Source organism: Mastigoproctus giganteus, chromosome 5 (genome assembly GCF_048544385.1).
Source record: "Mastigoproctus giganteus isolate SK-2022 chromosome 5, ASM4854438v1, whole genome shotgun sequence".
In the NCBI taxonomy this organism is placed as follows: domain Eukaryota; kingdom Metazoa; phylum Arthropoda; class Arachnida; order Uropygi; family Thelyphonidae; genus Mastigoproctus; species Mastigoproctus giganteus.
Window position 1 is genome coordinate 124,414,177 of NC_143579.1, and position 576,716 is coordinate 124,990,892.

General features: G+C 38.4%; 3 protein-coding genes across 5 annotated transcripts in view; 2 read left to right on the forward strand and 1 right to left on the reverse strand.

The window, feature by feature from the left end:
• The first annotated feature begins 36,310 nt into the window (after nucleotides 1-36,310).
• On the forward strand, nucleotides 36,311-265,033 carry LOC150085683 (heat shock 70 kDa protein 12A-like). The gene is made up of 8 exons (XM_090374189.1): nucleotides 36,311-36,905; nucleotides 88,272-89,498; nucleotides 122,262-122,462; nucleotides 156,919-157,094; nucleotides 194,283-194,504; nucleotides 202,408-202,600; nucleotides 226,812-227,149; nucleotides 264,154-265,033. The coding sequence occupies exons 1-8, from the start codon at nucleotides 36,452-36,454 to the stop codon at nucleotides 264,922-264,924; spliced, it is 3,582 nt and encodes a 1,193-aa protein (XP_090230315.1). The 5' UTR covers nucleotides 36,311-36,451; the 3' UTR covers nucleotides 264,925-265,033.
• Nucleotides 265,034-302,774: 37,741 nt separating this feature from the next.
• LOC150085684 (vesicular integral-membrane protein VIP36-like) lies at nucleotides 302,775-538,793 on the forward strand. 2 transcript variants are annotated; one of them, XM_090373443.1, is made up of 10 exons: nucleotides 302,982-303,058; nucleotides 303,215-303,430; nucleotides 327,168-327,283; nucleotides 372,891-373,005; nucleotides 398,996-399,078; nucleotides 433,753-433,914; nucleotides 485,174-485,288; nucleotides 499,201-499,253; nucleotides 528,321-528,381; nucleotides 538,644-538,793. In XM_090373443.1, the coding sequence occupies exons 2-10, from the start codon at nucleotides 303,304-303,306 to the stop codon at nucleotides 538,784-538,786; spliced, it is 975 nt and encodes a 324-aa protein (XP_090229569.1). In that variant the 5' UTR covers nucleotides 302,982-303,058; nucleotides 303,215-303,303; the 3' UTR covers nucleotides 538,787-538,793. The 2 variants fall into 2 exon arrangements, with proteins under 2 accessions (XP_090229570.1, XP_090229569.1); XM_090373444.1 differs by lacking the exons at nucleotides 302,982-303,058; nucleotides 303,215-303,430 and adding an exon at nucleotides 302,775-302,823.
• The window catches only part of BORCS7 (BLOC-1 related complex subunit 7), a 157,473-nt gene continuing 107,689 nt past the window's right edge, over nucleotides 526,933-576,716 (reverse strand). The window contains exon 5 of one of the 2 annotated variants that reach the window (XM_090373446.1): nucleotides 526,933-527,024. In XM_090373446.1, coding sequence (XP_090229572.1) covers nucleotides 527,015-527,024 — 10 coding nt within the window. In that variant the 3' untranslated portion in view covers nucleotides 526,933-527,014. Of the gene's footprint in view, nucleotides 527,025-566,609; nucleotides 566,702-576,716 lie in introns of those variants that run through there. The other variant, XM_090373445.1, reaches the window with a different exon arrangement.

Below are 576,716 nucleotides of genomic sequence, written 5' to 3' on the forward strand. Positions count from 1 at the left end.
CTAATGAATTCAGTTCATTTTCCCTTCCATTTTGTACTCTGCAGTAATATATTATGTGCATAGCTTCACATGTTGCATAATATTTTTGCCTAATAATCTTGTCTAATCTGAAGTGCAGTTTTGAAAACTTATGAATAAAATGTCTTTTTTCTTTCTGTTTTATTTTTTTAAGAATCGATTTAAGGAAATATTCAAATTCCAGTGTTGCTGAGTTAAAATAGTAATAGAGGCATGTGATGCAAGAAAGCAAGTCTATATGGTATAATAATATAGTTAGTAAATTAATAAGAGGAGTTTACCTCAATATAGTACGTGGAACACTTCCGTATGATTCCCTCCAGAAATTAAAACGGAAAAAACGACAACTTACCAGTACATTAAAGTAATATTTTACTTTAATGTACCGGTAAGTTGTCGTTTTTCCGTTTTAATTTCTGTATAAAAGTAAATATTAAAGTAATATTACCGGTAAGTTGTCGTTTTTTCCGTTTTAATTTCTGGAGGGTATCATACGGAAGTGTTCCACGTACTATATTGAGGTAAACTCCTCTTATTAATTTACTAATATTATTATCAACGTAGAACATATTGAGTATTACAGCTCTGATTCATACTATATAATAATATAGTGTATATTATGTAGTATCAGTCAAAAAAAAAAAAAATTCACACAACCATTCCCTCTAAATGTTTGTCCAGTTCCTCCTTTAATTTATTTAAGCTATCAACTTCCACAAGGACAGATGGAAGTTTGTTCCAGCAATTAACCACCCACTGGCTAAAGGAAAATTTCTGCACATCTTTTCTACATCTGTCCTTGCTCGATTTGAATTTGTGCCCCCTTAGATTCATAATCTGAGCAAGTGGAAGAATCCCATCAGAATTCGGCATTCTCAACCCATTCAAGGACTTATACACTTCAATCAGATCATCTCACAAGTGCCTAGTCTCCAGCTGCTGCAGTTTGCAGAACTTAAGCCTTTCTTGGTAAGAGGACCCTTTCATTCCCCTCACCAATCTTGTTGCCCTTCTCTGTACATGCTTAAGTAAATGTACATCCTTCCTAAAATGAGGCCTCCTGACCTGTATTCAGTACTCAAGGCGTGGCCTGACCATTGCCTTATACAAAGGGATAATTACCTCCTTTTCCCTACTGGCAAAATTCCTGTATATCATTGACAATACTCTTTGACCTGCTCTGTCTGCATTGCTCAGAAAACTTCATATTTGACTGCACAATTACTTCCAGATCTTTTTCATTTTCTACCACCCTAAGTGTAGTACCCAGTTGTTACATTTCTCTGGGATTATTTCAGTTACCACTTCTCGGCCCATCTGCTCAAATTTTCTAGCTCCTGTTGCAGTAGCACACTGCCATTACTATCATTAACAACCCTGCCAACCTTTATATCATCTGCAAACTTCGACACTAAGCTTGATATACCTTCATCAGTATCATTGATAAATATAAAAAACAACAGTGGGCCCAACACCAAACCCTGTGGAACTCCACTAATAACATTAGTCCACGAAGAGCAGTGCCCATTGATTACCACCCCTGTCTTCTCCCACAGAACCACCCTTTTATCCATTGTAGCAACTTACCCTTAATACCATTCTTCTCCAATTTGTACAGTAGTCTTCCATGTGCAACAATGTCAAAAGCTTTCCTGAAATCCAAGTATATGATATCAAAATTATTTTTTGCATCCAGTTTCTTGGTAAGCACATCATAGTATCCAATCAAATTTGTCAGTATCCAATCAAATTTGTGTCTGAATTATTGCTGTAGTCTTGTCTAGATGATCCTGCAATGCATCTTTAACCAGTGACTCCATTATTGTACCCGGAACAGAAGTTTAAACTAACTGGTCTGTAATTACTCGTGTCACCCTTTGATCCCCCCCCCTTTGTGAATTGGGGATTCATTTGCACATCTCCAGTCCATGGGGACCTCCTCTGAGTCCAAGGATGCTCTCATAATTATGGCTAATGGTTTGCTTAGTTCCTTTGTCGCATCCTTTATTAGAACTTTATTAGACTTTATTAGAATTAATTAATAAATTAATAGAATCATGACTCAGACCAGAGCAGCAAAGCAAAAGGCTCAAGCTAATGGAAGTGCTGTGGCTCAGAGCAGAACTGAGGGGAGCAGTTGTCCTCTGACTCACAGCCTTATAAAATGCACTGTTTGCTTGATGTTTGCAGAGCAATCGGGTACGGGACATGATACTGCCATGGGGGATGTCTTTGTGTGTGCGCGATGCAAGGAGTGTATCGATATCAGGCAACAACTCAGCGTTCTTGTGGGCCTATATGAGAGCTTGAAGGACAGGGTGGATGCCCTCGAAGAAACTAAATTGAGGAGCCCATCAAGCTCTCAGCTGCCCACATCAACGCCAGAGCTTGCACTTGGGCATCGCGTGACACAGAGGCAACCCCCAAGGCAGAATGCGCTGGTCCCGAAGGAACTAGTAGTTGTTGGTGACTCTATTGTCAGGGAAACGGGGAACATGCTTTGTAAAAAAGATAGGTGGAACAGGACCAGGGTATGTCTGCCAGGGGCAAAGGTTGATGACGTTGTAGAGCGAATATCATCTTTTAAGGGCACAAAAGGTGATATAGTTGTACACGTTGGCACTAATAATATTAAGAGTAGGAGACCGGCAGAATTACTTAACAAGTACAGGTCACTGTTGAACAAAAGCCGAGAATTAGGGTTGAATTTGAAAGTGTCTGCAATTCTGCCCAGACACGATAGGAGGGAGTATATGATGTGAGCCGTGTCGATCAATTCGGCCCTGGAAAGATTGTGCAAGGCTCAAGGGGTAGAAATTTTTTCAGCCTGGACTGTACTTGTTAACAAGAGAGATTGCTTCTACAGGGATGGGATACACTTAAATAGAAAGGGTGCAAGAATATTTGCTGATGCTATCGAGGCAGTGTTAGGTGGGTCGGAAAACTGCTAGCTTGGGGGGAGACAAAGACCAATAGATTGACAGTAGCCACTGGCAGAGGTGAAAGAGATTCTTGCACTGCTTCTATTAGAATGAGCAGAAGCCTGAAAAACAAGATGCATGGTATTTCAGAGACTGCTGGGAGCCATTGCGGTACAAGTAAACACATGGGTTGTGTTAGGGTAGCTAAGAATAGAAACAGGTGCAGGTATACTTGCGTGTACACCAATGCTAGGAGTTTAGTAAATAAATTTGATGAATTTGAGGTATTGCTCAAAACATCAAAGGCAGATGTTGGGATATCAGAGACGTGTCACACAGATATAAGGGATGCAGAACTGCAATTTGGGGAGTACAACGTCTACAGAAAGGATAGACAGGATAGGGAGGGGTTATGCTATTAGTTAAGAAACACATAAAAACCAAGGAAGTGAAGCCAGTCGACATCGCCGGACAGTGCAGTGTTGAGTCAGTTTGGTGTGACATAAGCATTGGGAGATCAAAATTGAGAGTAGGAGTGTGCTATAGGCCTAATGACTCTGATGAGTATAATAAGGAACTGTACAGGGAAATAGAGTGGGCCAGTAAATCAGAGAGTCTTATAATGGGAGATTTTAATTTCCCAGATATTGACTGGAATTTGGGGGCTGGTTACTCACGCACTAGCAGGGCTTTTGTGGATTTATTGGATGATTGTTTTCTACATCAGCATGTTCGGGAGGCAACCAGAGGGAGTAATACTCTTGATTTGATTATCAGCAGTGATTCTTCATGCATTAAGAATCTGCAGATAAATGAACCACTAGGTGGCAGTGATCACAGTGTGCTGAAGTGGGATTTACTCAAAGAGGTAACTACCATTAGGGGTAAAGGGAAGGGTTATTGCTTCCGTAAAGGCGACTACGATGGACTGAGACAGTATTTAAATTCTATACAGTGGGACCAACTGATGATGTTACCAACAGCAAATTCAAAATGGGAAGCATTCAAAGAACTTATCTTGGAAGCTACTAGGCTTTACATACCAACTAAGAAATATTGTTCAGGGTTTAGGCCAAAATGGATGTCAGATGAACTAATGAGGCATATGGCAGAGAAGAAAAATGCATGGGATACTTACAAATTAACACATGACACAGAAGCCTATGATAGATACAAGTTGATATGCAACCAAGTTACAAAGGAGGTTAGGCAGGCGAAGGCAGATTACGAGAAATCCTTGGCAAGGGATGCAAAGAAAAACAGCAAAGAGTTCTTTACTTATGTAAACTCTAGAAGGAAGGGGATGAATCAGATTGGTCCACTTGATATTGATGGGTCAACTGTTGATGATCCTGCTCAGGTAGCTAAGAAACTAAATGAATATTTTGCATCGACATTCACACATGAGGAGTTATTCAGCAAGGGGAATGCCAGAGGTGTATTCAACTCTAGCAGTAAGCTACAGAATCTTGAAATAACTGGGAGTAAAGTGGAGGAGAAACTGTTGAAGATAAACACAAGAAAGGCACCTGGGGTGGATGGGATCTATCCAGTTATATTAAAGGAGGCAGCAAAGGAAGTAAGCAAACCCTTAGCCATAATTATGAGAGCTTCCTTGGACTCAGGAGAGGTACCCATAGACTGGAAATGTGCAAATGTGACCCCAATTCACAAAGGAGGATCAAAGGCCGACACAAGTAATTATAGACCTGTGAGCTTAACTTCTGTTCCAGGAAAATTAATGGAGGCACTGGTTAAAGAAGCACTGCAGGATCATTTAGACAAGACTTCAGTTATAGCTCAGACACAGCATGGTTTTGTTAAGGGGAAGTCTTGCCTGACCAACTTGATTGGATACTATGATGCAGTCACAAAAGAACTGTATGCAGGGAATAACTTTGATATTATATACTTGGATCTTAGAAAGGCTTTTGATACTGTTGCACATGGAAGACTGCTACACAAATTGGCGCAGTGTGACATTGGAGGCAAATTGCTGCTATGGATAAAGGGGTGGTTGAGGGGGAGAAGACAGAGAGTGGTAATCAATGGACACTGCTCATCGTGGACTAATGTTATTAGTGGAGTCCCTCAGGGCTCAGTGTTGGGTCCATTATTGTTTTCTGTATTTATAAATGATATTGATGATGGTATATCAAGCTTAATGTCCAAGTTTGCAGACGATACAAAGGTTGGCAGGGTTGTCAAGGACACTACTGACACTATGCTGCTACAACAGGATCTGGAAAGGTTGAGCAGATGGGCTGAGAGGTGGCAAATGAAGTTTAACATTGACAAATGTAAAGTACTACACATGGGAAACAGCAACCCCAGAGCAACGTATCAACTCTGTGGTACTACACTGACAGTGGTAGAGAATGAAAGGGACTTGGGGGTGGTTGTGCAGGCAGATATGAAGTTCTCTGAGATGTGCAGACGGGCTGCAAGAGTAGCTCATGGAGTATTGTCAATGATATACAGGAATTTTTCCAGCAGGGATAAGGAGGTGATTATTCCATTGTATAAGGCAATGGTCAGGCCACACCTAGAGTACTGTATACAGGTCTGGAGGCCTCATTTCAAGAATATGTAGAGATGCTGGAACGAGTACAGAGAAAGGCAACAAGATTAGTGAATGGAACAAAGGGGTGCTCTTACGAAGAAAGGCTTAAGTTTTGCAAATTGCAGTGTCTGGAGACTAGGCACCAGCGAGGTGATCTGATAGAGGTGTATAAGGCCTTGAATGGTTTAAGCATGCTCAATGCTGATGGGATTCTTCCTCTAGCTCAGAAAAATCACCTGAGAGGGCATAAATTCAAATTGAGGAAAGACAGATGTAGGATAGACGTGCGGAAATTTGCCTTTAGCCAGCGGGTGGTTGGTTGGTGGAACAGACTTCCATCCCTTGTGGTGGAGGTTGATAGCCTAAATAAGTTAAGGCTCAGCTGGACAGGTATTTTGAACGAACAGAGGGGTGAAGTGGAAGTGGGTTTTTTTTTTGGCTGATGCTGCATAAGCTTGCTTTCTTGCATCAAATGCCTCTACTAATGCTAATGCTAACTGGATAGATCCCATGTTTAACTTCAACAATTTCTCCTCCACTTTGCTCTCAGTTATTACAAAAATAACAGAGCAAATGAAACACCTTTTCTCCAAGAATCCAGTAAAATGTGCAGCCAATGACATCCACCCTTCCCCTTCAGTTGTACCACATCATATATATTATACTAAATTCTTAATCCAGCCTGACATTCAGCATTTTAATCATAACCATATGCAGTATTTGCAATAAAAATGAGCAAATATTGGTAAGCTTGAGCTGGAAATAACTAGAGTAATGCCTATTTAAAACTTAATTTTTAAGCCTCAGGCTTCCTTGCATCATATGGCTAATTATAATAATTAAAATAACAGAGAAATTAATTAAAATACTAGAGAATTTATAATGTATAAGTGGTAGTGAGATTGGACCAGAATAACAGGGATGCTATTCTTGTCAAAGAGTATTTGAAGTGCCAGATGGGCACGGTGAGGCCCGCAGTCAGAATACTGTATTTGAATGTTCCAAGTGCAACCCAAAAAAAGACAGCCAAATTGCTTGCTCAAACAGATATAGCTAGCAGCGACGAGAGGGATTGGCAAACAAGTCAACTTCTCCTGACCTGACTGCAATTAGTGTTGGAGCAAATAGCCTTACCCAACCTTCCCTATAGAGAAAATATGTGCTGTTCTAATAAAGCATTTTTGCCTGGACCCATGTTTGCTTCATGCTTCTGGATGTAGGATGTTTTTATGCTATAGCCTGAATGCATCTCAATTTGTTTAAAGTTACCCAGGGTGTGTCACGTAGAAGCAAACCAGCCTGTACCCAAAAAAATTTTGTTCTCTCTTTTTTCCATTTTCTTTGGAGGTAATTTTTTATGTTTTTATTAAAGATTTCTATCTAGCTAGCTAGAAATCTATTTAGCCATAATCTTGAAATATCTATCTAGCCATAATCTTGAAACTAAATATTCTTTTCAAGGTCTCTGGCTGGAAGTTGCCATGGCACTTTTGATTTCAATATAAAACCACTTTAGAACATCCAAAAACGTAGTGATGTCAAGACAATGTGAGTAAAATTATTTACAAAATTCGAATGAAAGCGTTGACTGTCCATGGCTGCTAGTCATTTTCATCAATGTAAGTTCTCCACCACGACTGCTGGGTCAGAGGATTAACAATAAATCATGAATATAATCGTTAATCATATTTAGCAGTTACTGGCTTGAATCACGGTCCACTCAAAGAGCATGTGCTACCACACTTTTACTATTGACCACTTGGCTACGTCAGGCTAGATAATCCAGAAATTTTTGAACTTTTTCATTTTCCAGCATAATATTAATACAACTCTATGAAACATTCTTTAGCCATTTCTTCTTTCGGTAATGGCAAAAAGAGAGTAAAGTTATCCATTTATAAAAATAAGAATGTATACATATAAATTATAAAATAAGAATATATCACCTGGAGTGACACAATGTAAGTGCTTTTGCATAGATAGAAATTTTGAGCCACTATGCAAGGACCACTGAAGAGCATCCTCACCATTTTCATTAACATTAAATGCCATTGCCTTGTTTTCGGGTTACCCTAATGAGATAGTTTCTTCTTTTTATAGTTACCAGAAGCGGAAATAACATACGATGGCCTGCTACTATTATATACAGCAGGCCCTCGTTATAATGCGGTTCACTATAATGCCGTTTTTATATTATAACCCAAATATCACTCTAATGATTATTATTATTATTATTAGCTATGTGGTGCAAGGAAGCCTGAGGCTTATGCTACACCAGCCAAAAAAAAAAAAAAATTCCCAAGTTACCCTAAGAGAGAGAGAGAGAGAGAGACAAAAGTAGAAGGGAATCACCAAGAAAGAGAAGAATGATGATATCCAGCTCAGGACCCTGGGTGTGCCAAGCCCATACTCACCAGATATGAGCCCCCGGGGCTGTCACAACTCACTATAACGCTCTTTTACCCACGTACAGATTGAATTTTTTAGCATGTTTAATGAAAACGTTTAATCTGATGTAGTCGATATCTTGAAAATGAATAGCAAAGTTTCCCACGCTAATTTATTTGCACTATGGTGACTTGTTACGATCAGCATTGTAAAAAATCAAGTATTACTTGTAATATTCGCGTTATATGCATTTATCCGAAGTCGAGTCATCACTTGGTGCAGAGTTAGACATTGTCTGTAACGGACAGTTCACTCGAACATTGTATCATAATGCAACGCAGTTACATTTTCCAAGATTAATAATAGCGGATAAGAATTAAAAAGAAACATCTGGATGCGGTACGAAGTCTGCTAAGGTAAGAAAAATCCTGAATTTGAAAATTAAATTATACGATGTGAAGCGAATTGATTCCGTTCAACGATGAGTGGATGTGTGCAATAATTTAGGACTGGCAGGTTCAACTATAAGAACAATTATAAAAAATTAATTAATTTTAGCAGCGGGAAAGACAGCTCTTCCACTGCAAGCAACTAGGCCGGCTATTGTAATTGAAATGGAGAGACTTCTAAATAATTTTATTGAAGATAATATCCAACACACAATTCCGTTAAATTAAATATTATTAAATAAAAAGCGATTAGCTTATATGATCTGAAGAAAGCTCACCTTTAAAAAAAAAATGTGGAACCATTTAAAGATAGATTTAAAATCCAGGGAGAAGATCAAGGAGCCAAAACTTTCAAAAAAGAACTAAAAATTATTGAAGAGTAGTGTTAAACTTCTCAACAAGTTTTTAACATAGATGAAACAGGACATTTTTGGAAATGAATGCTTCATATCGAAAGAGAAAGAAGAAGAAGAAAAAAAAGGCATGCCAGGCTTCAAAAACAGTGAAGGATCGGTTCACTTTATTGTTATTATTTTATTATTATTATTAGCCATATGGTGTGAGGAAGCCTGAGGCTTATGCTGCACCAGCCAAAAAAAAAAAAAATCTGAGATACCTTGAGAGAGAGTAGAAGGAAATCAAGAAACAATGATGATATCCAGCTCAGGACCCTGAGTGTGCCAAGCCCCTGTTGGGTGGAAACGCTGCGGGGATTTTAAAGTAAAACCACTTTTGGTTTACTAGGAAGACGGCCAAAGTACAACCAAAAATCGACCAAAGTTACGAAAACTCGACAGCCCAGGACCATCAGATTAATAAATTCATGATTTTAAGTATAATTTTGATGCGTAATGTAGTTACTCAGCTCATAATTATATATGTAATGGAGAATATTTTATATGTACAAATTTTTAATATTAAATATTTTGACCGACATTTGTGCATCTTTTCGCTACCGTTTATTATTGATTAGGAAGTATCCTATGGCACAGACCACTACTCACAAATACATGTTACATTACGGGAATACTCTAGAACTCTTACTCTGCTTAGCGCTCTGTTTTTCGGGAACGGATTATCAGCGTTAAGCGGGGTAACCCGTAATAACATTATTTGATAGTGTACTTTTCTCTATACAGGGTGTCTCAAAAATATTGGTACAAACGTTTAGGGGCAGTAGGTAACATCTAAAGGAATGTGAATCGCATAGGAACCCATAACCAGAAACGTCACCGTAAGTCGGTACACGGCGCTATTCATGTCGCGAGAGGAAAAAATTTCTGGTTTACTCATTCAAGCAGTAGTCGCCGCATGAAGAGCATGCATCGATGTATGAACTGAGCTGGCAGACATGCACCTAGTGTATGGATTAGCAGAGGGCAATGGACGAGCCGCCCAACGAATTTATGGAGAATGCTTCCTAGACAGACAGACTTACTAGACCACCATTTGTTTGCGATTGTGCATCAAAATTTGTGCGATTATGGGTCATTTAGAGGTAACAGGAGTAGTGCGGGTAGGCCACATTCTACGCGAACTCCCACCACGGAAGAAAGTATGTTGAATGCCGTCCAGAATAATCCTACTACCAGCACACGTGCCGTTGCCTCTGCCTTAGGAGTGTCTCGTTGCAGTGTACAGTGTGTCTAGCACGACGATTCCTTACACCCCTTTCATCTCCAAAGGGTTCAGTTACTGCTCCCCCAAGATCATCCTGCACATGTGGCTTTTGCGCAGTGGTTTCTCCAAGAAAGTGTTCAAGACTTGAATTTTCCAGCCTATGTTTTGTTCACGGATGAGGCTTATTCAATCAGCATAATGCTGATGTGTGGGCTCATGAAAACCCACAGTGTGCACCCCCATGTGTCACAACATCGCTTTGCAATAAATGTGTGGGAAGATATGGTCGACTGCTTAGTCGGCCCATACCTGTTAATATCCCGCATGAACTCCGCTAAATATCGGATCTTTCTTGAACAAGTTCTACCAGGGTTACTTGATAATGTTCCAGCAAATGTGAGACGCAACATTTGGTTTCAACATGACGAGGCGCCTGCCCATGATAGAGGGTGTGTTCATGAACATTTGAACGCGTTTTGGGCGTCGATGGATTGGCCGTGGTGGACCCGTTGCCTGGCCCCCATGCTCCCTGATTTATCGACCCTTGATTTCTTTCTGTGGGGGCTCTCAAATCTATCGTGTATGAATCGCCTGTGGAGACGGAAATGGATCTCGTGGCGAGACTCGTCTGTGCTGCTGCTACTGTCAAAGAAACTCCAGGTGTGTTCGACCGTGTCCGCCAATCCATGCTGTGTCAGTGTCGTGCATGCATTGCGTCTCATGGTGGAACCTTCGAGCATCTATTGTAACATGAAATGCATCCATCTCGTACTCCATTGTTAATATTATGTCAAATAAATGTTTGCCACTAATTACTGTCTTTTGTCATTTCTGCTTCTTGTGCCTCTGCTACTACTTTCCCGTGATGTTTCTGGTTATGGGTTCCTATGCGATTCACATTCTTTTAGATGTTACCTACCTCCCCTAAATGTTTGTACCAATATATTTGAGACACCCTATATATATATATATATTATATACAATTATATAATATTATATTCATTATGCTTATGTTAACTGGCATTCGTGCGACTAATATATGTACATACTGTGGAATTGTAATTTGCAACAAATATTCGCCGACAATCACCATAATGAATATATAATTATACAATTGAAAAGGTTTAACCCCACAACATTTTTTTTTTTTTTTTTTTTTGTTATGATGTAGAAGGCTACAAAGGCTACGATGGTAAGCTTTGTCTTTAAGGTATTTATTTCCTTTTTTTTTTTAAATGAGCATACTGATCAGAAGTGCGAAATTAAATTTATCTTCTTTACAAAAGAAGATATAATCTACGTTTAATTCATTCCCCAAATATGCTTCGATATTATAGGTCCTTGCAAATTTCTGAGAGATTAAAACGTTTCTTGTCCTTCATGCTGTTATAGGGGCATTCAAATGAAATATATTTTACTGTAAGAACGGTATAGCAGTGAGTACACCATTAGTTCGGCCCCAAAATGTGATGTGCGGAGCCCTGTTCAAGAATTGCTTGCGGGCCCTGTTGGTTATTTCCTTGCCTCCAGAAGTTAAAAAAATAATACAGATATCATTAAAAGTGAGCATAACGTAAAAATTACATTTTTAAATAACGTCCTATGTTTGATATCAAACGAAACATACATATTGGGAAGGAAGTATAAGCTCTATTGTTGCAATTTTTAAGTTGACTTCCGCAAGTGACGAAAGCTCTTGGAGTGACGATAATGTGGGTAACTAGACATTAAGACGGTGGTGAGCTCGTTGATAGAAATGCGGAAAAGACATGATATTATTTATACCAGTGGTTCTCAACGGGGGCCATGCCATCGCTTCTGAGGGGCCACAGATGAAAGTAATAAAATTAGGGGTCATGGAAACTGTTAAGTTGGACACGAAAAGTTCACTTCTAAATAAAATTATTATTATTATATAAAAAAAGAAATCAGTGAGAACCGCAAGGATCTCATTAAACTAAGGGACAATAAAATTGTAATATTTTTTGTTAAGAACATAATTGTATATTGTGAATAAGCAAAATATTGCATGAGTAAAAATTCTGTAAATAAAGATTGTAGTTAATTTCTGCCTTTTTTATTATTAATATTCCTTATATTATAGGAGCCTCCGTAGCCAGGTGGGAAGGATCAGCAGTGCGTAGCACACGCTTCTTGATTAGACCGGGGTTCGAGCCCATCACCACCAAATACGGAGGATGCGGAAAGGTCAGGGAATGACGACTACATATCCCGGAGCAATATGGCCTTAGTTGCTAATGCTCCTAAAAACCAAATAACAACAACGACTTATAAACAAATAATGCATGTTATAAATATAAAGTGCAGTTTATAAAGTACATATTTATCTTAAATATTACAGTTATTATAATTAAACGTGAGGCCACAGAGGTGAATGAGACTGTTAAGTGGGCCATGAGCAAAAAAAGGTTGAGAACCACTGTTTTAGACCATTTTAGCGTGGGCCCTGTTCAACAAACTGGTTGAACCTGTTTGTGGCCGGCCCTGGACACCACAGAAGGTCTTCCCTTCTGAGAAGACAAAGATGAGTTATATGAATGCATGCTCTAGTAAGAACCACTTTTTGTTTTAAATATTCTGGTGCTGGAAGTCCAAAAGGTTAGTTAAAAATCTTAACTTCCATAAGTTTGTTGTTGATAGATTCTTTCCATATATTTTGCCTCTGGAAGTAATAGGTTCTTCATATTTGTAATTTTTTGTTTATAATAATTTGTTTTGTAACGAGTATTTCACATGCCCTATATAGCCCTCAACGGTAGTCTTAATTTAGTAGTAAAATGCTACGAGGGTTTCATATGCAACTACCGTTTTTTCTGATTGTTCAAGAACTCTGACCTGTTCTTCTTCTTTGCAATGCTGGCAAGTTTAATTTTACGAAAACGAGTATATTTGAACTCATGTTAAAAGCCGTTGCCATATACTCGGCAGAATTGTGTCGAAGCTATTAAAACTGGACTTTTTCTTGGGAAATACTACATCTACTATGTTGTATATGCAGGCTGTGCAGATGGGAAGCTTTCTGAATGCGACGCTCTCGGTCCCTAACCAGAACAGGCTCCCAAACGTTTCTTATATAATTATAACTTAGCTATAACAAAGTAAAAGTGGTCCCAAAACCAACCATGCACCCAGATACCAGTTCACATCCCTGTGCATACGTTATGGTATCAGATTCAAAGCGAGACTTAAATACTAAAAAATCAAGCAAGAACATTAGCAATAAAAGTAATTTCAGTCAAATTTATGTATTCCGTTATAATTTGATATACCATTTTTTGCAGAAGTTATAGTAAGAAATACGCTGCTTGATCACTGAATTATGACCATCTACCTAATACTTCGTAGGTCCTTTTGCCCTCAGTACAGCAGCTATCCGACGTGGCATTGATTCAACAAGATGTCGGAAACGTTCGGGAGGTATGGCCAACCAAGCTGTGTGTAATGCGGGCAGCAATGCAGGTGATTGGTGTATCCAGATGCATGATATGCCTTTCCATCGTGTCCCACAAGTGCTGTATGAGATTCATATCGGGGGAGTTTGGAGGCCAATCGATATGCTGGAAGTCAGAACGGTGTTCCTTGAACCATTTCTGCACAACAAGTGTCCGATGGCTCGGCGCATTGTCATCTTGGAAGACACCATTGCCATTCGGGAAAAAGTGTAACATAATGGGGTGTACACAGTCAGCAAGCAGTTGACGATCGTGGAAACCACTGATATGTTCCACATGCACCAGCGGTCCAAGTTCCTGCCAGTGAAACATGCCATACACCATACAATCGCCTCCACCGGGCTGCACTTTTTTTTTTTTTTGTTGTTGTTGGCGCATCGGCTTCTGTGGCCATATTGCACCTCCCAAGGTTTTTGTATTTTCTACTCTGATCCAAGCCCAAGGTGGGATTCGAACCCGCGACCTTTGGGTTGCCAGGCAGGCACTTTACCCACCCGGCTAGCCCGGTCGGCGCCTGCACTTTTAATACCATGCATGATGAATGAAGAGCCTCATGTAATTGACACCAAATCTGTACATGACCGTCCACGGCATGGAGTAAATAACGTGACTCATCCAACCAGCACACCTTCTAACGTCCAACTTGCATGCTCTTTGCAACAGGCGAGTCTTACGCTGATGAACCTTGGTTAGGAGAAGATGCTGTAGGGGTCGTCTGCTAGTATAGCCTATACGTACGACGCATGGTCATGACAGATATTGTTCCGGGTTGGCCCATGTTGTATTGGGTAGTCAACTCTTCAACAGTGCTGCGCCTGTATGAGTCGTCGGACCCGGCGCTCACCTCTAACATCAACCTTTCGCTGACCTTTGCAGTTTTGCCATCGGGTCGTTTGATCATTTTGACGCCAGTCCTGGTACACTTTAACTACAGCAGCTCTCGAACATCCCACCAGTTCAGCCGTTTGGGAAATCGAGGCACCACCTCGTCGAGCACCCAGAATCTGTCCTTTATCAAAGTCCGATAAATCCTTCCTTTTACCCATCACGCTCGGAATTTGACTGCCTACCGAACCTCTGGCACCTTTTCTATGCTACGTAGGTCAATTAACTGCGCACTCTCGTACCTCACGTGGTCAACGGGTCGTATTCAGTTTTCATAAGGGTGGTCATAATTCAGTGATCACTCTGTATTTCACAGATATCTAATTTTCCTTCGGATAAAAGGCTCAATTCTCTGTTAAGGGACGTAAAATAAATTAAGGAAATTATAGAAGCAGAAACAGAAATCCCATCTGTTTTTACTATGCGACCTCTCAAAGTAAAAAAAATCTTGATCATGAACAAGAAGATGAAGAAATTCTAATATACAACGATAAATTCAATGAGTAACATATTATTTACCAGATAGGAAACCATAATAACGTCAGTTTTCATTCTTCTCTTTCTTGGTGATTCCTTTCTAGTTCTCTCTCTCTTGGGGTGACTCGGAATTTTTTTTTTTTTTTTTTTTTGGCCAGTGCAGCATAAGCTTCAGGCTTCCTTGCCCCATATGGCTAATCATAATAATAATCAATTTCTTTCTCACTTTACATTTAATTAACACTAAACTATAAAATCCAAGTTCACAAAATAGTGGGAAAACCACTAGGGAATTTACTTACAATAAAATTGGATATGTTTACTGATCCAGGCGAAAAGCGCAACTAATGTTATGGACTGACTGCATGGAAAATACAGTGTCTCTTAGAATTTTTTTGTGAAGTTTGGATCTTAACAGTGACTCGTTCCACACAGCCGTACAAAATTAGGCTGACACAGATAAATATTACCTTAAAAAACTGTTCCAGATATCTCATTAAATGTTCACCTAAATGTTTACGTTGTTGAATTGACTATTCCACTATAGTGAAGTCAAGGATTGAGGAAACTAATTGTTGAACCAGCGAAGACTGTTCGCGAGCCCCATAAATTTGTCTTGAAAACCCCCTTGGCGGTCGCGATCCTACGCTTGGAAACCACTAGTCTAGAGTAGACCTTCCCAACAGGTGTGCCACACAAAGATTACTCGTGTGCCGCGAGAAATTTAATTTTATAAAATTTTCATAGTTATAAAAAATGAAATCCAGTTTGTACAACCGTTCGAAAATTTTATTGGTTTGTAATTTTATTATACGAAAAGATATAAGAGCCTAATTAGAATGAATTGTGGCATCGCTAACCGGGTATAGCCAGAGGCGGATTTAACGGCGGGCGCACCGGGCGCGCGCCCTGGGCCCGACTTCTGAAGGGCCCACACAAAACCCCAACTTTATACGCAAAACCCCAACAAATTAGTTGATCTAATATGTTCAACTATTAGTTCAAAACTTTGTGATTATTATTATGCTATTATTAATTATATTATACATATATTATATTCAAATTTTATTGGAAATAAAACATTAATAGTACATAATATTTTTTATTTATTTAAAAAAATGGTTAACATGTATTTTTATTTTCCCTGTCTCTCTCTTTTTTTTAAGGGGCCCAATATTTTCTTCTGCGCCGGGGGCCTCAACCGACCTTAATTCGCTGCTGGGTATAGCTGAATGCGATTTCCACCAGCCCCTGATTTTAGTTTATAAGCACTTCAGTTGACCTTTGCTGAAAGAGGTCAGGAGGTCAAATTATGTTTTCTTTATTTTTTTGATATTTAAATTTGAATAATATCTTTTTTAATGCAAGGCAAAAAACGATTTAAATCATATCTCCTACAAGAAAAATTTCAATAATTTAAAAATAATCAGAAAGTCAGAAGAACGCTTTAATATATGATAGTAGTATAAGGTTGGGGTTCTAACCGAGTACGGCTCTATGAATTTTGGCGACAATTTTCGTGCGTGCTGCCGCGTCGGTCGCTTGTTTTGCCGTTTCGGTTTTGCGCGTGTGCCGGTGAGGCGAGCCGAGGTTTAGGCTTAGCTGTTGCGCCGAGGCTTAGTTGCGGAGTCGGAGGAAAAAATATTTTAGTTCTTATTTCGCCCGCTAGATGGCGCCACTTATTTTTCGCATTAAATATATTAATTTTATTTTCGCTTTGCCGAGGCTCAAACCCATGTCGTTGCTACTGGTGGTCCGGTGCTTATCCCCACGGCTACCCTTTCAGTTGTAAGAATATGTGTAAATGTAGCTCTTATAGTTAAGAGTGGTGTGAGTGTGACGTAGGAAGTTGTATTTCGCCTTGTTCTGATTGGAGGGGGATATGAACCGATGTTCTGATTGGTTTGGGGGTATAAACCGACTTCGACTCTGAGTCTACCGGTGATTTTCTGGTCTGTTGATGCCGTAGAAATCGTCTGTTTTTGCCGCGTTGGTTTTCAAGGTAGCGTTGGAGGGTGCGCAATGAATTGTGGGTTCGTGCACGCACACACACACAAGCCCGAGTTCTCGCGCGCGCGCACGCACACACACACACACAAGCCCGAGCTCTTGCGCTCGCGCACGCACACACACACACACACACACAAGAAAATAGAGCAGTAGACATTCTTTCCCAAGACAAAGGTTTTGGCGGGAAAAACGTGGACGCTGTAGACATACGGGCACTTGGGGGGTCACAAAAGTTCGAGCACGACGATGGCCACGACAACAGAAGCCCACGAAACAGTGCCGCCATCTAGCGAGTCATTCTGAAAGCTGAAATCAAAGATTTTATTTTATTTAAGGTGTTTAAATTTTTTTTTTTTTTCCTAGGTAGCTATGACTTTGCCGTTTAAATATATTTCAGTGGCTTTGCAATATGTGGCGCCATCTGTGGAAGCAATCTGAAAGCTGAAAATTAAAAGATTTTATTTAAATATATATATATATATTTTTTTTTTTCCCTACATACTTCTTGAACGGAGATTGCCACGACATCGTAACAACCAAGAAACTGTGTCGCCATCTAGCGTGTCATTCTGAAAGTTGAAATTAAGGATTTTATTTAAATATATATTTTTTCTCTCACATACGGATACTTGGTGTCACACTACTTCTTGAACGGAGATTGCCAAGACATCGTAACTACCAAGAAACTGTGTCGCCATCTACCGATCTATTCTGCAAGTTGAAAAGCTGAAAAATTAAGTATTTTTATATGTTTAATGTTATGTTATGTGTTTTTTTGATGGTTAAATTTTTATATGTATATATTTTTACCCATAACTATTTATGATGGTTCCTCTTCAAGTTTGAATTTGTATCCTGATGTTTAGTCTATCTTGAAAAAAAAAAAAAAAACCTGAAAAGTAAAATGTATTGATGTGTATATATATTTATTTACCTTCTTCGTTATATGGTGGTGCCATCTTCAGATTCTTTCCACAACTTTGAATTTTTTTTTAAATCTATATTCGAAATAAAACTTAATTTCTACTTTCTAAGAAAAAAAGACAGACAATATTTTTCAAATAGATATGTTTATTGATAAATAATAAAAAAAACATAAAAAAAATTACAAGATAGTGGGGTCATCTCTATTTTTACCCCATCTTTAACCATTAGCATCCAAACCCGCCATATAAGATGCAAAGAAACAGGGGTCGCATCATAAGTACTCCTGGTTTTCGTAGAAGTCCATCTGGAAAAGAAAAAAAGAAATGTTACAAGATTACAACGATCCGCGCGTCGTTGGAAGTTTTAGTGGTGTTAATGCATTACAAAAACATACAAAATTACCCAGACGTATCGTGAAAGAGTATTTGTCATCTCAACCTGCTTATGTCAGACACAAACCTCAAAGAGTTAATTTTCCTAGAAACCAAATAATAGTTCCTGGTATACACCATACGTTTCAGTGTGACTTAGCAGAAGTTTCCAATCTGTCTGATGCTAATGGCGGAGTGCGTTATTTACTCGTCTGTATAGACGCTTTTTCTAGATACGCCTGGGTGAGAACACTTAGAAATAAAACATCGAAGCAGATGGTAAAAGCATTCAAATCAATTTTCAAGGAAGAAACGCCATTCAGTCTTAACAGTGACAGAGGTAGAGAGTTTATAAACAAAGATGTGAGGGCCCTATTTAAATCTCTCAACATTAATTTTTATACTACTAGATCGGAGAAAAAGGCTGCAATCGCTGAACGTTTTATTCGAACTCTGAAAGAAAAAATATTTAAATGGATAACTTATTCTGAAAGTAAGAAATATGTGCATGTTCTTCCCGACATTGTAGCTACTTATAATCGAACGCCACATCGAGCTATAGGAATGCCACCTGCCGATGTCACTTTGCATAATGAAGAAGACGTCTACAGGAAATTGTACTTGAAAAAAACCAAAGAACAGACTCCTAAATTTAAAGTGGGGGATCGTGTCGTTCTAAGTACAGGTTCGAATCTTTTCCGCAAAGGATTCTGGGGCAGTTGGACGCGTGAGATTTTTACTATATCTCAAGTATTGAAACGAAGAAAACCAGTTGTGTACAGAGTACAAGACAAAACAGGCGACACGATCGAAGGTACCTTTTATGAGCAACAGTTACAACTTGTTAATATTCACGACTCGTTACCAATCGACGTGTATCTTATTGAAAAAGTACTTAAGGAGCGACGTGTGGGAGGAGAACGTCAATTCCGTGTTAAGTGGCTAGGATACCCTGCTTCCTACAACAGTTGGGTTTCGGCTAAAGATGTTCTTCTTAACACTACCGAGTAATGCGTGCATGGATTTCCATCCCCAGAATACGCAAGCTAATTTTACTATTATATTGCCCGACACTATACCTCTCAAAGGCAAGTGGTTGGTAGCGCTTGCAGAAATACACGTACCTAAGTCATGGGACAATATTTCCGAAGGTTGGGCCGAGTTTGCAATTCTGCAGAAAGAACCGACAGTTAGGAACCCTGAGGTTTACATGCTGAACGATGAGTACGAAAATTCGTCTAAATTGATTGAACATATGTGTGGTCTTAATACCAATTTAGAGCTTAAAGTAGAAGAGACAGAATTCAAAGTGAGATTTACAATTCACGTTAAAAATGGCTGTGAGTTGCGTATGACTTTACGAACTGCCAGAATTCTAGGACTAGTACACAAAGTAGTAGTGAGTGAAGTTGTTGACAAATCTAGAACTTTTAAAGGGGAGTACATAGGAAAGTGGATACCTAAAGGTAAAATAGTGTTACCACCATTAAAGCCTAACAGTGAGTGTGCTGATAGGAAGCTTGTACTCGTACAACAGCCGACTTGTGATGTTCGCGAGCATAAAATTCCTTATGGTAATTACGATAGCATCTCCGAAATTCTAAAGGTTATGACTTTTATAGCCCCTGAAATTAAAGGTTCTGTTAATGCCCGTGGTTTTGTTTCTTTCGAAATAGAAAGCAGTGTGCGTCTTCGCTTCCCTGAGACAGGACTCGGTGAGTTACTCGGTTTTGAGCGTATGCCCGATGGTTTCGAAGGAACAGCGAGATCGAAATTTCCCGGAGATATAAATAGAGGTGTAGGCTCTTATTTTGTTTATAGTAGTGTGATAGAAGACCAGGTTGTGGGTGATATCAGAGCGCCTCTTTTGCGAGTAGTACCGTTCGGAAGCAGTGGTGAATTCTTACATTTGGATTATTACCCTGTACTGCTCTCAAACATTCAATCCATTTCTATTCAAATTCGCACAGACAGTGGTCAGTTATTTCCATTCAGAGGTGGTAAAACTCTAATTAAGTTACATTTTCGACCCCAATGAACGCGTACGTTGATTACTACTCAGTGCAAGCGGGGGGAAATCCCTACTTTGCAGGAGCAGCGATCCAGAGAGGTCAGGGTTTAGGCAGTATATTCAGATCAGCATTTACATTTCTCTCTCCTCTTCTGAAGCCCGCAGCCAAGTTCATCGGTCGCCAAGTGCTATCGGCAGGTCGTAATATCATAGATGATGTCATTTCGGGAGCACCCGTGAAACGCTCGTTTATAAATCGAGCTTCTGAAGTAGGACAGGCCATTAAGCAAAACGTTCGTAGTCAGAGTGGAGGTAAGCGTCGAAAGAAAAAAAAATATCAGGACATCTTTCAATGATGGGTGAAGTTATGATGTCAGAACTAGACCTGTTTGCACAGCCTGCCACTAATCTATGCATCGAGCGATCTTCATACATTACTTTTTTGCCTTTAGCTTCAGTGGACACGCCGGGGCCAATAGAATTTTCCGTACCGGGGACATCAGAAGAATATCTGGACCTGGGAAAAACTTATTTGCGACTCAAAGTACAGTTAACTCAAAGCGACGGAAAAGAATTACAGTCGAGTGTAGGAGTTGTCAACAACTTTTTTCACTCCATGTTTAAACATGTGGATCTTTTCGTTCAAGACAAATTAATTAATCCAAGCAGCGACACATACCCCTACAGAGCTTATTTAGAAACGCTTTTGAATTTTGACAGAGGAGCAAAAAAATCACAGCTCACTACAGAACTGTTCGTAAAAGACAATTTTTCGGATGTATCACAAATGTTTTCTCAGCCTGACAGTGGTATGAATCAACGTATGAAGTTTTTTTCGAAAACCAAAACTGTGGAACTTCTGGGTCGTCTCAGACTAGATTTGTGCCATCAGGACAAATATATTATTAACAATTTATCGCTCCGCCTGAGAATGGTTCGCAGTTCGCCCGAGTTCTGTCTGTTGTCTCTCGACAATACTGCTAAAATTCATATACGCGAAGTCTGTCTTTTTGTGCGTAAAGTTAAACTTAACCCCAGCATACAGTTAGCCCACATGAGTGTTCTTGAAAAACATCCTCTTGTATATCCCATTAACAGAGCTGATGTAAGTTACTATTCAATACCAAAAGGCATGTCAGACTCTACCCGAGATAATATATATCTAGGCCAGATCCCCACTCGTTTAATAGTCGGTATTGTGTCCAGTGATGGTTTCAATGGCTCCCTCAAAACCAACCCATTCAATTTTGGTCACTACAACCTGTGCTATTTACTTCTGACGGCTGATGGTGTGCAGCATCCTTCCATTCCGCTAACACCCGATTATAAGAATGGACATTACACCCGGTCCTACTTGTCTCTTTTCACATCGCTAAACAAATGGAATTCAGACTGTGGAAACGACATATCAATCCTGGATTATACAGAAGGGAATGTGCTTTATGCTTTCGACCTAACTCCCGACAGTAACGCTGTCGGCACGCACATCACTTCTTTACGGCGAGGCGGTGTTCGACTTGAACTGAAATTCGCAGAACCTCTTCCCGAAAACGTAACAGTGATCTTGTATGCCGAATTCGAAAACATTCTTTCTGTGACTAAAGACCGTTCAATCCTCGTGAATTATGAACACTAGAGATATATTAAAGGTTTTAGAAGCAGACAGTGAATCGAGAAAACATCTGATCGGTGTCTGTGCCAGGGACGAGTTACCGTCAAAAATACAGAGGAAACCAGCATTGTTAGTCATTAATACGGACTTTTCGTATTTGCCCGGTACTCACTGGGTTTGCATTTTTCTGGGAAAAAACAGCAGTCAATATTTCGACAGCTTTGCACGACCGCCGACACCGGACATTGCAGAGTTCCTTAACCAAAACAGTAAGAAATGGACTTATAACAAAGTGGTGATTCAACATCCAGAATCTATAGCGTGTGGACTACATTGTATTTTTTTCCTGACTCATCGGTGTAGAAATATTTCTATGTCAAAGATTGTAAACAAATATTATTGTAAAGATTTGTGGGCAAATGATTTGTTAGCCACATTACATGTAATTGAACCTTTACTTACAAAATAAAATTTTATTTATTTTTAAAAAGTGTCTGTTTTATTGAAAAAAAACTTACCACAACGAAATCCACGTATGCTTACGTCTCAAACGACGAGGCGATATTAAAGCCGTATATCTGCGCTTGACCTGCTTACGAGGCTTTGTAACTTCGCTCTTGGAGTACCGTTGCTCCGACGCTTCAGAGGAGGGGATTGTGGGTAGCGACGCCGTTACGTTCGATGCGCTGGTCTCGATATCGCTTGATGCCGACGAGGACGCTTGTTTTGCGGCATTAGTTTTCAGGCCTAAATATGACTGTAGTATCTGAAGATACATTTTAACTTTAGACTCGGGCTGCAAATCCTGTCTTTTTAAGATTTCAGACATTTTCTCGTCTAAAGAGAGCATCTGTTTTTGTTCTGGCGGTGCAGCTACAAGCAAGAATTTACGGAAAGATTCACTCATCTTCTGATTAAACTTGTGATGAGTGGAACAACTATGCTTGCTATCAGGGGGAACAGTGAACCTCCTTGTTGAAGAATTAATTTCCGCCTAGTTTTAAATGCTACTTTTTTATCTGCTAGTGTTCTGAGCAGACGTTTTTTGCGTTGTAACTTGTTTTTCACTCTGTCTGTCAACGGAATGCTACCTTTGACTATGTTTTTACATATTTCACAGAGTGAATTTATTTGTGTTTGATTTGAACTCCTTAATAAAGCGGTTGCCTGTTTCGGTCGAACTTCCGACAGATACCTTATAAAGTTAGCATTGTTTTTTAGACGCAGAGCCATATGGGGATGTAAACAATCGTATGTCCTTCGTTTGGTAACACGTGTGAGCGCAGTCTCAATCTATCATCAGTGTTCTGACAAAAATCAAACAGTAAATATGAATGAGGATCGCGTGTTGCATGCTTATATATGTCGACTAAAACGTGATCTCCCGGGGAAAACTTGACTTGCTAGGTGTGAGATTTGTCTTGAGTCGCGAGGGTTTTTAAAAACAATCAGATAGTGCGAATTCAAACTAATAGTACGGAACTGCGATCCTTGCGAAAACAGGTTTTGTGTTAACAAAATAACACTCAGATTTCTGTGATGTGATCCTTTTATAAATATTTCCGAAACGACAATACTATCCTTTGCTTGGTTGATGAGATCGTCTAAAACAAGTAAATGTTTTACCGATGGATCGAATTCGGGGATGTTTAAACCCTCCACGAACTCGATTTGCGAGTAACACCGAAACTTATCTTGAAACTCTGAATAGCAATAGACGATTCTTTGAGGTGGTGGCGAAATTAAACTTTCACTATTTTCTAATAGCGACAATACAAACGTTGTCTTTCCACTCTGTGTTGCTCCCGAGACTATCGCTGTGAATGGATGGTGAAACATTATGTAAATGAGCGCGCGCTAGTCTGGACCAAGTATTTATGTGTGTGTTCGCGCGCCGATGCGAGAGGTAGGACTAGCAACTGTAAAGACAGAAGGTGACGTCTCCAGAAAAACGAAACATTGTCCCCTTTTTTTAAAAAAAAGCTGTGAGTTATGAAAAAGGTTTTTTTTGGAAGTTGTCTTTTTCCATGAAACCATTCTTGACACGGAAAAAGTGTATTCCTCCATCTAAGCGCGCCCGACACTTCGTGACGGGTGGGAGGGGTGCCGCGATCCCCCCCGTGCGCGCGCCCATCACAACGTGATGGGTGGGAGGGGTGCCGCGATTCCCCCGTGCGCGCGCACATCACAAAGTGATGGGTGGTAGGGGTGCCGCGATTCCCCCCACACCCCGGCGCCCTGCGATTCCCATCCGAGTGCCGTCACGAATGTGACGTCGGTGGGAATAGGATGGGGAAGACGTGCCCGATCGACTTCGCCGACATCCTGAAAAAAAAAGGAGACGTCACCAGAGGTAGCCATTGAAAAAACTGCTTAGTGTCAAAAACATGGGGATTTCACTGGGGTTTTTTTTTTTTTTTTTCTAATGTTGATAGTATGATGACTAGGTGGTTAGCTTTCGCTATGTGTCTTGGAGTGTGTGTGTCGTCTCCTACCACACGTTTAGCGAAAGTAAAGCCAAACCCTTTTGTTACTGAGGACTCAAGGAGACGAGAAGTACGCTTGTCTCTCCGGACAGAAAACGGTACTTCGACAGAAAAAAAAGAGACACAGATAAAAGTTACAAAAGAATATTCTATTTTATTCTTAAAAACTAAAGAAAGATACAAAATACTTACTACTAAAGATTCCCTAATCTAGATAACCACGCTGCAGTAGCCATCATCTGTTGTCAACCCGTCGTTACTTTGATCGGTCCAGATGATGGGCACTGTGGAAGCACCGGACGTCGAAAAACCGCTCTCGTCAATGGCATAGGGATTCCAAGGACCAACATCATTGTCTTCTTCTTCTTCTTCTTCTTCATACTCCCCCACGACGATTATATCAGGGGACCGAGCCTCACGATCAACGTTTTCCGATCCTGTTGACAGTTCTGATGTCGATCGTGAGGAGTTGGATGCTGATATGTCGCCGTCGTATGAAGGATGCCAACTTGCAGAATAAAGGCTATCATCCAGTGATAGAGATGAATTGCAAAAGGACTGCCCCGTACTAATGGGAGTTGAACTCCGTATTTTCGTAAAATATTTTGGGTCGTTGCAGTCAAAGGACTCACAACCATCAGCAACTTCCCAAAGGTCTATATCACTGTCGGAAACCCAAGGGTTACAACACTCTGAACTTTTATCAGAAGTGACAACTGACCCCGAACATAAGCATAAACTGTACGTACACAACATTGTATGGAAAAAACGTGAGAGTAACATGAAGAAATAAACACAAAAACTAGCCCTTTTAAACTCAAACAGGTTCAAATGTTAATCTAATACAACCAATCAGATTGGTATGGAAAGGTGAAAATTTAACCAATGAGATGGGTTCATGAAGGTGAGTACGGGGCGTATCGGAATTATCGTATATAATACTGTTGCTAAAACAACTTATTAGTTAACATGCTCCTTTTTACTTGACAGCAACCAATCTGTGTTTTAGATTCAAGAGTATGTGAACGTCACAGCCAATAGGAAATTACTACGGTATGAGAGTGAAAGTCACAGTCTATAGGAAATCACTATGGTATGAGAGCGAAATACTTAATCGTCAGTAAGGGCGTGACATCTTTGAAGGTAATCTTTGAAGCTGAATTATCTTTTTGTTTTTGTTACTACAAAGGCTTCGAAACGATGCCAGCTAAAGCTATGTGCTGTTATATAACCTTTGTACTACATGTTTCTATTTGTTCCCAACCATCGCCTTTGAAGTTGATCTAGCTTTTACTATTCTAAATTTAAACAAAGACTCGGGATTGACATCACCCCTAGTTATATGACATGTGCCTACCCAGTTCCCGATCGACATCTTTTTGTCACTCTACATTTTGAACAAAGCCTAGGGTGCGGTATCACAGGCACATGTCGTACAAAGGCTCTGGGAGCGGTAGAGCATACTTGGAGGGGTGGTATCTCCTTTAGTCTTTGTACGTCTTGTGTCTAGCTGTGACCAAACGAAGCCTTTTGAAGTTGAGTTATCTTATGCTTTAGCGTTCTAAAAGTGAACAAAGACCTGGGAGCAACACCTGCGCTAACTATATGAGGCTATATAACCTTTGTACGACATGCCTCTACCTGTTACTGATACGTCACGAGTTTATAAGCCAGTAACAATACGGCTAGAATCTAAACACATGCTGTTATAGCCCTTGGACCACATTTACAGTTTGGAACTTTCTCAGTGCGGTTGTAAATTTTTCCACTGTTGCAGTTTTTTTCCAAAATGCCAAAGCACGAAATGTTTGATGATATAAGACGACCAAACGTAACTTTCTACAGACGTCTGAGCCATAGTAGCACAGTTCGTGTTTATTGTCACGAATTCGAGCCACATGTTACGATTGAGACAACTAATACGCACATGATGCTATCCAGAAACCAGTGTGAAGAATTCAAAAACAAAATGACTGATATCTTGCTTTCCGTAAGAGCCAGATCTAAAGATGAAATCCATCTACCGGGGATCCGAATCAATACAGATGTTGGTGCTTGTGATTTCTATTGGAAACAATTCTCGCTATCTGCAGAACGACGAATGACTCTCCACCTTTCTGAACTTGAAGCTATATCTAATAGAATCATAGACATAGATTCTTTTCTTCAACGTCTAGAAGACGAAAAACCCGCATTTCTGTTAATGCAATCAGTTATACTTGAGCATCTTGATTGTGTTAGAGAACGTATAAAGAACGATGTGTTTACTGGCTCTATCGATGTTTCGTTTAACGACGTGTATGCTTACTTCGTAAGAAATGCTGAACCATCTACAAGTGTTAAAATTTTTTCTGCTAAGTGCTCGAAAGAAGGTGTAGTTACTGAGTTCAACGATTATGCTTTGTACAATGCTGTAGTTTCGATGATCGAAGAACTTCAAACTGCTTACACTACGAAATATACGAAGTATCCGTTCTGATCAAAGCAATGTGCATATGTAAGTTTTTGTGTTGATTTTTTGTGATTAGTAACAACATCTGTAAAACTTACCAATAAAAACATGTCTATTTGAAAAATATTGTCTGTCTTTTTTTTCTTAGAAAGTAGAAATTAAGTTTTAATTTTCCATTAATCAATAACCTTTTTTTAAAAATTGAGAATTTACTTTTAGGAAAGAAATGATTTCGAATAAAGATTTTTAAAAAAAAAAAAAAAAAATTCAAAGTTGTGGAAAGAATCTGAAGATGGCACCACCATATCACGAAGAAGGTAAATAAATATATATACACATCAATACATTTTACTTTTCAGGTTTTTTTTTTTTTTTTTTTCAAGATAGACTAAGCATCAGGATACAAATTCAAACTTGAAGAGGAACCATCATAAATAGTTATGGGTAAAAATATATACATATAAAAATTTAACCATCAAAAAAAACACATAACATAACATTAAACATATAAAAATACTTAATTTTTCAGCTTTTCAACTTGCAGAATAGATCGGTAGATGGCGACACAGTTTCTTGGTAGTTACGATGTCTTGGCAATCTCCGTTCAAGAAGTATTGTGACACCAAGTATCCGTATGTGAGAGAAAAAATATATATTTAAATAAAATCCTTAATTTCAACTTTCAGAATGACACGCTAGATGGCGACACATTTTCTTGGTTGTTACGATGTCGTGGCAATCTCCGTTCAAGAAGTATGTAGAGAAAAAAAAAAAATATATATATATATATTTAAATAAAATCTTTTAATTTTCAGCTTTCAGATTGCTTCCACATATTGCAAAGCCACTGAAATATATTTAAACGGCAAAGTCATAGCTACCTAGGAAAAAAAAAAAATTTAAACACCTTAAATAAAATAAAATCTTTGATTTCAGCTTTCAGAATGACTCGCTAGATGGCGGCACTGTTTCGTGGGCTTCTGTTGTCGTGGCCATCGTCGTGCTCGAACTTTTGTGACCCCCCCAAGTGCCCGTATGTCTACAGCGTCCACGTTTTTCCCGCCAAAACCTTTGTCTTGGGAAAGAATGTCTACTGCTCTATTTTCTTGTGTGTGTGTGTGTGTGTGTGTGCATGCGCGAGCGCAAGAGCTCGGGCTTGTGTGTGTGTGTGTGCGTGCGCGCGCGCGAGAACTCGGGCTTGTGTGTGTGTGCGTGCGCGAACCCACAATTCATTGCGCACCCTCCAATGCTACCTTGAAAACCAACGCGGCAAAAACAGACAATTTCTACGGCATCAACAGACCAGAAAATCACCGGTAGACTCAGAGTCGAAGTCGGTTTATACCCCCAAACCAATCAGAACATCGGTTCATATCCCCCTCCAATCAGAACAAGGCGAAATACAACTTCCTACGTCACACTCACACCACTCTTAACTATAAGAGCTACATTTACACATATTCTTACAACTGAAAGGGTAGCCGTGGGGATAAGCACCGGACCACCAGTAGCAACGACATGGGTTCGAGCCTCGGCAAAGCGAAAATAAAATTAATATATTTAATGCGAAAAATAAGTGGCGCCATCTAGCGGGCGAAATAAGAACTAAAATATTTTTTCCTCCGACTCCGCAACTAAGCCTCGGCGCAACAGCTAAGCCTAAACCTCGGCTCGCCTCACCGGCACACGCGCAAAACCGAAATGGCAAAACAAGCGACCGACGCGGCAGCACGCACGAAAATTGACGCCAAAATTCATAGAGCCGTACTCGGCTAGAACCCCAACCTTATACTACTTATGATAATGTTTTTTCTCTTATCTTTGTTAAAAAAAATTTAATCCCCGGGGCTCACATCTGGTGACTATTGGCTTGGCATACCCAGGGTTTTCAGCTAGACATCATCGCTCTCTCTCTCTCTCTCTCTCTCTCTCTCTCTGGGTAACTCAGAATTTTTTTTTTTGGTGGGTGCATTTTTTCATTTTTATTTATTAAAACACGACTGTATATACATTCTCAAGATACATATTAATCAATTTACATACAAGATTTATATACATACTCTTATATATGCTGTGCCCCTTGTATACATTTGCATGTTAGTCCTGATATGAAGGGTGGCTCCTAGACCTCCACCTGTAATAGCTCAGAACCTCTGAAAAACAGGCCTGAAAAAAGTGTTGTGTCAGACCATTTTGCCACCAGGGATCAACCATTCTCTGTGTGTGCACAAATGCACAAATACCGCACCCACCGGTTAAAGTGCTATACCGGTAGGTGCCAGCAATGCCGCCCCCCAAGGCTGCCCAGACTTGGAGGCCAGCGAAAAAGAAAAAAAAATTCCAACTAGGAACAATGTACACTTATTGAAACAAAAGCAACATTATACATTTATTTACATGTAATTAGCAAGTACATACATGCACTTAGACTGACATTAACTTAACAGTAACACTTAGAAAAACATTAACATTAACACTTAAGTTTAACATTATCTTCCCTTAGAGTCCAGCCACAAATGCAAGCCTACATTTGGGTATCCAGGAGCTGAAGATCAACTCGCACTATAATCCAGAAACATCCAATGACGATGACAACAAGCATTCTATCGTCAAATGTGCAGCACTTCCGTTAATTGGTATCCTGCAATAGAATTCTTAACTCCTGTCTTCTTTTAAAAACTTTGGCAGAGAATTCCTGAAGCAAAGCAAAGATGTCCCAGCTCTGACCAAAAGAGGTAAATTATTCTCCGTGAGGTTGGTGCAACAAAAGCTTCACGCTTCCTGGCACCATATGGCTAATAATAATGGTACAACACTGGAGACCAGCCACTAGGATTAATGGAAGAGAAACGAGAGACCAGCAGCAGAAGAACCGAATACAGAAGAAACCACCAGTTTGGGAAAGAAAGCTTCAGCAGAAGATAGAAGAATTAAGAGTCAAGAGAGGCCAACTGACCCTGTTCCAACGGGGTAATAGGAGTAAGAAATTGATTGGAAAAGTGAAGAGCATCCTCAAGAGAGAGAGCGTCCACAGCAAACATGAGGCAAAAAAATCAGAGAATAGGATAGTACTTGGACACATTGAAGCAGCACCTCCTCGCACTCAGCAAGATTTGTTTCTTTTAGGATTTTATGGCGCATTAGCCTCTGAGGCTATAAACTCAGCAAGAGACTATGCCGATACAAAGAGAGCTTCCAGAGGAAAATAAACAACCGAACCTTCAATGAGGACCAAAGACGTTTCTATAGAAGTCTCGGGAAAGAAGGGAACAGACCACCCGAACAGAAGGCGATTGAGGAGTTCTGGGGCAACATATGGAGCAGGGAAGTAAGACATAACCAGCCCCCTGGATAGAATTAGGATGAAAGAAAACCAGGGGCCGTACAAGAGATGAGTGGGTGGGAGATTCGGAAAGAAGTAGTAAAACAGACGATCAAGAACTCTCACAACTGGCGAACTCCGGGAATAGATAACGTCCCCAACTACTGGTACAAGAAGCTCACTTGCACACACAAGCACCTGGCAGAGCAGTTTACCCGAATGATAAGGCACCCAGAGACAGTCCCTAAGTTTCTCACTCAAGGAATCACATATCTGAAACCTAAAGACGAAGATACAAGAAACCCAGCGAAATACAGGCCAATCACCTGCCTCCCTACAATGCACATGATCCTGACCAGCTGCACAACCAGGAAGATATCAAACCAGAACATAATAGCTGAACAACAGAAAGGATGCAAGGAGCAATTAACCATAGATGCCGCTGTTATAGAGCAAGCCTACAAGAAGCGCCGCAACATGTAGACAGCCTACATCGATTACCTCAAGGCCTTCGACTCTATGCCTCGTAGCTGGCTAATAGAGGTGCTGAACATCTACAAAGTCAATCCAATAGTAACAAATTTCCTAGGAGAAACGATGGCGAAATTGTGTACCACCATTAAGGTCGAGAACATCACAACCAGACAAATACCCATCAGGAGAGGAATCTTTCAGGGAGATTCCCTGAGCCCACTGTGGTTCTGTCTAGCACTTAACCCGCTATCCACTGTGCTGTACTGCAGCAAGTACGGGTATAACCTCAAAGAAGGAAGGAAGAACCTGTACACCCTCACCCACCTGATGTACAAGGATGACATCAAGCTATACGCGGGAACTAAGAAGCAACTCCAGCAACTACCCCGGATCACCGAAGAATTCAGCAATGATATTAGGATGGAATTTAGTGTAGATAAATTCAAGACCCACGGATTGCACCAGGGAAAATTAGTCAACCGAAACTACCAGCTGCAGACTGGTAAAGAGATCAAAGCCATGGCAGAGGGAGAGGCCTATAAATACTTGGGAATGATGTAGACTCAGCAGTTATAGCACAAGGAAATTAAGGCATGACTGACCGAAAAATACTGTCAGACTCAGAAGCCTGCTGAAAGCAAAGCTGAACGAAGGAAACACAGTTAAAGCCACAAACACCTATGCAGTCCCAGTGCTAACATACACCTTCGGGGACATATACTGGACTAACACCGAGCTGGAGAATATCATGAGAAAGACAAGGACAATGATGAAAAAAAAGAGCCGCCAACACCACCTGAAATCAGTGGAGAGACTGGAAATTTCTCGGAAAGAGGGAGGAATGGGTCTGATAGACCTCATCGAGCAACAGAAAACAGCGATTGCTAATCTGAAGGATTACTTCCAGAAACACACAGCAGCACTCCACCAGGTCATTAGGAAGATAGATGTGGTATACCCCACTCAACCTAAGCGAGGAGTCCCCTCCCAATCAGAAGGCACAAACGAAGTTAGAAAGATGGGCAGAGAAGACGCTCCACGGCAGACGACACTACAATGATATCCATCAAGACCACATAGATAAAATTGCTTCCAATGCATGACTGACGAGTGGGACGCCCTTCCCAGAGACTGAAGGATTCATGCTCATCAACCAAGATCAGGTAATCAACACCAGAAACTAGAAAATACATCGCCAAGGATCCCGGAGTGTCCGATGACACATGTCGGCGATGCCTTCTGGCCTCAGAAACGATCCAACACATCATCTGGTAACTTGCATCATTGCGGGATGCAAGGTACAGACTGATTACACTCAGGCTAGTACCTGGGTACTGATACCCAGATTGAGTAGGCGCCTTCGTAGCCAGGTGGGTAGGAGCAGCAGTGCGTAGCACACGCTTCTTGATTAGACCGGGGTTCGAGCCCGTGAGCCACCAAATATGGAGGATGCAGAAAGGTCAGGGAATGACCACCGCATATCCCTGGAGCAATATGGCCTTAGTTGCTAATGCTCCTAAAAACCAAATAACAAACAAACAAACAGACTGAGTACACTCATAGACACGACCAGGTAGCCAGGATAATACATCAGAAGCTAGCAAGGAAATGCCAGTTGATCGAAGAAAGTGTACTGTACTACAAGTACGAACCCCGGGCAGTACTAGAGACCCCAACCCACAAGCTGTACTAGGACCTCGCCATAATAACGGATAAGACAACCACGCACAACAGACTGAACATAACCCTTGTGGACAAGAAGGAAAAGGCTATTTATCTGATTGACATAGTTGTACTCAACACTGGCAACCTGCAGAAAACCCATGGGGAAAAAATCAGGAAGTACACGAACCTAAGACAGGAGATCAAAGAGATGTAGCATATGCATCACTCACCGGTATGGTGCCAAAGACCCTTCATAACAGCCTAGAAGCAAAAGGTCTCCCAGCGAACACCTACAAGGAACTCTAGAAAGTGGCAATCCTGAACACCTGTAGGATAGTCAGAGAGTTCCTCGACCAACAGTAAACACAGACATAACAACAAAAACCACCCTGTTTACTTGGTAGCAATAACCATCACGAGGTGGAACTCCCAATCAGGGAGAAATAATATAAGAGCAATAATAATAATAAAATTTTAAAAAATCAATTTTTTATATGAAAATCCAGCCCGATATCACCGCTTAAACGCCAAAAAATGAGAATTTACTTTAGTCGTGATTTGTTTCTCGTTTTGCCTATTGGTTTTTTCGAATTATTTTGAACCAGCTTTCACATTTTTTTACTTTAAAGATATGTATATGTATGATAAGTTATTGCTTACTTTTAGAAATAAAAATCAATGTTTATATCTAAAAACAAATAATTATTCAAAATATATTTATTAAATTGCTTTATTAAGTATTTCATATTTAACTAAATTAAAATTTTGTAGATATTTATTTTCCACCCATAATGAAAAACTTTTTGAAGAGAGCTAGAAAGCCATCAGATTCACGGGACAAACAAAGTAGTCCAAAAAAAAAGATAAAGCAGGTATTTAGGCAATATATCAAATATGGATTTGTATGCTCCGATATTATCTGAGAATTTCTTCTCTTCCTCGACCCATATGTCATATTTGGCTAGAAGAGTTGTCAAAGAAAGCAATGGTACCAAGTAAACTACGCCGGCACCTTACCACGAAACATCCATCATGTGCAGAAAAAGATTTAAAATTTTTAAGCGTCTTCAAAAGCAAAATAGGAAGCAAAGTTCTTTTATGAATTCGATTACAACAGTATCAAATCGAGCTCAAGAGGCTAGTTATAAGGACGCCCAGTTGGTGGCCAAATTCAAAATGCCTCATCCAATTTCAGAATTGCTTATGCTTGGGGAAAAAGAAGCAAAGGAAATTGAAAAAGTTTTTATTCGAAAAAAAAATTTCGAATGAAAACACTTAGTAGACGCATTGAAGACACATCAGATGACACAGAAACAAAATTAATTCGGAGAATTATCGAATCTAAAATATTTTCATTGCAAATTAAGGAATCTACAGACGTTAATAACTATGCTCAATTAATAGCACTAGTTAGAACCATTGAAGAGAAATGCTTGAAAGGACATCATTTGTTCTGCAAAGATTGCCAAATCACACTACTGGGAATGAAATATTCAAAGTGGTAAATGAATATTTTGAGACAAATAAAATATCATGGAAAGATTGCTTAAGCTTGTGTACATGGTGCAGCTGCAATGACCGGAAACGTTAAAGGTTTTTAATCAAGAGTTCGTTCTGAAAACCCGGAAAATCACCCCAGGGGCTCACATCTGGTGAGTATGGGCATGGCACACCCAGGATCCCGAGCTGGATATCATCATTCTTCTCTTTCTTGGTGATTCCCTTTTTTCTTTCTCTCTCTCTCTCTCTCTCTCTCTCTCTCTCTCTCTCTCTCTCAGAGTGGCTCCGGAATTTTTTTTTTTTTTTTTGCTGGTGCAGCATAAGCCTCAGGCTTCCTTGCACCATATAGCTAATAATAATAATAATAATAATAATAATAATAATAATAATAAATTCAGGTAATACTGTACATCGTTTCATTCACAGAGAAGCTCTTATCTAAAAGTTTGCTTGCGGATCTGAATTCCACATTAGATGATGTTATCAAGATCGCGAATTTAATAAAACCCAAGCCGGTAAAGTCACGTCTGTTTTCAGCTTTGTGCAAAGAAATGGGATGGAAATACCACTCTGCTATTTCACACTGCAGTACGTCAGCTGTCTAAAGGAAGAGTTTTATCAAGAATTTATGAGCTAAGAGAAGAGTTCAAAATTTTTTTTGTGAATAATTCTTACTTTGCAGATTTAATGAAGGATAGTTATTGGCTCCTAAAACTAGCTTACTTCACTGATATTTTTGAGCACCTGAATGAGCTAAATCAAAAATTGCAAGGATCACATGAAAACATACTAATGTGTACGGACAAAGTTTATGGATTCAAATAAAAAGTTCAACTTTGGAAAAATTAGGTTAAAAAAAGGATCACTAATGATGTTTAATCGGTGTTTTTTTTTAATCCTAAAGAAGAATTATTGGGATTAGTAGAGCAACATTTGTATTTGCTTGAAGAAAAACTTCATCACTATTTTGAAGTACTTGATGTAAAAAATTTGATTGGATTCGAAATGGGTTAGCCAAATTTTGGTTAATGGCGAGAAAGGAGTTTCCTTCAATCGAAGAAAAAGAAATTGACACTCTTCTTCCATTCTACCACCTGTTTGTGCGAACAGTTTCTTGTCGATGGTGACTATCAAGAATTCGAAGAAATCATCATTAAAAAGTCTGGATCAGGAGTTACGCGTAGCCATTTCAAGAATAAAACCTGATATAAAAATTTCATGTTCACAGAAGCAAGCTCAAGTTTCTCATTTTAAAAAAAAATTGAAAAGATTTTATTTGGAAGTTATGTATGAATTTAGTATTAAATATTTAATATCTTTCATAGTATTTATATTTTGCTTTTCTTATCATAATTACATATATATTATAATGCAAATGCAATAAATTTTTCAGAGTCCTTATAGACATCCCAAAATCTTCCCCAGTTTATCTCTGTGTGTCGTACAAAAATTATGCTTTTCCAAGGTTGAGAAGCACTGTAGAGCGTTAGTTGCTACCTGCTAGTTTAGAGTCATCCCTGCCTGAAAGTTGGCCGTAAACACACACACACACACTTTTACAGAAATACTACACTGCAGCCGAAGTACCCAATGTGTGGAGCAACCCCCCCCCCTCTTGGGAAAACACTGTTTTGGGGTGTGCTTGTTGTTTTCATGACAAACCATCCCACTAATTCAGGTGCGAAGCGTTTTTATTTATTTCTATTATTCGTATTTTATTTCGTTGAGATTAAATGTATTGAAGTACAGTATATATTAATTTATAAAAGTATCTATATTCATAACTAAATTTTAAGTCAAATCTGTTTATTTACACTTGTTCTGGAACTTGGGGGAGGGGAGGACAAGTGAATTTAAAAAAATATAAAGTGGGCCCAAAGGTATTCAAGTTTGGGAACCTTTGCACTACGAAAATGAGCAACAAGCTCTGGTACAGTTAAAATAATAATTTATAATTTGAATTTCCTCTGATCCTTTGTGACCGTTCCGGAGTATGAAGAGTAAATTTAAATATAAATTCATTTGTGGAAATCAGTTTCTCTATCGACGTTTATCCACTCGCTTTAGTGGATAAACAATCAACCTTTGAAATTTTCAAATTACCTTTGAAAATAAACAACTCTATCAAATATTAAATAAGCTATATCAAAAATAAAAGATTCCCCCTCCCCCCTAGAGTTGATTTAACCTAAACATGTTGCTTCCTGTCCTGAGACATAAGCATCTTGAAGTTAAACGCTGCAACCAATAGGTAGTCACTGTGACGCAAGAGAAAGTGTCGATATGGTTTTGAATGTGAACAGAATCCTGGCACGTGAAGGTTGTGGTACTGCGCTATGGAGCTAAACATCTGTATCATATTTCAACTTCCTTCTCCACTTCTCCCCTCTTATTTCTCCCTCCCGGAAAAAACAAGGTACTTCATTGCTATGTACCCGCACATGTTTTGCTTTCCCCTCCTCTTCCTACAGAGCAGCTTAATCTAACGTATGTCAACAGGTTGCTATAGCGACGAAAGGGTCAGTAAATACTCAGAAGGGCAAATGTTTGAATTATATACAATGGCTCCGCCTACGCCACACGTTTGGCACTAGTGACGGCCAGCTATACACAGCTGCATCAACCACCTGCTGTTCACTACTCGCATGTCTCGAATAACCTTCTCGAATAATTACAGCTTAGCAGTGAGAAAACTGATCAGTTTACTCTGAAAGAATCTGCAGAATTGCTGAGAGAAAGATTGCTGTACTCGACAGTGAAAATCTCTGTCAAGTGAGCAGAAATCTTGTCCAAATCGTCAAATAGCCTTGTGTATAGTCCGTAGCTAATGGAAATGTGCGCACACAGAGAGCACCCCCAGAATGGGGTTACTTCCGGTGAACGGAGGTTGCTCTCGAGAGTAATGTCATGTAGTAGATCGAGCGACGATAACGCATTCTCTGCTGTTCACCTTCGTCAGAAAGAGCGCTCTGGGCAAGCTCGTCTTATCTTTCGAAGAATACCATCGGAGATTCTGGATAATTTACCCGAATCCCTCGTCGACCCTGTTGAACTTGTCTCAAAAAGATCCGAATTACGCAAAGAAAGTTTCGTTAAGCCTCCGGGATGCCCGCTTAGGGGAAACGGGGATGTGCCACCTGAAGCGCCGCCGAGTGGAAGAGCTGTCGCCATTGTAGGTGCCCCAATAGCTGCTGATAGACTGACTTCAGAAAAGTCCGGAAGTTTGTCAACAAATCCAAAGGAAGATGGTGGTAGGAGGTTTTCCGACGAACACAAAGCAGGTTCGTAACTTTTCTGTTCTTGGTAAATTTCAGTCCCTACAGTCTATAGCTTTTAAAGAAGTCCTGCATCTGATCATAGTTTAACTGACTTTTGTATTCTGCTTCTATGAGATAGACTTGAATTTTAAAATGATATAAAAAAAAGTGCATTATAAACGTAATTCTTATTGTATAGTAATGAGTACATTACTGTGCTGAGTTTTTATTGGTGAACATGTTATAAATATATTCCCTTTGTCAGGTTACGAGCTCATTAAACACCACAGGCTTGCCAAAAGTTTTAATGAGGAATTTAATCTAGCCTGCTATAATTGTTTCACCGTAGGGTAGATAATAAAGATTTCTGTAGTGTGGATTATATTGAGTTTGTTTTCTGGTAAGTGCCAATGCGCTAATACCATGCGACATGTATATTATACTTGTAAATTGCCTTTTGGATGAAAAACCAAGATAAACAAGAGGCGTAACTAGGATTTTTGTTACCCGTGGCCAAATATCAGAAATTTACCTTTGATATTTATTCATTTTTACTGCTACTCCACTTATAATCCAAACAATAGTTCTAGCCACTTCTAACCATTCAGAAGAGCAACCATTAAATTACAATAATGTTGTTGCCTTCCATGTAGCCATTCCTTATCCATCCAAGGATCTTGCATATGAGCCAAATATGTTCCCTCTTATATAGAAATCTTTCGTGTTTAAACAAGTTCAACCATGCTTTGTTTAAAGTCCAAATAAACAATGTCAAAGTTATTTCCTATATCCAACTCGTGCGTGATTGTGATAGCAATTTATGCTCTTAGTTAAATTTTTCCATTTGCAAAATCATGCTGAATTCCCTTAAAATTGCCATTTGTATCTATTTGTATTGATTTATTAATCATCTCCTCCATGAATTCGTTACCGCTGAAATCAGGCTACAGCGACTTGCCACTTCGTTCTTGGAACTCGTTATGGCCTACTCAGTTTATATACTGAGTGGCCACTTTAATACGTACAACGTACGTTTCATGAACTGGAACGCATCTTTAGTAACAGCGCGAAAACACAGTTAGACCCTCTGCTGTGCTTTCACGGACAGCTATGTCTCGAATGTGTCAAAATTGGTACAATAACCAAAGAACATGCAGCTAACAGCGATCCGGGTCGGAAACAGCTCGTTGGTGAGAGAGGCCAAGATTTGTACAGAGTAACAAAAAGGCTTAATCAAATAAAATCCCAATACAACAATATAACCAGAGCGGCATTTCAGAACGCACAACTTATTGTGTCTTGTCATGAATGGGGTATCTGCTGCGACACCCTATTCTGCGATACCCCAAAAAAAAAAAAAAAAAAATGATACGGTTACACAGGGCTCAGTAACACAGACACTGAATAGGAGAATTGCAAAAATGTTTTCTGGTTTTTTCTTGTATTTCAAGGTAATGAAAAAAATAGAATATGGCGAAAACAGCGAAACCCCACTAGGTATCAACAATGCAGGCTGATGTTGCAGTATTGGTTGATTGGTGGGTTTTAGGTGCATCAGCAACTTAGGTCATATTATGCCGTATTATGTCTATAAATTGCGGGTGTTCTGTGGTCAATTTGCTGTTTGCTGGACGAAAACCGAGTTTCCGGGAGAAAAACTCGCCCAAGACTGACTAACTCAGCCACGTTGTGAAAAAGACAGGCCCATAAAAATTACTCGCGCCCTTGACAGGATTCGAACGCAAGGTCATTTCCACCCAGTGTGGGGAGGACGGTGATTATACCAACTGTGCTACTAACGAGAGCTGTGGCAATGTAATGGGTGTAGGGAATATTTTCGTGGCACACAGTGGCATATTTTTATTTTTGGCATATTTTTTCTACACATTGTTGAGTACACGAAGAATCCAGGCTATTCCGAGGGTTAAAGGCAGATGGTTGCGATTAATGGATATTCTTCAGATTAGTATAACGGCAGAAGTGGCACCCCCCCTATGGATTCGTTCTTGGACTGTTGTTTCTGATTTTCATTAAAAACATCCACAAAGAGATAAAGAGTGTTATGTCAAAATTTGCAGAAAACAAAGATTGGGAGAGTCGTTAATGACAGTGCCAAGTAACTCTTCTCTAGGATGATTTGAACAGGTTTCAAGAATGGTGAGGAAAGTGGCAGCTATGTTTTGATGCAGCAAAATGCAAGGTCACCATCATTTACCCTTGGGAAATGGTAACTACAAAATAACACACATTGGTGGGGCCGAATTAAAAGCGGTAGAGGAAGAAAGGGATCTGGGCAGATATGAAGTTTTCTAAGTGTAAACAGACGGTCAGGAAAGCCCACGGTGTCCTATAGATGATTTATCGAATATTCCAGAGAGATAAAGAGGTCATAATTCCACAAGGCCAATGTAAGACTTCATTTGTAACTTCATTCAGCTTCTTGAAGGATACAAAGAGAGGCATCTCGCATGGTGAGATCGCAAAAGGGTGACAGTACGAGGTAAGACCTCGTATGTGGAACCGTGTGGTTCGATTATGTAAGTTTGAAAATCAAGTAGAGTACCTTAGATGGGAGGTTTATAAAACTGGATGGGCTTACTAAAATGAATGAAGGCGGAATTTTTCTTTACTTTCTACACGTTTTTGAATCCACGAAGAATCCAAGCTATTCCGAGGGCTTTATGGCCCATTTTAAAATCTCTTCCCATAGTTCAGGAATTCTAAAGAATTTCTGAACTATGGAAGATGTTTTAAAAAAAAGTAAATTGTAGGACGTTTTCTTTTAGGCAGCGAATTGTTGATTCCTGGAACAAGCTGTCTTCGCAGGTAGTTGAGACTGACAGTTTTAAGAACTGTCAGCCTCGACTACCTGTAGAAATTCAAAGGTCAATTGGACAGTTACCTGTTTCATGAGGGAAGCGAATGATTTGTATTTTCTTATCTACGAGTACTTTTTGTTTTTTTTTTGCCGGTGCAGCAAAAGCCTAAGGCTTCCTTGCGCTATTTGGCTAATACTAAAGAAGGGGAGTTGCAATTACTATTAGGTAGATGCATGCACATAAAAAGTGGCAGGTTAATGTATAATTAACCTTAATGTCTGCATTTCTTTGCCATTTACTTCAAAATAATTGAATGTCACCTATCACATGGGCTTGATTTGAGATTCAATTTTTTTTTTTTACTAAAAAGTCCTCCGCAATCTCCATATCGCCGATTTAACACTGTTCTGAATCACCAGCATAGTTTTTCCTCTTCGCGGAGGGGATGCGAAGTACCCCAATTTGCTCGATTATCTATGACTCTCCAACATCATTAAGGGTAAAATCTGATTCGCTCCTTTCTTCTCTTTATTCCGTGGAATTCTCATGTTATCCTTTTTAGCTTCCTTAGCTAATGTTTTCTCACAGTCAGCCTTTACTTTTTTTTTCTGTGTGAAACTAGCCAGTTCCATACTTATCCATCATACCATCGTCCTCATGCCATAATTTTGTAATGGTGTATAATGCATATGTAGTTTCTTTGACAGTAGTTTCCAAATGATTTAGTAATTCTCCCGTGTTCGCTGTCTTCCTAGTTGATACGAGCTACGAAGTATTTTAAACTATCGTAATTCCCTTCCTGAAATTGAAATTCTGCCCCTATCATTAGTTGGTACAGGCTCTGAAGCATTTTACACTGTCATAATTCTCTCTCTCTCTCTCTCTCTCTCTCTCTGAAATTGAAATCCTGCCGCTACCAAGTTCTCGCTCACCATCATTCGACTTCAAACTCCACGATAGTTCTTCCAGCTTACAGTTCCTGTAGTGCCAAGCCTGTGATATATCTCGAGCATCAGTGAGATCTAGTCCGCAGTGTTCTTGTTCCTGGTACAGTACTTTCCTTTACGCCCTCGTGGGCAGCCCAATTGATGCAATCGCCGTTCTTCCCATACCGGGTGGAAACAACCTCAGTTCGAATCCCGTCAATGACGTGAGGAATTTTTATGAGTCTTTTTCATAACGTGTTTAAGTTAGTCGGTCTCAGGCGAGTGTAGCATGGTTTTTTCTCCGGAAAATTCGGATTTTTCGTCAATCAAACAGCAAAAGCGACCACTGAACACACGCCATTTATAAGCATATTATATACGGCATAAGTTGCTGAGCACATAAAACCCAACAACAGCTACTTTCCATAGCATGCTAATGTTAGGAAAAGTTATTACCGATTTAAAAATTTTGTCCCCCCATGGTGGGATTCCCTCCCCGTTTCTCCATTCAATAAAATGAAGATTGAAATCTCTTATAACAAGGTTCTCTTACTTATCCATCATTATATGTACTCGAGTGGTCCGGAGCGCGAGTGCAGTAACAAACGCCCTTTGAGTAAACGGGGGTTCAAGTCCTTGACTGCTAAATACGATTAACATTTGTATTGATTGATTTATTGGAAGCTCCACTGACCTGGTGGTCGTGGAGGAGTATAAACAAGAACATTATAATTAAATGATGAATTAAAATAGTTAATAGAAAAGCCTGTAGCTTTTATAGCAATTTAATTAGATAACACTCTAGTGATATTTTTAAAGCGAATTATAAACTCAGTTATTCTCGGGCATTTCTTACTCCATTTGCCTCTCATGGTGAGTTGGTGCCATCAGAATGTCTTATAATGGGGGATTTTTACTTCCCGGATACTGACTGGAACTTGTGGATTGGTCACTCGCACACTAGCAAGATTTTTGCGGATTTCATCATTATCAGTCATATGGTGCAAGGAAGCCTGAGGCTTTTTCTGCACCAGGCAAAAAAAAAAAAAAAAAATTCTGAGTTACCCTGAGAGAGAGAGAGAGAGAGAGAGAGAGAGAGAGAGAGAGAGAGAGAGAGAGAGAGAGAGAGAGAGAGAGAGAGAGAGAGAGAGAGAGAGAGAGAGAAGGAAATCACCAAGAAAGAGAAGAATGATGATATCCAGCTCAGGACCTTGGGTGTGCCAAGCCCATACTCACCAGATGTGAGCCCCTGGGGTTTTTATTGGATGATTGTTTAGCATGGTCGAGAGGCAACCAGAGAGAGTAATACTCTTGGTCTGGTTATCAGCAGTGATTTACAGATAAAGGAACCACTAGGTAGCAGTAGCAGTGATCACAGTGTACTGATGTGGGGTTTACTAAAATATATAACAACCATCGGGGGTAAAGGGAAGGTTTTTTTTTGCTTTCGTAAAGGTGACTACAGTGGTCTCAGACGGTTTTCAAATTCTGTACAGTGGGACCAACTGATGATATTACCAACAGCAAATTCAAAATGCATTCAAGAAATTAATCGTGGAAGTTACTAGGCCATAGGTTCCCAAACTTTATAATGTTCTTGTTTATATTCCGGCACGACCACCAGGTCAGTGGAGTTTGCAATATATCAATCATTACAAATGTTAATCGTATTTAGTAGTCACGGGGTTTAACCCCGGTCCACTCAAAGAGCGTGTGCTACTGCACTCGCGCTCTTGAACACTCGGCTACGACAGGCCTGTCTCGGTTCACGGCGCCCCTAGGCCAAAAAAAATATCTTACAGTTCCGTTTATTAAGTAGTTAGGTCCAAACAATTTAATAAGTAATGTTGAAACTGTGAACTACCTCGAACTAGCAGTTCACAGGTTGTTCACAGTTCCTCAAAATTTCAAACATCATGCGGCGGCTTGGGCGCCGTGGCGCACAGTTTGGGAACCTCTATACTCTGCTTTTTATACCGATTAAGAAATACTGTTCGAGGTTTAGTCTTAAATGGATGTCATATGAACTAATGAAACTCTTTGCAGAGAAGAAAAAATGCATGAGATGCATATAAATTATCAGGCGACACAGAAGCCTATGGTAGATATAAGTTGGCCTGTAATCAAGTCACAAAGTAAGTTAGGCATGTTACGAGAAATCCTTGCAAAGGATGCTAAGAAAAACGGCAAGGACTTCTTTACTTATATAAACTCTAGAAGGAAGGGCATGAATCAGATTGGTCCACTTGATATCGATGGTTCGACTGTTGATGATCCTGCTCAGATAGCTGGCAAATTGAATGAATATTTGCATCTGCATTCACACATGAGGAATTCTGTAGGGAAGTGGAGGAGAGAAGCTTATTAAATTCTGACAGGGAGCTTAATGATTTTGTAATAACTGAGAGCAAATTGGAGGAGAAATTGTTGAATTTAAACATTTGAAAGGCACCTGGGGTGGATGGGATCTATCCAGTTATATTAAAGGAGGTGGCAAAGGAAGTAAGCAAACTCTTAGCCATAATTATGAGAGCATTCTTGGTCTGAGGGGAAATTTCCACGGACTGGAGATGTGCAATGTATCCCCAATTCAAAAAGATTGACACGAGTAATTACAGACCTGTTAGTTTAACTTCTGTACTGGGGAATAATGGAGTCACTGGTTAAAGAAGCATTGCAGGTTCATCTAGACAAGACTGCAGTAATAATTCAGACACAGCATGGGTTTGCTAATGGAAAGTCTTGTCTGACAAATTTTATTGGATACTATGATGTGATTACAAAGAAACTGGATGCAATAAATAATTTTGATATCATATACTTGGATTTCTGGAAAGCTTTTGATACTGTTGCATATGGAAGACTACTGTACAAATTGGAGCAGTACGTTATTAAGGGAAAGTTGCTACAGTGGATAAAAAGGTGGTTGAGTGGGAGAAGACAGAGAGTGGTAATCAATGAAGCCTTCATTATATGGTCCCAGGATTTCTGGGATCCACAGTGACAGAGCGGATTATCAGTGATGTTGAAGGTGGCTAGTTTACCTCGGATGAAGCCGTGGCCTGTCAATAAATAGATGGTATATAGGCCTGGAGAGAACCAGAGAAGACTTACTTGATAGACTGCTTGTACGTGATATAAATTTGTGGATTATGGCTTCTTTTGTGGATTCCGACAATCACACCTGCCAGGCTTGGAGCAGGTGTGAGGCAAGTCGTTTCTTCTCTGCCTTGTGGTTGTTTTGTGGATCAGACGTAAAGTCCAGGATAGTTTGCGGTTTAACCTTGGAGAGTTGATGCAGAACACCGGTGCGGATGACTTCCAAGTCCAGTGGAAGTACACATGCCAGGATCTGCAGGGCATGTGTAGGGCTTGTAGATACAATTCTACAAGTTCTTGCAACGATCCATCCAATCGTTAATTGGATGGATCGTTGTACACTTTCAAGTTTATGGCTGTTTACAGCAGTCAGTGCCTGGAGGAACCAGACTCCTGAAGCGTGGGTTATAAAGATCGCTTTGTAAAATAGTGACAGGGTGCGCTTCTTCAAGCCCCAGTCACGCCGGGTCAACCTTGCCACCAGAGCAGTATAGTTGGTTATTTTATTCTGAACATGAATAAGATGGGGAAAGAATGATAGGTTTCTATCTATTACGACTCCAAGATACTTGATTTGGCTTAGCAGTTTTATAGTTGTGCCATGGATAATAATTTGCGGGTTTCTGGTTGGAGTAAGCGATCCCTTCAGCAGAACAGAGCAGGTCTTTGCTAGTAAGGTGAATAGTTTATTGTGGTTTGCCCAGACTTGTATGGTTGTTTGGCCTGGGTTTCCAGTACACCCTGGAGTCTGCCCCCAGCATCAGGATGAGGTCGTCCGCATTGGCCTGCGAGCGAACCTCTCCCAAGTCAATATTCGGAAATTCGTCAAATGCATAGATCCAGAGCAGGAGCCTTAAGACAGAGCCCTGCATACAGCCTCCGTGAACTTGCCCCTATACTTAGCAATAGGGAGCTTTTACAATGATCTTCCTGTCGGCAAGGTAGCTGTTAATGCATCTGTAGAGGTTGCCCGGTAGTTTGTCTCGCCAGAGTCGGCCAAGGACACTCGGCTATCACAAGGCGTCGAATACCCTGAATAAGTCAATAGATATTATTAGGAAGTACTTATAGTTGCAGTTGTTTGCTTGATTCATAATATTTTCAATTGCGTCTAAGGTGAAATTGCCTTGTTTAAAGTCTGCGCGTGTAGTACAGTGGTATTGTCATCCTCCCTACACCTGGTGGAAAAGGGCCGAGTTCGAACCCGTTGATGACACGAGGAACTTCAATGGGCTTTTTTCACTCCGTGGCTGAGTTAGTCGGTCTCAGGCATAGATAGCAAGGTTTTTCCCCCAGAAACTGGGGTTTTTCGTCCAGCAAAACAGACAAATCGACCATAGAACACACGCAATTAACAGACGCACAGAAGATGAATTTAATTATTCGAGTGGCCTAAAGATAATAGTTTTTTTTTTTTTTTTTTGCCTTGTTTAAAACCGAACTGGTTGTATGCCGCTAGTTCTGCAGAGTTGTAGTGGATTTCAGTTCTTTGGCGAATGAGATTCTCCAGCACTTTGAGGACGGACAGCGGGGCGATAGGCCTGTAAGAATCAGGTAGTTCTTGTTGCTTGTTGGGATTCTTGAAAATGAACCTGACAATGGCGACCTTCTAGTCCAACGGGAACCTCCAGAGCTCAGGCAGTGGTTGAAGATATTGAGGACTAGCTGTGGTGCTTATTCAATTGCTTTCCTTACGATTTTGCACATAAAGCCTTTGCTTTATGTGCAAAATCGTTTACTTTATGTCCAATTTCAGGAACTACTCCTATTCCAGCTCTACCTCCAGTCCAGACCAGCATCTCTATCATCGCCATCTCGTGATACCATCACCATCGTCACTAACGCCATTTTTTTTTTAGCTCAAGTACCATCTTCACCACCATCTTCGACTTGGACAGTTGGTTAACAAACGTATATGACGCCGAGTGACATCACTGTGTCTTCTTGACTTCTATTTCCTGCTAACCTGAGGCGGAGTCCGCATCCTTACACTGGTGCAGGATCATTTTTTTTTATATATATTTTTTTCCATTTTATTAATTTATTTTTATTTTTATATTTAGCAAATTTTATTTTTATTTTATTTATTTATTTTACTTATTTTTATGTTTAATTTTTCTGATAATTTTATTATTATTTTAATTTATTGTTAAAATTAACTTTATTTGCTCATACTTTGAATGATTTCGACATTCAGTATGTGACATTCGAAGTTTGCTGCGGTTCGCGCTCAGTTGTGGCCCGCCTCTTTGTGGCGTAGACGGGTATTAGGACGCATCACCCTGGTGCTTCCTGATAGTTTAGACAGTTGTAGAATAGATGTTTGTTGCTTCCTGATAGCAAAGCGCCCAGAAACAACTAAACAACATAACAACACATACACGGCACAAACATAGCATTACACACATTTCTGGCCTTTCTGCAGCGTTTTTGTAATATCACAGTGTACCACGGCGGAGTTGAACTAACGTTTGGGAGTCGCCTTACATAAGATACTACTACTATACATGTCTTTCTTTACGATTTCCAACTCAAGTAGGTCGTAGCCAGGTGATTTTTTATTTCGAATTCTACAGGCTGCAGATGATAGTTCTTAAATCAGTAAAGGGCTCTTCAACGTCTATGGAGTCATATTGTGTGTTGTCACTTTCCAGGTGTAGTTGCTTGGGTGAGCTTGCAGCGCCGAGTTGTGAAGTTGACATCAAGAATGTTACGGATGGACTCTTGCCAGGACTTGGTCATGCGTCCTTGTGGTGTTTGGGAAAAGGGAATGACCTCATCCATAGGGAGCCTATTCGTGGCCGCACTATTTCCCATGGGTCGGCGTTGCGTTATTTTCGGCCAAAAAAAAGCTCTTGTAAGCCACTCGGTTTTTATTTTTGGCCATCGTTAGCACTCTACAGTCTTCGCTTTCGTTTTCGGTCAATCACAGTGCTCTACAGTTACGCAGTCGTGTTTATCAGCACTGTCCATCTCCCTTTGTGTATTTTGCCTTTTCAGTACAAACATTTGTTGATTTTAGTACAGTATTCGTATTGGTAGTGAAAAATTACACAGGAATGGAAGGTTATACAGCATCAGAAAAAAAAAAGAAAAGAAAAAAAGGAAATATCACTTGTCTATCCCCCCCTCTAATAGTTTGTCGAGTTCTTCCTTGAATATATTAAAAATACTGTACGTACTTCCACAACATCAGATGGAAGTTTGTTCCAACAATCACCTGCTCGCTGGCTGAAGGGAAATATCTACTCTACAACCATGTTATGTTGTGCAAACAACTCGCTTTCTCTCTCTGATTTTCGTAAATTTATTACGATTTTATTAAATATAATCAATAGTTATGGCTCCGAAAGTGAGTGTAAACGATAAGAAAAGCAGGAAAATCGAATTCTGTGCAAATAAAGCAAGAAATTAATTCAAAATAACGGCATTTATTTTGAACGGCATTCAAGTTATGCAAAAAGAATCGGTGTGAATAATTTTTTTGGCTAAAGGTAAGAATTTTTTGTCAATTTACTGTATCAGTTGTGTATGTGTATAATGTTAATATACACATACAATTGATATGTGTATAATGTTCAATGTTAGCATAGATACAGTGGCGGACAAAAACACTGCATCACCTTAAAAAAAGTAACATTTGTAGTGAAACGTATAAGATATTGTTTGATTAGTCATTTTGTTTGTCGCAAAGCAAAGGTATTGCGTCAGATAACGCTTCTATTGCATCATATAGTAATTGCAAGGTATTGCATCAGCCGTTTCTATAAATACGGCGTTGGAAGGGTATACATGCTCATTAGTATTCTGTTTTACGGAGGTGTAAACATGGCTACATATGTTCAGTTGACACCAAGAAAAAAAAGTGTAGCTGTTGCTCTGTCCCAGGAAGGACTCTCTACACGTGCTATCGCTGATAAAATATGTTACCACCAGTTAACAGTATATCAGGTGCTGAAATTAAAGCGTGAAACCGTTGATGTAAAGAGACGATCCTGATTAGGCCGTAAGGGAGTGACTCCGCCTTCCCAAGATTCCGAGATATTCAACCTTAGAATGGAGCCTGATTTACGATCTTTATTGTTGGAAGTGTAATCTGTAAGGTTCCCTTCAACAGGACTGACTTGGTATTTTCTCCGGAGATGGGGAGTCGATGTAGGATAGCCCAGCTCTGTCGTTTCTTGTTGCATTTTTACTTTGAACACTAAATTTCAATTAGGAATAAATACCCTTTTCTCCACTTGTAAGTGAAATATTAAGTCGTTTTGAGGCATTTCCTGATTGACTTTGCTAGCATCTACTAATTGTCAAATAGTCGTCGATCCAAGTTTCATCAGTATAAACTTATAAAGGATAGGCCTACTCTCGCTTCCAAGTTGCATTATTTGTTGAAAATATTTTGTCCTTTAAGTATAATTTTTATTTCATTAAAAGCTTTCTTTTGTTTGAGATTTTTACCAAGAAAATCCGATTTCATGAAGAATTTTTCGAAGAGATTCTCTTTTAAAAGTAAAATTTATTTCTCTTTCAGAACCGAAATTAATTTCGGTATTGCTGGAACTCTTTTCTCAGTTATGTAAAAGGTCTTGGACAATTCGCCTTGGACAAATAACTTCTCAATGGAATTTGTGCACGACTTGTTTTAGTTTGCCTTTTCGGAGATTTCCAAGTGGGATTCTTCTTATTTTTCTTCCCCCCCCTAATTTTTTTTAATGATTGTTTTCGAAAATGTCATGGTGACACTTGCACGCTTGGAACTCCATTTTGTGCTTTCTTATAAAAATAATTAACGATATTAAATATAATCTTTTTAATATACCTTTTAAATTAAATACTTTTTATTTAATTATATTTAATATAATTAAATAAAATATACCTTGACTATGTAAACGTTTCCCCTCTTGCATTCTTTGATGTTATGAAAACAACTGGGATTACCTTTATTTTTGATATAGGTTGCTTCTTTTCCAACCAACTCTTCTAGTCCAACGGACTAACAATTCTTTGTGAAGGCGATATAATTTTTACAGAAATATGAAACATCTTTCCCACTGTCAGATCAGTAGTGTTCAGACCCCTCGGTCTCAATATTGAGCGCTCAACCCAACTTCTGTCTTCAAACATCATACCTCTGCCCAGAGCCGGCCCGAGGGGAGGGGGTGCGACGATATGACGCACAAGGCCCCGCGCTGCTGAGTGATTTTGGAAAATAAAAATGGTTTCATTTTTTTTTTGTTTTAATACTGTCGCAAAATCTAGCGACATCGCCATAAAATGGCCATATTTTTAATATACATAAGAAATAAAAAGTCAATAATCATGTTAACATTATCTGAAAGCCCGCCAAGAATTCTCCAAAGAACACGGAAAAATATATTTTATTTCAAATATATTTAAAATAGCTCTCCTTACAAATAAAAATAATAATTATATAATAATTTATTGGAGTTTCATTTGAAATTATTGAATAAATATTCCCCCCAAATACGAATATATATATATATATATATATATATAAATATAATATATAAGAGATAGTATTAAAGAGTAAAAACAGAAAACATCAGAGAGTTAAATAAACTGGATATGGCAAATGCACCGAAGCGCGCAAAGCAGCAGCAACGGATGCAAATGTAAATATATGTATATTTTAATTAATATGATAAATAAAAGTAAAGATGGCAGTTCGAAACTCCGGAAAGCTTAAAAATTACGTCAAAAAAAAGTTACGATAGCCAACATCAGATAAAGGCGGGAAAAAATTTTACTAAATACAGAACTCCGAAACGGGGAATAAAATATGAAAAATTAATAAATAATGAAATCTGATGTCAGCAAAATAAATATTGATGCCAAATCAGGTATTTCATCGGGGGACTACACCTGACATAGCATCAACGGACTGCGTTTCCATACTTGTCCATAGTTATGCAAGAGAAAATTTATAAATGTAAATAAACAAATATAAAAAAAACAAAAAAAAAAAACGAAAAGGTATCTCTTACAAAGTATGGACAAGGTAGTCCCTACGCAGTATTATAATGAAAATATAATTAAGAGAAAAGGGTGAATATTATAAAAAGTAGAAGATTAAAAATATTATACCTGAAAATGGCGACGCGAAACTACATGAGGTCAAAACGATAGCTGCAAACAAAACAAATAAAACAGCTACTAACGAAAAAATAGATGACTAGTGACCTCTGTAATCAGTTTTTAAGACAGTATTTTAACAGATATTTATTTAAAGTATACCCAGTATAAAATAAAATAAAATAAAATATTTCCAGAAGCTTTCGGAACTCGTGTCCCTTTCTCAACTGATAAAATTTTTTAAATACGCTACAAGCAAAGTGTGGCACGTTACTCATTCGTCATTGTTGTAGCACGGACGTGTGCTGCCTTGCGCCAGTGATCATCCATCAATAAAACGGTTGTCTCCAGGATTGGATGTATACGCATGCCTTTCTGGCGATTTAATGCCTTAGGGTTGTTCATTATGTTTAGTGACTCTAGCCATAGGCGGTGGCGAAAGTGTCGCGCGTGGTCCACTATCTCAAAGTCGCGCTTGGGGTCAAGATCGTGGTTGGTAGCCCAAAAATGTTCTGCAAGCGCGGACTGGTCAGTTTCGGCAAGCCGGATTGCTCTGTCGTGTTCCGTGAGGCGATCCTGGAGACGTCTCGATGTCTCACCCACGTAGCAACTGTTACAGGCCCTACAGGTGATACGGTACACTACATTGCTGCGTAAGACAGGTGTGACAGGGGTCTTCACACTGGAGACAAGTGAACGTAGGTTCCTACCTGGTAATTGTACACATTTTATGTTGTAACTTCTCAGGATCTTCGAGATACGTCCTGACACTCCTGGATAGTACGGAATGTAGGCGGATGATATGCCGACTTGCTTCGGAGGTCTTGGGTTGGAAGTAAGTTCTTGTGCCTGTAACAAGCATCTGTTTAGTACATGGGATGGATAACCGCATCTGGTTAAGTCCGCCTTCACACGGGAGATCTCGTTACGTCTAATTGTGTCGGTGCTGGAATGGCTCCAGGCCCTGGAGAACAGGGTGCGGGCAGTGCTATTGAGATGGCTTGGAGCGTGGCCGGACCCGTAGTTGGTGAATTGACCGCACCACATGGGTTTGCGGTATACTGAGGTCTCTAGATGTGGGCCTACGCGATGCACTAACACGTCCAGAAACGGGAGCGAACCGTCCACCTCTGATTCTACGGTAAACTTGATGAAATTGGATAGAGAGTTGAGGTATTCTAGTAGTACCGTTTCAGAACCACGTGGTATTATGGTAAAAATATCGTCGACATATCTACACCACGTTGTAATAGGTGTAGGTGGGTTCTGGTGTATCTGTTTCTCCAGATCTTCCATGGCGATGTTAGCTACTACGGAACTGACAGGGGCACCCATAGCAGTGCCATGTACTTGTTTGTAGAGTGAGTCTTCAAAGGTGAAGATGCTGCTAGAGAGGCATAGGTTGAGGGCGGTACAGATGTCATCAGTGGATAGTGACGTCCTGGATTGGAGGCTTAAGTCGCTCTCAAGGAGCCTTCTGGCGCAGTGCACGGCCTGTTGGACGGGAATCGAGGTGAATAAAGAAACCACGTCAAATGATGCCATGACAGAGTTATCAGGGATTGAAATGTCCTTAATGGTGTTAATGAATTCACTGCTGTTTTTAACGGTGTGAGATGTATTACCTATAAGAGGCGAGAGGAGGCTCGCGATGTGTTTGGACAGTTCATACGTTGGGGCACTGCAGCAAGACACTATAGGTCTGAGAGGAATACCCGGTTTATGGATCTTTGGTAATCCGTAGAATTGTGGTAGTTGGCAGCCAGTAGCACGCAGAAGATGGTGAGTCGCGGTCGGGATCTTCTTATCTTTAAGCCATGCGTGGACAAGTTTATTAACATTTGCTTCCAGACGTTTCAAGACTTTAACGGGAGGATCAGGTAGAGGTTCATATACGTTAGGATCGAGCCATTCCAGCACCGACACAATTAGACGTAACGAGATCTCCCGTGTGAAGGCGGACTTAACCAGATGCGGTTATCCATCCCATGTACTAAACAGATGCTTGTTACAGGCACAAGAACTTACTTCCAACCCAAGACCTCCGAAGCAAGTCGGCATATCATCCGCCTACATTCCGTACTATCCAGGAGTGTCAGGACGTATCTCGAAGATCCTGAGAAGTTACAACATAAAATGTGTACAATTACCAGGTAGGAACCTACGTTCACTTGTCTCCAGTGTGAAGACCCCTGTCACACCTGTCTTACGCAGCAATGTAGTGTACCGTATCACCTGTAGGGCCTGTAACAGTTGCTACGTGGGTGAGACATCGAGACGTCTCCAGGATCGCCTCACGGAACACGACAGAGCAATCCGGCTTGCCGAAACTGACCAGTCCGCGCTTGCAGAACATTTTTGGGCTACCAACCACGATCTTGACCCCAAGCGCGACTTTGAGATAGTGGACCACGCGCGACACTTTCGCCACCGCCTATGGCTAGAGTCACTAAACATAATGAACAACCCTAAGGCATTAAATCGCCAGAAAGGCATGCGTATACATCCAATCCTGGAGACAACCGTTTTATTGATGGATGATCACTGGCGCAAGGCAGCACACGTCCGTGCTACAACAATGACGAATGAGTAACGTGCCACACTTTGCTTGTAGCGTATTTAAAAAATTTTATCAGTTGAGAAAGGGACACGAGTTCCGAAAGCTTCTGGAAATATTTTATTTTATTTTATTTTATACTGGGTATACTTTAAATAAATATCTGTTAAACTATGGACCCCAGTACTCCAGGCCCATTTGTCACTACAGTATTTTAAATATACAGAATAAGGTGAAATTTAGGTAGATAAGAAGAAATGTGGCGAGAAGTGTACCAGAGAGGACCATATATATAAAAAAATAAAATAAAATAAAATAAATAAATAAAACGGGAGAGGCTGTGGTTTTAAGCTTAGCATCGCGCAAAGCAGCAGATGGCTAAAACTTAAATTAATACAAATAGTGCATTAAAACCAATAGAGATAACAGGATGATAAAAATTGTTTGGACAAACAAATGCACCAAAGCGCGCAAAGCAGCAGCAAAGGATGCAGATGTATATAAAATAATATAAATGCCAATGCAGGCAACACTAAAGGCCACAAGGAAAAAATAGATTAACTAGAGAATAAAGATTGAAGCAAGCAAATGGCAAACCGGAGTTAAAAACAAGACCATATAAAGACTGAATAACAGAGATGAGTGTAATTTAAAGAACAGTATCGCGCAAAGCAGCAGATAACTAATTCTTAAATTGATATATTAATATAATATATAAGAGATAGTATTAAAGAGTAAAAACAGAAAACATCAGAGAGTTAAATAAACTGGATATGGCAAATGCACCGAAGCGCGCAAAGCAGCAGCAACGGATGCAAATGTAAATATATGTATATTTTAATTAATATGATAAATAAAAGTAAAGATGGCAGTTCGAAACTCCGGAAAGCTTAAAAATTACGTCAAAAAAAAAGTTACGATAGCCAACATCAGATAAAGGCGGGAAAAATTTTACTAAATACTAAATTTTAGTAAAATTTTTGACGTAATTTTTAAGCTTTCCGGAGTTTCGAACTGCCATCTTTACTTTTATTTATCATATTAATTAAAATATACATATATTTACATTTGCATCCGTTGCTGCTGCTTTGCGCGCTTCGGTGCATTTGCCATATCCAGTTTATTTAACTCTCTGATGTTTTCTGTTTTTACTCTTTAATACTATCTCTTATATATTATATTAATATATCAATTTAAGAATTAGTTATCTGCTGCTTTGCGCGATACTGTTCTTTAAATTACACTCATCTCTGTTATTCAGTCTTTTATGGTCTTGTTTTTAACTCCGGTTTGCCATTTGCTTGCTTCAATCTTTATTCTCTAGTTAATCTATTTTTTCCTTGTGGCCTTTAGTGTTGCCTGCATTGGCATTTATATTATTTTATATACATCTGCATCCTTTGCTGCTGCTTTGCGCGCTTTGGTGCATTTGTTTGTCCAAACAATTTTTATCATTCTGTTATCTCTATTGGTTTTAATGCACTATTTATATTAATTTAAGTTTTAGCCATCTGCTGCTTTGCGCGATGCTAAGCTTAAAACCACAGCCTCTCCCGTTTTATTTATTTATTTTATTTTATTTTTTTTTTTATATATATGGTCCTCTCTGGTACACTTCTCGCCACATTTCTTCTTATCTACCTAAATTTCACCTTATTCTGTATATTTAAAATACTGTCTTAAAAACTGATTACAGAAGTCACTAGTCATCTATTTTTTCGTTAGTAGCTGTTTTATTTGTTTTGTTTGCAGCTATCGTTTTGACCTCATGTAGTTTCGCGTCGCCATTTTCAGGTATAATATTTTTAATCTTCTAATTTTTATAATATTCACCCTTTTCTCTTAATTATATTTTCATTATAATACTGCGTAGGGACTACCTTGTCCATACTTTGTAAGAGATACCTTTTCGTTTTTTTTTTTTTTTTTTATATTTGTTTATTTACATTTATAAATTTTCTCTTGCATAACTATGGACAAGTATGGAAACGCAGTCCGTTGATGCTATGTCAGGTGCAGTCCCCCGATGAAATACCTGATTTGGCATCAATATTTATTTTGCTGACATCAGATTTCATTATTTATTAATTTTTCATATTTTATTCCCCGTTTCGGAGTTCTGTATTTAGTAAAATTTTTTCCCGCCTTTATCTGATGTTGGCTATCGTAACTTTTTTTGACGTAATTTTTAAGCTTTCCGGAGTTTCGAACTGCCATCTTTACTTTTATTTATCATATTAATTAAGATATACATATATTTACATTTGCATCCGTTGCTGCTGCTTTGCGCGCTTCGGTGCATTTGCCATATCCAGTTTATTTAACTCTCTGATGTTTTCTGTTTTTACTCTTTAATACTATCTCTTATATATTATATTAATATATCAATTTAAGAATTAGTTATCTGCTGCTTTGCGCGATACTGTTCTTTAAATTACACTCATCTCTGTTATTCAGTCTTTATATGGTCTTGTTTTTAACTCCGGTTTGCCATTTGCTTGCTTCAATCTTTATTCTCTAGTTAATCTATTTTTTCCTTGTGGCCTTTAGTGTTGCCTGCATTGGCATTTATATTATTTTATATACATCTGCATCCTTTGCTGCTGCTTTGCGCGCTTTGGTGCATTTGTTTGTCCAAACAATTTTTATCATTCTGTTATCTCTATTGGTTTTAATGCACTATTTGTATTAATTTAAGTTTTAGCCATCTGCTGCTTTGCGCGATGCTAAGCTTAAAACCACAGCCTCTCCCGTTTTATTTATTTATTTTATTTTATTTTTTTTTATATATATATGGTCCTCTCTGGTACACTTCTCGCCACATTTCTTCTTATCTACCTAAATTTCACCTTATTCTGTATATTTAAAATACTGTCTTAAAAACTGATTACAGAGGTCACTAGTCATCTATTTTTTCGTTAGTAGCTGTTAGTAGCTAATTATATTTTCATTATAATACTGCGTAGGGACTACCTTGTCCATACTTTGTAAGAGATACCTTTTCGTTTTTTTTTTTTTTTTTATATTTGTTTATTTACATTTATAAATTTTCTCTTGCATAACTATGGACAAGTATGGAAACGCAGTCCGTTGATGCTATGTCAGGTGTAGTCCCCCGATGAAATACCTGATTTGGCATCAATATTTATTTTGCTGACATCAGATTTCATTATTTATTAATTTTTCATATTTTATTCCCCGTTTCGGAGTTCTGTATTTAGTAAAATTTTTTCCCGCCTTTATCTGATGTTGGCTATCGTAACTTTTTTTTGACGTAATTTTTAAGCTTTCCGGAGTTTCGAACTGCCATCTTTACTTTTATTTATCATATTAATTAAAATATACATATATATATATATATACTGTATATATGACAGCTGATCGTACATCGTACGTTTTTGTCGCGATTCGTGAGGTGTGAAAATAAATAACATATTCGTATCTATTTCACAACATGACTAGTAGAGACAGAGATGCATGAAGAAAGTATATGTGTGGCTCTGAAAAATTGAAGAAAAAAAAAGACAGAAGAAATTACGGAAAAACACAGGAACTCCCTTGCAAAATTTTTAAAAACCGAAAATGTGCAACCAACTGAAGAAACGCATAATTCACAGTTACTGGAAGATCAACTCGCGGAAATGAAATTACGCCGTGCGACATCCACGAAAACATTCCTGATCATCATAAAGCCAGCTCTCGTCCTAATGAAGAGGAAAGCGATGATAAGAAAACTGTAGAAAGGGAAGATAATCATGAAGCAGAGGGAAACGTACAGACGGAGGATTTTTTGTCAGCGTCGAATAAAGAACAAGATGAATTATTCCGAGGACCGCAGCTTCAAAGCGACGAAGACGAAAATGTCGATATCAATGATCCTGGTACTTGGCCTCAAATTATAACTTATAAATTTAGAATAGCTATCATACAAAATGGCGTGACACAAGTAAAAAACTACGATTTTCCGAAAGATAAAAATAACAGAAGTTTTTCTGAAAATTATTATTTAAGAAAATTAACGAATGGGGAACGTCAAGAACGAAAGTGGTTACTCTACTCAAAGTACAAAGATGCCACATTGTGTTATGCGTGTAAGTTATTCTCTTCAAATGCCACTTCTCTGTGTTTAAATGACTTTTAGGGATACTTTCTAAATTAAATTTAATAGTCAAATTTTTGTTTTACGATAATTTTTAAATATCATTTAATTTTATTAATACTGTTATTGCTTTTTTTTTTTTCTGTTTATATATGGAGTACTTTATTTTGGTTACAAGTCACTTCTAGAAAAACAAATTTATAATCCAATTCCGATTGCTGTATACGTTCGGACAGCTCGAGATTATGGCTCATAAGGTTACAGTGACGTGAATATCGCTACGCACAACGAAGAAGCCTGAAGGCTTACACAACAGAATTCTGACCGTCCTGTCTAATGAGTATTTGCAGCAGCTACATTGGTTACGCTAGCCATTCTCAGTTTCTCCACCCATGTTGACCCAGAATCGTCTTGGTGACAACAGGTCACCACTATTTGAACAAGCAGTGACTCTGATAATTAAGTTCATAGTCACTGCAGCTGATTCCTTTGTCTGTATTCAGTCTCGCGTTTTGTGTAAACATTGAAACAATTCATACTTATATAGTTCACCTTTTAAAACTGGAGTTCTTCTAAATAAAGATACATAAACCTCAATTATTTTTAGCAGTTGGAAATTACACTTGTTTGCAAGTGCAAATGTCAGTGTGCTCGCGCAGTTCATATGAAGCCGGATGCACCGAGAATTCTAGCGTAACGTTTACATAACATGCACAACGAATGTTCAGGTGTGGCCGGTGTTACTATTGTCGAAGCTCTATATAACGACCCCCAGGATGAGAAAACGATCGTTATATCGGAAGGAGGTTATATCGATTGTTCATAAAAAAGTATTAGGTTAATGAGAAATTGGCAGGGAACAACCACATAGGACATTATAATGTGTAGACGTTAAAAAGAGGGTCGCTATAAAGAGCGACCCTCATTTCGTGGCGCTGTATATCTGCACTGTTGTCGGTTTTTAACGAAACATCAAAGGATGTTACTTAACAGCACGTGCGCTCATATAAACGATTGTTGCCAGGTTTCAGTCGAAACGTTCTCGACAGTGCTTTAATAACTTTTTTTATACTGCAATTAAATAATTAAAGTTGGGTGAAGTGAACCAATGAAATAATTTTTGATTTCATTGAACTGTATAGGAAGCTGACGCAATATTTTTACCACGAATGGATCCCGCGGTGATAGTCTTCGCTCCTAACATAACATGTAAGTTAACATGAACGCATTGTTCATTACGACAGAGTGCGCGAGTGTGCATATAGCTTAATTTTGTCGTTCGTGGAATGAATTGTGTACTCACGTAAGCATTTATATGTGTTGTGCAATTGTGTGGTAATATATGACGATAATGGTTTTTTTTTTTTTTTTTGTTTAGTTTTTTTATTGGCGCATTAGCAACTAGGGCTATAATGCGCCAAGGCCAAACGATAATGTACGAATGTTATTCAAATAGGTCTGTGCATTTAACACAATACGCAGTTAACTTCCGTTTACTAACTTACAGATGTGGAGATGAACAATATGAAACAGAAGGTAAGTAAGCATGTTACTTTCTAAAATACAGTAGCGATAAATATTAATCATATGAGGGGTGAATATTTGGTAGGGATGTGCTGTCAATTTGTTAAAAAGGAGCTCGCTTGACAAGAATTTCAGCTGAGAGTCATCCCCGATTAAAATAATCTTAAGTTTCATCAAACATTTTTCCCCCCTTTTCTTCAGTGAGTGTGGATGATCCCTCGCCCTTCCAACACCCCTAATATTACAGCTTATTAAATTGATCTGCCCAACGTTAAAAAAAAAAGAAGTTAATATGGAATTGAACTGATAGAGACTATTGATATGATTTTTTAAAAGTACTGTATGTATTAAAGCATTTTTAAATATTAATACTAATACATTCTAGAAACACTTACGTATATAAATTCGCCAAAAGTACTTTACTCTTTTGGCAATTCAAGAAATCCAGTTTAGAATGACTGACCTCCTGAAAGCATTCACAAAAAGACTTCCGGCGCCTCCGTAGCCAGGTGGGAAGGAGCGGCAGTGCGTAGAACACGCTTCTTGATTAGACCGGGGTTCGAGCCCGTCACCACCAAATACGGAGGATGCGGAAAGGTCAGGGAATGACCACCGCATATCCCGGAGCAATATGGCCTTAGTTGCTAATGCTCCTAAAAACCAAATAACAAACAAACAACAAACAAAAAGACTTCCAAAATGTTTGCATCAGTGATGCAAACATGATGACATAAGTGTGTTATTTCAGATATTACACGCATATGGATATTAAAATGAAGACTGTTAGCAATGTAAATATTTATATTTATCATCATTGAATAAAATTTATTCTTTGCATTTTTCAGTGAACATTTTGTTCTTTGAATTTGTGTTTCTGTTGTAGCTGGGAATATTGGAGCGTTATTTTACTTGAGTAATTCGACGTTATTGTGGCAGTTTAAGTATAGTATTGTCTCTCATTTAATCTTCTGAACGAAATTATGCCTCTGACTTGAGTAGCAAAGCACATTTACTGAATCAGCGAGGTTCCGGTTCTCTCTGCTCGATTGGAAATTGTCGGAGGCGGTTCTACGAGTCAAGCCGTCGAAATGGAAAATTTTGCGAACGCTCATTAATAAAATATCTTATTTTTAATAATCAGACGCGTATGAAGAACCGGTAGCGTCATTGATTGCACTGAACAACAAATTTTGTGTCATATTTTGTTACCGGCATGAAAGTAAGTTTACTTTATAGATTTTGGGGTGCTAAATACGGAAATAGTACTTAATTAATTAAAATGGCAGATTGGCATTTGTTTTAGAAAAAAAGTTTTTTATATTTATGCAAGGTATTTTTTTATTTATATGACAGTAAGATGTAACTATGAACATACCAGTATCAAACACAGGACCTCTTCGCCTTTCGCTTATACTAGGTTACCAGATCTAGAATTCAAATGCTAGAACAAAATAGGAAAAAACTAGGACATTTTTAGTTTTATAAACGAGGACATTTTTTAAATTATATTTGTTAATAAAAATATTTCAATAGATTTTTATTGTTACTGCCAATCATTTTCAGTAAATTTGGGCCGACCGGGCTAGCCAGGTAGGTAAAGTGCATGCCTAGCAACCCAAAGGTCGCGGGTTCGATTCCCGCCTCGGGCTTGGATCACAGTAAAATGCAAAAACTTTGGGAGGTGCATTATGGCCATAGAAGCTGATGCGCCAACAACTAACAAGGAGTAAGTTTGGATTACAAAGTAAGTAATTATAAAATGTTTTACAATCCATTTTCAAATTATAAGTAACCAAAAAATTACAATTCACAGTATTTGTTTCCATTTTATTTCTAATGTTGCTCCATTGATTGATTGCTAATGAAAATGCACGCTCTGCATTCCCATTGTGAGCAAATATCGAAAATGTATATTGAGCAATTTTTGAAAGATCGGAACCTTTCATTGATTAAAATGTTTAGCAAATTTGGTAAATACAGTGAAACTTCTCCTAACGGACACCTCTCGTTAACTGACATCTCTCTACAACGGACATTTTCAAATTCCCCAACTCACCTCCATTGGTTTTAACGTGTTTGCAGCTTCTGTCTAGCGGACATTCTCTGTAACGGACGCGGACAGGCAATCTGCACTGTTTCGTTTAGATTAGCACTTAATTTGATCTCCCCATAACGGACAGCGGGCGAGCTCATAGCCCTTTTTCTAGGAACGTTTCTTCCACGTATTGCCTCAATCGTGTGTTTATTTTCTATTTCCGATTCTCTGAATTTTATCAAGGTTTATCTTATGTCGCGGTTCTAAACCCTTTTTCAAGAATTTTAAGGCACGTGTAAAACTTCTGATGAATTCGGTGTGTGCGGGGGGGGGGAATATGGTCTGCCTTTATTCAGTTTTGTTCAGTGTCGTGTGAAGTGCACAATGTCTTCTCGTAAACATTTAACTTTAAAAGATAAAGTCGAACTCATTAATGCGTATGATCGGCAAAAAAATAGTGTTCGCAATCTCGCTGTAAAATTCAAAATCGGGAAGACGCAGGTAAGCGACATCCTAAAGAAAAAAAATGAACTGCTCAAACAATTTTGGCAACACGGAAATGATCAGGTTCAAAAATCATTCCCGAAAACTGTTGGACTTCAAATTTGTCGCGCACGTGCTAAAAAAATTCCCATTAATGGACATTTATTAGGGAAAAGGCTTTGGAGGTTGCGAAATCTATGGGAGTAAATGAGTTCAAAGCTTCTTTGGGATGGCTAGACAAGTTCAGAACTCGGCATAAAATTTCTTGGAAAACCGTAAGTGGTGAAGGTGGATCTGTTGATACTGGGGTTGTAACAGAGTGGACCGTCAAATTGGAAGATTTATGTCGTGATTTTGAAGCTAAGGATATTTGCAACTGTGACGAAACAGGGTTGTTTTTTTAAAGCTCTTCCTGAAAAAACAGAGTCTTAAAAACGAAAAGTGTCAGGGCGGAAAAATTTCTAAGTAACGCTTGACTGTACTATTGTGTACAAATATGCTGGGAGACTTTGAATAACCTCTTGTTATAGGAAACCCACAAAATCCTCGTTGTTTCAAGGGCATAAAGTTGAATCTTTTGGATGTTGACTGGAAGTCTAATAAAAAAGCGTGGATGACACGAGATATCATGAGCGAATGGATAAGTCACTTTAACCAAAACATGATTCGTCAAAACAGAAAAATTATTCTTTTCATGGATAATGCTGCATCTCACCCGCACATTGAATTGTCCAACATTCAAATCGTTTTTCTGCCACCAAACACATCTGCAGAGTGTCAGCCCTTGGATCAAGGGATAATAAAAAATTTTAAACTTCACTACAGAAAACGTGTTTTAAGACATCTCATTGCAAACATGAACGATGTAACATGTGCGAGTGACCTTGCAAAGAAAATCAGCATCCTAGATGCGATTCAATGGATTTCCTCTTCAGTAAACGCAATTAGAAAACAAACTGTCATGAACTGTTTTGTAAAGTCTGGCTTCTCAAACGCAAAAATTGAAGTTGTGAACAGCAATGTGGAGCACCAAGAAGAACAAGAACTTCAACATCTATTGATAATGTACGATACTTCCGCTGCAAGTGACCCTGGCTACAAAGATATAGACTCAAACCTCACTACATAAGATGGTGCTCTAGATATCAACGACATTATCATCGATATTTTTCAAGAAGTTCCTCATGAGGATGAAGAAATGGAAGAAGGTCATTCTGTCGAAGAACATATTAACGACGAACCACCGATGGAAATAGAAGAAGCGCTCATACAAATCAATCGTTTAAAAATGTTTTTCGCCGCTGAAGAAGATACTGAAGGACTTTCGATGGTTTCTTCACTCCAAACAAATGTTGAAAACAAAATTATCAGCCGGAAGAAGGTGCAGAAGAAAATAAGTGATTACTGTATGTATTTTTCTTAAGATAAAGTCATAATATGCATAGCACAATTGTATGTATATTATTTACAAAAATATTGCGCAAAATCTGTATATAATATAATTTAATTTTACATTAAACGTTTAACGATTTTTCTTTATCTCTTGTGTATGTAATTGTATATTATTTACAAAAATATTGTTCAAAATCTGTATATATTTTAATTTAATTTTACATTAAACGTTTAACGATTTTTCTTTCTTTCTTTTTTTTTTTTTCTCCCTCAGACTTCTTGTTAGCGGACACTTCTCTCTAACGGAGACATTTTCGTTCCCCATGGCTGTCCGTTAAAGGGAAGTTTCACTGTATTTAGTTTATAGTGCACCCTTCAAAATGGCGGCGAGGAGAAGAGGGGGAAAGCAGTGATTAACGGGTTGTGACTCCGCCCACTCACTGCGTTCCCCCTATTCTCCTCGTCCAGCGGATGTCAAGTGACACGCGGATGGCACGTGGCACAGCAACAAATGCGGCGGCTGAAAACAGGATAAATCCAATAATTTTAAAAATTTAAGTTACAAAAATACACGTTTTTCGGGGATCACAAAATGTCACGTGACATTTCAATAAGTCGGATAGAGCCGAAAAGAAGAAAAAAAAAAAGGGGGAAAGGTAATTTTAGCGAAAGAAAAGGAACGGCAAATAAACAATTATTAAAAATAAAACAAACGAAAATGCTCGTTTTTCTAAGCTATATTTTACGAGCATTAACAATGAGATTGGCAGAAAAGAAAAAAAAAAGGCAAAACGGTAATTTTTAAGAAAATTTCACGATAGAAATGGAACAGCAAATCAATTTTTATTGTAGATCAACAACAATGTGGCAAATCAAAAAGAAAAATACAACGAACGGGAAATGGCAATTTTTTTTAAAAAGAAAGTAACAAAAATGCACGTTATTCGGGGATTGCAATATGTCACGAGACATCACAAAAGCGGAGGTGAAATGATGAAGAAAACGAAAAACGGCAATTTTTAAAAAAACAAGTAACAAAAATTCACACTACATGCAACCACGAGATTCTTCTCGCCCGTACATTACGAGACTGTTTCGCGAGCATTAACAACGAGAATTGTTGATAGGAGTGAAAAAAATTTTTTTTTTTTTTTGTTTTAATTTTTGGTGGGGACTGCTGCCCCCTAACCCCGCTTTTCTCCCCACAAAATCGGAGCTGAAATGAAGAAAAAGAAAAGGCTATACGGCAATTTTTAAAAAAAAAACTCCCACCACGTGCAACCCTTGATTCTTCTCGCCCGTAGATTACTATACGGGGGGGATAGGGGATCGCGATCCCCTGCTTTTCTGCCCGAACATGAAAAAACAAGTAATTTAATTAGCATATTATTTGTAACCAGTGGTGAGCTGTGAATATTTTAACAATGGGCTCGCAGTTTTTCCAACTTTCTACCGAGTAAATTTGATCGGTCACGGAAGTGACGTCATCCGCGGTTTCCACTAGAGGAGCTTCCTACGCTGCACTACTATGTAATTAGAGCGCGTGACCGTTATGACATGTGGAGTCAGGGGCGGATTTAGGGGGGGGGGTGGACAGATGCGGCTTATTATCCCCTTAACCATGCTTATAAGTGAATGTGTAAAACGTTCCTAGGTCTATCTAAAAAAAAAAAAATAATAATAAAACTTAAAAATCTGGTCGTCATGCCTCGCCTTACGATGATAACTGGATATGACGGTGGCTGGAGTTCTAACTTTTTAGAATCATCTTTCTTTTTCTCAAACAAATTCCTTAAAATTCATAATTGGTCACGTAATCTGCATAATCGATTTTTATTCCTTTATTATAAAAAAAAAAAAAATCCGAAGAACTCTGAATATCATTCTATTTTGGAACAACTTTTAATTATTTTAAAGTAAAATTTCCCAATTATTTGTCATGGGTTTCCGATCTCGTTGGAGTGCCATTGAGTTCGAGAGAAATGCTTGGTAGCGAAGTCATAAGCTGATTTTATAATTTTGAGATAATACAGTCCACTTAATGCAACTGGTTCAGTTTTTATTTATTCTGCTGTATTATTATTATTATTATTATTATTGCTGTTATATTATTTCTCCATGATTGAGGGATTCCACTCCATGATGGATACTGCTACCAAGTACACAGGGTGGTTGTAATGTCTGGTGTTAGTTTTGGTTGAGGGCTCTCTGACTATCCTACAGGTGTCCAGGATTGCAACTTTCTGGAGTTGCTTGTAGGTGTTCTCTGGGAGACCTATTTCTGCTAGGCTGCTATGTAGGCTCTGTGGCACCATACTGGTGGTTGACACTATGATCGGGATGGTCGTTATTTTTTGCATATGCCACATCTCCTTAACCTCATGTCTGTCTACTTCCATATTTTTTCTTCATGGGTTTTCTGGACATTGCTAATGTTTGGCACCACTATGTCACTCAGGTAGGTAGCCTTTTCCATCTTGTCCACAAGAGTTTCTGGTCTGTTGTGCAGGATGGTCTTATCCGTTATTATTAGGGCCCGGTCCCAGTACAGCTTGTTTTTTTTTTTTTTTTTTTTTTATGTGAACCCCAAACACGAGAGGTATTAGAACCCATAGTACTTGGTACTGTGCTTGGGTTTGAGGTTAAGAAGACGAAAGAAGATATTTGTTGACATTGGACTTGAACTTCTGTAGATTGTAATTTTCGGGAAATATGTATGAAGGAAGGTTGTTCCAGAAAACGGCAGTTGAATGAATAAATGAGGAAGATGAAAAGTTAGTTCTGTGGGTTTGAAGTTGGACAGTAAATGGATGTTGGCTAGTGGCGGCACGTGTTCGGACTGTTTTGAAAGAGAGAGCAGGAATTATAGAAGCCAATTCAGAAGAACAGTGCCCACGGAAGTATCTGTAGAAGAGGCATGCAGCAGAAACAGTGCGTCTATGAGAAAGCGAGTGGAGAGACTCTGTTAGAGATGAATCATTAATTAACCTAACTGCCCTCTTCTGAATGGAATCAAGAAGCCTGAGAGAGGTTTTAGGGGCACCACCCCAGATGTGTGAACAATATTCCATGGCAGGGCGAATTTGCGATTTATACAGAGTGAGCAGCTGTTTGGAAGAAAAGTAACGCCGAGAGCGAAAGAGAAAACCAAGTTTTTTAGATGCAGAGGAAGCAATATTTGTAATGTGCTTGTGCCAAGAGAGATTAGAAGTCAGGGTAATCCCCAAAAGAGATATATCATTTTGCCTAGAAATCGGAGTGTCACTGAAGATAAGCATAGGAGCAGAAGAATCCTTTCTGCAAGATATAAGACAAGACTGAGTTTTAGAGGGGTTGAAATCAACTAAGTTATCTTTGCCCCACTGGAGAATTACCTGAAGATCGGCATTTAAGGAATTGGTAGCAGATTTTCGAGAAGTTGAAGCTGATTGAGCAGGACAAGGTTTCTCAAAATGGAAAGTGGAATGCAATGTGCTATCATCGGCAAAAACTATGGATAGGATTTCCAGTCAATGGAAGAAGGTCATTGATATACAAGAGGAAAAGAGTGGAGGAAAGAACTGAACCTTGGGGGACACCGGCATTAGTGGAGAAGTTAGAAGACAGAGCGCCATCTACCATCACCCTCAGCAAGCGATCAGAGAGAAAACTGGATAACCAATTACTAAAAACAGTTGGCAACCCATAAGATGGAAGCTTGTTTAGAAGACCTTTATGCCAAACACGATCAAAAGCCTTTGAGATGTCAAGAGCAACTACTTGTGTTTCACCGAACCTTTCCATTGAATTAGTCCATAAATGGGTAACATAAGCCAGAATTCGTACTTGTAACATGGTACACTTTCTTTGGTCAACTGGTATTTCCTTGCTAGCTTCTGATGTATTATCCTGGCTACATAGTCGTGTCTCCGAGCGTACTCAATCTGGGTGATCACCTTGCATCCCCCTGTCATGTGTTGGATCGTTTCTGAGGCCACGTGGCATTGTCGGCATGTGTCATCTGCCATTCCGGGCTCCTTTGTGATGTATTTTTTATAGTTTCTGGTGTTGATTACCTGGTCTTGGATGGCCATCATGAATCCTTCAGTCTCAGGGAAGATCGTCTCACTTGTGAGACATGCATTGGAAGAAGTGTTATCGATGCGATCTTGATAGAGGTCGTAGTGTTTGCAGTGGAGTGTCTTCTTTGCCCATCTTTCTAGTTTAGGTTGAGTGGGGTATACCACTTATCTATCCTACTTATGACCTGGTGGAGTGTTGCTGTGTTGTTCTTGAAGTAATCCTTCAGGTTAACTATCGCTGTTTTCTGTTGCTCTATCAGGCCCATTCCTCTCTCTTTCCGAGCTATTGTTAGTTTCTCCACTGCTGACTTTAGGTGGTGTTGACGGCTCTTGGTCATTATTGTAATTGTCTTTTGCATAATATCTTTTATCTCGGTGTTAGTCCAATCTATGACTCCGAAGGTGTATGCTAGTACTGGAGCTGCAGAGATGTTTATGGCTTTAACTGTGTTCCCTCCATTCCATTTTGCTTTCAGCAGGCTTCTCAGTCTCTGATATTTTTCAGTCAGGCACTCTTGATTTCCTTGTGCTCTAACTGCTGAGCCTGCATCATCCCTAGGTATTTGTAGGTCTCTCCTTCTATCATAGCTTCGATCTCTTTACCAGTCAACAGCTAGTAGTTTCGGCCAACTAATTAATTTTCCCTGATGCAGTGTGTGGGAGTTTTGCATTTGTCTAGGACATCATGATGGAATTTGACCAAATTCCATCCTTGTTGAATTCTTCGGTGATCCGGAATATTTGCTGGAGTTGCTTCTTGGTTGCCGCCTAGAGCTTGATGTTTTCCATGTACATCAGGTGAGTGAGGTGTACTGGTTCTTTGAGGTCATATCCATCCTTGCTGCTGTTGCATTGAGGATAGTGGGTTGAGTGCTAGACAGACCTGCCGTGGGCTCAGAACATCTCCCTGAAAGATTCCTCTTTTCATGGAGTCTGATTGTGATGTTCTCAATCTTAATGAAGGTACTCCATTTCACCATTGTTGCTCTTAGGAAGTTTGTCACTATCGGATTGACCTTGAAGATCTAGATCTTCAGGGTATCTATTAGCCAGCTATGAGATACGGAGTGGAAGGCCTTGCAGTAATATATGTAGGCCAAGTATAGGTTGCAATGCTTCTTGTAGACTTGCTCCATAACTGTGGCATCTATGGTTAATTGCTCCTTGCATCCTTTCCTCCTCCGCTTCCAACCTTTCTGCTGTTTGGCCATTATGTTCTGACTCTTTAAGTGGTCTAATGTATTCTTGGTTATGCAGCTGGTCAGGACCTTGTACATCGTTGGGAGGAAGGTGTGACTACTTCAGTGAGAAACTTCGGGATTGTCTCTGGGTGCCTTATCATTCGAGTGAACTGCTCTGCTAGGTGCTTGTGTGTACAATTGAGCTTCTTGTACAGTAGTTGTGGATATTATCAATTCCTGGGGTTTGCCAGTTGTGGGTGTTCCTGATTGACTGTTTTACTTCTCGAATCTCCCATGCTCTCATCTCTTTCACATCCTTGGTTTTCTTCCGTTCTACTAGTATCCAGAAGGCTCGGCTGTTATGTCTTACCTCTCTGCTCCACATATTTCCCCAGAACTCCTCAATCGTCTTCTCGGGTTTTCTGCTTTCTCAACCTCTTCCAGTTTCCTGTAGAAGGCTCTTAGGTCCTCATCGAAGATTTGGTTGTTCATTTTCCTCTGGGATCTCTCTTTGTATTGGTGTAGTCTCTTGCTCAGTGCAAGGAGGTTCTGCTACAATGTGTTCAAGTATTTTTCTATTCTCTGATTTCTGGTCTCGTATTTTCTGTGGACGCTCTCTCTTCTTGAGGATGCTCTTCACCTTTACAATCAATTTCTTACCTCTATTACCCTGTTGGTACTGAGTCAACTGACTTATCTTGACTCTGAATTCTTCTATCTTCTGCTGAAGTCTTCTTTCCCAAGCTGGCAGTTCCTTCTGTTTTCAGTTCTTCTGTTGCTGGTCTCGTTTCTTCTCCATTAAACCTAGTGGCTGCTATGTGCTAGTGGCAGCACAGTATACGGCTCTGTGGATAGCCTCCAGCATTGCATCATTGTTGTCAAAGTAATGTGGTATTATTAGCTGATTGAGGTGGTCTGTTACTCTCCACAGGGTTTTATTTGGTCTCTGCTTAGGTGTCACACGGTTTCTTTTGGGGTCCATTCCTTCGAATTCTTTTGGTTCCTACCACTCATCTTCTATTCTGGATATCATGGCTTATTCTCTTTCCACTTCAGATACTCTGGGTTGTATTTCTTCTTACTGTTCCTCCTCTGGTTTCATATTGACCATATTCTTTGTTCTTGATCACTCACTTCCTGCTTGATCTTATCCAAGATGGCAGGAATGTTAAGTTCTTCATGACGATGGTCTTTCTTTGGTCCGCTAATCTCTGTTCGGTGACCTGAATATCCAGGTATCATTCCAACCACTTGGTAGGTAGTCACGACCTGTACATTGTCATATCAGTCTCTAGCCTAATTATTTCATAGTATGCTCGCATGATGTACATATTCATTTCGATGCTCCACTTCATTTATTGGCATCTTCCTTCCTGGGTAGTCACTAGTGCTGTTGCACTGGAAGCACTTCCAGTTGGTGGTCTGGATGGTCTAGCCATACAGGGGACACCGCCACTTGCTCCACTGTCTTACTCAGGAGACTGTCTCTAACTGTTTGAACCCCTCTTTCTAAGGCCTGAACGCGAGTGACTTTATTCTGCATCACACTCGATGCAGTATGATTAATATTTCTCTGCGACGTCATCCATGGAGGTGGACTTGTTTAGTTTTCGCTTATACCCAGTGGAGTGGCAGGGAGGGGATGGAAAGACTGTCCTTCCCCCACTGGGGGAGAGGGGAAAGATAGGACTGTGCAAGGGAGCATGGTTTGAGAGCTAAGATGGCCAGCAGGAAGCTGCAGTTGGCCTTCAGTATTGGTGCTCCTATTTGGGATATCATTCATGGGACCAGATCCCGTCCAGTTCAGTCAAGTCAGTGAAGTCCTGTGTTGATAAATGTCAAATCTGGTGGTTTGTCACTGTTGGTCAAGTCCTGTCCAGATAGTAGAGGTGACAATTTTGGGTTTCATATAAAGTGCAGTGATCAGGTTCCTTCAGGGCCAAGTTGCATCCGGGAATCGCAGTGTCTGCTAAGATTTCAGGAGTGAGGAAAAAAAAAAAAAAACTCTTTTCCTTATTCTTTGTGCCTTTGTTACAGAGGGTTGCTGGTCATTGTCAGGGTTGTTGGTTGTTGTCAGGGTTGCTGATCTAATGGCCAGTTCCGGTGGAATTTGCTGGTTCCAGCTATAGTCCAGTGACTTGCTCAGTTTGTGCTGTTAGCTGGTATTTCTTCCATTGCGCACTTCTTGTCATTTGTTATGCATGTTCAGTTGTTCCTGGTTGTCATGTGTAGGGTTCAGTTGTACTCCATTGCAGTGAGCATTCGTCTTCTTGCAAAGTGCTCTTGGACATAACAGGAGAAAGCCTGGTACTCTTTTGAATATAGGATCTTTGTTGTTAGGATATTGCAGAGGTCATCATAGACCTGGCAATCATATATTAGGTGTTGCCAGCTCTCCAGACGACCGCAGAAACAGTTAGGGTCCTCTTCAATTCCCAAAAGGAAAATTTTGGCATTGATGGCACCATGTTCGGTGAGCAGGTATGCCGCGTGGAGTACAGGTGGGAACCAGGTTGGGAACTTAGGATACACCCTGCCAATGTCAGGGTGTATCCTAAGTTCCCAACTTTCTGGTTATCTCCCCTGTGTGGGAGTTCATGCAGCTGTCTTGCCACACCTGCAGCAGTTGAGCATAGAGCCTCTTTTCGGTGGCACGGTTGTCTGTTACTCCTGGGGCATTGTCTATAGCGTAATCACCAATAAGCTGCCCAGAGGAGAAGTGATCACCACCACCAGGACCCGGCAGGGTGACCTCACCACGACTTGTCATGGTGAGGTCACCCTGCCGACACAATCTTTCAAAAACCAAAAAATCGGCCCTGCCGGCACAGCGGCAGATATGTGAGAGCAACAATAACTACAGCAACCAGTCAACTGAGCCCCTCTTTACACTTGAAGAACTCAGTGAGGCCGCCAGATGCATAAGAAACAGGAAATGCTCTGGCCTTGACTATATTGAACATGAAATACTTAGGAATACCATTGAATATGAGCTGCACCTTATCCTTACACTATAAAATAGATGCCTGGAAACAGGACTTTTTCCAACAGCATGGAAAACAGCTAATCTAAAATTAATTCAGAAAAATTCTAAAAATCCAGGAAACACTGAGGCCTAATGACCCACCGCACTGCTCCCAGTGGGAAGTAAACTGTTTGAAAGGCTACTTCATTCGAGAATTATGAAGCAGCAGGCCTCCACGCAGGTAACCAGTATGGCTTTAGACCATGGTTCTTAAACTGTTGATGCACTGGGGAATCTGCTCAGAATTGTGCAGGACTGCAGTCGAAAAAAATTTACAGCTCATCTCTGTTGACTTTGCAGGGGAATTTGACTCACTTTGGTGGCCAAGCGTCCTGATGAGTTTGCGGGAGGCTGGGGTGCCGCTCAAAGTCACAAAACTACCTAATGCAAAGAAGAGTGGAGTTCAATGTACATTGCCAAAGAATTACGAGAAGTACACAGAGGATGTCTTTTGGGGTCGCTCCTGTGGAACATTGTCCTTGAGGAGTTGCTGAAGATTGATCTGGAACCTGTGGGGACACTTGCCTTTGCTGATGACCTCGCATTGACAGTGGAGGTGGACTCCAGGGCCCAACTGGAAGCACTGGCAAATCAATCACTGCGGCAGCTACAGCAATGGGCGTCAAAGAATCAGCTGAGATTATCGCTGGGCAAAACCACGAATCCTCAAAGGAACCTTAAATCTTGACAGCCCCGCAAATCAAAAGCAGTAATGTAACTATCAAGTTCGTCAATCAGTACTTGGGTGTTATCTTGGATAACACCTAACATTCCAGCCACACTTGAAATACATAATAATACTGTCCAAGAAGAGCAGTACCCATTAAGAACCATCCTCCACCTCCTCTATTCAATCGTCTTTTTATTCATAGTAATAACTTGCTCAGACGTTTGCCCAGTTTGTTCAGAAGCCTTTCGTGTGGAAAATGTCAAAAGCTTTACTAAAATCTAATTAAGTATATGATTGTCAAATTTGTTTTTTGCATCCAGTTCCTTTGGATGCGAAATCGTAGTAGCGAATGAGATGGTCAGACAAGATATTCCCAAGAGAAATCCATGCTGTGATTTCCGTACAACTGCATTACTGTTTAAATGTGAAGTGTAACTCGAAAATAACGAGTCCACGTTGATTGTTGACTGAATATTCATGTGATGTGATGTGATTTTCTCTGTCTTCCTAAATATAGACATATTTTTACTTGGTATGGTTTTTGAATTTTTATTCATAGTTTCCCTGAAGGCAAAATTTTTATTCATAGTTTCCCCCCCCTCTTGTTATTTTTTTAACTCGTAGTAACTCTAGCGCAAGAAACAAATTGCTACTGACCCTACAAAGATTAGAATTGTTTCTAGTTTAATTTATTTATAAAACTTTCCCATGTGATCTAACGATTCTTATCGACTTCTAATGAAGAAAATAAAATTTCATTGTGCACTTGCTTTTAATATAGTCAAGAATAGACTGGGAAAGTTGTGAAGTCTTTGTTACTACCAGCGACCCAAGGAATGAACTTTTTGATGTGTAAACATCTTTGGCGGCAGCTACCAAATTTCAGACGGTAGTAAAATCAATTTGTAACAATTTTGCGCTGCGGAAATGATGTCATTTTACATCATTTCCGTTTCATAAAAAGAAAAATGGAGTCGGAAGAGATCGAAAGGATCAATGGAGGTGATCTTGGATGTGCTCATAAACCCGCATGTTGCGGAAAAAACGTTTATGATTCGGGGCATACCACTTATGTGGCTTTGGGCTAACCATTGCCACCCGTGGCAGAAACATTTTGGTAAACAGAGAAATGGATGTCTTGCAAAATTTGAAGTAAAGTAAAGCATTTAAATCAAGAGATCATGGGAGGTGATCTTGGATGTGCTCAGAGCTGGCACAAACCAGCTGTTTGCGAAAAAATGTTTATGATTCGGAGCATACCACTTAGGTGGCTTTGGGCTAACCATTGCCACCCATGGCAGAAACCTTTTGGTAACCAGAGAAATGGATATATTGAGGGCAGTGATCTTGGATGTGCTCACAGCTGGCATAAATCTGATCAGTTGAAGCGCATGTAATGTAGGCATTACAGTATCCATGCATATTACTTAAGTGGTTGTATATTTCAACCAGCTGGGCTGGTCAAGAATATTTGAATTGGTTCACGATTGAGAGATAACAGACTCCCAAATTACATGTATGAGTAGAATCTTTTACTTGTCACTTGCCATTCTCATTAAGTTACAGAAGTCCTCAAGTTTTCGCATTTATTTACAATTGGGTTGAGCATGGCGAGCTTTAGATCCTCATTCATATCACTGTTTGGATGATTGTAAAAGTTTGGAAAGGGGTCTTCTTCTCTCAGTCGCGTTACAAGGTTATGCAAGTCATTACTGCATGCTTTTTCAGGGTCACCGTCGTCATTGTCTTAACACATTGTCTTACATATTTCAATCATTTTGCGAATGTCCAAGTCTGATTCATACAATTTACGATCTGGTACGAGCTCTTCATTGTCGTAGATCTTGACATATTTCATCTGTGATAGTATCTTTGTTTCCTCATTGCAAAATGGAATGTGCAGCGTTACCATACTGTGCTTGTACTCGTTGAGATCCTGAGCCAGGTCATAGTTTTAATAGCATATTATGCATGGATACCGTAATTTCTTGCAGATCTCATTAGCACTGCATGTGTTATTTGCGACAAAGCATGACAGTGTAACATGATTCAACATGATATGCAATTGTAACAATACAAATACAGTACTTGTATTGTTGCAATCATACTATTCAACAAATGGCTATAATCAAATGGGTAATTTATCACTAACATTGATTCGGTAGAGTAAGTAGTGGGCGTAAGCATAAATTACATCGTTCATGATTTCGGTTCTAGCTGTTTGAAATTTAGTAGGTATCGTTCAAAGATGTTTACACATAATACATCTTTGGGGCGTACAGGGTACACATGCATTTTTTTTCTTTGAACCTGAAGGAGATGAGGCGATGGTCAGAAGGCATTAGTTCAAGCAGGCCGTAGATCTCAGTATTTTTAAAGATAACATAAAAAGTTTGGCATTCTCTAATAGGAAAGTTTACAATTTGGATAAAGTTGAGAGATACGAAGATTGTAGCGAAGGGATAGAGAAGAGTGCAGATGATTTTAAATTGCAAGAAGAAATTATCTACATTATAAATTTCATCATAATTCACAATCAGATTTCGGCAGAAAGTAAACAGAAATTATATTGAATCTAAACACCGAGAACTTGCATTAAGAATCTGCATCATGGTGTACTAATATGGAATAAAGAATCTGCATCATGGTGTACTAATATGGAATGTAATTAAAGACATAACTACTGTCAAGGGTAAAGGGAAAGGCTTATGATTTCTTAAGGATGACTGCAGTGGTCTTTGACAGTTTTTAAATTCTATGCAGTAGGATCGATTTATGATGTTACCAACAACAAATTCTAAATAGGAAGCATTCAGGGAAGTAATCAAAGAAGGTACTAGGCTTTTCATAGCGACGAAGAAAATGCTGTTTAATGCTTAGACCTAAATGGTTGTCAAATGAAAATTTGAGACGTGGCATTGGTGGAAAGTGAATGGGATACATATAAATTATCAGGTGATACAGAAGCCTATATAGGTGATTCTGTATTTTATTACTATGTGACACAGAGCGGAACAGGAAAAAATAACAAGTTGCAGTTAAAACAGGTTTAATGTTAAAATACGTACAGTATCAGTAATCCAAAAGAGCTTTCGGATAGCATGTTGCCCTTCATCAGTTTTGAACCGTTAATCTAAAGGTATTCCTAAACTTTTAGATTAATGGTTAAAAAAAACTGATGAAGGGCAACATACTGTCTGAAAGCTCTTTTGGATTACTGTTTACTGAACGTATTTTAACATTAAACCTGTCTTAACTGCAACTTGTTATTTTTATTTTCCCGTTTCGCTCTGCATCGCATAGTAAGAAAATATAGAATAATGAATCCAGAGCACGTGCAGGCCTTTTCAACTATATAGGTGATATAGTAGATATAAATTAGTCTGTAATTAAGTAGGTTAGGCAAGCTAAGGCAGATTATGAGGTGTCTGGCAAAGAATACCAAGAAAAGAAGCAAAGACGTTTATGCTTATATTAATAGTAGAAGGAAGGGGTTGAATCACATTGAGCCACTTGATGTCAATGGGTTAACTGTTAATGACCCTGCTCAGGTTGCTGACAAATTGAATAGATATTTTGCATCTACATTTACATATGGGGAATTTTTTATAGTAGGGGATGTCAGAAGTTTATCAAATTCTAACGAGGTGTTAAGTGACTTTTTGATAGGAAAGCGAAGAAGAAATTGCTGAAAGTGGACATAAAAAGGGCACTTGGGGGGTGAATAGAATCTATTCGATTATATAATGAGGTAAGCAGGAAAGTTTTCAAGCAAGTAAACAGTAAGAAGACCCTTAGCCATAATTATGAGAGCATCCTTGGATTCAGGGGAGGCCCTATGGACTGGAGAAGTGTGAATATATCCCCAATTCATAAAGAGAGATCAAAAGGCGACATGAGTAATTTGCAGACCTGTTAGCTTAACATCTGTTCCAGGGAAAATAATGGAGTCGCTGGTTAAAGAAGTAATGCAGGATCATTTGGACAGGCATTGCAATGTCTGGAGACTAGCGAGAAATTGCTGTCAGTGCATACAATTTCAATGTAATGTCCAGTCTGAGGAAAAAAAAAAAAAAAACGAAGTCATTTTTAATAAATGAAATATAACCCAGAAAGCTGAATTCCACACTGTGGAAGTATTCTACAAAGTAAATGGCAGTCAGACCATAGAAGTATTCTCATCAGTAAATTGTAGTCAGAAGGTGACCACAGATCTGTTGCAAACATCATTTTAAAAGCATTGTAATATGCTTAATTAGACGATGTTTCTAATGGACTTGTCAAGTACAGACTTAAAAGACCAATCAGTGATGAAATGCACAACCTGAAGCACTTATCCTCGTCAAGTACTCAGACTTGAAAGACCACTCAGGGAAGAACCTGTCCTCGAATACTCTGCCTTGAAAGATCATTCAGTGATGAAATGTGGGCTATTTGTACTAGTCCTCTAGTAGAGATGAACTGCCCTATTTGTAATAGTCCTCTTGAATCATTATCTAGCATTAAATGCTGCCAAAGCTCGTGCCAGCAGTACCAGGAACTGCATCACACAGCTGCCATTGGTGGCATAAAGATCCACTTTCCAGTAATCTAAAGATCGCCAAATGAAGCAGCTTACCTTAAGACATTGTGTTATAGGAACTGGTGACGCCTTGGAATTACACATTCCAGTTTGACACGACTGTCACCTTGGTTGAACCACTTCTTCCGTTTTGGTTGCCACAGCTACGAGAAACATTCTACATGTATCAGTTTCAGTCATGAAAAACTGGATTATGCTACGTCTGTTTTCACTCAAGAAAACTGGATGCGCCATGGAAGTACATTAGCATTAGTAGAGGCATTTGATGCAAGAAAGCAAGCTTATGCAGCATCAGCCAAAAAAAAAAAAACCCCCACTTCCACTTCACCCCTCTGTTCGTTCAAAATACCTGTCCAGCTGAGCCTTAAACTTATTTAGGCTATCAACCTCCACCACAAGGGATGGAAGTCTGTTCCACCAACCAACCACCCGCTGGCTAAAGGCAAATTTCCGCACGTCTATCCTACATCTGTCTTTCCTCAATTTGAATTTATGCCCTCTCAGGTGATTTTTCTGAGCTAGAGGAAGAATCCCATCAGCATTGAGCATGCTTAAACCATTCAAGGCCTTATACACCTCTATCAGATCACCTCGCTGGTGCCTAGTCTCCAGACACTGCAATTTGCAAAACTTAAGCCTTTCTTCGTAAGAGCACCCCTTTGTTCCATTCACTAATCTTGTTGCCCTTCTCTGTACTCGTTCCAGCATCTCTACATATTCTTGAAATGAGGCCTCCAGACCTGTATACAGTACTCTAGGTGTGGCCTGACCATTGCCTTATACAATGGAATAATCACCTCCTTAACCCTGCTGGAAAAATTCCTGTATATCATTGACAATACTCCATGAGCTACTCTTGCAGCCCGTCTGCACTGCTCAGAGAACTTCATATCTGCCTGCACAACCACCCCCAAGTCCCTTTCATTCTCTACCACTGTCAGTGTAGTACCACAGAGTTGATACGTTGCTCTGGGGTTGCTGTTTCCCATGTGTAGTACTTTACATTTGTCAATGTTAAACTTCATTTGCCACCTCTCAGCCCATCTGCTCAACCTTTCCAGATCCTGTTGTAGCAGCATAGTGTCAGTAGTGTCCTTGACAACCCTGCCAACCTTTGTATCGTCTGCAAACTTGGACATTAAGCTTGATATACCATCATCAATATCATTTATAAATACAGAAAACAATAATGGACCCAACACTGAGCCCTGAGGGACTCCACTAATAACATTAGTCCACGATGAGCAGTGTCCATTGATTACCACTCTCTGTCTTCTCCCCCTCAACCACCCCTTTATCTATAGCAGCAATTTGCCTCCAATGTCACACTGCTACAATTTGTGTAGCAGTCTTCCATGTGCAACAGTATCAAAAGCCTTTCTAAGATCCAAGTATATAATATCAAAGTTATTCCCTGCATACAGTTCTTTTGTGACTGCATCATAGTATCCAATCAAGTTGGTCAGGCAAGACTTCCCCTTAACAAAATCATGCTGTGTCTGAGCTATAACTGAAGTCTTGTCTAAATGATCCTGCAGTGCTTCTTTAACCAGTGCCTCCATTAATTTTCCTGGAACAGAAGTTAAGCTCACAGGTCTATAATTACTTGTGTCGGCCTTTGATCCTCCTTTGTGAATTGGGGTCACATTTGCACATTTCCAGTCTATGGGTACCTCCCCTGAGTCCAAGGAAGCTCTCATAATTATGGCTAAGGGTTTGCTTACTTCCTTTGCTGCCTCCTTTAATATAACTGGATAGATCCCATCCACCCCGGCTGCCTTTCTTGTGTTTATCTTCAACAGTTTCTCCTCCACTTTACTCCCAGTTATTTCAAGATTCTGTAGCTTACTGCTAGAGTTGAATACACCTCTGGCATTCCCCTTGCTGAATAACTCCTCATGTGTGAATGTCGATGCAAAATATTCATTTAGTTTGTTAGCTACCTGAGCAGGATCATCAACAGTTGACCCATCAATATCAAGTGGACCAATCTGATTCATCCCCTTCCTTCTAGAGTTTACATAAGTGAACTCTTTGCTGTTTTTCTTTGCATCCCTTGCCAAGGATTTCTCGTAATCTGCCTTCGCCTGCCTAACCTCCTTTGTAACTTGGTTGCATATCAACTTGTATCTATCATAGGCTTCTGTGTCATGTGTTAATTTGTAAGTATCCCATGCATTTTTCTTCTCTGCCATATGCCTCATTAGTTCATCTGACATCCATTTTGGCCTAAACTTTGAACAATATTTCTTAGTTGGTATGTAAAGCCTAGTAGCTTCCAAGATAAGTTCTTTGAATGCTTCCCATTTTGAATTTGCTGTTGGTAACATCATCAGTTGGTCCCACTGTATAGAATTTAAATACTGTCTCAGTCCATCGTAGTCGCCTTTACGGAAGCAATAACCCTTCCCTTTACCCCTAATGGTAGTTACCTCTTTGAGTAAATCCCACTTCAGCACACTGTGATCACTGCCACCTAGTGGTTCATTTATCTGCAGATTCTTAATGCACGAAGAATCACTGCTGATAATCAAATCAAGAGTATTACTCCCTCTAGTTGCCTCCCGAACATGCTGATGTAGAAAACAATCATCCAATAAATCCACAAAAGCCCTGCTAGTGCGTGAGTAACCAGCCCCCAAATTCCAGTCAATATCTGGGAAATTAAAATCTCCCATTATAAGACTCTCTGATTTACTGGCCCACTATTTCCCTGTACAGTTCCTTATTATACTCATCAGAGTCATTAGGCCTACTCTCAATTTTGATCTCCCAATGCTTATGTCACACCAAACTGACTCAACACTGCACTGTCCGGCGATGTCGACTGGCTTCACTTCCTTGGTTTTTATGTGTTTCTTAACTAATAGCATAACCCCTCCCCCCTTCCTATCCTGTCTTCCTTTCTGTAGACGTTGTACTCCCCAAATTGCAGTTCTGCATCCCTTATATCTGTGTGACACCACGTCTCTGATTCCCAACAATATCTGCCTTTGATGTTTTGAGCAATACCTCAAATTCATCAAATTTATTTACTAAACTCCTAGCATTGGTGTACACACAAGTATACCTGCACCTGTTTCTATTCTTAGCTACCCTAACACAACCCATGTGTTTACTTGTACCGCAATGGCTCCCAGCTGTCTCTGAAATACCATGCATCTTGTTTTTCAGGCTTCTACTCATTCTAATAGAAGCAGTGCAAGAATCTCTTTCACCTCTGCCAGTGGCTACTGTCAATCTATTGGTCTTTGTCTCCCCCCAAGCTAGCAGTTTTCCGACCCACCTAACACTGCCTCGATAGCATCAGCAAATATTCTTGCACCCTTTCTATTTAAGTGTATCCCATCCTTGTAGAAGCAATCTCTCCTGTTAACAAGTACAGTCCAGGCTGAAAAAAATTCTACCCCTTGAGCCTTGCACAATCTTTCCAGGGCCGAATTGATCGACAAGGCTCTCATCATATACTCCCTCCTATCGTGTCTGGGCAGAATTGCAGACACTTTCAAATTCAACCCTAATTCTCGGCTTTTGTAGGTACTTACATAGGTAATTTTATCAGCATTGTTCTTTCTTCATATGCAGCAGGATTCGTTGTCTCTTGAAAAGTACTGCAAAAGTTTGGAAAGCACCAAAGTCTGTCCTTGTCTTCAGTAGAAGGGCCTTATATTCAGAAGTCAGTGTTTGCATTCTGGATGCTCCATCAATCAATTCCTCTCGTAGATCCCGGTAGTCATGGCACCTATACAGAAGGTGTAGCCAGTCTTCTCTTTCTCCACAAGTACACAATGAACGTGCTGAAATACCTAAATCATTTAATTTTCAAAAGGACCCGAGTCCTGTAAGCAGGAACGCGGGTCTTTTTGAAAATTGAATAGAAGTTTGGTTGAAACCAGCTTGGCATACCCTTTCCACCGATCAATAAGAATAGTCACAATCGTTTCCTCTTCTCATTATAACCATCATCACAACGAATTTCTTTTGATATCTCCTCATATGGCTGTCTTTGCCGCAGATAGAAGCACATTGATGTGAATACTAAGATCAGAGCCAGCGGCAGCCATCCTGTTATTACCTGCAAGGCCTCGTTTGACACAATCCTACAGGCCATACTAAGTTGTAACAGCACTGTCCATTGAATTGAAAATATTTTCCTAACAATTGCCTTTTGCAATGTGCAATCTAGCCAGACATGTGCACCATAGCTTGCAATTGGCAAGAAGATATAGTCATAAAATAGATTCATTGCCTTGCCTTTTATCCCTCACTCCATCCTAGTTACATGGCTAATCATACCAACAAGTTTACAAATCTTCTCAGCGATGTAGTTGATGTGTGAGACGAACCATAACTGTCTATCAATCATAACGCCTAGGTATTTGATAGTTTTCACGCATTGTAGACTCACTCCACCTATCTGACACCAGCATTGTGGAATTCTCATAATAGACAGCCAAAAATTTTAACAACACATTTTTGCTCTTTTATGTTGAAACCATAAGCCTGTGCAATTTACACCAGGTACTCAGCTCCGACAATATGGTCGCTCCAGTAATTGGACCTCGAGTTATTGTCCACCAGCTAAACTAAGTCATCAGCATAAGCAATCATAAAAAACACTGTTATAGTCCAGTTTTAACCGATCGTTTAGGAGTAAATTTCACATTAATGGGTCATGGACTGACCCTTGTGGGCAGCCTCTTATAACTTGTCTGGTAATACTCCCACATGCTGATTTAACTGTAACTGTTTTGTCGCAGAAGTAATCTCTTATAACAGAGTAGATTTGTGGGGTACAATTTCCTTGATGTAATACTATAAGAACACTGTGCCAGTCGATGCTATCAAATGCCCCAGCGAAATCTACAAAGATACCTAGACAATATTTTGATCTGCATCAGTGTACAGATTCCACCAACTTTTCCAATGCATTATCAATCCCTTTCCCTGCTGTAAACCCATATTGGTTTTCAGACCACTCACAGTTTTCTTTAACACACTCCATAATTCTACCTGCTAGCATAAACGTCCCTTCAAAAATGGAATAGGATAACCTGAAGCTGCTCTTTCTTTTGGTCTCAATGGCAATTTCAGGCAGATCTACCAAGGAATCTCTACAGCTGCATCAAGACATCGGATAGGCATATTGTGGTGAGAGCCCCTTTCTCTAATGTCACCTGCCAGGTACACAAAGGGCGTCCTCAGGTCTTGGTGGCCCCTGCTGTGGAATATCATTATGGATGAATTCCTCAACTTTGGAACTGTACACAGCAAGCATATGCAGATGACTTGATCTGATGCTTGCTGCTAATTTGAGGGCCCAACTAGAATCAGCTGCAAACTGTGCACTTACACTGTTCAGAACTGGGCTTTGCACAATCATCTGTGCATTTCCCCAAAAAAATCTTATCGGTCCTACTTAAAGGTACCCTGAATCTTGCCAGACCTCTACAAATAAAGATTGAAGGAGACAGTAAAGTTCATAAACCAACTAAAACACTTTTCTGCCACGTCCTAATTGTCTGCACACCAAAATTAAAAATTTTACTGCACTGGTAGCTACTGTGACTAGAAGAGAGCAGTGCCTGGACACACCCCTCACTATTTTATAAAGCTGTCTTCGTTCCTGCAATTACCCATGCTTCAGCAATTTGGTTTTACAAGGCAACAACAGTGAACAAGCATAGATTAGAAACAATCCAAAGGTCCATCCTGCTAACCATCACCCTGAGCTTGCTGTATGGCTAGTACACGTGCCCTTCAAGTCCTCGCTGGAGTCCCCCCCCCCACTAGATCCGGAGGTCTCACACTGTGGCATGTTATACTGTTATACCACTTATCCAAAGGACGATCTTCCACTTTCATGGATTTTACAACTGAGCCTACCACCAGTCACAAAATTGAAAAAAGACACCTGCCAATTACCCACAGTAAGTTTGGCAAATAATATGGTCTACCTTCACCAAAGGGCATATAACAAGAAAATTCTTCCCACATATCAGCAAGACTTACCCCAAACCACTTATTTGGCTGTCCCCTGGCCTTTACATGACACACCAACTAACAGAACATGGCATGTTCAAAGAGAAATTAACCAGCTTTGGAATTAGACCCCACTCTGCCACTGTGGGGAAACAGAGCTAAGAGGACTCCATGATAAGCCATAATCAACCATACAAAATTGTAACTGGACCACGTGTCCACAAACAAAGCCCCACAGACCAACAAACAGGAACAAAATTGGTCTCAGACCTAATGATTATCCTGGACCACCAAATTGGACAATTATTTGGACACTGATACTGATTGACTACTCAGATTAGAAAACTTATGACCTTTCATGACATCCTCTCGTGACCTTTGAGCCAACTGAGAGAGAGAGGCAACATACCCTCTTTGGCTACAAAGGCAACTCAATGATGCGGATTTACCTGACTTGACTCTCACTGGACGTGACTTCAACTTGATTTGATGCAATTACAGAACGAGAAAGATCCAACTGGACTCAACTAACATCGCCCTGATTGCCGATTGCTGGTTGAATCGAAACAGCCACATGGAGACCTGTCCATGCACCCTTGCACGGACCCTTTTTCCTCCATCTGCTTCCCTCCTTTCACCTGATGGAGTCCTGTCTCCATTCTTCTTGAGGAGGCCTTCCCTTTCATTCCTATAGTTCTACCTTTTCCTCCCACTCTTTAATCTTGAACCCCTCACTCTACCTACACATTTTTTTTTTTTTTTTTTTTTTTTTTTGTTTTTTTAAGGTCCTCACCTCTGAAAGTTTAGGCAATTAGGTGGCAGGACCTGCCAGAGATTTGGGATTGCCTGGCTACCTCCCAGAGGTCAATGGTGGGCAATGTGGGGACACACCAGGGGCTCCATAGCAAAAAGGCAGATATACAGCACAACCGAACACTACACTTCACAAACAACACACAACTGATTCCTCTGGCTTTTACAGAGTACTGTATCACCACAGAGTAAATGGCTCAGATGTGGGAAACCACTGGAGTTGCTTCCCAACCAAATACTATGCCACTACAGTACAGTCTTTCATGCCATGCACATCCTAAGAAGCATTACTCTTTTAATGGAACAGCTTCCTAGCAAATACTTTTCAGCTTACATGCTAAAACCAAATTGGTGCACCATAAGTTACCATTGGGATAAATACACATTCATATAGCAAGTTCAGCACCTTACCTTTTATTCCCCAGCCAACCCTAGTGATTCGAGTAATCATCCCAATGAATTTTCTCACCTTTCCAGATAGATATTTAATGTGTGAATTGAAAGTTAATGACCTCTCACGCATAATGCCTATTTTAATTGCCTTGCCGATTTTAGGCTTCACCCATTCATTCTCACAACTGGAGGTCTTCTATCCAAAAAATGACCCTTGAACACCATTATCCTTGTTTTGGTTCTTGATACAGTCAGTTTATTTAAGCTACACCAGTTATTAAGTATAAGCAAAACTTGCTGTTACCGTTTCCAGTTGCACCTGTGAATTTCCTTCAATAAGCAGCACCACCTTATTTTTTTTTAATACCAGTTAAGTATAAGCAAAACTTGCCATGACCTGGTTTCTAGTTGCACCTGTGAATTTCCTTCATTTTTTTATAGCTGTTTGAAATTTAGTAGGTGTCATAAAAGATGTTTACACATAAAACATCTTTGGGGCATACAGGGTACACATGCGATTTTTTTTTTTTTAAACAAACCTGAAGGAGACGAGGCGATGGCCAGAAGGCATTAGTTCAAGCAGGCTGATCATCAGCATACGCCACCATCTCTGTATGCCCGAAGTCCCTATGCAACCAGTCCTCCAAAACTAGGTTCCACATTAGTTGTCCAAAAACCGATCCTTGTGGGCATCCCCTGGTCACCTCTCTTACAATGGAACCAATCGACGACTTAACAGCCACCGTACAGTGCGTGAAGTAGTCATTTACCACCCTAAAGATCTTAGTTGATCAGCCTGCAAGTTGCAACATCATAAGAACCCTGTTCCATTGAATGGAGTCAAAAGCTCCCTCAAAGTCAATGAAAAATCCAAGCACATACTGTTTGAGCATAATATATAGTTCCGCACTGCTCAAAGCTCATCTGCTCCATGACCTCGAGTAAACCCACATGGTCTGTCAGATCAGCATAAGTTTTTTTTAGTATAATCAGTGATCTGTTTCGCCAGCATTCTTTCAAACACCTTTCCTAATCTAGGGAGGAGGGCAATAGGCCGATAAGATCGTGGATCATTTTTTGGTCTAGATGGTCCCTTCAGTATCAGGTTTAATAAGGCATTCTTCAATGGTGATGGAAAGACCCCTTCGTGCAGGCAGCTATTAAAGACTACAAGAAATATCCCCGGTATCACCCTATGAACCCATTTAATGACCTCTCCTTCAATGAGGTCCACTCCTGAGCATTTATTGTTCCTTATGCACTGCACTGCAACACAGTTCAATCAGATTAAAGGGGTCCTCATCATGTACCCCAGCATAAGCATGATTCGACCTTTTCATCTATGTGTGCTCCTCATAATTTTGCTCAAAGGCAGTATCCCTAATCAGATGATCCAGAATTGCAGACATCCTTTCCTTGTCAACACCTCCAGTAGAATAGCTGTATATCCATTGTATATTTTAGTCTTGCCAGTACATAGCTTATATACAATTCCCCATGGGTTCTCATTGCCCACTGATCTAACCAACATTCTCCAGGCAGTTAATTTTGATTTAGATATCATACGACGTATGCACTCCATATCCTCTGATGCTCTACTTTAAGTACGTTAACTTCCTCCTCCCCATTGTTACGTCGACTCCTTTGGTACCTTTTCTGCGCTTTATGAACTGCTTCTAAAGTTAGTGTAACTCACCAGACTACCGTTTAACTGAAAATATATTTCTTTTGCTTCATAGATGTGCAGGAAGTCTTTAAGAGATAGTGCTGAAGTAAATTTACTGCATTCTTTCCGGACATCTGACCGAATGCCCCACTGCCCAGATTCCCAAGTCGGACATGAATATGTTCGTCAAACCTATCCCACTTTGCATATTTGATAGCAAATCACTCTAACTGTTCCTGAGGCAGAGCTAGTTTCATCATGTATCTGACAGAAAATATAATGGCCGATGATCAGAGCAGACCCAATCTGCTCTTAATTGCCAATCATCCACAATACCAGCAGTACTTACATTACAGATTGTCAGATCAATATTTGATTCTCCATTAACAGTGAAAAAAGTACTATCTGGACCTGTTAGGTTTTGTATAAGCAATTCACAAAAAGCCAAGAATTAATATTGGTAAAGGCCGCATGGTGCATTCTATGCATTTCCCTCGCCCAAAGGTACTGTCCAGATGTCCTTTGAATTTCCCCAAACTGTCAGCCTCTACCACCCATATAGGCAACTTATTTCAGTAATTTATAACTTGCTGGCTAAAATAAAACTTCCTGCAGACCAATCTAAACATCTCCCCCCGTAACTTGAATTTATGTCCCCTAGTTCTAGCATCATTTATAATCTTGAAAATTTCATCCTCATTCATTTTACTGATGCCTCTCAGAGCCTTAAAACCCAATCAAATCTCTAAGGTGTCTAGTTTCCGCTGTGCAACCCACATATTCGAAGTCTTTCTTCATAAGGATGCCCTTTTGCCGATCTCACTAGGCGAGTTACCCTTCTTTGCACCCTTTCAAGAAGCTCGATGTCTTTCTTTAGGTGCTGTCTCCATACATGAACACAGTATTCCAAGTGTGGTCTAACAAAAGCCTTATATAATAGGATTATCACATCCCTATCTCTACTTGCAAAAGTTTGATAGATCATCAATAGAACACCATGGGCCTTCCTTGCAACCTGTTTACAATGCTCAGAGAATTTCATGTCTGACCGTATTGTAACACCCAAGTCCCTTTCCTCCAGTACTGGGTTTAGTTGAACTCCACCAAGTGAATAAGTTATTTTGGGATTACTGTTTCCCAGGTGGAATACCTTAACTTTGTTGGATTAAAGCATATCTGCCATTTTTCTGACCATTCCTCAAGGCTATCTGGGTCTATCTGAAGAAGCTCAGCTTGACAGTGATCATTAATTACTCTACCAATTTTAACATCTGCAAATTTAGACATCACATCCTCTATCCCTTCATCAATGTCGCTTATGAAAATTAAAAACAACAGTGGTCCCAATACTGATCCTTGGGGAACCCCACTTCTTACATCAACCCAATCTGAGAAATAGCCATTTATTACAACCCTCTGCCTCCTGCCCTGATGCCATCCTGCTATCCATCTAAGGATTTTCCCAGTGATTCCAACCTGTTCCAGCTTATAAAGCAACCGCTCTTGTGGGACTGAGTCAAAAGCTCTGCTGAAATCTAAATAAATAATGTCGAATTTATTCCGAAAATCCAGCTCATGAGTTCCCCTTTCAAAAAAGCGAAGCAGATTTGTTAAACATGATTTTCCCTTTACAAAACCATGCAGAGTATCCTTGAGAATTTCAATTCTATCCAAATGATCCTGAGTTCCACCCTTGATCATTGCCTCCATGATTTTCCCTCTGAAGTCAGACTGACAGGTTGACAATTTTCCACTTCACTCGTGGAACCACCCTTATGTATGGGAGATACATTGGCACTTTTCCAATCCAACAGAATTTCCCCAGAGTCTAGTGATGCTCGCATAATTAGCCTCAATGGTTCAATGCACTCACTTGCTGCCTCCCTTAAGATTATAGGGTATATTCCATCAACTCCAGGAGCCTTACTGGCCTGTAGGCTTGAAAGTTTTTTTCATTAAATAATCTTGCGAAATTTCAATATCATTAATTACATATTTTTTAACTTTGCTCCCACAATTTCCCATTGCCACAAAAGGTTTTTCATCAGTAAATATCGATGCAAAATAACTTGTTCATCTGCAATGGCGGCTGGTATATTTAATACTATCCCCTTTCCCTTACGTAAGGTCCGATCTGGTTTGTCCTGCTCTTCTTAGCATTTATATATGTGAAGAATTCCTTATCCCTCCTCTTTGCTCTGTTTGCTAGTGATTTCTCATAAACTTCCTTTGCCTGTTGAACCTTTTCTGTGGCTCTATTACAGATCATCTTGTAGCTGTTATAGGCTTCAGTACTTTTTATTGCTCTGTAACTTTTCCATGCCACCTTTTTCTGCTCAAGTAATGTGGCAACGTCACTATTCATCCAACTTTGGAACTCTCCTCGTGGAGTATATTTTTAATGGTAAATACGCATTCAAAGCGTCTGTGATTAATGTTTTAAAAGCATACCACAGTTCAATTGTATTCATTCTCTCCGCGATATCTACCCAGTTAATAGAGGCCATGTAGTACCTTTTAGGCATCATAATTTCCTTTTCTGAAATTATAACCCATTTCTTTGCCTTTTACTACTGCTATCTCTCTCAATTCTTCATCCACCGTAGAACTCCGTGATCACTTCCTGCTACTGGTTTCTCTATTGTCAGCCCTTATGTTATCTGATTATGGGTGATGATGAGGTCTAGAATATTCTTTTCTCTAGTACTTTCCCTGACATGTTGATACAAATAACAGTCATCTAGTTGATTTAAAAATTTTGTTCCCCATGTCGAGTTTCCTTCCCATTTACTCCAATCAATTAGAGGCAAATTGAAATCACCCATAATAAGACATTGACGCTTACTTGCCCATTCCATTTGCATGTAGAGTCTTTCGTCATAATCTTCGCAATCACCTGGTCTGTAGATTATTCCTACTCGCATTATACCTTGGTTTCCAACTATCTCACACCATACAGATTCTATACTAGTACGTGAATACTAGCATCTTGTACAGGAACCAGCACAAAATTATTTGAAGCACTTTACGTACAGTAGACCAAGGAAGGTTCAAGTCTCCCGACACACCTCTGGCACTGCTGACTGGTAGTGTTTCACATTCTGACCATTGCAACCGCCACTTCATCCACTACCTCCGTTCCGATACGTGGTCATTCCCTGCCCAGAATTACACCTAACTCCCTGGTTGCTTCAAATTTCTTTATTAGTTTTTGAAGCCCCACTGACAGCAAAAGTCTTTTACGCAAACCTTTAATTCAAGTAGTGCTGCATTCGCGTTACTATTATTCTGATAGAACAGTTTTACTAAAAGAGCACGTTCCTTTTTTGTAAGAACTATAATGGTTATTGACAGTGACCTTTCTGCTTTTATCTAACAGGATGTCATTTGTGTAAGGAGCATGTCTTGAAGTAAATGACAACTTTTACATATGTGCGCTGCCGTTTTTTCAATGGTGTCAAAAATTTGAACTAATTTTTTTTCTTCCACAGATCGCTTCCCCATACTCTAAATGATATACCCACCGATTTTCACAATGTTAACTCTAACCATTTTGACACTAAGGTTTCCTGAATAGGGAAACTTATTTTATAACCACCCGGTACATGATATGCCTGTGTTTGTGACAGTGCATCATTCCTGAACAATACTTGTTCTTTGTAGAACATTAGCCTTCTTTCATCAAAAATCTGATTACATACTGTTCAGAATTCATACTAACTTCTGTAAAATGTAAGAATGAGAGAAATTTGGATTAATATTGCAAAAATGACCATGTTTCACATTGTTGTTCCCAAGGAAAAATAAATTCCAGGTCAAATTTGAACTTCCTCCCCTCATAATTTTAGATATTATTTTATTACTAACCTAATTTTTAATTATGGCCAAAAACTTTTTTTACCAGTATAGTGAAATATTGTTCAGATGAATCAAAAGAAAATGCATAATGCCCTACTGAAACAAATAATAGTAATAATTTTTATTTTCTAGTGTCTAATGTTAATCAAAAGGATAATAGTGACCGAGGTCTACTGAAGTCCATAATTAGTCAGGAATGCCAGCATGGAACAGTATTTGGAGTTCTTCATACAGTGAAGGATATTAATAAAACATATTCTTCATATGAGGTTTCTTCATTGTTACAGAAAAAAGGACTGCCTCATTGCATACATCACACTATTGGCTTTGTTGACAAACTTGGAATTGATTGCCAACCAGTGAATCAGAAGAGAGCTCATGACAGTCAGTTTCCTCAAAAAGCTATAAGCCATTATGATGGACAAGATTGGTCTTCTAAGGAAATTGTTGTTTCTGATATTACAGATGTCTTCCAGACTGTGTTGACTGTCAAAGAGACATCAGACAACCAGTCAGAAAAGCTGGATAGTTTTGTGTCACATCTACCTGTGAGAAATATCAATCCTAATAGCTCAATGACTACTGTTCGTAACATTTCTCCTGATGAAAGCAGAAGCATGATTAGTCATAAGAGTACTGACTCTTGCAGTCATCCAGGGAAGTCTAAATGTTCACCAGAACTTCATAGTCCTAAATTAGTGAAAGATGTTGTGAAGAAAATGGCTAGCCAACCAAGTGGCACATTTATTTCCAAAATTCCTATATCTTTTACGGAAGAGTGGAATGGTGGTAATGGTTCCACAGATAATCAGTCATCAAATGTTATAGAAGCCACAAAAGCAATTGGAAAGATTGACAAAACATTTGAAGTGGAAACAGATTATTCATCCACAGAGATCTCGCCATTATTGAGATTGCAGAACAGACAATTACAAAAAACAGAGAGTCAACAATGGCAGAAAATATTACCACCACAGAAAACTTGTAGCACTGCCCATGAAACCCAAAATGACAACCTCATTGAGGAATTGGTTTTATCGTCATATAGTAATCTCTCTGCTAGATCCAAAGAGAACCCTGGATTATCTAAGAATCAGGCAGTGTACAAAAGCAAATCCTTTTCTCCAAAAGTGATTCCTAATCTTCATAAATGTACTAAATCTACCAAATATTCATCTATTACTGAAGAAATTAATATGAAGAATGAAACAGATGTTACTGTTAGTAATGTCTATACACATATGCCATCTTATCCTGCTCCTCCAAAACCCCCAAGAAACTTTGAATTACCTACCCATCCACACCAACATAATACTTCAGATAACCATGAAAATCAAAACAGTGAGCCATTAACTCTCGGTAAGATTTTTAAGTTTTTCTAAACTTAGATTATATAAACATTTCAAAATTGCTAAAAATGTTTTGGTTACTTTTTTGTGTTATGAAGTAAAATAAATTTGATCAAGTAATACAGTTATTTTACATACGACCAATATATTTTAGTATTAGCCATACAGTGCAAGAAGGCATGTGTGGATTTTGCTGCACCAGTCAAAAAAAATTAATTAAAAAAAAATAATAATAATAAATTTGTAATGAAATAAAACAAACCACTTATTTGATTTCCTCCTTATGAAAGGTCAGCTGGATAGGCATCCAGCTGACCTTTGATTTTCCCCCAGCTGCCAGCCCCACCCATAGAGCAACTTATTTCAGTGAAAGAAAACTTCCTGCAATCAAGTCTAAACCTCTTCCCTAATAATTTGAATTTATGTCCCCCATTTATAACAATGAAGATTTCACTCTCATTCAATTTTCTTTATCCTCTCAGAGCCTTATGCACCTCATTTAGGCCTCCTCTAGGATGCGTAGTTACTAAGCTGTGTAGCTCATATATTCAAAATCTTTCTTCATATGGGCACCCTTTTGCTGATCTCAAAAGATGCTTTGTCCATCTTTTGGACCCCCTTAAGTTTTTGATGTCTCTTTTTAGAAATCAATAACTGTAAGTGGGTTTAAGAAAGAAAAAGTTTATAATCCCATTGTAATGGGTTTATAAACTCTTGCTGAATTGTGAGTGAGTTAAGCTAAAGTTTATTATCCTGTTGTTTAAGAATTATAAGTACTTCTATAATAAGAATAGGAAAGAATAGAATAAGAAATTTTATAATAAGAATAGAATGAGAAATTCTATAGTAAGAATAAATTAGAAATTCTATAGTAAGAATAGAAAAGAATAGAATATGAAATTCTATAGTAAGAATAATTATTGTACTTCTCTAATAATAATAACAGTATAAGAATTGTAAGTGGATTTATAAATCCATTTATAGTTGTTATACAGTGGGATTATAAACTTTTGAAAAGTTTTTTTTTTTTTTTTTTCCATTTTCAACTGAAGTTCACTTGTCTGAACAGGTGCGGTGGAGCAGTCATTCTCAGCCAAAATTGTCAGTGTTACTAGATGACATGGTTGGATTTCAATGAATTTTACACTTCACTGAATAAATCCAATTTTTGTTCCCACCTTTTTGAATACTGTACTCTGTATCTATAGAGCTTTTTTCCTTTTTCGCCTTTGGACGTGCTAGTTGCATAGTATTGCAGTAATATTGGCTTCTCACTCAGTAAATTTTTAAATATTAATGATACAAATCCAGAGATACAAACATGAATCAAGTTATTAAAAAGAAGTTCATTTAAACTTTTATTTAGTAACTTGATAACTACTTTAATAATTTCTTTATTACCACACTTCACATGGATAATCATGTGAAATGTGGTAATAATTTCATTGTTATTAATATTATTAGTGGCAAGATGATGCAAAGAAGGCTTAGCATTGCATTAGACAAAAAAAAAAGAATCCACTTCATGTAATTATCTGTTCTAATAATTTCTCCAATTCTCCTTTAAATTTATTCACACCATCCCCCTCCACAATACCTGGTAGATTTATTTATTTAGCGTATGGCACAGAACATATTGCAATCAGTAAAAAAAAAGATCACAACTGTATGTCTAAATTATAAATATATTCAATTAAGTCTGATGCTAGTAGAAATAAATCTCTTCGGCTCCCTCTGTAGGCCTTCGAGACACATTCTTGTGTAATATGTTTGATAGTTTGGCTTTCAGCACTGCAATCACACTGTGAGCAAGATATTTTATTCTTCTTGTAAAGGAAATGTGCACAAATTTCATGATTAGATTGTATTTGGTTTAATGTTACAAGGCAAGTTGAATTCAGCTGGTTTTTCTGTTATGCATATTACTATACTCTGAAGGCAGGAACAGGTTCCATTTATGTGACCATGGTTCACTCATTTTAAAGTTGTCAGCTGTTATATTCCCAGCTGTTCTAATGGGAGGATGTCTGGAGCAAAGTCTGTTTGTATTTAACCAGCAATATCTCCGTGGATAGGCAGTTGCAAGTTTTCATATATCTTATGATGTTCCTTAACCAATACGTTGGATCTATGCAGCCTACGTGGAGGAATACGACTTAGAACAGGAAGCCATTGAGTTGGCATGGACTTGATTGTTCCTGAGATTAAATGCATGGTATTATTCAGTTGTACATTGATCATTTTAACATTTGGGCTATTCAACCAGACAGGGGCACAGTATTCAGCTCCAGAGTAGACAAGTTCAGTGGCCAAGCAGCAAAGAGTCGTTGCTCTGGAACCCCATGTTGTACCATATAGTTTCTGGAGGATGTTATTTTGGGTTTTCAGTTCTGTGGCAGTCTTTAACAGATGTGTTTTAAAAGACAAAGTTCTATAAAGTGTTACACCCAGGTACTTAAGTTTGTTATGTTGTAGGAGAGAATTATCAAGGTACACTCTTAGATCTGTGGCAGCCATTTTATTGTTAACAAGCAACCTCTGTTTTCATGCTAGATTGGAGCCTCCATTTACAAAAGTAAATGGAGGCTCCAACCTAGTTAAGTCGTTTGTATTTCTTCTGTTTTTTGTATGGATGTATAACTCCAACCTATTTAAGTTGTTTGTAAGTATTTCTTCCATTTTTTTGTATGGATGTATATCTTGTAGCTAATGCCTAGTCATCAGCAAATCCCAATTTTCTTGACCTCGTCTGAAGCATGTCAGTAATATACAGATGGAATAAAAATAGGGCTGGTACTGAACTCTGAGGTAGTCTGTTATTAAGTTTGTTTTGCCTACTTATTGCGCTACCTGTAATGACTCTAAATGGTCTATTTTTCAATATGTTATCTATAAGTTGAGCTGTGATCTTGCAGGGTATTGGAGTAATTTGTAGATCACTCCCTCTCTTCAAACAGTATCATATGTAGCCATGAGGTCAATGAATGCATTGGATGTTTTAAGACATCATTGGAAATCTGCTTCTATGAAGGTTAGTAGGGGAAACGATGTGATTGGTATGGCTTCATTGAGGCCTTAAGCCTGCTAGCTCAATAGGTATTTTTTCTAATATTTTTGGGCCAATTCTGTTCAGAAGGTGCCATTCCAGCAGTTTGTAGCACACACTTAATGAGTTGATAGCTCTCTGGCCTATCATTAGGCTTGCCTAGCTTCAAAATAGCAATAAATTTTGTTAGTTTGAATAGGTGGGGTAGTTTACCTGTCTGAAAGACTTTAGTAGTAAACTGAGACAGCCACAGTCGTGCATTTCTCCTACAGCTAATCAGGAATTAACATTAGTAGAGGAATATGATGCAAAAAAAGCAAGCTTATATAGCATCAGCCAAAAAAAAAAAAAATAAATAAACAATAAAATAAAACAAACTCCTCCCCATTTGTACTAATGGGGAGGAGTTTGTTTTGCCTTGTACTAATTTAATTTGCTGACCTCCACCACAACAGATGGAAGTTTGTTCCAACTATCAACCACACACTCAATTTGAATTTATGCCCCCTCAGGTGAGTAATCTGAGCAAGAAGAAGAATCCCTTTAGCATTGAGCTTGCTCAAACCATTCGAGGCCTTATACACTTCAATTAGATCACCTCACAGGTGCCTAGTCACCAGAAGCTGCAATTTTCAGAACTTAAAAGTCTTTCTTGGTAACACCAATACTTTGTTCCACTCACCAATCTCGATGCCCTTCTCTGTACTCGTTCCAACAGCCCGACATCTTTCATAAAATGAGTCCCCAGACCTGTATACAATACTCAAGGTGTGGCTTGACCATTGAATATACAAGGGGACACCATCCCCTTATCTCTGCTAGCAAAATTTCTGTATATTATTGACAAGACACCATGAGCTACTCTTGCAGCCTTTCTGCATTGCTCAGAAAACATCATATCTGTCTGCACAGTAACTCCCAGGTCTTTTTCATTGTCCACTACCCTGACAATGAAAAAATTTGATACATTACTGTGAGGTTACTGCTACCAATATGCAGTACTTTAAATTTGTCAATGTTAAACTTCAGTTGCCACTTCTCAGCCCATCTGTTCAACTTTTCCAGATCCTGTTTCAGTAGCATACCATCATTACCGTCATTAACAACCCTGCCAATCTTTGTATCGTCTGCAAACTTCGACATTAGGCTTGATATACCTTCATCAATATCATTGATAAATATTCAAAACAACAGTGGGCCCAACACCAAACCCTGTAGGACTCCATTGATAACATTAGTTCATGAAGAACAATGTCCATTGATAACTACTCTCTGTTTTCTCCCACTCAACCATCCTTTTATCCATTGTAGCAACTTGCTCTTAATGCCATACTGCTACAATTTGTACAGTAGTCTTCCATGTGCCACAGTATCAAAAGCTTTCCTAAAATCCAAGTATATGATATCAAAATTATTTTTTGCTTCCAGCTCCTTTGTGACCACATCATAGTATCCAATCAAATTTGTCAGACAAGACTTTCCCTTAACAAACCCATGCTGTGTCTGAATTATTGCTGCAGTCTTGTCTAGATGATCCTGCATCACTTCCTTAACCAGTGACTCTATTATTTTCCCTGGAAGAGAAGTCAGACTAACAGGTTTGTAATTAGCAGTGTCACCCTTTGATCCCCCTTTGTGAATTAGAGACACATCTGCACACCTCCAGTCCATAGAGACCTCCCCTGAGTCCAAGAAAGGGTTTCATAATTATGGCTAACAGTTTGCTTACTTCTTTTGCTGCCTCCTTTAATATAACTGGATCGATCCCATCCACCCCAGGTGCCTTCCTTATGTTTAACTTCAACAATTTCTCCTCCACTTTGCTCTCAATTATTACAAAATCACTTAGGTCCCTGTTAGAGTGTGATAAACTTCTGGCATTCCCCTCCTTGAATAATTCCTCATGTGAATGTAGATGCAAAGTACTCAATCAGTTTATCAGCTACCTGAGCACGATCATCAACAGTCAAACCATCTGTGTTAAGAGGACCAATCTGATTCATCCCTTTCCTTCTAGAGTTTACATGAGTAAAGAACTTTTTGCTATTTTTCTTTGCTTCCTTTGCCAAAGATTTCTCATAAACTGCCTTCGCCTGCCTAACCTCCTTTGTGACTTGATTACAGTTTGGTTTATACCTGCCATAGGCTTCTGTGCCGCCTGATAATTTATATGCAGCCATGCATTTCTCTTCTCTGCCACGAGCCTCATTAATTCATCTGACATCCATTTAGGCCTAAACCTTGATCAGTATTTCTTAGTTGGTATGAAAAGCTTAGTACCCTCCAAGATTAAGTCCCTGAAGGCTTCCCATTTTGAATTCCCACTGTATAGAACTTAAAAACTCTCTGAGACCAGTGTACTCTCCTTTACGAAAGCAAAAACCCTTCCCCTTACCCCCTGATGGTAGTTACATCTTTAAGTAAATCCTCCATCAGTACACTGTGATCACTGCCACCTAATTCTGTATGTATTACATCAAACCCTGGAGCTTTACCAGCTTTGATGTCCTTTAGTGCAGTTGTAATATTGTCAGTGGTGAAGGAATGGGAATATTCTGGCTCCAACTTGTGGCTTTCAGAATTTTTAATAATATGTGTGGTATGTTCCCTGTCTCTCGGAGCTCTGGACATTGAGACTATATGTATAGCAATCTCGTTACGGGTTGTGGCAAGATTTTTATGAGTTATTGGAGTGCTTCCTCCCAATTTTCATAGGAAGCACCATGCCTTCCTACTAGATTATTTAAAATCTGCAGATTCAATGGTTTTTATCCATTTTTGTCTTCATGCATTGTCTAGATTATGTAATAACTCATTGGCTACTTCTTGGTTGCTATTATTAAGGAATTCTTGATAAAGACTTTCACTGGCCTCACTCCACCCAGGAATATATTCCTTCCAATACCCCCTTGCCATTGCTGCAGATAGCCGGGCCCAGCTAGAGGAAAAGGCCAATCAGGCAATGCTGATATTGCAAAACTGGACCAGAACCCACTGCCTGACGATATCAACAACAAAGACGTCCTCCGTCCTGCTAAAAGGCAAGCTTGATATACGTAGACCGCCACAAATAAAGGTGGGACCTACCACAATAAAATTAGTGACCCAGTTAAAATATTTAGGAGTTATACTGGATGGTAATCTTACTTTTAAACACCATCTAACTTATATCAGAGCCAAAATCAAAAGATACTCTGGATTGGTGGCTAGGATCGTCAGGCGGGACTGGGGGTTAAACCAACGCACCCTGTCATTGTTTTATAAAACAACCTTCCTACCGATCATCACTTACGCCTCAGCAATATGGTTTTCCAAAACAGGAACTGTAGTAAACCGACGCATCCTTGATGCAACGCAAAGAACAATCCTACTGACAGTTACACGTGCTTGTAGGACAACCAGTACCCACGCGCTGCAGGTCTTGGCCGGAGCTCTTCCCCTTGACTTAGAGATCATGCGTAGGGGAATGAACTACCATATAGAGAAAGGAATACCTTGTACATACCATGGCTATACTGTGGACATTAATGCACCACAAAAAAATGAAAAGACAAGGCTGCAAAAACACCTGATGCAAGTTTGGCAGGAGCGCTGGGCCAACTCAAATAAGGGAAATATCACCAGGAAATTCATTCCGAACATCGACAGGATGTACCCCAGTCCCCCAACTTGGTTTCAACCTGGCTTATACACCACCTATTTATTGACTGGTCACGGGGCCTTTACAGCCAAGCTGGCAGCGCTGGGGATTGAGGTGGATCCGAGATGTGCCTGTGGGGAGCTTGAGTGCTGGGAGCACATTATGTATGATTGCACCCATTATGAGGACCTCAGGTGCAGACTGATCACTGCAATACACTACCTTCCCAAGAACTTGGAATCACATCTATTGGACTCACTTGAGGAATACAGGGAGCTAAAGGAATATGCCCAAAAACTATTTGGTAGGCGTAAAACATTGATAGCCATCTACAGAAGGTAAAAAAAAAAAAAAAAAAACACAGAACATGCGTGGAGAGGACTCAAGGAGAACCTCGCCCAGGAACCTGCTTACTACTAATCATCTAAAACCAGCGATCGCAAGAATAACCCCATGGAGCTGCGGATCTTCCCATGATGAAGAGAACCACAGCCATAGCTAACAGACCAACAATGGACCTGACCAGTGTTCATAGCTGAGGAAAAATATGGCTACCAATGACAGAGAAGACCAACGAAGATAGAGAACTCCAAGTTGCTGCCTCAACGGAGCCATATTGGCTCTATGCTCTGCACTCTCTTGTGCAGTGCAATTCTTTTACTCCCACACCCAGCAGGGGTGGGAGGTGACGGCTTGCTGTCGCCTCTCTTCCCTGCCACACCATTTCTTCCCTCTGGTGGGGCATGGGCATGCCTCACTGAAAAATTGGGGGTCACCTACCCTATCGACCCTCTTCTTCCTATTTCACCCACCAGCCTTCATTCTCCCCTCCCAGCACTTTTTCTTGCACAGCGTATAGCCCTACACGTCCAAATTTAAATACACCAAAAAATTTCGCCCAACCTTTTAGGCACTTCAGAAACAGGCTTTCAGCGTCAACCCCATATTAGTGCTTTAATGTAAGTGATTTAAAATCAACCGCGGTCGTTCCAATTTTATTTTAGGTCCTAGCCACTAAAATCCCAGGAAAGTAAGTGGCAGGACCAGCCAGAGTACAATTGACTCAATGGTAACACCCGGCTAGCCTCCACGTGGCGAGGTATGGACAACGTCTGGTCCCATTAGGGGCCTGGCGGCCAATAAGCCGGATAAACAATGGGCACAACATATAACACTACTCATGACCCACACACTTCTAAATCTCTGGCTTTGACAGGGTACTGTCACCGATACATAGAACATTCGCGGAGATGGGAGAAATCCCAGGAGCCGCTAGACCCTCAATATACCTCATACCTCATACCCCCTTGACATATGCATTTTAGCTACGTTTATTACAGCACTCACAAATCTATCACAATTATTGTTTGTAGGCAGTATCCATCTGATGCATTTGTCAAGATCGATGGAAAAAGCTGACCAGTTGGCTTTCTTGAAGTTCCAGCGTGGGCAGAGAAAGGATGTCATCAGTGGTGTTTGAATGCCGTCTATGAGGACAGAGGATGGTGTTGACCCTGAGGAAAATCATGGACTTTCCAAGCGAATGCTAGAGGTTGACTTCTCTCATCTCCCAGAAACAAAACACAAGTCTGGGTTATATTCCTGGTTCTATGCAGCCAATTTGAATGTGCCCTTATTCTTTGCATCAAAAACAAGATGTATGTTGTGTTCTTCAGTCCAGTATACTAGAGTTTCTCCGTTTAGGTTCATTAGTCCTATATTTCCATTCTTCGTGATGACTATTAAAATTTCCTACATAGACTACTGGATGTGCCTGCTGGTGGAGAACATACAATGGCCACAGAGTGAATGGGAGCTTGTAGATATTAGTGACTGTAATATCCCCTAGCTTAATGGTAACAACATATATGTTGTCACTGGTGTTAGTAGAAATTTGTGAAGCATTCTCAATAGTGTTTTGCATGTAGGTTTCCCATGCCATATGCGTGATGATAAATTTCACCAATGATATATCCTGGTATTTTACCTCTTGATCAGAGTTGATCTTCATCAACATGAGTCTCCTGAATGGCAACCATGTCAATTTTGTTATCAGATAGAACATTTGATAAGCATTGGCATTTAGATCTACTTATGCCCTCTATATTAAGTTGACAAATTTGAAGGGTAGATCCAAGGTTTCTAGTTGGTTGGTTCTGAAAAGAACCTTCCATTTTGATGTGTGATAGCCAGGAGATCTAGAGATAGTCTAAATATAGTCTGGCCGCCAATCGTACTAGTTCATTTAGTGTTATCCAGAGTGCACCATGAGGAGGCAAACTAGCTCTGCACCCCCTAACAATCAGTTGCTCTCTGGCTGAAAGAAAATTTTCTTACTTCTGTCCTGTGACCATCCTTTTTTCAACTTAAAATATATGTCCACTTGTATGTTTTGTCATCCAAGATAGAGTATGGATCTCATTAGAATTTAATTTACTCAGCCTGTTTAAAAACATAACATTTCAGTCAGATATCCTCTTACTTGATGAGGTCACCTATACATGTTGAAGGGACCAAGATATGCTGCTGGCTCTCTAGATTAATATCACCAGGATTTAGCACCTATACCTTGGTTCCAGGGTTACATCGTTGGAATTTGCTGTATGCAGCCATGCACTGCACCTGAAGAAACTCGAAAAGAGGGGCCCAGCTTCTATATACCATTTGGCCCCTGCTTCTATAAGATGGGAGTACTTGGGCTGCCCAATTGGGATCTCTCAGTGGGTGGTTTTTACTGCTAGAGTTAACTGTATTCCAATAGGTCTCATTTCCTTTGGTCCCTGGGCATGGTCATGATTTATTAAAAATATGGGTATGGTGTTGTTAGCAAACTTGGTGTCCCATTCATATATGCAATACCTACTTAGCACATCTGAAAATTTATTTACTCTTATTAGTAATTTAAACCATTCTTCTGTGGTGGGGGGGGTCCCAATTCCTATTCGTAGTCATCATCTGTTCTACTGGAGAACAGGCAGTTGGGAAAATGTCACCCTTTTTCATTCAGAAAGGATTGGAAAGTTGGCACATTCCCCAAAATCAGTAAAAAGATTGCATTCTGAAGATCTTTTAGTGGATGCATCATGTTTTAAGCACGCAGAGAAAATCTCAAAAGCCACTTCGATATGGGGTATACCTCTCACTGCTATCCCCTGTAAAACATTTAATTCGTTACATGTTATGATAGCAGAGTGAAACCTTCTTTCTCTGAGAAAGATCTGTACCAAACTAAAATACCAAGGTGTGACAACCTTGCTTATTTAGTTTGGAGTATATTCAGAGTGAATATCAATGTGTAAGAATGGGAATCTTATTCCCAAATGAGATCCCATTTTTACATTTATCATCCCACAAGTTCCATCAAGTAGGCTACTTAAATTGCACATTAAGTATTTATATTCAAAATCCACAGAAGTGCTTTAAGTGCCAGAAGTAAGGGCAGTCTCAAACTGCCTGTGCTTGATGTGTTGCCAAAGGCCATGAAAGCAAGGAACATTCTGCTTCAGAGCCAATTTGCACTAATTGCCAAGGAGAGCACCCTGCATACTCTTGAGCATGCAGTGGTCGAAGAAAGGGAAAGAAATTCACAAACTTTCATCCAGTCCTGGCCCAGTACAGCAGATACTATATTCTTTTTCTGAATGTTCATTTTATATCCACTTCTACCAGATCCCAAGCCATACTGGGGTAAGGGATAATGATCTGGTTGATTCTGTAGCTAGATCAGCACAACTCCAGAACAGTCACAGCCCTTGTACTGACTGCAGGCAAGTAGTTATATAGTCCCTTGTACTGACTACAGGCAAGTAGTTATATAGTCCCTTGTACTGACTACAGGCAAGTAGTTATATAGTCCCTTGTACTGACTACAGGCAAGTAGTACACAATAGACATCATTCCTAGTGCAACTATCATGGCATGTACAGGTTACAAAAAAATTATATCAGATCAAGCTTGTAATCATACTATAGTAATAGTAATCTTGGCATGTGATGCAAGAAAGCAAGCGTATGAGCTTATGTAGCATGAGCCAAAAAAAAAATCACAAGCATTCCTTCTAAATGTTTGTCCAGTTACTCCTTAAATTTATTTAACCTATCAACTTCGACAATGACAGATGGAAGTTTGTTCCAGCAATTAACCACCCACTGGCTAAAGGCAAATTTCCGCACATCTACTCTACAACTGTCTTTCCGCAATTCGAATTTATGTTCCCTTAGGTTCGTAACCTGAACAAGTAGAAGAATCCCATCAGAATTCAGCATGCTCAACCCATTCAAGGCCTTATACACCTCGCAGATGCCTAGTCTCCAGCCACTGCAATTTGCAGAACTTAAGCCTGTCTTGGTAAGAGGATCCCTTCATTCCCCTCACCAATCTTGTTGCCCTTCTCTGTACACACTCAGGCAAATCTACATCCTTCCTAAAATGAGGCCTCCAGACCTGTACGCAGTACTCAAGGCATGGCCTGACCATTGCCTTATACAGAGGGACAATCACCTCCTTTTCCCTGCTAGCAAAATTCCTGTATATTATTGACAAAATCCCATGACCTGCTCTTGCAGCCTGTCTGCATTGTTCAGAAAACTTTATATCTGACTGCGCAATTACTCCCAGGTCTTTTTCATTTTTTACCACCCTAAGTGTAGTACCTCACAGTTGGTACGTTCCTCTGGGGTTACTTCTACCCATATGCAGTACTTTGCATTTGTCAATGTTAAACTTCGGTTGCCACTTCTCAGCCCATCTGCCCAAATTTTCTAGATCCTGTTGCAGTAGCACACTGCCATTACTGTCATTAACAACCCTACCAACCTTTGTATCATCTGTCTATCACTATGGACTGTCTAGTGGGGCGGGTAGTAATCATAGAGAGGAAGTTGTTCTTTCTTGTCCTCTGCACAGGACAATCATCTCAGACATGCCTTTTTGTTGAGAGCTGATGATCTTCTGTATGTGGGAGCTGTGACACACCATTTTAACAGTCTGTCATATTTTAGTTAAATGTCCTCATTTTATAAATGAATGTTGTTCATGTTTTATTACTTTTAATAACCCGATTGAGCCATTTACACTTGGTCAGATTTTCTGACAATGAACATATCAGCAGTTTTTACCTTTTTAAAATCTTTGAACAGCTTTCAGTGTATTTCAATATTATACTTTTAACTTTTATTTGTTTTTTCATTTGTATCACTTTCATGTATATAATTTATATATATTCTTTTGACATAGTGACCTATTCCTATTGTTTCTGATTTGCCAAATGCCATATCACTCCAAGTCATCAAAGCCAAACCAAGCCCAGTCAATTCTCCTCATAGATGCCAAGATTCCAGGTGATGCATCAGAATTTGAATATATCCCGATAAGAATACCTGTGGCTAGTCTTGTTCTGCACTGTACGTTCTAAGAGATCTACAGTCTTCTAAAATGAAGCTTCCAAACGGTTATGATGCGCTCAAGATGCATCCTAACCATTGCTTTACATAATGGGATAATTGCTTATTTGTTTCTGCTGGCAAAATTTCTGTATATCATTGATGGACATCCATGAGCTGTCCTAGCAGCCTGTCTGCAGTACTTGGAGAACTTCATATTGGACTGGCAATTATTCCTAGGTTTTTGATGTTTTCCACTACTGTGAGTTATTAGTGGTGGCAAATGATGCAAGGAAGCAAGCTTATACACCAGGCCAAATAAAAAAAAAAAAACCAAAAAAAAAAAACCTACATTGCCTGTCATCTCCTCTGATAATTTGTCTAATAATTCTTCCTTAAATTTATCAAAACTACCCACTTCCACGGCACCAGATGGAAGTTTGTTCCAACAATCAACCACCCTCTAACTGAAAGCAAATTTTTTGCACATCTCCCCTAAAACCAACCATCCTTCCTCAATTTATGCCACCTTATGTGTGTTGTCTGAAGAAGAGTAAGGATGTCATCAACATTTAGCTTACTCAATCCATTCAAAGCCTTAAACTCCTCAATAGGATTTCCTCACAGGTGCCTAGTTTCCAGACTGAAATTTGCAGAACTGAAATCTTTCTTGGTAAGAGTACCTCTTTTGTTCCCCTCGCTAATCTTGTTCTTCTTTGCATTCATTCCAACATCCTCATTCTTTAGCATTAGCATATGATGCAAGAAAGCAAGCTTATGCAGCATCAGCCAAAAAAAAAAACCCACTTCCACTTCACCCCTCTGTTCGTTCGAAATACCTGTCCAGCTGAACCTTAAATTTATTTAGACTATCAACTTCCACAACAAGGGATGGAAGTCTGTTCCACCAACCAACTACCCGCTGGCTAAAGGCAAATTTCTGCACGTCTATCCTACATCTGTCTTTCCTCAATTTGAATTTATGCCCTCTCAGGTGATTATTCTGAGCATGCCCAAACCATTCAAGGCTTTATACACCTCTATCAGATCACCTCACTGGTGTCTATCTCCAGACATTGTAATTTGCAAAACTTAAGCATTTCTTCGTAAGAGTATCCCTTTGTTCCATTCACTAATCTTGTTGCTCTTCTCTGTACTCGTTCCAGCAGCTCTACATCCTTCTTGAAATGAGGCCTCCAGACCTGTATACAGTACTCAAGGTGTGGCCTGATCATTGCCTTATACAAGGGAATAATTACCTCCTTATCCCTGTTAGAAAAATTCCTGTATATCATTGACAAGACACCATGAGCTACTCTTGCAGTCCGTCTGCACTGCTCAGAGAACTTCATATCTGCCTGCACAATTACCCCCAGGTCCTTTTCATTCTCTACCACTGTCAGTGTAGTACCACAGAGTTGATACATTTCTCCAGGGTTGCTGTTTCCCATATGTAGTACTTTACATTTGTCAATGTTAAACTTCATTTGCCACCTCTCAGCCCATCTGCTCAACCTTTCCAGGTCCTGTTGCAGCAGCATAGTGTCAGTAGTGTCCTTGACAACCCTGCCTTTGTATCATCTGCAAACATGGACATTAAGCTTGATATACCATCATCAATATCATTTAGAAATACAGGAAACAATAATGGACCCAACACTGAACCCTGAGGGACTCCACTAATAACGTTAGTCCACAATGAGCAGTGTCCATTGATTACCACTCTGTCTTTTCCCCCTCAACCACCCCTTTATCCATAGCAGCAATTGCCTCCAATGTCACACTGCTCCAATTTGTGCAGCAGTCTTCCATGTGCAACAGTATCAAAAGCCTTTCTAAGATCCAAGTATATAATATCAAAGTTATTCCCTGCATCCAGTTCTTTTGTGACTGCATCATAGTATCCAATCAAATTGGTCAGGCAAGACTTCCCCTTAAAAAAAACCATGCTGTGTCCGAGCGATAACTGAAGTCTTGTCTAGATGATCTTGCAGTGCTTCTTTAACCAGTGCCTCCATTAATTTTAATGGTAGAGAAGTTAAACTCACCTGTCTATAATTACTTGTGTCAGCCTTTGATCCTCCTTTGTGAATTGATGTCACATTTGCACATCTCCAGTCTGTGGGTACTTAGGCTTCTGTGACACGTATTAATTTATATGTATCCCATGCATTTTTCTTCTCTGTCATATGTCTCATTAGTTCATCTGACATACATTTAGGCCTAAACCTTGAACAGTATTTCTTAGTTGGTATATAAAGCCTAGTAGCTTCGAAGATAACTTCCAAATACAACTTCCAAATTTTGCTGGGATACCAATTAAAGTATTAAAGTATTAAAGGTGTGATATCTAGCTGGGATCTGTTCAACGTGAGAGAGGATGAAATAATTTGTTATTTATTGAAAATAGTCGATGGTGATTTACAGGTGAGTCATGATTTAATCCGTTGCGGAACCTGTGGAATGTTTTCCGAGGTCGATCTGGAGACTAATCATAGCTCACCTTGGGATTCTTTTCTTTGTGATCGATGCAAGGAGTGCACCGATCATAAATTACAATTTGGTGCACTGATGGAACAATTGGAGTCCCTGAAAAAATGGGTGCTTGCCCTCGAGAATAATGCATCTGGGAGCTCGTCATGGACTCAAGACTCCATCAATCTACCAAGTGATGCACACCTGATTCGGGCCTCAAAACAAAAAAACCAAGTGCAAACTACTCTGGTTAAAAAGGACATTGTTTTATTAGGAGACTCCATTGTCAGGGAAACGGGGAATATTTTTTGTAATAAGGATAGGTCGAGTAAAACCAGGGTATGTCTGCCAGGAGCAACTATTAATGATGTCACCAACAGATTGTCCGATTTGAAGGGGGATAAAGAGAATATTATTATTCATGTGGAGACTAATGATATTAAATGTACACGATCTGATGATTTGTGGCAAAAATACAGGACCATGCTGAAGAAATGCCGCGAGCTAGGCCACAATGTCTGTGTGTCTGCAATTCTGTCCAGACACGATAGGAGGGATTATATGTTAAAAGCCTTGTGGATTAACTCAAGACTTGAAGGACTCTGCAAGGCTTTAGGGGGGGAATTTCTATCAGCTTGGCCTACACTTGTAGTAGAAGGAATATGTTTTGTAGAGACGGGATACACTTAAACAAAGGTGGTGCAAAAGTTTTTGCCAGTATTATTGAGGATACCTTAAAGGTTCAGGGAAATGGCTAGTTAGGGGGGGATGTGGGTAATACTAACATGCATTTATCTGATAATATTGGTCAATGTGTAACTCTTGCACATACCTCAAGAGTTCTTATCTGTTACCCCAAATGGACATATTATCTAGATGTTCTGGGGACAGAAATGTTTCAAGTGAGCAGGTAGCAAATACCAGAGAAGAGAGCCTAAAAATCTTCAAGGGTTGTGTTAGGATTGTTAAATATACAAGAACAGTAAGTCTTAATTGTTTATACAGTAATGTTAGAAGGCCGTCATTAAAATGAGCGAATTCGAACTGCTGGTTAAAACAAGTAACGTGGACACAATGGGGCTTACGAAGACGTGGTACCACCCGGAAATTGAGGATGATGAGTTTCAGTACAGCTTGTATAATGTATTTAGGAAGGATACGGTAGATAGACTGGGTGGTGGGGTAATGCTTCTTATCAGAAGCAGCCTAAGTGTGACGATAGCTTTCCCGGATTCAGACGTTTCACATGCTAGTATAGAATCTGTATGGTGTGAGATAGTTAGAAACAAAGGTATAATGTGAGTAGGAGTAATCTACAGACCAGGTGATTGTGAAGATTATGACGAAAGCCTCTACATGCAAATGGAATGGGCAAGTAAGTGTCAATGTCTTATTATGGGGATTTCAATTTGCCTCTAATTGATTGGAGTAAATGGGAAGGAAACTCGACATGGGGAACAAAATTTTTAAATCAACTAGATGACTATTTTTTGTATCAACGTGTCAAGGAAAGTACTAGAGAAAAGAATATCCTAGACCTCATCATCACCCATGAATCAGATGACATAACAGGGCTGACAGTAGAGGAACCAGTAGCAGGAAGTGATCACTGAGTTCTACGGTGGATGATGATGAGAGAGGTAGCAGTAGTAAAAGGCAAAGGAATGAGTTTTAATTTCAGAAAAGGAAATTATGATGCCTTAAGGTACTACATTAGCATTAGTAGAGGCATTTGATGCAAGAAAGCAAGCTTATGCAGCATCAGCCAAAAAAAAATGGCCTCTATACATGGCCTCTATTAACCATGTTAATACATGGCCTCTATTAACTGGGTAGATCTCGCGCAGAGAATGAATACATTTGAACTGTGGTATGCTTTGAAAACATTAATCACAGATGCCTTGAATGCGTATATACCATTAAAAAAATACTCCAAGAGGAGGGTTCCAAGTTGGATGGATAGTGAAGTTGCCACATTACTTGAGCAGAAAAAGGTGGCATGGAAAAGTTACAGAGCAATAAAAAGTACTGAAGCCTATAACAGCTACAAGGTGATCTGTAATAGAGCCACAGAAAAGGTTCGACAGGCAAAGGCAGTTAATGAGAAATCACTAGAGGGGGGGGATAAGGAATTCTTCACATATATAAATGCCAACATATTAGGTCCTTGAGGTTGTCACAGACATTCTCTCAGATATGCCAGACAAGCTGTTCTTGCTACCTGGGAGTCCAAAACGCTGCTGGAACTGATATTCGGGTGACACTTAAGTCAAGTGGACCCAATTTCAGCGAAGTCCGGACGGTCTATGACAGCCAAATCCTCTGCTTGCACTTCACGATGGTGGGACTGTTAGTAATCCTGGGTATAACCTCCATGCACAAGTACATGGTGGGTGACCACCCAGGTGTGAACCAACATAAGCAGGGGTCGAGGTCTGGCGCCCACACCACATGGAGGAACGCCGCCCCTCTATGTTACCAGGCAGTACTAGGTGGTAGATGACTCTCATCAACCGGTGAAATACCACCACTTTGCTTATTGGAGGCTTGAAGTGGTGGAACCCATGTTTAGTCTCTAGAGCTAAGTTCCGGCCAACCCTTCCCTATCTCTTCCATCATGCAGCATGATTGATGATTTTTGAGGTTATGATGAATGTCGTGGCGAGATCCATTATTCCTTACATTTCGAGGGTACAGCTCTAAAACGGTGTTCGTAGGCCGGCTGCTAGATAGTACACCGGACCAAACCTATTGTTCAAGGTTTAGGCCTAAATGGTTGTCAAATGAACTAATGAGACTCATAACAGAGAAGAAAAATGCATATAAATTATCAAGCGACTCAGAAGCCTATGGCAGATATAAGTTAATCTGTAATCAGGTCACAAAGGAGGTTCGGCAGGCAAAGGCAGATTATGAGAAATCCTTGGCAAAAGATGCTAAGAAAAACAGCAAGGATTTCTTTACTTATATAAACTCTAAAAGGAAGGGGATGAATCTGATTGGTCCACTTGACATCGATGGTTCGACTGTTGATGATCCTGCTCAGATAGCAAACAAACTGAATGAGTATTTTGCATCTACATTCACACGTGAGGAATTATTAAGGTTTGAAAATGGCAGAGGGTTATCAAATTGTAGCAAGATACTGAATGATTTTGTAATAACTGAGAGCAAAGTGGAAGAGAAATTGTTGAAGTTAAACGTAAGAAAAGCACCTGGGGTGGATGGGATCTATCCAGTTATATTAAAGGAGGCAGCAAAGCAACTAAGCAAACCCTTAGCCATAATTATGAGAGCATCCTTGGACTCAGGGGAGGTTCCCACGGACTGGAGATGTGCAAATGTATCCCCAATTCACAAAGGAGGATCGAAGGGTGACACGAGTAAATACAGACCAGTTAGTTTAACTTCTGTTCCGGGTAAAATAATGGAGTCACTGGTTAAAGCTGCATTGCAGGATCATCTAGACAAGACTGCAGCAATAATTCATACACAGCATGGGTTTGTTAAGGGAAAGTCTTGTCTGACAAATTTGATAGGATATTATGATGTGGTTACAAAGGAACTGGATGCGAAAAATAATTTTGATATCATATATTTGGATTTCAGGAAAGCTTTTGACACTGTTGCGCATGAAAGACTATTGTACAAATTGGAGCAGAAGGGTATTAAGGGTAAGTTGCTACAATGGATAAAAGGATGGTTAAGTGCTAGAAGACAGAGAGTGGTAATCAATGGGTGAGTGAGTGAGTGATTTTAGTTTTATTGGCGCAAAAATGACTAAGATTATACTGCGCCAAGTATCAATTAAAAGATCAACAAATATAAATTCTGGTAACCTTTAAAAAGGTTACCTCATCAAATTGTTATTTCTATATATAGAGCAGTATAAGTTTAAAAGTAAATGATCTAATTTATATATGTTTGTATATATTAATAGCTTGTAAAAACTTAAAAACTGCTGACACGTGGTCGTTGTCTGATAAAATCTGACTGAGTGTATATGGCTCAGTCGGATGAGTAAAAGCGGTAAAATATATATTGCGAATATCGGTAAAATTAACGCAATCTATTAAAATATGCTTTACAGTTAAAATGGTGTCGCAAGACTCGCACATAGGAGGGTCATCCGCCCTCAGCAGAAAACAATGTGTCAGATGAGTGTGTCCTATGCGGAGTCGGGCAAGAACAACTTCCTCGCTCCGATTCCTGCGCAGACCGGACTGCCATGTTTCAATTACAGGCTTTATTTGATATAATTTATTTGTTCTCTCTCTCTATGCCATAGTTCTTGCCATTGGGAATATATATTTTCTCGTATTATTTGCCTGTAGTCTGTATAGGGGACTGACAGGCAACGATTATTAGTGGGAGCTGCTGATTTGGCTGCAGTGTCGGCCAAATCATTTCCCTTTATCCCAATGTGGCTAGGAATCCAGCAAAAGCGAATATCAAACTTGAATTCATGAAGAGAATGTATCTTCTGCTGAACCCGAGAGAGAACTGGATGAGAGTTGTGTCTCAGAGATAATAAAGCCTGTAATACACTCAAGGAATCAGAATATATTATTGACCTTTGGCACTGACAAGTTCGAATGTGATCCAAGGCTAACTCTATAGCATGCAGCTCTGCAGTGTATATGCTGGATTCAGGAAGAATCTGCTGAGATATTATAGTGTCCGGGAACACAACAGCAGATCCAACTAACGATTCAGACTTCGAGCCGTCTGTGTAGACGGGCAGGAAGTCGGAGTTCTCAGCTCAATGTGCAGAAAAGAGCTGCTGGTAGACAGATGATGAGGTCTCAGACTTTACCCATTTTTTAAGGGAAAAGTCGCACGATGGAGTATGAGCATGCCATGGTGGAAGAGTTTCTTTTGGTGTTTGTGCAACCTTGTCTACCATGATGTTAAACTCTCTGAGTAGCTCTTGGACACGAATACCAAAAGGTCGGTTGGCAGTCTGACGGGTATTATATAAGTTTTCACAACGTGGTTCAAAAACGGATGTCCACGTAGGATGGTCTGGCAGGGATTTCAACTTTAGAGCATAGTTTAAAGACAACTGCTTACGTCGAAGCGATAACGGTGGTTCGTTTGCTTCGACGTATAAGCTCTGGACAGGAGATGTTCGAAATGCTCCAGTAGCGATACGAATAGCCTGATGGTGGACAGGGTCCAGCCATCGAAGGACACTATCTCTGGCTGAGGAATATACCTGGGACCCGTAGTCTAATTTCGATCGTACAAGTGCACGATAAAGACGTAGTAGGGTGCATCGATCTGCTCCCCAACGCGTTGAGGAGAGAGAGCGGAGAATATTGAGTCCCCTCGTGCATTTTGTACGAAGTTGACGAATATGTTCGAGAAAGGTCAGCTTTTTATCGAACACAAGTCCCAAGAATTTTGTGTCTGACACTACTGGAATAACATTTGGTCCGAGCCTTAATTCAGGTTCAGGATGAAGATTACGCTTGCGACAAAAGTGTACGCAAACGGTCTTCTCCGGCAAGAACCTGAAGCCATTAGCAAGTGCCCAGGAATTCAGTCGATCAATGGCTTTCTGCAGTTGTCTTTCAATAACCCTCATGTTGCATGACTGACAAAAAATGCTAAAGTCATCAACATAGAGGGCACTGTTTACAGTTGGAGGAAGTTGTTCTGTGATGGGATTTATTTTGATGGCAAAAAGCGTGACACTTAATACTGATCCTTGTGGTACTCCCTCCTCTTGGCTGAAGGAGCGAGAGAGTGAGGATCCCACACGAACTTGGAACGATCGATTGGCTAAAAACCTTTGAATAAAAAGGGGGAGATGCCCTCTAAGGCCAAGGTTATGTAAATCTTTTAAAATGCCAAATCTCCAAGTTGTGTCATACGCTTTTTCCATGTCGAAGAACACCGACACCAAGTGTTCGCGTTTTAGGAAAGCATCCCGGATGGATGCTTCCAATCTAATAAGATGGTCCAAAGTGGACCGATTCCTGCGGAAGCCGCACTGGATGTTGGAGAGAAGGTCATTTGATTCTAAATACCATATTAAACGAGAATTGACCATTCTCTCCAGGATTTTGCACAGACAGCTAGTCAGAACAATAGGACGATAATTGGTGGTGACTTTTGGATCCTTTCCTGGCTTAGGAAAGGCAAGAACGATTGCCTTTCACCAGGAGTCAGGAAACTGCCCTTCAGTAAAGATTCTATTATACAGAAGGAGCAGACAATCCATAGATTTTGGTGAAAGATGTTTAATCATTTCATAATGGATGCCATCTGGTCCAACAGCACTTGCTTTGGAAAGGAAAGAGTGAGGGCTCTTTTCAGTTCCTCTATAGTGAATGCCCCGTTGTAGGGATAGAGGCCCTTGGTCTTAAAATTAAGTGCTTGCCTTTCCAGTTTATGTTTCAGGACCAGGAACTCTGGGGAGTACGAAGATGTTGCAGAGATGTTAGAGAATGTTTCCCCAAGAGCATTGGCTATTGCAGTTGGATCTGCAATAGCGCATCCATTATAATCTAGGATTGAAGAAGGGTGGGATGTATATTTTCCCTTCATTTTCCGGATTTTATCCCAGACTACCTTAGAGTTGGTAGACTGGTTAATAGATGATGTAAAACGGATCCACGATTCCTTTTGACTCTGACGACGGATGTAGCGTGCTTTGGCTCGTGCACGTTTGAAGGCTATAAGGTTGTTCGTGGTAGGATATCGGCGAAATATCCCCCACACTTTGTTTTGAGCCTTTTTTGCTGCTGTGCATTGTGAATTCCACCAAGGTTTGGGAAATGGTGGAAACCGGGCAGATGTTTTTGGAACAGCATTGGCAGCTGCTTGGACAGTATGTTCTGTGATGTACTTAACTGCATCATTGATAGGCTCTTGACTGACTGTGCTAAGATCTAGGATTGAAGAAGGGTGGGATGTATATTTTCCCTTCATTTTCCGGATTTTATCCCAGACTACCTTAGAGTTGGTAGACTGGTTAATAGATGATGTAAAACGGATCCACGATTCCTTTTGACTCTGACGACGGATGTAGCGTGCTTTGGCTCGTGCACGTTTGAAGGCTATAAGGTTGTTCGTGGTAGGATATCGGCGAAATATCCCCCACACTTTGTTTTGAGCCTTTTTTGCTGCTGTGCATTGTGAATTCCACCAAGGTTTGGGAAATGGTGGAAACCGGGCAGATGTTTTTGGAACAGCATTCGCAGCTGCTTGGACAGTATGTTCTGTGATGTACTTAACTGCATCATTGATAGGCTCTTGACTGACTGTGCTAAGATCAAAAATTGCCTGATGTTGGAAGGCAGTCCAGTCAGCCTGATCAATCTTCCACCGTGGTAACCTGAAGGGAAGACATGGTCTCCCACTCTGTAACGAGGTTATCACAGGGAAGTGATCACTTCCGTATGGATTCTCCTCCACTTCCCAGGTGAGTGAGGGGAGTAGAGAAGGGGAGCAGATAGAGAGATCAATGGCAGAAAAAGTACGGGTAGGCATGTGGAAGAAGGTGTTTGTTCCAGTATTTAGAAGGGAAAGGTCATTGTCATTGAGCATACGCTCTATGACTCGTCCCCTTCCGTTGATGTTAGCACTACCCCACAGGGTGTTATTCCGTTAAAATCCCCAAGAAGTAAGAAAGGGGGAGGCAGCTGCATAAGAAGATCATCAAGGTCTGCCTGGGAGATGTCAGTCCCAGGTGGCAAATAAATGGAGCACACAGTTAATAAAAAGCCCACTGAAAGGCGAATTGCTACAGCCTCTATGCTGGTTGTAATTAGCAAAGGCTGCACTGGGGTCTGGTTACCCACAAGGATAGCCACTCCCCCATGTACAGGGCCATCCGCAATTCTATCCTTTCGAAAAAATGTGATGTTGTGCATGGTGGGATCATCATTTGCCTTTAGATATGTCTCCTGCAAGCAAAAGCAAACTGGCTCGTGCTTTTGCAGGAGGGCCTTGATGTCATCAATATTTCGCCGGAATCCACGACAATTCCATTGTAGGAATTTAGCCATTATTTTGGCTTGGTGGGTCCATCAGGCGGCTTCCGAGGTGCTGAGGGCTTACTTTTATCAGTCTTGGATTTATCCTTTTTGGGGAAGAATGGACGCTGTCCCGTGTCCATTTCCTCCTCCGCAAAGAGTTCCAAGACTGAATCATCGGGTACCTCCTTCTGTTCGACATCCATCTTTGCTTGGGTACTAGGGGGGACTTCCCCTTTTTTATTCTTTTCTTTCATAGTTACGTTTGGAACTTGTGGAGCATTAGGAGGTACCGATATAGGAGTGGCAGCTGATTGGTCCTTTTGTGCAGGTTTTTGAGAACTTAAGAGATACCGCGCGATGGGAGTGAAAGACTCCTTTGGAGGAATGGTCATGTCCGTCTGAGTTCCGACGGAACATCTCCCTGCTACCTTCTGGGCATAGGTAGGTCTGTTGATATTCAGGGGTTTGACCGATTTCCTTGCCTCCTGGTATGATATGTTAAGCTCTGCCTTCAGCCGTTGAATCTCTTTTTCTTCTTTCCACCTCTGGCATGCTCGTGAGTAGGCCGGGTGTTCGCCTTCACAGTTAATACAGGTGGGTTTTGCGGCTGAACATGCTGTTGTTTCGTGGTCCTTTGCACCGCATCGAGCGCATGCAAGGACTCCACGGCAGGCCATTTGAGAATGTCCATACTTCTGGCATTTAAAACACCATAAAGGGTTTGGAACGTATGGATGCACTGAACAGTTGATGTATCCAGCTTTAATCTCATCAGGAGGTTTAGGAGAGTTAAAAGTCAGGATAACGCTCCTGGTTTTAACAATTTTTCCATCCCTTCGCGCAGTAATTCTCTTGACGGCAGTAACTCCCTGTGGTTTTAATTCTGAGCAGATTTCCTCCTCGGTTACGTCAAGAAGGTCCCACTCCGAAATGACACCTCTCGATGAATTGAGTGTTCTGTGTGGTGTCACTGTTATAGGGATTCCTCCGATTGATGTTACTCGGAGTAGATGCTCGGACTGCCTGTCATTTTTTGTTTCAATCAAGAGGTCCCCAGAACGGAGCCTCTTAAATGACTTGGGTGTACCTACTAACCCATCTAACCCTTTCTGTATAAAGAAAGGTGACATTTTTCCAATCGGTTTTTCATTGGTGGAGTGCATGATTAAAAACCGCGGGATAGGACCTGATGGTAATTCCGTCCGCTGCCTCTTTGAAGCAATATTGCTGTCAGTGTCTATATTTTCAGATAGGGACCGGGTTGGGGCCCCTGAAGAAATAAGTTTATCAGGATTCATTGAGTTTTTTAAGTTGTTCAGTGCCCGGGCTCCCCACCCACCACGGAGCCCAAAGGGACGCCCACTACCCGGCATGCAATAAATGTGCTCGGGAGTGGGACGCCAGGGCTACCCAGACACTATACCCGCACCGCCGCCAGCCTGAATCCTGTCCCTCGGACCATGAGGGTAGGGGCGTGGCATTGACACGGTTGACCCTCGCAGGCGAGCCTACTAGCCGATTGATCCTAGCCGGGCCTTCCAGGACCACCCGTCTTGTCGAAGCAGGGGCCAAAGTGGTGTATTGGAGCTGGGCCCCTCAACCACCAGGATCCCCCTTTCCGAATTTCCATGGGTCGCACCGCACGGCAAACACGCCGGATTCCATTGATGTAAGCCTGGAACCTGGGCTGTGGCCGTTGGATCCCAGTGATGCTAGTCTGGAAGTCCAGCAGCGTCACTGGGAGGTCCCCTCACCATGTACAGGTGCCCACGTCGAGGGGTAATCAATGGGTGCTGCTCTTCTTGGACTAATGTTATTAGTGGAGTCCCACAGGGTTCGGTGTTAGGTCCACTGTTGTTTTGTATATTTATCAATGATATTGATGAAGGTATATCAGGCTTAATGTCGAAGTTTGCAGATGATACAAAGGTTGGCAGGGTTGTTAATGACAGTAATGGCAGTGTGCTACTGCAACAGGATCTAGATAATTTGGGCAGATGGGCTAAGAAGTGGCAACTGAAGTTTAACCTTGACAAATGCAAAGTACTACATATGGGTAGAAGTAACCCCAGAGAAACGTACCAACTGTGTGGTACTACACTTAAGGTGGTAGAAAATGAAAAAGACCTGGGAGTAATTGTGCAGTCAGATATGAAGTTTTCTGAGCAATGCAGGCAGGTCATGGGATTTTGTCAATGATATATAGGAATTTTGCTAGAAGGGAAAAGGAGGTGATTGTCCCTCTGTATAAGGCAATGGTCAGGCCACGCCTTGAGTACTGCATACAGGTCTGGAGGCCTCATTTTAGAAAGGATGTAGATTTACTTGAGCGTGTACAGAGAAGGGCAACAAGATTGGTGAGGGGAATGAAGGGATCCTCTTACCAAGAGAGGCTTAAGTTCTGCAAATTGCAGTGGCTGGAGACTAGGCACCTGCGCGGTGATCTGATCGAGGTATATAAGGCCTTGAATGGGTTGAGCGCGCTGAATTCTGATGGGATCCTTCCACTTGTTCAGATTACGAACCTAATGGGGCATAAATTCAAATTAAGAAAAGACAGATGTAGATTAGATGTGCGGAAATTTGCCTTTAGCCAGCGGGTGGTTAATTGCTGGAACAAACTTCCATCTGTCGTTGTAGAAGTTGATAGGTTGAATAAATTTAAGGAGGAACTGGACAGGCATTTGGAGGGAATGGTGTGATTTTTTTTTTTTTTTTTTGGCTGATGCTCATACACTTGCTTTCTTGCATCAAATGCCACTGCTACTACTACTACTACTACTACTACTACTTTTCTGGATAAGCAAAACCTTACCATCCTTAATACTGGTGGCTCTTTAATACTTACATAAAATTTCCAACTGAACAAATTCTGCAATTGATCTCTCGATATGCTCCCTGATACTGGTTCCAGTCATCGAATGGTCTGTTATCGATGATCCCATGATGGGCAGTGACCATTTTCCAATTATTTGTAATCTACTCACTACACAACCACCATTAGCAAAACCTTGCAGGAAATGGAAATTCTCTCAAGCCATCTGGGTCAAATTTCAGTCAGCAATTACACTGGATGAGGAAATTATACGATTACAACCCATAGATGAAGTGACAGAATATATCACATCCCAATTGTTATCAGCTGTTAAAAACTCAATTCCATTATCAAATCCTTTTATACCATAAAATCCCAAAAATCGCTCATTTATAATGATTTCTGATGGTATATCATTTTCTGTTTTCACAGTTACATTACGAAATATATGACTCATCTGATCAGTTTTTGTGACATCCTGGGTAGTGTCCATGATTATGGAGAAAAACGGTGCAGACTTTATTTCATCAATAATAACATTTTTGACTTTCTCAGATAAAAGACAATTTCGTTTTCAATAGTTGGACTCAAATATGTTGACCAGTAATTACGTTTTGAAATTAATTCCTTTAATATGGGGTCATAGTTTGCTAGAAGCTCAATTATAGACAAAAAAAATTCCACTCTATATTTTTATCATTCAGATTTTCTCGGTGACCTCTGAATGCCATGCTGCAACTGCTTAATACTAATGTAACATGAATAATGCGTTTCAAAACTTGTCTCCAGAAAATTTTTTCTTTAGTTATACTGGTTACTAAATCAGCATCAGTTGTTTTATTTGTGCGCCAAAGGTCGTACGTTATACAAGCAGAAATGTGAATTGAGGAAGCTTCGTGTCTTAATTTTATTAGATAAATTTTTCCAGTCAGATATGCCGTTTATTCAAGATTTTAAATCTGCATTAGAGCAATCTCCAAATAACCAACATGGTTCACAATACACAAAATCTGATTTTTGAGAATAACATAGCCATGTAACTTGTACTTTAAGACCAGCTTTTGTTGTTTTACTATAATCAAATTCAGAAAATGACCTCGACCTATTATTTTGTACAGTAATCCGAAAGGGACCTTTAGGTTGGCATGGACCTGAAGCTATTATCATACGTTTGTCTGCATCAGAAATATTTTCTGAAAAATTTGCACGGTCTGTTGGATACTGTTGTGAAATAACTGAGGGATCTAATCTTGAACCTTTGTAAACAAATGAGTTTGTTTCTTGACTTACTGCTTCATTTTCCATAACTCGATAGTCTTGATCGTTATTTGTTATTGCCAGATCCAATGAAGCAGGGTAATCTTCACTCAGTTCAGCTGGTACATTACGTGGATTGGCTTGCGGGTGTCGTTGGAAAAAATTATCTATCTTCTGCATTTTGTTTAATTTTTTGGTGGTTCCCCTTATTTTTTTTTTTGTTTTTCTGCACCGCTAAGCTATTTATATACATGGCCAGACATCTGAAATTTATGGAGTAAAGTAAAAAAAAGAATGATAACTGTAAAAGTATGCATGTTTTACCATAAAAGTTTCAGCCGTATTATTTTAATTTAACACTAAGAATAAAACACTTTATTAAAAATTCGGTAACCCTCCCAGAACGAAATCAGTACAAAAAATTATTTAACACCCCTTATGAAAAAAAAAATAATTAAATTTTTGTTCTATAAATAAAAATGGTTTAACAACCCCCCCATTTAAAAAAAAAAAAACAACTGCAAAATTTTTACGATCGCCCTGTATCCCTGGGGTAAGGGCTCACCGAAAATTCAAATGAATAAAATAGATATTGTTATTTTTGATATACATACTGCGTTACAGTGAAACTAGGGTAAATAATTACTATTTCAATAATTATATTAATAATACCTACATGGTATATCAAATTACATTGACCAAGTGATCTTTAAATATTTAAATTATAGGGAAAAAAATGAACATTAGCTTTTTTAAGTAGGTATGTGAAACTTCACGCGTAAATTGATTAAAATGGCCGGTTGCACCAATGTAACTTAAATTTTAAGTGTTCCTTAAATTGACAATATCGTATCGAAACGGCAAAGGAGTTATTAAGTGTTGAGTCAAAATTTTGATGCAGTTTTTTGTTTAAGTATAGCTTAAAATTTAAGTCTCATTGGTGCAACTGAGCATAAAAATAATAACTTACCCTGGAAAGCATGAGGTGTTTCGAAAACAGCTTCAAAAGGGTGAATAATAATAATTGAAATCATATAAGATAAGATTCAATAGCGTCACTAAAGCCTATTTGGTTTAAAGTGCAGCGTAGCTTGGTATAGGGTGCAAATTTGACGGCTTGTGATTGGTGCAGACAGGAGACAGATGCAGACTGTCCTAATGTTTATATTTATGTTAACCATTGTTGACACTGATCAATCCGACTTACATCCTTTGCTTACTGCACACGATTTATGGTTATGACATATTGGTCTTCTTTCCTGAATACGAGTATCTGTTTACGTCCGCCCCCTAAGCTCTAATTTTTAACCCTAACTTGAAAGTTGTCCTCCCTGAAAAAAAACTAATAATTTCTATAATTTCTACTCAATTTACAAAATTGAAACTTTCAATATACATAAACAGAAGTATATTCTTTGATTTCCTACCTTTAAATTGCAGCAAAAACTATTAAATCACTCGAGCTTACGTCATCAGCGTTACCAAGGTGATCCAAGGAGAAAATAAAAATGTAAACAACTTTCATGGAAAACAAACAGTTGAGCATCATTACTTGCGAACACTATTTTGCATGGCTCTTTCACAACAGTTTGCTTTACTGCTTTTCGTAATTGTTGTACGAAAGAATTGCAACGAATTGTTTTTGAAAAACAAAAATATCTTCTTTCTTTTCTTCAGTATGTATTGTATCTACTAACAAAAAATCAATGAAATTCATCTATTGGAAGCCATACTGGAAATGGAAGAAAAAAAAAAAAAAAAACTGTCGTAAAACTGATCACCACAATGCGCATTTCATAAAAAAAAAAGTTTGCTTTATTGTAATTGTTTTTAGAGGACTAAATTGGAACAGTAGTTTCATGGATGTATATTTTATCGTCTTATGAACTTTCAAGAAAATATTTCTATTCATAGCTGTGTTATAAATTTCGAAAACTGATGTCGAAGGAACTTCGCATGCATCTCATCTGGTGTGCAAATGAAAAAAAAAAAATAAATAAATATATGCTACGAGTAGCGGATTGTGAAAACAATCTGTTACTCGTGATGGATTGGAAAATTGTAATTGTTACTGAATATTTTGATATTTCCTTGATATGCATTTGATACAATCAAAAAATTTCAAGAGAAATATTGAATTTTCATTATTACACACACACACACACTGGATGTTATTTGTTTGTTATTTGGTTTTTAGGAGCATTAGCAACTAAGGCCATATTGCTCCGGGAATATGCGGTGATCATTCCCTGATCTTTCCGCATCCCCGTATTTGGTGGTGACGGGATCGAACCCCGGTCTAATCAAGAAGCGTGTGTTACGCACTGCTGCTTCTTTCCACCTGGCTACGGAGGCGCCCCACACACACTGGAAAAATTCACCTTAAAGTGTCATATGTTTGGATGCCTGAATTTCATTCTGAGCTGCAAATGTCATTTCACTTCTTTTGCACTGACAGAGTAGCTGTTTGCCGAATGAAGGAAAACAGGGTTCATTTTCCTAAAATTTCCAGTTCCTTTCATTCAATTGGGGAAAAAAAACTCCTTAGGGGAGGGAGTTCACCTTTCTAGTCCGACCCTAGGAGGGGGGGAGAGATAAAAATACCCTTTTGGTGGGGAGACAGCCAGGAGGTTGTCAAAGCTCCAGAGCTCTAACTTTCATCAGAGATGCTGAAGTTCTAATAAGTCAGTTTCATCGTGGATGCGGAAGTTCTAATGTCTATTTATTTATTGCATTCAGTTTCACAACAGATGCTAAAAGTTCTAATAAGTGAGCTTCATCCTAGCATTAGGCTGCGGCTCCCCAGAACAGGCCAGCTCCTCTCTCACCCTATATGTTTTATTTATTTCTTTTCCCCTTTATTTTATTTATTATTATTATTTTATTATTTATTTTTTTATTTTTTTTGCTTGTGTTGTTCTAGCAATCCATCCTGGATTGGGGCTTCTCTGGGCCGGTATAGTCCTTCTCCTCTTTTCTCCTTCCCTCGCTTCATTTTATACAAGTTTTTCTTTCCTCCCTGGGAAACTCGTTCCCCAGGGAGGAGGGCACTTGATTTTGATTTTGGTAGTTGTTGGCGCATCGGCTTCTGTGGCCATATTGCACCTCCCAAGGTTTTTGCAGTACTTTGATCCAAGCCCGAGGCGGGAATCGAACCCGTGACCTTTGGGTTGCCGGGCAGGTACTTCACCCACTCGGCTAGCCCGGTCGGCAGGAGGGCACTGATCACTGCTTCCAGGTAGCCAAAAGGCCAAAACAGAACACACACATAAGCTCACAAACAGTTTTTCTTTCCTGTCACTTTCTCCCGTGTGGGATGAATTTTTTTTTTTTCTCTCACTCTCTCTCTTGCCTTCCTTTTCGTCTGTCTTCATCCAGTATGGGATATTCCTATGTGCTATGTGGAATGAATTTTTTTAAATTTTTTTATTTTACATGACACACACTGGCCTTACCTTAACAGAGTCTGTAAAAACTGAACAGAGCGACGAAGCGGAGATGAACTTTTGTTCTAGGAGCCGCCCATACAAAAACATAAAAATAATAAAAAAAATTAGCATTATAGCTCTAAGTCAGCTTCATCCTAGGATACAGAAGTATTAATAAATCCGATTTTGGTCTGGTGTGAATTTGAATGCAAATGACTACGGTTACTTTCTTTTGAGTGACCACATGTTTTCATCTTGTACAGATGTTTTATTGTGGACACTTCCTTCCAGTAAAATCATTAGTAGTAGTGCTTTATTGTACTAAAGTAATTCGTTATGTTGGGGGAAACTGTTTTTGCTCCTAATTGATGTAACACTTTCGAATTTTCGCAAAGTGGATCATATGAACACAATGTAAATTAGAAGGACAGTAAAAGAGTTGATAATTGGTGCCATTGGTGGGGGGGCCAGCATTCTGACAAACAAATTTTCTGTTTATACTCCGGGACGACCCTGGTCAGAGGAGATCCCAAAATAGAGAGAGAATACAAGAAACTGCACTGTGTTTAGTAGTCACGGATTGATTGTGTGAAATTACACAATTTACCAAAAACCACAGTAAAACTAGAGAAATGATGGGGAGAAAATCTATTTTTCAGTAAGGTTTTTCTTTTTATTACAGCTCAGAACAGCATACGACCGTGGATTTATTTGGCTTCTGTACTTAAACTGAATTTCTCCCTTTGCGATGGCATCAAAGCGTAACAAGCAAATATTTTCTAACGATACTTTTTGTTCAGCCATTAGTTGCAATCTGTTAGCTTTGTATCATTAGAAATCTTGCAGTATTGTGAAGAAGACACATTTCAAGAAACAATCCGTATTCATAGCGGACGATTTTTTTTTTTTCTTCTTTTGCACACTAGTTTTCGAAGTTTATAATGTAGCTATAAATATTAAATATTTTCTTGAAATTTCGTTAGAAGATCAAATATACATCCAAGGAAACTGCTGTTCCGATATTGTTCCCTAAAAACAATTACAATAAAGCAAACTTTTTTTTTTTTTGATCAAATGCGCATTGCAGTGTTATCAGTTTTACACCAGTTTTTTTCCGTTTCCAGTGTGGCTTCCAGTAGATGAATTTACTTGATTTTCTGTTAAATACCTTTCCTATTTGTTTTCCACACATAAACACATAATTAAGGAGGTCACAAATTAATATGAAAACAATTAAATAAAATTAGCCAAAGACGCCAGGACCCTAAACAGCCCGGGCCAGGATGCAATTGCCTTGCCTGCCTACATGGTAGCTACACCACTGCCCCTCCCCTACTATTAGTGGACATTTCTCTCTGAAATGGTGCACAGTTGGCCTACCTTTGTTTTCTCAGTTCTGGTGCAATTTACCTTTTTCATAAAGGAATGAGATTAAATCACAAACAGATGAACAGTGCCCATGCTCTGAACATTGGGTGATTCAAGTGACAAAACTAGTGTGAGGTCTGCTACCATGAGGAGATCTGAAGCATCAAGGGGAGGGGGTCAGATAATGTTTAGTATGGTTATTAAAAGGGGGGAGGGAATTTATAGTTTTGCCTCTACTCAACACTCTTGAGATACTACACATAAGGTAATTGTACAGTCAAGGGGATGGGAAAAAAACATTTTTGCCGAAATTCTGAATGCTGACAAAGGTTAGGTAAAGGAACTTCACGAGAAAACAGAATGCCTTTGTTCTAGTAACTAGTTCTGCTGACCAGGGTTCAAGCTCCTAACTGCTAAATATGATTGATCTGTAACCCCACACTGGACCAGCATGGCAGATTACAGTCCCTTTCCCACAACATGAATTGTTGAGGAGGCTTCCATCCTGCAGTGGATTGGTAATGGCTGCGTTTACCCCCATTTTTTTTTTCCTTGTAATTATGTGTAAATATTTTATTTGTTCAAATAAAAATTCAGCCCTAGAACTTTTTGATCCTCCCTTTGTATATGAAGATTTTTTTTTATTTTTCAGTTGAAGAATACTGATGTATATTTTTGATAATTTAGTTCTAAGTAATTAATTATGAATAATGAACATTTGTTGAAATGAAATGTCCATTATTCATAGTTAATTACAAAACTTATGATATTGTAAGCATAATTTTCTTTTTAAATTCTTATATTATATGAATATAAAATGAAAAGATGTATGGATTTTATTTCACTTGCCGAATTAGTGATTAGTTTTATGTTATTGCTGTATAAATTAGTATGACTGCAATGTTATGGTGAGTGATTCCAATTTTATACTAATTAGTATAGCAATAATATAATACAACAGTTAGTATAGAATTAACATTAGTATAACTTAGTACACATGAAGAAGCATAAATTCAAATTAAGGAAGGATGGTTGCATGATAGATATGTAGAGGTTTGCTTTCACAGCTAGTGGGTTGTTAATTGTTGGAACAACTTCCATCTGTTTGTTGCTGTTGTGGAAGTGGGTACTTATGAAAAAGGTGATGTGGGAAGGTTTAATTTCTTGCATCATTTGCCACTACTAATGCAAAATTCTGTTACCCTATTAAAAGATGAATAATTATCGTTAGCTTTGAATACTATTGATCCTATGTGAATTCTTGCTATATTAACAGTATATTATATGAAATTCAGTTGGTCAAGTTAATAGGTATTATATTTTTCTTTCTTTCTGTAATTCATGATACGTCTTTTTCTTTTTTGCTTCTATGCAGATATGATTTCTTCAGGTGTGCATCCATTTTCTGATGACCTGGATAGTGCTGTTATTGTTCATTCTGCTGATTCCCAAATAGGCATTTCTCGACAAGGATACTTTGTTATCATTGCAATTGATTTTGGTACTACATATAGTGGCTATGCCTTTAGTTTTACTCGAGACCCAGACAATATACACGTGATGCGGAAATGGGAAGGTATGTATCTCACTTTTATCTTTGTACACCCATTAGGCATTCTTCATAATTGTTCCAGGGCTAATTAACAAAGTGATATTTAAATAAGTGAAGTGAAGTAGATTTAATTTTTTATCCCTGGATCAGCCATCAAGATCTGGTAAAATAAATTGAGGCCTATTTTTCATGGATTATAAGGAATTGGGCTTCTCTCTCTCTCTCTCTCTCTCTCTCTCTCTCTCTCTCTCTCTCTCTCTCTCTCTCTCTCTCTCTCTCTCTCTCTCTCTCAGATGAATACCATATGTGGAGGTTGCACACAAAACGTTTGGTGCTTTGACTCCTTACTATTTCTTTTATTTATTGATGTGAGCCTTTCAAGTTTTAACGTGTAAAGTTTGCTGATGATACACAGGTGGGTAGGGTGGTTAATGACAGTGTCCAGGATATGCTACTTCAGCAAGAGGCTTATGGGGGGAAATTTTTCTTAGTATTCCCAGCCTTAGTTGTTAGGTAGAATTTATTCTGTAAGATGATATTCACTTAAACAGAGGAGACATGAGGGTTTTTGCTAATGCCATTGAGTAGGCATTAATGCTTCAGGGAACTGCCAGTTCCTGTGGTTAGGAAGTCAGCATACTATCAATTCAGGTCAATAGAATGGGACAAAATTATAATTGTACCCTCTTTGAGAGCACATGAATGCAAACCTTAATTACTCAAAGAGAAACAGCAATAGAGGTAATATCCACCAACACTCTAGGACCATATGGAAAAACACTTATTGGTAAACCGTAGGGTGGTCACAGCCAGGCCAGAGGCATAGCTGCCATGGTGCAAGAGCTAGCAAAATGTAAAGGCCTATGAAGCTTGGGGGGGGGGAGAACTTAGGTCAGTCTCTAACTTTTTATAAATATTATAGAAAGAAAACTATATCAAATTATAATAATAATCTCATAGATGGATGATGATGTTGAAGAGAAGTAATGACCATACGCATTTGAGTGTGACTCAGGATAAAGTCACTCATATTCAGGCCTTAGACAAAGGGGTAGGTTTGAAAAGTCGGAGACTGTCTCCTGAGAAAGGTATTGGAGCAAGTGGCACTGTCCCCATATGGCCACGGTGGGGGAAGGGCAAGACCATCCAGCCTAACCAAGTGGAAGTTCGTCCTGCGCAACTGTGCTAGTGACCACCCAGAAAGGAAGAAAATGTCAACGCATGAAGTGGAGCATCAAAATCAATACGTTCATCGTGCAAACATACTACAAAGTAACCAGGCTAGAGACTTATGACATTGTACAGGACAAGACTACATATCAAATGGTTGGAATGATTCCCAGTTGTTCAGGTCACTGAACAGTGAATAGTAGACCAGAAGACGATCATTGTCACAAAGAACCTGATAGCTCCTGCAATCTTGGGAAAAAAAAAAATCAATCAGGACGTGAGTGACCAGCTCTAAAGAACAAAGAATATGGACAATGTCGAACCAGAGAAGGAGGAAGAGCAAGAAGAAATACAACCCAGAACATCTTGGTGGAAACAGATGAGATTATGATATCCAGAATAGAAGATGAGTGGAAGACCCTAACAGAATTTGAGGCAATGAACCCCACAAAGATCCATGTCATACCAAAGCAGAGACCCAATAAAATCCTGTGGAAAGTCACAGACCACTTCAATCATAAAATAATACCACATTACCTCTACAACAGCAGTGCAATGCTGGAGGCCATTCTCACAGCCATATACTGTGCTGCCGTAGCAGCCACTAGGATCAATGAAAGAGAAACAAAAGACCATCAGCAGAAGAAATGGGAAAAACAAGGAAGTGCCAGCTTGGGAAAGAAAGCTTCAGCAGAAGGTAGAACTAAGAATCAAGATTGGCCAATTGACCCATTATCAATGTGGTAATAGGAGTAAGAAATTGATTGGAAAAGTGAAAAGCATCCTCAGGAGAGACCAGTGTACACAGCAAACACAAGACTACAAATCAGAGAATAGGAGAATACGTAGACTCACCGAAGCAGAAAACCTCCATGCACTCAGCAAGAGATCACACCAATATAAAGAGAGCATTAGCATTAGTAGAGGCATTTGATGCAAGAAAGCAAGCTTATGCAGCATCAACCAAAAAAAAAAAACAAAAAAAAACCACTTCCACTTCACCCCTCTGTTCGTTTGAAATACCTGTCCAGCTGAGCCTTAAACTTATTTAGGCTATCAACTTCCACGACAAGGGATGGAAGCAATGCACTGCAAACTGTACATGGCCTACTACAGGAGTATCAAAGAAGAGGAGAAGGAAGGCAACAGACCATCTGAGAAGAACCCAGTTGAGGAGTATTGGGGCAGCATATATAGCAGTGAAGTAAGACATAACAGCCGAGCCTCTGGTATAGATTACAATGGAAAAAATTCAAGGGCATACGAGAGATGACAGAATGGGAGATTGATGAGGAAGAAGTACAACGATCAGGAAGTCCCACAACTACTGGTTACAAGATATTCACTTGCACTCACACCAGAACCCTAACAGAGCAGTTCACCTGGATCAACAGAGTCACCCAGAAACAATTCCAGAGAAGAAAACTCAAGGAATCATACACCTGAAGGCTAAGGACCAAGATACAAGAAACCCAACAGAATACAGGCCGATCACTTGTCTCCCAATAATGTATAAGATCCTGACCAGCTGCATAACCAAGAAGATATCCGACCACTGGGAGAACCACAGAAGGGATTTAAACAGATAAGCAAGGGATGCAAGGAACAATTAACCATTGATACAGCAGTAATAGAGCAAGCCTTCACTTCACCCCTCTGTACATGGCCTACATTGGCTATCACAAGGCCTTCAACACCATGCCTCATAACTGGCTAACAGAGATGCTGAAGATCTACAAAGTCAATCCGACATTAATAAACTTCCTAGAAGCAACTATGGCAAAATGGAGTACCAGCATCAAGGTCGAGAACATCACAAGCAGACCAGTCCCCATCAAGAGAAGAAACTTTCAGAGAGATGCCCTGAGTCCATTGTGGTTCTGTCTAGCACTCAACCTGTTATCCACTATGCTCAACAACAGCAAGTACAGATATACCCTAAAAGAAGGGAGGAAGAACCTGTACACCCGCTCTCACATGATGTACATGGATGACATCAAACTCTATGCCAAATGAGAATCAGTTCCAACAGCTGCTGCAGATCACTGAAGAGTTATGCACTGACATCAGGATGCAATCTGATCTAGACGAATAATAAAAAATAAAGACTAATTTCCCCTGAGGATTGCATTAGGGGAAATTAGGGGAATTTTGACCTACTAATTGCAGGCATACGCTATAATGACCTCCATGGAGACTACCTAGATAAAATGGCTTTCAGTGCATAGCTCATGAACGAGACACTTCCCTGAGTCTGAAGAATTTATGCGTGCCATCCAAGACCAGGTGACCAACACCATAAGTTATAGAAAATAAATTGGAACCCGGAGTGACAGATGACACATGTTGATGATGCCACCTGGCCTCAGAAATGATTCAACATATTACTGCAGGTTGTAGGGTGATCACCCACACACAGAGTACACTCACAGACATGACCAAGTCGCCAGGATAATATATCACAAGCTAGTGAGGAAATACCATTTGATCAAAGAAAGTGTACCATATTACAAGTACGAACTCTAGGTTGTACTAGAGATCCCAACCCACAAGCTGTACTGAGACCATGCCATAATAACAGACAAGACAATCTCACACAACAGACCAAACATGACCCTCATCGACAAGAAGGAAAAGGTTACCTATGTGATTGACATAGTGATGTCCAACACTGGCAACTTCCAGAAAACCTGCAAGGAAAAGATCAGAAAGTACACGGACCTAAGACAGGAGATCAAAGAGATGTGATATGTGGAACACATAACAACCATCCCGATCACCATGTCAACCACTGATATGGTGCAAAAGAGCCTAGCAGCAATAAGTCTCCCAGAGAACACCTACAAGGAACTCCAGAAAGTCTCAATCATTGAACACCTGGATAATCAGAAGGTACTTGACCAACAGTAATAACAGCCAGGCATAACAACCACCCTGTGCACTTGGTACCAGTACCAAGTGCACAGGGTGAAACCCCCCCCACCCGATCAGTGAGAAATAATAACACAAGTATAACAATATATAATAGCAGAGATCCACCATACATTATTTCTTATGGTTTGGAAATGGTGGCTAGTGTTAAATAGTCATTTTGTAAACTGCAAAAAAATTTTAAAAATTACAAAAGTAATTCTGCAGGGCGAACTAGATTAAATTTTCCTGCTATACTAGCCAGCATATTCTGGACAAAAAAAAAAAAAACCCTTTGAAATGTACCATAAAGAATTAATTAGTGATTTTGCAAACATAAAAGCAAGGAAGATGAATTTTTAAGTAACAACCAAATTTATAAATTAACTTCACTATAACTTATAGATTATTAAATTGCTTATTTTCATCTTCCTTGCCTTTATGTTTCCATAAAAATGTAAATTATAAGAGTATTTTTACGAGTAAAGCGTTGCTATTTCATGTTAATAAAGAGAGGTGGTCTGCATAGACTCGGAAATTCTAACTTTGCCACTGACCAAGGCTCTCAGAAGCAGTAATTATAAAACTTAATTTGTCTGTGCAGTAATTCCAGTAGTAGTAGCGTAAATCCATTAAACAAATTTTCATATTTTGATCGTAAGCTAATGTTGATGTAGTTGGGCTTACTGAGATATGGTGCCTGTCAATGATACAAAATGAATTTAATTTTGGTGAATTTGATGTGTTCACAAGAGAGAGGAGTAGAGAAGTGATGCTTCTCATCAATAACTGCCTGATATTAAGTATATTCCCTGAGTCAAATCAAAGTAACATGGATGTTGAGTCAGTGCAGTGTGAAATGACTTATGATAAAGGAAGATGAAAGCTGGGGTGTATTATAGGCCAAATGACTCTGAGGAGTATGAAAAAAAAAAAAAAAAATCCTTTTGTGCAAGTAAGTATGATTATCTCATTATGGATACCTTCAATGTACCTCTTATAGCCTGAAATATATGAACTGGAGAAACCTGTTATGATGACAGTTTTCTGAACAAACTGGATTGCTGCTTATCTCAGCATATCCAAGAAAGCACAAGAGGCTCTGAGATCATAGATCTGGTTCTCCCTGAGGTGTATTAAGCACTTGACAGTTGGGAATGAATAGCAGTCAGTAACCATAATACCATAAATTGGATTATATCTGAAGAAGCCTTTATGGTCAAAGGTAAGGGCAAGGGCTTCAATTTCAAGACAGGGGACTATAATGGAATGAGATATTTTTTCAGCTCAATTAAGAATACTGTATAGTGTGAGATAAAAATATGCTATGGGAAGTATTTATCTTCAAGGCCACAAATCTCTTCACACCAGTGGCCAAGTTCCATGAACTTAAGATTCCAAAATGGATGACTGGTGAGGTTAAGAGTTTAATTGAGCAAAAGAAACAAATGTGGGGTAGATACAATCACATGATTCTAAGTTGTATGGGCATATTAACAGAATATGTAGCAAACCCACTGATATAATCAGAAAAAGCTGATTTTGAGAAAGCACTAGCAAAGATGGCAAAGAGTGAGGGTTGGGTAAGTCAAATAGGACTATTAACTGGTCATGGTGTCAAGTCCATAGAAAACCCAGCAAGAGTGGTCAGTGAGTTGAATAGGTATTTTTCAACGAAATTTGCAATCAAAAGCAAGCTTTACAATATATGTGTAATGTAAAATAAGTGATTTAATGATATCAGAGAGCACCAGGACTAGTCATACCTGATCAATCTGGTAAATTACTGATGTGCTTATTAAACAGTTGGATTCAAGTAATAATTTTGACATTATATACCTAGACTTTAGTAAATCATTTGATACCACCCATCATGGAAGGCTTCTATATAAAGTAGATAAAGAGCATTGCTTGCTCTCTCTCTCTCTCTCTCTCTCTCTCTCTCTCTCTCTCTAAAATCTACAAAAATTTTGTCAGTGTGTGTGTGAGTGACCAATCCACAAGTTACAGTCAATATCTAAAATCCTCTATTAGAAGACATTCTGATTTACTGGCCCGCTCTGTTTCTCTGTGTAGTTGTTTGTTACACTCGCAGTTTGTTATAATCATAGTCTTTAGGACTCTAATACACTTCTCTCATTTTTGTTTTCTTTTCTTAGTGCTTATGTCACATCCAACTGGTTCAACATTGCACTGGCCACCTATTTCAACTGGATGCACCATAAGAGTAGGAGACCGGCGGAATTACTTAGCAAGTACAGGTCACTGTTGAAAAAAAGCCGTGAATTAGGGTTGAATTTGAAAGTGTCTGCAATTCTGCCCAGACACGATAGGAGGGAGTATATGGTGAGAGCCTTGTCGATCAATTCGGCCCTGGAGGGATTGTGCAAGGCTCAAGGGGTAGAATTTTTTTCAGCCTGGACTGTACTTGTTAACAGGAGAGATTGCTTCTACAGGGATGGGATACACTTAAATAGAAAGGGTGCAAGAATTTTTGCTGATGCTGTCAAGGCAGAGTTAGGTGGGTCGGAAAACTGCTAGTTGGGAGGGATACAAGGACTAATAGATTAACAGTAGCCACTGCCAGAGGTGGAAGTGATTCTTGCAATGCTTCTATTGAAATGAGCAGAAGCCTGAAAAACAAGATGCAGGATATTTCAGAGACTGCTGGGAATCATTGCAGTACAAGTAAACACATGGGTTGTGTTAGGGTAGCCAAGAATAGAAACAGGTGCATGTATACCTGCGTGTACACCAATGCTAGGAGTTTGGTAAATAAATTTGATGAATTTGAGGTATTGCTCAAAACATCAAAGGCAGATATTGTTGGGATATCAGAGACGTGGTGTCACACAGATATAAGGAATGCGGAACTGGAATTTGGGGAATACAATGTGTATAGAAAGGATAGACAGGACAGGAGGGGAGGAGGGGTTATGCTATTAGTTAAGAAACACATAAAGTCCAAGGAAGTGAAGCCAGTCGATATCGATGGACAGGGCAGTGTCGAGTCAGTTTGGTGTGACATAAGCATTGTGGGATCAAAATTGAGAGTAGGAGTGTGCTATAGGCCTAATGACTCTGATGAGTATAATAAGATATTGCAGAGGGAAATAGAGTGGGCCAGTATATCAGAGAGTCTTATAATGGGCGATTTTAATTTCCCAGATATTGACTGGAATTTGTGGGTTGGTCATTCGCACACTAGCAAGGCTTTTGTGGATTTATTGGATGATTGTTTTCTACATCAGCATGTTCGTGAGGCAACAAGAGGGAGCAATACTCTTGATCTGATTATCAGTAGTGATTCTTCATGCATTAAGAATCTGCAGATAAATGAACCACTAGGTGGCAGTGATCACAGTGTGTTGAAGTGGGATTTACTCAAGGAGGTAACTACCATCAGAGGTAAAGGGAAGGGTTTTTGTTTTCGTAAAGGCGACTATGATGGTCTGAGACAGTATTTAAATTCTATACAGTGGGACCAACTGATGATGTTACCAACAGCAAACTCAAAATGGGAAGCATTCAAGGAACTAATCTTGGAGGCTACCAGGCTTTACATACCAACTAAGAAATATTGTTCAAGGTTTAGGCCTAAATGGTTGTCAGATGAACTAATGAGACATGTGGCAGAGAAGAAAAATGCATGGGATACATACAAATTAATGGGTGACATGGAAGCCTATGATAGATATAAGTTGGTCTGTAACCAAGTCACAAAGGAGATTAGGCAGGCAAAGGCAGACTACGAAAAATCCTTGGCAAAGGATGCAAAGAAAAACAGAAAAGAGTTCTTTACCTATTTAAACTCAAGAAGGAAAGGGATGAATCAGATTGGTCCACTGGATATTGATGGTTCAACAGTTGAGGATCCTGCTCAGGTGGCTAACAATCTAAACAAGTATTTTGCATCTACATTCACGCATGAGGAGTTATTCAGGAAGGAGAACGATGTAGGTAAAGTAAACATTGGCATGAGCTGGATGATTTTGTAATAACTGAGAGGAAAGTGGAGGAGAGATTGTTGAGGATAAACATAAAAAAGGCACCTGGGGTGGATGGGATCTATCCAGTTATATTAAAGGAGGCAGCAAAGGAAGTAAGCAAACCCCTAGCCATAATTATGAGAGCTTCTTTGGACTCAGGGGAGGTACCCATAGACTGGAGATGTGCAAATGTAACCCCAATTCACAAAGGAGGATCAAAGGCTGACACAAGTAATTATAGACCTGTTAGTTTAACTTCTGTTCCAGGTAAATTAATGGAGGCACTGGTTAAAGAAGCACTGCAGGATCATCTAGACAAGAATTCAGTTATAGCTCAGACGCAGCATGGTTTTGTTAAGGGCAGGTCTTGCCTGACCAATTTGATTGGATACTATGATGTAGTCACAAAAGAACTGGATGCAGGGAATAACTTTGATATTATATATTTGGATCTTAGAAAGGCTTTTGATACTGTTGCACATGGAAGACTGCTGCACAAATTGGAGCAGTGTGGCATTGGAGGCAAATTGCTGCTATGGATAAGGGGTTGGTTGAGTGGCAGAAGACAGAGAGTGGTAATCAATGGACACTGCTCAACGTGGACTAATGTTATTAGTGGAGTTCCTCAGGGTTCAGCGTTGGGTCCGTTGTTGTTTTCGATGTTTATGAATGATATTGATGATGGGATATCAAGTTTAATGTCCAAGTTTGCAGATGATACAAAGGTTGGCAGGGTTGTTAAGGACACCACTGATGCTATGCTGCTGCAACAGGATCTGGAAAGGTTGAACAGATGGGCTGAGAGGTGGCAAATGAAGTTTAACATTGACAAATCTAAAGTACTACATATGGGAAACAGTAACCCCAGAGCAACGTATCAACTCTGCGGTACTACACTGACAGTGGTGGAGAATGAAAAGGACCTGGGGGGTAATTGTGCAGGCAGATATGAAGTTCTCTGAGCACTGCAGACGAGCTGCAAGAGTAGCTCATGGTGACTTGTCAATGATATACAGGAATTTTTCTAGCAGGGATGAGGAGGTGATTATCCCCTTGTATAAGGCAATGGTCAGGCCACACCTTGAGTACTGTATACAGGTCTGGAGGCCTCATTTCAAGAAGGATGTAGAGCTGCTAGAACGGGTACAGAGAAGGGCAACAAGATTAGTGAATGGAACAAAGGGTTGCTCTTACGAAGAAAGGCTTAAGTTTTGCAAATTACAGAGTCTGGAGACTAGGCACCGGCGAGGTGATCTGATAGAGGTGTATAAGGCTTTGAATGGATTGAGCATGCTCAATGCCAATGGGATTCTTCATCTTGCTCAGAATAATCAGCTCAGAGGGCATAAATTCAAATTGAGGAAGGACAGATGTCGGATAGATGTGCGGAAATTTGCCTTTGGCCAGCGGGTGGTTGGTTGGTGGAACCGACTTCCATCACTTGTTGTTGAAGTCGATAGCCTAAACAAATTTAAGGCTCAACTGGACAGGTATTTCGAGCGAACGGAGGGGTGAAATGGGAGTGGTGTTTTTTTTTTTTTTTTTGGCTGATGCTGAATAAGCTTGCTTTCTTGCATCATATGCCTCTACTAATGCTAATGCTAATTAGATTTAATATGCGTTTTAACTAAGAATGTAACCTCCCCCTTCACATGTCTTGTCTGTCCTTTTTTTTTATCATTTTTATGTCTGAAGACTAAAAACAAGGAAAGTATTTAAATATGAACTCAGTTAATTTAATCCAATTTCTATTTGTGCTAGAAGAATGAACTTTAACATTGAAGATATACATATCTGGCTAAGCTGGATGTGTAACTCTACAGTTTCACCTCAGAGGTGAATGATTGAATATTCACTTATAACTGGCTTTTAGCAGAATGTGAGGCAAGGCTCCTTTATGGGATGTAAAATTTTGAATAACCTAAAAATGTGACACAATCGTAGGTGACATAATTTGAAAATATTGTGGAAATACTGTTGGAATTACCGTGGCCTTCAAGTTAGAGGTGATTAGAGTCAAGCGTGTTGAAAGGTGGTGGTAACTGTTGAGATATTTAGAAGAGCATGTATGGATAGCATGATTGTATGAACTGATAAGTCATCTACACTGTTAGAAACAGGGTTCCTGAAGAATGTAAAAGTAAAAATTTTGGAGACTAAAACCTGCCATAGTTCTATAAGATGTACAAATATAGTCCTAAAATTGGAATAGAAGAACTATTTTAGTCGATCTACTCAGTGCTAGAGGTGGAAGGAACATCTGATGAGATATTGTAAATACATTAAGAGTAATGAGTAACTTGAGGAGGAAACTTTGTATTTAAGTTTATATTGTATCTTTGTGCTGTGTTGTGCTTTTTTTTTTTTTTTTTTTTTTGAAATGTTGTTGGATTTCCTTTGACAAAATGTCAGGAATTTTTGAATTCTTTTAGTCCATAGTTACAGAGTATTGTATTAATGTGAGTCGACTGGTGCAAAATAATTATTATTTTTTATTGATTTTATCATTTTATTTTTTATTTGTTTTTTTATTTATTATTTTTATTTATTTTTTTTTAATTTTTTTATTTTTGCTAGTACCCAGCACTGGGCAGCTTGGGTACGGGATTTTGCTGGCATCCACATGTATAGCACTACATGTGCATGCCTGTGGATGCTGGATTTTGTGCATTGCGCGCTGACAGTGGAAAAGGCCCATAGTTAAGATAGTGCCATATTCAGGACTGGGCAATGTGAGTATGGAGTCAATGTATCCACTGGTTTTGCACCACCTCAAGTGGATGTAATAAAATACAGGAAACAGGTACAGCTCCACATGCTGAGGACGGGCACTGGGCAGCAGGTGTCCAGGTGATGGCTGCTTCCTTGTGGCAAAGAGGCCTGACACTCACAAAACATACTACAGAGCATTCACTAATGCTACATATACATTCATCAACCACATGTCAGGCCGGTTTTACAGAGTTTCTGTACTTCATCACAATGACACTAGGTGGAGATGGACATTAGTCTGGGAGCTATCATAGACAAAGTATGCATACAACCATGTCCCTTTTGTACATAACTCAACACTATGAGAAATTGCAGTCTTATCACAAAATAAAGGTACCACTGTCAAGAAAACAAATTCAGACAGAAAGCAAGAACCTAAGTTTTAAAATTTCAAGGAAAGGTATGGCACCAAGCAAAACCAAAAGAAGGAACTATGACCCAAGCAAACGAATAGGAAGTAAGAATAATGACAAAACTAAAAGTTAAAGGGGGGAAAGTAACAAGGGGACCTGCATCCCCCCCGACTTACTACAGCAGTGATACCTTTCCAAGAGCTTCCTTCACGAGTGGTACGTCCACAGACATGTCTGCTGTCCTAGATTACTATTTACAAAACCTATTGAAAGGAAAGAACAGACTACTTCAACCAAGGAGAGAACATAGAATGAACTTGCCACCACGGACTACTGACTATTATTACTGAAAGGGACCACAGCAGGAATAAGAATGCTGGCACAAAACTAAGGTGGGATGTAACAAATAGAGGATGCTAAAGAAGCAGAGTGCCACTATACCACTGCTAGCACTGGTACATGGACAAGGCATGATTACACCTTAACCCCAAGGGACTTACCCTGTGGTAGGATGGCTGCTGACCTGACCTGGCTCTCTTGCCAATTGTATTAGTAGTCATCCTGGCAGCTCTCTTCACTATATCTCACTCCTTCCCTTCTGAACTAATTTTTAGGTAGGGATTCCCTCAGTGATAAATTGGCACCAGGAGCATCCCAGTAAGTGTACCATAGATGGCCCACCTTCTCATGGCAAGGATGGACACTGAGGGGGGGGGTCATCCACGTAATTACTCCCTTCGGTGTCTAAGCGGTCAATCCACAATAAAACAACAGGACACGACAGTACACTTCACAGACTAACATCACACATGATTGGCATTTCCTTAAGGGTGGAGCACAGAAGATACATTGTACACAGCATATTCTAATTCTACATCCATTATTACTGAGTAACTCCATAACTGTGATATCTGTACAGTGTCCATATTTGATGACCAGATAAATTCAAATTCACAAATTTATTTACTATGCTCGTAGCATTAGTGTATGCACAAGTATACAGCACTTGTTCTTACTCTTAGTTACCCTAGCACAGCCAATAATTTTTGATTGATTTGGTAGTTGTTGGCGCATCGGCTTCTGTGGCCATATTGCACCTCCCAAGGTTTTTTGCAGTACTTTGATCCAAGCCCGAGGCGGGAATCGAACCCACGACCTTTGGGTTGCCGGGCAGGTACTTTACCCACTCGGCTAGCCCGAGCACAGCCAATGTATTTGCTTGTTCCATGTGTACCCTCCCAACACTTCGATGTCCCCAACAGCTTGCTTTGCAGGCTGCTGCATGTTCCAGTAGATGTAATGTAAGAATCATTTTCACTTTTGCCTGCAGCTGCTGTTTATTAGTCTGTGTATCTCCCCAGGCTAGCAGCTTTCTGACCCACCTAACACGCCTTGAGAGTGTTTCTACACCTCCCCTGTAGAAACACCTGCTAACAAGCACAGACTGCACTGAGAAAAATTCTATTCCATGAGCCTTGCACGTTCTCTCCAGAGCCAAATTGATTGACAAGGCTCTCATTATGTACTCCCCTCTACCTTTGCTGGGTAGAAATGCAGATAGACACTTTCAAATTTAATCTTAGCTTGCACCTTTATATAAAAATTGCCCTCTGCTTGTTAAGTCCTCAGATTTGCTGTTAATATCATTAGTGTCAATGATATGACTTTTTTGCCTTCAACTGATGATATCTGCTCTACAAAATTATCAACTTTTGCCTCTATCAGACAAACGCAGGTCGTATTCCACCTATCCTTTTTGCACAAAATATTTCCCTTTTCCCTGACAGTAGAGTTCCTGACAATAGCTACATCTTGTGGGGCCAGCACATTCTGCCTTGGGAGTTCCCACTGTGTTGCCTGATGCACAACTGTAATCCTGGTGTTGAGGTGGACACCAGGATTACAGGATTACTGAGAGCTTGATGAGCCCAGTTTATTTCCTTCCAGGGCATCAAAATGCTGAGTTCGTGTCTAATTTCCTCATGCTCTTTGCTCTGAACACACACACAACCCCCCTCCCCCGCTCTATCATATCCTGTTTCAAATTGATCTGCAAACATCGAACAAATAGCCCATTTTGTAAGGCTGTGATTTCTAGACTTGCTCCCTTCAGTTTTCCTCAAGTCACAGCATTCCTGCCACTTTCAGCCCTTTGCTTTGCTGCTCTAGCATGGGGCATGATTTCCATTTAAATCAAGGTGCATTGCAGTTAGGGGTGACTAACCGTCCCGAATTTTGTGAAACATCCTGAATTTTGGCTGTCTATAGAAGCGTCCCAAAAGAACCCTAGGCAGGATGCCATTTGTCCCGATTTATCACATAACGTAAAATAAGTAATATAAAATATAATAATAGATCATACTAAAATTCATTAGCTAGCATAACGTGAATCTCCGTTTACATCTTTGATGTTTATTTGTCTTAGATTTCTGGACACGAACAAAATCCAAGCTTTTAATTGGCGTGCGTGCGTGCGTGCGTGCGTGTGTGTGTGTGTGTGTGTGTGTGTGTGTGTGTGCTGCCACATCGCATTATATGTGAAACATGTTTGTTGATATGTATAGATAATGTGGGGGTCTGGGGTATTTTGTAATCTGATGTACCAATGAAAAAGTCCCATTTTTTTTTTTTTTTTTTGTTGTGTCCCGATTTTTTAAGATCGATATCCCGAAATTGGCTGATCAAGAGTTGCAGTGCACCCAGCCAAGTTCTTAACACATTGCCCACACCTTTACTGGAACCAAAAAATACTTTTTTTTCACACCTCTGTATCTCTTAACATGAAAAAGCCAAAAGATTAAAATCTTGGATTTCTGAAAGACTGAAGTCTGAAGACAAAATGTACTGAATTTCATTTCTCTGGGATGGACCACTATCCTTTTGTAGAGCCTCAAACATGACAGTTTTTGTTGTCTGACTGACTGACTCACTCATCAATATTCTAACATATTTCTAACTAAGTTCGAGACTTGAAATTTGGTATGGATATAAGATAGACTTTCCTGGCAATGGGAAAATTAATATAAAACTATGACAAGTTATCTAGGGGTTGCGTGCATTAAAATAACTGCATAAGTGATAATTTTTAATTAATATAAACTAACCGTATAACATTTCAAAATATCTCACATTTAAACAATGGTAGTTACACTGCTGACCATTATTTTCTGTATGTGACACTGTGTAACTGACATTGTGTAAATCATTTGTTTGAATAGCCAACAGAAGAAATACTATCCAGCTAATTGTTATTTGCCAATAGATTGTAATATGTTAGTGTTGAAAGTTTGATAACTTTGCAAAAAAAATTTGATATTGCAACAAGAACCAAAAACATCTAAAAAAAAAAGTGAGCCAAGTTCTTTCACAAGCTTTGCAAAAATCCTCCATTGTGAAAAGGTGTGATGTAGACGTGTATAGTATCTTAGGTAGGATGGTACCTGAATGAAAATTCAACTCCACCTCTGTACACTGTGATGATTACAGAGAACTGTAACAGACAAGAAATGTGTGTAATATTATGTTCGTGCAGTGTGTGTGTGTGTTGTTTAGTTGTTTCTGGCCATTTTGTCACCAGGCAAGCAATCACCTGGAAAACCTGCCCAGTGTCCGAGTACACTGCAGGGAGGTAGGCCACAACTATGCATGAACCATGGCCAACCTCAATGGTCACACACTGAATGTCCAAAACGAGTTTGGAGCCATTCAAAACAACCCCATGCCTGCAACAACACGCACGCATGCACACACAGTCAATCCCAGGAGACAGGACAGCAGATGCAAAGAAATAAAAGAGAATAGCATAAAGTAAAAAAATAAATAAATAAAAAAATAATAAAATAAAACAAAAAAAATAATAATAATAAATAAATGAAAAAAAATAAAATCTTTATCTATGTCTTTGCCCACGTCTTTATGCAGTGCTGCCCAAAGTAGTCCACAAAGAGAAAAGGTGTACTCTCAAACAGAAGTAGTAATGTCATTCAAAAACAAGATCAGCAGGAACAAGTTCTAGATATAATTCTGTTAATATGAAGTGGTATCAGAAGTCACTGGTTGATGACGGTGTCACTTTGTAGAGGAAGGATTTAGTTGTGGAGAGTCTTGATAGAGAATGAACCAGAAAAATGCAGCATCTGTTAAAATCTTCATGTGTTCTTGAAAACCAGCAAAATTTTGGACATTACATCATCAGGACGACAAACGAGGCAACAGGTTGTATTTTCATTTATGAAGTGTTTTCAGTTTGATTGCTTACATTAACATTGACGTTGAAAGTCTTCCTGCGATTAAAAAGCAACATTGCAGAAGGTTTGAAGGGCCTGAAACTTCTTGACAGATACGAGTATCTTCTCACATCTGGGAGACAAGTTTGGTACTGTTGCCTTAAGAGCCAACCTTAGGTCCTCGTAAATGGGGCATTCAAAAAGTAAGTGAGGAGAGTCTTCCTGTAGCCTACATCAACAGGAGACTGTATTAGAAGGGTGCCTCCATAGCCAGGTGGGAAGGAGCAGCAGTGCGTAGCACATGCTTCTTGATTAGACCGGGGTTCGAGCCCGTCACCACCAAATACGGAGGATGCAGAAAGGTCAGGGAATGACCACCGCATATTCCCGGAGCAATATGGCCTTAGTTGCTAATGCTCCTAAAAACCAAAATAACTAACTGTATTAGAAAGTCTAATTGGTAGAGTTTTGGGTTAAGTGAACCATGTCCAGTTAGTATATCTGGTGGATGATGAAAGTAGTGCAGTTACGTTGGGAATGAATTTTTTGGTAATAGCTCCTTTTTTTGGTAGAATTCCAGGTGTTCACTAACAAATTCCAGCATTGGGTTCGTTCGGTTTTGGGATCAGCTTTGAGGGTTAACAATGATTCCCTGAAATTCCGTAGAAATGCCTCTGCAGATGTAAAAGCAAAGCCCTCTAAACACAACGTGCAGGTCAAGTGGTATAGTGCCTGCAAGAGTCTGTAGAACTGGAGTTGATACTGTTCGGCAAACGTGAAGTGGTCTAAGGAGAAAACAACATTGAATAGTGCATAACTTAGTTTGTACAATTTTAAGTGCAGTACGTCTAAACCAAAGGCTGGCAGCATAGGTTGTAATTTGGATTACTGCAGCATTATAAAATAGATGTAGGGTTTTAGTGTTCAATCCCCATTCTTGTCTGGTAATTTGGAGCAGCATTGCGGTAAAACTTAACTTTGATGGACAGATGTTGAATATGTGCAGTAAAGGAAAAGTGGTCATTGATGATGACTCCTAAAAATTTGGTGCTTCGGACAAGTGGAAGTGATTTCTTGTCAAATTTTACAACTGGTGGTCTGCCATAGTCTAATTTGTGTTTAAAAATCATGATCTTCGATTTGGTTGGGGATAATTTCAATTTGTTCTTAGAGGACCAAGACGATAGTTCAAAGAGTACTTTATTGACATAGAGTTCTAAATCAGATCTTGAGTTTCCATTCACCAAAATGATAAGGTCATCTGCATACGGAAGTTGTTGCACATTTTGAAATTCAGTCGTCCTAAGCAGCCAATCATCAAGAACTAGGTTCCAAATCAAGGGACCCAAAATTGATCCTTGGGTGCAACCACGGGAGACAGATCTGTGAATCGTTGTGCTATTAGTGATGACAGTCACAGTGCGATCAGCAAATTAGTTTTTAACAAGTTTATAAAGCTAAAGAGAGCAATGATTGGAACAGAGTCTACTGAGGGCACTCTCCCACCATAAAGTATCAAAAGCATCCTCAAAGTCAATAAAGATCGTCATAACATATTTGGAAGTGGAGCTATCAATAAGGTGGAAGCAAGGGCTTGGATGAGAAGCCATAATATGGCTTCTCATCCAAGCCCTTGCCTAAAACCGTATTGAAGAGAGGATTTTGAGCTTATAGCTCCCTGCAATGTGGTAATTTTATTAGCACTTAGTCTCTCTAACATTTTTCCCAGGTGAGAGAGCAAGGCTATTGGGCAGTAGGATCTGGCATTGTCTAGCAGCTTACCAGGTTTATGTAAAATCTTAAGAATGGCGTGTTTCCACGGTTTGAGAAAAGTTCCAGTATTTAAGCAGTTTTTGAATAATTTAAGTAGAACTTTGGGCCTTATGTCATAAAAATGTTTGATAAATATATTATCAATCAAGTCATCACCAGGACATTTGTTTGACTGAATTTTATTCAGGATTGAAGTAAGTTCCTCTGCGGTGAATGGACTTGTTCCTTCTAAAGGAAGGTATTTTTGGTTTAAATCTTGAATAGATAGATAGTATGAAGTATCAATAGTGAGATCATTTTTGGGCAGCAGCTGGTCCAAGATGGCATTTATGGAGTCTGTTAATGTAAGAGTTTCCATACTGTTGGCTGTAATGGAGTTAAAAATGTCACCCAGGATCATTTTATTTTTAGCAATTTTATAAATGACACTGCAAGGATTATTATTCCCAGATGTACGGACAAATCTGTGCCAGGATTGCAATTTGCATTCATAAATCAATTTTTCGTATTTTCTTTTGGGAGTTTTGTATTCTTCATGTAATCTGTTAACTTCTTCTTGAGGTCAGGTACGCCGTTTTCACTGAAAATTTTTTCTGGCTTTGTGTACAAGTTTCCGAGTAGAGGAAAGTTCGTTATTCCACCAAGGTGTGCAGTTAGTTTTTAGCTTCTTTCTATGCGTAGATTCTGAATTGCAGAAATGATAATGTTATGAATCTGCGCTGCTATTTGTTCGGCGGTAAGGGAATTAAAATTTTCTAGATTATCTTCAGGCAAATCAGAGAGAATGGAACGATTAAAACGATCCCATTTTATGTTTCTAAGAGAGTAACATATGAGATTACAAGAGGTTGAAGAGGAAGAGTTGATTCCAGCAGGAACATGATAGAGCGATGGTCACTTGTTGTTAGGTCAGTTTCTACGTATGAGTCAGTAATATAAGGAGCAATATGTGCTGTGGCCAGAGAAATGTCTATATTTGATTCACCCAGGGAATTAGTAAAGCTACATGACTGGTTTGGTTGATTCAAGACAGTAAGCTGATGGGAGAAGATGGTATCCTCAAGCAATAATCCCTGAGCATCTGTGAAAGAACTATGCCACAATGCAGACTTGGAGTTTGAGTCGAGTAAAATTAACAGAGGAACAGGGCCTAATAAACTGAATACGGAATCAATATAGTGTAAGTGAGGAATTATGTCAGATGACGGAAGGCAATACACTGAGATAACATAAGTCGAGTGATTAGGGCTCAAAACCTGAATGCAAATGGCATGCTGTGATGATAAACAGGATAAAAGTAAAACGTCAACGTTTTTATTAAATATTACGATGGCTACCTTAGGATCTGGGTGATTGGTTGTAAAATCTGAGAATTGCAAGGATATCCGACAATTCGTCCTTTACTATGATATGGTTCTTGAAGAATAAGAATGTCAATGAGTTCCTCCTCAGACATACTAGGTAGCTCATCTGCCACGGTGCGTGAATGGTGCTTGCAGAAATTTTAAGTCGACAGTCGAGATATTTAGCTGGGAAGCACTTGAACTCGATAAGACTGTGATATTAAAAGGGAATTGTTCATTGCCTTACTGTCTTGAGCCTTTATGTATTCAGGATAGTTGATATCTCTGACCGAATGATTAACATCATGTTTGTGCCTCTTGCAATTAATGCAGACAGGCGGTTGATCCTTGCTGGGGCACTCAGCAAAGATATGGCCTTGTTTACCGCAATGTCCACAAGAAGGCCTTGTTTACCTGTCCACAAGACAGATAAACAAGTATATCTTGTGGACATTGTAACACAATGTCCACAAGATATGGCCTTGTTTACCTGTACTTGAAGTGTGTCCAAAAGCAAGACAACAATAGCACTTTGTTACAACAATGAAAGGCTTAAATCGGTGAGCGGTCCACCCAATAAATAACCTGTCTAAAGTAGAAATAGCTGAAAAAATACGTGGGGTAAAATCAAACACCCAATTTGAAGTGTTTGATTTGGAGCTAATTTAAAATCGGAAGGTGATCTCTTGTGAGATTTCTTCACGTGTGAAATTAAATTCTTAATTTTAATTATATTGAAAATAAATTTTAATATGTAGATATAATATAATTATTATTATATTTTATGCCTTAAAATATACTGTTTATGTTTATAATTATAGATTATAATAGTTTAAGTACAGAATGAATACTAAATGTTTAATATTTTATTGCATGTGGAATTATTTAGCATTCATCATAAAGAACTCAGTTCTTATGAAAATAAAAGTACAGTATGTGCATAGAACAACTTGAGTAGAAGAAAACTGTGATAAGTTCAGAACTCAAATTTCATTTCACTGAGTCTGAGTCCTAAATCAGAATGCACAAAAGCTGCCATCTAGCATTTATCTGCACAAAATATTCAAGCAGTTTTCCACTTGTTCAGTTTTTCAAAATTATGATATACAGTCAGACCTCTAATATAATGAAATCGATCATTCGCTTGAAAAAATTCGTTAAACAGAAATTTCGTTATAGAGAATTATGAACTTTTAAACAATGAAAAACACTGTCAACATTCAGAAATATAGTAAAAGATGGGAAATAAATCAGAATAAGTGGTAATGAATAGATTTTCTAACATTTTAAGCAATTTATTAATACATACATATCAATAAATGATTACCTACATGATAGCACACAATATATTAGTACACTTTTAAGAATTATTTTCTAAAATATTTGGTAATTTTTTGTTGTACGCTGGATTTTACTGTACATCGTTCATAAAAATGTTAAACACTCAAATATATTTTCTAGCAAATTTTCTTCACATAGAAGACCTCAACGTAAAGTTTCAAATGCTGCCAATATTGATGTTTGGCAGGTTTACTATTGCCCTCATTTTTGTCCAAGTCATTGCTGATATAGTCACTCGTTCTTTGAATACTCTCTAAAATGTTGAAGTCACTTGGATATTCAGCTACTATGACATCATTATCAACTCCTAAAAATTCGTCAAGAACAATTTCTCCACTGATCAAACCGCTCTCGTGGTGTTCTTCCCAAGTTGCTCAATATCTTCTAATAGTTCATCCCTCTCTCATTACTGTTAATTGGTGTTTTAGTAAAACCTGCTTTTGCAAAACAATTCTTAATCGTTGTTTCCGTCACAACTGACTCCACATCTTCAACTCTGATATGCACATCCACAAATCTATAACAGATTCTATAGATAGGCTGATTTATATTCTCAGTATAATTTTTTTCAGTATGCACCTTCAGTAATGCATTTTCAAATTCTTAATGATGCCTTGGTCCATTGGTTGCAGTTTAGACAAGGTATTCGGAGGGAAGAAAATAAGCTTCACACCTGTAAGTTTCGCAGTTACCGAGTGAAGGTGGGCAGAGAAGTTGTCGACAGTAAATGAGATTTTTCTGTTTTCTTTTTTCCTCTTTCTATTGAAATTTAAAATCCACTGTTCAAACATTTCACTTGTCATCTAAGCTTTTTTTGTTGTAGTTGTAGTCGAACTCTAGCGACTTTACTCCTTTGAAGCATCAGAGTTGTTTACTTTTGCCTTTTACCAAAAGCTTCAGTTTTTCATTACTAGCCATATTTGCACCAACCAAGACTGTAAGTCTCTCCTTACTATTTTACCATGTAAACGTTTATCACCTTTAAAAGTCAGTGTCTTGTTCGGCAAACATTTTATAAAAATACACCTGTTTCATCAATGTTGAACATGTCTTTGGGCTTGTAGTCTACAATCCCAGGGGCTCCCATCTGGTGAGTATGGGCTTGGCACACTTAGGATCCTTAGCACTGGATATCATGATGGATATCTTCTCTTCTTGGATGATTCCCTTCTGCTTCTCTCTCTCTCTCTCTCTCTCTCTCTCTCTCTCTCTCTCTCTCTCTCTATCAGGGTAACTCAGAAATTTTTTTTTTTTTTTTTGGCTGGTGCAGGAAAAGCCTCAGGTTTCCTGCATATGGCTATTCATGATATAATGATAAGTACTCCTCCATAAGAGTATGGCATTAAGGGCAAATTGCTACAATGGATAAAAGGATGGTTGAGTGGGAGAAGACAGAGTGGTTATCAATGGACACTGCTCTTCACGGACTAATATTATTAGTGGAGTTCCAAGGGTTCGGTGTTGGGCCCATTGTTGTTTTTGGTATTTATCAATGATATTGATGAAGGTATATCAGGATTAATGTCTAAGTTTGCAAACAATATGAAGGTTGGCAGGGTTGTTAATGACAGTAATGATAATATGCTACTGCAACAGCATCTGGAAAAGTTGAGCAGATGTGCTGACAGGTGGCAACTGAAGTTTAACTTACTGCATATGGGTAGCAATAACCTCAGAGTAACATATCAACTGGGTGGTACTACACTCATGGTAGTGGAGAATGAAAAGGACCTGGGGTAATTGTGCAGTTAGATATGAAGTTTTCTGAGCAGTGCAGAAGGTCTGCAAGAGTAGCTCATGGTGTCTTGTCAATGATAGACAAGAATTTTTCTAATAAGGATAAGGGGGTGATTGTCCCCTTGTATAAGGCCACACCTTGGGTACTATATACAGGTCTGGAGGCCTCATTTTAGGAAAAATGTAGAGCTGCTGGAGCGAGGACAGAGAAGGGCAGCCAGATTGGCGAGTGGAACAAAGGGTTGGTGTTACCAAGAAAGATTTAAGTTCTGCAAATTGCAGTTTCTGGAGACTAGGCATCTGTCAGGTGATCTAATTCAGGTGTATAAGGCCTTGAATGGATTGAGCAAGCTCAATGCTAATGGGATTCTTCCTCTTGCTGAGATTATTCACCTGAGGAGACATAAGTTCAAATTGAGGAAAGACAATTGTAGAATAGATGTGCAGAAATTCGCCTTTAGCCAGGGGCAGACCGTTAACTTTGGGGGCCCTGGACTAACACTGTTTGGGGGCTTACCCAATTAACCCAAATTTGGGTTAGTTGTGGCGACTCATTCGCCATTTTGTCGAAAAACTGTTTTTTTACCCTTTTTTGAATAGGAAAAATTATAGGCAACAGACATTGAAGAACTTTTTTATTTTATTTGATGCACTTGGATATACAAACTTTTATATATAGTTATAAAGTAAAAAGGTTTTGTATACATAATGAACATCAAACATAAATAAAATGTATTAGATATTACTTTTAGTAACAAACAAAAAAACGAAACAACAAATTGTCAGGTCAAGAAAAAAAACAAAAATAATACTTATTCTTAAAAATAAAATAAATAAAACATTCTAGGAGTTATATAATGTAAGTATTTTTAATACATTAAAGACATTTAAAGAGTAACTCTTTGCATTTTTTCACTGCAAATTCTTTTATTTGATCATCACATTGTAATTCTTTGGTTAAATCACAGTTTATGGAAAGAATTGATAAATAATTTAATCTTTCATTCGTCATTGTTGTCCTATATTTGTTTTCTATATAGGACATCCTGGAGAAGGATCGCTCCGCCTCACAGCTGGTGATTGGCAATGCCAAAAAAATTTTTAAAATTGTATAGCAATTCAGAAAAACATTGACAAGTTTCTTTTCGTAAATTAGCTTGAATATATCACCGCATGAGTCATATGAGTCTGGCTTAGACTCTAAGTAGGATTTTAACTGAATGCATTCATTGACTAAATGTTCGTCTATGTCATCCGAATAATAATCAACAACATTATGTGCACTTTCCAAGTCAATATTTTCGATATTAATGTCTTGCAAATCCATTAAAAATTTGAATCTTTTGCTAAATTTCCCATAGACATGGCCTCTTCTGTATAAATCCATAATCAACTTATCTAATGCAACGTTTAGCGTATCCCGTTTAAATATTTCTGCTCCATTTAGCGAAATTTTCTCTGTAGATTTATCCAAAAATTTTGAAGTAATACTGTACGTCTCTTTTTTTAAATCACTCTATTCTTTTTCCACACTAGTACTTAATTTTTTGGCTGTCTCCTCGTATTCGTTTAGTTTCTGATCTGATTGTTCTCATATGTTGCTCACGAACGCTTCTAATGACGTAATTAATTTCTCACTTTCACATATGTCATTGAATCGCTAAAATTTCTTCCCAAAAAAACAGTTAAAATCGCAGTTTCAAGTTTCGCTAAATTATTATATAAATTCTGTGCCTCTCTTCGAAAATCAAGTTTCTCATCCATATTGTCACTAAACGTTTTTAATATGTTCATGATATCACCATAACTATTTTTTAAAGCTCTAACAGCATCATAGTGACAAGACCATCTAGCTTAAACTTTTTATTCGAAAATTTTAGTTTTGTTTCACGATTTAGAAGCTCTCACCTATGGGTAGTTGCAGAAAAGGAAACATATATTTGTTGCACTACTCCAAAAAAGTTCACAATTTGAGTTGCAACTTTAACCGCTTCCCCACCAACTAGATTTAGGGAATGCGCGGTACACAACACATAATCAGCACATTTATTTTTTTGTTTGAGATGTGCTTGCACACTATTGTACTGGCTGGACATATTTGCAGCATTGTCAAAAGACTGTCCTCTACAATTATTCAGTGGCAGTCTAATTTTTTCTAGAAATTCTTGTAAGGAATTGAATAAAGTTAAGCCACTGTGACTACTAATTTTGATGAAAGATACACATCTTTCATACCCTTTCCCTCAAAACAATATCGTACTATACTAGCTAGTTGGTCATTGTGGGACAAATCTGATGTTGAGTCCATCACAATTGAGTAGTACTTTGCATCGTTACTATTTATTTGAGCTATAATTCTTTTTATTACTTGTTTTCCCATAATCTCTATTATTTGTTCATAAACTGTTTTTGATAAGTACAAAGTGAAAGGCTTTGGTCGCAGTTTTCGTTGTTGGATATGTTCGCGCATGAATAGATCGAACTCTGCTAGTAATTCCAGAGTCCCCATAAAATTACCATTGTGCGGAGACCAAATATTTCCTTGGGACACCTCTGAATACTAAGCCCCTTACACTTAAATATTTCACCACTGCAATAACACGTTTTAGAACATTGTGGTAATATTCCGTATCTTTTCTTAGTTGCTCCTGCAACTGCTTGTCAATGACAGATTTATTTTTTTTACGTGTTAACCATACTAACAATGATTTCTTATGTTCATTAGAATTTTTGTGACTTTCTAAACAAGGTCCTATATGTTTCCAGTCAGAGAATCCGGTTGTGTATTGAGAAGGGACTTTAGAGAAAAGTTTGCAGACTAGACAAAAAACACTTCCCATAGTGGTAGAATAGCACAACCAAGATATTTCCAGTAATTAACCATTTTTAATTTTTTTCGTAAATTACTTATTTGAAAATGATCTGTTTTGTTCTTTGTAATTCCTTATTGAAACTGGATATATATTTTTTGGATCTTTATTTTGGAAATGTCATTTCATGTGAGAGACAGTGATTAATAAAATTATCATTTAACTGTGTAGGCGACAAACCTACATCAACATATTTAGCAAGCAACTCTGCATTTTCTAAAGCTTCTTCTGCCTGTTTATCACTGTCTTCTTGCAAAACAGCAACAGAGACTTCAGAGAACTGGTCGTCGTCTGGGTCTTGTATATTTTTGTCTGGTACTGAATGTCTGTCAACATCAACATTGTTTTTTAGAGGTTCTCAGTTGTGATTCTAGTTCTAGTAATTCTTCATTATTGTTATATACATTTTGTTGTTTTTTCTGTTTCTCTTCGGTTAAGTTATTCTCTCTTTCGCTTATTACTGCACATATATCGTTTAGATTCTCATTTTTATTTTCCAATACAAAAAATTTTGAAATTTTGGCACATTTACTTCTTTCTTTTTCTCTATTTAATTGTATTTTTCGTTTTTCAGCTCCACTTTTATATTTTCTACCAGACATTTTTTTAGGTATTTATTTAATCTGAAAAGAAATTAAAAAAACCTAAAACTAAAAATTTGCAATTCGCTGAACACCCTATTGACCTCTTTATCACCCCCCAGCTACGCAAATCTGACTACAATTTTCAGAAAATTCCAATTTCTAGGGTGTGTAAAGCAGTTGTTAGCAGAACATTAAAGCCACACATTTTGTTTACAAAATTTAACAAACTGTTAATGAACATACAACATTTACATAAAAGAAACAAATAATTATGTGGGAAATGGGGAATACATAAATATACAATTTTACCTTCTCGTTACCTTGGAACCTCAATCTGCTGTCACTTAAATTTTTATTCTGCGACAGGGGGTGCTCACCTCCCTTCCAAGGCCCACAAGATATCTGCTGTTTAGTAATTTAACTCCATTAATTCTCTTCCTCTATTAATTTAAATCAGAAGATCCAAGTACTGAGGAATTTTATTTCTTTTAGCTTCCCTTGTCTGGACAATTCTTGTTACTTGTAGTAATGCTGTGGTGTCTCTCCCCAAAAACAAAGCATAAGATAGTAACATAACAAGATTTATTTCACCGTTTTATACAAAATTTATTCACACACATTTAAATATACCTTGTATCAACCTTTTTCACAATTCTGTCATTACTATCCATAAAATGGCTTCCACCCTTACTTTTCTCCTTCAAAGGACATAACCTCCAACAATCCTTTTTCTTTTTGTTATACAACTACTAATCATACTAACCTATACAATCATATACAGTGATATATATATATATATATATATATATATATGTATGTATCTATAGTATATAGGATAATTCAATTAATTTCCCACTCCTCTTCTATACACTCTAGAAGATAAATCTACAGAGTACAATTCACCTCGTTAACACAGTTTAACAGGTCATGTTATCAAATTTCTCACATCTAATACATCTCTTTGTTTTACAGATACTTCTAATAACAGATAAGTAACTCTCACACTCTCTCTATCAACTATTGTTCTCCATTTCCATCTCTTACAGTATAGTGTTCAATTTTGTTACAATCCCCCTTCAACTGTCCTGTTCATTTCTTTTCCTGTTTAATCCCTTACGATACCGTTCCTGTTAGCAAAATTTTCTAAACTAACTTACTTGCACTCTTCTCCCTTTTCCTGGGTAAGATTTCTGTTTCCGGTCCTGTTCTGCAGTTGTCTCTCTAGGCTTGGCCTCTGCTGACCCACTAGAAGCACTTTCTTACGCTGCACTCTGGCGGTTCCTCCCGCGCACAAGGACTTTTCTCCAGGGCTGCTTCTCCAACCATCCGTGAGAAGCTCGATCTCACTCTTTTCTCAATCACTTCCCCCCTCTTGGTTATCACTACCCACTAAACTGCCATTACCCCCCAACTCTCCGTTAACAAAGCCTACACTTCTAATACCATTCTCACTCCCCAACATTCTTTCTAGCTCCCTCCTCCACAATTCTCTCTGAACTTTTTTTTTCTGGGAACAACTCTCTTTCCTCTCTGCATCGCCATTTTGTTCATCTCTCTCTCTCCTCTTTTTTTTGACCAATCATTTACTATTTCACCATCTTCATCATATTTCTCGACAATGGAATGTGAAATGTCACATTCCATTGTCTCGAACCCACGACTGGTAGGTCGAGACCCCTTTTTTTGTAGCGAGGGCTTCCGGGCGCTTAGAAATTTCTAGAACTTTTGTCGGGACGTCCGGCTGCTTGGAAATTTCCAGAACTTTCGTCAGGTCATCCATGTCGACTTACTACTGTCGTCACGCCTTATTTTAAGTGACCGCTCTTGAAATTTTTAAGAGCGCTCTCTGTGTCGGCCCGTTTATTCTGCGGTATGCTACCCGAACGTGGCTTACTCTAATATCTCGGGTCCTCTTTTTCCTTTTTTTTGAAGTCCGTACCCTTTCTTGGGGGTGGGGATGGGTGATCTTTTGTCCCTTACTACCATAGTGTCGCCCCGCGGGTGCCTCCGTAGCCAGGTGGGAAGGAGCAGCAGTGCATAGCACATGCTTCTTGATTAGACCGGGGTTCAAGCCCGTCACCACCAAATACGGAGGATGCGGAAAGGTCAAGGGAATGACCACCGCATATTCCCGGAGCAATATGACCTTAGTTGCTAATGCTCCTAAAAACCAAATAACAAACAAAAAAGCCGCCCCTGCTCTGTGTTTACCATAAACAAGAACTGTTTCCAACTGGAACTCCTATTGTATGGTTGCGTTTCGAACAGCTCCCCTGTAGCTACGCTAATCCACTCTCTACCAAAACGAATAGAGAGAGAGTGAGCACAAACAATTTGCAGAAAGCCGTCCAATTTAAACATTAATAATTTTCCAAGAGATATAAAATTATTATTATAGATAGTTGTAAGAATGGGTTCTTACAATTACATACACGCTTCCTAATTTCATATACAAGGCCTTTCATGTCCACTGGCAACCTCCAAAAACACTCATTTTCGTTTCACACCTTTCTCTCTAAAAGTATCCCAACACCCAAAAATCAGTCAGCCTGACGCCGTTTTTAATTTGATGCGAACACTGGATGTCCATTCATTTCCTGTTTTGGCTCCAATGGTGTCATAGATAAAAGGAGGCACCTCGCATAATCCCGCTTCACGTCTTATTGTTCTTCCTTAAGCAACCCCTTCACACCCGTTCTCAAATGGCACCCCTTTACTTAGTCCTGCTGTCCCTGTTTGCTCTCTCATATTATTTGAATTACTTGTTTACCCCTTTGCTACTATTCTCAATTCCTCAATTCTCACGCTTAAACTATCCCATCACTAAATCTAGGGTTCTTCAAACTTTAACATTACTTCTAGCAAAACAATTATTTTTATTTTAAATTTATAAGATTTTACATCTTACATTGTCATTGTCAAGTAGACAAGCTTATAGCTTACGCTGCTTATTAGTGCCTACCGCTTATCAAATAAACGGTGTCCAGTTATTTTTATTATGGCTCATTTCGAGGAAATGCAAAAAACGATTGAATTTACGTGCCGACAAAAGATTTCCGGAGAGTGATTTAACTTATATTTATTTAGTATTTAGTAAACTTTGCCAGTACTTACCAGTGAAGAAACGAAGCATGTGAACACTACACTTTACCGAATGAATGACTATTTAATATTCAACTATACTATACTATACATAACCTCAAATGTAAAATGATGAGAGTTACGCTAAGCTAACATGCTTTAGAGGGGCTAGACTTGCACTCCCATTCCGATGTTGCCACATTATTTGCATAATTGAAAAATGACAAAGTATATTTTGATTTTACCGACTACTGACAGAGGCGATAGAAGACAGAGCCGTATTTACTATTTACTGTCATTTAAAACATTGATATTTTATTCAAATCCAATAGTGTTGCAAACCAAGGATTTAAACTTTATCTAGTACGAAAAAATTTTGTATAATTTATTTTTTCTTAAATTTTTAATTTAAATTGTTTTTATTTTTTTGACCGTGAAGGGGGGCCCTTTGATTGAACAGTGCCCTGGGCTGCACCCCATAAAGACCATGCCTAAATCCGCCCCTGCCTTTAGCCAGTGGTTGATTGATAGTTGGAACAAACTTCCATCTGCTGTAGTGGTGGTCAGCAACTAGAGAAAAAAAGCAGAACTAGAGAAACATTTGGAATAAATGGATGGGAGAAGTGGGAAGGGCGTTTTTTTTTTTTTGGCTGATGCTATATAAGCTTGCTTTCTTGCATCATATGCCTCTACTAATACTAATGCTGACATGATGCTTTCTGATGTAATGCAATATTCTGTTTAAATGAGTTGAAATCTGTTCATCCCTTTTTAGTGGCAGCATCTGCATTGGTATAATTAGTTTCAATTAAATTTAAACAACCAGTGTTCACACCTATAACTAAACAAAACAAACAATTTATTCTTTTCAATTTTTTTGTTGTCAATAAAATCATGTGTTTTATATATATATATATATATATATATAAAACCATACAAATAAATTAGAATAAAGATTAAAATAAAAATAAAATAATGCCAGCAGTATGGCAAGACAAGAGCGAAAAAAGTCGAAATTAAATCAAACCAAGCAGGGAGGGAAGAGAGGGGTAACAAGAGTAAAAATATTGCAGGAGAAACTCTAAAATAATTTAGAAAATCTAAATGTACGAATAATAATTCATTGAATTTTAAAAACCAATTAAATAGAAATTTAACGGTGCCCCCTCTGACGGGCACCAGGTCCGAATTTATGTGAAATATCACCAACAGAGATGTAAACCACTACAATAAAACAAAACAAAAATAAACCAAAAAATAGACTGACCATTATGCCCCATCTCGTCAGAGGACCACAAGGCCAATAATGGTCAGGGAATTGTCTAGCGTTCGAAATGCAGCAATTCCCTGACCATTATTGGCCTTGTGGTCCTCTGTCGAGATGGGGCATAATGGTCAGTCTATTTTTTGGTTTATTTTTGTTTTGTTTTATTGTAGTGGTTTACATCTCTGTTGGTGATATTTCACATAAATTCGGACCTGGTGCCCGTCAGAGGGGGCACCGTTAAATTTCTATTTAATTGGCTTTTAAAATTCAATGAATTATTATTCGTATATTTAGATTTTCTAAATTATTTTAGAGTTTCTCCTGCAATATTTTTACACTTGTTACTCCTCTCTTCCCTCCCTGCTTGGTTTGATTTAATTTAGGTTTAATTTTGACTTTTTTCGCTCTTGTCTTGCCATACTGCTGGCATTATTTTATTTTTATTTTAACATTAGCATTAATAGAGGCATTTGATGCAAGAAAGCAAGCTTATGCAGCATCAGCCAAAAAAATTAAAGTAAAATAAATAAATAAAAATAACCACTTCCACTTCACCCCTCTGTTCGTTCGAAATACCTGTCCAGCCGAGCCTTAAACTTATTTAGGCTATCAACTTCCACGACAAGGGATGGAAGTCTATTCCACCTACCAACCACCTGCTGGCTAAAGGCAAATTTCTGCACATCTATCTTACATCTGTCTTTCCTCAATTTGAATTTATGCCCTCTCAGATGATTATTCTGAGCAAGAGGAAGAATCCCATCAGCATTGAGCATGCTCAAACCATTCAAGGCTTCGTACACCTCTATCAGATCACCTCGCTGCTGCCTAGTCTCCAGACACTGTAATTCGCAAAACAGGCCTTTCTTCGTAAGAGCACCCCTTTGTTCCATTCACTAATCTTGTTGCCCTTCTCTGTACTCGTTCCAGCAGCTCTACATCCTTCTTGAAATGAGGTCTCCAGGCCTGTATACAGTACTCTAGGTGTGGCCTGACCATTGCCTTATTAGCATTAGCATTAGCATTAGTAGAGGCATTTGATGCAAGAAAGCAAGCTTATGCAGCATTAGCCAAAAAAAAAAAAAAAAAAAACCACTTCCACTTCACCCCTCTGTTCGTTCAAAATACCTGTCCAGCTGAGCCTTAAACTTATTTAGGCTATCAACCTCCACCACAAGGGATGGAAGTCTGTTCCACCAACCAACCACCCGCTGGCTAAAGGCAAATTTCCGCACGTCTATCCTACATCTGTCTTTCCTCAATTTGAATTTATGCCCTCTCAGGTGATTTTTCTGAGCTAGAGGAAGAATCCCATCAGCATTGAGCATGCTTAAACCATTCAAGGCTTTATACACCTCTATCAGATCACCTCGCTGGTGCCTAGTCTCCAGACACTGTAATTTGCAAAACTTAAGCCTTTCTTCGTAAGAGCACCCCTTTGTTCCATTCACTAATCTTGTTGCCCTTCTCTGTACTCGTTCCAGCAGCTCTACATCCTTCTTGAAATGAGGCCTCCAGACCTGTATACAGTACTCTAGGTGTGGCCTGACCATCACCTTATACAATGGAATAATCACCTCCTTATCCCTGCTGGAAAAATTCCTGTATATCATTGACAATACTCCATGAGCTACTCTTGCAGCCCGTCTGCACTGCTCAGAGAACTTCATATCTGCCTGCACAACCACCCCCAGGTCCCTTTCATTCTCTACCACTGTCAGTGTAGTACCACAGAGTTGATACGTTGCTCTGGGGTTGCTGTTTCCCATATGTAGTACTTTACATTTGTCAATGTTAAACTTCATTTGCCACCTCTCCGCCCATCTGCTCAACCTTTCCAGATCCTGGTGCAGCAGCATAGTGTCAGTAGTGTCCTTGACAACCCTGCCAACCTTCGTATCGTCTGCAAACTTGGACATTAAGCTTGATATACCATCATCAATATCATTTATAAATACAGAAAACAATAAAGGACCCAATACCGAACCCTGAGGGACTTCACTAATAACATTAGTCCACGATGAGCAGTGTCCATTGATTACCACTCTGTCTTCTCCCCCTCAACCACCCCTTTATCCATAGCAGCAATTTGCCTCCAATGCCACACTGCTCCAATTTGTGCAGCAGTCTTCCATGTGCAACAGTATCAAAAGCCTTTCTAAGATCCAAGTATATAATATCAAAGTTATTCCCTGCATCCAGTTCTTTTGTGACTGCGTCATAGTATCCAATCAAATTGGTCAGGCAAGACTTCCCCTTAACAAAACCATGCTGTATCTGAGCTATAACTGAAGTCTTGTCTCGATGATCCTGCAGTGCTTCTTTAACCAGTGCCTCCATTAATTTTCCTGGAACAGAAGTTAAACTCACAGGTCTATAATTACTTGTGTCAGCCTTTGATCCTCCTTTGTGAATTGGGGTCACATTTGCACATCTCCAGTCCATAGGTACTTCCCCTGAGTCCAAGGAAGCTCTCATAATTATGGCTAAGGGTTTGCTTACTTCCGTTGCTGCCTCCTTTAATATAACTGGATAAATTCCATCCACCCAGGTTCCTTTCTTGTGTTTATCTTCAACAATTTCTCCTCCACTTTACTCTCAGTTATTACAAGATTCTCTAGCTTACTGCCAGAGTTGAATACACCTCTGGCATTCCCCTTGCTGAATAACTCCTCATGTGTGAATGTCGATGCAAAATATTCATTTAGTTTGTTAGCTACCTGAGCAGGATCATCAACAGTTGACCCATCGATATCAAGTGGACCAATCTGATTCATCCCCTTCCTTCTAGAGTTTACATAAGTAAAGAACTCTTTGCTGTTTTTCTTCGCATCCTTTGCCAAGGATTTCTCGTAATCTGCCTTCGCCTGCCTAACCTCCTTTGTAACTTGGTTACAGATCAACTTGTGTCTATCATAGGCTTCTGTGTCACGTGTTAATTTGTATGTATCCCATGCATTTTTCTTCTCTGCCATATGCCTCATTAGTTCATCTGACATCCATTTAGGCCTAAACCTTGAACAATATTTCTTAGTTGGTATGTAAAGCCTAGTAGCTTCCAAGATAAGTTCTTTGAATGCTTCTCATTTTGAATTTGCTGTTGGTATCATCATCAGTTGATCCCACTGTATAGAATTTAAATACTGTCTCAGTCCACCGTAGTCGCCTTTACGAAAGCAATACCCCTTCCCTTTACCCCTAATGGTAGTTACCTCTTTGAGTAAATCTCACTTCAGAACACTGTGATCACTGCCACCTAGTGGTTCATTTATCTGGAGATTCTTAATGCATGAAGAATCACTACTGATAATCAAATCAAGAGTATTACTCCCTCTAGTTGCCTCCCGAACATGCTGATTTAGAAAACAATCATCCAATAAATCCACAAAAGCCTTGCTAGTGTGTGAGTGACCAGCCCCCAAATTCCAGTCAATATCTGGGAAATTAAAATCCCCCATTATAAGACTCTCTGATTTACTGGCCCACTCTATTTCTTTGTACAGTTTCTTATTATACTCATCAGAGTCATTAGGCCTATAGCACACTCCTACTCTCAATTTTGATCTCCCAATGCTTATGTCACACCAAACTGACTCAACACTGCACTGTCCAGCAATGTCGACTGGCTTCACTTCCTTGGATTTTATGTGTTTCTTAACTAATAGCATAACCCCTCCTCCCTTCCTATCCTGTCTATCCTTTCTGTAGACATTGTACTCCCCAAATTCCAGTTCAGCATTCCTTATATCTGTGTGACACCATGTCTCTGAAATCCTAACAATATCTGCCTTTGATGTTTTGAGCAATACCTCAAATTCATCAAATTTATTTATTAGACTCCTAGCATTGGTGTACACGCAAGTATACATGCATCTGCTCTTCCTCTTAGCCACCCTAACACAACCCATGTGTTTACTTGTACCCCAATGATTCCCAGCAGTCTCTGAAATATCCTGCATCTTATTTTCCAGGCTGCTGCTCATTCCAATAGAAGCAGTGCAAGAATCACTTTCTCCTCTGCCAGTGGCTACTGTTAATCTATTAGTCCTTGTATCCCCCCAATCTAGCAGTTTTCCGACCCTCCTAACACTGCCTCGATAGCATCAGCAAACATTCTTGCACCTTTTCTATTTAAGTGTATCCCATCCCTGTAGAAGCAGTCTCTCCTGTTAACAAGTACAGACCAGGCTGAAAAAAATTGTACCCCTTGAGCCTTGCACAATCTTTCCAGGGCCGAATTGATCGACAGGGCTCTCATCATAATTAATCTTTATTCTAATTTATTTGTATGGTTATATTTCAAGCATCATGTAGAGGAATATGTTTTTTGCTGCCTCTGATGTATGCTGTACCCCTTTTTATTTTTATTATGAAATATTCTGTTTCCAACTATTTTAAACGTTATTCAAATATGTATAATTATATATATATATGTGTGTGTGTGTGTGTGTGTGTGTGTGTGTGTGTGTGTGTGTGTGTGTGTGTGTGTGTGTGTGTGTGTGTGTGTGTGTGTATATATATAACATTAAATAAAATGTAGGGTGAAAATAAAATTAAGTTAAATACATGCAGCATGTTTTGGCTGTATGCTGTAAAGCAGACATCAGTGGCATTTATGCTGCCACTGATGTCTGCTTTACTATCTTTATTTTTTATTTTCATGTTATTTTACATTTATTTTTGATGCCTATTCTTCGATTTGGATATAATTTGAATTTATATATATACATGCACCTGTTCGTGTATTGAACAGGTGCATGTATATAGTTCAAAATTGGATTAATCCAATTCAATTTGTATAGTTCCAATTACTTGCTCCATGCTGGTCTAGGCATAGATGTTCGCTTATCAATTTCATGTTTGTGGTAGGCCCAATTGTCTGCCTAATTCCCGTGAGCATAAATAAATAAATAAATAAATAAAAAAAAGAAAAGAAGTGCAGAAACAGTGTCACCTCACGTTCCATCTGCACTATTGATAACTAGTAACATTGATAATTGGCAATTCTGATCTTATTTTATCATTTTAGTTATTTTAAATTAGCTTTCATTCCCTTGTATATAGGAGGTGATCCAGGTGTAATTAATCAAAAGACTCCAACCACCTTATTGCTAATGCCTGATGGAGAGTTTCACTCATTTGGATATGCTGCTAGGGACAGTTACCATGATTTAGACCAGGAAGAAGCTAAGAATTGGATGTTTTTTGACAAGTTCAAAATGACACTACACAAAGCAGAGGTAGGGAATTTTCCGATGCATTTTTGGTAATGTCTTGATTGAAATTAAAATCAAACATTCATTAATTTTAATTTACATTTCAATTAGTTATAACTAATATTAATTAAATTTAGTGCAACTGAAGGAAAGCATTTCATTTAAACATTACATTTTACTATATATTTTATTTAATTAGCTTATTAAATTATTCAGAATGATTTTTCTGAATAGCTATGTTAAAATGCATCATTTTAACATAGCTATCTACCAAAGTAGTTGAATTAATTAATTGGCATCATTTTGGTTGTATCTCATATTGTGAATGCCTTCACAATGAGTTGCCATGGTATTGTACTACCTCAAATAAATAACACTTCACCAGTGGAGAAGACTATTGTTATTTATTCTCGGCGGATACTACCACCCAGACGGCACCGTTTCAAAGCTTGTTGGCTTCTCTTCGGTGGGTGGGCAGGTACCCTGGTGTTGCAATAGTGACAACTCAGTTATGACGTATAACTTCACAATATGAGAGATGCCTGATGGTGTGTAGTGATATAGACTAGAAAGTATTTAAGTGCAAGGACCTCATGCTACGAGGTAGAATGACTAACATGTAGGTTAGTGCAAATGCATCATTTTAACATAGCTATCTACCAAAGTAGTTGAATTGATTAATTAAATTAATCAATTCAACTACTTAAATTAATTAATTAATTAATTGGCATCGTTTTGGTTGTATCTTATATTGTGAATGCCTTTACAACGAGTTGCAATGGTATTGTACTACCTCGAATAAATAACACTTCACCAGTGGAGAAGACTATTGTTAGAAGCCAACAAGCTTTGAAACGGTGCCGTCTGGGTGGTGGTATCCGCCGAGAATAAAAAACAATAGTCTTCTCCACTGGTGAAGTGTTATTTATTCGAGGTAGTACAATACCATGGCAACTCGTTGTGAAGGCATTCACAATATGAGATACAACCAAAACGATGCCATTTAATTAATTAATTCAACTACTTTGGTAGATAGCTATGTTAAAATTATATTTCTACCCATGTACAACACTGATAAATGCAATGTACTATAAAGTACGTTGCATTTATCAGTGTTGTACATGGGTAGCAGCAATCCTATATACTGAAATCAAGTTAGTGGAAAATGAAAAAGACCTGGGGGTTATTGTACAGTACAACAACGATGCTAATTAATTTAATTAATTAATTCAACTACTTTTTGGTAGATAGCTATGTTAAAATGATGCATTTGCACTAACCTACATGTTAAATGATTTATTTAATTGAGAATGATATTGTCAGTTGGTATACAGTCTTCAAAAACCTTGGAAGTAGTGAGAAGATAACATGTGGCCATATTTGGTCTCAGAGTTTTGAGAAGAAGAGAATAAAACTTACTTGGAACACAATCTGTGAACAATAGGACCATGAAAGATTTTTAAATTTTTGTGTGCAGGAAATGTAATAAAAATGAAAAAAAAAACTACAAGATAATTTATTACTTAATTTCTCTTATGCATTTGGTGGAACAAGATAAGAGAAGCAGCCATGTGCAGTTGTTAACTTTTGCAGCAAAATTTCATCCATAGAACAGAACTTCTCCAGGAGCATAAATCATTTTGCAGGTGTAATTAATTAAAAGACCCCAACCACCTTATTGCTAATACCTGATGGAGAATTTCATTCGTGCTGAAATATCATACTAACAAGTGTTACTGAATATGTTAAATGATTTTAATATTAATTTAATGTTCACTTAGAAGTTAGGCTCTATTAGTGTTAAAATGGATTAACCTTCATTTTTTTTATATTATTTTTTACTTATACATGTATTTTAAAATATAAATTGATGTGAAAATAGTAAAAGATGATAAAGATAGGGAAGATGATGCTTAAATATGAACTTTAAAATATAAACTATGCTGTAAAGATGTAAATTCCAGTATGGCATTTGGAGCAAGTTATGGATAAAGGGATGGTTGAGTAGCAGGAGACAGACAATGGTTATTAATGAGTTCTACTCTTCATGGACTAATATTATGAACAGAGTCTCTCAGGGTTTTGTTTGGTCCCTTATGTTTTCAATATTTATTCATGATATTGATATAAACATATGTTAAATGCCTAAGTTTGCTGGTGATGTGAAAGGTGGCGGGGTGGTTAATGACAAGGATCAGGGTATGCTACTGTAAAAAGATTAGATAAATTAGGCAGATAGACTGAGTAATGGCAACTGAGATTTAAATTCAAAGTACTAACAACACTGATAAATGCAAAGTACTATAAAGTTTTTTCATTTATCAGTTTGTACATTTAACAACACTGATAAATGCAAAGTACTATAAAGTTTTTTCATTTATCAATTTGTACATTGGTAGCAGCAATCCTAGATACTGAAATCAAGTTACTAGAAAAAGAAAAAGGCCTGAGGGTAATTGTACAGTACATGAAGTTTGTGCAGATCAGTGCAGATAGGCTGCTAAGATGGCTCATGAAGTTCTGTCAGTGATATTTACAGGAATTCTGCTGGTGGGATGGCAAGATTTGATTATCCTGTTGTATAAGGCATTGGTGAAGCTACATTTTGAATACTGTGTACAGCTCTGGAAGCTTCATTTTAGGAGGATGGGGATTTGTTGGAACAAGTGAAAAGAACAAGATTAGTCAGAGCACAAAACAGGTATCCTTATGAAGAAAGATGTGAGTTCTGGGAAGCAGCAATCTGCAAAGAGACTTGATTAAAGTTTTTAATGCTTTAAATGGGTTGAGTAAATCAAATACTGATGACATTAATGCTTTTTGTTAAATTAAATAAAGGAGCATAAATTTAAATTGTAAAAAAGGATGGTTGCAGGATAATATCCAGAAATTTGCCTTCAGCCCGAGAATAATTGATTGTTAGAATAGGCTGCCATCTAATGTTGTGGAAGTAGTAGTTTTAATGAATTTAAAGAAGGATTAGACAAATTCTTAAATGGGGTGGGTAAATGATGTCAGGTGGTTTTTTTTGGTTGATGCCATATAAGCTTGCTTCCTGGCATCATATTGCTAGTAGCAAATTGCATTTCAAAAAAAATTCACTGATGTTTTTTCAGAAAAGGATGTTTCTGAATCATTTTCTAATGCTGATTTCAAAAATGGTTTCCATATGTTTTCATCACATCAGGTTTCTTCAAAAATCATGAAACAAAATTTGATTTTCCACAAATTTTAGTTTATGTTGGCAGAATCTGTACACCTAAATTACAACAAAATGCTACTTTTACCAGACTTTTATATATAAATGCATGTTAAAAACACTATTAAAAAGGACAGTGTGTTAAAAAGTCCACTAAACACTCACCTCTCATTTTAAAAACTGATCTATGATGGGTCAAATTTTTGTTTCTTTGATTTTCTTCCAGATTCTTCTACTTTACAGTCCCTCTTCACCCTCCATCAATGGTCAGCCCATCATGTTGACATTCCAGCACCTCATTTCCATGTCTTTAATGTCTTTGTGAAACCTTGGCGACATGAGCACTGCGAAAGCAAAAATAAGAGTAGGAGTGTGTTATAGGCCTAATGACTCGAATGAGTCCAATGAACAATTGTACAGAGAAATAGAGTGGGCTAGTAAATCGGAATGTCTTATAATGGGGGATTTTAACTTCCCAGATACTGACTGGAACTTGTGGGTTGGTCACTTACACACTAGTCAGACTTTTGTGGATTTATTGGATGATTGTTTTCTGCAGCAGCATGTTCGAGAGGCAACCAGAGAAAGTAATACTCTTGATCTGGTTATCAGCAGTGATCATTCGTGTATTAAGAATTTGCAGATAAAGGAACCACTAGGTGGCAGTGATCACAATGTACTGATGTGGGATTTACTTAAAGATTTGGCGCCTCCGTAGCCAGGTGGGAAGGAGCAGCAGTGTGTAGCTAGCACACGCTTCTTGATTAGACTGGGATTCGAGCCTGTCACCACCAAATACGGAGGATGCGGAAAGGTCAGAGAATGACCACCGCATATCCCGGAGCAATATGGCCTTAGTTGCTAATGCTCCTAAAAACCAAATAACAAATAACTTAAAGATTTAATTACCACCAGGGGGTAAAGGAAAGGGGTTTTGCTTCCGTAAAGGTGAGTACAGTGGTCTTCGACAGTTTTTAAATTCTGTACAGTGGGATCAACTGACGATGTTACCAACAGTAAATTCTAAGTGGGAAGCATTCAAGGAATTAATCGTGGATGCTACTAAAAGTTTCATACCTATTAAGAAATATTGTTCAAAGTTTAGGCCTAAATGGTTATCTAATGAACTAATGAGAGTCGTAACAGAGAAGAAAAATGCATGGGATGCATATAAATTTTCACGCGACTCAGAAGCCTATGGCATATAAGCTAGTCTGTAATAAGGTCACAAAGGAGATTAGGCAGGCGAAGGCAGATTACGAGAAATCCTTGGCAAAAGATGCTAAGAAAAACAGTAAGGATTTCTTTACTTATATAAACTCTAAAAGGAAGGGGCTGAATCTGATTGGTCCACTTGACATCGATGGTTTGAGTGTTGATGATCGTGCTCAGATAGCAAACAAACTGAATGAGTATTTTGCATCTACATTCACACATGAGGAATTATTAAGGTTTGAAAATGGCAGAAGGTTATCAAATTATAGCAGGATACTTAATGATTTTGTAATAACTGAAAGCAAAGTGGAAGAGAAATTGTTGAAGTTAAACATAAGAAAAGCACCTGGGGTGGATGGGATCTATCCAGTTATATTAAAGGAGGTGGCAAAGCAACTAAGCAAACCCTTAGCCATAATTATGAGAGCATCCTTGGATTCAGGGGAGGTTCCCACGGACTGTTCCGGGGAAAAAAAATGGAGTCACTGGTTAAAGATGCATTGCAGGATCATCTAGACAAGACTGCAGCAATAATTCAGACACAGCATGGGTTTGTTAAGGGAAAGTCTTGTCTGACAAATTTGATAGGATATTATGATGTGGTTACAAAGGAACTGGATGCAAAAAATAATTTTGATATCATATATTTGGATTTCAGGAAAGCTTTTGACACTGTTGCGCATGGAAGACTATTGTACAAATTGGAGCAGAATGGTATTAAGGGTAAGTTGCTACAATGGATAAAAGGATGGTTAAGTTGGAGAAGACAAGAGGGTGGTAATCAATGGGTGCTGCTCTTCGTGGACTAATGTTATTAGTGGAATCCCACAGGGTTCGGTGTTAGGTCCACTGTTGTTTTGTATATTTATCAATGATATTGATGAAGGTATATCAGGCTTAATGTCGAAGTTTGCAGATGATACAAAGTTGGCAGGCTTGTTAATGACAGTAATGGCAGTGTGCTACTGCAACAGGATATAGATAATTTGGGCAGATGGGCTAAGAAGTGGCAACTGAAGTTTAACCTTGACAAATGCAAAGTACTGCATATGGGTAGAAGTAACCCCAGAGAAACGTACCAACTGTGTGGTACTACGCTTAAGGTGGTAGAAAATGAAAAAGACCTGGGTGTAATTGTGCAGTCAGATATATGAAGTTTTCTGAGCAATGCAGACTGGCTGCCAGGGCAGGTCATGGGGTTTTGTCAATGATATATAGGAATTTTGCTAGCAGGGAGAAGGAGGTGATTGTCCCTCTGTATAAGGCAATGGTCAGGCCACGCCTTGAGTACTGCATACAGGTCTGGAGGCCTCATTTTAGGAAGATGTAGATTTACTTGAGCGTGTACGGAGAAGGGCAACAAGATTGGTAAGGGGAATGAAGGGATCCTCTTACCAAAAGAGGCTTAAGTTCTGCAAATTGCAGTGGCTGGAGACTAGGCACCTGCGCGGTGATCTGATTGAGGTGTATAAGGCCTTGAATGAGTTGAGCACGCTGAATTCTGATGGGATCCTTCCACTTGTTCAGATTACGAACCTAAGTACATTGTTTAAGCAAAAGTATCAACAGCAACAGTATCAAAAGCTTTCCTGAAATCCAAGTACAAATACTGTACTTGGATTTCAAATACTGTACTGTAATCCAAATACTGTACTGTAATCCAAATACTGTACTTGGATTTCAGGAAAGCTTTTGATACTGTTGCACATGGAAGACTGCTGTACAAATTCGAGAAGTATGGCATTAAGGGTAAGTTGCTACAATGGATAAATGGATAATGGATGGTTGAGTGGGAGATGGCAGAGAGTGGTAATCAATGGCACTGCTCTTCGTGCCGACCAGGCTAGCCAGGTGGGTAAGGTGCCTGCCTGGCAACCCAAAAGGTCGTGGGTTCGAATCCCGCCTCGGGCTTGGATCAAAGTACTGCAAAAATCCTTGGGAGGTGCACTATGGCCACAGAAGCCGATGCGCCAACAACTACCAAAAAAAAAAAAAAAAAAAAACTGCTCTTTGTGGACAAATGTTGTTAGTGGAGTTCCCCAGGGTTTGGTGTTGGCCACATTGTTGTTTTGTATATTTATCAATGATATTGATGAAGGTATATCAGGTTTAATGTCCAAGTTTGCAGATGATACAAAGGTTGTTAGGATTGTTAAAGACAGTAAAGACAGTATGCTACTCCAACTGGATCTAGATAAGTTGGGAAAATGGGGTGAGAAGTGGCAACTGAAGTTTAACATTGACAAATGCATGTCTGATGTACTTACAATATTGTTTCCAATAACTATTGGAGCAGCAGTGTGCGGCACACGCTTCTTGATTAGACCGGGGTTCGAGCCCATGCCCACCAAACACGGAGGATGTGGAAAGGTCAGGAAATGACCACCACATATACCCGGAGCAATATGGCCTTAGTTGCTAATGCTCCTAAAAAAAAAACAAAAACAAAAACAAAAAAAAAAAATAAACAAAAACTATTCCCTTGCCTTTGATGTAATTGTTTTTTTGTCTGCTTTGAGAGCCTTCAGCATTTCTGTTCTTCTAGATCAGTGATTCCAAAGTGGGTGGTTGTGCTCCCCTAGGGGGTGTCACAGCCTTTCAGGGGGGGGGGACATTGGTTATTGTTATTGTTTGTTATTTTAGTTTTTAGGAGCGTTAGCAACTAAGGCCATATTGCTCCGGGGATATGCGGTGGTCATTCCCTGACCTTTCCGCATTCTCCGTATTTGGTGGTCATGGGCTCGAACCCCGGTCTAATCAAGAAGCGTGTGCTACGCACTGCTGCTCCTGCCCACCTGGCTACGGAGGCACCTAGGGGGGGGGGACATTGGTGTGGCTACAAACTTTAGGAGGGCATTTGTGTTCATTAGGGGGCATTGGCGTGGCTACAAACTTTAAGGGGACGTTTGTGTTCATTAGGGGCATTGACATTTGGTAGTCTGATGCAATGCGACAGTTTAAGCATTTAAGTTTAATTTTATTTAATATGCAAATCGTGGTTAAGGCTATTACTATCCAAGTATACTCCAGATATTGTAAAGTTAACCAAAACTCATTAAACTGAAGGATCACACTAGTATTTTATAATAAATCTCATTATTACTTTTCTATAACTATGTATGTATATTAATAAATCATACTAAGAATTCAATGTGTAATAACCACCTAAGGGCAATAAAAAGGCACAATGAAAATAATCAGTAATAATCATTGAAAATATACCTTTTATACATTACTCATATTTTAAGGGAAGAATAGGAAGCATTGACATATACTTAATCTGAGAGGGCATTGGGCAGAAAAAGATTTTGTAAGGGGGCATTGGGTCGTAATGCTGTTCTAGATTGAGGTTTGAGCATGTATTTAAAATTGAAATCATGAAAAATTATCTAAAATTAAAATTGAAATGCAAGGTTTTTTTTAATGAAAACCCCAAACACAAAAGGTAACAAAACCTATTGTAGTTAGTACCATGCATGGGTTGAAGGAGATTTTGGGGGGTGGAGTGGCAAAAAAACTTTGGTCTGGAGACTATAACCGTGGGTTTGAACAAGATAAGCATAATGCCAATCATCGAATCCAGTAGAAGCTAAAGCTGTAGTTGAGGTAGTTTGGTTAGAGAAAAGTTTTCACACAAAACAGTACACTTTTCCTTTTTTGGGAGAATACACTAGCCATTCTCGAGGGTAGGTTTCTCCATTTACTTTGGTGGAATAGAATAAATTCTTTGAGCAGAACTGGGCTTGGTTTTTGTATGTTTGCTTCGAATTGGTAAAAGGTCCATCCCAGTGATGACATTCCAATGGACCTTTCTCAATCCAGAATATTTCCTCGTTATTCAATCTGCTCCATAAACCTACGTCGTTGTCTCTGAAACCAGTAGTAGCTGAACAGTTGCTATTTTTGTGTCTGCAATGCTAGGGATTTTGCTGAGATCATTTGCTTTGTTTTTTCCAAATCTTTAAGAAGGTAATGAGCTTGAACTGCTTCTTTTGGTGTAACTATCTCATGACATGTTCATTCAGCACCTTGTGTTAATTCTTTGGCTGTAGGTCCTGTCACTTCACTGTCACTTTCTACAGAAGTTTCTGTATTTGTAGTGGTAGTTACTGACAACAATTCTCTTTGAAGTTCTTGGGAGGCTGTGTTCTGTATATAAACTGGTTCTTCGGTCTGCTCAGTGTAGTCTATTTGATTTTTTTCTGTTTGTAAACACGAATGTTCTGTACCCGAGGGATAATGTAGGGCTGTTTCTGCCTGTACAAAGCCATATGACGTGATTGGCTTTAAACACTCGAGTATTTCCTTCTGTTCTTTTTGTCGCTTTCGCTTGCTAGCACCACTTCATATCGCTTACTCATTATTATTTTCACAAAGAAGTCAAAATTAAATATTATTGTGATTCACAATGATATAAAAGAATCCTTACTTGTTCTCAAAACGTACACTATAATAATAGACAGTGATCTGAACACATATTGCTTCATAGCTGACTTTATCATTTGATTCTGAGTAGCTTTAAAGCCTCCGCAAACTTTACTAAACAGTAAGTATGCACTTGTGTAACTGTTATACAGTCATAGACTCATACGTCTTGTGTTTAATGTTACTAAGCAACTGGGTCTCGACAGTAAAATCAAGGATTCTAGGGTGAGTGCGTTCGGCACTCCCATCAATGTGTCCTGAATTTTGGATTTGTGATTACACATTATTTTGGCCTAGGTATGCCCCTGATTTTTATCGTTACAAATGAAATACAATTAATGGTAAATTAAAAAAAATTTTTTTTTGGTAGGAGGCCGATGCCCCCTTGATTATGAGGCCCCGGACTGCAGCCCACTCAGCCCATATGTAAATCTATCACCACCTGTATGTCAATGTATGTGATGCAAGAAAGCAAGCTTATGTAGCATCAGCCAAAAAAAAACTCATTTCACACATCCATTCCCTTCTCTGTACACGTTCAAGCAACTCTACATCCTTCCTAAAATGAGGCTTCCAGACCTGTATGTAGTACTCAAGACATGGCCTGACCATTGCCTTATACAAAGGGATAATCACCTCCTTTTCCCTACTATATCATTGACAATACCCCATGAACTGCTCTGACCACCTGTCTGTATTGCTCAGAAAACTTCATATCTGACTGCACAATTACTCCCAGGTTTTTTTCATTTTCTGTCATCCTAAGTATATGGGGTTACTTCTACCTATATACTTTGCATTTGTTAATATTAAATTTCAGTTGCCACTTCTTGGCCCATCTGCCCAACTTTTATAGATCCTTTTCCATTAGCACACTGCCATTATTGTCATTAACAACCTTGCCAACCTCAGTATTATCTGCAAACTTGGATATTAAGCCTGATTTACCTTTATCGATATCATTGATAAATATACAAAACAACAGTGGGCCCAACGCCGAAACCTGGGAGGGGGGCCCTCCACTAATAGCATTAGTCCACAAAGAGCAACTTCCATCAATTACCACTCTCTGTCTTCTCCCACTCAATCACCCTTCTATACATTGTAGCAACTTGCCCTTAATACCATACTACAATTTGTGCAGTAGTCTTCCATGTGCAAAACAATATCAAAAGCTATGACGAAATCCAAGTATGATATCAAAAAAATTTTTTCCATCCAGTTCCTTTGTAACCACATCATAGTATCCAATCAAATTTGTAAGACAAGACTTTCCCTTAAAAAACCCATGCTGTGCCTGAATTATTACTGCAGTCTTGTCTGGATGATCCTACAGTGCTTCTTCAACCAGTGACTCCATTATTTTTCCCGAAACAGAAGTTAAACTAACAGGTCTGTAATTACCTGGTCCAAGGATACTCTGATAATTATGACTAAGGGTTTGCTTACTTTATCTGCCCCCCCTCCTTTAATATAACTGGATAGATCCCTTCCACCCCAGGTGCCTTTCTTAAAGGCACCTTGGGGTGGATTAAGCTCCCTGTTAGAGTTTAATAAGCTTCTGTCCTCCACTTCCCTACATAATTCCTCATGTGTGAATGTAGATGCAAAATACTCATTCAGTTTGTCAGCTATCTGAGCAGGATCATCTACAGTCGAACCATCGATATCAAGTTGGCCTATCTCATTCATCCCTTCCTTCTAGAGATTATATAAGTAAAGAAGTCCTTGCTGTTTTTCTTAGCATCCTTTGCCAATGATTTCTACTAATCTGCCTTCACTTGCCTAACTTCCTTTTTTGACTTGATTACAGACTAGCTCATATCTACCATAGGCTTCTGCATTGCCTGATAATTTATATGCATCCCATCCATTTTTTTTTTCTGCCACAAGTCTCATTAGTTCATTTGACCTCCAGTTGGGCCTAAACCTTGAACAGTATTTCTTAATCAGTATGAAAAGCCTAGTAGGTTCCATGATTAATTCCTTGAATGCTTCCCATTTAGAATTTGCTGTTGGTAACATCATCAGTTGGTCCCACTGTGCAGTATTTAAAACTGAGACCACTGTAGTCACCTTTATGAAAGCAAAAACCCTTCCATTTACCCCCTGATGTCAGGGCCAGATTTAAAAATAAGCTAGACAAGCTACAGCTTAGGACCTCACATTAGAAGGGGCCTCCGGTGTCAGTATAGAAAAATAAATAATTTATAAATAATGAACATCAGTATACAAAAAAAATTAAAATTATTGTTTTTATTATAGACGTTTTGCTTTTCTGCTTTTCCTTTTAAAAAACAATTTATCGCATTGTACTCTTGGTTGTTTTTACAATGCCTGACTATTTTTGGAATAAAATTACGATGTGCCAATGGTAAGTGTCAAATCGGAGATTGTTTACTGACTTATAGGGGAAAGTGGAGCAAAACTGTGTAGCTAATCTTTTGTCAGACAGTTTGCTTTCACTATTACAGCAGCATTATTTGATGAAATAATTATCTTTATTTAAATTGTGAGGCGAGTTAGAGACATATTTTATGTAACATAATTTATAGATAAAAATAATCATCTATCGACGATAATAAAATAATCAATTTAATAATCTAAATAACTCACATAATGCCATTTGCAATATTGTAATAGAATAATTAGTATTTACTAAAATTTCAAAATTTTCGTTTTTACATTTTTATATTTTATCTGAAATACGTTTTGCTTAGGATTAAAAGTGAAGAGGAGTTTTGCAAGTGGGTATCAAAAGAGAAAAAATAAGAAGTTATTAAGAGGCTCATTTATCTAGTTTACCAAAGTTGACATTTATTTTAAACACCATTGATATCAATGGACCTATCTCATTCATCCCTTCCTTCCAGAGTTTATATTTGGCACCTCCGTAGCCAGGTGGGCAGGAGCAGCAGTGCATAGCACACACTTCTTGATTAGACCAGGGTTCGAGCCCATGACCACCAAATACGGAGGTGTGGAAAGGTCAGGGAATGACCACCGCATATCGCCGGAGCAATATGGCCTTAGTTGCTAATCCTCCTAAAAACCAAATAATAACAACAACAACCAGAGTTTATGTAAGTAAAGAAGTCTTTGTTGTTATCGACACAAATAAACAAATATTCATCTGTTGAGGATTGAACTGTTGTATCAATACTAACTATTCCTACAGATATTTCTAGTGCAATTACATCTAATCCTGATATTTCAGACCATAAAACAGAAACTATTCCTATAGATATTTTTAAGGCAACTACATTCGATCCTGATATTTCAGACTACGATACAGAAAAGAATCAACAAACCAACTATAGAAAATACACTGATGTGGGTCTATGGAGTACTTTAACTAAGGATGATATCTTGTTTTGGTTTCAAAAAAGACCTGTTGACTGTCAACACTGGAAGGATTCATTTGAAAAATCAAAAGAGATATTTAAAAATCAAGTAAGGTATAGCTCCCAAGGACTCTTTTACTCCACAAAAATTAATGGCGAAAAGTACAGTGGAGATTGGCTAGTATATTCTCCATCAACTGGATGTGTCTACGTTTTGTATGCAATCATTTTTCAAATTCACGTTGTGCTTTAGCCAACGATGGCTTTAAAGATTGGCAAAACTCCATTTTATTTAAACAACACAAGAAACAACTGATCATAGAGCAGCTCTGTTCACATATTTATCAAGAAAAACCAGATCCACTTTAGATTCAAAATTAGATGAACAAATTCTAAAAGAACAAAAATATTGGAGGCAGGTGCTTCAACATATTGTTTCAGTTGTTTACTTTGGCAGAACGAGGATTGCTATTTTGAGGTGATGATGAGCAATTTAATTCATCTCAAAATGGAAATTCTCTGAGATTATTAGAATTAATTGCTCAATTTGATCCTTTTCTTACTAATTACATTGGTCATTATGGGAATTCTGGGTCTGGAAAGCCATCATATTTATCTAAAACATAGGTTCCCAAAGTGGGCAGTACTGCCCCCCCCCCCCCAGTGGGCGCTGAAGCCTTCTAGGGGGGCGATAGTGGGTTCAGAAGCAATTGGGGGGCGTTCAGGCGGTCTAGGGGTCGGTGGCTCCTTATCCGTATTTTTATCTCCTCAGGGTCCAGTGGACCCAGTTCAAAGGTCAACTAATAAATTCTATAATTTTTACTCTATGGACACAGATGAAATTCACTATAGGTGAAACCAGAACTGTTTTCTTCGATTTTCCCACTTCAATTTTCCAACCCTTCTATTGAATTTCACGCAAATGACAAAAATGTGATATCGTGTGTATTTTTTAGGCCTTTTTCTGTTGTTTTTCTAAACCCACCCTAATTAGCCTAGGGCCTTTGAAACGCGACAACACGAGCTACTGTGAATTGACATAAGAAGCAATAAAGTGAAACAGTAGCAACAAATGTTTTTGAAAGGCGTACATTTTTGCTGTTTAGGAATAAGTTTCATTACAATCATCAGTCGAAAGTGTGATAGATAAGTGGAGTCATACAAAGTGTAAATTAAATCTTTTATTTTGTGAATATTGTTGCAAATTTTATTACTTCATTATGTCTGAATCTAAAAAGAAATGTCGACAGTACAGTATTGAATATTTGAAATACGGCTTTATTCAGTCTCCTACGAACCAATTATTACCTGCGTGCTTGATTTGCCAAAAAGTATTTTCAAATGAAGCAATGAAGCCTTCTAGGCTACAAGAGCATTTGACTAAAATGCATGCTGACAAAAAGGATAAAGATTTGTCCTATTTTCAAGTACTAGAAGAAAAATATTTTAAACGTCCAACTATATCAAAACTTTTTGCATCGTCCACTAAACAAGATAATGCCGGATTACAAGCTTCTTATAATATTTCATTATTAATCGCAAAAGCTGGAAAACCACACACAGTTGATGAGGAATTAATCTTGCCAGCAGTAAAAGAAGTAATAAACACTGTACTTCATAAGCCAGCATCAGATATCATCAGGAAAATTCCTTTGAGCAATAATTCAGTGCAAAGAAGAATCGATGAAATGGCTGAAGACTTTGAAAAATCATTATGTGATTATTTGAAGACATGCCAATTTTTCAACTCTCCCAAATAATGAAGCACTACTCTTATCATACGTACGATTCATAAAAGAAGAAAAAGTTTGTCAAGAATTATTATTTGCTAAAAATTTGGAAGCGGATACAAAAGGAGAATCTATATTTAATACCATGAATAAGTTTTTTTCAAGAGAAAGACATTCCTATTCATAATATTTTGTCTTCTGCTACTGATGGTGCTCCAGCAATGACAGGGTGCCACAAGGGTTTCATAGTGCATTTGAAACAAGTAGTACCAAATGTACTCACTATACATTGTGTTCTTCATCGTCAACATTTGGTTGCGAAGAATTTAAGTGAACGCTTGCATATGTCACTCTATTACGTTATTAGAGCAGTCAACAAAAATTAAAGCAATTCATTGAGTGACAGATTGTTTAGCCAACTTTGTAGTGAAAATGATGAACATTTCAATCGTTTGCTACTTCACACAGAAGTTCGTTGGCTTTCAAAAGGTATTTGTCTGAATCGATTTTACAATTTGTTTGATTCAGTACTAGAGTTTCTAGAAAACAGAGACGACGGATTGCGGGCCGACCTGATTACATCCAAAAATGACATCGCTTATTTGATAGACCTCTATAAAATATTTAATGAAGTCAATCTACAATTACAAGGTGATGAATGGAATTTAATTAAAACAAAAAAAACGTTATTGTTGCTTTTGTGGGGAAACTTCTTCTGTTCAAGCGGAATCTAGGCCGAGGGGAATATAGCCACTTTTCAAATTTATCAGCAGTGTCTCTCAAAAAGGAAGATTTACTTACATACTGCCAACACTTGGAGGTTCTCCATGCTGATTTTAATGAGCGATTCAAGGATATTCTAAACATGAATATACCAAATTGGGTTCTAGATCCTTTCTCACATGTAAACACAGCAGGATCAGCAAATTTAGAAGAGCAACTCATATAACTCACAACAAATGAAGAACTAAAAATAAAATTCAAAAGCGGATACCAATAGTTCTGGCTTCAGAAATCAGTACCGACAATGTACTCTGGATTATGGGAAATAGTGCAGAAATTTTTAATTGCATTTCCATATTCTTATTTGGCTGAGCATGGGTTTAGTGCTGTAGCGAATTTACTATCTAAGAAAAGGAACCGATTGCATATAACTGAGCGTGGCCATTTATGACTGTTTTTAACGAAAGTTGAACCCGATATTAACAAACTTAAAAATGCATCAGGCTTATCCTTCACATTAATTTGTTATTTTTTCTTTGTATTTTCACTTTGTAAGCTTGAAATAAACAATTTTCTAATACATTTGATGGTGTTTTAATTATTACAATAAGATTCTTACTAATGTAATACAATCTCCTAAAATGTATTCCGAATTTTCATATTTAAACCATTGTATGAAACTTCACATTAATTTGTTATATTTGCTTTGTATTTTTACTTTATAAGTTCGAAATAAACAATTTTGTAATATATTTGATGATGTTTTAATTATTACAATAAGATTCTTACTAATGCATTTGCATTAGTAAGAATTAAGAGATTACTAATGCATTTGAATTAGTAATCTCTTAATATGTATTCCGAATTTTCATATTTAAACCATTGTATGAAATTGTGCATAATGTTATTCGAGCATACACTTTACAATCTTTACATATGGGCTATGTTTCATCAAAATCGGAATAGCAATAACTGTGTTCAAGATGAAGCACATATTGGCCACTACCTTTTCAATAATTTAACGGCATAAGCAGTAATGTATCATTAGTTGCTATTTACGTCGAAAATATCAAACGGCTTGAACGCGGAAAACTGTTATAATGGGGGGGGGGATTACAAAATTTATGTCTTGCAAAGTGGGCGGTGGCCTGAAAAAGTTTGGGAACCTATGATCTAAAACAACATGCTATGAAATTATTGATTTAACGGCTAAAAAAGTAAGAAAATATATTTTTGAAGGTTTAAAAGAAGCTGGTTATTTTAGTTTGCCTGTCGATTCTATGCCTCATCTGTCGCATATTGATCAATTAACTGTTATTGTAAGATATCTATGTCCACACAATGGTCATCCCATTGAACATTTTTAACATTCATTTCAATTTTAACATTCAAACCCATTCTGGAGAAAATTTACCCAATTTAATATTGATTATATTATAAATGAATGTAACATTGATTTTAGAAAGTGTAGAGGACAGTCCTATGATAACATGGCTGGCTGGCTATTGTGTCTGGGAAATGTAAGGGTATGCAGCAAAAAAAAAAGTTTAGAAAAAATAAATATGTCATATGTATATTCCCTGCACCAAACGTTTGTTAAATTTGGTCGGCTGCACTGCAGTTGATTGTTGCGTATATGCAGTAAATTTCTTTTCAGTTGCAACATAATTGCAACAAATATATTCATTTTTCTCTGCTTTGAAAAACGATGATGGTCTATTATAAAATTGGTTTTGGGATCCAAATATGAAGTTCCAAAACTTTTCCTGACGCTAGGTGGTAAGCACATATTTAAACTACAAGAGCAATTATGAATAATTATGATTCAATTATCGATGCTTTAATTAAATTTCAGGATGATGAATACAAAAATGGCAAAACCAAAAGAGAAGCCTCTGTTATTCACAAAAAAATGGAAGAACTTGAATTTATGTTTAAGCTTGTATTATGGAATTATATTTTGGAACAGTTTTACAAGACCAGCAAAATATTACAAGACTGTCAAACATCATTAAGTACATATTCAAAACTGTATGCATATTTATCAGATTTCATAAAAGAAACCAGAAATAGTTTTGATGAATTTGAACAAAATACAAAATAAAAATTACCAGATAATATAGATTATAAGAGTGCAAAAAAAAAGAAGACGATCTAGAAAAGTACAGATTGATGATGGAAATGCATCTGATATTGATGATCTTTCTGCAAGAGATAAATTTAGGACAAAATATTTTATTCCTATCATGGATTCTTTAGAAAGTAATTTACAAAGAAGAGCTGAAGAGGCCACGAGTGCCAAGTGATAGGGACCAAGCGATTTTTCGTAAGTGACATATAGAGTGATCTTTACAAGTGAGCCGATCGGGCTAGCCGGGTGGGTAAAGTGCCTGCCTGCAACCCAAAGGTCGCGGGTTTGAATCCCACCTTGGGCTTGGATCAGAGTACTGCAAAAACCTTGGGAGGTGCATTATGGCCACAGAAGCCGATGCGCCAACAACCAAAAAAAAAAAAAAAAAAAAACAAGTGATTTCGTTCTGTTTTATTTCTAGTGCCATTCTCATCCTCAGTTCACTGTAAGTGGTTCTGTCCTTAACAGATTTAAGTAAGAACCCAGGAAGGAAAACCACCTTTCTTTTCTTAGTACATTTATTTTCTTTACTAACAAACTAACTCTCCAGCCGCTTGGTCACTAGGTGGCACTGCTCCTGCCTCCCCATGGCAGGGCCGGTAACCTGGGTGGAAAAGCTAATCCCCCAGAGTGAAAAGGAGCCAACATGGATAAAGAAAATTATCCGTCACTAGAGCCACAGATTGGTATAACAGAAGCTCAAATACCACAGATTGGTATAACTCGGATCAAGGAAATGTGCAAAATAAGCTCTGAAAAAAAGACAACCAACAACCAGAGTATCCAACGTTTCTAATAATTCATTCCTTAAGTAGTCAATCAGTGAGCAAACTCTCCCCATTCATGATACAGAGATTTCTAGAAAATGCTGCTGGATCGCCTAAAATGGTCAAAAGATTACAATCGGGAGATTTACTTGTCGAAACGACACAGTCCAAACACTCAAAATTGTTGTTAAAGGTTACAACATTTAGGGGAATCCCTGTGTAAAATCTCACCCCCACACAACCCTAAATAATTCTAAAGGTGTTATTTCTGAGTGGGATGTGTTGAACGTAACGGAAGAGGAGCTTGTGAAAGAACTTCAAGATCAAAAGATCATTCAAGCTAAGAGAATTCTGACCTGTAGGATGGCAATCTCATTCCAACACGCAGCATAATACTCACTTTTAATACTCCAAACTTGCCAAATACTGTTAAAGCTGGTTATTTAAATTGTCATATCTGACCCTATATTCCAAACCAAATACGCTGTTATAAGTGCCAAAAATTCGGACACTCTCAGACATGTTGAGGAAACAATGTATGCCCAAAATATGGTTCCCAAGAACACGCTCAAACAGATTGTACTGCAGCATCTCCAGTTTGCTCATATTGCAAGGGGGATCATCCTGCTTATTCGAAAAGACTGTGATTTATGGAAGCTTGGGAAAAAAATACAAAAATATAAAGTCGAACATAAAGTGACTTATCAAGAAGCCAGAAAACAAATAGTGAAAGATAATCCAGCACATACATATGCTAATATTATAAAGTAATATCGCACAGTTGCAACTCAAACCAATGACTCAATTCCACCTAACAAATCGCTTTCTGAATGGGCTAGATTTCTGCTTTCAGTTCCTCAGTCATCTGTGAAGCAAAGCAATAAAGATCAGACATGTAATACTCCCATTTCCATCCCCTCTACTAGTGGCATCAAGCCCCAAAGTGAGACCAGGGTTTCAAAATCTGAATCCTCTGCTAAGAACCAAACTAATATAGCAGTAATGGACATAATGACACAATGCAAGAAGAACCTATATTAGAAATTTATGTTGAAGAAGATATGGACACTGGATGTCCTAACTTTCCAAAAAAAGATCGCCATAAGGCTACTGCCTCTAAAAAGCAACCAGATCACCCTACTACTACTAAGACTAAATAATGCAGTACATTTTACAGTGGAATTGTCGAGGACTACGTACAAATACAGACCAGCCCTATGACCTAATATGAGATCTTAATCCTGCAGGTATTTGCTTACAGGAAACTTTTTTTAACTGCAAAAGTGACACCTTCTATAAAAAAAATATACTTTGTACAGACGTGACAGGACTACAGCAACTGCAGCGCATGGAGGTGTAGTGGTTTTAGTATCCGTTAATACTTTTTTTTTTAATACTCCATCTAGGCAAATCCCCTTGCAAACTAACCTAGAAGTTGTTGCTGTACGCATAGAACTTGGAATAATTTTATCACTTGTTTCTATTTATCTTCCGCCTAATCAAACATTTATACTCAAAGAATTTGATGATCTCCTTGCCCAGATACCACCTCCTATTTGTTTGATGGGTGACTTTAACGGACACCAGCCTTTGTGGGGAAGTCTTCATAATGATAAAATAGACCAGCTAATAGAAACATTACTGGACACACAATCTAACTTTGCTGAACACAGGTGCTCATACTCATGTGCATTTTCCCACAGGTAATACTTCTGCTATAGATCTATCTATCTGCTCCCCTGCTCTGTACCCAGGTACACATTGGGCAGTATTGGAAAATCCACATAATAGTGATCATCTCCCAATTACTTGCAAATTTCAAACTATCTCTAACTATCCGTAAATTCGTAGAAGGTGGAAATTGTCAAAGGCAAACTGGATAACATTCTCCTTAAGTACCACATTAGATAAACACTACATACAGAATCAATCAATAGCATTAGCATTAGCATTGCATTAGTAGAGGCATTTGATGCAAGAAAGCAAGCTTATGCAGCATCAGCCAAAAAAAAAAAAAAAAAAAAAAAACCACTTCCACTTCACCCCTCTGTTCGTTCAAAATACCTGTCCAGCTGAGCCTTAAACTTATTTAGGCTATCAACCTCCACCACAAGGGATGGAAGTCTGTTCCACCAACCAACCACCCGCTGGCTAAAGACAAATTTCCGCACGTCTATCCTACATCTGTCTTTCCTCAATTTGAATTTATGCCCTCTCAGGTGATTATTCTGAGCTAGAGGAAGAATCCCATCAGCATTGAGCATGCTTAAACCATTCAAGGCTTTATACACCTCTATCAGATCACCTCGCTGGTGCCTAGTCTCCAGACACTGTAATTTGCAAAACTTAAGCCTTTCTTCGTAAGAGCACCCCTTTGTTCCATTCACTAATCTTGTTGCCCTTCTCTGTACTCGTTCCAGCAGCTCTACATCCTTCTTGAAATGAGGCCTCCAGACCTGTATACAGTACTCTAGGTGTGGCCTGACCATCGCCTTATACAATGGAATAATCACCTCCTTATCCCTGCTGGAAAAATTCCTGTATATCATTGACAATACTCCTTGAGCTACTCTTGCAGCCCGTCTGCACTGCTCAGAGAACTTCATATCTGCCTGCACAACCACCTCCAAGTCCCTTTCATTCTCTACCACTGTCAGTGTTGTACCACAGAGTTGATACGTTGCTCTGGGGTTGCTGTTTCCCATGTGTAGTACTTTACATTTGTCAATGTTAAACTTCATTTGCCACCTCTCAGCCCATCTGCTCAACCTTTCCAGATCCTGTTGCAGCAGCATAGTGTCAGTAGTGTCCTTGACAACCCTGCCAACCTTTGTATCGTCTGCAAACTTGGACATTAATCCCGATATACCATCATCAATATCATTTATAAATACAGAAAACAATAATGGACCCAACACTGAGCCCTGAGGGACTCCACTAATAACATCAGTGCACGATGAGCAGTGTCCATTGATTACCACTCTCTGTCTTCTCCCCCTCAACCACCCCTTTATCCATAGCAGCAATTTGCCTCCAATGTCACACTGCTCCAATTTGTGTAGCAGTCTTCCATGTGCAACAGTATCAAAAGCCTTTCTAAGATCCAAGTATATAATATCAAAGTTATTCCCTTCATCCAGTTCTTTTGTGACTGCATCATAGTATCCAATCAAGTTGGTCAGGCAAGACTTCCCCTTAACAAAACCATGCTGTGTCTGAGCTATAACTGAAGTCTTGTCTAAATGATCCTGCAGTGCGTCTTTAACCAGTGCCTCCATTAATTTTCCTGGAACAGAAGTTAAGCTCACAGGTCTATAATTACTTGTGTCAGCCTTTGATCCTCCTTTGTGAATTGGGGTCACATTTGCACATTTCCAGTCTATGGGTACCTCCCCTGAGTCCAAGGAAGCTCTCATAATTATGGCTAAGGGTTTGCTTACTTCCTTTGCTGCCTCCTTTAATATAACTGGATAGATCCCATCCACCCCGGGTGCCTTTCTTGTGTTTATCTTCAACAGTTTCTCCTCCACTTTACTCCCAGTTATTTCAAGATTCTGTAACTTACTGCTAGAGTTGAATACACCTCTGGCATTCCCCTCGCTGAATAACTCCTCATGTGTGAATGTCGATGCAAAATATTCATTTAGTTTGTTAGCCACCTGAGCAGGATCATCAACACTTGACCCATCAATATCAAGTGGACCAATCTGATTCATCCCTTTCCTTCTAGAGTTTACATAAGTAAAGAACTCTTTGCTGTTTTTCTTTGCCTCCCTTGCCAAGGATTTCTCGTAATCTGACTTCGCCTGCCTAACCTCCTTTGTAACTTGGTTGCATATCAACTTGTATCTATCATAGGCTTCTGTGTCATGTGTTAATTTGTAAGTATCCCATGCATTTTTCTTCTCTGCCATATGCCTCATTAGTTCATCTGACATCCATTTTGACCTAAACCTTGAACAATATTTCTTAGTTGGTATGTAAAGCCTAGTAGCTTCCAAGATAAGTTCTTTGAATGCTTCCCATTTTGAATTTGCTGTTGGTAACATCATCAGTTGGTCCCACTGTATAGAATTTAAATACTGTCTCAGTCCATCGTAGTCGCCTTTATGGAAGCAATAACCCTTCCCTTTACCCCTAATGGTAGTTACCTCTTTGAGTAAATCCCACTTCAGCACACTGTGATCACTGCCACCTAGTGGTTCATTTATCTGCAGATTCTTAATGCATGAAGAATCACTGCTGATAATCAAATCAAGAGTATTACTCCCTCTAGTTGTCTCCCGAACATGCTGATGTAGAAAACAATCATCCAATAAATCCACAAACGCCCTGCTAGTGTGTGAGTATCCAGCCCCCAAATTCCAGTCAATATCTGGGAAATTAAAATCTCCCATTATAAGACACTCTGATTTACTGGCCCACTCTATTTCCCTGTACAGTTCCTTATTATACTCATCAGAGTCATTAGGCCTATAGCACACTCCTACTCTCAATTTTGATCTCCCAATGTTTATGTCACACCAAACTGACTCCACACTGCACTGTCCAGCGATATCGACTGGCTTCACTTCCTTGGTTTTTATGTGTTTCTTAACTAATAGCATAACCCGTCCCCCCTTCCTATCCTGTCTATCCTTTCTGTAGACGTTGTACTCCCCAAATTGCAGTTCCGCATCCCTTATATCTGTGTGACACCACGTCTCTGATATCCCAACAATATCTGCCTTCGATGTTTTGAGCAATACCTCAAATTCATCAAATTTATTTACTAAACTCCTAGCATTGGTGTACACGCAAGTATACCTGCACCTGTTTCTATTCTTAGCTACCCTAACACAACCCATGTGTTTACTTGTACCACAATGGCTCCCAGCAGTCTCTGAAATACCATGCATCTTGTTTTTCAGGCTTCTGCTCATTCTAATAGAAGCAGTGCAAGAATCTCTTTCACCTCTGCCAGTGGCTACTGTCAATCTATTGGTCTTTGTCTCCCCCCAAGCTAACAGTTTTCCGACCCACCTAACACTGCCTCGATAGCATCAGCAAATATTCTTGCACCCTTTCTATTTAAGTGTATCCCATCCCTGTAGAAGCAATCTCTCCTGTTAACAAGTACAGTCCAGGCTGAAAAAAATTCTACCCCTTGAGCCTTGCACAATCTTTCCAGGGCCGAATTGATCGACAAGGCTCTCATCATATACTCCCTCCTATCGTGTCTGGGCAGAATTGCAGACACTTTCAAATTCAACCCTAATTCTCGGCTTTTGTTCAACAGTGACCTGTACTTGTTAAGTAATTCTGCCGGTCTCCTACTCTTAATATTATTAGTGCCAACGTGTACAATTATATCACCTTTTGTGCCCTTAAAAGATGATATTCGCTCTACAACGTCATCAACCTTTGCTCCTGGCAGACATACCCTGGTCCTGTTCCACCTATCTTTTTTACAAAGCATGTTCCCCGTTTCCCTGACAATAGAGTCACCAACAACTACTAGTTCCTTCGGGACCAGCGCATTCTGCCTTGGGGGTTGTCTCTGTGTCACGCGATGCCCAAGTGCAAGCTCTGGCGTTGATGTGGGCAGCTGAGAGCTTGATGGGCCCCTCAATTTAGTTTCTTCGAGGGCATCCACCCTGTCCTTCAAGCTCTCATATAGGCCCAAAAGAACGCCGAGTTGTTGCCTGATATCGATACACTCCTTGCATCGCGCACACACAAAGACATCCCCCTTGGCAGTATCATGTCCCGTACCCGATTGCTCTGCAAACATCAAGCAAACAGTGCATTTTATAAGGCTGTGAGTCAGAGGACAACTGCCCCCCTCAGTTCTGCTCTGAGCCACAGCACTTCCATTAGCTTGAGCCTTTTGCTTTGCTGCTCTGGTCTGAGTCATGATTCTATTAATTTATTAATTAATTATGTTATGTTATTAATTATATTACGTTTGTAATCTAAGTCGTTATATGTATTTATTTAAACGTACAATTTAACTGCTAACGAAGTTCAACTAACGCTATCTAGTACGGTATATAACCTACGGTATATCTAGTACGGTATCACAATGGCGGGAAAGTTAATAACGGTAGCGGTAGTTACGAACACGTGGAAACCCTTACCGATACTTTTACAAGGCCGAGTAAAGAATAAATACACCAAATTAATCAAAAAATCACAAAATAATGTTATACTACTAAATTTAAATCAAAAGTTTTAGAAAAACAATAATTTCAAATGAATAAATAAGAAAAATCCACTTAGCGGCTTGGAACACGACCGTCACTAGTTGCCTCGTCAGCAGACTCTTTCATGTCTTCAATAGATGAAGCTACTGACCATATCACAAAACAAATACTAGCATCAGCTGATAAAGCTATTCCTCAGTCATCTACTCGTCCATGCAGGCGCAAAAACTGCTGGTGGAATGAAGAATGTAATAGAGCTAAAAAGGCAAAGAATAAAGCTTGGAATATTTTTCGCAAGCATCCCACTACTGTGTCTCCCGCTGAAGTAGCCTTGAAATCATACGTGCGGCTGGTTAAATCAGTGCTCTGCATTATTGTGTTTTTAAGTGGTGATCTCTGGCTCCATAGTATGGAATTTTTATACTGATAGAATCCAGATGTCATGCATGATCCAATTCGAGTGCCTTCCGATGTCTAGTATGATCAGGTGATTTTTTATATCCATATTTGTTTCAAAATTTTCTATACGGAAGTTCGCATTCCTTCAACATGATAAGCCTGCAACTTAAAATAGCAGTTGGAATAAATGCCTGAAGGGTTAACGTGCGAACGAAGACACTCTACGTTCTTGCACCTGCAACAGAGATTGACCTTCATTTCACTGTCCCTTTGAAGAATAACCCCGTTCCCACAGGGAATATTGTTTACTCCAGGAAAATACGTATCAGCCGATTACAGTGCCTGAGGAGATTTCGTGACATTCGTTCTAAGAAACTGAACATTGGAAATTAGGAAAAAAAAAAAAAAAAAAAGTATTTAATCAACAGTGTAAGTGCTACAATGTATTTCCACAAGAAGACTAACCTTATTGGAGTGCCTTGGTGAGAAACCTTTGCTTTTCTTTTGGGATTTACGCCAGATACTAGCGTTATTCTCTGTTTTCCTTTGTTTGCGAGACTGTATGGTCACCATGCGGCTCGCGAAGGGAAAATAGAGAAGTGCTCCGGTATAACGCGGCTGCCGCGCTAGGATCTGGCCCTTGACTGGGGAAGGATCCCCCAAATAGTGTGTACCCTGGGCTGAACGAGAGCCCCAACTTTCTTGCGACTGAGTTAACCTTTAATTACAAACTATGCATTCAGTGACTGCCCTCCCCCCCTCTCTGTCATAAACTTTCATGGTGAAGTGGAACTTCTCTCTCGTGCATTTCCCAACTTTTTTGATCTTTTCATCTGACCATCATCTTTAGCGTCCTCAGAAACCGCTAAGGAAAAATTTCCCATCATCCTAGGGGAATTTCTACCCTCGGCTGTTTCCCCCCATGTGTTTCGGTGGGGGAAGGAAAAACACACACATAGTAGTATACTTCTCCAAATTAACGTACGGACTCGTGTGAGGCATCTTTCAGCGACTCCCGAAGAGACCTGTGTAGGAAAACAGCAGCACCTCGATAAACCAGAAAATTCCGATTATCCGGAAAACAAATAAAATGCATGAAAACGACATGGAAGTCATTGAGATTGGTACCCTCAGCCAAACTGAAGAGAAACAGGAAGAGGCCGAGGATCATAGACCAATTGCCAAAAGAAAAAACAAAAATGGAACAGTACCAAAATCTGACCGGAAAACCCGGAGCACCAGCCAAATAAAGGATCAGCATGACCACCCAGGAGGGACAGATGACCAACCCAAGCCTTCAGAAAATGCTAAACTCGATCCAACACTACCAAAGGGAACCGTTCCAGAGCAAACATTACTGCTGCGAACGGCCTTAGAAAATCTGATGAAGGAAAACTGCAGCAAAATAACATCCGTACTACGAGCAGAAATCGTACACCAATGGAATAAACTCAAAGCCATCTTAATGAACACATTCGGCCAACTACAGAAGGCAGAGGCAATATTGGAAGCACGAAACATGGATGGAGACAAACAAATGCTACAGCGCGCTCCGTCGTATGCACAAGCGTTGAGGACACCAGCAAGTGACTCGATAGTGGCCGGCAAAGCACCCGAACTCGAAAGAAAGATCCTACCTAAACAACCACACTTAGTGGTCCTACGACCAACAAAACCCCACGACAACCAGTCCAGTGAACAACTCAAATCCCAAATAATGACTAACCTAAACGAAGAATTTAAAACAACAAGAATAAAGGCCATAAGGAAAACAAGGAATGTCGGACTACTGATAGAAACGGAAACAAGAGAGGAAGCACAAAGAATAATAGAAAATCCGAAAATACCTGAACTAGGACTAACCGCTGCTGCGCCCAAAAACCGAGGCCCTTCAATCGTAATATATGACCTGGCCAAAGACCTTACCCCAGATCACCTATCAGAGGAGCTATTCCAAAGAAATCTACAGGCCATTTTTCCGGACAGGAATAAGGAAGACCTAGTGACGCCCAAGTACATAACCAAGTCAAGAGACGGAAGCCGCCAAAACTGGGTTGTCGAGCTCGCGCCCATGGCATGGAGGGCTTTAAGCACCCAGAACAGAATCTATGTTAACTGGGGCAGTCACCGCTTTCGGGAGCATGTGACTGTGCCCAAATGCTACAGGTGCTGCAAATTTGGGCATACAACCCACACATGCACCCAGACAATTCCCACGTGCGGGCATTGTTCGGCAAAAGGTCATGCCTTCCGTGACTGCCCAAACAAAAACACCGACCCAACCTGTGCAAACTGCAAGAGTTTAAAGTTAGATAGCGCGCATTCAATCAGAGATGGTCAATGTCCTACATACCTGAAAGCAAAGAGTTTATTCCAATCAAGACTCAACTATGGGAACACATCCTAAAAAATATAACATCACAGAGGTTAAATTCATGCAGATAAATGCACATAGAGCCAAGGCGGTCGCCGACCAAATCCGCAAGAAGGCGGAAGAAGAAAACATTGATGTAGTAATATTACAAGAACCATATGTACATATGAAGGCTGTCAGGGGCTATCCCATAACATACAAAGTAGTCCAAACGGGGGATGACACCCCATGGGCAGCGATTTTGGTAAGAAACCCAGATATAACGGTGACCAAAATCACTCAGCTATGCACATCTTGGGCCGCATGTGCCCAACTCACTACGGCCTTGGGCGCGTTTTATGTCATAGCCCTTTACTGCCGTCCGGGTGAGGACATTGACTTCGCAGTAAGGTACCTAAGTCTGGCTAGTGATATGCTCCCAAACGCAAAAATCATCGTGGGAGCAGACGTTAACTGCCGGTCGCCAATGTGGCACAGCCATACTCCAGATAGACAGGGTACCAGAAACGGGACCAAGTTGGAAGAGTTCCTGGCAACCTCAACACTAACTGTACTAAACTTACCCAACAATCTGCCTACATTCTGCAACACATTATGGGAGGCCACTATAGACGTTACCATGGCAACGAGGAATGCTGCCAACAACATTTCCAAATGGACCGTCCGTGAGGCTTGGACAACGTCTGATCATCGCGCCATTACGTTCAGTCTAAACAAATCACTGGCCACAGTACCTGTGAACAGACAAACTGCCCATAGATATGCCATAGCAAAGGCAGACTGGGAACTCTTCCAGACCACCCTACGGAATAGCATACAACAACGACAGAGAGAACTCCAACGTATCGAGGACCCAAGAATCCTCCAAATTAAAACGACTGAAATCATAAAACAAGCCAGCGACACAGCCATCAGGAAGAAAAATCCAACACCAGGGAAAGTGCCCTGGTGGAATCAAAACCTGCAGCGACTCAGGAAGGAGGCACAGGAAAGAAGAAAGGCCTTCCAGCGAGCCAGACGCTCCTGGCCGATGGCGGAAATTGAAACCCTACGACAGAGCTACAAAGAGGCAAGAAACGCCTATACAGCACAAATTAGAGAAAGCAAAAACCAATCCTGGGAGCGCCTGGTCTCGACCACTGGAAACAAGGATCCTTGGGGACTTGTATACAAGATCGTCACCAACAAACTTCCCAGAGGGGAAGTAGTTGAAGCCACTAAAACACCTGAAGGAAACTTGACTATCACTTGGGAACACACCATCAACAATATCCTTGACGCTGCCTTTCATCCAGAGATACAAACAATGACAACAGAACAGAGCCGAGTTTGCCAAGCCAACGAGACTCATCAAACGGCAACAAAAGAGCACCCTTTCACCATGGAAGAGATCAGCAATGCAGCAGACCTAATAAAGGGAAATAGATGCCCTGGACCGGACCTTCTGGAACCCGAAATTATCAAAAAAATGGTAGAGTACGCTCCGAACTTACTACTAAACCTATATAACCTCTGTCTCAGAGAAGGTATCTTCCCGAATTCCTGGAAGATGGCAAACGTTAAACTCATCCTAAAGAATCCAACAAAGCCACCACACCTTCCAGACTCCTATTGGCCCATTGCACTTTTGACAGTTATCAGTAAGCTATTTGAACGACTACTTTACACACGGATCCAGCATTACTATGATGAGGCAGGCCTGGCCTCAGCAAACCAATTCGGCTTCAGACGGGGAACCTCCGCCGTGGATGCCTTAACTCACCTCCTGACCACGGTAAACAGATGTAATACAAAGTACTTCCTAGTGATAGCCGTCGACTTCGCTGGGGCGTTCGACTCACTTTGGTGGCCGAGCGTCCTGGCGAGGTTGCGCGAAGCCAACATGCCGGAAAACCTTTATAACACCATCAAAAGTTACCTAAGCAACAGAACCATCAAAGTCACCGCCCCCTATGGCACACTCTCCAGGCATGTCCATCAGGGCTGCCCTCAAGGTTCGGTCCTTGGCCCACTACTGTGGAATATTGTCTTGGACACCTTTCTTAACATCGATCTCAATGAAGTACAATCTCAGGCATTTGCGGACGACCTCATTCTCACGATACAGGCAAACTCAAGAGCTGCGTTAGAGGTCCTCGCAAATCGGGCCCTGACCACTCTCCAAGAATGGGCAAACCGAAATCAACTCAAAATATCCTCCACAAAAACAAACTCCATCCTACTAAAGGGACTCCTTGATCTTAGGCGGCCTCCGCAAATAAAAATTGGGCAGGAAACAATCAAATTCTCTAACCAACTGAAATACCTAGGCGTGATATTGGACCAAAACCTGTCATTTCAGGACCATCTGAAATATCTCCGTAAAAAAATAAGACGCTACGCAGCCATGGTTGCCAGGGTCACGCGTAAAGAATGGGGCTTGAAAAAGCGAGTCCTCAAACTGTTCTACAAAGCTATCTTCACTCCGATCGTCACCTACGCATCCGGTGCATGGTTTCAAAAAACTACAACAGCAGTAAACAGACGTATCACGGACCAAATTCACAGATCCATCCTCCTAACCATCACTCGCGCTTGCCGCACGGTGAGCACCCACGCCCTGCAAGTGCTCGCAGGCACTCTCCCGCTGGACCTAGAAATCATACAACGCGGCCTACTATACTACCTAGACAAAGGCACCCCACAGACTTTTCTGGGGTTCACTATTGACCTAGCCAGCAACAGAAATGTGGAAAAGAAGAGGATACAAACTCACCTGCAGCAGGCATGGCAGGAAAGGTGGAGCAACTCTCAAAAGGGAGAGATCACAACGAAATTTCTACCCAATATTGAACAAAACTACCCAACCTCACCCAACTGGTTCTCCCCAGGTCTACAAGCAACGTACCTCTTAACTGGACACGGAGCTATAAATGCCAAACTGTCTCTACTTGGGATTCAGGTTGATCCAACTTGCACTTGCGGGGGGCTGGAGAGCTGGCAGCACCTAATGTATGACTGCAGGCTCTATGAAGACCTACGTGGTGTTTTCATCACCAGAATCCACTACTTACCATAGGGACAAGAACATCACCTCCTAGACACGAAGGAGGAGTATCAAGCCTTCTCGGATTATGCACAGGCACTGTTCACGAGGAGGACGACGAGGAGAAACCAAATGGCCGCAGCCCACAACCCACTACCATTATAACCAAAGAACATCTGTTCTTCAGCTCACCGGGCTCCCTTGCCTGGTGCCTTTCCACCCCCTCCCCTGCGCCGGTGGTGGGACGGTCCCCCCGGCGCCCCCTACTTTCTCCTGGTGAGGCATGGGCATGCCTCACTGACTTCTGGGGTTGCCTACTCTATCATCCCCATATTTCTGCCTTAACCCCCCCAGCCTTCAGTCTCCCACCCACTCTATCTTTATGCTAGTGAATGTCCCACACACAAAAACGTAATTATGTCAAAATTCCCGTTCGCCCATTCTTTCGGCCTTTATTATGCAAGCATTATCCCCCTCACCTAACGATCATCAAACCGACGATGATGGATATATGTCTCTGTCTGTACATACATGCATATAAAAGAGCACGCGCGTTTTTTTTTTTTTTTTAGGTCCTAGCCTCTGAAATCTCAGGAAATTAGGTGGCAGGACCTGCCAGAGTGAAACTAAAACTACTGGGTTCCTGGTCTGCCTCCACGGGGCGAAGGTGGGGCAACGTTGGGCCTCAGCAGGGGTCCAGCGGCTAAACGACCAGATGAACAACGGTACACGACATCACACAGATACAAAGCCCACACACTTTTAAATCTCTGGCATTTCCCAGTGAACTGGTACACCCACAATGAAAGCAACACGGAGATGGGGGAAACCCCTGGTGCCGTCTGACACTAAATACACCTTACCTTACACCTTACCTTACTGTGTCTCCCCACCCCTCTCTCTTTTAATTATAATTACTAGTGTCTGAACCATTGTTAAATTGCTTGAGCCCTACATCCAAAAACTTAACATTTATTTGCATAAATAGTACTTCTTTTTGACTGACCCATAACTATAACGGGGTTTTTTTTTTTTTTTTTTTTATGTCCTAGCCACTGAAATCTAAGGAAATTAGGTGGCAGGATCTGCCAGAGTAAATAACTATAATAGTGGTGTACTGGTCTGCCTCCATGAGGCAGAGTGCAGACAACGTTGGGTCCCATTAGGGGCCCAGCGGCTAAATGACCAGAGGAACAACGGTACACGACACTACACATGTACAAAATCCATACACTTTTAAACCTTTGGCATTGACAGTGTTCTGTTTCATACCCACAATGTATAGCATGCAGAGATGGGGGAAACCCCTGGTGCCATTTGACACTAAACACACTACACTTTACTGTTAATCATATAAACTATAAGAAGCTGAATGCTAAAGCAAAGCAAATAAGAAAGGCCAAACAAGATTCTTGGATACAGTTTGCGTCCACTCTCACAAAAAACACCGATACTAGATTAATTTGGAGGAAAATTCAACATCTAAATGGCAAATATCCATTGTCATCCTCTCCTATATTGATCTGTAATGGACAAGAACTATCTTCCCCCAAAGACATAGCAAACGCTTTCACTGAAGCTTTTGCTAAAACTTCAGCAGCAAATTCATATGATGTTCCATTCCAGAAAATTAGAGGCAGCAGTAAAATGCAAGGTAAATTTCTCTCTCTTCCATATAATCAACCTTTTACAATATCCAAGTTAAGGGAAGCTCTTAACAGAGCACCCAATAGTGCAGCTGGCCCGGATGGTATATTTTACATTATGCTGAAACACTTGAATGACATAGCTTTACAAAGTCTACTAATATTTTTTAACAGAATTTTTCAGGAAAATATTTATCCTTGCTCTTGGAGACATTCACTTGTATTAGCCATACGTAAACCAGGAAAAGATCTTTCTAATCTGTTTAGCTATCGTCCAATTTCCTTAAATAGTTGTTTAGGAAGAACACTGGAAAAATTGGTTCTCAAATGCCTCACCTGGTTTTTAGAGTCATGCAACATCCTGCATAAAAATCAGTGTGGCTTTTGGCAAAACATATCTGCTTTTGATATGATGACTAAAGCAGAATCAAACATCACAAATGCTTTTGTCAGAAATAACCACCTAGTTATGGTAAGTTTGGACTTAGAAAAGGCTTTTGATTTCGGTATTCTACAGGATCTTCACACTTTTGTAGTACGAGGCAGGCTTCCCTTGTTTAGTCAAAGCTTTCTCAAGTGCAGAACCTTTCAGGTTCGTTATCAAGATGTTCTTTCTAAAATCCATATACAGGAGGAAGGCGTTCCTCAGGGATCTATTTTGAGTCCTACTCTATTTTTAATTAAAATGAACATCATCATCCATGATATTCGAAGCACAGTTGAATTATATCACTATGCCGATGACTTCATGATCTCATGCCAAGGGAAAAATATGAATTCTATCAAGAGACAGCTTCAGATCTCAATTAACAAAATAGAGCTGTGGATGTCTCAGAATGGCTACTGCTTATCAGCACAAAAATCAAACTATTTATTTCTGTAAAAAGCATAAGATCCACCCTGAGCCTGAATTAAAACTTAAAAATTTTACAATACCTCTTTCCAATAGTATCAGATTTCTTGGTCTAATCCTGGACAATAAATTAAACTTCATACAGCACATCACACATCTGAGAACTATTTGCTTAAAAAAATTGAATATCCTCAGAGTACTATCTTCATCCACGTGGGGTGCTGACCGATACACTCTGCTTCGATTATACCGGGTTTCAATTAGATCTCGCTTGGGTTACAGAGCTCCAATCTATGACTCGGCCAGGAAAAGTGCACTACTTCGGCTAGACACTGTCCATCACAGTGCTCTAAGGATTGCTTTAGGAGCATTCAGAACATCCCCTGTACATAGTCTTTATATAGAGGTGCACGAACCTCTGCTCAATCTTCAGAGGAAAATGTTGCTACTGAACTATGCAGCAAAAATACGGAGTCTTCTCTTTCATCCTACCTGGCCATACTTATTCGAGCCTCAGTGGACCACCTTTTATCACAACAAACCTAATAAAAACAAGCCAATTGGAATAAGGCTACTACAGTTAATAGAATGCTGGAACTTACATATAGATAATATCTTTCAGGACACAAACACTTATGAACCTCCATGGTCTACTTATATACCGGTCTGTGATCTGTCTTTCCAACAATGGGGGAAATAATAGGCAGCAGATCCCACCATCAGGAAACTCCATTCTGCTCACGTAGCTAAAAATTCTCATTATTTTCATATATATACCGATGGCTCAAAAACAAGTACAACAGTAGGTGCAGTGGCAGTTTCCACCATCTTTTCTAGTTCTGTGTCCCTTCTGAAGGAATGCAGTGTCTATACTGCCGAACTTTTTGCTATAAAGATAGCTCTAGATCATGTAACTGATCTGTCCTGTAAGCAAACAATTATCTATTCTGACTCTTTGAGTGCAATAACAGCATTAAAAAATTCATCCAAGCCAATCCACCCTGTTTTAAAGCAAATCCGATCACAGATGATTGTGTTACATGCTGCTGACCAGTCAGTTACTTTCTGTTGGATACCAGGTCATGTAGGCATCAAAGGAAATGAACATGCAGATCTAGCTGCTAAACATCCGACCACTGCGTGCTCTCCTAATTACCAAGTGCTGTATACAGACTACAAATCAGTTATAAAAAAAGTCTGTGAAGAACAATGGTTGCAGATCTGGCAGGCTTGGGGCGGTAATAAGCTTCTGCAATTCAAACAGGAACCTCAGTTGTGGGCATCAAGCATGAGATCAAATAGGCAAGAGGAGATGATCCTAGCTAGGATGTGCATTGGCCACATGCACCTAACCCATATTTATCTGCTCATGGGGGAAGATCTGCCTATTTGCACATATTGTCAGACTGCACTTACAGTGAAGCATAACCTACTAAATTGTAACCAATAAGTTAATGCTCGAAACACAATTTTCACGTCGCTTTCGCATTTACAAGAACCTTTAACATTATCCTATCTGATTGGAGACAATGCAAATCTAGCTGAGTTTTTTGCTTTCTTGAAGCAGAGACAGGATTATTAAACAGATTTTAACATTTCAACTGCAGTAGTAAATAGAATCAGGCACAATATGGCCTTAGCAGCCCTTGTGCCATTAAACAACAAACCAACAACAACAAGAGCTGAAGAGTTGTGGTGCACTATGGCCACAGATGCGCCTAATAATCCCCAACCAAACAAACAACAACAAGAGCTGAAGTATATAAGAATATTTCTCAGTTTTCATTGTTATTAAATTTTGATCAGACAGACGAAGAGCTCAGAGAAAATGTAAAAATTTTAGTAAATTTTTACATTTTCCTGAAGACAGATGATAACTTATATGAAGATATAAAACATTTTCATCTGTATATAAAGAAAAATTATTCTCAAACAAATGAGTTTAATTACCAAAGTTTATACAATATAATAATTCAAGACACAATACAGTCAGTGTTTCCAAGTGTTGAAACTATATTTCAAATTTTTCTTACTTTGATGATAACTAAAGATCATTTAGCAAGCTTAAGAGGTTAAAAAATGAATATTATATAGCCATGCTTCAAAACAAACTCTCTTCCTTGAGCACCTTGTATATGGAGAGTAACAAACTTAGAAGCTTATCATTTGGAGATATTGTTTCAGATTTTGCCATACTGAAATCATGGTAAAGAATATTTTAAATAATTTGAATCAATAATTTTTTGTTATTAATAAAATTATTTATTAATCATTAAATAAAAAAATATTTTATTTATCTGTTACAAGCAAAAAATTGCAAAAAAAAAGACTTTTAAGAGGGTCCTCCCATCCTCAGTAGAGGGAGCCATGCCTGGTGGTAGTAATATCTTTAAGTAAATCCCACATCAGTACACTGTGATCACTGCCACCCAGTAGTTCCTTTATCTGCAGATTCTTAATGCACGAATAATCACTGCTGATAATCAGATCAAGAGTATTACTCTCTCTGGTTGCCTCTCAAACATGCTGCTGCAGAAAACAATCATCCAATAAATCCACAAAAGTCTTGCTAGTGTGCAAGTGACCAACCCACAAGTTCCAGTCAATATCTGGGAAGTTAAACCCCCCCCCCCATTATTAGACATTCTGATTTACTAGCCCACTCTATTTCTCTATTTGTAAATGAATAAGAGACGTTTATCTCAATATGATGCATAGCACACTTCCTTATGATACTCTCCAGAAATTAAAATGAAACCAATTAAAAAATCAAAAATCTTACATTACGTTAAGAAATAATGAACAATAATTAAAAATCAAATGAACACAATTAAAAATCAATTTAACGCAATTAAAAATTAAGTAAATTAATTTAATGAAAAAAATTGCAAAACGATTTTCCTTCCTGAAGCTGACAATGCTTTTCGACCATATATCTTGATCACAGGAATGAAAATTACTGAATAGGTGTGAGCTTAGAACTTAAATAGAGATTATTTGTTTTCGCGCATGCGCTTAAAGGACCACGAGTCGGAGATTAGATATGGCCGGCAAACATTAACAGAATTCTCATGTAATTTAATTTCGACGGTTTCTGCAATTAAGTCTCTTATAATTACATTGGACACTAAGTATTTTGGCCTCGTTAAATAAAAAAGTATGTTTTTCATTAATGGCATGAAAGGCTAATTCTGATGCTGCTGAACGAGAAGCACGAACTGAGGCCCCATTGATTAATGCAGAAATTCAGAGGAAACCACGTAGAACCCAGATAAGATGAGTCACAATTATTTATTTATTTCTCATTTATTTGTGTTGTGAACAAGGAAAGGACTGAGCAATTGTTCAATATAGTGTGTAATTTCTGTATTGGGCTGGCTACAATTTTAAATTCGGTATCTTTAAAGAATCTGTTAAGTTGTTTGTGCCACTGTTCAACATATGCGACAGAAATAAAGTATTTTTGATATTACTATTGTTGGTTGGTGTATTTTCTATCCTTAGCTTGTACCCTAATTCTGTCTATTGTAGCAAGTGGGTAACCCCTGTTTAAAAATCTGCTGGTTAATATTTATATTTCTGAGCCAAAAGCAGATTCCATCGTTCAATATTTATAAGCATTGAGAAATTGATTAAAGATAATCGATCTTTTGTAGGTGAACGGTTGATAGCTGTTATAATGCAGAAGCATACTGGTGTTTGTAGGTTTATGATAGATGTTAAAGTGGATTTTATTCGCATCCTGAGTAAGCGTGAAAATTCTTTTCCACCTGCAAATTCTTTTACAAATATTGTTATCAACGTAGAACGTATCAAACTCTATTTCTCTGTACAATTGTTTGTTGTACTTACTTGTGTTGTTAGGCCTATAACACACTCCTACTCTCATCGTTGCTTTCTCAGTGCTTATGTCACATCAAACTGACTCAACATTGCGCTGTCCATCTATGTCAGCTTTCTTAGATTTTATGTTTCTGAACTAATATCATAACCCCTCCTCACTTCCTATTCTGTCTGTGCTTTCTGTACACATTGTACTCCCCAAATTCCAATTCTGCACTGCTTATATCTGTGACACCACTTCTCTGATATCCCAACCATATCCGCCTTTGATGTCTTGACCAGCACTTCATCAAATTTATTTACTATACTCCTAGCATTGGTATACATGCAAGTATACATGCACCTGTTCTTACTCTTAGTTACCCTAACACAGCCCATGTATTTATTTGTTCTATGATGACTCCCACCAGTCCCTGAGTTTCTGAGTAGCCACAAAAACCAACACCAGTCACATTTCTGGCCCTTTTACAGTGGTACTTTTCTTCACAGAGATATGAGGCAGAGTTGAACTGACATTCTGGGAGCTTCCCCTTACAAATGTGACTGGTGTAGGTTTTTGGCTGCTCAGAAACTCAGGGACTGGTGGGAGTCATCATAGACACACGTCCACATGTCTATATGTGTATGGTTCTTGTAATGATAGAATTTGTATTTTCTTTTCTTCCAGAATACTGGAGAACTGATTCATAACTGTGAGAGATCTTTGACAGTTTAGTTGCATCACTCTGAGAACATTACTGCTTTGCCCATTGTTTCTGTTATCTTAGTTATCCATAACTGGCTTTAGATTTCACAGATTCCTTGGCTCTCTAGTACTCTGGATGTTTGGGATCTTTAAATGAGTGGTTGAAGCCCCTCTTATGCAGCTTGCAACTGGGGCATTGAGGTTGCAATCTTTGTTAGGGCATTCCAAGAATGTGTCCTGTGGAGGCATAGTGTCTGCAGGTGTTGGCTTCCTGTCAGCAAGTTTTCGCCACAGGCCGTATCCTAGCATTTAAAGCTTTGGATGCCACCAAGTTGTTTCTGGGCAGCTGATGACAAGTCAGAATGTGTAACAACTTCATAATAGTGCTCTTAAACATAAATTCTTTTAGAATGCACTCTAGAAGGATTTAGCCAACATTGACATGGACAAATGTTTGTGCTATCTGCCTGCAAATTAAATGGTCAGCTATCAAATTGTGTGTGTGTGTGTGTGTGTGTGTGTGTGTGTGTGTGTGTGTGTGTGTGTGTGTGTGTGTGTGTGTGTGTGTGTGTGTGTGTGTGCGTGTGTGTGTGTGTGTTTATTATGCACTTTACCTGCTTACAGTTTTGTAAAAATGATTTTTCATCAGGTTATAATTTATTTTTCAGAATCTGAGCCGTGAGACAACTATTAAGGCTGCAAATGGGAAATCTATGCCAGCAGTCACAGTATTTGCCCATGCTCTCCATTACTTCAAGCAACATGCACTACAAGAACTTAGTGATCAGGCTGCAGCAAGAATACTGGATGAAGATGTATGCTGGGTCGTAACTGTTCCCGCTATATGGCGACAACCAGCAAAACAATTCATGCGAACTGCTGCTTATGAGGTATTTTTCTGTTAACAGTAGCTATATATAATGAAACTCTCACTTACACTGCATGTGAAGAGAAGGCAGTAATGATATACAGTAGTCACTACAAAATATAAATAATAACAAAAACTCATCTTTCAAAATTGGGGCTTATACTTATATTAGAGAGAGCACTGATATACATGTGTTAGTCTTAGTAATACCTTTTGAACAACTTGTTTCATCAAATGTGATTCTGAAATTTGCTTAAAAAAAGCAATGTTGTATGAATTGTTTTAAAACAACTGTTACAATTGTTAGTGGGCTGTCATGAGAGAGTGGATAATATTAGATCATGTTTGACCCACACAGCTTAATAATAAAATGAGCTATTATTATTAGCAGTAGTATAAGTAAGTGATGCGGGGAAGCAAGCTTACACTGCATCAGCACAAAAAAGAAACATGCTATCCACTTGATCTGTCTATCCTATCTAATGATATATCTGTCTTCCTTAAATTTTTTGAACTGCCCACTTCCACAGCACCAAATGGTATTTGTTTCATCAATTAATCGCTCTCTGACTGAAAGAAAAGTTTTGAACATCTATTCTGCAACCACCTTACTTTTTTCCTTTTTCAGTTTCCTTTCCTTTTTCAATTTATGTCCTTTTGTGTGTGTTGTCTGAGACTCTTTCTTGGACAACACACACAAGTCTTTTTAGAATAACATTATCATTAAGTTTACTCAATTCATTTAAAGCCTTAAACACTTATATCAGGTCTCCATTTAAGTATCTAGTTTACAGGCACTGCAGTTTTCAGAACCAAAATCTCTTATGGTAAGTGTGTCATTGTGCTTCCAAACCTATATTCAGTACTTAAGATGTGGCCTAACCATTATCTTATGCAATGGAACAATCACTTCCTTGTTCCTGCTGGAAAAACCCCATGAACTATTCTAGCAGCCTATCTGCACTGTTCAGAGAACTTCCTGCTGGACTGTACAATTACCCCCAAGTCCTTTTTGTTCTCCACCAACTTCAGTGTGATACCACCTAACTGGTATGTTATTCTGGAATTACTGTTAACCTATACCTTGCATTTATCAATGTTAAACCTCAATTGCTGCTTCTCAGCTCATGTGCCTAATTTCTCTGGGTCTTGCTGCAGTAGTATGCCTTGATTCCTGCCGTTAACCATCCTGGTAACCTTTGTATCATCTACAAACTTAGATGATAAGTTTGGCTTGCATTCATTATTATTATTAATAAATATTATAAACATAAGTGACAAGCACTGAACCCTAAGGGATGCCATTGATAACATTAACCCAAGAAGAGCAGTTCCCATTTAAAACCACTCTCTGTCATCTGCCATTGAACCATCTGTTTATCTATAGTAGTAACTTTTCCCTAATGTCACACTGCTTTAATTTGTACAGCAGTGTGGCATTCTTTCATGTGGAACAGTGTCAAAAGCTTTACTGAAATCTAAATATCTAAATAATTGTCAGATTTATTGCATCCAGTTCCATTGTTACTTTGCATAGTATGTAGCTAATCAGATTGGTCAGACAGGATCCAGCCCTTAACAGACCCATGCTGTGATTTCATTCCTGTTTAGATGATCCTGCAGTACTTTAACCACTGACTCCATTATTTTCTCTGGAACAGAAATCAGGATTAAATAAATTCTATAGTTGCTCACATTTCCCTTTTTGAATAGGTGTTATATTTGCACACATCTAGGAACCTTCCCTGAATCCAAGGATGCTCTCATAATTATAGCAGTTTGCTTTGCTGCCTTTTTAACTTTTCTTTGCCTTGTTTACTTTTAGCTTCAGCAATTTTTCTTCCATTTATGACAAAATAATTTAGTTGCCAGTTATAATTCGGCATACTTCTGGTGCTCCCATCCCTAAAACATTCTTCATGTGTGAATGTAGATAAAAATATTTATTTATATTTTCATTATATTTCTCAGAAACCAGAACAGGATCATCAATAGTTATATCTTTCATATCTAGTGGGCCTATGTTGTTCATTCCTTCCCCTGTAATGTTAGCATAAGCAAAGAATTCTTTGATACTTCTCTTTGCACTCTTAGCTAAGGATTTCTCATAATCTGCCTAGGTGCATCCTCCGTATTTGGTGGTCACGGGCTCGAACCCCGGTCTAATCAAGAAGCGTGTGCTATGCACTGCTGCTCCTGCCCACCTGGCTACAGAGGTGCCGAAGTACATAATGCAGTCAGTTCTGCTATAACGCAGTACATGTGTTCCTAAAAATCACTGCGTTATGGAATTTCGTTCATTAAAAACAACAGGGCTTGAGGGAAAATTAGGGATAGGTGCAGAGCACTGAAAAGTGCTCTGCACCTATCCCTAAAAAAAAAAAAAGTTCAGTCTGGTAAGAAAACGCTAAAAAGTTAGAAACCCAATAAAATTGTTGACACAGGTTTAATTGTTGACACAGGTTGACACATCTTAAATTTCTAATAGATAAATAAATATTACAGTAAATATAGCACTTTACCTTGACAAGATACAAAGTTTGTATGATATTTCTGTTCACTGACATTTTATTTTATTTTTTTTTAGATTGGAAAATTTAAAACAGTAAAAAAGATAAGCAATCAATAACGACAAACACAGGATGCACAAATTGCACAAGTGAGACAAGTTTATGAAGCTTAAAAAATAGGAATGAAGAGAAAATTTGGAAACTTTATTTATGTTTTTATATGATTTGAAGATGTCACGGAAGGGGAAAGACATTTCACCATAATAACGTAAAAAACCACAGAATTCCAGCTATCAGTATTATCACAAATGCAGTAAGATCGAGTTAACTACTCATTTATAATAGATTGCACTAACAGAAAAGCCCAATAAACCTGAAACTGCACATTGTTTTTGTTGTTTTATGGTAGTGACCTCCAGAAATGTGCTCCTCTGCTCATGCTATCATGCCTCACGAAATTTCTGTTCAAGCCGAAAACTATGAGCTCCAAAACAGGAGTCAGCCTACAATATCACATGTTATCTTGTGAATACAGAGAATGACAACGGTGTGTCTCCAACCAATACAGCTACAGTAAATGTAAATGGGAAATATAGCTCTCACATATTTGATGTTTGACATTTTTTTAAGCTTTGTAAACTTGTATGTATTGCTGTGCAGCTCGCTACATTCAGCTTGATGTTGGGTTTTGTGCTCACCCGGTGTTACTCGCTGACGAAACCGCATATGAGCCAATGCAAAAATCGCATTGTTCCCTAATATATCAGTCGCATTGGAGCAATTTTCGTTGCGAAAATGTGCTTTATAGCAGAACTGACTGTACAAATTACAAAAATTCGGTCCCCGTTTTAAGTGGAATTTTCTGGAACCAATTATCCACGGATAACAAGGACCCCCTGTAATTGCTTATATATATATATTACCGTGAATAAGTATTAGTAGTATAGGCTCCACCTGTTGGAGATACTGGAGCCTGAAACTCGAAGAAGATTCAAGAGGATCAGTTTCCATAATAAAGACTCTTTTTTCAGGGGCCCTTAGTGTGTTCTTCACCCCATATTTAGTATATGTGGCTCAATTATATGACTCTGGCACGATTCCAGACTCATCAGAAAAAATTCATGTTTGGGCACGTTCAGTTGGTTGATTTTCTAAAGCACAACAACTTTAAGAGAAACTATCATGAAGTCACCAAACCTTCTGTCCCTAATCTTCAGTATGCAAATGATCACCTTTTAAGACTGGTAGTGCCCCCTCACCTTACGTTTTGCTCAATTTTGACTTTAAACATTTTTCATAGCTTAAAATAGGACTTGGGCTACTCGCTGAGCTAATCAGTTTGAACTAATATATATCTCAGCCATTTTTGATACAAAAAATTTTAAAAAATACTAAAATTTTCAAATAACTTGTCAAAATTGTAAACATTGTAGGTGGTAGATGACTTTCATCACCGGTGAAATACCACCACTTTGCTTATTGGAGTCTTGAAGTGGTGAAACCCATGTTTAGTCTCTAGAGCAAAGTTTCCGGCATCCTCCTCCCCTCCATACTTTTCCTTCAACCCATGCATGGTACTAAGTACTATAGGTTTTGATACCTTTCGTGTTTGGGGTTTTCATAAAAAAAAAAAAAAAAACATTAGCATTGGTAGAGGCATATGATTCAAAAATAATGCAAGAAAGCAAGCCTATAGCATCAGTCAAAAAACAAAAAAAAAGGAAAAACCTTCCCATTCACCAATTCACTCCATAAGTTTGTTTAGTTCTGCCTTGAATTTATTTAAGCTGTCAACGTCCACAAAGACAGATGGAAGTTTGTTCCAGGAATCAACCACGTGCTTGCTAAAGGCAAATTTCCATACATCTATTCTACAATTGGCTCAATTTGAATTTATGCCCTGTCAGTTGTGTAATCTGAGCAAGAGAAAGAATCCCATCAGAATTGAGCTTGCTCAAACCATTCAAGGCCTTATAAATCTCAATTAGATCATCTTGCATGTGCCTAGTCTCCAGACGCTACAATTTGCAGAACTTTTCCTTTCTTAGCAAGAGCAACCATTTGTTCCACTCACCAATCTTGTTGTCCTTCTCTGTACTCATTTCAGCAACTCTACATCTTTCCTAAAATGAGGCCTCCAGGCCTGTATGCAGTACTCAAGGTTTGGCCTGACCATTGTCTTATACATGGGGACAATCACCTCCATATTCCTGCTAGCAAAATTCCTGTATATCATTGGCAAGACCACATGAGCTACTCTTGCAGCCCATTTGCACTGCTTAGAAAACTTGACATCTGACTGCACAATTAATCCATCCAGGTCTTTTTATTCTCTACTACCCCGAGTGTAATACCGCACAGTTGATACATTACTCTGGGATTACTGCTGCCCATATGCAGTATTATGCATTTTTCAATGTTAAACTTCAATTGCCACCTCTCAGTCCATCTGCTCAACTTTTCTAGATCCTGTTGCAGTAGTGTACTGTCATTAACAACCCTACCAACCTTTGTATCGTCTGAAAACTTGGACATTGGAAATGCCATACTGCTCCAATTTGTACAGTAGTCTTACATGTTCCTAAAAGCTTTCCTAAAATCCAAGTATATGATATCAAAATTATTTTTTGCATTCAGTTCCTTTGTGACCACATCATAGTATCCAATCAAATTAGTCAGACAAGACTTCCCCTTAAACTTCCCCTTAACAAACCCATGCTGTCTCTGAATAACTGCAGTCTTGTCTAGATAATCCTGCTTTAACCAGTGACTCCATTATTTTTCCCAGAACAGAAGTTAAACTAACAGGTCTGTAATTACTCTTGTAACCTTTTGATCCCCCTTTGTGAATTTGGGATACATTTGCACATCTCCAGTCCATGGTACCTCCCCTGAGTCCAAGGATGCTGTCATAATCATGGCTAAGGGTTTGCATACTTCCTTTGCTGCCTCCTTTAATCTAACTGGATAGATCCCATCCTGACCCCAGGTGCCAAGCGATTTTGTGATCAAGTGTCTTTGCCAGTGAATTTGCACTCTATCTTGAATAAATAAAATCATCTTCTCTATTTCCAGCTTTACACTAACAATCAATTAAATAAGCTTCAGTAAAGAAATCACTTTACTTGATCAGGAGGGAAAGTAACCTTCTTTCTTTTTTCTTTTATTTGCATATTATGCCTTTATGGCCCGGTAACCTGGAGGGGGAAATGTCTCCCTTCCAGGGCGAAATGGAGCAAGCAGTTTCCAAAACCCAGGAAACCACTGGGTGCACTGACAAAACTCTGACAAGAAAACAAAAAGAGGAGTCTGGTTCTGTTGCAGCAAAATGTCAAAAGACTGACGTAGACAGAATCTGAACTCCAACTTTCTTGACTATTCATTCAACTGAAGAACAACCAGTTGGAAAACTCTCTCCATTCCTAGTGCAGAAAGCCTATACTTTCTAGGCTTTTTCCATTTCTAGTGCAGAAAGCCTAGAAAGTATAATAGGTACTCCCAAAACAGTGCATCATTTAAGATCAGGAGACCTACTGGTTGCAGTTGTCACTGCCCAACAGTCAGAGCAACTATAAAAACTAAACATTTTGGCAGAACCTCTGTCACCGTTTCACCATGTGTCTTTAAAAGCATCAAGAGATTTATGTGGTCCCACTGAATGAGACCTTATAAATCTGTCAGATGAAGAACTGAAACAAGAATTAAGAGATAGTGTGATTAATATAAGGCGGATTCTAACAAAGAACAACAATGTATTAGTTCCTACTTGGAACATAATCCTCACATTTAACAATCCCAAACCACCAACAATGATAAAAGCAGGTTACCCTAACTGTCGTGTTAAACTTTACATCCCAAACCCATTACACTGCTACAAGTTCCAGAAATTTGAGCACTCACAGACAGTCTGCAGAGGAACAGCTGCTTGTGCCAAATGTGGTGCCACTGCGCACACTAGTACAGACTGCACAGCCACAACACCAAACTGTCTTAACTGTAAAGAAGAATATCCGGTGTATTCCAAGGAGGATGCCCTTTGGAAACATGAAAAAAAAAAAAAAAAAGATACAGTGGTACAAAAGTTCACATAACGTAACCTACCAAGAGGCTAAAAAATCCTTGTCATTTCTGAATGCTAACAAGCCAACTTATGCCCAAATAACCAAAAACACACATCAATTGCTACCAAAAAGAGGTAACTATACCAACAAGCAAATCACTAACTGAATGGACAAGTTCTATAATGACTCACTCCTACTCTCAATTTTGATTTCCCAGTGGTTATGTCACACCAAACTGACTTGACACTGCACTGTCCAGCCATGTCGACTGGCTGTACTTCCTTGGATTTTGTGTTTCTTAACTAATAGATTAACACCCTCTTCCCTTACTATCCTGTCTGTCTTTCCTGTACACATTGTACTCCCCAAATTCCATTTCTGCATTCCTTATATCTGTGTGACACCACGTTTCTGATATCCCAACAATATCTGCCTTTGATGTTTTGACCAACAACATCTTATTATATTTAACATCTCATGATAATTCATATGCATCCCATGTATTTTTCTTCTTGGCCACGAGTCTCATTAGTTCATCTGACATCAATTTAGGCCTAAACCTTGAACAAGAAAAGAAGTTACAAAAAGATTTGTTGTCTATTTCTCAACATTAAGAATTAACATTAAGATTACCAGTTGCTTTCCTTTGAATTTGGGAATAAATAGTTTCAAGACAAATAATTTGAAAAATAAACATATACCATTCTATTTGAAGAGAGAATTAATTAATAATAATAATTATATAAATGAAATTATGAATTTATTTATTAATGATTAAAATGAAATTATATTGTATTAATTAGTGTGCTTGGTTAAATTATAAAATGAAACCGTTATAAAAATTATCATCCAAAAGCCTCTAGCTTTACATATAAAAGCTATAGATTCAGTTTTTTCTATGCCTTTTCTCCAACTCTATTCAGCAGTTATGGCTAAGGCCATGTTTGCTATAACCTAGTTATGCCACTGACATTCAGCAAGTGTGACCATAGTAGTGTGACTCAAGGCTCCAGTAAAGGTATTGCTGAATAATAAATGATTTTATTGTGGTGTGAAGAGAGTAGGTAATTTATATCAGTCTTTGTGACAACTCCCACAAAGAAACAACTTGTTCAAAGTCTTAATTAAAGTGAAACTCACTTCTGCTGATTCTACATTTCTCATGTTTCATTAACTTACTAATCTTATATCCTAAAATTTCTTCACTGGCTGTTTTGTGAACATGAATTATCAGCAAAATATATTATAATTTTGTTATTTATAGGAACTTATCATTGTGATAACAGAAAGTCATCATAATTACGTTTGTATTGTATACTATAAAAATTTATATAAATAACTGCTTGGTCTCTAGGCAGGAATTGCTTCCCCAGAATATCCAGAGAGGATGTTGATTTGCATAGAACCAGAGGCAGCTTCTCTATATTGTCGACGCCTTCAAATGCACCAGTTAGTTCCAGATATACCTGTACCCCAGCGTTTGTCACTTCCCAATGATATTCAGCCTAAAGAAGGCATAGGCAAGCTTGCAGTAGTTAGCAGTAAAGGCAAGTAAATTATCTGTTAGAGAGATAATTAAAATTTTGTTAGAAAATAAATACATTAAATGAACTACCTACCTATGTTATAATATAATATTATAACATAAGAGGATGGCAACTCCTCTAATCTTTTCTGGTTGTCCTAGAATTTTAAAATTTGTCAATAGTGTAAAGTATGAAAATAGAGTAAAAATGCTATAATCCATGAATATTATACAGACTGATGAATGTGTTACTGAGCACAACACTCACGAAGAACTTTTATGCAGCACTTTTTTTTTTTAAAAACAATTAAGATTCTAAATTGTGAGATTCTAAAAAAATAAATAAATTTCTGTTTATGCTCAATACATTCACCAGAGGAGGTGACAACTTCATTTGCAAGCATTTTGTGCCTGTCTAGCATTGAACAACGGACAGTGCATTTCTTCTGTAAACATATGGTTCCATCTTGTAAAATGTGTACTGTACTTCTGCTCTTGTATGTTTCTTGTACTTAGCACAAGAAACATGAGAACAGAAGTTTGAAAACAAGATGTATGTCCTCTCCATACAATGGGTGATGTACTGGCCATTTGGAGCCATTGCCTGCTGTTTCTTTTCAGTTCCTTTGGCCATTTGAATACCTTCTATCTGAACATCAAGTTCAAGCTTGAGACAAGCTTGAACTTGAACATTCGGCTCGTCATACTTATTCAAAAGGCTCGTCTTCCTGGATGTGTTACTTTGCAGGTCAGATTGCTCAATCTCCCCAAATGCAGAAGGCCTCAAAGATCTTCCAGTCTAACCATCCTGATCCACTAATATTGCGATCCTTCATGCCTTTCATATCTACAAGAGCCCCAGCCAGAAGGCTGAGTTAGCTCACATTAGAAGTATCTTATTCATAATGGGTATCCACTACCCTTATCAGAAGCATAGCAGCATCTACCTTAGAAAGCCACAGAGCTAATCATGACAACCTTGCCTCGCAAATACTTCCCCCCGACAGAAGATAAGCTTCATATCACGACTCTATTCATCCCTGGGATTAGTGATAAGATTTCCTGGTTAGCTAGAAAGCACAAGATCAAAACAAAATTCTCTGCTTCCAGAAACATTTGGCAATTTTTCAAACCTTGTCTTCTCCCCCTGCCCCATTGGGAAGCAAAATTAAACATCCTATGCATTACATCACATGTGTGGAGTTCACAAAGCAGTTTATGTAGGTCAGAGTCACAGGAAGAAATTCAGAAGTGGTGTGTGTGTGTGTGTGTGTGTGTGTGTGTGTGTGTGTGTGTGTGTGTGTGTGTGTGTGTGTGTGTGTGTGTGTGTGTGTGTGTGTCCAGAAGTTTATCGTCTTGGATCTGGCCCTATATTTTGCCAAAACTGGATATTTTTGGAACTTCATTGAAATTATCACACTTCCCAGAGATCCGCACAGGTCAAGGAGACTTTTTAAAGAATCCTTCTTCCCCAGTTCCATCAGTTGGTTCGTGAAGCTTCTGATTAACAATGACCTGGTACATTTTCAAAAGCAAAACCTTGTCACAGACTCACCTTTCACTGAAAAAATAAACCAGGATTTTAGAGTTAAAAAAACATCTGATTTTGTAATATAATTTTAATATAGTTATTCGTGGAATATTTCTTATGTTTCTGCATAGTCTTTGTTGTACATGCCTAAATTACCTTATAATTGATTGGTAATAAATTTCCATTACATTAATAAATGGTGTGAAGTGTGCCTCTTATCATCCTTCAATTAAAATTGATTTTGTCTTGGTTTCATCTTTGAAAATATTTCTAACACTTTATTATGATATAAATCATTAGGCACATCATGTTTAATGATCATAATAGGCAAGCAATGCCTCTTAATGATCCTCAGAACTTTTTGTCTGAATATTTTTTTATGGGGTATTGTTTCCAAAAGTAGTTTTGTCACTGGGCCAAATGATGAGTATCACTGTGACAGCACCAGTCGGTGTTTGATTAGGTTGAAATCAGCAGTTTCTTCCTAAAAATAGAATAACAACCATTAACTGATTCAACAGTTTCATAAGTAATCATCTTTGCTTTCAGAAGTTATTTCATATTCTAATCTCAGTGATCACTTTTCTAGTTAATCAGGTTTCCCCCCCCCCCCATCTACTTGATTTTTCAAAAGTAGTTTTTTAATTTCACTGCCAAGTTCATCAGCATTTTTTTAAATTCCTTTTCACGAGAGATATAGGAAAGGAATTTTTTTAAATTCCTTTTCTGTACCTCTTTTGGAAACACATTCGGTTATATTTCTTGAAGTGATTTTATAGTCTTGTTTGATCTAATAAGTGAAATTTTTACTGCATTTAAAATCTGGAATTGCATTAAATTCTTTTTTTTCTGTTGTCACCCAACTTTTCAACTCTCAGTTGTGAACAGTCAAGCCACTTTCAATTGGCAATTTAAAAGCTGAACTAATATGTGGGAAATGATGAAGCTTCCAGGTTATTTGGATGTATTGCAATCGAAATAGTCTCCTTGACATTGAATACACCAATTTCAACATTTCTGCAATTTTGGAAGCATTCCTGATAGGCTTCTTTTGCAGTGGTGAGCTGCAAAACCCAGTTAATACCCAGTGGTGAGCTGTGAATATTTTAACAATGGGCTCACAGTTTTTCTGACTTTCTGCCGAGTAAATTTGATCGGTCACGGAAATGACGTCATCTGCGGCTTCCACTAGAGGCGCTTCCCACGCTCGCACTATTAGTAGTGTGATTAGAGTGCGTGACGCATTTTTTGTGACCGGTATGATATCTCGAGTCAGGGGTGGACAGATGTAGCTTATTACCCCCTTAACCGTGCGTATAAGTGAAAGTGTAAAACGTTTCTGGGTCTATCTAAAAAAAAAAAAAAAAAAAAAAAAAACTTAAAAACCTGGTTGTCATGCCTCGCCTTACAATGATAACTGGATACAACAGTGTCTGGAGTTCTAACTTTTTAGAATTTTTGAATAAGTATGACATCGCAATCATGCTTCCTGAAGTTACTACTGCAGTAAGTATGATTGCAACAATACAAATATTTGTCAACAATTTCTTTTTTCGTCTCGCATTTTCGTTACATTCCATTGTTAGGTTCCCCTAACAGCTGCGTATGTCGCTTCAACTACAAGATCGGTACATGAATCGGTGTTATTTTACAGAGATATTTAGATACATTGCACTTACAAGTATACATCTCTTACTTTAGTTATCATAAATCCATTGTATCATGTCTTCCAGAAATTATGAAAATCTGTGAATGATCAATAAAATATTTACAATAAAAAAGCTCTTTTATTTCGTAATTGATATATATAGAAATCAAAATACCTAAAAGAAACATGAAGAATGTTTCACATAAACCATCTACTGCACGTGCTTGGCACATGCGCAACTTTTTTATTCATCTTTTTTTTTTAACAACTAGGGAAATATAATGGATACATTTTTTTCATGATAAAATTTTAATATTGTGAATAAAAAATAACATGAAATATTTCCCATATCACAAAAATAACATAAAAACTATCACAAAACATTCCACAATATAAAAACAAATATTACATAAAAAACAAACATGCTAGAAAAAGTGCACAAAAATCACAGATTACAGGGAAAAAAATCTATTTCACAAATATTGAAGAAAAATTTATTCTAAAAACTGCCAGTTTACTTCTTTATAAATATTTGTTGTTGATCTTCTGCTTTGCTCAATAGCTCAGCGATGTTGATCTTCTGCTTTGCTCAATAGCTCAGCGATGATTATAGAGGAATGATTTGATGTAACGATCCAAATCAAATTGAAGCAATGGTTTCCCATTTAGATGTCATAATCTGCAACGTGTTTAATTGTCAACATTATTCATTCATTCGCTCAATATTATTCATTATGCTGAAAGCTCACTCAGCTTCAGCACTGCTAATTGCATTGGTTTCAAAATATTTTCTGGCTTTCTTAATTGAAAGGTAATTTCACTCGATTTTAAAGATAAACTGTCTTCGACAAAATCTCTAAAATCATTAATTTTTATTTCATTTTTATCAGAAAACTTAAATTTCTTATTCGGTTTTCACCTTCTTGCCACCAAGACGAAAGTTCTTTCACATTCCACGATTATATGTTTAAATGTAGCATATGTTTAAAATTTCTTTCAATGGTATCGTTATTTTCTTTATTTAATTTAAAATCGCCCTGTTGCATTAATAACTTATCCTTTAAGGATAAAACAATGCATTTAATAACTTGTCACGAGGTAATTTTTTTACTTTCAGTTTTGATTCCTTCAAATTCTTTCTGCTTCAACATGCTCTCAATTTTAGCTTCATAATTTCCTTTAGAATTTTTCAAATTATCAATAGCATTGATAGCTCGAATAATTAATTTATCTGATTTTATCATAGTGATTCTGTAAAGCTTATGAAGGATGTTGATCATTAGTGATAAATGGGTAAGAAATTCCAAATTTAAAAGTCAATTTAATAATCGGGAATATTTAACTTCTGATTCAAAATGTTTGCACAAAGCGGGATGATTCCTCCAACCTCACAATTGCTGTCTGCAAGCTAAAAGCTGCTCATCGAGGCCCAAACACACGACCGATCTTTATAGTTTCCACATCAAGTTCTTTAGCAATCATCCTTAATTCGCGCTAGTTTTTTGGAGATTGGTGATACAGTTTTTTTTTTCTAATTATTGCCTGTATGCCATTGTATTTTAGAACATTTTCGACACAGTGAAAAGCTCGACAAAGTTTCAAAATCTGCCAACATTTCATCTTCGTAAAGTTTATATAATATCTTAGTTGCCTCAATCCCCTCCCCCTCTACGTTGCTACTCTCACTAGTTCTTTGAATACAGTGGAAATGTCGGAATCACAACTGATATTCAGCTACTGTGACCGTGTAAACATAGACGGAGAAATTTACTGGAAGGTGTGGATCACTCACTTCTCTGAAAAACATATGCCCGTTTGTCAGAGTAAAGGGGAACCACAACACACGTTGACCAGAGGCTATAATCCGTGTCGAGAATCTTCTTAATCCTCTGACTGTGGAAGCATATTGACTAGCGCGACTTCTCGGTATGTGACTGCATAGGTTTCACGGACACCACTAACATTGTGAAATGGTAATCCCTTTCACCCTTAATTCGCACTTTCTAATTATCTAAATTGTTTAAAGGCCAGAGGTCAGAATAATGCATACAAAGTTGTCGCTCATTACATGGAAATTTTCTTTGTTCAATGGAAACTATTTTAAATGTAATTACCAAGGGGAATCAAAAAAATTCGCTATAAAGAAGTTGGTTAAACAGAGGTCCGACTGTAATTAAATCAAAAATTAAGCAATTTTAAAATACATAACCAATTGATTGTGCCAGGAAAATGCTGAGAATGGGGCCCCCGCTTGCCTCACTGTAGTTTCGGCTCTGGATACTCAATAATTGCATTCAGGATTTCATTTGTAAAATAAATGATCATCTCAACAATGGGCTTGCAAATTTTCAAAAAAAATAACAATGGGCTCTCGCAAGCCCATGCGAGCCACTATAGCTCACCACTGCTAATACCTATAGAATTAAGAATACCTATGTTGTATTCTGAATAATTTCCTCAGTTGTTATAAATCTGTGATCTTTTGAGGGGACTTTAAACTTGGAAAAAGAAAACAAATCACAGGGGGCTAAATCTGCTGAGTATGGTAGATAGGGGACCACAATGATGTAGTGCTTTGCAAGAAATTCTTGAATGGAAAGCTTCAAATGATGCAAATCCCAATTTCCTGAAGCCAGCTTTTCTCCAAACAGCATCGCACAACTGGTTCAGAACTGTTTTGTATTATTCCTGGTTCATTGTTGACCATGCAGGACAAATTTGTAATGAACAATTCCCATTTGTTCAAAAAATATAATAAGTATGATCTTCATATTTTGAGCTTTGGAGAAAACAGTTGTCCCTTGAGGGGGACTGGGCCTTTGTTTCCAGGCCATAGCCATATTCCTGTGATATGTTGATGATATGATTAAAGATACAAAATGTGGTTCAGCAACAGCACATTTTTTTGAAGATCCTGACATGGCAGAACTCTCCACAAACTTGGCTGAAACACATCACATTCCCAAAATTTGTGTTAAAATTGTAAATACACATTCCATAGGAAATACTGATTTCACTGTCAGTCACACCTGATCAAGTCACAAACATAAGCAATTGAATCATTGGTTTCTGAAGTTCAAGAGCAGAGTGAGGATCATCTTTGAAAGACAAGTTGCCCTCTAAACTTAGTGAACCATTAAAAAGTCTTTGAATGATACATATTGCATTATCTCTGAAAGCTTTTTAATATGTCTTGAGTTTTTGCTGCACTTTGCCAAATTTGAAATGAAATTCGATGCAAAATCGATGCTGCTCAGTGAAATGACTAATTTTAAAATTTGATGAAACACGTGAAACGTCTATTCAACATGCAGTAATTCAGGCCGACTGCAAATAAATGGGTAATTCATATGTTACTATGTTTAGTAAGTCACTGAACATGTTGCTACAATGCAGCAATTTCAAGATACAAAGTAAGTCACTGAACTCTTTGTCACATGTAAAGCTTTTCTGTTGTCTACCAATTTTACTCTCTCTCTCTCTTTCTCTCTCTGGAGGATGAGTCAAAAGGGGGGGAGATTCTGATTAGTTTTGTGTGGTTGTTAAAGATCACATGGGAGCATTCAGAAATCATGTTGAAGGCAAAATTTATAGTTTTGCCTCTGTCCAACTTATTGGAATTGTTTGTCTACATTCTTGAATGCCAAGATAGCTTTAAAATGGAGTATTTCTTTATTTATGTTGGATACACTTGTCCATGTGGCAGGTGTAAAAATTTTTATAGTTATAATTAACAGAAATGCCACTTATGAGGAAAAAAAGTTGCCTACCCTGTGTTATTAAATAAGATTAGTTTTTGTTTTTATTCATTGTACAATTTACGGTAATGTAAATTATATTTTTGCCTTTTAGTATGGCTCTAGATGGGTGACAGCAAAAAGGAAGGGCAGTAATCAAGACAAGATTTACTAAGCTGTAGTTGTCTAGTTACTCATTAGCTCCAAGAGGGCAAAGAACCTCGGAACAATGCAATTACTTCTATACAGGGTCTCCACAACTTTATTTTTAGGGCTTATAAAAGTATGTGTACAAAGGCCCCAGACTTCTTAAATCTGGCATTGGAAGTAAGGAATACAGAAATTTGATAGCATGAAATGAATGTAGGAGTGTGTTATAGGCCTGATGAGTATAATAAACAACTGTACAGGGAAATAGAGTGCGCCATAAATCAGAGAGTCTTATAATGGTGGATTTTAATTTCCCAGATATTGACTAGAATTTGTGGGTTGGTCACTCACACACTAGCAAGGCTTTTGTGGATTTATTGGACGATTATTTTCTACATCAGCATGTTCTGGAGGCAACTAGAGGGAGCAATACTCTTGACCTGATTATCAGTAGCGATTCTTCATGCATTAAAAATCTGCAGATAAAGGAACCACTAGGTGGCAGTGATCACAGCGTGCTGAAGTGGGATTTGCTCAGAGGTAATTACCATCAGTGGTAAAGGGAAGGGTTTTTGCTTTGGTAAAGGTGACTACGGTGGCCTGAGACAGTATTTAAATTCTATACAGTGGGACCAACTGATGATGTTACCAACAGCAAATTCAAAATGGGAAGCATTCAAAGAATTTACCTTGGAAGCTACTAGGCTTTTCATACCAACTAAGAAATATTGTTCAAAGTTTAGGCCTAAATGGATGCCAGATGAACTAATGAGACATATGGCAGAGAAGAAAAATGCATGGGATACATATCAATTAATGGGTGACATGGAAGCCTATGATAGATATAAGCTGGTCTGTAACCAAGTCACACAGAGGAGATTAGGCAGGCAAAGGCAGATTATGAGAAATCTTTGGCAAAGGATGTAAACAAAAACAGCAAAGAGTTCCTTACCTCTGTAAACTCTAGAAGGAAAAGGATGAATCAGATTGGTCCACTGGATATTGATGATTCAACTGTTGATGATCCTGCTAAGGTGGCTAACAAACTAAATGAGTATTTTGCATCTACATTCACACATGAGGAGTTATTCAGGGAGGGGAATGCCAGAGGTTAGTTAAACTCTGGCAGTGAGCTAGATGATTTTGTAATAACTGAAAGGAAAGTGGAGGAGAAATTGTTGAAGATAAACATAAAAAAGGCACCCCGGGTGTATGGGATCTATCCAGTTATATTAAAGGAGGCAGCAAAGGAAGTAAGCAAACCCTTAGCCATAATTATTAGAGCTTCTTTGGACTTAAGGGAGGTACCCATGCACTGGAGATGTGCAAACGTGACCTCAATTTACAAAGGAGGATCAAAGGGCAACACAAATAATTATAGACCTGTTAGCTTAACTTCTGTTCCAGGGAAATTACTGGAGGCACTGGTTAAAGAAGCATTGCACGATCATCTAGACAAGACTTCAGTTATAGCTCACGGACACAGCATGGTTTTGTTAAGGGGAAGTCTTATCTGACCAATTTGATTGGATACTATGATGTGGTCACAAAGGAACTAGATGCAGGGAATAACTTTGATATCATATATTTGGATGTTAGAAAGGATTTTGAGGTAGCAAATGAAGTTTAACATTGACAAATGTAAAGTACTACATATGGGAAGTAGTAACCCCAGAGTAATGTATCAACTCTGTAGAACTACACTGACAGTGGTAGAGAACAAAAAGGACCTGGGGGTAATTGTGCAGGCAGATATGAAGTTTTCTGAGCAGTGCAGACGGTCTGCAAGAGTAGCTCATGGTGTCTTGTCAATGATATACAGGAATTTTTCTAGCAGTGATAAGGAGGTGATTATTCCCTTGTATAAGGCAATGGTCAGGCCACAACTTGTATACAGGTCTCGAGGCCTCATTTTAAGAAGGATGTAGAGCTGTTGGAATGAGTACAGAGAAGGGCAACAAGATTAGTGAATGGAACAAAAGGTTGCTCTTACGAAGAAAGGCTTAAGTTTTGCAAATTACAGTGTCTGGAGACTAGGCACCTGCAAGGTAATCTGATTGAGGTGTATAAAGCCTTGAATGGTTTGAGATGGGATTCTTCCTCTTGCTCAGAATAATCACCTGGGAGGGCATAAATTCAAATTGAGGAAAGACAGGTGTAGGATAGATGTGTGAAGGTTTGCCTTTAGTCAGCAGGTAGTTGGTTGGTGGAACAGACTTCCATCCTTTGTTGTGGAAGTTGATAGCCTAAATAAATTTAAGGCTGAGCTGGACAGGTATTTTGAACGAATGGAGGGATGAAATGGGAGCGCTTTTTTTTTTTTTTTTTTTTTTGGCTGATGCTGCATAAGCTTGCTTTCTTGCATTATATGCCTCTACTAATGCTAATGCAGTGGCTGTTGAATATGTTAATACAAATAATGTAAAATGACATTGTGAAAAAGTTGTGGAAATAAAATAAGTGGGAAAAATTTTAAAAGAGACATTTTATAATCGTTTATATTAAATAAATTACTTATTTACTGTTTATTTATTCTACTATTTTATATTTTTAAGTTGTACAAAGCAAATTATCTTTTTTTTTTTTTTTTTTTTGTATTGATTTTATTATTGAAAATAAATTCTGAAAAACACTTTTTCCATGGGGGTTGGAGCGTAGCATATTATGCTTTGGAGCAACAAATTCATAAATACACTTCTGCTGAAATTTCAAGAAAAACACACACTCTAAAATTGAACTTACTATGTCTTCATTAGTCACAGTTTTAAAAGGCTTGCTTATGAACATTTGAATCTTACTATTAGGTACTGAATGTTTTCCATAATTTTTGAGAGATTAGAAAATTCTCCGTTGTCTGTATCTGGTTGCATCATATTGTGGTGTTTAATTTTTCAGTCTGCAAACATCCTCATCAATTAAACTCTAACAGGGAGCGAAACGATTTTGTATTAACTGAGAGCAAAGTGGAGGAGAAATTGTTGATGTTAAACATAAGAAAGGTACCTGGGGTGGATGGGATCTATCCAGTTATATTAAAGTAGGCAGCAAATGAAGTAAGCAAACCCTTAGTCATAATTGCCAAAGCATCCTTGGACTCAGGGAAGGTCCACACAGACTGGAGATATGTAAATGTATTCCCAATTCTCAAAGGGAGATCAAACGGTGACACGAGTAATTACAGACCTGTTAGTTTAACTTCTGTTCCAGGGAAAAATAATGGAGTCACTGGTTAAAGAAGTGTTGCAGGATCATTTGGACAAGACTGCAGTAATTCAGACACAGCATGGGTTTTTTAATGGAAATTCTTGTCTGACCAATTTGATTGGATACTATGATGTGGTCACAAAGGAACTGGATACAAAAAAATAATTTTGATATCATATACTTGGATTTCAGGAATGCTACTGTACAAATTGAAGCAGTATGGCATTAAGGGCAAGTTGCTACAATGGATAAAAGGATTGAGTGCGAGAAGACAGAGAGTGGTATGCAATGGACATTGCTCTTCGTGGACTAATGTTATTAGTTGAGCCCCCCAGGATTCGGTGTTGTGCCCATTGTTGATTTCTATATTTATCAATGATATTGATGAAGGTATATCAGGCTTAATGTCCAAGTTTGCTGGACTTGGCCTTAGTCGCCCTTGCACCATAAAAACCAAAATCAAATGAAGTTCAAGTTTGCAGATGATACAAAGGGTGGCACGGTTGTTAATGACTGTGCTACTGCAACAGGATATAGAAAAGTAGGGCAGATGGACTGAAAAGTGGCAAATGAAGTTTAATCAGTTCAAATACAAAGTACTGCATATGGGTAGTAGTAATCCCAGAGAAACGTACCAACTGTATGGTACTACACTTAGGGTGGTAGAGAATGGAAAAAGCCTGGCGGTAATTGCACAGTCAGATACGAAGTTTTTTGAGCAGTGCAGACAGGCTGCAGAGCCTGGCTGCACAAGACCCAATGCAGACAGGTTGCATTGGGTCTTGTCAATGATATACAGGAATTTTGCTAGTAGGGAAAAGTCTGGAGGCCTAATTTTAGGAAGGATTAGAGTTGCTAGAATGAGTACAGAGAAGGGCAAAATGATTGGTGAGAGGAACAAAGGGGTCCTCTTATCACGAAAGGATTAAGTTCTGCAAATTGCTGTGTCTGGAGCCTAGGCACTTGCGAGGTGATCTAATTGAGGTGTATAAAGCCTTGGGTTTGAGCAGGCTCACTGCTGATGGGATTCTTCCTCTTGCTCTAATTATGAACCTGAGGGGCATAAATTCAAATTGTTGAAAGACAGTTTTAGAATAGATGTACGGAAATTTGCCTTTAACCAGCAGGTAGTTGACTGCTGGAACAAATTTCCATCTGTCATTTGGCAGTTGATAAGTTAAATAAATTCAAGGAAGGACTAGAGAAATTTTTGGAGCGAATGGATGGGTGAAATGAGGGTTTTTTTTTTTTTTTTTGCTGATGCTGTATAAGCTTGCTTTCTTGCAACATATGCATCTGCTAATGCTAACCAACAATTGAAGCAAAATCATTTTTAACTCTTGTAGAATACATTAAGCAGTGTTAAGGGAGTGTTATGTTGTTACTGTAAAAATTATGATATATTGAATAATTCTTCAAACTTGAAATATGTGTCCTTTTTGATTCTGCTTGAAGGGCATAGGTATTTCAAAATTTCCTTGATTAAATTAGGCATCAGAGGAGAATTATTAAGAAGGTATGGGTCATGGCCATTCTAATGGATATGCAACCTGGAAAATCGAAAACCTCTTATTTACTTTTACATTTTATGCTGAATAGCATCAGTGTTTTCCATGGTGATTTTTTATTGGTGGAATCTACTTTCTCTATTACCCTGATTGCTACAAAAACTTTGCTTTCTTCTTAAATTTCAAATTTATCCCATTGATCTTCTAATGCTTCTGCTTCTCCATTGCCATTTCCCTCTTCAGTTTCTAATGCTTGTTTTTGCTTGGATATATTTGCTTGTTTGTTAGATATTTGGTACCAGTACCTTATAGAGTTCACTTATGTACCTTATGAATATACCCAACAAATCACCCTTGTTCAGTGCTTTAGCTTGAAAAGTTAACTCCCTGATAATTGGTTTGCTTTGTCTGTTCTTGGCCACCCCCAGTCAAAAGAAGATTATCATCTTATTTATGAAGTGTTGGTGAGTAAAATGACTTAGTTTCAAGTTGACAGTTGGGTATAGCTCTTGATGTAAATGGATTTCTAAAACTGACTTTTGTTTGGAATTCTTTGTATTTTTCAGTTATGACGGCTATGGCTTTCCCTACGTCTCCCACACTGTCAGCTTTGATATAATTAATTTTAACTGTATCCTCCCAAATACTTAACTGGGAAGGAAAATAGTTTCATTTTTGGACAGCTGGGCAGCTGCACGTAGTCAAGGGATATTTTTTGACTACTTTGTGCTGGCTTGGATTTATTTCAATTTTTCAGCTCTTGCCTTTCAATATACAAAGACATGAAAATATGCAGACATTTTGCCTTCTTCCTCCATTCAGACAGTAATGACATTGTGGTGGGAAAGTTTGGCAGGATATTGCTACTGTAGGCTGCCATCTTCGATAGTGACATCACTCATTTGACTTTTTCTATTGGAGAGGAGATATAGTGGAGTATACATATACACTGTGCTGATACTTAGATAACTGTGTTACTATAAATTGTCGTGGCTGCTAATGGTTTTGAGTAGGTCGGAAAACACCGTTGGAGGTCACCATATTGCCTGATTGTAACATAGATATTCAGCAATTCACAAAGTATTGGTTTTTAGTATGTATATTCAATGTAATAGTTATTATTGTGTATATAATGTATATTCAATGTAATAGTTATTATTGTGTATATAATGTATATATGGACTTGGTTGGAGCCCTAGGTTATGCTTAAAATGGTTTAGTATTGATTTTTCTGTGTTTTATTAATATATCCTGCAAATACCAAATTGGGCTACTTTTACGCAGAAATTTACCCCTTGCTGGAGAGCTCCCAGTAAGGCCCAAAAGAGTGATTCTTATATTTTTGTTAACCATATAAAATTACTTAATTTTCAGAATTTTTATAGCACCCTCTACCTGTTAGGTTAGGAAATTAGATTCACAAAATTGCTGTGATTTTATATTACCATACAAATTTACAGGTTTTCATCCAGGTTTTAAGTTGTATTTTTATTGGGTTATTTTGTTCTGATATACTGTTTGATATTGCTAACTTAGGAAAATGTCAGACAATGTTTTTCAGTCATCAATGTCAGATGACTTGACTGTTGCCCCTGATGTTTTGTAGGCTAACTTGAATGAATTGCAGGAACCATTAAAGAAATTTGTTGATTTAATGGGACGGGAGTTCCCACCATTGCATTCAACACAAGAAGAGTTGAATAACACTGTAAATAACATTGGACTTCATCTTTGCGTTAAAAAATAACCTTTTAGATGTTTTGAGGAATGGTGCACATGTTACCTCTTCTATGATTATAAAGGTTAGTCGAATCTGGAATTCAGTGGAGAGGTTGATGCTGGACCTAATGACAGAAAATGAGAAATTGAAAGCGAGGATAGATGAGAAAAACTTGCCTATGACTGTCCAGGCAGTCACACTAGCTTTGCTAATGTGACTGCCTCTAAAATAAGCACACAGGTCTCAGGTGATAAAGGGCTTATGCCAAAGCATATAGTGATTGTAAGGGCAGGACAGAATAGTACCTGCAAAACTAGTGAAGAAGTGAGACAGGAAGTCTCAAAACACTTTAAATCTGAGTTTAAACAGTTAAAAATAAGATCGGTGAGAAAAGTTCATGAAAAAGGTATTTTGATAGAAACTGCGTCACAGAATGATCTAGATAAGTTTAAAAGCTGTAATAAATTTAAAGAATTAACATAGGAAAGAAACTCAATCATACGTTAATAATTTATGACATCAATAAAGATGACTCTGACTTATTAGATGATCTTTACGATAAAAACTTGTCTGATCATGGAATTACAGTAGAAGAATTTAAGCGCACAGTAAAAATTAGATTTAAAATCAGGTTGCGGAATAAAAATAACCTACACTGGATTATAGAAATGCTTGGTATTATTAGAAAAATTCTTATGGGTTTGGGTGCTAAGGTATACTTAGGCTGGTTCGTGCACGGTGTCAAGGACTTTTTAATCGCTTTGCGATGTTTTAAGTGCTTAAACTACGGACATTTGTCCAAGAATTGTCATTAGGAACAAAACACCTGTGGGCATTATGTGACCAGGGTTACCAAATTGGTGAGGGCCCAAACAAGGAATCTACTGTCGTTTGTCCAAACTGCAAGTTGCAAAAGTGTGTCTGACCATTCTTATAGAGATATTAAGTGCCCAGAATTTATAAGAGCTCAGGAAGCCACTAAAGTTAGAACTGACTATGCTTAGTACACCAGTTAATAGAAATAATATTAGTGAAAACATCAAAACATTGCAGTTAAATTGTCAGCATGCAATTGCAGTTATGGGTGATTTGTCAAAGCTCATTGTTGAGCATAATATCAAACTTCTTGGTTTACAAGAGGTATACATATAAAGACATTGTGAAAGGCCTTCACGTTGTAGAGTGATTCCATCAGCTGCAGAAACTGCTAGAGGAGTTGGGGGTTTTGCTACTACTAGAGTTTGGGCAGCTTTGGTGGTGGGAGTTCCCAGGTTTACGTTCACTAGGATTGATAGCCTCTGCCCTACTCATTCTGCTTGTGTGTGGTTGGACAGTCCATTTGGACATATTTACTTGGTTTCCATGTATGCCCAGTGTAGCCAACACCATCAGGCTATAGAACCTTTTCTCAACTATATTGAAAAACCTCTTAATCAGACTGTCTTGCAAAAAAGTGCTTATTATGATGGACGCTAATGCGTCATCCACTCTTTGGAATAGTCCGGTGGCTGATCCTAAGGGAGAACTACCGGAAGAATTACTTAGAACTAATAATCTAACGTTGTGGAACTCTCATGGTCATCCACCCACTTTTGTTTCATCACAGGGCTAGTCGTTTATCGATATTAAAATTTCAAACTCAACATTTGGGCAAGGTGTTAATAACTGGATATTCCACACTTCGTGAGCTTCCAGTGACCATAATGCTATAACTTTTGACATTGCTGCCAATTGTGACTCGTGTTCCTTGAGATGTTCTTTTGATTTCCCTCATTATAAAACTAAGGAGGCAGATTGGAACACTTTTGACACTAAATTACATGAATACACTTCTCCAGACGACATTGGAAATATAGGGTGGTTAACTGTCAGTGTGCAGGAGGTGGAAGTACAAAACTTATAAGGAAAGTTTGTGATGCCTTATTAGAAAAGAAAAAGTGTAAGAAAAATTCTGTTCCCTGGTGGACCCAGGGACTCACATCTCTCAGAAAAAATTTAAAGACAGCTTGCAAAAATTATCAACGTGCTAAAAGAGGTAATAGATCTCGGGTGGAGATTGAGCATCTCGAGGAACTGTATAAAATGGCAACCTGAGCATACTTTAATAGTATCTACAGGGAAAAGCGTTCGGCTTGGGATATGTTAGTTGAATCTAAGCTTAAAGATGACCCCTAGGGTTTACCCTATAAATTGGTCTGTGAGAAAATACATCCAGGCGAAACTTTTTCGTCTATTGTAACTTCGGCTAATGTCGAAACACTTACTTGGTCCGATTCTATCAATGCTCTGCTTCATGGAATTGTTCATCAAGATGTTATAGTCCCTTAAAGTAATGAACAGACTATAATAAGACTTGAACATTTAATGTTGGCAATAGTTATGAGGATCCTTTCTCAAAAGTTGAAATTGAGAATGCAGTAAACACAATGAAAGATGGAAAATGTCCCAGAGTTGACCTACTTGAAGTTGTGGTGTTGAAAAGGGTTTGGAAGGTCTGTCCTAAACTCATAATACATTTACTAAATACTTGTTTAAATGAGGGCACCCCACAGTTTCCAAAATCTTGGAAACTGGCAAGTCTGAAACTGCTATTAAAGAATTCTGGCAAGCTGCTGAATGTACCTACTTCGTATAGGCCTATCGCCTTTCTGCCTATTCTTGGCAAGGTTATGGAGAAATTAATTGTAATTAGGTTTCAAAATTATTATTTGGCTAAGGAATTAAATGCAAAAATGCAATTTGGTTTTACAAAAGGAATGTCCACAATAGATGCAATTAAAAAGATCGTGGATTCAGTTTCTTCTTCACAGTCTAAATATGTCCTCAGCCTCTTTGTGGACTTCAAAGAGGCCTTTTTGACATCCTTTGGTGCAAAGTGTCCTGGCGAGGTTCCAGAAGGCTGGGGTGTCTGTTCCTATTTACCGGCTTATTTCAAGTTACTTTAGTGATAGATTTGTTTCTCTTACTTCAGGTTATTGTTCTGTGACCAGACCTATCACTAGGGGCTGCCCTCAAGAATCCATTCTCAGCCCTGTTTGCTGGAACGTGGTCCTTGATGGGTGGCTCTCTGTAGTCCGGGATAAAGTTCTGAAAATTGCTTACGCCAATGATCTTGTTATGTTAATTTTTGGAGAATCAAGGTCAAAATTAGAAAACAGAGCTAATGATATATTGGATGACTTAAATTGTTGGTGTTTAACACCAACAATTTAAGTCATCCAATATATCATATTGAAGGTGAAAGAGATGAAAGAGATTCTTGCACTGCTTCTATTAGAATGAGCAGAAGCCTGGAAAACAAGATGCATGGTATTTCAGAGACTGCTGGGAGCCATTGCGGTACAAGTAAACACATGGGTTGTGTTAGGGTAGCTAAGAATAGAAACAGGTGCAGGTATACTTGCGTGTACACCAATGCTAGGAGTTTAGTAAATAAATTTGATGAATTTGAGGTATTGCTCAAAGCATCAAAGGCAGATATTGTTGGGATATCAGAGATATGGTGTCACACAGATATAAGGGATGCAGAACTGCAATTTGGGGAGTACAACGTCTACAGAAAGGATAGACAGGATAGGAAGGGGGGAGGGGTTATGCTATTAGTTAAGAAACACATAAAAACCAAGGAAGTGAAGCCAGTCGACATCGCCGGACAGTGCAGTGTTGAGTCAGTTTGGTGTGACATAAGCATTGGGAGATCAAAATTGAGAGTAGGAGTGTGCTATAGGCCTAATGACTCTGATGAGTATAATAAGGAACTGTACAGGGAAATAGAGTGGGCCAGTAAATCAGAGAGTCTTATAATGGGAGATTTTAATTTCCCAGATATTGACTGGAATTTGGGGGCTGGTTACTCACACACTAGCAGGGCTTTTGTGGATTTATTGGATGATTGTTTTCTATATCAGCATGTTCGGGAGGCAACTAGAGGGAGTAATACTCTTGATTTGATTATCAGCAGTGATTCTTCATGCATTAAGAATCTGCAGATAAATGAACCACTAGGTGGCAGTGATCACAGTGTGCTGAAGTGGGATTTACTCAAAGAGGTAACTACCATTAGGGGTAAAGGGAAGGGTTATTGCTTCCATAAAGGCGACTACGATGGACTGAGACAGTATTTAAATTCTATACAGTGGGACCAACTGATGATGTTACCAACAGCAAATTCAAAATGGGAAGCATTCAAAGAACTTATCTTGGAAGCTACTAGGCTTTACATACCAACTAAGAAATATTGTTCAAGGTTTAGGCCAAAATGGATGTCAGATGAACTAATGAGGCATATGGCAGAGAAGAAAAATGCATGGGATACTTACAAATTAACACATGACACAGAAGCCTATGATAGATACAAGTTGATATGCAACCAAGTTACAAAGGAGGTTAGGCAGGCAAAGGCAGATTACGAGAAATCCTTGGCAAGGGATGCAAAGAAAAACAGCAAAGAGTTCTTTACTTATGTAAACTCTAGAAGGAAGGGGATGAATCAGATTGGTCCACTTGTTGATGATCCTGCTCAGGTAGCTAACAAACTAAATGAATATTTTGCATCGACATTCACACATGAGGAGTTATTCAGCAAGGGGAATGCCAGAGGTGTATTCAACTCTAGCAGTAAGCTACAGAATCTTGAAATAACTGGGAGTAAAGTGGAGGAGAAACTGTTGAAGATAAACACAAGAAAGGCACCCGGGGTGGATGGGATCTATCCAGTTATATTAAAGGAGGCAGCAAAGGAAGTAAGCAAACCCTTAGCCATAATTATGAGAGCTTCCTTGGACTCAGGGGAGGTACCCATAGACTGGAAATGTGCAAATGTGACCCCAATTCACAAAGGAGGATACAATCTAAACGAGTATTTTGCATCTACATTCACGCATGAGGAGTTATTCAGGAAGGAGAATGATGTAGGTAAAGTAAACATTGGCAGTGAGCTGGATGATTTTGTAATAACTGAGAGGAAAGTGGAGGAGAGATTGTTGAGGATAAACATAAAAAAGGCACCTGGGGTGGATGGGATCTATCCAGTTATATTAAAGGAGGCAGCAAAGGAAGTAAGCAAACCCCTAGCCATAATTATGAGAGCTTCTTTGGACTCAGGGGAGGTACCCATAGACTGGAGATGTGCAAATGTAACCCCCAATTCACAAAGGAGGATCAAAGGCTGACACAAGTAATTATAGACCTGTGAGTTTAACTTCTGTTCCAGCAAAATTAATGGGGGCACTGTTAAAGAAGCACTGTAGGATCATCTAGAAAAGACTTCATTTATGGCTGGGACGCAGCACGGCTTTGTTAAGGGCAGGTCTTGCCTGACCAATTTGATTGGATACTATGATGTAGTCACAAAAGAACTGGATGCAGGGAATAACTTTGATATTATATATTTGGATCTTAGAAAGGCTTTTGATACTGTTGCACATGGAAGACTGCTGCACAAATTGGAGCAGTGTGGCATTGGAGGCAAATTGCTTCTATGGATAAGGGGATGGTTGAGTGGCAGAAGACAGAGAGTGGTAATCAATGGACACTGCTCAACGTGGACTAATGTTATTAGTGGAGTTCCTCAGGGTTCAGTGTTGGGTCCGTTGTTGTTTTCGGTGTTTATGAATGATATTGATGATGGGATATCAAGTTTATTGTCCAAGTTTGCAGATGATACAAAGGTTGGCAGGGTTGTTAAGGACACTACTGACGCTATGCTGCTGCAACAGGATCTGGAAAGGTTGAACAGATGGGCTGAGAGGTGGCAAATGAAGTTTAACATTGACAAATCTAAAGTACTACATATGGGAAACAGTAACCCCAGAGCAACGTATCAACTCTGCGGTACTACACTGACAGTGGTGGAGAATGAAAAGGACCTGGGGGTAATTGTGCAGGCAGATATGAAGTTCTCTGAGCAGTGCAGACGAGCTGCAAGAGTAGCTCATGGTGTCTTGTCAATGATATACAGGAATTTTTCCAGCAGGGATAAGGAGGTGATTATTCCCTTGTATAAGGCAATGGTTAGGCCACATCTTGAGTACTGTATACAGGTCTGGAGGCCTCATTTCAAGAAGGATGTAGAGCTGCTGGAACGGGTACAGAGAAGGGCAACAAGATTAGTGAATGGAACAAAGGGTTGCTCTTACGAAGAAAGGCTTAAGTTTTGCAAATTACAGAGTCTGGAGACTAGACACCGGCGAGGTGATCTGATAGAGGTGTATAAGGCTTTGAATGGTTTGAGCATGCTCAATGCCAATGGGATTCTTCATCTTGCTCAGAATAATCAGCTCAGAGGGCATAAATTCAAATTGAGGAAAGACAGATGTAGGATAGACGTGAGGAAATTTGCCTTTAGCCAGCGGGTGGTTGGTTGGTGGAACAGACTTCCATCCCTTGTGGTGGAGGTTGATAGCCTAAATAAGTTTAAGGCTCAGCTGGACAGGTATTTGGAACGAACAGAGGGGTGAAGTGGAAGTGGGTTTTTTTTTTTTTTTTTGGCTGATGCTGCATAAGCTTGCTTTCTTGCATCAAATGCCTCTGCTAATGCTAATGCTAACACATAAATTAAAAATTTCAATCCCTAAAACTAATCAAATGTTGTTAAAAGGCTACTTAAATTTAAATCGACCCCCCAATATTAAGCTTAATGGTGAAGCAATTAAAATTATTCATACTTATAAATATTTGGGAATTATGTTAGATGACTGCTTTAATTTTGTTAATCATGCTAAATATCTATTACATAAGATCAAGGTGTTGACAGGTAAAATTTTGAGAATCACCAAAAATATCTGGGGCCTTAAGCCCACTACTCTCAAATAGTATTATACTTGTTTATTTTTACCAATAACTTGTTATGCTGCTGGTGCCTGGTGCTCCAGAATGAATCATTATTCAGTTAGAAAGTACCTTTTGCAGGCGCAGCACTTTTTTCTTTTGGCTATATCTAGGGCCTGCAGAATGATTTTGATCATGGCTATGTACTGGAACAACAGGTTCTCTGTTGTAGGATACTAGTACAATACGAGGTAATTTTTCATTACCTGTGGTATCATCGTAGAAAACATCTACCGGCTGCTGGAGAATTACTTTCTGAATCTTGATTTACCAGAAAAAGATGATTTTGATAGGCTTTGGAGTGAATTTTTAAGGGACTGGACAAGACTGGAGTGAATCAGAGCAGAATTACAAATAAATTCATTCCCCATGTCTTGGAAAGTAATAAACAGATGAGCTGGTTTTATCCTGATCTTAATGTTACATTTTTGTTGACAGGACAAGGGAACCTTAACAGCAAGTTATTCTCATTTGGTTTGGTCAACTCTCGTCTCTGTCATTGCGGTGCTCCTGAGACTGTGGAGCATCTGTTATTTGACTGCAACATATATTTGGATATTAGACGTGAGCCTTAAATCCTAACTGGGATATTTGATTTGTTCAATTGGACTCAGTTCTTAGAGAACAACGATAATTTTATGGCTTTATCTGAATATGCAGATAGGCTGTTTAACAGAAGGAAATCTATTATGAATAAAGATATATCTTGAAGTGACTAACACAATTGTGGTGTATTACTTTATTAGTATGTATTTGGATTCTAAGATTTATAGAAGACAATGATTGGATATGAGCTGGTTATTTCATGAATCTACATAGTTGTAAATAATCTTTGGACTGAAATTAAGGATCCATGTTTCTAACCAGATTAATGATTCTGGTATATAACTTGGAAAGATTATTAAATGTATTTATTAAAGAGTATTAAATGTATTTTTGCTGTATTACAAAATGTTAAACTATAGTCCTAGTATTATGAGGACTGAATCAGACATGATTGGTTTTATTGTTTTTGAAATTGATATGATATGTTATTGAGTATTATGAACTTTGATTGCACTGCTGATACTTAGTTACTCTTTGTGAGACTTGGTTTGTACATGGTTGGATTTCTCTTCCATGTATGCAACTTTGGCTTACAGAAGTATTGTGGGAACTCATGATTGGTTTTTCCAAGCTGTAAATATGGCAGTTGTGGATGAGACAAGATCCTTAGGTCTCTGTATCTAGCTTAGTGTGAGTAATAAATGTTTTTTCAGTTTTGGTCTTGAGTTGATTGTAAGGACCACACTTAGGATAAGGTTTGATTTGTTTGTGTTTATTGTTGTTTTGTTGGGCAGTATGTGAAACTTGACGATTTAAGTATGGAAAGGATATATGCTGTATGTTTATGTTCTCTTTTAGGTGTGTGTGTGTGTGTGTGTTGGTTAACCTACTTGATAGGGGTAATGAAAGTGTATCCTCTAAAATGGATGGAGTTTACATGCTATGTACTGGAACAACATAGCATGTAATGATGAAATCAGCAACATAGCTGATTTCATCATTGTTGCTTTGTTGTAGAATGTTACTGTCTTATTATGAGTGTTCTGATTTCTTTGCATAAGTGCAGGAGTGAATGCACCCTTCCTATAAGAGTTAAATTAAATTAATCTCCAAAAGTTATTGTAGTTTTGATAACTAAATTTGGTATTTATTTATTGGTGTAAATAGTGATTTGTCTATTCTTCTCTAGTTGAGGGAAATGTTAAATTGTTGGCTTTGTAAATTATGTGTATAATAGTTTTACTTTTATTTGGCTGTGTGGCCTTACCAAACTCTGTAAGCTTTGTCCACTAGTATCTTTTAATCTTTAATCTCTTGCTGACTTCCTCTTCTGGGGATGCCTATTTCTTTCATCCCCTTGCTTTCCTTTTTTTTCCCATCCATACCATTACCCCTACTTCTCACGCTATGTTCCTTCCTTTTCATTTTTCATTATTTATTGGGATAACAAGTTTTCTTGTTATCCCACAAAAAGTCTTTACCTGTTTGTGGTTCCTGGCACGCCTCCACGTGGCATGGGATGGGAGTCAGGGGGCAACGAACCAGGTGTTCACTGCCCTCTGGCTGCAAAGTTGCCAGGTGCTGGCACTCAACAATCAACATAACACACGCATAAACTTTACACACCAACACTTATTCACACTTGCCGGCTTTGGCAAATTTGCTTTTCAGATTCTACTGTGGTACATAGGGAAAACCCTGGAGACCGCTTCAAAAAACAAGAATACTTTAAATACCCAACAAATCATGACAATATTGACTAGCTTTTGCCATTGTGTTTTTCCCTTTTTTTTTCTGTCATTTCAAAAGAAGTTCTTGCTCTTAATTGTGCTTATTATCAACTAAACACTTGGCCTTGGCCTTGGCCTTTGCGATGTGCAGACCATTTCATTTTTTTTAGTAGTATGGAATGAATGATTACTCATAGTATACATACATGCTCGATCACTGTGCCTTTGTAATCATGTTCTCAAAATCAAGGTTTACTCTATTACATTAATAATTCCAAATGACTAACCATTGTTTGTTCAGATAAACTTGGACAAACTGATTAAAACTATCTAATTGCATGTTAACTCATTCAGTATGCACTGCTCAAGAAAAAAAATTTGCTGTGCTGCACAATAGCAAAATTAAGAAGTGGGATGAAACATTCCCCCACTTATTAATTACTCACATTGAATGCTCAGCTTTAAATGCTTTCTCATTCTATCTTTTGTACATCATCACTCATCAAGATTTAGTAATTCTATAGTTCAGTAGCAACAGCACAAACAGCATTAACACTTGAAAAAAAGCACCACAGCTTGATTTTGGCATTAGAGGATTTGGGAGGTGCAGAGTTCTGCTGTGACCCAACCTGAATCTACCACTGCTTTGATGTATGACAAAATTGCCTTTTGTGCCCTTAAAAATGACACTTGCTCTGTGATAAATTTTTTCCCCTGGCAGGCACTCCCTGGTCCTACTCCATATATGCCCTTTTTACAGAACGTTTCCTGTTTCCCCAACAGTTCAGTCACCCAGATTACAATTTCCCATTTCATTTTTCCATAGTGCCAGTGCCAATGGCAGAATAACTGACGTGGACAAGTGGTCAGGAGCACGAGTGCAGTAACACATGCTCTTTCAATGGACCGGGGTTCGAGCCCATAACTGCTAAATATGATTAACATTTGTATTGATTAATTTATTGTAAATGCCACTGACCTGCTGGTCATGCCAGAGTATAAACAAGAACTATCAGTATTTTCCATAAGTACTTAAAACTTTCTGAAAACTGAAAATCTCTGCTTCACTTTTAACTAATGTCAACCTTATTTGGCAGTTGTATTGCTAACTGGTGCACCCATTATCTGAGTTAAAATAAAATTCATGGGAAGTTATACATTATAAGTTATAATACTAAAAAGAATAAATGCACAAGGTGTAATAGGCTACAGATTGGTAATTCACTATAAGAATATCAGTGATATATCACCATATTTTTCCATAGTAGTAAAAAAAACCCTACAGAAGTAGGTACCCCAGCGTTGCAATCATGATTGCAACTGGGGTATCTACCCTCTCACCAACTACAGGCCAACAAGCTTTGAAACGGTGCGGTCTCGGTGGCAGTAGCTCCCTAGAATAAGAAACAATAGTCTCCTCCATTGGTGAAGTGGTACTTATTCGAGGTAGTGCAATACATGGTAACTTGTTGTGAAAGTAGTCGCAATATGAGATACAATTAAATCAATGCCATTTACACTACTTCTGTACTCCATATGAGTATTTCCATTGTTTTGACAAATGTTTGCTTTAATTAGAAAGATATGATATATACTAAATATAATCCACAGTTTATTTATTTTTATTTCAGGTACTCGTTATATGGTAGTTGATTGTGGAGGGGGTACTGTTGATATCACAGTTCATGAGCTCTTGGATAATTGTGGCACACTCCGTGAACTGCATAAGGCCATAGGTGGGCCTCATGGCTCCTTAGGAATTGATTTGGAATTTGAAAAGCTTCTTAATAGCATTTTTGGAATTGATTTTATTGAACAATTTAAGCTAAAACGACCTGCAGCTTTTGTTGATTTAATGATAGCATTTGAAGCTCGAAAGAGGAATGCTAGTCCATTTAAGATCACCCCTTTGAACATCTCTTTGCCATTTTCATTTATTGATTATTACAAGAAATGTAAAGGAAATTCGGTAAGTAAAACACCTTTACTCTTTACTTTGTTTCCTTTGTGCAGAGGATAGTATGGTGAGAAATTGGTGATCACATAAACTGTTAATTAAATCTTAAATGAATAAATCTCATTTAATAAAAACTTATTTTACAATCCAAAAAAAGTTTATTATTGCAATGTTTAATATTTATCTTCAGTATTCATAAATTCATAAATATCCATAACTTCAGTGCTAAGTGGGGCAGCAAGTTCCAACTGGGGGATACTCCATGTAGCTAACAGTTTCTAGTTAGCAGAAATGCATTTAAGAGTTATAAGTAGATACTGGACATGTACATTTATTTACCAATTGCACCATTTTAGAAGCATCTTTGAATATATGGTTCCAACAAAATGCTTACTGGAAATGTCAAACAGTAAATGATTACTGGAAATGTCAAACCTATCAAAATTTGTCAATGTTTACTAGACATGCATAAGAATGAAACTGTTGATATCAGTGCCATTTGTTGGTGGGATTTATGAAATAAGGTTATTGCCAATGACCGATAATGTTGACTGATGAAGCACATAAAGCAAGTACTTAGTTGTCCAGTTCATTCTAGAGTTTGAACTCTTGCATCAGACAGCACAGTGCCATTCCAAAGGCAGAAAGTGCTGGTTGAACAAGCAAGCAGTAGTTTTGTTGATGGCTGTGTTATCAAGGAACTTTACATATTTTGTACAAAAAGGATAGGTGGGATAGGACCAAGGTATGTCAATTTTCCAATGGTAAAAGTGGTGACATTATCTTTTAAGGGGACAAAAAAGTGATATACTTTTCACTTTAGTACTAAACAGTATCAAGAATAGACCTGAGGATTTGTGCTTGTTTTTACAGGGATAATACATTTAAGTAACTGGACAACATAAGCTTGCTTTCTTGAATCAAATGCCTCTACTAATGCTAATGCTAAAGTAGGAGTGTAAGAATACTTGCTGAATGTTATTGATTCAGTGTTGAGTGGGAGGAGTATTGATGCAGATAATAGATCAACAGCAACTGCAAGCAGAGGTGAAACCACTCTTGCACTGCTTCCATCAGCTTGAAATACAAAGTATGAGAAAAACTACAAGTCCTGCTGGGGGTGGTCCTCACAAGAAAAGCAAATATAATAGCTGTTTTAGAGTTAACAAGAGTAAAAAGAGGTTTAAATATACGTGCATTGTATACTAATGCTTATATTATAGTAAATAAATTTGAATTGAAGTATTAGTTAAGTTATCTAATGCAGACTTCATAGGGGTATTAGAAACATGGTGCCACTCTGTCATAGGGATTGCACAATTTCAATACAGTGAGTACTGAAATTCTGCAATCCCAGAATTTCAATACAGTGGTTCAAAGATGGGCAATTTGCATGGTGAGAACAGCAAAAGGTCAGCTGCACAAGGAAAGACTGATTATGTGGGCTTGCAGACCTTGGCAACCAGGCACATTAGAGGGGACTTGATTAAGGTTTGTAAGCTCTTAGAGGGGTTAGTAAAATGAATGAAAGTGATATTTTCACTGTTATGAAAAATTCCAGAACTAGGGACCTTAAATTGAAATTACAGGGGAAGAAGTTTAGACAAGATCGTAGCAGTTTTCTTTTATTAAGTGATTTGTTGATTACTTGAACAAATTACCTTCTCAAGTAGTTAAGGCTGGCAATTTGAAGGTATTCAAAAATCAGTTACCTACATGAGGAAGGAAGCACATAATTTGTTTATTTTTCTTATCTAATTTGTTTTTTTTTTTTGGCCAGTGCAGAGAAAGCATACGATTACCTTGCACTGTATGGCTTATGTTAATACTATGTGCACAGAATGGACAGACAAAACAGGACAGAACAGGAGGTGGTTTGTGGGGGGGGGAATTATGCTTTTGATTGGGCACATACAGCGGCGGACAAAAAAACTGCATCACCTTAAAAAAAGTAACATATTATTTGATTATAAGATATCATTTTGTTTGTCGCAAAGCAAAGGTATTGCGTCAGATAATGCTTCTATTGCATCAGACAGTAATTGCAAGGTATTGCATCAGCCGTTTCTATAAATACGGCATTGGAAGTATATACACACTCATTAGTATTCTGCTTTGCGGAGGTGTAAGCATGGCTCCATATGTTCAGTTGACACCAAGAAAAAAAAGCGTAGCTGTTGCTTTGTTCCAGGAAGGGCTTTCTATGCGTGCTATTGCTGATAAAATAGGCTGTCAACAGTATCCTGGGTGCTGAAATTAAAGCATGAAACCAGTGATGTGAAGAGAAGACCTGGATCAGGTCGTAAGAGAGTGACTACACCTTACCAAGATCAATATTTAAAATGGCTATGCCTTCGTAATTGCCATGCTTGTGTTCCTGATCTAAAACTCTGCTTTGAGATGGCCTCTGGTGTTAAAATAAGTGCACAAACTATCCAAAAATGGCTTTCGGAATGTGGTCTGCATGCATATCAGCCCAAGAAGAAGCAATACCCTTCTGGTGACCCAACAAATGAGAATGAAGCAACTTGCTTGAGCTAAAACACGTTTCATGGACAAAAGAGCAATGGGACACCATCATCTTTTCTAACGAATCAAAATTCAACTTGCATGGTTCAGATGGGAAGCAATATGTCAGAAGAAAAAAATCATGGGAATACCATCCTGACTCCAACTGTAAAGTTCCGCATAACACTGACTGTAAAGTTCCTCGCCGGTCAAATGGTCTGGGGATGCATAACAAGCAATGCGGTTGGGGCAAATTAAGTTTATTAACGGAACGGTGAATGCAGAAACCTACACTGCTATCCTAGAGGAGTGCCTGAAACCCGTTATTAGGGATCACCACACAGACGTCCAAAACTGCATTTTTCAACAGGACTTGCCACACGGCAAAATTGGTAAGTTTTATGCTATTTAGATTTAATGATGAGATCATCTTGTCAGGTTTGTCATCTTGTCTCACAAGGCTTAAAATCTACTTACACCAATGTTTTCCCTTGTTTTTCTTCCTTAAGGTGCAGTCATACTTCAGAAATACAGAATTACAGTGTTGGACTGGCCTGGAAACAGTCCAGATTTGAACCCTATTGAAAATTTCTGGTACATAATGTCATCTAAAATTGCTCAGAAAAAGCCAGCAAGTAAGATTCAGCTGCAGGAGAGCATTGTAAGGGTACCACAAAATTGGGCAACCGTATATCCAGAAGTCAATTAACTCTATGCCAGATTGATTGCAGCTCGAGGAGGAACAACAAAATATTTAGGACTTATTTTGCTGATTTGCAGTACATAATACTATTACATAAACTTGTCATTTCAGTTTGTACATGTAAATGCAATAAAATGTATGTTTGGTTGTCATGATTGCCATCTGCATGATTTTTCATATTTCCATTAATTATGCATTTTACCCTTTGGGAAGTATTTATGGCAATTAGGTATTGAATTTCATTCACAGAGATATATATCACATCTAACAAATGCATTTTGAACATTTCTGCAACCCATAATAGGCGCTCCGTAGCCAGGTGGGCAGGAGCAGCAGTGCGTAGCACACGCTTCTTGATTAGAGCGGGGTTCGAGCCTGTGACCACCAAATACGGAGGATGCGGAAAGATTGGAAAATAACCACCGCATATTCCCGGAGCAATATGGCCTTAGTTGCTAATGCTCCTAAAAACCAAATAACAATAACAACAGTAACCCACAATGCAGTGCAAAACACATTATTTTCAAAATTTACAAGTGATGCAGTTTTTTTGTTCGCCACTGTAGAATCAAAGGCTGTGCACCCCAATTGATGTAAGTGGACAGTATAACGTTGACTCAGTTTGGTATGACATAAGCACTAAGAAAATGAAAATGAAATTAGGAGAATGTTATAAGCCAAATGAGTTTGAGTATAATGAATATAGACATACAGTAGAATGGACTAGTAAATTGGAATGTTTTATAAGGGAAATTTTAACTTTCCAGATATTGACTGGAACTTTGAGTTGGTCATTCACATAGTACCTGACCACCCTTAGGATTTATGGGCTGACTGTTTTTATGACCAGCATTTTAGAGAGGTGACAAGAGGAATCAGTATTCTTGAACTGTTTATCAGTAGAGACTCTTCATACATCCAGAATCACCAGATAAAGGAATTAGTAGGTGGTAGTGATCATAACATCATTTTATCTGACATCCATTTAAGTTTAAACCTTGAACACTTGGTATAAACATCTTAGTAGTTTCTAATATTACTGGCCATTTGGAATTTGCAGATGGTAACATTATCAGTTCATCACACCGAAAAGAATTTAAAGTAGTCACCTTTACAAAAGCAAAATCCTTTCCCTTTACTCTTGACAGTAGTTATATCTTTTAGTAATTCCCACAACAGTAGATTATTATTATTAGTAGTAGCCATATGGTGCAAGGAAGCCTGAAGCTTATGCTGCACCAGCAAAAAAAAAAATTCCTGAGTTACCCTGAGAGAGGCCGACCGGGCTAGCCGGGTGGGTAAAGTGCCTACCTGGCAACCCAAAGGTCGCGGGTTCGATTCCCGCCTCGGGCTTGGATAAAAGTACTGCAAAAACCTTGGGAGGTGCATTATGGCCACGGAAGCCTATGCCCCAACAACTACCAAAAAAAAAAAAAAAAAACCCTGAGAGAGAGAGAGAGAGAGAGAGAGAGAGAGAGAGTCAAAAGTAGAAAGGAATCATCAAGAAAGAGAAGAATGATGATATCCAGCTCAGGACCCTGGTCCTGAGCTGGATATCATCATTCAGGACTGGATATCATCATTCTTCTCTTTCTTGATGATTCCTTTCTACTTTTGACTCTCTCAGGGTAATTCAGGAATTTTTTTTTTTGCTGGTGCAGCATAAGCTTCAGGCTTCCTTGCACCATAATAATAAGTCCACCTTCATAGATGGATGAGGTTGCAGAGAAATTTATTCATAAAGTTCGGTTAGTCTGAAAAGTTTGAGACTGTCTCCCGAGCAAGACAGTGGAGCAAGTGGCGCTATCACTCGTAAGGCTACCACAAGAGAAGGGCAAGACCATCCAGCCCTACCAACTGGTAGTGCTTCCTGTGCAACTGCGCTAGTGACCACCCATGAAGGAAGAAAACGCCAACTCATGAAGTGGAGTGTTGAAACGATTACGTACATCATGCGAGCATACTATGAAATAACCAGGCTAGAGACCGACACGACAATGTACAGGTCGTGACTACATACCAAGTGGTTGGAACGATACCCGGATATTCAGGTCACTGAACAGCGATTAGCAGACCAAAGAAGGACTATTGTCATGAAGAACCTAATAGATCCTGCCATCTTGGAAAAAATCAAGCAGGATGTCAGCGATCAACTACAAAGCACAAAGGATACGGTCAATATGGAACCAGAGGAGGAACATCGTACCATGGAACAAGAGGAGGAACAGCAAGAAGAAATACAACCCAAAGTAGCTGAAGTCGAAAGAGATGAAGTCATGATATCCAGAATAGAAGACGAGTAGAAGAAGGCCCTAACAGAATTCGAAGGATATGATCCCACAAGAACCCACATGATACTCAAGCATAGGCCAAATAAAATCCTGTGGAGAGTAACAGATCACCTCAATCAGCAAATAATGCCACATTACCTTGACAACAATGGTGCAACACTGGAGGCTATCCACACAACCGTATACTGTGCTGCCATAGCAGCTACTAGGATTAATGGAAAAGAAACGAGAGACCAGCAGAATAACCGAAAACAGAAGGAATCGCCAGCTTGGGAAAGAAGACCTCAGCAGAAGATAGAAGAATTAAGAGTCAAGCTAGGTCAGTTGACCCAGTACCAACAGGGTAATAGAAGTAAGAAATTGATTGGAAAGGTGAAGAGCATCCTCAAGAGAGAGAGAGCGTCCACAGCAAACATGAAACCAGAAATCAGAGAATAGGAGAATACTTGGACACACTGAAGCAGAACCTCCTTGCACTCAGCAAGAGACTATGCAGATACAAAGAGAGCTCACAGAGGAAAATAAACAACCAAATCTTCGATGAGGACCAAAGAGCCTTCTATAGGAAACTGGGTGAAGATGAGAAAGCAGGAAACGGACCACCCGAGAAGAAGATGATCGAGGAGCTATGGGGAAATATCTGGAGCAGTGAAGACATAACAGCAGAGCACCCTGGATAGAAGTAGAACGAAAGAAAACCAAGGACATACAAGAGATGAGAGAGTGGAAGATTCGAGAAGAAGAAAAACAGTTGATCAGGAACACCCTGATGCTCTGAGCCCACTCAGATTAACCACAACTGGCGAACCCCAAAAATTGATGACATCCACAACTACTGGTACAAGAAGCTCACCTGCACACACAAGCACCTAGCAGAGCAGTTCGCTCGAATGATAAGACACCTGGAGACAATCCCGAAGTTTCTCACCGAAGGAGTCACATATCTGAAGCCTAAAGACAAAGATACAAGAAACCCGGCGAAATACAGGCTGGTCACCTGCCTCCCAGTGCTGTACAAGATCCTGACCAGCTGCATAACCAAGAAGATATCAGACCACTTAGAGAGTCAGAACATAATGGCCGAAGAGCAGAAAGGATGCAAGCAAAGGAGCAAAGGATGCAAGGAGCAGTTAACCATATATGCCGCAGTTATGGAGCAAGCCTATAAGAAGCACCACAACCTATACACGGCCTACATTGATTACCATAAGGCCTTCGACTCTACCTCATAGCTGGCTAATAGAGACCCTGAAGATCTACAAGGTCAATCCGACAGTGACAAACTTCCTAGGAGCAACAATGGCAAAATGGAGTACCACCATTAAAGTCAAGAACATCACAACCTGGCCAATCCCCATTAGAAGAGGAATCTTTCAGGGAGATGCTCTGAGCCCACTGTGGTTCTGTCTAGCACTCAACCCACTATCCACCATGCTTAATGGCAGTAAGTATGGATATAATCTCAAAGAAGGAAGAAAGAACCTGTACACTCTCGCCCACCTGATGTACATTGATGACATCAAGTTCTATGAGGCAACCGAGAAGCAACTCCAGCAACTACTCTGGATCACCGAAGAATTCAGCAAGGACATCAGGATGGAATTTGGTCTAGACAAATGCAAGACCCCACACACTGCACCAGGAAAAATTAGTTGGCCGAAACTACCAGCTGCTGACTGGTAAAGAGATCAAAGCTATGACAGAAGGAGAGACCTACAAATATCTAGGGATGATGCAGGCTCAGCAGTTAGAGCACAAGGAAATCAAGAAGTGCCTGACTGAAAAATATCATCAGAGACTCAGAAGCCTGCTGAAAGCAAAATTTAATGGAGGGAACACAGTTAAAGCCATAAACACCTATGCAGCTCCAGTACTAACATACACCTTCGGGGTCATAGCTTGGACTAACACCGAGCTAGAAGATATCATGAAAGACATGGACAATGATGACCAACAGCTGCCAACACCACCTGAAGTCAGCAGTGGAGAGACTAACAATAGCTCAGAGAGAGGAAGGAAGGGGCCTGATAGACCTGATAGAGCAACAGAAAACAGCAATAGTTAACCTGAAGGATTACTTCGAGAACAACACAACACCACTCCACCAGGCTATAAGGAAGATAGATCAGTGGTATACCCCACTCAACCTAAGCAAGGAATCCTCACCCACCCACACGGCACAAGGAACAAAGTTAGAATGATGGGCAAAGAAGACACTCCATGGTAGACACTACAATGACCTCCATCGATAACATATCATATCGATAACATTGTTTCCAATGCATGCTCACAAGCGAAACTCTCTTCCCCGAGATTGAAGGATTCATGCTGGCCATCCAAGACCAGGTAACGAACACCAGAAACTATAGAAAATACATCGCAAAGGAGCCCAGAATGTCGGATGACACATGTTGATGATGCCGCCTGGCCTCAGAAATGATCCAACACATCACCGCGGGTTGCAAGGTGGTCACCCAGACTGAGTACACTCATAGATGCAACCAGGTATCCAGGATAATACATCAGAAACTAGCGAGGAAATACCAGTTGACCAAAGAAAGTGTACCATACTACAAGTGCAAACCCCAGGCAGTACTAGAGACTTGAACCCATAAGCTGTACTGGGACCACACCATAATAACGGATAAGACCATCCCGCACAATAGACCAGACATAACCCTTGTGGACAAGATGGAAAAGGCTAACAGCCTACCTGATTGACATAGTGGTGCCCAACACTAGCAATGTCCAGAAAACCTATGAGGAAAATATTAGGAAGTACATGAACCTGAGACACGAAGTCAAGGAGATGTGTCATATGCAAGAAATATCGACCATCCCGATCATCATCATCATGTCAACCACCGGTATGGTGCCAAAGACTCTACATAGCAGCAATACGTCTCCCAGAGAACACCTACAAGAAACTCCAGAAAGTCTCAATCCTGAACACCTGTAGGATAGTCAGATTTCCTCGACCAACAATAACACCAGACATTACAACCACCCTGTGTACTTGGTAGCAGTAACCTGTCACGGAGTGTAATCCCCCAATCAGGGAGAAATAAAAAAAAAAAAAAATTAATAATAATAATAATCTACTAATGTAGGAATTACTAAAAGATATAACTACTGTCAAGAGTAAAGGGAAAGGATTTTGTTTTTGTAAAGGTGACTACTTTAAATTCTTTTTTGGTGTGATGAACTGATAATGTTACCATCTGCAAATTCCAAATGGCCAGTAATATTAGAAACTACTAAGTTGTTTATACCAAGTGTTCAAGGTTTAAACTTAAATGGATGTCAGATAAACTGATGAGACTAGTGGCAGAGAAGAAAATTCGTGGTATGATTATAAATTATCAGAGAACACAAAACCTGATAATTTACCAGTCTGATCAGTATAAACTAATCTATAGTCAAATTACTAAAGGTTATTATGATTAATATGATTACTGCCCATTTGGGAGGATTTGTAGTTGGTAACATTATCAGATTGTCCCACTGAAAGCAATTTAAAGTAGTCACCTTTACAAAAAAAAAACAAAATCCTTTCTGGTTACTCTTGACAGTAGCTACAAGCTAAGGCAGATTATGAGAGATATTTCACTAAAATTACAAAGAAAATTAGCAAAGAATCCATTGCTTATAACACTAGAAGGAAAGGGATGAATTGCATTGGTGCACTAGGCATGAATGATAACTATTGATGATCCTGTTCAGGTTTCTCCAATCTGAATTAAATATTTTGCATGTACATACTTACATTAATGTCTTTCTCGATGGGAATACCAGATTTATACGGTTATAAACTGAAGATAAATAATTTTGGGATATCTGAGAAGAAAGTGGAAGAGAAATTGTAAATATTAAAAGTAAATAAGGCACCTGAGGTATATGGGATAAATCCAATTATATTAAGACAGGCAGCAAAAAAAGGCAAGCAAAACTTTAGCCATAATTTTGAAAATATTATTGGATTCAGGAGAGATTCCTATAGATGGAAGATGTGCAAAATGTGTCTCCTATGCACATAAGGTATCAAAAGGCGACATGAGCAATTATAGAAAGCTTCACTTCTATCCAAGGGGAAAATAATGGAGTTATTGGTTAAAGATTTATTGCAGGATCATCTTGACAGGATTTCAGTTATATGAAAATTACAGCATGTATTAGTAGTAGTAGAGGCATGTGATGCAAGAAAGCAAGTATATGAGCTTATGTAGATATCAGCCAAAAAAAAAAAAAAAAATTCACACATCCATTCCCCCTAAAAGTTTGTCCAGTTCCTCCATGAATTTATTTAAGCTATCAACTTCCACAATGACAGATGGAAGTTTCTTCCAGCAATCAACTACCCACTGGCTAAAAGCAAATTTCTCCACATCTACGTGTGACAAAGTTTTGAGAATAATTTTGTTTCCGTCAGAGTGACCACACTGTAAACTGTTACGTCCTCCGGCTGTTGTTGTTATTTGGTTTTTAGGAGCATTAGCAACTAAGGCCATATTGCTCTGGGGATATGCGGTGGTCATTCCCCCGACCTTTCTGCATCCTCCGTATTTGGTGGTCACGGGCTCGAACCCCGGTCTAATCAAGAAGCATGTGCTATGCAATGCTGCTCCTGCCCACCTGGCTACACGTCCTCCGGCTGTGTAGCCTGAACCTCCCTCTACTTTCATTCAAAGGATAAACGTTGTCAATTGTTTCAGTCATTGTACAAGTTGGTGCGTGTAAAGACGTATTTCAGTTCCGTGTTACGTGAAAAATGGAACGTAATTTAGAGCATAGAGTTTGTGATAAAATTTTTGATGAAAAGTGGCGAATCGTCAACGGCTATTTATGAAAAGTTGACCAGAGTTTATGGAAATGATACCATGTCGAAACCACGCATTTTCAATTGGGCAAAACAGTTTTGAGAAGGATGTGGATCTGTCGAAGATGGTGAGCATTCAGAGCGTCCTTCCACGACTCGACATGATGAAAACATTGTTCGTGTGCATGATCTTGTTTGAAGCGATAGGCGGTTACCTACAAGAATGAGGCGCCTCTGTAGCCAGGTGGGAAGGAGCAGCAGTGCGCAGCACACGCTTCTTGATTACACTTATTTCGAGCCCGTCACCACCAAATACGAAGGATGCGGAAAGGTCAGGGATTGACCACCGCATATTCTCGGAGCAATATGGCCTTAGTTGCTAATGCTCCTAAAAACCAAAAAAAAAACAACAACTACAAGAATGATTGCCAAAAAACTAAACATTAATTGGGATAGTGTTAGATTAATTTTGACTGAAAATTTGTTGATGAGGAAAGTGTGTGCAAAGCTGGTACCGAAAAATCTCTCTCATGAGCAGAAAGAAATTCGGTTGCAACATTCTCAGGAAATGTTGGAAAGCATTGAAGATATTCCAGATTTGCTTTCTCGTGTGATTACAAGGGATGAAAGCTGGGTATTTGCTTACGACCTTGAAACAAAAAGGCAAAGTCAACAAACAATGGGAGAATCCTCGCCAAGACCTAAAAAAGCAAGAATTTCAAAGTCAAAAGTGAAAACTATGTTAATTTACTTTTTTGATCGAACAGAAATCGCCAACAAAGAGTTTGTTCCACCTAATGAAACTGTCAATCGACAATTTTACCTTCAACTTTTGGAAAGGTTTTGCAAGTCACTGGGTTCAACTGAAATTGCTTCATTGTGGATTTTGCATCATGACAATGCTCACGCACATTCCACCATTGTAGTGAAAGAGTTTTTAACTTCAAAATCGATCACAACATTGCAGCACCCTCTGTATTTTCCTGATTTGTCTCCTTGTGACTTTTTTTTTATTTCCTTGACTAAAAGGAGTCATGAAAGGAACACATTTTCAGTCAGTATCTGAAATTCAGAGTAATGTAATGTGAGTATTAAAACAATATCAGAAAGCGAGTACCAGAAATGTTGCGATCAATGGATCCCATGCTGGAATGCATGTATAGTCTGAAGGGGACTATTTTGAAGGTGATGTATAATTCACCTTGAAAATATCTGTATAATTTTCAAAATAAAATTTTTAAATGAATTATACTTGTTATTGTCACACCCCATATTCTACAATTGTCCTTCCTCGCTTTCCTCAATTTGAATTTATCCCCCCTCAGGTTCGTAATCTGAGCAAGCGAAAGAATCCCATCAGAATTCAGCGTGCTCAACTCATTCAAGGCCTTATACACCTCAATCAGATCACCTTGCAAGTGCCTAGTCTCCAGTCACTGCAATTTGCAGAACTTATGCCTTTCTTGGTAAGAGGATTCCCCTCACCAATCTGTTGCCCTTTTCTGTACATGCTCAACAACTCTACATCCTTCCTAAAATGAGGCCTCCAGACCTGTACGTATTACTCAAGGCATGGCCTCACCATTGCATAATACAAAGGGGTAATCACCTTTTCACTACTACCAAAATTCTTGTATATCATCGACAATACCCCATGACCTGTTCTGGCAGCCTATCTACATTGCTCAGAAAACTTCATATTGACTGCACAATTATTCCAAGTCTTTTTCATTTTGTACCACCCTGAGTGTCGTACCACACGGTTGGTACATTTCTCTGGGGTTACTTCTATCCATATGCAGTACTTTGCATTTGTCAATGTTAAACTTCAGTTGCCACTTCTTAGCCCATCTGCCCAACTTTCCTAGATCCTGTTGCAGTAGCATACTGTCATTAACAACCCTGCCAACATTTGTATCATCTGCATATTTGGACATTTAGCCTGATATACCTTCATCAGTATCATTGATAAATATACAAAACAACAGCAGGCCCAACACCAAACCCCTGGGGACTCCACTGATAACGTTAGTCCACAAAGAGCAGCGTCCATTGATTACCACTCTCTGTCATCTCCCACTCAACCACCCTTTTATCCATTGTAGCAACTTGCCCTTAACACCATACTGCTCCGATTTGTACAGTAGCCTTCCATGCGCAACAGTATCAAAAGCTTTCCTGAAATCTAAGTACAGTATATGATATCAAAATTATTTTTGATATCATATACCTTGTGTTTTTTAAGGGAAGATCCTGCCTGACCAATCTGATTAGCTACAGAAATGTGGTAACAAAGGAACTGGATGAAAAAAAATTATTTTTAAAAGCTTTTGATGATGTTCAACATGGAACAGTATCAAAAGCTGTAAAAATTGGAGCAATGTGGCACAGGGGAAGTTACTACTGTAGACAGGGATGATTAAATGGCAGGAGAAAGAGAATAGTTACAAGTGGGCCATGCTCTTTGTGCATTGATGATTAGTAGTGGAGTCCCTCAGGGTTAAATTCTGTGTCCCTTACTGTTTTCAGTATTTATTAACAATACGGAATAAGGGATATCAAGCCTAATGTCCTAAGTTTATAGATGATACAAAAGTTGGCAGGGTGGTTAATCACAGGAATCAAAGCATATTACTCCAACAAGACATAGAAAAAAGAAAAAAACTACATATTTCACCTATCCATACCCTCCAAGAACTTGTCTAGTTCTTCCTTGAATTTATTCAAAGCGTCCACTTCCACAACAAAGATGGAAGGCTGTTCCAACAACCAACCACCTTCTGGCTGAAGGCAAACTTCCACACATCTATCCTGCAACCATCCTTCTTCAACTTAAATTTATGCTCCCTCATATGTATAGTCTCAGCAAGAGGAAGAATGCTATTCACATTCAGCTAATTAAATCCATTCAGTCAGTTAAACACCTCAATTAGATCATCCCACAGGTGTCTAGGCTCCAGTAGCTGCAATTTGTAGAAATTAAGCCTTTCCAGATAAGAGCACCCATTTGTTCTCTTCACAAATCTGATTGCTCTTCTCTGCACCCATTCCAGCAGATCTACATCCTTCCTAAAGTGAGGCTTCCAGACCTGTATACAATACTTAAGATGCAGCCTATGCCATGGCCTTTTACAAAAATATAATCACATCCTTATCCCTGCTAGCAAAGTTTCAGTATATTATTGAAAAAACCCCATGATCTGCTCTGGTAGCTCATGGGGGTTTTCTGGTAGCTCATGTCTGCACTGGGCAGAGAATGTCATATCCGACTGCAGAGTTACCCCCAGGGTCTTTTTTATTTTTCACCTACCCTGAGTACCACACAGTTGATAAGTTACTATGGGATTACTGCTACCCATATGCAGTTCCTTGCATTTATCAGCATTAAACTTCAACTGCCATTTCTCAGCCATTGACCCAATTTTCATGGATCTTGTTGCAGTAGCTCATCCTGAGTACTGTCCTTAGCTACATTGCCAACCTTTGTGTCATCTGCAAACTTTAACATTAAGCCTGATAAACTTATATCAATATCATTAATAAATATTAAAAATAACAGTGGACCCAGTACTGAACCCTGCAGGACAACACTGATAACATTAGTCCATGAAGAGAAGTGCCCACCAATAACCACTCTGTCTTCTTCCACTTAATCATCCCTTTATCCATAGCAGTAACTTGCCCTTAATGCCACCTTGACCCAGTTTGTACAGCAGTCTTTAATGTGCAATAGTATCAAAAGCCTTCCTGAAATCCAAGTATATGATACCAAAATTATTTTTTGCATTCCAGTTCCTTGGTCACCGCATCACAGTAACTTATCAGACTGGTTAAACAAGACTGCCCTTTAATAAATAAATGCTGTGATTGGAGTATAATTGCATTGCTGTCCAGGTGGTCCTACATTACTTCTTTAACCAGTGATTCCATTATTTTCCCTGGAACAAATGTTAAGTTGACAGGTCTAATTACTCATGTTACCTTTTGATCCCCCTTTTTGAATTGGGCATATATTCACACATCTCCAGTCCATAGGGACCTCCCCTGAATCCAAGGATGCTTTCATAATTATGGCCAAAGGCTTGTTAATTTATGTTAATTTATATGTATCCCATGTATTTTTGTTCTCTGCCACATGCCTCATTAGTTTATCTGACATCCATTTAGGCCTAAACCTTGAACAATATTTCTTGTTATTTTTGGTTTTTAGGAGCATTAGCAACTAAGGCCATATTGCTCAGGGGATATGTAGTGTTCATTCCCTGACCTTTCTGCATCCTCCGTATTTTGTGGGCACGGGCTCGAACCCCGGTCTAATCAAGAAGCTTGTGCTATGCACTGCTGCTCCTGCCCACCTGGCTACAGAGGCACCTGCACAATATTTCTTAGTTGGTATGAAAAGCTTAGTAACTTCCAAGGTTAATTCTTTGAATGCTTCCCATTTTGAATTTTCTGTTGGTAACATCAGCAGTTGGTCCCACTCTATATAGACTTTAAAAACTGTCTCAGACCTCTGTAGTCACCTTTACAAAAGCAAAAACCCTTCCTTTTACCCCTGATGGTAGTTACCTTTTTTTTTGAGTAAATCCGACATCAGCACACTGTGATCACTGCCACGTAGTGGTTCCTTTATCTGCAGATTCTTAATGCATGAAGAATCACTACTGATAATCAGATCAAGAGTATTACTCCCTCTGGCTCCCGAGCATGCTGCTGTAGAAAACAATCATCGAATAAATCCACAAAAAGCACAATTATATGTGATGTACATAGTATTATAGCTTTGTCCAATTAAAGAGCAAAGGTTGTAGTTTTTTTTTTCATGTTCTCCATCAGTTGCTGATGAAGATCATTATTATTAGCATATGGTGTAAGGAAGCTTATGCTGCACCAGCTAAAAAAAAAAAAAAATCTGAATTACAGTGAGAGAGAGAGAGAGAGAGAGAGAGAGAGAGAGAGAGAGAGAGAGAGAGAGAGAAGAATCAAAAGGGGAATCACCAAGAAAGAGAAGACTGATGATATCCAGTTCAGGACCCTGGGTGTGCCAAGCCCATACTCACCAGATGTGAGCCCCTCATCGGCAACTGTTATTGTTAACAAATGGAATTTGTCTAATTTGTTTTGCTATTTTCTCCTATGTTGATGAAAAGCTTTGTCTGTTCAGATTGAAATTAGGAACAATGCTTTAAGCACTGCGTATGTTAGCTAATCCCTTAATTAATCCCTTTTAGCTTTTATATTCATTTTTTTACATTCCTATAATTAATCACTTTTGTGTTTTACATTCATTTTCTTTTCTCATAAAAATAAAATAAAATTTTATTAAAATTTTATTTCATTTAAAATTTAACTGGCTTAATTTGAATGCTGGTGTATTTTTTGTATCAGAATGTCTTTTTAATTTTGTTGGAAACATAGCACTATTCGACAAAACTTCTGAAAAAATAACACATTGTGGACTGTTTACTTGACGTATCAAACAGTACTTAATGCAATTGTGTTTTCAATATACCACTTTTTGCTTTTTCAAATCCAATGTGAATATGAATCATATGGTCTATTATCAGCAGTTTATTGTGGAAGTATTGGAATCATGTCTTCAACATTAGTTTCACTCACTTCAGAATTTTTCATAAAAAAAATTTAACTTGGTCTCTTTGCTCATTTTGTCTTGTGAGTACAAAGTGGACTTAATTTCATTAGAATTACCATATTTGATGGCGTATAAGACACATGGGCATTTAGGATGCATCCCCCATTTTAGAAAGGAAAATTAAGGAAAAAAAGCTTTAGTGTATTTAAGCATTTAATATTTATTCTAATGTGTATAGTAGAAAAAATCTCATTCTAAATATGTGATCAGAACAGCAACAAAAATACTAATACTGTATAATAATACATTATTTAATTGTCTTTCTATACATTAAAATAATTTTCCTCCTAGTGATGTTTATTCAGCCAATGGGAGAAGAGGGATGCGGGTTACGTGGTAATACGTAACAAAAGCTCGTTTTACTGTGGTAGAACAAGCGTTGTGCTAGATGAACCTCATGCTCACACTTTGTTCATCTGCAGCAAACATGGGGCGAAGCCCCCTAGTTATTATTAATTTACCAATAGAGCAATTTAAAAGAGAAAAGAATCTTAGCTACATTAAAAAATATTTTATATGAAGCAAACAACCACTAGAATTGAAAATGAACAAAAAGACAGTGAGGGAATGGTAAAAAACATTAGTCTTCTGCAATGGGAAAGTTAAGTCATTTTGAAAACCAAAAAAATCATCACCTTCAAATCCAAAACTCTTCCTTACTAATGTCGGTATCACTGTCTTCAAATAACGCATGTATTCAGTGCCATCAAGGGCATTACTAATTCCAGTCTTCTTGAAAGACTTTATAATTATTTTACCACTTATATTTCTCCAAGATTCCTTAACCCGTTCACACACCTGTGCAATGGTGGGCCTCTTTATTCTTCCTGTGGGTGTGAGTTCATGATCGGGTTCTCCCATCCATTTCCACTATTCCCTCATATTTTGCTTAAATGGCTTGTCAGTCCACCAGGAATGACAACTACCCGTGTATTCAATTCTCTCATCCTCATTTTAACGACTTCAGTTCAATGGGCTCTGAACTGGTCCCAAATGAGAAGAGATGGTTTCCTTAAGAGACCACCAGGATGCTTTGACCTGTTTTTTTGAAGCCATAAATTCATTCCAGATTCATCCATCCATCCTTTTGGATGAACATGAACAAATACATCTTCTGGGAGTTTTTCTTTTAAATATTAAAAATGGTGGTAGTTTTGTGCCATCGGCATGGCAGGCCAAAACTACTGTGTAATGTGTTTTCTCATGCCCAGTGCTTTTTATTGACACCATTTTAGACCCTTTCATATTCACAGTTCTGTTGGATGGTGCATCAAAAGTTAATGAAACCTCGTCCATATTTCCTATTTGGCCAAGTTCAAAAGAAGTTCGTTGTTCCTTTATTACAAATTTATGGAATTCCAGTATTTTTTCTTCATAATCTGCTGGTAATTTTTGTGCAATTGTTTTTGTATGCATTGATAAACAATGCATACAAATGCAATCAGTAACACCAACGTTCTGTTCCAGAAAAATTCGGAATTCCTCGTCCTTCTGCTAATATCCTGGCCTTATGCATAATTATTTTGGTAAAAACACTTATTCCTAAATTCCTTTCACCTACTACCCACTTTTTTACATCTTCTTCAAGTTCTGGCCAGTGTGGGGAGGGACGACAAAGGTTGTTTACTTTTTTTAGCAGCTTGAAGTTCTTTTTCTTGCTTCCGTCAGATGCATATAATTTTTTCCGTAGGCGGTGGTCCAAAAAACCTTTCTGCAGATCTGGCCTTATGCACAAATTATGCATAAGGCCATGTTTTTTAGCATGATCTATTATGTTTTGTTTTCCGTAGGCGAGTGGGCAGGAGCGGGAGTGCAGTAGCACACGCTCTTTGAGTAGACCATGGTTCAAGCCCCTGACTGCTGCATACGGTCGATCTGCTAACCCGCACTGGACCAGCGTGGCAGATTATGGTCCATTTCCCTCAGCATGAATTGTTGAGGAGGCTTCCATCCTGCAGTGGGTTGATAATGGCTGCACTTTACTTTTTTTTTTTTTTTTTATTATGTTTTGTTTATATCTGATAAAATAGTTACGCCAAGACTAAACATGTTGCGAAACAGGGTTCTGATCAAAAGCATCTGGTATACAATCAACACTGTTCTTTATTTTATTTCAATCACCCACAGTGATTACAATTCATTGTCGTAATTATAGTCACTTCACACACAATTAAAGTACACTACTGTACACGGAGACACTCAACATCTCGAAAGCCCTCCAGAACAGAACAGAACTAACTGGCCCAACAGTTGTGCCACCTTTTAAAAGATCAGTGAACTATTGAGAAATCTGGAGAAGAATCTTGAAGCTTCCATCGCCTTCTAAGGCTTTTCCCGTGTTCCCTGGCTTTCGAAAATTCTTGGAACTGATTCCAAACAACTCTGCAAGTCCAAAAGTACCCTAGGGTGTCCATTATCCTTCAGAAATGAAAATATTCTGGCTGAACGGTGAAATACAACCTGCCTGCTCGCCCCGACAAGGGAGGGCTCACTTCCGCATATAGGACACGGTGATTTATCAAGGCATTCTTTTGGGGGAAAAGTGCATCTTATATGCCATCAAATACGGTAATAGAAATGGGTTTTACTTGTAAATGTAATTTTATTAAAGTAAAAGTTTATTCATATTTTGTCCAATATTGAAAAAACATGCAAGGACACAAGTTCCACATGGAAAATATCACTCTTCTTTAAGAAGGGTTTAGAAAGGCTGGCAGGCTCTTCTAAATCTGTCAAATAGCTGTGTTTGGAAAGATGTCCTAGTCAAAACAAGCAGTGACAAGCACTCAAAACAGCTCCTTTGAGCTACCCTGCTGGGGAATGCCAGTCACTGATACATAAGGCACTAAATTCATTCAGAAGTGTATTATCTGTTTGGAATCTTCATCAAGTGGCTTAATAGGAGATCTGTATTGAGTTATAAATGCAAGGAGTAACAGTTGCTGTATAAATATTTGTGTGTAGGGATGTTACTATCCCTAAGGACATCATCCTTACATTCAGTTCACCAGTGTCTACTAATTCAGTTGTAGCTGGATGCCTTCACTGTCCAGCACAGCCATATGTACCTAACCCACTAAGGTTACATTGCATGCAATGCAAGGTGACAGAATGCCCTTACATGTGCTCAATGTAATACAAAGGATCATGAAATCGTGGTATATTAAGCTGAAACACAAACATGTATAAACTGCCAAAGAGAGTATTATGTATACTCACAAGCATGCTAGAGACAGAAAGAGAAAAGGAGATACAAAGATTAAAAGAAGAGCTGAACATATCATCAGAAGGCAAAAAAAGCAACGAAACAATAAGTATCAGCAAACCTTCAATTGCTCTGAAGGTTGTAGGGAGATGTTCCATCAGAATAGAAATGGAAACGACTATTCCTCCAATAGAGTTATTTATTCCCATTGCCTGCTATGTATTAAGCTCTCAAAACCCTGTACAGAAAGACCAATCAGTTGCCACTCCAATATCTGTACCACCTATTGCCCCCCCCCACACACCAAAATTCAGTGGTAAAGGGAAATTGCAAAAAATTGAAGTATTTCATGTTACTCAAGTAACAGTGGGTGGTGAGGTGAATGAGGTATCAGATGAATCAGCCTTGGAACTTTTGCTGAAGAAAAAATGGACACTGGTCAATGGCCATTTTTCCCTAAAAAGGACAAATACGAGGTTGAGAAAAATAAGCCCTGAACACTTCAGAAGCTGACAGTGGAATTGTTGTGGATTCCAGCAAAATATAAATGATGTTCAGCCCTCTTGCAAAAAGTATGAACCAGTTTGTTTCTGCCTACAGAAGATGTATCTGATGGCCCCAGGTTGTAAAACCTTACTATCATTTGTAAGGATAGAAGTGAGGATAGACCCACTTATCCCTGTGTGCAATGGGATCCTATTTCAACCTTTGTTACTGACAACCAGTATTGAGGCAATAGCAATCAGACTTGCAGCTGGATTTCTATCAACAGTCTCCATCTGTTTTCCACCTACGATTGGCATCTGCCAGAGAGACCTTGATTATCTTATAATGATTGACTTCCCCACTTTTATTATTAGGGGATTTAAACATACATAATACCCTCTGGAGTAGCTAATATTGATGGAAGGGAACTTTTCAGAGCATATGCTCACTTATAATGACCTTCCCCTTCTAAATGGGAACTAACACCTATTGCTAACCTGTACATTTTCTTGCTATTGATCTTTCTATCTGCTTCCCTTCTCTTCCCATCTCTGTGGAATCTGGAAGAGAATCTGTACAGTAATAAGTTCCTCACTTAATGGAAAATCATGTCTTCCCTTGAGGCTAACATGGCAGAAGATTGATCAAGCTAACTGGAATACATTTCAGCACTTTGGCAAAGTTGACATCACTACCCCATCAGTCAGAAGCCTGATAATAATGCACTGACACACATCACAGAAAATATCATCCATGCAGCTGCAATTATAATATCAAAAGCATCTACCCAGTTTCCACCATTTTGAAAACCATGGTGCACAGCAGCTAAAAAGGCTCTTTAATAGCCCTTAAACACACACACACACACACACACATGTTAAAGCATGTTTTGTTCACCATCAGAGCCAGATTCATGGATCTATTTTATATCCTCTTACCCAGTCCCCAGACCTAAAGCAGTCTGGGACAACATCCAGAAAATGAAGGGAAAATACCCATCACAGTTTTCACCCATCCTGGATTATGATGGACATGCTATTACAGATACAACTGCAGTAGCCACTGCTTGAATAACTCTTTCTATTGTCCTGCAGAATCAGCTTATTCTCCATAGTTTCCAGTCCTGAAAGAGAAAAATGAAAAACAGGAATTCAGTTTCAAATCAAAGAATTTTCATTATAATACAGGGGGCCATTTAATTTATCATTTAAATACAGCTTTAACTCTTACCAAAGCAAGTGCTGGTGCACCAGATAAAATCCATTATTAAATGCCTAAACACCTTTCTCCAAAATCTATGGATCATCTGCTCTGCTCTGCTTATATACCAATCTTTCTTGAGAACAGTTTCCAGATGTCTGGGACCCCGCACTTGCCCATGCCTTCATTAAACCAAGAAAAGATCCCAAAATTCCAACTAACTCTCATCCTGTTGCTCTGACTAGTTGTCTATGTGGAAAGAATAATCAGTCTAATCTGTCTATATGGAAAGAATAATCAATCTTTTATGGTATTTAAAAGCAAATGATCTCCTCTCCTCTCCAACATTCAGCAGAAAAGGGGTCAACTTTGAACTATTTAATTAGATTGAAATATACATTTGAGATGCTTTCCTAAAACAAAAACACATGGTGTCTGTGTTCTTTGACATGGAAAAAGCATATGATCCAGTTACATCCCTATTTTTTTAAGAACTTTTTATTCCATGGGTCTTTCCAAGTTTTTGTACAAACTACCCACCCACCCACTGAACAAACTCTCTCTCTCTCTCTCTCTCTCTCTCTCTCTCTCTCTCTCTCTCTCTCTCTCTCTCTCTCTCTCTCTCTCACAGTCCTTTTGCCATGGATCAGTTTTAAATGTTTTGCTTTTTTTGTTACCAAAGTAAATTTCATTACAGCAGAGATTTTCAAAGTATAGGGTGTGCTCCCCCCCCCCCAGAGCACACTTGGTTTTTTGAGGTGGATGCTTGTTTTCATGAAGTACTTTTTTAATGAAATATGGACAAACCATTTCACTAATCCAGGTACAAAGCATTTTTTATACATTATTCGTATTTTATTTCTTTGAGAGAGATTAAATGTATTGAAGTTTTATATTTAAAAAATATGTATATTCATACCTAAATTTTATGTCAAATCTGTTTATTTGCACTTGTTCTGGAACTTGAGGGGTGGGGTGAATGCATGAAATTTATGAAAAATTTTAAGGATACTTGAGGTATAAAAGTTGGGCAACCTCTGCATTACAGAAACACTTCCACCTGCAAACAGCACCCTCTACATTGATTATTTTAGCATATTTTCACAGTTATGCAAATTGAGGGTGATCAAAAGACAACTACAACCATTAGGCCATTAATTGCCTCAACTTCTGGGCATTGAGAAAGGTCTACAGCAAAATGTATGCAAAAGACCATTTGTATACATTTTGTCTTAAGCATAAACTGCATTCTCAACCTGAATTATGGATAGGAAAAACTGTTATTCCAGCAACCTGAGGTCAGATTTTTAGGGCTCATATTTGATAGAAAGTTAACCTTTCCATGTGTCCGTCAGCTGCATACGGAGAGCACGAGAGGTGTGAATATCATGCAATCACTTGGGGTGTCAAATGATGCACTTACTATGCCTCTATCATGCACTTGTGCAATATAAACCAGATTACAGGTCCCAGGTATACACATCTTCTAGACACAGCGTATTCCAATGCCTGTATCCTTTCCATATCGGGTAATTCATAGTGCTACTGGAACATTTTGAACATCTCCTGTCCAGAGCCTGTATATGGAAGCAAATGAACCATTGTTATCATTTCAGTGGAAACTGATATCTCCAAAGTATACCTTTAAACTGAAATTCCTGCCAAATCACTCCACATGGACATCTATTTTTGAATCACATTGGAAAAATCTTTATAAATCCTGTTAGAATACTAATTGTCCATTTGGTATTCATCTCCAAAAGATACTCGGAGATTTACATATCAAGGTAAACAAGGTTTCCTTATCACCAAGGCAACCTCCTCCACTCTGGCATGCTTCTATTCCAGCCTACAACTTCTCCCTTAAAAACTGGGGGAAGGTTGACACTCCATCTTCTGTCTACCTGCAATTCTACTCAGCATACCGATCTGATCATTCTGACTTCTTGCCACTCTACACAGATAGTTTGAATTCAGAAGTGCCCATGGGGGATCTCTTGCTGTCTTTCCAGACACACAGTATCCAAGAAAATCTCCCCCGCATAAAAAACAACATATTCACTGCAGCATTGCACATTATAGAGATCTGGCCTTGGGTTACATATGAACATGCTACCACTGAAAATGCATTTTATACACAGATTTTTCAGTTCATTATCCATGATGGCACAGCAGAGACTACATTACCTTTTTGAATATCAATTTGATATTCACCTGTGCTGGACTTCTCAACCACATTGGGATTAGAGGAAATGATTTGACTGATATTGCAGCCAACCAGCAGTGACTGTGAATAATTCTTTCCTGTTAGTCCCCTATATTCAGACTACTGGCAAGTAATACAAAAGAAACTGGTTTCCCAGAGGTAACATTCATGGCACAGGCAGATTACAAACAAATTATACTAGATTAAGGCTGTAAATTAACAATGGCAGCCTAGCCTTTGCAGGAATCATAAAGAGGAAGTTGTTCTAGCTTGGCTCCACATCTAGGACATTTTCATCCTACACATTCTTTTCTGCTGATGGCTGATGACCTTCCTTTGTGTGAACAACATGACACCATTTTAACAGTCAGGCATATGTTTACTGAAAGTCAGTATTTTATCAATGCCTGCCATTTATATAGTTCAGTGCTTTTAATCATATTACTGAACCTTTTTATGATTAATCAGATTTTATCTGACAAAGACAATATGTCTGAAATTTTTTAGTTTTAAAAATGATAAATTTATATAATATGATTAAAAGCATTAATTTAATTTATTGATAATAAATGGTTCATATTACTGAACCTTTTTATGACCAATCAGATTTTCTCTGACAAAGACAATGTCTGAAATTTTTTAGTTTTTAAAAATGATAAATTTATATACATATATAACTGTATTTTTAAAAGTTATCTTATTTACACTTTAATTTCTTTTATTATTTTTTGTTAAGATTTACCTGTTTTTAGTTTTTATATATGTTTACTGAATACCACTTTTCTTTTTGTAATTTTTCACATTGTGGCCTATCTGTAAGTCACCTATGAATTTTTGTGTGTTAATCTTGGAATTGGTGTATCATAGCCAATGGTGAAAATGGTCATAAATTATCAAATCAAATAGATGATCATATTCAGGTTGCTGACAAATTGAATAAATATTTTGCATCTACATCCACGTGCAAGGAAGTCTTCAGGGATGAGAACACAGGAAGTATGCACCAAATGATAACTGGTAACTAAATTATCTTGTGATACTGAAAAAAAGTGGGAGAGAAATTGTTGAAGATAAAAATAAATAAATCACCTGAGGCTGGTGGCATCTATCCAGTTATATTAAAAGTAGCAGCGAAAGAGGTAAGAAAACTCTTTTCCATAATTATGAGTCATCTCCTTGGATTCAGGAGAAGACTGCTGCTATTCAGAATTTGAGGACTAAGAGGACTTTGCCATAATTATGAGAATATCCTTGGATTCAGGAGAGGACTACTATTCACACAAAGTGTGTATAGCAGTCCTGTCCTGAATCAAAGGGCAAAGTGAGTAATTATAGACCTATAAGCTTGACCTCTCTTCCAGGGTAAAAAGAAGTACTGCAGAATCATCTTAACAGGAGTTTAAAAACAGGTCGTGTGTTGGGAATCATAAGGTAGAAAACTTTTTGTAACAACCAGTAGTACACAAGAGGTGAAATAAATAAATTTTAACATAATGGAATAAATAAGAAATACAAATTTAGTAAAATAAAACTAATAAACATCAATATGAACATGAAAATACAGTAAGTAGCTTTCAAGTACTGGTATACTGTGCATCCTTTTAAGCTGAAGAAGAGGCACTTCACCTCAAAAGCCACATACTATATTTTATTTACTGTATTTCAACCCTTTTATTGATTTTATCAGTTTTATTTTATTTTACTAAATTTGTATTTTAGTTATTTATTCCATTATATTAATGTTTATTTATTTTAAATCTGGGGTGTCATTGTTGTAAGAAGTTTTTTCTATGTTATTGAGGATTTTTGTTTTCCAAAGATTGACCAATGGCCTAAGGGTATAGTCCATATATAGGAATTAAGTTAATCACAATAGAGCAGTGCTTCCCAACCTTTTTTATGTCACAGCACACATAGAAATAAACACAGCTTGTACGGCACACTCATAATAAGCTGTGAAAGGTCCAGGAGCAGCATGTAGGGGCAGCTCATAGAAAATTTTTATTAAATCTTTATGTTGAGAAAATACAAAAACATAGTATTAGAGAAGATGTATAATAGTATTTATTTACAGCTTTTATAAAATTTTTATTGAGCCACTTGAGCTTGATTCTTTAAAAAGAATATTTTTGTATTGAGTGTAAAGCTTGAAAGAGCTACACACCTGATGCAGCTTTTTTAAAGATGGTCTCTTTAAATTCTTGATAGGGATAATCAATGTAAAGCTTTGTTCACACAAGTAAATGGTACTAAATGGCAGAAGAGCATTTATTGCTTTTTCCTGATTGATGGAAACTCCTTTCCCACATATGACTAGAATTTCAATAATAGAATCTCTTTAAACTGAACTTCACGGGTGTGATCATTCTTTAAATCTGATGGCTCTTCCTTTTCTTTTATTGACAAATCTAATTTAAAAATATCTTATGATGATAGTGCAAATGGACTTTAACCAGTTGTGATCTGTTTCATTTCAGGTGTTATAAAATAATGACAAAGCTTTTCTTTATCATGCACAGATGTTGCCTTGCTCCACAAGTTCTAATATTTTTTCTTTAGAATTTAAATTACAACACAGATTAAACATCACAAGTGAACCAGTTTTTACCATATTTTTCCAAAGTAGAATTTTATCCCTGAATCCATCAACTTTGCCAGAACACAACTTAATATGTCCTCGTTGGGTTCTTTGAAGTTTTTGATTTTCATTCATTTATCCAGATGCTCAACTATATCAGTTAAGTAAGCCACATTTTGAAGACAATAGTTATCCTTCAAGAAATCTGCATACTGAGAGTCATTCACAAAAAATATATATTTTAAATTATTCTTTTAGGTCATAAACCCTCAACAAAACTCTTCCTTTGAAGCCAATACACTTCGATATGAAACAACAAAGAGTGATGCTCTGATCCAATTTCTTTACATAATGCAGAAAATACATGGGACTATAGCAGTTTCGATTTTATTAGACATTATATTTTGATAATATCCTCTAATGAGGATTTCAAATCTAGAGTCAAACTTTTTTACATGAGAGTGTTTCTGTGAAGGAAACAATGTATTACTTGAATCTCAAGGTTTTTACAAACAAAATTATTGTAGCAAAGCCTTTAACCTTTCCTGTCATTGCAGCTCAAACTCTCAGTATGTACACTTACACAGTTTTTCCACATAATTTTATTTGTTTCAAAATATTCATTTATCACCTTAATTATTTCATCCCCAGTGTTTGTTTTGGGGCTTAGAGGGGAACAGGTATCCTATGTGTTATCAGACACTAGTCTAAGACACTGATGGATCCAATATCTTTCTATTACAGAAGATTTAGGAGAAGTCCGGTTGGCCTACCTCCCTAAAATCCACTCATACACCTTCTCGATGGTAAGCCCTGTTACGTCACTTAGGTGGCAACGAACGTGTAGAGTGGTTCTCTTCAAGACGCCTGGTCAGCGTGAAGAGGAAAAGACCAAATCTTCCAGCATATGACAGCACGACAAAACAAATGGCCCTCAGTCCCCAGCGGCTTTCACTCCCCCTCTTACAGCAACGAGAGGATCAGAGTGGAAGCAGAGGGTGCTAAGAATTTCTGGGTACGACCAAGCTGCCATGCACGGAAAGATCACTCATCGGTGAAGACAGAATATTAGAGCTGGAAAAGGAATTAGAAAATGTGAATTGGAATATCATCAGTTTGGCTGAAACAAGAAAAAGAAATGAATCACTTATAAGTTTATCAAGTGGAAATCTGCTGTACACCAATGGAAATAGTGAAAGGAGTGAAGGTGGAGTTGGGTTTCTGGTCCATAAAGATTTAAAAAACAATATTTTGGAATTCAAAAGTACATCACCAAGGGTGTCAAGACTAATACTCAAAATTTCTAAGAGGTACAAGCTAAAGATTATAATGATTTATGCACCAACATCGAGCCATGATGATGAAGAGGTTGAAGAAATGTACACCGAAATTGAGAGTCTTCTAGATGAGCAGAAAACTCACTACACTATCATTATGGGGAACTTCAATGCTAAGGTTGGAAAGAGACAAAACAGTACAGAAAGGGGAATTGGTGAAAGATTTGTGGAATTTGCAGAATCTCAAGGCTTGTCAGTAATGAACACTTTTTTCAAGAAAAGGGTGAACAGAAAGTGGACATGGAAGAGTCCAAATGGATTAACAACTAATGAAATCGACTCCATCCTCACTAACAGAAGATATATTGTGAATGATGTTACTGTTCTGAATAAGGTAAATGTTGGAAGTGATCACAGAATGGTAAGATGTACACTTGATATAGATGTAGGAAAAAACTAACTCGAGTAAATTATACAAAGGTCTTTGAGATAACAGAAGAGGAGAAAAAACAGTATGTACTGGAACTTAAGAACAAGTTTGAGCTTCTGCAGACTGCTCAGGACCAAGATATCAACGAGGAATATTACAACTTTCTGAAAGTGATAAAGCCCAAGAAACCTATAGGGAAAAAGAAATCCAAAGAAGAAAAAATTAGTCAAGAAACACTTGTTATGATGAACCGAGGGCGAAAAATGAAGAGCAAGATAAACACAGACAAGGAGAAAATTTAGTATACTGAGTTATGCAAAGCCATTAGAAAGAGACTCAGAGAGGACATAAGAAAATTTAACACAAGAAAAGTAGAACAAGCATTAAGGGAAAACAAAGGATTTAAATCAGCAGCCATGAGCAGTAATACAGAAAGACAAATGATACTGAAACTGAAGAATAGTGATGGTGTACTTATGAATAGCAGAGAAGGCATAATTCAAATAGCAGAAGACTACTATAAAGAGTTATACAAGGAACAAGAGAATGATGCCAGCAGTGGGGAAGATGGATTGCAAATTAGCAACACATATGACATACCCGATATTCTTTATGATGAGGTAGAACATGCATTGAAGAAAATGAAGAATCAGAAAGCTCCGGGGGAAGATGAAGTTACTGTACAGTTATTAAAATTGGGAGGAAGAGACATAACACAAAAACTGGCAATGCTCTTCACAAAGTGCATTATAAAAGGTGTGACGCCTAAGCAGTGGAATAATGCAAATTTCCAATTTCTGATAAATCAGAAATTGGAAATTATAGACCAGTTAGCTTGTTATCCCACATCTACAAGTTGTTCATTACTAACAGATTAGAAAGAATACTTGATGAGAATCAACCGAAAGAGCAAGCTGGCTTTAGGATAGGATTCTCAACTATGGATCACCTTCACGTAATATCACAGCTAATAGGGAAAGCAAATGAATATAAAATACCATTATGCCTGGCATTTGTGGATTATGAAAAGGCATTTGACTCTATACAGCATAAGGCAATGTTTCGGGCACTGGAAAGACAAGTATTATGATTTTGAAGAAAATATATGAGAATGCTACATCCTTTATTAGACTAGACAAAGACAGTAGGAAATTTAAAATCGAGAAAGGAGTTCAACAAGGAGACACAATATCTCCGAAGCTGTTTACTGCTGCCCTTGAGGAAGCTTTCAGAAGATTAGACTGGTCGCAGAAAGAAGTCAATGTGAATGGAGAGTACCTAAACCATTTATGATTTGCAGATGACATTGTTTTCATAAGCGATGATCCCAAAGAATTAGAGGAAAATCTTAATCACAGTTAGTAAGGATTTTGGACTAAAGATGAATATGGCTAAAACAAAAGTAATGATGAACAAGTATGCCACAGAAAGGGAAATAATGATTGAAGGAGCAGTAATTGAAAAGGTGGAGTCATATACTTATCTGGAACAAGTTATTAGCTGTAATAATGATAAATGGCTGGAAATCAAGAGAAGAATAAATTTTCGATGGATAGCATTCAGGAAATCTAGTCACATACTGAAGAGCAATATCCCAGTTTGTCTGAAATGTAAAATAATGAACGAATGTATACTCCCCACCATGACTTATGGAAGTGAAACTTGGACATTCACCAAAAGAATCGAAGAGAAGCTGAGAACTACACAGCGAAGAATGGAACAAATTATATTGGGAATCAGACTGTTAGATAAGAAGAGAAACACATGGATTAGGCAGCAAACTGAAGTAAAGGACATTCTTATCAAAACTAAAGAACTAAAATGGTCTTGGGCAGGACACATAGCTCAAAGACATGATGACAGATGGACTAAGAAAATAACAGAATGGTACCCAAGAGGAGCTAGAAGAAAACCTGGAAGACAAAGGCGGAGATAGATAGATGAAATTAATGAGTTTGTGGGTAGTAAATGGATGGCCAGTGCTCAAAAAAGAAGGAACTGGAAAGTTGCTGGAGAGGCCTTCATCCTGCAGTGGATTGAAAATGGCTGATGATGATGATGTTTGTTTTGGAGGGTCTTTTCAGAATAAATAATGCTCTTTCAAGCATTTCTCTTCGGGAATTCTAACTAGTGCTATTAGCTGACTACAGTTACTGACTTCTCTTATTTCATCAATCTGTATTGAGAATTTTTTGCATTAGTGATCCTCTGGATAAGTATTATTTCTATGTCATCTGACATATTGACAATGAATCTGTCGATAGTATTATCTGAAAGTGGCACCATATGTACTACCTTTGCTTCGTTGGTCCTAAGCATAATGTCAACAATTTCCATGCAGGCTGGCAAAATGAGAAATTCAACAGTTGCATATTCTTGAATCTTGCTTCTTGAGTTAGATCCGAAACTGTCATTGCTGATTTCACAGAAAGAACTTTTTCTTATTTTATGTTGGCAAATGCTTAAAAAAGTTAGTTTTTTCCCACATAAGATGGATGTTTTGTGGTAAGGTGCCAGTGTAGTTTACTAGGCACAATTGCTTCATATGACAACTGTTGCAGACAAATAGGACATTTAGGCTGAGGCAGAGAAGATTTATTGGGGCATATGAAACCAAATTTGAGATAATTGTCATTCTATTGACCCTGAACTTTTTTTTTTTTTTGGAACGCTATATACTTTTTGCAAATCTGATGATTTTTCGACTTGATTCAAATATGTGTCCATTATGGTGATTGAATTGCTGTGAAAATTAGATCTGTTTAATTAGTGATTTGTAATTATAAAATAATAATAATATTTTAGTGCAGAAAGTGTTAAACTATGACATTAGTTAGTACATTTGCATCATTACTACACAGTTGAATTTTTTAGACAAACTGAAGTTTCTACATTGGAATTATCATTGTAACATCTCATATTGTGAAATCCTTCATAACAAGTTGCCCTCTTTATACTTCAAATAAGTAATGCTACCCGATTAGTGAAGACTAATGAAGAAAATAAGTAACAGTAGTCTTCTCTAATTGGGAAGCATTACTTATCCGAAGTAACTATAAAGAGGGCAACTCATTGTGAAGGAATAATAATAACGTATATATCCAGTAAAATATAACTTTAATTAAATAGTTTGGAGCTTTCGAGGCTGAACGTGCCTCTTTGTCAACAAATTCTAACAGAATGGAAACTTTAGAGATAAAAATTATTTTAACAGACACAGAGTTGTGCATGCGAGGGCACGAGGTTTTATTTTACTGGATATATATTTTTTTATCATTTTTATTATTTATGTACAATGGATTCCAGTACAACAGGCCCATTTACTCTCATTGTGAAGGGTTTCACGACATGAGACATTACAACGATGCCAATATACAAATGTCGGTTTGTCTAAAAAATTTAGGCATGTAGTAATGATGCAAGTGCACTAATTAATGTCATTAATAATAATAAAAATACATACAATACATAATAATAAAAATACAAATTATAATTATAAGAAATTGAATATTAAATTGAGAACAAAATTACACACACACACACACACACACTAAGAAAAACTCAACCAGAAATGACTTACAGCTGAAGTAAAAATTATCAGTAAGTCAGGCCTTCCTCGTCCTATCACATAATTTAAATAAATCTTTCAAGTGGCAAACTATTAGGTCATAATTTACAAAAAAAAAAGTCATTTATGGCTGACCTTCGGTAGGAAACAACAAAGAGTGATGCTCTGATGCTCGTATATTATTATCACATCATTTTATTAGTAATTAGCAACAATTAGATTTAGGAAACTATTTTTCTAAATTATTTATTTCAGATAACTCAAGCTCTGCTTGTAACAGAATAATAAATCTGTCAATTTCAACAAGATGAGAAAAATAAGAGCTGATGATAGAAGCTTATCTGCTGAAAAGTGGTATTTCCTTGCAATTCACATTTTTATTTTGCTCACTGTAGTTCTATTTATTTTTAATACAGCAGCAACTCTGTGAGTCATATTATTAATTGGCAATAAAGGTTCACATGCGCGCATTCACTTCATTTACTTCCAACATATATTGGAAGTAAACTCTCAGATGTGTAATGATTTCATAGCTTTATGATTTTAAAGTAACCCCCATGACCAAATTTCACTACTCATGCTCTTTCTGCACAATATTAAATTAATATATAAAATGTGAGAAAAATCAAAAATCTACCAGTTAACTACAAAATTCTGCATATAACTAAAGCAGTCCGAATAAGTGCTCAAATACTAGTTCCTAAAACTATTAATCAATTTCCTACTTTATGGTATATAAATTTGTATTTTTTAATAAGGAAATTAAATATTTTAAAATGCGAGTGGTTTTTGCATGTTATTATAAAAAAATATATATATATTAATTCCTCCCCCAATGGTATTCTCCACCTTGTTGTGGTGGGGGGTGCTTGTGTGTCCCAATGACCCAGAGAGCTTAGTCGGTGGTAGCTTAGCTACTGGTAGGGCCTCCCAAGCCGGACAGGTCAAAGGGTAGGGGCCAGACTAAGAGAGATATCCTGGTCCTCCAGGTTGGGATTGCTGTAACGGGCTAGCTCCTCATTTAGTGTAAAAAAATACACAAATGCTAAATGACCTACAAGTGAAAATGAAAATGGATTGCACTTTCGAAAACGACTTAGCAAACGGAAAAGGCCAATGATTTTGGGATGCTGGAATATTCAAGGTCTTTCAACTAAAAGAAACTTTCTTCCAGATGAACTGCAAAAATTCAATTTAGACATCATTGTGTTATCGGAGACAAAGAAAAAGGGATGTGGAGAGGAAATAATGGGAGAATACTACCATTTTTGGAGGGAGTCGATAAGAGTGAAAGAGCAAGAGCAGGAGTTTGTTGCTGTTAAAAAGAAATTGAGACATAACTTCAAAAACTGGCAATTTATTAATGAAAGAATGATCTCATTGGAATTGACAATGTATGGGAGAGAAATATGTATTTTGGGAATATATGCCCTGACTAATGACACTGCTGATACCTTGAAGGATGAATTTTGGGAGAATCTGAGAGAACTAATAGAAAAAATCCCTAAGGACAAAGAGATTTTTAATGGGGGATTTTAATGCAGGAGTAGGAACTGAACAAAATAGCAAAGTTATTGGAAGACTTGGAGAGAAAGAAAGGAACGATAACAGAGATAGACTACCCAATCTTCGTGAACAGTTCAACTTGAGAATAAACAACACATTTTTCCAACACAAGAATATCCATAAATATACTTGGTCGCAGGAGACAAGACAAATTAAATCAGTTATAGATTGCATTATTTCAAAACATTCAGGGACATATGTGCTGAAAGATGTCAGAGTTTATAGAGTAGCTGAATGTGGATCTGACCATTTTCTTGTTAAAACAACACTGAGGTGGAACTGGATTAAGAAAATAAGAGTGGACACACAACAATGTAGGATAGGAGAAATGCTACAAGTGAATCAATTTAACATTGAACTACTTCAGGACGACAGCATTAGAAACAACTTTACCCAGAGATTTAATTATTTTACAATAATTAAAAAATATTGTAAAAAAAGTAGCTCATGAAATCCTAGGCAAAAAGAAGAGCCAAGGATTAAAAAAGACCTGGATTACAGAGAAAGTAAGAGTTGCTGTAGAGGAAAAGAAACTTTCATATCAGAAATGGCTGGGTGAAAGGAATGATGCAATATAGGAACATTTATGTTGAAAACAAAATAGCCAATCAGTTGGTAGTAGAAGCGAAAAATGAAGAATGGGAAAGGAAATGTGCGACTAGTAACAGCAAATTGGGCTTCAAGTGATCAGCGGAATTGTAGAAGGTCCTTAAAGACTTGAGAAAACAGAATAAACACAACGCTGGTTTACAATTAATACCTTTGAAAGACTGGATGAAGTACTATGAAAGACTTTTAAAAGAAGGCCGGAAAGAGTTCAGAATGGTAGAGGATTTTGATGTGGAAGACTCAGGCTTAAAAGTTTCTGTTAGGGAAGTAAAGGAAGGAAGGAATGGCAATTCACCTAAACCTGGAGGAGTTTATATGGAACTTTTGAAATACGGGGGAAGAGGAGTGACTGTTTTGATACAAAAAATGTCAAATGATATACTGAGAGGAGAAGAAATACCAAAAGAAATGACAACAAGATATATTACATCAATTTATAAGAAGGGCGATCGGAAAAGCTGTTCAAATTACAGAGGAATGTGCATCCTGAACTTGCTGTTAAAGATTCTTGGAAAATGGATCAGGAACCATTTAGAAGCCCAGATCGAGGTGTCAGAAGAACAAAGTGGTTTTTCAGCTGGGAGGTCACGTATAGACCATATCTCAACAGTACGACAGATCCTTGAAAAATGCCAATTGAAAGGAAAAGAAATCTTTATGATTTTCATTGACCTTGAAAAGGCATATGACAGTGTTCCAAGAAAACCTATGGGAAGCAGCGAAAGAGGCAAATATTGGTGGACAACATTATTAAGACAATTTACAGGAATAACAGATGTAGAATTAAAGTGGGATCAGCTTTATCACCTGAATTCCACACTTCAAAAGGCTTATTACAAAACTTTTGAAGTGTCGATATAAATTTTGAAGAGTGTTGGTGACATGTTGAATGTCACCAACACTCTTCAAAATTTATATCGACATTTGTCTAAGATCCTGGTCAAAAAAATGCAATAAAATGGGATTTCCGATCAATAAGAACATCTGTATTCACAGTTCACTTTTTGCAGATGATCAGGTGGTGATAGTACAAGACTTAGAAGATGCAGACTATGCATGTTGTCAATTGTTTGAGGAATATAAGCGATGGGGTCTAAAAATCAATTTAGCAAGACTGAAATGTTGTCTTCAGGATCAGCACACACATTCTAAATATTGAAGGTTTTAAAATCAAGCAAGTCGATAAATTCAAATATTTGGGATCAATCTTACAAAGTGGGCGATCATCCCAAGCAGAGATCAATAAGAGAATTGCAGATGTCAGAAAGGCTATTGGCATGTTAAATTCTGTTCTGTGGAGCAGAAAGATTCTAAATAAAACAAAGAAACTTATATTTCAAACGATTGTTCAAAGTCTTCTATTGTTTGGAGCGGAAACCTAGATGTTGAATAGGCGAGGGGAAAACAAATTTCTCTCCACAGAAATGGATTTTTGTACACACTCAGTAAGAACTTCTAGAAGAAGCAGAAAATAGAATGAAGACATGAGAGAAAATGGAAATGAAAAAGAATATTATTGACACTATCAAAGAAAAGCGTTCAACATGGTTTGGACATGTAAAATAGATGCAAGAAACCAGATATCCAAAGGCTATCCTGAAATGGATACCTCCTGGAAGAAGGAGAAGAGGATATGGATGGATGGAGTACGGGAGTGCATGACAGCACGAAGTTTAACAGACCAAGACACCTTGAATTGCACTTTATGGCGGGAAAAAATTCCTACCAAAAAATAACTTATAGGCTGAGGAGGAAAGCCATTGTAAATGGAAACACTCCTCTTGAAGAAGAAATATTAATTCTTCAGAAGGTGAAAAAAGAAGTTACTATAAAATATAAACACAAAATTAATAGTCTTTTCCATTTAACAGTGTGAAATTTTAATTTTGCACATGTGCATATATTTTTATTTTTGTTTATGTTACCTCTTTTTTGTTATCATGGTTTATGCATGTGCAGTGGTGGTGATTCTAATATTGTAATATTTTCTTTATTTGTTTTCAATGTTTTATGGATTTCCAGAAACATTATGACAGTTTTATTTTTATAGATTACTTTCTTGGAGAAATAGTGGACAGTCAAATTAAAGAGATTTAAATTGCTTCTTTTTTTTTTTTTTTTTTAAAGTTTTCTTTCTATCTATACCTTTTTTATCTATACATTTCTTCTCTTCATCAATAATAGCACTGAGCAGCTTCATTCTTGTTTATTTTGGTTATTGTTATCAGTTCAACTGAGTCCTGAAGTGATCACAGTAATTAGCATCCACTGTATTACTTCAATTTTTAGAGTTAATAAAATCATTTTCGGGATGCAAAAGTTCAAATTTACAAACATACACGTATTCTGCCTTGTGGGGTTGCCAACAAGCCAGCAAAAAATGTTTGCTGGTCTTTTGCATATTATATTATGTTTGGAAGATATATGTTTTACAAAATAAATAAATGATAAATAAAAACCATTTTATATAATAAATAAAATATAAAATGATTAGAATCTCACTTACTGAATAAATAGATTCTTTTTCATTAACTGAAATGCCCTTCACAAAAATAATTGCAATGAAAGAGCAAACCATTCCACAGTTCTCACTTGTTTTTCTGATCACATGTTTTTTCAGGTAATTATCCTTAAAATCCTTGAAAGACTTAAAATATTCCAGGGATGAGACTTGCTATATTTAGAAAGTAGTTAAGAAAACAAATTAAACTAATAATGCCTAATGCTTCTAGGAAACTGATTAAATTAATGATGCCACTTCTAGGAAACTGATTAAACTAATAAAGCTGCTTTATTTCTAGGAAATGGATGAACTAAAATGGTAATCGTACAAAAAAGATGCTGGAGACAAGTTTTACGTTCATTATTTCATTCTCCCAAGTATTGTTCTAGTAGTGATGGGTGAATATAGTACTGAGAAATCAGTGAACTCTTAATTCTTTTCAGAATCGATACACTACTGATATATCACATCACAATATGTTTATGTCTAACAGTTCCCAAAAAACCCTTATTCCTTGGCCCTTTTCAAATTTAAAAAATTGTAAATGCATCTGTTTATCATTGGGTATACATAAATAAAATGCTATATTTACTTTATTTATGTTACATTATTAGTTATAAGACCAAATGTTTGACTAATTGAAAGCTGATTACTGGTGGTTTCATATTATAAAAAATTCATGTCCCTAAATTCATGGCACACTTCTGGACATTTTATGGCACACTGGTTGGGAAGCACTGGCATAGAAAAATTAACAAAAAAAAAGTAAGCTACTGACAAAAGAGGCCACTGATGCATTTGCCATCTTCCTCTGCTTGGATTTTTGTCATCAAAATTAGTTTTGATGAGAAAATTCAAGTTTTGTTGACAAGGGCGCTGTTTATGAAATTGTTTTATTTATACTTCTAGATATGGAAGCCACTGTCAAAAACTCTCTGAAGTCTGGCAAATGCTGCAGATAACTTCACCAGCAATGGAAAGGCAAATGCAGATCTCTCAAATTTTGACAGTAATCCAGGGCGGATATCTTGCATTCAGAAATCAATATGGAATTTTCATTATAGTGACAAATACATAACTTAAGTGCTGTTTCACAAATATATTCATATGAAGCTGCATCAGAGCACTTGCCAGCTTAATTATTGCAAACAAATCCTCTGAGATATAGAGGGATAGGATAAGCTTAGTCACACCAGTGATTGCACATCAGAAAAACAGGTTGCTAATAGTGTTTTGAAATTCTTTTCTTAACCTCTGAATGTCTACACTAATTAAAGTGAATATTATTGGCTAGTAGTAATATTAAGTTTATTGAGGAATTTTATAAATATCATAGAATTTTCATAACAAATTATAAATTGCCTTTATATTAAACATCAGTTTTTTTGTTTTTTTTATGTACTTCATTTACATAAAGGTGGAGAATATTATCAAGAAATATGGAAATAAAGAAATAAAGTGGTCTTCTCAGGGAATGTTACGCTTGGAACCTACTGTCATGCTTCAGCTTTTCCAGCCGACACTGGATGCAATCAAGCAGCATATTTCATCTGTTTTGGACATACCAGATTTAAAAAATATTCATTATCTCTTTCTTGTGGGTGGTTTTGCTGAGTCGCAAATTCTTCAAAAAAGTATTAGAGAGACATTCTCTAAAAAAATTAAAGTTATAATTCCTCAGGGAGTTGGCTTGGCCATCTTAAAGGGAGCAGTTCTTTTTGGCTTAGATCCAACAATAATCAATGCACGTCGATCCCGAATGACGTATGGTGTGGGAGTTTTGAACCGATTTATTCATGGAATCCATCCTGTTGAGAAATTAGTAGTAAAAGATGGTGTGGAATGGTGTGCTGATGTGTTTGACAAGTTTGTTGCCATTGATCAATCTGTTGCATTGGGTGATATGGTTGTTCGCAGTTATACTCCTGCTCGAGCAGGGCAAGCATGTAGTGTTATTCATGTTTATGGTAGTGAGAGAGACGATGTTAAATTTATAACAGATCCATATGTTCAGAGATGTGGTTCACTCATTTTAGATCTATCAGAAACAAAGTACCTATTTTGTTCAGGGAAGAGAAGAGAAATTCAGACTATTATGACATTTGGAGACACTGAGATCAAAGTTAGTGCACTGGATATATTGACAGGGACGTGTGTGAGGGCAGAGATTGATTTTATGAGTCAGTGAGTTGAAAATAGTGGTTAGAGATTGTATGGTACCAAAGAACAGATTCATTTTTATTATTTTGACATTTACAGCCAGTGAGGGAAAGTTCCTTTTTCTTTCCCTAAGATTCTCTTTATTATTAGACATTATTAAATAAAAAGGTTAAGCATTCTAGCCTAAAATTGAGATATTATCAGTATTTTGTGAATCATTAAAATTTTTTTTGGTAGTTTCATATTTAGATAATTCTAAGATTTTTTTTTGAAATTGTTACTGCTTTACATCATCTGTCAGTCAACAAGTCTGTATTTTTGTTTTATAAATTTAAGGGCTGCTTTTTTGTTGTTGTGACACAGAAGAAACATAAAATAGTTTTTGTTAATGTTATAATTAGTTTTGTGAAAATAAGAAAGAATTATTTCATTACTAGCATGTGTATTCAGTAATGGATAGATATATGAATTTAATTTCTATGATATTTCAAATTGAAAATTATGCAGGGTGGGTCATCCACAGTATTGTGACAAGCAGTTTTCCCAAAAACTGATAGAGCTAGGATTGCATTTTTTCGGAGTTCATGAGCATAAACTGAATTTTAGCTATTTCAAATAATGACAAGGATACACCCTTGGAGGGATACACAGACTAACAGGTTAACAATAGCCACAGCCAGAGGTGAAAGTGATTCTTGTACTAATGAGCAGCAGCCTAGAAAGCAATGTGCTAGGGATTTCAAGAACTGCTGAGAGTCATCATGGAACAAGTAAATACCTGTGTTAAAGTAACTAACAGTAACAACAAGGGCATATATACTTGCATGTACACCAATGCAGGAGTATAGTAAATAAATTTAAGTGCTGGTCTAGACATCAAAGGCAGATATTGTTGGGATATCAGAGACATTGTGTCAACAGACATAAGAATGCAGAATTTCAATTTGGGGAGTATAATGCATACAGAAAGGACAGACAGAATAGGAAGGGTTATGCTGTTAGTTAGGAAACACACAAAATCTAAAAACACATAAAAAAAAGGCAGTGCATTAGGTCGACATGGGTGATCAGTGCAATGGTGAGTCACTTTGGTGTGAATCAAACTGACAATGTTGAGAAAGCAAAAATGAGAGTAGGAGTGTATTATAGGCCTACTGACTCTGATAAGTACAACAAACAAATCTATTAGAGAAATAGAGTGGTCCAGTAAATCAGAATGTCTTATAATGGGGGATTTTAACTTTCAAGATATTGACTGGAACTTGTGGGATGGTCAGTAGCAATACTTTTGTGGATTTATTGGATGGCTGTTTTCTACAGCAGCATGTTTGAGAGGCAACCAGAGGTAGTAATACACTTGATCTGATTATCAGCAGTGATTATTCATGAAGAATTTGCAGATAAAGGAACCACCAGGCGGAAGTGGTCGCAGTGTACTGATGTGGGATTTACTTAAAGATGTAACTACCATCAGGGGTAAAGGGAAGGGTCTTTACTTTCGTAAAGGTGACTATGGTGGTCTCAGACAGTTTTTAGATTCTATACATTGGAAATAGCTAATGATGTTACCAACAGCAAATTCTAAATTGGACGCATTCAAGAAATTAATCTTGGAAACTACAAGACCTTTCAGACCAACTAAGAAATACTGTTCAAGGTTTAGGATGTAAAATGGATATCAGATGAACTAATCAGACTAGTGACAAAGAAGAAAAATGCATGGGATGCATATAAATCATCAGGCAACACAGCTAGCCTTTGGTAGATATAAGCTAGTCTGTAATCAAGTTACAAAGGAGGTTAGGTAAGTGAAAGCAGATTACTAGAAATCTTTGGCAACAGATGCAAAGAAAAACAGCAAAGACTTCTTCACTTATGTAAACTCTAGAAGGAAGGGGATGAATCAGATTCGTCCACTTGAATTCTTTAGGAAAGGGGATGATTTTGTAATAACTGAGAGGAAAGTTGAGGGAAAATTGTTAAAATTAAAGGTAAGAAAGTCAACCCGAGGTGGATGGAATCTATCCAGTTATATTAAAGGAGGCAGCAAGGGAAGTAAGCGAACACTTAGCTATAATTATGAGAGCATCCTTGCATTCAGAGGAGATCCCCACGGACTGAAGATGTGCAAATTTATCTCCAATTCACAAAGGGGGATCAAAGGGTGATACGAGTAATTACAGACCTGTTAGTCTTATCTTCTGTTCTGGGGAAAATAATAGAGTTATTGGTTAAACTTGCTGGAATGAGTATAGAGAAGGGCATCAAGATTGGTGAGGGGGAACCAAAGGGGATGCTCTTACCAAGAAAGGCTTAAGTTCTGGAGATTGCAGTGTCTGGAGACTAGACATCTGCAAGGTGATCTGATTGATCAAAGCTTTATACATGGCCTTATTCAAGGCAATGTATAAGGCAAACTCAATGCTGATAGGATTCTTCATTTTGCTCAGATTTCACATTTGAGAGTGCATAAATTCAAATTGAGGAAAGACAGTTGCAGAATAGATGTGTGAAAATTTGCCTTTAGGCAGCAAGTGGTTTATTCCCTTAACAAAATTCCATCCGTCATGGAAATTGATAGCTTAAATAAATTCAAGAAAGAATTGGACAGATTTTTGGAGTAAATGGATGGGTGAAATGGGAAGGTTTTTTTTGGCTAGGTGCTATAGAAGCTTGTTTTCTTTAGCATTCGTACAGGATGAGCTAAAAAAAAAAAAAAACCCCTTCTCATTTCACCCATCCACTTGCACCAAATGGTTGTCTAGTTCTGCCTTGAATCTATTTAAGCTACCAACTTCTATGACAGACAGAAGTTTGTTCCAGCAATCAACCATCCGCTGGCTAAAGACAAATTTCTGCACATCTGTCCTACAACTGTCTTTGCTAAATTTGAATTTATGCTATCTCAGGCAATTATTCTGAGCAAGAGGAAGAATCCCATCTCAAACCATTCAAGGCTTTATACACCTCAATCAGATCACCTTGCAGGTGCCTGGTCTCCAGACACTGTAATTTGCAAAATTTAAGCCTTTCTTTGTAAGAGCAACCCTTTGTTCCATTCATTAATCTTGTTGACCTTCTCTGTACTCATTCCAACAGCTCTACATCCTTATTAAAATGAAGCCTCCATCCCTGTATACAGTACTCAAGGTGTGGCCTGACCATTGCCTTATACAAGGGGATAAGCACCTCCTTATCCCTGCTAGAAAAATTCCTGTATATCATTGACAAGACACCATGAGATACTCTTGCAGACCATCTGCACTGCTCAAAAACTTTATATCTGCCTGCACAATTACCCCCAGGTCCTTTCCACTCTCTACCACTGTCAGTGTAGTACCGCAGAGTTGATACGTTACTCTGGGGTAACTGCTTCCCATATGCACTACTTTACATTTGTCAATGTTAAAGTTCAGTTGCCCCCTCTCAGCCCATCTGCTCAACTTTTCTAGATCCCGTTGCAACAGCGTACTGTCATTAGTGTTATTAATAGCCCTGCCGACCTTCGTATCATCTTCAAACTTGGACATTAAGCCTGATATACCATCATCAGTATCATTAATGATTACAGAAAACAACAATGGACCCAACACTGAACCCTAGGGAACTTCCCTAATAACATTATTCCACAAAGAGCAGTGTCCATTGATTACTACTCTGTCTTCTCCCACTCAACCATCCCTTTATCCATAGCAGCATTTTGCCTCCAGTGCCACACTGCCCCAATTTGTACAGCAGTCTTCCATGTGCAACAGTATAAAAAGCCTTTCTAAGATCCAAATATATGATATCAAAATTATTATTTGCATCCAGTTCCTTTGTAAATACATCATATTATCCAATCAAATTGGTCAGACAAGGCTTCCCCTTAACAAACGCATGATGTGTCCGAGCTATAACTGAAGTTTTGTCTAGATGATCCTACAATGCTTCTTTAAACAGTGCATCATTAATTTCCCCGGATCAGAAGTTAAACTAACAGGTTTGTAATTACGTGTCTCCCCCTTTGATCCTCCTTTGTTTATTGGAGTCATATTTGCACATCTGCAGTCCATGGGTACATCCTCTGAGTCCAAGGAAGCTCTCATAATTATGGCTAAGGGTTTGCTTACTTCCTTTGCTGCCTCCTTTAATATAATTGGATAGATTCCATCCACCCTAGGTGCCTTTCTTGTGTTTACTTCAACAATTTCCCTTCCACTTTACTGTCAGTTGTTACAAGATTATCTAGCTTACTTCCAGAGTTTAATACGCATCTGACTTTCCCCACTCTGAATAACTGCAATTCTGCCCAGACATGATAGCAGTGAGTATATGATTAGAGCCTTGTAGATCAATTCGGCCCTGGAAAGATTGTGCAAGACTCAAGGTGTAGAAATTTTCTGAGCCAGGTCTGTGCTTGTTAACAGGAGAGACTGCTTCTACAGGGATGGGATACGCTTAAATAGAAAGGGTGCAAGAATATTTGCTGATGCTATCAAGTGTTAGCTGGTCCGGAAAACTGCTAGATTGGGGGACCGGGATACACAGACTAATAGATTAACAGTAGCCTCTGGCAGAGGTGAAAGTGATTCTTGCACTGCTTCTATTGAAATGAGCATCAACCAGAAAAACAAGATGCAGGGGATTTCAGAGACTGCTGGAAGTCTCTGAAATCCGCTTGCAGGATAATCTAGACAAGATTTCAGTTATAGCTCAGACATGGCATGGGTTCGTTAAGGGGAAGTCTTGTCTGACCAATTTGATTGGATATTGGCAGAATTACTTAACAAGTACAGGTCACTGTTGAAAAAAAGCTGTGAATTAGGGTTGAATTTGAAAGTGTCTGCAATTCTGACCAGACACGATAGGAGGCAGTATATGATGATAGCCTTTTCAATCAATTTGGCCCTGGAAAGATTGTGCAAGGCTCAAGGGATAGAATTTTTTCAGCCTGGTCTGTACTTCTTAACAGGAGAGACTGCTTCTACAGGGATGGGATACATTTAAATAGAAAGGGTGCAAGAATATTTGCTGATGCTATCGAGGCAGTGTCAGGTGGGTCAGAAAACTGCTAGCTTGGGGGGATATAAGGACTAATAGATTATCAGTAGCCTCTGGCAGAGGTGAAAGTGATTCTTGCACTGCTTCTATTGGAATGAGCAGCAGCCTGGAAAACAAGATGCAGGGTATTTCTGAGACTGCTGAAAGACATTGCGGTACAAGTAAACACATGGGTTGTGTTAGGGTAGCTAAGAATAGGAACAGGTGCATGTATACTTGCGTGTACACCAATGTTAGGAGTTTGGTAAATAAATTTGATGAATTTGAGGTATTGCTCAAAACATCAAAGGCAGATATTGTTGGGATATAAGAGACATGGTGTCACACAGATATAAGGAATGCAGAACTGGAATTTGGGGAGTACAATGTCTACAGAAAGGATAGACAGGATAGGAAGGGAGGAGGGGTTATGCTATTAGTTAAGGAAATAGAGTGGGCCAGTAAATCAGAGAGTCTTATAATGGGGGATTTTAATTTTCTGGATATTGACTGGAATTTGTGGGTTGGTCACTCACACACTAGCAAGGCTTTTGTGGATTTATTGGATGATTGTTTTCTACATCAGCATGTTCGGAAGACAACTAGAGGGAGTAATACTCTTGATCTGATTATCAGTAGTGATTCCCTTGCATTAAGAATCTGCAGATAAAGGAACCACTAGGTGGCAGTAATCACAGTGTGCTGAATTGGGATTTACTCAAAGTGTAAAATACCATCAAGGGTAAAGTGAAGGGTTTTTCTTTTCGTAAAGGTGACTACGGAGGTCCGAGACAGTATTTAAATTCTATATAGTGGGACCAACTGATGATGTTACCAACAGCAAATTCTAAATGGGAAGCATTCAAAGAATCAACCTTGGAAATTACTAAGCTTTTCATATCAACTAAGAAATATTGTTCAAAGTTTAGGCCTAAATGGATGACAGATGAACTAATGAGACATTAGTTCATCTGACTATGTGGCAGAGAACAAAAATGCATGGGATACATATGAATTCACAGGTGACACAGAAGCCTGTGGAAGATATAAGCTGGTCTGTAATCAAGTCACAAAGGAGGTTAGGCAAGCAAAGGCTGATTATGAGGAATCTTTGAAAAAGGATGCAAAGAAAAACAGTAAAGAGATCTTTACCTATGTAAACTCTAGAAGGAACGGGATGAATCAGATTGGTCCACTGGATATTGATGGTTCAACTGTTTGTTGATGATCCCGCTCAGGTGGCTAACAAACTAAATGTGCATTTTGTATCTACATTCACACATCAGGAGTTATTCAGGGAGGGGAATGCCAGAGGTTAACTAAACTATGACAGTGAGCTAGATGATTTCGTAATAACTGAGAGGAAAGTGGAGGAGAAATTGTTGAAGATAAACATAAGAAAGGCACCTGATGTGGATGGGATCTATCCAGTTAAATTAAAGGCATCAGCAAAGGAAGTAATCAAACCATTAGCCATAATTATGAGAGCTTCCTTGATATCAGGGGAGGTACCAATGGACTGGATAAGTGCAAATGTGACCCCAATTCACAAAGGAGGATCAAAGGGCGACACAAGTAATTATAGACCTGTTAGCCTAACGTCTGTTCCAGGGAAATTACTGGAGGCCCTGGTTAAAGAAGCACTGCAGGATCATCTAGACAAGACTTCAGTTATAGCTTGGACACAGCATGGGTTTATTAAGGGGAAGTCTTGTCTGACCAATTTGATTGGATACTATGATGTAGTCACAAAGCAACTGGATGCAGGGAATAACTTTGATATATGATATATTTGGATCTTAGAAAGGCTTTTGATAACTTTGATATCATATATTTGGATCTTAGAAAGGCTTTTGATACTGTTGCACATGGAAGACTGCTGAACAAATTGGAGCAGTGTGGCATTGGAGGCAAATTGCTACTATGGATAAAGGGATGGTTGAGTGGGAGAATACAGACAGTGGTAATCACTGGACACTGCTCTTCGTGGACTAATGTTATTAGTGGTGTCCTTAAGAGTTCAGTGTTGAGTCCATTGTTGTTTACTGTATTTATAAATGATATTGATGATGGTATATTTGGTAAATGTTCAAGTTTGCAGAGAGTTGGCAAATGAAGTTTAACATTGACAAATGTAAAGTACTACATATGGGAAGCAGTAACCCCAGAGTGACATCAACTCTGTGGCACTACATGGACAGTGGTAGAGAATGAAAAGGACCTGGGGGTAATTGTGCAGGCAGATATGAAGTTTTCTGAGCAGTGCAGATGGTCTGCAAGAGTAGCTCATAGTGTCTTGTCAATGATATACAGGAATTTTTCTAGCAGGAATAAGGAGGTGATTATCCCCTTGTATAAGGCAATGGTTAGGCCCCACCTTGAGTGGTGTATACAGGTCTGGAGGCCTCATTTTAAGAAGGATATTGAGCTGTTGGAACGAGTACAGAGAAGGGCAACAAGATTAGTGAATGGAACAAAGGGTTGCTCTTACAAAGAAAGGCTTAAGTTTTGTAGATTAGAGTGTTTGGAGACTAGGCACCTACGAGGTGATCTGATTGAGGTGTATAAAGCCTTGAATGGTTTGAGCATGCCCAATGCTTATGGGATTCTTACTCTTGCTCAGAATAATTATCTGAGAGGGCATAAATTCACATTGAGGAAAGACAGATGTAGGATAGATGTGTGGAAGCTTGCCTTTAGCCAGCAGGTAGTTGAATGGTGGAATAGACTTCCATCATTTGTTGTGGAAGTTGATAGCCTAAATAAATTTAAGGCTGAGCTGCAGAGGTATTTGGAATGAATGGAGGAGTGAAATCTGAGCGATTTTTTTTTTTTTTTTTTTTTTTTTTTTGGCTGATGCTGCATAAACTTGCTTTCTTGCTGAGGAGTGGTTTGCTCCTCGATTTCTAGTCTCATCTCCAAAAATGGTTTTCTCTCAGTAACCTTGGTCAACCTATCCACATGAACTAATTGTCGATCTTTGGTCTTATAGAAATGCTGTATTTCATAATTTACTGGAGATGTCTGGCTAATGACACGATATGGTCCCATATTTTGTCATGGGAATTTTCGTGTAAAGCCTCTCTTCACTCTAGGCACATATAAATAAACCATACTACCAACACGTATTTTCTTATCAACTGCTTTCCTACATCTATAGGCTTCATGTTCTTCATCAGCTTCCTTAAAATTTTCTTTGACAATCTCATAAGTTCTCTTTAGTTGTGCACACAATGCTTTGCTATAATTCTCCAATGATAAATATTTTGGCTGATTATCCGACTTCCAGACATGCTGTGGCAACACAATGTCGCGTCCGTACAGCAGAAAACTGGGAGTCTCTCCCGTAGCACTGAAATGCAGAGCGATATGCGAACAAAGCAATCGGCAGAAATCTAGGCCATTCATGTTGAGTTGAAGCAACCATGTGTGACAAGATGTTTTCTAATGTCTGATTTATTCTTTCGCATCTTCCATCACTTGAGGGATAATATCCACTCGTGCATACTGCTCTAACTCCAAGCTTTGCGCACGCCTCTTGCATTAACTGTGACACAAAATTACTGCCACAATTTGAGAGTACTATGGCAGGTATCCCATGATGACTTATTACTCCATCAATGAGAGTTTCTGCGACCTGCTGGGCTGTCTGGGTATGCATAGGGTATGCTTCCACATAATGTGTGAAATGATCCACTACCATTAAAATATACTTATAACCTTCTTCTGAAGTTGGTAACAATCCTAACACATCTACTGCAATTTTATTAAAGGCTTCGCTTCAGATTCAGCTCTAACCAAATTCACTTTGGCTTTAGCTTTAAAACCTCGTCTTTCCGTACAGCTTGGACAGGAACTAACATAGTTCTTTGTATCGGAATACATGTCCCATACGTTATCCTGCCTAATTCTTTGAAGAGTTTTGGCAAGAGCCATATGTCCTGCACAATGTGCATCATGACACGCTCTTAGGATCTCACCCCTTAATTTATTTGGTATGACTAGTTCTAATGGTTCAGCTCTAGTCAATTTGTCAGATGGTAGAGTATAATGGTATAACATTATATTTCTCACAATATACTGATTCGCCAATTTGGGTGAAGGATGTTCAGTTTTTCCTTCTAATTGTTCCAAAATAGGTTTTAATTTTAGATCTACCAGTTTACGAGTGATCTCTTGTGGATCGCTACTGTTACTATCACTACTATCTTGCCCCGTCTGATTCAAGTCAATCGACATCTGTGTGTCTAACGCAATAACTGGTCATGATAGATAATCTGCATTTTGATTTTGCTTTCCTGGGTGATACTGAACCTTAAAGTTATATCCCATTAACATCAGATTCCAGCGTGTGAGACGTGCATTCGGGCTCTTCAAGTGAAGCAGATATTGCAAAGGTCTGTGTTCTGTAATTATGGTAAAACAATTTCCATATAAGAAAGGATGGAATTGTTTTAGGGAGAAAACAATTTGATAGTGCTTCTTCCTCTGTAACACTAATTCAGTTCTGCTGCTCTTAACTGTCTGCTCACAACCCCAGGGGCTCACATCTGGTGAGTATGGGCTTGGCACACCCAGGGTCCTAAGCTGGATATCATCATTCTTCTCTTTCTTGGTGATTCCCTTCTATTTCTCTCTCTCTCTCTCTAGGTAAATTGTTTTTTTTTTTTTTTTTTGCTTATGCAGCAAAAGCTTCGGCTTCCTTGCACCATATAGCTAATATTAATAATAATAATAATAATAAGCTATAGGCTGACGAATTCCCGTCTGTCCAACTTGTTCCAAAATTCCACATAGGGCCTTCTCACTCGCGGCAGTGGTGGGAAAGAACTCTTTCTTGAAATCAGGATAGATTAAAACTAGTTCAGAAGTTAACAATTCCTTCAACTTCTCAAAAGCTTGATTGGCAGCTTCACTCCACACAAACTGCACAGACTTTTTGGTTAGTTTTGTCAAAGGAAGACGACTACTAGCAAAATCTGGAATAAACTTACGATAGAAGTTACACATTCCTAAGAATCCATGAACTTGTTTCACGTTATTTGGGGGTTTACATTCTTTTACAGCTTTCACATTTCTAGGTTCTGGTTTCACTCCAGCACTAACAATCTGCCCTAAGAAATCAATCTGAGTTTTTAGAAACTCACATTTGCTAGGCTTCATCTTTAGATTATATTGTCCAATCTTGCAAACACTAGTTCAAGTTTGCAGAGGTGGTCTGAAAAAGATTCTGAACACTAAATAATGTCGTCCAGATAGATAAAAATGGCTTCGGACTGTAAACCTCTCAAAGCAAACTGTAAACCCTAGTTGAATGTGGCGGGGGCATTTCGTAACCTGAAAGGCAAACGCATAGTTAAAAAAACCTGCATGACAAATGAAACCAGTTTTGAAATGATCAGTTTCATGTACAAATAACTGATGGTAACCAAAAGCAAGATCCATTTCCGAAAATAACTTAGCCTTTCCTATCATGTTGAGCGTATCATCGATATTTGGCACTGGGTATGCATCTGGTACTGTAACACTTCAATTTGCAAAAGTCTATGCAAAAATGCAAACTGCCATCCTTGCGAACTGGCACTAATAGTGCAACAATGGTGATTTACAATATTTAATAATTCCAGCACTCAGTAATTCTTGTATTTGGCGATCAGTTTCTTGTCGAAATGCATATGGAATGCGATATTCCTTCAACTTGATAGGTCTTTCGTCAGTGAGCTTAATTCTATGCTTAAGCACATCTGAACCACTCGACTGATGTGCTTTTGCAAACACATCCATGTATCTGGATAATAAATTTCGCAGTTGTTCTCTTTCTCACTTCTTTAAATGATCTAATTGGAAGTCAAAGGCTGACAGAAGCAATTATAGACCTGTGAGTTTAACTTCTGTTCCAGGAAAATTAATGGAGGCACTAGTTAAAGAAGCACTGCAAGATCATTTAGACAAGACTTCAGTTATAGCTCGAACACAGCATGGTTTTGTTAAGGGGAAGTCTTGCCTGACCAATTTGATTGGATACTATGATGCAGTCACAAAGGAACTGGATGCAGGGAATAACTTTGATATTATATACTTGGATCTTAGAAAGGCTTTTGATACTGTTGCACATGGAAGACTGCTACATAAATTGGAGCAGTGTGACATTGGAGGCAAATTGCTGCTGGGGATAAAGGGGTGGCTGAGGGGGAGAAGACAGAGTGGTAATCAATGGACACTGCTTGTCGTGGACTAATATTAGTGGAGTCCCTCAGGGCTCAGTGTTGGGTCCATTATTGTTTTCTGTATTCATAAATAATATTGATGATGGTATATCAAGCTTAATGTCGAAGTTTGCAGACGATACAAAGGTAGGCAGGGTTGTCAAGGACACTACTGACACTATGCTGCTGCAACAGGATCTGGAAAGGTTGAGCAGATGGGCTGAGAGGTGGCAAATGAAGTCTAACATTGACAAATGTAAAGTACCACACATGGGAAACAGCAACCCCAGAACAACGTATCAACTCTGTGGTACTACACTGACAGTGGTAGAGAATGAAAGGGACCTCAGGGTGGTTGTGCAGGCAGATATGAAGTTCTCTGAGCAGTGCAGATGGGCGGCAAGAGTAGCTCATGGTGTATTGTCAATGATATATAAAGGAATTTTTCTAGCAGGGATAAGGAGGTGATTATTCCCTTGTATAAGGCAATGGTCAGGCTACACCTGGAGTACTGTATACAGGTCTGGAGGCCTCATTTCAGGAAGAATGTGGAGCTGCTGGAACGAGTACAGAGAAGGGCAAAAAGATTAGTGAATGGAACAAAGGGGTGCTCTTACGAAGAAAGGATTAAGTTTTGCAAGTTGCGGTGTCTGGAGACTAGGCACCAGCGAGGTGATCTGATGGTGTATAAAGGATTGAATGGTTTGAGCATGCTCAATGCTGATGGGATTCTTCCTCTCGCTCAGAATAATCACCTGAGAGGGCATAAATTCAAATTGAGCAAAGACAAATGTAGGATAGACGTGCAGAAATTTGATTTAGCCAGCGAGTGGGTTGGTTGGTGGAACAGACTTCCATCCCTTGTCGTGGAATTTGATAGCCTAAATAAGTTTAAGGCTGAGCTGGACAGGTATTTCGAACGAACAGATGGGTGAAGTGGAAGTGGTTTTTTTTTTTTTTTTTTTTTTTGGCTGATGCTGCATAAGCATGCTTTCTTGCATCAAATGCTAATGCTAGGCACCAGCGAGGTGATCTGATAGAGGTGTATAAAGCATTGAATGGTTTGAGCATGCTCAATGCTGATTGGATTCTTCCTCTCGCTCAGAATAATCACGTGAGAGGGCATAAATTCAAATTGAGGAAAGACAGATATAGGATAGACGTGCAGAAATTTGCCTTTAGCCAGCGAGTGGTTGGTTGGTGGAACAGACTTCCATCCCTTGTCGTGGAAGTTGATAGCCTAAATAAGTTTAAGGCTCAGCTGGACAGGTATTTTGAATGAACAGAGGGGTGAAGTGGAAGTGGTTTTTTTTTTTTTTTTGGCTGATGCTGCATAAGCTTGCTTTCTTGCATCAAATGCCTCTACTAATGCTAATGCTAAAGTCATCCATAGTAATAATATCTTCATCTTCCCCTTGTATAGAGTCAGATGCTAACTTAAACTGTTGGTCGCTTAAGGTATGAACTCGGACCACTTTTGAGTTCTTTCTCAAGCATGTAGATAGATTAGCAATGACCACATGGGCTTGCTTTTTGCTGTCTAGGGATGAAAGAACACATTTAACTGCTAAAGAATCGCTCTTAAATTCAGGATTCGGTTCTATCACAACTTCACATTTGTTGTTTAACTGATTGTCACATTGCAACTTCGATACACGTTCTGTGAGAGGTGGAATTATTTCCTCTGTAACAGTTCTTCCTGGGTAGGTTCACATGATTTCATTATTTTGTCCTTAATGCTTTCTTCACGCATTCAGATACGACTGGGCACTGACTTAATCAAACCTGTTCCCATGTCTGTTATGAAATTATGTTTTCAGAGTACGTCGGCTCCTAGCATCATTTGATATCTGTCGCTCAATTTACACTCGGCGACTAAGATCTTTTCCGTAAATTCAAAATCATCTAAAGAAACTTGCAAAGTCATTTTGCCTTGTACAGAAAGTTCATAAATGTAAAAGTAAACTGTTTCTAAAATTTGATGACTTGGTAACTGATCTTTATGAGGAATTTTCAAAAAAATCTCAGGGGACTTTGATGCTCAAAGCATCAAAGGTGGATATTCTTGGGATATCAGAGACGTAGTGTCACACAGATATAAGGAATGCAGAACTGGAATTTGGGGAGTACAACGTCTACAGAAAGGGTAGGAAGGGAGGAGGGGTTATGCTATTAGTTAAGGAACACATAAAATCCAAGGAAGTGAAGCCAGATGACATCGCTGGACAGTGCAGTGTTGAGTCAGTTTGGTGTGACATAAGCATTGGGAGATCAAAATCGAGAGTAGGAGTGTGCTATAGGCCTAATGACTGACGAGTATAAAAAGGAAACTGTACAGGGAAATAGAGTGGGCCAGTAAATCAGAGAGTCTTATAATGGGGGATTTTAATTTCCCAGATATTGACTGGAATTAATGGGTTGGTCACTCACACCAGAAAGGCTTTTGTGGATTTATGGGATGATTGTTTTCTACATCAGCATGTTCGGGAGGCAACTAGAGGGAGTAATACTCTTGATTTGATTAACAGTAGCGATTCTTCATGCAATAAGAATCTGCAGTTAGAGGAACCACTACGTGGCAGTGATAACAGTGTGCTGAAGTGGGATTAATTCAAAGAGGTAACTACCAGCAGGGGTAAGGGGAAGGGTTATTGCTTTCGTAAAGGCGACTACGATGGTCTGAAACAGTATTTAAGTTCTATACAGTGGGACCAACTGATGATGTTACCAACAGCAAATTCAAAATGGGAAGCATTCAAAGAACTTATCTTGGAAGGTACTAGGCTTCACCTACCAACTAAGAAATATTGTTCAAGGTTTAGGCCTAAATGGATGTCAGATGAACTAATGAAACATATGGCAGAGAAGAAAAATTCATGGGATACATATTAACACCTGACACAGAAGCCTATCATAGATATAAGTTGATCTGTAACCAAGTTACAAAGGAGGTTAGGCAGCGAAGGAAGACTACGAGAAATCTTTGGCAAGGGATGCAAAGAAAAACAGCAAAGAGTTCTTTATTTAAGTTCTTTACTTATGAGTTCTTTACAAAGAATTCTTTATTTACATAAGTTCTTTACTTATGTAAACTCTAGAAGGAAGGGGATGAATCAGATTGGTCCACTTGATATCGATGGGTCAACTGTTGATGATCCTGCTCAGATAGCTAACAAACTGAATGAATATTTTGCATCGACATTCACACACGAGTTATTCAGCAAGCGGAATGCCAGAGTTGTGTTCAACTCTGGCAGTATGCTAGATAATCTTGTAATAACTGTGAGTAAAGTGGAAGAGAAATTGTTGAAGATAAACACAAGAAAGGCACCTGGGGTGGATAGGATCTATCCAATTATATTAAAGGAGGCCGCAAAGGAAGTAAGCAAACCCTTAGCCATAATTATGAGAGCTTCCTTGGTCTCGAGGGAGGTACCCATAGACTTGAGATGTGCAAATGTGACCCCAATTCACAAAGAAGGACAAAGGCTGACGCAAATAATTATAGACCAGTGAGTTTAACTTCTGTTCCAGGAAACTTAATGGAGGCACTCGTTAAAGAAGCACTGTAGGATCATCTAGAAAAGACTTCAGTTATAGCTCAGACACAGCATGGTTTTGTTAAGGGAAAGTCTTACCTGACCAATTTGATTGGATACTATGATGCAGTCACAAACGAACTGGATGCAGGGAATAACTTTGATATTATATACTTGGATCTTAGAAAGGCTTTTGATACTGTTGCACATGGAAGATTGCTGCACAAATTGGAGCAGTGTGACATTGGAGGCAAATTGCTGCTGTGGTTAAAGGGGTGGTTGAGGGGGAGAAGACAGAGAGTGGTAATCAATGGACACTCCTCATCGTGGATTAATGTTATTAGTTGGGTCCCTCAGGGTTCAGTGTTGGGTCCATTATTGTTTTCTGTATTTATAAATGATATTAATGAAGGTATATCAAGCTTAATGTTCAGGTTTGCAGACGATACGAAGGTTGGCAGGGTTGTCAAGGACACTACTGACACTATGCTGCTGCAACAGGATCTGGAAAGGGTGAGCAGATGGGCTGAGAAGTGGCAAATGAAGTTTAACATTGACAAATGTAAAGTACTACATATGGGAAACAGCAACGTATCAACTCTGTTTTACTACACTGACAGTGGTAGAGAATGAAAAGGACCTAGGGGTAATTGTGCAGGCAGATATGAAGTTCTCTGAGCAGTGCAGACGGGGTGCAAGGTAGCTCATGGGGTCTTATCAATGATATACAGGAATTTTTGTAGGAGGGATAAGGAGGTGATTATTCCCTTGTATAAGGCAATGGACAGGCCACACCTTGAGTACTGTATACAGGTATGGAGGCCTCATTTCAAGAAGGATGTTGGGCTGCTGGAACAAGTACAGAGAAGGGCAACAAGATTAGTGAATGGAACAAAGTGTTGTCCTTACGAAGAAAGCCTTAAGTTTTGCTGATTAGATCACCTCACCAGTGCATTAGATCACCGCACCAGATCACCTCACCAGTGCCTAGTCTGGAGACTAGGCACTGGTGAGGTGATCTGGTAGAGGTGTAGGAAGCCTTGAATGGTTTGAGAATGCTCAATTCTGATGGGATTCTGCCTCTTGCTCTGAATAATCACTAGAGAGGGCATAAATTCAAATTGAGGAAAGACAGATGTAGGATAGATGTGCGGAAATTTGCCTTTAGCCAGTGGGTAGTTGGTTGGTGGAGCAGACTTCCATCCCTTGTTGTGGAAGTTGATGGCCTAAATAAATTTAAGGCTCAGCTGGACAGGTATTTCGAACGAACAGAGGTGTGAAGTGGGAGTTTTTATTTTATTTATTTATTTTTTTTTGGCTGATGGGGCATAAGCTTGCTTTCTTGCATCATATGCCTCTACTAATGCTAATATAATTCTTTGTTCATCAAATTGTATTTTTAATGAGTAGTATATTGTAATATTAATTTTCATGTTTTTGCTGTTGTAAAATTATAAATAAATCGTAAATAAAATACATATTTATGTTATTAAAATGATTCAACCTTTCTTTATATTATACCTAATTAAAATATATAATTTTAATGAAAGTAAGGAGCCCAAAAAGATTTCTCTCCTAAAGGCAGAAAAAAAACTTAGCTTTGCCACTTGTGAAGTGTAAAATCAATCAGCGAACAGAAAGCAAATGAAACGGCGTTAGTATATATATGCCCATTTGTTAGCAGACATGTTTTAATATCAGATACTTAGGGATTTGCCAAAGCATTAGCAAAGGCGCATGATGCAGGAAAGCAAGCTTTATATAGCATCAACCAAAAAAAAAAAAATAAATAAATAAAAAACCCAAACATACCCTTCTCGTTTCACTTATCCACCTGCTCCAAATGTTTGTCTAGTTCTGCCTTCAATCTGTTTAAGCTATCAACTTCTACAACGACATATGGAAGTTTGTTCCAGTAATCAACAACCCGCTGGTTAATGGCAAACTTCCGCACAGCTATCCTACAACTGTCTTTTCTCAATTTGAATTTATGCCCACTCAGGTGATTATTCTGAGCAAGAGGAAGAATCCCATCAGCATTGAGCATGCTGAAACCAATCAAGGCTTTATACACCTCAATCAAATAACCTCGCAGGTGCCTGGTCTCCAGAGACTGTAGTTTGCAAAACTTAAGCCTTTCTTCGCAAGAGCAACCCTTGTTCTATTCCCTAATCTTGTTGCCCTCCCCTGTACTCATTCTAATAGCTCTATATCCTTGTTGATATTAGGCCTCCAGACCTGTATGCAGTACTCAAGGTGTGGTCTGACCATTGCGTTATACAAGGGGGATAATCAACTCCTTATCCCTGCTAGAAAAATTCCTGTATATCATTGACAATACACCATGAGCTACTCTTGCCGCCCGTGTGCACTGCTCAGAAAACTTCATATCTGCTTGCACAATTACCCCCAGGTCATTTTCACTCTCTACCACTGTCAGTGTAGTACCACACAGTTGATATGTTACTCTAGGGTTAGTGCTTCCCATATGCCGTACTTTACATTTATCAATGTTAAACTTAAGTTGCCACCACTAAGCCCATCTGCTCAACTTTTCTAGATCCTTTTGCAGCAGCATTCTGTCATTAGTATCATTAACCACCCTGCCGCCCTTTGTGTCGTCGGCAAACTTCAACATTAAGCCTAATACACCATCTTCAATATCATTAAGGAATACAGAAAACAACAATGGACCCAAAACAACCCTTGGTACTCCACTAATAACATTAATCCAAGAAAAGCAGTGCCCATTGATCCCTTACCCATAGCACCAATTTGCCTTCAATGCTGCACTGCTCCAAATTGTGCAGCGGTCTTCCATGTGCAACAGTATCGAAAGCCTTTCTAATAGCCTTTCAGGTATACTTGCGTGTACACCATTGCTAGGAGTTTAGTAAATAAATTTGATGAATTTGAGGTATTGCTCAAAACATCAAAGGCAGATATTGTTGGGATATCAGAGACGTGGTGTCACACAGATATAAGGGATGCAGAACTGGAATTTGGCAAGTACAACATCTACAGAAAGGATAGACAGGATAGGAAGGGAGGAGGGGTTATGCTATTAGTTAAGAAACACATAAAATCCAAGGAAGTGAAGCCAGTCGACATCGCTGGACAGTGCAGTGTTGAGTCAGTTTGGTGTGACATAAGAATTGGGAGATCAAAATTGAGAGTAGGAGTGTGCTGTAGGCCTAATGACTCTGATGAGTATAATAAGAAACTGTACAGGGAAATACAGTTGGCCAGTAAAACAGAGAGAGTCTTATAATGGGAGATTTTAATTTCCCAGATATTGACTGGAATTTGGTGGCTGGTCACTCACACACTAGCAGGGCTTTTGTGGATTTATTGGATGATTGTTTTCTACATCAGCATGTTCGGGAGGCAACTAGAGGGAGTAATACTCTTGATTTGATTATCAGCAGTGACTCTTCATGCATTAAGAATCTGCAGATAAATGAACCACCAGGTGGCAGTGATCACAGTGTGCTGAAGTGGGATTTACTCAAAGAGGTAACTACCATTAGGGGTAAAGGGAAGGGTTATTGCTTCCGTAAAGGCGACTACGATGGACTGAGACAGTATTTAATTTCTATACAGTGGGACCAACTGATGATGTTACCAACAGCATATTCAAAATGTGAAGCATTCAAAGAACTTATCTTGGAAGCTACTAGGCTTTACATACCAACTAAGAAATATTGTTCAAGGTGTAGGCCAAAATGGATGTCAGATGGACTAATGAGGCATATGGCAGAGAAGAAAAATGCATGGGATACTTACAAATTAACACATGACACAGAAGCCTATGATAGATACAAGTTGATATGCAACCAAGTTACAAAGGAGGTTAGGCAGGCGAAGGCAGATAACGAGAAATCCTTAGCAAGGGATGCAAAGAAAAACAGCAAAGAGTTCTTTACTTATGTAAACTCTAGAAGGAAGGGGATGAATCAGATTGGTCCACTTGATATTGATGGGTCAACTGTTGATGAGCCTGCTCAGGTAGCTAACAAACTAAATGAATATTTTGCACTGACATTCACACATGAGGAGTGCTGACCGGGCTAGCCGAGTGGGTAAAGTACCTGCCCAGCAACCCAAAGGTCGCAGGTTCGATTCCCGCCTCGGGCTTGGATCAAAGTACTGCAAAAACCTTGAGAGGTGCAATATGGCCACAGAAGCCGATGCGCCAATAACTACCAAATCAAAAAAAAAAAAAAAAAAAAACATGAGGAGTTATTCAGCGAGGGGAATGCCAGAGGTGTATTCAGCTCTAGCAGTAAGCCTCAGAATCTTGAAATAACTGGGAGTAAAGTGGAGGAGAAACTGTTGAAGATAAACACAAGAAAGGCACCCGGGGTGGATGGGATTTATCCAGTTATATTAAAGGAGGCAGCAAAGGAAGTAAGCAAACCCTTAGCCATAATTATGAGAGCTTCCTTGGACTCAGGGGAGGTACCCATAGACTGGAAATGTGCAAATGTGACCCCAATTCACAAAGGAGGATCAAAGGCTGACACAAGTAATTATAGACCTGTGAGCTTAACTTCTGTTCCAGGAAAATTAATGGAGGCACTGGTTAAAGAAGCACTGCAGGATCATTTAGACAAGACTTCAGTTATAGCTTGGACACAGCATGGTTTTGTTAAGTGGAAGTCTTGCCTGACCAATTTGATTGGATACTATGATGCAGTCACAAAAGAACTGGATGCAGGGAATAGCTTTGATATTATATACTTGGATCTTAGAAAGGCTTTTGATACTGTTGCACATGGAAGACTGCTACACAAATTGGAGCAGTGTGACATTGGAGGCAAATTGCTGCAATGGATAAAGGGGTGGTTGAGGGGGAGAAGACAGAGAGTGGTAATCAATGGACACTGCTCATCGTGGACTATAATGTTATTAGTGGAGTCTCTCAGGGCTCAGTGTTGGGTTCATTATTGTTTTCTGTATTTATAAATGATATTGATGATGGTATATCAAGCTTAATGTCCAAGTTTGCAGATGATACAAAGGTTGGCAGGGTTGTCAAGGACACTACGGACACTATGCTGCTTCAACAGGATCTGGAAAGGTTGAGCAGATGGGCTGAGAGGTGGCAAATGAAGTTTAACATTGACAAATTTAAAGTACTACACATGGGAAACAGCAACCCCAGAGCAACGTATCAACTCTGTGGTACTACACTGACAATGGTAGAGAATGAAAGGGACTTGGGGGTGGTTGTGCAGGCAGATATGAAGTTCTCTGAGCAGTGCAGACGGGCTGCAAGAGTAGTCATGGAGTATTGTCAATGATATACAGGAATTTTTCCAGCAGGGATAAGGAGGTGATTCTTCCCTTGTATAAGGCAATGGTCAGGCCACACCTAGAGTACTGTATACAGGTCTGGAGGCCTCATTTCAAGAAGGATGTAGAGCTGCTGGAACGAGTACAGAGAAGGGCAACAAGATTGGTGAATGGAACAAAGGGGTGCTCTTATGAAGAAAGGCTTAAGTTTTGCAAATTACAGTGTCTGGAGACTAGGCACCAGCGAGGTGATCTGATAGAGGTGTATAAAACCTTGAATGGTTTGAACATGCTCAATGCTGATGGGATTCTTCCTCTAGCTCAGAATAATCACCTGAGAGGGCATAAATTCAAATTGAGGAAAGACAGATGTAGGATAGACGTGCGGAAATTTGCCTTTAGCCAGCGGGTGGTTGGTTGGTGGAACAGACTTCCATCCCTTGTAGTGGAGGTTGATAGCCTAAATAAGTTTAAGGCTCAGCTGGACAGGTATTTTGAACGAACAGAGGAGTGAAGTGGAAGTGGGTTTTTTTTTTTTTTTTGGCTGATGCTGCATAAGCTTGCTTTCTTGCATCAAATGCCTCTACTAATGCTAATATCCAAACTGCAGAAACAAATGCATACCGTTAAAAAGAAATTTCAGAGATCAATCTTAACAGAAAGCAATGATGAAATTGGAAAAAGGGAGGATTAATATAAGGATTGTGAGGGAAAAATGTGTAAAGGAAAAATATAGCAAATAGAAAAAAACTTGTAAAGACTGCCATTAATCAAATGTCTTTTTGGTGAATATATAAATTATTTTGTGGAAAAATGAAACAAATAGGTGAAATTAGGTATTCAGTTGAAGGAGAGGAAGATAAATTTAAGCGAGAAGAAAGTGAAAAAACACTACCTTGGATTACTCGTTAAAAAGAGAATGAACAGGTAGAAGAATTGGCTAAAAATTAATGTCGGAAGAAGAAGAAGAGATATTTAGGTATGAAGAGTTAGCTGAATCATAGCTAGGATGAAAAGGAACAGGTAACCTGGAATGGATATTATTTGAGGGTAAGATGATAAAAATATTGTTTAAGATTCTACCAAATCATCTTATGATGTACAATTAGTGTATAAGAAATGGAATATATTCAGATAAGTGAAAAAAAAAAAAAAAAAAAAAACTTCTTTATTAAGGACACCCAGAAAATTATTTTGTCTACCCCTGTATATTATCTGTAAATTGTGTTTCCTGCTTTGCTAGATGAAAAACCGTAGTTACGGGGAAAAACTTTGCTATGCACGCCTGAGAGCAACTAATTCAGCCACTTCGTGGTTAGTTGCTCTCCTCTGCCAGTTATCAAAGATCGGATTGCGAGTAAGTTAATACTGAAATAAGTTAGTACTGTGCTGTGTAATAAAAATGAAACCAAAATTATTGGGGGAAAAAAAATTCAAAACAAAAATTATAGAAATTCTTTTGAATTTCAAAAAACAAAACAAAACTAGATTTAGTGTAAAGGCATTTTAATAGGATTGACTTGTAGTCAGGCTTCGAAATGAAGAGTATGTAGAATGTCATATTATAAGACGAATCTGGGCTTGCCGGAATTTCTGAATGAGTGGAGCACACTGCTGTGGATTTCTGAAGTAAAAAGAATCAATTAGCTGTTTATTTTCTGTTGTAATTAATGTTATGACAGTTTTGGTTTTGTAATTATGTAGCTCGATATAAGAGTGGACAGATGTTCATGGCCAGTCACGGTTTTGTGTGAGACAGCTATGTACAAAGTGGAGAGGTTCAGAATCAAGGCAAGTGATGGGCTTTCGTAGACTACACTAACGTGCCCTTCTATATGAATGCAACGCAAACTATTTTTTTAATGGTACGAAATAGTTATATATTTTGGTTGTCAGCGACAAAACGTATTGTTTGTAAGAAGTGTGACTGGATCGGATACTGAATTTTTCTTGATCGAAGCAGTGAAATGGATATATTTCAATTTTTTTCATTTTTTTCACAGTTTGATAAATGACTGGCCTTGAAAGTGGTGTTATTGTTAAATGGCATGTGACGCACTAATGATATCAAGAGTAGGAGACCGGCAGAATTACTTAACAATTACAGGTCACTATTGAAAAAAAAGCCGTCAATTAGGGTTGAATTTCAAAGTGTCCGCAATTCTGCCCAGACACGACAGGAGGGAGTTTATGATGACAGCCTTGTCGATTAATTCGGCCCTGTAAAGATTGTGCAAGGCTCAAGGGGTAGACTTTTTTCGGCCTGGACTGTACTTGTTAACCAGAGAGACTGCTTCTACAGGGATGGGATACACTTAAATAGAAAGGGTGCAAGAATATTTGCTGATGCTATCGAGGCAGTGTTAGGTATGTCGCAAAACTGCTAGGTTGGGGGAAGACAAAGACATAGATTAACTGTAGCCACTGGCAGAGGTGAAAGATTCTTGCAGTGCTTCTATTGGAATGAACAGGATCCTGAAAAACAAGATGCAGGATATATCAGAGACTGCTGGGAGTCATTGCGGTACAAGTAAACACATGGGTTGTGTTTGGGTAGCTAAGAATAGAAACAGGTGCATGTATACTTGCGTATACACCAATGCTAGGAGTTAAGTAAATAAATTTGATGAATTGGAGGTATTGCTCAAAACATCAAAGGCAGATATTGTTGGGATATCAGAGACGTGGTGTCACACAGATATAAGGAATGCAGAACTGGAATTTGGGGAGTACAAAGTCTACAGAAAGGACAGTAAGGGAGGAGGGATTATGCTATTAGTTAAGAAAGACATAAAATCAATGGAAGTGAAGCCAGTCGACATCGCTGGACAGTGCAGTGTCGAGTCAGTTTTGTGTGACATAAGCATTGTGGGATCAAAATTGAGAGTAGGAGTGTTATATAGGCCTAATGACTCTGATGAGTATAATAAGAAACTGTACAGGAAAATAGAGTGCGCCAGTAAATCAGAGTCTTATAATGCGGGATTTTCATTTCCTAGATATTGACTGGAATTTGGAGGCTGGTAACTCACACCCTAGCAAGGCTTTTGTGGATTGTGGATTTATTGGGTGATTGTTTTCTACATCATGTTCGGGAGGCAAATAGAGGGAGTAATACTCTTGATTTGATTATCAGTAGCTATTCTTCGTGCATTAATAATCTGCAGATAAATGAACCACTAGGTCAAAGTGATCACAGTGTTCTGAAGTGGGATTTACTCAAAGAAGTAACTACCATCAGGGTTAAAGGGAAGGGTTATTGCTTTCGTAAAGGCGACTACGGTGGACTGAAACACTATGTAAATTCTATACAGTGGGACCAACTGATGATGTTACCAAGAGCAAATTCAAAATGGGAAGCATTCAAAGAACTTATCGTGGACGCTACTAGCTTTACATACCATCTAAGAAATATTGTTCAAGGTTTAGGCCTAAATGGATGTCAGATGAACTAATGAGAAAAGTGCATGGGATACATATAAATTAACACGTGAACAGAAGCCTCTGATAGATGCCAATTGATCTGTAACCAAGTTACAAAGGAAATTAGGCAGGCGAAGGCAGATTACGAGAAATCTCTGGAAAGGGATGCAAAGAAAAAGAGCAAAGAGTTCTTTACTTATGTAAACTCCAGAAGGAAGGGGATGAATCATATTGGTCCACTTGATATCGCTGGGCCAACTGTTGATGAACCTGCTCAGGTAGCTAACAAACTAAATGAATATTTTGCATTGACATTCACACATGAGGAGGTATTCAGCGAGGGGAATGCCAGCGGTGTATTCAACGCTGGCAGTAAGCTAGAGAATCTTGTTATAACTGACAGTAAAGTGGAAGAGAAATTGTTGAAGATAAAGACAAGAAAGACACCTGGGGTGGATGCGATCTATCCAGTTATATTAAAGGAGGCAGCAAAGGAAGTAAGCAAACCCTTAGCCATAATTATGAGAGCTTCCTTGGACTCAGCCGAGGTACCCACAGACTGGAGATGTGCAAATGTGACCACAATTCACAAAGGAAGATCAAAGGCTGACACAAGTAATTATAGACCTGTGAGTTTAACTTCTGTACCAGCAAAATTAATGGAGGCACTGGTTAAAGAAGCACTGCAGGATCATCTAGACAAGACTTCAGTTATAGCTGGGACACAGCATGGTTTTGTTAAGGGGATGTCTTACCTGACCAATTTGATTGGATACTATGATTCAGTCACAAAAGAACTGGATGCAGGGAATAACTTTGATATCCTATATTTGGATCTTAGAAAGGCTTTTGATACTGTTGCACATGGAAGACTGCTGCACTAATTGGAGCAGTGTGGAATTGGAGGCAAATTGCTGATAGGTATAAAGAGGTGGTTGAGGGGGAGAAGACAGAAAGTGGTAATCAATGGGCACTCCTCATCGTGGACTAATTTTATGTGGAGTCCCTCCGGGTTCAGTGTTGGGTCCATTATTGTTTTCTGTATTTACAAATGAAATTGTTGATGGTATATCAAGCTTAATGTCCACGTTTGCAGACGATAGGAAGGAAGGCAGGGTTGTCAAGGACACTGCTGACAGTATGCTGCTGCAACAGGATCTGGAAAGGGTGAGCAGATGGGCTGAGAAGTGGCAAATGAAGTTTATCATTGACAAATGTAAAGTACTACATATGGGAAAGAGCAACGTATCGACTCTGTTGTACTACAGTGACAGTGGTAGAGAATGAAAGGACCTGGGGGTGTTTGTGCAGGCAGATATGAAGTTCTCTGAGCAGTGCAGACGGGCTGCAAGAGAAGCTCATGGTGTATTGTTTAAAATATATAGGAATTTTTCTAGCAGGCATAAGGAGGTGATTATTCCCTTATATAAGGCAATGATCTGGCCACACCTAGAGTACTGTATACAAGTCTGGAGGAATCATTTCAAGAAGTATGTAGAGCTGCTGGAACGAGTACAGAGAAGGGCAACCAGATTAGTGAATGTAACAAAGGGGTGCTCTTACAAAGAAAGGCTTAAATTTTGCAAATTACAGTGTCTGGAGACTAGGCACCAGCGAGGTGATCTGATAGAGGTGTATAAAGCCTTGAATGGTTTGAGCATGCTCAATGCTGATGGGATTCTTCCTCTTGCTCAGAATAATCACCTGAGTGGGCATAAATTCAAATTGAGGAAAGACAGATGTACGATAGACGTGCGGAAATTTTTCTTTAGCCAGCGGGTGGTTGGTTGGTGGAACAGACTTCCATCCCTTGTCGTGGAAGTTGATAGCCTAAATAAGTTTAAGGCTGAGCCTGACAGGTATTTCGAACGAACAATGGGGTTAAGTGGAAGTTGTTTTTTGGCTGATGCTGCATAAGCTTGCTTTCTTGCATCCAATGCCTCTACTAATCCTTATGCTAGGAACCCCAGGGGCTCACATCTACTGATGTGAGCCCCGTGGGGTTTCTAGCTGGACCCTGGGTGGCTTGGCACACCCAGGGTCCTGAGCTGGATATTATCATTCTGCTCTTTCTTGGTAATTCCCTTCTACTTCTGACTCTCGTTCTCTGTTTCTCAGGGTAACTCAAATTTTTTTTTTGGCTGGTGCAGCATAAGCCTCAGGCTTCCTTGCACCGTATGGCTAATAATAATAATAATAATTGCTGACTTGTCAATTCGTGCTACTGCGGATAGACTACACCATTTAAAGTCAACCTTCGAAGATGTTATCAAGAAATGGAAACTTTATGGTAGCAGAGAAGAATGATGATATCCAGTTCAAGAAGCTTGACACACCCAGGGTCCTGAGGTGGATATCATCATTCTTATCTATCTTGCTAATTCCCTTCTACTTTCTCTCAGGATAACTGCGATTTTTTTTTTCTTCTTTTGTCTGGTGCAGCAAAAGCCTCGGGCTTCCTTGCGCTCCGTGGCTAATAATAATACCGTTCAGCAACACATACGATGACCAAGTAATCTTACTCCAATTGATCAGAGAGTCTATGAAAAGTCTATGCACGCATTAATTGCCTTCTTTTAGTTTTCGCAATTATTTATTAACTCATGAAAGATAAAAAAAAAAAATGATGAAGAACGATCCTGAATTTTCCATTGTAATTTTAGTACTATCATTAGCCAAATGGTGCAAGGAAGCCTAAGGCATATGCTGAACCAGCCAAAAAGAAAAAATATATATATAATAATTTTGAATTACTCTCTGTGTGTGTGTGTGTGTGTGTGTGTGTGTGTGTGTGTGTGTGTGTGTGTGTGTGTGTGTGTGTGTGTGTGTGAGAGAGAGAGAGAGAGAGAGAGAGAGAGAAAGAAAGTAACAAGAGTCAGAAGTAGAAGGCAATCACAAAGAAAGAGAAGAATGATGATATCCAGCTGATTATCCTAGGAGTTCCAAGTCCATACCAGATGTGACCGCTAATCAAGTATGAACGCGATCACAGATGACATTATGTATGACAAACCGAAGCGTCACTCCTGGCAATCTTCAGCCGTATGGTAAATGACTCATGAAAGAAAGCTTATATAGCATCAGCAAGAAAAAAAAAAAAAAAAAAGAAGAAGAAACAGTCCACTCATCTGAACTACCCTCCAAAATTTGTCTCCTTCTCCTCTGAATTTAATCAACACTTCCACGTACAAAACAATAGATGGAAGCTTGTTCAATCAAGAAACATTTGGTGGCTGAAGACAAACCTAACATGCAACCATCCTTCCTCAACTGGAACTTAAGCCCCCTCGTGGGTGTGTAGTTTCAGCAAGTGGGATTAATTGTGCAGTTATTGGGAGTAATTGAATTATACCATTAATATTCAGCCTAATCAATTCATTCGAAGCTTTAAATAATTCCATCAGATCTCTCAGCAGGTGCCTGGTCTCGAGACACCGCAATTTGCAGAAATGAAGCCTTCCCGCTAAGAGCAGCATTTTGTTACCTCACCAATCTGGTTGCCTTCCTCTACACCATTACAAGAAATCTACATCCTTCCTAAAATGAGGCCTCCAGACTTGTATACAGTACTCAAAATGCGGCCTAACCATAGCCTTATACAAAGGGATAATCAGTTACTTATTCCTCCTAGCAAGGTTTCTGTATATCGTTGGCAAAACTACGTCCCGGAGCGTAACGTCTGACTGCACCATTATTCCCAGGTCTGTTTTCATTCTCCACTACCGTGAATATAGTATCACATAAGTGATAAGTTTCTCTGGGGTTAATGCTACCGATGTGCAATACCTTGCATTTGTCAATGTTAAATTTTAACTGCTATTTCTCAGCCCATCGACCAACACCATTGATCTAGATGTTTTTGCAGTAGCTCACGCTGATGGCTATCTTTAAAAACCCTGCTAACCATGTTACTATTTGCAAACTTAGACATTAAAGCTGATATACTTTCATAAATATCATCGATAAGTATTGAAATAACAATGGATCCAACACTGAACCCTGAGGAACTCAACTAATAACAGGAGAGCAGTGCTCATTGATAACGACACTTTGTCTTCTTCCACTTAACCAAACCTTTATCCATAGCAATAACTCGTCCTTAATGCTACATGGCTCCAAATTGTACAGCATTCTTTTATTTGCGACAGCATCAGAAACCTTCCTGAAATGCAAGTATATGATGTAAAATTAATTTTACACCCAGTTCCTTGGTCATGCATCGTAGTAACCTATTAGATGTTTTCGACGAGATCATGAAAAATCCAAGTTGTGATAGCAGCATAATTGCATGCCTATCCCCCAGTTCCTTTGTCACTGCACTATAATAGTAACCTCTTTGTTTTTTAGACAAGGTTTTTTTTTGGAAATCCATGCTGTGATTGCATTATAATTGCATGCCTGTCCGAACGGTGGAATTTACTTCTTTAACCAATGATGTGAATTTTTTTATATTCGCTGGAAAAAACGTTAAGCTAAAGGGTCTATAATTGCTTATATCGCCTTTTGATTTCGATTATTGGGGGTATATATTAACTTCTCCAATCCATAGGGACCTTTATTCATTCCAGGTTCCTTTTTATGTGCATCCTCAACAATTTCTCCCACACTTTCCTTTCAGTTATCAACAAAGTCATTTAGCTCATTGATACAGTTTGATAATCTTTTGGAATCTCCTTCCGTAAAGAATTCGCCATTTGTGAAAGTAGATACAAAATGTATTCAATTTGTTCGTAATATGAGTCAGCAACAGTTAACTCATTGGAATCGGCCCGATGTGATTCAATCCCTTCCTGCCACTGTTAGTATAAGCAGCCGAAATTTAACATTTTCTGCCCCCAAGCTATAACAGTGCCCGTTGATCGAACCTTTATCCATAGCAATGACTTGTCCTTAATGCACAAGACCGTTTTCTCTAACAGTTCACCTGTGAAAATATTAAAAAAGAGTTTTTTTTCAGGTGGACCGAGGCTCCTTGTAAAGTCAGGTTCTAAGTAGCTTATTTAGCTTATATGTAAACCCGGCCCTCAGTATAAGCGTATAAAGGTTTGCTATTTTTCTTTCCATTCTTTTCGAGAGATGTCTCATAATCTGTCTTAGTTTGCCTAAGCTAATTTGTGACTTCATTACAGACAAATTTATATCGAACATAGTGTTCGGTATCAGAAGATAATTTATATGCATGTATTTACTTTTCTTCTTTCTTACGTCTCTCAGTAGCTTATATGACATCCATTTAGGCTTAAGCCTTGAAGAGAATTTCTTCGATGGTAATAAAGCCATCGAAGCCCCTATCACAACTGTTGATGATCCTGCTCAGGTAGCTAACAAATTGAATGAATATTTTGCATTGACGTTCACACATGAGGAGTTATTCAGCGAGGGGAATGCCCGAGGTGTATTCAACTCTGGCAGTAAGCTAGAGAATCGTGTAATAACTGAGAGTAAAGTGGAGGAGAAATTGTTGAAGATAAATACAAGAAAGGCACCTGGGGTGGATGGGATCTATCCAGTTATATTATAGGAGGCAGCAAAGGAAGTAAGCAAACCCTTAGCCATAATTATGAGAGCTTCCTTGGACTCAGGGGAAGTACCCATGGACTGGAGATGTGCAAATGTGACCCCAATTCACAAAGGAGGATCAAAGGGTGACACAAGTAATTATAGACCTGTTAGTTTAACTTCTGTTCCTGGAAAATTAATGGAGGCACTGGTTAAAGAAGCACTGCAGGATTATCTAGACAAGGCTTCAGTTATAGCTCAGACACAGCATGGTTTTGTTAAGGGGAAGTCTTGCCTGACCAATTTGTTTGGATACTATGATGCAGTAACAAAAGAACTGGATGCAGGGAATAACTTTGATATTATATACTTGGATCTTAGAAAGGCTTTTGATACTGTTGCACATGGAAGACTGCTGCACAAATTAGAGCAGTGTGGCATTGGAGGCAAATTGCTGCTATTGGATAAAGGAATGGTTGAGGGGGAGAAGACAGAGAGTGGTAATCAATGTACACTGCTCATCGTGGACTAATATTATTAGTGGAGTCCCTCAGGTTTCAATATTGGGTCCATTATTGTTTTCTGTATTTATAAATGATATTGATGATGGTATATCAAGCTTAATGTCCAAGTTTTCAGACGATACGAAGGTTGGCAGGGTTTTCAAGGACACTACTGACACTATGCTACTGCAACAGGATCTGGAAAGGTTGAGCAGATGGGCTGAGAGGTGGCAAATGAAGTTTAACATTGGCAAATGTAAAGTACTGCATATGGGAAACAGCAACCCCAGAGCAACGTATCAACTCTGTGGTACTATACTGACAGTGGTAGAGAATGAAAGTGACCTGGGCGCGGTTGTGCAGGCAGATATGAAGTTTTCTGAGCAGTGCAGATGGGCTGCAAGAGTAGCTCATGTTGTATTGTCGATGATATATAGGAATGTTTCTAGCAGGGATAAGGAGGTGATTATTCCCTTGTATAAGGCAATGGTCAGGCCACACCTAGAGTACTGTATACTGGTCTGGAGGCCTCATTTCAAGAGGGATGTAGAGATGCTGCAACGAGTACAGAGAAGGGCAACAAGATTAGTGAATGGAACAAAGGGGTGCTCTTCTGAAGCAAGGCTTATGTTTTGCAAATTACGGTGTCTGGGGACTAGGCACCAGCGAGGTGATCTGATAGAGGTGTATAAAGCCCTGAATGGTTTGAGCATGCTCAATGCTGATGGGATTCTTCTTCTTGCTCAGAATAATCACCTGAGAGAGCATAAATTCAAATTGAGGAAAGACAGATGTAGGATAGATGTGCGGAAATTTGCCTTTAGCCAGTGAGTGGTTGGTGGGTGGAACAGACTTCCATCCCTTGTCGTGGAAGTTGATAGCTTAAATATGTTTAAGGCTCAGCTGGACAGGTATTTTGAACGAACAGAGGGGTGAAGTGGAAGTGGTTATTTTTTATTTATTTTTATTTATTTTTTTTTGGCTGATGCTGCATAAGCTTGCTTTCTTGCATCAAATGCCTCTACTAATGCTAATGCTAAGCCCAATAGCTTCTTTAATTACTTCCAAGCTTAGACAGCAGCAGCCAAAAAAAAAAAAAAAAACCCTTCCCATTTCATCCATCCAGTCACTTCAAATGTTTGTCTAGTTCAGCCTTAAATTTTTTTTAAGCTACCAACTTCCACAACAACCGATGTAAGTCTGTCCAGGAATCAACTATCCGTTGGCGAAAGGTAAACTTTCGCACATTTATTCTACAACTGTGATTCCTCAGTTTGAATCTATTCAGCCTCATGTTCTTAATCTGAGCAAGCAGAAGTATCCCGTCAGCATTGAGCCCAATCAAGCTATTCAAGGCCTTATACACCTCAACCACATCACCTTGCATGTTCCTAGTCTCCAGCAACTTGCAGAACTTTAGCCTTTCTTCGTAAGCGCACCGCTTTGTTCCTCTCACCAATCTCATTGCCCTTCTCTGTATACTCATTCTGGAAACTCTACATCATTCTTAAAATGAGGCCTCCAGTGCAGTACTCAAGGAGTGACTGATCATTGCCTTATACAAACGTATAATCAAGTCCTTTTCTCTGCTAGCACAATTCCTATATATTATTGACAGAAATCTAGACCTTCTCTGGCAGCCCGTCTGTACTGTCCAGAGAACTTCATATCGGACTGCACAATTATCCCCAGATCTTTTTCATTGTCCACCTCCTTGAGTGTAGTACCACACAGATGGTACGTTTATCTTGGTGTTGCTGCTACCCACATTCAGCACTTTGCATTTGTCAATGTTACCTTCAGTTGCCATTTCTCATCCATCTAACTTTTCTAGATCCTGTTGCAGTAGCATACTGTCTTTACTATCATTAACAACTCTGCCATCCTTTGTATCATCTGCAAACTTGGACATTAAGCCTGATATACCTTAATTGATATCATTAATTAATACGCAAAACAACGATGAGCCTAGCACTGAACCTGGGGGGGCTGCACTAATAACATTAGTCAACGTAGAGCAGTGTCCATTTATTACCACTCTTTTCCGTCTCTCACTCAACCATCACTTTACCCATTGTAGCAACTTGCTCTTAATGCCATACCGCTCTAATTTGTACAGCAGTGTTCCATATGCAACATTATCAGAAGCTTCCCTGAAATCCAAGTATATGATATCAAAATTATATTTTGAATCCAGTTCCTTTGTGATCATATCATTGTATCCAATAAAATTGGTGAGACAAGACTTCCTCTTAATAAACCCATACTGTGTCTGAACTATTGCTAAAGTCTTGTCTAGGTGATCCCCTATTATCTCTTTAACCAGTGACTCCAATATTTTCCCTGGAACACAAGTTGAACTAACAGGTGTATAATCTCTCCTGTCACTGTTTGATTCCCCTTTGTGAATCGGGGATACATCTACCATTTCCGGTCCATGGGGACCTCTCCTGACATTAAGGATCCTCTCGTAATTCTGTCTAAGGTTTGCTTACTTCCTTTGAGTCCTCCTTCAACATAATTGGATAGATTCCATCTGCCTCAGGTGCCTTCTTCTGTTTCATTTCAACAAATACTTTTCCACTTTGCTCTCTGTTATTATAAAATCACTTAGCTGCCTGATAAACGCATTCACCTCATTGAATAACTCCTCGTGTGAATGTAGATGCTGGAACACTCATTCAGTTTATCAGCTATTTGAGCAGGATCATCATTCGTCAAACCCACCTACTTAAGTGGTCCAATCTGAGGCATCCCTTTCCTTCTATAATTTACATAAGTAAAGAAGTCTTTGCTGTTTTTCTTTGCATCATTTGCCAAAGTTTTCTCGTAATCTGTCTTCGCCTGCCTAACCTCCTTTGTGACTTGATGACAGAAGCCTATGGCAGACTAACTTACGTCTGTCATAGGCTTCTGTGTCACCTGATAATTTATATGCATCCTATACATTTTTCTTCTCCGCCACGAGTCTCGTTAATTCATCTGACGCCCATTTAGGCGTCAGATGAATCGAACCTTGAATTGAAATACCTTGAACAGTATTTCTTAGTCGAATTGAAAAGCCTAATAGCCTCCAAAATTAAGTCCCTGCAGGCTTCCCATTTAGAATTCAACCGTTGGTAACATCAACAGTTGATCCCACGTACAGGATTTAAAACTATCTGAGTCACCTTTACGAAAGCAAAATCCCTATCCCTTAGCCTTGATGGTAGTTACATCTTTAAGTAATTCCCACATCAGTACATTTTGATCACTGTAACCTAGTTCCTCGATCTGCAAATTCTTAATGCATGAATAATCACTGCTGATAATCATATCAAGAGCATTACTCCCTGTTGTTGCCTCTCGAATATGTTACTCTAGAAAACAGTAATCCGATAAATTCACAAAAGTATTTATAGTGTGCGAGTGACAAATCCACAAGTTCCAGTCAATATCTGGAAAGTTCAAGTTTCTCATTATAAGACATTCTGATTGACTGGCCCACACTATTTCTCTTCAGAATTGCTTATTATACTCATCAGATTGATTAGTCCTAGGACACACCTACCCTCATTTTTCCTTTCCCAGTGCGTATGTCACACCAAACCGACTGAACATTGCATTGTCCACTAACATGAGTTGGGTGTACTCTCTTAGATTTTAGATTTTGTGTTTCTTAACAGGGGCTCACATCTGGTGAGTATGGGCTTGGCACACCAAGCGTCCTAAGCTGTATATTATCATTGTTCTCTTTCTTGGTGATTCCTGTTCTACTTCTCTCTCTCTCTCTCTCTCTCTCTCTCCCTCTCTATCTCTCTCTCTCTCTCTCTCTCTCTAGCCTTGGTGTACATGCACCTGTTTCTACTCTTAGTCACCCTAACACAGCACATGTATTTACTTGTTCCATTATGCCTCCCAGCATTCCTGAAAAGCTCCATTGCCTTGCTCTCCAGGTTGTGGCTCATTCTAATAGAAGTAAATTAAGAATCACTTTTGCCTGCACTTGCGGCCACTGTTAACCTTTCAGTCTGTGTACCCTCCCAAGCTAGCAGTTTTCTGTCCACATGACTGCGCGTCGATAGCATCAGCAAATATTCTTAAACCCTTTCTATTTAATAATTTTCAAATAGATATTTACAGTATACCCAGTATAAAATAAAATATAAGTACAAATTACAGTATACTGGGTATACTGTAAATATCTATTTGAAAATTATTAAACAATGGACCCCAGTACTCCAGGCCCATTTGTCACCTTTCTATTTAAGTGTACGCCATACCTGTAGAAGCAGTATCTCCTGTCAATATGCACAGACCAGGCTGAAAAAAATTCTCCCCCTTGAGCCTTGCACAATCTCTCCCGGGCTGATTGGATCAACGAGGCTCTCATCATATACTCCCTCCTATCCTGTCTGGGCAGAATTTCACACACGCACATATTCACATACAATCCCAACTCGCGAATTTTTTTCAACATTGGCCTGTACTTGTTGTGTAAATCTGTAGATCTTTTACTCTTAATGCCATTAGGCCCAAAGTGTACAACAAGTCTTGTCTAAGTCTAAGTTGTCTGTAATTACTCATCTGATACTTAAGTCCCGCCTTGTGATTTGGGAATTCATTTGCACAACTCCATTCCGCGGGGATTTCCCCTGAATCTAAGATACTCTCATAATTATGGCTACGAGTTTGCGTACTTCATTTGTCTCCTCCTTTAATATAACTGGATAGATCCCATCCACCCCAGCTGCTTCCTTTCTTATGTTTAACTTCAACAATTTCTCCTTCACTTTGCCTTTAGTTATTAAGAAATCATTAAGTTCACTGTTACAGTTTAATAAGCTTGTGTTCTGTATTTAATGTACTTAAATAGAAAGGGTGCAAGAATTTTTGCTGATGCTGTCGAGGCAGTGTTAGGTGGGTCGGAAAACTGCTAGTTGGGGGGGGGATACAAGGACTAATAGATTAACAGTAGCCACTGGCAGAGGTGGAAGTGATTCTTGCACTGCTTCTATTGAAATGAGCAGAAGCCTGAAAAACAAGATGCAGGATATTTCAGAGACTGCTGGGAGTCATTGCGGTACAAGTAAACACATGGGTTGTGTTAGGGTAGCTAAGAATTGAAACAGGTGAATGTATACCTGCGTGTACACCAATGCTAGGAGTTTGGTAAATAAATTTGATGAATTTGAGGTATTGCTCAAAACATCAAAGGCAGATATTGTTGGGATATCAGAGACGTGGTGTCACACAGATATAAGTAATGCGGAACTGGAATTTGGGGAATACAATGTGTATAGAAAGGATAGACAGGACAGGAGGGGAGGAGGGGTTATGCTATTAATTAAGAAACACATAAAGTCCAAGGAAGTGAAGCCAGTTGACATCGATGGACAGGGCAGTGTCGAGTCAGTTTGGTGTGACATAAGCATAGGGAAAGCAAAATTGAGAGTAGGAGTGTGCTATAGGCCTAATGACTCTGATGAGTATAATAAGATATTGTACAAGGAAATAGAGTGGGCCAGTAAATCAGAGAGTCTTATAATGGGGGATTTTAATTTCCCAGATATTGACTGGAATTTGTGGGTTGGTCACTCGCACACTAGCAAGGCTTTCGTGGATTTATTGGATGATTGTTTTCTACATCAGCATGTTCGTGAGGCAACAAGAGGGAGCAATACTCTTGATCTGATTATCAGTAGTGATTCTTCATGCATTAAGAATCTGCAGGTAAATGAACCACTAGGTGGCAGTGATCACAGTGTGTTGAAGTGGGATTTACTCAAGGAGGTAACTACCATCAGAGGTAAAGGGAAGGGTTTTTGTTTTCGTAAAGGCGACTATGATGGTCTGAGACAGTATTTAAATTCTATACAGTGGGACCAACTGATGATGTTACCAACAGCAAACTTAAAATGGGAGGCATTCAAGGAACTAATCTTGGAGGCTACCAGGCTTTACATACCAACTAAGAAATATTGTTCAAGGTTTAGGCCTAAATGGTTGTCAGATGAACTAATGAGACATGTGGCAGAGAAGAAAAATGCATGGGATACATACAAATTAATGGGTGACATGGAAGCCTATGATAGATATAAGTTGGTCTGTAACCAAGTCACAAAGTAGATTAGGCAGGCAAAGGCAGACTACGAAAAATCCTTGGCAAAGGATGCAAAGAAAAACAGAAAAGAGTTCTTTACATATTTAAACTCAAGAAGGAAAGGGATGAATCAGATTGGTCCACTGGATATTGATGGTTCAACAGTTGAGGATCCTGCTCAGGTGGCTAACAATTTAAACGAGTATTTTGCATCTACATTCACGCATGAGGAGTTATTCAGGAAGGAGAATGATGTAGGTAAAGTAAACATTGGCAGTGAGCTGGATGATTTTGTTATAACTGAGAGGAAAGTGGAGGAGAGTTTGTTGAGGATAAACATAAAAAAGGCACCTGGGGTGGATGGGATCTATCCAGTTATATTAAAGGAGGCAGCAAAGGAAGTAAGCAAGCCCCTAGCCATAATTATGAGAGCTTCTTTGGACTCAGGGGAGGTACCCATAGACTGGAGATGTGCAAATGTAACCCCAATTCACAAAGGAGGATCAAAGGCTGACACAAGTAATTATAGACCTGTTAGTTTAACTTCTGTTCCAGGTAAATTAATGGAGGCACTGGTTAAAGAAGCACTGCAGGATCATCTAGACAAGACTTCAGTTATAGCTCAGACGCAGCATGGGTTTGTTAAGGGCAGGTCCTGCCTGACCAATTTGATTGGATACTATGATGTAGTCACAAAAGAACTGGATGCAGGGAATAACATTGATATTATATATTTGGATCTTAGAAAGGCTTTTGATACTGTTGCACATGGAAGACTGCTGCACAAATTGGAGCAGTGTGGCATTGGAGGCAAATTGCTGCTATGGATAAGGGGATGGTTGAGTGGCAGAAGACAGAGAGTGGTAATCAATGGACACTGCTCAACGTGGACTAATGTTATTAGTGGAGTTCCTCAGGGTTCAGTGTTGGGTCCGTTGTTGTTTTCGGTGTTTATGAATGATATTGATGATGGGATATCAAGTTTAATGTCCAAGTTTGCAGATGATACAAAGGTTGGCAGGGTTGTTAAGGACACCACTGACGCTATGCTGCTGCAACAGGATCTGGAAAGGTTGAACAGATGGGCTGAGAGGTGGCAAATGAAGTTTAATATTGACAAATGTAAAGTACTACATATGGGAAACAGTAACCCCAGAGCAACGTATCAACTCTGCGGTACTACACTGACAGTGGTGGAGAATGAAAAGGACCTGGGGATAATTGTGCAGGCAGATATGAAGTTCTCTGAGCAGTGCAGACGAGCTGCAAGAGTAGCTCATGGTGCCTTGTTAATGATAAAGAGGAATTTTTCTAGCAGGGATAAGGAGGTGATTATTCCCTTGTATAAGGCAATGGTTAGGCCACATCTTGAGTACTGTATACAGGTCTGGAGGCCTCATTTCAGGAAGGATGTGGAGCTGCTGGAACGGGTACAGAGAAGGGCAACAAGATTAGTGAATGGAACAAAGGGTTGCTCTTACGAAGAAAGGCTTAAGTTTTGCAAATTACAGAGTCTGGAGACTAGGCACCGGAGAGGTGATCTGATAGAGGTGTATAAGGCTTTGAATGGTTTGAGCATGCTCAATGCCAATGGGATACTTCATCTTGCTCAGAATAATCAGCTCAGAGGGCATAAATTCAAATTGAGGAAGGACGGATGTCGGATAGATGTGCGGAAATTTGCCTTTGGCCAGCGGGTGGTTGGTTGGTGGAACCGACTTCCATCACTTGTTGTTGAAGTTGATAGCGTAAACAAATTTAAATCTCAACTGGACAGGTATTTCGAACGAACGGAGGGGTGAAATGGGAGTGGTGTGTTTTTTTTTTTTTTTTTGGCTGATGCTGAATAAGCTTGCTTTCTTGCATCATATGCCTCTACTAATGCTAATGCTAAATGCTAAAATTTCCTCACAGAATTCCTTGTGTGAATGTAGATGCAAACTATTCATTTAATTTGGCAGCTATCTGAGAATGATCAAACTACAATCAAACCATTCATATCAAGTGGATAATCTGATTCATTCCCTTCCTTTTGGGGTTTTTATAAATAAAGAAAATCTTGCTGTTTTTCTTAGCATCCTTTACGAAAGATTTCTCGTAATCTGTCTTCGCCTGCCTAACTTCATTTGTGACTTGATTACAGACTAGTTTACACACTGACCTACCATTAATATCTGGATAGCTTCCTTTAGTCAAAAAAAAAAAAAAAAAAAGAACTTTTATTATATCATGTAATATTTGTGCTGAAACCTTTTGTTTTTATGACGGCCTTCAATCTTCGCTGCATACTCTGAATGGCCAGTGCCACTCACTGTTATCCCCCGCCCATTCTCCTCCTAGGTTGATATTCCTATGGTGTTTATCTTTCTTCTTACCGCTGGCGAACTTGTTTTCCGATTTTAAAACAGCGGAATGGGGGAACGACACCACACCTATGCTAAGTATCCCCCTCCTCTTGAACACAAAACGATCAGAAACAAAACGTCTTCATAATAATCACAGAACTCGACCGAACAATCAATTCGTTCTACTACCACGCCCACTGCGCGGAGACAAATGGTTATCCAAATAATGGATTTTAGCCATAAAGGTTATCAGATGTATTATAAGGTTGTTAAAATTTCCAAATGATATTTATCGAATTTCCGCCTTTTTTTTTTTTTGGTTAATAAGTTATTAGAACTACAGTTATGTGTTCTGATAAACTGAATATAAATTCTTAATTCGATTTATATTTTGTTGTTAGGTGTAGAGCAACGTAGCGAGTGGAGTCACGGGTTGGATTGATCAAGATTAGATTACTCTGTTGGTTAATTCGGGATTAGTGTTTTGAACATGGCGTGGCTTGAGAAGCAGGATTTGTCAATGTGTGCCGTTTGGTGCTTTTTTCATCTAGTTGTAGGTCATTTAGGAATGAATGATTATTTAAAGAGAGAACACTCCTTAATAAAACCTTATCAAGGTAAGAACTAAATTCGATCTAATTTTGTTCGTGTATGATTTACTCAACATCGGCGTTACTCTATATTGCAATGAGTTTCGAGAAGCGACACTTCAAATTCGAGAGAGAGAGAGCTTTCTGATTAGATCTTCACTCCACTTCACCTATGCTGTGAGTGTGTATCTTCATTGAAACACAGAAATATGGTATACAGCAATACCCCGCATAGCACTGATAATTGGCACCGAAACTGTAACGTGTTATGTGAAACCGGCCTGATTGAGGTATAATTATAATGGGTTTTTAATTGAATGCTACCAGAGAAACAGTCTATAAACAAATTATAATAAATCTATAAACGATTTACGCTTGATAGCCAATTAAAAGGATATGAAATTAAAAAAAAAAAATTAAAGAAAAGGTAACATCATGAGAGATGAGGAAAAAAGCTTTTTTGTTTATTTAGGTATTTCAATAGGTGGTGAAATCGTTTCTTCTTTTTCTCGGCATACAAGGCTTTGTAGCACAGAATCCCATCTTGTAAAATTTGCTGTATCTTGATAATACGTTCAACATTCGGATCTCCATTCATAATTGTCTCAGGCCATGTAAATCTCCCAAACAATTTTCTGTTAAATTCTTTTGGTGCCACTTCACAATTCTTTTCCTTTATTCATATGCAGCTTGCTTGTCAATTTTAGGGAGAGTTGCATCATCTAAGTCATTTGCATGCGAGTCAATGCAGTCATGTACATTTGCAATGTCCAAAGTTTCGAATCCCAAGGCAGTTCTGAACTTAGCATTAGAAGAGGCATTTGATGCAAGAAAGCAAGCTTATGCAGCATCAGCCAAAAAAAAAAAAAAAAAAAAAAAAAAAAAAGTAACATAAATAAATAAAAATAACCACTTCCACTTCACCTCTCTGTTCGTTCGAAATACCTGTCCAGCTGAGCCTTAAACTTATTTAGGCTATCAACTTCCATGACAAGGGATGGAAGTCTGTTCCACCCACCAACCACCCGCTGGCTAAAGGCAAATTTCCGCACATCTATCCTACATCTGTCTTTCCTCAATTTGAATTTATGCCCTCTCAGGTGATTATTCTGAGCAAGAGGAAGAATCCCATCAGCATTGAGCATGCTCAAACCATTCAAGGCTTTGTACACCTCTATCAGATCACCTCGCTGGTGCCTAGTTTCCAGACACTGTAATTCGCAAAACTTAAGCCTTTCTTCGTAAGAGCACCCCTTTGTCCCATTCACCAATCTAGTTGCCCTTCTCTGTACCCGTTCCAGCAGCTCTACATCCTTCTTGAAATGAGGCCTCCAGGCCTGTATACAGTACTCTAGGTGTGGCCTGACCATTGCCTTATACAAGGGAATAATCACCTCCTTATCCCTGCTAGAAAAATTCCTATATATCATTGACAATACACCATGAGCTACTCTTGCAGCCCGTCTGCACTGCTCAGAGAACTTCATATCTGCCTGCACAACCACCCCCAGGTCCCTTTCATTCTCTACCACTGTTAGTGTAGTACCACAGAGTTGATACGTTGCTCTGGGGTTGCTGTTTCCCATATGTAGTACTTTACATTTGTCAATGTTAAACTTCATTTGCCACCTCGAAGCCCATCTGCTCAACCTTTCCAAATCCTGTTGCAGCAGCATAGTGTCAGTAGTGTACAACCCTGCCAACCTTCGTATCGTCTGCAAACTTGGACATTAAGCCTGATATACCATCATCAATATCATTTATAAATACAGAAAACAATAAAGGACCCAATACTGAACCCTGAGGGACTCCACTAAAAACATTAGTCCACGATGAGCAGTGTCCATTGATTACCACTCTCTGTCTTCTCCCCCTCAACCACCCCTTTATCCATAGCAGCAATTTGCCTCCAATGCCACACTGCTCCAATTTGTGCAGCAGTCTTCCATGTGCAACAGTATCAAAAGCCTTTCTAAGATCCAAGTATATAATATCAAAGTTATTCCCTGCATCCAGTTCTTTTGTGACTGCATCATAGTATCCAATCAAATTGGTCAGGCAAGACTTACCCTTAACAAAACCATGCTGTGTCCTAGCTATAACTGAAGTCTTGTCTAGATGATCCTGCAGTGCTTCTTTCACCAGTGCCTCCATTAATTTTCCGGGAACAGAAGTTAAACTCACAGGTCTATAATTACTCGTGTCAGCCTTTGATCCCCCTTTGTGAATTGGGGTCACATTTGCACATCTCCAGTCCATGGGTACCTCCCCTGAGTCCAAGGAAGCTCTCATAATTATGGCTAAGGGTTTGCTTACCTCCTTTGCTGCCTCCTTTAATATAACTGGATAGATCCCATCCACCCCAGGTGCCTTTCTTGTGTTTATCTTCAACAATTTCTCCTCCACTTTGCTCTCAGTTATTACAAGATTCTCTAGCTTACTGCTAGAGTTGAATACACCTCTGGCATTCCCCTCGCTGAATAACTCCTCATGTGTGAATGTCGATGCAAAATATTCATTTAGTTTGTTAGCTACCTGAGCAGGGTCATCAACAGTTGACCCATCGATCTCAAGTGGACCAATCTGATTCATCCCCTTCCTTCTAGAGTTTACATAAGTAAAGAACTCTTTGCTGTTTTTCTTTGCATCCCTTGCCAAGGATTTCTCGTAATCTGCCTTCACCTGCCTAACCTCCTTTGTAACTTGGTTGCATATCAACTTGTATCTATCATAGGCTTCTGTGTCATGTGTTAATTTGTAAGTATCCCATGCATTTTTCTTCTCTGCCATATGCCTCATTAGTTCATCTGACATCCATTTTGGCCTAAACCTTGAACAATATTTCTTAGTTGGTATGTAAAGCCTAGTAGCTTCCAAGATAAGTTCTTTGAATGCTTCCCATTTTGAATTTGCTGTTGGTAACATCATCAGTTGGTCCCACTGTATAGAATTTAAATACTGTCTCAGTCCATCGTAGTCGCCTTTACGGAAGCAATAACCCTTCCCTTTACCCCTAATGGTAGTTACCTCTTTGAGTAAATCCCACTTCAGCACACTGTGATCACTGCCACCTAGTGGTTCATTTATCTGCAGATTCTTAATGCATGAAGAATCACTGCTGATAATCAAATCAAGAGTATTACTCCCTCTATTTGCCTCCCGAACATGCTGATGTAGAAAACAATCATCCAATAAATCCACAAAAGCCCTGCTAGTGCTTGAGTAACCAGCCCCCAAATTCCAGTCAATATCTGGGAAATTAAAATCTCCCATTATAAGACTCTCTGATTTACTGGCCCACTCTATTTCCCTGTACAGTTCCTTATTATACTCATCAGAGTCATTAGGCCTATAGCACACTCCTACTCTCAATTTTGATCTCCCAATGCTTATGTCACACCAAACTGACTCGACACTGCACTGTCCAGCGACGTCGACTGGCTTCACTTCCTTGGTTTTTATGTGTTTCTTAACTAACAGCATAACCCCTCCTCCCTTTCTATCCTGTCATTCTTTTCTGTACACATTGTACTCCCCAAATTGCAATTCTGCATCTCTTATATGTGAGTGGCACCAAGTCTCTGATATCCCAACAATATCCAACTTGGATGTCTAAACCAGCACTTCAAATTTATCAAATTTTTAATCTTACAAGAGTAGAGAGAAATTAGGGTGAGTTGACTTAAAAAAAAAAAAAATAAAATAAACACCGCATAACATAAACTAGTGTTTTACAAACACCAGTTTGTTTTGCCTGTTGCCTAGACTGTATGTCATTGTTACTCTACATTTGCAACATATAAAGCCATTCATTTTGTGAGAAATTCAATAATAGTTCACAACAAGTACAGTAATATGGATTCAGTTTTAAAGGTGATTCCAGTCGGGATACTCTCTTGATATTATATTTTGTATTTGATTTACATAACAGTATTGGTTAAGTAAATGAATCGTGAATTGAAGTTCCCGACTTTTATGTAATATATGGGAAAAATACTCCATAAAATATTCGTTTTAACAGCAAGATATGGGAATAATACTACTCCCCCCCCTCACATTTTGCCTTTGTATAAAAGGCGGGGACTGTGATTCACTTACATAACTGATACTGTTGTTTCAGTGAATTGTAGCTCCAAACTTTAATACAAGTGCCACAGGAATGAGGAATATCCCTCGTCCCATACCTTCCTGCTAAAATTTATATATATTTAACTGATGAGTACTATTTCTTCCATATGCAATTCTATGAAGGTCAGGTACTGTGATTCACTTAGCATGTACATCAATGCTAGGAGTATAGTAAATAAATTTGATGAATTTGAAGTGCTGGTCAAGACATCAAAGGCTGATGTTGTTGGGATATCAGACACATGGTGTCACACAGAGATAAGGAATGCAGAATTGGAATTTGCAGAGTACAGTGTGTACATAAAAGGTAGGAGAGGGAGGGGTGATTCTGTTAGTTAAGGAAATCATAAAATCTAAGGGAGTGTATCCAGTTGACATCGGTGGATGGTGCAATGTTGAGTCAGTTTTGGTGTGACATAAGCTCTGGGAAAACGAAGTCGAGAGTAGGAGTGTGTTATAGGCCTAATGACTCTAATGAGTATAATGAACAATTGTACAGAGATATAATGGGCCAGTAAATCAGAATGTCTTATAATGGGGGATTTTAACATCCCAGATATTGATGGGAACTTGTGGATTGGTCACTTGCACCTAGCAAGACTTTTGTGGATTTATTCAATGATCAAAATAATTTTATAAGGCGTTATAAGTAGTCATTGGGAAATTAGTGTACCTATTATCTTGCAATCCCCGCTGTCTTCACACGTACCGCTGAAAACAGTAAAAAAAAAAAAAGAGACCAAATGTTTAGTTTGATTTAGTGCATCGCGTTGATTGTTGTGTTCCGTTGCACCGCAAAAGGAAAAAATTTTGTTTTGTTATTTATGTCAGGGATGTCGCGATTTTTTTTTATAGTAACTTTTTTTTTGTTTAGATATCGCAAAAATGATGGGAAACTGCAAGGGTTGTGCTTTCAAATTAAACAAAATTTTTAAATTATTCAAAAGTTTGAAAACATGCATCCATTAAATCTTTAAAGAACCATTATAATGTTGGTGATCAAACCATACGTGACATTGTAAAAATAAAGGGAAGCTATTTAAAATCAACGTTGTAAAATATAAAGGCAAGCATCGTATTGGACACGCGAGTATTATGTGTTAATTGTTTTCGTTTTTTTTCCGTGGTTAACTGCAGGTAACTGAATCAGCGGATATGGGGGTAAAACTGTAGTCCACACAGTGCAGTGTCTATTGATTACCACTCTCTGTCTTCTCCCACTCAGCCATTCTTTTATACATTGTAGCAACTTGCTTTTAATGCCATATTAGTAGTAATAATGGAGGCATATGATGCAAGAAAGCAAGTGTATGAGCTTATGTAGCATCAGACAAAAAAAAACAATTTCACTCATCTATTCCCATTAAAAGTTTGTCCAGTTCTTCCTTGAATTCATTTAAGCTATCAACTTTCACTTTGACAGATGGAAGTTTATTTCAGCAATTAATCACTCCCTGGCTAAAGGCAAATTTCCCCACATATATTTTACAACCGTCTTTCCTCAGTTTGAATTTATGCACTCTCAGATTGTAATCTCAGAAAGCAGAAGAATCCCATCGGAATTCAGTGTGCTGAACCCAATTTCACCAATTCAAGGCCTTATACACCTCAATCAGATCACCTCGCAGGTGCCTATTCTCCAACACCTGCCTTTCTTGGTAAGAGGACCCCTATGTTCCCCTTACCAAACTTGTTGCCTTTCTCTGTACATACTCAAAGAACTCAACATCCTTCCTAAAATGAGGCCTTGGGACCTGTATACAGTATTCAGGGCGTGGCCTGACCATTGCCTTATACAAAGGGATAATCACCTTTTCCCTACTGATAAAATTCCTGTATATCATTGACAATAGCCCATGTCCTGCTCTGGCACCCTGTCAGAAAACTTCATACGAGTGCACAATTACTCCCAGATCTTTTTCATTTTCTACCATCATACCACACAGTTGGTACGTTTCTCTGGGATTACTTCTACTCATATGTAGTACTTTGCATTTGTCAATGTTCCGATTGAAGTCAGACAGTTTTCAATATCTGACTGTATAATTACTCGCAAGTCTTTTTAATTTTCTTTCACCCTAAGTGTAGTACCACATAGCTGGTACATTTCTCTGGGGTTACTTCTATTTACATGCAGTAGTTTGCATTTGTCGATGTTAAACTTGAGTTGCCACTTCTCAGCCCATCTGCTCAACATGTCAGAATCCTGTTACAACATTTCAGAATCCAATAGCACACTGCAATTACTGTCCTTAACAGCCCTGCCAACCTTTGTATCATTTGCAAACTTTGAGATTAGCCTGATATATCATTATGTTGTTTTCTATATTTATCAATATCATTGATAAATATAGAAAACAACAGTGGACCCAACATGGAACCCTGGGCTACTGCACAAATAACATTAGCCATACTGCTCTAATTTGTACAGTAGTCATCCATCTGCAACAGTATCAAAAGCCTATCTAAATTCCAAGTATGTGGTATCAAAATTATTTTTTGCATCCATTTTCTTTGTGACCATATCATAGTGTCATCAAATTTGTCAGATAAGATTTCCCCTTAACAAACCCATGCTGTGTCTGAACTATAACCGCAGTCTCGTCTAGATCATCTTGCAGTGCTTCTTTAACCAGTGATTCCATTATTTTCCCTGGAACACAAGTTAACCTTACAGGTCTGTAATTATTCATATCACCCTCTGATCCCCCTTGGTTAATTGGGGACACATTTGCACGTTACCAGTCCATGGGATCCTCCGCCAGAGTCCATGGAAGCTTTCATAACTATGGCTAAGGGTTTGCTTACTTCCTTTGCTGCCTCCTTTAATATAACTTGATAGATTCCATCCACCCCAGGTGTCTTCAACAGTTTATCCTGCACTTTGCTCTCAGTTATTACAACATTTAGCTCATTGCCAGATTTTAATTCACCTCTGGCATTCCCCTCCCTGAATAACTCTTCATGTGAATGTAGATGCAAAATACTCATTTATTTTGTTAGCTCCCATTGCAGGTTCATCAACAGTGGAACCATCAATATCAAGTGGACCAATCTGATTCATCCCCTTCTAGAGTTTACATAAGTAAAGAACTCTTTCTTGTTTTTCTTTGCATCCTTTGCCAAAGATTTCTCATAATCTGCCTTTTGTTGTCTAACCTACAGACTAGCTTATTACTACCATAGTCTTCTGTGCCACATGATAATTTGTATGTATCCCATGAATTTTTCTTCTCTACCACAAGTCTCATTAGTTCAACTGCCATCCATTTAGGCCTAAACCTTAAACAGTAATTCATAGTTGTGACAAAAAGCCTAGTAGCTTCAATGATTACTTCCTTGAATGCTTCCCATTTAGAATTTGCTATTGGTAACATCATCAGTTAGTCCCACCGTATAGAATTTAAATACTATCTCAGGCCACCGTAGTCACCTTTATGGAAAAGCAAAAACCCTTCCCTTTACCCCTAATGGTAGTTATCTTTTTGAGTAAATCTGACCTGAGCACACTGTGATCACTGCCATTTAGTGGTTCCTTTATATGCAGATTCTTAATGCATGAATAATCACGGCTGATAACCAGATCACTTCTCTACCACAAAGTCTCATCTCTTACTCACTGTGGTTGCTCCTCGAACATGGTGCTGTAAGTAACAGTCATCCAATAAATCCAGAAAAGTTATGCAAGTAACCAACCTACATGTTCCAGTCAATATCTGGGAAGTTAAGATCCCCTTATTATAAGACATTCTAATTTACTGGCTCATTCATTTCCCTGTATAGTTGTTCATTGTACTCATCTGTCATTATGCCTGTAACACATTCCCTTTCTAATTTTTCCTTTTCCAGTGCTTTTGTCATACCAAACTGACTCAACATTGTATTGTCCACCAGTGTCAACTGGATGCACTGCCTTAGATTTTGTGTTTCTTAGTTAACAGCATAACTCCTCCTCCCTTCCTATCCTTTCTGTACACATTGTACTCCACAAATTTCAATTCTGCATTCCTTTCATGTGTGTGACACATCTCTGATATCCCAACAATATCTGCCTTTGATGTCTTGACAAGCACCTCAAATTTATCGGATTTATCTTCTTAACTCCTAGCATTAGTGTACATGCAAGTATACATGCACCTGTTCTTACTCTTAGTTATCCTAATTTTGACAAGTGTCTTGTTTCATCTTCTCAACATGCAACTTGTGCATGGTACTTTTATATTATATTATATTACATAGTTTTTTGGGTTTTTTTTTTTTTTCACAAAAAAACTCCCAAAAAACTATGTAATATAAAAAATAGTATAATAGATTAAAATAAGAAAATACAATAAATTAGTAAGGGAAAAGTAACAGCTCTCATATCTGTAATAAATTAGTACGGTTAAAATAACACCTGTTAAAAGTACTCAGTCAGGGTCATTTATATAGTGCTGTGCAATATTCATAGCATATCAGTGATAGCCATGCTCGCTTCGCTATACAAGTCAGAGGTGATTACTGTATATAGTATTTATTGTCAAGCATCACTGGGAGTCTCACCTAAAACTTTGTGTGATTACTGTAGTGTCAATAATTTACACATGACTGTAGTAGTTGTATAGTCATACACTCACTTGTAGACTAATGTTTTTCACTGTTGAAAAATGGCCTTATTTTTATGGTTGCTTTTCTATTGGATGAAGATGATAACGACAATATCAAGATTCACATTTGGTTCATTTGCAAATTTATAACAGAATGATACAGCCACAACCAATAAATAAAAGCCAAGTTTAGTCATACTGGATATACATAGTATTTTACATATTTTATTAAAAAATACGACAATAAATAATTCTGTTAATAATACCACATCACTCTTTTGTGACTGAATAGCATTTTCTACCTTTCACTCGTTTGGAGAGATTTGCATTCATCCTTTGGAAACTAGAAGAATTCTTTAAGATCTCTTCAGTCAGAGCTGATCTTGATATTGTCATTATCATCTTCGTGCAATAGAAAAGCTTGAAGTTAGTTGATCTCAGGTGGAAGGAGTTGGGTTTTTTCCCCCATGTGTTATTTTCTGTTTTTCAGCCTGCACAGCACGCAGATCAGCCCATGATTATCTTTAAGACTAGTATTGTAAGCATTTTTTTTTTTTTTGTAACCTGGATGTGGGTAAAGCTCATAGTAAGATGATAAAATGTTAATGAGAATATTTGTATAGTTTGTCCGATATACATAAATTCTTTATTTACATACATGTTTCTTAGTTTTTTGTTTGTTTGTTTAATTTGATGGTTACACAAATGAAGAATTTATTAATTTATGAGCTTGATTGATTTATTGATTTTTTTTTTGCTTAGCAAATTGCTTATAATGGTGAGCAATCATTTATGTTAAATGTTATCACACATTCTTTTCCAAATTTTCTTGTTGAAGTTGCTATTAAGATATTTATGTTGTGATAAATCATGTGGTTCTGCATTTGAATGAACCAGTTCTGTGAAGTTCCCATGAACAACACAGCCCAGGAGACCTTTATGCCAAAACCCTCAAAATGATGACAAATTGTTTCCTATCATGCATAATTAAATCGATATTAACAATGAAATAACAGTAATTGAACTGAATGACTAAATAAGTTAGCATTAGCATTAATAGAGGCATTTGATGCAAGAAAGCAAGCTTATGCAGCATCAGCCAAAAAAAAAAATAAAAATAAAAAAAAAAAATAAATAAAAAAATAAATAAAAATACCCACTTCCACTTCACCCCTCTGTTCATTCGAAATACCTGTCCAGCTGAGCCTTAAACTTATTTAGGCTATCAACTTCCACGACAAGGGATGGAAGTCGGTTCCACCAACCAACCACCCACTGGCTAAAGGCAAATTTCCTCACATCTCTCCTACATCTGTCTTTCCTCAATTTGAATTTATGCCCTCTCAGGTGGTTATTCTGAGCAAGAGGAAGAATCCCATCAGCATTGAGCATGCTCAAACAATTCAAGTCTTTGTACACCTCTATCAGATCACCTCGCTGGTGCCTAGTCTCCAGACACTGTAATTTGCAAAACTTAAGCCTTTCTTCGTAAGAGCACCCCTTTGTTCCATTCACTAATCTTGTTGCCCTTCTCTGTACTCGTTACAGCATCTCTACATATTCTTGAAATGAGGCCTCCAGACTTGTATACAGTACTCTAGGTGTGGCCTAACCATTGCCTTATACAAGGGAATAATCACCTCCTTATCCCTACTAGAAAAATTCCTATATATCATCGACAATACACCATGAGCTACTCTTGCAGCATGTCTGCACTGCTCAGAAAACTTCATATCTGCCTGCACAACCACCCCCAGCTCCCTTTCATTCTCTGCCACTGCCAGTGTAGTACCACAGAGTTGATACATTGCTCTGGAGTTGCTGTTTCCCATATGTAGTACTTTACATTTGTCAATGTTAAACTTCATTTTCCACCTCTCAGCCCATCTGCTCAACCTTTCCAGATCCTGTTGCAGTAGCATAGTGTCAGTAGTGTCCTTGACAACCCTGCCAACCTTCGTATCGTCTGAAAACTTGGACATTAAGCTTGATATACCATCATCAGTATCATTTATAAATACAGAAAACAATAATGGACCCAATACTGAACCCTGAGGGACTCCACTAATAACATTAGTCCACGATGAGCAGTGTACATTGATTACCACTCTCTGTCTTCTCCCTCTCACCACTTTATCCATAGCAGCAATTTGCCTCCAATGCCACACTGCTCCAATTTGTGCAGCAGTCTTCCATGTGCAACAGTATCAAAAGCCTTTCTAAGATCCAAGTATTCCCTGCATCCAGTTCTTTTGTGACTGCATCATAGTATCCAATCAAATTGGTCAGGCAAGACTTCCCCTTAACAAAACCATGCTGTGTCTGAGCTGTAAGTGAAGTCTTGTCTAGATTGTCCTGCAGTGCTTCTTTAACCAGTGCCTCCATTAATTTTCCGGGAAAAGAAGTTAAACTAACAGGTCTATAATTACTTTTGTCGCCCTTGAGCCTCCTTTGTGAATTGCGGTCACATTTGCACATCTCCAGTCCATGGGTAATTCCCCTGAGTCCAAGGAAGCTCTCATAATTACGGCTAAGGGTTTGCTTACTTCCTTTGCTGCCTCCTTTAATATAACTGGATAGATCCCATCCGCCCCAGGTGCCTTTCTTGTATTTATCTCTCAGCTGACTGGGCTAGCCGGGTGGGTAAAGTGCCTGCCTGGCAACCCAAAGGTCGCGGGTTCGATTCCCGCCTCTGGCTTGGATCAAAGTACTGCAAAAACCTTGGGAGGTGCATTATGGCCACAGAAGCCTATGCGCCAACAACTACCAAAAAAAAAAAAAAAAATGTATTTATCTTCAACAATTTCTCCTCCACTTTACTCTCAGTTATTACAAGATTCTCTAGCTTATTGCCAGAGTTGAATACACCTCTGGCATTCCCCTTGTTGAATAGCTCCTTATGTGTGAATGTCGATGCAAAATATTCATTTAGTTTGTTAGCTACCTGAGCAGGATCATTAACAGTTGACCCATCGATATCAAGTGGACCAATCTGATTCATCCCCTTCCTTCTAGAGTTTACATAAGTAAAGAACTCTTTGCTGTTTTTCTTTGCATCCCTTGCCAAAGATGTGTCGTAATCTGCTTTCGCCTGCCTAACCTCCTTTGTAACTTGGGTACCGATCGACTTGTATCTATCATAGGCTTCTGGGTCACGTGTTAATTTGTATGTATCCCATGCATTTTTCTTCTCTGCCATATGTCTCATTAGTTCATCTGACATCCATTTAGGCCTAAACCTTGAACAATATTTCTTGGTTGGTATGTAAAGCCTAGTAGCTTCCAAGATAAGTTCTTTGAATGCTTCCCATTTTGAATTTGCTGTTGGTAACATCATCAGTTGGTCCCACTGTATAGAACTTAAATACTGTCTCAGTCCATCGTAGTCGCCTTTACGAAAGCAATAATCCTTCCCTTTGCTCCTAATGGTAGTTACCTCTTGGAGTAAATCCCACTTCAGCACACTGTGATCACTGCCACCTAGTGGTTCATTTACCTGCAGATTCTTAATGCATGAAGAATCACTACTGATAATCAAATCAAGAGTATTACTCCCTCTAGTTGCCTCCCGAACATGCTGATGTAGAAAACAATCATCCAATAAATCCACAAAAGCCTTGCTAGTGTGTGAGTGATCAGCCCCCAAATTCCAGTCAATATCTGGGAAATTAAAATCCCCCATTATAAGACTCTCTGATTTACTGGCCCACTCTGTTTCCCTGTACAGTTTCTTATTATACTTATCAGAGTCATTAGGCCTATAGCACACTCCTACTCTCAATTTTGATCTCCCAATGCTTATGTCACACAAAACTGACTCGACACTGCACTGTCCAGCAATGTCGACTGGCTTCACTTCCTTGGATTTTATGTATTTCTTAACTAATAGCATAACCCCTCCTTCCTTCCTATCCTGTCTATCTTTTCTGTAGACATTGTACTCCCCAAATTCCAGTTCTGCATTCCTTATATCTGTGTGACTCCACGTCTCTGAAATCCCCACAATATCTGCCTTTGATGTTTTGAGCAATACCTCAAATTCATGAAATTTATTTACTAAACTCCTAGCATTGGTGTACACGCAAGTATACATGCACCTGTTCGTTTTCTTAGCTACCCTAACACAACCCATGTGTTTACTTGTACCCCAATGATTCCCAGCAGTCTCTGAGATATCCTGCATCTTATTTTCTAGGCTGCGGCTCATTCCAATAGAAGCAGTGCAAGAATCATTTTCACCTCTGCCAGTGGCTACTGTTAATCTATTAGTCCTTGTATCCCCCCAATCTAGCAGTTTTCCGACCCACCTAACACTGCCTCGATAGCTTCAGCAAACATTCTTGCACCCTTTCTATTTAAGTGTATCCCATCCCTGTAGAAGCAGTCTCTCCTGTTAACAAGTACAGACCAGGCTGAAAAAAATTGTACCCCTTGAGCCTTGCACAATCTTTCCAGGGCCGAATTGATCGACAGGGCTCTCATCATATACTCCCTAAGTGAAGTTTTAATAACTTCACTGAATTCCAGGGAACGAGCTGTGCATGTGCAAATTCACTGAAGGGCTGTGCTGAATATTATAGACCCACCCCCTCCGAGCAGGTAATTGTGCTGTGAAATAGCAGTGTAGCAACAGTGAAAACCTATAAATATTGTAGTAGTAGTAGTAGTAGTAGTGGCATGTGATGCACGAAAGGAAATGTATGAGCTTATGCAGCATCAGCCAAAAAAAAAAAAAAAAAAATCACACCATTCCCTCCAAATGCCTGTCCAGTTCCTCCTTAAATTTATTCAAGCTATCAACTTTCACAACGACAGATGGAAGTTTGTTCCAGCAATTAACCACCCGCTGGCTAAAGGCAAATTTCCGCACATCTGTTGCAGACAGTGTCTGAAAGCATGGTACAGACATGTCTGTTGTAGGTAGGATGTTGCTCTGTTGGATATTTGTAAATTTTTGCAATGAAAATACATTGGACAATATTAAAATCAATGCACTGTCTCATAAAGCACTGAAATAGCATGGCTATGTACTGTAATGTGCAACTCAATCCTTATCTGTGCACATTGGACCTGAATTTATGAGGATTACTGGAACTGTCCAGTTGAACTTGTATGTGAATATCAGGATTCTTGGCTGCAGTGCATGCAGACCAGGTGATGCCTGGTTCTCCTTCCAGAGTGATTACGTGTGTAGGTCATGGCTGATCACTGTGCAACTGTGATTGCCTCGGCTGATAATCATGGAGTAAATTCTTCTCCTCCCCTTCTCTGACTTTGATTTATAATCTCTTAAAATATATGTCTAAAATGTAATCTGTTAAAATATATGAATCTAAAGGAACTGATATTTGGGTGACATTCACCCAAATATCAGTCAAATCAAGTGGACCCAATTTCAGCAAAGCCTGGATGGTCTGTGACAGCCAAATTCTCTGCTTGCATCTTCACAATGGTGGGACTCTTAGTAATCCTGGGTATAACCTCCATGCACAAGCACACTGTGGATGACCACTCAGGTGTGAACCAACGTAAGCAGGGGTCGAGGTGTGGTGCCCACACCACATGGAGGAATACCGCTCCTCTCTGTTACCAGGCAATACTAGGTGGTAGATGACTCTTATCAACCGGTGCAATATCACAACTCTGCTTATTGGAGGCTTGAAGGTGGAACCCATGTTTAGTCTCCAGAGCTAAGTTCCAGTCAACCCTTCTCCATCTCTTCCATCAAGCAGTATGACTGATGATTTTGAGGTTATGATGAACATCATGGCGAGATCCAATCTTCCTTACATTTTGAGGGTACAACTCTAAAATGGTGTTCGCAGGCCAGCCGCTAGTTAGTACCGAACCGCTAGTTAGTACCGAACCAGACCGAACCTATTGGTAACACTTTAGGAGGCTTGTGGATCAGCCAATGTCTTGCTACCTCTTCTCTGCCAGATAGTAACTGGAGGGAGTCCTAGTAGTGCGTATGCGGGGGGGGGGCTTCCTAACAGTAAGGTAATTTTCCTTAGTGATTTTAATGTTAACAACACCAGCTGGCTTCCGTTTTCTAGTCACACCGACCCAGCTGGTCAAGATGCTGATGCTTTTGCAATTACTAATGACCTTGCACAGATTGTTCATTTACCTACAAGAATCCCGGACAATCCTAACCAACATACTTGATCTTTTCTCACAAACAACCCTTCTAAGTACACCGTCGAAATGAGTGGTCCTTTAGGCACCTCAGATCACAACTTGGTGATTGTCTGTTCTCCAGAGTAGCCTTTATCTCATGGCTATTCCCAACCTCATATTGTTTGGCAATACAAGAATGAAAAATGGCATGACCTGCAAGATTTCTTTTCTCCTTCTTCTTGGTCAGATTACTGTTTCAAAACTTCTGATGTCAACGTTGCTCAGATCGTGTCAGTGAAATTATTCTTGTAAGAATGGAATCCTTTATTCCACACTCCACTTTAAAATCTCGTCTTTTACCTAAACTTTGGCTTTCCAATAAATGTGCCAAGGCTGTTCAAGGGAAGAACGTTGCATATCATAATTGGCTTGTTTCCAATTCTTCAGTTTCATTTTCTGCCTATACCAAAGCTCGCAACAATTGTAAAGCAGTTATTAATCAGTCCAAACTAGATTTTGAACAGGCTAAGAGTAGAAAACTTGCCTCTTGCCCTAATGGTAGATGAGCATTCTGGTTTCTTGACAAAGCTATTGGCCGCAATTTTTGCCCGTTTCTGCTCCCATCTCTTCAAAACCAGTGGTTCTGTTCACTTCAGCCATGGATAAAGCAGATCTGCTAGCATCTCATTTTTCTTCCAACTCAAATATTAATGATCTTGGTAAAACACCTCCCGCCATTCCCAACATGCTCCATTCAATGCCTGCTGTGGTCTTCCGTCAAAAAGATGTCAAAAGGATTTTGACAAATCTGGATGCTATTAAAGCTCCAGGTCCTGATGGTATTTCTCCACTTTTTCTCGAAACCTGTGCTTCTGAACTTACTCCAATTCTTTGCCACCTTTTTTCACTTTCTTATTCCAAAGGTGTTTTTCCTTCTGCTTGGAAATTTGTTCATGTCCCGCCAGTTCCTAAAAAGGATGACAAATCCCTCCCATCCAGTTATCATCCCATTGCAATTACTTCTACTCTTTCTAAAGTAATGGAGAAATCAATTAACCGCCAACTCTTAAACTACCTAGAAACCTTCCGTCTGATCAACGATCACCAGTATGGATTCCGTCAATGTCGATCCACTGGTGATATTCTGGCTTATGTTACCTATTTATGGACTAATTCAATGGAAAGGTTCGGTGAAACACAAGTAGTTGCTCTTGACGATCTCAAAGGCTTTTGAACGTGTTTGGCCTAAAGGTGTTCTAAACAAGCTTCCATCTTATGGTTTGCCAACTGTTTTTAGTAATTGGTTATCCAGTTTTCTCTCTGATCGCTCACTCAGGGTGATGGTAGATGGCTCTCTGTCTTCTAACTTCTCCACTAATGCCGGTGTCCATCAAGGTTCAGTTCTTTTCCCCACTCTTTTCTCTTGTATATTAATGACCTTCTTCCATTGACTGGAAATCCTATCCATAGTTTTGCCGATGATAGCACATTGCTTTCCACTTTACAATTTGAGAAACCTTGCCCTGCTCAATCAGCTTCAACTTCTCAAATATCCACTACTAATTCCTTAAATGCTGATCTCCAGGTAATTTTCCAGTGGGGCAAAGACAACTTAGTTGATTTCAATCCTTCTAAAACTCAGTCTTGTCTTATCTCGTAAAAAGGATTCTTCTGCTCGTATGCTTATCTTTGGTGACACTCTGATTTCTAGGCAAAATGATATATCTCTTTTGGGGATTACCCTGGCTTCTGATCTCTCTTGGCACAAGCACATTACAAATATTGCTTCCTTTGCATCTAAAAAACTTGGTTTTCTCTTTCGCTCTCGGCATTACTTTTCTTCCAATCAGCTGTTCACTGTGTACAAATCGCAAATCCACCCTACCATGGAATAAAACACAAAACCTCTCTCAGGCTTCTAGATTCTATTCAGAAGAGGGCAGTTAGGTTAATTAATGACTCCTCTCTAACAGAGTCTCTACACTCGCTGTCTCATAGACGTACTGTTCATTCTATACGGCTTTTCTACAGATAATTCCATGGGCACTGTTCTTCTGAATTGGCTTCTATAATTCCCGCTCTCTCTCTCTTTCAAAACAGTCTGAACTCGTGCTGCTACCAGCCAACATCCGTTTACTGTCCAACTTCAAACTCACAGAACCAACTTTTCATCTGCCATGTATATTCATTCAACTGCTGTTTTCTGGAACAACCTTCCTTCATGCATATTTCCTGAAAATTACAGTCTACAGAAGTTCAAGTCTAATGTCAACAAATATCTTCTTTCGTCTTCTCAACCTCCAACCAAAGCACAGTACTAAGTACTATAGGTTCTAATACCTCTCGTTTGGGGTTTTCATAAAAAAAATAAGAAAATATTTGAAGTGAATACAGTAAGAACAGTGTAAAATCATGTTATTATATCTGATTGCACAAGTCAACAAGTTTTTGGAAATGTAAAAGGAAATTAAGTTTTTAAATTAATTCTTTTATGCAGATTGTGAATCTGGATGTGATTTCTACAGCAATTAGCTTTATTTGTTGACTTCTACAGCAATTAGCTTTATTTGTTGAGTGAGTTGCATTAACTAATTTTTATAACAGCATTAGAATATGGCCTTGGTTTCCATCAACAATTTGGCTGTAATGATTGTGGACAACTGCTTGGCTACAGGTGTGCAATTCCATCATCAGTTGAACTGGTACAGATATACTGCCTTTGGCTTTAGGGCTGTCTACAGCCTGAGCTATTTTATCAGTGTGTTAAGATCCCATTACCCGGTGAAATAGAAATTGTGGCCTTGGTTTTTTTGCTAATGGTAAAAAAGGAAAGGAAAAGACATATAAATACTGGTTCGATCTATTAGACTGAATAAGAGCCCGTTTCATTTGATTTATTTAATTACTACAAAAGGTAGTATTTTATTCTAAATGTGAAATAAGCACTGGGAAAACAAAAATTTAGATTAGGAGTCAATTAAAGGCCAAATGATTATGATGAGTATAATGAATGACTACAGACAAATAGAACAGGTCAGTAAATCAGAATGGCTGATTATAATGGGAATTTTAACTTTCCAAATATTGACTGGAACTTGTCTATTAATCACTCACATACTAGCAGAAATTTTCTGCATTTATTGGATGGCAGTTTCTTACACTAACATGTTAGAGAGGCAATAAGAGAAAACTACTCTTGATTGATTGTCAGCAGTAACTCTTCTGCTCTGAGCAGTAATAATATCTGCTCTACAAAATCATCAAGTTTTGCCCCTGGAAGGCATACTCTGGTCCTATTACACACATGGCGCCTCCGTAGCCAGGTGGGAAGGAGCAGCAGCAGTGCGTAGCACACGCTTCTTGATTAGACCGGGGTTCGAGCCCGTCACCACCAAATACGGAGGATGCGGAAAGGTCAGTGAATGACCACCGCATATCCCGGAGCAATATGGCCATAGTTGCTAATGCTCCTGAAAAAAAAAAAAAACAAACAAACAAACAAACAAACTATTACACATATCCTTTTTGCACTTCACTTTGCTAAAAAAAATTCTTGCATGAACAAAAATCACACTAAAAGAAGTTGCTTAGATGCAAAATATTTATCCAGTTTGTCAGCAACCTGAACAGGATCATCAATAGTTATATCATTCAAATATAACAGTCCAATTTGGCTCATCCCTTTCCTTCTAGTGTTAACATAAGCAAAGAATTATTTGCTACTTTTTTTTGCAGTCTTAGTCAAAGACCTCATCTTCTCTAGCTTGGTTAACCATCCTTAGTGACTTGACACGTGACTGTTTGCCAGTTTATGCTTACTGTAGTGTCCTCTGGTAATTTATAATCATCCCATGCATTTCCCTTCTCTACCACCCATCTTAAGTTCATCTGACATCCATTTAGCATTTATCCTTGAACAGTATCTTTTAGTTGGTACAAAAAGCATTGTAATCAATTCTGAATAGTTTCCTGATTTTGCAAAGAATGTCACCAACTGATTCCAATGAAAATAATTTAAAAAGTATTTAAGACCACTGTAGTTACCTTTACAAAAGAAAAGTACCTTCCCTTTGCCCTTGACCATAGATATATCTTTAAGTAAATCCCACATCAACAGATGATCACTCCAGATAAACAGATTATGAATCTATAAATAAAGTAATCTAGTGGTTCCTTTATTTTTTAGAAAAAAAAACCCCTTCCCATTTCACCCATCCATTCACTCCAGATGTTTGTCTAGTTCTGCCTTGAACTAAAATATTTAAGTCGTCAACCTCCACCACAACAGATGGAAGTTTGTTCCAACAATCAACCATGCGCTGGCTAAAGGCCAATTTCTGTACATCTGTTCTACAATTCTCTCCTCAATTTGAATGTCCTCTCAGGTTTGTAATCTAAGCAAGAGGAAGAATGCCATCGACTTGCTCAAACCATTTAAGGTCCTATACACCTCAATCAGATCACCTTGCAGTGCCTAGTCTCCAGTTGCTGCAGTTTGCAGAATTTAAGCCTTTCTTGGTAACAGCAACCCTTTGTTCCATTCATCAGTTCTCTGTACTTGTTGCAGCAGCTCTACATCCTTCCTAAAATGAGACCTCCAGATCTGTATGCAGTACTTAAGGGGTGGCCTGACCATTGCCTTATACAAAGGGATAATCACCTCCTTATCCCTGCTAGCAAAATTCCTGTATATCATTGACAAGAAACGATGGGGTACTCTTGCAGCCTGATTGCACTGCGCAGAAAACTTCATATGACTGCACAATTACCTCCAGGTCTTTTTCATTCCCAAGTAACCTGAGTGCAATACCACCCAGTTGGTACCTTTCTCTGGGGTTACTGCTACCCATATGCAGTACTTTACATTTGTCAATGTTACTTCAGTTGCCACTTCTCAGCCCATCTCTCCAACTTTTCTAGATCCTCTTGCAGTAGCATACTGTCATTAACACCCCTGCCAACTTTTGTATCATATGCAAACTTGGACATTAATCCTGATATACTTTTGTCCTATCCTGTCTATCCTTTCTGTACACATTGTACTCCACAAATTCCAATTCTGCATTCCTTATATCTGTGTGACACCAGGACTCTTGATATCCTAACAATATCTGCCTTTGATGTCTTGACCAGCACTTCAAATTCATCAGATTTATTTACTATACTCCTAGCATCGGTGTACATGCAAGTATACATGCACCTGTTCTTACTCTAATTTACCCTAACACAGTCCATGTACACTAAGTGGACAAATTATGGGATACTTACCTAGTAACGGGTAGGCCCGCCTTTCACCCGGATAAGGGCAGTCACACAGTGAGCCATTAAATCCACTAGTCCACAAAAGCGTTCCACAGGTATTTCTATCCATTCTTGCTGCACCGCTGTTCATAATTCTGTCACATTCCTGGATGGAGGATCCAAAGCTCCACCAAACTTTTCCACAGCATCCCAAAGATGCTCCACAGGGTTCATGTCTGAAGAACAGGGAGGCCAATCCATGGTGGTAAAATGTGCGGAATGCTCTTCGAAGCATGTTCTAGTCACCATGGTCCTGTGGGGAGGCACATTTTCTTGCTGGAAGAGTCCATTGCACTGAGGGTACACAATGACCACGAAGGGATGCAGATGGTCTGCAAGGATGGACACGTAACCTGGACCATTCAGAGATACTTTTAGATGTACCAGAAGTCCCAACATGTGCGAGTTGAACATGCACCAGACCATTACCGACTGTCCACCTGCTTGAATAGTTCCTTGTTGACATGACGGGTGCATACCTTCGTGCGGTTTCTGCCAGATACGTTCCCACCTGTCCTCTCGAAATAACTGGACTCATTGGACCAAGAGACCTGTCTCCAGTCATCCAAGGTCCAGTACTGATGTTCTTTTGCCAGTTGAGGCGGAGTCCTGTTTCGTGGTGTTAACAATGGACTCTTGTGGGTTTGTGGCTCCTGTAACATATTGCGGCTAATGATCACCTGATGGTCTTTGTGGAGTCATTTCTGGCACCTCCCTCGTTAAAGTTGGTGGCGATTTGTGTCACTGTCCCTCTCCAGTTTGCCGAAACAATGCAAGACAGACGTCGGTGGCGCCTCCGTAGCTAGGTGGGAAGGAGCAGCAGTGCGTAGCACATGCTTCTTGATTAGACCGGGGTTCGAGCCCGTCACCACCAAATACGGAGGATGCGGAAAGGTCAGGGAATGACCACCGCATATCCTGGAGCAATATGGCCTTGGTTGCTAATGCTCCTAAAAACCTAACAACAACAACAACAGACGTTGGTCACGTTTATCCACCGCCTTTCTCTACCCACAGCACCGTCCATTATGAGATGTTATTCTGGAAATGGCATATTTCTGTACCACCTCCGTGATAGTGACCTATGTGCCAGGCACCCACTATCATCCCTCTTTCAAAGTTGGTTAACTCATGATGTTTATCCATACTGACATCGAATTACTGTCTATGTGAATGCAGTGGTGCTGTGCACCTATATATTCCTGCCAAGCTGTGGATTCGTCCACTAGCGAGAGGGGCGACATTGTCGCATTGCCCAGGAACCAGGTATCCCACGAATTCTGTGCTTTCAATGTATTTACTTGTTCATGATGACTCCCAGCAGTTCTTGAAATCCCCAGCAACTTGCTTTCCAGGCTGTTGCTCATTCCAATAGAATCAGTGCAAGAACTGTTTCCACTTTGCATGCAGCTAGTGTTAATCTATTAGTTTCTGAATCCGCCCAAGCTAGCATGTGTCCAACACACCTATCACTGCCTCGATAACATCAGCAAAAACTTCTATAAGGTAATAAACAGCTACCTTACAGACAGAAGTGTCTCAGTATGCACAAGGTTCCAGGAATTGATACTCCCTGTGAATAAAGGCTGCCCGCAGAGTTCAGTCCTTGGCCCTTTCTTCTGGCCCCTCCTATCGTGGCTGGGCAGAATTGCAGACACTTTCAAATTCAACCCTAATTCACGGCTTTTTTTCAACAGTGACCTGTACTTGTTAAGTAATTCTGCTGGTCTCCTACTCTTGATATCATTAGTGCCAACGTGTACAACTGTATCACCTTTTGTGCTCTTAAAAGATGATATCCGCTCTACAATGCCCTTTGCCCCTGGCAGACATACCCTGGTCCTGTTCAACTTATCCTTTTTACAAAGCATATTCCCCGTTTCCGTGACAATAGAGTCACCAACAACTACTAGTTCCTGTGGGGCCAGCGCATTCTGCCTTGGGGGTTGCCGCTGTGTTGCGTGATAACCAAGTGCAAGCTCTGGCGTTGATGTGGGCAGCTGAGAGCTTGATGGGCCCCTCAATTTAATTCCTTCGAGGGCATCCACCCTGTCCTTCAAGCTCTCATATAGGCCCATAACAACGCTGAGTTGTTGCCTGATTTTGATACACTCCTTGCATCGTGCACATACAAAGACATCCCCCATGGCAATATCATGTCCCGTACCTGAATGCTCCACAAACATCATGCAAGCAGTGCATTTTAAAAGGCTGTGATTCAGAAGGCAACTGCCCCCTCAGTTCTCCTCTGAGCCACAGTACTTCCATATGTCAGATAATGTACATTCATCTAATTTTCTTCCTCTTCATTGTTGCTAAGCACAATCTTTTCTGCAGCATCTAGATTTCGCGTGCCTTCTGCTCTCTTCAAAAGTCACAAATTGCATGCTTCGAAATCACAATTTTTTATGGTCTCAAACAAGCACAAGTTCAATAGTACAGAATCTCCCAACCCAGGGATCTCCCAACAAAATATGGTGGACCCCCCCCGCTTTAAAGATATAAAGCACAAATTTAACTTTATTACCTTACCAATTAACAAAGTTAATAGTTACTTGAAAATTGGAATAATATTTTCCTGTTAGCAAAATAAAAATAAATTTATGCTTACATCCATAGCTTAATTAATACATACTGTAATATGTACATACTAACTAATTGATATTTCTGTTCACTGACTTTTTTTTTTTTTTTTTTGTTATAGAATTAAAAACAGTGGAAATGATAAGCAACTAATAACAAAGAACACAGCATGCACAAGTTGCAACAAACACGATATGCCATGTGAAATATGGAGTAATGAGTTTCTGAAAATTTATTTATGTTTTTTTATATGATTGAATATTTCATGGAAGACAAGACACATTTCACCATGATAATGTGAAAACCCACATAATTCCAGCTATCGTTACTATAGCAAATGCAAGAAGATTGAGTTTACTACCCATTTATATTTGATTAACAAATAAATTTTCAGAAACTCATTACTCCGTATCTCACATGGCATATCGTGTTTGTTGCAACTTGTGCATACAACAACAACAACAGCAACTTGTGTTTTTTGTTATTAATTGCTTATCATTTCCACTGTTTTTAATTCTATAACCAAAAAAAAAAAAAAGACCAATAAACTAGAAGCCGCAAATTGTTTTTATTGTTTTATGGTGTGGATCTCCAGAAATTTGCTTTGGAAAAATATCACGATGGCGATAACGACTAGTGAGTCAACAGCAGGGATTCACAAAAAAGGAATGGAAACGTTGAAAATTACATCTAACATAATAGCAGCCCAGCACAAAAGCTCAAAAATACTGTGTTATGTGAGTTTTCCCGCAATTCTCAAACCATGTTATATAAGTACCATTTTGTGCGAGGATTGCCGCAATTTATCAATCGTGTTAGAGCAAAACCGTGTTGTAGAAGTACCATGTTATACGGGGGATGCCTGTATATGTTTTTTATTTATTGTATTTCTTAGTTAAGCCTTTAAATTTTTTTATTTATTACTTTTCTGCATATTTGATATTTCTAAATATGTTTTTAAATGTTTTTTAATTTGTTCAGTTAGGGTTAAATTTTAATTAAATTTTGCAGTAAAGTATATTTGACAATTTCATTACATTTTGCAGGCTCCGGCATGATGATCCCAAACTGGGACTTCATAGGTACTACAGTAGTAACGAATAATTATATACGACTCACGCCAGACCAGCAAAGTAAACAAGGATCATTATGGAATAGAATGGTATAAAGTATTTGGATTTTTATTAATTTAAATTCGGAATAAAAGAAATGTTAGTCCCTTCCTCCTTTACCTCTACTAGTAGTAAACCAGGATTTATAAATTGGAAATATAAGTGATCAAGATATGATAAGGATTCAACTGCATTTCTGAAAATGCAGTTGAATCTTGAATAATTCAAATCAAATCAATTTTGAATCAAAATTCAAAAATATTGAATAGCTTTTCTCATTGACTATGTTACTTTTAGAGAAGACGTTCTAGCGTATCTGAAAAAATAAAAATAAATAAAATAATATTCAAAAGTAAGTACTTGCTTTTTTGTTATTACATTAGTACAGTGGTTTTCGACCCTTTTTTTTTTTTTAATAATGGCACCCTTAAGTAATTTATTTTATTTTGTGGCACCCCTACTCAATTTTCTGCCTGTTAGATTTGATTCTCTCTCTGTATATACATATATATATATCTAATATTAAAAAAATGTTATATGATAGTTATTACAATAATATAACTATAAACAAAATTACAATTCATAATACAAATTATATGCACTGAGTGATCACTGAATTATGACAACCTGCCTAATATTTCGTAGGGCCTCCTTTTGCCCCTCAGTACAGCAGCTATCGAACATGGCATTGATTCAACAAGATGTTGGAAGCGTTCGGGAGGTATGGCCAACCAAGCTGTGTGTAATGCGGTCAGCAATGCAAGCATGGAAGTGATTTGTATATCCAGACGCCTGATATGCCTTTCCATAGTGTCCCACAAGTGCTTTATGGGATTGATACCGGGGGAAGTTCGGAGGCCAATCGATATGCTGGAAGTCAGAACTGTGTTCCTCAGACCGTTCTTGCACAACAAGTGCCTGATGGCTCCTCACATTGTCATCATGGAAGACACCATCACCATTTGGGAAAAAGTGTAACATAGCAGGGGTGTACACAGTCAGCAAGCAGTTGACGATAGCAGAGACCACTGATATGTTGTTCCGCATGCACCAGGGTTCCAAGTTCCTGCCAATGAAACATGCCCCACACCATAAAACCACCTCCACTGGCCTGCACTTTTGATACCATGCATGATGGATCAAGAGCCTCATGTTGTTGATGCCAAATCTTTACACGACCATCCATGGTGTGGAGTAAATAATGTGACTCATCCGACTAGCACACCTTCTTCCAGTTTTCTAAGTCCAACTTGCATGCTCTTTGCATCAGGCAAATCTTTTATGCCAGTGAACCCTGGTTAGGAGAGGATGCAGTAGGGATCGTCTGATGGTATAGCCCATATGTGCGAGTGTGCGACGCACATATGGGCTATACCAGCCAATCAGGCTATGTCATGCCAGATATTGTTTCAGGTTGGTCCATGTATTGGGTAGTCAACTCTTCAACAGTGCTGCACCTGTTCACCCGTACGAGTTGTCAGACCTGGCGCTAACCTCTAACATCAAGCTTTTGCTGAACTTTGCAGTTTTCCATTGGGTTGTTGTTTGACCATTTTGATGCCGGTCCTGGTACACTTTAACTACGGCAGCTCTCGAACACCCCACCATTTCAGCTGTTTGGGAAATCGAGGCACCAGCTCGTCGAGCACCCACAATCTGCCCTTTATAGAAGTCCGATAAATCCTTCCTTTTACTCATCACGGTTGGAATTTTCTGGCTACTGAACCACTGACACTTTATCTATACTACTTAGGGCGACTGATGGTCAATGGGTTACATTGTTTTCATAGGCAGGGTGGTCATAATTAAGTGATCACTCACATCAATTATAAATCACCACAAAATTAATAATATACCATACACCTTTTTATAGTGAAATAAATATATAAATTAAAAAAAAAAAAAAAAAAAGTTTAGGTAACTTAAACCCAAATTGCGTGGCACCCCTGGAATAATGGTATGGCACCCCAGTTGAAAACCACTGCATTAGTATGACACAGTAACTAGCAGTCGTATTATTAGTATTAGTTGTGGCAAATGACGCAAGCTTATAAAGTATCAGACAAAAAAAAAAAAAAAACAAATCACCTATCCATCCATTCCAGTAGTTTCTGTAGTACTTCCTTGAATAATTTATTTAACCTACCCACTTCCACCTGTTGTTGCCTGAGCAGTAGGAAGAATGCTATCAGTATTGAGCTTTCTCAATCCATTCAAATCCTTAAAACACCTCAATCAGGTTATCTTGCGGTTACCTAGTCTCCAAGTGCTGCAATTTACAAAACTGACAGCTTTGTTGGTAAGATCACACTTTTGTTTCCTTCACCAATCTTGTTGCTCTTTTTTGTACCTGTTCCAGAAGATCTACATCCTTCCTAAAATGATTCTTCCAGACCTTTATGCTGTTTGTTTGTTTGTTTGTTATTTGGTTTTTAGGAGCATTAGAAACTAAGGCCATATTGCTCTGGGGGATATGCGTGGTCATTCCCTGACCTTTCTGCATCCTCTGTATTTAGTGGTCACGGGCTCGAACCCCGGTCTAATCAAGAAGCGTGTGCTACGCACTGCTGCTCCTGCCCACCTGGCTACTGAGGCACCTTTATGCTGGTGCCTCCGTAGCCAGGTGGGAAGGAGCAGCAGTGCGTAGCACACGCTTATTGATTAGACCAGTGTTCAGATCCCGTCACCACCAAATGTGGAGAATGCGGAAAGGTCAGGGAATGACCACCACATATTTCTGGAGCAATATGGCCTTAGTTGCTAATGCTATTAAAAAAAAAAAAAAACCAAACAGCAAAATAACAGCACCTTTATGCATTACTCAAGATGTGGCCTAACTATTGCCTTGTATAATGGGATAATGACCTCCTTATCCTTGTTGGCAAAATTCCTGTATATCATTGACAAAACCCTACAAGCTGTCCTGGCAGCCAGCTTGGTTTGATATCTAACTGCAAAATTACTCTCAGGTCTTTTTCATTTTCTTCTATACCACACAATAAGTTTATCTGAGATTACTGCTACCCATATGCAGTACCTTGCATTTGTCACTGTTAAGCTTCAACGGCCATTTCTTGGCCTATTTGTCTAACTTTTCTATATTTTGTTGTAATTGCTTATGTTGATTACTGTCATTAACTACCCTGCCAACCTTCATATCATTCGCAAACTTAGACATTAAGCGTGGTATACCTTTTATTAATGCTGATGAAAACAATGAGCCCAGCAGCACTGAACCCTCGGGGACTCCACTAATAACAGTTGTCCATGAAGACTGTTCATTAATAACTAGTCTCTATCTTCTCCTACTCAACCATCCCTTTATACACAGCAGTAATTTGTCTTTAATGCCACATTTATCCAATTTGTACAGCAGTCTTTTATGTGTAACAGTATCAAAAACTTTCCTGAAAACGAAGTATATGATAAAAATTTTTTTGCATCTAGTTCCTTTGTTACTGCATCATTATATCCAGTCAGATCGGTCAGATATGATTCCCTTTTACAAATCCGTGCCTTGACTGCAAATTATGTTCTTTTCTAGATGTTCCTGTATTACTTCTTTAACCAGTGATGTCTTCGTTTTCCCTATGTTAGAAGTTAAGCTAACAGGTCTGTAATTACTAGTCACCTTTTGATCCTCCTTTGTGAATTTGGGATACATTTGCACATCTCCTGTCTGTAGGGACCCCTTGCATCCAGAGGTGATCTCATAATTATGGCTGAAGTTTTGCTTTACTCCTTTGCTGCCTTCCTAATATAATTGGATAGATCCTATCCACCCCAGGAATTTTCATGTTTTGCTTCAACAATTTCCTCTCAGTTATCACAAAATCATTTAGCTCCCTGTTAGAGTTTGATAAACTGGAAAGGCTTGCCCTTCCCTAAAAAATTCCTTGTGTGAATGTAAATACAAAATACATATTCAGTTTGTCAACAACCTGAGCAGTATCATCAACAGTTAAAGCATTGATATCAAGTGGACTACATAGTATTATTTGTAATGCGGCTCTGGAGGTTTCTCCAAACAATGCATTAAGCAGTGATGCAGAGTTTGGAGAAACTCTGCATCATTGAATACAAAACTCTGTAAAGGCCAGATTTATGTAGGTTAGTGTGGGTTGTGTTGTTCATCTGGTCTGTTAGCGTAGGGGCTTGTTTAACTACTACCTTCTAACTTTCACCTTTTTTTTTTTTCTCTTTGAGGCTCTTCCTGTCTGTAGCCTTGGCTACCACATGGTTTACCCTGCCAGTGCTTCATACTCCCTACTGCCTGGCCCTCCTCATGGCGCTGGTCGGTAAATTAGAGGTTTCTGTGTGAATTGTTTTCAAACAGAAACCTCTAATTTAATTGTTTTGTTTTGAATTTTCCTTGAATTGTTTTCACACAGAAATCCCCTAATTTACCGACCAGTGCCATGAGGAGGGCCAGGCAGTGGGGAGTATGAAGCACTGGCAGGGTGAACCCTGTGGTAGCCAAGGCTACAGACAGAAAGAGCCCCCCCCCCCAAAAAAAGGTGATTGTTATTTGGTTTTTAGGAGCATTAGCAACTAAGGCCATATTGCTCCTAGATATGCGGTGGTCATTCCCTGACCTTTCCGCATCCTCCGTATTTGGTGGTGACGGGCTCGAACCCCGGTCTAATCAGGAAGCGTGTGCTACGCACTACTGCTCTTTCCCACCTGGCTACGGAGGCGCCTAGGTGAAAGTTAGAAGGTAGTAGTTGGGAGATAGGAAGTGGGAGGGGGTTAAAGTGGTAGAGAGAAAGAGGGGGATCAGTAGTGAAGGCACCCACCTGGTTGAAAGGGAGGATAGAAAGGGGACCCCCAGGTTATGATGCCCATTCTGCTCTGAGGGTGGGAGGTCATAGTAGGCAGTGGGCTGACTCACCAGTTGATGGGGGGAGAGCACCACCCAGGTTGGGGGAAGGGTGGAGAGAGAACAACCAACCTAGGTGGTAGGAGTGAAGGATCATAGGGGAAAGGATCTTTATTCTGGAGTGCCTGTATGGTGCTCTGTCCTATACTGGCCAGGGTTAATTCCTACTGACCAGTGTCAGCCTCCCACACCATGCTGGCTAGGTAGCTACGGCATGATATCTGCTTAGATAGGCAGCTGGCCATACTGATCCAAGTGACCACCAGTCAATCCAGCGGAAGGGAAGAATGGAGGGGACAGGAAATTTTTTCCACTAATAATCCACAACATATACACTGTGCTGCCACTTTATTAGGTACACCCCTACTGTGCACACAAATGGTTTGTCCCACAACATTGCAAGTCACATGACCACAGTTGTGGATATAAATGCAGCAGAACAACCTTTCTAGTATCAGTTAAGTGTACAAACCATAGCAAGAATGGGGAAAAGGAGTGATCTAACGGACTTCGCACGTGGCATGGTAGTTGGTGTAAGACGTGCTGGACAAAACATCTCTGAAACGGCTGTTCTCCTGAACTTCTCACGCACCACAGTTTCAAGGGTGTATTGAGAATGGTGCACCCAACAGAAAATATCCTCTCAACTGCACTCCTGTGGAAGAAAATTGCTTGTTGATGAGAGAGGTCAGAGGAGGATGGCTAGAATTGTGTAAGCAAACAGATGGACCACAATGTCACACATCACGTCAGAATACAACCTTGGTGCGCAGAACAAAATATCGCAATGGACCACTAGTCGCACTTTGTCACGAATGGGCTACAACAGCCGATGGCCACATCGCGTACCTTTGTTATCAATGAAGAACAAGAAAACACACCTCCTGTGGGCACAGCAACACCAGCACTGGACTATCGAGGATTGGAAAACAGTTGTTTGGTGTGACAAGTCGAAGTTCCTAGTGCATCATGTTGATGGAAGGCTCAGAATTTGGCGAAAACAACTGAATCCATGGACTCTTCGTGTTTGATGACTACTGTGCAAGGTGATGGGGGCAGTGTTACAGTGTGGGGAATGTTTTCTTGGCACACGTTGGGTCCATTGATATCCATAGATTCATATGTGAATGCCACATCTTACCTAAACATCATTGCCGACCAAGCGCATCTGTTCATGTTGACAGTTTATCCTCAGTCAGATTGTTACTTCCAGCAGGATAATATATACACGTTGCCAGTGCACAAAGCCTGAATCACCATGGAATGGTTCCAGGAACATGACAATGACTTTTCTTTGCTGCAGTGGCCCACTCAGTCTGCAGATCTCAACCCTATTGAAAATCTTTGGGATGAGCTAGAAAGGGCTGTTCGCTGCAGGATTATACCTCCGTCAAATCTCAAAGAACTGCATGACACACTCCTGTCTGCATGGTACTCCATTCCTGCACATCGTTTTCAGCATCTTGTTCAATCAATGACTAGATGAATTAAAGCTGTTTTGAAGGCTAAAGGAGGCTCAACACACTACTAGGTAGGTGTACCTAATAAAGTAGCAGCAAAGTGTGTGTGTATATATATATATATATATTTTTTTTTTTTTTTTTTTTTTCACACATACTTCCTCTTTCTCACACTAAGGGGAATTTAGTGGTATACAGTAAACCCCCGCTATTTGCGGGGGTTACCTTCCTGAGAAATGTCGTGAATACCGAAAACGCAAATACTGAGTTATGGCTCCCATAGTAATAAAGGGGTTCCGTTCCAAAGTATGAAACATATAAGAAAAACTAGTCTAAAATTTTGTCTATGTATGTATTATATGTACCTTCATAATACGACTATGTATATGACTTCATAATATGACAGCACATTGTGAAATGCAAGCATATAGCATCGAAATGAAAATAAGAAACAATTTAATATTAAATGTAATATTTATTAGAAATTTCAAACCAGCATCTTTGCTAGCTAAAAAACTTATCCCGCCAGTGCTATCACCAGTTTCGCTAAAGTGTTGATAAAGGAGTTTTGCCTTTTCATGAATGATGAGTGAACTTAACGGAATTTTATTTTGAGTTCGGTCTTCTATCCACAGATTTAAAGCTTTTTCCATTTTTTCTAATTTAACATCACGAGTTACAGAGCAAATTTTTGAAGCAATTAGCGCGTTTTCACAGACACTACAGCGGATTTTTTCTTCTGATTTTTTGATTGATCGAATCGTTGACTCATTGATTTTATAATGTTTTGCCACTGAGGAGACACTTTCACCATTAGAAATTTTATCTAATAACTCAATTTTATTCACTAATGTCATCACCTTCTTTGATATTTTCACATTTCTCTTGTTATTCATAGCCATATTTTTTTTTTTTTTTTTTTTTTGGCAGTTGTTGGCGCATAGGCTTCTGTGGCCATAATGCACCTCCCAAGTTTTTTGCAGTACTTTGATCCAAGCCCGAGGCGGGAATCGAACCCACGACCTTTGGGTTGCCAGGCAGACACTTTAGCCACCCGGCTAGCCCGGTCGGCCCATATTTTTGTAGGGGTTAGAAAGAACTTGTCCACAATAAAGTCACTTTCTTCCGTTAACACATTCGATAAAAGTCTGTTTTACACTGCAAAACGGTATATCTATCATTTTTGTAAGCATATCAATTTATAAATTGATAAATTTATTCAATTTCTAAACATATAAATTAAAAGCAAACGACGAAACCTTCCATGACAAGTACATAACACATACTGAACAAGGATTAGCGAGAAACATCCACGCTCGCAATTTTGCCACTCCTCTCCCCCCACCCACTGAGTGCTGTTTTGACCGGGAAAGATAATTTTAGCCACGCCCATGTTTTTTTATGGCGGAAAATATTCACGGCGCTTTAAAATTCACATTTTTTTAGGTTTCATTTTATATTAAATCGGCGATCGCGAATACGCGAAACCACGAATACAGATACCGCGAATAGCGGGGGTTTACTGTATAGTGTAGCTTAACATATTAATAGCTAATGTTAAGCTAGATTGAAAGAAATAAGACTAGGGTTACTAATTAGATTCAACATTTAGTTTGTTCTTTCACACACTCATACATACTCTCGGTCATTCTTCTGGCATTTATTCATTTCTTTCTTTCTGTACTGCATTTCCCTGGCACCCCAACTTACTGTTATTAGCATTAGCATTAGTAGAGGCACGATGGAAAAAAGCAAGATTATGCAGCATCAGCCAAAAAAAAAAAAAAAACAAAAAAAACCCACTCCCATTTCACCCCTCTGTTCGTTCCAAATACCTGTCCAGCTCAGCCTTAATATTATTTAGGCTATCAACTTCCACAACAAAGGATGGAAGTCTGTTCCACCAACCAACTACCCGCTGGCTAAAGGCAAACTTCCGCACATCTATCGTACATTTTAAACTGAGGGGGGGGGCCTAAAACACAGCCTAAAAAAATGTGCAACTTATGAAATGTTTGCTGAACTCGCTGGAACAGAACATGATCTAGCCAAGGAGGATGCCTTTGTGTGTGCCAGGTGCAGAGAGTGTCTAGAAATTAGGCATCAACTCAGCGTTCTACTGGGTGTCTATGAGAGCTTGAGGTGTAGGGTAGATGCCCTTGAAGAAATTAATATGAGGGGCCTGTCAAGCTCTCAGCTGCCTAACTCAACGCTAGAGCTCACTCCTGGGCATCAGGCAACACAGTGGCAATCTCCAAGGCAGAATGCGCTGGTCCCAAAGGAACTAGTTATTGTTGGTGACTCTATTGTCAGGGAGACGGGGAATATATTGTATAAAAAGAATAGATGGAACAGGAGCAGGGTATGTCTGCCAGGGGCAAAAGTTGATGATGTTGTAAAGCATATATCATCTTTTAAGTGCACAAAAGGTGATATTGTTGTACACGTTTACGAGTTGTACACGTTTAAGAGATTAAGAGTAGGAGATCTGCAGATGTACTTAACAAGTACAGGTCAATGTTGCAAAAAAAGTCGTGAGTTAGGGTTAAATTTGAAAGTGTCTGCAATTCTGCCCAGACATGATAGGAGGGAATACACGATGAGAGCCTTGTCAATCAATTCGGCCCTGGAGGGAATGTGCAAGGCTCAAGGTGTAGAATGTTTTTTCAGCGTGGTCTGTGCTTGTTAACAGGAGAGACTGCTTCTAAAGGGATGGGATACACTTAAATAGAAAGGGTGCAAGAATATTTACTGATGTTATCGAGGCAGTGTTAGGTGGGTTGGAAAACTGCTAGCTTGGGGGGGGATTCACAGATTAAAGGTTAAAAGTAGCCGTAAGCAGAGGTGAAGGTGATTCTTGCACAACTTCTATTAGAATAAGTAGCAACCTGGAGCGGGGGATTTGGGTGTTTCAGAGATTAATGGCAGTCATCGTGAAACAGGTGGGTATATGGGATGTGACAGGGTAACTAGGAATAGGTGCATGAATACCAATGCTAGAAGTATAGTAAATAAATTTGAAGTGTTGGTCAAGACATCAAAGGCGGATATTGTTGGGATATCAGAGATGTGGTGTCACACTGATATTAGGACTGCAGAATTGGAATTTGGGGAGTACAATTTGTACAGAAAGGATAGACAGGATAGGAAGGGAGGAGGTGTCATGCTGTTAATTAAGAAACACATAAAATCAAAAAAAGTGCATCCAATTGATATAGATGAACAGTGCACTGTTGATCAGTTTGGTGTGACATAAGCACTGCGAAAGCAAAAATAAGAGTAGGAGTGCGTTATAGGCTTTAATGACTCGAATGAGTACAGTGAACAATTGTACAGAGAAATAGAGTGGGCTAGTAAATCAGAATGTCTTATAATGGGGGATTTTAACTTCCCAGATATTGACTGGAACTTGTGGGTTGGTCACTCACACACTAATAAGACTTTTGTGGATTTATTGGATGATTGTTTTCTGCAGCAGCATGTTTGAGAGACAACCTGAGAGGGTAATACTCTTGATCTGGTTATCAGCAGTGATCATTCGTGTATTAAGAATTTGCAGATAAAGGAACCACTATGTGGCAGTGATCACAGTGTACTGATGTGGGATTTACTTAAAGATATAATTACCAGCAGGGGTAAAGGGAAGGGTTTTTGCTTCCGTAAAGGTGAGTACAGTGGTCTCAGACAGTTTTTAAATTCTGTACAGTGGGATCAACTGATGTTGTTACCAAAAGTAAATTCTAAGTGGGAAGCATTCAAGGAATTAATCGTGGAAGCTACTAAAAGTTTCATACCTATTAAGAAATATTGTTCAAGGTTTAGGCCTAAATGGTTATCAAATGAACTAATGAGACTTGTGACAGAGAAGAAAAATGCATGGGATGCATATAAATTATCAAGTGACTCAGAAACCTATGGCAGATATAAGCTAGTTTGTAATCAGGTCACAAAGGAGGTTAAGCAGGCGAAGGCACATTACGAGAAATCTTTGGCAAAAGATGCTAAGAAAAGCAGCAAGGATTTCTTTACTTATATAAACTCTAAAAGGAAGGGGATGAATCTGATTGGTCCACTTGATATCGATGGTTCGACTGTTGATGATCCTGCTCAGATAGCAAACAAATTGAATGAATATTTGGCATCTACATTCACACATGAGGAATTATTAAGGTTTGAAAATGGCAGAAGGTTATCAAATTGTAGCAGGGTGCTTAATGATTTTGTAATAACTGAGAGCAAAGTGGAGGAGAAATCGTTGAAGTTAAACATAAGAAAGGACCTCGAGTGGATGGGATCTATCCAGTTATATTAAAGGAGGCAGAAAAGGAAGTAAGCAAACCTTAGCCATAATTATGAGAGCATCCTTGGGCTCAGGGGAGGTCCCCACGGACTGGAGATGGCAAATGTATTCCCAATTCACAAAGGGAGATCGAAGGGTGACACGAGCAATTACAGACCAGTTAGTTTAACTTCTGTTCCAGGTAAAATAATGGAGTCACTGGTTAAAAATGCATTGCAGGATCATCTAGACAAGACTGCAGCAAGAAGTCTTGTCTGACAAATTTGATAGGATATTATGATGTGGTTGCAAAGGAACTGGATGCAAAAAATAATTTTGATATCATATATTTGGATTTCAGGAAAGCTTTTGACACTGTTGTGCATGGAAGACTATTGTACAAATTAGGGCAGAATGGTATTAAGGGTAAGTTGCTACAATGGATAAAAGGATGGTTGAGTGGGAGAAGACTTAGGATGGTAATCAATGGGTGTTGCTCTTCATGGACTAAGGTTATTAGTGGAGTCCCAGGGTTCGGTGTTGGGTCCATTGTTTTGTATATTTATCAATTATATTGATGAAGGTATATCAGGCTTATTGTTGAAGTTTGCAGATGTTACAGTTTACGAGAAGGTTGGCTGGGTTGTTAATGACAGTAATGGCAGTGTGCTACTGCAACAGAATCTAGAAAATTTGGGCAGATCAGCTAAGAAGTGGCAACTGAAGTTTAACCTTGACAAATGCAAAGTACTGCATATGGATAGAAGTAACCCCAGAGAAACGTACCAACTGTGTGGTACTACACTTAAGGTGGTAGAAAATTAAAAGACCTGGGAGTAATTGTGCAGTGAGATATGAAGTTTTCTGAGCAATCCAGACAAGCTGCCAGGGCAGGTTATGAGGTTTTGTCAATGATTTATAGGAATTTTGCTAGCAGGGAAAAGGAGGTGATTGTCTCTCTGTAGAAGGCAATGGTCAGGCCACGCCTTGAGTACTGCGTACATGTCTGGAGGCCCAATTTTAGGAAGGATGTAGATTTGCTTGAGCATGTACAGAGAAGGGCAACAAGATTAGTGAGGGGGTATGAAGGGGATCCTCTTACCAAGAGAGACTTAAGTTCTGCAAATTGCAGAACTTAAGTCTCTCTTGGTAAGAGGTAATTGGTAATTTGCAAAACTTAAGCCATTCTTCATAAGAACAACCCTTTGTTCCATTCACTAATCTTGTTGCCCTTCTCTGTACTTGTTCCAACAAGTACAGAGGTACCCTTAGACTGGAAAGGTGCAAATGTGACCCCAATTCACAAAGGAGGATCAAAACGCGGCACAAGTAATTATAGAACTGTTAGTTTAACTTCTGTTTCAGGGAAATTAATGGAGGCACTGGTTAAAGAAGCACTGCAGGATCATCTAGACAAGACTTCAGTTACAGTTTGGACACAGCATGGTTTTGTTAAAGGAAAGTCTTGCCTGACCAATTTCATTGGATACTATGATGTGTGTCAACAAAGGAATTGGATGCAGAGAATAACTTTGATATCATATATTTGAATCTTAGAAAAGCTTTTGATACTGTTTCAGATGAAAGACTGCTGCACAAATTACTGCTATGGATAAAGGGATGATTGAATGGGAGAAGACAGAGTGGTAATCAATGGACACTGCTCATCGTGGACTAATGTTATTAGTGGTGTCCCTCAGGATTCAGTGTTGGGTTCATTGTTGTTTTCTATATTTATAAATGATATTGAAGATGGTATATCAAAGTTAATGTCCAGGTTTGCAGACGATACGAAGGTTGGCAGGGTTGTTAAGGACACTAATGACAGTACGCTGCTGCAACAGGATCTAGAAAAGTTGAGCAGATGGGCTGAGGTGATTGTCCCTCTGTAGAAGGCAATGGTCAGGCGTGGCCTGACCATTGCCTTCTACAGAGGGACAATCACCTCCTTTTCCCTGATATCAAATAAGGTTTAACATTGATAAATGTAAAGTATTACATATTGGAAGCAGTAACCCCATAGTGATGTATCAACTCTGTGGTACTACACTGACAGTGGTAGAGATCGAAAAGGACTTGGGGGGCAATTGTGCAGGCAGATATGAAGTTTTCTGAGCAGTGCAGACTGTCTGCAAGAGTAGCTCATAGTGTCTTGTCAATGATATACAGGAAGTTTTCTAGCAGGGATAAGGATGTGATTATCCCCTTGTATAAGGCAGTGGTCAGGCCCCACCTTGAGTACTGTATACAGGTCTGGAGGCCTCTACATCCTTCTTAAAATGAGGCCTCCAGATCTGTATACAGTACTCAAGGTATGTATTAATTAAGTTACGTTTGTAATCTAAGTTGTTATATGTATTTAGTTAAAAAGTACAATTTAATTGACAATGAAATTTAACAAGATTAATAGATTTTACTGATTAATTGACAATATTATATTATATACTATACTATACTAAGCTTATGCTATCTAGTTCAGGATGTAACGTTTTATCGTATAACAATGGCGGCAAGTTATGAACGGTAAATCTACGGACACTTAAGTATTAATTAACTTCCAAATCTCATGGTCTCAATTCAGAATAAAGTAAGGATTCTGACTAGGTCTATAAGCTACTTATAGAAAATAATTTGATATAACAATTGGTCAATAAATCGGCTAAATATGGATAAAAATTTTCGTTTAGCAGAGCTGCAACTTGCACATGGATTTGATACCCTTACCGATACTAAGTAATACCTACAAAATCTCTATCTAAGTTAAACTTTAAACTAAGTATCGTAACTAGGAATATAAAGCTACTCTAGAAAATAAGTTAATATGCCAATTTAAGCTAATAAAACAGAAAAAACTTCTCTATTCCAGGAGCAGTAAAAAACTTCGCCTGCACAAGGCTACTTTCGTTCTCAAGCATTTTTTTTTAGTTCGTTCTTGTTTAGCTTGTGGGTTGGTAGAAGAATCAGTGCTACGTCAAGGTTATCAATGCTTTATGAGCACCTGTTTTTGATTGTGACGGCGTCGATCTACTTAATGAACGAACGGGGAAATAATCCTGGGGAATATAGGTCAATAGGATTAGTTGAGCCGCATACCATACTGTCTAGTCACAGGCTACAGGATGATTTAGCCCTTGGATTAGGTAGCCTTGTCCGGGTGCGTTCTGTCTTGAGGTTGTCTTGTATATTAGCACTGTTGTAATTGATGCTAATTATTCAAATGTTAATAAATAGTTACCTGGTGACATTCGGCAGCTCTTGGTTGTATCTTCTTGTTCATCTTCTCTTAAGGGCTCCATTGATAGTGAACAGTATACATGCTATAAATACCAATAATTATCCTTATTAAAACAGGAGCTGTATCAGTGAGTGGCTGCACCGACCGTGACATGCGCACTTCTGGGTAGTGCTCCTTCAGGATGACTTGAACAAACTTTAAAGGTTGGCAGCTATGTTTTAATGCTTCTAAATGCAAGGTCTTATGCTTGGAGAATAGCAACCCACAAATAAATTATACACTTGGGGGGCTGAATTAAAAATAGTGGAGGAGGATAGGGATATGGGAGTTACAATATGGGCAGATATGAAATTTTCTGAACAGTGTAAACAAGCAGCCAGGAATGCCCACAGCGTCGTGGGCATTTTTGAATGCTATCCTGTACAGATAGGGAAGTGGTGTGCTGGAGCTGGTTTGCACAGACTCATATGAGCCGATTGCTAAATTTTCAAGAATTTGGTGAGGTGGTTGTTAAAATGACAGTGGACTATAAACTGTAGAGCACTTCAATCCACAATGGCTAGGGGCATTTGGGTGATAAGCTTGTGTATGGTGACACGGAAAATCCAGCCGGAGCACGCTTATTTCTGAACCCTTTGTGCTTTTCCTTCCCCCCCCACTTCCTTCCCTACACAGCAGCCTGTGTAGGGTTTATCTCCACTAGCAATTTTACACGAATATTATTTTCAACTAATATCTGCTTAATTTTGCATGGGCCACTTCTTCTTAAGGTAATGATATTCCCATGCTCAACATCTTTTAAAGATTTCATGTTTCTAGAATTAATGAACATAATTTGTATGAGGTTGAGAAATAGTTTAACAGTAGATCACATATTAGATTTAATGATGATAAATTTATTGGAAAAAGAGTTAGTGGATTGGGATGCAACTCCAGTTGTTATATCATGGTTGAATCTCAACCATAGATTGGCTAAGGATACAAAAGCTCAGCAAAAGTCAACAAAAACATTTTGTTGAGAATCAATTGGCTATATGGAAATTACAATAAAAAAAAAATTAATATTTTATTTTTCTTTGAAATTTTTGTGTTCCAAATTGTTTTAAATCAGTAAAACTTACAATAAATATATATATATACACCCACAACATGTATTCTTGGTCTTGTATTTTTTTTTTTTTTTTTTAGCGAGCTGGTTAAATATTTACCAGCTCACCACTGGATAGGGAGGTCATAATTCCACTGTATAAGGCAGTGGTTTTCAACCGGGGTGCCGTAACAACATTCCAGGGGTGCCACGTAATTTGGGTTTAAGTTACTTAAACATATTATTTTTTTAAATTTATATGTTTATTTCATTATAAAATGGTGTACAATATGGTAGGGGTGCCGTAAAATAAAATAAATTACCTAGGGGGTGCTGTTATTAAAAAAAAAGGTTGAAAACCACTGGTATAAGGCAATTGCAAGACCACATTTGGAATACTGTGCTCAAGTATGGAAACCTGATCTAAAAAAAAGATATTGATCTTCTTGAAAGGGTCCAAAGATGGGCAACTCATACAAGTTGTTCTTCTGCTGAGATCAGCAGAAAGACAACCATATGACAAAAGACTCCGATTGTGTGAGCTACAGAGCTTGGCAGCCAGGCACTTCAGAGGTGACCCGATGGAGGTTTATAAGGCTCTGAGAGGGATTAGTAAAATTAATGAAGGTATTCTCACTATTCTAAACAATTCCAAAACTAGGGATCATAAATTTAAGTTACATGGCTTGAAGTTTAGAGTAGATTGTAGGAAGTTTTCTTTTAGCCAGCGAGTTGTTGATAGCGGGAATAAATTGCCCTTCCGGGTAGTTGAGGCTGACAGTTTGAATAGATTCAAAGGTCTATATACCTGTGTGAGGAGGGAAGTGTATAATTTGGGTTTTCTTATCCACTTGGTTGTGTTTTTTTTGTCAGTGCAGTAAAAGCCTGTAGCTTCCTTGAACTATATGGCGAATACTATTACTATCACCAATTTTTCTGTACACAACTGCTTAGAGTATGCTGGCTTCATTCTTGAAATATTGTTTTCTGCCACATTTGTGCCTTTGAGATGTGAAAGAACCACTTGCTTTCCAGTCATTTAAAACCCACACAATTTTCAATTGGAATGAGAATGTACAGAATGGATGCTTTTGAGAAACCAGTTATATCTTTCGTTTCTTGAATTGTGACCCCTGTTAAGCATGCACCCACAATAAGACCTTTTTTAAAGTCTGATATATTGTGTGTTTTCCCATTCTGGCTTCAGATTACTACAATGAACAGCCTGTGCAGTCTTTATATTCAATGAGGCAACATGTCATCATCCCACATCAGAGTAGGCTCTGAGTTTCATTTTGCATTTATTCACATTTATTTGCATTTCTTCTGTCTGTGACTGTCTTAATGTAAAGGTCTATTTTTTTTTTTGGCCAATGTTTGTGTTAGTTATCTCATTTTCCTTTTAAATTCTTAATCATTTTTTGAAAATGAAATGCACAAGGCATAATCCTTATGGGTTTTGGTAATTAACTATATAATATCGGTGTAGATACACCATAGTTAACCCATAAATTTGAACTACGCGTGTAGTGTAAAAGACATCGTTTTAATAGTATCTCATTGTGGGTGCCTTCACAACGAGATAGCTGGTATTGCACTGCTTCAAATAAATAATGCTTCTCTGTGGTATCCTCTGAAAATAAACAGTAGTCTTCTCTACTAGAGAAGTGGTATTTATTTGAAGTAGTGCAATACCAGCTATCTCGTTGTGAAGGCACCCACAATATGAGATACTATTAAAACAATGCCTTTTACACTACATACGTAGTTCAAATTTATGGGTTAACTATGGTGTATCTACACCGATATTATATAATTCTTAATCATATGAATGTTCAAGCTACGAGGGGGCATTCAAGTTCAAGCTATTCGGTCATAAAGTTTTTCACTGAAGAAGGAAGTGGGCCAAAAGCAATTAATGAAAAAATGGTTGCTATGTATGGCAACAGGGCACCTTCAGAGTACCAGGTGAAATTCTGGCGAAAATAATTCAAGTGAGTTAGAGAGTCCATCGAAGATGATCCACATCCAGGAAGGCCTGAAACAGCAACTACTCCAAAAATGTGCCATGCTGTGGAAACCTTTGTGCTGAATGACAGACATTTAAAGGTGTCCCAAATCTCTAGAGAATGTGACATATCTTTATGAACAGGTATAACCAACCTCCATGAACATTTGGCAATGACTAAGGTCAGTGCAAGGTGGGTCCCCATATTTCCGACCCCTGTGCAGAAGCAATTCAGAGTATGGCGTTGAGGAAAATTTAGAGCTTTATGGAAGGGAACCTGAAACTTTCATCTCCAGAATCGTTATGGGTGATGAAAGTCTCGTGATCCCAGTGATGAACTGGGATCATGAGACCAAGCAAGAATCAATGCAATGAAAGCACAAGGATTCTCCCCCACCCAAAAAATTTCGGACACTACATTCAGCTGGCAAGATTATGGCCACCACTTTTTGGAATGCTGAGGGAATTTTGTACATTCACTACTTGGAACACAAGCAGACAATCACTGGAGAGTCATAACCTAAGGGATGTCATAAAGGAAAAATGTGGAAAAATTTCCGGAGATGTGCTGGTTCTTCATGACAATGCACCAGTGCACAGGTCACATACTGTTGCTGCTGCTTTGAGAGACTGACTTTACAGAACTTACCCATCCACCTTACAGTTCATATCTGGCCTGCAGTGACTATTTCCTGTTTTAACACCTCAAGAAAAAGCTGCGTGGACGTCGCTTTGGTAATGAACTGAAGTCTGCTGTTTCTGCATTCTTTGATGGATAGGACAAAGCATTTTATTTTTCTGGTATTTTCTCATTGCCAACAAAATGGAACAAGTGTATTGACGTTCAGGATAGTTACATTGAAAAATAAAAACAAATTTTTACCTCTATCTCATTTCCTTTATAGGTAGATAGATAATTTACTGAATGCCCCTCTTATTATTATTATCATCATCAGCCATATGGTGCCTCCGTAGCCAGGTGGGAAGGAGCAGCAGTGCGCAGCACACACTTCTTGATTAGACCGGGGTTCAAGCCCGTCATCACCAAATACGGAGGATGCGGAAAGGTCAGGGCATGACCACCGCATATTCCCAGAGCAATATGGCCTTAGTTGCTAATGCGCCTAAAAACCAAATAACAAACAAACAATCTTTCTTTGGGGACACTTAAAGGCTTCTGTTATTTATATAGAACACAGGGTCGGCTTCAGGGGTGATCAAGCAGTGTAGCCGCACTGGGTGCCAAAATTTAGGGGGCGCAAAATGCCATGCAAATTCATTGATTTGCTGTAAATCTCAAGTTGCGATCTTCCGAATAGGAAGTCGGAGAAAGCGCACCAAAAAATCTCGCACAGAGTGCTAATAGACCTAGTGCCAGTTCTGATATAATATCAGAACTGGCCCCAGGTCTATTAGGCCATATGGTTTTGTTGTTATGTCTATATAAGTGTGAGTGTTCATGTTGTGCATGCTGAAAAACTTATGCAAAAATGGCCCCTATTCCATACTACTCCTGAGGATACTTCTTGATATTAGACTTGAATTTCTGTAGATTTTAATTTTCAGGAAAAAACACGTGTAGGTGGGTTGAAGGGACAAATAAGGAAGAGGAAAGATTAGTTTTGTGAGTTTGGGGTTAGACAGTGCTGGATGTTGACTGGTTGAGGTACATGTTTTTATTGGTTTACAAGAGAGTTGTGAAATTACAGATGCCATTCTGAACAGTACCCGTGGACAAATATATAGAAAAGGTACAAAGCAGAAATTGACTGACAATGAGACAGAGTGGAAACAGGTCATTAATTAACCTCTCTGCCCTCTTGAGGAGTGTGGGTGGTTTGGAGGCACCACCTCAAATGTGGGAACAATATTCTCAAATCTGTCCCAATATGGTGGGACAGATTTGAGATGTGTAGTTGGTAGCTATTTAGAAGAAAAGTAATGCCTAGGGTGAAAAAGAAAATTCGGCTTTTTTTTTTTTTTTTATGCAGAGAAAGCAATATGTGTGATGTAATTATGCTAAGAGGGGGTCAGAAGTCAGGGTAATCCTCCAGTTGAAAGCCGTTTAAGAATTCCTTTAATCTCTTGTGAGATTCAAACTTAGACCTCCCCAAATGAGTGACAAGTGGCAAAACTGCTATATTATCACATTGGATGACAATTTTTTGACACTATTTTGCATGTCAGTTAACAGCATGAGAACATGGTGGCCAAATTATATGCTGATCAGTTTACAGGCTGTAATGTCATGGATATTTTCTGCACAATACAGTCTTGAAGAGCAGTGCTGCCTATTCTGCTTGAAGTTGTATTAACTAGATTGTTGCATGTTTATGGTTGTGCCCCATTTTCTTAAACCTAGACCTCTTCTTTATATTTATATCTATTATGTAAACTCATTGGCTATTGAAATATGACACCCTCCAAAAATAAATTGAACTGAGATTGAACCAAAGTTGAACTGTTCCTGTATGATGGAAGAAACTTAGCCACTGCTTGCAGCATTCATGCTATGTTAATGTGTGCAACATTCATGAACTGGTAATTGTAACAAGCATGGGCAAATGTTTTGACTTGTAAGGAACCAAAAATGATTGTTACTGCTAGGAGGGTAGTTGCCCTGATCTCTGAAACAGCATGTCTGATTGGTTTATTTTGAGTTGATATGAAGATGGCCAGAATCAGGAAAAGAAAACTAGCCATCATAAATGATATGGGAAAAGTGAAAGTTGGTTTATGGATGAAGAAAGGATGGCACGTTATTAGGTCAGTTGTTTGTTATTTGGTTTTTAGGAGCATTAGCAACTAAGGCCATATTGCTCCGGGAAATGCGGTGGTCATTCCCTGACCTTTCCGCATCCTCTGTATTTTGTGGTGACGCGCTCGAACCCCCGTCTAATCAAGAAGCGTGTGCTACACACTGCTGCTCCTTCCCACCTGGCTACGGGGGTGCCCATTAGGTCAGTGACAGTAGAGCCCCCTGAATAAAAAAAAAAAAAAAAAAAATCTTTGGTGGTTCAGACTCATTTATTGAAGGATAATGTAATGTGTACTTTGGTGGATGTGGTGAAACAAGTATGACTAGCACAGTACCAAGAACATTGTGTTTGAACAGATGATAACTTGAAAAGGTGTACTTATCTTGATGAATCACATTTCCTTTTGCACCATATGTAGCAAACACAAGAGGCAGACTTGCTTCTTCAGACCTTGCTGGAGGGTGCAGTAGTGATATGGCCTTAGAAATTGTTGAAAATATTTGAGTCTTATGAGAGAAGCGAAGCTGCATATGACAGCTGGGAACTATTTGAAGATTTTTGTGCACAAAGCATACCCAGTGTTGTTCCTGTTTTCCAAAAGTGGTAGCATCGTACAGTAGGACACTGCATTATGCATCCAGGCCAGATGTATGCAGATAAATTTTGCAGAACATTCAGTGGACTTTGCTTTTCTCTCTTACCTCTCCTTAATGCTATCCCACCCAATCATCTCAATCCCTATTTGCCACTGTAGTACAAGTGTAAGAGGCTCTGCCAGTGCCATGGCTGCATATCTCTACACGTATTAGACATATCCATATCTCTGGATGTGTTTCATGATCTTGTGGCATTTATGACATGGAATGCTCAAGCACTTTTCCATTCTTGGTTAGGCACTGCATATTACTAGGTGGGTGGTTATATTTCAAGGGCCACTGAATGTATATATGAGTGAAATATAATGTAAAAGCCTTTTACAAGAGTATTCTTTGATAGTGATTGCAGGTGTCTAGTTGATGATAAAGTTAGAAGTCACCGATGATTTCTGAAGACTTGATTTTTCCTCAAGGCAACATCAGGTTAGTAATGCATTCAGTTGCTATAAACAAGGCAAAAAATTACTTTATATTTTTGTTTATTTTGCTAAATAAAATATTGAAAATCATATCATGAAGCAGCTTTCATATAATGCGTATTTTAGAACAGAAAAATATCTGTTCGTGACCGCATAATAAACATCTGAAAATAGGATATGATGTTAATAATACTTTTTTTTTTTTTTTTTAAATTATCCATTGCCATTATGAATGTGATATTTTATTTTTATAGTGCTTATAGTATTATGGGGTGAGGGTAAAGAGAAAAGTATTGAATGCAGCTACTTTATAAATTTATAAAATCTGCAAGGCTAGTTTCTTTTCTCACTTTTGTTCACTGTTTTGGGCAAAAGTCAATTTTATCAGTTGTGAAAGTCTTTTGCCTGTTTTTGAAGAAAAGTGGAATTAGTTTCAGAGATTTTACATTGATTTATTCTTGTGAACATAAGTTTTGAAGACTGTATTGAAGTTTTGAAGACTAGTGCAGGAGTGAGTGATCTTTGGCTTATATGAGCAACCTTTCTAATGTACAGGCATGACTTCTGAACTCTGCTAATTTAATTTTTTTTAGATTTTGATATCTTTTTGTTTTTGTAGTGAAGTTATTTTTATTTATCAGATTAATTAGGTGAACTTCTTTCTTACTTGGCAAGGAATTAATGCAGAAATGATAATTAATTGTAATAACCACTCTTCTACCACATGAGATTAATAATATAGTTTATTAAGCTTATAGTCCAAACCACTATACACTTAAGGTGACGTTTCAGTCATCTTACTGCTGCCTAGCATCAGATCATACATTGGCTGTTAGGAAGAGAAAATAGAGAGTTGCAGTTTAGAAACATTTGTAATTAATTATTAATTGTGAATTTTAGAGAATCTAAGCTAAGGATTTTTATAGTTAAAATTACATTAGGGTTATACAGGGTTGTAATATAAATTAAGGTAAATACATACGGATATACATACATAAAAATGAAATTTAATTCTTACCTGTTTAATTCTTACCTCCTGCTTGCCGATGCTACCAAAACCTCTTGTGCATACTGGCAAGAGGTATGCCAGTATGCACAAGCATTATCTTCAAAAGGTTCGTATTAAAAATAATATGAACTGCAGTAATTTCTACAGGCTTGGAGATTGATCGTTACATGATGTGTCCACCTCATTTAGATCATATGACACTGAGTTTGCTATGTGGTATGAACCTGTATATAATAAGCATAATAATGCGACATATAATGATGATGGTAATAAAGATGCTTATAAAGATATTAATGATATAGATGCTAGGAGAAATAACTGGAATATACTGTTAATTGATAGTGGGACAAGAATAAGGAAAAGATCTTGTGCAGCCAGTGCCATACCTAGACTTCTAGGGCCCTCCCTCGCAAAAATTTAAGATGGAATTCGTAAAATTAAAAAAATTTACGAATTCTTGAAATGATGAAACAATGCTCAGTTGAAAACCATCGGTGATAAGCATCAATGGAATAGTCTTTTGATGAAAGAAAACAGCTTTAAATGTGAATCTGCATTATTGTGAGATTTTGTTGCATTTTTTTTTTTTTTTTTTGTTTTTTTTAGGAGCATTAGCAACTAAGGCCATATTGCTCCGGGATATGCGGTGGTCATTCCCTGACCTTTCCGCATCCTCCATATTTGGTGGTGACGGGCTCGAACCCCAGTCTAATCAAGAAGCGTGTGCTATGCACTGCTGCTCCTTCCCACCTGGCTACGGAGGCGCCATTTGTTGCATTAAAATTAGGTTTAAATAATAAAAATAGGCCAAAATTACTTTCTTTTAACATCTGATTATAAAATAAATAAATTTACTGTACTATAAATATGCCAATATTGAATTTTTTTTCTACATTTAAAGTATTATATTAAGAAATAATTTTTTTATATTTAAAAAAATTAAAACATCATCGGAATTCAGGCCCCCTACATTTCCAGGCCCTGGGCACGGTTTGCACAGTACCTAGGTATGGCACTGTGTGCAGCTATTATAAGAACTCCAGTATTCTTACTAGATCCTGAAGCCTACTTTTATAACTTCTTAATTCTCTTCTATCGATTCAACAATGAAAATATATTAAGAGATGGCTTTGTGACTATAATTGAATCATTTGAAGCCAAGAAAGATATTCTTAAAAGAAATTGTTTGTTGGCATAGTAGAATTAGATAAGGCTTTAACTAATGCCATTAAATATTTGGATACTATAATGGAAGATGGTGATGGGATAAAACACCTACTCATCAAGCTTGAAGGTTCCAGAAAACCAGAAATATGTAAGAATGGCCAATGAAACATAAAAAATGATGTAAAGAAAATATTCTGGTCAAAAAGAGTTATTAAAATATATATCTGTTCATACACTCTACTCTTTATTACAGGCAGAGCTGGAACAGGTAAAATGTTTATCTTGAAATTGATTGGAGAAATGGTACAAAGAAATTACCTCTGGTCTAATTCAGGTGCCACGTATTTGTTATGGTTACTACGCTTATGAGAATCACAGCTTTGTTAGTCAATTGTTAAATACTCCATTGTCTCTTAAAGTTGCCAATTGAAAAAGATAATAGATCTGCAGGTTTTGCGACCTTGAGAAACTCAGAACATGGTGATGCTCAGTTAAATTCATTATCATAGATAAGAATGTATGGTTTCATATAAAATATTGACACAGATATGAGATTGAAGGTACTTAAAAAACCTAATAAGTTATTTGGATGTGTGAATATATTACTTTTTGGCGATTTAGCTTTAGCATTAGTAGAGGCATATGATGCAAGAAAGCAAGCTTATGCAGCATCAGCCAGAAAAAAAAATCCCTTCCATTTCACACCTCCATTCGTTCCAAATGCCTGTCCAGCTCAGCCTTAAATTTATTTAGGCTATCAACTTCCACAACAAAAGATGGAAGTCTGTTCCACCAATCAACTACCTGCTGGCTAAAGGCAAATTTCCGCACATCAATTCGACAACTGTCTTTCCGCAATTTGAATCTATGCCCACTCAGGTTCTTCATCTGAGCAAGAGGAAGAATCCCATCAGCATTCAGCTTGCTTATCCCATTCAAGTCCTTATACACCTCAATCAGATCACCTCGCAGGTGCCTACTCTCCATGCACTGAAATTTGCAGAACTTAAGCCATTCTTGGTAAGAGCACCCCTTTGTTCCCGTCACCAATCTTGTTGCCATTCTTTGTACTTGTTCTAGCAACTCTACATCCTTCCTAAAATGAGGTCTCCAGACCTGAACACAATACTCTAGGTTTGGCCTGACCATTGCCTTGTATAATGGGATAATCACCTCCCTGTTCCTGCTAGCAAAATTCCTATATACCATTGACAAGTCTCCATTGAACGGTCTCCATGACCTGCCCTGGCAGTCCTCCTGCACTGCTCAGCTAACTTCATATTTGACTGCACAATTATCCCCAGGTCTTTTTCACTTTCCACTTTCCTGAGTGTAGTAACACACAGTTGGTACGTTTCTCTTGGGTTATTGCTACCCATGTGCAGTACTTTGCATTTGTCAACGTTAAACTTTGGTTGCCACTTCTCAGCCCATTTGCCCGAATTGTCTAGATCCAGTTGGAATGGCATACTGTCTTTAATGTTGTTAACAACCCTGCCAACTTTTGTATCATCCACAAACTTGGACATTAATCCCGATATACCTTCATCAATATCATTGATGAATACACAAACCAACAATGGGCACCACCGAACCCTGGGGAACTCCACTAATAACATTTGTCCATGAATGTCCATTGATTACCACTCTCTGTCATCTCCCACTCAACCATCCCTTTATCCAATGTAGCAACTTACCCTTAATGCCATACCTCCCCAATTTGTACAGCAGTCTTCCATGTGTAACAGTAGCAAAGGCTTTCTTGAAATTCAAGTATGTGATATCAAAATTATTTTTGAAATTCAGTTCCTTTGTGACCACATCATAATATCCAATCAGATTGGTCAGACAAGACCTCCCTTTAACAAACCCATGTTGATTTGCTTCAACTCCCTCCAGTATTAGGTACTCCTGTATATAAACAACCAGAAGAGAGTTGTATTGAGCAATCTATCTTTGGAGATAATTTTGTTTATTGACAGAAAACATGTGTCAAACAGGTGATACTACCTTCATTGACATTAATTTAGAGTTGGGTAGCTAACCAATGAATAGTTTGCCATTTTGCTTAAGAAAAAAGAGATGATCATGATGAAGAACTTGATTCTTAACTTGGTAAAATGTTACGTATAATATCAACAAATCACCTCATTGATGAATATAATAATAATGTATTAGATTATCATAAAATATGCAAAAATGTGCCTACATTTATAATTAATGCTCAAGGTGAGGTAACCCTTGAAGGTGAAACCAAGAGGAAGAAAAAAATTAAGATAAACGAAGATGATAATGAAGATTATTCTCATCTCATCAGATTCTCATCTAAACCTACAGAAATTAATAAAATGGGTGGTACTGCAAAAATTATTGAAATCTTTGAAAGGGGCTAGGACAATGGTCAGATACAATGTGAATGTTGTGGGATTAGTATGTGAAGGGATTAGTAAACGATACCAGCACAATGAGAGAGAGAGAAAATTAAACAAAAAATGCAACTTGATCCTTATTCAATGCCCAATATTGAAAATGAATTTGATAATGGAATTGGCACTCATATAATTGAACTTATAACGCTTTTTAATTTGATGCCATTAGAAATTCTGGCACTGTAATACGTTATATGATTCCGATTAGACATTGTGGGCCACTACAATTCATAAGTTGCAATATAGCGCCATTGATAAAGCTGTTATTAATTTAGGTCAATCATTATTTGCTAAAGATCAAGCGTATGTACCACTAAGTAGAGATCTTTAGAAGGAATGTACAAGGTGTCCATAAAGTCCTGTTTCTATTTTAAAATTTAATTATGTCACAACCAAAAGACATAGCGCAGTGCAGTCTTATGCAAATTATTATGAAACTGCAAGTTTTTTTACAAAGTACAGTCGATTCCGGTTATTTGGGACACATTGGGACTAGTGCATTTTGGCCCCATTAAGCAGCTGCCCCAATTATGCGGAGTTTTATGTAAATAGTTAAAAATACACCTTTACGATTGATTTTCCATAAGATCAAATCACGTTAAATCACATTGATTTTCTGTAAGATCAAATCACATTACGATGGACTCACCATTGTAAAATACCGATCACTATACAATGTGTAGTAAGCGCTGGTCATTGTGATCATATTTGTGAATTGAAGTTTAATTCTATTAAACAGGATTCTATTCTAATTAGCGAAAATAGGAGGAATATTATCCACAGGCTATAAAAGTAAAGATATACTACATTAAGTACAATTTTACACTTTATTACATTACTAATTAAAAAATTAAATGATACGTGAAAATCGGAAGAATATTTTCCACAGGTTATCAAAATAAAAATAAATTTACGCTTACGTGCATAGCTTAATTAATACGTACTGTAATATGTACATACTAACTAGTTGACATTTCTGTTCACTGAAATTTGTGGGTGGGGGTTAAAATTTAAAACAGTAAAAAAGATAAACAATCAATAACAAAGAACACTGCATACACAAATTGCAAGCAACACGATATGCACAAGTGAGAATTGAGTAACAAGTTACGAAGCTTAAAAAATAGGAATGAGGAGCAGATTCTGAAAATTAATTTTTTATATGATTTGAAGCACTGACAGAAAAGCCCAATAAACAGGGGACTGCTAATTGTTTTTATTGTTTTATGGTTGTGACCTCCAGAAATCAGACTGAACCACATGGTATGGTCGGAGACAATCGTAGAGTAATCTCGAGTGCTGCGGTCTCCTGCCCCGAATAAACGGATTGATGTCCCAATTAAGCGAAGTAAACCCTGGCTATTTTCTCGATTGGGTTCTGTTCTTTAAGATTTGTCCCAAATAAGCGGCTGCCCCGATTAACTGGTGGCCCAAATAACCGGAATCCACTGTATTATAAAACTCAGAAGGTTTTGTTTTTATAGGGTAGGATGCATAAAAATGGTGATGCCACAGGAGAAGGCTGAATGTATCATGTGGTTTGCAGTGTAAAATTCTGTAATTACCATGGAACTAAATTATTGCTGTCAATATGGAAAGGATTGCCCCTCCAAATCAAGTATTACGAGATGGGTTCAGAATTTTTGAGCAACAGGAAGTGCAATAGACCTGTCTTGAAGTGGAAATCCACATGTCTCAAGAAACGATTAAAAATGTTCAAGAACATTCCAGTGCAGCCCTCAAAAGTCAATTTATTATTTTTCATGTGAACTGTAATTACCAAAATCCACAATCCAACAGTCCACAAAGTTTTGCATAAGTAATGAAATTGTCCAAGCTTTGCAGTGAAATGACTTACCTCACCACTGTATTTTCGCTTGTCCATGTAATCTTCATCAGTTGAAGCCAGCATGGAACGAATACCTGATGAACCACCTTCCATGTATCTGGGTATGGAGTTCCAAAACCCTGCAAGCCCGATGTTAAATGTTGATACGGGATCATGCACGATAGGGTGATAGGTTAATTTTTCTTTTGTGAGAAGAGCACACAGGAAACATTTATATCAACATGCTACAGCAGTTTGCGATCTCTCAGCTTGAAGAGTTGCAGCTATTCATCTTTTTCAATGGAATGGTGCACCTCTACACTGGAGTGCGAATATTCGTCAATTTCTGTACGAAACATTTCCTGGTAGATGGATGGGCTGCGATGGATCAATCGCCTGGCCTCCATGCTCCCTGACATCACACCCTTAAACTTCTTCCTATGGGGCTACTTCAAGGATTTTATGTACAGAACACACATTGCTAACTTTGAAACTTTTTGTGCTTTGCAGTGAAATGACCAACCTCAGCACTGTACATTATATTTACAATTATAAATACAGCAGTTCTCGCTTTACAGTTCCCAGGTTTATGATTTTTTTTTTTTTCAAGTATCAACAAAATCGAAAATAAGAACATTAATTCCGGGAACGAGAGTAGCCTTGTTCTGGTGAAGTTTTTACTGCTCCTGGAAATAGAGAAGTTTTTTCTGTTTTATTAGCTTAACTTATTGGCATATTAACGTATTTTCTAGAATAGATTTATATTCGTAGGTACAATACTTAGTTTAAAGTTTAACTTAGATAGAGTTTTGTAGGTTATTACTTAGTATCGGTAAGGGCATCCAATCCACGTGTTACAAGTTTTGCAGCTCCGCTGAATGAGAAGTTTTTTAACCATATTTAGCCACTTTATTGACCAAATGTTATATTAAATTATTTTCTATAAGTAGCTTATAGACCTAGTCAAGATCCTTGGGTTATTCTGAATTGAGACGAGATTTTGGAAGTTAATTAATACTTAAGTGTCCGTAGATTTACCGTTCGTAACTTGCCGCCATTGTTATACGATACAACGTTATATCCCTAGATAGCATTAGCTTAGCTTAGTATAGTATAGTATATTATATAATATTGTCAACTAATAAGTAAAATCTGTTAATCTTGTTAAACTTCACTGTCAATTAAATTGTACTTTTTAATTAAATTTATACAAACGTATAAATTTATACATACTTAGATTTTACAAACATAACATAATTAATTAATACATAACTAGATACGGAAGTTATATAAATGGAACTTGTAGATAATACTCGATACCGAAAAATATATATAGATATATAGTGTTATAACTGTGTTGGGATACAAGTTTAGGGTTATAATTTTGTACTGAAATTGAAATTTTATTGAAATTAAATCGAAATCGTGACTCAGATCAGAGCAGCAGAGCAAAAGGCTCAAGCTAATGAGAGTTCTGTGGCTCAGAGGAGAACTTAGGGGATCAGTTGCCCTGATTGCTTGATGTTTGTGGAGCAATCGGGTAATTAACATGATATTGCCATGGGGGATGTCTTTGTGTGCGCGCGCGCAATGTAAGGAGTGTAAGGAAATCATGCGACAACTCAGCTTGTTATGGGCCTATATGAGAGCTTGAGGGACAGAGTGGATGCCCTCGAAGGATCTAAATCGAGGGGCCCATCAAGTTCTCAGCTGTCCACATCAATTTCAGAGCTTGCAATTGATCATCACTCAACGCAGCTTCAAACCCCCCCCCAGACAGAATGAACTTGTCCCACAGGAACTAGTAGTTGTTGGTGACTCTATTGTCAGGGAACATAGTATGTAAAAAGGATAGGTGGAACAGGACCAGGGTATGTCTGCCAAGGGCAAAGGTTGATGATGTTGTAGAACGGATATCATCTTTTAAGGGCACAAAAGGTGATATTGTTGTACACGTTGGCACTAATGATATTAAGAGTAGGAGACCGGCGGAATTACTTAACAAGTACAGGTCACTGTTCAAAAAAAAGCCGTGAATTAGGGTTGAATTTGAAAGTGTCTGCAATTCTGCCCAGACACGATAGCAGGGAGTATATGATGAGAGCCTTGTCGATCGATTCGGCCTTGGAAAGATTGTGCAACGCTCAAGGGGTAGAATTTTTTTTCAGCCTGGTCTGTACTTGTTAATAGCAGAGACTGCTTCTACAGGGATGGGATACACTTAAATAGAAAGGGTGCAAGAATATTTGCTGATGCTATTGAGGCAGTGTTAGGTGGGTCGGAAAACTGCTAGCTTGGGGGGATAAAAGGACTAATAGATTAACAGTAGCCACTGTCAGAGGAGAAAGTAATTCATGCTTTGCTTCTATTGGAATGAGCAGCAGCTTGGAAAACAAGATGCAGGGTATTTCAGAGACTGCTGGAAGTCATTGCAGTACAAGTAAACACGTGGGTTGTGTTAGGGTAGCTAAGAATAGGAACAGGTGCATGTATACTTGCGTGTACACCAATGCTAGGAGTTTGGTAAATAAATTTGATGAATTTCAGGTATTGCTGAAAACATCAAAGGCAGATATTGTTGGGATATCAGAGATGTGGTGTCACACAGATCTAAGGAATGCAGAACTGGAATTTGGGGAGTACAGTGTGTACAGAAAGGATAGACAGGATAGGAAGGGAGGAAAGGTTATGCTGTTAGGTAAGAAACACATAAAATCTGAGGAAGTGCATCCAATTGATGTTGGTGCATCCAATTGATGTTGGTGGATCCTTGGTTGATCCAAGCCCGAGGCGGGAATTGAACCCGCGACCTTTAGGTTGCCGGGCAGGTACTTTACCCACTCGGCTAGCCCGGTCGGCCTACAGAAAGGATAGACAGGATAGGAAGGGAGGAGGGGTTATGCTATTAGTTAAGAAACACATAAAATCCAAGGAAGTGAAGCCAGTCGACATCGCTGGACAGTACAGTGTCGAGTCAGTTTGGTGTGACATAAGCACTGGGAAATCAAAATTGAGAGTAGGAGTGTGCTATAGGCCTAATGACTCTGATGAGTATAATAAGAAACTGTACAGGGAAATAGTGGGCCAGTAAATCAGAGAGTCTGAGAAATTAAAATCCCCCATCTGGGAAATTAAATTAAAATCCCCCATCCACAAATTCCAACCAATATCTGGGAAATTAAAATCCCCCATTATAATGGGGGATTTTAATTTCCCAGATATTGACAGGAATTTGTGGGTTGGTCACTGACACACTAGCAAATCTTTTGAGGATTTATTGGATGATTGTGTTCTATATCAGCATGTTCGGGAGGCAACTAGAGAGAGTAATACGCTTGATCTGATTATCAGTAGTGATTCTTCATGCATTAAGAATCTGCAGATAAAGGAACCACTAGTTGGCAGTGACCATAGTGTGCTGAAGAGGGATTTACTCAAAGAGGTAAGTACCATCATAGGTAAAGGGAAGGGTTTTTGCTTTCGTAAAGGCGACTACGATGGTCTGAGACAGTATTTAAATTCTATACAGAGGGACCAAATGATGATGTTACCAACAGCAAATTCAAAATGGGAAGCATTCAAAGAACTTATCTTGGAAGCTACTAGGCTTTACATACCAAATAAGAAATATTGTTCAAGGTTTAGGCCTAAATGGATGTCAAATGAACTAATGAGACATATGGCAGAGAAAAAAAAATGCATGGAATACATAAAAATTAATGGGTGACATGGAAGCCTATGATAGATATAAGCTGGTCTGTAACTAAGTCACAAAGGAGATTAGGCAGGCAAAGGCAGATTATGAAAAATCCTTGCAAAGGATGCAAAGAAAAACAGAAAAGAGTTCTTTTCCTATGTAAACTCCTGAAGGAAAGGGATGAATCAGATTGGTCCACTGGATATTGATGGTTCAACTGTTTATGATTCTGCTCAGGTGGCTAAGAAACTAAACGAGTATTTCGCATCTACATTCACACATGAAAAGTCACAAAGGAGATTAGGCAGGCAAAAGGATGCAAAGAAAAACAGAAAAGAGTTCTTTTCCTATGTAAACTCTAGAAGGAAAGGGATGAATCAGATCGGTTCACTGGATATTGATGGTTCAACTGTTGATGATCCTGCTCAGGTGGTTAAGAAACTAAACGAGTATTTTGCATCTACATTCACACATGAAAAGTTATTCAGGAAGGGGAATGCCAGAGGTGAAGTAAACTCTGGCAGTGAGCTAGATGATTTTGTAATAACTGAGAGGAAAGTGGAGGAGAAATTGTTGAGGATAAACATAAAAAAGGCACCGGGGTGGATGGGATCTATCCAGTTATATTAAAGGAGGCAGCAAAGGAAGTAAGCAAACCCTTAGCCATAATTATGAGAGCGTCCTTGGACACAGGGGAGGTGCCCATAGACTGGAGATGTGCAAATGTGACCCCAATTCACAAAGAGGATCAAAGGCTGACACAAGTAATTATAGACTGTGAGTTTGACTTCTGTTCCAGGAAAATTAATGGAGGCACTGGTTAAAGAAACACTGCAGGATCATCTAGACAAGACTTCAGTTATAGCTCAGACACAGCATGGTTTTGTTAAGGGAAAGACTTGCCTGACCACTTTGATGAGATACAATGATGCAGTCACAAAAGAACTGGATGCAGGGAATAACTTTGATATTATATATTTGAATCTTAGAAAGGCTTTTGATACTGTTGCACATGGAAGACTGCTGCGCAAATTGGAGAATTGTTGCATTGGAGGCAAATTGCTGCTATGGATAAAGGGATGGTTGAGGGGTAGAAGACAGTGAGTGGTAATCAATGGACACTGCTTATCGTGGACTAATGTTATTAGTGGAGTCACTCAGGGTTCAGTGTTGGGTCCATTGTTGTTTTCTGTATTTATAAATGATATTGATAATGGTATATGAAGCTTAATGTCCGAGTTTGCAGACGATACAAAGGTTGGCAGGGTTGTTAAGGATAAAGGACACTACTGGCAGTGTGCTGCTGCAACAGGATCTGGAAAGGTTGAGCAGATGGGCTGAGAGGTGGCAAATGAAGTTTAACATTGACAAATGTAAAGTACTACATATGGGAAACAGTAACCCCAGAGTAACGTATCAACTCTGTGGTACTACACTGGCAGTGGTAGAGAATGAAAAGGACCTTGGGGATAATTGTGCAGGCAGATATGAAGCTTTCTGAACAGTGCATATGGGCTACAAGAGTAGCCCATGGTGTCTTGTCAATGATATACATTAATTTTTCTAGCAGGGATAAGAAGGTGATTATTCCCTTGTATAAGGCAATGGTCAGGCCACACCTTGAGTACTGTATACAAGTCTGGAAGCCTTATTTCAAGAAGGATGTAGAGCTGCTGCTCTTATGAAGAAAGGCTTAAATTTTGCAAATTACAGTGTCTGGAGACTAGGCACTGGCGACGTGATCTGATAGAGGTGTATAAAGCATTGAATGGTTTGAGCATGCTCAGTGCTAATGGGATTCTTCCTCTTGCTCAGAATAATCACCTGAGAGGGCATAAATTCAAATTGAGGAAAGACAGATGTAGGATAGATGTGTGTAAATTTGCCTTTAGCCAGCGGGTAGTTGGTTGGCGGAAGAGACTTCCATCCCTTGTTGTGGAAATTGATAGCCTAAATAAATTTAAGTCTCAGCTGGACAGGTATTTGGAACGAACGGAGGGGTGAAATGGGAATGGTTTTTTTTTGTTTTTTTTTTTTTGGCTTATGCTTGCTTTTTTGCATCATATGCCTCTACTAATGCTAAATGCTAATTGCAAAAAATGAATGTTAAACATTCATAAATACCACATTTCAACCACTTGCGTAGCTATCCAATACAGTGTACCCCGCTTTACGAAATCAATCTGTTTCAGAGACACCATCGTAATGCAAAAATGTCGTAATGTGAACCCAATAACACATTGTTTTTTGGTAATATGTTCCATGACCTCGGAAGTTAAAATTTTCGCTATATAACTCCGTGAAGGGTCGTTTTTATAGTGTAAATTAATAGATAAATAATAATAGATAAATGAACCACTAGGTGGCAGTGATCACAGTGTGCTGAAGTGGGATTTACTCAAAGAGGTAACTACCATTAGGGGTAAAGGGAAGGGTTATTGCTTCCGTAAAGGCGACTATGATGGACTGAGACAGTATTTAAATTCTATACAGTGGGACCAACTGATGATGTTACCAACAGCAAATTCGAAATGGGAAGCATTCAAAGAACTTATCTTGGAAGCTACTAGGCTTTACATACCAACTAAGAAATATTGTTCAAGGTGTAGGCCAAAATGGATGTCAGATGGACTAATGAGGCATATGGCAGAGAAGAAAAATGCATGGGATACTTACAAATTAACACATGACACAGAAGCCTATGATAGATACAAGTTGATATGCAACCAAGTTACAAAGGAGGTTAGGCAGGTGAAGGCAGATCACGAGAAATCCTTGGCAAGTGATGCAAAGAAAAACAGCAAAGATTTCTTTACTTATGTAAACTCTAGAAGGAAGGGGATGAATCAGATTGGTCCACTTGATATTGATGGGTCAACTGTTGATGATCCTGCTCAGGTAGCTAACAAACTAAATGAATATTTTGCATTGACATTCACACATGAGGAGTTATTCAGCAAGGGGAATGCCAGAGGTGTATTCAACTCTAGCAGTAAGCTACAGAATCTTGAAATAACTGGGAGTAAAGTGGAGGAGAAACTGTTGAAGATAAACACAAGAAAGGCACCTGGGGTGGATGGGATCTATCCAGTTATATTAAAGGAGGCAGCAAAGGAAGTAAGCAAACCCTTAGCCATAATTATGAGAGCTTCCTTGGACTCAGGGGAGGTACCCATAGACTGGAAATGTGCAAATGTGACCCCAATTCACAAAGGAGGATCAAAGGCTGACACAAGTAATTATAGACCTGTGAGCTTAACTTCTGTTCCAGGAAAATTAATGGAGGCACTGGTTAAAGAAGCACTGCAGGATCATTTAGACAAGACTTCAGTTATAGCTCAGACACAGCATGGTTTTGTTAAGGGGAAGTCTTGCCTGACCAACTTGATTGGATACTATGATGCAGTCACAAAAGAACTGGATGCAGGGAATAACTTTGATATTATATACTTGGATCTTAGAAAGGCTTTTGATACTGTTGCACATGGAAGACTGCTACACAAATTGGCGCAGTGTGACATTGGAGGCAAATCGCTGCTATGGATAAAGGGGTGGTTGAGGGGGAGAAGACAGAGAGTGGTAATCAATGGACACTGCTCATCGTGGACTAATGTTATTAGTGGAGTCCCTCAGGGCTCAGTGTTGGGTCCATTATTGTTTTCTGTATTTATAAATGATATTGATGATGGTATATCAAGCTTAATGTCCAAGTTTGCAGATGATACAAAGGTTGGCAGGGTTGTCAAGGACACTACTGACACTATGCTGCTGCAACAGGATCTGGAAAGGTTGAGCAGATGGGCTGAGAGGTGGCAAATGAAGTTTAACATTGACAAATGTAAAGTACTACACATGGGAAACAGCAACCCCAGAGCAACGTATCAACTCTGTGGTGCTACACTGACAGTGGTAGAGAATGAAAGGGAATTGGGGGTGGTTGTGCAGGCAGATATGAAGTTCTCTGAGCAGTGCAGACGGGCTGCAAGAGTAGCTCATGGAGTATTGTCAATGATATACAGGAATTTTTCCAGCAGGGATAAGGAGGTGATTATTCCATTGTATAAGGCAATGGTCAGGCCACACCTAGAGTACTGTATACAGGTCTGGAGGCCTCATTTCAAGAAGGATGTAGAGCTGCTGGAACGAGTACAGAGAAGGGCAACAAGATTAGTGAATGGAACAAAGGGGTGCTCTTACGAAGAAAGGCTTAAGTTTTGCAAATTACAGTGTCTGGAGACTAGGCATCAGCGAGGTGATCTGATAGAGGTGTATAAAGCCTTGAATGGTTTAAGCATGCTCAATGCTGATGGGATTCTTCCTCTAGCTCAGAAAAATCACCTGAGAGGGCATAAATTCAAATTGAGGAAAGACAGATGTAGGATAGACGTGCGGAAATTTGCCTTTAGCCAGCGGGTGGTTGGTTGGTGGAACAGACTTCCATCCCTTGTGGTGGAGGTTGATAGCCTAAATAAGTTTAAGGCTCAGCTGGACAGGTATTTTGAACGAACAGAGGGGTGAAGTGGAAGTGGGTTTTTTTTTTTTTTTTTTTGGCTGATGCTGCATAAGCTTGCTTTCTTGCATCAAATTCCTCTGCTAATGCTAAATTGTATTAGTTACCAATTCAAATCATTAAACACACTACACTTTCATCATTATCATATGTTCTGTTATAAGAACCAATTTTGAATGGCTTTAATATTTTTCTAAAGCATATTTCTGGAGGTCACAACCAAAAAACGATAAAAACAATTTGCACTTTCCAGTTTATTGGGCTTTTCTGTTACGGCAAGTAATTATAAACGGGTAGTAAGCTCGATGTTATTGCATTTGTGAAAATAGCGATAGCTGGAATTGTGTGGGTTTTTACGTTATTATGGTGAAATGTGTTTGCCCATTACTGAAATCTTCAATTGTATAAAAAACATAAATAAATTTTCAGAATCTTCTCTTCATTCCTTTTTTTTTTTTTAAGCTTCGTAAACTTGTTACTCCGTGCAAATTGTGTTAGTTGCAATTTGTGCATTCTGTTAAAAAATGCTTATGCATGCTATTGAAATTTAAAAAGAAAAGAGAAGGTTATTTTGGAAATAAATGTCTCTTGAAGCATTTCTGAAGAAGACAACTCCTTGTGGAACAAACCGAGTTCCGAGCCAATAATGAGTGATGAACGAGTGTGCATTTAGTCGATGATGATGATGAAGAATAAACATTCTTTAACATTTGTAAGTCATAAATAATTTCTCTATTATTATAATTTGCTTGATTTTACAGCCTACGTTTTCTTTTCTTTGGATAAATCAATAATTGTTTAAACAAACTAATTAGCTAACTAATTTTATTGTTCAGAATGTAACCCCTATTTTTTATATTGTCTATGGAAAATAAATTCCTGCTTTACGAGCTCGCACTAGGAACGAATTAACTCGTAAAGTCAAGAACTACTTGTATTATACTACATATATAAGATAAAGTAGTATGGCCATGCTTTGTGAAATGTCACCAGTATTAACAAATATCTATGACAAAAGTTTGCATAATAAAATAAAGTTATTTATATATCACAAAAATATTATATGAATATTTAAAATATAGGAATAATTTAATCATGGTTCATAAAATATCATATCTTAAATAACTGAGTTTTATTAATATTGATTTAACTTTATTAATGGATTTAACAGATAAAAATGTCTAGGATTAAATATAAATTTTAATATGTTCACTTTATGTTGTTGATTATTATTATTAATAAATGATATTTAATTGCTTGATTTGTTAATTTGTAATATATTTTGATCATTTTACCATGATGTGTTTATTCAATTAATGTAATGCATTGTTACAAAATACGAAAAATGGGAATATATATATTTCCCAAATCATGATCATACTGTTATACCTTATACATGTATATAATATTTATAATAATAATAATTTAAATTTAAACTCTAATAATTATAACTTTATTATTATTATATTTAATTTTATATAATTATATTTAATAATATAATTATTTAATTTTAATAATTTTATTATCTATCTATACATTAAAACGTTTTCCTCCTAATGATATATATTCGAGCCAATGGGAAAAGAGGGCGTGGCAATTACATCACTAATTCTAGCCAATGGGAGAAGAGGGTGGAGCAATTACGTCACAACAAATGTGCAGGTAAACAATTACATTGTTGTCTTCCCTTAAAAGACAACTGCCTTCATAACGTTCACCAACCTCGTGCACGTGCTTCACTGTTTAATACACGACCACGCCCAAAATCATTTGATGTTCCATTGTAATGTCAACGGATGAAGGACCCATTATAGTTTGTATATTTTTAAGTACTTTAGTATTTTGTAAATATTTTAAATATTTGTATAGTTTGTAAGCTACACATTAGGCTGTGCTAATGTGTAACTGTGATGATTGCTTTTTATGTGCTCTTGCTACTTAATTTATGAATATGGTTTTAAGGTGTAAGGTGTTTAATTAGTAGTAATGGAAGCATGTGAGCAAAAAAGCAAGCATATGAACTTATGTAGCAAGAGTCCAAAAAAAAAAAAAAAAAAAAAAAATCCTATTTCACACATCCATTCCCTCTAAAAGTTTGTCTAGTTCCTCCTTGAATTTATTTAAGCTATCAACTTCCACAACGACAGATGAAAGTTTGTTTCAGTAATTAACCACCCACTGGCTAAAGGCAAATTTCTGCACATCTATTCTACAACTGCCTTTCCTCAGTTTGAATTTATGCCCCTCAGGTTCTTAATCAGAGCAAGCAGAATAATCCCATCAGAATTCAGCATGCTCCAACCATTCAAAGCCTTATACACCTCACAGATGCCTAGTCTCCAGCCGCTGTAATTTGCAGAACTTAAGCCTTTCTTGGTAAGAGACTCCTTCGTTCCCCTCACCAATCTTGTTGCCCTTCTCTGTACATGCTCAAGCATCTCTACATCCTTCCTAAAATGAGGCCTCTGACCTGTACGCAGTACTCATGACCATTGCCTTATACAAAGGGATAACACCTTTTCCCTACTAGCAAAATTCCTGTATACCTTTGAGAATACCCTATGACCTTTTCAGGCAACCTGTTTATTTTAAATTCTTTTGTAAAACTCGAGTTTTGTGTGATAAGGTTCATGAAGGTAAATTAGGCTTAATGTCCAAGTTTGCAGATGATACCAAGGTTGGAAGGGTTGCTAATGACAGTACGCTACTGCAACAGGATCTAGAGAAGGTGGCAAGATGAACTGAGAGGTGGCAACTGAAGTTTAACATTAACAAATGTAAAGTACTGCATATGGGTAGCAGTAACCCCCTAGCGTGACATACTAACTGTGCGGTAGAACATTCAGGTTAGTGGAGAATGAAAAAGATCTGAATGTTGTGTACTGTTCCTAAATAAGTATTAAAAAAAGTGTACTCATATAATTGTTAGTATGACAGCTGTATATTGAGTGGAATAAATGGTATGCATTGTTCTAGCAGGCCTCCTCCCCCAAATTGGACTGCAGTGGAGGCAACCTACATGGGGAATCCCCTGCACTGCTGACGTCATTCCCTATTATTTTTGGCATAGCATGGGATGTGCTGACACTGGCTACAGTCTGGCTGGTGTAGGATTATTCATAGGGAACTACTGTCCTCAGTGCGATCTCTGCCCAACATGGGGCACCTATTCTTTATTCCCACCTTACCCATACTCCCTTCCCCCGCCTTCCATTTTTCTCTTGGTGGACCCTACAACCACAAATCGTTTACTTCCTGTTTTCACCCCTTTTGCGTCCTAGAGGTTTTTTTTTTACACTGGGGGCTTCCCTGGCAAACTCAAGTGCAGTCCAGGGTTTGCCCTTGCCAGAATCTTTCTTCTATTGTATCTGGCTGCCTCCCTGAGTCCATGGACAGAAATGCTGGGTCCCACTAGGGCCCCTGGTGGCTAAATGCTGGAGGAATAATAGACCAACATAACCCCACACTACATTATGCAAATTAACATGGCGCCTTCGTAGCCTGGTGGGAAGGAGCAGCAGTGCGTAGCACATGCTTCTTGATTAGACCGGGGTTCGAGCCCGTCAACACCAAATACGGAGGATGCGGAAAGGTCTAAGTGATGACCACCGCATATTCCTGGAGCAATATGGCCTTAGTTGCTAATGCTCCTAAAAACCAAATAACAAACGAACTAACAAGCAAATTAACACATATACTTAACACTATCTCTGTCATTTTACAGAGTTTGTAGGGGGAACCCCCGGTGCCACTAGACAAGAAACACTATATACTGTCCTGGCAGTCTGTCTGCACTACTCAGAGAACTTCATATCTGACTGCAAAATTACCTCGGGTCTTTTTAATTTTTCTTTGTCTTTTTTTTTTTTTTTTTCCGTGTTTTATGAAAATCCCAAATAAAGAGAGGTATTAGGACTTGTTTATTTGTACTGTGCTTGAATTGATGGTTGAGAAGATGAAAGAAGATACTTGTTGACATTAGAATTGAATTTCTGTAATAATTTTCTAATTTTCAAGAAATATGTATGAAGGGAGGTTCCGTATTCCAGAAAGAAGAAGTTGAAGGAATAAATGAGGAAGAAGAAAAGGTTCTGTGAGTCTGAAGTTGGACAGTAAAAGGATGCTGACTAGTTGCAGGACATATTTGGACTGAAGCCTTTTGTTTATTTTATTTATTTTTTTGCTTTGGAAGAGAGATCAGGAATTATAGAAGCAAATTTATAAGAATGCCTTTTCTACAGATACCCATGGAAGTATCTGTAGAAAAGGTATCCAGCAGTAACAGAATGTCTATGAGGCAGAGAGTGGAGAGACTGTTATAAATGAGTCATTAATTAATTGTTCTCTTTTGAATGGAGTCTAGAAACCTTTTGGGGGCATTTCCTCAGATGTGGGAACAACGTTCCATTGTAGGGCAGATTTGTGATTTATAGTAATAGCCAATATAGTGCAAGGAAGCCACAGGCTTTTGCTGCACTGGAAAAAAAAAAAAAACCCAACCAAGTAGTAGATTTCTACAGTAGGATCATGACCTCCCTATCTCTACAGGATGTTTGATAAATTATCGATTGGACACAAGGCTTTCCTGGCTGCCTGTTTACACTATTTAGAATCATAATCATACTCTATACCTGCCCATATTGTGACTCCCAGATCCCTTTCCTCCTCCACTGTTCTTCATTCAACCCCACGAAGTGTGTAATTTATTTTGGGATTGCTATTCCCCAAATGTAAGGCCTTGCATTTAGCAGCATTAAAACATAGTTGCTACTTCTCTGATCATCTTTGAAGTCTGTTCAAGTCATCCTGAAGGAGTGCCATTTGGCACTTATCATTAACGCACTTGATTTGTACATAGTGAGCAGCTGTTTGGGAGAAAAGTAAAACTGAGAGCGAAAGAGAAAACCCAGTTTTTTTTTTTTTTTTTTTCGAAGCAGTATTTGTGATATGCTTATGCAAAGAGAGATTACAAGTCAGGATAATCCATAATAGAAATATGTGATCTTGTTTAGAAATCTGAGTGTCACTGAAAATATGCATATGAGCAGAAGAATCCTTTTAGTGTTAGCATTAATATTAGTAGTGGCATCATCAGACGGAAGTGTTTCAGCAATCAGCCACTCACTGACTAAAGGAAACTTCCACACATCTGTTCTGCAACCATTGTTCCTCAGTTTGAACTTATACCCTGTCACATGTCTAGTCTGAGCAAGAGGAAGAATTCCATCACCATTGAGCTTGCTGAATCCATTCAAAGCCTTAAACACCTCAATCAGATCACCTTGCAGATGCCAAGTCTCCAGAAGCAGAACTCCAATTTGCAGAAGTGATGCCTTTCTTGGTAAGAGCACCCCTTTGTTCTGTTCGCCAATCTTGTTGCCCTTCTCTGCATTCACTTCAACAGTTCTACATCCTTAATTTCTGAACAAACAAACAAACTTTTTTTAAAGCTGAATTTATTCAGCCAGGCATTGTGAGAAATATTGAAGAAAGTAGTGCAGTTGCCAACAGAGTATACCAGTAATTCATTTAATATTACAAAACATTTTGATGGGTGAGTAAAAAATATTGAAGAAAATCTTCCGACAACAGATGATCTGTCAGTAAAGGATATAATTGATGAAATTATACTAGATAAACCTGACACTGAGGAAAATGAAAATTCCAATAATGAAGATATTGCAGTTCAGAGAATTTGCCAACAACCAGAGAAATTAGGAAATCTTTTGAAGTGTTTCTGAATGCATTAGAGAATGCATTTCTGAATGCATTAGAGAACCTAAGGGAGAGAAAAGTGAAGAGTACAAATTATTGTACTGGTTACAAGAACATAATGAAAATTTAACTGTTAAGGATTTGAAACAGCAGACATTGGAGAAATTTTTTAGGTATGTTTGTAATATGTTTTTTTTTTTGTATTCATTGTTTTATTTTATTTATTAATTATTTTTTTTAATTTTGAAATTGCAATCAAATCATTTGATATGTGTTTATGTAGTTTATATGTATGTTTATATATATACTGTTTGTTTGTTATTTGGTTTTTAGGAGCATTAGCAACTAAGGCCATATTGCTCCGGGATATGCGGTGGGCATTCCCTGACCTTTCCGCATCCTCCGTATTTGGTGGTGACGGGCTCGAACCCCGGTCTAATCAAGAAGCATTTAGCATTTTAGCATTAGCATTAGTAGAGGCATTTGATGCAAGAAAGCAAGCTTATGCAGCATCAGCCAAAAAAAAAAAAAAAAAAACCCACTTCCACTTCACCCCTCTGTTCGTTCAAAATACCTGTCCAGCTGAGCCTTAAACTTATTTAGGCTATCAACCTCCACCACAAGGGATGGCAGTCTGTTCCACCAACCAACCACCCGCTGGCTAAAGGCAAATTTCCGCACGTCTATCCTACATCTGTCTTTCCTCAATTTGAATTTATGCCCTCTCAGGTGATTTTTCTGAGCTAGAAGAAGAATCCCATCAGCATTGAGCATGCTTAAACCATTCAAGGCTTTATACACCTCTATCAGATCACCTCGCTGGTGCCTAGTCTCCAGACACTGTAATTTGCAAAACTTAAGCCTTTCTTCGTAAGAGCACCCCTTTGTTCCATTCACTAATCTTGTTGCCCTTCTCTGTACTCGTTCCAGCAGCTCTACATCCTTCTTGAAATGAGGCCTCCAGACCTGTATACAGTACTCTAGGTGTGGCCTGACCTTTGCCTTATACAATGGAATAATCACCTCCTTATCCCTGCTGGAAAAATTCCTGTATATCATTGACAATACTCCATGAGCTACTCTTGCAGCCCGTCTGCACTGCTCAGAGAACTTCATATCTGCCTGCACAATCACCCCCAAGTCCCTTTCATTCTCTACCACTGTCAGTAGTACCACAGAGTTGATACGTTGCTCTGGGGTTGCTGTTTCCCATGTGTAGTACTTTACATTTGTCAATGTTAAACTTCATTTGCCACCTCTCAGCCCATCTGCTCAACCTTTCCAGATCCTGTTGCAGCAGCATAGTGTCAGTAGTGTCCTTGACAACCCTGCCAACCTTTGTATCATCTGCAAACTTGGACATTAAGCTTGATATACCATCATCAATATCATTTATAAATACAGAAAACAACAATGGACCCAACACTGAGCCCTGAGGGACTCCACTAATAACATCAGTCCACGATAAGCAGTGTCCATTGATTACCACTCTCTGTCTTCTCCCCCTCAACCACCCCTTTATCCATAGCAGCAATTTGCCTCCAATGTCACACTGCTCCAATTTGTGTAGCAGTCTTCCATGTGCAACAGTATCAAAAGCCTTTCTAAGATCCAAGTATATAATATCAAAGTTATTCCCTGCATCCAGCTCTTTTGTGACTGCATCATAGTATCCAATCATGTTGGTCAGGCAAGACTTCCCCTTAACAAAACCATGCTGTGTCTGAGCTATAACTGAAGTCTTGTCTAAATGATCCTGCAGTGCTTCTTTAACCAGTGCCTCCATTAATTTTCCTGGAACAGAAGTTAAGCTCACAGGTCTATAATTACTTGTTTCAGCCTTTGATCCTCCTTTGTGAATTGGGGTCACATTTGCACATTTCCAGTCCATGGAAATGGACTGGAAATGTGCAACCCTCCCCTGAGTCCAAGGAAGCTCTCATAACTATGGCTAAGTGTTTGCTTACTTCCTTTGCTGCCTCCTTTAATATAACTGGATAGATCCCATCCACTCCGGGTGCCTTTCTTGTGTTTATCTTCAACAGTTTCTCCTCCACTTTACTCCCAGTTATTTCAAGATTCTGTAGCTTACTGCTAGAGTTGAATACACCTCTGGCATTCCCCTTGCTGAATAACTCCTCATGTGTGAATGTTGATGCAAAATATTCATTTAGTTTGTTAGCTACCTGAGCAGGATCATCAACAGTTGACCCATCAATATCAAGTGGACCAATCTGATTTATCCCCTTTCTTCTAGAGAAGCGTGTGCTATGCACTGCTGCTCCTTCCCACCTGGCTACGGAGGCGCCTTATATATACTGTACTGGATAATAAAGAAAGATTAGTAAGATAAGCAACTTTTTATATTTACGAAAAAAAAAATCCCTCCCTTTAATGTTATCAATTTTCTTAAACCAAATGTGATCACAATAAGTGGTACCCACTGTATATATACTGCTGAAAAACTAAACATCTCAAAGGGTGCTTAGTTAATTTATAATGCCCTTAGCAGGGGGGGGGATAAAATGAACAAAGATAAAATTTTAGCAATATTAAATCATTCTGAAACCATAGAACATAAATTCTAAGGGCCGATTGAACTAAATTCAAGGTAAATTTTCAAAGGTCACATGAGTCGGTACTATGGGAAGAGGAAAGTGTTTTTTTTTTTTTTTTTTTATATGCCCTTCTCATGCTCTTCACACACAGTGTGAAAAGTATGAGAAACAAATAAATAAGAATGTGAATTTTACTTTAAGTAACAAAGTAAAATATAGAAATACTATCATTCTTATAATGAAACTTTTTACTTGAAATATTATATTTCAAGTAGTTTCATTATAAGAATAATATAATTGATGATATTAATAAAGTGAGTGGGATAATGTAGACCACTAGATATTTCTTATTTTTATCTTATTAATATTATTATATATTTTTTAAAGTTGTGGTGAGACCAAACAAATTTTTGCTTTAAATAAGTTTCGGCAAAATTTAAAAGCTCTGCTTATTATAATTTATATTTATTAAATTGAAGGTTGATCAGAGTATTTGTTTTTGGTACATTATTTTGGGATTATTGCTACCCAAATGTAGTACCTTGCATTTATCACTGTTAACATGCATATGTGACATATAGGGGTCCACAAACTTTTTTTTGATATTTGAAGGGGTGTGTGAACTTTTTTGATTTTTGAAAGGGTCCGTAGATCTCAGTAGTTTGGGAACCCACTGCTTTAAAGAATAATTATTTTTGTCTATCTACTGTTGGCCCTAATTATTCGTCCCTTCAAATATTAATTATTAATTATACTGATTATATTATATCGATTATACTGATTATATTATATCGATTATACTGACTATACTAATTATATTATATTTTTCTAATTTTAACAGTTATAGTTGGAAGGATGAACTCCTTTGGAGTCCATCCTTCCAACTATAACTGTTAATAATAAGCAATTATAAATCCTAAGTTTTAAAAATGTTCTCATAGGCAGTAAAATATTTATAAATTCTGAGATTGTACTTAAAAATCATCTTTGACTTATGTATGTGTATCTTTTCATTTTTATTTGTGTAGTTATTATTTCATACCCTCAGGTCATTTTTCCTTCTATGTTTTCCCTCATAAGAAGTTCTAAGCCACCCGTCCCTTGGAAATTTCTTAATAGAGTTCTACTGTATACTTTTAACAGTGAGGATTTCATTGGGGACACCCCTAGACTAGCTGCCGCTAATGGGATCCTTTATAAACTATATAACTGGAACCCTCTGCAACAACCAACACAACTAGCACCCTAGGGCTAGCATTTGTTGCCATAAACTCCAAGGGCCGATGTATGCTGAAGTTTTTGTATATTGGGAAACATATTACTGAGCGACTGAATTATTACATATCAAAATTTCAGAGTGGTTCATCATAACCCTATGTTACAAATTAAAAATCATTTTGCTGTATCTATTTTTATATTAGCATTAGCAGAGGCATGTGATGCAAGAAAGCAAGCTTATACAGCATCAACCAAAAAAAAAAAAAAAAAACCACGCTTCTCATTTCAACCATCCATTCATTCCGAAAGTTTGTACACTTCTTCCTTGAATTTATTTAAGCTACCAACTTCCACAATGGCAGATGGAAGTTTGTTCTAGCAATCAACTACCTGCTTGCTAAAGGAAAATTTCCACACGTCTATTCTACAACTGTCTTTCCTCAATTTGAGTTTGTTTCCTCGGGTTTGTAATCTGAGCAAGAGTTTTTAATCATTAAATTTTTTCTAAAATTTTTCACCATAGAGGGGCCACCTAGCTCAGCAATATGGGCAAGCCATCTTTTGTCTCATTAGGTCTGTGCTTATATAAAAATTCTTGCCATATACAAGAAAGTTGAAAATCATCTGTTATTATCATCCTTAATAAAGTTCAGTGTTGCTTTCTTGGAAGCTTTACAATTAATGTTAAACATGATATATATATTTCATTAGAATAATTTAGTCACAGTTATTTTTAATTTGTAGCCATGTTATATTAAGAACTGGGAAATTCAGGTTCACTTTCAAATTCATGGGAAAGGAAAAGATCTTTATGGTGATGGTATTGCAATATGGTATACCAAAGAAGCACTTCAGTTAGGTAAGTAGTTCATTTTTTTCTTGTTTCTAATGAGAAATCCTGCATAGATATCTGATAAAACTAAATCTTATATAAAATTTTAAATGAAAAATTAGTTGTAACTAACACTAGGGGCTTAGAGGGGAACAGGTATCCTGTGTGTTATCAGACACTCAGCCTAAAACACTGATCGATCCAATATCTCTCTATTACAGAATATTTAGGAGAAGTCCGGTTGGCCTGCCTCCCTAAAATCCACTCATGCACACCTTCTCGATGGTAAGCCCTGTTACGTCACATAGGTGGCAACGAACGTGTAGAGTAGTTCTCTTCAAGACGCCTGGTCAGCGTGAAGAGGAAAAGACCAAACCCTCCAGTATATGACAGCACGACAAAAGAAATGGCCCTCAGTCCCCAGCAGCTTTCACTCTCCCTCTTACGGCAGTGAGAGGATCAGAGTGGAAGCAGAGGGTACTAAGAATCTCTGGGTACGACCAGGCTGCCATGCACGGAAAATGAACTTGGCCTGTTATAACGTAAGATCACTCATCGGTGAAGACAAGATATTAGAGCTGGAAAAGGAAATAGAAAATGTGAATTGGAATATCATCGGTTTGGCTGAAACCAATGGAAACAGTGAAAGGAGTGAAGGTGGAGTTGGGTTTCTGGTCCATAAATATTTTAAAAACAACATTTTGGAATTCAAAAGTACATCACCAAGGGTGTCAAGAATAATACTCAAGATTTCTAAGAGGTACAAGCTAAAGATTATAATGATTTATGCACCAACATCGAGCCATGATGATGAAGAGGTTGAAGAAATGTACACCGAAATTGAGAGTCTTCTAGATGGGCAAAAAACCCCACTAACTATTATTATGGGGGACTTCAATGCTAAGGTTGTAAAAAGACAAAACAGCACAGAAAGGGGAACTATAGCAGTAAGCAACTCTAGCAGTAAGCTACAGAATCTTGAAATAACTGGGAGTAAAGTGGAGGAGAAACTGTTGAAGATAAACACAAGAAAGGCACCCGGGGTGGATGGGATCTATCCAGTTATATTAAAGGAGGCAGCAAAGGAAGTAAGCAAACCCTTAGCCATAATTATGAGAGCTTCCTTGGACTCAGGGGAGGTACCCATAGACTGGAAATGTGCAAATGTGACCCCAATTCACAAAGGAGGATCAAAGGCTGACACAAGTAATTATAGACCTGTGAGCTTAACTTCTGTTCCAGGAAAATTAATGGAGGCACTGGTTAAAGAAGCACTGCAGGATCATTTAGACAAGACTTCAGTTATAGCTCAGACACAGCATGGTTTTGTTAAGGGGAAGTCTTGCCTGACCAACTTGATTGGATACTATGAATGCAGTCACAAAAGAACTGGATGCAGGGAATAACTTTGATATTATATACTTGGATCTTAGAAAGGCTTTTGATACTGTTGCACATGGAAGACTGCTACACAAATTGGAGCAGTGTGACATTGGAGGCAAATTGCTGCTATGGATAAAGGGGTGGTTGAGGGGGAGAAGACAGAGAGTGGTAATCAATGGACACTGCTCATCGTGGACTAATGTTATTAGTGGAGTCCCTCAGGGCTCAGTGTTGGGTCCATTATTGTTTTCTGTATTTATAAATGATATTGATGATGGTATATCAAGCTTAATGTCCAAGTTTGCAGACGATACAAAGGTTGGCAGGGTTGTCAAGGACACTACTGACACTATGCTGCTGCAACAGGTCTGGAAAGGTTGAGCAGATGGGCTGAGAGGTGGCAAATGAAGTTTAACATTGACAAATGTAAAGTACTACACATGGGAAACAGCAACCCCAGAGCAACGTATCAACACTGTGGTACTACACTTACAGTGGTAGAGAATGAAAGGGACTTGGGGGTGGTTGTGCAGGCAGATATGAAGTTCTCTGAGCAGTGCAGACGGGCTGCAAGAGTAGCTCATGGAGTATTGTCAATGATATACAGGAATTTTTCCAGTAGGGATAAGGAGGTGATTATTCCATTGTATAAGGCAATGGTCAGGCCACACCTAGAGTACTGTATACAGGTCTGGAGGCCTCATTTCAAGAAGGATGTAGAGCTGCTGGAACGAGTACAGAGAAGGGCAACAAGATTAGTGAATGGAACAAAGGGGTGCTCTTACGAAGAAAGGCTTAAGTTTTGCAAGTTACAGTGTCTGGAGACTAGGCACCAGCGAGGTGATCTGATAGAGGTGTATAAAGCCTTGAATGGTTTAAGCATGCTCAATGCTGATGGGATTCTTCCTCTAGCTCAGAAAAATCACCTGAGAGGGCATAAATTCAAATTGAGGAAAGACAGATGTAGGATAGACGTGCGGAAATTTGCCTTTAGCCAGCGGGTGGTTGGTTGGTGGAACAGACTTCCATCCCTTGTGGTGGAGGTTGATAGCCTAAATAAGTTTAAGGCTCAGCTGGACAGGAATTTTGAACGAACAGAGGGGTGAAGTGGAAGTGGGTTTTTTTTTTTTTTTTTTTTTTGGCTGATGCTGCATAAGCTTGCTTTCTTGCATCAAATGCCTCTACTAATGCTAAATGCTAATGCTAATAGGAAATTTTTGAATTGGTGAAAGAAATGAAAGAGGTGAAAGACTTGTGGAATTTGCAGAATCTCAAGGACTGTCAGTAATGAACACTTTTTTCAAGAAAAGGGTGAACAGAAAGTGGACATGGAAGAGTCCAAATGGATTAACTACTAATGAAATTGACTTCATCCTCACTAACAGAAGATATATTGTGAATGATGTAACCGTCCTGAATAAGGTAAATGTTGGAAGTGATCACAGAATGGTAAGATGTACACTTGATATAGATGTAGGAAAGGAAAAAACTGACTTGAGTAAATAATACAAAGGTCTCTGAGATAACAGAAGAGGAGAAAAGGCAGTATGTACTGGAACTTAAGAACAAGTTTGAGCTTCTGCCGACTGCTGAGGACCAAGATATCGACGAGGAATATTACAACTTTCTGAAAGTGATAAAGCCCAAGAAACCTATAGGGAAAAAGAAATCCAAAGAAGACAAAATTAGTCAAGAAACACTTGTCATGATGAACCGAAGATGACAAATGAAAAGCAAGATAAACACTGACAGGGAGAAAATTGAGTATACTGAGTTATGCAAAGCCATTATAAAGAGACTCAGAGAGGACATAAGAAGATTTAACACAAGAAAAGTAGAACAAGCATTAAGGGAAAACAAAGGATTTAAATCAGCAGCCATGAGCCATGAGTAGTACAGAAAGACAAATGATACTGAAACTGAATAGGGATGGTGTACTTATAAACAGCAGAGAAGGCATACTTCAAATAGCAGAAGACTACTATGGAGAATTATACAAGGAGCAGGGGAATGATGCCAGCAGTGAGGAAGATGGAGTGCAAATTAGCAACACATACGACATACCCGATATTCTTCCTGATGAGGTAGAACATGCATTGAAGAAAATGAAGAATCAGAAAGCCCCAGGGGAAGATGAAGTTACTGTAGAGTTGTTAAAATTGGAAGGAAGAGAAATAACACAAAAACTGGCAAGGCTCTTCACAAAGTGCATTAGAAAAGGTGTGACGCCTAAGCAGTGGAATAATGCAATCCTAGTTTTGCTGCATAAGAAAGGAGATAAATCAGAAATTGGAAATTATAGACCAATTAGCTTGTTATCCCACATATACAAGTTGTTCACAAGGGTCATTACTAACAGATTAGAAAGAATACTTGATGAGAATCAACCAAAAGAGCAAGCTGGCTTTATGACAGGATTCTCAACTATGGATCACCTTCACGTAATATCACAGCTAATGGAGAAAGCAAATGAATATAAAACACCATTATGCCTGGCATTTGTGGATTATGAAAAGGCATTTGACTCCATACAGCATAAGGCAATGTTTCGGGCACTGCAAAGACAAGGCATAGATACCCCACATATTATGATTTTGAAGAAAATATATGAGAGTGCTAACTCCTTCATTAGACTAGACAAGGACAGTAGGAAATTTAAAATTGAGAAAGGAGTTCGACAAGGAGACACAATATCTCCGAAGCTGTTTACTGCTGCCCTTGAGGAAGCTTTCAGAAGATTAGACTGATCGCAGAAAGGAGTCAATGTGAATGGAGAGTACCTAAACCATTTACGATTTGCAGATGACATTGTGGTCATAAGCCACAATCCCAAAGAATTAGAGGAAAATCTTAATCAGTTATGCACAGTTAGTAAGGATTTTGGACTAAAGATGAATATGGCTAAAACAAAAGTAATGATGAACAAGTATGCCACAGAAAGGGAAATAATGATTGATGGAGCTGTAATTGAAAAGGTGGAGTCATATACTATCTGGGACAAGTTATTAGCTGTAATAATGGTAAATGGCTGGAAGTCAAGAGAAGAATAAATTTTGGATGGATAGCATTCAGGAAATATAGTCACATACTGAAGAGCAATATCCCAGTTTGTCTGAAACGTAAAATAATGAACCAATGTATACTCCCCATCATGACTTATGGAAGTGAAACTTGGGCATTCACCAAAAGAATGCAGGAGAAGCTGAGAACTACAGAGCGAAGATTGGAACGAATTATATTAGGAATCAGAATGTTAGATAAGAAGAGAAACACATGGATTAGGCAGCAAACTCAAGTAAAGGACATTGTTATCAAAACTGAAGAACTAAAATGGTCTTGGGCAGGACACATAGCTCGAAGACATGATGACAGGTGGACTAAGAAAATAACAGAATGGTATCCAAGAGGAGCTAGAAGAAAAATCAGAAGACAAAGGCGGAGATGGATAGATGAAATTCATGAGTTTGTGGGTAGTAAATGGATGGCCAGTGCTCAAAACAGAAGGAACTGGAAAGTTGCTGGAGAGGCCTTCATCCTGCAGTGGATTGAAAATGGCTGATGATGATGATCACTAAAGCTAAAGCTTATCTTTTAACTTCTTTAATTGAAATGTAATTGAAACCTTATTTCTGTATTGCCTTTTTTCCTAGAAGTAAAGCAGCAACAGTAGTATATACTTTCATATTTTTTTTTTTATTTTGGAAGAGAAGCTTATTTTATAGACCAAAGTTCACTCTTAAGGATTTCAGAATACTACTGAAATGCATGTAATTGTGATTTAGATGGCATTACTCATTCTAATCTCTGAAGAGTAATAAATACAAGACAAGTTATATATACTGTGTATATGATGGGTGATACTTTGGATTGTTATACAGTAAATCCTCGATTTAACGGACTAATAGGGGAGAAGGGGTGTCCGTTAAATCAAATGTAACATGGGGGGTTGGATTTTTTATTGTTCTTAATGTAAAAAAAAAAAAAGGCTTTAATACAATATACAGTACTGTACAATATTAAATTATAATAAAGAATATGTAATATTCTGTTGTAAATATAAAATGTTGCAATTTGGTCTTTGATTTAATGATATCAGAAAAAACTTTTTTTTTTTTTTTTTTTTTACACAGTAAATTTCACAAACACTTGCTACTGAGACTCCTTGTTCTAATTTTTGTGGCACATTTCAGTTCACATGCTTTCTTTTAACTCCTCTATTACTTGATGCCATTTTAAATTGTAAGGATTACAAAATTATTTAATAAATAAACTTACAATTCATAAGTCACAGAAACACTGTCTACAACCTGATGGCACGATAGCTTGAGGCAGACTTAGACTGAAACAAAACGAGTCGGTAGACCTGCAGTTTAGTGTCGCAAGTCTTGTTCAGCTTGCAAGTCACCGCCTCCTCTTATCTGTTATCTGGGAAAACAGCTATTTGAACATGTTTTTAGAAAGAATAAAAAACAATTTCCTGAATTTGATTATAAAAATAAAAGTAGGTAATTATCAAAACAATAACGGAAATAGGTAATTATTATTAATTTTTAATTAATAATAACACTGAAGTTTCGTATAACCTAAAAAAATAATATGGTCGAGATTAATATGTACATTACTCTATTATTATTTGTCTGGTCCGTTAAATCCGAAATCCGTTATATCGGGGTCCGTTGAATAGAGGGTTTACTCTATTTATAATTATATTTTTCAAAAATAACTAAATGCACAAGGCATAATACGTTAAGAGTAAGAGTTTAATATCTATATAATGTCAGTTTAGATACACCATAGAGTTGGTGTAGATACACGAGTTGCCCGATATTGCACTACCTCAAATAAGTAATGCTTCACTAATAGAGAAGACTATTGTTACTTATTCTCAGTGAGTACCACCACCCAGAATTATATTTTTAGGAATTATAATTTTCCAGCTATATACACTACACTGTGGAAATTATAAGGAACACCTTGGAAAGCACTAAAGAGCAATAAGCTTATTGAGAGCATCTTGTTTCTTTTGTGGCATTCCTTTTGGAGGTTGCAGAATTTGTAAAATAAAATATAAAATATATATATTAAGTTAGAGTTCATCTTCTAGAGCTTGATCTCATTAGACCGACACAACTACAGTGCATAAAAAGCTAGTGATGGCATAATTGAATGATTCATAATCAGTTATTTCAATAATCAAATGATTTAAAGGGAAAAAGTTAAAAAAGAAATGACAGCAAACATGGTCTTTCTCTCTCTTCATCCTCCTTCTCCCCCCCCCCCCACATCATCGATTATGGTTTTTTGATAATCAAATAGAAAGGTATCAGCCACATCATGATTTTCCCTTTGGGTTTCAAAGGAAAAATCATGATGTGTCTGATACCTTTCTATTTGATTATCAGATAGGTATAAATCAGGTATAAATTCATCCTGGGTACATATTGTATCTCTTGTGGTAGAGCTTGGGCTTACACACTTTTAGAAACTGCTGTTTATCCATGAGTTAGCCTAAATTAACAAATATAATTTTTAATCAAATAGCATCACCCAGTAGGTGAATCTGTTATTCATTAAAAACTCAAAGGCAGCCACTGTTGTGAACAGCTTTGGACCTGTTTGGATCACTCACCAGATAACAGGTAGCCAAAGGTGTAATTAGGATATGGCAAAGGTGGTTCCTCAGCCACAGGTGTTTAATTCTTTGTAGGCACACAGTTAGACCTAGAATAATGAAATCTATAATTTATTTTTAAAACATGACAGTCATTATTATTCTAATCAATTATAAACACATTTTTTTTATATGAAGGACCATCGAATTATAGATAACTTTTATATATATATATATATATATATATTTTTTGTTAGTTGTTGGCGCATCGGCTTCTGTGGCCATATTGCACCTCCCAAGGTTTCTGCATTTTCTACTCTGATCCAAGCCAGAGGTGGGATTCGAACCCGCGACCTTTGGTTTGCCAGGCAGGCACTTTACCCATCTGGCTAGCCCAGTCAGCACTTTTATAATTAATGTTATAATTATAATTATGAAAACAAACATGCTTTTCTGATGTTTAGCCACAGACATCAGAAAAGATGTCTGTGGCTAAACATCTATACATCAGATTGTATAGAGTAGTAGGAAATTCAAATTTTTAATTGTGGTAACTAGGTAGCTCTAACATAAAATTATATAGCGTAATTCGCATCCCTGCATTTAGTATTCTATTAGATAGTGTAGTATTCACAATTACTTAATTAAATTTATTGATCTTATTAATTTAAAATATCATGCCCCAGACTAGAGCAGAAAAGCAACGGGCACAAAGTGGCAGGAGTGCTGTGACTCTGGGGAGAACTGGGGGGGGGGGGGGGGGGGGGGGCAATCCTCCAATGCATCGCAGCCTAAAAAAATGTGCAACCTGTGAAATGTTTGCCGAACTCTCTGGAACGGAACATGATCTAGCCAAGAAGGATGTCTTTGTGTGTGCCAGGTGCAGAGAGTGTCTAGAAATTAGGCGTCAGCTCAGTGTTCTGATGGGCGTCTATGAGAGCTTGAGGTGTAGGGTAGATACCCTTGAAGAAATTAATGAGGACCCGTCAAGCTCTCAGCTGCCCAACTCAACGCCAGAGCTCACTCCTGGGAATCAGGCAACACAGCGGCAACCTCCAAAGCAGAATGCGCTGGTCCCACAGGAGTTAGTTATCGTCAGTGACTCTATTGTCAGGAAGATGGGGAATATATTGTGTAAAAAGGATAGATGGAATAGGACCAGGGTATGTTTGCCAGGAGCAAAAGTTGATGACGTTGTAAAGCATATATCATCTTTTAAGGGCACAAAGAGTGATAGTGTTGTACACGTTGGCACCAATGACATTAAGAGTAGGAGATCTGCAGATTTACTTAACAAGTACAGGTCAATGTTGCAAAAAAGTCATGAATTAGGGTTAAATTTGAAAGTGTCTGCAATTCTGCCCAGACGATAGGAGAGAGTACATAATGAGAGCCTTGTTAATCATTTCGGCCCTGGAGGAAATATGCAAGGCTCAAGGGGTAAAATATTTTTCAGCGTGTTCTGTGCTTGTTAACAGGAGAGACTGCTTCTACAGGGATGGGATACACTTAAACAGAAAGAGTGCAAGAATATTTGCTGATGCTATCGAGGCAGTGTTAGGTGGGTTGGAAAACTGCTAGCTTGGGGGGATTCACAGACTAAAAGGTTAAAAGAGGCTGCAGGCAGAGGTGAAGGTGATTCTTGCACTACTTCTGTTAGAATAAGCAGTGGCGTGGAGCAAGGGGTGTTGGGGGTTTCAGGGAATGATGGCAGTCATCGTGAAACAGGTAGGTATATAGAATGTGTTAGGGTAACTAATAATAAGAATAGGTACATGTATACTTGCATGTATACCAATGCTAGAAGTATTGTAAATAAATTTGATGAATTTGAAGTGTTGATCAAGACATCAAAGGCGGACATTGTTGGGATAGCAGAGACGTGGTGTCACACAGATATAAGGAATGCAGAACTGGAATTTGGGGAGTACAATGTGTACAGAAAGGATAGACAGGATAGGAAGGAAGGCGGTGTTATGCTGTTAATTAAGAAAAACATTAAGCACTGCGAAAGCAAAAATAAGAGTAGGAGTGTGTTATAGGCCTAATGACTTGAATGACTACAATGAACAATTGTACAGAGAAATAGAATGGGCTAGTAAATCAGAATGTCTTATAATGGGGGATTTTAACTTCCCAGATATAGACTGGAACTTATGGGTTGGTCACTTGCATACTAGTAAGACTTTTGTGGATTTATTGGATGATTGTTTTCTGCAGCAGCATGTTTGAGAGACAACCAGAGAGGGTAATACTCTTGATCAGGTTATCAGCAGTGATCATTTGTGTATTAAGAATTTGCAGATAAAGGAACCATTAGGTGGCAGTGATCACAGTGTACTGATGTTTCATTTACTTAAAGATATAATTACTGTCAGGGGTAAAGGAACGGGTTTTTGCTTCCATAAAGCTGACTGTAGTAGTCTCAAACAGTTTTTAAATTCTGTACAGTGGGACCAACTGATGATGTTACCAACAGCAAATTTTAAGTGGGAAGCATTCAAGGAATTAATAGTGGAAGCTACTAAACTTTTCATAGCTATTAAGATATATTGTTCAAGGTTTAGGTCTAAATGGTTGTCAAATGAACTAATGAGACTCGTGGCAGAGAAGAAAAAAAGCATGGGATGCATATAAGCACTGCGAAACAGAAGCCTATGATATATATAAGCTAGTCTGTAATCAAATCACAAAGGAGGTTAGGCAAGCGAAGGCAGATTATGAGAAATCTTTGGCAAAGGAGGCTAAGAAAAACAGCAAGGATTTCTTTACTTATATAAACTCTAAAAGGAAGGGGATGAATCTGATTGGTCCACTTGATATCGATGGTTCGACTGTTGATGATCCTGCTCAGATAGCAAGCGAACTGAGTGAGTATTTTGCATCTACATTCACACATGAGGAGTTATTAAGGTTTGAAAATGGCAGAAGGTTATCAAATTGTAGCAGGGTGCTTAATGATTTTGTAATAACTGAGAGCAAAATGGAGCAGAAATTGTTGAAGTTAAACCTAAGAAAGGCACCTGGGGTGGATGGGATCTATCCAGTTATATTAAAGTAGGTGGGAAAGGAAGTAAGCAAACCCCTAGACATAATTATGAGAGCATCCTTGGACTCAGGGGAGGTCCCCACGGACTGGAGATGTGCAAATGTGCCCCCAATTCACAAAGGGGGATTGCAAAGGATCGAAGGGTGACACGAGTAATTACAGACCAGTTAGTTTAACTTCTGTTCTGGCTAAAATAATGGAGTCACTGGTTAAAGAGCCGACCGGGCTAGCCGGGTGGGTAAAGTGCCTGCCTGGCAACCCAAAGGTCGCGGGTTCGAATCCCGCCTTGGGCTTGGATCAAAGTACTGCAAAAACCTTGGGAGGTGCATTATGGCCACAGAAGCCGATGTGCCAACTACCAAAAAGAAAAAAAAAAAAAAAACTGGTTAAAGATGCATTGCATGATCATCTAGACAAGACTGCAGCAATAATTTAGATACAGCATGGGTTTGTTAAGGGAAAGTCTTGTCTGACAAATTTGATGGTTATTATGATGTGGTTACAAAGGAACTGGATGCAAAAAATAATTTTGATATCATATACTTGGATTTCAGAAAAGCTTTTGACACTGTTGCGAATGGAAGACTACTGTACAAATTGGAGCAGAATGATATTAAGGGTAAGTCGCTACAATGGATAAAAGGATGGTTGAGTGGGAGAAGACAGAGGGTGGTAATCAGTGGGTGCTGCTCTTCGTGGACTAGAGTTATTAGTGGAGTCCCACAGGGTTCGGTGTTGGGTCCACTGTGGTTTTGTATATTTATCATTGATATTGATGAAGGTATATCAGGCTTAGTATCGAAGTTTGCAGATGATCCAAAGGTTGGCAGGGTTGTTAATGACAGTAATGGCAGTGTGTTACTGCAACAGGATCTAGACAATTTGGGCAGATGGGCCAAGAAGTGGCAACCGAAGTTTAACATTGACAAATGCAAAGTACTGCATACGGGTAGAAGTAATCCCAGAGAAATGTACCAACTGTGTGGTACTATACTTAAGGAGGTAGAAAATGAAAAAGACTTGGGAGTAATTGTGCAGTCAGATATGAAGTTCTCTGAGCAATGCAGACAGGCTGCCAGGGCAGGTCATGGGGTATTGTCAGCCGACCGGGCTAGCCGGGTGGGTAAAGTGCCTGCCTGGCAACCCAAAGGTCTTGGGTCAATTCCCGCCTCGGGCTTGGATCAAAGTACTATAAAAACCTTGGGAGGTGCATTATGGCCACAGAAGCCTATGCGCCAACAACTACCAAAAAAAAAAAAAAAAATACATGGGGTGTTGTCAATGATATACAGGAATTTTGTTAGCAGAGAAAAGTAGGTGATTATCCCTCTGTATAAGGCAATGGTCAGGCCACGCCTTGAGTACTGCTTGCAGGTCTGGAGGCCTCATTTTAGGGGGGATGTAGATTTGCTTGAGTGTGTACAGAGAAGGGCAACAAGATTGGTGAGGGGAATGAAGGGATCCTCTTACCAGGAGAAGCTTAAGTTCTGTAAATTGCAGCAGCTGTAGACCAGGCACCTGCAAGATGATCTGATTGAGGTGTATAAGGCCTTGAATGGATTGAGCACGCTGAATTCTGATGGGATTCTTTCACTTATTCAGATTACGAACCTAAGGGGGCATAAATTGAAATTGAGGAAGGACAGATGTGCGGAAATTTGCCTTTAGCCAGCGTGTGGTTAATTGCTGGAACAAATTTCCATCTGTCGTTGTGGAAGTTGATAGGTTAAATAAATTTAAGGAGGAACTGAACAAATATTTAGAGGGGATTGTTTTGTAATTTTTTTTAATTTTTTTTTTTTTTTTGTCTGATGCTGCATAAGCTCATACGCTTGCTTTCTTGCATCATATGCCACTACTACTACTCAAAATTCAAACATTCATTTAATGTTTCATTCTCTGCATTTTTGAACAATTTTGTAAGTTTTCAGTTGTTTTTTAAATGACACTTGTCATCATAGGTATAAATAAATAAATATCAGTTTATTTGTCATTAAAAGGATACAATAGTAAGGATACAACTCTGGATAGCACGCTGTCCAGGGTTGGGTGGTAATATTGTTAAAAACAATTATACAATATAAATAATAATACAGAAATACACTTCAAGATAACACACAAAGTAAAAGATAATAAGGCTAACAGCAATGTGGTGCCACCTGGAAATTGGTGATGATGAGTATATAGTATGTATAATGTATTTAGGAAAGATAGGGAAGATGGAAGGGGTGGAGGGGGTCATGCTTCTTATCAAAAGCAGCCTGAATGCACAAAGAGCTTTTGCTGGATCTGACGTTACGTCTGCCAGCACACAGAATCTGTGTGGTGTGAGTTAGTTGGAAGCAAAGGAGCAAAGAGAGTGGGAGTAATCTACAGACCAGAAGATTGAAGAATATGACGAGAGTCTTTACATGCAGATGAATTTGAACAGGTACTGTCTCTACTGAGAAGAGGCTGTATAAGTGAAGCTGAGCCAAATGAAATTAGTGATGTCGTAATTTCAGATGACTGTTAACTAGAAAAACTTTTGAGTATAAAGGCAAGTAACGCCTCCTTAGTTTTGATGGAGAGTTCGAGGGAGTGTATTGAACTATTGAGGTTAATTATGAGGGCATCTTTGGACTTGGGAGATTTCTATGGATTGGAGAAGTGCAAGTTCTATGGTGATAAGTACAGGTACTCCCCCGACTTACGTCAATTCGACTTTACGTAAGTTTTTGCCGTGTGGTGTAAACTGAAAAAAATATGGAAATGTATTTTGCATCCTGTAGGAATAAATGGAGGCATTGTGAAAATATTGTAATGTTGAAACCAAGTATAATTAAGCTATTTAATTCTCTAAAAGGTAATTTTTATAATGGAAATTGTTAGTTTCATATAAATTTTTGGGAAATAAGCACAACACAAAAATCAGTTTTAACTAAAGGATGGGGAAAAAAAAAAAAATACTCTTCCAATGCATTTGCAAATGCTACTATTGGCTGCATAGTCCGGCCATAGAATGCACTAAACTTTCATCATTATCTCATATGTTTTGTTATAAGAACCAATTTTTGAACACCTTTGTGATATTTTTCTAAGGCACATTTCTCGAGGTCACAACCATAAAACAATAAAAACAATTTGCACTTTCCGGCTTATTGGGCTTTTCTGTTAGTGCAATCTAATTATAAACAGGTAGTAAACTTGATCTTATTGCATTTGCGATAATACCGATAACTGGAATTTGTGGGTTTATTATGTTGAAATGTGTTTTCTCTTCACTGAAATCTTCAATCTTATAAAAAACATAAATAAATTTACAGCATCTTCTCTTCATTCCTATTTACTTAAAACAATGATGAAGAGAAACCAACCAGTGGAAAGTGCAAGTGATGGCAGTGCTAGGAAACGAAACAAAATTTATTTAGAAATGAAGATGAAAATAATTAAGAAGTAAGAAGCAGGACAAAGTTTATCATCTGTTGCATGGGAATTAGGTCTCGCTGCTTCAACAGTGAATACTATTTTAAAGGACAGTGCATGTATAAAAGATCAACACATTTAAGATCAAAAGTGATCACAAAACAGCGTTAAGGTACTATATCGAAGTTGGAAATGTTATTAATAATATGGATGGAAAATCAGATTCAGAAGCAAGTGCTCCTGAGTCTAATGGCCATTCAAGCAAAAGCAAGTAGTATTTATGAAGACATTAAGATAAGTACAGTGAACCCCAAGCCAAATTCATGGCAATCAATGGGTGGTTTAATAGGTTCAAGCATTGCACTGGTTTCCACAACATTAAAGTAAAATTTTTGTGATTGCACACTTTTGTAATTTTGTACACTTTTCTGAAAATTTTCCTGCACATCAGATAAAAAAATTGAATAAATAATTCTATTTACGTGTTCGTCGAACATTTCTTTTTTGCTTCATTCAAATTCAATATGCATAGTTGCAAGTGCTGCAGAAGTCTTTAGGGATTTTCCAACTTACACAGAGTTCCGTGGAACACAAACCTTACACAATTCGTGGAGGGCTGTATATGAATCCACTTTTTCAATTTCTACTCCTTTGACAATTATAATCCTTTCTGTGGCGTACTTGTTCATCATTAATTTTGTTTTATCCATATTCATATTTATATTAGTCTGAAATTCATACATTCATACATTCAGACTAATATGAATTTACATTCATATTAGTCTGAAATCCTTTCTATCTGCATAACTGATATGGTTTTCCTCTAATTCCTCAGATCTTGGCTTATGATCACAATGTAATCTGCAAATTGTAAATAGTTTAGGTACTCGCATTCACATTGACTCCTTTCTGTGAGCTTCTGAAAGCTTCCTCAAGGGCAGTAGTAAACAACTTTGTCTCCTTGTCGAACTTCTTTCTCAGTTTTAAATTTGCTACCGTCTTTGTCTAGTCTAATAAAGGAGGTAGCATTCTCATATTTTTTTCAAAATCATAATGTGTAGGATGTTGATGCTTTGTCTTTCCAGTGCCCAAAAATTGCCTTATACTGAATGGAGTCAAATAATGGTGTTTTATATTCATTTGCTTTCTCCATAAGCTGTGATATTACGTGAAGGGGATCCATAGCAGAGAATCCTGTCCTAAAGCCAGCTTGCTCTTTCGTTTGAACCTCATCAAGTTTTCTTTTTAATCTGTTAATGATGACCATTGTGAACAGCTTGTAGATGTGAGACAAGCTAATTGGTCTATAATTTCCAGTTTCTCAGTTCCTACGGAGAAGGCCTCTCTAGCCGAGTGGTCAGGAGCGGAAGTGCAATAGCACATGCTCCTTGAGTAGACCGGGGTTCAAGCCCCTGACTGCTAAATATGGTCGATCTGCCAACCTGCACTGGACCAGTGTGGCAGATTATGGTCCATTTCCCTCAACGTGAATTGTTGAGGAGGCTTCCATCTTGCAGTGGGTTGATAATGGCTGCAGTTTACTTTTTTTTTTTTTTTTTTCCTTCCAGTTTCTTATTTATCTCCTTTGTTATGCAGCAAAATTATGATTGCATTATATCACTCCTTAGGCATCACACTTTTCCTTATGTATTTTGTGCAAGGTCTTGCCAGTTTCTGTGCCATGTCTTTTCTTCCCAATTTTAACAACTCTACAGTAACTTCATCTTCACCATATTCATCTTTAGCCTGAAATCCTTACTAACTGCACAACTGATATGGTTTTCCTCTAATTCCTCAGATCTTGGCTTATGATCACAATGTAATCTGCAAATTGTAAATAGTTTAGGTACTTGCCATTCACATTGACTCCTTTCTGCGAGCTTCTGAATTCCTTTTGATTCTTCAATTGAAGAATTCCCTTTGATTCTTCAATTTCTTCAATGCATGTTCTATCTCATCAAGAAAGATATCAGGTACGTTGTATGCATTGCAAATTTGTGATCCATCTTCCCCACTGCTGGCATCATTTCCTTCCTTGCATCATTTCCACTGCTGGCATCATTTCATTTCCTTGCATTGACAAATGAAGAGCAAGATAAACACTTGTCAGTGTTTATCTTGCTCTTCATTTGTCATCTTTGGTTCATTGTGGCCAGTGTTTCTTGACTAATTTTTTTCTTCTTTGGATTTCTTTTTACCTATAGGTTTCTTGGGCTTTATAATTTTCAATAAGTTTTATTGCTTGTTGATATCTTGGTCCTGAAAGGTCTGTAGAAGCTCAAACTTGTTATTAAGTTTCAGTACATACTGTTTTTTCTCCTCTTCTGTGGCGCCTCCGTAGCCAGGTGGGAAGGAGCAGCAGTGCGTAGCACACGCTTTCTTGATTAGACTGGGGTTCAAGCCTGTTACCACCAAATACAGAGGATGTGGAAAGGTCAGGGAATGACAACCGCATATTCCCGGAGCAATATGGCCTTAGTTGCTAATGCTCCTAAAAAAAAAAAACCAAATAACAAATAACAATAACTCCTCTTCTGTTATCTCAAAGACCATCATATTAGTTATTCAAGTCTTTTTTTTCCTTTAGTTCTTTTCTTACATCTATATCAAGTGTATATCTTACCATTCTGTGATTACTTCCAACATTTTCTTTGTTCGGGATGATAATAGGTCATCCGAATGACCGATGTGCATCATTCAAAATATATCTTCTATTAGTGAGGATGAAGTCAATTTCATTAGTTGTTAATCCATTTGAGCTTTTCAATGTCCACTTTCTGTTCACCCATTTCTTGGGGGGGAGAAATTTTAAAAAATATTTTATGTTGGTTTTACAGTTTCATCCAAATGACCTATGTACAGCATAGGTCTTTTTTCAAGACCTATGATGTACGCAGGGCATTCAAATGAAACTGTAAAACTAACATAAAATATTATACCAAAACTGATGATAATCTTTGTCTGATTATAATCAGACAAAGATTATTCTGACAAATCTGACAATCAATAATCAATAATTATTGATTAGTCTGTTGGGTACTGATATGGCACCATCTGCTGTCTTTATTTGGAGACAGTCAATTTTCAAGACCTTGCAGTTGTACACAGAGGTAGAGATGCAGTCTATACTCCCATTTTTGATTGCAGGACTAAAACCTGTTGAAATTTATCACAGATTATTGGCTGAGTATAGTGAAGTATCATGAATTAACAAGTCTGGAGTATATATATATATATATATATATATATATATATATTAATAGTTATATTAGTGATAAAAAAGGAAAGAAAGAAAGTTAAAAAGACAGTAACTAATATTTATGGGTTAATGCAGTCATGCAATCATGCAATACACCCATAATGTCTATAGAATATTATTAGAAAAAGTAAATCAATCCAATAATAATACCATCAGGGACCTAAGAAAACGCAAAAAAAAAAAATAAAATAAAAAATTTATTATTATCACTTTTTACCGACAATCTAGATGACTTTAACTGGGGCCAACCACCCAGAATGAAGGCAAAAAACGACAAGAAGTTCTCTGTTTGTGATGATCAATATATGCTAAGTAATTTAAATCTAAACCAAATATAAACCAGTATAGGTCAAATATAAATCGAATATAAATAAATCGAATGATGATAAAAATTAAGAAAAATTTTGAAATATTAGAATCAAAGGTAAGAAATATAAGTAAAATATAAATGTAAGCATATATTAATCATCATTGACCCGACAGAGAATGTAATTTAATGATTAAAATAAGATTAAATATATAATACATACTACATTTGACCGTATCTAGGACATAATGTAATAGTTGTCAAAATAATGTGGTGCCCCCTATGTGATGGATACGGTAAAAATAAATAAATAATTAAATTAACGCAAAGAGAAACATGCAGATAGTAAGAAGAAAAACTAAAGTTTTTCTTCTTACTATCTGCATGTTCTGCATGTTCTTACTTCTTACTATCTGCATATTCTTCTTACCATCTGCATTTTTTCTTACTATCTTCTTCTTACTATCTGCGTTTTTCTTCTTACTATCTGCATGTTCTTACTATCCATTGCAATATATTTATATTGTCTTGCGGTACTGCTGGCATTATTTTATTATTATTTTAAACCTTATTCTAATTTATATGACTATATATATATATATATATATATATATATATACACACACAGGATGCCTCAAAAATATTGGTACAAACATTTAGGGGAGGTAGGTAACATCTGAAGGAATGTAAATTGCATAGGAAACCATAACCGGAAACATCACCGTAAGTCGGTAGACGGCGCTGTTCACCAGTTCGCGAGAGGGAAAATTTCTGGTTTACTCATTCAAGCAGTAGTCGCCGCATTAAGAGCATGCATCAATATATGAACTGTGAGCTGGCAGACATGCACCTAGTGTATGGATTAGCAGAGGGTAATGGACGAGCCGCTCAACGAATTTATGATGAACGCTTCCCAGACAGACATGTACTGGACCACTGTTTGTTTGCGCTTGTGCATCAAAATTTGTGCGATTATGGGTCATTTAGAGGTAAAAGGAGTAGTGCGGGCAGACCATGTTCAACGCGAACTCCCACCATGGAAGAAAGTGTGTTGAATGTCGTCCAGAATAATTCTACTACCAGCACAAATGCCATCGCCTCTGCCTTAGGAGTGTCTCGTTGCAGTGTACAGCATGTCTGTCACGACGATTCCTTACACCCCTTTCATCTCCAAAGGGTTCAGTTACTGCTCCCCAAGATCATCCTGCACGTGTGGCTTTTGCGCAGTGGTTTCTCCAAGAAAGTGTTCAAGACTTGAATTTTCCAGCCTATGTTTTGTTCATGGATGAGGTTTATTTCACTTGGGAAGGCTTATTCAATCAGCACAATGCTCATGTGTGGGCTCACGACAACCCACACAGTGTGCGCCCCATGCGGCACAACGGTGGTGCCTCCGTAGCCACGTGGGAAGGAGCAGCAGTGCGTAGCACACGCTTCTTGATTAGACCGGGTTTCAAGCCCGTCACCACCAAATATGGAGGATGCGCGGAGGTCAGGGAATGACCACTGCATATCCTGGAGCAATATGGCCTTAGTTGCTAATGCTCCTAAAAACCAAATAACAACATCACTTCGCAATAAATGTGTGGGCAGGTATGGTCAGTGACTGCTTAGTCGGCCCATACCTGTTACCATCCCACATGAACTGCGCTAAATATTGGATCTTTTTTGAACAAGTTCTACCAGGGTTACTTGACGATGTTCCAGCAAATGTGAGATGCAACATTTGGTTTCAACATGACGAGGCGCCTGCCCATTATGGAAGGTGTGTTCGTGACCATTTAAACAGGCATTTTGGACGTTGATGGATTGGCCTGGTGGACCTGCTGCCTGGCCCCCACGCTTACCTGATTTATCGAGCCTTGGCTTCTTTCTGTGGGGTCCCTCAAATCTATCGTATATGAATCGCCTGTGGAGACGGAAATGGATCTCGTGGCGAGACTCATCTGTGCTGCTGCTACTGTCAAAGAAACTCCAGGTGTGTTCGACTGTGTCTGCCAATCCATGCCACGTTGGTGTCACGCATGCATCGCATCTCGTGGTGGAACCTTCGGGCATCTGTTGTAACATCATGAAATGCATCCCTCTCATACTCCATTGTTAATATTATGTCAAATGTTTGCCACTAATTACTTGTGTCATTTGTCTTGTGTCATTTCTGCTTCTTGTGCCTCTGCTACTACTTTCCCGTAACGTTTCCGGTTATGGGTTCCTATGCGATTCACATTCCTTTAGATGTTACCTCCCTCCCCTAAACGTTTGTACCAATATTTTTGAGACAACCTGTATATATATATATATATATGCCAGTGTATATATATATATATATACACCTAATTCTGTTTTTACACGATAGATACGTTCCTGAAAAATACGTGTAAAAAAAATTCGTGTAAAAAAAGACATTGTATTTATGGAAGAAAAGAAGATTGGTTCCGGATCTAAAAAATCAGTAAAAATAATTTAAAAAAAACACATAAAATATTCGTTTTAAGCTTATTATTTTATTTCAACAAAATACACATGTAATAATATGTAATGAAAATGTATTAAAGTAAATTTGTATGCATATGAAATGAAAAAAATTCTTCATGAACAAAAAAAAATCTGTTTTACACATAACAAGGTTTTATTCATTTTCACTTTCTGATAATAAATGGCGCATACGTTTGCGTACGACTGGAATATCACTGCTATCACTAGAAATGTTGTGGACATCGTCTTCTTCCTCTATTAATGAAATTCTTTCTGTGATCTCTTGAGCAAAATCAGCACGAGTCTCCTCTGGTACTGATGTTTCACTGGTTTTACAAACGAATTCAGTTATTAATCGTTGTGTTCGTGTTTTGGTTAGGCCGTTATATAATTCTCTGTAAGAGGCTGTCAACAACTTCAGTTCACGTTGAAACTTCCCAGCGCGTTCCTCATTAGGGTCATGTTTGACAAAATGATTACCTAATTTTCTGACCAGTTCCAGACCTTTTATTAAATCTGCATTTAGAACAGGATCATTTTCTTCATTATTACTACGTTCTGTGGGATAAGGAGTTCCAAAGACAACCTCTAATATTTCATCTTCGCTTAGGGCTTTGTCGGTTAACAATTCATCAATATCTTCAAACAATAGATCATCGAATCCTTCTGCACCAATTTTGTGTGCCATTGTAATGATGTTGGGAAATTCGGTCATATTAGGGATGATGGGATCTTTGCTTTTTACACATTGTGGCCAAACCGCTTTCCAACACGCATTTAAAGTTGCTGGTTTTAATTCAGTTAACGCTAATCCAACTTGATTGATACAATCCATAATTGACTGTTAGTGTTTCATCATTCAGTTTGTCCAAAACGTGTTGGAATGTTCGTTTTACGTAGTATGTTTTAATTGTCGCAATTATACCATGGTCTAGCGGTTGTATCAAAGATGTAGTATTAGGTGGCAGAAATAAAATTTGTACATTTGGGTGTTAAAAGACAGGATGGCCGGGTGCATTGTCAAGAACCAGAAGAACTTTAAATTCGAGACCTTTCAAATTCATATAACGTCTGACTTCTGGGACGAAAGATTTGTTGAACCATTCTGTAAAGATAGTAGTGGTCACCCAGGCCTTGTTTGCCATACAGTGAACAGGCAGTTTATTGATATCTACACCTTTCATTGAACGTGGATTTAGGGCTCGATTTACCAGCAGTGGTTTCAACATACGATCTCCTGAAGCGTTGTAGAAAAATAATAAGGTCACACAATCCTTAGCTACCTTAAAACCACCAACAGTTTTCTGCGATTTGGCTACATACGTTCTGTTCGGCATTCGTTTCCAGAAGAAACCAGTTTCATCTGCATTCCACACTTGATCAAGAGTGTATCCTCCATCTTCAATAATTTTTGCAAGTTCCTGCGGGAATACTTTAGCAGCCGATTCATCTGCAGATGCAGTTTCACCTTTAATTTTTATATTATGAAGAGCATTCCTTTTAAGAAACCCTGTCATCCAACCTGTACTCGCAGAAAATTCATACTTTCTGTTTAACTGAGATGAAGTGCTTGGCTCCTTTTCTTTAATCTGTCTGTAAATTCTTAGTGCTGTTTGCTTGATGGCATTTCCATCTACTGGTACTCGTTTTTGTGACTGATCCTCTATCCATATTACCAGAGCCTTTTCCATTTTTTCCTTGACAATATCTCTTGTATATGATGATGAATTAACACTTACTTTTGTTCCAGAACATACCGACTTCCTAATTGCAGCTTCATTTTTCTTAATAGTTCTTACGGTAGCTTCATGTACACCAAAATGCTTTCCTACAGACGTAGCCCCTTGTCCAGTTGCAAGATGATCTAAAATTTGAATTTTAAGTTCCAAAGAAATCGCTTTCCTTTGCATTTTGGTAATAGGCGAATTATTCAACATTATATAAGGGCTACAGAAAAATATCTCAGTTATAATTAATAAAAAAAGGTATGAAAAATTTGTAAACTTACAATTTATTGACTATCGGCAAAATTAATAAATTTATATGTGCACAAATTTCACTAAAGATTCTTTCACTTTGAAATAGAGCTTACTATTAAATGTCTTCCGAAGATACAATGCACGAATACCGTAGATATGCAAAAAATTCAATAAAAACGTTGATGATTCATTGATACCTAGACGTACACACTGGTAAACAAAAGCACGCGTTTCAAAACGCACACACTAGCTGTTATCCAATCTATTGGTGCGTGTAATATACAAATGATACTAATATGCCACAAATAAAAAAAAAATTTTCTTAGAATTTAGGCAAAAAAAAATTCATAGAAATCGTGTTAAATCAAAATGACTCGCGTAAAAAGAGAATGAAATATTTATTTTGAATTCGTGTTAAATCAAATTCGTGTAAAAAAAGTTCGTGCAAAAACAGAATTAGGTGTATATATATATATATATATATATATATATATATATATATATATGCACTGGCTAAAAATATGTGAATCTTTATATAGTATTGAATCAGGCTGCCTTTGTTTCGAATAAGAGCAAGACTCCATGCTGCGTGGCATGGAGTCTATAAGCTGTTTTAATGTGTTTTGGTCTAATTGTAACCATTCTTCCAGAAAAATATCGCATAGCCATGACCAGGGCTGCCCTGGTGCAAACTTCTTATTGCCACCCCTACCTCCACGGTCATTTTTCTTATATCAGTTTTTTTTTTGGGAATTAAAAAAAGTATTTCCAAAATAATATATAATTTTATTTTTTAAACCCAAAATAATATATATTATTGTAATTTTATTTGTGATTTGTTTTTTTTTAGGAGCATTAGCAACTAAGGCCATATTGCTCCGGGGATATGCGGTGGTCATTCCCTGACCTTTCCACATCTTCCGTATTTGGTGGTCATGGGCTTGAACCCCGGTCTAATCAAGAAGCGTGTGCTACGCACTGCTGCTCCTGCCCACCTGGTTACAGAGGTGCAATATATATTATGATACATGAAGTAAATCTATTAAAAATAAAATAAAAAACCAAAATACATTTGTGTTGCTTTGGCTGTAGACAATCAAAGAAAATTATAAACTTAAAATATTACAATTAGTATTATTAATTTTTAATATTAAAATTAATAGTTTAATATTAATTAATGTTAATATTAAACTATAAATATTACAATTATAACAAAAGTCATCATTTTGTGAAATCGAATACAGTAACCAATTACACGAAAGTGATTCGCCGTTTTGTAATTTTTTTTAGTGTAATATTCAATAGAAAAGTTTCTTCTATTATTATCTTTATCTTTTGGAAAATCAAATTTTTTAAATTCTTCTGGTTTGTTTTCAACTAACATCGTTCTTATTTTATTATTTAAAATTTCTGGCCATTTACTGGGATCACTAAGTGAAATTATTTGATCTTGTATTGTGATCTTCACTTTCCTCTTCATCTGCATTTGCTTCACTTGCACCTAGTGTTTCTTGCTGAATTGGAATGTCAGCATCTTGGACAGGTAATAATTCACGTGTTTCAGTTTCTTCATCAATAGTAGTAAAGTTAGAGGAAACCAAGGTCAATGGACCTGGCTGTGGCTGGATGTGCAGAAACCTAGTAATCGAACTTGTTGCTTTTTTATTTGGTCACTTTTCATTTTTTTTTTTTTTTTCTTTTTTTTTTCTATATTCATAACCAGAGAGTCGTTTCTTTCCATCTGACAAGTAAAAAATATTGAAAAAAAAAGTTTTAAATTTAAAATTCGTTATTTGTTAATATAAAATACGACAAAACACATCTTTGATACATAGAACTTTTAGTCTCCTTAGCCTTTGCGTCTCCTTTGGTGTTTACAGAAAATTGGTCTTTATAGCCTCTTAGTCTCTGCTGCCCTGGTGAGGTACACCACTTGCACCACTGGGTTGGCATGGCTCTGGCTGTGACACAGTTGAAGGAAGAGGACTTTGTTTCCAAATAGTTCTCTCCAGCACATCCCACACATTCTCAATAGATTAGAGAATAGATAAATGTGTGAGGTGAGGAAGATGATGGAAATCTGTGCCATGTTCTCTGAATCATTCTTGCATGATTCTGGCATGATATGCTGTTGCATTGTCATCCATATATTTGGCCCTCACCTTCAGGATAGAAGTGTAATATTGCAGGGTGCAGTTAGACCTAATACAAAATTCAGGTACTTCCTGGATGACATTCAACCTTCACTGGCATTAATGGATTCAGTCTGTGCCAACAAAACATTACCCGTACCATGCTATCACTTCTAGATGCTTGGGTTGTCTTAACAAAGCAAGTGGGATCCATCGCTTTGTGAGGTTCTTGCTATGGTCTCTGCCTACCATCAGTGCAAAACAAAGTGTATTGTGATTTGTCTGACCACACGACTTTCTTCCACTGTCCAGTCACAGTGTTCTTGGCACTGCTGCAAGCAGATTTTTCTGTTTTTCTCTGAAACAAGTGGCTTCTAAATAGGCAGGCAACTGTCAATACTCAATTTCTTCAATTCCCTGCATATGGTACATGTTGAAATAGGATAGTTCTGGGCCTTTTCAAATTCAGCTATTATTTGCTGCTCATTGGGTGTTCTATTTTTCCAAACAGCTCTCCTTAGAGTAGGATGGCTTCACTCTTGAAATATTTTTTTCTGCCACATTTATGCCTTTGAAATGTGAAAGAACTGCTTGCTTTTCAGTCATTAAAAACTTTTGAGATGGATGCTTTTCAGAAACCAGTTGTCTTTCGTTTCTCGAATTGTGGCTCCTGCAAAATGGGCATCCAATGATAACACCTATTTCAAGGTCAGATATATAAATCTGATATATAAATCTAAGTGTGATATATAAATGTATCACACATATTCCCCATTCTAGCTCCATATTACTGCAGTTGAACTCAGTGAGGCAACATGTCATCACTCCACATCATAATTTTCTTTGCATTTATTCACATTTATTTCATTTTTTTTGTCTGTGCCTGTCTTAATACAAAGGGTCATTTTTTTTTTTTTTTTTGGCCTGTGCATGCGTGTGTGTGCATGCACACATTTTTATTTGTGGTCCCTGAGGAGTAACTAGGTTCTTCAGTGTTTTAAATAACATTTCAAAATGCATTAAATATCTTCCAGTAAATTGTGCCATCTCTTATTTGTTTTTCTAAGTAATTGTAATCACAGTTTATGAAAGATTGTAACACAAAAGTAGATTTCAAAATTGGAGGAGTGTGCAATCTCTCCTCTGATTGCACTTGTCTGCATTGTTGTCTGATTTTGGTTTACGGAAGTCAAAATTCTCTTTAATTCTGATCCAGAAGGTGAAATTGAATTCATACATAAATAGATGCAGAAGATGGTATAACATCAAAAAAAGAAGTAGCAATGAGTTTTTATACTACAAATCAAAATTTTTTTTTTTTCAAATTCTTATGTGACTTTTTAATATTTTTTTGTGATTTTTTTAAAGAAATTTCACATTAATTTTTGCAAATTATTTCACTCTAATATTGGCTGGCCGAGATAAAATAAGAATCAATTAATACTTGAAAGCATTTATGCACAAAGTTTTTATCTTTTAGGAGTTTTTGAAATTCCACAAAAAATTCTTTAGCACCCACACAGTGCTTATAAATTTACCAAGGAAAGGGTTAAGAAGGTTTCTTAAAATGTTGAGGGTTCTCCTCAGCCAGGTTAAGCACATTGTGTGACACCAAAAGTTGTATCGGGTAGAACTCACAAGGATAATGATGTATTATTGTCGAAGAAATTTTCACAGCTGGCAAGATTAGTGTTAGTTCAGCAAATACTGTTGTTTGGTTAAAGTTTTCAAAAAGTTTGTGCTTGATGGATTCTTTAGTACTGAAGGAATAATGACTTATTGTGTGGTTCATGCTACTTTGACAGTGTGAGTGAAAAGGAGGCATACTTTGTGGAACACAGGGACCAGTAATGGATTCTGGATGTACTATTACACACCAGAAATAAATGCACAAATTTAGAGTGTTGCCATACAGGCTCGCTCACTTATATCAAAGAAAGTCTATGCCCAAGCATCAGCTGGGAAAGTTTTACTCACTATATTCTGCAGAATTAATTTGTGTGTGTGTCTATAGCATGATAATGCCCATCTTCCTACCACCATTCTGTAGTGAATCAGATACAGCATGTGAAGTTTGAGGTATTATGGCTTCCATATTCTCCATGTGATTGTCACTTTTTTTGGCCACTAAAAGATACATTAAGAGAATGTCTTTGGCAACAACCACTCAATTTCTTCCCTCCAGAAATCCAGGCATTAGTGCAGCATTGGAGGAAGTGTGTGGAATGTAATGGAGACTACACTGAAGATTGCCATTCACAGTTTGTGAAATGCAACATTTGTATTTTCATTTGAATGATTTTTGTATATGTACAAATGAAAATAATAATAATAACGACTAAATAATAATCGCATAATAATAACCACTGAATAAGAATTATCTGCCTCATAAAAGTTTGGGTCTTGTTTTTTAACAGGTCCTGTTTTAGGTAGTAAAGATTATTTTTCTGGCCTTGGTGTATTTCTGGATACATATGCTAATCAGAATGGACAACATAATGTGAGTACAAGCTCTTTTTAATAGAAGAGTATTTTTTTTTTTTAATCCTCATGTTTTTTTTAAATACAGGAGTTATTTCACGTAAGTATGCTTGTTGAAAAAGTGTCGGGAGGGAGACAAGTTTATATTCAAAACTAGTGTTATATTCCATACGATTATATTCTTTAGGATTTGAAAGTGGAATTATATTCATAGGATTCAAAAATAAGATTGAATCACAGTTGTGAGGCCTGCAAAACAAGTTTATAAGGGGGGGGGTCAAAGATTCAATTCAGCAATATATGTGTAGTGTTACTACATTTGTGCTGATTATATTTGAGAAGGTGCATTTCATAGGCTGTAATTTTCAGAATGTTGAGGAGCTATTCTTTTAATATACACCTAAAAATAAATTATGGTTAAAAAATAAGTTTGTAAAAGTAAGTATACAATATTAAAATTATTTTTGCACCTAGTTCCTTGGTCATCTCTATAGAAACAAAGTAGTAAAATAAGACCAGTGGACCTATGTCTCCTTGAAATATCACAGAATTGGAATGTTCCTCTCCACAATAGGCAACAGGTAAAGAATTACTCTCACCCACCATGGACTCCCTATCCTCAAATGACCTGTGATATTTATTTTCTTCAGTGGGGGAAAGAATTGTGTACTGACTCTGTGTACAACAACTCCATGCAAGCCATATTAAAAACTGTGCTGACTTCTTGCCAATATATATGGATGGTTCCAAATCTCATTCAGCTGTTGGCGCAGCAGCAGTGTTTCCCTCTGCTATCATATCAGTTTCTCTTCCACTTCAGTGCAGCAACTTTTCAGTGGAACTACATGCAGTAAAATTAATTCTAGAAAATTTGACTCTTTACCCATCTGTAAAATATTAGTTTACACTGACTCTCTCAGTTCAATTACAGCAATGCAAAATCCCTCACATAAGGATCACCCTATTTTAAATCAAATCAGGAGTTTTCTATTGCAAATTGAAGACGGTCAGCAAATAGTGAAGTTTTGCTGGATTCCAGTACATTCAGGCATAAAAGGGAATGAACTATCTGATATATCTGCTAAAAATCTGTCAACTTTAGACTTATGAGAGGCATTCAATAAATCATCTACCTACCTATGAAGGAAATGAGATAAAGCAAAAATCTGTTTTTATTTTTCAACGTAACTCCCTTGAACTGCAATACACTTGTTCCATTTTGTTGGCAATAGGGGAATACCAGATAAATAAAATTGTTTGTCCTGTCCATCAAAGAATGCAGAAACAGCAGCCTTCAGTTCATTATCATCATCAAAGCAACGCCCATATACGTTTTTCTTGAGGCATTGAAGCAGGAAATTCACCAGGCCAGATCCGACCTGTAAGGTGGATGGGTATGTTCTGTAAAGTCACAGTCTCTCAAAGCAGCAGAAACAGCATGTGACCTGAGCACTGGTGTGTTGTCATGAAGTAGAACCATTTGTGCTTCTATTGCATTGCTTCTTGCTTGGTCTCAGGATTCCAGTAAATGAAACCATGTTTCATCATCCATAACAATTCTGGAGATGGCTCTAAATTCTCCCCACAACACCGTACTCTGAATTGCTTTTGCACAGAGGTCAGAAATCTGGGGATCCACCAGGCACTGACCCTACTGTTCCCTCAGATATGTCACATTCCCTAGAAATTTGGGACACCTTTAAATGTCTGTCATTCAGCACAAGGGTTTCCACAGCTTGGCACATTTCTGGAGTGGTCACTGTCACAAGCCTTCCTGGATGTGGCTCATATTTGATGGATTCTCTGCCCCATTTGAATTGTTTCGACCAGAATTTCACCTGGTACTTTGAAGGTGCACTATTGCCATACTCAACCAACATCTTTTCGCGAATGGTGTTTGGCCCATTTCCTTCTTTGGTGAGAAGCTTGATGACTGAATGATGCTCCAATTTCAGCAAATCCATAATTTGATTCAGGTGTGTTCCTTCTTTCTGTTACAGCAGCACAACCTAAAAATAGTGAGATAAAAGTTAGTATGATTCGAGTTGAGATATGTAGGAACATCATAAATCATGTTCCTGCATATCTCAACTCACAATCTCTGTACTTATTCCAGCTTCTGATTATAATATAATTCAGTCAGCATGCCATGCACAATGAACAGAGCTAGTGCATAACCAAAGGAATAGTTAACTTTTCCAGTTGAAACAGGACCCAAAATTTTGGCACTTGAGCATTCAGATAGTGCATTGGGATGAAGTGGTACTTGCATGGATAAGAATAAGACATACTCATCTGATTCATCTACTGACAGGCGATGATCCTCCTCAGTTTCCATGCTGCTCAGAACATCTAACAGTCAAACATATTTTCATGGACTGTCCATACTATCAACAGCATCAAACTTCGTTCTCAGACTAATCTCCGAGAACCGATGACATTACCTTATATCAGTGCTTCTCAACCTTTTATCATTCGTGGTTCACTTCAAGCATTCTTTAATTACCACGGACCACTGGCTAGGGTTTCTTTACATCTATAAAAAAAGTAGTATTTCAAAAATCCTGTTTTTAGCCACTTATCCATGTTGTTTGATATACTATACTGAATATAGGGCTGATATTAAATTCCTAAAATAAATAATTCCAATCTCAAGCAAAATATCACTAGAAATTTTAACAGTTATTCTCGCACACTAGTTTTGTGAAAACGTAATAAATACTTTACAAATACACAAAAACAAATCCAATACAATGTACATTGTAAAGAATATCTCTTGATTTGTGACAACAAAGTAAACAGTTGATTGCCAATTTTAATTTTATTTGTGATTATTTTTATATTTACAATAAAATTTACCTTCCCACAGACCACCTACAACCGACTCAGGTTGAGAAACATTGCCTTATATCATTGGAGAGGAGGCAAATATTAATGAACTTTTCTCTCTTTTTTGAAACAAATTGGGATGTATGATCGATTATGAAACTGAAATGAAATTGAGCTGGCTTCATTCTTAATTATTTTCTAACTTTCCTGTGAATAGGCACACTATAGCCATAGCAGCTTATGCGGCCACACACACACACACACACACACACACACACACACACACACACACACACACACACACACACACACACACACACACACACACACACACACAAGTTCCTTGGTCAGCACATCATAGTAACCTATCAGGTTAGTTAGACAAGACTGTCCCTTAACAAATCTATGCCGTGACTGCAGTATAATAGCATTCTGTCCAGATAGTCCTGCATTACTTCTTTAGCATTAGTAGAGACATATGATGCAAAAAAGCGAGCTTATACAGGATCAGCCAACAACAACAACAACAACAAAAAAAACCTCATTTCACCCATTCATTTGCTCCAAAAGTTCATCCAGTTCTTTCTTGTTGAATTTATTTAAGCTATCAACTTCCACAATGACAAATGGAAACATGTTCCAGCAATCAACAACCCACTGGCCAAAGGTAAATTTCTGCACATCTATTCTACAACAGTCTTTCCTCAATTTGAATTTATGCCCCTCTCATATCTGAGCAAGAGAAAGAATCCCATCAACATTGAGCTCAAATCATTCAAGACCTTGTACACCTCAATCAGCTCACCTCGAAGGTGCCTAATCTACTTTAACCAGTGACTCCATTATTTTCCCTGGAACACATGTTAAGCTAAGAAGTCTGTAATTTCTAATGTCATGTTTTCATTCCCCTTTTTGAATTGTTGATACTTTTGCACATCCCCTGAATCCAAGGATGCTCTCGTAATTATGGCTAAGGGTTTGCTTACCTCTTTTGCTGCCTCCTTTAATATAATTGAATAGATTCCATCCACCCCAGGTTCCTTTGTTTGTGTTCAGCTTCAACAATTTCTCTTCCACTTTCCTTTTGGTTATCACAAAATAGAATTTGATAAACTTCTAGCATCCCCTAAAGAATTCCTCACATTTGAATATAGATGCAAACCACATGCTCAGTTTGTTAGCAACCTGAGCAGAGATCATCAACATTTAACTCATTGACATCAAGTGGTCTAATGTGGTTCATCATATAAGCATAGAAGTCTTTGCTGCTTTTCTTTGCATTCTTTGCCATAATCTATCATAATCTCATAAGCTTGACTAATCTTCTTTGTGTCTTGATCACAGACAAATTTGTATATTACCATAGGCATCTGTATCACCTTATAATTTATTTGCATTCCATGTACTTTTCTTCACTACCACTTTTCTCAATAGTTCATCTGACATCCATTTAGGTCTAAGCCTAGAACTTCATTGGTATGAAAATCCTAGTAGCTTCCATGATTCATTCCCTAAATGCTTCCCATTTAGAATTTGTTTTTGGTAACATCAGCAGTTGGTCCCATTGCATAGAATTTAAAAACTGTCTCAGACCACCATAGTCTCTTTCACCAAAGCAAAAGCCTTTACAGTAATTACGGCTTTACTTAAATTTGACATTAGTATGCTGTGATACTGTGATCGCTGCCATCGAGTGGGTCTTTTACTTGCAGACTCTTATTGCATGAAGAAACACTGCTGATAACCAGATCAAGAGTATTGCTTCCTCTTGTTGCCACTCTAACATGCTGCTGTGGGAAACAGTCATCTAAGAAATCTACCAAAGTTTTGTTTTATTTAAGTGACCAACCAACATTTGGAAAGTTAAAATCCTCCAATATAAGACATCCTGATTAACTGGCCCACTCTATTTCTCTGTATAGCTGATTGGTATACTCATCACATCCATTGGGATAAACACACCTACTCTCAATTTTCTTTTCCCAGTGATTATCTCACACCAAATTGACTGAACATTGCACTGGTCATCCATGTCGACTGCATGCACTGTCTTAGATTTAATATTCTTTTTAACTAACAGTATAACTTCACCACCCCTCTATTCCTTTGTGTCCTTCCTGTATACATTGTACTCTATATTCACATTCGGCACTGCTGATGTTTGAGTGATGCCATGTCTTTGCTATCCCTACAGTGTATGCATTTGATGACTTAATCAGTACTTCAAGTTCATCAAATTTATTTAGCATCCTCCTAGCATTACTGTACATGCATGTGTTCATAATCTTAGTTACCCTAACACAGTCCATCATCATCAGCCATTTTCAATCCACTGCAGGATGAAGACCTCTCCAGCAACTTTCCAGTTCCTTCTATTTTGTGCAATAGCCATCCATTTACTACCCACAAACTCATGAATTTCATCTATCCATCTCCGCTGTTGTCTTCCAGTTTTTCTTCTAGCTCCTCTTGGGTACCATTCTGTTATTTTCTTAGTTCATCTGTCATCATGTCTTCGAGCTATGTGTCCTGCCCAAGACCATTTTAGTTCTGATAAGAATGTCCTTTACTGAGTTTGCTGCCTAATCCATGTGTTTCTCTTCTTATCCAACAGTTTGACTCCCTATATAATTTGTTCTATCCTCGCTGTGTAGTTCTCAGCTTCTCTTCCATTCTTTTGTTAAGTGCACAAGTTTCACTTCCATAAGTCATGGTGGGTTCATTGTTTTAAGTTTCAGACAAACTGGGATATTGCTCCTCAGTACGTGACTATATTTCCTGAATGCTATCCATCCAAAATTTATTCTTCTCTCGACTTCCAACTGGAAGTCTGGGACAGCTAATAACTTGTCCCAGATAGTATATGACTCCACTTTTCAATTACTGCTTCTTCAATCATTATGCCCCTTTCTGTGGCATACTTGTTCATCATTACTTTTGTTTTAGCCATATTCATCTTTAGTCCAAAATCCTTACTAACTGTGCATAACTGATTAAGATTTTCCTCTAATTCTTTGGGATTGTGGCTTATGACCACAATGTCATCTGCAAATCGAAAATGGTTTAGATACCCTCCATTCCCTGGTTCCTTGAGGTTGTCACAGACATTCTCTCAGATATGCCAGACAAGCTGTACTTGCTACCTGAGAGTCTAAAACGCTGATGGAACTGGTATTTGGGTGGCACTCAAGTCAAGTGGACCCAATTTCGGCGAAGTCCAGATGGTCTGTGACAGCTAAATCCTCTGCTTACACCTTCACGATGGTGGGACTGTTAGTAATCCTGGGTATAACCTCCATGCACAAGCACACTGTGGGTGACCATCCAGGTATGAACCAACGTAAGCAGGGGTCGAGATGTGGTGCACACACACCACATGGAGGAATGCCCCCCCCCCATCTGTGTTACCAGCAGTACTAGGTGGTAGATGACTCTCATCAACTGGTGCAATACCACCACTTTGCTTATTGGAGGCTTGAAGTGGTGGAACCCATGTTTAGTCTCCAGAGCTAAGTTCCTGTCAACCCTTCCCCATCTCTTCCATCATGCGGTATGACTGATGACTTTTGAGGTTATGCTGAACATCATGGCGAGATCCAATCTTCCTTACATTTTGAGAGTACAGCTCTAAAATGGTGTTCTCAGGCTGGCCACTAGTTATTACACCGGACCAAACCTATTGGTAACTCTCTAGGGGGCTTCCGGATCAGCTAGGGTTAATCTTGCTACCTCTACTCTGACACATAGTGACTGGAGGGAGTCCGAGTACTGTGTATGCTGGGGCATTGTCGGGCCACTTTATTTCAATGATCTAGGTATATTCTTACCATGTGTATGTCATATCCAAAAATTTCATTATTTCATACAGCATGTCCCACCCACTTTTTCTTACTATTGAATACACCATGAATTGTCAAACTAATAGAGTAAGCTTATCTGCAAAAAGATCTAAACTTCCCAAACACTTCCTAGTTCATTTCACAAATATACGTGGTCTCAATTCTAATCTCAATGATGTCCATTTCCACTTGCAGTCTGTCAAACCCCATATACTTTTTCTGAAGAATCTCAGTTATCGGTTGATTCAACTACTGCTCATCTCAGTTGCCCAAACTATTTGCTGTATGATTCCTTTTGCCTCAAAGGTGGTACTTGTGAATATGTCCATTCTGATATTCCCTGTCAGAGACTTGGTAATTTGGCATCTCCTCTTTTCGATCTTCTCTGGCTTGAAATCTCTCTATCTCATTTTGTCAAATTCATCTGTTGTCTCTACCGTTCTCCCAGCTCCACTAATCATTTGGATCTCTTTGACTTCCTCTCTTTGTAACTTGACTTTCTCCAGTCCAAATTTCCTAACAGTGAGGTAATTTTCCTTGGTGATTTTAATGTTCATAACTCCAGTTGGCTTCCGTTTTCTAGTCATACCGACCCAGCTGGTCGAGATGCTGAGGCTTTTGCAATTAATAATGACCTTACCTTGCACATGGACTTGGGCAGGACATATAGCTCGAAGACATGATGACAGATGGACTAAGAAAATAACAGAATGGTATCCAAGAGGAGCTAGAAGAAAACCTGGAAGACAAAGGCGGAGATGGATAGATGAAATTCATGCGTTTTTGGGTAGTAAATGGATGGCCAGTGCTCAAAACAGAAGGAACTGGAAAGGCCTTCATCCTGCAGTGGATTGAAAATGGCTGATGATGATGATAATACCTTGCAAAGATTGTTCATTTACCTACAAGAATACCGAACAATCCTAACCATACAGCCAACATGCTTGATTTTTGTCTCACAAACAATCCTAAGTACACGGTCGAAGTGAGTGGTCCTTTAGGCACCTCAGATCACAACTTGGTGATTGTCTCTTCTCCAATGGAGCCTTTATCTCATGGCTATTTCCAACCCCGTATTGTTTGGCATTACAAGAATGCAAATGGGATGACCTGCGAGATTTCTTTTCTTCTTTTCCTTGGTCTGATTACAGTTTCAAAACTTCTGATGTCAACGTTTGCTCAGATCGTGTCAGTGAAATTATTCTTATAGGAATGGAATCCTTTATTCCACACTCTACTTTAAAATCTTGTCCTTTATCTAAACCTTGGTTTTCCAATAAATGTGCTAAGGCAGTTCAAGAGAAGAACGTTGCATATCCTAATTGGCTTGTTTCTAATTGTTCAGTTTCATTTTCTGCCTACACCAAAGCTCGCAACAATAGTAAAGCAGTTATTAATCATTCCAAACTAGAGTTTGAATAGGCTAAGAGTAGAAACTTGCTTCTTGCCCTAATGGTAGCCGAGCATTCTGGTCTCTTGCCAAAGCTATTGGCTACAACTTTTGCCCATCTCTGCTCCCACTTCTGTCAAAACCAGATAATTCTGTTGTCACTTCGGCCAAGGATAAAGCTGACCTGCTAGCATCCCATTTTTCTTCCAACTCATGTATTAATGATCTTGGTAAAACACCTCCCACCATTTCCAACACACTCTATTCAATGCCTCCTGTGGTCTTCCATCAAAAGGATGTCAGAAGGATTTTGACGAATCTTGATGCTAAGAAAGCTTCAGGTCCTCATGGTATTTCTCCACTTGTTCTCTAAGCCTGTGCTTCTGAACTTACTCCTGTTCTTTGCCACCTTTTTTCACTTTCTTATTCCAAAGGTGCTTTTCATTCTGCTTGGAAATTTGCTCATATCTAGCCAGTTCCTAAAAAGGGTGACAAATCCCTCTCATCCAATTATTGTCCCATTGCAATTACTTCTACCCTTTCTAAAGTAATGGAGAAATCAATTAACCGCCAACTCTTAAACTACCTAGAAGCCTTCTGATCAATGACTGCCAGTATGGATTCCGTCAGTGTCGATCCACTGGTGATATTCTGTCTTGTGGAACCCATTTATTGACAAAATCAATGGAAAAGTTCAGTGAAACAGAAGCAGTTGTTCTTGACATCTCAAAGATTGTGTTTGGCCTAAAGGTCTTCTAAACAAGCTTCCATCTTATGGTTTGCCATCTGTTTTTTGTAATTGGTTATCGAGTTTTCTCTCTGATCACTCACTGAGGGTGATGGTAAATGGCTCTCCGTCTTCAAACTTCTCCACTAATTCTGGTGTTCCCCCAAGGTTCAGTTCTTTCCCCAAATGTTTTCCTCTTTTATATTAATGACCTTCTTCCATTGACTGGAAATCCTATCCATAGTTTTGCCAATGATAGCACATTGCATTCCACTTTCCATTTTAGGCGCCTCCGTAGCCAGGTGGGAAGGAGCAGCAGTGCATAGTACACGCTTCTTGATTAGACCGGGGTTCGAGCCCGTCACCACCAAATATGGAGGATGCGGAAAGGTCAGAGATGACCACCGCATATCCCGGAGCAATATGGCCCTAGTTGCTAATGCACCTAAAAAAAAAAAAACCCAAACTTTCCATTTTGAGAAACCTTGCCCTGCTCAATCAGCTTTAACTTCTCGAATATCTTTTACCAGTTCCTTAAATGCTGATCTCGAGGTAATTCTCCAGTAGGGCAAAGACCAATTAGTTGATTTCAGTCCTTCTAAAACTCAAGCTTGTCTTAAATCTCGCAAAAAGGATTCTTCTTCTTCTCCTATGCTTATCTTTGGTGACACTCTGATTTCTAGCCAAATGATATATCTCTTTTGTGGATTACCTTGACTTCTAATCTCTATTGGCACAAACACATTACAAATATTGCTTCCTCTGCATCTAAAAAAACTTGGGTTTCTCTTTCGCTCTCTAGTTACTTTTCTTCAAAACAGCTGTTCACTGTACAAATTGCTAATCCGCCCTACCATGGAATATTGTACCCACAACTGGGGTGGTGCCCCCAAAACCTCTCTCAGGCTTCTTGATTCCATTCAGAAGAGGGCAGTTAGATTAATTAATGATTCATCTCTAACAGATTCTCTGCTCTCACTGTCTCATAGACGTACCGTTTCTGCTGCATGTCTTTTCTACAGATACTTCCACAGGCACTGTTCTTCTGAATTGGCTTCTATAATTCCCGCTCTCTCTTTCAAAACAGTCCGAACACGTGCCACAAGCAGCCAACATCCATTTACTGTCCAACTTCAAACTCACAGAACCAACTTTTCATCTTCCTCGTTTATTCATTCAACTGCCATTTTCGGGAACACTCTTCCTTCAAACATATTTCCTGAAAATTACAGTCTAGAGAAGTTCAAGTGTAATGTCTACAAATATCTTCTTTCGTCTTCTCAACCTCCAACCCAAGTACTATAGGTTCTAATATCTCTTGTTTGAGGTTTTCATAAAAAAAAAAATAAAAAAAAAATCACATTGACTCCTCTCTGTGGCCAGTCTAATCTTTTGAAAGCTTCCTCAAGGGCAGTAAACAACTTCCGAGATATTTTTCTTCTTGTCGAACTCCTTTCTCAATTTTAAATTTGCTATTGCCTTGTTTTTGTCTAATCTAATAAAGGAGATGGCGTTCTCATATATTTTCTTCAAAATCATAATATGTGGGGTATCTATGCCTTGTCTTTGAAGTGCGCGAAACATTGCCTTATGCTGTATGGAGTCAAATGCCTTTTCATAATCCACAAATGCCAGGCATAATGGTGTTTTATATTCATTTGCTTTCTCCATTAGCTGTGATATTACTTGAAGGTGATCCATAGTTGAGAATCCTGTCCTACAGCCAGCTTGCTCTTTCGGTTGATTCTCATCAAGTATTCTTTCTAATCTGTTAGTAATGACCCTTGTGAACAACTTGTAGATGTTGCTAACAAGCTAATTGGTCTATAATTTCCAATTTCTGATTTATCTCCTTTCTTATGCAGCAAAACTAGGATTGCATTATTCCACTGCTTAGGTGTCGCACCTTTTCTAATGCATTTTGTGGAGCCTTGCCAGTTTTTGTGTCATGTCTCTTCCTCCCAATTTTAACAACTCTACAGTAACTTCATCTTCCCCTGGGGCTTTCTGATTCTTCATTTTCTTCAATGCATGTTCCACCTCATCAGGAAGAATATAGGGTATGTCTGACTAATTTGCAATGCATCATTGTGTTGCTAATTTGCAATCCATCATCCCCACTGCTGGCATCATTCTCTTGTTCCTTGTATAACTCTTTATAGTAGTCTTCTGCTATTTGAATTATGCCTTCTCTGCTATTCATAAGTACACCATCGCTATTCTTCAGTTTCGGTATCATTTGTCTTTCTGTATTACTGCTCATGGCTGCTGATTTAAGTCCTTTGTTTTCCCTTAATGCTTGTTCTACTTTTCTTGTGTTAAATCTTTTTATGTCCTCTCTGAATCTCTTTCTAATGGCTTTGCATAACTCAGTATACTCAATTTTCTCCTTGTCAGTGTTTATCTTGCTGTTCATTTGTTGCCTTTGGTTCATCATGACAATTGTTTCTTGACTAATTTTTTCTTCTTTGGATTTCTTTTTATCTATGGACTAACACAGTCCATGTACAGTGAACTCTTGCTTTATGGTATTAATCCTTTTCAGAGGCACTATCATATTATGAAAATATTGTAATGTGAACCCAATAACACATTTTTTGATAATTTGTTCGAAGACCTCGGAAGTTGAAATTTTTGCTATATAACTAAGCTATTTATCTCTCTAAAAGGTAATTTTTATAATGAAATTGTACATATTGATTAAAACTAATTAATATATTAATTAAAGCAGTAAGCAAAAAATCACTTCAACTAATGGATGCAAAAACACGTGGCCAGAATGTTTACAAACGCTTCTTTTGCCTGAGACGAAGGACCACATGGTCTAGTTGGAGATAGTCATAAGCCCATTGTAAAGTGAAATAAGTAGGTGCCGGTTAACATTATCACAGGTTAATAGAATCATAATCTCATAAGCTTGACTAATCTTCTTTGTGTCTTGATTACAGACTAATTTGTATATTACCATAGGCATCTGTATCATCTCATAATTTATATGCATCCCATGTGCTTTTCTTCACTGCCACTTGTCTCAATAGTTTATCTGACCTCCATTTAGGATTCATTCTGGAAATTTACTTCAGAGAATGAAATTTTCAGAAACCAATTGAAATCATTAAAATGCACTACACTTTCATTGTTATCATATGTTAGGTCATAAGAATCAATTTTGAATGTCTTTGTGATATTTTACAAAAGCATATTTCTGGAGGTCATTACATAAAACAATTTGCAGTTTCTAGTTATTTGGATTTTATGTTAGTGCAATATATTATAAACGGGTAGTAAACTCAATCTTATTGCATTTGCGATAAAACCAATAGCAGGAATTCTCCCTTTCCATGAAATATTCAATCATATGAAAAACTTAAAAAATTTTCAAAATCTTCTCTTCATTCCTAGTTTTTAAGCTTCATAATTTGTTATTCCCTATCTCACTTTCGCATATGGTGTTATGGTGTTTTGCATACACTTTACTTGCAATTTGTGTGATTATCATCGATTGCTTGTCTTTTTTTTTTACTATTTTAAATTTTACAACCCATAAAAAAAAATGTCAGTGAACAGAAATATCAATTAGTTAGTATGTACATATTACAGTATTAATATTACAGTATTTATTTTTATTTTGCTAACCTGTGGAAAATGTTCTTCCGATTTTTCTCGTATCATTTAACTTTGTTAATTGGTAAGGTAAAGTGTAAATTTGTGCTTTTTCCTTTTATAGCCTGTAGATAATATTACTCCTATTTTCATGTATTAGAATTGCCATTTCATAGAATTAAAATTCATTTTGCAAATGTGATCACAGTAACTGATGCTTTCCACATATCATATAGTGAATGGTATTTTATTATGGAGAGTCCATCGTAAAGTGATTTGATCATTTAACATCCAGTTCCTTTGTGACTACGTCATAGTATCCAATCAAATTAGTCAGACAAGACTTCCCCTTAACAAACCCATGCTGTGTTCGAGCTATAACTGAAGTCTTGTCTAGATGATCCAGCAATGCTTCTTTAACCAGTGATTCCATTAATATCCCTGGAACAGAAGTTAAACTAACAGGTCTATAATTACCTGTGTCTCACTTTGATCCTCCTTTGTGGATTGGGGTCACATTTGCACATCATCAGTCCATGTGTACCTCCCCTGAGTCCAGGGAAGCTCTCATAATTAGGTGGCAAATGAAGTTTAACATTGACAAATGTAAAGTACTACATATAGGAAGCAGTAATCCCAGAGAGTAGGTGTGTGTTATAGGTCAGATGAATCTGATGAGTATAATGAACAATTGTGCAGGGAAATAAGAGTGGGCCAGTAAATCAGAGTGTCTTATAATGGGGGATTTTAATTTCCCAGAAATTGACTGGAATTTATGGGTTGTTCACTCACACACTAGCAAGGCTTTTGTGGATTTATTGGATGATTGTTTTCTACAGCAGCATGTTCGGGAGGTAACTAGAGGGAGTAATACTCTTGATCTGATTATCAGTAGTGATTCTTCATGCATCAAGAATCTGCAGATAAAGGAACCACTACGTGGCAGTGATCTCAGTGTGCTGAAGTGGGATTTACTCAAAGAGGTAACTACCATCAGGGGTAAAGGGAGGGTGTTTGCTTTCGTAAAGGTGACTGCGATGGTCTGAGACAGTATTTATATTCTATATGGTGGGACCAACTGATGATGTTACCAACAGCAAATTCAAAATGGGAAGCATTCAAAGAATTAATCTTGGAAGCTGCTAGGATTTTCATGCCAACAAAGATATATTTTTAAAGATTTAGGCCTAAATGGATGTCAGATGAACTAATTAGACATATGACAGAGAAGAAAAGTGCATGGGATACATATAAATTAACACGTGACACAGAAACCTATGATAGATATAAGCTGGTCTGTAACCAAGTTACAAAGGAGGTTAGGCAGATGAAGGGACAGATTACGAGAAATCTTTGGCAAAGGATGCAAAGAAAAACAGCAAAGAGTTCTTTACTTATGTAAACTCTAGAAGGAAGGGGATGAATCAGATTGGTCCACTTGATATCGATGGTTCAGCTGTTGATGATCCTGCCCAGGTAGCTAACAAACTAAAAGAATATTTTCCATTTTACATTCACACATGAGGAGTTATTCAGGGAGGGGAATGCCAGAGGTGAGTTAAACTCTGGCAGTATGCTAGATAATCTTGTAATAACTGAGAGTAAAGTGGAGGATAAATTGTTGAAGATAAACATAAGAAAGGCACCTGGGGTGGATTTAATCTATCTAGTTATATTAAAGGAAACGGCAAAGGAAGTAAGCAAAACCCTTAGTGAGAGCTTCCCTGGACTCAGGGGAGGTACCCATGGACTGGCGATGTGCAAATGTGACCCCAATAAAACCTACAATAAAACCCCAACATATACTCCCACAAAGGAAGATCAAAGGGAGACACAGGTAATTACAGACCTGTCAGTTAAACTTCTGTTCCAGGGAAATTAATGGAAGCACTGGTTACAGAAGCATTGCAGGATCATCTAGACAAGACTTCACTTATAGCTTGGACACAGCATGGGTTTGTTAAAGGGAAGTCTTGTCTGACTAATTTGATTGGATACTATGATGTAGTCACAAAGGAACTTGATGCAAAGAATAACTTTGATATCATATATTTGGATCTTAGAAAGGCCTTTGATACTTTTGCACATGGAAGACTGCTGCACAAATTGGAGAAGTGTGGCATTGTAGGCAAATTGCTGCTATGGATAAAGGGATGGTTGAGTGAGAGAAGACAGAGTGGTAATCAATGGACACTGCTCTTTGTGGACTATTGTTTTTAGTAGAGTCCCTCAGGGTTCAGTGTTGGGTCCATTGTTGTTTTCTGTATTTATAAATGATATTGATGATGGTGTATCAGGCTTAATGCCAAGTTTGCAGATGATACGAAGGTTGGCCACGGTATTTAATGACACTAATGACAGTACACTGCTGCAACAGGATCTAGAAAAGTTGAGCAGATGGGCTGAGAGGTGGCAAATGAAGTTTAAAATTGACAAATATAAAGTACTACCTATTGGAAGCAGTAATCCTAGAGTAACGTATCAACTCTGTGGTACTACACTGACAGTGGTTGAGAATGAAAAGGACCTGGGGGTAATTGTGCATGCAGATATGAAGTTTTCTGAGCAGTGTAGACAGTTGCAAGAGTAGCTCATGGTGTCTTGTCAATGATATACAGGAATTTTTCTAGCAGGGATAAGGAGGTGATTATCCCCTTGTATAAGGCAGTGGTCAGGCCACACCTCGAGTTCTGTATACAGGTCTGGAGTCCTCATTTTAAGAAGGATGTAGAGCTGTTAGAACGAGTACAGAGAAGGGAAACAAGATTAGTGAACAGAACAAAGGGTTGCTCTTACGAAGAAAGGCTTAAGTTTTGCAAATTACAGTGTCTGGAGAATAGGTACCTGCAAGGTGATCTGATTGAGGTATAAAGCCTTGAATGGTTTGAGCATGGTCTATGCTGATGGGATTCTTCCTCTTGCTCAGAATAATCACCTGAGAGGGCATAAATTCAAATTGAGGAAAGACGGTTGTAGAATAGATGTGCGGAAGTTTGCCTTTAGCCAGCGGGTGGTTGATTGCTGGAACAAACTTCCATCTGTCATTGTAGAAGTTGATAGCTTAAATAGATTTAAGGCAGAACTTGACAAACATTTGGAGTGAGGGGATGGGGGAAATCAGGGGTTTTTTTTTTTTTTTTTTTGGCTGATGCTAATCGAACAGTGAACTGTTGCTAATCAGACAGTGAACCACTCGTAAAGCGGGGGTCCACTGTATTCATTTGTTCCATGATGATGCACAGCAGGGTCTGAAATCCCAGACTTCTTGCTTTTCAGGTTGCTGCATGTACCAACGGTAGCAATTCATGAATCACTTTCACCTCTGCCTGCAGTTATAATTTAAACAACTAGTCTGTGTATCTCCCAAGCTAACAGGTTCCCCACCCATCAGCAATGCCTCGATAGCATCAGTAAATATTCTTGCACCACTTCTATTCAAGTGTATCTCATCCCTGTAGAAGCAGTCTCTCCTGTTGAAACTACATACCATGCTGAGAAAAATTCTACCCCATGAGCCTTTCAGTCTCTCCAGGGCCAAATTGATTGACAAGGCTTTCAACATATACTCCCACCTTATCGTCTCTTGGCAGAATTGCAGACACTTTCAAATTCAATCCTAACTCACGTCTTTTTGTCAACATTGCGCTGTACTTGTTAAATAAATCCTCAGATCTCCTATCTTATTATGATTAGTGCCAACTTGTACAACAATATCACCTTTTGTGATACTTTAAAAACGAAATTTAAAAGATATCTGCTCTACAACGTCATATATTTTTGCCCCTGGCAGACAATACCCTAGTCCTGTTGCTCATATCCTTCTTGCACAATATTTGGACATGGTAACCTATTTGTAGGTTACTGCTGTTTTTAAACATATTTAACTGTTGGAATTTGCACATTATGGCCTTAGTTGCTCTCATGTCAAATAAACTCAAATCACTTACTCATAAAAAAAACCAAAAGGCTCAATTTCTGTTTGGACAGGAAGCAGAACCTGTTCAAAATTGAGTTTATTGATTAATAACTTTTTTCTATTACTGTGTGAAGCATTAGTGTAAGTAGCATATGAAGATGAAGATTTGGAAACAAGCCAAGTGTTGTGTGTGTATGGTGAAAATTTTCTAATATTCTAGTAGGTAAATGGGCAAGCTTTGTAAGATCAATAAGGTAATTTGCTTTAAAATCATCAGAATCTTCATCCAAAATTATTATTATTAAAAATATTAAAATTATCATTTAAAATCATCTAGTTGCACCAACCCAATCTAGCTGGGTTGGTGCAACTAGAGAATTGAAGCCAAGTGGAGATACATTAAAATTTCCAAGAAAAATGACTGTAGATTGCAGAAAGTAAGAGTTTCAAAGAAATGATTTTTAGAGTTGTGACAACGATTAAGGTAACTGATGAATTTGACTGAATTAGATAAGGAGATTTCAAGCCAGAGGAGATCAATAAAGATGAGAGTCCAGATTAAGAATGCAGCGACAAGTGATAATAAGTCGATATATATGCACAAGCATCACCTTTGAAGCAAAAGAAATCATTGCGTGAATATGGATTAGGGCTACTTATAGTTGAGATTCTTTAAAAAAAATTGGGGTTTAGCAGATTGAAGGTGGAAATGGACATTGTTAAGATTGATACTAAGTACCCAGTGGTTATAAAATAAGTTTCCCTATTCAGGAGACCCTAGACTGTTAGAGTTTCCCTATTCGGGAGACTCCAAAACGGTTAGAGTTAGCATTGTGAAAATCGTGGGTATGTCATTTAGGATATGGGGAAATGATTTGTAGAAGAAAAAAAATTAGTTCAAATTTCTGCCACTAGGCAAAAATGGCACTGCACATATGTAAAAGTTGTCATTTACTTCAAGACACACTTCTTATGTAAATGACATCCTGTTAGATAAAAGCAGAAAGGCTAATGCCATTGTCAATAACCATTATGGCTCTTACAAAAAAGGAACGTGCTCTTTTAGTAAAACTATTCTATCAGAATAATAGTAATGCTAATACAGCATTATATGAATATTGGAAACTTAAAGGTTTGCGTAAAGGACCTTTGATGTCAGTGGGACTTCGAAAACTAATAAAGAAATTTGAAGTGACCTGTTGTTGTTGTTGTTGTTATTTGGTTTTTAGGAGCATTAGCAACTAAGGCCATATTGCTCCGGGATATGCGATGGTCATTCCCTGACCTTTCCGCATCCTCCGTATTTGGTGGCGACAGGCTCGAACCCCGGTCTAATCAAGAAGCGTGTGCTACGCACTGCTGCTCCTTCCCACCTGGCTACGGAGGCGCCTTGAAGTGACCTGACCGGGGAGTTAGGTGTAATTCCGGGCAGGGGACGACCACGTATCGGAACGGAGGTAGTGGGTGAAGTGGTGGTTGCAGTGGTCAGAATGCGAAACACTACCAGTCAGTAGTGCCAGAGGTGTGTCAAGAGACTTGAACCTTCCTTGGTGTACTGTACATAAAGTGCTTCAAATAATTTTATGCTGGTTCCCGTACAAGATTCATGTAGTGCAAGAACTCAAAGTCTCGTGATCAGCAGCAACGAATAGACTTTGCTCTATAATTTCTGGCTCATATGGAACTTGACAACACATGGGCTCGAATGATCTTGTGGTCTGACGAGGCACATTGAAAAGGCCCAATGTAAATGCATTTTGTACATTTACATTGGGCTGTAAATGCACAAAACTGCCGAATATGGGGAACTTCTCATCCATTTGCTGTGCATGAAAGACCACTACAAGGTCCATACGTTACAGTATGGTATGGATTCACAGCAGAGTTTATAATTGTACCATTTTTCTTTGAAGGATCCACACCTTATGGCCCTGTGGATCCTTCTTTGAAGGATCCACACCTTATGGTGTACAGTAACTAGTGCATGGTACTGGGCTCTTTTAAGAGCCCAGTGCATGGTACTGTTCTGCAAGAAAGGCAAGTTTGGAGACTGTAGTGTTCATGCAAGATGGTGCTCCCTCTCCACATTGGTCGACAAGTGAAGGAACTGCTCCGTTCAACATTCAGGAATGATCGCATCATTTCTAGAGACTTTCCGCAGTTCTGGCCAGCCTGATCAGCAGATCTCAATCCCTGTGGTTTCTGGCTATTGGGATACCTGAAAGATAGAGTTTACCGTGGTGGCATACAGACGCTTGTTGATTTGAAAGCAAGCATTAAACAGAATGTAGCCAACATCCCCAATGAGATGCTATGCGAAACTGTGTTGCATGCAGTCCTCTGTTTTCCCAATGTTATCTCAAGTGAAGGAAAGCACATAGAACAATATCTGTAGATTTCTAAGTTCTGAAATTAAAATCTAATCCTAAGTTAAGTATTCCATCTCATGTTTACAGTGCCAATTTCTCCTCTGGCGGCAAAAAATTTGAACTAATTTCCTTCTACAAATTGCTTCCTCATACCCTAAATGACATACCCACCGATTTTCACAGTGCTATATTTAACTGTTTTGACACTAGTTTTCCCTGAACTGTTTTCCCTGAACAGGGAAACTTATTTTATAACCACCCAGTATATTTGTGAAGTGAATTAACAAAATTTTGGAGGTTTAAATGTCTTTGTAGATAAGTTCTATTAGCTTGACTATTTGCTGATGCAGTGTTATAGAGTTAAAAAGTTGGAGGGGGAATATAAATTAATTTTTTTGGTATGGCATACAGCAAGAATATATCAGCTGCTTGACATAATGTGGCCTTGGCAGTGTAACCCAGCATACACTCTACTTGCACTCCCTTCAGTCAAGAACTGGCAGAATGGAGGCAGTAAAATTATACACCAGCTTAACTGGGTGCCTCCTGGAAAATTATAGATGCATATCTATAATTTTCCAGTGGAATATCTCACACCCATTGTGAGATATTGTACCAGTCCTGTGGAATATCTCACACCCGTTGTACAAAAAAGTGTTTGAAGAAGTTGAAAAGAAGTTGAAATGTAAATAATATTTGATCTCATTAGAACCTGAAAAGACCTTTACTGAATGACATTTCAGCGCCTCCATAGCCAGGTGGGCAGGAGCAGCAGTGCGTAGCACACGCTTCTTGATTAGACCGGGGTTCGAGCCTGTGCCCACCAAATACGGAGGATGCGGAAAGGTCAGAGAATGACCACCACATATCCCCGGAGCAATATGGCCTTAGTTGCTAATGCTCCTAAAAAAAAAAACCAAACCTAACTGAATGACATTTACAGATTAGACCTTTACTGAATGACAAGAGATGCCAAATCTTTTCTCTGGGGGAAAGGAAATTTTTTCCACTACAAGCATCCAATAAGAAAAGTGGTGGTATTGTGCAGAAAGTTGAGGGTTATTTACTACTTAGAAAACTTTTTCTGTGATTACACTTGATTTTAATATATCAGTTGCTATGATCTTAATAAATAATGGATTGCTATCAACCAGTTTTGTTTTTTGAAAATATAATGCCATGATCTATTAATATACTTCCACAAATATACCATGACAAAAAAAAAAAAAAAAAAATTACATTCGTGCATCTCAGGCCATCTGGATTCATATTACATTGAGCAATATGCTGTGTGATTCTATTTAAGTCATCCATCTCAAGCAGTAAAATAAACTGTGGAAGACAATGCTCAAGCAGTAAAATAAACTGTGGAAGACAAATGTGTAAAAAAAGTGATACAAATGCTGTCTCCTTTACATTATAATGACATTTTTCTCTTTGTACTATCACTTATTCAGTAAATTTTGTAACTTAGTGTGAGCTGCTCTATATGGCTGGTCATCAACGTTTATGTGAGTCTGACTAGTTTAACATCACTTTAGAACAGCTGAGAGTGCCTTACTACCTCTTACTTGTCATTTATGAAAATTCTAAACATTCATTGATCTTTTCTGTTGTCCTCAGTCCTGCAGTCATGAGGTGTAACTTGAAAATAATGAGCTCAAGTTAATTGCTGGCTGAAGACGAAATCAGATTTTGATTTTTTTTTTTTTTTTGTTTTTTTTTTGTTTTTTTTTTGTGCAAATATAGACAAATTTTTACTTTTTTTTTTTTTATCTCTATACACTAAGAAAGTTTTCCTCCTAGTGCTATTTATTTGAGCCAATGGGAGAAGAGGGTGGGGTAATTACGTCACTTATTGGATCCAATTGGAGAAGAGGGCAGGGCAGTTATGTCACTACAAATTCACAGGTAAATAATTGCATTGTTGTCTTCCATTGAAAGACAACGGCCTCCATAACCTTCACAGGTCTTGTGCACATGCTTCACTGTCTAATGCATGATCATGCCCGGTATCATTTAGTGTTCCATTGTAATGTCAGCCGATGAAGGGACCCCATATAGTTTGTATATTTGTAAATAGTTTAGTATTTTGTAAATATTTTAGTCCTGCTCTTTCGGATGCAACATTCCTCATGCATTATGGAACACAAATCAAAGGGCCTTTTCCTAAGTGATGTATGTAACCACAGTAAATAATTACATAGGCCAATTCCTGATTAGATATCGATCAGTATGTTTCGACAAGTGCATCCTTTACATAGAAAAGATTTGACTTACTCTATCATACCTCTACATTTTATGTAGAAAAGCATGTGCAGGGGTTGTCGAGCAAAACGAGCAGTGGGCGAAACCCCTTAATTAGTATTATTATTTTTTTATATGGAAACCCCAAGCACAAAAGGTATTAAAACCTATAGTACTTAGTACCGTGTATGGGTTGAAAGAGATGGGACAGGATGCTGGGAACTTTGCTCTTTGAGACTAAACATGGGTTTCAACATTTCAAGCCTCCAGTAAGCAAAGTCATGGTATTGCATAAGTTGACAAGGGTCATCTACTGCCTAGTTGTTAGTATTAGTAAGTATTAATATTGTATTACTATTATATGATAGTATTACAGTGTATTATTAGTGTTATAATTAGTAGTGTTAGTAGTAACATGCATGAGTTGGAGATGGGAGGGATGCCAGAAACTTTTCTATGGAGACTAAATGTGAGTTTCATCACTTTAAACCTCCAATAAGCAAAGTGGTGGTATTGCATTGGTTGATGAATCATCTACCACCTATGGTTTTTGAATTTTTATCATTTTACTGCAGTTATAGATTGCACACAGCAAGTTCACCCCACCACTTTGCTTTACTTTTAAGTTGTAGTAATGTAGTAAAGTTTAGAATTATGTATTTGGTTTTAGTTCAATTTATAAAATTGTTCCACTTGACCTAATGATTATTATTGGTTTCTGATGGTTGTAAACTTCTTTCAGAAGACCTAATTTACAACCATCAGAAACCATTCACTTCAAAAAAAAAGAAAAAAAATTCGTTTATTTTTCAATAATAATAATCGCCTGCATTTAAATTTTGTTCAAATGACATCTTTATCAAATTTCAGATGCTTCATGATGAAATAAATTTAAAATTTGAAAATAAAGTGAATAATAGCATTTAATATATATACAGCCAGGCCTTGCATAATGCGAGTTTGATTAACACATTTTTCAGTTACCGCAATTTGAAAAAATTATACCACTTTTTACTTTACGTGATGCAAATTTCCAGCTAACACCATCTTTTTTATATGATATTTGAAAAAGATTTGAATTGCATGCTAAGTGTCTGACAGCCAATTAACAAGTGTTTGCCTGCCTCGATGTGTTCCATCAACCATCGGAAGTAGACGTGTTACTTGTTTGTCTCCCACTAATAAACTGACGTTCAGACGTATTTAAAAATTCTAATTTTCTCCGACTATAAAGGCACAACACAAACATTGCAAGCGTATTCTGTAAGTTTACTGTTAACAATGCGTCTCACTCTGCCTGATTGCGTTTTAATTGCAAAGTTCTATGTTAATGGATGCAATGCAGGAGCCACTCTGCATGAATTTAGACGCTGTAAGAGTCGGGGTCTTTTATCAGCTGTGGCAGTTAGAAAGATGATTAACTTGAGGAAACTGGGTCCTTTGTTGTTGAGACTGGAAGATGAAGAAAGCCCGTTTCACCTCAGGTAGCAGAGGAAGTTGCAACGGCTATCATCGACCGATCCGTGGATACGGCTGCTAGAACTAGTAGCAGTGCACGGGGAGTAGAGAGGCAATTGGATGTCCCATATTCCACTGTGTGGAAAATTCTTTGGAAACTAATCCACTGTTATTCATACACGAGCCGACCGGGCTAGCCGGGTGGGTAAAGTGCCTGCCTGGTAAGCCAAAGGTCGTGGGTTCGAATCCCGCCTCGGGCTTGGATCAAAAGTACTGCAAAAACCTTGGGAGGTGCATTATGGCCACAAAAGCCGATGTGCCAACAACTACCAAAAAAAAAAAAAAAAAATATTGCCATCAGCAGTAGCTGCAAAGAAATGATCCTGAAAAATAAATGGCATTTGCTCTAACGTTTTTGGCTAGAATGGAAGTGGATGATGCCTGGCCATGGAACATTCTCTGGGGAAATGAGGCCCATGTTTATCTCAATGGGACTGTCAACGTTCAAAACTACCGAACATGGGCTTCAGAAGCATTGCATGCTATACAGCAAATCCCATTGCACTCGCCAAAAATCACCATCTGGTGTGGTATGACTTCAAATTTCATCCTAGGGACATACTTTTTCGAGAAATTGCACCCAGCAGGAGCAGCCACCTGTTCCGTTACAGTAAAAAGATATCATCACATGCTGAGCAGTTTCAGTATTCCTCAACAGCAGCAAAGAGGATGCCTGGATGAGACAATTTTTATGCAAGATGTCGTACAACATCATATCGCACGATATCGCTCCTTATATCGCACGACCAGTATAGCAGCTTCTCCGGCATCACTTTATTGCAGAAAGAGTCATTAGTCATTTGTTTCCCATTGCATGGTCACTACGTTCGCCTGACCTTACACTGTTTGATTTTTGGCTGTGGGGAAAGCTCAAGGTCAATGTCTATAGAGGAAGTGTCTCTAACCTGGCCGTCCTAAAGGACAATGTAATGCTGCATGTGCAGAACATTATTCCAGAGATGTTTCATTCTGCAATCAAGCACACTGTGCATTGAATGCAATTTCAGGTCCAGAACAATGGTAATCACGTCGAAAACCAACTCCACCATCAGTGACATCATCAACCATTGGGAGTAAACTGTCAGTGAGTTTGAAGCTGTGAAACCATTTCCTCTAGCAGTTTAGTTGTTTCTTTCTGTTTTTTTGCAAAGAGCACAAATAAAAATTTGTAATTTCATTAAGGTTTGTCTTATTTATTTGTTGGTACTTTGTCATGTCTTTCCTCTTGTACAGTGCCATATTATCCCCTATTGGCAGATTTTGGAACTAATTTTTTTTTTTTCATAGGATCCTTCTGCCCATGCCTTGAATAGTTTGCTTACTAATTTTGTTGGCATTTCGCTTATTACTTAGGAATACTTTAATTATGGCCACCCTGTATATATATTTTTTTTTAAAAAAAAGTATCTATACATGTAATAAGTAAAAAGATATGTGCACATTTAATGGTTTTTCAAACTGGTAAATGGAAGAAGTTAATAGCTTTATCTTTATATTTTATGCCTGTGACAGGTTTTTTAATTTTACACAGAATTAAATTTTTTTTTTTTTTTTTTTTGAAAATAAAAGGTTCAAAACACATTTCTTAAATATTTAATTTTTCTTATTGAAAACTAAAAAAAAAAAAAAAAAATGCATAAGTATTGTGATTCATTAAGAAAAGTTGAAATAGTGGCTTAGTATTTTGTGGGAGGTGCCACCAGTGGTTTTCCACATCTGTGCCATGGTTCTTTGTGAAGAAGTACAGAATCTCTGTAGTTTGTGTAAGAGTAGGGTTATGTTCTGTTGTTGTCTCTGGCTTCTTGGCCACAGGGCCCCTTATGGGACCCTGCATTGCTCACCACTGGGAGATGAGCTAGGCTGCCCATTATATGCTGGCCGGCCTCTGCCATGGTCACCTTAGCTTCCTGACAGAGGCCAAAAAAAAAAAAAAAATTGTTGAAAGGAGGCACTAGGTAAAAGAAGTAGAAAGGTTAGAAGGAAAAAGGAGTGGGTGGGCAGATAGGGGAAATTGTCCACCCCAAATTAGGTGGTTTGGGAATGGGATTATTAAGTTACAGGGAACAGTTGTGGGATTGCTGGCACTCACTAAAGAGAGTGCCAGCAATCCCACACCATATGGTTCATCCTACCTTTTGCAGGTTTACAGCTGTATCCTGCACCAGAGGTGCCAGCAAGAAATCCTACCCTTATGGGTTAGCACGTAGGCCGGAGTCAACATTTGGGGCTATCCCACTCCACTCAGGGGCTGGTTGTTGGCATTTCCCTGTAAGTTCTCTAAGTTTTCCCTGCTCCAAGTTCTGCTAACTTGTTTCTTCAGGTGGTGAATACAGCTTGGGCATATTTAGTGAGAGCTTTGTATGAATCTTCATCCTGGAGTAGGATTCTCTCATAATCTCGGGGGTCTCCCCTGAACTTCAGTGAAGAATCCAAGCCTGTCATCTTCATAGGTTTGACATTCATATGTGATGTGACCCCCATGTCTCCACAACACCACAATGGCAGAGGATGTCCATTTCAATACCTAGGGCAGTTAATTTCTGTTTAAATGGACCATGACCAGTTATGATAAAGGTGACTTGTAGGCCAGGTGAGTACCAGGGAGAGGGACTTTAGGATAAGTTGAACTTTTATATGGGAGAAAACATTTGGTTATTTCTCCCTTGGGCGTGGTTCCCCAGTCTTTGTAGATGATTGCAAACTTGTCTTCGTTCCTGCTTTGTGATGTCAGCTAGGTCCAGTTGTAGGTCGAGTATCTGTGTTGGAATGCCTTTCTTTATGCATGAGAATAGTCCGTTTTCTGATGACCTTGAGGTAGAGCGGCAGGCAATCCGTAATTACCTGAGGTGCTGGGGTACTGACAGTTCTCCATGCTCTGCAGATAGATAGGAGCATAAGTCGTATCAGATCCAGTTTCCGCTTGTTACTCTCCAATGAAAGCTTCGTACAACAGATTTTAGCACCATAGCGATGATTGGGACATAAATAGCTTTGTAGATAAGTGAAAGAGCTTTGTGCTTTAGTCCCCAGTTTGCTCTGCTAACTTGTCTTATCATTGCGGCTTACTTCCGGACTTTGGTTGATAAGCATTTCAAGTGACCATGAAACGTGAGTCCTGAGTCTGTGTAGAGTTTGCCATGTGCGAAACAAAAAAAAAAAAAAAGCACCGCTATGTTTTTAGCAATTAGGGACACTACTGCAGAGTTAATTATTCCTTGCCAGCAATCTTTCATTTACCCTTAGTGGCAGCTATATTAGCTTCTAGCTGTCCGATTATTTTTTTTGCAGTATGCATGTATATATATATTTTGAACAGTCTATCAGTGCTGCAAAAAGTTACATCTGTATATGTACAGGTTCTTTCGAAACACTAAAGAGACATGCTATCATCCATCAACTGTGCTTTTTAAGCAGTAGTAACCATTTTTTATTTATGATAGTTTCTAAAACTTGCATAGACTAACAAGGGTTAGAAGAAATTCTTGAATTTGGATCCAGAAATTGAATCCAGTTATGTATTAGTAGTGGAAAAGGATGTAAGGAAGCAAGCTTTTACATCAACAAAAAGAAAAAACAAAAAAAAACTTTCCCCCTCCCCCAATAATTTGTTTAATGCTTTCTTAAATTTATCCAAACTATCCATTTTCAAAAAAGAACATAAGAGTTTTTGTTCCAACAAGCAGTTACCCTCTCGATGAAAGCAAATTTTTGCACATTTGTTCTGCAGCCATCTGCTGTCAGTTTGTTTGTCACCTTGTGAGTGTGTGCTTCAGTACTTATTAACATGCATGGGTTGAAGGCTGAGAAATCAGAAGATACTTGTTGACATTAAACTTGAATTTCTGCATATTTTAATTTTTGGAAAATACATATTTTTTTTCATGTATATTTTGGAAAATATATGAAAAAGGGCTAGCTTTCTCTCATCATTTGCCACTGCCCATGTGCCCAGGAATGGGCACTGGGCAGCAGACATCTCCTGGACATAGCCTTTCTCATGGTTTATGTATGGTTTAATATTGATGAATTTGAAAAAAATTAAAAATACATGATGAAATTAACAAAACTTACTCTGAATCCCCTTGTGAATTCCCTCTGCACAATAGTTTGTCACTAATTTAAACTAAAGAAATGTGACATTAATATATGTGAAGATCTTATATTCACATATTTTAATATGGTTTCTGTAGTCTAACGAAGAACCCTTATAATGTCACATGGTTGTCTGTCCGTCCATCCATCTGTCACAGCATTGTATCTCTGGAACCACTCAACCTAATGACTTCAGATTTTACAATCTGAAGTGGACCAAAATAATGCCATATTGATCATTGTTGACAAAAATTTGTCTGTGAAATGGGGGGGGGATAAATGTGGGACGACAAAAATGTTGCCAACAATCTATAGCTTATTATATGCCGTTGGAAAGAGCTCAACGAGTAGGTTTAAAATATAATTTTATAATATTTTTAAAATTAAAAATGGCAGTGCCAGACAGGAAAATGTGAGTAATTTTTGTGTCTCCCCCATCCCTAATGGAGCTAAAAACTTAAAAATCTAAAAATTTAAAACATTAGCTATGCCTTATTCGATGCTTATCAAGGGAAAACTATTCCAATTGAAATCTATCATTTAGTTTTTGTGTAAAATAATCAATTATTTTTTGCACTTTGATGGCACACTTCTTTGTAATAACTAACTCTCCTTTTGGTGACAGAAAGGTTGCTAAATAGTTAGTTAATAATTCTATAAAGGTCATTTATAAATTTTGCGATGAGAAGTATTTTTTTTTAACACTTTTCAAAGCTGCAGTTGTCCCGGCAAGGAGGTACTTAGAGAACCAGTGTTGAGGCAGTAGTGGTGGGGAGTCACCTGCGCGAGTCTTGCATGGCCCTCACCCGCCAGTTGCTTCACCCCAAGACTTTAATCGCTTCTCCAGGAAGAAGTTGGCATCGCTTCTCCCACCCTTGTCATTCACAACAACTGGAAAGACTCAAATAGACAAAGTTTTCGTTAGTTCCTCAGTTTTAGGCCAAGCCGGGGTACTAGAAAATTTTTTCAGTTACCATAAAGCACTCTATTTGAGATACTACACTAACGACCATTCATGACTACAGACTAGGGCTTGCAAACCGGTTTTATAAACCGGTTAAATCCGGTTTTCATATTGAGTTGTTAAAACCGAAACCGAGCTTCTAAAACCGAATTCAAATATTTATATTTATTACTCTTAATGTCTAAGATGAAATCAAATGTATGGAATTATTTTGCTTGAAAAAGCAAAGATGAAGCACAATGTTCGAAATGTCAGAAGATAATGAAGTCATCTGGAGGATCTACATCATCTTTGATGTTGCATTTAAAGAAAATGCATCAGATTGACATTAAACAAGATAACAGTGAACCTCCCATAAAAATGGTAATTAGATAGTATGAATCAGAGCTGTACTACTCAATATGTTCTACGTTGATAATAATATTAGTAAAATAATAAGAGGAGTTTACCTCAATATAGTGCGTAGAACACTTCCGTATGATACCCTCCAGAAATTAAAACGAAAAAATCGACAACTTACCGGTACATTAGAGTAAAATATAAATAATTAAATAATCAATTTAACACAATTCAAATCAATTTAAAACAATTAAAAATCAAATTAACGCAATTCAAAGAATCTAACGAAAATATTCAAAACGATTTTCCTTCCTGAAGCTGCAACGCTTTTCGACCGTATATCGTGATCACAGGAATGAAAATTACCGAATCGGGTTAAACCTGATACTTAAATAGAGATTATTTGTCTTCGCGCATGCGTGTAAAGGTCCACGCATCGGAGATCAAATATGGCCGCCGAACATTAACAGAATTCTCGTGTAATGTAATTTCAACGGTTTCTGCAATTAATAGTCGCGTATAATTACGTTGAACGTTAAGTATTTTGGCTTCGTTAAATAAAAAAGTATGTATTTCGTTAATGGCATGAAAGGCTAATTCTGACGCTGCTGAACGAGAAGCACGAACTGAGGCTTCATGTTGATTTACACGAATATTAAGAGAAAATCGGGTCGAACCCTAATGAGACGAGTCGCAATCACCGCAAGAAATGTTGTATACCAGATCATTAATTTGTGTTGCGAACGCTGAAAGAACCGAGCGATTGTTCAGTATAGTGTGTAACTTCCGTATTGGCCTAGCTACAATTTTTTAAATTCGGTATCTTTAAAGAATCTGTTAAGCTGTTTGTGCCACTGTTCAACATATGGGACAGAAATAAAGTATTTTTTGATATTACTATTGTTGATTGGTGTAGTATTTTGTATCCTATCCTTAGCTTGTACCCTAATTCGGTTTATTGTGGTAATGGAATAACCCCTGTTTAAGAATCTGCTAGTTAATATTTGTATTTCTGAGTCCAAAGTAGATTCCGTCGTTGAATATTTATATGCATTAAGAAATTGATTAAAGATAATCGATCTTTTGTAGGTGAACGGGTGATAGCTATTATAATGTAGAAGCATACCGGTGTTTGTAGGTTTTCGATAGATGCTAAATTGTATTTTATTTGAGTCCCGGGTAAGCGTGAAATTTAGAAAGTTTAATGACTTAGTATCCGTATCCTCCCTTTCCAATGTAAATTTGAGTCTAGAATGAATATTAAACGAATGTAAAATGTCTTGGATAGTATTACTATCGGTAATAACTAGAACATCATCTAAATACCTCCCATAGTATGTGATACGGGTTCGAAAAGGTGTCAAATGGATCTGCTCAATCGTTGAGAGATAGATCTGACATTAAGCTACTCAGGCTCAAACCCATTAGTAATCCAAAAATTTGTTTGTATACCTTGTCTCGAAAGGTGATGTAGTTAGCCTTAACTAACAGTTTAATTAAGTGAAAAATTTCCTTAATAGGTAGCTTCGTATAATTGATCGGTGTCGAGTTTTTATTTAACATATCCCAAATAATATCTAATGTGTGTTCAACGTTTACATTCCTATATAATGAGGTAACATCTAGTGAGAATAAAGTGTCATTGTCGCCGAGTCTACAGTCTTTAAGCTGATTAAATAATGTATCGTAGTTCTTAATCCCAAATTGTATTACCTGTCTAAAGGGTTTTATAATGTTATATACATGTGTGGCTAAGGATGAAAATGCCGAGTTCCTGTAGGAAACAATAGGTCGAATAGGAAACCCAGTCTTGTGTAATTTTACCTGACCGAAAAGTGCAGGAATATTGTATGTTCTGGACTTCGATTCCTTTAACTGAACCATAGTAATGTAGTCGTTTTTTCGATACGTGGTTAATTTGTATTGATTGACCAAATTGGTTAACAGTGCCGGTCTACTTCACGATAAGTGGAGGTATCTGACACAACTGAATCTAACTTATTAATATAATCATGTTTATCTAGTATTACCACTGTATCTCCTTTATCTGCCCTCTGTATAATAATGTCCTTATTTCCCCGAAGTTCTCGTAAAGCTGAACTGTCATGTGTATTCAATTTAGGAAGTCGCGTTCCTTTTATGTTATTCACTACTTGGTTAACTTGTTGAATAAATACATCTTTTTGTGGAAAATTTCGAAGTCCAAATTCAATATCAATTACGCATTGTTTTTTAGGCAGTTTTCGAGGTGGCAAATTATAATTAAGTCCTTTGGATAAAAGTGAAATCTGGTCCTGTGATAGTGTACACGAGGAAAGATTTGTAACCCGTTGATATGTCTGTTCGTTGGATAATTGGTGAGGGGGTGCTCGTGAACTAGCTGACATATTCTGTGGTAACACGTTGTGTGTCTGTGGGGGGGGATGTCACCCAACTCGTATGAACTTGGTCGCAAGCCCGCGACAATGTGTTAGAATTCGCATGAACGTGTCTTGATCTATCCGATAATGTTTGCAACTTATTAACGTGTCTGTTTTTTATTTCTGAGGCCTGTGCTTCTCGTAGCAAATCTATGGAGGTCTTCAATACAGACCAATCGTTCGGATGTAGATAGTTTTTTAATTTATCGTGACGCTTCCTAACCTGAGAAAGGTATTTTTGTTTATTCAAATATCGAGATTTTAAGGCAAGCTTAACAATATTACGCGGTGTCGCCAGTGTTAGTTGTTTTATGCCTGAAATTTCAGGAAGGAAAATCGTTTTGAATATTTTCGTTAGATTCTTTGAATTGCGTTAATTTGATTTTTAATTGTTTTAAATTGATTTGAATTGTGTTAAATTGATTATTTAATTATTTATATTTTACTCTAATGTACCGGTAAGTTGTTGATTTTTTCGTTTTTTCCGTTTTAATTTCTGGAGGGTATCATATGGAAGTGTTCTACGCACTATATTGAGGTAAACTCCTCTTATTATTTTACTAGTAAAAATGGTAAGAACAGAAAACTTTATCGTTAAAAAATCTATGGAAGAAGAGATTTCAAAATTAGTTGCTTTAGATGGATTTTCTTTTAATTCAATTGCCAAGATTGAGTTTATACAATCAAGCCTTCACCTTCAGAGAAATAAATACGATAAATTACCACCAGCCTCAGTGAATGGAGTTAAAAATATGATTCTGAATTATTATAAAACTAAGAAAGAAGAACTCATTCAGCATTTCAGAATTCATTGGTTTTGGGTGCACGGTATTCATTGACTCTAGATGAATATACGTCTATACAAAATAAAAGGTATATAAATGTGCATTCAAAAGACAATCATTGGTCGTTAGGTCTTATTGAGATTAATGGTTCACTTGATAGCAGAAGAACTGAGCAAATTGTGAATGGACACTTGAAGGAATTTTGTTTGAACTTGGATGAGGATATTGTTGCCTGCACCACCGATGGAGCAGCAATGATGATTAAGTTTGGCAAGAAAATTACGCCTAATCATCAACGATGTATAGCCCATTGTATACATCTGTCAGTTATAGATGTATTTTATGAAAAAGCAATCAATTATGGTGCCACAGTCTCTGAGTCTCCCAAAGACAATGAAGAAAATGAAAATAATGAAGAAAGTAGTGATGATGAAGAAGTTGAAGAAAGACAGAAAGGCATGCTTTATCAAACCGACTTTACCGATGAGCTCATTTATTTATTCAATCCAATGGCCAATATTGCACAAACTATTAACAAAGTCAGAAAAATTTGCAAGGTTTTTCGAAAATCGCCTACCAAAAATGACATATTACAAAATTTTGTTAAAGCAAAATTTAATGGGAAAGAACATAAACTTATATTAGATTGTAAGACTAGATGGGATAGCACATTCTATATGATTGAGAGATTTTTGAAATTGAAAAATTGCATTCCAAATGCTCTATGTGCATTACTGTCAACTGAAGCTGTGTCTGACGATGAATGGAAAACACTTGAATTTCTATGTGAAACTTTGTGACCAGTTGAAATGATTCTGAAGGCTATAACCTCAGAAGATACAGACTTACTTAAAGCAGAGTCTTCAATAGAATTTCTGCTTGCTAAGCTTGATACAACAGAAAACCCATTTGCTTTAAAGTTTCACCAAAGCCTTTTGCAGTGTTACAATGCAAGACAAAATTGCCAAACTGTGGCTTTGCTGAGCTATCTACACAACCCCAAAAAGTTTAGGAAAGAAGATTCAGGTTCAAGAACTTTTGATGTTCCAAGCAAGCAAGTTTTGAAAAAGCATGCTGAAGAGATTTATCAGAGATTATTTGCAAAACATTCCGAAGGAGTCTTAGCGTTGAATGAAGAACTGAAAATAAACGAACTGTTTTTTTAGAAGAATATAGTGTAATAAAGAGATTAAATAAATAGCCTTCAAAATATCTGAGTGAATTGGAAATCAGCAAAGAATTTAAAATTTTGGAGGCAACTAGCAGTAGAAGTGAAAAGCTAGAGAAAGTTTATAGAGCACTGCTGACCATTAAACCAACAAGCGTCCAATCTGAGAGAGTGTTTTCGATCACTGGTCTCTTTAACACAAAAATAAAGTCAAATCTATCACGAAAAATGCTTAATATACTGTGATTTTTAAAGGATCATTTTCAGAAAAAAGCTGAGCAATAAATAGTAAAGTAATTTCCCCAAGCTGTTTTTTTTTCGCATTTGTTTTATTTATTTATTATTATTATTATTATAGGGCTTATTATTATTTTGTTTACTATACAAGAAGATAGTTTTTATTCAAAGGATTTGAATACAATTTGTAATTTTGTATAATCTCAAGCTGGTGACTTTTTTGGAGCATTTTAATTTTTTTATTTTTTTTTACTATAAGAGGTGATAGATTTTGTTTTAAAAGATTTGATTACGATTTGTACAATCTACCCAAGTTAAATAAATACCTGTGTTATAAGCTTTTAATTATTTTCCCTAAGTCTGAGAAAATCGGTTTTAAAACCGGTTTTAAGACTAAACTTCGGTTAAACTCAGTTTTGAAATTTCTCGGTTTTATGCAAGCCCTACTACAGACCCTTCATCCTGAGTGCCCGGCACTCAGTAGTTGACCGATTTATTAGCTTATATTAACCACTAAGCAGTAATCCACTAGGAGATGTGCACTTCTTCAAGGAGATTCAGAGTTGTTTAGTTTCTTTGGGTATTTTGATGTCCTTTGAACTCACACAACTTTCAGTGATTTGATCAACGAAAGTTGTGTGAAGTGAAGTGAAGTGAAAGTTTAGTTTCTTTGGGTATTTTGATGTCCTTTGAACTCTTCAGTGATTTAATCACTGAAGGTTAGGAAGTAAGTTTCATCATTAATAATGCTATTTTATGTTGTGGGTTTCATATCATGAAATGTAAGTGCATACATGGACTTGCACCATGGCAACTGTTTGTCAAATGCTGATCAATTAATATACTTTGTTACAAGTCTACAATATGGGTATGTCTGCCAGGGGCAGAAGTAGATGACATTGTAGAGCAGACATCATCCTTTAAGGATAATATTGTCATTCATGTTAGAGAGCCATGTCAATAATTTTGCTCCTAGAGAGACTGTGCAAGGTACATTGAGTAGAATTTTTCTGAATGTGTCTGTGCTTGTTAACAGGAGAGACTGTTTATACCGGGATGGAATACACTTAAATAGAAAGGGCACAAAAATATTTACTGATGATATCAAGGCAGTGATAGTTGGGTCAAAAAACTGTTAACTTGGGGAAATACACAGACTAATAGAAGTTAAAGTGATTCATGCACTGCTTCTTTTGGAACATGTAGCAGCATGGAAAGTAAGCTCTCAGGTATTTCAAACCCTGTTTGGGATCATCATGGAACAAATAAATGCATGGGCTGTGTTATGGTAACTAAGGGTAAGAACAGGTGCATATATAATGGCATATATACTAATGATAGGAGCATAGTAAATAAATTTGATGAATTTGAAGTACTGATTAAGTTATCAAATGCAGACATCATAGGGATTCCAGAAACATCATGTCACTTTTATGTCTGTGACGTGGTCGTCATAGGTGGCCAGTGCAATGTTGAGCTAGTTTGTTATGACAAACACTAGCAAAATGGAAATGAGACTAGGAGTTTGTTATGGTCCTAATGGCTGTGTTGAGTATAACAAACTACCATATGGAAAATAGAGTGGGCCTGTAAATCAGAATGTCTTATAATTGAGGATAATTTTCCAGATATTGACTGGAACTTGTGGGTTGGTCACTCACACACTAGCAAGACTTGTAGATTTCTTGACGACTGTTTTCTACAGTAGCATGTTAGAGGGACAACAAGAGAGAGAGCGGTTCTCTTGATCTGATTATCAGCAACGAATCTGCTGCAGGTAAAAGACCCACTGTGTGGCATAACTACTCAAGTGTAAAGGGAAGGGCTTTTGCTTTCATGAGGGAAACTTGTGATCACAGGCAGTTTTTAAATTCGGTGCAATGGGACCAACTTGATGATGTTGCCAGAGGCAAATTGTAAATGGGAAGCATTCAGGGAAGTAATTGTAGAAGCTACTAGGCTTTTCATGCCAGCTAAGAAATATTGTTCAAGGCTTAGACCTGAATGGATTTCAGATGAAATAATGAGATTTCAGGCAGAGAAATAAAATTGCATGGGATGCATATAAATTATCAAGTGATGCAGAAGGGTATATGGTAGGTATAAACTATTTCAATAAAATTTTTACGTATCCTAAAACAATAATAATCAGATCTTACATTAAGTGTTTACAGAAAAAAATAAATTTCATGTAGTTCTCTCTGATTTTATAATATCTCTGAATAATATGTTTCACCTTTTATTTTATAGCATGCTCATCCATATATATCAGCTATGGTAAATAATGGTACGCTTCACTATGATCATGATCAGGATGGTACCCATACTGAAATTGCTGGATGTGAAGCTAAGTTCAGAGGAGTAGACCGTGATACTCATATATCTATTAGATATATTGGAAATACACTAACTGTAAGTTTAATTGTCAATCTGAAATAATTCTTAGGAACTATTGTTTTAGTATAAGAACTAGTAAATAAATTCTTAGTGTAGTAACTCTATCTTTAGAATCAACACAATTTGTTTTGTTGTACATAAATAAAATTAAAACATTTATTTCATAAATTAAATTACATAGTTCTCATTATTGGAAAGACTCCAAGGTGTTCCAGGTTTCACCTAATATAAATCTTTTAATAAGTAATACCAGTGAATTTATGAGCTCTGTAACAGAAGCTTATATTACAGCATTAATAAAATAATCAAGCCTTATTTGTCTAATTTTGAACCTTAATATGACAAGAATATACAGGGTGTCTCAAAAATATTGGTACAAACGTTTAGGGGAGGTAGGTAACATCTAAAGCAATGTGAATCGCATAGGAACCAATAACCGGAAACGTCATGGGAAAGTAGTAGCAGAGGCACAAGAAGCAGATATGACAGAAGACAGTAATTAGTGGCAAACATTTATTTGACGTAATATTAACAATGGAGTACGAGATGGATGCATTTCATGATGTTACAACAGATGCTCGAAGGTTCCACCATGAGACGCAATGCATGCGTGACACCGACGCAGCATGGATTGGTGGACACAGTTGAACACACCTGGAGTTTCTTTGACAGTAGCAGCAGTGCAGATGAGTCTCGCCACGAGATCCATTTCGGTCTCCACAGGCGATTCATACACTGTAGATTTGAGGGTCCCCCCACAGAAAGAAATCAAGGCTCGACAAATCAGGTGAGTGTGGGGGCCAGGTAACAGGTCCACCACGGCCAATCCATCGACGCCCAAAACACCTGTTCAAATGGTCACGAACACACCTTCCATAATGGGCAGGCACCCCGTCGTGTTGAAACCAAATGTTGCATCTCACATTTGCTGGAACATCGTAAAGTAACCCTGGTAGAACTTGTTCAAGAAAGATCTGATATTTAGCGGAGTTCATGCGGGATGATAACAGGTATGGGCCGACTAAGCAGTCACCGAACATACCTGCCCACACATTTATTGCGAAGCGATGTTGTGCTGCATGGGAGCGCACACTGTGTGAGCCCTCTGTTAATCCAGAGTTCAGAGTTGACATGTCTGCCAGCTCACAGTTCGTATATCGATGCATGCTCTTCTTGCGGCGACTACTGCTTGAAGGAGTAAACCAGAAATTTTTCCTCTCGCGAACTGATGAACAGCGCTGTGTACCGACTTATGGTGACGTTTCTGGTTATGGGTTCCTATGCGATTCACATTCCTTTAGATGTTACCTACCTCCCGTAAATGTTTGTGCCAATATTTTTGAGACACCCTGTAAAATATAAAAGTATTGATTCTGTCACATCTCAAAAACCATCTGGAAATGTGGTGGCATTGAAAGGAAATACTGAAAAACATAGGACAACTAAATACAGATATATATACACAGTTATGCCCAGTTAATTTATTAAAGTACAAATAAAATAAAATATAAGTACAAAATTCAGTAGCTTTCGGAACACGTGTCCCTTTATCAACTGACAAATTTGAATACATTACAAGCAAAGTGTGGCACGTTACTCATGCGTCATTGTTGTAGCACGGACGTGTGCTGCCTTACGCCAGTGATCATCCATCAATAAAACGGTTGTCTCTAGGATGGGATCCCATCCTAGAGACAACAACAATGACGCATGAGTAACGTGCCACACTTTGCTTGTAATGTATTCAAATTTGTCAGTTGATAAAGGGACACGTGTTCCGAAAGCTACTGAATTTTGTACTTATATTTTATTTTATTTGTACTTTAATAAATTAACTGGGCATAACTGTGTATATATATCTGTATTTGAAACTATGGACCCCAGTACTCCAGGCCCATTTGTCACTATAGGACAACTACTTTGGCTAGAGAGGTGATGTTAATTTTTAAGCATCTCATAGCTGCCATCCCTTCATATTTATGACATGAGTCCATCTTTTTGACTTGTTTTGACCCTATCTATCTTGCTATAACAGTTTTCGTTCCATCTTTTTTTTTTTTTTTTTGCAAAAAATTGATGGCAAATAGCAGAAATAGCAAAAAAAATGCAGTTATGAAGAACAAAAACAGCAGGCACTGTTAGTGAAAATAGATAGGGAAAGAAAAGGTAGTTCTGAAAAATATTACATTTTGAATTGCTGTAAGTGGTAATAATCAAAGAGAGTGTGTGTGCGTTTTAAGATATCAAGTGCACTATGACTTAAATTAAATGGATTAAAAAGTTACTCAATCTATAATTTTAAAAATTAGCAAGAAAGAAAATTAATTTCAAGAAAATAAAACTGGTAAAAATTAAAAATTGTTAAATTTTTGATTTTTAACACTGTTATTTTCAATCTGTTGTGAACACAACTGCAAAAAATACATTATTTTAATAAGAAAATGTACTTTTAATTATTTTTTGAGAATTAAATTCCTTTTGCAGAACTTTAGACATTTTTCATCACCTATATTATTTGAGAATTTTGAATATTATTTCCCATTATCTAGACTAACAGCAAGTGACATGCCAATCATAATAACTTGCATACTTCAACAACTACATTCTGTGGCATGAAGACAGATTTAACGGTTAAATAAGCTGTCATAAAGTGTAAAAAGCTGATGCATCAGTAACACTGGTCAGCATCATTTCCTCCCTGAAATAATTTCAACAGATTCTCGTAGGAAATATGTTCAAAAAACCCATATGTGCTTATAAAGTTCTTATCACCACTAGTTTTCAAATACCGTAGGTTAATGGCCAAAAACCAAGACCTATAGTTGGTTTAATCATCTTTTCCATCTATTTTATCTTTTTTTTTTTTTTTTTAATTTTTTTATGAAAACCCCAAACACGAGAGGTATTAGAACTTACAGTACTTGGTACCGTGCATGGGTTGGAGGTTGAGAAGATGAAAGAAGATATTTGTTGACATTAGACTTGAACTTCTGTAGAACGTAATTTTCAGAAAATACTTATGAAGGAAGGTTGTTCCAGAAAACAGCAGTTGAATGAATAAACGAGGAAGATGAAAAGTTGGTTCTGTGAGTTTGAAGTTGGACAGTAAATGGATGTTGGCTGGTGGCAGCACGTGTTCAGACTGTTTTGAAAGAGAGAGAGCGGGAATTATAGAAGCCAATTCAGAAGAACAGTGCCATTGGAAGTATCTGTAGAAAAGGCATGCAGCAGAAATAGAATGTCTATGAGACAGAAAGTGAAGAGACTTTGTTAGAGATGAGTCATTAATTAACTAACTGCCCTCTTCTGAATGGAATCTAAACGCCTGAGAGAGGTTTTGGGGGCACTGCCCCACGTGTGGGAACAATATTCCATGGTAGGGCTGATTTGCGATTTGTACAGAGTGAACAGCTGATTGGAAGAAAAGTAACACCGAGAGCGATAGAGAAAACCAAGTTTTTTAGATGCAGAGGAAGCAGTATTTGTAATGTGCTTGTGCCAAGACAGATTAGAAGGCAGGGTAATCCCCAAAGAGATATATCATTTTGCCTAGAAATCGGAGTGTCACCGAATATATAAGCATGGGAGCAGAAGAATCCTTTTTGCAAGATATGACAGGACTGAGTTTTAGAAGGATTGAAATCAACTAAGTTGTCTTTGACCCACTAGAGAATTACCTGGAGATCGGCATTTAAGGAATCAGTAGCAGATATTCTAGAAGTTGAAACTGATCGAGCAGGGCAAGGTTTCTCGAACTGGAAAGTGGAATGCAACGTGCTATCATCGGCAAAACTATGGATAGGATTTCCAGTTAATGGAAGAAGGTCAGAATATTTATAAGGCAGCATCGTTTTAAGTTAAATCTCATATTGTGAATACCTTTACAACCGGTTGCCATGATATTGCACTACTACGAATAAGTAATGCTTCACCTAAGGAGAAGACTAATGTTACTTATTCTCAGATAGGTACCACCACCCAGACGGCACCGATTCAGGGCTATTTGGCCCTTCTTCGGTGGGTGAGTAGGTACCAAAGTGATGCAATGATGGCAAAACAGTTATGAAGTATAACTCCACAATATGAGAAATGCCTGATCGTGTATGATGTATTTAGACTAAGATGCATTTAGGGCTAAAGCCTCAATATGCATATGTTAAGTGCAATAGCATCATCATTAATACACAGCCATTTCTGAATAAAAAGAATATATGGAAGAAGATAATTATATACAAGAGGAAAAGAGTGGGGGGAAAGAACTGAACCTTGGGTGACACCAGCATTAGTGATTAATAACTGCTTTACAATTGTTGCAAGGTTTGGTTTAGGCAGAAAGAAGCCAATTACGATATGCAACATTCTTCTCTTGAACAGCCTTAGCACATTTATTGCAAAGCCAAGGTTTAAGTAAAGGACGAGATTTTAAAGTGGAGTGTGGAATAAAGGATTCCATTCCTACAAGAATAATTTTACTGACACGATCTGACATCAGAAGTTTTGAAATAGTAATCTGACAAAGGAAACAAAGAAAAGAAATCTCGCAAGTCATCCCATTTTGCATTCTTGTAATATCAAACCACATGAGGTTGGGAATAGCCATGAGATAAAGGCTCCATTGGAGAAGTGATACTCACCACGTTGTGATCTGAGGTGCCTAAAGGACCACTCACTTCAACCAGGTACTTAGAGGGGTGTTTGTAAGAAAAAGATCAAGAATGCTGGCTATATGGTTAGGATTGTTCTGTATTCTGCTAGGTATTCTGATTTACTGGCCCATTCTATTTCTCTGTACAATTGTTTGTTGTACTCATTAGAGTCATTAGGCCTATAACACACTCCTACTCTCAACTTCGTTTTTGTCACACCAAAACTGACTCAACATTGCACTGTCCACCCCTGTCAACTGGATGCACTTCCTTAGATTTTGTGTTTCTTAACTAACAGCATAACCCTTCCTATCCTGTCTGTCCTGTCTGTACACATTGTACTCCCTAAATTTGTGTCCTAAGCAAGACTCAAACGTAAATGTGATCTCTATACATATAATTAAAAGAGGATGGGACCGATACTTCCAAAAATCATTGTACTGTGTGTAAAATTTGCTAAGTGTGAATATACTAGCAAGATTCCATATGTAGAAATTGTGATGTGATATTAAATTTCAAGAATAATTTTCAAAATCTATGCATAAAATTGACTGCAACAGCTAATATATTAGTGAAAGTAAAACTTAATCTGGCCAATGCAACTGGATGTGAGAGATGTTGCTAAATTTAAATCCATATTTTTCAGCACACGCACATAATTGTTGAGAAAAGGCTTATCTTGATCCTGTATTTTTCCTGTTTGCATGATTATTAAAATATTTCTGGAATTTTCAGTGATGAAATCAAAAGGTGTAAAGTGTGTTTAGGTCTAACGGCACCAGGGGGTTCCCTCATCTCCATGTAGTATACCTTGTCGTGTGTTACAGTATGCTGTAAAGGCCAGAGATTTAAAAGTGTATAGTTATTGTTGGGGGTAGTGTTGTGTACCGTTGTTCATCTGGCCATTTAGCCACTTGACCCCTGCTGAGGTCCAAAGTTGCCCACACTAAGCCCCATGGAGGCAGATCAGGTACATCAGTATTTTTAAATAAGTACTCTGGCAGGTCCTGCAGCCTAATTTCCTGAGGTTTCAGTGCCTAGGAAATGAAAAAAGGGGGAAGGGAGAGCTAGAGGTTGGGTCAGGCCAAAGGGGTTTATGTTATACAGTGTGGAATTAAGAATTGTGGGTGTAGGGCTAGGATAATTTTGACATGGGATGAACACTAATTGGAAAGCTAGAGGGGTGGGTGAGACTAAGTGATGGGGAATGGGAGACTGAAGGATGGGGGATAGGAGACAGAAGTATAGGGTTGATAGAGTAGATGACCCCAAAATCAGTGAGGCAAGCCCGTGCACCACCAGAAGGAAAGAGGGGGCAGCAGAGGAGGAGGACAGGGAGACTGTCACTCCCCCACCAGCAGAAAAGGGGAGAAACAGGGCCGATCCTGAACCCATGCAAGGGACCACAGGTTCAGGATTGCCATGTGGCATTGGCAGCAATGCTGCGTGAGGTCATAGTTGGTAGAGTCCAGTCTGATAAGGTCAAATTCGAGTAGTGTCAATCCTGGGATAGACAGGTCCTGCCTAGGTGGTGGAGTCATTCCAGTGGTGAGTCAACTTGGCAGGAGGCAAAGCCAAAGTGGCAGCCATGGTAGATGGAGGTGATGTTGGGGCTGCACTGTGAAGGCACAATTATTGTGCAGATTGAAAGTCTTTACAGGGATTGCAGTACAGTGAAGCAAGTATGGTCTTGACACATGGCTAGCTAGGCCATATCATTGTCTGGTTGAGTCTGATTCTGAGGTTGTGGCAGGGTTTTCCGCCTCATGAAGAGGCCCTGAGCAAAGTTAGAAAAGGCTGTATAGGTCTGGTAGTTTCAGGAGTTGTTGCTCTAGGTCTCTTGGGATGAAATGAATTTAGCATTAGCATTAGTAGAGGCATATGATGCAAGAAAGCAAGCTTATGCAGCATCAGCCAAAAAAAAAAAAAAAAAAAAAAAAAAACCTTCCACTTCACCCCTTCACTTCATCAGTGGCATCTCCGTTCTTCGAAATACCTGTCCAGCTGAGCTTTAAATTTATTTACACTATAAACTTACACAACAAGGGATGGAAGTCTGTTCCACCAACAAACTACCCGCTGGCTAAAGACAAATTTCCGCACATCTATCCTACATCTGTCTTTCCTCATTTTGAATTTATGCCCTCTCAGGTGATTATTCTGAGCAAGATGAAAAATCCCATCTGCATTGAGCATGCTCAAACCATTCAAGGCTTTATACACCTCTATCAGATCACCTCGCCGGTGCCCAGACACTGTAATTTGCAAAACTTAAGCTTTTCTTCGTAAGAGCAACCCTTTGTTCTATTCAATAATCTTTTTGCCCTTCTCTGTACTCGTTCCAGCAGCTCTACATCCTCCATGAAATGAGGCCTCCAGACCTGTATACAGTACTCAAGGTGTGGCCTGACCATTGCCTTATACAAGGGAATAATCACCTCCTTTTCCCTGCTAGAAAAATTCCTGTATATCATTGATAAGACACCATGAGCTACTCTTGCAGCCCGTCTGCACTACTCAGAGAACTTCATATCTGCCAGCACAATTACCCCCAGGTCCTTTTCATTCTCTACCACTGTCAGTATAGTACCACAGAGTTGATACGTTGCTCTGGGGTTGCTGTTTCCCATATGTAGTACTTTACATTTGACAATGTTAAACTTCATTTGCCACCTCTCAGCCCATCTGCTCAATCTTTCCAGATCCTGTTGCAGCAGCATAGCATCAGTAGTGTCCTTAACAACCCTGCCAACCTTTGTATAAACTTGGACATTAAGCTTGACATACCATCATCAATATTATTTATAAATACCGAAATGGACCCAACACCGAACCCTGAGGGACTCCACTAATAACATTAGTCCACGATGAGCAGTGTCTATTGATTACCACTCTCTGCCTTCTCTCCCTCAACCATCCTTTTATCCATAGCAGCAATTTGCCTCCAATGCCACACTGCTCCAATTTGTACAACAGTCTTCCTTCTGCAACAGTATCAAAAGCTTTTCTAAGATCCAAGTATATAATATCAAAGTTATTCCCTGCATCCAGTTCTTTTGTGGCTGCATCATAGTATCCAATCAAATTGGTCAGGCAAGACTTCCCCTTAACAAAACCATGCTGTGTTCGAGCTATAACTGAAGTCTTGTCTAGATGATCCTGCAGTGCTTCTTTAGCCAGTGCCTCCATTAATTTTCCTGGAACAGAAGTTAAACTAACAGGTCTATAATTACTTGTGTCAGCCTTTGATCCTCCTTTGTGAATTGGGGTCACATTTGCACATCTCCAGTCCATGGGTACTTCCCCTGAGTCCAAGGAAGCTCTCATAATTATGGTTAAGGGTTTGCTTACTTCCATTGCTGCCTCCTTTAATATAACTGGATAGATTCCATCCACCCCAGGTGCCTTTCTTGTGTTTATCTTCAACAATTTCTCCTCCACTTTACTCTCAGTTATTACAAGATTCTCTAGCTTACTGCCAGAGTTGAATACACCTCTGGCATTCCCCTCGCTGAATAACTCCTCATGTGTGAATGTCAATGCAAAATATTCATTTAGTTTGTTAGCTACCTGAGCAGGATCATCAACAGTTGACCCATCGATATCAAGTGGACCAATCTGATTCATCCCCTTCCTTCTAGAGTTTACATAAGTAAAGAACTCTTTGCTGTTTTTCTTCGCATCCTTTGCCAAGGATTTCTCGTAATCTGCCTTCGCCTGCCTAACCTCCTATGTAACTTGGTTACAGAGGAGGTTAGGCAGGACATGACGTTCCACACTAGAGAAGGGAGCCTGGACCACAATACTCCTGTCACTGAGATAGCTGGCAATGCAGTTGTAGAGGTTTCCTGGAAGCTCAGTGTGTCTCAGCCGTCCGAGAACGCTCGGCTACCATAAGATGTTGAACGCCCCAGCAAAGTCGACTGAGATGCTGAGGAGATACTTCTGGGTGCAATTGTTGGCAGCTTTGGTAATAGTCTCCAGTGCATCAACCATAGACATGCCAGGCCTGAATACAAATTGATTTTGTGTGGGTAGCTGTATGGCATTGTAGTGGTTTTCCAGTCTCTGTCTAAGGAGCTGCTCAAAGACCTTACTCAGCACAGAGAGGAGAGCAATAGGTCTGTATGAGGCAGGTTGATTGTGCGGTTTCGTTGGATTTTTGAGTATGAGCTGAATAGGCACAGTTTTCCAATCAGTTGGGAACCATCCCTTTAGCAGGCAATGGTTGCAGAGGTTTAGCAGTGTTTCCGGAGCGATTTCGGCAACTTTTTTAATTATTTCGGGCTAGAGCATGTTCAGGCCTCTTGACTTGTTATTTCTCAGTCTCTCAATGGCCATAGAGATCCTCGGCGGTGAAAGGCTCTTACACGAGTGTTGAGTTATAGTTATTGTCGAGGCAAAGTTGCTGTTGTTCAGTACAGTTGTTATCTGGTGGCGATTTGAAAGAGTAGTCAAGTATGTTTGAAATTGAATGCTGTCAGGTGGTGGTGGTCACATGGACTTGTGGAGCGAATAACTTCGTTTGTTGTTACCTTAAATACGACACCCCAGGGGTCAGAGTTACCAACCATTGAATTGATACCAAGTGCTCCCAGGACAGTCTTTTACATCGCGTTGAAGGTGTTCCGAGTCTCCCTGTACTCCTGCTTCAGTGGCATACATTAGTTGAAACAGCTGAAATCTCTTTCATTTTAGCACTTCTTTCTAGACAGTAGTATAGAAATTAATTTACAGCCTTTTATCGTCAAGTGTTCGACTTTCTCTTTTAACATGCTTCCTATTCAAGTTCTGTGTTTAAAAACTGGGGGTTTTGACAATATCTCTCACACAGGTTTTGTAACACAGAATATGTTGTGTAGGTCCTTCAAGACTCACAATTTTAGTAATATCTTTCTCTTCTATTTGGTCCATGGATTTGAAATACCCAATACCTATAACAAAACTGGTTTCTTTTCATGGAAAATTTCAAAAATCTCTGTTAATTATAGTGCAAACAGAAAACACATGGGATCGAGTTAAGCCTATTCTAAATAATTATATGCATGTGCTGAAAAACACAGATGTAAAAATCAGTGGCATCTTGTCCAGTTAGGCAAAAAAAAAACATTTTTCTGCTCCCTTTTAAAATTCAGGGTGATTTGTAGTTGATTTTATGATGCTGAATTCAAATATGGCAACTATATTGATGTAACACTCATCAATTTTGAGGGAGAAGGGATTAAAGTCAGAAACTGTTTCTAGTAAAAAAATTTCATATATTTTAAGAAAATATTACATACAGTACTAAATACTGAAAAATGGGTCTATTAACCTTGTTTTATTTACAAAAATGTTTATCTGATAACAAAACACTTGTCATTCTTTGCTTTTTATAATCGCCCATTACTGTCTCTGTGAGATTCCAACCATAGTCTCACAACCTATTTGGACTCCATTATCCCTTGTATCTTTTTTCCATTTGAGAAATATCCTGGTAAAATTTTTTAGTGAATTCCTCATCTTGGAATAGCAGTTTGATTTGAGGACCCACAAAAATTCCATCTTTTATCTTGACCTCACTGATTGAAGGGAAACTTTTACCTCAAACAGGAAAATCCTTCTCCTTTTTGTCCATTGCGATCACAAATATTTTTATCAAACCTAGCTTGATGTGCAATGGAGGTAATAGATTTTGTGGTAGACTTATCCACCAAACGAGGATGTGCTACATTTTTCTGGCCTGATGTAGTTTCAGAATGGTATGGCCATCCCCCCCCCCCCCCCGTAATGACAATCCTTCATTGGCTGTCCCACCCACATAAAAAGCAGCAGTATTTAGTATCCATCTTATCAACCACAGTCACCAAAGCTACCACTTTTAGGTCAGCATAGCTGTTCCATTTGTATTCTCGATAGCATATTTTTTGCAAAAGAACCTGTAGGTTCTTGTACATTTCCTTCATGTGAACTGCATGGGCCAGTAGTATAGCTTGATACTCATTTCCATTATTTAGTAAAACTGTTTTCAAACTGACCTTGGATGAATCAATGAAAAGCCTCCACTGCTTGGCGATGTGCTCCAGGTGTAACTCTTTCATTAATTCCTGGACATTGTTACAAAAAACTAAAGCACCACCACGGAGTAATAGGTCATTATCTTCGATTGGCCTCTTCCTATAAAAAGACACTTTGACACCCTTTTGAAGAAATTTTCACTGCTGAAGTTGTGATTCTAGTAATTTGGAGAGTCCAAATCTCTGACCAAAATTGTTCAATTCTGCCTGAATGATTAGATATGGCTTTGCAGTATTAAGAGTTGGAAAGTCTGGATCTCTACTTGTTCTGGGTTCTGCATCTTCTGGAGACTCCTTTTCCAAATCAGAGTCAAGTCCATAAGTTTCTGGCGGCTTTGGCACTGGCATTGTATCATCGTGAGGAACCGGCGTAGAGCAGAAGGTATGTTGGGATACTCTACTTTATGCTGGGATTTCCAGAAAAGCCAGAAATATTGGTCATGCAAAAGGCATCGATTTATGACTACCTCTAAGCCAGCCTGTTAATGTCCTTGAACATGATCTACAGGGAATCTTTGTAACCCATACTTTTTTTGATCTCTGGCTTTACATCCAAATAGAGTTCATTGGCTTTTCTCACAAGCTGCGACAGTGAGTTCTGCTGAAATTTTAATTACCACTTATCTGCAAATGTAACAAAAGCTATCAGGCTTATTTGGCAAGAACGCAATGTTTTTCATGTACGGTTGAGGTATGTGCACATACTAACAGAATTAAGATATTGTAGATTTTTATTTCTAATTTAAACACAGTTGGTGGAGCTCATATCCACTGACCTCAGATCGCCATTGGCGATTTGAATTGGGTACTCTAACCCTGTTCCCTTTAAAACCCCATCCCAAGGCAGGGGAGGAGAAACAGGTCTTTGTCTTCTCCCCTCCTGCCTCCCCCTATACTTTGCCTGGTGGAGCTTATCTCCACTGACCTCTTTGGGGAATTAAAATAAGAAAAAAGTAATAAAAAAAAAAAAAAAGAATGCAAGTAAAGTGAGAATGCAAATTATGAATAAAGTAAATGTCTCTCTCTCCCACCCCTTTGCCTGGTGGGTTACCGCTGCCAGCTAACATATCTCATCCCCAGGATGGGCAGCTTAACCTTCTTACCAGATTCGACACTGTATGGACATGACAGCCATCACCGAAAAAGACATACTGCGGCTTTGCTGCCAACACGCCATTGGCGATCTGAATTGGGTACTCTAACCCTGTTCCCTTTAAAACCCCATCCCAAGGCAGGGAGGGAGAAGACAGATCTCTGTCTCCTCCCCTCCCTGCCTCCCCCTATACTTCACCGTGTGGAGCTCATCTCCACTGACCTCTTTGGGGATGTTACTCTATCGTCCCAATTCTTCTATCTGTTTCCCCCCAGTCATTCAGTCTCTCCCCCCCTCTCTTAATGAATCGCCAAGTACACCTCCTTAAAAATGCCAGAAAATTCTAATCAACGTCTAAATACTTCCGGTTTCGTGTAAATCTTTAAGACAATTAACACTATTATCTTTTATCTAGCGTATAGCCTCACATGTCTAAATTTAATAACATCAAAATTTTGCCCGACATCATCATCATCAGCCATTTTCAATCCACTGCAGGATGAAGGCCTCTCCAGCAACTTTCCAGTTCCTTCTGTTTTGAGCACTGGCCATCCATTTACTACCCACAAACTCATGAATTTCATCTATCCATCTCCACCTTTGTCTTCCAGGTTTTCTTCTAGCTCCTCTTGGGTACCATTCTGTTATTTTCTTAGTCCATCTGTCCATCATGTCTTCGAGCTATGTGTCTTGCCTAAGACCATTTTTGTTCTTTAGTTTTGATAAGAATGTCCTTTACTTGAGTTTGCTGCCTAATCCATGTGTTTCTCTTCTTATCTAACAGTCTGATTCCCATATAATTCGTTCCATTCTTCGCTGTGTAGTTCTCAGCTTCTCTTCCATTCTTTTGGTGAGTGCCCAAGTTTCACTTCCATAAGTCATGGTGGGGAGTATACATTGGTTCATTATTTTACATTTCAGACAAACTGGGATATTGCTCTTCAGTATGTGACTATATTTCCTGAATGCTATCAATCGAAAATCTATTCTTCTCTTGACTTCCAGCCATTTATCATTATTACAGCTAATAACTTGTCCCAGATAAGTATGACTCCACCTTTTCAATTACTGCTCCTTCAATCATTATTTCCCTTTCTGTGGCATACTTGTTCATCATTACTTTTGTTTTAGCCATATTCATCTTTAATCCAAAATCCTTACTAACTATGCATAACTGATTAAGATTTTCCTCTAATTCTTTGGGATCTTGTCTTATGACCACAATGTCATCTGCAAATCGTAAATGGTTTAGGTACTCTCCGTTCACATTGACTCCTTTCTGCGACCAGTTTAATCTTCTGAAAGCTTCCTCAAGGGCAGCAGTAAACAGCTTCGGAGATAGTGTCTCCTTGTCGAACTCCTTTCTCAATTTTAAATTTCCTACTGTCCTTGTCTAGTCTAATGAAGGAGTTAGCACTCTCATATATTTTCTTCAAAATCATAATATGTGGGGTATCTATGCCTTGTATTTGAAGTGCACGAAACATTGCCTTATGCTGTATGGAGTCAAATGCCTTTTCATAATCCACAAATGCCAGGCATAATGGTGTTTTATATTCATTTGCTTTCTCCATTAGCTGTGATATTACTTGAAGGTGATCCATAGTTGAGAATCCTGTCCTACAGCCAGCTTGCTCTTTCGGTTGATTCTCATCAAGTATTCTTTCTAATCTGTTAGTAATGACCCTTGTGAACAACTTGTAGATGTTGCTAACAAGCTAATTGGTCTGTAATTTCCAATTTCTGATTTATCTCCTTTCTTATGCAGCAAAACTATGATTGCATTATTCCACTGCTTAGGTGTCACACCTTTTCTAATGCACTTTGTGAAGAGCCTTGCCAGTTTTTGTGTTATGTCTCTTCCTCCCAATTTTAACAACTCTACAGTAACTTCATCTTCCCCCGGGGCTTTCTGATTCTTCATTTTCTTCAATGCATGTTCTACCTCATCAGGAAGAATATCGGGTATGTCGTATGTGTTGCTACTTTGCAATCCATCTTCCCCACTGCTGGCATCATTCCCTTGCTCCTTGTATAATTCTCTATAGTAGTCTTCTGCTATTTGAATTATGCCTTCTCTGCTGTTTATAAGTACACCTTCGCAATTCTTCAGTTTCAGTATCATTTGTCTTTCTGTATTACTGCTCATGGCTGCTGATTTAAATCCTTTGCTTTCTCTTAATGCTTGTTCTACTTTTCTTGTGTTAAATCTTCTTATGTCCTTTCTGAGTCTCTTTCTATTGGCTTTGCATTACTCAGTATACTCAATTTTTTCATTGTCAGTGTTTATCTTGCTCTTCATTTGTCGCCTTCGGTTCATCATAACAAGTGTTTCTTGACTAATTTTTTCTTTCTTTGGATTTCTTTTTCCTAGGTTTCTTGGGCTTTATCACTTTCAGAAAGTTGTAATATTCCTCATCGATATCTTGGTCTTCAGCTGTCTGCAGAAGCTCAAACTTGTTCTTAAGTTCCAGTACGTACTGCTTTTTCTCCTCTTCTGTTATCTGAAAGACCTTTGTATTATTTACTGGAGTCAGTTTTTTTCTTTCCCTTCCTACATCTATATCAAGTGTACATCTTACCATTCTGTGATCACTTCCAACGTTTACCATATTCTGGACGGTAACATCATTCACAATATATCTTGTGTTAGTGAGGATGAAGTCGATTTCATTAGTAGTTATTCCATTTGGACTCTTCCATGTCCACTTTCTGTACACCCTTTTCTTGAAAAAAGTGTTCATTACTGACAATCCTTGAGATTCTGCAAATTCCACAATTCTTTCGCCTCTTTCATTTCTTTCACCAATTCCAAAATTTCCTATAGTTCCCCTTTCTGCGCTGTTTTGTCTTTTTCCGATCTTAGCATTGAAGTCCCCCATAATAATAGTATAGTGGGTTTTCTGCTCATCTAGAAGACTCTCAATTTCGGTGTACATTTCTTCAATCTCTTCATCATCATGGCTCGATGTTGGTGCATAAATCATTATAACCTTTAGCTTGTACCTCTTAGAAATCTTGAGTATTAGTCTTGACACCCTTGGTGATGTACTTTTGCCCGACTTATTAGGCCTTTTAACACATCTCTCTTGCGTTCAACCCCAACCAGCGATTTCCTAACAGCAATCCCATTAAGCATTAATGTCAGACGCGTAAATTTTTTTTTTTTTTTTTAGGTCCTAGCCACTGAAATCCCAGGAAACTAGGTGGCAGGACCTGTCAGAGCAACTCTTGTGATACTGGACACACGTGGCGAGTTACGGGCAACGTCGGGCTCCACCAGGGGCCTGGTGGCCAATAAGCCGGACAAACAATGGGCACACACATCACACTGCACAGACATGGCCCACACACTTTCAAGTCTCTGGCTTGACAGTGTACTGTCCTCGATACAGCGAACACTCGTGGAGATGGGAGAAATCCCAGGTGCCGTCTGACACGAACCTTATTTCTAACATACACATTGAAATGAATCGACCGACGAGTACACCCCTTAAAAATGCCGCCAAATTCTAATCAACGTCTAAATTCTTCTGGTTTCGTGTAAATTTTTAAGACAACTAACACTTTTATCTTTTATCTAGCGTATAGCCTCACATGTCTAAATTTAATAACATCAAAATTTTCCTTGACTTATTAGGCCTTTTAACACATCTCTCTAGCGTTCAACCCCCAACCAGCGATTTCCTAACAGCAATCCCATTAAGCATTAATATCAGATGCTTAAATTTTTTTTTTTTTTTTTTAGGTCCTAGCCACTGAAATCCCAGGAAACTAGGTGGCAGGACCTGTCAGAGCAACTTATTGTGATACTGGACACACGTAGCGAGGTATGTGCAACATCGGGCCTCACTAGGGGCCTGGTGGCCAATAAGCCAGACAAACAATGGGCACACACACATTACACTGCACAGACATGGCCCACACACTTTCAAGTCTCTGGCTTTGACAGTGTACTGTCCTCGATACAGCAAACACACATGGAGATGGGAGAAATCCCAGGTGTCGTCTGACACGAACATACCTTATTTCTAACATACACGTTGAAATGGTCGAGATACGCTATGAATGGAAAAATTTTGATAAAACCAACATAATTTGACATTACAATAGCAGAATGTCTGGCATAGATCGATCGGATCAAATGCTCTCGTATTATTCAGCACTAAGAAAAAATCATCAGATGGCCAAAAAAACTTGCATTACATATTATAGAAATATACAGGGTGTCTCAAAAATATTGGTACAAACATTTAGGGGAGATAGGTAACATCTAAAGGAATGTGAATCGCATAGGAACCCATAACCGGAAATGTCACGGGAAAGTAGTAGCAGAGGCACAAGAAGCAGATATGACACAAGACAGTAATTAGTGGCAAACATTTATTTGACATAATATTAACAATGGAATACAAGATGGATGCATTTCATGATGTTACAACAGATAACTGAAGGTTCCACCATGAGACGTGATGCATGCATGACACCGATGCAGCATGGATTGGCATACACGGTCGAACACACCTGGAGTTTCTTTGACAGTAGCAGCAGCGTAGATGAGTCTCGCCACGAGATCCATTTCCATCTCCACAGGCGATTCATACATGATAGATTTGAGGGCCCCCACAGAAAGAAATCAAGGGTCGATAAATCAGGTGAGCATGGGGGCCAGGCAATGGGTCCACCACCGCCAATCCATCGATGCCCAAAAAGCCTGTTCAAATGGTCACGAACACACCTTCCATAATGGGCAGGCGCCCCGTCATGTTGAAACCAAATGTTGCGTCTCACATTTGCTGGAACATCATCAAGTAACACTGGTAGAACTTGTTCAAGAAACATCCGATATTTAGCAGAGTTCATGCGGGATGGTAACAGGTATGGGCCGATTAAGCAGTCACCGACCATATCTGCCCACACATTTATTGCGAAGCGATGTTGTGCCGCATTGGGGCGCACACCGTGTGGGTTGTCGTGAGCCCACACATGAGCATTGTGGCGTTTGAATAAGCCTTCCCGAGTGAAATAAGCCTCATCCGTGAACAAAACATAGGCTGGAAAATTCAAGTCTTGAACACTTTCTTGGAGAAACCACTGCTCAAAAGCCACACGTGCAGGGTGATCTTGGGGGAGCAGTAACTGAACCCTTTGGAGATGAAAGGGGTGTAAGGAATCGTCGTGCCAGACACGCTGTACATTGCAACGAGACACTTCTAAGGCAGAGGCAATGGCACATGTGCTGGTAGTAGGATTATTCTGGATGGCATTCAACACACTTTCTTCCATGGCGGGAGTTTGTGTTGAACGTGGTCTGCCCGCACTACTCATGTTACATCTAAATGACCCATGATCGCACAAATTTTGATGCACAAATGTAAAGAAACAGTGGTCCAGTACATGTCTGTCTGTCTGGGAAGCGTTCTCCATAAATTCGTTGAGAGGTTCGTCCATTGCCCTCTGCTAATCCATACACTAGGTGCATGTCTGCCAGCTCACAGTTCGTATATCGATGCATGCTCTTCGTGTGGCGACTACTGCTTGAATGAGTAAACCAGAAATTTTTCCTCTCACGAACTGATGAACAGTGCTGTCTACCGACTTACGGTGACGTTTCCGGTTATGGGTTCCAATGCAATTTACATTCCTTTAAATGTTACCTACCTGCCCTAAACGTTTGTACTAATATTTTTGAGACATCCTGTATATACATAACACATACATCATTTTCCATCAAGTTATGGGTTCCACCATAAAATGTCTGAAATTCAGAGAAACATTTATTGAATCTTTGATTGGAGATAAAATTCTAAACGTTCCAAAGAAAATTACATCTGCATGTGCAGTTCATTATTTAGAGGGTATACGTATCACCAACTAGGAAAAAACCACACCTGACTAAGCTATGTCGAGTATATACAAAAAATAAAAAACGATGCTAAACATGTTATTATTGTCCAGTGTGCCAAGAGAAGCCAGCTCTTTGTGTAGAAGAATGTCTCAAGCAATTCATTATTTAGAGGGTATACGTATCACCAACTAGGAAAAAACCACACCTGACTAAGCTATGTCGAGTATATACAAAAAATAAAAAACGATGCTAAACATGTTATTATTGTCCAGTGTGCCAAGAGAAGCCAGCTCTTTGTGTAGAAGAATGTCTCAAGAAATATCACAAAATAAACTATATGATTTTCGGGAGTTTTTAGTAATGCCCTTTTCTTTATGTATTTGTGAATAAATTTTCTGTTTTCTGATGCCATAGTTGATTTTTCATTCTTATCCCACTATCCATCATATTTGCTACGAATATACTCGTAGCTGCACCCGAAAGACAAGTCATACCAGTCCGAGTTAACTCATATGCGGCGTCCTGGGCCAGATCGCCAAATACGAGTTAATTTGTATTTGGCAGTCAATGTGTTAAATGACATAGATGAAGGGATAGGGGCGTGATGTCTAAATTTGCAGATAATGTAAAGATCGGTAGAGCAGTTAATGAGTACTGTTAAGAAGAGCTTCTTCAGAGTGACCTAAATAGACTTCAGGGATGCTCAGAAAAGTGGCAGCTATGCTTTAATCCAGCAAAGTGCAAGGTCTTACACCTGGAGAACAGTAACCACAAAATAATTTATACACTTGGTGGAGTTGAACTAAAGTCAAAGGGATTTGAGAATTATGATATGGCCAGACATGAAGTTCTCAGAGTATTGTAGACAGGTTGCAAGAAAGGCCCATGCTGTCCTATCGATGATTTATTGAACATTTGCTAGTAGAGATAAGGACACACTGGAGGAGGGAAATGCATAGGTTTTTTTTTTCTTTTCTTTCATTATTTATTGATTATTATTTTATATACTATTTTACTTTTTTTTAATCTTTTTTGTGGGTGCAGCATAAGCCATAGGCTTCCTTGCACCATATGGCCATTAGTGATACAGGTGACCCCCGCTTAACGCTGATAAGTCATTCCAGAAAAACAGAGCACTAAGTGAGCGCTGTATTCCTATAAGGTATTTGTGAGTTGCAGTCTATGCCATAGGATATTTCCTAATCAGTAATAAATGGTAGTGAAAAAGACAAATTTCGGTCAAAATACAGTCAGACCTTTATATAATGAAATCGATCATTCCCTTGAAAAAATTTGTTATATAGAAATTTCGTTATAAAGAAATATGACCTTTTCAACAATGAAAAATACTGTAAATTCAGAAATATAGTAAAAGATGGGAAATCAATCAGAAATAAGTGGGAATGGTTACATTTTCTAACATTTTAAAACAATTTATTAATACATATGTATTAAGAAATGACTATGTATATGATGCACAAAATATATTAGTATGCTTTTAAGAATTATGTCTAAAATATTTGGTTATTTTTTGCTGTACATCGGATTCTACTGTACACCGTTCATAAAAATGTTTGAATTTGTTTAAACTTTAACCACTGAGATATATTTTCTGCTACATTTTCTTTCCACTGAAGGCCTCGATGCAAAGTTTCAAATGCTGCTAACATTTCTTGTTTGGAATATTTAACATTGCCCTCATTTTCATCCAGCTCATCATTGATATTGTCACTAGTTCTTTAAATACGCTCCAAAATGTTAAGAGTCACTAGGATATTCAGCTACTATGACATCATTATCAACTCCTAAAAATTCGTCAAGAACAATTTCTCAACTGATCAAACCTCGCTTGGAACTCTAAGATTTCTCAGTATCTTCTAGTAGTTCATCCCACTCATCTCTGTTAGTTAGCATTTTAGCAAAACCCAATTTTGCAAAACAATTCTTAAATCGTTGGTACCGTCACATCTTGACTCCTAACCTTCACCAACTCTGATAAGCACATCCACAAATCAATAACAGAATCTATAGGTTGGTTGGTTTCTATTCTCAGTATAATTTTTTTTTTTCAGTATGAGCCTTCGGTAGTGCATTTTCAAACTCTTGTAATGCCTTCATCCATTGCTGCAGTTATGGCCGGATTTAAACTTGTTGTGGCCCTAAACTATGACATTGTATGAGGCCCTTCTCCCTTACTGTTCACCTGTGACAATATTAAAAAAGGATTTTTTTCAAGATAGAGTGAGGTCCCTTGGAACGTGAGGCCCTAAGCTGTAGCTTGTTTAGCTTATATGTAAATCTGGCACTGGCTGGTTAAGATGAATTATTCAGAAAGAAGAAAACAAGCTTCACACTTGTAAATTTTGAAATTACTGAATGAAGGTGGGCAGGCCAGTTGTCGACATTCAGCGCGATTTTTCTGTTTTCTTTCGTCATCTTTCTATTGAAATTTAAAATCCACTGCTCAAAAATTTTGCTTAACATTCAAGTTTTTTTGTTGTAGTCCAACTCTAACGACTTTACTCCTTTGAAACGTAAGGGTTGTTTTACTTTTGCCTATTACCAAAAGCTTCAGTTTTTCATTACCAGTCATATTTGCAACCAAGAGTAATTCCCTCCCTACTATTTTTACCACCTACACATTTATCACCTTTAAAAGTCAGTGTCTTGTTCGGCAAACATTTAAAAAAAATCGACCTGTTTCATCGAGGTTGAATGTCTTTGGACTTGTAATTTGTAATCTCAATATTTTTCAAAACTGTTTCTTTCCAGTGGGTACAGTCATTATTATTATTATTATTAGCCGTATGGTGCAATGAAGCCTGAGGCTTTTGCTGACTAGCCAAAAAAAAAATTTTGAGTTACCCTGAGAGAGAGAGAGAGAAAACAAGTCAGAAGTAAAAGGAAATTACCAGGAAGATAAGAATGATGATGTCTTCTTTGATTGCAACTCCACTTTCATCAGAAATAACTTTTTCGAATAAGCCACGGCACCCTTTAAATTTGTTCATCCAACCAGAACCGGCTTGAAAGGTTTTGTGTCCCAGAAAAGATGCGCAGTCCATAGCCTTTTGTTTTATTAATAGTCTTGATATCGGCATGTTTTGGTCTCGAATAAACTTCATCCACTTAAAAACTTCTTCATCTACATCTTCCCAAAGGCATAATTTCGCACGTTCTGACTGGGTCTGGTTTCCTCAAACAGTTTGAAAATCGAAACATGGTTTTTCAGAATGGGTGACACAATACTAGCAGGGGTACCAAATTTTAAAGCGTTTTCTTTTTCTTTTTTTTAATGGTCCAATCTACACTATAAAGCACTTCCAATTTTTCACAGTACACTCAAGGATTTCCTCTTAGACACTGTAAGATTACTTGCACAGCAGTTAAAACAAAGCTGAAATTAGGGACCACTTGTAGTTACCATGTAAACAGAGACAGCTGAAATTTAGTGAAGGTGTGGATGACTCATTTCTTCGAAACAACAGATGAATTTCCCAGATCACTCTCTCCTAATTCTGTAATAGGATGCTTACAGTAGAAAATAGGTTGATCAGAGCCAATGCCCATGTCGGGAATATGCTTTAATTTTTGCCAATGGCTGTGGATAGCTGACCAGCAGGACCTCTCGGTATAGTAGTGTATAAGTTTTACTTTTTTTTTTTTTTTTAGCCATTGCTGACCCGCTGCTGGGCAAAGGCCTCTCCTGGAACTTTGCATCTTTTTCTATCCTGCGCAGTGGTTGGCCATTTTTCCTCCTGCAGGGTTTTACAGGCACCATTAAATTGTAAAATGTTTTAGCTCTTAATTCATAGAATTAATGCCTTTAGCTATTAAAAGCTAAAGGGATTAATTCTTAATCCTTTTAGCTCTTAATTTGTGCTTTCTACAGAGTCAGCTCCATTGCCCAAATGCCAGAGGTGCAAACAATGCGTACCACAGGTCTCAATTATTTTGTTATACAGAAATTTTCTTCGTTATACGGAAACTATTTTCAATGTAATGACCAGGGGGAAACCAAAAAAGTTTGCTACATAGAAAATTTCTCTATATGGAAGTTTGTTAAAGAGACCACTTGGTGGTCAAAAAGAAAGGTCAGACTGTATTTAATATTCAAAAATTTGTACATATAAAATATTCTGCATTACGTATGTATATAATGATGTGGTAAGTAACTACATTACGTATCAAAACTAAACTTAAAATGCTAATTAACCTTCTGATGACCAGGTGAGGTCACTATGTGACCCCAACGCTACTTTTTTTACAATTTTTTTCTCAATTGATGTCTTAGAGGCTTAATTATTTTTTTAGCCAAATTTTCACCTTTTTCCAGATCTCTATGAGGTAATTGCTTAAAAAATTAAATACCTAACTTGGAAAATATAATTTCTTGATTAGGGTCACCTAGTGACCCCCATCTGGCCGTCAATGTTATAACATTGGGAACCATTATAGAGTTCAGTTATTCATTTGTGCACATTTCTCGCGTGCTTGATTTTGGCAGCCCGTAGTTAGATGATATCGCATAAGTATCTCACCGAAACCAAACTTGAAAAGTTAGTAAAGAAGAGTTTGAGGATATTCCTGATGAACAGGAATTGTCAGATGATGGGTTACTGGAAGACATTTCACAAAGCTAAAGGAAACAAACAGCGATTCATCCGACAAAGACTGTGAAAGCGATAATTCTGAACATGCTGGTAATTGTCTGATGACAGCAGTGAAAACAATAATTCTGCAAATACAATTTTGACTAAAGATGGCACTTGGTGGTCAAAAAACCAACCATCTGCAAGAAGACGTCTTGCAAGAAACATATTTAACAAAAAACCCAGACTTACAAGTTATAGTGAGAAGATTATGACACCCATAGAAGCATTCAACTTATTCACAACTGACGAAATTTTGGATGTACTTATTCAAGAAACCAATTGTAAAGCTATCTCTCTGAGTGATGAATGGAAGGAAGTAAGTCATATAGAAATGAAAGAATTCATAGGCCTGTTGATTATTGCTCAAAGCATGTTAGGAACCTGGTCTAGAATTATGGAGCCACAAAAATCCTGCATTGCTATGTGTGATTTTTTTTTTCCTGCACACTACAATGAAGGATTTGCTCAGATTCATTAGATTTGACAATATAGAGACTAGACCACAACGCCGAGAAGAGAGTAAGTTAGCAATGATTGAGGATATATTCCACATGTTTGTTTTGAATCGTAAAAAAGCGCATATTCCAGGCGGAGACTTATTCATTGATGAGCAGCTTGTCTCATTCCTTGGCTGGTGTCCATTTCATGTTTATATGAAATCCAAACCCACCAGGTATGGGTTAAAGATATGGACCTTATGTAATGTAGATGATTCTTATTGCTGGAACATGCAAATTTATATTGGAATGATAGATGGTGCATACGAAAAGGAACAGGGCAAGAGAGTAGTATTAGATTTGTAGGTCTTCAGATTATGGAGTTACCACCGATAACCTCTTTATATCTCTTGCACAAGAATTATTGAAGCAGGGTAAAACACTAAACGGAACAATGGTGCTCAATTGAAAAGAAGGTTCCTCAAGAATTTTCTCCCAAATATAAACCGTACAGTGCACTTAACTAATGCTGTATTTGCTAAGGATGCCATGATGATTTCCAATGTTCCTAAGAAAATTAGGAGCATAGTCTTACTATCAACTCAGCACTGATTTGAATATATCAGATGAAACAACTGATTTCAAACCCTAAGTGATACTAGACTACAATAAGTGCAAAGGGGCTGTAGTTGCTTTGGATTATATGGTAGGAGAATATACATGCTCCCGTAACACTAAGCGTTGGCCATTGGTGATATTTTTCCAAATTCTGAATTTGGCAGTAGTCAATGGATTTGTTCTGTACACATAGAAATACAAAGATTACTAGAGAAGTAGGTAAAACTTTTAGAAGACACCCATTCCTTGAAGAATTAGGAATGAATTTGGTAAAACCACTAATAGCTGTGCATTCTGAAACCAAATACAAAAAAAATGCTATTGGTATGATTTTGGAAACTCAGAATGCCGAGGAAAAACAGAAATCATGTGGGAAAAATAAAACACCCGGAACTGCTATGAAACAGGTCGCTGTACTGAGTGCCCCAGGAACCTTGATAAGAAAACCTTGAAAAATTGTAGTAAGTGTAATCAGTTTGCAGGAATCATGTCACTGTAATAAAGTCAACAATGTGCCAATCATGCAATAATCAGAACAACTAATTTCAATTCAGTGGAATGCATATCTACTGAAACTAGTTAATATTACAGAACTTTTTCGTTACCAGTAATTAACTTAGCAACTATGTTTGATTTTTTTTTTTTTGTGTGTTATTTCTACTAATAAACATTTATATAGCTTTGTATTGCATTTTATTTCGTATATGTAGTAAATAGAAAATATTTATTGCTGGGGTCACTTAATGACCTTACCTGGTCATTCGCATTATATTTTTGACATGGTCACCGAAGATTAAAATCATGAATTTATTAATCCGATGGCCCTGGGCTATCGAGTTTTTGCATCTTTGGTTGATTTTGGGATGTACTTTGGCCCTCTTCCTGGTAAACTAAAAGGGGTTTTAATTTAAAATCCCCTGCAACATTACCACCCAACAATTAAGTCAACCGATCCTTCACCACTTTGAAGCCTGGCATGTTTTCTTCTTTCAACAGAAATATTTCGAGGCATTCGTTTCCAAAAAGTCCTGTTTCATCTATGTTAAAAACTTGTTGAGAAGTATAATACCCCTTTTCAATAATTTTAACAATGTTCTTTTTTTTGAAAGTTTCAGCTCCTTGATCTGTATTTGATAAAGACAAGTTTGTTCTCCCTGGATTTTAATTCTTTCGAACCAGCCCTTACTAGCTTTAAATGGTTCCACATGTTTTTTTTTGAGGTGAGCTTTCTTCAGATCATCATATAGGCTAATCGCTTTTTCTTTAATAATATTTAACTTAAAAGAATTCTGCATTGGATATTATCTTCAATAAAATTATTTAGAAGTTTCTCCATTTCAATCATAATAGCTGGCCTAGCCAATTTAGTTGATTGCAGTGGAACAGCTGTCTTTCCCGCTGCTAAAATTAATTATTTTTTCTAATTGTTCTTACAGTTAAACTGCCAGGCCTAAATTTTTGCACACATCCACTTGTTGTTGACCAGAATTAATTCGCTTCGAAATGTCTAATTTAATTTTCAAATTCAGTCCTTTTCTTACCTTTGTAGTCGTTGTTCTGCACCCAGACATTGTTGCTTTTTCATTCTTATCCGCCATTATTAACTGTTGAAAAATGTAACTGCGTTGCATTAATTATGATACAATATTCTAGTAAACTGTCTGTTATGGACTATGTCTAACACTGTACTGAGTGATGACTAGACTAGGGATAAATGCATATAATGCAAATATTACAATCAATATACTTGATAATTTTTTAAAATGTTGATCTCGGAACTACGTAACAAGTCACTGTACTGCAATTAAATTAGCGTGGGATAAAATTTCACTGAGAGGGAAAATTTCTCAAGTCTGTATGGGAAACGTTTAATGTTGCTTTGCTGTTCATTATCAAGCTGTTGACTACATCAGATGAAACGTTTTATAGTGTTATAGCGAATCAGCATAAAGTGATTCGCTAATGAGGGCTGACTGTACTAATACTAATTCACTAAAACACTTGTTCAATTTATTCACCACACGCTTTCTGAAATACATACAATTTTGAAAAAGTAAATGCTTTGGTGCTGAACACACTTGCATATATACCAGTAGAGAAGTTTCTAGAAGGTTCACAAAGTTTCTAGTGAACTTTTTCGAAATTCTAGTACCTTCCTGAAACACTCCAACACTTCTTCTACATGTAACAATATTCTAGAACATTCTGGAACATTCTTGAATGTTGTCGATTGTAGGTTGTTAGCCTAAGGTGTTTGAAAACTGATGGTAATGAGAACGTTTTAAGCACATCTCAGTTTTTGAACATATTTCCCACCAAAATCTGGTGACTCCGTAGCCAGGTGGGAAGGAGCAGCAGTGCGTAGCACACGCTTCTTGATTAGACCGGGGTTCGAGCCCGTCACCACCAAATACGGAGAATGCGGAAAGGTTAGGGAATGACCACTGCATATCCCGGAGCAATATGGCCTTAGTTGCTAATGCTCCTAAAAACCAAATAACGAACAAACCCACCAAAATCTGTAAAAATTATTTCAGGGAGGAAATTGATGCCAACTAGTGTCTTTTGCTTCATTTTTATTTTTAAAACTAATAAGATTAGTTAAAGGGGAGAATAAACACATTTACACCATGTTAATAATACTTGTGCTTTAGTTGTGTTCATGTCAGAACAGTTATATATAAATGTAATCTGGCTTAGCCTAGTGCTGCACAACTTTTAATAGAAAAAAAATAATAAAATAAAATAATTTTAGATAACGTTTTTAAATATGCTTTGGATGTAATTTATCCTTATTCTGCCAAATTGAATCAAATCATCTGTGAAACTCACCTATGGAGAGTAACTTAAACGTAATGAGTACTGGTAACATTGTTCTTCTGTATCTTATGTAGTTCTGATCAGGAAGGCATGTGTGTCATATTCTACAGTGGCCCCTGTATTACTGACTTACATTTGGTGAGCCAATAGTGCAGCAGCCACGACAAGAAAATAAACATCATATAACTACAAATTTTCTTAATCTGGAGATTGGTGCCTTCGTAGCCAGGTTGGCAGGAGCAGCAGTGCGGATTCGAGATTCGAGCCCGTGACCACCAAATAAGGAGGATGCGGAAAGGTCAAGGAATGACCACCGCATATCCTCGGAGCAATATGGCCTTAGTTGCTAATGCTCCTAAAAAAAAAAAAAAAAAAATCTGGTGATTTCGTTGGAAATAACCCACAAAATTTTACTGAATTGTAAAGAAATGTGCAAAAAACAGTTTTGAATGATTTTCTGTATTTGCATTGGTCAGTTTAGTGTCATTAAACATGTAGGATATTGAAGTTCATTATTCAAGAAAAAGCATGTTCAGTAAGTGATCCCTGTGCATCCAAGAGTGTTTGCAGATGTCAGATGAAGTTTCAAATTCTGCAAGTGTTTTTTTAGGGGTGCCCTCTACAGTTGCTATAATTTCACCTTTCAGTTCTTTATTAGTATGTGGATATTCCTTCAGGAAATAATCAGCAAAATTTACATCTTTGAGTATAGTGGGCAAGATCATCCAATCCCATATAGTAACAAATGGGCCTGGTGTACTGGGGTCCATGGTTGAGAAATAGATACGTACAATGATAACCCAGTTTAATGTAATATAATAAAATATATAATAATAAATAGCAGGCAGTAGCTTTCAAGACTAACGAGTCGCTCTTTTTTTTTTTTTTTTTTTTTTATATCCCATATGTTAGTTAATTTATGTTAGTTAAATTGGCTTTCTCTCTTCAGTTTTTTCTGAACTAGTTTAATATTTTTTATAATTTAGTTTGAATACAGCCACTCCCCGATTAACGTAAGGGCTGCATAAGTCAGAATTTCCCTAAATAATCATTTCTGCACTTGAAAATATGCATGTGAATTTGATAGAAGCAAAAAAGAAATGTTCAACGAACATGTAAATAGAATTATTTATTCAATTTTTTTTATCTCATGCACAGGAAAAATTACAAAAGTGTACAAAATTACAAGAAGAGAGAGGAGCCAGGCATAACATCAACAAGTTTTACCTTTCGAGCATCGTTGCTAGATCACAAAATTTCTCATCCCAGCACATCACAAAATTCCTATGCAGCTGCAGAATCGGCACTGGCAACTTCACCACATACTTTAATGTTTTGGAAACCAGCACAATGCTTGAAACTATAAAACCACCCGTTGCTTGCCATGAACTTGGCTATGGGTTTGCTGTACTTATCGTTGTCTTGATAAATATTTCTTGCTTGAATGAATGGCCATTAGATTCAGGGGCACTTGCTTCTGAATCTGATTTTCCATCCATATTATTAATAGCTTTTCCATCTTTGATACAGCACGTGAATCCTGTTTTGTGATCACTGTTGGGGCGGACTGATCCTGGTGTGAAATACGTTGATCCCTTAACATATTCTTTTATATGCGCACTGTCCCTTAAAATAGTATTCACTGTTGAAGCAGTGAGACCTAATTCTGTGCAATAGATGACAAATTTTGTCCTGCTTCGTACTTCTTAATTAATCATCTTCATTTCTAAATCAATTTTTCTTTCGTTTCATTCCCTAGCACTGCCAGCATTTGCATTTTCCATTGGTCGCTCCCCCCTCATCATTGTAATAAGTAAATAGGAATGAAGAAAAGATTCTGAAAATTTATTTATGTTTTTTATTTGATTGAAAATTTCAGTGAAGGGGGAACACATTTCACTCTAATAACATAAAAACCCACACAATTTCAGTTATTGGGATTATTGTAAATGCAATAAGATCAAGTTTGCTACCCATTTATAATAGATTGCACCAACAGAGAAGCCCAATAAACCAGAAAGTGCAAATTGTTTTTACTGTTTTATGGCAGTGACCTCCAGAAATGTGTTTTAGAAAAATATCACAAAGGTGTTCAAAATCGATTCTTATAATGGAACATATGATAATGATGAAAGTGTAGTGCAATTTCCATTATAAAAATGACCTTTTAGAGAGATAAATAGCTTAGTTATATAGCAAAAATTTCAACTTCTGAGGTCTTGGAACGAATTATCAAAAAAAAAAAAACAATGTGTTATTGGGTTCGCAATATGATATTTTCACGATACCTCCATTTATTCCTACGGGATGCAAAATATATTTCCACGATTTTTAAAATTCATTTTTAATGCCACTAAAGACTGCATGACTCAAGACTGCTTATATAGCTTTATTTACAATAAAATAAAATATACTATAAAAATATAAAAGTATATTCAAAAACTGCAGTTAAAATAAAAATGTAAGTTACAATAATAAAATCATTAAAAATCACTAAAAGGCTAAAATAACTTAAAACCGCTATACAAGACCTGTCGGCAGCAGTAGCTGCATTGATTAGCTGAAATGGTTACGGGTTATCCAACAATATATATATATATATATATATATATATATATTTATACCTAATTCTATCCAAGCAGGTCTGCAACACCACTATGGCACATGAGCATTAGTAACTTCCTGTACACTGGAAATGGAAGTAGCTTGGGAACGAATCATTCTAAACCACTCATCCCTCCCTAAAATGAGGGACTTGAAAAGCAGATGAATGTGGCAATCCTTATCCCTATTAATACTATATCATCCGGATGAATATATTCGTAAGCTCTCAAGCCACTTCCAGTTCTAGAAACCCCTAGCTCTGTCGACAACCAACTCTCCTTTGGCTGAAATATCATGTCCCACTTCCTAAACGTGTTCGGCTACGGCTGAGCAGCCATAAATCCGCTGTCTTGATGGCTCTATTATATTCACCTGTGTGATTGCATAATCTACACTTCGTTTCCCCCACATAACACTCCCCACACTCTGGGCATTCAATCTTGTATATGACCTCGCTGGTATCAATAGAATCTTTAGCCCTGGACACCACTGTGTGAAGTCTCCAAATAAGCTGCACACAGCGTATCTGACACGAGCGTAAAATAAGAGCAACGGGTTCTGAAATACTTGGCTAGTAGGGATTGTATACGGTAGCCCTAGGCGTAAAAATGTCTCTATGACCCCTACTCATGTCCTTTAAACAACCCTCGATAATGCCCTGGGGATAGCCACACATCTTGAGGTCAGCTGTAACTAGTCTAATCTCATCATCCCTCTCCTCAGAAGAGGAACAATGTGACTCTACTTTTCCCATCCAAACCTTGACCACACTCTTCTTGTGGCCACCAGCCTGAGCTGATTTAAAGTGCGTGTATTGGTCGCAACACATAGGTTTTCTATAAACCTTAGTTCTCAGGCATCAGCCTTCCCTGTACACATACACATCAAAGAAAGGCAGAACCCCCTTCACCTCTGCCTACATAATAAACTGAATATAGGGTGAACCATCATTCAGCCAACTGAGCACTTCATTATTCTGACCCCACTGTATTACCGTAAAAGTGTCATCGACATATCTCTTCCACACTGTACCGGGGGGGGGGGGTGCTCATCAACATCCTATTTTCAAACTCTTCTATAGCCAAATTGGCTATAACAGCACAAATGAGCAAACCCATGGCCACTCCGCGGACCTGCTGATACATAATATTCCTAAACACCATAGTGAGGAAAACCATGACAAAGTAAAAGAAAAGGGTGTCATTAGTTTGAAACAAATTTCCATATGGAAATAAGGAAATATCAACCAAACAAGAAATAGAAAACCTATGTGTCACGCCCAATACACACACTTTAAATCAGCTCAGGCCGGTGGCCACAAGAAGAGTGTGGTCAAGGTTTTGATGGGAAAGGTAGAGTCACATTGTTCCTCCTCTGAGGAGAGGGATGAGGAGATTAGACTAGTTACGGCTGATCTCAAGATGTGTGGCTATCCCCAGGGCATTATTAAGGGTTGTTTAAAGGACATGAGTAGGGGTCATAGGGACATTTTTACGCCTAGGGCTACCGTATACAATCCGAAATATACGAGATTGAATGCCCAGAGTGTGGGGAAAACAAAGTGTAGATTATGTGATTGCCTAGGTGAATGTGACAGAGCCATCAAGACGGCGGATTATGGGAGCTCAGCTGTAGCCGAACACGTTTGGGATGTGGGACATGGTATTACAGCCAAAGGAGTGTTGGCTGTCGACAGAACTAGAGGTTTCTGGAACCGGAAGTGGCTAGGCTCTTATTCGTCCAGATGATATAGCATTAATAGGGTTAAGGGTTGCCAAATTCATCCGCTTTTTGAGTCCCTCATTTTAGGGAGGGATGAGTGATTTAGAATGGTTCCGAGCCATTTCCGGTTTCAATGTAGGGGAAGTTAGTAATGCTCATGTGCCGTAGTGGCGTCGCAGACCTGCTGGGATAGAATTAGGTGTGTGTGTGTATTGTTGGATAGCCCATAACCAATTCAGCTAATCAATGCAGTTATTGCTGCTGAAAGCTGTTGTATAGTGGTTTTAATTTATTTTAACATTTTTAGTGATTTTATTATTTGTAACGTACATTTTTATTTTACTTTATTTTAATTGCAGTTAGCATTAGCATTAGTAGAGGCATTTGATGCAAGAAAGCAAGCTTATGCAGCATCAGCCAAAAAAAAAAAAAAAAAAAAAAAAACCCACTTCCACTTCACCCCTCTGTTCGTTCAAAATACCTGTCCAGCTGAGCCTTAAACTTATTTAGGCTATCAACCTCCACCACAAGGGATGGAAGTCTGTTCCACCAACCAACCACCCGCTGGTTAAAGGCAAATTTCCGCACGTCTATCCTACATCTGTCTTTCCTCAATTTGAATTTATGCCCTCTCAGGTGATTTTTCTGAGCTAGAGGAAGAATCCCATCAGCATTGAGCATGCTTAAACCATTCAAGGCTTTATACACCTCTATCAGATCACCTCGCTGGTGCCTAGTCTCCAGACACTAATTTGCAAAACTTAAGCCTTTCTTCGTAAGAGCACCCCTTTGTTCCATTCACTAATCTTGTTGCCCTTCTCTGTACTCGTTCCAGCAGCTCTACATCCTTCTTGAAATGAGGCCTCCAGACCTGTATACAGTACTCTAGGTGTGGCCTGACCATCGCCTTATACAATGGAATAATCACCTCCTTATCCCTGCTGGAAAAATTCCTGTATATCATTGACAATACTCCATGAGCTACTCTTGCAGCCCGTCTGCACTGCTCAGAGAACTTCATATCTGCCTGCACAACCACCCCAAAGTCCCTTTCATTCTCTACCACTGTCAGTGTAGTACCACAGAGTTGATACGTTGCTCTGGGGTTGCTGTTTCCCATGTGTAGTACTTTACATTTGTCAATGTTAAACTTCATTTGCCACCTCTGCCCATCTGCTCAACCTTTCCAGATCCTGTTGCAGCAGCATAGTGTCAGTAGTGTCCTTGACAACCCTGCCAACCTTTGTATCGTCTGCAAACTTGGACATTAAGCCCGATATACCATCATCAATATCATTTATAAATACAGAAAACAATAATGGACCCAACAGTTTTTGAATATACTTTTATATTTTTATAGGATATTTTATTTTTTTGTAAATAAAGTTATATATGCAGTCTTGAGTCAGAGTTTAGTGGCATTAAAAATGAATTATTGAGTTCCTGACTCCGAAGGCCTTTTTAATGGATTTTTTTTAAGCTTGCGCCGTCTGGCAAAAACGTACGTAAAGTAGAGTATCACGTAAGTCAGGGAGTGGCTGTACTTTGAGAGTATGTATTTCAGTGTATTATTTTGAATGCACCAATTAAGAGCCCAGAAAGGAAATTCACCTTTCTTTTCTTAGTCTTTCTATTACTTATTTTACTAGCTCGACTAACTCAAAGAAATGCTTAGCCACCTTACTAAAAACTACGAACTTTGAGGGGTCTCAATCATCGTAACTCCCACAGAACTGTCAACAGATTGCATTGGGAGATCTATTAGATGGCACAAAGGAGGAAAACCATGACAAAGTAAAAGAACAGGGTGTCATTAGTGTGAAACAAATTTCTATATGGAGATAAAGAAATATCAACCAAACAAGAAATATAATCCTGACTTTCAACTCACCAAAACAATCAGTGCCCATTAAAGTAGAATAGTTAGACTGTCGTGTGAGAATGCAGTACATACATAACCCAGGTAGCTGTTATAAATGTCAGAGATATGGACATTGCAGATAGCATGTCAAGAATCATCAGCTTGTGTCACATGTGGCTCAAAAGAACACATATGAAATAAGTGAAATCTGGAAAAGAGAAAAGGCAGTTCAAAAATGCAAAGCCAAACAATGCATTTTCAACATAGGCAAACCATCAATTGCAACACAAACAGAAATATTAATTCCACAAAAAGCATCCTCCTCCTCTCAGGTTCAAGAACTTAAGTTTGCCACTACAACAATTTCAAGAGCAAGAAACTAATACACTCATCACTGTTCCGTCTGATACTACTTCTGCTTCAAAATCGAAAAGAAGAGAGGAAACTCATAACAGAATTCAACCAACAGACCAAAATGGTAGTTGAAAACAGAAAACAAGCACATGATTCGGTGTTAGAAATTTTTGTGATGATGAAATGGAGGCTGAGAAACCATATTTCCCAGAGAGAGAGAGAGAGAGAGAGAGAGAGAGAGAGAGAGAGAGAGAGAGCCTGAAACACAACAGAAAAATCTCTGCTTTATGGAAGGATATCAACAACATAAATAAAACTAAATAATGGATGCATTTATACAGTGGTACTGCCGAGGTTTATGCAGAAATATCGATGACATCCATTTCCTCCAAACTAAGTGTGCTTCCATCTCTCTCTGTCTACAACAGACATACCTCAAGACAACAGACAATCATTCAGTTAAAAACTATACAAATCTATAGCAGAGACAGAACAGGAGAAAACACAACACAGGAAGGAGTTGTTATACTAGTAAATCTGCTTATTCTAGTTTGCCCTATTAATCTCAATAGCCTGTTAGAAGAAACAGCAGTTTGTACAGCTGCTAGTATCTGTCTTAAAATATGTTTAACACTGAAATGAGACATACAATATGAAGACTTTCTTGCACAATTACCCCAACCACTCTGTTTCTTTGGAGACCTGAATGGGCATAACCCAATCTGGAGAAGTTCTAATATAAACAGTTTATAATCAGATAATTAAAAAATTTTTAAACCACAACGATCTAACACTGCCAAACAATGGATCACATATGTTGATATTCCTCCTAACACCAGCACTCTGATTGACTTCTCAATATGCTCCCCGGCACTCCTCCCAACCTTCACTTGGGAAGTACTCAAGGTCCTTTAAAGAGTGACTATTTCCCTGTGATAACCACCATGATAAAAAATACTAACTGCTATCCCAGTAGGATAACAAGGTGGAAAGTTGAGAAAGAAAACTGGGAGAAATATAAAAAATTATTAACTTTAGATCCTTTGATTGTCCACTTGAAATAGCTGTGACATAGGTTACAGACGAGATATCGTGTATGGCAGAACAAGCAATTCCTGAAGCGTCAACATGATTTGTAGTATACCCAAAACCATTGTGGAACAAAAAATGCAAAGAACAACAAAATAAAGTCTGTAATAAATTTTGCAGATACACCTCTACAGATAATCTAATGGTGTATAAGAGAGTTAAACCAAAACAAAGAGGATTTGTTTGTTTTGGTTTAACTCTCTTATACATTAGATTATCTGTAGAGGTATATCTGCAAAATTTATTACAGACTTTATTTACACACACACACACACACACACACACACACACAAACAACTCTGGATTCATTCTTTTTTTTCGTACAACTAAAAAATAGTGTAACTTCAATAAACTTTACTTAACCTTACATTGTGTAACATATAATAAAAAATGTCTAATAAAAATTATTTTCTAATTTTTCAGTTCCTACATCCATTTTTTACTATGTACAAATACATAATAAATATTACTATATAATATCACTGTAGATACACCATATCTACTTATCCTTCACAGCTGCCCATGTATTGCACTACCCCAAATAAGTAACGCTTCACTTGCAATACCAAGGTACCTGCCCACCCACCTATGAAAAGCCAACTAGCTTTGAAATGGTGTTGTCCGGGTGGTGGCACCCACTGAGAATAAACAACAATCTTCTCTATTAGTGAATTGTTACTTATTTGAGGTAGTGCAATACATGGACAACCCATTGTGAAGGATGAGCATAAAATGAGATACAGATGAAATGATGCTTTTAAATTTTTCTTTAAGAGTTGTCTATGTTGTATCTACACTGATATTATGTAGATATAGAATCTTAGTCTTAAAATATGCCTAGTTGCATTTAGTTTTATTTAAATAATAAACATTACAAAAATTGGTCCCCGTTTTAAGTGGAATTTTCTGGAGCCAATTATCCTCGAATAATGAGGATCCCCTGTACACCAACCGTATAACTGAAACTTTATTAAAATAGAAATAATATTTTAATAAAGTTTCAGTTATACAGTTGAGAGGTGACTGCCTCCTCTAAAAAAAAGTAAGACTTAGTTAATCATGGTACATCCTTATTAAGGATGTACCATGATTAGTCTTATTGTTGATAAAGGAGGTGCTCGCCTTTGAAAGCTATGGTTGTTTTTATCACTTTTATTCTTTATATTTTATTATTTTACTGCTTTTATTGTACAGTCAGTGTATTTTATTTTATCATTTTAATTTCATCTGGTCTTATATTATAATATTATTTCTATTTTAATAAAGTTTCAGTTATATGGTTGGTGTGTTACATTGAAGAATAACTTAGGACATATCAAACACCTACAAACAGCATGCTTGAAAAACACAACCTGCTTCAGCACTATATGCTACAACAGGGGGAGTAGATAGATACACATTGTAAAATCTGTACTGTGCACTAGTTAGATCTAAACTAGATAATGGGGTTCGAGTGTATGACTCCTGCAGACTGAGAGCCTTCCACGGGCTAAACTCAGTGCATGACAGAGCAATCTGTATTGCCTATGAACTTCACAAATTCATAGCCTGTATGCTGAATCTCGCCACCGTTATCCATCAGACAACAAACTGATTGCATCTTAAGTGGTCAGTCCCCTTTCTTCCACAATACAAAGCCATGTACCAAGCATACCCAAGAGCAAATAGACCTCTGTCTTAAACAGTCTCTAATTGAAAACTATCTAATAAAGAAGAAAACAGTCTCGTCAAAACGTACACCTGCACCTTGAGGAAAGAGTCCATATTGGACAAAAATTACCGACAGTTACATACAGTTCATTACATCCAGTTTGTAACCTTTTTTTTCAGTATACTTGGATATCTTTAATGTCATGTAGGAGCAGCATCAATCTTTCTAGAGAAAACTGTAACACAACAACTACCACAGGAATATGACATTTTCACAGTAGAATTGGATCAATAAAATTAGCCTTAAAACATACAAATCATGTTGGTACAAAGAAGTATGATCTATAAAGATTCCATGAGCATGTAAAAGCATTTAAAGATATATCCTAACCATATTTTTTGAACAATGCGAATATATAATTTGAACAAAGCAAAGGATTAATAGATTAACAGTAGTCACTGTCTCTTTAAAAATTACAGCTGTGAGTTACAGGCTCCGAAAAAGCGATAAGCGTTTGCCTTTTTATTTACATAATTGTTATTTTATATTGTACTTAATACATAGTCTTATAGTTACACTAGTTATTTTTATTTTAATTTAGATAGAGTTTGTGGATTTTTGTGGATTACCGTTATTTCGTTTGAATCTTGCAGCCATTGTTTTTGTATATAGTGGTAGGGAATTCAAATTTTTAATTGAGGTAGCTAGGTAACTCTAACGCATAATTATATAGAGTAATACGTTCACTGTTTCTATTAGATAGCGTAGTATTGACACATAATTAATTTAATTTATTGATCTTATTAATTTAAAATAGCATGCCCCAAACTAGAGCAGCAAAGCAACGGGCACAAAGTGGCAGGAGTGCTATGACTCGGGGGAGAACTGGGGGGGCGATTCTCCAACGCATCACAGCCTAAAAATATGTGCAACTTGTGAAATGTTTGCCGAACTCTCTGGAACGGAACATGATATTGCCATGGGGGATGCCTTTGTGTGTGTGCACGCGATGTAAAGAGTGTAAGGAAATCAGGCGACAACTCAGCGTTGTTATGGGCCTATACGAGAGTTTGAAGGACAAGGTGGATGCCCTCGAAAGATCTAAATTGAGGGGCCCATCAAGCTCTCAGCTGCCCACATCAACGCAAGAGCTTGTACTTGGTCATCACACAACACAGCAGCAACCCCCAAGGCAGAATCCGCTGGTCCCACAGAAACTAGTAGTTGTTGGTGACTCTATTGTCAGGGAAATGGGGAACATGCTTTGTAAAAAGGATAGGTGGAACAGGACCAGGATATGTCTGCCAGGGGCAAAGGTTGATGACGTTGTAGAGTGGATATCATCTTTTAAGACACAAAAGGTGATATAGTTTTACATGTTGGCAATAATGATATTAAGAGTAGGAGACCGGCAGAATTACTTAACAAAAGTACAGATCACTGATGAAGAAAAGCCGTGAATTAGGGTTGAATTTGAAAGTGTCTGCAATTCTCCCCAGACACGATAGGAGGGAGTATATGATGAGAGCCTTGTCAATCAATTCGGCCCTGGAAAGATTGTGCAAGGCTCAAGGGATAGAATTTTTTTCAGCCTGGTCTGTACTTGTTAACAGGAGAGACTGCTTCTACAGGGATGGGATACACTTAAATAGAAAGGGTGCAAGAATATTTTCTGATGCTATCGAGGCAGTGTTAGGTGGATCAGAAAACTGATGGCTTGGGGGAATACAAGAACTAATAGTTTAACAGTAGCCATAGGCAGAGGTGAAGGTGATTCTTGCACAACTTCTATTAGAATAAGTAGCGACCTGGAGCGAGGGGGGTGTTGGGGATTTCAGGGACGGATGGCAGTCATCCTGAAATAGCCGGGTATATGGGATGTGTTAGGGTAACTAGGAATAGGAGCATGTATGCTTGCATGTATACCAATGCTAGAAGTATAGTAAATAAATTTGATGAATTTGAAGTGTTGGTCAAGACATCAAAGGCGGATATTGTTGGGATAGCAGAGACGTGGTGTCACACAGATATAAGGAATGCAGAACTGGAATTTGGAGAGTACAATGTGTACAGAAAGGGAGGAGGTGTTATGCTGTTAATTAAGAAAAACATAAAATCAAAAGAAGTGCACCCAGTTGATATAGATGAACAGTGCACTGTGGAGACAGTTTGGTGTGACATAAGCACTGCGAAAGCAAAAATAAGAGTAGGAGTGTGTTATAGGCCTAATGACTCGAATGAGTACAATGAACAGTTATACAGAGAAATAGAGTGGGACAGTAAATCAGAATTTCTTATAATGGGTGATTTTAACTTCCCAGATATTGACTGGAACTTGTGGGTTGGTCACTCACACACTAGTCAGACTTTTGTGGATTTATTGGAAGATTGTTTTCTGCAGCAGCATGTTCGAGAGGCAACCAGAGAGAGAGAGAGAAATACTCTTGATCTGGTTATCAGCAGTGATCATTCGTGTATTAAGAATTTTCAGATAAAGGAACCACTAGGTGGCAGTGATCACAGTGTACTGATGTGGGATTTACTTAAAGATATAATTACCATCAGGGGTAAAGGGAAGGGTTTTTGCTTCCGTAAAGGTGAGTTACAGTGGTCTCAGAAAGTTTTTAAATTCTGTACAGTGGAATAAACTGACGATGTTACCAACAGTAAATTCTAAGTGGGAAGCATTCAAGGAATTAATCGTGGATGCTACTAAAAGTTTCATACCTATTAAGAAATATTGTTCAAGGTTTAGGCCTAAGTGGTTATCTAATGAACTAATGAGACTCGTAACAGGGAAGAAAAATGCGTGGGATGCATATAAATTATCAAGCCACTCAGAAGCCTATGGCAGATGTAAGCTAGTCTGTAATCAGGTCACAAAGGAGGTTAGGCAGGCGAAGGCAAAAGATGCTAAGAAAAACAGAAAGGATTTCTTTACTTATATAAACTCTAAAAGGAAGGGGATGAATCTGATTGGTCCACTTGACATTGATGGTTCGACTGTTGATAATCCTGCTCAGATAGCAAACAAACTGAATGAGTATTTTGCATCTACATTTACACATGAGGAATTATTAAGGTTTGAAAATGGCAGAAGGTTATAAAATTGTAGTAGGATACTTAATGATTTTGTAATAACTGAGAGCAAAGTGGAGAAGAAATTGTTGAAGTTAAACATAAGAAAAGCACCTGGGGTAGATGGGATCTATCCAGTTATATGAAAGGAGGTGGCAAAGCAACTAAGCAAACCCTTAGCCATAATTATGAGAGCATCCTTGGACTCATGGGAGGTTCCCACAGACTGGAGATGTGCAAATGTATTCCCAATTGACAAAGGGGGATCGAAGGGTGACACGAGCAATTACAGACCAGTTAGTTTAACTTCTGTTCCGGGTAAAATAATGGAGTCACTGGTTAAAGATGCATTGCAGGATCATCTAGACAATACTGCAGCAATAATTCAGACACAGCATGGGTTTGTTAAGGGAAAGTCTTGTCTGACAAATTTGATAGGATATTATGATGTGGTTACAAAGGAACTGGATGCAAAAAATAATTTTGATATCATATATTTGGATTTCAGGAAAGCTTTTGACACTGTTGCGCATCAAAGACTATTGTACAAATTAGAGCAGAATGGTATTAAGAGTAAGTTGCTACAATGGATAAAAGGATGGTTAAGTGGGAGAAGACAGAGGGTGGTAATCAATGGGTGCTGCTCTTCGTGGACTAATGTTATTAGTGGAGTCCCACTTTTGTTTTGTGTATTTATCAATGATATTGATGAAGGTATATCAGGCTTAATGTCGAAGTTTGCAGATGATACAAAGGTTGGCAGCGTTGTTAATGACAGTAATGGCAGTGTCCTACTGCAACAGGATGTAGATAATTTGGGCATCTGGGCTAAGAAGTGGCAACTGAAGTTTACCCTTGATAAATGCAAAGTACTGCATATGGGTAGAAGTAACCCCAGAGAAACGTACCAACTGTGTGGTACTACACTTAAGGTGGTAGAAAATGAAAAAGACCTGGGAGTAATTGTGCAGGCAGATATGAAGTTTTCTGAGCAATGCAGACAGGCTGCCAGGGCAGGTCATGGGGTTTTGTCAATGATATATAGGCATTTTGCTAGCAGGGAAAAGGTGATGATCCCTCCGTATAAGGCAATGGTCAGGCCACGGCTTGAGTACCGCGTACAGGTCTGAAGGCCTCATTTTAGGAAGGATGTAGATTTACTTGAGCGTGTACAGAGAAGGGCAACAAGATTGGTGAAGGGAATGAAGGGATCCTCTTACCAAGAGAGGCTTAAGTTCTGCAAATTGCAGTGGCTGGAAACTAGGCACCTCCGTGGTGATCTGATTGTGGTGTGTAAGGCCTTCAATGGGTTGAGCAACCTGAATTCTGATGGGATCCTTCCACTTGTTCAGATTACGAACCTAAGGGGGCATAAATTCAAATTAAGAAAAGACAGATGTAGAATAGATGTGCAGAAATTTGCCTTTAGCCAGCGGGTGGTTAATTGCTGGAACAAACTTCCATCTGTCGTTGTGAAAGTTGATAGGTTGAATAAATTTAAGGAAGAACTGGACAGGCATTTGGAGGGAATGGTGTGTTTTTTTTTTTTTTTGGCTGATGCTACATAAGCTCATACACATGCTTTCTTGTATCACATGCCACTACTACTACTATATACACCAATGCTAGGAGTTTGGTAAATAAATTTGATGAATTTGAGGTATTGCTCAAAACATCAAAGGCAGATATTGTTGGGATATCAGAGACGTGGTGTCACACACATATAAGGAATGCAGAATTGGAATTTGGGGAATACAAGGTGTACAGGAAGGATCGACAGGATAGAAAGGGAGGAGGGGTTATGCTGTTAGTAAAGAAACATCTAAATTCCAAGGAAGTGAAGCCAGTCGACATCGTTGGACAGTGCAGTGCAGTGTCGAGTCAGTTTGGTGTGACATAAGCATTGGGAAATCAAAATTGAGAGTAGGAGTGTGTTATAGGCCTAATGACTCTGATGAATATAATAAGGAACTGTACAGGGAAATAGAGTCGGCCAGTAAATCAGAGAGTCTTATAATGGAGGATTTTAATTTCCCGAATATTGACTGGAATTTGTGGGTTGGTAATTCACACACTAGCAAGGCTTTTGTGGATTTATTGGATGATTGTTTTCTATATCAGCGTGTTTGGGAGGCACCTAGAGGGAGTAATACTCTTGATCTGATTATCAGTAGTGAGTCTTCATGCATTACGAAACTGCAGATAAAGGAACCACTAGGTGGCAGTGATCACAGTGTGCTGTAGTGGGATTTACTCAAAGAGGTAAGTACCATCAGGGGTAAAGGGAAGGGTTTTTGCTCTCGCAAAGGCGACTACGGTGGTCTGAGACAGTATTTAAATTCTATATGGTGGGACCAACTGATGATGCTACTAACAGCAAATTCAAAATGGGAGGCATTCAAAGAATTTATCTTGGAAGCTACTAGCCTTTACATACCAACTAAGAAATAATGTTCAAGGTTTAGGCCTAAATGGATGTCAGATGAACTAATGAGACATAAGGCAGAGAATAAAAATGCATGGGATACGTATAAATTAATGGGTGATATGGAAGCCTGTGATAGATATAAGCTAGTCTGTAACCAAGTGACAAAGAAGATTAGGCAGCAAAGGCAGATTATGAGAAATCTTTGGCAAAGGATGCAAAGAAAAACAGAGTTCTTTACCTATGTAAACTCTAGAAGGAAAGGGATGAATCAGATTGGTCCACTGGATATTGATGGGTCAACTGTTGATGTTCCTGCTCAGGTGGCAAACAAACTAAATGAGTATTTTGCATATGCATTCACACATGAGGAGTTATTCAGGGAAGGGAATGCCAGAGGTGAGTTAAACTCTGGCTGTGAGCTAGATGATTTTGTAATAGCTGAGAGGAAAGTGGAGGAGAAATTGTTGAAGATAAACATAAAAAATGCACCCGGGGTGGATGGGACCTATCCAGTTATATTAAAGGAGGCAGCAAAGGAAGTAAACAAACCCTTAGCCATAATTATGAGAACTTTTTGGACTCAGGGGAGTTACCCATGGACTGGAGAAGTGCAAATGTGACCCTAATTCACAAAGGAGGATCAAAGGGCGACACAAGTAATTATAGACCTGTTAGTTTAACTTCTGTTCCAGCAAAATTAATGGAGGCACTGGTTAAAGAAGCACTGCAGGATCATCTAGACAAGACTTCAGTTATAGCTCGGACACAACATGGATTTGTTAAGGGAAAGTCTTGCCTGACCAATTTGATTGGATACTATGATGTGATCACAAAGGAACTGGATGCAGGGAATAACTTTTGTATCATATATTTGGACCTTAGAAAGGCTTTTGATACTGTTGCACATGGAAGACTGCTGAACAAACTGGAGCAGTGTGGCATTGGAGGCAAATTGCTGCTATGGATAAAGGATTGGTTGAGTGGGAGAAGACAGAGAGTGGTAATCAATGGACACTGCTCATCGTGGACTAATGTTATTAGTGGAGTCCCTCAGGGTTCAGTGTTGGGTCCATTGTTGTTTTCTGTATTTATAAATGATATTGATGATCAAACTTAATGTCCAAGGTTGCAGATGATATGAAAGTTAGTAGGGTTGTTAAGGACACTAATGACAGTATGCTGCTGCAACAGGATCTAGAAAAGTTGAGCAGATGGGCTGAGAGGTGGCAAATGAAGTTTAAGATTGACAAATATAAAGTATTACATATGGGAAGCAGTAACCCCAGAGTAACGTATCAACTCTGTGGTACTACACTGACAGTGGTAGAGAACAAAAAGGACCTGGGAGTAATTGTGCAGGCAGATATTAAGTTTTCTGAGCAGTGCAGATGGTCGGCAAGAGTAGCTCATGGTGTCTTATCAATTATATACAGGAATTTTTCTAGCAGGGATAAGGAGGCGATTATCCCCTTGTATAAGGCAATGATCAGGCCACACCTTGAGTACTGTATACAGGTCTGGAAGCCTCATTTTAAGAAGGATGTAGAGCTGTTGGAACGAGTACAGAGAGGGGCAACATGATTAGTGAATGGAACAAAGGATTGCTCTTACGAAGAAAGGCTTAAATTTTGCAAATTACAGTGTCTGGAGACCATGCACTTGTGAGGTGACCTGATTGAGTGTATATAAAGCCTTGAATGGTTTGAGCATGCTCAATGCTGATGGGATTCTTCCTCTAGCTCAGAATAATCACCTGAGAGGGCATAAATTCAAATTGAGGAAAGACAGATGTAGGATAGATGTGTGGAAATTTGCCTTTAGCGAGCGGGTGGTTGGTTGGTGGAACAGACTTGCATCCTTTGTTGTGGAAGTTGATAGTCTAAATAAATTTAAAGCTAAGCTGGACAGGTATTTGGAACAAATGGAGGGGTGAAATGGGAGCTTTTTTTTTTTTTTGGCTGATGCTACATAAGCTTGCTTTCTTGCATCATATGCCTCTACTAATGCTAATTATCAGGTGATACATAAACATATGGTAGGATATATACTAGTCTGCAATCAAGTCATCACAAAGGATGTTAGTCAAGCTAATGCAATTATGCAAAATTTTTGGCAATACCTATGCTAATATCTGTTTTTTCAGGATACCAGGTGATAGATAAAATACCGTATGCCAACTTTAATCCATTGATCCAAAATATGTGTATAACGGAGTGGCTGACAAACTGGCAGTAACAAACTGTTCCAAATAAAACAAAAGTTAAATAATGCAACACCAGTTTATGATCAAAGAGACAGAAAGAAGTTGTCGTAGCTAGATTTAGAATCGGTAATACGAACTTAATCTATGCATACCTACTCTGGGCTGATAGTGCACCTCAGCACCAATTTTATAACACAACTTTAACAGTTAAACACATACTAATAGATTGAATGAATTTTGAAAGAAATCATAATGGGGCATTTGATTCATAACTTAAGACACATGAACAACTTGCATTTAAAAAAGTGTGAGGGGACAGACAAATGATCTATTTAATAGAAACCAAAGTGATTAAACATATTCCTAACCGAAATATTTCAGCATAAAATATCCATAGTCACCCCTGGTGCACTATGGCCAGAGAGGTCCACATGCCACTAAACCAATCAACTGTCCAGAGGCGGCTCGTCCATAGGCACTGCGCCACCCCCAGCTATTTAAATCTAGATATACAATGAACAGAGTTATATGAAATTTTGTGAAGAACAATGCAATGCAATGAATATTTTTATTAACAGAACCCACATATAGTATGCATCCTTTCAATAATAAATGAATAAAAACACAAAATTATTTCCAACTTTGAAGTTTAATTAACCATAGGCCTCGCTGTGTGCCAGGCAGTGATGCACTTTACATTCCATTGAATATCTGGTGGTTGGCTGCCATTGGCAACTTGCCAATATAAATTTTTTGTAGGTGAAACAAATCAAAGTCACTGTAAAGTGTGCAGTGCAAATTTCATCGTTGACCATGATGGGTGTGTAGCCACAATGTCGGTGTCTTTTTGTTATTTGCCCGAATTCCCATTAAGTAACTAAATAATATCAGTGTTAAGTCAATACTCAACATTCAACAGTGTAATTATGTGCTTAATTGCAAATTGAGCTTGAACTTGGTAAGTTGAAGTTATATTATGAGATGATGTGTAAGTAAAACATTATTTCTACGACACACGATTTTGTGAAATTTGATTCGATCATGACCTACATGCTTCCCCATGAAGTAAATCAAGGGACAGTGAATAAACTTTGGCAACTTAGGTTTTCACAATTATCTTTCCAAGAAAAAAAATCTGATTAAAAAAGGCCACCCCACACCAAAGATTCAAATTTCTCAGCAGGGAATAAGTAATAATAAGAAATACATTCGCAGTTTTAAAACTGAATGGTACCAAAGGAAAAGTTGGCTTTATGGTTGTGAAGTTAAAAATGCATTGTTTTGTTTTCCATGTTTGCTGTTCAGAGGTGATTTAATGTGGACAAAAAGTGGCTTTACAAACATAAACAGAATGAAAGAAAAAACTCTAAATCATGTGAGTTCGAAGAAACGTATTGATTATGTTGTTTCACTATTGCTTTTACGAAGCGTAAATATTAAAGAACTTTGCAGATATAACAGATCTGCAAACATAACAGAAAAGTTACCAAGAATCGTGAGGTATTATCTAAAATAATAGATGGAAAATCAGTGCATTTTAGATCAGTTAGACATAATCCTCGAAGGAAATACTCAAAAACTGGTTGCTCAGACATTTGATGAAAGGCAAGAAAGGGGGAGTTCAGACTAAAATAAGTGTACAAAAATGCATTTATTCACTGCTATGCACACCAACTGAATCTGATGATGAGAAATGCATCAAGTAGTACCCAAGATTCAAGAATATTCTTTTCGAACCTCATGTCGATACCAACATTTTTCTCGAGATCACCACAGCATCTCTGTTCTCAGAAAGCATATTGACAGCTGAGTTGCCGGACCTTCCCCTACAAGATGGAACTTACGCACCATGAACAGCGTTTATGAAAATTTTGAATCCTTAAAAAAATGCATGGAGGAACTACAAGCGACAGCAAACACAGATAACATGATTTCAAAAGCAACTGGAATTTTGCATATCTTGAGTAATGAAAAATTCAAGTTCTTGTTAGAACTTTTCCATCAGATAATGCCTCATGTGGAAGTTATTTATAATCAAATGCAATCTCAAGAAATTGAGGTAGTTAAAATACATGGATATATAAGAAAATTTAAGAATGCCATTCTAAAAATCAGGAATTCAATGTACTGTAAAAATCCTTCAAAAACACTCATGATTGAAGTGAAGGAAGTATACGACTGTATGTGTTGGCATAGGTCAGGGATATTCTTTTACAAAGCAAGTAATTGCTGCTAAATTGTTTAACAAGGAGAACTTTATTATTTTTCTTACGAAAATGCCCATGGAAGAGGTACTGGAGACTATTGAAGCATATCCCATGATTGAAAGAGAAAAAATTATTACAGAATTATAAGTTTTCTATAGCAGACATGAGCTACACAATTATTGCAAATTAACTGACTTGCTGAAATTTATCTCAGAAAATAATCTAGCTGAGTTCTTGGTGAATTTAACAAAACTCATAAAAGTTCTTTTGATTATTCTGATTACTACTTAAGAGCCCAAATGCTGCCATTCGATATTAAAAAGAATAAAAACATTTTTAAGGAGCAGTGTGAATCAGGAAAGGCTAAATGCTCAAGCAATGCTTTTAATAGAGAAAAGCTTGGTCAACAAACTTGAATTAGAAAGTTATTAATCTATTTTCAACAAATAAAAACCAAAGAATCGATTTTGTTTTTAAATAAAAGTTCAAGTCTGTTAATGGTAAATGTCTAGTTAATGTTTTGTAGTATTTTTAACTTGCTTATTATTATTACTGTGTATGTCTTATAACCAAGGCAATTTAATGTAACTTTAAGATGCAGAGTCACAAGCCGCCACTGCAACTGTCCTATATAATCCAGGATATCAGTTAGATATGACCTTATCATTAAAATGTTCCTTCATGAAATAAAGACCTGCATTCACCATATGTGGTCTTTCCCCATCTTGTTGGGGAAAATGTTTATTTGTCGTTCACTCCCATACTGTGAAGAGTGAAAAAAAAAAGGGGGGGGGATCTTTGGGGAGTTTCAGGTTGACTGTGTTGTTTGGGAAAACCAGTCTGATGATTCCAGCAACTGAAATTGCACATTTTTCAAGATGCAAAGGCACTCTCTCTATGAATGTGTGGAGGTTACCACTTCTCCATACACATAAATTCTATTTATTATTGTAGCTACTAAAGTGAAAATGGGCTTTGTTAATTAACCACGTGAAGATTAACTGTTGCATTCATTTCTAAATACTGATGAAAAGAATTACAAAATGTGAATCACCTTTCTTTGTTCGTGTTGATTGGTGACTTGCATCTACATTCTTTAAGGATAGAAGCACTTTAAAGTAGATGTTTGTTTTTAAGCCAGCTGTTGTAACAAGTAACAATCATTTAATAAATTTCCTTAGGCTCTAAATAATTGCTTCCTGTACAGGTGCAATGAATGTCTTATAATGGAGGATTTTAACTTCCCAGATATTGACTGGAACTTGTGGGTTTGTCACTTGCACATTAGCAAGACTTGTGGATTTATTGGATGATTGTTTTCTACAGCAGCATGTGTGAGAGGCAACCAGAGGTAGTAATACGCTTGATCTGATTATCAGCAGTGATTATTCATGAAGAATTTGCAGATAAAGGAACCAATAGGTGGCAGTGATCAGAGTGTACTGATGTGGGATTTACTTAAAGATGTAACTACCATCAAGGGTAAAGGGAAGTGTTTTTGCTTTCATAAAAGGTGACTAGAGTGGTCTGAGGCAGTTTTTAAATTCTATACATTCGGACCAACTGATGATGTTACCAACAGCAGATTCTAAATGTGAAGCATTCAAGGAATTAATCTTGGAAGCTGCTAGGCTTTTCATATCAACTAAGAAATACTATTCAAGGTTTAGGCCTAAATGGATGTCAGATGAACTACTGAGACTCCTGGCAGAGAAGAAAAATGCATGGGATGCATATAAATTATCAGGTGACACAGAAGCATATGGTAGATATAAGCTAGTAATCAAGTCACAAAGGAGGTTAGGCAAGCGAAGGCAGATTATGAGAAATCTTTGGCAAAGGATGCAAAGAAAAACAGCAAAGACTTCTTACTTTACTTATATCAACTCTAGAAGGAAGGGGTGAATCAGATTGGTCCACTTGAATTCAATGGTTTGACTGTTGATGATCCTGCTCAGATAGTTGACAAACTGCATGAGTATATTTGCATCTATATTCACACATCAGGAATTCTGTTGGGAAGTAGGGAAGTGTAGGACAGAAGCTTATTAATCTATAACAGAGAGATAAATGATTTTGTAATAACTGAGAGCAAAGTACAGCAGAAATTGTTGAAATTAAACATAAGAAAGGCACCTAGAATTGTAGATGGGATCTATCCAGTTATATTAGAAGAGCATCCTTGGACTCAGAGAGGTCCCCATGGACTGGAGATGTGCAAATGTATTCCGAATTCACAAAAGGGATCAAAGGGTGACATGAGTAATTACAGACCTGTAAGTTTAACTTCTGTTCCAGGAAAATAATGGCGTCACTGGTTAAAAGAAGCATTGCAGGATCATCTAGACCAGTGTTTCTCAACCTTTTCGTGTTGCGGCACACATTTTTAAAGATGCTAAAATTTTGCAGCACACTACAATCATTATTATATATACATATATATATTATAAATATATATAAATATAAATAATATACATTATAATATATACAATACATATTTTCATAAACTGGAAGTTATTTCTGTTGGGTATATTTAATAATACACTTATTTGTTTTTGTCTCTTTTTTGAACATACATGAATTGCATGAAATTTAAAAGAAAATATATAAGAAAATATTTAATTATAAAAAACCAAACAACAAATATACAATTATAACATTTTCATCAGTGGTTGGGTTTGATGGGAGGCGCACAGTTTTTAAATACAAGGATTTATTGTGGATAGGCTTACTCTCACTCCTTTTCTACCCACTTTAGTCTGTCTCTCTTTTTTTTGTTTAATCTGGTTTAAAGTGGAAACCCTGTTTCGCACAAGTAGGAAGTGGAAAATGGCAATAAAATTCTAATTGCCGTTTCCAAAATTCATGGAAATTAATTTTGGATTTTGATCCAAATTTTGCTAATATTAATGTTATTAAAGTAAATTTCCAGTGACTGGTCACTACGGATCTCAGCTAACTCTTCTTCCTCTTGCAAATTAAGTTCTAACGTTGGAAGGTTTCTTGTTGCAAATGGGTCTCTTACCCACAAATATTTTTTGGTATCAAAGGATGGGAAGTAATGCTCAATTTTTGTCTTTAACAGCTCTAAATTTAATGCTGAGCCGGATAGGCATTTGGAAGAAATGGAGGGGAGAAATGGGAGGTTTTTTTTTTTTGCTGAAGCTGCATAAGCTTACTTTCTTGCATCATATGCCTTTGCTAATGCCAATGTTTTGCTTATTGCATTAATTATTTTAGTATAATTCATTTTGGCAGTCAAGGGAAACATTTCTAATTTTTTTTTCATTTACATATTTTTTTCCATATACTCAACTTTTCTTTAAAGGCGAACAACTTGTCAGTAGAGGTGAGCAAATTTTTCTCTGAGCCTTGCATATTAATATTTAATTTATTTAGCTGCACGAATAAATCTGCTAGAAAAGCTCATTTACAGCACCAAATTTCACCACTTAAATCACAAAATTCTTGTGAAAAAAAATATGAGCATTTCCTCATGGAACTCGTCCATATGCATAAGTACATTTCCTTTTGATAGCTGCCAAACCTCTGTATGCATTATTAAAGAAAAATGATCAGACTCAAGTTACTCGCATAATTTTACGAAAATACATATTTTTTGTGGTCTAGTTTTCATATAATTGGCCATTTTAACCGCTTGATCAAGTACAAGTTTTAAATCAGGTACAACTGTCTCCACTACTGGAACTTTTCTGTGCATAAAACAGTGTGTTGTAATAGTATTTGAATGGGTCGTTTTACTAAGTTTACAAATCCTCTTAGTGCTCCTGTCATTGCAGGAGCACTGTCAGTACAAATGCCAACACACAACTTCCATAGTATACCACACTTTTGTAAATAATTATTCATTACTTTGAAAAAATCTTAGCCAGTTGTTGTTCTTTCAATGAGTTCTTTACAACAACAACAACAACAAAAAAAAATTAATTGTGTCGTTTTCGATAAACCTGACAAATGCTATTAATTGCGCTTTCCCGCTAATATCTGTAGAATTATCTACTTGCAATGCAAACAGTTGTCCAAAATTATATGTTGAACAACTTATTCTTCAATATCATTGGGCATTTATTTTATACTTCTGCTAATTGTGCTTTTCAAAAGTGGTACTGTCATTATTTTTATCCCAGCTTCCTCTACCAAAATACTTTTCACGATTACCCGACATGCTGGTAAAATCAGACTTTGTGCAATCAGGTGGGATTTCTTGTTTTTCTTTCTTTCTTTCTTTTTTTTTTTTTTTTTTTTTTTTTTTTTTTTTTTTCGCCACCAATTCAGTTACTAAATAGCTGGCTTCTTGCACTTTATCAGATATTTTAGTCATAGTATAAAATTCTGTACCTTGTTTTCTATTAGAGGCCTGCAGTCTTTTAAAATACTCCATCATTTTGGACAACAAATTCTTGTGTTTCGTAGAAAAATGACGCTGCAATTTACTCGGCACCATTGACTCATTTGACAATTTTAAACCACATACCACACATAAAGGTAGAGAACAATCTTGGGTAGCAGTATATGAAAATCCCATTGCTAAATAAACATCATCATATTTATGACATGTTTTCTTCTTTTTTGATGTTGATGGTTGCTCGTTTTTGTCATTTTCTCCAAGCTCATTGTTATCAAGTTGCCTCTTCTGATTTCCTTTCACTAAAAATTTATCCATTGCTAATAATTTCTAAAAAAATTAAAGTTATAAAATGAACTAATAGAGTTAATTGAAAATACCTGTTCTTTATTGAATTAACTGAATATGGCACTTTAGAGATATAAAAACACAAAGGAAATTTCTTACTGTGCTACTGACAAGTTCACTTATACAACTGCAGGGTAGCTGGGAGAGACTCAAGTGATAAGAATGGCCAAATAAAGGTTAACAAATCTACTACTAGGAATCAAAAGCTGAATAAAGGATTAAAGGTGAACATTTGTAGTACTAGGAATTACAGTGTGATGTCACAGGGGCCGCTGGAAGGGACTGGGATCAATGCAGCGTAAATAAATGAATTTTTTATTTGCATTTTCCACGGCACACCTGAAGCATACTCGTGGCAGACTAATGTGCCACGGCACGCAGTTTGAGAAACACTGATCTAGACAAGACTGCACTAATAATTCAGTCACAGCATGGGTTTGTTAAGGGGAAGTCTTGTCTGACAAATATGATTGGGTACTATAATATCACAAAGGAACTGGATGCAAAAAATAATCTTGATATCATATACTTGGATTTCAGGAAAGTTTTTGATACTGTTGCACATTATTATTATTAGATAGGATGCAAGGAAGCCTGAGGCTTTTGCTGCACCAGCCAAAAAAAAAATTTCTGAGTTAATCTGAGAGAGAGAGAGAGACAGAGAGAGAGAGAGAGATAAGTAGAAGGGAATCATCAAGAAAGAAAAGAATGCCGATATATAGCTCAGGACCCTGGGTGTGACAAGCCCATACTCACCAGATGCGAGCCCCTACTTTCTTGCCTCTACTAATGGTAATATTGTCAGGCATCCTCACAGACTTATTTTTATGACGCTAATACACTCTTTATTGTCTATCACAGAACAAAACTATTTAAGCTTCTTAACTAACCTGTAAATTGTTGATCTTTATGGATCTTTACTGCAACCAATTATTATTATAAACTCTTGTTGCATTGTAAGGAAACTGCCAGTTTTATAAAACCTTTACATGCCATAATACTGTACTCAATCTTGCTTTGAGAATTTTCCACCTAGGATATATCATTAACTAGGAAAAAAACTCCCATGCCTTACACATTTGATGACACCAAACTCACCAATTCCAGCCCATTACATCTTTGTTGTTTCCTGTATGTGATTATTATATGTGATTCTATGTATATTCATTAAGTTATCTTGAAAATTATAGGTGCTTATGAGTACAGATGAAAGTGACGAATGGAAACTGTGTTTTGAAGTTAAAGGAGTGAGGCTTCCAGTTGGTTATTACTTTGGAGTTTCAGCTGCAACTGGAGACCTTGCAGGTATGTAGTAATGTTTTCATCATATTTATTAGTAAAAATGAATGTTTAGGCACTTTATCGAATATGTTTGCAGTAACAACAATTTTTTTTTTTCATTGCATATTTTTGGAGAAAACTTTTTTTGTTGTAAAATTTTTTCCCCCTCATATACTTGAAATAGCACATGGTTTTTCAGTGAATCCTCGATGTAAGTTGAATGAGTCTACATGTTGCCAGAAACAAGTTGTTTTCTAAAAATTAATGAGTGTTTTGCATAATTGTTGAATTAGTAGAGGGTATTTTCTCAGCTTCTGAGCTTATAAAAGCAGTGTAAAGTGAAAATGTGGTAAATAGAAATACTGTCTTTATATTCCCTACTTTTGCTCTTGCTGATATTAAAAAGCCTGAAAAATACCAGGACAACTTTGCTCCTATTTATCAGTATTTTATTCCACATGAGTAATGCACATGACCAGTGTCAAGTTGACGTGGCTCTTTGTTGCTTTAATAGTCATTTGCTTTCTGTTCTCAAGGCAATGACAATACTAAAAGTATGTGCTTCTTTAAACCAACAACTCAGTAATTTATTTAAATGAATCATGGCCATTTTGTAATCAGACAATCAGCACACCGTACACTCTGCTTAGCCATTATTTGACATTCTATTTGGTAAATAATTTATTGATTCTTTTTAAGTGATACATCTGGAAAAAGGATAATAATTCAAAGAAAATCTTATTATGCATTATTTGCAGTTCAATATACATTCACTAAGATGATGAGAAACCAACTTCAAAACAGCTGCTCTGTCCTGTTCTGGTAATGTCTTAGATTTTTAAATGTATAACGGGCTGTTTTTCGGGTGATGCTATACAATTTACAATGATATTAGCAACTTAGGTAGAATGGTAGATAATAGCATTTGTTGTTAATTTAAAACCCAAGCTCTAATAATGTTCATCATGAGCAGAATCATCCTCATGACTGAAAACTGAATGCAGTAATGCATATGAATTTTATTTGATCAGTATTAGCCATATGGCACAAGGAAACCAGAGGTTTTTATTGCACAAGCCAAAAAAAAAAAAAGTAGATAGAAAATACAAACTATTCACTTCCCTCCCCATGTAGACAACTATCCAGTTACCTTAGATGAATTTTTTAGTCAGTTTCAACTGCCTGTGGAGTTAACTTCTTCCAGTAATCAACAACTCCCTGGCTAAAAGAAAAAGTCCTACAACATAGTCTAAATCCTAAACCTTTTCCCCTGTAGTCTTCAGTGGGAGCAGAATGGTTCCACTGAACCATGAAGACTAAAGGGGAAGAGGTCAGATTCCAAAACTAAGGACCATTTTTTTAAATGGCCCTTAGTTTTGGAATTCATTATAACAGTGAAAATTTTGCCTTCATTCATTACTTAACCCACTCAGAGTCTTATAAATCACAATCAGTTCCCTCTAAAGTACCAGGTAGCAACTTCTGTAGTCCACATATTCAGATGAGGTCTCCTTACTTGAACACAGTATTCCAAATGCGGTTTTATAATTGCCTTATAGAGTGAGATTATGATATCCTATCTCTACAGAATATTGTTCGAGAAATTATCAGTAAGGCATCGTGGGCTTTCCTGGCTGCCTGTTTACATTAATCAGAGAACTTCATATCTGCCTATATCTTAATCCCCAGATCCCATTCTTTTTCTACTGTTTTTGATTCAATTTCATCAAGTGTAAGATCTTGTATTTTGCTGCATAAAAATATAGTTGCCACTTATCTGACCATTCTTGAAGCTTGTTCAAGTCATCTTGAAGGAATGCTGTTTGGCACTGATCATTATCAACTCTCACAATCTTGATATCATGCTCTCTGTTCCATTCATTGATGTCATTTATGAAAATCAGAAAGAAGAGTGGTCCAAGAACCAATCCACTACTGAGGTTACACCATTAATCACAACCTTCCTTCTATCCTGCAGCCAGCCTGTGATCTATTTTAGAATATTTCCAGTAATCCCAACATGACATGCTTCAGTTTATGCAGTAACCTCTTGTGAGAGACTGAGTCTGATGTCTTTGCTAAAATCCAAATAATCTATGTTGAAATTGTTCCCTACATCCCACTCATCATTAACTATGTATGTCAAAATAGCTTACCAGTTTAGTACACTATTTTTCCTTAACAAAATGCTGTATGGCTTTTAGAATGCCATTTCTATCTAAATATTCCTGTATTGCACTCTTAATCATTGTCTCCAAGATTTTCCCTATCACTGAAGCCAGACTAACTGGTCTGTAGTTACTGACTTCACTCTTGACATGATATTTTAAGGAGTCCTTATGTGCTGTGATGTAATGACTAGGTGTGGGACACAAGATCATAATAACATTATACATTTGATTAGATGCCAATCAGACTGTCAAGCATGTTACATAGGCAGTACAACAGCAAAATTCGGGACATCAAAAATTTCTAACACGCGTGCATACTATCACTTTAATAGCTTCAAATCTAATTTAGCAAGTACAGAACCAATACAACATGTTCAATCTTATAATCATAACCCACTCATCGATTCAGTGATTACAATAGTTAAACTAAATTCCAGTTATAAAATCCTTCAAAACGAAGCTCTCGTCATTGAGTGGTTTAAGCGCCACACATCACTTAACATATTAAACAAAAATATTCCCGGAAACTTCTCTCCTATTTGGAATTTAGCACATATTAAGTTTCCACGTGCACTGAAATGCATTTTGGGAACTCAACTTGTATATAACACACTCGCGTGCTCTCCCCTCCCCACTATAGCTAATTGAAGACGATTTCGAAAGTCTCTTGTGTGCAGCTATTAGCTTTTATTTAATTTATATTAATTAGACAACCATAGAATGGAAGGTGCACTTTCCTTTCTTAGAAAAATTTTTAAAGCCCATAACTTAGTTGGTTGAAAGTTTTACCACGTACATAGTGGTTATGTGATTCTAATAACTTACAAGGATTATAAATTTAAAAACTAAGTGGATTACTATGAGGTGAGTGCTGAAAAATTAAGCTATATCCATGATTTAGTGACTTCACTCTTGTAACTGTATTTATGCATTGGCACCTCCAATCCAAAGGACAGTGATTGTAGGTATAAATCATGTCAAGATGGGCGGAATTTTTATGAACACTAATCAAGGAGAATGGTGAAGGTTGTAGAGGTTCTTCATGGAAACCTGGTTTTACCGTTGAGCAAAGAAAGGAAACTGACCGTATTAATACACACAATTTACATGCAGAATACAGTCTCACAGTTTGTTCTTTTTGTACAAAAACAAAAGATGTGCACTACACTTGTGAGGTCTATCTCAAAAATAACGAGCCTGCATTAATTGCTGGTTGGTGATAAAAAAAAAATTGTAATTTTCATTATTTTCCTCAGTGAAGACAAAGTTTTACAGGGTATGGGACAGGGTTCAAAAAAATAAGATTTGTATTCATCCAGAAGTAGTAGTGATAGAAAGATGAAGTTTTTTGTTTGATACCTTAATATCTATAGCAACCACACAAATTTTGGTTATATCTAACAATTCCTTTTTTTTTTTTTCTTTTCAATGCTGAATGAAGTGAAGTGTCACTATGGATAAAATGGAATACAGAATACAGATCAGCAATTCATTTCCCTTCCTATTTCTGCAAGGGAAAGAACCCAAAACAACCCACAAAGAAATGGTAGCTGTTTATGGAGAAGACTGCTCAGGTTATGGTGTTGCTGCACATTTGTATAAACAATATAAATGTGGAAGAACCTTAGTGCATTGTGAAGAAATCCCAGGATGGCTAACAACTGCTGTAATGGAAGAGTGTTGCAAAAATTGAGCTATTAATTGGAAGATTGCTGTATTACATCAAAAAACTAGCTGCAGAGCTCCAAATTAGTGTAGGGTCTGGGGAGAACATCAACACAGGCATATGAGTAAAGGCTCTGCTAGATGAGTTCCTAGACTTCTGACTCCTTACCAGAAGAAGGAAAGGTCACAATGTGCACAAGAAATGTTGATGTTCCAGGAAAAGCAAGAGAATCTTTATAACCACTAGTTGCTATGGATGAAACTTGGATCTATCACTAGGCTTCCAAAACTAAACAAATGTCAAAACAATGGAAGCATGCAGAACCTCCCCTCCCCCCACACCAAAGACACAGGTGCAACCAAGTGCTGGCAAAGTGATGCTGTCTGTTTTTTGGGATCAGCGTGGACTGTTCTATTTCAGCATGGTATAATACAAACAGATTACCTTCGAAAGGACTGTACTATGTGATGAAGTATTATTTCAACCTCTTCATAAACCTACATGCTATTATAGAAGAAAAAAAATTGGAAAGCTGTCAAAAGGTGTGCACCTGCTCTACAATAATACCTCTTCACATTTCTTGCATCTGCAGTGAGGTGACATCACGAATGTGGGGTTTGAAATATTGCTGCATCCTGCTTATTTCCATAACTCTGCACTCTTGGATTTCTTTCTCTTTCTTGACCTGAAGTCCTTTCTTCATGGAAAACACTTTTGCTGTTGATGATGAGGTGATTTCTGCTGCAAAGATGTGGTTTGAAGGACAGTCCTACAAAACTGGCCTATGGAAGTGTGTTGAGAGGTAGCAAAACTGTGTAATTTTTTCTGGTGACTATGTTGAATAAATGGAATACATGGTATTTGTTTCAACCATTCTATCACAAGTACTTCTGGGTGAATACAAATCTTTTTTGAACCCCCCCCCCCCCACCTTCCATATGTCTTTTGAATTTTTTTATTGCTTTTCCACAGTGTAATTGCACCCAGCTGGTGTGGTCTCTCCATATTTGTTACTGTTTTTCACTGGCAATAGTGCATCTCACTAGTTCTGCTACTAAAGTTTCTTGCATTTCTTGCTGGCTATTTGTGTTTGTATTTTCTCTCTAGCTTTAGAAATTTCTTGAAGTGACATAGATGTTAAAAATTTTTATAAATTTGTAACTTGACTTTCTGTTCATAACATGTTGGATGATGTTTTTTTTCTTTTGGTTTTACATTTGCATCAGTCATTTCTATTTAGTTGGCCAGATATTTTTCTGATGTAACTTAGATATACTGTGTTGTCTTCTCTCCTAATTGGTTTTCCCTATCCCGCGATGGCTACTGGTACCAGGTGCATGGAGTGGTTATGTCCGATTACTATTATTGGTCGAGGAACTCTGTCATGGGATGAGTACTGGTACCAGGTGCATTGGGTGATTGGTTGTGTACAGTGACTCACTCAGTGCTGTCTCTACTATAAATAATAATGCCATCTCCTTTTGCCCTGTTATAAAACAAATCCATTCTAAATTACTTGCGTGTAATGAGTCAAACCAAACTGTGACATTCTGTTGGATCCCTGGATATTCTGGGAGAGCAGGAAATGAGAAATTTGCAGCACTTGGAGGGTAGACACCTGCAAGGTGATCTGATTGAGGTGTATAAGGCCTTGAATGGGATGAGCAAGCTGAATGCTGATGGGATTCTTCCTCTTGCTCAGATTAAGAACTTGAGGGGGGCATAGATTCAAATTGAGGAAAGACAGTTGTAGAATAGATGTGTGGAAATTTGCCTTTAGCCAGCGATAGTTGATTGGTGGAACAGACGTCCATCTTTTGTTGTGGAAGTTGATAGCCTAAATAAATTTAAGGCTGAGCTGGACAGGCATTTGGAATGAATGGAAGGGTGAAATGGGATTTTTTTTTTTTTTTTTATATAGGCTGATGCTGCATAAGCTTGCTTTCTTGCATTGTATACCTCTGCTAATGCTAAATGTTGCCTGTGGAACCTCTCAGTGTTGGGTGCTGGGCTCCTTACTGTCTTCAATATTTATTAATGATATCGGGGAAGGCTTATCAAGTTTAATGTCTAAATTTTCTCATTATGCAAAGGTTGGCAGGGTAGTTAATGACAGTAATCTGAGTATGCTACTCAGCAAGACTTAATGAATTAGGCAGTACTGAGAAGTGGAAATTTAGGAGTAACATTGATAAATGCTAGGTACTGCATTTGGGTAACAGTAATCCGAGTGGTCAGGAGTGCAGTAGCACCTGCTCTTTGAGTAGACCAGGGTTCAAGCCCCTGACTGCTGAATACGGTCGATCTGCCAACCCGCACTGGACCAGCGTGGCAGATTATGGTCCATTTCCCTCAGCATGAATTGTTGAGGAGGCTTCCATCCTGCAGTGGGTTGATAATGGCTGCACTTTACCTTTTTTTTTTTTTTAATCCCAGAATAACATCAATTGGGTGGTACCCCAGTGGAGGTAGTGGAGAACAAAAAAGACCAAGGTAATTGTACCTAGGGGTTCTGTGGATATTGTAGACAGACTGTAGGATAGCCCACAGGTTTTTGTCAGTAATATAGAGGAATATTTTGAGCAGAGACAGGCGATTATCCCATTAGAATTTTAATTGGTAATTGTTAGGTAGATGCAGCCTAAGTACTGCATACAGGTTTGGAAGCCTTGTTTTAGATAGAATGTAAATATGTTGGAATGGGTCCAGCATTTCAACATATTTACAGAGAAGAGCAGTAAGGTTAGGTGGGGCACAAAAGCCTCTTAACAAGCTTAACTCTTACCAAAAAAACCCAAATTCTGCAAATTGCTGTGTTTGAAAACTAATCAGCTGCTGGGAGATCCAAGTCAAGTGTTTAAAGCTTTAAACGGATTGGAAAACTAAATGATGGCATGTTTACACTTCCTTGGGTGGATGCAGGGTAGAGGGGAAAAATTGCTTTAAGAGAGAGTGATTTATCACTGGAACATATGATTTTGAAGAAGTGGGTAGTCTTTGGTACCATACTGGTTGTTGACACGATGATTGGGATGGTTGATACTTCTTGCATATGCCACATCTCCTTGATCTCATGTCTCAGGTTTGTGTACTTCCTAATTTTTTTCTCATGGGTTTTCTGGACATTGCTAGTGTTTGGCACCGCTATGTCAATCAGGTGGGTAGCCTTTTCCATCTTGTCCACAAGGGTTATGTCCAGTCTGTTGTGCGGGATGGTCTTATCCGTTATTATGGCATGGTCCCAGTACAGCTTGTGGGTTCAGGTCTCTAGTACTGCCTGGGGTTCGTACTTGTAGTATGGCCGACCGGGCTAGCCAGGTGGGTAAAGTGCCTGCCTAGCAACCCAAAGGTTGCGAGTTTGAATCCCGACTCAGGCTTGGATCCAAGTACTGCAAAAGCCTTGGGTGGTGCATTATGGCCACAGAAGCCGATGCGCCAACAACTACCAAAAAAAAAACTTGTAGTATGGTACACTTTTTTTTTGGTCAGCTGGTATTTCCTCGCTAGATTCTGATGTATTATTATCCTGGCTACCTGGTCATATCTGTGAGTGTACTCAGTCTGGATGATCACCTTGCATCCTGCGGTGATGTGTTGGATCATTTCTGAGACCAGGTGGCATCGTCAACATGTGTCATCTGACATTCCGGGCTCCTTTGAGATGTATTTTCTATAGTTTCTGGTGTTGATTACCTGGTCTTGGATGGCCAGCATGAATCCTTCAGTCTCAGAGAAGAGTGTCCCACTTGTGAGCCATGCATTGGAAGCAATATTATCGATGTGACCTTGACGGAGGTCATTGTAGTGTCTGCCACAGAGTGTCTTCTTTGCCCATCTTTCTATCTTCGTTTCTTGTACCATTTGGGCGGGACGGTTTCCTCGGTTAGGTTGAATGAGGTATACCACTTATCTATCTTCCTTATGGCCTGGTGGAGTGGTGTTGTGTTGTTCTGTCAGGTCTTTCCAACGTATTGTTATTCTCTCCACTGCTGACTTCGGGTGGTGTTGGCGACTCTTGGTCATCATTGTCCTTGTCTTTCGCATGATATCTTCTAGCTCGGTGTTAGTCCAATCTATGACCCTGAATGTGTATGTTATTACTGGAGCTGCATTGGTGTTTATGGCTTTAACTGTATTTCCTCCATTCAATTTTGCTTTCAGCAGGCTTCTGAGTCGCTGATGATATTTTTCGGTCAGGCACTTCTTGATTTCATGTTCCAACTGCTGAGCCTGCATCATCCCTAGGTATTTGTAGGTCTCTCCTTCTGTCATAGTTTTGATCTCTTTACCAGTCAGCAGCTGGTAGTTTTGGCCAACTAATTTTCTCTGGTGCAGTGTGTGAGTCTTGCATTTTTCTAGACCAAATTCCATCCTGATGTCCTTGCTGAGGACATCAGGATGGAATAGTTGCTCCAGAGTAGTTTCTTCTCAGTTGTTGCGTAGAGCTTGATGTCATCTATGTACATCAGGCGGGTGAGGGTGTACAGGTTTTTTCTTCCTTCTTCGAGGTTATATCCATACTTGATGCTGCTGTTGAGCATGGTGGATAGCGGGTTGAGTGCTAGGCAGAACCATAGTGGGCTCAGAGCATCTCCCTGAAAGATTCTTCTTCTTCTAATGGGGATTGGTCTGGTTGTGATGTTCTTGACCTTATTGGTGGTACTCCATTTCGCCATTGTTGCTCCTAGGAAGTTTGTCACTATCGGATTGACCTTGTAGATCTGCAGGGTCTCTAATAGCCAGCTATGAGGTATGGAGTCGAAGACCTTGCGGTAATCGATGTAGGCTGTGTATAGGTTGCGGTGCTTCTTGAAGGCTTGCTCCATAACTGCAGCATCTATGGTTAATTGCTCCTTGCATCCTTTGCTCCTCCGCTTGCATCCTTTCTGCTGTTCGGCCATTATGTTCTGACTCTCTAAGTGGGGGCGCCTCCGTAGCCAAGTGGGCAGGAGCGGCAGTGCGTAGCACACGCTTCTTGATTAGACTGGGGTTAGAGTCCATGACCACCAAATACGGATGATGCAGAAAGGTCAGGGAATGACCACCACATATCCTCGGAGCAATATGGCCTTAGTTGCTAATGCTCCTAAAAACCAAAACATAACAACTCTAAGTGGTCTGATATCTTCTTAGTTATGCAGCTGGTCAGGATCTTTTACATCGTTGGGATGCATGTCATTGGCCTGTATTTCGCCAGGTTTCTTGTCTTCATCTTTAGGCTTCAGATATGTGACTCCTTCAGTGAGAAACTTCGCGATTGTCTCCGGATGCCTTATCATTCAAGTGAACTGCTCTGCTAGGTGCTTGTGTGTGTGCAGGTGAGCTTCTTGTACCAGTAGTTGTGGATGTTATTAATTCCCGGGGTTTCCCCAGTTGTGGGTGTTCCTGATCGACTGTTTTACTTCTTCTCGAATTTCCCACTCTCTCATCTCTTGTATATCCTTCGTTTTCTTCCGTTCTACTTCTATCCAGATTGCTTTGCTGTTATGTTTTACTTCACTGCTCCAGATATTTCCCCACAACTCTTCGATCGTCTTCTCGGGTGGTCCATTTCCTGCTTTCTCATCTTCACCCAGTTTCCTGTAGAAGGCTCTTTGGTCCTCACCGAAGATTCGGTTGTTTATTTTCCTCTTTGTATCGGTGTAGTCTCTTGCTGAGTGTGAGAAGGTTCTGCTTCAGTGTGTCTAAATATTATCCTATTCTTTGATTTCTGGTCTCATGTTTGCTGTGGGCGCTGTCTCTCTTGAGGATGCTCTTCACCTTTCCAATCAACTTCTATTACCCTGTTGGTACTGGGTCAACTGACCTATCTTGACTCTTAATTTTTCTATCTTCTGCTGAAGTCTTCTTTCCCAAGCTGGCAGTTCCTTTTGTTTTCAGTTCTTCTGCTGCTGGTCTCTCGTTTCTTTTCCATTAATCCTAGTGGCTGGTATGGCAGCACAGTATACGGCTGTGTGGATAGCCTCCAGCATTGCACCATTGTTATCAAGGTAATGTGGCATTATTTGCTGATTGAGGTGGTCTGTTACTCTCCACAGGATTTTATTTGGCCTCTGCTTAGGTATCGTGGGTTCTTGTGGGGTCCATTCCTTCGAATTCTGTTAGGGCCTTCTTCCACTCGTCTTCTATTCTGGGTAGCATTTCTTCATCTCTTTCCACTTCAGCTACTCTGGGTAGTATTTCTTCTTGCTGTTCCTCCTTCAGTTCCATGGTATGCTGTTCCTCCTCTGGCTCCATATTTACCATGTGCTTTGTAGCAGATTGCTGACATCCTGCTTGATTTATTCCAAGATGGCAGGAGCTATTAGGTTCTTCGGAAGATGGCCCTTCTCTGGTCTGCTAATCGCTGTTCGGTGACCTGAATATCCGGGTATTGTTCTAACCATTTGGTATGTAGTCGCCATTTGTACATTGTAATATCGGTCTCTAGCATGGTTATTTCATAGTATGCTCGCATGATGTATGTATTAATTTCAATGCTCCACTTCATGTGTTGGTGTTTTCTTCCTTTCTGGGTGGTCACTAGCGCATTATTATTATTATTATTAGCCATATGGTGCAAGGAAGCCTGAGGCTTATGCTGCACCAGCCAAAAAAAAAATTCCCGAGTTACCCTGCGAGAGAGAGAGAGAGAGAGAGAGAGAGAGAGAGAGAGAGAGAGAGAGAGAGAGAGAGAGAGAGAGAGAGAGAGTCAGAAGTAGAAAGGAATTGCCAAGAAAAAAAAGAATAATGATATCTAGCTCAAGACCCTGGGTGTGCCAAGCCCATACTCACCAGATGTGAGTTGCTGGGGTATGGTTTTATATGGAGAAAGCACTTGACACAACTTGAGATTTGCAAAAATTTTTAGCCAATCAGTCTTTCCAAGTTCGCGTGGGATCCCCACTCTCTCGTCACTTTTGCCAAGAGGAGAGAGAGTACTGCAAGGATTAGTGTTAAGTATCATGCTTTTCACCATTAAAGTAAATTCCATCACAGAAAAACTTCTTCCAACTGTAAAGAGTGCCCTCTGTGTTGTTGACTTCAGCATATTTTCTGAGTCATGCAGCATGAGGGTTATTGAAAGACAACTGCAACAAGCCATTGATCACTTTAATTCCTGGGCACTTGTTAATGGATTCAGATTCTCACTGCAGAAGATCGTTTGTGTATAGTTTTGTCATAAGTGTAATCTTCACCCTGAACCTGAATTATGGCTTGAACAAAATGCTATTCCAGTAGTGTCAGACAAAATCCCTGGGACTTGTGTTTGATAAAAGGTCGACCTTTCTGGAATATATCTGTGAACTATGTACAAAGTGCACAAGAGGATGGAGTGCTGACCAATATATCTTACTACACATCTATTGTGCACTTGTATTATCCAAATTAGATTACGAGTCCCAGGTAAATGCTTTAGCCAGAGACAGTGTACTTCGATGACTGGATCCTGCCCATCATCTGGCTATCCATTTCACTACTGGACCATTTCAAACATCTGTTCAGAACCTATATGCAGAAGCAAATGAATCACTTCTGTCACTTCGAAGCTTTAAAACTGAATCCCTGCTAGGCCATCTATGTGGACATCTGTTTTTTAGCCACAATGAGAAGATTTGTACAATGCCTGTCAGACTGCCAATCGGCCTTTTAGTATTTGCGTCCAAGAGCTATTCAGGGTTTAAAATTACATTAGACTAGGTTGCCCGAACACCGAAGCAAACCCTTCCACCTTGGCTAATTCAGATTTTTTTTTTTTTTTTTTTTTTTGGCTGATGCAGCCTAAGCCACAGGCTTCCTTGCACCATACAATTAATAATAATAATAAAGTCTGATACCTCTTCATCTGTCTACCTGCAGCTCTATTCAGCATGCCGAGCTGAACATTCCAACTCTGCCAGTTTACACAGACTGCTTGAAGTGTGAATTATGTGTAGGATCTGCTGCTGCTCTCTTTCCAGACACTGCTATATCTCATCAGCTTCTTTCTGAATTGAGCATATACACTGCAGAGATGCACTATAAAGTTAGCCTTAGATCACATTAGAACTTGTTAGTACGAAAGGTCTATAACATATTCCAATTCTCTGGGCGTATTACAGGCTTTATTATCTTTGAGACAATTCCCATCCAGTTCTCTCTCTTGGGTTCAGCAGAAGATACATTATCTTTATGAACACAAGTTTGATATTTGCTTCTGCTGGATTCCTAGTGGCATTGGGATTAGGGGAAATGATTTGGCTGACACCACAGCCAAATCAGCAACTCCCCCTAATAATCATTGCCTGTTAGTCCCCTATACAGACTACAGGCAAATAATATACACGATATACTCCCAATGGTAAGAATTATGGCATAGACAGACAACAAATAAATTATATCAAAGCCTGTATTTGAAACATGGCAGTCTAGTCTGCACAGGAATCATAGCGTGGAAGCTGTTCTTTCTCAACTCTGCATAGGACACACTTGTTTTGCCAAAGGCAGATGATCCTCTTATGTGTGATGCTATTTTGTCTGTAAATCATATTTTAATTGATTGTGTTAATTTTTCCTATCCTCACAATCTATGTTTTACTGCTTTTACTTATCTGACTGGGCCTTATGCACACAGATTTTATCAGGCAATGACCATGTGTCAGATGTTTTTTAAATATTTTCAAATTCTTAATTTTTACAAATATATATAATTTTATGCATATATTTTTAGTCTGAGTATACCATAATTCATTCTATTTTCGTTTGTGTGTGTGTGTATATATATATATATCTTGGCTCGGTAACCTATTAGTATTAGCTGATGCATATGATGCAAGAAAGCAAGCTTATACAGCATCAGCCAAAAAAAAAAAAAAAAAAAAATTCCCATTTCACCCATCCGGTCACTCCAAATGTTTGTCTAGTTCAGCTTTAAATTTATTGAAGCTATCAACTTCCACAACAACAGATGGAAGTCTGTTCCAGCAATCAACTACCCGCTGGCTAAAGGCAAACTTCCGCACATCTATTCTACAACTGTCTTTCCTCAATTTGAATCTATGCCCCTTCAGGTTCTTAATCTGAGCAAGTGGAAGTATCCTGTGAACATTGAGCCTGCTCAAACCATTCAAGGCCTTATGCACCTCAATCAGATCACCTCACAGGTGCCTAGTCTCCAGATGCTACAACTTGCAGAAGTTAAGCCTTTCTTCGTAAGTGCACCCCTTTGTTCCTCTCACCAATCTTGTTGCCCTTCTCTGTACTCATTCTAGCAACTCTACATTCTTCCTAAAATGAGGTCTCTAGACCTGTATACAATACTCAAGGTGAGGCCTGACCATTGCCTTATACAAAGGGATAATCACCTCCTTGTCTCTGCTAGCAAAATTCCTATATATATCGACAAAACTCCATGACCTGCTCTGGCAGCCTGTCTGAGGACCTCCCCCCTGACTCGAAGGCTGCTCTCGTAATTATGGCTAAAGATTTGTTTACTTCCCTTCCTGCCCCCTTCAATATAACTGGATAGATTCCATCTGCCCCGGGTGCCTTTTTTATTCAACGGTTTCACCAAAAATCCTTTCTATTTCTTTTATGGAATAGCTGTTGCACACTATAACCTCAGTTGCTTTTGTGCCAGAAAAACAGAAACCAACCAACCTCCAGTTTGGCCCAAAAATATATTGAATGATTCAGTTAACTAACCATTTTAAATATTCTTCTTTAGATTAAGACCTGAAATAAGAAACAGAATGTCATATAACAGTGGGTTTCAAAAATGAGCATGTCCTTTTCACATTAAAGCCTGAGTTGCATTTTATTACTTTGTTGCTACCAACATGTCAGTAAGGTTTTGCCTATCTGTGAGAAACTTCCACCCTGATGCTTTGGTGCTTTAAAATTTCAGAGTATACAAATAAAAAAAAAAGAAAGGAGGGGGGGGGGGAAGATAATGAGGAGCACAGCTGTATTTCAAAATTGTCAAACGTTGATATAGAAAAAAAATAATAACTTGAATGTATCTAACTGGGTACCTATCCATGTATAACGTAAATTGCAGAATTTTTTACATTGTTTTATATATATATTGTTGTATTGCATGTCTGTTGTTTATTTATGAGCATATTGCATTAAATTTCAGATAACCACGATATCATCTCCATTAAGGTTTATGAATTAGAAGGACCAGTTGAAGTAAGTTAGTTTTATTTTATTTCACTGGGATAAGACAAATGCTTGAGGTGAAATATGCCCCGGAATAAATAAGACTGAAAGGTGGAAGCACATATTTTAGTTTGCATGCACTTGACGAGACTTTAGACCAGTGTTTCCCAACCTTTTTTTTACCATGCCCCACCTAAGTCTTTCTAAAATTCTGATGCCCCCTATGTAACATATACATATTTTTTATATTCAAAAATTGAATTATTCCCTAAATGAAGCCTAATTACAACTTGTTCAGGACACAAGACTTAGGTTTTAGGAAGAAATTATTAAGAAAAAAACAGTAAGTAAATTTTCTAAACCTATAATAGACAACTAAAATTCAAGTACAAAATAATTTATATGAAAGATTTTTCTATAATATTTTAATTTTTAGTAATTATTATTTAATTGTTTAATAATTTCAACATTCCATGTGAAGTCACTTCTAGATGAGTGCACTAAATTTAGTGAGACCCTTGTGCTTGATGCTTGCCACAGAGAGATTTTATATTGGGCTCCAATTTAGTCTCAAGTCTCCCCGTTTTGTGATATCCAGTCGATTCTTTTCTTTAGTAACAAATCATTTATGGCACTAAATCCATATTCAGCTACATATGAAGATGGAAACAGTAACAATAGCTCTCTTGCAAAGTTGGTTGAATTTGGGTATTTAATTTCTGTTTCATCACAAAGCCATGCCATCGCTCCTTTTATATTGAATAAAGTTTTAACTGACTCATCATTTTGCATTTCTGAGAGTTCTTCTTGGTACTGCATTGATACATCAGACAAATCCACTAACATTGGTTGCATCATCCTGGTTGGAAAATCAATTTGTTTTAAATCAGAAAACCTTTCTTTTAAATCAGCGGACAGAATTTTCAGATGATCGACAATAACAAGTACAGCGGTATCAGTCACTTCACATTTTTGCAGCCAACGAAACTGTTCAAAATTTTTGTTACAAATATATTTTTGACATAATTCAATAAATGTAATGAAACCAAATATCTTCGCTTTTGCATCAACGAGAGTTTATTTGTTCCTTAAAGTTGTTTATTTAATATATTTAGTTTTTCAAAGATATCGGCTAAATAACTCACAAATGCTTTACCATCAACCGTTAACAGATGCTTCATTTTAGGTTTGTTACTTAAAAAGTCACTAATAGTATCAAATAGTTCCATAAATCTTTTCGAACAGTTCCCTTTCGAGAGCCACCTTACTTCAGTGTGAAGTAAAAGTCTCACATGGTCTGCATTTTGTTCTTCACAAAAAAGCTTGAAGAGACGCTCACATTTGGCATTAGCTTTAATAGCATTGACACACTTTATAACTGATTTTAGTACTTCATTAAGAACAGGCGAAATATTTTTAGCTACCAAGTTTTCCCTATGAATAACACAATGCACAAGAAGCATTTCTGGATTCTCATCTTTCATCAATTTTAAGCAGCCATTTTTCTTGCCCATCATATTAGGAGCACCATCTGCAGCACAAGATGTTATATTTTTCATTGGTATATTATTGTCATCTAAGTAATTTTTTTAGCTTATTATATATATCTTTGGAGCTCTCTAATGATTTACAGAATAACATTTCTTCAGCAAAATTACCTTTATCAATATATCTTACATAAGTTATCAGTACGGCTTCACTGTCTCTCAAAGTTGATTCACCCATTTGCACTGAGAATTTGCTTGTTTTCAGCTTTCCAACAAGTTGTATTTCAATATCTTCACTCATTTCATCTATTCTTCTGCTAACAGTATTGTTATTGAGTGGCATAGCTTTCACATCTTTGTCATCTTTTTCCAGAACTGTTTTAAGAAATGCTGATATTGATGGTTTGATTAAATTCTCTCCTATAGTATGATTTTTCCCAGATTTAGCAATGAGTAAATAAATTTCATAACTAGCCTCAAGAGTACAATTGACAGTTGCAGTATGAGCAATAAATAGACTTTAATGTTGCTCTTTTTTCAAAATTCTTCTTTAAAGTTTGAAAGTAATTTAAATCTGAATTTATATGAGCATTATGTTTCACCTTCAAATGTGCCTCAAGACGACCTCGCTTCATTGATTCGTTGGTCAAGCATTGTTAGCATAAAAGACAAAAAGGTGACCTTTGATCGTGGACAGTGGGTATGAAGCCAAATTTTAAGTATTCCTCTGAATACTGACGAACTTTTTTTTACTTGCACTACTCATTTTACTGTACAACTGAAAGAAATAAATATAAGATAAATCAAAAACTAAAAATAAGCTATGCATTAAAGTTAATTTAATTTTATTTTAATATATCAAAATTAATTATTAGTATGCTTTTTGAATGAATAAATCACACAAATTACTGAATTCGGGCTATTAAATCTGTGGTCTCTGTGAACAAGCAGATAAGTCTAATTTGTCAAAAATGAGATAAGTGCACTATAATAAAGTATTTATTATTTACTATTATGTGACATGCAGATATCTTCGTTATTGTAGTTTTAGCATGAGTAATAAATATTTGTATATTTGAATATATGCATGTTTATATAAGAGTGTGAAGTTTATTTTTCCTCTCCTGCAAATTCGAGTTTTTGGACTTATTTGCTTATTTACTGAGACCACAGAAATATACATATACGACAAATACATACCATTGTGTATCACGGTTCTTCATTAATAATAATTCTGTGCGCAGACAAAGTAATTTTTTATTTTAATCTGAGATTGCCAAACCTATCCAAATGTACAGTCACGACACCCAAACAAGCTTTGTATGAAAGGAATTACCTATTTCATATAACATGCGGAGTTTGCGGTAGGCTACAGTAGACAACCACTTTGCTTGCGCATTGTGCATACCATAAGCAGTCGTCCAATACAGTACATACTATTCCTTCACTAGGCATAGTAAGCAATACTCTCCAAGCAAACTGTAGTTGATATTACTCCAAACTTTCAAGTGCGGCTCTATAGAAAGTACAACATTTAACGAATGCTTATTTCAAATTGAGATACCAACAATTCTTCTTTTGTACAAGTTAAATCATAGTAGGCAGTTGTTTTAAAACTCTAGACGAGCAATTTTTGAATTGCCCCCCCCAATCAAATTTTCCCCATGTGGGGTGTGGGACCCACGTTGGGAAACACCGCTTTAGAACATTTCATAAAATTAGTTTGTTACTTTGGTATGTAGACTTGTGTTGAAGTGCATAAAAGCAGAATGAATGTAGGTGTGTGTGTGGGGGGGGGGATGCTGTTTATTACACGGCATTTCCTCCCCTCTCTTTTCGAACATATAGCTGGCCAAATATTAAATCAATTAGGCTAAAATAATAAAATGAATTTTGTTAACAGCTTCTGTTAAAGTATACTGATTATCAGGTTCCATAAATCTCTGTGTTGACATTGCTTGCAGGGTGCTTGTGGTGATCTGCTTGCAATAGAAACCAGGTGTTACTATGACAGTGTTATTTCATAATAGAAGTGAATTTTGAATAAATAGTGGTGCATATGCTCAGGGCAAGACTCAAGTAATATCGTGCCCCAGGCAAAAAGATTATTTTGGCATCCCTTTGCATATCCTAGAAATCTGCATACAGTTTTGTGAAAAATTCCTTCCCTTGCTTTTCAGCTTTTGGCTCCTGCCCTGTATAGCTCGTCTTAATCCAGCACTGCATATGCTAGTTGCTTTTTCATTTAAAATCCAAGTGACTCGTGTTACAAGACCCCAAACAGCAGAGATATCTATGCTTGTGTGTGGGGGGGGGGGGTCTCTGAATTTCCTGTAATTTATCAGAAATTCTAATAACCAAATCAATTTTCTAAGAGGAACTTGCATAGTGAATTAGTTGATTCCCCCCCACCATACTTCATCATTAGGGTGTACAGGTTTTAATCATACGATAACTGTCCCTGCTTTTAGGAGGATGATGGCAAGCATACAGTTTCTGTCAACCAGGAGAATTCTTGCAATGTCTTTGTGATCAGATCCATTCATTGATTGAAATGATTTTGTTGTTCTCTGGAGTTTCAACGGGATTATGCAACATCCCATATGGCAAGGCTGACTTGTTCTCGAGCAGAAAGTTTTCATGATCTCCTAACAAGAATTCTGCAAGATCTGTTGGAAAACAAAGTGCACGTTCTTCACATCAGCAGAAATCATTCAAAGATGTATATTGTATTTCTCTCAGTAAATGGATAGAAATATAGTATTGACTTATTGCTGATTTCATCAGTAATTAGATCTAAATTTTGAGGAATCTGACTGTTATGTGGCTGTCTATGGCTTATAGCTACCCAATAGAAGGTTATGGGGCTGACATCATTTTGATGATTTCAGAAAAGCAAACTATACTTAAGGGTAGCATTAGTTGAGGTATATGATGCAAGAAAGCAAGCTTATATATACAGCATCAGCCAAAAAAAAAAAAAAAAAAACTTCCCATTTAGCCCATCCAATCACTCCAGAACTTTGCTTAGTTCAGCTTTAAATTTATTTAAGCTATCAAATTCCACAACAACAGATGGAAGTTTGTTCCAGCAATGAACTACCCACTGGCTAAAGGCAAACTTCCACACAACTATTCTACAACTGTTTTTCCTCAGTTTGAATCTATGCTCCCTCAGGTTCTTAGTCTGAGCAAGTAGAAGTATCCCATCAGCATTGAGCTTGCTCAAACCATTCAAGGCCTTATACACCTCAATCAGATCACCTCGCAGGTGCCTAGTCTCCAGATGCTGCAACTTGCAGAACTTAAGCCTCTCTTGGTAAGAGGATCCCTTCATTCCCTTCACCAATCTTGTTGCCCTTCTCTGTACACGCTCAAGTAAATCTACATCCTTCCTAAAATGAGGCCTTCAGACCTGTACGCGGTACTCAAGGCGTGGCCTGACCATTGCCTTATACGGAGGGATCATCACCTTTTCCCTGCTAGCAAAATGCCTATATATCATTGACAAAACCCCATGACCTGCCCTGGCAGCCTGTCTGCATTGCTCAGAAAACTTCATATCTGCCTGCACAATTACTCCCAGGTCTTTTTCATTTTCTACCACCTTAAGTGTAGTACCACACAGTTGGTACGTTTCTCTGGGGTTACTTCTACCCATATGCAGTACTTTGCATTTGTCAATGTTAAACTTTAGTTGCCACATCTCAGCCCATCTGCCTAACCTTTCTAGATCCTCTAGCATTAGCATACTGTCTTAAATGTCAATAACAACCCTGCCAACCTTTGTATTATCTGCAAACTTGGGCATTAAGCCTGATATACCTTCATCAATATCATTGATAAATACACAAAATAACAATGGGCCCAGCACGACGTAAAGCCCTCTCCATTTATTACCACTCTCTGCTGTCTCCCACTCGACCATCCCTTTATCCATTGCAGCAACTTGCCTTTAATGCCATACCATTCCAATTTGTAGAGCATGTGCAACAGTATCAAAAGCTTTCCTGAAATCCAAGTGTATGATATCAAAATTATTTTTTGCCTCCAGTTCCTTTGTGACCACATTGTAGTATCCAATCAAATTTGTCAGACAAGACTTCCCCTTACCAAACCCATGCTGTGTCTGAACTATTGCTTCTGTCTTGTGTAGGTGATCCTGTATCACCTCTTTAACCAGTGACTCCATTATTTTCCCCAGAATAAAAGTTAAACTGACAGGCCTATAATTATGTGTCACCCTTTGAACCCCTTTTGTGTATTGGGTATACATTTGCATATCTCTGGCCCATGATGACCTCCCCTGAATCTAAGGATGATACCAGCATTAGTTAAGAAATTTTAAAACAAAGAGATATCTGCAGAGAGCAGCTGGAGAGAAAACTCATTATCTAATTTCAAGAAGCAGAAGGCAATCACTAAGATGCAAACTAGTTTAGAAGATCCTTATGCTAAACACAATCAAAATCCTTGAAAATATCAAGACAACTGCTTCAGTTTTTTAATGGAATTTGTCCCCAAATGAGTAATACAATCCAAGGTATCACCAGTACATCAACACTAAGAGAATGCACCTTGGCATACAATGGTAGTGTAAGTCATGATTTTTTTTTTTTTTTTTTTTTGTTACCTTTGAAAGAATTGAGGTGAGTGCAACAGGATAGTTGAATGAGAGGAATTTTTCACCCTTCTTAGGAATTGGTTAGATGTTAGCAAACTTCCATGCATAATGAAAAACATTTGTGGAATAAGAGTGTTAAAAGGAAACATGAAATAAAAGCAAGCATCATCAAGATACTACTTGGCATAAAAGTTCTTCAAAATTCTTTTAATGCCCTTCCCTTAGAAGACACGGTGAGGCATTGAATGAAATATGCTTGGTATGGTAGGCGGTGATATACCAAGGTCATTAATGCCAATGCTAGAGCAAAAGTAAAATGCCCAAAAAATTCAGCTTTATATGTAGGTGAGGATACAACAGAGCCATCAGGTTGTAACAAATGTGGAACCATTGATGGATGGGAGTTGTGATCAATAGCTTTTACCAGAGACAAATGGCTTAACTACCATTTGTCAAGAAACGATTTCTAATCTCACCCTATTCAAAATCGACTTTGGAAGGATTAATAATTGATTTACAATTGTTGCAGGCTTTAGTGTAGGCAGAAAATGAAGCCGGACATTTGGATATGTGCCAGTTATGATATTTTACATTCTGAAGCAAACTTTGCACATTTATTGGAAAACCAAGATAAAATAACATTTTAGGGTGGGACACACAAAAGATTTCATCCCTTCAAGAATGATTTCACTTACACGATATGAGCACGCTTGATTGTAAGATTAAAGCAGTAATCTAACCAAAGAAATAAGGAATAGGAGTTGTGCAAAATATCTCATTTCACATTCTTATAATACCAAACAAATAGGCTAAGAATGGTTGTGTGAGAGTGGCTCCAGTGGTAAAGAGACCATCTCTGAGTAGAGACAGAGAGAGGGGGGATATCAGACTTTGGATGATGTGCGAGAGTTATTTTAATTCTTATTTCAGTTGCTGTTTCTGCATCCAAGATATTTACACTGTTTGTGAGGTTAATGAAAAGTGTTAATCTTGACAAAAAACAACACTTGTAAACAAGTGAGGGAAGTTCATCATAACTTCAGCCATGAAAAGTTGAGATGAAAGAGTTATGCTAAGTTTGCTATTGGCTAAGCAGATTAAACGTTTTTGACACTTGGTGGAATTACCACATTATTTAAATTGCAGTTCATTCCAGGTTTGTCATTGGTGAATCTACAAGCAAGTATATTACAAACTCTTAATCTGGTTGGCCAATAGCAAGCTTAGCATAACTTTTTTCATCTCAATCCCTTTCATGGCTGAGGTTATGATGAACTTGACGGCTAAGGTAAAGAAAGCCAACACGAGAACGATGAGAAATGTCTGATAACTTACGAGGAAAATGTTTCCCGACACCGGACTCAAGCGCTGCTTGTTCAATAAACAGGCGGGAGGTGACATCGGTCTGGAGCCAAAATCGAGAAGGATATATTGATTGACAGGTAGGTGTGGCAAACGATGAAATGATTGGTGGTGGGCACGACAGGCAACAAGCTACTGTGTAGTCTTTAGTTGGCATTATGTGTATTTTTTTTTTTTTTTTTGTAAACCCCAAACATGAGAAGTATTAGAACCTATAGTATTTGGTAACATGCTTGGGTTGGAGGTTGAGAGGACGAAAGAAGGTATTTGTTGACATTGGACTTGAACTTCTGTAGACTGTAATTTTCAGGAAATACGTATGAAGGAAGGTTGTTCCAGAAAATGGCAGTTGAATGAATAAACGAGGAAGATGAAAAGACGGTTCTGTGAGTTTGAAGTTGGACAATAAATGGATGCTGGTGGCACGTGTTCAGACTGTTTTGAAAGAGTAATATAGAAGCCAATTCAGAAGAACAGCGCCCATGAAAATATCTGTAGAAGAGGCATGCAGCAGAAACAGTACGTCTATGAGACAGCGAGTGGAGGGACGATAATTAGATGGGAGGGATTTGTCACCCTTTTTAGGAACTGGCAGGATATGAGCAAATTTCCAAGCAGAAGAAAAAACACCTTTGGAATAAGAAAGTGAAAAAAGACAGCAAAGAACAGGAGTAAGTTCAGGAGCACAGGTTTTGAGAACAAGTGTAGAAACACCATCGGGACCTGGAGCTTTCTTAGCATCAAGATTCGTCAAAATCCTTCTGACATCCTTTTGATGGAAGACCACAGGAGGCATTGAATGGAGCATGTTGGGAATGGTGGGAGGTGTTTTACCAAGATTATTAATACATGAGTTGGAAGAAAAATGGGATGCTAGCAAGTCAGCTTTATCCTTGGCTGAAGTGACAACAGAACCATCTGGTTTGGACAGAGATTTGTTTGTTATTTGTTTTTAGGAGCATTAGCAACCAAGGCCATATTGCTCCGGGATATGCGGTGGTCATTCCCTGACTTTCCCCATCCTCCGTATTTGGTGGTGACGGGCTCGAAACCCGATCTAATCAAGAAGCGTGTGCTACGCACTGCTGCTCCTTCCCACCTGGCTACGGAGGCACCTTGGACAGAGGTGGGAGCAGAGATGGGCAAAAGTTGCAGCCAAGAGACCACAATGCTTGGCTACCATTGGGGCAAAGAAGCAAGTTTTCTACTCTTAGCCTGTCCAAAATCTAGTTTGGACTGATTAATAACTGCTTTACAATTTTTGCGAGCTTTGGTAGGCAGCGAAGAATTAGAAACGAGCCAATTACGATATGCAACGTTCTTCTCTTGAACAGCCTTAGCACATTTATTGGAAAACCAAGGTTTAGATAAAGGACAAGATTTTAAAGTGGAGTGTGGGATAAAGGATTCCATTCCTGCAAGAATAATTTCACTCGCACAATCTGAGCAAACGTTGACATCAGAACTTTTTAAACAGTGATCCGACCAAAGAAAAGAAATCTCGCAGGTCATCCCATTTTGCATTCTTGTAATGCCAAACAATACAAGGTTGGGAATAGCTATGAGATAAAGGCTCCATTGGAGAAGAGACAATCACCAAGTTGTGATCTGAGGTGCCTAATGGACCTCTCACTTTGACCCTGTACTTAGAAGAGTTGTTTTTGAGAAAAAGATCAATCGTGTTGGCTATATGGCTAGGATTGTCCAGCATTCTTGTAGATAAATGAACAATCTGTGCAAGGTCATTAGTAATTGCAAAAGCCTCAGCATCTCGACCAGCAGGGCCGGTGTGACTAGAAAACAGAAGCCGCCTGGAGCAGTGAACATTAAAATCACCAAGGAAAATTACCTCACTGTTAGGAAAGTTGGACTGGAGAAAGTCAAGTTGCAAAGAGAGGAAGTCAAAGAGCTCCAAGTGATTAGTGGAGTTGGGAGAACGGTAGAGATAACAGATGAATTTGACACAATGAGGTAGAGAAATTTTGAGCCAGAGGAGATTCCAAATTACCAAGTCTCTGGCAGGGAATATTGGAACGGATATATGCATAAGTACCACCTTTGAGGCGAAAGGAATCATACAGTGAATAATTTGGGCAACTGAGATGAGCAGTAGTTGAATCAACCAATAACTGAGATTCTGTCAGAAAAAGTATATGGGGTTTGACAGACTGCAAGTGGAAATGGACATCATTGAGATTAGAATTGAGACCACGTATATTTGTGAAATGAACTAGGAAGTGTTTGGGAAGTTTAGATCTTTTCGCAGATAAGCTTACTCTATTAGTTTGACAATTCATGGTGTATTCAATAGTAAGAAAAAGTGGGAGGGACATGCTGTATGAAGTAATGAAATTTTTGGATATGGCCTACACATGGTAAGAATATACCCAGATCTTTGACATAATGTGGCCTCGACAATGCCCCCCCCCCGCATACACACTACTCGGACTCCCTCAGGTTACTATCTGGTCTGGTAGAGGTAGCAAGATTATACATTAGCTGATCCGGAAGCCTCCTAAAGAGTTATCAATAGGTTCAGTCCGGTATACTAACTAGCGGCTGGCCTGCGAACACTGTTTTAGAGCTGTACCCTCGAAATGTAATGAAGATTGGATCTCGCCATGATGTTCATCATAACCTCAAAAGTCATCAGTCATACTGCATGATGGAAGAGATGGGGAAGGTTGACCAGAACTTAGCTCTGGAGACTAAACATGGGTTCCACCACTTCAAGCCTCCGATAAGCAAAGTGGTGGTATTGCACCTGTTGATGAGAGTCATCTACCACCTAGTACTGCCTGGTAACACGGGGGGGGGGGGCACCTCGACCCCTGCTTACATTGCTTCACATCTGGGTGATCACCCACCGTGTGCTTGTGCATGGAGTTATACCCAGGATTACTAACAGTCCCACCATCGTGAAGGTGCAAGCAGAGGATTTGGCTGTCACAGACCATCCGGCCTTCACCAAAATTGGGTCCACTTGACTTGAGTCTTGACTTGGGCACACCTCGACCCCTGCTTACGTTGCTTCACATCTGGATGATCACCCACCGTGTGCTTGTGCATGGAGTTATACCCAGGATTACTAACAGTCCCACCATCGTGAAGGTGCAAGCAGAGGATTTGGCTGTCACAGACCATCCGGCCTTCACCAAAATTGGGTCCACTTGACTTGAGTCTCACCTGAATATCAGTTCCATCAGCGTTTTAGACTCCCAAGTAGCAAATACAGCTTGTCTGGCATATCTGAGAGAATGTCTGTGACAACCTCAAGGATTTATGAGTAAAGAACGGTGCATAATAGTTTTGTGATGAATGGTAAACAGGTAATAGTAGAGATTAATCTTTTAAAGATGGAAGAAATTTGTAAGGAAAATAAAATGTTTGATTTTTTGATGAAAACTAAATTAATAAAAGTTTCGTTCTGTTCATTTTTATGTTCTTCATTATGTTTTTTTTCTCATTTTAAAAAGCAGATTTTTGGAGTCCATGGGTGTTTTTACTATATTGTTGATTTAGGTTTGGTTACGAAAAAAGGAAAAGGATTCTTTATTTTTCTTTATATTTTGTAACCTAACCTTAAATGTTAGGTTAGGAAATAATAGGAAAATTCTTTAAATATATATATATATATAGTGAATAGCTATTGAGGTTGTTGATTGATGTTACGATACGTATGTATCTGCACGAGTGTCTTTAAAAATAAAAGTACAGTAATAAAAAAATTAATATTTTGTTAAACAATTTATGCGCTCGTCCACCCATGATTGTAAAGAAAAAAAGTTAGCTTACCCTCTCCATTTCTGGAGGGGTTCAAGTGGAGGTAACCTGCCCTTTTTTTACCATTATGGAAAGCATTCAATAGGGAAAGTTGCGATTGAGGCAGAGGGAGGGGGGGGTTTCATGTGTTGTTGAGGTGGATCCTGGGATTTCTCCCATCAGCCGCTGTTCTGCATCTTGTGTAGAAGCTTACGCCAAAACCAGTCATTTTTATGTAGTGTGTTGGATGTTTTAGTGTAGTGATATGGTGTGTTGTTATGTTTTTGGCCGGTACCTGGCTCTTATCAGATGGGAAGTAGCAACACCTGGTCACCATGGCCCCATCCCCACTATGTGGAGGCGGCCAGGATCTACTATCACCTGCTGGACTAGCCCAGAGCAAAAGACCCGAGAGAGCCCAAATTAGGATGAAATGAAAAGGCTATAGAAGGAGAAGTTTGGGAGCTGGAGAGGTAGGAAAGAATAGAAGAGAGGAAGATCAAACAGAGGAACCCTCCAATAGTTATAAGGTAGAAGAAATAAAGCAAGACTACCATTGAGGCAAGTGACCATTAGTGCTTCTGAGTGATACTAAACCAATGTTATCGTGTGTTGTGTTCATGCACCAATCAGCACATCGTTTTCCACGCCTACCTGTCAATCAATATATCGTACTCGACTTCTGCTCCAGACCGATAACACCTACTGTCTGTTTACCAAGTGAGCAGCCCTATAGTGCAGTATCGGGAAACTAATTTTCCGCGTAAGTTGTCCGATGTTTCTCGTTGCTCTCGTGTTGGCTTTCTTTACTTTCGCCAACTTGACATTACTGTTTCATCTCAAACTTTTCTTTTCACGGCGGGGGTTTTAGTAAAGCTTGTGACACTTTCTTCTACTACTATGGACAAGTATAGAAATTCAGTTACGGATACATGGTCAGGTGTAGTCCCCTGATGAAATACCTGATCATGTATCAATATTTACTTCTGCTGACATCAGATCAAGCATTTCCTGCATTAACTTTTTACTAAAATTGTTTTCCCCCTATACCTGATGACAGCTATACCATTTTCACTTTATTAATATTTTGTTGTACTAATTTTATCTTACAGTTCCCCACTTTATATTGGCTTGGCAATTCAGCCCATAATTTGCTTAATTCATCATAACCTCTAGGATATTAATATTCTCTCACCTTTCACTAATCTACTACTCTTCCTTTTCTACTTTCCTCACCCTAACAGTACTGGCACCTTGTGTAACTTTTACATCCATTTATACTTATTTAATTTAATTTAATATTAATACAAATTACATATACTCTTGCATCCTTTAATGCTGCTTTGCACTTTTAGGTGCATCTGTTATACCTAATTTATTAATCTTGCTTTCATCGAAACCATTTCATCTACTTTTCTATGTGACTCTTTAAACTTTTCTTTTAAAACCCATTTATATATATATATATATAAGTTGTATTAATAAATTAAATTAAGTATGCATAAATGGATGTGAAAGTTACACAAGGTGCCAGTAACTATAAGGGTGAGGAAAGTAGAAAAAGAAGAGTAGTAGATTTGTGAAAGGTGAAAGAATGTAATTAATATTCATTTATATACAGGGTGTCTCAAAAATATTGGTACAAATGTTTAGGGGAGGTAGGTAACATCTAAAGGAATGTGAATCGCATAGGAACCCATAACCGGAAACGTCACCGTAAGTCGGTACACTGTGCTGTTCATCAGTTCGCGAGAGGGAAAATTTCTGGTTTACTCATTCAAGCAGTAGTCTCCGCATGAAGAGCATGCATTGATATACGAACTGTGAGCTGGCAGACATGCACCTAGTGTATGGATTAGCAGAGGGCAATGGATGAGCCGCTCAACAAATTTATGGAGAATGCTTCCCAGACAGACATGTACCGGACTACCGTTTGTTTGCACGTGTGCATCAAAATTTGTGCGATTATGGGTCATTTAGAGGTAACAGGAGTAGTGTGGGCAGACCTATTCGATGCGAACATCCGCCATGGAAGAAAATGTGTTGAATGCCATCCAGAATAATCCTACTACAAGCACATGTGGCGTTGCCTCTGCCTTAGGAGTGTCTTGTTGCAGTGTACAGCGTGTCTGGCATGACGATTCCTTACACCCCTTTCATCTCCAAAGGGTTCAGTTACTGCTCCCCCAAAATCATCCTGCACGTGTGGCTTTTGCGCAGTGGTTTCTGCAAGAAAATGTTCAAGACTTGAATTTTCCAGCCTATGTTTTGGTCACGGATGAGGCTTATTTCACTCAAGAAGGCTTATTCAATCAGCACAATGCTCATGTGCGGGCTCACAACAACCCACACGGTGTGCGCCCCCATGCGGCACAACACTGCTTCGCAATAAATGTGCGGGCAGGTATGGTCGGTGACTGCTTAGTCGGCCCATACCTCTTACCATCACTCTTGAACAAGTCCTACCAGGGTTACTTGACGATGTTCCAGCAAATGTGAGACGCAACATTTGGTTTCAACATGACGGGGCACCTGCCCATTATGGAGGTGCATTCGTGACCATTTGAACAGGCGTTTTGGGCGTCGATGGATTGGCTGAGGTGGACCCGTTGCCTGGCCCCCATGCTCACTTTATTTATCGAGCCTTGATTTCTTTCTGTGGGGGGGGGGAGCCTCAAATCTATCGTGTATGAATCGCCTGTGGAGACGGAATTGGACCTTGTGGCGAGACTCGTCTGCGCTGCTGCTACTGTCAAAGAAACTCCAGGTGCTGGAGTGCAATCCATGCTGCGTCCGTGTCACGCTTGCATCGCGTCTCATGGTGGAACCTTCGAGCATCTGTTGTAACATCATGAAATGCATCCATCTCGTACTCCATTGTTAATATTATGTCAAATAAATGTTTGCCACTAATTACTGTCTTGTGTCATTTCTGCTCCTTGTGCCTCTGCTACTACTTTCCCGTGACGTAATAATAGTAGTAGCAGTGGCATTTGATGCAAGAAAGCGCAAGTGTATAAGCTTATGCAGCATCAGCCAAAAAAAAAAAAAAAAAAAACAACACACCATTCCCTCCAAATGCCTGTCCAGTTCCTCCTTAAATTTATTCAACCTATCAACTTCCACAACGACAGATGGAAGTTCGTTCCAGCAATTAACCACCCGCTGGCTAAAGGCAAATTTCCGCACATCTAATCTACATCTGTCTTTTCTTAATTTGAATTTATGCCCCCTTAGGTTCGTAATCTGAACAAGTGGAAGGATCCCATCAGAATTCAGCGTGCTCAACTTAATTTACGTTTCCAGTTATGGGTTCCTATGCGATTCACATTCCTTTAGATGTTACCTACCTCCCCTAACGTTTGTACCAATATTTTTGAGACACCCTGTATATATATAAATTACATTCTTTCACCTTTCACAGATCTACTACTCTTCTTTTTCTACTTTCCTCACCTTTATAGTTACTAACACCTTAGTGCAAAGCCAATTAATAGTCTTTCGGTGAGATGCCAAAGAAATATGATAAATTTTTAGAACACCTAATACACAAGATTTTCTCTATTGTAAATGGTAACATAACAAGATAGCCTTGTGTATCATATGTTGATGTGATTTTTTTCAATTTTAAAGCAGTGGAAACATAACCCCAGGGGGCTCACATCTGGTGAGTTTGGGCTTGGCACACCCAGTGTCCTGCGCTGGATATCATCACACACTCTCTCTCTCTCTCAGGGTAACTTGGAAATTTATTTATTTATTTTTTTTTGGCTGGTGCAGCATAAGCCTCAGGCTTCCTTGCACTATATGGCTAATAATAATAATACCTTAATTAGACATTTGCAAACAAATAAGCATAGCGACAGCATGCAATGCATAAAAAGAAATGCAAAACAGATTTTTCTTTTCATGTGACAGTGACAAACATGCCAAATGTTTATTTGCAATCTTCCTCTGAGTGCAGGCATTGTTCAGAAATGTTTCCCGATAGTGAAATAGCAAAAAAAAAAAGTTGTAGAAAGACAAAACAACAAATTTTTAATGAAATTGCATGGAGAAGGAAAGAAAAGGTAATGATGGTTCTGAAAAATATGCTATGGTTAAAAAAAAAATAATAAATGAAAATGTCAAAATGAAAGCTGCTTGCTCTCAGTGCTGGCATTGGAAGGTGACTCTGCAGGGTACATTGGGCATAACGTGAAAGTATGTGGCCCTTAAACAATTGACTTGCACTTAGTGTAAAATGATAGACCTAAAAATTGAAGTAGAAAAGGTATTAAATGAGGAGGTTGAGCATTTGTAGATAATAGTCCTTGTCATCCCACTAATTTATGTGCTCTCAAAAGGAGCCTGCATACTTTCCTGTAAAAGTGGATGAATTCTTGGTAAACATTTACTACTATCTAGAAATAAGAGCTAAAAGGAAAAATAGATTTAAATAATTTCAACTGATGCCTGCCACTAAAGTAAAAAAGATTTTGAAGCTTATGTGACTATCTTTGGTTAAATGTTTAAGACTGGTAAAACTGTGGTAACCTTGACAAGTCTGTTTAAATAAGATTAGTAGTAGTCAGAAAAGGTAATATGAGCACTTTTCAGGGCTACCAAATAGAAAAGTACACTGTGACCACTAGTGAGTACCATTACTCATATCCAAATCGATGAACATAAGAAAAAACCTTCAGAATTGCCAACTTTTGGTAAAAGCAACCAAGCATGGTTGCTTATAATTCTAGGCATGTTATCCTCACTCATGTAGAAAGTCCATTCGTGTTTTCTTTTCTGGTTGAATAAAATAAAGTATTGCCAATGTTTGAAAATATGGAGGTCATATTGAAGGATGTTCCATGCAAATTTATTTTACCAACCATTATCAAATCTTCTATTATGTATATAAAGTGCTTAGCATCATAATACACAGCCATTTCTGTATAAACAGAAAATTTTTAAGGTGGGCATCGTTTTAGGTTATATCTCATATTGTGAATACCTTCACAACAAGTTGCCATGATATTGCACTACTTCGAATAAGTAACGCTTCACCTAAGGAGAAGACTAGTGTTACTTATTCTCAGATAGGTACCACCACCCAGACAGCACTGTTTCAAATGGCTATTTGGCCCTTCATCAGTGAGTGGGTAGGTACCCAAGTGATGCAATGATGGCAAAAACAGTTATGAAGTATAACTCCACAATATGAGAGATGCCTGATGGTGTATGATGTATTTAGACTAAGGCGCATTTAGGGCTAGAGCCTCAAGCTGCGAACAAATTTAGACTATGTATATAAAGTGCTTAGCATCATAATAGAATTTGATGATGATTTGATCATTATGATGCTAAGCACTTTATATACATAGTCTAAATTTGTTCGCAGCTTGAGGCTCTAGCCCTAAATGCGCCTTAGTCCAAATCTTCTATTTTAAAAATTGATTACCTTAGTTTCTATTGCCAGGGTTGTCTAAAACAAGAGAACATTCTGTTCTTTACTCATTGAGAAATTAACTTATGGCAGCATGTGACTACATTGTGCACAAAGTTCCCATTTAAAAATGTTCTTATAAATGGGGAGGTAACTCAAATTTCATCAATTGGCAGTGCATTTTTAAATCTGAAATTTTTTGTGGATAAATTTCCAGTATTTATTGGTGCCATTAAAGATAAAGAAATAGATGTTTTATACCATCGGTTCTGTCAATCCATCAAGGTCTGAGAACCTACCAGATACTATTGTGAAAGAAGAAAGAATTGATGTGCAGATGTTCTTGGTTGGGGAATTGAAAAGTGCACAAGTTAGATTGAAATATAATAATTCCTCATAGCAGTACTGAGTTTTAGCCAGGTTAGAAAAACAAAACCTCAATTCAGATCTCTTTCTGGTGAAGCATTTGGAAATGCTCCACCTAGGAAGGACTGCCACTGATACAAACATACCCTTGTTCTCTTTGACTCAACATGTCTGATGAGGGCAAAGTCTGCAAAAGTGTCTTTTTTGAAGCAATAAAAATCAGCTTATGTCTAATAAAATTCACAGACAGAAAAATGTCATGTTAGGTAAAGTAATGTTTAAAAGCATACTGTACTGTACACAATCTTATGGCTGTATTTTAATAGAAAATGCATATTTTGCCAGTGAGATTCAAGTTATAGTGCATTATGGACTTGAAAGGGGGAAAAAAGATTTTTTACAAAAAAAAATCTGCTTTCCTCCTGTTTTTTTGGATAGCACTGCTGTTTTTTTTTTTTTTTTTTTTTCTTCTTCTGTTTTGGCCTATAACCCGTTTTAAAGTACCCTGATCTCTAGTTTTTTGTAATTCAAAAGTTGGTAATGATTGGTTTGTGTTTTGAGAAAATGTATTAATCAGCATTAGTGAAATGATGTGATTTTATTATACTGTCACATCATTTTATTTACCTTGAAAATATTTCGATATAGAAGCACAGTTAATCTTAAATTTAGCATACCATTCTGGTTAATTTACAGCAGAATTGCTGTGCATCTAATTCAGTTAGGGATCAGTTTTCTGCTTCAAATATCAAATTTTGATATGAATAATATTTTGGCTGGCCATCCTTCGTGTACTCTCATGTCCAATAGACTGTCTAGGGTCAGGTGAAAGGCTATATGCTTCTGGAAACAGACTATTTACAATGGCAGAAATAGAATAACATCTTCAAGATGCATTTAAAAATGATACAGTGGGTAATTATGGTTTGAATTGGTAAGGGGTGTTTTTTCCAGAAATGAGCAGGACATGATATCAATGGTTTCACTGTTGATGATCCTGCTCAGATAGCTGATAATCTGAATAAGTATTTTGCATCTACATTCACAAATGAGGTTATAAAGGGTGGAAAATGCCAGAAGTTAATCAAACTGTAACAGGGTGCTTAATGATTTTATAATAACTGAGAGCAAAGTGGAGGAGAAATTGTTGAAGTTAAACATAAGAAAGGCACCTGGGGTGGATGGGATCTATCCAGTTATATTAAAGGAAGCAAGCAAACCATTAGCCATAATTCTGAGAGCATCCTTGGACGGGGAAGTCCCCATGGACTGGAGATGTGCAGCTGTATCTCCAATTCACAAAGGAAGATCGAAGGGGGACATGAGTAATTACAGACCAGTTAGTTTAACTTCTGCTCTGGGGAAAATAATGGAGTCACTGGTTTAATATGTATTGCAGAATCATCTATGTAATTATCTCTTTTATTATCCTTTACAATATCAAATATTTGCATATACAGGGTGATTCACTACCAGTGCGACAAACTTGCAGGAGGTGTAGGGGGCACAAAGACGAATCGGAATCACATAGAATTGCAGGGTCCGAAATGCCTTCGTCATGCGGTAGAGGATGTTGAATGGGAGGTCGCGTGAACAGCAATCCCGCTGGAAGTCAGCATTTGCGAACCGGTTCCCGAGGCAGTAGGATGGATGAGTATTCAAACGTTGAACTGGCCGACATGCACCATGCGTATGGAGCTGTGGACTGTAACGGGCGCGCCGCTCTGAGCTTGTACCAGGAATGTTTCCCGCACAGGCATGCTCCTCATCATACGATTTTCGCACGTGTGCACAGAAGGTTATGTGAGACTGGTTGTTTCACGAGAGGTATCATGAATCGAGAGCGAAAGACGAGGACGCCAGACAATGAGGAGTATGTCCTACGTTTTGCAGAAGGCAATCCGAGTACGAGTACGCGAGAGTGATGGGCCAACGATTGGGTATTTCCCAATCCACTATATGGAGGATAATGTCAACAAACCAAATGAGTTCGTACCATCTGCAACGCGTCCAATCATTGGAGCCTGTGGATTATCCACTCCGGAGGACTTTTGCTACTTGGTTTCTTCAACAGAAACGGTTCGCAAATGCTGACTTCCAGCGGGATCGCTGTTCACGCGACCTCCCGTTCAACGTCCTCTACTGCATGACGAAGGCATTTTGGACCCTGCAGTGCTGTGTGATTAGTCTTTGTGCCCCCAACACCTCCTGCAAGTTTGTCGCACTGGTAGTGAATCACCCTGTATGTCTTAACTTGAATAGATACACCAGTGAGTCATTATGCAAATTGAAGCAACTGCAGGTTACAGCATGTGTGCAGGTTGGGACACTGTATAAAAAACACTTGATACTGAGATCTGTTAATCAGTGTTACTCTTGTTATTCAAATGGGAAAGGCAGCAGACTTAAGCAAATTTCACAAAGGCCAAAATTGTAATGGCCAGATGACTGGGTCAGAGCATATCCAAAAAAAAAAAAAAAAAAAAAACAAATTATGATATTAGGGTCCCCTGTAAATGATTACATCTACCCATATTTATTTTGTCTGTAAATTGCATGTGTTCTCTGGTTTCTGTAGATTTGTCTGTTTGCTGGACAAAAAAAAAAAAAAAACCCAGTTTCTGGGCGGGGGGGGGACCTTGCTATCTATGTCTGAGGCCGACTAACTCAGCCACAGAATGAAAAAAGCCCACTAAAGTTCCTCACGTCATTGACAGGATTCGAACCCGGGCCTTTTCTACCCGGTGTAGGGAGGATGGTGATGATACCACTGTGCTACCCGCGCAGACAGTCAGAGCATGCTCACAGTCAGCACCTACCGAAAGTTGTCAGAGGAGGGGAAACCCACAGACCGCCGGCGAGGTGTTGGACAACCACGGCTCATCGATGCTCGAGGTGAGCGAAGGCTCTCCTGGATGGTACATGGCAACACAAGGGTGACTTTGGCACAACTCGCTGGTAATTGGAATGCTGGTGACGGGAGTAATGTGCCACAACACACAGTACATCAAACCCTGCTGAAAATGGGGGGCTGCATAAATGCAGGTCACTCCAAGTGCCCATGCTAACCATGGTTCACCGGAGACAGTGCCTACAATGGGCATGTGAGCATCGAAACTGGAACTTGAATGATTGAGAGAAGGTCGTCTGGTATCACGTTTCCTGTTGCACCAGTGGACGGCCTGGTATGTGTGCGTCATTTATCTGAGGAAGTGTTGCCGTCTGGATGCACTGTGGGACAAAAATAAGCCAGAGGTGTCATGCTTTGGACGATGTTCTGCTGGGATACCCTGGGTCCAGTCAATGTGCCGGGCATTCTGACCTACCATCTACCTAAACATCATTGCTGACCAGGTACACCCTTTCGTGGTAATGGTCTTCCCCTCTGGCGGCGCCATCTATCAGCAAGATAACGCACCGTGCCACACTGCCCAGATTGTTCGAGACTGGTTCACAGAACACGAGGAAGACTTCCAGGTATTGCCCTGGCCTCCAAATTTTGCAGACATCAATCCCATCAAGCATCTGTGGTTTGTGTTGGAACAGCAACTCCAATGTCCAGAATCTCAACCATCACCTTACAAGAGTTAAAGGATCTGCTGGTTACGTGTTGGTACCAGATACCACAAGACATGTTTAGAAATCTTGTAGCATCCATGCCTCACCGAATACGAGCTGTTTTGGCTGCACGTGGAGGACCAACATCATATTAGGTAGGTGGTCATAATGTTTTGGCTCATTGCTGTATGTGTTTCTGTAGATTTAATTGAACAAAAACATTTTTGTTCACCTTTGTCCAATATCATATCGTTTTTCATTGCTAAATTGATGAGCTACTGTTTAAAATGAGGCCACAAATGAACTGTAATAGTGTAAATATAAAATACAGTAATACCCCGAAGTTACGCGATAGGTGGGTCCGACGAAAATCGCGTAAGTCGAATTCTCGTAAGTCGGGGTACAACTTTGCATATAAATACATATAAATTTTGCTTAATTGGGACCAAGGACTAAAAAAACACTAGTTTAGAAGAAAAATATTAATAAAATTGCAGTTCTTTATACATATTAATACAAAATATGTATTAAAAAACAAATGACTTACGTTAAAAAAAGTTATTTCGATGTCGATGGCTTCATAAAATCTAACAAATTCGCCTGACGACACAGCGCCTTCTTTTTTTCACGCAGAATTTCTTCGTAGCAAGCTAATAATTTTTTTATTCCTTGCTTTGTAGCTATAACGCGTTCTTCGTTGGAGTCTGTTTTCTAAAATTTTTAAGCCCTTTACAATTGAGTCCTTTTCAATTTTCAACCTGTCAAGTTTGCAATTGTCATGTGCTTTTCGCCGTTGCTTCGTTTAGGCCTGTAGCACGTGCAATATCACATGGTCTTTCATTTCGCTCAAAGCGTTTCACAATTTTATATTTTTTCTCTATCGACAGAGGCGGACTGGCCATAAGCCTTACCGGGGAAACCCCGGTGGGCCAGTGTGATTTTGGCCATAAACCATAGTATGAGGCCACTATAAATTTTCCCGGGTAAGAATTTTTGATCCATCCACCTCTGTTTATCGATAATTGCTTTTCTTTTTCTCTCTGAATCTGCAGTGTCTTCACCAGGACGCTTCCTTTTCACACCTTTTAATTAAGTATTTTACTCATTTTTAGGGAATAAAGCACAATTACAAAACGAGGAGGCACGCTTGATATGCATAAACAAAGCTGCGCGCATGTAGCAACTGAATAAACAACACCATAAAGGCAGAGATACACTATTAACACCTCACATTTCTAGGGGTTACTACCATAAAACAATAAAAATCCAGTTGCATTTCTGCTAGTGAAATCTGTTATAAACTGGTAGTAAACTCGATCTAATTGCATTTGCGATTATACCGATAGCTGGAATTGTGTTGGTTTTTACGTTATTATGGTGAAATGTGTTTCCCCTTCACTGATATAAAAAACATAAAAGCAGCAGCAAAGTTGAATTTTGTTCATCTTTCGCTCTCATTCTCCGCCGTCGCACCGTATATCGATAACATATGAAAAACGACCTTGAAGATAGTGGGCGGCAGCGTTGCCAAACGAAAAAATCAAGAACCGCGTAACTCCGAGTTCGCGTAAGTCGGGGTATTACTGTATATAAAAATCTTTTTATTGCAATCTTTTATTTTATTAAAAACCTTTTTGTATATTTGCTGTGTTAGGAAATATTGTTTGAGTTGAATTCTCAAAGAATAAATATATATCGATTATGACAAAAATTTAGGGACATATTTGTTTTAATGTGTGTTTGCAGGAGAAAATCCTAATTTCTGGGGAAGAAGGGAACCGTGCTACCCTCACCCGATAGCAACTAACTCCCCAATAGATATATATAAAAAAAAAAAAACCCAATAAAACTACTGTACAAACGAGATTCGAACATGGGCCTTTTTCAGCGCTGTGAAATAGTAATTGTAATCATTGTGCCAGCCGTGAGAGCCTCCCTTTTTTAAGGTATTACAATTGGTATAGGCCAACAGATGCACAGAAATTAGGTTGTACCATCAGACAAAAAAAAATTGCCTTACACAATCGTACAAAAGTATTTGGATCACATTCCAAATTTATGAATGGTATGAAGTGTTTTAATGTTTAAAACACTCCCATGTACTGTTTTAATCCAAACTCATAAGGACCATGAATAGATTTCAAGACCAGTTGCATAACTTTTATGGAAAACAACTTTGGGATACAAGTAGGTCTTGTTTATTTCCCACCAGAACGATAAGAACCCTATCCAGCTCCTTCAGTAGAAGAAGCCAAAAAAAAATCAAATCCATCTTTATCGCCAAGTAACCTTCAGGGAATGGCAAAGACCCTCATTTCACCAACTGTTCAAGAAGTACAGAAAACAAAGGACAATCCAGAATCAGAAGACAGTTCTTGGGACCATCAACTTTCACATCAGTTACCCTTTAAATTGTCCAAGAAAACACCAACTACCATGGTCAGTCATCACCAGGCAAGATACTGTTCTACATGAAGAAACTGCTGCATTAATGGACACTCCTCTTCATGAACTAATATTATTAGTGGAGTTCTTCAGATTTTAGTGCAGTAACTCTTATTGTTTGCAATATTTTTAACGATATTGATGAAAGCGTATCAAGTTTAATGTCTAAGTTTGCTAATGATGTTGTTGGCAAGCTGGTTAATGACAGTAACTGACTTCAATAACAAATACAGAAATTAGGCAAATGGACTCAGTGGTAACTGTTGTTGTTGTTTTAGTATTTTAGGTGCATCACCAACTTAGGCCATATTGATGACTCTATTGAGGTAGTGGAGAAATTCTGTAGGGAAGTGGAAGCCAGAAGCTTATCAAATAGCAGGGAGCTGAATGATTTTATAATAACCTAGAGCAGAGTGGAGGAGAAATTGTTGAAGTTGAACATAAGAAAGGCACCCGAGGAGGTGGTGGGATTTATCTAGTTATATTAAAGGAGGCAGCAAAGGAAGTAAGCAAACCCTTATCCATAATTATGAAAGTTGATGGGGTGCATAATTATGAAAGTTGATGGGGTGCATTTTAGGTGCATCACCAACTTAGGCCATATTGATGACTCTATTGAGGTAGTGGAGAAATTCTGTAGGGAAGTGGAAGCCAGAAGCTTATCAAATAGCAGGGAGCTGAATGATTTTATAATAACCTAGAGCAGAGTGGAGGAGAAATTGTTGAAGTTGAACATAAGAAAGGCACCCGAGGAGGTGGTGGGATTTATCTAGTTATATTAAAGGAGGCAGCAAAGGAAGTAAGCAAACCCTTATCCATAATTATGAAAGTTGATGGGGACCGTCTTTCGAGGTCCCTAATTCACGAAGAGATTCTTTACTTGCAAAGGGTGACACGAGTAATTACAGATCTGATATTTTGTTCCAGGGAAAATAGTGGAAGCACTGCAGGATCATCTAGACAAGACTGCAGTTATAGTTCATACACAGCATGGGTTTGTTACGGGGAAGTCCTGTCTGATTAATTTGGTTGGATACTATGATGTGCTCACAAAGGAACTGAATGCAAAAAATAATTTTGATATCATATACTTGGATTTCAGGAAAGCTTTTGATACTGTTGCACATGGAAGACTGCTGTACAAATTGGAGCACTATGGCATTAAGGGATGGTTAAATGGGAGAAGACAGAGTAGTAATCAATGGACACTGCTCATCGTGGACTAATGTTATTAGTGGAGTCCTTCAGGGTTCAGTGTTGAGTCCATTATTGTTTTCTGTATTTATAAATGATATTGAGGATGGTATATCAAGCTTAATGTCCAAGTTTGCAGACGATACAAAGTTTGGCAGGGTTGTCAAGGACACTACTGACACAACAGGATCTGGAAATTTTTTTTTTTTATTTGGTAGTTGTTGGCGCATCGGCTTCTGTGGCCATATTGCACCTCCCAAGGTTTTTGCAGTACTTTGATCCAAGCCCGAGGCGGGAATCGAACCCGCGACCTTTGGGTTGCCGGGCAGGTACTTTACCCACTCGGCTAGCCCGGTCGGCCGGATCTGGAAAGGTTGAGCAGATGGGCTGAGAGGTGGCAAATGAAGTTTAACACTGACAAATGTAAAGTACTACATATGGAAACAGCAACCCCAGAGCAACGTATCAACTCTGTGGTACTACACTGACAGTGGTAGAGAATGAAAAGGACCTGGGGGTAATTGTGCAGGCAGATATGAAGTTCTCTGAGCAGTGCAGATGGGCTGCAAGAGTAGCTCATGGTGTCTTGTCAATGATATACAGGAATTTTTCTAACAGGGATAAGGAGGTGATTATTCCCTTGTATAAGGCAATGGTCAGGCCACACCTTGAATACTGTATACAGGTCCTCATTTCAAGAAGGATGTAGAGCTGCTGGAACAAGTACAGAGAAGGGCAACAAGATTAGTGAATGGAAAAAAGGGGTACTCTTACGAAGAAAGGCTTAAGTTTTGCAAATTACAGTGTCTGGAAACTAGGCACCAGCGAGGTGATCTGATAGAGGTGTATAAAGCCTTGAATGGTTTGATCATGCTCAATGCTGATGGGATTCTTCCTCTTGCTCAGAATAATCACCTGAGAGGGCATAAATTCAAATTGAGGAAAGACAGATGTAGGATAGACGTGCGGAAATTTGCCTTTAGCCAGCAGGTAGTTGGTTGGTGGAACAGACTTCCATCCCTTGTCGTGGAAGTTGATATCCTAAATAAATTTAAGGCGCAGCTGGACAGGTATTTCGAACGAACGGAGGGGTGAAGTGGTTTTTTTTTTTTTTTTTGGCTGATGCTGCATAAGCTTGCTTTCTTGCATCATATGCCTCTACTAATGCTAATATACAGGAATTTTGCTAGTAGAGAAAAGGGGGTAATTATCCCTTTGTATATGGCAATGGTCAGGCCATGCCTTGAGTACTGCAAACAGGTCTGGAGGCCTCATTTTAGGAAGGATGTAGAGTGCTTGAGTGAGTTCAGAGAAAGGCAATAAGATTGGTGAGTGCAACGAAGGCTAGTCGATTGAGTTCTGTAGATTGCAGCGTCTGGAGACTAGCCACCTGCAAGGCGATCTGATTCAGGTGTATAAGACTTGAATAGGTTTAGCAGGCTCAATTCTGATGGGATTCTTCCTCTTGCTCAGATTACAAACCTGAGGGGGCATAAATTCAAATTGAGGAAAGACAGTTATAGAATAGATGTGTGGAAATATGCCTTTCAGCTGTTAGTTGATTGCTAGAACAAACTTCCATCTGTCATGGAAATTTGATAGCTTAAATAAATCCAACGAGGAACTGGACAAACATTTAGAGGTATTGGATGTGTGAAATGTTTTTTTTTTTTTTTCCCCTTTCTGATGGCCTGTTTATTACTAGCATTACATGCTACATAAGCTTGCTTTCTTGCATCACAAGCCTCAACTACTACATCACTCCATATAAGAATTGTGCTTATTGCTTTTAATGTGGAATGATTTCAGTTCATGTTTACTTATTGCAACATGACTACCAAAAGCAAAAATGAAACAAAGACTAACATTTGTTTGACGGAATTCAGTTGGCAGATTAACCTTATGGTAGTCTTTGAACCTGCAACTGAATTGTTTAGCTAGAGCTTGACGTACTGTAAGTTTTTCATTCAATTATTTAGCCAGAGCTTATCTTTGCAGTACTCACCTATAAATCTATAAATTAAGAAAGTGAATTAATAGAATGTGAAAAAAATTAAGATTAAACTATTTAAAAATGCTTTAAGGAAGAAAAGAAGTGCACAATTTTTTCCCAGGTTGTCGTCTATAAAGGAATCGGAATAGTGTATTAAAACCCAGGAGACTTCAACATCATCATCAGTTGGTTTCATGGCAAGAGAACGTAACAGGCCTCAACTCCCAGGATGCATTACTGTATCGCATGTGGGAAATTTAACACGTGCTAGGTGCCATATTGGTGGAAAGTTTGTCAGTAATTTAGCATTCAGCACTACATATGATGTGTTTTGTTGAAACCAGAGTGTGACTGCAAGATTGTGCGTGTTAGCTAAGTTCAGTTATGGAGTGGTTTGACTGTAAACTATTATTGGTACTCAGGATTGGGCATCCTGCTGGTATGGCACCCCCCCCCCCGGCGGATGCAGGACTTTGTGCTATAGCACAGACTATTGGAACAGGCCCGGCTTTACATGACGTCGAACGTGCGCCGGGATTTGGCTGTCCAGGGGGTCCAGGGAAAGCTGCTCCCTGGTGGAAAAATGGTCTGACATGGATAACACATACTGCAGTATTGTAGTGTGTGTTAATACTATGTCAGGCCCATTGAACAGGGATTATTTCCTCACTGAGACATTAGGTGGAGATAAGCATATGCCTAGGGGCCGCCATAAACAGGGAACATGTAAACTATTATTATGATCCAGATTTGATGATTGTGCTACCTATATAGCACGCATTGTGGTTTTGTTGGCAACAAAACTTTATTTCACCTTTTACCTTCTATAAATTCATTTTCTTAATTTACGGATATAGAGGTGAGTACTGCAATGAAAAATAAGCTCTTGGTAAATAATTTAATAAAATATTTGAAGCATACCATTGTGAAGGCAGAGTTTGTTCATTTTCAGTATTGATAAAGTTGAGAGTAGTGTCTCCTGGTTAGATCATCTGACACCGTGACATGGCTGTTTATTTTATATCATTGGCTAGAATGTGCCACAAAGGTACAGTTGTGGAATTCTTAGCATATACTGAAGATTGAAAAAGAAGTGTGACAGCCAGGTGGAACAACAAATGATGCACTGAAAAAAATTTTTTTTACTACAACTAATATTGATTTATCCGTTGTCACAAAGCATCACATAATTAAATCTATTACTAGCATCTATTAATAATCTATTAATATAATCTAATTTAACATATAATCTATTAATTACATGTTATTAATAATATTTTAAATGAATATGCAATAAAAAAAAGCAAGTTTTATGCAGCAAAAAGGAAGTTTCATTGTTAGTGTTATGTCCAGAACACAAGTCTTGTTAATGTTATGTTCTAAAAATAATTAAAAAAAAACATACACATACATAAAACATTATGTTTTCTGGAATTGGTTATATTATGAAGTTAAAAATAATATAACCAGAGGTGAGATCTTTGCATTATATGGTCTTTTTTCTTCAAGGGCTTTGCTTTTACACTTGCAATTTTAAGACTGCTCTTAGCCACTTCAGTGGAATACATCTGCAAAACACTATTTCTTTCTGTAAAATAAATTGTTATATAACTAAGAAAATATCTGATATGGTTGTCATAAGCATTTTACTATACAACTGTGTATGTAATTGTATTATATATTTATACTTTATTAGGTATACCTACCTAATTGTGAGTAGGTTTCCCTTTAGCCCTAGAACAGCCTGGATTCATCACGTCATGGACCCAGTGAGATGCTGAAAATGCCATAGGTATGCTGAACGATGTTGACTTAATTGTTTCCCACAGGTGCCCAACTCAATTGAAATTTAACTAGAGAGGACAATGCAGCAACTGTCATTCCAGGAATCAGTTCTGGCCTTGTGACATGGCACATTATCTGTTGTTTCAGTTAAGGAATCCACTTGGAAACAATTTCCAGATAACCTGTGGCATCCAAATGTTGCTTCACTCATATCAGAGTGCTCAATATGCATCAAGAAAACACTCCCCATGCTATGTTGCTGCAACCAGTTTTGCATTGTTGACACCTGGTAGGATGGACCCATGGACTTATGGGTTCATGGGTCCATTCTGTGAGGTGTAAACAATGCAAGCTGGCTAGATAAGAATGAATTTCTGTTCTTTGATCAGCATGAAACAGCAAAAACCAGGATTCTTTAGCCAAGAAATGTTTTTCTAATCCTCCACTGTCCAGTTTTGGTGTACCTGAGTTCCTTTTGGTGTACCTTTTTGCTGACAGGAATGGAACTTTTCCCAGTTCAGTTGTAACAAATTGCACAAATGTATGTAAGCCGACTGGGCTAGCCGGATGGGTAAAATGCCTGCCTGGCAATCCAAAGGTCGCTGGTTCGAATCCCGCCTCGGGCTTGGATCAGAGTAGTGCAAAAACCTTGGGAGGTGCATTATGGCCACAGAAGCTGATGCGGCAACAACTAACAACAACAGCAGCAGCACAAGTGTACATGCTCTTATAAAGTGGCCACCCAGTATCTTGTATATAAGGCTGTATTTCTCAGTTTGTTCTAAGACAACATTCCATGACTAAGATCATATTTACAGTGCTTACAGCATGTCATAAAAAAGAAAATTAAGAAACAGGTCACAAGACATGGTTTTTGGAAATACGTAGATACAACCTGTGCACCTAGGTTGTTTGAGTTAAGATGCACACTCCTAAACTGAATACTGGATCCTGCCTATGAAAAGATGTGTCTTAAACCTGTTTATTATCTGTAAGATATAAAAGTACAGTTTATAGCTTGCAAGAAGCATTTGATTCAGTTATGCTTTATTTCATTTTAAATTTCATTGATCACAATTATTATTTTTAATTTCTTTAGGAAAAAGAGGAGGATCGTTCACACATATTGCCTTCAGCCGAACATTTTGCTACACCGAGAGGTAAGTAGTATACAAATGATCTTTCTCTCATTCTTAATAAATGTTACTTATCATTTATTAATTTACTATTTGTTATGGTGATGAAAAATTCAGTAAATCCTGGTGAAGAGAGAATAGTACATAACATAACTGATGCATTTACTGTTATATGTTAACTCTTTATCAGCAGATAATTAGCACAAAATATACTTTGTACAAATCACATAAATCCTGCAAGTAGGAACATAGCATACCATGCCTTTGTTTCTCACATTTATCTTGACTCACACCAATGAAGGGTAATGAGGACTAGTGAATGGTTAAGCATTAGTCCTCAATATACAAGAATCAGAGTTATATGAGAGGAAAGTCAAAAAGTAATCTAATATAATAAAGTAGGCATAGTTAAGTCTAGGGAAAAAGCCTTGAGCTATGAAAGCTATATAAAGTCATTGTACATGTTGGACATAGCTATAAGCAGAATGGATTTGCTACTTAGTGCATCCTTCTAATATTGTGGAATACTTTACCACAAGTTGCCTTGGTAGTGCTGCACTACTCTAAATGCCGACCGGGCTAGCCGAGTGGGTAAAGTACCTGCCTGGCAACCCAAAGGTCGCGGGTTCGATTCCCGCCTCGGGCTTGGATCAAAGTACTGCAAAAACCTTGGGAGGTGCAATATGGCCACAGAAGCCGATGCGCCAACAACTACCAAATCAAAAAAACTACTCTAAATAAAAACAATTACTCAGTTGGAGCAGTGCCTTTTATTTAGAGTAGTACAACAAGAATGCAACTCATAATGAAGTGCCTCTATAATCTGAGACTGACACACTAAATAGCAATCCCAGTTTATTCATAGCTATGTGCAGAAAGAGATTGTGCCCAATATGTATGTATAGGACTATTAATTTAATAATACTTTTGGACTCGCATAATTCTTTTAGCCTCTAAGTACCTGTTAAGTTACTACATAGTAAATTTAATAAACAATTTTTGTTTCCAAAGTAGGCAAGTGTGATTTCTTATGTTAAAATTTTGAAACTTCAATATTATTTTAGATATCAAAATTGGTAGGGAGTGGACCAGCATTTTCTGACTTCAATACACAAATGATAGCTGCTACAATGGTATCTAGTACTTTTTAAATAACCATTTTCTCTTCACTAAAAAGACCTCTGTGGTCAGGAAATCTATCCATAATTAATGCCGCCAACTCTGACCAATTATAACTTTAAACATAGTAAAAATAAATAAAATACATAAAATCGACTGTAAAATATAATATAATTTAAAATACAATAAAAATATAAAATATTATACATTAAACCCGTACTATTCTAAAACTGAAGCTTTCGGCAGCATCTGCTGCCTTTTTCCAACATAAGTAGTGATGCATCAGCAATTCATTATAAAGTACTAAGCCTTCCCAGCAGACCCAGGGTGTACTATGGTACCTGTGCATGTTCCGTTTCCTGTATATCAGCACTGGAAGTGGCTCGGGGCTGTACAACTTTAAAACGCTAATCCCTATTCAGGCTATGATCACCCAAGGAACAAATCCTTAGGCTCTCCAGCCACTTCCGGAAACCCGCTCCTTTGGTTGTTATCCCGTGCCCAACCCCGAGACATTAGCCAATCTAAGCATCCTGCTATGTTCCCCCAATCTATCGTGTAATTTATGCTTAGTCTTACCTACGTAACATCCCCCACAATCCGGACACTGAATATTGTAGACAACCCCACTGTTGTCAACTCCCACAACAGGGTCTTTAACTTCCCGCCATCACCGTGTGCAGCTTCCGACCTGGAAGTTGCACACAATGTATTTGGTACAACCGTAAGATGCAGGCTGTTGGTTGAGAAACACCCGGATAGTAGGGAATGTACGCAGTGGAGCCAAGTACTCCCTCCTCCCTCTGAGTACCATGTCCACAACAACCTTCAATCACATTCCGGGGGTAACCACATCTCACAAGGTCGGCCGTGACCCGTTTAATTTCTTCCTCCCTATCCTCTGAGGTAGAGCAGTGCGATCAAGCCCTGCTCATTAAAGCCCTAGCTGGACAGTGAAGAATAGTCCGGAATTTATATGGTTTGCCCAGGATCAGAACATTGAAGAAGAAGAAATTTTGATATCATTTGATGTGGTGTCGTTATTCACGTGTATTCTGGTGGATCATGCTTTGGATTGTGTGCACACAGCCTTGGAAGGTGATAATACTTTGAGAGATGGGACGAATTTGAGTGTACAGGACATATGTGAAGGTGTTAGCTTGTGTTTGTCCGGCACCACTATGGTATTTGCAGGTGTGATGCATCAACAGATCCGGGGCGTGGCTATGGGTTCACCTATTAGCGCAGTCATTGCTAATTTAGCAATGGAAGAATTTGAGAATAGGATGAACTCCTCTAGTCCGTTGCCCCTGCGGGCATGGAAGAGGTATGTGGACGATACGTTCGCTATACTACGTAGGGGACGTGGGCCAGCCAGAGGTTCTCAGTTGGCTTAATAGTAGTTCCCCCTTTATAAAGTTTACCTCCGAGGTCGAGCGCTCTGCCATTTTTGGATGTCTGGATTTACAGGGTCGGCCAACAATTAAAAACAATAGTATTTAGGAAGAAAATGTGTCGGGCCCAGTATACTCATTTTGGGTTCTGCCCAGACTGGAGGTCATAAGAAGAGTGTAGTTAGGGCTTTAATGAGCAGGGCTTGGTCGCACTGCTCTACCTCTGAGGATAGGGAGGAAGAAATTAAACGGGTCATGGCCGACCTTGTGAGATGTGGATACCCCAGGAACGTGATTGAAGGTTGTTGTGGACGTGGTACTCAGAGGGAGGGTGGAGTACTTGGCTCCACTGCGTACATTCCCTACTATCCGGGCGTTTCACAACCAATAGCCCGCATCTTATGTTCGTACCAAATACGTTGTGTGCAGCTTCCGGGATGGAAGCTGCACATGGTGATGGCAGCAGTTAAAGACCCTGTTGTGGGAGTTGACAATGGTGGGGTTATCTACAAAATTCAGCGTCTGGATTGTGGGGGACATTACGTAGGTGAGACTAAGCGCAGATTACGTGAAACTATGCCTAAAATGGTATGCAGACTAAGATGAGGCGATCTCTCAGTTGAAATGGCATCATGCTAAAAGACTCCTGACACAAATAACCCACATGCCTCTTAAATACATCAAAAGAGGGGATAATTTCAGAATGGTACCTTCTGAATGTGTACAGCAGAAGTCGCCGGGGAAGTGGCAAATGAAAAATGCCATACAGGCAAAGAAAAATAGTAACCAAGAAAGATAGTACATTACCCATGCCATCATACTTCCTCCAGTAGGCCAAACATACCACCAACAATTAAGCTGGTTATTAGAATTGCTGAGTGGGAGGGGGATTGTAATTTCTAACCCAGTAAAGTATTTCAAATACCAAAAATTTGTACACCTGCAAACATTATGCAGAGGGGTTGCCACATGTGTGTCTGTGGGTCCAAAGAACACACTCACACAAATTGTACTGTGCAAATAATGATATGTCCCAAACTGTCAAGGCAGTCGCCACTCTGCATTTTCAAAAGAAATTAACAATGGAAAAGGGAGAAGAAAATCCAGAAGTAAAAAATATAATTTCCCAGAACTAACAGACATCAGTAATCCAACTGTAATGCACATAGCAGTACAAACAGACATTACTGTTCTATCAAGTACATCTTTTGTGAGTGGGCAAAATCAGTCCTCACATCATCAGAAGATTGAATAACTAGAGCAAACTATTCCTCTAGTTATTCAATCCACTTCGGGATCAAGTAAAGCATGCTAAAACGTTTGACAAGAAGAAACACATCACTGATCGTATGGATATTGACAATAAGGAAGATTATGATGGCTCCGTTCTCTAAATACATGCAGAAATTGATATTGGCAACAGGCAAGCTATTTTTTCTGTGAAAACAAAATAGTCTCCTCTGATTCACTGGAACTGTTGTGGTCTTAGTAGCAGCCTAGATACCAACAAGTAGCAAGTGGAAGCCAAAACATAGTAGCCTGGAGCAACACAATCCTGTTGGTTTGCATTTACAGAAAACTGATCTTACATTACAAATATCTGCCACAATAAAATAGTATACATTAACTAGGAAGGATAGATACTTCTACTTCAGTACACTGAGGTATATCAAGAAGTTTAGCAATTTGGTATAACAATGCTTGTTTTGGTATATTGTCACCTAATCAAACGTTCACCTCTACAGAACTTGTTAACTTAGTCAGACAATTGCTTTTTGTTTCAATGTTGGTGACATGAATGGACATCATTCCTCTGTACGGGATCTTTACATTTGGATAGGTAGGAGAGAGCAATTAACTGAAAAAAAAACTGCTGGAAAAGCATATACAAGGTATGGCAATAAAGTACCAAGACTGGCACAATAAAAGAACATGAAGCAAAAAAATTTTTTTACTTTTATTCAAAGTAATCACCACCAGATTGAATGCATTCAAAACATTTCTGAAAAGAGTCGGTGAGGGCGTCCAAGGAGATCATGTTCAGTTCAGTGGTTACATTTTTCTTTATCTCTTCAACAACCTCTTTATGTTGAGGACAGTTTTTACCTTGAAAAAGGAAGAAGTCCTCTGGTACTAGATCAGGAGAATAGTATTAAAGATATGTGATGCAAGCTAAAGCATCAGTGAAAAAAAAAAAAAAAAAAACAAACATTTCACACAGAAGATGGAAATTTGTTCCGCAGTCAACCACCTGCTGGCTAAATGCAAATTTCTGCACATCTACTCTACAACTGTCTATCCTCAATTTGAATTTGTCCCCTCAGTTTCATAATCTGAGCAAGAGGAAGAATCCCATCAGAACATTGAGCCTGCTCAACTCATTCAAGGCCTTGTACTCCTCAATCAGATCACTTCTCAGGTGCCTAGTCTCCAGACACTGCAATTTGCAGAACTTAAGCATTTCTTGGTAAGAGGATCCTTTCATTCTCCTCACCAATCTTGTAGCCCTTCACATACTCACTCAAGCAACTCTAAATCCTTCCTAAAATTTGTTGCCACATGTGGAAGCAAAACATAGTAGCCTGGAGCAACACAATCCTGTTGGTTTGCATTTACAGAAAACTGATCTTACATTACAAATCTGACCTGTATGTAGTACTCAAGGCGTTGCCTGGCTATTGCCTTATATAAAGGGATAATCACCTCCTTTTCCCTACTAGCAACATTCCTGTACGGTGTATCTTTGACAACACCCCATGACCTGCACTGGCAGCCTGTCTGCACTGCTCAGAAAACTTTATATCTGACTGCACAATTACTCCCAGGTCTTTTTCATTTTCTACCACCCTAAGTGTAATACCACATGGTTAGTACGTTTCTCTGGGGTTACTTCTATGCATATGCAGTACTTTGTTAATATGCAGTATTTGTTAATGTTAAACTTCAGTTGCCACTTCTGAGCCCATCTGCCCAACTTTTCTAGATCCTGTTTCAGTAGAACACTGCCATTTACAATCCTACCAACCTTAGTATCATCTGCAAATTAAGCCTGATATACCTTCATCACTATCATCGATAAATATACAAAACAACAGTGGACCCAATACCGAATCCTGGATGACTCCGCTAATAACATTAGTCCGCGAACAGAGAGCAGTGTCCACTGATTACGACTCTGTCTTCTCCCACCCTTTTATCCATTTTAGCAACTTGTTCTTAATACGATACTGCTCCAATTTGTACAATAGTCTTCCATGTGCAACAGTATCAAAAACTTTCCTGAAATCCAAGTATATATGATATGAAAATTATTTTTTGCGTCCAGTTCCTTTGTAACCACATCATAGTATCCAATCAAATTTGTCAGACAAGACTTTCTCTTAACAAACCCATGCTGTGTTTGAATTATTGCTGCAGTCTTCTTTAGATGAATCTGCAATGGTTCTTTAACTTTTCATTGCAAATATAATTCAGTAGGGTGGTTACATTTTTCTTTATGTCCTCAATATCCAGAAATCCGCTGGTGCTAGAACAGGAGAGTAGGGTAGATGGTTGATCTGTACAATGCCATGTTTCATCAGAATTGTCTTCACAACAATCGCAGAATGGGGGAGGGCACCAGAGTGCCCTCCCCCAATCTCTCACCTACCTATCGGTACCTTTCTTTTGCAGCAATAACCACTTCTTCAATAGCTTTGAAACAGCATTGACTCTCTGAGGTATAAGTAATTTCTGCCTGAAGGGGAGAGAGACGGTCAATGCTGCTTTCCACTAACATAAAGACAGTTGCATCATCTTGAACCTGGACTTTTGTAAATGAAACTCTTTTTTGGACCGTGATGGTGATTTTGAAGTTCAGTGCATACTCTAACACTTTGTTTCAGGGTCATATCAAAACACCCAATACTCATCTCCATTGATAATACAGTGGGGGAAATTAGAATTCTCTTGACAATACTGGTGAGGCTGTGCAGCACAAATTTTACATGAACTTTCCTTTTCCCTAAATTTTCATGCAAAATTTGACAAATCATCTCCTTATTCATATCTAACTCATCTTCCATCATTCTATGGGTCAACTGATGATCTCGTCCCACATTTTTCTGAAATTTCGCAACTTTGTCCTCATTTTCAGTGATTGACAGATGCCAACATCTTGGGTCATCATGACCTGCTTATACCATTCAAACACGCTGATATGATTTAAAGTTTCATCATAAACAGCACAGCTTTTAACATTTCATACATTTCTGTTACATATTTTCCCAGTTTAATGCAAAATTCGATATTTGTGTGTTGCTACTAATGAAACTTGTTACTTTCAGCCTACTGGACAATGTCTCTGTCACCATCTGTTGGAGGAAATTTTAACTACAATTTGAACCACTTATGCTTATTTTCAAACTCATCAAATATGACTGCAACAACACAAGTTTAGAAACTTTATTGTGATACCTTGTATGTTCACCTACCTATCGGTACCAGCTCAGTGATAAGACCCAATGTACCACAATATTGTCTCCACTTCTGGACCAGCCTCTGAAATAACGAAAATTTTTCCAGCAATATGTAGATAAACTTAACCCTTAAAAATGAAATAAGAATTGACTTGGAAATTTAGCAGAGCCAACTGGGCAGAAAATAAATGAATAGCTCATCAGGATGAAAGAAATATTCAAACCTCTATATTGATTCTGTAGTTTATTATGCGACTTTTCAGATAATAACAGCTGCTGAATGTACTAAAATTTGCCACTACCCTAAGAATTGGAGGAATGAAACCTACAGTACTGCAAAAAAAAAATCTGGAATATATTTTGTAAACATCTCACAATTGCTACTGTAATTCTATAAGATGGCAAGAGCCATTGCTTGAATAATAAGATTCAAAAGTAAAAAGAAGAATGGGCTCAGCATATCACAACCATTCATGAACATAAGGCCAGTTTGGAACAAGATAAGGAGACTCAACGGCAAATATCCTGCCATCACAACCTCAATGTTATACTGGAATGGACAGGAAATTTCAGAACCTACTGACTTGGGGTTTTAAGGCCATTTCAAATGTACCCTTTTTCAAATTTATAAAGCACAAACATTGAAATTCAAACTAAATTTCAATTCCATCCACAGTCTACTATCTACTTGCTCTTATTCAGTAGAGAAATGGTGCAGGTCCTGATGGAATCGGTTATTCTGTGATCGTGACTCATTCGCTGCTGTGTTATCGCAATTATAGAGAAGAATATTCCTAGAACTCCTACTCTAGTAGCTGGCATCATTCTTGTTTTGGCCTTGCCAAAAGCAAAAAAGGAAATCAGCAACCCTACAGACTACCATCCTATAACAACTTGGTGTGTTATAAGAAGAATTTGAGTCACTGAAAAAAAATGAGTGCTTGCCCTAGAAACTACAGCATGTATAATGTATTTAAGAAAGATAGAAAGGCTGGAGGGGTCATGCTTCTTATCAAAAGCAGTCTGAGTGCAAAAAGAGCTTTTGCTGATCTGAAGCTAGGTCTACTAGCATAGAATCTGTGTGGTGTTCGTTAGTCGAATGCAAAGGAACGATGTGAGTGGGAGTAATCTACAGACCAGAAGGTTGTGAAGAATATTACAAGAGTCTACTTGCAGAATTGGCAATCAAGTGCGAATTATGATTATGCTTATTATGGGCGACTTTAATCTGCCCCAGATTGACTGGAATTAGTGGGGGGGGGGGGGGGAACTCACTATGGGGAAGAACTTTTTTAAATAAACTAGATGACTATTATTTTTACCAGCATGTTAGAGAAAGTACTAAGGTGAGAATATTCTTGATCTCATCATTACTCTGAGACCACTGTAGTTTCCTTCACAAAAGTAAAAATACTTCCCTTTACTCTTGATGGTAGTTACATCTTTAATTAAATTGCACATTAATATGCTGTTATCACTGCCACTTAGTAGCAGTTTTTTTATCTGCAGATTTTTAGTTATTATTAGCTATATGGTGCAAGGAAGCCTGAGGCTTATGCTGCACCAGTCAAAAAAAAAAAAAAAAAAAAAAAAATCTGAATTACCCTGAGAGAGAGAGTCATAAATAGAAGGGAATCACCAAGAAAGAGAGGAATGATGATATCCAGCTCAGGACCCTGAGTGTGCCAAGCCCATACTCACCAGTTGTGAGCCCCTGGGGTTTATGAAGAATCACTGCTGATAATCAGATAAATATTATCAGCACTCTATTGTTGCCTCTCTGACATGCTGCTGTAGAAAAACAGTCATCCAATAAATTCACAAAAGTATTACTAGTGTCTGAGTGACCAACCTACAAGTTCCAGTCAATATCTGGAAAGTTAAAATCAAGGTCCCCATTACATTCTGATTTACTGGACCTCTATCTCTGTTTAGTTTGTAATACTCATTGTAATTAGCTTTTATGTGCTTCCTAACTAAATCATAACTACTCTTGTCCTTTTTGTATACATTTACTCCCCATATTCAATTTAGCATCTCTTATGTCCAGTACTGTAACACCAAATCTCTGATATCCCCACAATGTCTACATTTGATGACTTGACCAGCAGTTCATGTTTATTTACCTTGCTTCTAGCATTGGTGTACATGTGCCTGTTCTTGCTCTTAATTACCCAAACACAGCTCACGTATTTCCTTGTTCCATGTTGACCTACAGCAGGCCTTGAAATAACTCGTACACTGTTTTCTGGAGTGTTGCATGTGCCTATAGAAGCAGTGCATTAATCACTTTCACCTCTGCCTGCAGCTATTGTTCATCTGTTAGTCTCTGTATCCTCCCCCCCCCCCCAAAGCCAGAAGTTTTCCAATCCAGCTAACACTGCCTTGATAGCATCACATCAGCAAATATTCTCACACCCTTTGTATTTAAGTGTAGTAGAAGCAGAGTACTCCCTCCTATCGTGTCTAGGCAGAATTGCAGACACTTTCAAATTTAACTCTAACTTGTGACTTTTTTCCTCCACATTGCCCTGTGCTTGTTAACTAAGTCCTCAGATCTCCTACTCATTAGTGCCAACTTGTGCAACAATATCAACTTTTGTATGTTAATATGGTATTACTGCTACCCATGTGCAGTGCTTTGCATTTGTCAATGTTAAACTTCAACTGTCATTGCCCATCTGCCTGAGAAATAGCAGTTAGTGTTTGACTATCATAGGCGGACAACAGATGTGTGTGATCGATGACATCTGGAATGTGAATACACCATTTTAAATAGAAAGCAGATACTTCTCTTTTTGAGATGGGCTGTTTGTTCAAAAGTAGTGAACTTCCAAGGCAAGTCTGGCATGTCGATAAGGAAGATAAGTGGAATATTAGAATGTTATCTAATATTCCAAGTAAAACCCAACTCCAACACATTAAATATTAATTGGTTCACTTAATGCAGTCCCCCCCCCCCCAATTCGCTTTCCGTGCCCATAAAAGACCATATGAAGAGGTTTGTTATTTGGTTTTTAGGAGCATTAGCAACTAAGGCCATATTGCTCTGGGAATATGCAGTGGTCATTCCCTTGACCTTTCTGCATTTGGTGGCGACGGGCTCGAACCCCGGTCTAATCAAGAAGCGTGTGCTACAATATGAAGAGGTACGTTACTGCCAAATTAGTGTTGCATCTAACTCTAATATCAGTTTATCCACTTAATTTAGAATAACACTGTTTCTTTGGTATAGATTATTATTTTAAAATGCAGTGTTTACAATAAATAAATGAATCTGATATATGTCTCTCTCTCTCTCTCTCTCTTCTTTCAGAACATGTTGAAGATGTTCCTAATTCTTCTGCAACAAAAATAATTCTTGTTATCATATGCATTATAACGGCAATTATTATATGCTTTGTAGCTGGAGTTTGGTATTTTCAAAGGCAAGAGACATCAAGGAAAAGGTTATATTAAAAGAAAAAGTGACAATTCATATATTTTAAATTTTATGTTAATAATACAAGTAGTGTCCTAGATTTGTACAAAAGCCAATGTATAAAAAGAATTATTTTTACAGTTCTTTTTGTGTTTTTGCAAAAGTTGCAAAATGTTTACAAGTTTTTATGAAATGAAATATTTCTTCATAAACAGTACAGACCTAAAACATCTATACACTTTACATATATACAAGAGCAATACAATTTTTGTACAAGAATTTGCAAAAGCATTAGTTGCGTGTGATGCAAAGACCAAACCATGTGACTGTGTTCTTTGTAGAAGTATGCTATTTATTTGAAATGTAGAAATAAAGGATACAAGCAAGGGCTTGCTGTGTTTTGTAGTAAATCTAACAGTTTCATTTCTGATCTTATCATCAACATGGGTGACCTTGGTGGCACAGAATATATCCATAATTTCCAAGCTAACACTATAGGAATCTAGTGTGTGTCCTAACTTCAACACAAAACTTTGCTTCCTGCTTCAACAAGATGGTAGGTCCTGGGATGGCTCACCCAAGATCAGTCACCTGCAAGAGTCAGCAGTGTAGATGCCCCTAACTCATGGAGGTGCAAGTATGGTGCCTGAGCATGCATTTATTGCTTGCCAGGCAGCGGCCAAACCATTAAGCTCCGTGCATGGTGAGTAGAGAGCCTGGGTATTGAATATTGAAACAATGCTTGGGGGGGGATGAAGCATGATAAATTATTAGACTCTTAATCTGGGACCCCAGCATGGTCCCTACTGGAAAACAATGACATCAGTACTGATGTTACCACTGCAGAAAAAAGGCCCAGAATGTAAGCAATTTCGGGACTTATGAAACATTTCCTGATAATTGATTCCAATAATGAAAAGTTCATAGGAAAGATTTGTCCTTCTTTATCCAGAATGGTTGTAAGGTCTGGCAAGCTTCCATAAATCACTGGAATGGCTATATATTCTTTTAAAAGAAAAAAAATGATAAACATTCAGAGCAGCTGCTTTAAGCCACCTCTGTTGGTGGAATTTCAATTACACCACATAATATGCTTAATTCATTTTGTACTATAATTGCAGAGTAGAACCTTGAAGATGAAATCTGTTCCGAATTAAAGCCATAAGGAGTTATAGTTGTGAAACAAATATTGTGCTTGGGAATGGGAATCTTGTACCTAATCTAAGAACTTCATTCTTCAACTTAGCTATGTAGTCTCCTAATTCCATTAAAAATAGGTACCTGCACTGCTAAGTAAGGGCATATATACTGAATCCTTTAAGATGATTCAGTATATGTAAGTGCCAAAAATATGGACACTTGCAAATGGCTTGTCATGGTACCATTGTGTGCGTGTGTGCGGTGTTAATGCAAAAGGCCATGAAGTCATGGGATGTTTTACTGCAAAACTGTCAATTGCCAAGGAGAACACCGTGCACAAGCATCCACAAGTGGTGGAAGGAAGAAAAAGAAATACAGAAACTTAGCATTAGTCATATAGTGCAAGGAAGCCACAGGCTTTTTTAGCACTAGAAAAAAAAAATAATAATAATAATGATAATAATAATAAAACAAGAATAATAAAAAAAAAAAAAAAATATCTACCAGGTACATAATGAGTTGCTGCCACTCTACTCTGAGACTGACGGTGTCACTGATAATGTCACAGCGGCAGCTGTTAAAAACATCTTTACTGCAGGAACTCATGAAACTGGTGCAGTAAAATAAATAAAAAAAGTATTGCATTATTTTTATTGAAAAAATAATTTCAGTACAATGAATGGAATTTTTCCTTGTACTAGTGTACATTGAAATAATTCATATAAAATATATTATAATAACACTAAAATTATTGGTCTATGATAACTGAAATAAGATATATAATTTTGACACTCAAATGATTTTAATTCCCGAGTGAATACTCCTTTGATTGTCGTTACATTACGTGTAGTATTTACTAAAGTATTTGACTTAATATCTAAATTGAAGAAATCTTTCATAAATTTACAAAACTTCTTTCCAGCCTCAGAATTTAATTCTAGATTGAAATCACCAGCACGAACTATAGGTATATGATCCAGTGGAATATGGCATCAAATTCTTGTTTATGGATTTTTGAATTATATCTAACGACATCCCTGGAGTGATATATATATATAATGTATATGGCAACAATGAAAATAAATTCACTATTAAATTTGCACAAAGATCGACAAATGTCTCCAATTTCATCTGATACCACTGTCGTGTTGTGCAAAGATATGTGGTGTACTGATGATAGTTGAACCTTCACGTTGATATATTGCAACACCACCACCACTACGAACATCCGACCTTTTAAATTGAGTTACACATTGGAATAGTTTAAGTAATATATGTTCATCATTATCCAACCACATTTCACTTAATATCAATATTTTGGATTGCTGTAAGATTGTGTCCGTTTCGATATCTCAAACATGGGCCCGTAAACTTTGTATGAATTTTTGCAGTTTATCCTGTAGTAGTAGTAGTGGCATGTGATGCAAGAAAGCAAGTGTATGAGCTTATGCAGCATCAGCCAAAAAAAAAAAAAAAAAAAAAATCGCACCAGTAGCTTATTATTTTTCAAGTGATCTAGTTCAGCACAAGGTTCTATATTAGTAGCTTTGCCGTGGTGAAATCATTGTGGGGATTTGTAATATATAAACCTTGCAATGAGGTCACTCAAGATAATGCCACGTATACAAGTGGCTGTTGATGATATTTCTCATAATTATATACAAATTTGTCGAAGGTCCCTCCTTGAGATTTATATGTATAGTCAAAGCACAAGCACATACTAAAGGAAATTGTGTACATCTACATATTAATTTTCTATTGTTCTTGAATGGAATTGTAGTTGATCATTTTATAACAGGTACGGATTGACTAGGTAAATGTTTATCTTTCACATATTGTTTATATCAAGATTGAAGGTTATGTCCTATTTTTGACTCAGGAAATTTAATTCATACTCGTTTAACTGTTTCGTCCTCCTCAAATTCCAAATATGCTAAAGTACTGATTGCACTGTTTACCAAAATCCATCGACCACATCTATATTTATAGTAATCAATAATGGTAGAATGTATGGAAGTTGTGCAGTTTCAGTCACTGACATTTTATGAATTTTATTTTGAATCCCTTGCAGACATAAATTAGTAGCATCTCCTTTGGTAACAAACTCGATTCTATAATTTTAAGTTCATCTGGTAATAACGCTTCTCCATTGCCTTTTTTTGTAAGAATTTTAGAAATGTACAATCGGACTGTCGAACAACTTGTACTAATTCATGAAATTGTAGTGAGGTCCATAATTCTGGAGCAATCTCTAATGGCTTGCTTATAAATTCTTTCGATTCCAATATAGAACGAGTAATGTTAGCTGTTATTCCTACTGATTTAAATGCAATTTGCAAATTTTCTGCGGTACGCATTCGCATAATCTTCATTGCAATATATAGCAAATGTTGGGGAGTTAATCCACGACAATCAGATCTACGAATATCACTCGATGCCATCACATAAAGGGAGTAATTTTCAATCCATTTTTAAATTTTCGTGCATGCCCCAAATATATAGCTGGAAAAGAATGTTCTTCTGCATGTATATCAAATGTGAAACTTGCAGATGATTTCTGACCCAGTGCTATACATAAATATTTATCTTCAGACCATAATAATGTTTGTTGTTGAATTAACAATAGTTCATCATCTTTGTTGACAGGTTCCACAATTTCATCTGAATGTTCCTATTCACTATCATCATTTGTCCCCAAGAAATCGTCACTCACTTTTATGCCATAGAATTTATACAAAGGTGAATTTATCAAATACTGTAACCATATTTTCACTATTTTCTTCTTCACACGTCCTTGTAGATATGATGATTTATATACGAGTCTTCATTTTATATGTACATTAATGGCATAATCATCATCTAATTCTCTAGGTAATTGATGAACTATCGTATTTACGTTAACTGGTACATTTATTACTTGTCCAATGAATCTCATATTGTCCATGTTCATAATATAAACAACGAATTTGCATAAAGGGTAATCATGGCGATATCAAATGCTCAGTTACAACATCCAGTGGATGCAAATGAGTAGGATATGTTAGTTATATAAATCCATTTGACGTGGCCATAGTTGGTATCCATCTCCCTCTTTTAACGAAGTATGACATGTATTACACGTCATGAAAGTACTCACTTCTTGTAAATGAAATTCATTTTGAAGTAATTCATAAAGTTGTTGGAAATGGTTTCAAAAATAATTGAAACCATAAATGATCACAATCATTACAACTAAATCCAAATGAGTTTTTGTACATTAGTTTTTCAAACTCACTGTCGCTCATGTAGACACTATAGGGATGTAATCAAGAATCTCATTATTAGCCATTTCTGATTTTGCATTTTTTCATGCACAATATTCCTTCATTCTTTCTACTGAAGTTTTAGATTCCTGATAAGTATCAGGCATAGCAGAACTCTGTGGTTGAAGTTCATTATTATTCAGAATAGTTTGAATTTCTAATTTCCTTTTCTTCCGTTCACGATATTCTTTCAGTTTTTTTGGGTGCAGTTTGAGAACTCCCACGCATAACAAAATGCTCATGTTGAATTTCATCTTGATTCACATTTCTGTCCAACTTCCCTTTCTTTCTTTCACGATATTCCTTCGAGCGCTGGGCTGTAGATTTTGGCACAGTCACTCGCGTATTAATGATTATGCTGATATAACGGTATGATGTAGCGTGTCACTGCACTTTGTGTACAATTGAGTTTTCTTGGGTGCATGCATTGTACTTTTGAATCACTGCAGCAACAATTACAATGCATGTGCATCAGGTTTGGTGACGATTTCTAGGTAATGTAACGCTTTTTCCCCAAATAATGCCGGTAAAAAAGTTTTTTAACGTCAATATAATAGAAGATTTATAAAAAGTATTAGTCTAAACTTCTCCTGTAAATTGAATTAATGACTAGTTCTGGAATTCATTACAACTAAAAACTTCACCTTCACACATTTTACTGTCCCACCCCTCTTAGGTGCCTAGTTCACAAGCTCTGTAGCCCATATATTTGAAGTCTTTCCTCATACAGTCACCCCTTTGCTGATCTCACCATGCAATTTGCCCAGGGTGCATTATGGCCAAAGCAGGTTATGCACCATCACCCACAACAGCAACTTGCCTATCTTTGGACCCTTTCAAGAAGCTTAATGTCTTGTTTGAAATGTCTGAATACGTCATACAGTATTCCAAGTGCAGTCTTACAATTGCCATATTGACAGGCACAATTTGGCCTTAGTTACCCTTGTGCTAGAAAACCCCCATAAAATCCAACCAACAACTTCTCCAAGTTAAAGGACCCCTCCTCCCAGAAGCCCAGTCATGCCCTCAAAACCTCAGCAGTTCAATGCACTCTCTGGTCACCTCTCTCAAAATTACTGGATATATTCCATCAACTCCTGGGCCTTATTTGCTTTTAGGTTCAAAAGTTTTTCTAATAAACAATCATCTTCAATTTTGAAATTGCTAATTTTGTGTTTTCAACCTCTCCTCACCACAAAGGATACTTCATCAGTAAAGGGCCCGAGCTGTCAAGCAATTTATGACTGAGCAATTTATTTGTGCTTCAAGTGTGAACTTTCAAAGGCAGTTGCTAGTTCTTTTACATTTATATGCTTAGTGAAACTCATTTAATACTAGCTTTTCTTTCAAAAAAGTACTTAAAAGAAAAGAAAGAAATAAAAGATTTCTTTTATCATTATAGTTAAAGTACTAACCTTAGTATCTTCACTTGGTCACACCAAACATTAATCCTTCCTCACCTTGGCAGGGTCAGAAAAGTTAATTTACGAAGGGCCAAAAGAATCAAACATGGTTGTTGATATGTTTCTTCCATTGAGCTCTCAATGTACTGACTCATGGACTAAACATGACCTCTCTAGGCTATTTTTTGTCCTAACCTATGAGTAAGCAACTCTTTTCTTTCACTATCCAGGAGACCACATTTTATTTAATTCTAAATCATGCGATGGAAACAACACAATCCAGGCACTCAGAACCATTATTAAAACTGTCCTCCATAAGTGGAATTCCATTACAGGTCATCTCATATATACCACAGTGAATTCCTCCAAGGGAATTATAAGCAATTGGGATCTGTTAAATGTGTTGGAAGAGGAAATAGTCAAGGAATTACAGGAACAAAAAGTAATACAAGAATTAAAATGCAAAAAAGATGGCAACCTGGCACTAACTTGTATTATCATTCTGACATTGAATACTCCAAATATGCCAATCTCAGTCAAATCTGGAATCTGAATAAACTGCCATGTTCTTCCACACATCCCCAAAAATTGGGCCATTCCCAGTGTGCAAAGGCACTACATATTCTAACTGCGAGTCCAAAAAACAACTAACACATTGCCACAATGCTCTAACTGTAAGGATGAACATTCAACCTATTCTAAATCATGTGAATTATGGACAATTGGGACAAAAATCACGTATCAACCGAGAGTAAAAAAAAGTAAGTTAAATCAACTATGGCAAAATGCATATATGCCTCCAAAACCCAAAATCAGCAAGTTGTCACAGCTCAAACAGATGTCACTCCCACCAGAAATGTCAATTGCAGAATGGGATCAGTACTGAACATCCATCGAAGTCATATCTCTTAGATAAGGCAAACAATACTTCCATCTCTGTTCCTTCTGAAATTACCTCAAGTAGAGTGAAACACCCAAGAAGTAAGTGTATTTGTGTCAAATGGCACCAGGAGTTTCCCCATCTCTGTGTAGTATACATTGTCATGTGAAACAGAACACTGTTGAGGCCAGAGATTTAAAAGTGTGTGGATATTGTATATGTTCAGTGTCATGTACCATTGTTCATTTGGCCATTTAGCCATTGGACCCCTATTGGGGCCCAACATTGCCCACACTTGGCCCCCATGAAGGCAGACCAGATACCCAGTAGTTTTAATTTATTTCGCTCTGGCAGGCCCTGCCACCTAGTTTCTTGAGATTTCAGTAGCTAGGGCCTATCTTAAAAAGAATGGGGTAGATGCTACAGGTTTAGACAAGGTCTAGATGGATTTTAAATGAAGATTAGGTTAAATTTTGAAATTGAAGTTTAGCAGCTTTGCATCTGGGACGTTCATGGTCAGTAAAGGTAGAGTGGAGGGAACAGGTAGAAGTTTGGGGTTGAAAGAGAAGGTGACCCCAGGAGTGTCAGTGGGGGGCAAGCCCCACCAAGAAGTATGGACATGGAGAGTGGATGCACTATTCGCTTTAATACAGGGATAGCAAAGATTCTGGATGTACCGTTTGTTCCTGGAAAACAAACATGACCATTGCAACCAATAAAAAAAAAAAACAAAAAAAAACCCAGAAGCAGCATCTTCTTGTACCAAAACTAAGTAATGCAGCAACTCATTCAACATGACTGCAGAGGTAGAAATACTGATTTCCCAATGGGATCACATTGGGAAATAGCTTAAATGTGATCCCACATTGGCAAGCTATTTACTTGCAAGAGACAAAGCAAACTCTGCAAGGTTAATTCCAAGATCAAAAATTACACTGCTACACACTAGAATCCCATCAAAATACATTATATAAGAGTTGCTGTCTGATTGTCCTTGGAATGTCAATATTGTATCAATACAACTTTTACTGAGTCATCTCTGTAGTACTAAATATCTTGAACAATCACAGCACAAGTACCAGCTTCTTTCTGCTTATTAGGTGACTTCAGTGCATTATGATCTCTTCATATGGATAAGAGAGGGAAGATCATTAATTCAATTCTAGATCAATACAACTTTAACTTATTAAATACAGGATCAAATATTCACATAACAGCATCTGCCAAGATTGTACCACATTTGTCTTGGCTAATCAAAAATGCACTCATACTAACAACACTGGTGGAATGATTAGGTAGATGCAATGAAAAGAATAAAGTGTGGACCATGTTTTGTAAGTATCTGACCACCCAAAACCTGATTAATTACAAAAGACTTAAGGCAAGATGAATAGTGAAAAAAGATTCCTGCATATACTTTGCATCAAATATTGCTAAGGATACAGATTCCAGATTAATATGGATAAAAAATCCAGTAATTAAATGGTAAATACCAGCTGACATGTATCCAATTTTCAGTTGGAATGGCCAGGACATATCATCCAGAGTAGATGTAGCAAATGCCCTTGCAGAAACCTTTTATAAAGTATCAGAAGCAGTACCTGCATATGAACCATCTTTTCAAAGCAAAAACCTTAGCAGACCAATATAAGATAAACTTTAACACCAAAGTTTCTTTTTATACAATCAGCCTTTCGCAATAAGAGTTTAAAGTCTTTATTAGTATTAGTAATGGCCGCATGGTGCAAGAAAGCCTATGGCTTATGCTGCACCAGCCAAAAAAAAAAAAATAATAAATCCGAACAAAACAATGATAAAAACAAACAAACAAAAAAAAAAAATAAATAAATAATAATTAATAAAAAAAAAAAAAAAGGAAATTAAACCTATCATCCTATGCACTTTCCTTACCCGAAAGTACTATCCAGATGACCTTTGAATTTCCCCAAACTGTCGGCCTCTACTACCCATGAAGGCAACTTATTCCAGTAATTTATAACTCGCTGGCTAAAATAAAACTTCCTGCAGTCCAATCTAAACATTACCACCCATAACTTGAATTTATGTCCCCTAGTTCTAGCATCATTTATAATCTTGAAAATTTCGTCCTCATTCATTTTACTGATGCCTCTCAGAGCCTTAAACACCTCAATCAAATCTCCTCTAAGGTGTCTAGTTTCCAAACTCTGCAACCCACATATTCGAAGTCTTTCTTCATAAGGACGCCCTTTTGCCGATCTCACCAGGTGAGTTACCCGTCTTTGCACCCTTTCAAGAAGCTCGATGTCTTTCTTTAGGTGCGGTCTCCATACTTGAACACAGTATTCCAGGTGTGGTCTAACATAAGCCTTATATAACGGGATTATCATGTCCCTATCTCTACTTGCAAAAGTTCGATAGATCATCGATAGGGCACCATGGGCCTTCCTTGCAACCTGTTTACAATGCTCAGAGAATTTCATGTCTGACCGTATCGTAACACCCAAGTCCCTTTCCTCCAGTACTGGGTTTAGTTGAACTCCACCAAGTGAATAAGTTATTTTGGGATTACTGTTTCCCAGGTGTAATACCTTACACTTTGTTGGATTAAAGCATAGCTGCCATTTTTCTGACCATTCCTGAAGTCTACCCACGTCTCTCTGAAGAAGCTCAGCTTGACAGTGATCATTAACTACTCTACCAATTTTAACATCATCTGCAAATTTAGACATCATGCCCTCTATCCCTTCATCAATGTCGTTTATGAAAATTAAAAACAACAGTGGTCCTAATACTGTTCCTTGGGGAACCCCACTTCTTACATCTGAGGAATAGCCATTTATCACAACCCTCTGCCTTTATGCACAACATACAACAGTGTCACTGGTCCAGGTAGCATGTGGAAAACGTTTCTGATACTACATGGAGATTTACTGTCCAAACCATTCATTCAACTGTGCTGCGTGGAAAAGTATCATGTTTTATATAATTTTTTCATTATACCTTCCAAGTATGGAATTATTTAGGGAATGCTTTTACGCAATTGTTTGTACAATGAGGTGTTCTGCAAGGTTCAATATTCAGCACAACACTGTTCTCATTCTGGATAAATACAGTGGAATCTCGTTAATACAAAGTTCAAGGGACCTAAATTTTTACGTAATAATGAGGTTACGTTTTTATTACGTAACCTCATTATTACGAGTGAGTTTATTACGTTTTTACGTAATAAAACGTAATAATGAGGTTTGTAGTTACGAGGTCCCCCAAAAGTGGCAAAATTTTATGGTTATTTATTATTATTATTTTTTTTGTACATACTGTTTATCTAAAATAATAATAATATCAAAAATAAATTAAAATAAAAACAAAAGCCTTGTCTAACAATACAGTAATAGGAATAACATATTTTTTAAATATTTTATTTTATTTGTATGATCAACTAAGAGAAAAGCAATATTAACAGAAATGAAAATATTGTACAGTATATATTTTGATATATACAATATTTTAGTATCACAGTAAAAATAATTACAATAATTATAAAAGGAGACATACAAACCATTAACTTTTTAATAAATTAATCTAAAGAAAGAATCCAATGTTGTTTGCACAGTTTTTGGCCTATATGCATTTTTAACTACAGCACAGACATTATCAAATGCAATAGTTGTTTCTTTATCAATGTTACTGCAGGCCAAGACATTCTCTATGTTCAATGCATTTTGGGCATCTTTTTTAGATGGCAGCATGTGTCTTCGCTTTCGTCGCTAGTAACAAAAACAGCATCGTTTTGTTTGGTACCCAGCAGCTCTTCCATTCAAATTCACCAACAAAATCCATATGCTCCTTCAAATTCCTCACTGTTGCTGGACCATAGTTTTTCAATGATGTTCTCTCCAAAGCCACTCTTTCTGAAGCAGTTGATTATTACACAAAATAATACTTTCCCAAGCAATAACAAGATTATGGATAGCATCCAAGACATTCCAATTTGGCTGCAAATCGTTCCCCCTCCTATGTTGCGGATCAAGTACCTTATCAGGCGGGCTCTATGTGTTCTCTGAAGTTATAAATAATGCCTTGAACCAGTGGTTGCAATAAACTGGTGGTATTGGGGGGTAAAAACAACAGTCGTATATTTGTCTTAAGTGTCTTGGCAGAATGTGCTGTACAATAGTCTAGAATCATCAAAATGTTCCTTTTTTCTGAAGCCATTCTGTCCAGTTTATCCAAGACTGAAAAATTGACTGTAAGCCAAGCACTTCTATTGGCCTCATAATCACAGGAAATTGTTAACTGTTTTAAAACATCTTGGCTTGGAAAACTTACCAATCACAAGTGGGCATAGTTTTGTACTGCCATCTGAATTGCAGCATAACAGAACAGTGAGTCTTTGTTTACTTAATTTTCCACCATGACAAGACTCTCCTCGAACAGCAAATGTTTTGTTTGGCAGCAAATTATAAAATAAACCTGTCTCGTCAAGATTAAAAATATCCTTTGCCTCATATTTTTCAAGGATGGACCGTACAAAACACAACCAGTCTGTAGCCTTTTCTTTGTCGACTAATCCAGACTCACCGCAAGCATTTTGCAAAACCAAGTTATTCCTGTTTTTAAATCTTTGGAGCCAGCCACTGCTGCATTTGAAGTCACTAATCCCATGTTGCTGAGATAGATAATTTGCCTTTTCTTGCAAAACCGGACCTGATATTGGCAAATTAGATGCACGCATTTGTTGGTACCACTCGAAAAGTTTTGTTTCAAGCTCCTCGTGTTTTGCTCCATTGTCACACACTTCTTCATCTTTTTCGGTTTTTCAGTATTGTAGATCAAGGGATGTTGTATTCCTTTGCAATGTCTGTTTAGCTTCTTTCCATCCTATCGGCCTCTTGTATAATTTTTAGTTTAATTTCCAGGCTTAATTCTGTCCCTCTGCATTTTGTTGCCATAACACTGCTAGATAAAATTTAATATAAACAAATTTTAAATTAATTTAAAGACAAGTTCTGAAAAAGATGTCAGCTCAGATAAAATGGCACAAAAATAGATTGCTGTATACGATAGCAAAAGATTCTTTGAACTGGGGTAAAAATTGCAACTGACCTTAATCCCGTGGAGAGCAAGGGAGTGCATGTAAACAACTTAGAAAAATTTTTATTCTTTTGTTAATTTAACAACTCATCCTTCAGAAAGATGATTTTCAGAGTGCATGCACTTGATGTTGTAGCTACCATAAACTGCTTTTGTTTACACAAAACTAATTTCTAACGAGTCAGTGCCATCCTTCAGGAAGTAGGGAGCCAGGTGGCCGGGGACAATAATCGGATCGCTCTGCCAAGATTTGTATTAAACATATCAAATGACAATATTTATTTCTCGTGGGGTGAAAAAGAACTTTGTGATACATATTAACCAAATTTTGTAATAAACGAAAATATTTACATAGAAAAGCCTATCCTTTCGCAGAGGAATGGTATGTGCTTCATATAAACGAGTAGTACTTTGTATAAACCAAGTTTGTATTAACGAGATTTTATTGTAGTATGATACAGAATATACCAAATACTGTAGAAACATACCTATATGCAGATCAACTTCCATATTCTGCAAATGGCAGAATATGGCAACCACTGAGGAACAATTTCAAAAATAGCAGTATGGTTGAAACATAAGAGTTATTGCCTATCAAAACAGAAATCAACAGCAATTTACTTTGGTAAAAAAAAATGCAAAAAATACATCCCAAACCCAGGTTGAATGCCCAACTCATTCTGGTTAAGAGTAATATGTTTCTTAGACAGCAAACTTGTTTTTATGCACATATCATACATTTGTAAATATATATGTGCATAATATTATAAACCATTTGTATGAAAAAAACAATCATACATGTCTTCCTATAATGGCATGGGGTGTGGATCAGTATAATTATTACATTGGTATAACCTAACAGTACATTATGTAATAGGTTATAAATGTAATACTAACATATTATGTTTGTGTTGTTCCTTAATCATTCTTGTGTAGATTATGCTTCTACAGTATATAAATCTGCCATAAAAAGCATTTTTATCAACCTGAATGACACAACAAAGTGCTCTATGAATTGTCTTAGGGGAAAAAAAAAAAACGTGTGTAATCAGTACGCAAGAAAGATGTTTTATTTTATGTGAAAACATCTATGGCTTTTGCAGTGGAAACAGAAATGGGCTGATTTATCATAGCTATCATTGTGTTCATACCATTTCCCATAGGTTCTTTAGGAGCATTATTAAACCACAAAAGAATGTGAGCATGTGGACTGCCACGATGTTGAAATTCGATCCGTTTAAAAAGTTGACAATAATATTGTCGAAATGCTTAGACTGAAATAAAGTTAAAATACACATTTATTAAAGTTTATTAAAATGAATTGCACACGTTATCACATCTTCATTAATTAATGTTGCCTTTTCCGTAAAATGAAGAGCTGCTTGCTTGTCAAGGATATCCGAACCTCTCTCTCTCTCGGGGTAATTCAGGATTTTTCTTTTTTGCTGGTGCAGCATAAGCCTCAGGCTTCCTTGCACCATATAAGCTAATAATAATAATTTTCAGAATGTTGAAAAAACCTTAGCATTCCAAAAATTTGTAAATAATGAGTGAAGAGTGAAAGTTTGGAATTTGCATCTAAAAGCAAACATTTATTTGTGTGTTGAGCTGTAAATCAGAACAAATCTTAAAATTTTATATAAAAAAATATATTCATGTACACTGAGTGGAACAGAAATCATGGGATACCTACCTAGTAATGAGTAGGCCACACCTTTCACCCAGATAAGGGCAGTCACATGGTGAGGCATTGAGTCCACTAGTTCACATAAACATTCCATGCTTGCTGCTCCACTGTCCATAATTCCATCACATTCCTGGGTGGAGGGATCCAAAGCTCGAATGGACCTTTTCACAGCATCACAAAGATGCTCCACAGAGTTCATATCCGGTGAACGGGAGGCCATTCCATGGAGGTAAAATCTGCAAAATGCTCTTTCAACCATGTTTTAGTCACTGCTGCTCTGTGGGAGTCACAATATCCTGCTGGAAGAGTCCATTGCCCTGCCAGACCTCCCACTCATCTGCTCGAAATAACTGGACTCATCGGTCCAGTGCCGATGTTCTTTCACCCAGATGCATAGAGTCCTGTGTCATGGTGTTAGCATTAGCATTAGCATTAGTAGAGGCATTTGATGCAAGAAAGCAAGCTTATGCAGCATCAGCCAAAAAAAAAAAAAAAAAAAAAGTAACATAAATAAATAAAAATAACCACTTCCACTTCACCCCTCTGTTCGTTCGAAATACCTGTCCAGCTGAGCCTTAAACTTATTTAGGCTATCAACTTCCACGACAAGGGATGGAAGTCTGTTCCACCCACCAACCACCCGCTGGCTAAAGGCAAATTTCTGCACATCTATCCTACATCTGTCTTTCCTCAATTTGAATTTATGCCCTCTCAGGTGATTTTTCTGAGCTAGAGGAAGAATCCCATCAGCATTGAGCATGCTCAAACCATTCAAGGCTTTGTACACCTCTATCAGATCACCCCGCTGGTGCCTAGTTTCCAGACACTGTAATTTGCAAAACTTAAGCCTTTCTTCGTAAGAGAACCCCTTTGTCCCATTCACCAATCTAGTCGCCCTTCTCTGTACTCGTTCCAGCAGCTCTACATCCTTCCTGAAATGAGGCCTACAGGCCTGTATACAGTACTCTAGGTGTGGCCTGACCATTGCCTTATACAAGGGAATAATCACCTCCTTATCCCTGCTAGAAAAATTCCTATATATCATTGACAATACACCATGAGCTACTCTTGCAGCTCGTCTGCACTGCTCAGAGAACTTCATATCTGCCTGCACCACCACCCCCAGGTCCCTTTCATTCTCTACCACTGTCAGTGTAGTACCACAGAGTTGATACGTTGCTCTGGGGTTGCTGTTTCCCATATGTAGTACTTTACATTTGTCAATGTTAAACTTCATTTGCCATCTCGAAGCCCATCTGCTCAACCTTTCCAAATCCTGTTGCAGCAGCATAGTGTCAGTAGTGTCCTTGACAACCCTGCCAACCTTCGTATCGTCTGCAAACTTGGACATTAAGCCTGATATACCATCATCAATATCATTTATAAATACAGAAAACAATAAAGGTCCCAGTACTGAACCCTGAGGGACTCCACTAATAACATTAGTCCACGATGAGCAGTGTCCATTGATTACCACTCTCTGTCTTCTCCCCCTCAACCACCCCTTTATCCATAGCAGCAACTTGCCTCCAATGCCACACTGCTCCAATTTGTGCAGCAGTCTTCCATGTGCAACAGTATCAAAAGCCTTTCTAAGATCCAAGTATATAATATCAAAGTTATTCCCTGCATCCAGTTCTTTTGTGACTGCATCATAGTATCCAATCAAATTGGTCAGGCAAGACTTCCCCTTAACAAAACCATGCTGTGTCCTAGCTATAACTGAAGTCTTGTCTAGATGATCCTGCAGTGCTTCTTTCACCAGTGCCTCCATTAATTTCCCAGGAACCTCCATTAATTTCCCAGGGTGAAGTGGAAGTGGTGTTGTTTTTTTTTTTTTGGCTGATGCTGCATAAGCTTGCTTTCTTGCATCAAATGCCTCTACTAATGCTAATGCTAATTATGGCTAAGGGTTTGCTTACTTCCCTTGCCGCCTCTTTTAATATAACTGAATGAATTCCATCCACCACAGGGGCTTTGTTTATCTTCAACAATTTCTCCTCCACTTTATTCTCAGTTATTACAAGATTACCTTTTTTTTTTTTTTTTTTTTTTTTGTGTAAACCCCAAACACGAGAGGTATTGGAACCTATAGTATTTAGTACCGTGCTTGGGTTGGAGGTTGATAAGACGAAAGAAGATATTAGTTGACTTTGGACTTAGCTTCTGTAGACTGTAATTTTCAGGAAATACGTATGAAGGAAGGTTGTTCCAGAAAATGGCAGTTGAATGAATAAACGACGAAGATGAAAAGTTGGTTCTGTGAGTTTGAAATTAGACAGTAAATGGATGTTGGCTGGTGGCGGCACGTGTTCAGACTGTTTTGAAAGAAAGCAGGAATTATAGAAGCCAATTCAGAAGAACAGTGCCCATGGAAGTATCTGTAGAAGAGACATGCAGCAGAAACAGTAAGTCTATGAGACAGTGAGTGGAGAGACTCTGTTAGACTGCCCTCTTCTGAATGGAATCAAGAAGCCTGAGAGAGGCTTTGGGGGCACCACCCCAGATGTGGGAAAAATATTCCATGGCAGGGTGGATTTGCGATTTATACAGAGTGAGCAGCTGGCTGGAAGAAAAGTAATGCCGAGAGCAAAAGAGAAAACCAAGTTTTTTAGATGCAGAGGAAGCAATATTTTTAATGTGCTTGTGCCAAGAGAGATTAGAAGTCAGGGTAATCGCCAAAAGTGATAGATCATTTTGCCTAGAAATCGGAGTGTCACTAAAGATAAGCATAGGAGCAGAAGAATCCTTTTTGCGAGATATAAGACAAGACTGAGTTTTAGAAGGGTTGAAATGAACTAAGTTGTCTTTGCCCCACTGGAGAATTACCTGAAGATCGGCATATAAGGAATTGGTAGCAGATTTTCGAGAATATGATTAAAGAGGCCTATGTGCTCCGGATTCATTACTACTAAAATTAAAATTAAATTACAGTTGCTCAGAGCAAAACGGTTACAAAATATAGATTGTAACAGGTTTAATAGGAAATATACATAAAGCTTTCGGTTATCTAGTTAACCTTCTTCAGTTGATATGAAATGACAGTTAGAATGGAGGCGTGTACTGCCAATCTGGTACGTGAAGCGCATGGCTAATTGTTTGAGGTTGAAGCCTGTGGGTGTGATGCATGTGGAGGTGGCCAGTGCTTGTCAATGGACAGGATCGTTGCTCCGGTGATAGGGTGGACTTGACAACCACTGTTCCTGTTCACTGAGGCATTTGATGTTTAACGATTCCAACCAGGCACGGCGCAGATAATGGCGGGACTTATCCACAATCACGACATCGCGGTGTGGGTAAATGTTGTGGTGGGTTGCCCAGATGTGCTTGGCAATAGCTGAGTGCTCCACATCCGCTAAGCGGATCGCTCTTTTGTGTTCGGAAAGGCGTTTTTCGAGCCGTCTCCCAGTTTCCCCGAAGTAGCAGCTAGTGCAGTCACGGCAAGAGATGCGGTAGACCAATCCGCTTTGTAGTAGGGTGGGGAAAGGTGTTTTCACTCTGGATACGAGGGATCGCAACTTCCTGCCTGGTAGTTGCACGCACTTTATCCCATGTGATTTTAAAATTCTACAGACCTGTTGTGATAGGTTTGGGTAGTATGGGATAAAGGCGCTCGTGGTTGAGTCACCACCTTGGATGTTTCTGTTGGTCGCTACATGGTCGCATGCCTGTAGGTCGCACCTGTAAAGTACACAAAGAAGGCACACCACTAAGACCTGAGACCCTGCTCACCGAGTTACGAATTATCTAAGTTTGTCTCGAGGCTCCTTTCTCCACTAGTAGGCAAGACCACCAACACCATCTCCAACAGTAGTGAGTTCATAGAAAGGACCCGTACCATATCCATCTCACAAGATCAGGTTATGGCATCATTTGATGTAGTTTCACTTTTTACCTCCATCTCTGTAGAACTTACCATCATATGTGCAAAACAACTCTTAGATAGTGATGAAACCCTTGGCAGCAGAACCAAACTAACACCAGACGATATCTCCACCGCCCTCAGACTGTGCTTAACAGGCGGTGCAATCATGTTTAACGACTCCATTTACCAGCAGGTACATGTCACAGCCATGGGTTCCCCAGTTAGTTCGGTTACAGCAAACATTGCGATGGAGGAGTTAAGAGGGTCGTGCATTTACAGACGTACCAGATCCCATTGCCTTTCGGTGTCGGTATGTGGACGATGTGTTCGTAGTTATCCCCAGAAATTCAGGTGACCGAATCTTAGCCCACCTCAACTGTCTGTCACCTTTCATAAAATTCACGATCAAGCTAGAGTCGAACAATACCATACCATACTTAGACACCCTTGTCCGGCGCGAGGGCACATGCTTGAAGACAACGGTCCATCGTAAACCTATGTGTGCTGGCCAATTCACCAACTTCCGGTCAGCACACGTGCGTAGCCATCTTCTTGCCACTGCATGAACCTTACTAATTCGCGCCTGGACACTCTAGCTCTGTAAATGAGGCGCACAGAAATCGCTAAAGTCAAGGCAGACCTTACGAGGTGTGGCTATCCCATCAATACCCTTGACAGGTGTGACCTACAGGCACGCGACCACGTAGCGACCAACAGAAACATCCAAGATGGTGACTCAACCACGAGCGCCTTTATCCCATACTACCCAAACCTATCACAACAGGTCTGTAGAATCTTAAAATCACATTGGATAAAGTGCGTGCAACTCCCGAGCAGGAAGTTACGATCCCTTGTCTCCAGAGTGAAAACACCTGTCCTCACCCTACTACAAAGCGAATTGGTCTACCGCATCTCTTGCCGTGACTGCACTAGCTGCTACTTCAGGGAAACTGGGAGACGGCTTGAAAAATGCCTTTCCGAACACAAAAGAGCAATCTGCTTAGCGGATGTGGAGCACACAGCTATTGCCGAGCACATCCGGGCAACCCACCACGACATTGACCCACACAGTGATGTCGTGATTGTGGATAAGTCCCGCCATTATCTGCGGCCAGCCTGGTTGGAATCGTTAAACATCAAATGCTCCAATACCTCAGTGAACAGGAACAGTGGTTGTCAAGTCAAGCCTATCACCGAAGCAACGATCCTGTCCATTGACAAGCGCTGGCCATGTCCACATGCATCACACCCACAGGCTTCAACCTCAAACATTAGCCACGCACTTCACATACCAGATTGGCAGTACACGCCTCCATTCTGTCATTTCATATCAACTGAAGAGGTTAACTAGATAACCGAAAGCTTTATGTATCTATCCAATATATGTATATTTCCTATATCTATCTATCCAATATATGTATATTTCCTATTAAACCTGTTACAATCTATATTTTGTATCCGTTTCGCTCTGAGCAACTGTAATTTTAATTTTAATTTTAGTAGATTTTCGAGAAGTTGAAGCTGATTGAACAGGGCAAGGTTTCTCAAAATGTAAAGTGGAATGCAATGTCCTATCGTCGGCAAAACTATGGATAGGATTTACAGTCAATGGAAGAAGGTCATTAATATACAAGAGGAAAAGAGTGGGGGAAAGAACTGAACCTTGGGGGACACCGGCATTAGTGGAGAATTTAGAAGACAGAGAGCCATCTACGATCACCTCAGTGAGCGATCAGAGAGAAAACTGGATAACCATTTACTAAAAACAGTTGGCAAACCATAAGATAGAAGCTTGTTTAGAAGACGTTTATGCCAAACACGATCGAAAGTCTTTGAGATGTCAAGAGCAACTACTTGTGTTTCACCAAACCTTTCCATTGAATTAGGCCATAAATGGGTAACAAAAGCCAGAATATCACCAGTGGATCGACACTGACTGAATCCATACTGGCGTTCGTTGATCAGACGGAAGGTTTCAAGATAGTTTAAGAGTTGGCGGTTAATTGATTTCTCCATTACTTTAGAAAGAGTAGAAGTAAATGCAATGGGACGGTAATTGGATGGGAGGAATTTGTCACCCCTTTTTAGAAACTGGCGGGGTATGAGCAAATTTCCAAGCAGAAGGAAAAACACTTGGAATAAGAAAGTGAAAAAAGGCGACAAAGAATAGGAGTAAGTTCAGGAGCACAGGTTTTGAGAACAAGTGGAGAAATACCATCGGAACTTGGAGCCTTCTTTGCATCAAAATCCTTCTCACATCCTTTTGACGGAAGACCACAGGAGGCATTGAATGGAGTGTTTCGGGAATGGTGGGAGGTGTTTTACCAAGATCATTAATACATGAGTTGGAAAAAAAATGGGATGCTAGCAGGTCAGCTTTATCCTTGGCTGAAGTGACAACAGAACCATCTGGTTTGGACAGAGGTGGGAGCAGAGATGGGCAAAAGTTGTGGCCAATAGCTTTGGCAAGAGACCAGAATGCTCAGCTACCATTAGGGCAAGAAGCAAGTTTTCTACTCTTAGTCTGTTCAAACTCTAGTTTGGACTGATTACAACTGTTGCGAGCTTTGGTGTAGGCAGAAAATGAAATGGAAGAATTAGAAACAAGCCAATTACAATATGGAACGTTCTTCTCTTGAACAGCTTTAGCACATTTATTGGAAAATCAAGGTTTAGATAAAGGACGAGATTTTAAAGTGGAGTGTGAGATAAAGGATTCCATTCCTGCAAGAATAATTTCACTGACACGATCTGAGCAAACATTGACATCAAAAGTTTTGAAACAGTAATCCGACCAAGGAAAAGAAGAAAAGAAATCTCGCAGGTCATCCCATTTTGCATTCGTGTAATGCCAAACAACAAGAGGTTGGGAATAGCCATGAGATAAAGGCTCCATTGGAGAAGAGACGATCACCAAGTTGTGATCCGGAAGTGCCTAAAGGACCTCTCACTTTGACCGTGTACTTAGAAGGGTTGTTTGTGAGAAAAAAATCAAGCGTATTGGCTGTACGATTAGGATTGTCCGGTATTCTTGTAGGTAAATGAACAATCTGTGCAAGGTCATTAGTAATTGCAAAAGCCTTAGCATCTCGATCAGGTGGGTCGGTGTGACTAGAAAACGGAAACCAGCTGGAGTTGTGAACATTAAAATCACCAAGGAAAATTACCTCACTGTTAGGAAAGTTGGACTGGAGAAAGTCAAGTTACAAAGAGAAGAAGTCAAAGAGCTCCAAGTGATTAGTGGAGTTTGGAGAATGGTAGAGACAACAGATGAATTTGACACAATGAGGTAAAGAGATTTTAAGCCAGAGAAGATCAAAGAGGAGATTCCAAATTGCCAAGTCTCTTACAGGGAATATCAGAACGGATATATGCACAAGTACCACCTTTGAGGGGAAAGGAATCATACAGCGAATAATTTGGTCATCTGAGATGAGCAGTAGTTGAATCAACTGATAACTGAGATTCTGTCAGAAAAAGTACATGGGGTTTGGCAGACTGCAAGTGGAAATGGACATTGATGAGATTAGAATTGAGACCACATATATTTGTGAAATGGATTAGGAAGTATTTTCAGGTTTAGATCTTTTCGCAGATAAGCTTGCTCTATTAGTTTGACAATTCAACAGTAAGAAAAAAGTGGGTGGGACATGCTGTATGAAGTAATGAAATTTTTGGATATGGCGTACACATGGTAAGTATATACCCAGATCCTTGACATAACGTGGCCTCGACAATGTTCCCCGCATACACACTACTCGGACTCCCTCCAGTCACTATCTGCCAGAGTAGAGGTAGCAAGATTATACACTAGCTGATCCGGAAGCCTCCTAGAGAGTTACCAATAGGTTTGGTCCAGTGTACTAACTAGTGGCCGGCCTGCGAACACCGTTTTAGAGCTGTACCCTCGAAATGTAAGGAATATTGGATCTCGCCACAATGTTCATCATAACCTCAAAAGTCATCAATCATACTGCCTGATGGAAGAGGTAGGGAAGGGTTGACCGGAACTTAGCTCTAGAGACTAAACATGGATTCCACCACATGGATTCAAGCCTCCAATAATCAAAGTCGTGGTATTGCACCGGTTGATGAGAGTCATCTACCACTTAGTACTGCCTGGTAACACAGAGGGGTGGCATTCCTCCATATGGTGTGGGCGCCACACCTCGACCCCTGTTTACGTTGGTTCACACTTGGGTGGTCACCCACTATGTACTTGTGCATGGAGGTTATACCCAGGATTACTGATATTCTCACCATCATGAAGGTGCAAGCAGAGGATTTGGCTGTCCGTAATTCGCCGAAATTGGGTCCACTTGACTTCAGTGTCACCAGAATATCAGTTCCATCAGCGTTTTAGACTCCCAGGTAGCAAGTACAGCTTGTCTGGCATATCTGAGAGAATGTCTGTGACAACCTCAAGGACTAGCTTACTTCCAGAGTTTAATACACCTCTGGCATTCCCCTTCCTGAATAACTCCTCATGTGCGAATGTAGATGCAAAATTATTCATTTAGTTTGTTAGCTACGTGAGCAGGATCATCAACAGTTGAACCATGGATATCAAGTGGACCAATCTGATTCGTCCCCTTCCTTCTAGAATTTACATAAGTAAAGAACTCTTTGCATCCTTTCCCAATTAATCTGCCTTTCCTGCCTAACCTGCTTTGTGACTTGATTACAGACCAGCTTATATCTATTGTAGGCTTCTGTGTCGCCTGTTATTTTATATATATCCCATGCATTTTTCTTCTCTGACACATGTCTAATTAGTTCATTTGACATCCATTTAGGCCTAAATCATGAACAATATTTCTTAGTTGATACGAAAAACCTAGTAACGTCAAAGATTAATTCTTTGAATGCTTCCCATTATGAATTTGCTGTTGGTTAAATCTCCAGTTGGTCCCACCGTATAGAATTTAAATACTGTCTCAGACCACCGTAGATACCTTTACAAAAGCAAAAACCCTTCTCTTTACTCTTGATGGTAGTTACCTCTTTGAGTAAATCCCACTTCAGCACACTGTGATCACTGCCATCTAGTGGTTCCTTTATCTGCAGATTCGTAATGCCTGAAGAATCACTACTGATAATCATATCAAGAGTATTACTTCCTCTAGTTGCCTCCCAAACATGCTGCTGTAGAAAACAATCATCCAATAAATCCACAAAAGCCTTGCTAATATGGAGTGACCAACGCACAAGTTCCAATCAATATCTGGAAAGTTAAAATCTCCCATTATAAAACATTTTGATTTACTGGCCCACTATTTCTCTGCACAATTGCTCATTATTAATCATCAGATTCATTAGGCCTATAATACACCTCCTCTCGTTTTTCCTTTCGCAGTGCTTATGTCACACCAAACAGACTCAACATTACATTGTCCATCAATTGGATGCACTTCCTTAGATTTTGTGTTTCTTAACTAACAGCATAATCCCTCCTCCCTTCCTGTCCTGTCTATTCTTTCTGTACACATTGTACTCCCCAAATTCCAATTCTGCACTGCTTATGTCTGTGTGACACGCCTATGATATCCGAACAATATCTGCCTTTGATGTCTTGGCTAGCACTTCAGGCTCATCAAATTTATTAACTATACTCCTAGCATTGGTGTACATGCAAGTATACATGCACCTGTTTCTACTCTTAGTTACCCTAACATAGCCCATGTATTTACTTGTTCCACTATGACTCCCAGCAGTCCTGGAACTCCCCATTGCCTTGCTTTCCAGGCTAGAAGCAGTGCAAGAATCACTTTCACCCTCTGCCAGCTGTTAAACTATTAGTCGTGTATCCCCCCAAGCTAGCAGTTTTCGAACCCACATAACTCTGCCTCGATAATATCAGCAAATATTCTTGCACCCTTTCTATTTAAGTGTATCCCATCCCTCTAGAAGCAGTCTCTCCTGTTAACAAGCACAGACCAGGCTGAGAAAAATTCTACCATTAAAACTTGTTTAGTTTTACTTTTACAGCACTCATTTATTGATTTGCATATCACTTCTAGTGCCTTTTAATGCTTTTATGCATAAAGGCAGTGAACGTGTTAAACTTTCATAATTCTCTTTTCTGAAATTAAAATTAATACCAGTGTCTTTACCTTTAACTATGGCAACATCTCCATCATTCAACTAAAGACTCTGTGATCACTACGTGCCAATGGTTCCTGTACTATGAGCTTCGTGATATCTGATTTATGAGTAATAATGACATCAATAATATTCTTACCTCTGGTATTTTCTCTAATGTGCTGGTACAAATAATTAATCATGTAGTTTATTTAAAAATTTTGTTCCCCATGTTGAGCTTCCAATTTATTCCAATCAATTAGGGGCAAATTGAAATCGCCCAAAATAAGATATTCAAACTAACTTATCCAATCTATTTGCATGTAGAGATCTTGTCATACGCTTAACAATCTTCTGGCCAAAAGCCCTTTTTGTGTTCAGGCTGCTTTTGATAAGAAAGCATCATGAAACTTAACATCTCCAACTTCCATTAGCCCCATTATATTAGCATTAATTGTCCTAACCAGGAGTTTCGATTCATTCATTTTATTAATAACATTCCTGACATTAACTGTAGATACAGTCAATACTAAGCATTCTTGTTTAGTTTACCACTCCTTAAAAGTTTATTTAAGCTTGTTTCTCTAGGTTTAGCTTCCCATTCATTTGAAACATTGTTGCCCTCAAGAACACACCTTACTAATATCAGCTGTTATGGCAACAAACAAGAACTCTTCAGGTGTGTGTGTGTGTGTGTGTGTGTGCACGCGCACGCACATTACTTTGACCTATATCATCAAATAAATGAGTGTGTTATAACCCTTGTTCCTCCACCCCAATTAGCAGTTTTCTGGAACCCTTAAGGTGTCTCTCCAGTGGTACATCATGTTAGGGGAAGGGGATCCCACATCTGTGCCATAAGTGAAGAAATACAGTACTCTGTAAAAGCCAGAAAAGTGTTGTGTGTAAAATATTATGTTGGATTTGGTTGTTGTGTCCTGACTTTTGGCCACATTGCCCATACATACTACTAGAAGGTAAGCCAGGCTGCCTGTTATTCTTTGGCTGGTCTCCACTGGATACAAAATTGGGGGAGTGAGAGTAGGGGGGTGTAGTGGAGCATTTGCTCCACCAAGCAAAAGGAGGAAGGGAAACCTCCAGGAAGCGGGGAAGACATGCAGAAAGGGTGCTAGGTGTAATTGCCATAGGAATGGGCCAAGGATGGAGCCCTGTGGATTGGACGAGAGAGAGAGAGAGAGATTGAGAGGTTGATAAGGTCATTGCTTTCCTGTTTGACAGGTAGTCCTGGATGCAATTTTAGGGGATCTGAGCCTGTCGGAGTTGACATAGAATACTGAGCTAACAGAGTATATTGAAAGCCCCAGCAAAATCGATTACAAGAAAATACTTTTGGTAGGGAATTTTTAGTTGAACAGCCTGGCTGGAAATCATACTGCAAGCCAGCTTCGTTGTAGCATAGCAAGAGCCAGTTGAGTAGATGCTTGAAGAGCTTGCTCAGTACTAGGAGGAGTGCAACTAGACAGTAGGATCGCAGCTGGTTTGGTGGTTTTCAGTAGCAAGTGGATGTTGGCAAGCTTCCATTCAGCAGAAAAGATACCCGAGGCAAGGCAGTGGTTGTCAAGATTCAGAAGGAAATGAGGATTTATCTGTGCCATACAAGGTTAGGACCTGGACATTTCTTGTCCTTCATTCTGTGGAGGACTTGATTTAATTCATCTACAGTAAGTAGTTCGCTGGTTTACCTGATTATCATAGTGCTCATTCTATATACAGATCTGTGAGGCACTTGCACCAGACAGTGTCCAGTGCAGGTGCCTGACTGGAGAGCATATACAGGATGTTTTCAATGGATTTTTTCCAGGTAGTAGTCATGGTTCCCTGTGGAGTAATAGTTCAATTGAACTATTACCCCAGCTCCCATGGGTCAGTATTTCCAGAGGTAGAGACTAGCCTTTCCCAAGAATCTTTCTTTCACCTTCAGATTGTGGAGGTATAATCATTCTCTACTCTGAAATACTGGTTGCATAAAGCACTGACTTCAGCTTGTGGCCAGGTGGAGCGGGCTTGAAATTACCTTCTTGTAGCATGGGGAGCAGTGAGATAGGTGTAGCTCAGCACTACAACAAGGATTTTTCTTCCTGCCAGATATGTTACAAGTATTCAGGATTGTTTGGGTAACTTTTCTGGTGCTGGTTCTGATCTTGTTCTTCCAGTTATATTGAGTCAAAGTCAGGAAGGTGGAGGAAAACAGATCCCAGTTGACTTTTGTGATGGCATATTTTTGTTCCTTTAGATAAATGGGGGGGGGGGGGTTGTTGAAGCCAGTGTTCTTGACAAGCTGAAGGTGATGGCTCTGTGATCCAAACGTGTAACCCTCCTCATTGACATGTAACCCAGTGATCAGTCCAGTATGCACAGATCAATAGTGGTCTCAAACTAGGTATTGCTGAAGGTGGATAGTTGATTCAGAATATTAAACAGTGAAGTAAATAAAATTTTCCAGGTGCTACCCATTGAGGAATCCATGTGTTCATCGATGATGCCGAACCAGGAGGGGAATCTTCAGTTTATATCAGATCTGAGGATGATCTTTGCATTACAGAGCATTTTCAGAACTAGTTACAGATATTTGATGGCCTTGGATGATGTCCACTCCTGGTCTACAATACATAGAGATCAGATGGAAGGCTCCTGTGGGGGGCCAATTATGTAAGTGCAGACAGCCCAAGTAGAGCAGAGCAAGGTAATGTGAGTTACTGTAAAGTTGGAATTGTGAACTGCAGTGGCAGCTCAGGGAGTTCATCAGACTGAACAAATAAGTGAGGGGTACCTCCTCACCTGCTTCAAATGTGTGTGGGGTTCTTGGAAGAGAAATTATGTCCACATTTTCTTCGTCAGCTTTTAGACAGGTATGATCAATAACAGCTCTGGTATGCTGGGACTATAGGGATTTGATTGTATGGAGTGGCATATAATCCCTCATAATGTCTCTGCAAAATTGCATTGGCAGACTTAAGGCAGAACTGAATATATATTCATCAGGAGGCAGGGAAAGTAGTGAAGCCAGTAAACAGCAACCTTCATATGCAGAGAAAGTTTCAAGGAAGCATTTTCTGTGTGACTGTGTCTCACTGAGTCAACTCACGCCACCTGAAGTGTGAGTTGACTAACACAGTTTGCTTCTGTCCTGTCTCACTCTATTCAGACTTCATGCTTTTTGTATCATGTTCGTTCTCTCTCTCTCTCTCTCTTGCAAAACCTAACTTTGTGCAAACCTTGTCTCACAGTTACATGTATTTAGAATTCAACACATCTGCACTTACAACTGATACAACAATAGGCGGCACTTAATCACAAGACAGCCCAATGCTACCAGTACATATTATTTACTATTTCAATTTCACTCTTCCTCTAAAATAACTAATTCTGTTGATGGCCTTATTACTTTTCTGAACAGCCCTCATATTTTAAAATATAATTAATCGGTCAAAAAACAACATTTTACCTCTACAATACTAATAAGCATTTCATATGTGAATTACAGTAAATTCTTTAAAATCTAGTACACCTTGGGGATTGAGAGGGTGCTATATTTTAAAATTTTCTAGATGTTACAGAGGTATATCTAGAGGCGCCTCCGTAGCCAGGTGGGAAGGAGCAGCAGTGCATAGCACACGCTTCTTGATTAGACCGGGGTTCGAGCCCGTCACCACCAAATACGGAGGATGCGGAAAGGTCAGGGAATGACCACCGCATATCCCGGAGCAATATGGCCTTAGTTCCTAATGCTCCTAAAAACCAAATAACAAACAACAATAACAGGTATATCTAGTCGTTGAACAGTTTTGGAAATACACATTCAATGAATATTACGCACTGATAACTGAACTTATTTACATCTGTTTTGCAATAGTCAATTCTTACAGAGCCTGCCTTTTTAATGAGTTGTCCTAGTATTGCACTACTTTCAACAGATAACTTTAGCTATCTGTTGAAAGTAGTTTGATATGAGTTGTAATATACAGCTAATATCAATCAACTTCTTTACAACTGTTTTGTCTTCATGCTGTCACTAGACAACCTACTATCTGGTGAGATGCCAGTCAGTCCTGATAGGCTGTCACTGCAGTGTAGCATCAGAGGAACTTGTTGTGAGATGTCTGTTCTGCTGTGAGAATTAAGATCGTTGCATTATTTATCAGTTTAAATCTCGCTGGCTGCAAAAATAATTTAAAGGAATTGATAGTCCATGTGTAAAATTACTTCACTTTTTTAAAGTAGAAAATTACTGATAAATTTTATTAAACAGATACAGTATGTTAAGGACATTCTACACAATTTTTAAATACATAAACATTTTCTCAATAAATCCAATTTGATATTGCATTCAGAGAGGAGAGAAAAATTATAATCTTTAAACATGCATAAATAAATTTCAGAAAAAGCTGATTTCACACAAAATTTCATACTTCAGTTCTGTTGAAGTCAAAAATGAAAGAAAGGAATTCAACAATGCAGATGATGAAGCTGTTCTTTCACTTGTTCAATAAGCTGGGCACTACCAAAAGAAATTATTCTGCATGAAAAATCATTATTATGGACAAGTTGGAGCAGCTGCATGCACAAAACATTTTTGTCAGTGTCAACATGAAATTTTCTAATGTTCTAATTGGGGTCAATTTTCCTTTCTCTTAAAAATGGTTTACAGTGCAAATTTGCATTAGCGGTTAATATTTTTCTCTCTTTCTCTTTGGTTTGTGCAGGAATCATCACAACTACAAACAATTTGTTAAACTGCAGGACGCATAACCAATTTTTTATTATTATTATTATTATTATAGCTCTATCCATTGTCTTTGAACCTAAGCAGAATTTATTGCCGTTAACCTATTCTTTAGAAACCCTTGAAAAGTACTGAAGATTATATCTAGATCAGAATTTTTTTTTTTTTTTTTTTAATGAAATGCATATTTTTTTGTCCTGGGATGGAATTAGTACTACAACCCAACAATGGTGAGTGAAGGTTTAAAGGATCTTATGATAAATGATGCAGAACAATAATTTTGGGACAAGCTAACCCAGATCAAATTTCAACCGTTTCATCTGTTATTCATCTACTCTGTACACGCAGCTGAAACTCACAAGAGCTATAACACAAGTGTTTTCTTTCATTTCCCCATTTAAAATTCCAAAAATCTCTATTAGTTTCATAATAACTGCAATGTAATACACCAACCGTATAACTGAAATAGAAATAATAATAGACTGGATCAAATTAAAATGATAAAATGAAATACACTGATTGTACAATAAAAGCAGTAAAATAATAAAATACTGTATAAAGAATAGCAATTACACTATAGGGAATAAAAGCGATAAAAACAACTGTAGCTTTCAAAGGTAATTGCCTCTATCAATGTGTATTACATTGCAGTTATTATGAATCAGAACATTCACCACCCCAGAGATCAGTCCATTTGAAGAATCTATTAGTTATTTTGCAAACAGAAAAAAAAAATAATAATAATAATTAAAATGGTTCACTTAATATCCAACCATAAAAATACACACATGGTGATGATTGAATTATGACCACCTACCTAATACAATATTGGACCATTGTTTGCATGGATAACAGTGACTATTCACTTAGGCACTGACTCCACTAGATGTGTGGGATATCCATAGGGATCTGCAGACTTTACAGTGTCAGACTGATGACTGTTGCAAGTTGATATGCCTTGCTTCATTTCCCATTCCAAAGCATCCTACAGGTGTTCAATTGGATTAAGGTCAGGCAAATCTGGGGGCCAATCAACACAGGTGATATTTTCATTGTGTTCCTTGAACCAATCATGCACAGTGCAGAGCCAATGACAGCACATATCCCCTTGGAAGATCCCATTTCTGTCTGGGAGAAAATACAACACAGCAGGGTGTACATGGCTTCTAGTAAACTTAACCAATGAAATGTTGGTCCATACACACCAGGGCTTCTTAGTTCTTTCCAGAAAAATGCTCCACATTAAGCAACTACTACCACCTGTTTGGATAGCAGGCACCATGCATGATGGATTGACTGAGCAACATGTCATCATTTGGGATATTGATCTTGCATTCCCATATTGTATTGCAATGTTAACTGTTGCGCAGTGACCTGCCATTGAGCCTGTACAATGTGCTGCACCCTTCACTCACTACAAACATCCACCTTACATGATTCTTTACATTTCTGTTGGTGGGAGGTGGTTTGATCTGTTCAACATCATTCTTTGTACATCTTAACCACAGTGGGCTGTGAGCACCTGACAAGACATGCCATCTTCCATATGGAAGCACCGACAGACAAGTTCCACATCACAATCATTCCCTTTTGAAATTCAGTGATATCTTTACTACGTCCCATAACTGCTATTTTATTACTTTGACTTGCACAATCAGATGCAAATTACCACTGCTCTAGTGTATGAAGTTGTTCAGCTTTTTATACTGAAAACTATGCGGCATAGTCCATTACCAATGGGATGGTCATAATTCACTGATCACTGAGTGTATATAATATAATTCTGAACATTACAAAGGGTACTAGGAAAGTTTTGCAATATGACGCAAAAATGAATCACAGGAAGCTGCTTGTTGCTGCATGTTGAGACATGTTCATATGTGCATAGTAGCCGCCGCGCCAAGTCGATGGGCTCAGTTATTCATTAGTAGTGAGAGTGTAAAGTGCTTGCGATGGCATCGTGGTCACGAAATGAGATAAGGACAGTTTTGCGGTATAATTTCGTGCGTGGTTTAACCATAGACCAGTGCTTAGAAGAAATGACTCTTGCACTAGATGATGATTGTCCACATCGTACAACGATATTCAGGTGGTATAGAGAATTCCAAAGGGGAAATTTCACTCTGGAGGATTCTGAGAGGCCGGGAAGGCCACGAACGTCAGTTATGGAGGAAAACGTTACTGCTGTGAGGAAAATGCTTGATGAAAACAGGCGAGTGACCTACCAACAGATAGAGGATACTTTGGGCCTAAATGCACCAGCAATTCGTTCGATTCTGCAAGACCATTTGCACGTGAAGAAACTTTGTTCTCTCTGGGTGCTGCATCAACTGACTGAAGAGCAGATGACACGACATGTGACTTGGTGCCGGGAGATGTTAAAAAAGTTTGATAAGGGACAATCTCGGCATGTGAACAACATCGTGACAGGTGACGAGACTTGGCTGTACTATTACGATCTGCTGACCAAGGCTCAAAACAAAGTTTGGGTCTTTGATGATGACGACACACCCGTAATTGTCAGAAAATCCCGATCTGTAAAGAAGAAAATGATAGCTGTATTTTTCAAATCGAGTGGAATTGTGGAAGGTGTCGTTTTGGACACGCAGAAGACAGTCACAGATAAGTGGTATACTGAACAATGCCTGCCTAAAGTCATTGGATCTATGAAGAACCTGCGGCCAAAGTCAAGAATGGACACCTGGTACCTCCATCGCGATAATGCTCCAGCTCACCGCGCCAAAGCCTGCACCGAATATTTGACCACGACAGGACTGAAACTTCTCGAGCACCCTCCCTACAGTCCAGACCTTGCTCCCTGCGACTTTGCACTGTTCCCGCATGTGAAAATGAAGCTAAAAGGGAGGCGGTTTTCCAGTGATGAGGACCTTCTACGGGCTTGGGACAACGAGTGTGCTTTACTCCCTAGTGAAACTTGGCAGAACTGGTTTAAAGATTGGTTTCGGAGGATGGAGAGGTGTATTGAATGTAGAGGAAATTACTTTGAAAAAATTAAATAAACAAAGCTGTATTGCAAAACTTTCCTAGTACCCTTTATATTTAATAAACTCTTCCTGCAGACATGAAAAAAAAGCACATCTAAATTATCCCTATAATTTGCAGTTCAGAGCAGGGACATTTCATATAACATGTGTCTTAAGAGAAAGATTTCAAAAATGCAAAATTGGGATGCTAATGGAGTAATTAAAAATTTTTAAAAATTAACATCTTTTAAATTTCTTGATTGCTAGTTAAAACAAAATCTCAAATAAAAGAGAACTAATGCAATAGCACAAAACTAAACTTTTCACTTTATAATAAGGTATATTTTGTAACTGAATGAAGTACACCTTCAATTAAAGGCATCCTTGCCTTAATAGCTATAATGAAAAAATGAACGAGGAAGGGTCAAAACCAGGAACCAATCTACATGCTTTCTGGAACTTGATGCGAGGATAACAATAGTGCTGCTTTTCTTTCTTTTTTAAGTCCAAACTTTACTGCTTAGTTTTTCTAAAAACTCCAAAACAAACCTTACACCTGGTTATGTGTGGCACAAGCATGTATCTATCTTAGTCACCTTTCACTTTGAATTTTGTTTCCTAAGTGCTTATATTTAGTAAATCTCATTTGACAGCAGCTCTCCTTCCCAAGAGTATTTGAAGAGAAAAGGAGAGGAAAGCTACCTTTCTTTATATTTTTCATAATTAACCACTAACCCTTACTAATCTTCAAGTAGTCACACTGAGCACTGGAGGAGAAACCTGGGCAGAACTAATCTCCAGGATTAAAAGGAGTCAAAATGGACCTTAAACTTTCCACTAGTGAAGCTCATGTGCTTGATTATATCATGATACAAAAACCATGCATCAGTTCTAGTTGTCTAATGTCATCAAATGTCTAGTTTTACTAGACATTTCTGAATAAGAAATGTCTAGTAAATTACGCTGGTTCACAAAGAGCATAAAGAGACTTTGATCTGGAGAACCCTCTAGAGACATTGACACAAAAGCATGCTGATGCTCAGCTTATATTATCAACTTTTCATGGCATTCCCATCAAAATTACTCCTCATGCCAAAATAAACACCTCTAAGGGAGTTAAAACAGACAGACTTACTAAACATATTGGAGAAAAGAACAGAAAGTCGTATATGCAAATAGAATTTTGATTAAAAAAGTGGAGAACTTGTACCTACTTGCAATATTATACTTACCTTCAATATGCCAATTCTACCAACAATCGTAAGAGTAGGGTATCTCATGTGCTGTATTAGAATTTATATACCAATCCCTCATATGATGTTATAAGTGCCAATAACTTGACCACTCACATGCAGGGGGAAGTTATACATGTGACGAGAATTTTGACCAAAAAAGATGAACATGTATCTTACCTGCAACATACTCTTACCTTCAGTACACCAACCCTACCAACAAACCAGTAAAAGCAGGTTATCTCATGTGCCATATTAGACCATGTATATACATGAAACTCCATATGATGTTTTAAGTGGCAAAAATTTGGCTACTCACAAGCAACATGCAGGGAAGATACAGTATGTCCTAACTGCAAGTAATTATTCAACTGCCATATTGCACAAATTGGAAACACCCAGTATATTCAAATGCCTGTGACTTATGAAAGTTAGGGAAAAAAAACCTCCAAAATTACAAAACAGAATATAAAATTACAATACTAGGAAGCAAGAAAACAACTCCTCAATAGACATGACAAAGTGTAGCTATGTATCTGTTATCTAAAAACACCAAATGGCAGAACAGACCAAGACAACTCCCCCCCCAAATGTCATTTGCTAAGTGGGTGAAATAACAGACTCAAACATAAAACATCAGATCAACAGTACCCTAAATGCAATCCCATAATGTTCCTACTTTAACATCTCAAAAAAGAAAAGCAGAATTTAAACATTGTGAAAACAAAACATGCCACGAAGTGTGACCAATACTCAATACTTCACTAGTAATGCACTCATCAGATCTCAAGTGGACTATGGTTCCTCTATATATAATCCGCTAGAAAGTGAGCCCTTGAAACATACATCTGAACAACATGCTCCTGGAGACTTCTAAACCAAATCCTCCATAGGCTCTATATCCACCATCTTGTGAAATTACTTTTGTAAATGGGAAAATTATTCTATGGCAAACAGAATGATTTGCTATAGCATGCAGATATATATTGATGGATCTAAAACTGACACAACAGCAGTCTTTCCTCTTAACTTATCTATATCATTCCCAGCTGAATGCAGTATTCATTGCTGAATTGTAGGCAATTAAATTAGCCTTAACAATATCAATATTTTTCCAACAACCCAGATCATAATCTTCACTAACTCCCTCAAGTGCATTAGCTGCCCTGAAATGCAGGTCTTCACCCTCTCATTCTGTTGTGAAATAAATCATCTTGGTTGATTTAAAATGATGCATCTTGTAAATTAGTAAAATTATACTGGATTCTAAGGCACACTTTAATTCCCATAAATGAAAATGCAGATAAGACTACTAACCAGCCAGCCAGAATTATATACAAGCACAGTTCCCATTCCCAGATTATAAATCACTTGCACAGGCAAGTCACAAACAATGGAAGGAACAGTGGCAGCTTGTGGGGAAGATCCTCCATAGTGTATATAGTGCCACTCTCTGTTAACTATAAAAAACACATCCTCATAGACTGCCATTACGACCAAATTGAAAAATTTGAGTTATAAAAAATTGTAACAGTTAAATCTCTTTCGAATTTATCAGAGCCATAAATAGTGCCAACCTGACTGAATTATTCAGTTACTTGAAATGAATTCATTTGTACAATAACCTTTAATTAATCCTTATCCTTTTTCCTTCGGTATCACATGAACAGGCACATTATGACCTTAGCAGTTTATGTGCTATTAAAACTTAACCTCAACAACGATGAACAACTAACAATTGTTTTTTTAAATTCTATTTAATTCCATATCAGTCTCACCCCTAAATTGAACGAAACTGCTGAGTAATATCTTAACTTTTATTATAAAATTTTATATTTTTAGAATTTTTGTTGAATTATAAATGGTGTTTTATTTTTTATGATTCTGATAAATTTATCACATTTCTTAAGCTACAGGCATTATTTCACTTATCTTCTGTTATAACCCCACTTCCCTTAATTTTCCCTTAAAAAAAAAAAAATAATTAAATTACTCAGAAAACTGTACAGGTCAAGTACAAACAGCCAACTGGTTTCCAGATACTGGTGTTATACATCAATACCCATTCAGTGCTTGTACATCTCCAGTTTATTCCAAGAATTCAGATAAGCATGTGGGAGAATGATTTACATTTGTATGAGGAATGCTTGTACATCCAGTTTATTCCAAGAAAGATAGATACTTTAATCGTGCAGCATCTATTGGACAAACAAAGAATTCGCCACAGTAGGTGTAAACTTAAATTGAGAAGGGATAACTGTAGAGGAGATGTCCAAAAAGTTTCCTTTAATCACAAAGAGTGATGATCGTTTGGATAAACCCCCACTTGTTCTTGTACAATTTGAAACTTTTAATGAATCAGCTAAATTTATGGTGGAATGGGAAGAATATTTGATAGAAAAGTTACATGAAATGAGGGAAGACGACACTGGTAACTTTATTTTGATATTTAATTAATTCATTTATTTTTGCTGGTACCTACACAAGCTTGGTTCCAAGCATCATTACCAATACAAACATGTAAAAATCAGGATACCTGATCACTTTAACTGTAATGATCTTGTTTGAGAAACCCCAGTACATTTGTTGCATTTCAACACACACACACAAAATTCTGATACTTTTTATTATGAAACCAACCAAATAAATAAATTTAAAAATGATAACATAACTTTATATGAAATTTGCAAAAAAATATTTTGCAAATTCTATACAAATGTAAATTCCACTTTTTTTGGAAAGAGCTTCTTCTTCTGATTTGAGAAATGTATTAACTAGGCGGTTTAAATGCTGTGAGCATAAAGAAAATAAATTACGAGGTGTGACAAAGTTCCCGTACTGGTGCAATAAAAAGAACACAAAAAATGGTTTCGTTTTTATTTAAAGTAATCAACACCTGATTGAACTTATTACACCATTCTAAAATTTCAGAAAAAGTGTGTGTACACATGTATCATGGTGACTCCAAGGCCATCTCCACCTTTGTTCTCTGTTTTTTTTTTTTTTTTTTGATTTGGTAGTTGTTGGCGCATCGGCTTCTGTGGCCATATTGCACCTCCCAAGGTTTTTTGCAGTACTTTGATCCAAGCCCGAGGCGGGAATCGAACCCGCGACCTTTGGGCTGCCGGGCAGGTACTTTACCCACTCGGCTAGCCCGGTCGGCTTTGTTCTCTGTGATGGTGTAGAAACCCTAGACCACTTCACCACCAGGGAGCAGCCAACACCTGGGAATGGGCACCAGGTGGGCTGGGTCTACTATTCTATATGTGCTTATGTGCACAAAATCCCACACCCACCAGAGGTAGTGCAATACTGTTGGGTGCCAGCAATTCCAGGGGGGAAAAAATGCAATGGGAATGATCATGGATTGGTTGGACTTTTGTAAGACTTCTTGATTAATTTCAGAAGTTCTATTTCCAAGGCTTTGGAATGCAGCCATAACCAGGCATTTGTTGAATAGTAGTAACAGGTGCTGTGGTCTTTGTTTATGGAGTCAAAGAATAGGCCTGACGTAGCCGAGTGGTCAGGAGTGAGAGCACATAGCACGCATTCCTTGAGTGGACCGGGGTTCGAGCCCGTGACTACTAAATACAGTAAATATTTGTATTGACAATTTATTGTAAACTCTACTGACTTGGTTGTCGTGCCGGAGTATAAACAGATAATTTAATTTTTTTTTAATAAACACATTCTATTAAGTCTGGGCCCGGACATGTTTTAGGGGTTGATTCATTGGAGGACTGCAACCAGCTCATCTGTAGTGAATGGATCCGTAGCTTCTTCTGGAGAGTATGTTCTATTTGCTGATTATATTTCAGAGTGTTCTGGAAGATGATCATCAATGCATCTGCTGGAAAAAGCTGGTTAAGAATTAGGTTAGCAGAGTCCTGCCAGTTATTCATTTCACCAGAGTGTACAGAGACCGTATAAAAATATCTGGGGTGAAGGTCTTGTCACGCATAATTTTGTACACGAGACCCCAGGGGTTGGTCCTACCAGACTCCTTAACAGACAACCAGGTTTCCCTCTTCTTTTTAACTCATTTTGGTGTATTGGTTTTTTTTGATGATGTAATCCCTGCGGAGGCAGGCCACCTCAGGGGTAGGCCAGTCTCAGTGTCTGGTAGTGGCAACGGGCACTGGACAGACTTCCTCAGTTGGGTGAGTTCCTGTGTCCTCCAGGAGCAGACCATAGAGTGAAAGACTTTCTTTTTGGCTGACTTGTATGAGGCCTTCACGATGGCATTCTGTAGGGTGGTAACCAAATTATCAACTTTGAGGGTAGAGAGATGGAAAGGATCCGTGGTCAGGAAGTCCTTGCTGATGGAGGCACCAAGGCTGTCCAGTCTGTTGTTATTATTTGTTATTTGGTTTTTTTAGGAGCATTAGCAACCAAGGCCATATTGCTCCAGGGATATGCGGTGGTCATTCCCTGACCTTTCCGCATCCTCTGTATTTGGTGGTCACGGGCTCGAACTCCAGTCTAATCAAGAAGCGTGTGTGCTACGCACTGCTGTTCCCATCCAGTTTGTTCTTAATTGAGAAGCAGACAAAATCTGGTGCTATTGTTGTACTGTCTTTTCTTAATGAATCCAGATTGAGAGAGTAGAGGATGACCACCCAATTGTGGACCAGTGGGCAGAGATCTCTGGTTAAGATGGTTGTTCGTCTCATCAGTGGAGATACTGTAAATTGTGTATTGACTAATTTGGTTATGGATTGACAAATTTTGGCGGCTGATGAAATCTGGTAGCTGACTCCAGCCATCAACTCTCAAACTAAAGCAGAAAGGTGATTTCATATCTGTAATCAGGAGCGATTTTGAGCCAAGAAAATTTAAGGCAAATTCCAAAAAGTGAAGCGTATCATAATGTCAGTAGAAGGGGAACAATACAATGACAGATAAACAGACTGTGGGGTATATGTAATCTGTATATAGATTGCAAGTTGGTTTCAGGGCCCTGGACAACCATGATGTCGAGCTCCCAGTCCAATACTGCAATACATGTCTTGGGTTCAATAGAGACTGGTTGAATGATTCAGGTGTGAATTGTGAACCTTGTTACTTTGGAAGCTGGGTGCATCTGGGTTTTTGCTGCATATGGTTCTTGAATCAGTACGATGTCAATAAGGTTTTCCTTAGCGAATCTCATCTGCAACAGCCAGTGATCTCTGCCCATTGACCTGCATCAGCCTCAGAATTTGTATTTGGAATATATGACATTCTTGAATGTTGCAGGTGGACAGGTATGTAGTGGAGTAGATGGAGAAGTAAATGGTGGATGTAGGTGGAGTAGAACCATGTGGATGCATTAGTTAGGTTAGACATCTGTGGTCCTTAGCTTTATGAGTTCTAAGGGCCTTTGGTAATACGGGCAGGAGACATCCCCAATGAAATGATTGTGTAGTCATCTGCATCTTTTACAGTTAACACAACTAGGCTCCTCTTCACAATGGGGACAATAGCATGAACAGTGGCCACAAGAGGAGGAGTTGTGAGAGCAATTCTGGGAAGTCTACCAGTATCGCAGACAGAGAAAACACTTTGTCACAATCGTGAAAGAGCGGATAGAAC

Excerpts from the sequence above, each read along its gene's own strand:
- LOC150085683 (XM_090374189.1), top strand. The coding sequence starts at position 36,452 with ATGGAAATGTGCGCACACAGAGAGCACCCCCAGAATGGGGTTACTTCC. Across the intron at positions 122,463-156,918 it reads CGTGATGCGGAAATGGGAAG|GAGGTGATCCAGGTGTAATT; the intron begins GTATGTATCTCA and ends CCTTGTATATAG. Across the intron at positions 157,095-194,282 it reads TGACACTACACAAAGCAGAG|AATCTGAGCCGTGAGACAAC; the intron begins GTAGGGAATTTT and ends TTTATTTTTCAG.
- LOC150085684 (XM_090373443.1), top strand. The coding sequence starts at position 303,304 with ATGGCGTGGCTTGAGAAGCAGGATTTGTCAATGTGTGCCGTTTGGTGC. Across the intron at positions 327,284-372,890 it reads GATCATTATGGAATAGAATG|CCATGTTATATTAAGAACTG; the intron begins GTATAAAGTATT and ends TTTAATTTGTAG. Across the intron at positions 373,006-398,995 it reads CAAAGAAGCACTTCAGTTAG|GTCCTGTTTTAGGTAGTAAA; the intron begins GTAAGTAGTTCA and ends GTTTTTTAACAG.